Source organism: Polypterus senegalus, chromosome 2 (genome assembly GCF_016835505.1).
Source record: "Polypterus senegalus isolate Bchr_013 chromosome 2, ASM1683550v1, whole genome shotgun sequence".
NCBI classification, from domain to species: Eukaryota; Metazoa; Chordata; class Cladistia; order Polypteriformes; family Polypteridae; genus Polypterus; species Polypterus senegalus.
This window is the reverse complement of record NC_053155.1, coordinates 279,745,869-280,151,593: the sequence shown is the minus strand read 5'-3', so window position 1 is coordinate 280,151,593 and position 405,725 is coordinate 279,745,869. Positions and strand designations below refer to the sequence as shown.

General features: G+C 37.4%; 3 protein-coding genes across 4 annotated transcripts; 1 reads left to right on the top strand and 2 right to left on the bottom strand.

Annotated features, from left to right (window-relative positions):
• The first annotated feature begins 40,572 nt into the window (after positions 1-40,572).
• On the top strand, positions 40,573-338,165 carry arrb1 (arrestin, beta 1). 2 transcript variants are annotated; one of them, XM_039745638.1, is made up of 17 exons: positions 40,573-40,671; positions 40,979-41,066; positions 239,365-239,395; positions 247,346-247,406; positions 253,131-253,173; positions 275,941-276,139; positions 278,265-278,324; positions 290,318-290,385; positions 294,233-294,368; positions 299,640-299,724; positions 300,517-300,589; positions 301,373-301,510; positions 302,287-302,370; positions 322,457-322,480; positions 335,001-335,071; positions 335,648-335,699; positions 337,872-338,165. In XM_039745638.1, exons 2-17 carry the CDS (start codon positions 41,035-41,037, stop codon positions 337,981-337,983), a joined length of 1,269 nt encoding a protein of 422 aa, XP_039601572.1. In that variant the 5' UTR covers positions 40,573-40,671; positions 40,979-41,034; the 3' UTR covers positions 337,984-338,165. The 2 variants fall into 2 exon arrangements, with proteins under 2 accessions (XP_039601572.1, XP_039601571.1); XM_039745637.1 differs by having other exon boundaries at positions 40,573-40,705.
• A 22,803-nt stretch (positions 338,166-360,968) lies between these two features.
• Positions 360,969-361,916, bottom strand: LOC120524562 (olfactory receptor 52N2-like). Its single transcript, XM_039746394.1, has one exon. It carries the CDS (start codon positions 361,914-361,916, stop codon positions 360,969-360,971), a length of 948 nt encoding a protein of 315 aa, XP_039602328.1.
• A 37,428-nt stretch (positions 361,917-399,344) lies between these two features.
• On the bottom strand, positions 399,345-400,292 carry LOC120524561 (olfactory receptor 52N2-like). Its single transcript, XM_039746393.1, has one exon. The coding sequence runs from the start codon at positions 400,290-400,292 to the stop codon at positions 399,345-399,347; it is 948 nt and encodes a 315-aa protein (XP_039602327.1).
• Positions 400,293-405,725: the final 5,433 nt, after the last annotated feature.

The following is a 405,725-nucleotide window of genomic DNA, read 5'->3' as shown; positions in this document are numbered from 1 at the left end:
TTCTCCCTGCTAAAATGAGATGAATTGTAGAGCATCTATGCATGTCTTATTTAAGTTTTTCCATGCAGACAGCAAAATTTTGTTGAAAAGGTGCTTTATATTTACTTCTGATGTTTATCCCTAAGTATTTCAACTAATCTGCAGTGATAAAAGGGAAGGTATCCAATCTAATGTTGTGTGCTAGTAAATTCACTAGAAAAACATCCAACATCCAAGCAGATGGCAATATTTTATTAAAACAGATCTTTATATTTGCTTGTGATGTTTACCCCTAGATATTTGAACTTATTTGCTAATATAAATGGGAAGGCGACCAAAGTATTATTGTGTGCTACAGAGTTCACTGGATAAAGCACACTTTTATTCAAATGAATTTTGAGTCCAGATATCTTTTGAAATTCTGCTTGTGCTGTTAGGGCTGCAGACATTGAATTTTGTGGGTCTGATATATACAGTACCATATCTTCTGCATATAGTGTTATTTTCTGTTTAAGTCCTTCTTTTTCAATCCCTTTTATTTCATATGCATTTCAAAAGTGTACAGCCAGCTCACATTTGTGCAAAGTGGTGAATAGGTAGTCCAATTCAACCATATCAAATACTTTTTCTTCATCCAAAGATAATAAGATCTCCAGAGAGCTAGACTTTATGAGTGAATATATTACATTAAATAGGCGTCGATGATTGGAAGCCAAATGTCTATCTTTAATAAATCCGGTTTGGTCTTGTGATATTACTGAAAAGAGCACTTTCTCAGTCCTTCTAGCTAGGGCTTTGTAGAGTGTCTTAACATCGTTATTCAGAAGCGAGACTGGTCTGTATGATGCACATTGTAATAAGTCCTTATTTTTCTTAAAAAAGATAGTGATTAATTCTTGGCAAAAAGTTTGAGATTGAATTTTATTGTCTCTGGCTTCTATAAATGTTGTTAATAAAGGCAAGCAAACTTAATTTCATTTTTATTTATAAAATTAGGCAGGATAGCCATCAGGACTACTCTGAAGTGAGTTTATAGTGTCTAGTAATTCTGAGATTGTCAGAGGGTTTATCAAATACCTCTGCACTGAGGGTATCTAGTTATGGTATCTGTAATACATCAAAAACACATTAGATTGTGTCTTGTCTTCTTTAAACTGAGTAGAATATAACAATCTATAGTAGTGTCTAAATCCGTGCTTATATTTTTATGGTCAATAGTTTTATCTCTGTCTCTGTTGGTAATTATTGATATTGCATTGCGAACTTCCTGCTTGTGGATTTGTTGAGCTAAGATTTTTCTAGCCTTCTCTCAGTGATCATAGTAATGAGGTTGCGATTTAAAAATGAGTTGCTCTTTTTCTTTTGTTGTCAAGAGGCTGAGTTCTGATTGCAAAACCTTTCTTTTCCTATAAAGTGCCTCATTTTGAGACCAGCGTCTTCTTAATCTATTCTGGTAATTTCACTGATTAACTCTGATGTCTTTGTGGTTTCTGATTTTGTGCAAGAGATATAAAATACTCTGTCCATGCCTTCTGAGTTTCCCAGATGTATTCCTGCAGAGACTTCTGAGGATATGTTTGTGTCTAAAAAAATCCAGTTTGTTTGGATATAAATTCTGTACAGTTCTCATCAGCTAATAACAGGGGGTTAAGACACCAGCTGCACAATGAGTATGTGGGGCGTATTGATTTGAGCTTCATGATCACAGGGGCATGGCTGGAGATAAAAATAGCGTTGTACTTGCAAGATTTGATTGTGGGCAAAAAATTCTTATCTTTAAACAATTAAATCAATTCTTGAGTAACAATGATGTACTGATGAGAAGAAAGAATATGCTCTTAAGTTTGGATTTAGAAATCTCCATGGGGCTGATAAGTTATGATCAATTACAAACTGTGTAATTATTTTTGCAGTGTTAGATGTTATCGCCCCTCTATCTGAAGGTCTGGATTTAAAACACAATTAAAGTCTCCAGCCATTATAATTTTATGATTGTTCACATTAGGAATGGATGCAAATACGTTTTGGGTGAAGTCTCAAAATCACTTTACAATTAAATAATTTACCAATCACTATCACATATCGGCCTTCAGGATCAAATGCTACATCTGAAACTGCAAATGAAATTGTACTATAAATTAAGACACCCACACATCTAGTTTTTTTTTTTGTATAGCTGGAGTGGAATATTTGGCCAGTCCAGTCTCTTTGCAACCGAAACTGATTCTTGCTGATTAAGTGAGTATCCTGTAAAACCATTATCTTAGTGTTTAGACCTGTTAGGTGAGAGAATATGTTCTTCCTCTTTAATTTGTGATTGAGACCTTTGACATTACAGCTCACAAAGTTCACTGTCTGGTTATAGAGTCATTGCTTCTGAATTTTTGTTGTCATTTTATAGGCTTAAATGAAGGTAGTACATTATTACATATGATACCTTTAATCTTAAATTCCAACTTTGCCAGGAATTATGGCTATGAAGCCTATTGTTGTGTTGGAATTTGCAATTGTGAGGGTAAAAAGGATAGATTAGAAGTAGCTTGCTCTCTTTCTCACCCTCCCCATCCACCCTCCTCTACCCATTCTGTCTCTCGAAATGAGGCTAAACAACACTTCACAAAGTCCCAGTCCTTTGATATTCCTAGACGATGCACATCCAGAATAACACAAAACCCCACAGCAGCAGTGTAGAAAGATTAAAGTACAGATATCTATTGGCAATACAGTCCAAATACTATAAACCTAGAATCTAATCTTAAACAGTCCCAAAAGGAGATTGTTTGCATCTCTCGGACTGACACAGACAACATGACTACAGATCCACATTTTATTGAAAAACTCAACAGAAACTTCAAAAGACTTTGTTGGACAGTTATCTTATCCAAAGATCTTGACTAGACATTGTTCTCCACTCTTGCTTAATGAATCTTAGCCTGAAGAGGTCTATTCATTTATTACATTTAAGATGCCAATGTTGTATCTGTTCTGGTGTCTATATAAACACAGGGAACTCCATTTCTGTTTCAGGGGCCTGAGTTGCCTCAAAAGCTTGCATATTGTAATCTTTTTTAGTTAGCCAAAAAAAGGTGTCATTTTGCTTGACTTGTGTTGTGATGTGAGATTTTGCTTATAACTTGATAAATATTTTGTATGTCTTTATTTGTAATTTAGGCAAAACAATGTAGTTTAGTGTTACTTTGGTGAGAGTCATTCGTGTTTGCCCCCCCTTTACGACTGAGTCTCTTTGAATTTTATGACAGAGTTGGGGGAAGGGGTTGCTTGACATGGGTGTTTCTCTGCTAGAGTCTTTCCTCCCCCGCAAGGAAGCCAGGTTGCCTAATTGGCAAACTTTAGCTCAACAAATGGTTTTGGGGGATGGCAGGTATTAAGATGTTCTATTACCCAATTGGCCTGAGGTATGGTTGTTTGGAATTGTCTTGTCTCAGAGGCCTTTAAGTACTTTGATGCCCTATTGGCTCTAGTGGTTGGACAAAACATCTATAAATTTACTTGCTTAACCTCACACTATCTCTCTCTTACTAACCTCTGATGATGAAGAAGTATCTCTCTCTTACTAACATATAATGAAGAAGACAACACATTGAAGAGCACAGCTTGGCAGCCATATTGAATAGGCTTGTGGCCTGTTCTGAAGAAAGCAGAGCACCAATAATGCCTTAACTAGAGACATTTTAAATAACTAACAAGTCTGTGTGCCACCTGGAACTACACATCACCATTTAATCAGGTTGTATGGTTGTCAATATACAAATGTACTTTGCATTGTGTTATTATTTATGAATATTACCAATAATACATTATTTTAAATTGTAATGTAACTCCTGCTTGTCTTTTTACTACATCTAATTGCCTGAGGTTATAGATATAGAAGGGAAGGTGGGGAGAAGTTATATACAATAATACCTTATAAACAGTATTAAGTCTGTGGGATTAGGCATTCTGACAGAGGCTACATCTTAATAATACAAAGGGGAAAGTAGAGCAATATATTACTCTACCAAGATAAAACAACTTGTTACTACATTCATAATGGTTAACACGGTACAACACTTCACACTTTGTTAATAAACATGGCTTTAATACCAGAAATAAGCCAAAGTAAAGGTGTTACCAAGAAGTGAAAACCTGCTGTCCATCCAATAAATCTCAAAATAATAATCTAATCTGCAATAAAAAAAGTATACAGAATTTCTTCATTTTTATTATAAATAATTTTTAACATAACACTGCATGATCCTATTGTAGCTTTTGTCATGAATAAAGTTACAGTGACTGTCTTGCTGGTGGCACTCTGGTATCAGAATCAGCTGTTGTTTTTGAAATAAAATAAAAATCTTTTTTTTCATGTTAAAAATCCTTAAAATTGATGTCTACACATTATATTAATGGCTTCTCCTCTTATCCAGCGAATTGATAACATGGTTTCCAAGATATGACTCCCTGGTCAGACAAAATTAATTTGTGCCTGGGGGACTCCACATTATTCTGTTTCAAACTCTCATTCCCTTTGTGCATCTTAATTACTTGATGTTGAAAGGTTCAGCTAATTAAATTACTAATAATGACAGAAAACAGCAACCAGCAGAAATCACAACTGCAGAATAAACAGTGTTATGCAGGACAGGAGTTGGGTTTTGAGATGCCCTGGTGGGAGTACAGAAACACCAACGAGGGAGTTAAGACCAAATTTTGTATTTGCCCAGGAGTTAATCACTCCTTAAATGGACAAATAATCATGGGAGAGAGAGATGGCAAGTGACACCAGCAAGAATGGCTGAGGCCACTAAATGGAGCTCTAGCCAGAGGAGCTTAGGAGTTCCTCTGAGCAATCCTGACACCAGACGTGATCCAGGACCCATCTCTTGGGGGGCATCCCATTAGCCACTTAAGCTTTTAAGTAGAGGCAAGAGCTCTAATGGCAAGGGGCAGGAGAAAGAGAGACCAGAAGTTCAGGGAGGTAAGAATGGAGAGCAATTGTGAGGTCTGTGAGGCACCTCAAAATGTAGACAGGAGGAGATCCTTCACAGTATACTGTAGGTAGGTCCAGATGTGTTATTTTCTAATCTTTATGAGGTGTTTTATGTTTTGTGTATGGCTCATTTATTGATGTTTCTGCAAAGGAAAAAGGATTATTCAGTTTTTCCCTTAAACTCTCTGAAACCATGTTGTGCTATAAGATTGTGTCTACTCAAATGTTTTCAGATTTCACATACTAGAAGTATGTGAAGTTTAACACTTGCTTTAATATGACAACCACAGGTCTACCTTCCTAAACATAGTTACAGCTGTCACTCTGCACACAAAATACTATCTGTCCACTTTTTATTACTAGCTTTTAAGGCAGCAGGTCATAGGTGCAAATCTAATCATGGCAATTGAACAAAGTTACATGAACAAAATAAATGCTCTCTCTAAACTTAAGCTTTTTCGCATATGGGATACTGTGTTTTTTTTTTGTAATTGTTATTTCCTTTACACAAGCTGCCATTAAGCAAGAGAAAATCAGTAGGAGCACAACAAATATATTTAAGAACACAAATAGAAATATGCATCTTATCTCTAATATAAATAGTAAATGTCTGCTATACACATTGCTAAAGATGTCTGCCTATCATTATGTGACAGTGATGTGTGATCTAAATAGTCTTAAAAGTTACATTAACCATCAAAACCGTCCAGTGAAGATTATAAAATTTCAATGCAAAACTTAGAACCCCAAAATGCACAGCCGTTGTAATGTAATGACAGATGTATTTTTTCAAGTTTGAAGGTAAAAATAAAATACCAAAAGTAGAAACAGGCCACCTTTTTACAGAGGAATCAGATCAGGATAAAATGATAATTAAATGGGAAAGCCTCATTACTAAACCACTACAGTACATCCACTAATGCACCATGTCTTGGTTTAGGGAATGAATTATTTAACATTATGGATAATTGGATTGTTCATGACACAAAAAATACTTTCTGCCAAAGAACACAAATAAACAGAAGAAAAGTAAACACACACACTCGTACACAGTATCCGTCTAAATGCTGTAGATAAAGACACTCTTGAACATACACACAGAGATGAGTTGTCTAGCTACCATGAAACTACCAGGGTGAGAAAAAGCAAAAAGGGTGACATGACACGCGGGAAAGGCTTCATGGAGGCCTTTGAAGACGTAGAAGCCCCTCTGCTTGTTGGGTTTGGTGGGAACCAGTAAATGGTCCATCACCTCTCTAAATTCATTGAGAGGCTCCAAAATAAACACATAGAAACTGAAATATTGTAACCAACAAGCATCAAACTGATGTTTTTCCTCCACCTTGTTAGGTGCTAACAATGGCACTCCTTTAAAGACAGCTGAAACCTTGCTGCCCAGTACAAAGGGCTAGGAAATCAAATATCATAAATGTTTTCACATTTTTCAGAGAGTGTGCTCAACATTTAAAAGCAGAATTAGAGCTTAGAAGCCCTCTTATTTTATAGAACCCCCTCAGTTCTGGAATAGGCTCTGGCATTGGCCCTGTTAAGCCAATGTCGCATTACACAACTTCTAGCCCTTGGATATGTTAGATTTGTCAACAGTCATCACTGATCTTATCACCTGACTCAAATCAATTTAAATGACTGAAATTGCTGCCCATGTCACATATACAAAGGAACCTTTCAACACAATAGTTATTTGAAACACACTAGCAAATCCACCAAGGAATGGCTCATAAAAAATAAATGGAGGGTCATGGACTTGCCTAGACAGAGCCATGATTTGAATTCTATTGAAATTTTGTGGGAGGATTTGAAGCGGGCAGTGCATTTAAGAAAACCCACAACTTCAAATGGAGGATTGGTTAAGCATTTCACTGGTGGGCGGTTGTGCAAAACGCTTACAATAAGTAATGTCAGCTAGATGGGGCAATACCTGCTTCTGAGGCCAAGGGTGGACACAGGTTAAATATTTAGTTAGGGTTCTGACTGCTTCTGTTTCATTCAATGTGTGCTTCTTCTGCACATCACTACCCTAGTCCACCTCCTGAGCCACAAGATCGCTTCTGTGCATCTGAAAAAACAGTAAATAGCCCTTCCCCCATTAACCTCCGTTTCATCTCGCTATCGTTCCTTCTCTCTCTCTGTCTTTTCTTCTCTCTCTTTTGTCCTCTTTCTTCTTATTCCATCTGCCTCATGCTTCTATTATGTATTACGGGGACGTGAATCAGGTGTGGCAATTAGCAGTTCCCGGCAACAGTTACGGATACGGACGACTCCTCACCTGTGCACTTAAGCGAGGACCGTCCGCATCATGAATCACCCAGGAACCGCTTAAGCCACACTATCACGACCCCTCTCTAAGCCGCGAGGGTGGTGATTATTTATTTAAAAAGTGGCCTTTGATCTGAGTTGTGGACCCTCTATACCACAGGAAGAAAATTAAAAACAAAGAAAAACCTCCGATTTAGCTGTCACATTCCCAGTGAGGCATTATGCAGGAGTTTTGCTGTTGGTATAAAGGAGCCCCAGTAGTGTTTCTTGACACACTACTGCTGAATAATTTGTTGTCAGAAAGTGTTTAGTGTTAGTGTCAAAGTGAGGATGTGCAGCATTGTTCATAATGACACTCAGTTTTGTTTTCACTCTTTCCTCCACTGTTACCTCTAGGGGTTCCAGAGTGCATCCTATAACTGAGCTGGCTTTTTTAATTAGCTTGTTGATTCATGGAGCCTCTCTTGAAGTGATGGTACCAGCCCAGCACACCACAGCATAATCTCACTGGCCATCATAGAGTGATAGAAGATGTCACGTCCCACATTAAATGAATGCAGTCTCCTAAGGACAAAGAGCCTGCTCTGCCCTTTCTTATATAGTTCTTCTGTGTCCCAAGACCAGTCCAACCTGTCATTAATGTGGACCGAAGTACTTGTTGGAGTGGACCACCTCCACATTCACTCCTTAATTAGTGACAGGACACAGAGGTTCTTTAGTTCAGCAAACTCAACAACCAGTTTTGCTGATGTTAAGATGCAGATATTTTTTTTCTACACCAAGAAACCAAGTTCTCCATCTGACTCCTATACTCTGTCTCATCCACTTTAAAAGTCCACCCCATTAGTGAAGAATCATCTGAGAATTTCTGTAAGTGATATGACCTAGTGTTATATTTATAGTCTAAGGAGTTATGGTGCTGTAGTGCTGCTCACATCCGTATCAGAAACACAGTCCTTGAGTCTCTCAAACTGCAGTCTGCCTGATAGATAGTCCACTGTCCAGGACACCTTAGGCTCATCTCCCTGCTTAACTATGAGCTTACTGCTTAACAGGGAAGGCTGGATGGTATTGAAGGTGCTAGAGAAATCAAAAAACATAATCCTCACAGTGCTGCCAGCTTTGCCTGGGTGAGAATAAGCCTAAAGGAGCAGATAGAAAATTACATCCTCCACTCTAATCTTTGTCTGATAAGCAAACAGCAGTGGTTCCAGGTGGTCTACCACAATAGGACTCATATAGTCCAGAAACAGTCTCTCAAAGGTCTTAATGATGTTAGATGTAAGTGCTACTGGACTATAGTCATTGGGTAAAGAGGCAACTGCCTTCTTTGAAAGAGGAGCACTTCATGGAGCCTAAGGTGCAGACTGAACAGGTGACAGAGGAGACCACAAAGTGTCAGCTTTCATTGTATCCATCCTGATAAAGTCAGTTATTATGTCTGTGCGAAGATCATGGACAAAAATCATATTGGAGTTATTCCTACTACATTGCAATGAATCAATGCTCAACGTTCACAACCTTGTCCTCAGTTGTCATGACTGAACTGTCACTGTGATGCGCCGTTTTGGTGAATGTACACACTAAGCAGTTGCTACCCTTGGAGTCATTGTCTGCTGTGCTACTTGGGAAAGTTTGAGCCAGGAATCATACACTATTTTGTGTGTTTTCTAATTGTCTTTCCTGGTCTTTGTGCTTCTCCCTAGATGACTTACACTTTTGCTTTGTTCCTCAACAACTGCCACACACTAACAAGCAAACAGTAACAACAAAGTCAGGTGGTCTGTTATTCAGTCTTTCAAGGGCACAGGTCACATAATGATGTATTAACCATTAGTAGTAACGTAGCTTGGATGACCAACTGAAAAAAATCATTTACATACCAGTGCTTTCCAATAGACCACTGTGATTTATTTTAAAACATACCAAACTAATGAGGCTATTGGATAAAACACTCGAAGGCAATATTTAGGTTATTTAGTCTGCAGATGATCTCTTTGTCTGCTGGTGAACTCTCTTAGATCAGAGTCCGCATGTGAATGCACCCCTGCAATTTATTAATCATGAATTCTTTACATTTATGCAGCACTTTTCTCACTAGTCAAAGCACTTTACATAGAGATTGGGTAGCTACTTCAGTCAACATCAGTGTGTAGCATCCACCTGGATGATAAGACAGCAGCCATTCTTGCACCAGTATGCTCATCACACATTAGCTATTAGGTGGTGAAAGGTTGAGAGAGATAGCTTCCCCGTTAGAAACATAGGGGCCAGAATGAAAAGGCTATGGTGAGCAATTTAGTCAAGACATTAGGGTATAACTTCCTCTTTATGAAGGATGTCCAGGGATTGTTTATGACCACAGAGATTCAGGACCTCTGTTTTATGTTTCACCTGAAGCATGGCCCAATTGTTACAGCATAGTGTCCCCATCACTGCACTGGGGAATGTCACGCATGTCCGAGAAGGAGGAAGTTGTATGGCCCAAATGAGAGTAATTCTATGCCAGGCCAGGGGGTGGCCAGGTGTGCTAAAACTTCTTCTGTTGTCTCTAAAGACCAAACGCAGGAAAACCTGTCTCACTCATCCCTGAAGACATCACTTCCGGTTCCAGCACCTAGGAGAATGTCCTTTTTGGTTCCGGCACCTGAAAGAATGTCACTTCCATTTCTGGCACCTAGTACGACGTCACTTCTGGTTATGACGTCAGAAGAAAGTTATTTCTGGTTTCCATATGTCACTTCTGGTCTTTTTACAACCTGTATTCAGTTCGCATTTGGACTCCATTGAAGACACTTCAGACTGATTTATAAAACCCATTCCAGCCAGGAATAATACATGGGTGGCTGCCCCAAACATTTTTGTGTGTGTCGAGTCTGATCATTTCACAGGCATTGGGATCCACATTCAGACCATGGGTGTAAGAAACCCCTGCTGGCCTCAACAACACATCTTCGAGCAGCAACCCAAGCTTTTCCTAGATGGTTTCCCATCCAAGTACTGGCCAGACCTGAACATTCTTACCTTCAGGTGGATGATCTGTTCTGAAGGGCAAATGGTATGGCTTCTGGTCTACCAGTCCTGCCTATAATAATATCTTGTTTCCAAATAAAAGGAGTTCTAAAGGAAAGAAAAATCAATGAATAAATAAAGTAGATAATAAATAGAAGCACTTCCCACTACATGTTACAGTTGTCACTACGGTATACAGTATGTAAGTAAAGATCAAACAGAAGAGTGCAGTGGAGCAGATGAATGGCTCATATTAGTGTTTGTCATGCTAATTCAAGAATGGCACCTGGAGGACTTTAATGTGCCTCTGTTGGGGTGAGATTTTGTACCCATTGGTACTTACTAAAGAGAAAGTGGGTTTAGAAATTGGACCTGTGAATGGATAACTGGAGATTTTTAAGCATGTGAAGAGCAAGCAGGGTGTTGCATGTGGGGAAGCAATCATGGACAGCTGCACTGACAACAAAAAGAAAGTTAATGATCTACTATAGTGTGAAAGCTAGCAAACAATAAACATGCCACTTAGACACCGAAACAGCAATTAATTAGCCAGTCACAGAAATTATAAAGAAAAGTTCTCTAATTACAGCATTAGCATGACAATTTAGTTACGTGCCTGTCACTGACCCTTAACGACAGGGTCAAGGCTTTAATCTTGTCGTTTCTTATGGACTTATGACGCAAAACCTCAAAGGTCTCATCCACATCTGAGAATTTTAAATAGATTTACATTAATTTATGTGCATCTGATACTTGCAAACAAGCTGTGCAGGGCTGTTTGGCACACACAGTAATGCTATGTTGGTTGTGATTTTATATCAAATGAACATCGCCACTTGGACTTGTGAATGAAGGCTACAATTTGCCCTTAACTAGTTCTGGTGACACACGGTAAAGCAGTGTCTGAGGGGTGTGTGTGTGCGCCATCCCATTCGAGAACTACCCAGGCCCAGTCTGAGACACTATGGGTATAACCAGAGCACTGGTGCTTAGAAAGGAGGTTTGTTGGCTTTTGAAGACTAGTGAGAGAATAACAACATCTATGTAGACGACTCCACACATATTGTAGGTGTTTTGTTGATTATCTCACTTCTACAAGCAGTGCCTCGTAGTGGTTAAGGAGATGGATGTCAAAGCAGTGGTTTTGGGTTCAACTCTTGGTACTGACACTGTGTGGCCACGAGCTAGTCACTTCACCGGCCTGTGCTCTAATTAGAAAAACAAAAGAAGTGTCCCAAACGTATATGTCGTTCTTTAGATAAAAGTGCAAGTCAAAAAATAAGTAATAATAATACAGATGGAATACATTTAACTTGCCTCTTAAAAGTGGAACGTTATGGTTTTCTGTTTTTTGATATTGAAAAGTGGCATAAAATGATGAAGTTGTTAATAAAAGAAAGAAAATTGGACTGGTCTAGAACTGAGCTGGTCCCAAGAATTTATGTTCATGCTTTGTTGCCTGGTTGCACTGGTTGCCTGTGTCATTGAGGATTGACTTTAAAATACTGCTTATGGTTTATAAAGCCTCAAATAATCTCGCTCCATCTTATATATTGGAATGCCTGACACGTTATATTCAAAATCGTAACCTTAGATCTTCAAATGAGTGTCTCCTTATAATTCCAAAAGCTAAACTTAAAAGAAGTGGTGAGGCGGCCTTCTGCTGTTATGCACCTAAAATCTGGAATAGCCTGCCAATAGGAATTCGCCAGGCAAATACAGTGGAGCACTTTAAAAAACTGCTGAAAACACATTACTTTAACATGGCCTTTTTATAACTTCACTTTAACTTAATCCTGATACTCTGTATGTTCAATTCATCATAATAACTATTCATAGTGGCTCCAAAATCCGTACTGACCCCAACTCTCTCTCTCTTCTGTTTCTTTTTCCGGTTTCTTTGTGGTTCACCTACTCAAAGCATCCTGATGCACCAACATTGATGGACTGAAAGCCAGAAGTCTACGTGACCATCATCATCAAGTCCTTCCAAGATTTATGTTAGGTAGAATGCCCAGAGGGGACTGGGCGGTCTCTTGGTCTGGAATCCCTACAGATTTTATTTTTTTTCTCCAGCCTTTGGAGTTTTTTTTTTTGTTTTTTCTGCCCACCCTGACCTTACTTATTCTATGTTAATTAATGTTGACTTATGTTTATTTTTTATTGTTGTGTCTTCTATTTTTCTATTCTTCATTTTGTAAAGCACTTTGAGCTACATTTGTTTGTATGAAAATGTGCTATATAAATAAATGTTGTTGTTTGAATTTTGATTTGGAGGTCTCCATTTTATTTTTTTATTTGTTTGTTTCTTTATTGTGTTGTCTTTACTCCTTTAATTCATTTACTTTCACAACTAAAGTTTTGTGTAACCCAGATTTCAACAGTTTTTCCTCAGTACACGGGGCAGAATCAAAACAGCCCCAGCCCTGAACTGGATTCAGTGGGTTTAAAGAATGATAAATTATTTTGCTTTGCTTTGCATGTCTGTCTGTTTATTTAGAGAGATTTACAAATCTCCCCTTAATCCTCAACAGGATAAGCAGGTCCCGTCATGGAAGGATGACTTACAAATCAGAATACGTGCAATTGCATCACATTACAATTCATATAATGCCACGGATAAAATAGTATGTTTAGTGCACAAGTGCTCCGACATGTTAATATAGAGAAGATCCATCCATCCATCCATTATCCAACCCGCAAACAAATATATTTGAAACAAATATTTATAAAAATACCAATAAAGAAAAGCACTCAAAAAAGAGAATATAGAGCACCTTTTAGAATTACCAACCCCACAAGTAGGTTTGTTTCATTAAAAATTCTTTCTACAATTCATCCTAACTACAGGATCACGGGGTTCTGCTGGAGCCAATCCCAGCCAAAAAAGGGTGCCAACCACCGCAGTAATAGGGAAGATTCAAGAGATAAACGGTGTGACAGAATAATGGCAAATCAAAAATAACCACAGCACTCAACACTGGAGGAAAAATCGGTTATGACATTTTGTAAAAGTTTTGTTTTTAGCTCCTTTTGTAGAAGGTTCCCCAGCTATGGAAAACATCCTTTGTGGTCCCATTGCCAAAAGTTGCATTCCAGTGGTTCTAAGGACTTCAGACTAGTTGCTCTTATTTCAAACATCATGAAGACCTTTGAGAGGCTGGTCCTAAGACAGCTGTGGCCCCTGGTTTCAGAACATGTGGATCCTCTGCAGTTTGCCCATCAGACACATATAGGTGTAGGGGATGCTCTGATCTACATGCTCCTCAGAGCCTACTCCCACTTGGACAAAGCTTGCACCACCATCAGTATAACGTTCTTTGATTTTTCCAGTACCTTTAACACCATTCGGCCTCATTGACAGGGGTAAAAGTTCAAGACTATGCATCTTGATGCTTCCACAATCTCTGGATCATGAAATCACTAACCAACAGACAGCAGTCTGTGAGGCTGAGGGACTGTGTGTCAGAAATGGTGGTGTGTAATACTGGAGCACCTCAGGGAACTGTTCTGTCTCCTTTCCTGTTTTAATCAGATTACTTATCTATCACAGGCTGAATCAATAATGGAGACAAGTCAGAGGACAGGGGTTTGGAGGACTTTGTCTGGCAGTGGAGGAACAACAATCTGCAACTCAACATCAACAACACAAAAGAGCTAGTGATGGGCTTCCAACATGCCAAGGAGCGTCTAAGTCCTGTCACCATCCAGTGGGAGGACATGAAAGTGGTGCAGAGCTACAAGTACCTGGGGGTTCACATGAACAACAAACCGCTGTACAAGAAGAGTCGGAGCAGACTGCACTCACTAAGCAGACTCAGGTCTTATGACGTGTGCAGCAAGCTAGTAGTCAGTGTGTTGTTCTACGTTGTGGTCTTTTGGGGAAGTAACTTGAGCACAAAAGAAGTATAATGCCTGTACACACTTCTCAGGAAAGCCTGCTCCATCACAGGGGTGAACCCTGGACAAACTGGACACTGCAGTGGAAAAGAGGATGGTGGAAAAATTGAATGACATCATGAAAAATCCCCTCTGCCCTCTCCAGGAGGTTCTCTCTTAGTGCACTTTTAGCCAGAGGCTCATTCCATGGTGTGCCAAGAAACACCTCTGGGGGTCTTTTCTGCCCACTGCGATCAGGCAATTCAATGCTTCCTCCGGATGTACTTGTTAAGTTCATTTTGAAATATCTGTACAATATCCATGTATTTATTTGTTTATCGATCGATTGATTAATAGATTAATTCATTGATTGTCTGTTTTATCAGACCTGTGAGTCTATACTCTTGTTTTTTATGTTTCTGCTGCTGTATGCATCTGAATTTCCCCACTGGATTAATAACGTTTATCTAATCTAATCTAAATGTGCAGTTTAAAAATTTTAATATTTTAAATGTGTATTGTAATTCAAGTATACATCTTGGAGAGACAGCATTGACCTTCAGAATTGATTCCAGGGTAACTTTTTATCTGGGTTCCCTAAGCACAAAAGACAACAAAGTGAAGCAGACTGTTAAATTTTCCATCTGTCGATGAATGATCAGATGATTGTAGGCAAGTCATTTGCACTGTTGATAAGAGAAAGGCATTTACAGGGCTTGTATTTTATATTTCCCAAGGCTTTTGGTGTTTTTTATGGTGTTACATATTGTAATGTCAAGCACCTAAATACTCCATCTTCCTATGATGCAGTAATGCTTCACGGTTACTTAATTGCCCAAAAGGCACCTAAAACGTATAATCAAGGCTTTAGAGGTTTAACTGTAGCCTGGACTTCAAAGGCTTTTTCAAATTGTGTCAGCTCTAAAGTGCTGCCATTTTCTGCCTTGATCAAAATGAACATTAAGCAAACCACGGCTAAAAGCATATAAGAGCCAAATTAGTCCAAAAGGATCTGTAGATTTTTTTTTCTCACTTTGATAGAATGTTTTCATATTCATCAATGTCAAAAAATCCTAATTCAAGATTTTAAGGTTCTGCAATTTAAAATGTTGAAGTAATTACTGGATCACAGGCACTCCAGTGGCACTGTGGGCCGTGTTGCTACCTTGTAGCTTTTAGATTCTGGTTCAGTCCTCTGCTTCTGTAAGGGTTTACATGGCCCCCAAAATTGAAGGCAGTTGTGAATGAAGTGAGTCCTACAAGGGGCTGGCACCTCATGCTTTCTTTGTGTCTGTGCTGCTGGGATTTATTCATATTTATTAGGAAAAAGTCTGAGGTGGAGGTTGTCAACCTTTTTTCTAAGGGGAGCTGCTCCAGTGTGCTGCACAATAAGAAATCAAAATGTTTCCTTGAAAATGACACCTAAAATATTTTCCTGGTAACGACATCAACATCTTTTTAATGATATTTGAAACACATATTTATAAACATACCAATAAAGAAAAGCACTCAAAAAAAGAGAATATAGAGCACCTTTTAGAATTACCAACCCCTCAACTAGATTTGCTTAATTAAAAATTCTTTCTACAATTTAGTTGGATGGCTTTCTAAATAAACCTTTGACAAATAGCAAACCTTTTTAATAGTGAGCTTTCTGATGCTGGGTAGGACAAAGTTGGCATTGTCCATTCTGCTGGGCTATAGTGGCCCAGCAGCTCTGTAAGGCAGAAGATTTAGCAGACATCCAGCTGAACCTTCCCAAACTTATATTCCAAACTAAGTGACTGCACTCCAGCTTGTACCAGGAACTATCTGGACTTCATCTAATAACAAAGGTGTAAATCAGAGTTGAACTGACATCTTTCCAGAGGCCCCACTGCAGACTTCTTGAACCAGAAGAATTAGTGAAGAAAGGTAGAATTTTCCGAATAGTATGATGAATGAAACAAAATGATTAGATCATAAAAGAAATATATTCAATGAATGAAATTGAGGAGTCCAAAGTCATGCCAAGGTTCCTGATCATGACTGCTGATGAAAGAGTGACATCTTCAAGAGCAATGCTTAGAGACAAAGCTGAGGAAAGAGAATTAGATGGCAAGCACAGAATTTCTGACTCTGCAATGTTAAGTTTAAGGTGAGCATTCATCCATGATGACATGGCACAAGAGACACAAGTAGAGATCTGGGCTGAAACCTGTGGGTTAAAACAGGGAAACGAGAAGAAAATCTCTGCATTATGAGCACAGAGGTGGTCAGAGAAACTATGAGAAGAAACAGAATTGCTTAGTGAGCAAATGTGGAGAGACAAGAGAAGTAGATCCAATGCTGATTGAGGCATACTTGTAGAGAGTTTATGTGGAGAAGACAAGGAGATGGACTAGGAGGCATAAAAGAATTGGTCAGAAAGTTAGTACTTGAACCAATCCAAAGCAGAACCACAGATTCTGAGATTATCAAGGGAAGAGATAAGCAAGGAGTGGTCAAGAAGGATAAGGGCAGAGGAGAGAGAAGCAGCTTGAGAAGAGTGCTTGTGACTCAAAGCAGTGCAGCCTCAGTAGAGTGATCCAAGGCGGAACACACATTGAAGAGGATCAAGTCGATTGTTGTCAGAGAGAACAAAAAAATTAACTTTTGGATCCATGGAGATTTCTCTATCCATAATCAAGACAAATTTTCTTTTTTTTAACAGTACATATTAGTTACTAATGAATTTACTATTTTTTATTGATAAGCTTACTGCCATTTGCTTAAATCTTGTAAATACACATGACATTGTTATCCTAGCAAATGCTTCTCTTATGCGCTACTAACAGCTCCTCACCATTGGCAATTAAACCCATTTATAATAATGGATGATGATTTTATTGAATTCAACTCTTCCTAAAGATATCTTTTGCAACAAATAATCTCATATACCTCACATAAAAATAAATTGCTAACTAGAAGGATATATTGATCTGTTTATAAAGATTTGACAAACTGACAAAAAATTCAACAATGTGCACCACAGAAAAAGTTATATTACAAGTAAAATGTAACCTTCTACCACAATAAAAACAAAGTAAATTATGTGTATAACAAGCTTCTTCTATTACGAGCATGGAAAAAAACACTACAATGCATGTCACACACGCGTGTTTAGGCGAAAGCCAAAGGGCTTGAATAAATGTAGTTCCACGCCGGACCAGGGGGTGGTGAAGTGCACTAATTCTCTCTTTCAATTCCTTGCAGACCATTCTCGGCAAATCCCGCGCTGTTCTGGGACAGCCTACAAAATCACTTCCGATTCTGGCACTAATGACATCATTTCCCCTGCAAGGTTTTAAAATCCGCCATCTTAAAATGATACTCAGCTCTGTTTTGGACTTGATTGTGTAAACATGTCTTTGCATTTGGACAGATTTTTCAGCCGGGAAATATTATACGGGTGGCTGCCCTAAACCTTTCCAATGTCTCTGGGGTTTTTTTATTACAGTGGCGTAGTCAGCAGGATGGAAGTTTCCCAGAAGAAAACGTGATCGGACCTGAATTATGAACACGCGGGAGAGTACTGGGGCCAAGTTTCCGGGATGGCAGTTCATCCCGGACTTCGGAAAGACCCGGTGCAGACTCCGCTCCCTTTATCTAGTTCCAGAGCCACATAAATTGCATAGGGAGAGTGTCGACGAGACACAACAAAGTGGACTGGTCTCTGTGGGGGAAGCGATAGGGACTTATTATGCCTTCTCGGGTGACAGGGCCATCTTCCCAACCGGGACCAATGTCCCAGAGAAAGGTGGGGATTCCCCAGACCAGCATGTGAGGTTATTGCTGACCTGGAAACTAGATCTAGAGAGATCGACCTGAGAGCAGGTGGATGCTCTTTGGTAGAAGGTGGCAGAGTGTTCCACCTTCCAAATAGTAAAGAACGTGGCCTATTTCTTTATTTTGAATAATATACCTGAGCCATTCACCCAGCCGTTCTGGGGGGAATGGACTATGGACGAGCTCATCACGCTCATAGAAACCAGCCGGATGGCCTTACAGTTTGAGAGAGCAGAACGGTCCTTTAGCCATGGACATTTTGTTCCTACTAGACTGCTTTCTCAACCCAAGCCAGAGTTTGCGCCGGAGTCCCTGGAGTTGTGGGTGCGCCACTCACTTGAAGATGAGACGGGATGCAAGTGGAGAGGGAGAGGTGGATTGTGCATGCTTTCAAACCCCCTGTCAATGCCTCATATTTGATTCCGGTAGCAACATCTCCATTGTTGACCGCTGGTATGCACTGCCACGACAATTGAGAAATATAAACACCAGTATAACTTGTATACATGGAGATATCCAATACTACAAAACTGCCCAATGTTTCCTCAGACAGGGAGGACTGGTAAGAAAAATCCCTGTAGCGATCCTCCCGGAGTCTCCTTTTGCTGTGATTCTAGGGTGGGACTGATCTAATATTAAAAGCAGTGAAGTACTACTCACTCCCGATAATAATTTGGGCCTAGTAACAGACGGGAATAATACGTCGCAGGTTGTTTCCACACATGCACTCAGCCGGTGGAGAGCAGTGTGGGAAGCCAAGGCGTGGATGGGGTGGCTCCTGGGCCATCGCAAACCATTACATCAACAGAGTGCGTCTTGACGGATCGGGCTGACTCCCCGCCCCTTGAGGTGAGACCAGACCCTCTCTCTGATCTAAATTTTCAATTTAGACAAACACCGGCCTCGTTTAAAAGGGAGCAATGGAATGATGACTTCCTGAAATTTGCAAAGAATGTAGTGGTAATAGTCAATGGTCAACGCTCCAATCAACCCATGCCATAGGGCCCCCACTTTGTTATTGAAAATGATTTGTTTTATTGGGTTAGTGATCATGAGGCAGAGGTCCGTAAGATGTTGCTGATTCCGCAAACCTTCTGGCAGTAGGTTTGTGAATTAGCACACGTCCACCTTCTAGGAGGCCACCTGGGCACCAAAAAAACATTAGAGCGAATTAAGCTTTGATTTTATTGGCTGGGAATTAACGAGGAGATTCAGCACTTTTGTATCTCTTGCCCAGAGTGTCAACTGTGGCAAATTCCTAGGAGGGACCACGCTCCTCTTGTTCCCCTCCCCTTAATTGATGTCCCATTTGAAAGAATAGGGGTTGATATCGTAGGACCCTTGGAACTCTCAGCCCGAAGACATAAATATATATTAGTCCTCGTGAATTATGCAACCCAATATCCAGAAGCTGTTCTGTTGCACTCAGCTAATTCCAAAGCCATCGCACGGGAAATAGTAGGAGTCTTTCTGAGAGCCGGCATTCCTAAGGAAGTTCTTACGGACCAAGGGATGCCGTTTATCTCGGAGACCCAATCGTCGTCGAGCGGATATATCATGTGAATCTGCTGAAATCGTGGAAGGAAAGGGATCCCGATCCCTCCTCTGGTCAGTCCAGCTCATTCTTTGCTCAGACAAACACCCTTAACTTTGGCTCTAACTTAAACACTTGGCAGATACGAGAGCTCGAAGCAGTTAATTTCGTCCATCCCCGAGGTGGTAGATGATAAACCTGGAAGGACCTCTCTGATTGCCCACAACATTGTGACCGAACCCAGGGTTATAGTCCAAGAATGCCCCTATCGTCTTCCCAAAGCAAAGAAGGCTGAAGAGGAACTTGAAATCAAGCGCATGCTGGACTTAGGAGTCATAGAGGAGAGTTATAGACCCTGGTCCAGCCCAATAGTCTTGGTTACTAAGCCCAACACGAGTTGGAGGTTTTGCAACATCTTCCGTCAACTTAATCAGGTCTCCCAATTTGACGCTTATCCTATGTTTATCCTATGTCTAAGGTGTGGACTCCAATTGCAGCCATTTTGCTTGCATGGATAAAGCTTGTTAAACTTTTGCAGAAGGTGAGGTGCATCAACATTTTCAGCAGGAGTCTAAGAACAGTGGTGTGGACCATATACCACCAGTGGAAAACAATAACTTCAGTTACCATGCTATTATAGTCCAAGGGTTTTTGAAATTCTTGTTCAGCATTAACATAAATGGGTAGAGGAGAAAGTGTAGAAAATGGACAATTGAAACAACTAGAAAACACGGGTTTCAGAAATTGGTAAAAAAAAAAAAAGGGTGGATGTAATTTAACACTAATTTATATGATACAGGACCAATACAAAATAGTGGTTGGTCCATCAAATTGAGGAGCTATTTTCCAAGTCTCAATTAGCGAGCCACGCCTTCTACCCGACCTTAAATTCATGAATGATTTTTCTCCTCTTAATGGAATTGAATTTTGCAGGGGTTCCTACAAAAAAGAGGGTTTGAACCTATTTAAACATTCAAAAGGATGACATTCTCACTACTGAGTTATATAATGTATTCCTCGATTGTTCTGCTAATGAAGGCAAATCATACCATTTCTTGATTGACAGGAATTTTTTTGTCTTGATTGATTGTCTCTTGCCCAGTATTTTGTGGAATGACAGCCATACATCAAATTAACTATAATTCACATCTTTTCACAAATTATCTCCAAAATTTCAATACAAATTAAGGACCAAGGCCAGACATAATTGACATTGGAAAAACAATACAAGCAATAAAATTCCTTCACAAAAATCCACCAAGGTCCTTAGTAGCTTGTTTAAGGATGTGAAATAAGCCATTTTTCATACACAGTACCTACAGTTTTGAAACACAGTATCTACAGTAATTGAAATTATTATGTTTGCCTGAGATGGGGAAAATTTGTGATAATGTCTGTGATGATCTTCTCCCAGGGTATTGTCAGAGAAGGAATTTGTTTAAATAAATCCAATAGGCTTCCATAACATGATTTATAATGATTACAGATTTTGCATGTCTGAGCATACTGTACATATTTCTTCATGCATTAATGGCAAAAAATGATATTGTTCAATTAACGCTAAAGTTTTTGAAATCCCATGATAACCAAGTAAAAGACATCATGTCTCTAAAATAAAAAATCTTTCTAAATAGAATCATTAACAAATTATAACATGTTTGCAACAGCCTCTGATGTAGGTCCCTGTTTCTGAGTATCTCAAACATTCATCCATCCATCCATTCTCCAACCCGCTGAATCCAAATACAGGGTCACGGGGGTCTGCTGGAGCCAATCCCAGCCAACACAGGGCACAAGGCAGGAGCCAATCCTGGGCAGGGTGCCAACCCACCGCGGGACACACACAAACACACCAAACACACACTATGGCCAATGTAGAATCGCCAATCCACCTAACCTGCATGTCTTTGGATTGTGGGAGGAAACCGGAGCGCCCGGAGGTAACCCACACAGACACGGGGAGAACATGCAAACTCCACGCAGGGAGGACCCGGGAAGCAAACCCAGGTCTCCTAACTGCGAGGCAGCAGCGCTACCACTGCGCCACCGTGCCGCCCTGTATCTCAAACAGTAGATATTAAATGTATAGGATCCTCAGAGGTAATACCTGCTGCAAAACGTTCCTCACATGGAAAAGTGTTGGGTGCCACAGTTTGTTCAGAATTGTGATACAGATGGAAAAGGGCATTAGCCATGAAATTTTTGTCTCGATCGCTAAAGGAAACTGTGAGATTAAGCATCTTGAACTTTACTAGTTCTTACAAATTTGTGGTGGGAATATTCAGTTAAGGGTGTAAATGGAGCTATTACCATGATTAAATCTGTTATAAGATGCTAATTATAATTTGAAAATCTCAGGAAACTTTGAACCTTAATGGGTTCCATACTGAGTTTATTGCAAATGATTAAATATCCTAAAAATATTTCAAATGTTTAATGAAACTCTTGATTATCCAGTTTTGCTTGTAATTTATTATGTAACTGAAACTTTAAAGCGTGTTATGAACATGCATTGTTCCCATGGATTACTGTGAGCAAGAATGACTAAGAACTGTTTGGAACAAAGAGAAGACATGGTCAAAGGAGAAAAGAATGGATTAAAAAACCAATAGAAGGATGACCAGCCAAAACCATGGGGAGAAATGAGAATCAGAAAAAAAGGGATTGTAGTTCAATACCAAATTTTAAGGCCTACTCGAAATTGAAGCTTACTAGCACCAATGAAGTGATTTTCACAGTCCCATAATCAATAGTAATGCAATGTGTTAACAAGAAAATAAATGGTAATAAAAACGCCTCTTAAATTTAACTAAAAGCACAAAACAAACATCAGAACTAGATTCTGCACATATGAAATTTAACACAAAATAAAGCAAAAAGATACATGAATATTACAAAATTTCCCTAACTTGATGAACATGGCGCCTAAAAAACTTATGAAAATGTCATTAATATAGACCACTACATACTGAGGACTGGAGTGCTGCCAGTGTGTCACAAGATATGACAATGGCGCTTCTAATGTCTAGCTGGGTAAAAATATTGGCACCAGTCATTTGATGTATTAAGGCTGAAATTAGTGGGAGTGGGTAGTTATTTTTTTAATTTTATCTTATTGATTCCCTGCAATTGTGACATGGGTTCAGGGATCCATCCTTCTTCTCTAAAATTAATTAAAAAAAAAAACCTCTCCAAAATGTATTTGATATATTCACCGACAGGTGTTGATTTGAGTCTATATAGTGCATGTTTTTTACTCTTTCTCCTAGTAACAACTCAGTGGCACAATCATAGGCTCTACTTAGAAGGAAAATGACTGGCTTTTACATTCTAAATATGCACCAAAAACATTTCACCAAAATCCCAGTATTGGTTATATTTAAATGGCAAAGTAACAGAGAGTTAATTTTTTTACTAATACCTTTAAATAATTCTTAAAATAAAAGATTCGCCAAGAAGAAAAGTAATTTAGTGGCCTGTGGAAAAAAAAAAACTTTTTCAAAACCTTTGTCATCGATAATCAAAAATTCCAAAGCATGTGGATCTCGAGTCTATGCTGGGATCTTTGGGTGCAATCCACAAACCAACTCTAGACAAGGGCTGGTCCATAGCACGTCACAAGAATACATCTATAACTTATTCACTCCAGACCAGTGGAGTTAGTGGAAATCTAGAGTATGCAGAGATCCTTTCAAGCTGTTTAGTTAGGGTGACAAGAATTAAAGAAGGTGTGATTTTTAAAAATGTATTTCACATATCATTTCTGCTTGCAATGAAATAGTTTGTTGTTTGCCACCAACACATCCACATTGGCTACACCAGCAGCGGAGAGGAGGCAGCGTTTACCCCATTGGCACTGTTCTTCCTTTGAAGTGCATAGGGAAAGCATGATATCACAAAGAAGCAGTAATCCATTATAAAAATAGTAAAATCAATTGAACTAGTAATACAGAGAGCAGTGTAGGGTCCATTGTGGATTGTTACACAGGAAGAATAATATTAGAAAGCGAGACAGATGTGAAGGGTCTTCAGCTAATTTTTTAAGATTACAACTAATAGAACTCCATAGAGATAAGGGTAACAAGTTTCATTGTGTATGGGACACAAAACTAAAAACATTTATTAGACTAGATGCACAAAATATTTCCTCTCATTTTTATATAGGGTAAAATGTGTAGAACATTGGTAATAACATTCTTTCAATCAATAGCAGAAGATTGTCAATCTCAATGGAAGGCAAAAAAAAGGAAACCATAGTATATAATTCTTGAAACTGTGTCATGGGGGCCTCAAGCTTATCCCAGTATAACTGAGTGATAGGCAGGAAACAACTATGGTGGAACCTGTTCATGGAGGCATATAAAATCACACATGGGCAATTTAAAAATATTAATGAACCTAACATACATGTGATATAAGTGTTTGGATATATGGGAGAAAAACTAGAGCATTCATACAAACACCCACACACAGAGAGAATGGAGAATGGAGCAATAAGCAGGTTTTGATTTAATAGAAACGATGATGCTTACATCTACAAAGTCTGTTTCTCCTCTTACATACCCATACTTGTTTGTGTCGGCTAAACTGGTGACTATGAATTGTCCCCAGATTGCAGGACTATGAGTATGTTGTGCCTTATGATGGACTGATACCTTCTCCAGGAATGTTCCAACCCATTAGCAAGTGCTTTCTAAATAGGCATCAGCACCCAACCAGACTGAGCGGAATTAAATGGGTTTGAGAATGTATGTTCATCTGTGTATAAATCCATCCATCCATTTTCCAACCCGCTGAATCCAAACACAGGGTCACGGGGGTTTGCTGGAGCCAATCCCAGCCAACACAGGGCGCAAGGCAGGAACCAATCCCGGACAGGGTGCCAACCCACCGCAGTCTGTGTATAAATACATATACAGTACAAATATAAAATATACATATAGATTAGTACAGTTAAACATTTTGATAGATTCTACTCCTTGAGCAAGGGCCTCACAATCCACCAGTACAAGATTTGACAGCTCTGGATGTCTCACAGTGTTCTGTCATCTTTTCAGGAGGGAATTGTAAGTGTTTGTCAGACGGGACACACCCAGGATTGATAACAGGATATCCCAGGGAGAAGGCCCAACCCAAGAATGTCCTGGGAAACACAACAGGGTCTTCCCTTCTGGTCCTCTTTCAGAGTTCAAACATAAAAGAGGACCAGTGAATAGGAAGAACCAGTTTACATTCTAAATAAAAGGATTAGAACTCTGTCTTAGAGACTGGTCTAGTAAGGATATTGCAGTGAGCATGGAGATGGTGGCCCCAAAGCTTGAACTGAATGATAGTTCAGGGAAACACCAGTCATGTTTATTCAGAAGTAATTAAAAAAGCAAGAATATGGCGACAAAATCTTGACAAGTTTGGCTTCACTTTCCTGTTGTTATGGGTCATGGTAAACACTTCACAAACAAATAAGAAATAGGGATAAGACATAGCTAGCCTTATAGTGTTTCCTTATAACATGAAAGCTACTGGTATCAGTAAAAGCCACCACCATCACACTCTTCATCATCACCAATATTAAGAAAAGGCACCACCTCCTTTTCTCTGAAGGTCTACGTGCTCTTTTTTTTAAACCACTTGAGGCTTTTCAAAGGATGTACTCCCCTTCCCAGTCAGATGGCTCACTGTCACTCATCCTAGTTTTACATGTCTTCTGGTTGTCACAGCATTACTTCTGAGAAGAGGACGTCCCCTGTTAAGTTGAAACAAATACTGAAAGCCATTTTATTTGCCTGTTGGCATCTATATTTTCAACAATTCTTAAACTGGAATAGAGAATTAAGTCTGAATTCCGAGAGAACTGCTTTAGTAACCTAATAATCACCTTGTCAGCATGTGAAAACATACTTGACTCTTTTGTGATTTGCCCAGATCACCCTCAGCTGTCACAATACATGTAGAACAACAACAACAACATTTATTTCTATAGCATGTCTTCATACAAATGATGTACCTCAGAGTGCTTTACAAGATGAAGAAAGAAATATGAAAAAATATAAAAATAAAATTAGGCAATATTTATTAACAAAGAATAAAGTAAGGGAGGACAGAAAAAACACACAAAAAAACAGCAAAATCTGCAGGGGCTCCAAGGCCATTAGACCACACAGGCGCCCCTGGGAAAAACCATTGCCTAATGAAATATTGTGTCTTTAAACTTTTCTTTTTTGATGCATTTTCTTCACAAACTAAATGTTTTAACTGACATCAGCTAAATCAAACAAACGAAATTAACATACCATTGGTATTCCCGAAAACATTCACGCCTCCTCCAAACCAGAGAGCTTTACGTCTATCTAAAATATGCCTTTGTATAGGATAACAGCAAGTTAAGTAAAAATAGTGAGCACAGATCTAAAAAAAAGCGTACTTGATTTCTTTGATTTTGAGAAAATATACAACATCTTTGGTTGATTGGAATTTTTCAGGTTGAGCAATAAAAGCACCCATGCAAGTAGTCTGGTGTTGGATGTTACATAGCACACATGGTCTCACTCCAAATATTGCAGTTAAGGTGGTAGGAGTTGTTGTGATGTGAGATTTTGCATATAACTTGATAAATGTTTTGTATGTCTTTATTTATAATTTAGGCAAACCAATGTAATTTAGAGGTATTCGTGTTTGCCCCTATCCTGCTTTTACGACTGTCTCTTTGTAATTTTATGACAGGATTTGGGGGGATGTGTCTTAAACCAGTTTGATGAGTATTTCTCTGCTAAAGTCTTTGAACCCCCTGCAAGGAAGCCAGGATGTTTAACATATGATTTTGGGGCAGGAGATAAGATGATCTATTCCACCCATTGGTCTGAGGTATGGCTGTCTGGATTGGCTGGAGGTGTTGGACAGAGAACCTATAAATTTGCTTGCTCAACCACATTCTCTCTCTCTAACCAACATATGATGAAGAAGCATCTCTCTTGCTAACCTGTGATGATGAAGACAACACAATGAAGAGCACAGCTCAGCAGCCATATTGAACAGACATGCGGCTGAAAGCTGAGCACCAACAGTGCCTTAACTAGAGACATTTTAAGTAACTGCAAGTCTGTGTGCCACCTGAATTACACATCACCATTTTATCAGGTTGTATAGTTGCCAATATTCAAATGTAGTTTGCATTTTGTAATTATTTATGAATATTATCAGTAATACATTATTTTATGTGTAACTTAACTCCTGCTTGTCTTTTTACTACATCTAATTGCCTGAGGTTATAGATATAGAAGGGAAGGTGGGGATAAGTTATATACAGTGGTAAGTCTGTGAGATTAGGCATTCTAAGGCACATATTAATAATACAATAGGGGAAAGTAGAGCAATACATATATTACTCTACCAAGATAAAACAGAGTGACCACAGTGTCATACAAAAATTTTGTCCCGAAGAATAGAGTATTCCTAAAATAACATGTGACCTAGTGAGACAGGCGCTCGTCACATTGCTCATTGGTTGGATCTTTCCCAGGGTACACTTTAGACAATTTTAGACAAGATGTTTGTGATCGGGTGGCTTGGTGGCGCAGCGGGTAGCACTGCTGCCTCGCAGTTAGGAGACCCGGGTTCACTTCCCAGGTCCTCCCTGCGTGGAATTTGCATGTTCTCCCCGTGTCTGCGTGGGTTTCCTTCAGGCGCTCCGGTTTCCTCCCACAGTCCAAAGACATGCAGGTGAGGTGGATTGGTGATTCTAAATTGGCCTTAGTGTGTGTTTGTGTGTGTCCTGCTGTGGGTTGGCACCCTGCCCAGGATTGGTTCCTGCCTTATGCCTTGTGTTGGCTGGGATTGGCTCCAGCAGACCCCCATGACCCTGCAGTTAGGATTCAGCGGGTTGGAAAATGTATGGATGTTTGTGATCAATGACAATTTTATTTGAATTAGGGGTGTTTGGCACATACTAAACTCGACTATTTAATATGAATGACTGAATTCTATTCCATTTCTGAAACTTTCAGTTATTAAATCCCTTTCCCAATATTCCCTAAGATCATTAGCAAGCAGGTTCTGTAAAAAAATGCATATACCTTGGTGAGGCTGTCTGACATTTTAATATACACTACTCCATATCACCACAGGGATGGATATAGGTGAAAGATAAGCAGATAAGTTTCTGATTTGAATATAAAGAAGAAAGTGTGTCATCAGAAGATTAACTTTAAAACTTAATAGTTCAAAAGATGCAAATACATTAACAATACAGAGATCTCTAAATGTCACAATCCCTTGTATCCTTAGAAAAAAACAGACAGGAAATTCTCTGCCTTAAAATGTCCACTACATTGGTTATACATCTTTAATAAATCGTGAACCACTGAGTTGTTGGTAAATTGACAATAATTTGCATTGACTGCAGCACAGAGAAGTGTAGGATTTCTTTTCCAATGCTAACCACCAAGATGTAGATTTGTCAATTTTTTCTATTTTCAAATGTTTTATCTTTCAAATATTTATAGCCTATCAACAGTTCAGTCTTCAATGTTTAATGTTTTAGTGGTCCAATAAAGCAATATCCAATTGGGTTTGTTCACTTTAAAAGGTGCATAATGAGCACTTAAGTTACCACAGTGGTTAGCGTTACTCTCGCACAGCTCGAGGAGATGAAGCTCTAGTCCCACCCAGTTACTGTCATTGTCGTAAAGTCATTTCAGAAAATGTGCAGGCTCATTAACGAAAGAGATGTCACAAATTAGCAAAAATGTGATGGTTGTCAAAATCCCAAGGAGATAAAATAAGCATTCAGCACTTACCACAGTAATCTTGAAGGCTACCTCTGAATAGTTTTAGTTTAATTCAGTTTAGTAGTTTACAGTTAAATGCTGTTTCAGCTTGCGCCAAGCTTTCATCATGATTAAACAGAATGCAGACATCTTAACTGATACAGTATATCTTTGATACTTTCCTGATGTGATTCATAACTCTTGACTGCCATAGTGACCGACCCAGGAAGGTATTGTGTCTCCTCTGAAAATTACAACAGCTTCAGCAGCCTTGACTACATGAGAACTACTTTGTTTCATTTGTGTATCTGTAGTAGTGCTTAGAGACCAAGAGCTGTGGTTCAATCTCAGATGGGTTACACATCAAAGTGGGCACAAAAGGACAAATTCAGGCTCAGTTCCAGTGGTATCCGGGGTTGAATGCTGCTAAAAAAAAAGACTGTGAATTTATGACAGGTAGTATGTAACAGAATTCTAAGTCCAACAGTCCAAGCCTCTGTAATGCTAATCTAAGACAGAAATGATTGTCATTCTTTAATTCAGCCAGCAAACTTGTTTTCCTGCTTGATTAAACATTTTTGTGTTTGATCATCCTTGTTTTGATGTGTGTAAAATCATTTCCTTTTTTGACGTTACACTCCTCTTTAAGTATCTCACAATTCTTTTAACCCTTTTCCTCAAGCCAGGGAGTCAATGAGACAAAGCAGCCCCTCTTGTTTGCTCACTGTTGTCATCAAGAGGTGGAAACTGACAGGGTTGGTGCCTTCTATATTCACTATTTATTTACATGTGTACTAGGGGGCCTTGTACCCTGCTCGCTTTGCTCGCCAACCCATTACACCGGCAAACGCTATGCCAAGCGCTATGCACCGTTGTGAAGAGGTGGGCTGAACGCACCCCAAGGAGACGCGGTCGTTCCTCCGAAACCCCTCTTTAACGGTGATACAATGGGAATCAAATAACAGTTGCTGGCTTGCTGCTGCTCCTGTGACGCGTGATCTGCATTTCGTGTGGCACTTCAAACGTTTTAACGTCACTGCTTTGTCTCTCTTCTCCCACAGACATACTCAAAAACTATTTGATCTCTTTTTTTTACTCATATTATTTTAAAACTTTCGAATTTTTGTACTTCCTTTATCTCTAACCTGCTCTGAATGTGTATTACGGGACTTGATTCCAAAGGTTGTAAGCATGACATGACCTGCCTGTCTCGCGGGATGTGAAAGTGTCTCTGTCTCTCTTCAAAAGATCATGTCTCGTACCAAGTTTTTTTTTTTATAATAGGTAGATGCTCTGACTGAGTGCTGACCATCTAAGCACATGCCCACCCCTATTTTAGATAGCCAGTAACATAATACCTGATGGAGCCAGTGCTGTACAAAGAGTTAACAGCTATGGTGAATTTAGGCATAATCTCAGCCATTTTTTGCTTTTTTCCATTTTGTCATGGTACAATAATAACAACAACATTTATTTAAATGGCACATTTTTATAGAAATGATGTATCTCAAAGTGCTTTACAGGATGAAGAAAGAGAAAAAAGACAAAATATAAAAAATAAAATTAGACAATACTGATTAACATAGGATAAAAGTAAAGTCCGATGGCCAGGGAGGACAGAAAAAACAAACAAAAAACTCCAGACGGCTGGAGAAAAAAAAACAAAGACCACCCAGCTCCCTCTAGGCATTATACTTAACATAAATGACCTTAATCAGTAAATGAGTAATCAATGCATTTTTGCAGTACCTAAACTAAACTGTTACCAATTCACTAAGATCATGTAAATGAAGAGTATAGCTGAAAATCACAGTGGAGAAGTTGTTAGCCTTAAGAGTACATCATTTTGTCTCAGCTGTGGATTGTGGTAGCCATGTTAAATTTCCAAAATGTTTTTTTGCTGTTTATTTGTACCTGGACAACACCAGGTACTCCAGCTTACTAATGAATAAATGGTATGAGTACAACAAAATAATTAAAGTTAGTCACACGGCTGTAACCGTAAGCAGTTTTGAATCAGATTAAATAAAAAATCTGTATTATCAGAGTTAAATGAGTTTTTAAAAAGAAGTGCATTTAAAAATAAATGTCAATTTATTTATATAGCACAATTAAAACAAAATAGGAATGCTGAGGCCAAAGTGCTTTACAATAAAAGAAGAAAAAAAAAACATACAATTAACATAAATAACATAAATAGAAATAAAATAAATGAACATAAATAATAAATAGAAGTCAGATTACATAATCACAATGAGGAAACCAGCAGTATTACTGAAGGTCACAGAAAGCAAGTGAATAGAAGTGAGTTTTTAATTTTGTTTTGAACAGTTCAATTGTAGACGACTCCTTTATATGATGAGATAAAGAGTTCCACAGGCGAGGAGCAGCAGCTGCAAAGGCCCTGTCCCCCTTAGTTTTACACTTGTTACGAGAGACAACAAGAGACAACTGACCAGAAGATCTAAGCACTCTAGATGGCCGTGGTAAAACACACAATTCAGATAAATAGGCAGGGGCAAGCCCATGTAAAGATTTAAAAACTAGCAACAACATTTTAAAATCAATTTTAAAACTGACAGGCAGCCAGTGTAAGGAAGCTAATATTGGAAAACAGAAATCGACTTTCTTGCCCCAACCAGAAAGCAAGCGGCAGCATTCTGGACCAACTGTAACCTGCGTATCAGGGATACAATGTGGCCATTGGTGCCACGGCCCACCTGCCAAGTTGTTTGCCTGCCAAAGGTAAAGTCATCCCTGATGGAGGATCACAGGAATCATGGGAAAGAGGGGTCCTTTCATCGGAGCAATGTTTCAGCCGTGGCATGGCCAAATGGAGATGCAGCTAGATGGATGAGGTCTCCAGGACTCTAAAAATATCCAAACCTAATTATGTCATATCATCTACTGTTAAACCGTAATTCTAAAATTTTTATTATGCTGTCTTAAGGAATTGTTCTGTTGTGTATATTGTATTGTATTGACCCCCTACTTTTGACACCTACTGCACGCCCAACCTACCTGGAAAGGGTCTCTCTTTGAACTGCCTTTCCGAGGTTTCTTCCATTTTCCCTACAAGGTTTTATTGGGAGTTTTTCCTTGTCTTCTCAGAGAGTCAAGGCTGGGGGGCTGTCAAAAGGCAGGGCCTGTTAAAGCCCATTGCGGCACTTCCTGTGTGATTTTGGGCTATACAAAAATAAACTGTATTGTATTGTATTGTATTGTACTAGCATTCATAAATACTGTAGTGACCCGGCAGCCAGCGCTGTGGGTAATTTATGTAAAAGCATTGTGGGTAATTTATGTAAGAGCTTATTGTTGTGTTAAATTAACTAGGTAATCGAATTGTTTGTCCTGATGTAATTGTTGTATGTGTTTGTGCTCAACTGGTGGGGTGGGTTTGGGTTATTGCCGTCCGGGGTTGTTACATTGTAAATAGTTACCATCAATGAGAAAGATGGCTTCGTTAATGACCTTGGCAATGGTTATGCAATGAGTTTGAGCTTTGTTTTCTGACTATCTGCTCTAATAAAGAGATACAGCAGGACAGAGCTGTGTATTGCTAAGATTTCATCTAAGCAATTATTGCCGAGACACTCGGAGTCGTGCGGTGTATGGGACACGAGTGCTCGCTACTTAAAGAGCTGGGTACAGCTGCGTGCATAACGCTGGCAGTCCGCTAGCCGACAGCTTGGGAGAAGTGCATGGCAGAATTCGGCTCTAAAAACTTTAAGACTCAACCACGGGTCGCTACAATACTAACAGCATATTTGTGCAGACTGTTTTCCCAAATTCTTAACTTTCCTGCACATTTATTACAAGGGTGTTGTACCGTGTTAGCTATTATGAATGTAGTGAGAAATTAAGCAAAATGACACCTTTTATTGACTAACTAAAAAGATTACAATATGCAAGCTTTCGAGGCAATCCGTTAGTCAATAAAAGGTGACATTTTGCTTGACTTCTTACTGGACATTTATTTAAATATAGCCACAATTAGTAGAAACTAATAATTGATATTAAGCTGTAAAAATCCAAAAGGAAAAACAATCACACTATATAAATATGGATGAAGAATATAGTGGCAGGGAAAACGCACTAGCTTTTGTAACTGTGTCTCTGTGATGGACTGCCACCCTGTTCAGTTTGAGTTTCTGCTTTACGTTCCAAACATCTGGGAAAAACCCCAGCATCCATTACAAGACCTTGAAGCAGCTCAGCAGGGTTTAGCTATGTAACTAATACATGGAAGCCACCATAAGGAGAATAGATTGTTCTTTCAATTATCTGCTACATGGACAGTAAATACAGAATATAAAAATACTGTTTAGCATTGTATTAGTAACATTCAGAGAAAATGTGGGATTTTATCATACCTAATATACAGAGCTTAGCTGTTGTTGTCTTTTAGGTTAAGAATTACTTACAGAGGTTCATTAAATTCTTAAAAGCATTAAGATGTGATCTGTTTCAAACCTAGTTTTGTTAAACTTGACTTGCATGTATGGAATGTTATCTGACTTTAATAAAATTAATAAAATGTTATAAATAAATAAATAAAATTGCTTTCAGGATTTACAGGTTAATTAGCGTCACATGTAGAGGCCGCAGATGTGCTAAATGCTTGTTAATCAGAGCACACCCCTTAGTGAACTGCAAAATCAGTTAATAGAGTGGACTATCTGTCGCTGTTCACCATTTGTTTCTTTAGAAGGTTTTAGCTTTCTGTTTTTCCTGAAGGTCTGTTGTCTACTGCTAATTCAAACTCCACGATCTGAAAATATCGTAATTTGGAATCTCTGATGCCAACACCACAGGATTTATTTGACTTTCTTAAGCATTGTTCACATGTTTTTAAATTTGAAGTTCTCTTATTTTTCCTGTCAACATTTAATGGCAACTGTGATTATACAATAATAATATTATCATACCTAGGATTGGCTCCCAACTAGAAACCATTGCTGCCAGAAAAGGCTCTGCCACCCTGTGACACTAAGCCGGATAAGCATGTTAGAAGACGGATGAATAAATACATTTAATTCACAAAGGTTACTCAGTCTCAATCAGTCTTGCGCATTAGAATCTATGAGTGGAGTTTTGATTCCAGCTTACTGAAAAAAGGCCTTAAAAAAAATAAATATTAGATTAGCTTGTTGTGAGTTTGGTTGAGTGTTTCAGTGTTGTGCTCATATGTGGCATGTGTTATATAGCTGTCTCTTATTCTGCAATTTTCTTTTTTTTATTTCATTACTTTATTGCTTTTATAGAGATTTTTGGCTTTAAATTGTTTCTACAATATTACCCCTTACTGTACAAATCCACTCCATGAATCATTAGCCATCTCCTTATTTTTAAGTTACCTCATTTAGCTTTGTTTCTTCTGTTTAAGATTTGTCTTCCTAAAATTAAGATATAATAATTTTCATGGGTTCTCTCTCCAAAAACTATAAAATCTGCTATATGTTAATAGTTCAGTTAGCTCTGTATTTTGGATGATGCCTGGATTATTACAAAATATTAAGTCAAGACAAGCTTCTTCTCTCATTGATACTTTGGCATAGGCAAATAGAATCGTACATACCATACCATACCATACCATATTTATTTGTTGAGCGCTTAAAAACACAGCATTACAACTGAGCGAAGCGCTGTACAGTTACAACAAGCAGGACTAAAAGCAAAATATTAAAAACAAACATTAAGAGAGAATTAAAACAGAGATACTAAAAACAGGTCAGGGGACCAAAAAAAATAGAGAAAATAGCAAAAGGCAAGTGGAAAATGAAACAGGTTAAGAATTAAAAGCCAATGTGAAGAAGTGCGTTTTTAGGCGAGATTTGAATGTGGCGACTGAAGCGGCTTGCCTAACCACTAAGGGCAGGGAGTTCCAGAGCCTGGGTGCACAGACGGAGAAAGCCCTTTCACCACAAGCTTTAAAACGTGCCTTGGGAACGGTTAGGAGCAGCTGATCTGCGGATCTAAGAACACGAGGGGGATTGTGACAATGGAGCAAGACACTCAAATAGGCGGGGGCTAGACCGTTTAATGCCTTATAGGTTAGGAGGAGAATCTTAAAATCAATTCTGAATCTAACCGGCAGCCAGTGTAGGGTTTTTAAAATCGGTGAAATGTGTTGGATTCTGCTTCTTCCAGTTAGAAGCCTTGCAGCCGCATTTTGAGCCAGTTGGAGTCTAGAAAGAGTGGCTTTACTGATACCAAAAAAGGCAGAAATTAGAGTAGTCAAGCCGGGACATAATGAATGCATGGATTACTGATTCCAGGAGGTGGTTAGACAGAATAGGCTTGAGTTTGGCGATTCGCCTTAGATGGAAAAAGCAGGATTTTACTGTGCTGTTGACTTGAGCATCCATTTTCAGGAACGTATCCATTTTGATGCCAAGATTGGAGACAGACGAAGTTACTGGAATGGGAAGAGAAACGAGGCCAAGGGGTGGAGCCTGTTTGCAGTCGGGACTAAAAACAATGACCTCGGTTTTTGAATCGTTCAGGTGAAGGAAGTTTACAGCCAGCCAGTCCTTAATGTTAGATAGGCAGTCGAGGAGAGGTTTGGTGGAGTCAGTTGGCTTGAGGGAGAAATAAATTTGGCAGTCGTCAGCATATAGGTAATATGAAATTGCATGTTTTCTAAAATTTGCACCTAAAGGCAGGATGTAGATTGAAAAAAGTAGTGGCCCTAAAATGGAACCCTGGGGGACCCCACATGGGAGTGAGACTGATTCAGATGAAAAATCGTCTAGCATGACTCTGAGATTATACTCCTATTTGTATTTGAAAAATGAAATTAGCTTTTTATTTATTATCATTAAATATCTGTTTCCTAGCAATATCTGTGGTTGGGGATTTGAAACACAATCCCCTGCCTCTATCCCTTCTATTTTGACCCAACGTTTTACAGTTTTCTTAACCCTCTTTTCCAATCTATGACCATGAAGAACTAAAGTCTGTTCTGACAAGATCTACTGTAAGCTTAGATGAGACACCGGTCCATCACATGGTACACTCATTGATAACGGGACAGTTAAAGCCAGTTAAAGCTGGGACGCTTGGAGAAGGAAAGGACTGCTGGGACACAAGAGGGCCCATGGATTTGGAGCTTGAAAGCTCAACCTAGTTGGGGCCCATGGCCACCACCTGTGGGCGCTTGATCGATCTCGGAGACCTGGATGGCAGCACTTCTGCCACACCAGGAAGTGCTGCAGGAAGTTCATCAGGGTACACCTGGAGCACAACCCGGGTGCAACATAAAAGGGGCCACCTCACTCTATTCGGGGACCCGGAGTCGGGAGGCAGAGGACGGCGCTTGTGAGGAGAGGAGTGGAGGTGGCACAATAATAAGAAGAGAGAAGAGAAGTAAAAGGACTGACTTGAGTATTGTGGTGATTGGTACAATGTACTGTGCAGAGAAGTAAAATAAACGTGTGTTTAGACTACTGTGTGTCCTGGTGTCTGTTTGTGTCCGGGCTCATCTTTCACAACATATACATATACATATACATTGTGACATTAGAGGGCACTGTTGCTCCTCCAAACCCGCAGACAACACATCCAGACACCAGGTAAAAGTACCAGAATTCATTTTAATTTCATTTATAATGTGCACAAAGCACCTCCACCTCCACAATACACAATAATCAACAATAATCAATCCAATAAATCCTCCTCTCCACCCAGCAGCTCCGTCACACTTCCTCCCAACTCCAACTCAGCTTGCTGGGTTTCCCACAATCCTTTAAATAGTCTGTGACCCGGGAGCACTCCTGTCCTTCAGTCCACGTGATCCAATAGCACGGGTCAGATGAAGATTTATATTTTTCTTCAGCCTGGAAGTACTTCTGTACTTCCGTCCCCATGACTTGGGAGTACTTCCGGGTTATAATAGAAACAACAATCTTTGTGTCTACCTGCAGCGTCCCCTGGCAGCCCCCACAGTATCCAACAGGGCTGTGAAGCCGAACTCCATTTTCCATGATGCCCTGCGGGAATCCGGGGCCACTCCATGTTGCAGAGATGACTCCATTCAGCAACGTGTTAATGTATTGGCCAGGATAAGTTGCCGGCCATCTCTCACAAAATATATTCATACATACACAAATAACCTTTTCTATCACACTTGTATGTTACATTGTTGCAATGCCCTCGGTGCCTGCAGGCTTATGTTCATTCCTTTTCCTGAGACATCGATAGTCATAACTGAGACTAAAATGAATGAGTACACAAACAACAAGCTATAATACCAAAAGTGAGCATATTAACAGCAAAGCAAATTGTGTCCTAAGTGTGGTGGAGTTGAAATCTTTAAAAAAATAAACCATAAAAACTGTGCATGTGAAGTTAAAAAGCAATAAATAAATTCATATAAATATTGTAAAATCGTGAATAAAAGCAGAGACAGAAGCGACTTTACTTCTCATTAGGCCCAAGCATCTCCCTGTGAACCTTGGGCCTTTACAGCGGGGCTAACACACCGGCAAACCTCCAGCTGGTCACCCCTCTTTGGCTGTTGTTCTAACTCATGTTCATCAGTACCCACTGGGACGATCAGAGTTCATCATCCTGCTACAATCCATTGGCATCCAGAGGACGACCCTTAGAACATTCAGCTGATCGTGCTTCTAATGCTCAATAGCCTGGACCCCGAACACGCTCCACCACAATTAGAATCTCCAGCATCTCTGTCACTAAGCCAGGCTTCCATTACTGCTATATATTTAATTTACAGGGTGTTCTGCACAGTTCTTTTCATTTATTTTATTTTTAAAATGTGAACCATTATGACAAGCAAATTTTTGTCCATTATTGTTAATTTGTTCCATAATCCCGAATGGTTAGTAGTCTCAACTTTATGAATAATTGTATTAATTTCAGCTTAACACAGTATAATATGATGTATTTTATTAATTCTCAATGGAATATTATGTTCCAACACAGCTCATCAAAGTCATAAAAACAAAGACTGACATAACAAAGACACATAAAGTACCTTCATTGTAGAAATCCACAGAAGTTGAAAATAGCCTTTCTGTTGTTTAATGTTATTTAGAGCTCACATAGCTGCCTCTGAAAACTAAGCATTTTCCACACTGTAGGGATGTCTACCCTATCTTTTACTCCAGGGAAGGTTGAACAAGAGTGGCTTTCTACAAAATCCATTTTATTTCTTTACGTCCACTGAATCCAGTTTTGGTCTTTACAAAAGAGTCCAGTTTTTATTGAGATGTCTTTAAAGCAGGGGTGGGCACTGCCAATCCTGGAGGTCTGCAGTGGCTGCAGGTTTTCGTTCCAACCCAAGTGCTTAATTAGAAATCAAACAGAGACCATATTCAATGTTATGGCCTGTTAGTCTTCAATGTAAGGTTCTTATACCATAGATTTTGTGCCTTTCAAAGGATATCAACCAAGTGATTTGAAGCCGATAATGGGTAATTTTCAGTCTGTTACATTTTTCTCTTAAGTGTTTTATTAAATCAAATAGTGCTGATGAATCCACACAGGTGCAAATGGAAACAAGTTACATGGAGAACTGCTGGCTCCTTTGTCATTTGTGTCTTATTGCCAATAAGGAGCCGTAAAAAATAATGAATTCAACTGTTTAGGACTAAAATAAGCAATTAAGGGTGGGAACTTTAACATGCAAGACCACTAAAATGAAGCAGAAAAATGTTGCTTGAGCAATAAGTGCTTCACCAGCAGTAATTGACCTCTCATTAAGAAACTGAGGCAGCATGGTGGTGCAGTGGTAGCACTGCTGCCTCACAGTTAGGAGACCCGGGTTTGCTTTCTGGGTCCTCCCTGGATGGAGTTTGCATGTTCTCTCGGTGTCTGCGTGGGTTTCCTCTGGGAACTCTGGTTTCCTCCCACTGTCCAAAGACATGCTGGTTAGGTGCATTGGCGATTCTAAATTGTCCCTAGTATGTGCTTGGTGTATAGGTGTGTGTATGTGTGTGTGCTCCCTGCGGTGGGTGGCACCCTGCCCAGGGTTTGTTTCCTGCCTTGCACTCTGTGTTGGCTGGAATTGGCTCCGGCAGACCCCCGTGACCCTGTACTTAGGATATAGCGGGTTGGATAATCAATGGATGGATTAAAAAAACTGGGTTGAAAAAAAAACCTGCAGCTCCAGGACCAACATTGCTAACCCCTGATTTAAAGTAACTGAAGAAGTCCACTAGATGCCAAGCTACCTTCAGGACATTTTGGGTGTGAACCCAGGGGTCTGCAATGGCATGGGGCTTTTTGACCAATATAGAATGTAGAAGTGAAGAAATTTAGAAATGTAGAAGGGGGGCTCCCCCACCGCTCTCTGAAATGATCTGGTATAACAAGTCAGGGGCAATATGGTGTTCAAGTCTTTCCTGGAAATCAAGAGGGAGAAATAAGGTGCTGCATTAAAGGACCCGGTGACTGTGCACCGCACTGTTAAAAGAACGATCAACTCTCTTTTAAGGAGCTAAGTCACCCAGGGGCCTGTGGGGACCTTAATCCTGCCATGGAGGCCACAGTACCCTCATCAACACCATGGATGTGAATGGGAACAGCAACTGGCCTATTGTCCCCAAAGCCCATCACCATTTCCCGCAGCTAACTTAGGGTAAATAAACAAGAAAGCCCCAGAAACAGAACTGTGACAGCACTGTTGTATTTTTGGATGGAATCCACTGGGGTATAATCAGTACATCCCACCCTTCTGTTCCTTTTTGAAAATGGAGCTTTCTGTGAACATGAAAGGCTTAATCAATGATAAAAGAACAAATATTAAAGACTGCCATCATTTATATGAGATCTGACTGAAAATGAGCAAAGGCAGGTAAATGGGTACAAAAAAGCAGCTAATAGTGTAAGTAAAATTATCAAAAGGCAAATACAAAAGCAACTAATGAGAGGGCAGACATGCTTGTTGTGAATCCGAAAAAATGAGATAAACAAAGAACTTGAAAGAATCCTTAATTGAGCACTTAGTGATTGTCAGGGGGTAAATTAAATAATAAAGCGGATCACCCAAAATGAGCCTCAGGTGACTGCTTGTAATTGTGGTTGCTAAGCAATGGTAAACGAGAGCTGTGGTCAGAGGGATACACCACATGAACGGTGATGGGCAAACATCTCACAGGGGGGGGTTCATGACAAGTTTTGTAATCCCAGTGATGTTTTAACATTTAGGTTCACTGCTGGTTAATACTCTCATGTTTCTGTCAGCCCGTGAGACAGTGTGCATGTATTGAAGCTACCATGGTGTGTGGAGTGTAAACTGCTGTAAAGAAAGAGAGCAAAGTACGAAGGTGTGACAGGAGAGAAACGTGGGCCATTCTCATCTGCAGCCCCGATCTCTTTAGGGATTCCTTCACTACACACAATGCACTTTCTGGTAAATTATCAAACAAAGCAAATTGCTATGCTTAATTGTATTCTATTTTTTGATAGTTGGCCTACTGTATATTTGGTAATACTACCAAATACTGTTCCACAACTTTGCTTTCTGAGATAACAATACAAGATATGAAATGTTATTTTTAATAGCCAAGGCACTGAGCGTAAAATTGCTGTATTTCAATCATTCTGCGGTGATTTTTTTTTCAGCACATCTGACAAAAGTCAGGCATATGCTGTTCCTATTTTAAGTTCCATGCCAACAACACCTACTTGGGTGTAAAATTATTAGTAAAAAAAAAAAAAGAAAAAAATTTAAAACACAGAATGACCTAAAAATGCATGCAAAGAAAGAAAAGCAGACATCATAGAAATGTTATATCATTACAACAAAGCTCTTTTATTAGCAAATTCCTTAGGAGCAAAAAAAAAAAAAAACCCAGTAAAATAGAAAGATTTCAGATGTTTAAAACAGCACTGCAGATTTATCAAATAGCACTTACTGACATATCAATGACCTTTCACAATGAGGCAAATCTGAGCCATTACAAGAGTAAACACGTTTGTGATTTCGTTTTTTAAACTCACAGCCTGGAAAGAAGCAATTACTCAAATGTCCTACAATAGTAAACAATAGTGAAAGCATGTCTCTAAATGTATACAGTGTAGATATATATAGATAAAGATAAAGACAGTATCTAGATGTGATATTCCTATGTACAGTCTATGACATTCTTTATTTTAAAAAAGATGGGAGAAGCCTGTGTTTTTAACTGTGACATGTAATGAAGTGTGCATATGCCTGCTTTGATTTGTGCTTCATCTCCGCTCCTCTCCTCTCTCTCTGTCTCTCTGTAACTGTACAGCTTTAAGCTGACTGAGTGAGGGTGGTTCTATCTTGAATGGGAGGGATGCTTTTATCTTAGCAGCCGCACACAGTGTATGAGAGAGGGAGGGAGAAGAGGAAAAGGAAAAACATTGTGCCACAGAGTCTGATGGAGGATCTCTGTTAATCAGAATAATCTTTAGCATTTTAAACTTGCTGAGGCGTAGGTCTTCGGATTTCTGGATTTACTATACACCGTAAGGCAAGAATCAGAAAGAAGTCTAAAATAAAAATCAGGAGAAGAGGGGGTCACCTGCTTGCATTTCCAAATAATAGTGTAGACATTATTTAATCTTATACAACAAGAAAGAGTGCAAGTGGTGGGGTGCTGGTGTGAATGGGGGGTGTTGGCGGGGGATGAGAGGTGATAACTGAAGGTCCGTCTGGATTTGCCGTTATAAGCTAAGCAGCTGCATACCCCCATACCCATTTTTAGCAATCTTTTTTTTTTTTTTTCCAATTTATTAAAGTGCATCTTTTCTCCTGTCCTTCGCCAATTGATCTGAGCGGGCTGTGGTGACCAGTGATGAATGAAAAAATGGGCGATAAAGGAACCAGGTAAGTGTTCAGGCTTTTTCTCCTATTTCAGTTTCTTGCTTGTCTTTTTAATGCCTGTTTTGCCTTTTTATGCGTTAGGTGATGTGAAGCATAAAAATTCCTTCAATGTTGCCTTGACTGCTGTAGTTGTTCCTGTAAGAAGCTTTTCCTTGAACTACTAGTTTGGTCTCTGAGTGTCAATTAGTATACCATGTCCTAGATACTAATTATTAATTACTACTTTTTGTAAAAATCTTGAGCAAATTCTGTTAAAAATATAAATAACAGCAGCATACATTGCATAATATTCTGTACTTTAATTTTTACATTTTGGCACATTCATATTGGCATTACCTGATTTTTGACAAAATAAATAATATTTAACCCTGAAAGTATTGCCTGAATCACGATGCCCATCTTGAGCTATTTGAAACAGCTATGTATAAAAAAAATGTGATACAAGTCACTCATGTGGGCTAAACTGAAATGTCACATTAAATATTATCATTTTATAAATTATTTTGTTGTTCTAAAAGTTTTCTGTCTGTGACCTCAGGCCAAATAACAATATATGTCAAAGGGTATTCTACAATCGTAACCTTTGTATTTCTTAAATGTATTTAAAGATCTACACATAAATATGTTTTAAGACAGTGCTGTTGCTGTGGCTTTAGGGTAGAAACTATTTACTTCAGTGCCTTTAATTGTGACTGGCTTACCAGTGACTGGAATGTCACTTTGCAGTATTCCTTAATATTGACGAGCTTTAAATATTTTAAGTAAAAGTAACTCTGAAGAGAGCAAGCAAATCAGAAAATCTTAAACTGCCTGCAGGAAAATGGAGATAGACAAAGATGGTCTCAAAGCTATTAGCCTTTATTTCAGTTTGCCTGTTGAATCATCGTTGTAGTAAACTGGGATGTTGTAATGAAGGCTATGGTTTGACAAGTCGGACTTTCGATAGGAGGAGCGCTTATCGTGATCCTTTTTGACTGGCATTACTCATACAAATCTCCTTTTGTAAGCTTCTGAGCAGAAGGCCAGTTGGTCCACCAAGGCAGAGGCTGCTGATTTTTGTTTAATTGCTTTGAAGAGAAGGCTCAACATCGCCTTAAATGATTTGAAGTTTTTAAGCCACAGAGAGATCAAAAAGCTCAGAACTTCAGTGTACATGCAGATTAATAATGTAATACTTTGGGCTTTACATTTTATTTTACATTCCATATTTTAAACTATTTTAATCTAATTTGGGGTTGCTGGAAGATAAGGTATAAAGATCTTTAAAACTGTATTTTAATAAAATAGCATTAAACTACGATTAGCAATAATTTAATCTCTATCTATCAAATCCCAATTGACATGGTGCTGCAATTCATTGAAGCTCATTTTTCATTTGCTGTGTGTACCCAGTACACCATTCTTTATATTCTTATTTGGCTTAGTAAAGATATAAACATAAAAGGAAATGATCAAAAGGAAATAAGTATGAAATTGTGCAAAGTAGCAACCAACAGAAAAGCGAATCAACATCCATGAGTGTAGAAAAATGTGCAGTATCTAATGCAATAAGAACATGTGTGCTGTTTGACCACACATGCTTTTTACGAGTAGAAATAGTTTGTAATCCTTCTGGTCGGGTCTGACAGCTCCTAGCAAAAGAGAATACCTTTACAAGTAGAAGGTGTTGGTTGGTTGTGAATGGACAGACATATGATGGACAAAGCGACAGCAATGGACTCTGGGCTTCCTGTGGGGAAAGGTGAACAGAACTCTCAATCCTATTCCCGGTGCTCATGAAGTTCCTGGCAAAAATAGGAAGAGTGACCTTTCAAGGTTGATAGATAGATAGATAGATAGATAGATAGATAGATAGATAGATAGATAGATAGATAGATAGATAGATTGATTGATTGATTGATTAATTGATTTGCAAAGAAATGCATTACTTTAATTCACATCTATAAAAAACAATATTGTAGGTGCTGCTGTAAAAGAGCACAGGTGCTGTCACATTTAAACTATAAAACACAGCATCAAAGTCTCAAACCAGCTAAATCTATTTCTTGTCGCAAGGCTCAGAAATATATCCAGACAGCACAGAGTATCAGCACATCATAGGGGCCAAGCGCACGGTCACAGTCGGCAAATTTTAAATTATCAATCAATGTAACACCCACATCTTTGTGATATGAAAGGTAAACTGGAGTAACCTGAAAGGCAAAGACTGGGTATGGGACTCTCATCCGTCCTTAAGGCAGCTGTACTAATCACCGTCCCACCATTGCACCCCACATTTTAAATAATTTCCACATAAATGAAATAACTGGGCTCACTATTCCGTTGTGATATATTTTAATGATCGGTTTTATTTTTGTTGGCTATATTATTGGGATAACTCAAATCATTTATTCATTTATTACTCATTCTGCACCTGTTAATCAGCCTATAGCAGCATGTCCTTTAACTGTGGCAGGATGCTGGAGTCTTCAGAAGAAATCTTCGCAAACGCACAGAGCACACAATCTCAATAAAGTGGCACCCCATCCTGGATTTGAACCAGTGCCCAGGAGCTGTGAAGAGGAAGTGAAGCCAACTCTCCTACCCTGATGCATATGTCTTGTGATAAATTACATTTTCCATTTTATGTGATGTGGGTTCAATATCTGGATGGACAGATCAATATGCCCATAATGATAGTTACCTAAGGAAAACTAACTGCACTGAATTATTAGTTTAAATATGCAAAAACAGATAAATCAATATGCTTTGTTAAAATGATTTTAACACTTTAATGGGTTTGAAAGAACTAAATTAGGAGAAAGAGCATATGAGGTTTTTACAGTGTTTATAATTTGCATTATACTCCTACATCCGTCCACTAAACAACTTATCCAGTTCCAGATTGCAGGGAGTCATTGTCTGTTCTGGTAGTGCTGGGTGCCAAGTAGGGACCACCCGGGATAATGAGGTCTCACACAAAAATGTCACTATATGATTTAACTATGAGAAGAAGGGATGGAGAGGCCATTTATACTTGAACTGTGCCAGAGTTACAGTCAATTAGTTCGGAAACGTATTTGATTTCTCTGAATATAAACTGTGCCCTCAGTATGCTGTGATTTTCATTTTTAGTACTCTGAAAGCAACAATCGTTTTTAAAAATCTGAAAAGAGTAAGGTAAGTCAATAGACATTTGCTTTCAGGGATATGCCAAACCCATTTACAATGGCTCAGTTCTGTGTAGCATTGATTCATAATAATATTTTCCATGAAAAGCAAAGTTTCAGCTTTGAATACTGTTTCTCTTTGTGAAAGCAATTAATGGGAGTCACCGTATATTGATTATTGATTTGCAGTAAAGTCGGCCATTTAATTTGATAGACTGTGGACAGATTTGGTCTTAAAAAGGGAAATTCAGTGCATGATCTTTACTGTATTTAGAATGTCTGCTTTTTTGTTGTTGTCAGTTGCCTTGGATTATTGAAAATATATAAGCAACAAATCATACAGTCTTAACAGTGTATTTTTCTTTTCTCAAATGCTGAAAATTATTATTACAGTAAACCTACACTTTAATAGCAACATTCTTTAGGAAAGCAGTCCAAAGGTCACATGAAAAGACAAAGAATAGCATATTAAATCAAAATCAGAAAATTAAGGGATTTACTAGATCATCAAGGGTAAAATTATAAAAGCAACAGGGTTCATTTAACATGTGAAACTAAAAATCATAAATTGTAGACTAGCTATGGGTCAAAAAGGTATGGAAACAAGACCACATGGAGAAATATTGGGGTGCATTCAGGGACATAGTTAACTGATTTTAAAGTTTGAGGCTTTAACATTTTTAGCTGCTTCTTTAAAGAGTCAGTTATCACATGTTCCTTTGTTAAATATTATTGTAATAATGTGTTATATTCTAAAATAATAGCGATAATAAAATGCATTTACATGCATTCATATACTACATTAAATCCATCCATCCATTATCCAACCTGCTATATCCTAACTACAGGGTCACAGGGATCTGCTGGAGCCAATCCCAGCCAACACAGGGTGCAAGGCTAGAAATAAATCCCAGGCAGGGAGCCAACCCACCGCAGGGCACACACACTCATTCACCCACCAAGTGCACACTAGGGACAATTTAGAATCGCCAATGCACCTAACCTGCATGTCTTTGGAATGTGGGAGGAAACCGGAGTACCCAGAGGAAACCCATGCAGACACGGGGAGAACATGCAAACTCCACGCAGGGAGGACCCAGGAAGCGAACCCAGGTCTCATGACTGCGTCACCGTGCTGCCCTACATTAAATCCATCTTTTTTAAAAGTACTTTAAAATCACGTAGTTAAAAAGTATTCCAAATAGTTTTGTGGTGGCTCAGCAGCTTTCATCGATGGCAGAATCCAACTCAAGTGATGTAACGATGGCATCAGTTGATGTGTGTTTGTTAGTTAATGGTGGTGGAAGGTATGGGACTAATTGTACTTCACACATAACATTTTTTTAAAAGAAGTACCTAAGAGAGAGTTAAATTGTTAGCTGCTGCTTCAAACCACAATGATGCAGATAACACATTTGTAAGGTTGTCTTTACTGCCATGTAAACACTGAGCACATGTTTATTGTGGAAGTGCTTCTAGAAGGCATTATGGGGACTTGGCAGAGTTGCTGCCCCTGGTTTAGTGAAAGTTTTTCTCCCAGGGGAATTTATTAATTGAGCCCACTTGAACTTTATTCCACCCTGGAATTGTACATGCGTCACTCAAGGTGTGATGATGTTGTCATTCATTATTGGTGTGTTTCTAATATTGTACTTCTGTACTCGTCCGTATGAGACATGCAAATAAGAATTACATTGCAATATGTACACATGACAATAAACTTGAACTGGACACTGAAGAACTGAGTGTGCCAATACTATAGGTTTGTATTTCATATAGCAGGTGGATATACCTCCAATAAAAAAGTAATATCTACAATAATCCTGCCATCACTCTATTAACAGAATCCTCATTGAAAATCAAACAGACATAAATTGAATGACAGTGTTAGAGAATCTCAGTGTTCACTTCAACAGTCCTGGATAAAATATTAATAAAATATTACACTTTTGTATATGAATGCCTATAAGAATGTATAGAACTGATAATGCCTCAATGGTATTCAAATACATTTCATTTTTTATACTGTTTTTCACTGAGCACTGAATAACAATTTGACAAAATGACAATAGTCATTTGCAGCACAGAATGCCATACTGTAGTATATAAATGATTGTGTGGTTTTGCAAAAAGTCCAAGTGTGTGACTTTGTTTTAACAATGCAATAATCAAAGACCTGTCACTAGTCCCATAACCAGCGAGAGTGAAAGGGGAAACGGTTTATTTTGGAAACTGTAAATTATTTTTTGATTTGATTACAATATGCAAGCTTTCGAAACAACTCAGGCCCCTTCTTCAGGCAAGATGTAATACAGAAACTGGAGTTTTGCAATACAATTTGGGTCTGTAGTCAGGTTGTCTGTTTCAGTCAAAAAGATGCAAACACTCCTCATATCTGGCAATAAAACTTGTGTCTCTATTCAAACCATGTTGCAATGTGTTAAATTTTATCATGAGTTTAACTTCCCATTCTTTTCTCTCTTGCTGTGTTCTGAAGTTGCCCATAAGCACTGTGACTTTAAAGTCCTTCTCACAGTGCCCATGGCTGATGAAGTGGGCCGCTACAGGAACATCTGTGTTGCCACATTTAATGTGGAATCTGTGTAAATTCATTCTCTGGCGAAGTGTTTGTCCAATTTCTCCCACATAGAGTGCAGTGTCAGGACATTTCATACAGAGAATTAGGTAGACCACGTTGGATGATCGGCAGGAAAATGATCAGTTTATGCGATGTTCTACTCAGCAGTGTGGTATAACTACATTGTCTGTATTATAAAATTGAGCACGTGTTTTACATCTTTTCTGTAAGTAGGGAGTTTTGTCACTTTCTGTTGGTTCACTTAGGAAGCTTCGGACAACTAGTTGCTGCAGGTTTTTTAGTTAGCCAATAAAAGGTGTCATTTTGCTTGACTTCTCACTACATTCATAATGGCTAACACAGTACAACACCGTAGTACTATTGATTTGAGCACAAATTGTGTGACACATAAACAGTTGTAACAATAGTGAGTGTAAAAATAGGGAGGCTCTCAATACTAAATTTTAAAAGTAATCACGTCTGGAGCAACTACAGAGCTGTATTCTTTAATGTCCTGAGCTACTGCATCAAGCAAGTTGAACTTTTGTTAAATTAATGAAGTCTTAAAAATAGTAATATGGAAGCATGTATGCTAGAATTATAGAGTATTAAATGTCCTACCCTGCTGATTACAAATGATTTTGCGCTATTGTGCTGTCACTTGACGTTCTGTGATCTCACCCATTGGTATGAAGATGATGTATCAACATCAGTTATTGATGTAGGGGTTCACCTTGCTGTTTGTTTTATTGATAAAGTTCACAGAACCTATTTACCTATAGACATCCATTTTAAATTAGTTTTCATAAAAACAGTAATACATAAAGAATTTTGTATTGAAACCCCTTGTAGACATCTTCATAGATTTTAAAACCATTGTTTCATCAGGATGTTGGCCTCTTGAGACCAAGTGTTGACATTTATTAACACATTTAATACAGGTTTCTTAATTCATAAAAATAAAAGTTAAACTATTCCAAATGACTTATAATACAGTACTTGAAATCAGTAGTTTCTAAGTTCAGCTCTGAAGGCCCACTCTGATGGCTGTATTTTTGCCATAGCTTTAAATGCATAACTGTTTTTTCTATGGATTTTACTCCTTTAATTGTACCTAACACTGTATAACAATTACCAACAAGTAGAGCAGGCAACTGATGCTAAATAATGAGAGGCTGCAGCTACTTTAGTGCTAACTAGCAAGTTCATTAGTAAAACACCAGAAATATAAATGATGATCTGAAAAACCACAATAAAAAACTCTTACACATATAAATGCTTGCTTGCTAAAAATGTAACAAACCCAGTTTTATAATGTCTGGATTGACACCAAAGCATTGAAACCCAGGAAGTAACAGCTTACTTAATTAATGAAGCAAATATTAGTTGAAATAAAACCTGAATCCTCTGGACTGTACCTGGGAATTAGAGCTTTAAATAATTATAAAATAATAATTTCTAAACATAAGAAAATGTTCAGACATACTTTTATTAATCTATTACTGCTAATTCTACTTTCATTTTGTTTGCTTTAGTTTTTTAGATTATGATATTGCATGTAAGCATCAAAATGTGCAACATGGGAACCATCTCTGCCTTAAAAGACAGTCCACAAGAGGATATATTAACTCATACATATACTCACATTCACTCGCAAACAAGCAGTTTAGAATTCACAGTCAAATTAAGAACATATCTGCAGACTCTGAAAGGAAAATGGAGCTCCCAAAGGAAGCCATGTGAACGTGGGAGAAATATGAATTCAACATATTAAAAAATGAACCATCTAGAAATTAAAAAATACATCCAAGATTAATGGTTAAATCTGTCTGGTCCACCAGCAACTTTCTGAAACTAATTATCCTGTAGTCATTACTTAATAGTGGTTCAGTGAACCGCATACTGTATTGCTTATTAGAAAATATTAACTAAAGACAAGCTTACATTCTTGTTAGTATTATCATATCATGAGCTCAAAACAAACACATCAATAAATGACTTCTGTTGTGTTTAAAGTATATGTTTTCCTATTTCTTGGGACATTGAGACACAGTGGGTAACACTCATTCCTCAGAGATCCATCCTTCTGGCTTGAATCCTGTTGTCTTAGTGGAGTCTGAACATTTTCTTCATGTCTGTGTGTGGTTTTTTTTCTCACATTCCACAAGATATGTATGATAAATTAATATTTTACTCTAACTTCGCCCTAGTTACATGAATGGTCCAGTTATGGATTACTGCACCATGTAGGGTTGGTTTTCTGTGGTTTTCTGACTTGTACCCAGATTTGCTGAGATTTGCTGTGGGCTCCCATTACTTCAAATTCGATGAAACAGAATTGAGACTGTTATGTCATGTATGTTTAATACAAATTTGCTCAAAATCACCAAGCAGTTCTGGTGATTCACTTTGAGTAGTAAGGAAGACATGAAGAAGGTTAGGAATGCATGATACAGTTGAGAGAATAGCAGAAGAGATTGAAAGCAGAGTAATGTATTCTTCAGAGCATTATCTGGGTTTTAAAGCTGCAAGGCTAAAGAGGCATAGAATGGCAGAAAAGATAAGGTAAATCAGAAAGAGGGTTTGTTAAGCAGGGGAGTGACACAAGCACATTCAAAGAAATTGGGGACTTGATCACACTGTAAAGCATTGACGAAGTTCAGGGGAGAGTTAGGAGTAATTAAAAGTAAAGTACAAGAGCTCTTCTGCTCTTCTTTGATGCCCTGCACATGTACTCTTGGCTGTACCTGGAGCAGATATATTTAAATATCTGTTCTTAAAACTTACTTTCTTGATACCAGTCAAAATGTTCCTGTCCCTGCTGAAGCGTCTAAGTGTCTTGAACATTAAGATCATTAACTGTGATGATCTGTCTTCTGATTTTAGTACAGAACAGCACATTTGTTGACCTATAGTGTTGTTATTCGAGATGGTCGCATCTCTTGAGAATGGGGAAATGTCACCCCTCAGTTAACCACTAATGCTAAACCTGGCCAATGGAGGTATTTCATCCAATATGCATGTTAATGATGTGACCGCTTTCAAAATCCCACAGAGTGTTGATACTATGCTCTCATTTAACTTTGTACAGAAGGTTTGCAAAACAAAATATGTACAATATTCATTTGTCAACCCAACTTCAATTAAGGATGTGTATTTCATACAGATAAAGGCTGACTCAAGCCTTGACTTGAGTAGCTCTACAGATACAGTGCGGAACATTTGATCATTTGTCAAGATTATGCATGCTAAATTTGGTGAGATTTGGACAATGCCTTCCTTGCTTCTTTTACAGGTTGTATGTACTCATAGCCTGTCCCACCTACAATGGTAAATGCCAGTCCAGTGCATTGCATTCATCACAGACCATCAGTTTAGACTTGCTGGTCATGTTAAATGCATGCCATTGGACTATTGGAGGAGACCCATGTAAACTAAGGCTAAAGAAGGCACCCCAGCTGAAAATTAAATCACCATTTCAAAGTGCCACCCAGGATCTCAAACATCTCATTATAATTGTTTTTTCTACACTTCTTGCTTCTTATTTGCCTTATTTAATATTATGACATCCGGTTACTCATTAAAGTGTCACAAACTGGCAGCATACCATAGAATTATGTTTATTTATCCACAGAGTTAGGACATCATTAGTTCTGATTTAGAAAGCACACGCACACACAATGCTTTGCAAGTATACTCCAGGGAGATTCACAGCATTAAGGCAGTAATTATATTTCCACGCTTAGTCAGTCTTGCAGCTCGCCTCTCTAAGGCTGCTAGAACTGATGTGCTCTACCAGTTACGGCATAACAGCCAAGTTTCTAAATAAACCACTCCCAGGGTTGACTTCTCATATGCTACCCTGTCTTCTGAGGGTTCAGCTGAGGTTTCCAGCTGCTCAGCTCTACACTGCAGCAGATGCCTTTGTGCTGTCCCTAATGAATCTTATAGATTAATTAGTAGTTAGTTACAATTCCACTGAAGCGCTGCTTATGAGCAAAAAATATTGACTCATTTTCACTTAGGTATTAACATTGTATAATTGTCTACTGCTATCTTTTTAATTTCTGTCAGCATTCTTTTAAAGGCCATTTTTGAGTTACTACAACATAAGATGGAAAATTGTAGAAAAAAATACATAAAAAAATTGAAAAGGATAAGCAGGGAACTGCATGTGATAAAATATATTTATGTTAAGATAGTGCAGAGATGCGTCAGCGAGCATCCGCACACAAAAACAAGTTTAAGGTTATTTCCATGCTGAAAAGGAAAGTGGGTTAATGAAACAATGACAGCTGTATAGCCTACATCAGGTGTGCGCCAGAAAAAGGAAAAGCAGGTAGCATAAATTGGAGATATAAGAAGAAGGTGAGAGGAGGTATGAAATGACTGCCATTAGACAAGAAGAAGGAAGAGATTACAAAATTAGTCGATCATTGAGACCTGGAGAAATACGGCACCCAAAGCTGAGAATGAGCTTCTGATTTTCTTTGAAAAGTGTCTTTGAAGCCCTGTGAAAGAACACAAACAAGTAACATCAGTGTGGCTATGATTGAGGGATGTGTTCTACAAAAGTCTTTTTGAGGACTTTGATTTTAATGGCAATTCTCCCTGAAACAGTTTGCTAGTCACCTCACTGTTTCAAATATGCCGATGGCTGGACTGTAGATAAGATTTTTAGACTGGCAAGAGATCTGATGTTTAATATTGAAGTTACCAGAGGGATGAGATAAAGGATATTGTTGATGATGCATTTACATGTGACACAGCGGCTCCAGTTGCAGCTCAAAGTGTCTAGTGAGGAATGTGGCTCTCTTCTGTGAGACGTTTGCATAGGTTAAGTGGTGACCAGTCTCAGCAGTTTATTTCAAAAGAGGCATCAGTGCCCATAAACCTGTCCTCCTCAATCCTACATGATGATATACTGTATGTTTTTCTGTGACCTAAATCTTCCCTAGACAAGTAGGTTGCAGGCAGAATTTCTCAAAAGTCACCTTATTAGCTTGGGTTCTGGGCTTTTCATCTAGCACTTCTGTATCTTGCGTAACTGTCAGCTTCCTTTTTACATTTGCTATTTGTTCCAATATGCCAACTGGGCAATTTAATGAATTATTAAATGTTATTGCATTGCTCTTCAAAAACCTCAGCCACATGGAAATTAAAAAAAAAAAAAAACTCATGTGGAAAGAGGATGTTAAAACATGCCTTGAATTGTGATGGTGGAAATAAAAATATTCTAGTGCACGTATTGCTTGCCAGCATGTCAGAGACATTTTAGAATCTGACACTTATGAATACAGTATCTCAGAAGAACAAAATATCAAGTTTATAGGACATGTGAGGTCAGTAATCATGCTACTTCTAACACCAAGAATGTATACAGAATTTCACAGAGACCTACCTACCCTTCCTGGCCAAAATTATCAGAAAATATAGAAATGTAACAAAAACAGCAAACAGAAACATACACAAAAGGAAAATAAAAACCTTCAGTAATGTGTAGTTGCTAGGGGAAAAAAAACTGTTGTACATATCTTAGGGAATCTCATGAATCATTTTGTTCTGTTTTCACAGAAGTGATGTTATTTTTGTTTATTTTATTATTATTTGATGAAATCACTTCACTGCCATTTTGTAGTCAGGTTTTCTTTGTTACACCTCCATTTTCTGCATTATATTTACTGTTGTGGCAAATGCCATTCATTGGCAGTCATGGGACTCTACATTGTGATGTACCTTATCATCACCCTTCCATTATAATAGATGGCAGCCTACTTAGACTAGCAAATGAATATTGTTTTTTTTTAATGCTTGGCTTCTTATTTTCTATCATATTATTCTGGGTTTCCTAAAGAAAAATCTTTTTCCTGGTCAAAATATCTATTTAAAAGAGGGAATACATTTAAATGTCTAGGTTCAGTGGTAGCTCAAGATGGAAAATTAGATACAGATAACCCATAAAGTGCAGTGTAAATGGAACAATTGGAGGAAGGTATCATGAGTATGGTGTGATTGAAGAATTAAGGTGAAGGTTAAAGGTAAGGTTTTTAAGACAGTCATAAAACCAGCAATGATGTATGGAGGTGAGAAATGGACAGTAAAGAGAGTGCAGGAGAAGACCTTAGATGTGATAGAAATGAGAATGTTGAGATGGATGTGTGAAGTTGTCAAAAAGCACAAAAAAAGAATTGAAATAATTTAGAGGTATAACAAAAGATTTGTGATGAGGAGAGACAATGAATATGTGGGCAAAAGAGTAACGGGAATGGAAGTAAAGGGGAAGAGAAATCAAAGGATGCCAAAGAGGTGGTGGACAAATAAAGTCAAAAAAGATCTGAAGGCAAAATACTTGACTAGTGAGGAGGTGCAGGACCAAGCTGTTTGGAGAAGGTTGATCAAGTAGATCAACCTCACACAGAAGTGGTAAAAGATTCACTATGATCTGTGACAACCTGCTACCTAGCTCATCCCTTTGGAATTCACAAGAATGAAAGTCAAGACTACAAGACCATGGCTGGCTTATACAGTATGGAATGATGAGAGAGGTTAGCAATACAGCAGGTTTTTATATGTTCATTTAAATAATGAGTGATAGTTTGAAGAAATTGCATGGCCAAGTATTTTCCAAGCTTTAAATGAAAAAAGAAAAGTGATGGTAGTACCTGTGATAATAACAATATAAATCACCAAAATTGCCTCTTTCAATATCCTGTACTCTAGGCACATACTGTTATCTGTTGAACCAATGACCCTCAAAGCTGTATGTCTTGCTGGCGGTAACAGAAGATAGAAACTTTTAGTACCGATCAAGTTGGTGGTTTATGAATATCAGACAAATCCATGACCTAGCTGATGTTTAATACAGTATTTGGTGCCAGAGTGTTTGTAGAGCTTCCAGCAAACTCAATAGTAGTACTTGAATCAAACCCATTGCTAGAGTTAGCAGAGACAGTGATTGTGTTTCTGCCTGCCATTGGAATCATTGAAACTTTATGTGCTAACAGCTGACAGTTTTGCAGTTCTGTTCAGTTCCTTTCACTAATAAAAGCTTCAAGTGTCAAGACATCATTAGTACTTATCTTGCCTTGTTCATGTTCCTGTGCAAAAGGACCAACATACATAGCTAGCAAATCTAGGAAATCACTAGTTGATGTTCTCCAGTTAATGTTAGATCTATTGAATGGCTGCAACTGGTACAATTTACAGTAAATCTTGTTTCCTAAACCTTGTTAGGCAGATTTCCCTCTTAAAATTGTTATCCACATATATATATATATATATATATATATATATATATATATATATATATATATATATATATATATATGAAGTTTAATTAACTCATTAATTAACTTAACTAACTCATATAGTGACAAAGTAGCACTGACAATTTTACAATGTAGATTTATAGTTAATCAATATTTTATTCAAGTGAGATAAATACATATAGGCAAAATATATGATATTTTTCATTTGTAAAAAGCAACAACAACAACAATAATAATAATAATAATAATAATAATAAATCTAAATTACAAAACAATTTGCCAGTGAGCAAAATGGGTGGGAATAGGCCTACCCAGACCCTATACTGGCACACCTGTAATGTAGCCCAGCATGACTTCACACATTCACACATTTGATATTGATGTTCAACTCTTCTTAAACATTACTGCCAAGTGCACATTGGCCAATGAGAAGCTCACTGTGTCGGGACCTGGACTTTTTTTAATATTTTTTCTGCTTTTTCTTTTCCTCTAAAAATAATGTATATATTATTTTGAAGTTTTAGAGATCAAGGAATTTAAAGAATTGTCACAGCACCAATTTTTTTTATTATGGATGCTGCCCTTGTTTACTGTTTGCAATGCAGGGTTGCTAGGCAGTGTGACCGGGAGTGTGTGACTCATGACGTTATTACCACAACCATATTTAAAGGTCTGCTGTGGGCTGGTGCCCTGCCCGGGGTTTGTTTCCTGCCTTGTGCCCTGTGTTGGCTGGGATTGTCTCCAGCAGACTCCCGTGACTCTGTAGTTAGGATAGAGCGGGTTGGGTAATGGATGGATGGATGGATGGATGGATTGTTTAAATGGATACAAATTATTTTCTGTTCTTTGACTTTGATATATGTCTGGTAGTTTGGCTTTGGCTGCCTGAAATATTCTGGTTACTAAATCCTTCACCTCATTTCTCGATTTTCGATTTTGCATATTCATCCTGACATTTTTTTATTTAATTTTTAATTTTTTTTTTTTTTTTTTTATCGTAATTCCTGCTTACAATCTTGGCTAGTTGTTAGACATTTTCTGATTCTGTCTTAGTTTATACTTCTGCAATTCTGTACAGTCAGTACACATTGTTTGCCCTCTTTGCAGAATCTTTTTTAAACTACATGCATCAAATATTAAGAAAACTGAAATGTGAGATCTACAGCATAACGTAAGAAGCTAGAGTATTCAATGCCCCCTGAGAGCTCTTCTTAGTAGTCTACTGTCATAAAACTTGGAGTCATACCAGACGACATTTTAAAAATGTTATCTTAAATTATAGCTACTATCTACATTTCACATGTTTGCTAGCATGTGCAGTACTGTCAGAAGCCCTTGGTCCATTCTTTTCTACCTTCATTACCTTGTAGCCTTTTTAATGCAACATCTCTTGCCTCCCGGCGTAAAGAATCAACAGATTAAGGATTGCTGCTAATGTGCGGTTGATTCTTCACAAATGCAACTTCACTGCCTTCCTTTACTACATTAACTTATTTTCAAAATAACAAGCCGACATCCCGGCATATCTGAAGTGAATATTTGCCCTCTAAACCTGTCATTTAGTGAGATCTTCAGTTGTCCCGTTTGCTGATCTGAAGTCCCAGTATGTACTTCACAGTCCCCACTCCTACATCCTTCTGCCTCCAGCTCTGGACAATTTTTGAACTTTCTCATGAGGCTTTCTTAACTTATCTCTCTTATGTTTTGGACTCCAATAGATTGTATTGATTTTCCTTTGTAACTGACTATTTCAGTCCTCGTGACTTCTGTTATCCCACTATTTCTGTTGTATTGTTTTCATGCCTTGATATCTAATTGTACTGTTTATTATTGGATCATCTTTAAGTCTTGCTGTCTAATTCCATATAAATTCATGTATCTGGTTTGTGCCCTGCTGGTCAAGGATCTAGCACAAAATAGCCTTGAAACTACATTCAAATGGTTCAGAAAATGAAGTGATGTATTTATTGTACAGTGCATAGAGACTGATTTGAATGGTCTGACAATAGAGCTTTACAGCAATCAGTTCTTCTTGATATAAATCTATGATTTATGGTGCGTTATCATGGACAGCTGTGAATTCCTTCATCTTAGTAATACTGCATGTTTTAAAATTTGCATTTTTGATAATATATTAAAAAAACAGAAATAAAGCAATGTATGTCTGCCAGATGAATTCAGTAACAGGAAATAACAACAAATGAAACAAATATAATTGAACAACACAAACATTTTCTTATGGCAAATGACAAGTTAGTATGGTATATGAAAACTGTTTTTCAGCTGTGCATTAAGCAAGTTTACTTAAATTAACCACATGAATCACCTGGGCACAATTTTATGCTGCCACCTGCAATATACTTGTTTTCTACATAATACTTCCTATACGCCGATTTATAGTAATAACCCACTATAAACCACACAGAAGAACAAATCAATACCTGTAAGTCTCCTTTGATCAGTAGAAATAGCCTCATACTGGTTGGTGGGCTGTTGGTTTGATTCAGAGGATCCCTTGAATGATTTTTTGTTATATCAGTTTACAAGATGACCAAAATTGATGAACTGAAGCCAAGGCATTTTATTGCAGACAAGTTAGAAGGATGGCTGTTTTTACTTTAGTGTTAGTAAAACTCCCAACACCAGTGATGCTACTTGTTGGAAATGTGAAACAAAGACCCTTTGTTACACAAGGGGATTTAACTGCAACTAAGTAAAGTTATTTTAAAAATGCTCAAAATGTCCTCATGTGAGCAGTCAAGAATGCTGCTTAAAGACAAGTTAACTACTGCTGCTTTCAGGCCACAACTGTACATATGAAGGTCTTGTTAAGGTGCATTTGAGTTTCATCAACATTTACATCCAGGCCTTTAATGACCTCTTAGGCACAGCCATCAGCAATGTGTCTGTTTGCAGAGAGAGTGTTGACCTTGTCGAGAGGTTTACTTACCTTGGCAGTGACATTCATGTCGCTGGTGACTTTTCCTGTGAAGTCACTAGACGGACTGGCGGAGCATGGGTGTTCATGAGGTCGCTGGAAAGGGGTGTGTGGTGCTCCCGATATCTATGCAAAAGGACGAAGGTCCAAGTCTTTAGAGTCCTGGGGCCTCATGTAAAAATGGTGCGTATGCACAAAAATGTTGCGTAAGAACGTTTCCACGTTCAAATCACGATGTATAAAACCTAAACTTGGTGTACAGCCATGCACATTTCCACGGTAGCTCATACCCTGTCGTACACAAGTTCTGCGACAGTAGCTCATACCCTGTCGTACACAAGTTCTGCGCTCACTTTTGCAGACTGGTGGTACTCAGTGTCAAAGCAGTTCCAGTGTGGTTTCCCTTTCTTTTTTAGATCCACATCCCTGATGCGGCTTTATAATCACACTGAAATGAATCGCATATTGTTTATTAGTTTAATGCATCTGATTGTAATTAACCTGTAACAATATAATGGTCCACAGAATGGTCAAACTATTCCAAATACCACAGCTGCTTTAGCGTTGTTACTCTCACTGCACCTTCTTCTTCTTCTTTCAGCTGCTCCCGTTAGAGGTTGCCACATCGGATCATATTTTTCCATATTACTCTCACTGCACCACTCAGAGTATTATTATCACTGTATCTGAGTGTGAATCACAGCTGGACAGCAGCTGATCGGAAAGAAAATTATCGGTATACAGCGTCAAGCACACGCTGCCTCAGCCATGCTGTCTATTGAACTGCACTCATACGACAAATGCTTCAGAGCCTTTCCTCGTGGTTCAGTAACAGTTTCATCCTAAGAATTCTAAACGCACTCAATCAGTCCATCAAGTACCTTACCTCACTGTAAACTTGTGATACAGTTATAATATTGCACAACCTGAGCCACTTTATAAAGCGCGTATTTACATATGATGATGATATCATTTTTAAGATGAAATGCAGCAAAATATGTTTTATTATATTATACAGATAAAACTTTAATTTAATTTAAATAATCTATATTGTTAATAATTAAACATGAGAGGACACGGTGCCACAGCGCTAGCGAGCCGCATTGAATTGTTCCTGCCTCACGCTGTATTTATGCTGGTGCTGACCTGACACTGAAAGGATAGATGGATAGAATAATTAAACATGTACTACGAAGATATTTCAATGTTCCTTAAAACTTTTGAAGAATCGGCGATGTAAGTTTACAGATGGCTTAACGTCTATTACAGAGCTGATTGTATGGCGATTGGGTTTTTGGAGAAAGAAAAGTAAGGACAGGAATTGGAGGTTAGTACGTTTGAAAGAGACAGTACGGCTACAATAAAGTATTTCATCAAAGGTAGCACACGGTGCAGCAAACATCTTGCATGAGGCATGAACAATCACTGCGCTATCGTGTTCCCATGTTTAATAACATGCTTTAACTCCTATCATCATGAAAATGATATCAAGTATACATCTCAGTATTTAAATTTTTCAAAGAGCTGCAATATCACGAATGTAATGGATTTTGTGTCCTGTCGGAGGAAGAGAAAGCCCGGAAGAACGTAGTGAATCACACACATAAAGCACATAGAGGATCAAATACAAAACAAATCATTTAACATGTCTACTGGTGGTAGTTATGATGGGATTTGAGAAACTAGTAAATTAAACAATTTTAGGATGAAGCTTATGATCCATCCATCCATCCATCCATCCTCTTCCGCTTATCCGAGGTCGGGTCACAGGGGCAGCAGGTTAAGCAGAGAGGCCCAGACTTCCCTCTCCCTGGCCACTTCTTCCAGCTCTTCCGGGAGAATCCCAAATGCGTTCCCAGGCCAGCCGGAGACATAGTCCCTCCAGCGTGTCCTGGGTCTTTCCCCGGGGCCTCCTCCCGGTTGGACGTGCCCGGAACACCTCACCAGGGAGGCGTCCAGACGGCATCCTGATCAGATGCCTGAGCCACCTCATCTGACTCCTCTCGATGCAGAGGAGCAGCGGCTCTACTCTGAGTCCCACCCGGATGAATGAGCTTCTCACCCTATCTTTAAGGGAAAGCCCAGACACCCTGCGGAGGAAACTCATTTCAGCCGCTTGTATTCGCAATCTCGTTCTTTGGTCACTACCCATAGCTCATGACCATAGGTGAGGGTAGGAGCATAGATCGACTGGTAAATTGAGAGCTTTGCCTTACGGCTCAGCTCCTTTTTCACCACAACAGACCGATGCAGAGCCCGCATCACTGCGGATGCCGCACCGATCCGCCTGTCGATCTCACGCTCCATTCTTCCCTCACTCGTGAACAAGACCCCGAGATACTTGAACTCCTCCACTTGGGGCAGGATCTCTCCCCCAACCCTGAGAGGGCACTCCACCCTTTTCCGGTTGAGGACCATGGTCTCGGATTTGGAGGTGCTGATTCTCATCCCAGCCCTTCACACTCAGCTGCGAACCGATCCAGAGAGAGCTGAAGATCACGGCCTGATGAAGCAAACAGCACAACATCATCTGCAAAAAGCAGTGACCCAATCCTGAGTCCACCAAACCGGACCCCTTCAACACCCTGGCTGCGCCTAGAAATTCTGTCCATAAAAGTTATGAACAGAATCGGTGACAAAGGGCAGCCCTGGCGGAGTCCAACTCTCACTGGAAACGGGCTCGACTTACTGCCGGCAATGCGGACCAAGCTCTGACACCGGTTGTACAGGACCGAACAGCTCTTATCAGGGGTCCGTACCCCATACTCCCGAGCACCCCCACAGGATTCCCGAGGGACACGGTCGAATGCCTTTTCCAAGTCCACAAAACACATGTAGACCGGTGGGCAAACTCCCATGCACCCTCCAGGACTCTGCTAAGGGTGAAGAGCTGGTCCACTGTTCCGACCAGGACGAAAACCACACTGTTCCTCCTGAATCCGAGGTTCGACTATCCCTCCTCTCCAGAACCCCCGAATAGACTTTTCCAGGGAGGCTGAGGAGTGTGATCCCTCTGTAGTTGGAACACACCCTCCGGTCCTCACTTTTAAAGAGGGGGACCACCACCCCGGTCTGCCAATCCAGAGGCACTGTCCCGATGTCCATGCGATGTTGCAGAGGCGTGTCAACCAAGACAGTCCTACAACATCCAGAGCCTTAAGGAACTCCGGCGTATCTCATCCACCCGGGGCCCTGCCACCAAGGAGTTTTTGACCACCTCGGTGACTTCAGTCCCAGAGATGGGAGAGCCCACCTCAGAGTCCCCAGGCTCTGCTTCCTCATTGGAAGGCATGTTAGTGGGATTGAGGAGGTCTTCGAAGTACTCCCCCCACCGACCCACAACGTCCCGAGTCGAGGTCAGCAGCGCACCATCCCCACCATATACGGTGTTGACACTGCACTGCTTTCCCTCCTGAGACGCCGGACGGTGGACCAGAATCTCCTCGAAGCCGTCCAAAGTCGCTCTCCATGGCCTCTCCAAACTCCTCCCATGCCCGAGTTTTGCCTCAGCAACAACCGAGCCGTTCCGCTTGGCCTTCCGGTACCTATCAGCTGTCTCCAGAGACCCACAGGACAACAAAGTCCTATAGGACTCCTTCTTCAGCTTGACGGCATCCCTCACGCCGGTGTCCACCAACGGGTTCGGGGATTGCCGCCACGACAGGCACCGACCACCTTGCGGCCACAGCTCTGGTCAACAATAGAGGTACGGAACATGGCACATTCGACTCAATGTCCCCACCTCCCTCGGGACGTGGTTGAAGTTCTGCCGGAGGTGGGAGTTGAAGCTACTTCTGACAGGGGACTCTGCCAGCCGTTCCCAGCAGACCCTCACAACACGCTTGGGCCTACCAGGTCTGACCGCATCTTCCCCACCATCGGCCAACTCACCACCAGGTGGTGATCAGTTGACAGCTCCGCCCCTCTCTTCACCCGAGTGTCCAAGACATATGGCCGCAAGTCCACGACCACACCACAAAGTCGATCATCGACCTGAGGCCTAGGGTGTCCTGGTGCCAAGTGCACATATGAACACCCTTATGCTTGAACATGGTGTTCGTTATGGACAATCCGTGACGAGCACAGAAGTCCAATAACAAAACACCGCTCGGGTTCAGATCGGGGGGGCCATTCCTCCCAATCACGCCTTTCCAGGTCTCACTGTCATTGCCCACGTGAGCATTGAAGTTCCCATCAAAACGAGGGAATCACTAGAAGGTATGCCCTCTAGCACCCCCTCCAGAGACTCCAAAAAGGGTGGATACTCCAAACTGCTGTTGGCATACACACAAACAACAGTCAGGACCCTTCCCCCCACCCGAAGGCGGAGGGAGGCCACCCTCTCATCCACCGGGGTAAACCCCAATGCACAGGCTCCGAGTAGGGGGGCAATAAGTATGCCCACACCTGCTCGGCGCCTCTCACCGGGGGCAACTCCAGAGTGGTAGAGAGTCCAGCCCCTCTCAAGGAGATTGGTTCCAGAGTCCAAGCTGTGAGTCGAGTTGAGTCCGACTATATCTAGCCGGAACCTCTTGACCTCGCGTACTAGCTCAGGCTCCTTCCCCTTCAGAGAGATGACATTCCACGTCCCAAGAGCCAGTTTCTGTAGCCTAGGATCAGACCACCAAGGTCCCGCCGCCACCACCCAACTCACACTGCACCCAACCTCCTTGGCCCCTCCCATAGGTGGTGAGCCCATGGGGAGGAGGACCCACGTACCTCTTGGCTGTGCCGGCCGAGCCCCATGGGTGCAGGCCCGGACACCAGGCACTCGCCATCGAGCCCCACCTCCAGGCCTGGCTCCAGAGGGGGGCCCTGGTGACCCGCGTCCGGGCAAGGGAAAACGTCGTCCTAGGTTTCTTCATCTGAGGTTTGTTGAAGCTTATGATGTTCTACTTTAATGACAAAATAAACTACGTGATTAAAGTGGAAATTTTGAGATTAAAGTTGACATTTTGTGATTTTCCCCCACTGTGTGCCTATTTTTTTTGTCTGTACCCTAATAAGCTTTCATATGACACTCAGACGGTGGGCTACGACTCGTCTTTTCACGGCGACTTTGATATGTGACAACTTCTTTTTTATTTCAGGCACTGTGAGACTTTGTGAACTTGAGATTTCGAGTTTCTCCGACACTCTGTCACTCGATCAACTTTCTTTTGTTGTTTATACCACTGTTTAAACCAACAAATAGTACATTTTCCTTTCCTCCACTTGGTATTCGCTGAAATTCTATTTTCCATCATGCTTTTGCCATTGCCTTTTCACAGAACACTGAGCTTAAGGGCTATTTATATTGATTTGTATATTAAAAGAGGCGTAATTCTAGGAGGAGTTGGATTGGGGCAGCAGGCGCATACACGTGCGTTAATTTTCACGCTGACCGGGATTTATGTAGCAGAAGAACGTGGAAGCTGGCGGTCGCACAGATTTATGCATCTACATTTTTTTGTGTGTAAGCACATTCCTGCTTTAGTGCTTATGTCATGTTATAGTGCAAATTCTACGCAGGGCGTTATGCATGAGGCCCCTGGTGCTTCCTGTCTTGCTATATGGTTGCGAGACATGGACGCTATCCAGTGACCTAAGATGAAGACTGGCTCCTTTGGTACTGTGTCTCTCTGGAAAATCCTTGGGTACTGTTGGTTTGACTTTGTGTCGAATGAGCGGTTGCTCATGTAGTCCCAAATGAGGCATACTACCTGCATTGTGAGGGAGCGTCAATTACGGCACTACGGCCATGTGGCGCGTTTCCCCGAAGGTGATCAGGCTCGTAAGATACTCATTGTTATGGACCCGAGTGGCTGGACCAGGCCAAGAGGTCGCCCATGTAACACCTGGCTGCGGCGGATTGAGGGTGGGACAGGACCACGTGTCTGCCTGGGTGGTTGCAAACCTGGATCCCGAGTTGTTTCGTTATGTAGTGGGTGTACCAGTGTATGCTCCCCAACTTGACTTGAACTTGAACATTTACGCATGAAAAAAAACGTATTTCACTCCAACATTTAGTGAAGTTGACATTATTTGTCTTTAGGCTGGTTTACAAATGTTCAGATACACAAAAATCTACAATTAAATGAAACTCAGTTCCAACTTCCTGCAGGGGTTCCAGGTTTTGTTCATGCTTTGTACCTGCTGTTGGCAGAATAGACTTCCCTCAACCCTGAACTCAGTTAAGAATGTTATGATGTGATCAGTTAAATTATTCTATCCATCTGTTTTTTTTTTTCAGTATAAATCATTTTAAGATATTGCAGAGTTGCATTTACATTGTACATGAATCTTTAATTTAACTGAATAAAACATTTTTCCATGAATTCATTTGTGGAGTACTTACAAGTTTTGCTCTCTAATTGCCATCCCCCACCTTTTCTAGCTAATCATTTCCTGCATTTGAAGGGCATTGCTCATAAAGCCTTGCTATGTGCTGGTGCTTCATGTGCTAGAAGTACTTTTAAGTGACATCTAAACGGAGTTAGGGCCATTACATTTGTTACCACAGAGTGGAGTGGGTTCAGTTAAAGGTCAGAGACAGGCACTGCTAACATGAAAAACATTATAAAAATAGACTTGGAATTGTTTAGGAATATTTTACTAAATGAGAACACTGCAATATCAGTGGATTGTAAACAGAAATACCAAATAAATGAATTTCAGCTGTAAGATGTTGTGCTGTTCAGTAAATGATGGATTAGGGAAAGTGTACAAAGCAACAAGGACTAAATTGAACAGAGACAATTAATTTTAAGGCAAAACCATACTCAAGCTAACATTTAAACAAGTGTTGAAGTGTATAGCAAAATAACAAATATATTTTGTCAGTGTGTTGAAATATCCATCCATCCATTATCCAACCCACTATATCCTAACTACAGGGTCATGGGTGTCTGCTGGAGCCAATTCCAGCCAACACAGGGCGCAAGGCAGGAAACAAACCCCGGGCAGGGCGCCAGCCCACCCCAGAGAATATTTGTAATCTATATATATAAAAGTCAGTGTATGTGTGCACGTGTGTATGCGTGCGTATGTTCCAGCATCATGTCCGAACGGCTGGAGCGATTTTAATGAAACTTGGTACACATATTTCTCATTGGTCAACTAAACATACTCTAGGGTGAAATCAACCCTCTCCCCCCACCTCCCCCATTTCTTTGATCTTTCATTTTTGTATGCATGTTATCATCCAGTTGACACTCAGAACAACCACCAGAGGGCAAACTGGAGGTGACTGCCAGCATTCTTTATGTTTGAGCTCAACTGCGTGCCTGTTGCTTTTGAATTTAAATAGAGTTGGTCAGGTTGGCATCCCAATTATCTTTGTGACTCGAGACATCATATATATATATATATATATATATATATATATATATATATATATAAAGCAGACTGTCACAATCTTGCAGTTTTGTATACATGTTATCATCCAGTTGAACACCATTGCGCCCCTGCTTTTGAAATTAAATAGAGTTGGCCAGTTCCGAATGTCAACTGCATGATGACATACATACAAGACCGCAAGATAAGCACATTAGTGAGTCTTCATCGTTTGTTAATTTATTTTTATTTTTAAAGTTGTGTTTTTCAAACAATTAAAAAAAAAACAAAAAAAACTTTATTTTCATCCTGGGCAACCCCGGGTATTTCAGCTTTTTTAGCTGCTTGTTGAATGAAACTAAAGTTCCATCTTCTTCTTGCCCTTCATCTTTTACCACTTTTACGTTTTTGGAGGGGTTTTATGTTCTGTAGGCATCTGTGTGATTTTTACCTAACCAGCATTTCCTTTTCAAACCTCAGTAGCACTGGTAGCACTGGGCACATTTTACATATCCTTGTTCACTTTTAGTGTGTAAACTCAGGGTCACTAGTCAACCAGGTTATTATTATCTCCTATTTGTTTGACATGGACATGAAGAAAATACTTTCTTTGGAAGAATTGGCTCTGAATGAATGGGATTTTATCAGCTCTCTTCACTGAGATTGAAGAAGCAAAGCAACATTTAAAACAACTGAAAATCCATCATACCAGAGAACTAATTAGTCCACAACACATGGGACTGCATTTTGTTCACCTGTGGTCACTGAACCTTTCTTCACATTGAATTTTCTTGTAGTATGCTGCTGCTGGAGTATTTGAATTTCCCCTTGGGATTAATAAAGTATCTATCTATCTATCTATCTATCTAATATTTTCAGGTAAAACTATTCGCACTGTGGCCTTGGCAGATAATGCATCAGCCCTCTTATATTTATTTGTGTAGTCACAATGGCTACCACCACACTCTGAGTATCACTATAGAATTCTGTTTTAATCTGTGAAGTTTTTAATTCATATTATGTAATGGCCAGCATGTCTGTGCTAGTGTCAAGTCAGTCTTTCATATAAAATACATTATTCCTTAGTTAAAATTTCTGCTTTATTGCCATGTGTATATAGTATAATGACATTCTTATGTGCTTGTCTCCCACAGATTAGTGGCAGTAGTGCAACACTTAACAACAGACAATGAATGCAAAACAAATGGTGTAAGAAACCCACAGATTAAATGCAACTTCAGTTAGTATATACATGTAGCCCGTCTACTCTAACAGTGTGTAGAAAGGGGCCCCGAGTTCTTCACTCCAATGCCTAAATTAGTATAATTTTAATTACTTTAATATTTTGAGTCTCGGGTCACTATGAACAAAACATTATTAATTAAGTATAGCAATACACTGGTCAGGTAATAACAAATAAATAAAGGTAGATTAAGTTACCTGTTACATTTGTTCCCAACTCAATGGTTTATACTAAACAAACTTATAGAAAAACACCAAGAAACTGGGTTATAAAACAATGGTAAACTCCCCTTTTAATTATAAACCAACAAAACACAAGTAATAAACTGGAAATAATCAAAAACTATATTACACTATTAATAATAAAAACACATTCACTCTTATCACACTATTTAAAACAAAACGTTGCAGGCCTGATTCGTAGCTTGTGAGCGTTGCGACCAAAACCTAACGGTCCCTTCACTCCACCAGGAGCAACAAAACAAAATAAAAAAAAATACCCTACTTGGCAATGTGGTTATCAGTCCATCAAATCCTTCCGACTCTCCGCCTCTATCCACGAGCAGGGAACCGCTGCTGAGCTAATCCTGAAAGCGTCTCCAAATAAACGAACGTCCACCAGAAGCGTGTTGAGCTGCGTTAGCTACTGCCTCTTCACCTTGCTACTTCTCCTCGCTGAGTTAACGAGTGGTTCATTGCCGGATAAACACTGCGAACGTCTAATCGAAATTCTCCGTTTATATCAGCAGTTCATATTCCAGCAAATTATCGTGCTGATAATTTGTCTCCCCAAACTTTCTGCTACACCAACTCGGCGTCCTGCTTTCTCCCTCTTTTTTCTTTTTTCTCTCTCGCGGTTCTTCCACCACCTTCCGTTTTTTCTACCCATCCGGTTATCAAAATAAAAGTCTGCATAACCAGGTAACGAACTGCTACACTAAAACGAACAGTTTAAAACATAACATTTACATTTTTTTTACATCAGTAACTTATTTACATAAATCAGTTAGTTAGTTAAGCACATTTTAACCTGGGCTACATACATATAAAATATACTCATGTGAGTGTCACTATGAAGTGCTGTTGACTAAACTTATGATTAGAAGATAAAAACTCTCCATGAATCTAGTAGTTCAAGTGCTAATGGAAATGTATTGGTTGCAGAAAGGAGGTGGGAGACACGTGACTGTACAAAACAGCTGAGGCCTCTGATGATACTGTGATTCTTTCTAAGGCAGTGGATGATATGCATGTCATGTACAGAATGAAGTTTCACCCTCTTTAACAGTTCCTCTGAACTGAACAGTTGCTTTTCCAGGATGTAATTTATCCACAGAGGGTAGAGACATTGGCAAACATAACGGAGAGACATTTGGGCTTTTTGTTAGACAGCTGAAGAAATCAGAGCATTAGCGAACCTTCTAAATTATGTCTTAAATACATTCATTAAGCAAACTATTAGGAAAACCTGTACACCTACTTGTCCATGAAATTATCTGCTCGGTCAACCATGCAGAAAGAGGTGAGGACTTACAGTTAATAATTAGAGCAAACACCAAAAGTTGATCCCTGTGATTCTAACTATTTCACATGATTTTTTGTGCCAGACAAGCTGGTTTGAGTATTTCTGTAACTGGTGATCTCCTGGGATTTTTGCAGACAATAGTCTATAAAGTTTACTCACAATGGTGTGATAAACAAACAACATCCATTGAGCAGCAGTTCAGTGGATGGAAAAGTCTTCTTGATTAGGGAGGTCAGAGGAGAATGGATAACACAAATAACCACTCTGTGCAACTGTGTTAAGCAAAGAAACATCTCGCAATGCACAACATTTCAAATCTTGAGGCAGAAGGCCATGTCGGGATCCACTCCTAGCAGCCATAAACATATAGCTGAGGCTGCAATGGGCACAGGAACAGCCTCACCAAAACTGGACAGTTGAAGACTGGAAAACCGTAGCCTGGTCTGATGAATCTCTATTTCTGCTAAGGCAAATAGATGGTAGGGTCAAATTTAATGCTAATAACATGAAGCCATGCACTCAGCCTGTCTTGTGTCAACAGTCCAGGCTGCTGGTGGTGGTGTAATGGTGTGGGTAGTATTTTCTTAGAACACATTGGCCCTGTTAATGCCAATTAATCATTACGTGAATTCTACAGCCTTTTTGAGTGTTGTTGCTGACCGTGTGCATCCCTTCATGGCCATAATTTATCCATCTTCTAATGACTATGTTTCAGAATGATAATGCACCATGACAATGACATGACAATGAGTGTAGTGATCTTCAGTAGCCTAATCACTGGATCTGAATCCAATTGAACAACTTTGTGATGTAGCAGAACGGGAATGTGCAGCTGACAAATCTGCAGAAATTGTGTGATGCAGTCATGTCAATGTGGACCAGAATCTCAAGGAAATTTGCATGAATTCAACCAAGAAAATATATGCATATGAAAAAACAGGAAAATCTGATTTACAAAAAAACTGCCTACACAATTTACAAAGCACAATCACCTAAATATGTGTTTGTGGACATGACTCAAACACTAATCTATCTATCTATCTATCTATCTATCTATCTATCTATCTATCTATCTATCTATCTATCTATCTATCTATCTATCTATCTAATATCTGCCATGTAAGATCAGCCCAGCTACAAACAGAAACGCAGACTCAGAAGTCCCAAAACACACACTTTTATCTTGCTCCTTGTCTCTACAGCACACAATATTATAATCAGCCACAATTACTCAGTCCTTTTTACTTTTGCTGCCTCTACTCCTCTCCTTGCAAGCTCTGTCCTCTGCCTCTCGACTCTGGCTCCCTAAATGGAGTGAGGCAGCCCCTTTGATAATGCATCCAGGTGCGCTCCAGGTGCTCCCTGATGACCTTCCTGTAGCACTTCCTGATGTGGCGGAAGTGCTGAAGTCCATGTTTCCGGAACTATCCAGGCGCCTCCTGGTTGAGCTTCCAAGATCCGTGGCACCCATACAATCCAGGGGGGCTGCCCTCTTGCATCTTGGGCAAGGAATTGCCCCTATACCATACCCTTTGCTTCTCCAGGCATCCCAGTGTTGCAAGGTCCCCAGTCGTCTGTCACACTGCATAAAACACTAAATAAAGATAAATACAGGATATACAAAGCATGGAAATAAAATAAGAGACAATATGCCTGAAAAAATACAAAAATATGAATACTATATGAAAGCCTTTGAACAAATAACATAATTTGTAGTACAAATAAGAATCTTCCTGGACATCTGGATAGAGAGAACTAACTAAGGGAAAGGTCAGAAAGTCAGTTCAGTGCCTTCCTGAACAAATGGATTTTAGGTTCTTTGTTTTTTGAAAGAATGAATTGATTCAACTGACCTCATTAATTTTGGGAGGCTGTCCAGACTCAACTGCAGCTGAAGGTTCTGTCACACACAGAGCACAGGTTAGTTTGGGGTATAATGAGACTTCCAGAGTCAGTGGACAGAGAACTTGTGTATTAAAAGAATACAACTGCTCACAGTTAACAAAAGTTAATTCTCGTTAGATGTCCTTATTGCAATATTAGTGCAGTACAGTGATCCAATTACATTAGAAGAACCAGACACTGGTTCAAATTGCCTTTTTCATGTGGACAAAAAAATATGTTTTATGCAGTTGCATCCACACCTTACGAAAACTGGATGTATTGTGTCACTGGTCATTTAATGGATTCCTGCTCAGCAGGCATGACAGAGTGAAGCTTGGTTGAAATATTCCCTGAGCAGTGACATCAGGTAGGCTGATGAAAAAAACTAACTTCAGTGCAATTACACAGCATTGGCCCTCTTAAAAGGAATACATTGTGATAAAGACTTGGTAATTTGAATAATTTGGTGTGCAAGTCATCATTTAGCTGGTTTTCCTGCATTTCCCTGCTTTGTCGAAGGTGTCATCATTTCCCAGTTTCTCAAAAATGTTGTGCAATCTCAGAATGACTATGTAAATATAAGAAATTTCCCCCTATCAGGTTTTTTTTTTGCTTGGGAAGTTGTTTACACACATTTCAAGTCTCTTTTTATGCATATGCAAGCTTTATAAATGAGGCCGTATGTCATTGTCTCTAGTGCCTGTGCAGATTTTCTACTCAGATGTTGGTTTTATTCCACATCCCAAAGATGTCTGGTACCATCATTCTATCTACCTGCTCGAAATTTTGTCTCATGTATTCACTGTTTCAGAAACATTAAGTGCATCTAAGTGCAAACAAATATATTTCATGTACAGTGGCTAAGCGAGTTTTCTCGGAGGTGGAGCCCTTACCCTAACTCCACCTGTCACTTCCGGGCCGGACAGACACACACACTTCCACACATAGACTATTATATATAAAATATGCTGTAGCTTATACATTAGCTTGTGCCTGTAGGATTCTGAGCAGCATGGTGATACGTGCTGCATAATGGCTCCAGTGTCCTGAATGTTTATCCCCACCCAAACATTGCCTATGCAGGACTTCCATGTTCTTCTTATGTCACGTTGCTCCCCCAGCCAATAAATGTGAATGCCAAATTCATTGGCAGCTCTAAACTGGTCAAGTGTGAGTAACTGTGGGTGTGTCTATGAGTGCGCCATATGATTGACTGTCCATACTGACACTCATTGTCACCATTTCGCAATGTGTATCATCATAATATCTTTGTAGAAAAAAACATATTTAGGGAAAGTTTCAGCTCAGAAAACACTTGTTAGGATTGTACTAAGATCACCTTGCTCAGTGTAGCTGTTTTGTTCTAAACGTTATTGTCTGTTTTGCAATCAGAATTTAAGAAGAAACATAATAAAAGTGGACTCAGTTACTAAGAAAAGTATCCAGCTGTCAGTTTAAAGTTTTCTTTAATCAGATGGTACATATCACACAAATGTTAGAAAACGCTGCTTCACACAGGGCACCTTAGATGATAAGTCACCAAGCAGTGTGGTTAATGGAAGTTCTTTCAGGGCTGTTTTTGCAGAAGTTAGGCAAAAGGGGACTGATGACCAAGTGTATGTTTTGCTGGGAGGACAATTTTTGTCAAAATTGTTCATCTTTTATTCTGATACAGCTGTCCTTTTTTAAATGCAAGCAGTCACTTTCCCTAACCTTGCTCATGATCTTTTCATTGGCCAGTTTCCAAAGAGGCTTGCATTTCATATGGTATGTTAAATGCGTTCTTACAATCAGGCTGTGAGAAGCTTACTCATAATATATAATACCAATAAATAAACACAATTGCCAACAAAATACATTTTGGATTTTATTTACCTAAAGAAGCTTTCAGAATTTCCAGCAGTTCTTCCATTTGCTGAAAATTGTATTCAGCAATCAGGACTTGATAATTGCACAATGGGGGGTGATTCTAAAAAGGCTGTGTGGTTTTTGTTCATTCTCATTCTTCTTTACCTTTGCCACAAGGGAACAACTTGCGCCTTTTCTTTCCTTTGTTGCTGTGATTATTTATTAACTAATTATGTATTTATGCACAGATGAACTTTGAGTAATATGATTATCCAAAATCAGAAATACTACAGAGTCACTGTAGAACAGAACACACATTGGGATTTGCACTACTGTGTTCTCAGTCTTATTTTGACTAACACTTCTGTAGGTAGACAGCCATCTTCAGAAAACTTGTGCTTGAACAGTAGATTTCATATTAGAGATAGGCATGATTGTTCACTTCATGAACTCTGCAGCTTGTATTTGTAATCAATTTTTTTTTCAATCTGTACCATGTGCAGTGTTACTTATTTGAAGTCTTTCGGCACTTAATTGAAACCTTATTCCTGTGTTTAACTAATTCAGGGTAAAAACTTGAATAATTGGAAGAGACGCCCGTGGCGTGTGAAAAAGAATCAATTCCTGGTTTTGATTTTATTGAAATGTATGTATACTGTAGCCAGTTTCACATCCTTTTCAGCTTGTTTTACCGTCTGGCTGCTTTTTAAATAGCTTGTCTGATTGGTTCAGTGTTACTTCATATTAAGAGCATTGGACTGCATTATTGATCCTGGCTGAAAGCTTCTGACATAACCATTAAAAACCATCTGCACATGTTAGAGTCAAACAACAATTAGACAGTTAATGTCAATATTTTAGAGAGAATTTTAACCTTCTAAAGTCAGACATAATATAAAATGTCAAAACTTGTTTAAGGCTTTGTATAGGAAATAATAATACAAATAAGATCTGCTTTAGGACTTAATGAAAAGTTATTAAATATGTAGACCTTTATATTCTAGTCAATGGTAATTAAAAATGTTCTGCTTCAACACTTATCAAATATGGTTAGCACATTAAAATAAAAGCCTCAAGGCCTTGTGATAGTGTATATATTAGCTACTTACTTCTAAATAACACAATTAGATTGTTAGTCTTATTATGCAGCAATAAGTGAACATTAAAATATAAGCCTTACAGGCTTGTGATAGTGTATATATTAGTTACTTACTTCTAAATAACACCATGAGATTGTTAAAGTCTTATTATACAGAAGTAAGTGATCAATGGCCAGACGTGGATATTAGAATTTTCACATTCTGAACCTGTAATAATAGCACAATATTGTCCTGTTACTACTAGTGCTACTACACACTGCTTTTCTTATGGCCTTCTAATTATCCCCTGTCTCTAATTAGCTAATTATCCCTCTTACTCCTTTACCACCTAATACCTGAAGTGCTGTGGAATACTGGGACAAAAATGGCTGTCGTTGCATCATCTAGGTGTGAGTTGCCTTTTGGTGGTGTTTCAACTGGCTCCCCAATGTCTGTATAAAGCACTATGAGTAGCTACAATAGAGTTGTCATGTCATGTCATATCATATTCTAACTTGCTTAATCCAGACTAGGGTCGTGGATGGGTTGGAGTCTACCCCAGCTAGCATAGAGCACATGGTAGGAACAGAGTCTGGACAGGAAACCAGTCCATCACAGAACTGTCACACTTACACACACTAGGGCCGATTTGGCATTGCCAATTCACCTAAACTGCATGTCTTTGGACAGTGGGAGGAAACCAGAGGACCTCGAGGAAACCCACGCAGACACGGGGAAAACATGCCAAGTAAATGAAAGGAGAACCCGAGACATTAACCCGAGTCTCCTTACTGCGAGGCAGCAGTGCTACCACTGCACTATTAATATTATTATTACTATTACTGCTACTCTTATTATTATTATTAGTAGTAGTAGTAGTAGTACTGGTAGTAACTGATAAATAGATGCACTCAGGTAGCTCTGCTTCTAAGGTCTTAGCGATGCATCCATCCATCCATCCATTTTAAGTAACTGGGTATGAGATTCAGAGTCACATGTGGCGAACAGCCAGAACCCTTACCCGGCCGGGACACCCAAAGTGTGGAAGGACCAGGGGAGAGAGTTTTTTCAGGACAGTTCCTCCCCAAGGCCAAGACAGGGCAGCCCCCTTGGTTTCCAGCAGGGCCACAGGTCATGAGCATGGGAGCTCAACCCTGTTGGAACTCGTGGCCCCTGCCAGACCTATCCAGGATTTTATTTGTGGCGGGGGTGGCGGAAGTGTGGCCGGAAGAAGCTCGTTGGGCACCTGGAGTCTTTCCGGGTGCCCTATAAAAAGGTTCCAGTCTCCACCATTCAGAGTCGGGTGGAAGAGGACAAAGCCTGAGGAGGAGTAGAGGGAGAAGGACTGGCGGCAAGAAGGGACCATGTGTTGTGTTGTGTACTGGTGATTTGTGCGCGCTTTACTCTTGGCTTCACACACATAAAGGCAGATTCTATGGCTTACCTAAAGTAGAGACAAGCATGTGCATCAGATCACAGACCTCAGTTAACTAAACAGCTTAGAAAACAGCATGACTAAAATGAAGTGCATTGCTATGAGTGCAACGGGTGACAACAGAGCATGCTGAAGACTTCAGTCAGAGGCCCATTGTTAACAAAATGAGCTCACACACCAGGACATGAATGAAAACCCGATTCACCTGAAATATTAGCAAAAATCCCAAAAATAGACAAAATGCAGATAAATACTCATAAAATAATTGAAAAGAAAACTTACTGAAAATTGCAGGACATTTTACAGAGAGAGGTACCTTAAAATGAAAATTTACATCTGTAATCATGCAGCTTTCGGAAGGTGAAGATCTTCCACTATGTCTTAGTCTCAAACAATAATCAGATTTTCATGCCTCGTCAGTTTATCTGTTCATCTGTCCTTCCACAGGTGATTATAGCTGGAGCTCATCATAGAAGCATCAAAGCAGGAACCAACCCCAATTCACCCACTCTGCCACACTTACTTGCCCATTCACAACATGAACCTACTAAATGCAGTTCATGGTCATAAGTGGGCAAAGCCTATCCAAGAAACAACAGACAACAAAACAGGAACTATCCTTGGATGGGACAGTAAAGTTCATTACAAAGCGTGTTCATAGGTCCTTATACCAACTCAATTTAGAGTTAGCAGTCAACCTACTAGACCCATGTCTGAGATTTTTGGAGGATTTTTGGGCTTTGGTTTTAAAATGTATACACCCATACTCTGTAATACTTGGCTAATTTCTAGTCATAAATGGACCCAACAATCTTTTAATATGAAAAAGAAAAAAGATGAAAATGGAAGCCCCAGAAACAGTAATAAGGCTGGGATTCAAATGCTGTCTACTGAAGATGTGAGGCAGCAGTGCTAATGATTGCTCTGAATTCCCCCTCTGATTATTGTACTGTTTATTACATTAGGTCAGAAATAGCATTTCAAACTTACAAAACTGTAATAAGAAACACTGCACATTGTCTCAATAAAATATCTTCTCATTAAAAGCATTATTTTGCTGTGCTCTCTTATAAGGTACACTGCATGTTACTGCTGTATTAGCATTGTTGCTATATTGTGAAAGTTCATCATACTATGCGTTTGCACAAATATAGTTCTCTATATTCGTTCCCTTCAGATGCATCACAGAAAATTAAATTTTCTTATTATTGGCAGCTAGGAAAGATGTCACCCTGAACATATAGCCCTGGAGCACTGTGCAGGCCCAATTCCCCATTCGATTATTATCTAATTCTATACCTAATATTTGAATATAATCTACTGACTTACACATTAGGAATTCATTGCTTTGAAACACACCATTAGTTTTAAGAAAACAAGGTATATTTCTGAGTACAACCAATATTTTTATTTTACTATCTCCTCACTAACTGTTTCTTTACTTCATTAACTGTCGTGTTTGGATTTTTATTTTCTTAATAGTATTATAAAGAAATTGCCTTCTCTTGCCACAGGTTGCTGCTTTCAAGAGCTTGAACGTGAGGCTCCATTCAGTCTTAGTGAATTAAATCAGTAGATGGATACTCAGAGAAAACACATCCAGTAAACAATGAACTAAATTTTAAAAGTCACTGCCACATTAGATAGTAGCCGAAATGAAAACAGCAACCAGATGTGATATGGATACAATAACTCTATTTAAACACAGCAAACTTATTAATTCTATTTACAATTATTCAACAAATACTAAGTATTCTGGAGATTATGTCTGAGAGAGTTTTTAGTCTGTCTAATGTAGAATTTCCACAGTATATTCCATTACATTTATAATCCTTGTTGTTACTGTATGGGTGTAACTAAGACCCTCTAAAGTTGTCAGTGTTTATTTGAAGCTTTTAACTGCACCATGTACTCATACTAAATTGTCCTTTTTATTGTCTTTGGCCTCAAAAGGTCAAATAAAGAGAGAACATGGAAAACAAATAGGATTGTTAATTTTTTATGTAGATGTTTCTTAGTCTTTAGTGAGAAGTCAAGCAAAATGACACCCTTTATTGGCTAACTAAAAAGATTACAATATGCAAGCTTTCGAAGCAACTCAGGCCCCTTCTTCAGGCAAAATGTCTCAAGATTTCTTAGTCTTTGAAATTGCATTACCTACTTATTTGAAGATCCACTTTGTTATTTTTTAATTTTCTGTCTATATATTCAAATTCTGTATTTTTGTATCCTATGCCCTTAATATTCCAGAATGATTTTTTCATATAAATTATAAAGGTTGTATTTCAGCCTAGTTTCTGATCGTAGTTTATTCCAGCACAGTCTCTCAAGCAGCTTGAAACTATCCTTGCAGTAATGGACATAAAGTGTGAAGATTTGAGAAGAATAACAAAGCTGTCTTGTGCCAAAGTTGAATGACATGCATATCACACAATTCTACCAAAAATTATTTAATCTTTTAGCATTTGAACAGTATCTGCAACCTTATCTCAATTAGAAATTTGCTTAAAATAAATGAAGTATGCATTGCCTTTAGTGCACATTGGTGGAGTATTTTAAGAAGAAAGGCTGAAATAACTGTCTTTTTTTTATATTTTGAAATAAACTGTTTGTATGTGAAACATTTGAAAAATAACAAAAACTAGTGACTAGCCCTGAATTCATTATCTTCCAAGGTGGCCGCTGAGGGAGAGCAGCTGTTTCATCAAATACTGTTGATAACATTCTGTTGTGTACCGTCAATGGAATGTAGACACTCGGCAAGCACTTAATGTCCTTGAGCTCTAGACTAAAGATAAACATAGACATTTGGAGATTTCTAAGCTTTTGAAAGCTTATGGCTGCACTCACACACATTCTTTTGCTTCTCAGTGTACCTGATTCACCTGAAATGTTAGCAAAAATCCACTTTGTTGATTACTATTGATAGACAAGGCAGTAATTCATTGCAATATTTATTAAATGTATCTGAATCAGTAATATAATACAATGCTGTTTCTTTAGAATGATTTTACTGAGCTGCTGTCATGACCAAAATATATGTATATAAGTTACAAAATAAAATTATATTAAAGAAAAGGAATGATTTCTTCAGCAGCTAGAAAGAAGTACAGTTTACTAAGGTTACTAAGGACCTTTGGTCCCACAAAGACCAGGGCCAAGATGAATAAAGGAACAAACTAGAATAAAAATGTATTGATGAGTAATAGGGTTGTAACACCTGTTAATGATACGTTTGAAGGTCCTGTCACATTACATAATTTTTCCAGCAATTTTCAGTTGCAGACTTTATTTATGTGAGAAGTCTGACTCCATATAAAATGCTGAAGAAGAAGAAGAAGAAGAGGAGGGTCAGGCCACTTGCTGCACGCTGCTGTGACCTCCATTTGTGTATGTAGTTTGACATCCCCAGCCACTGAATCTGATGACTTTGTAACTCTCATAGGTCTGATCCTGTCTGTACTCCTAGGGGCGGGCTCTATGTATTGACAGAGCTGACAACCAATGAGCACTCACCCCGAATTACAATGCATGCATTGCAAACACAAGGAAACAGTTAAAGTAATTGTTTTAGATCTTAAATCATCTGTCTACACTGTCTCATTTTTACATACTACATCAGAATGGAAAAAAAACATAAAAAAAAATAAGAGGAGAGACTTGCAGCTGAAGTCTCCACACCTGAAAATATTTGTACAGCACCAGTCTGAGCAAGCAGCACATTACAGGCTATTAGAAAAAGGGATGAACTCATGAGTAGTTTGTCATTCCCTGTGATAACTACGACGTCCTCAGACAACAAAATCAGCTAGTTTGATATTCCTTATGAATAGAAGCCATATGGATAAACTGGTGAGGAAGGCAGGCTCTATTGTAGGCATGGAGCTGGACAGGTTGACATCTGTGGCAGAGCGATGGGCACTGAGCAGGCTCCTGTCAATCATGGAGAATCCACTGCATTCACTGAACAGGATCATCTCCAGACAAAGGAGCAGCTTCAGCGACAGACTGCTGTCACCGTCCTGCTCTACTGACAGACTGAGGAGATCATTCCTCCCCCACACTATGCGACTCTTCAATTCCACCCGTGGGGGTAAACATTAACATTATTCAAAGTTATTGTCTGTTTTTATCTGCATTTTTATTACTCTTTGATTTAATATTGTTTTTTGTATCAGTATGCTGCTGCTGGATTATGTGAATTTCCCCTTGGGATTAATAAAGTATCTATCTATCTATCTATCTATCTATCTATCTATCTATCTATCTATCTATCTATCTATCTATCTATCTATCTATCTATCTATCTATCTATCTAATGTGAGGCCAGCTTAGGTTAATGAAGTTAACACACTTTAAGACGCTTTAAAAAAGCGTCAAATGAAAAAGCCTTATATTGTTATGATTATATGGTACCTTGCGGAGGCATTCAGGCACTTCACTGATTCTCAAATTTTTCTGAATAACGAATGCTACACTCCTTTTTTTTTGTAATATTTTGATTTTGAAGCAGGAAACTCAAAATGAATTGTAATAAAACATCACTGGGTGTTTGTCTAAGACACATCATCAATAATGTACCAGGGTGCTCAGGTTCTTGTAGGACCTTTCAACGTTATGCCACTTTCATCACTCATAAGGTCCCACAAACGAGATTGAGCATTAAACTAAAAGAACTGGGAGTTCAGGGTGTAGTGTGTAGATGAGAGCTAAACTGGCTAATACACAGAAAACAGACAGTGATGGAGCGAGTAACCTTATTAGAATTGTGTCCCCACAGGGGTCAGTGCTAGGTCAGCTATTATTTTTAATATATATAAATGATTTGGATAGGAAAGATGGTTCTGTTTGCAGATGATACCAAGATAGGCGGATTTGCATGTAATCTAGAATCCGTTGAATCACTACAGAAGGACTTGGACAGCATACAGGCTTGGACAGATTTGTGGCAGATGGAATTTATTGTAAATAAATGTAAAGTATTACACATAGGAAGTAAAAATGTTAGATTTGAACACACAACGAGAGGTCTGAAAATTCAAAGTGCTGCTTATGAGAAGGATTTAGAAGTCGTAGCAAACTTGTCCATATCAACTGTCAGTTTTCAAAAGCCATTAAGAAGGCTAACAGAAAGTTAGGTTATATAGCACAATATGTAGAGTACACATCGAAGGAGGTTATGCTCTAGGGTTTAATAACACACTGGTAAGGACTCATCTGGGGTACTGTGTACAGATTTGTTCTCCATGTTACCAAAAAGACACCAAAAAGCTAAAAAAGTCCTGTGAAGGTACACTAAGGTTGATCCAGGCCTGCAGGGGATAAGTTCTGAGGAAAGATTAAGAGAGCTGAGTCTTTTTGGTGGTGACATGACTGAAGTGTTCAAAATTATGAAAAGAATCAATACAGTGAACTGAGACTGTTACTTTAATATGAGTTAAACAATTACACGAGGACAAGTGTTAAGGATAAATTTCACACAGACACATTAGCAAGTTTTTCTTCACACAAAGAGACATAGGCATATGGAGTAATTTACCAAGTTGCATCTTAGACAGCAGTACTTTAGGGTTCTTCAAAGTTAGACTTGATGTTATTTTGGAAGGAATAAGTAGATTGTACTGGCGAGCTTTGTTGGGCCTGAATGGCCTGTTCTCGTGTAATTCATTCTAAAGTTCTAATTTTCTAATTATACACCCTCACCCTGACAACAGACCAGACATCGGTCTGCTCTGTTGCTCCTGAGCCAATGGAAGCTCTCTCCACAGCCCCTGTGTTGTTGTAAATGGTCCTCCTCTCCTTCCCTCTTGTTATACCAATCATAGTATTCACCTTGCAAAGCAACAGTCCTGAAAAACTCCAGGAGACTACCTGCACTGATAAATCTTAGATTAGATAAGAAATCTTAAGAAGAACAAAGAAATATGCTGTTTGAATAAGTGCCCAGTCCCATATGTTTACATGGATGAAAATGACTACCAAACAAGCACACGATTGCTTTGCAGTTGTCCATTACCAGTGAATCAATTCTGCATAAAAACACTCATGACCATCATTCAGGTTGTGAATCCAAGGGGACCTGTAAAAATGGAGACTAAAAAAACATTTCAATGAAGTTAAAGATAAAATCATACAAATGCATATATTAGGGAAAGGTACAAAATAATATTGGAGTAATGGTGCATCAATCAATGAAATGAAGAAATCTGAATCATGCTGGCCAGTATAAAAGGCTGGTACATTAGAAGCCATTACTCAAACAGATCCTTATAAAAGAATGACCAGGCTGTAATGCGGGAAAAGATCTGAAGTGTGCAAATGTAATACTGACCACATATCCAAAAAAAAAAAAACTACTCCTACAGTTCAGTAGAGTGGTGGTAATATCATACTGTGGGTCTGCCTTTGTCAGCATGGACTTAGCTTTTGGTGAAAACAAAAAGAAGAATGAATGGTGAAATACAGCAAGGGAACCTTCAGTCTGGTAAAAAGAAACTGAAGGTTCAGCAGAACAATCACCTCAAACTTAAGTCCAAAGTAACCTTGGAATTGCCCAAGGACAAAATTCATGAATGTTCCACAATGGCCCTGTCAAAATTCTGATGTTAATCTGATTAAAAATCTGTAGCAATATTTAAAAACTGATGTCCCAAAACATCTCAGTCCACTTTCAAATGCACTACTTAAATCTATCAAATAAAATATAAGATATGTGATTAGACACATAATTGAAACTAGATGCAACTTATACTATCAGAAAACACCTTATATTGGTCTGGTTATATGGTACCATGCCCATTCATTCAGGCCTTGAATAACAAATTCTATACTCACTGTTCTTTCATTGTGATATTGTCATTGTAAATCATGGAAATTAAAAGTTAATTGTACAATAAAATATAATGCAACCTATTTTTGTATAGAATTTTTCATTGAGTGAAAGAGAGCTATGAACAATTCTCAGTGGACTCTGTGCTGGCTGACCAATCTGATGAGAGAATCTTTCTAATCTGAAGATTCAAATGCTCCTTTATTCAACACAACTTTTCCGTATGAATGACAGCATCCTTGCTGTTGAGCAGTGGCACCAAGTGTCACATCCAGATGCTGAGAAGAGAAACAAGGCATGGTTAGGAATGGTTTTAAAGTATTGTATTACTTCTGTACAAATTCTGTACAATTTGCTAACAAACAGAAATGCAGTATGCACAGGTAATCAGCAGCTCTAGTTAGGGTATGCTAGACTATATCAGTGAGTCTTCAACATAGATTTAAAAGTTAATACTGAAAGACATCTCTTATATTCAATAAAAATAATTTGTGATATCTAAGGTGAGACTGAAGCTGTGCGGTGATTACTATTTTAAGTATTTTAGAGCAAAAGGGTACTTTTGAAATGGGTCTATAATTATTGAGCGTGTGGGGGTATAGCTCTGGTGTTTTAGGTAATGTTCTGAAAGCTGACAGTTTTAGATCATCAGGAGCTGTGCCATTCAGCAATGAACTATTGATAATGGTAAGAATGGGTGCTGCCAGGACATCTATTGAGCTTTTTTATTTGTTTAGTAAAATTATTAGTTTAGCAGATAATTGCAATGAAATATCTCCTCCTGCTTATCTATGACACATCATCAGTAACTTACTAGTGGTCCTCGAGTGTTTCAGGTTTTTCAAAATGACAGCCTTTGGATTTTAAGCACAGTGCTTCAGGCCACAACACCAAATTACCTGCCGAAATTTAAAAATAAGTAGTAATAAGTAGCAAATCTGTCTAGATTACCTGCTTTAAGCTATGTGCATTTTCAAGTACACTATTTAAATGAAACATCATAAATATAAGATACTTGAAAGGGATTAGACACCAAATTTAAACAAGTTATACTTCACACTTTTAGATTTGCCAAGTTTGGTTCAGACACTGAAGGTAAAATTAAGATGAACAAAACTCCCAGCCATGATGGAATTGTAAGGCTGAAATGCATTAAAGTAGTACTTTTAAATTAGTAAGCATATTCCAGGAATCACATCAGTGGTGAGAAGTACCTGATGACTGGAAAATTGAAAATATGATTCCAATCTGCAAGAATAGAGACAAAGTGAATTATACTAATTATAAAAGAAAATGCTTTATCTCTGCAGTGTCTCCTGTGAATTTATGAAAACTGTAGCCAGAAATAAATGATAAGACTGAATAAGTGAAAGGAATAAGTTTGTAAAAATTCTTTGAATGGGTAACTGACATAGTGGGCAAAAACACAGCATAAAATTTAATTTACTTAGACTTTCAAAAAGCTTTTGATACAGGTCTGTACTAAAACTAAAAGAAACTGGCTTACAAAACCAGTAATAAACCAGAAATAAATAGTACAAATAACAATTGGAATGCACCACATGATATCATTAGCGGTGTCCCTCTCTGTGCTCAGTTTAGTACTTTTTAAAAATATATATTAACAAAATTGAGATATTAAACTTGTGCAGATGACAATAAAAAATCAGTGGCTTGCAATTCAAAGTTTCTAGGGTCATCTTCCAAAATGTTAATATTGATAAGTTCAAATTGCTAAAAACTTGAAAAAGTAATTTTAATTATAAATACAAGATGATTGATGTAGACCGCAAAGAAGCAACTTCTGAAGAGGGTTTGGGGAGTCTGCTGTGATGATACATTCATGTCCTCCAGTAAAAGTACAGTAACAACACCTCAAATAAAAGGTTACTATATACGTGGATTAGCTTGGAAGTCAAGAATTTTTAGAATGTATGAAATTGGTATTACAACCAAGAACACATTAGGAATTTAATGGAAGCCTTTGTTAGAACAGTGGTCATGATTTTACCTTTAACGAATGAATCGCAGAACCATGGGCAGGGTGCATTAATTTGTGTCAGCCTGACCTGCACATAAACAGCAGTATGGCAACATGCAGACACAAGGAGAACATGCAGACTCCATACAGACAAGAACAGGACAGGGACTGAAACTCCAAGAATTTTGAGGCATTAGCACTAACAACAGTATCAGCCAACATTTTAACCACATGAACATTGTAAAATATTACATTCATTACAAATGATTGCTGAAACATTGATATTGACATCTTATCCTGGAACTGATCATAGTTAGCCTCCAAGTTGTCTGATATTTGATGAAGATATGCCATTTTAATTGATGCATTATTTTGTGTGTATAGTTGGTAGGGGTGATAGTGTTTTGTATGTATATTTTGTGACAGATTAAGGGCTTGCTCGCACCCTTGCACCCTCAGACACCACGTCAGACACCAGGCAAAAGTCCAATAATTATTTATTATAATAATAATTGTGCACAAAGCACTCTCCACTCCCAAATACTCCAATAATAATACAATAATAATCACAATCCTCCACTCCCAGACGCGTTGCCCTCCTACCACCCAGCTCAGCTCATTGTCTGGAGCGAGGCACCGCCCTTTTATAGCCCCTGACCTGGAGGTGTTCCTGTCCCAACAGACCACAGTTCCTTATTCCTTCCGGGTCAGGGCAAACAGTCCTTTTCTTCACCCCGGGAGCACGTCGTTCCTTCCTGTCACGTGACCGTGACGTACTCCCGGGTCATAAGGCATGACAGAGCCCATAAGTCCCCCCACAGCGACTCCTGGTGGCCCCCAAGGTATCCAGCAGGGCTGTGTAAAAATACTACAAAGTCCATGAGGCCCTGCTGGACCTCGGGGCATGATCCTGCTGTCGGGAGAGCTCCTCCTAGCGGCCTGGGGGTGAGGACCGGCATGGAAAGCCGGTAGTCCTCCACAATTTATTTTACCTTTTTTTTTAAAACTCTGTGGTCCTTCCAATAATTTTTACCTGCTTATTTTGTCCTTTTCATATTTACCTGCTGCTAAAAAAAAGAAGCACAATGTTTTCGTGAATGGGAAATCTTGCATAAGTTTACATGTGTTTAAATGTGTTTTAGCCTCCTAACCAGAAAGTTTGTGCAGTGAGGCATTGCACCTTGCCAAACAAATGAGAGCTCATGAGGTTCACGTTCATCCAACCACATCCAGATGGAGCGATTTCTGAACAGGTCACCTTTAAAAGGCATTAATGCAATGTTTAGATCAAAAAAGAGAAAAGCTACACTTAGCCAATTTTCCATGTATTCCACACTCTTAAAAATAAAAATACCAGAGTGTTACTTCAGTGTGATGCCATATTTTCTAGAAAAAAATTATTACTATTTGTTTGGTACCCATAACAAGTTCCATAAATAACCATAAAGAGATCATAACAATGTTGTAAAATACCAATGCATTCCTGATTTTAAGAGAACTCTGCCTGCATACATTGCATGCAATGACATCAGCAAAGTTCAGGTCTGTGTGTTAGTATCATTCTAGGCAGATTGCTTTACATTAAACATTTCTGCTTTGTCCACATATTGGGAAACTTCTCAAAGCCCAAAGAACACATTTCATATGCAGAGAACCCTTCACAAAATGAAAAGGTTCATAGTCAAGCGATTGTTCTATGAAGAACCACCTAACCCAATAAAATGCTATTAGGGAACCATTATTTTTACGAGTGCATAATATCTTTATAGACACTATAAGCAAGGGAGAGGGTCATCTGCATGCTGCAGACAGGAATGTCATGTGCCAGCACAACCAACCACTAAAGACCAAGTCACTTCACTGTGAATAGACTGCAAGGAACATTTCAGCGGAACAACAGGAATGATGGATATCCCAGATCTGGTTATCCTCCAGTGATCACAGATCTGCCAACCATACTGCTGATGCTCTGGGAACTGCTGGCAGACATAAGTGAAAGGACAGTGACGTACAAGCTCAGTGCCGCTGGCCATAGAGTAAGGTAAAATGTCAGAGCTCCTTTGCTCACACCTCTTAGAACCCAAACTGTTCAGCCAGGCCACATACACAGCTGGTGTGGTCACATCAATACTGAGTAAAGAATGCTGGTGTGCAGGTGCTGCCTTGGCCTGCCTTCTGTTTTGACATTACCTTTGGCACATTCAGAGACATGACTGTCTGCCTCTGTCAGGCCCTTCTGCAGAAATGTGTGCAGATGTAAATAGTTATTGTCAAGCAGTGATGAAAGTACTGAGGAAATGGAAGAGGACTGCTATTAAGGCCGATTTATACTTATGCATCAATCCTACTCTGTACTCTGCCTATGCCATAGCTAGAGTGTGGCCTAATGGACCCCTCCTCAAAAATGCAACTATGCGTTGCTGGATATCATGAACACTGGTACAGTGAGTGCTGTGCAGAGTGTAGGTAGAACTTCTGCATTTTTCCCAGTTGATTCTGGGATTTGTCAGGGGTGTGTTCTTGCTCCTACTCTGTTCAATGCTTGTATGGACTGTGTGTTGGGCAGGGCCGTGGGGTCCAGCGGCTGTGGGACATCTGTTGGTGAAGAAAGATTCACTGATCTTGACTTTGCTGACGATGCTCTGATCTTCGCGGAGTCAATGGAGGTTCTGATTGGGGCGCTCGAGAGACTGAGTGAGGAGTCTGAGTGTTTGGTCCTGTAGAGTGTCCTGGATAACCAAGATCAAGGCCTTTAATGACCTCTTGGACACAACCATCAGCACTGTGTCTGTTTGTGGAGAGAATTTACTTACCTGGGCAGCGACATTCATGTCTCTGGTGACTCTTCCTATGAAGTCAGTAGACAGATTGAGAGAGCATGGGGGTCATGAGATCACTGGAAAGGGGTGTGTGGTGCTCCCGATATCAATGCAAAAGGACGAAGGTCCAAGTCTTTAGAGGCCTAGTGCTTCCTGTTTTGCTATATGGTTGCGAGGCATGGACACTATCCAGTGACGTGAGATAAAGACTGGACTCCTTTGGTACTGTGTCTCTTCGGGGAATCCTTGGGTACCGTTGGTGTGACTTTGTGTCAAATGAGCGGTTGCTCATGGAGTCCCGAATGAGGCACATTACCTGTATTGTGAGGGAGTGTCAGTTACGGCACTAAGGCCATGTGGCATGAGTTCACCGAGCGTGATCCGACTCACACGACCCTCATTGTTGAAGACCTATGTGTCTGGACCAGGCTAAGGGGTTGCCCACGTAACACCTGGCTGCAGCAGATAGAAGGTCATTTCCAGAGGGTGGGACTGGACCGCGTTTCTGCCTGGGAGGTTGCCAACTAGGATCCCAAGCAGTTTCGTCATATACCAGTGAATGCTCCCCGACTTGACTTGACTTGATTTGATGCAAAACCTACACAAGCCCCTAGGACTCTGATTGGCCAGTTTAATAATTATGTATTTCCTGAAGCATATTTCCATTTGTCTTCTGCTGTTCTGAAATAAACAAGGAGCATGAAATATTGGAAGTTAGTGAATATATGAAAAAGTGGAATAATGTGAGGAACAAATACGTTCACCTACAGAAGAAAATGTGTAACAAGAGGAGCAGTGATCACGTAGGGGAAAAACTGCCTGCATTTAAATGGATCATTCAGTTTTACTTCCGTGCTACAAACACCGTCAATTAGCATTCAGACATGTGCCTGGAGCAAAGCACAATGCTGAAGTATGAAGAACTTTCAACGGTGCAACCTACATTGTAGCGTTTTTAAATCGGTCATAAGTGCTCACAGTTCTTACTGTTTTCATGTTGTGATTGTTGTACTATTTTGTTTTCCAACTGTTCTCATTTGCTTCTTATTATTTCAGCAATGAAGGTAGAAATTTCAGTTGACCAACAAGTGTTGTGTTTCTTTTTTCATGAATATACTTTGCAATTTTCCAAACTGCTCCTAGTTTCATTGACTGTTCTCTGAATAAAACCATTTACTAACTATGGAAAACAAGCATTTCCTGTCATCCATGGACTCACAACTTGAGAATGCAATATTTCCAGTGATAGTAAAGACAGACAAGGGCAAATTTCATACATCTTCTCAGAACTATAAAATGAATAAATTATGTTAACACCAAGCATTAGCCAGACTGGAAAGTGTGCTAAGTAGAGCTCAAGGACAAGACAAGCAGGATGACAGTAACCATTGTTTCTACGTGTTGTGGAAAATTGACAAAATAATGTGCATACGCTGACTAATACATTACATGTGTCAAAATGTTTTTTGTATATTTGTTATTTATTCATTTAGACATCAGTTGATTAAATGAGATTGCAGTAGATGCATAAAGGCAGCAGCAGGCAGCAAAGTGATAAATGTCCATATAAATGATGATTAATCAGATTAAATAAAACAAGCCACATGAAAAATGTAAACACTCTCCATACTCATTCCTAAAAGCCTGGAGTAGCCTGGACCAAGAATCATGTAAATAAAGTGTATTTTGTAAGAATTCCAAACTTTACAGAGATTTCAGAATGTACTTTTTTATTTGTGATGAGATAACACATACAACAATTTTTGATTTAAATATACTTAATTAAGAAATTAATCAACAAAGCTCAAATGAGTTTCCTTAAGTAGACGATATGAGGAATCAAAATAACTGTTCTTTTCTGTTGCCATACTGTATTAACATTAAAAATGATTTCCTTCGATTACTAACTGTAAATACAAATGAATGTCTATCTCAATGCTTAGCAAGTTCAGAAGGAAAATATATAGTCATATGTTTACCATTTGCTATTGAATATCCAAAGCAGCCATTGTTCTGCAAGAAAGGAAAACACATTTGTGGTTAGCAATTAGCAGACAAAAGTCTTTAAGAGAGAAATTAAAGTCTAACACCAGACTACAGTCAAAAACCGAGTGTCACAGTTCAGGACGAGAACCCAAATCTCAAAGCCAAAGTAACAAAACAGTGTCCTAAATTTGTATGACTAACTTAAAAGTAAGAATGAAATTTAGTTATGAATCCACAGATTTGGGCATGAGGATAGTCATGCTACATCTTTTATGGCCGTAGTTTGAATACAAAATGGTGTTGTCACTGTTAAAATGTTGTGAAATAGTCGTGCCTATAAGAAAGAGCGCCATACATTTAATTAAAAGAAACAAAAAAAAGGAACAAACACATATTCTTGATAATTATGGGAAACTCAGATTATGAGAACAATAGATTATTTTTACAAATGTTATATTATGGGAAGAATTTACTCCAGTTTTGGAAAGAATCTAATAAACTATGTAATTAATGTATGCACTTTATCTGATAAATTACTACCTACTGTAGCAGAATAACTTTTCACTTCTTTTAAAGATGGTTTAAAATACTTCTATTTCAAGTACCTTGATTGTTGAGCAAACCATTAAAAAAAAAAACTTCCCTCAGTTAGCTGGGGCTCAAATAAAGATAAAGCAAAGGTGTTTGAATGGGTCAGTGTTGATATCACCTATGGTTTCACAATAACTCATTGTCTAGAATGGCATTCAAAAGATTTATTTTCTCATTTTCTTTATAGTTTTGACAATAGATTTCCTTAACATCAACAACTCTAAATTCTTTCTTTCTTTCTTTCTTTCTTTCTTTCTTTCTTTCTAAGTGCATTCTTAATGACTTTCCTATTCAGTTAGAAATGCGGCAGTAGCACTGAAGCACCATGAGAACCTTTATTTTTAGCACCAACTGTGAAATATCAAATTCACTACAAACATTTCTTAAAACATTAATATTATTAATAGATCAACCTGGAATGTCTATCGGTAAAGCATTACAGAGTTTTGGTGTATAACAGCAAAAGGCAGACTTATTAAATTTTTTTCTTTTGGATTAATAAAGAAGTCAGAGTTCAAGAATTTAACATTACAGTAAACAATGTAGCAAGGGCAGGCACTCTAAAACATAAGAAGGAGCAAGTTTGTTCACAGCTTTATATGCAACTAGCTCTGCTACCCGTTGAAATCTAAATAGTCAACCTAGACCACAGCATTAATGTTTGCAGTGTGCCATTTACTGGAATGTATTTTGTAATGTACAGAGTAATAGAATGCATTGCAGTTAGCATTCCAACAGGTGGTGCCTCACGTTCATTTGTAGTGAATTGCTACAAGTGCTTGTAATGCACCGCTTGTTGGAATGACAAATGCAAAGTATATGTCTCTGTTTGATTCCATTTGGTATGGGATTTATAAAAGCACTGTTAATGTTTGTGATGTTTCTACTGTTGGATGACAAATGCAGTGCATTTTATTAATCCATGCATTACATACATTGTCTGATTAAAAGCATAACATGCGTTGCATTGATTGAAACTCATGTGAAAAGAATTGTAATTTTCTGAAGTAAGGAATATAAAATAAATATAAATCTCCACTAGCTAATTAAATAAAGAGAAAATATTCTGATAAATTATACAGAGGATGAAAAGAGTATGTATTGATACTGAATGTAAAATGCTAATATAATACAGCAAATGATTCCTCATTAAAAGAGTATGCTTCTGTCTGACCACATAAAATGAAAGAAAAACAAAAATAGAAGTTACAAGCATGCGAGGATTTACAAGTGCGTCTCTGCACCACAGTTCATCCAGGTCAGACTGGAGCCTTGTTTGTTGCACATATTGTTTAAAATTAATGACAGGAGCTTGTATGGCTAACCAGGCTTCCATTATGAGATTTTCTGGGGCTTTCTATGTTGCTCGTGTAGAGATAATGTGGTTTTGTGGTTAATTCTGTTTTCACTTTCTACTCGTTCTCTTGATGCTCAGCTCTGTTGTTTGAATTTTGCCCCATGCCCATTTTATGCTTTCTGTAACTCACATTATACAATAACGTCGGTACTTGCTTGGTAAAATGATTTCAGATGGTCTTCAATCACACAGAGAAGCACACTGTGTAAAATAAAGGCTGACTCACTGCTTTTAAATTATCAGAAAGGACTAAAAACAAAATAAATTGAACTTTTTTACTACAAAAGTGGCAAATGTGTTTTATCTATCTATCTATCTATCTATGCACAAGAGTTGTTAAAAATAAATGATCATTTTTGGGTCATGCCTGTTTTGAGCTGTTATAATTCATCTGAGGCACAGGCAGTTCAGTAAACATTCTTAACCTACATTTCTGTTGTTTGTGGCTCTTAGTATCACCATATGTCAGTTAAGTTAGATGTACCCAGCTGATGACACAGAAACAGAATTACAGAGACTGATGTATTAATGTTATTTGATAAATGTGTGCTTAAATATTATATTACTAGCTGTGTAAGCCTGTGCTGTAAAAAGCCCAGGGTCCTAGAAACTATTGAAATCATCAAAAAAAAAAACAACACTGAAATGTAGAGATGTCAGATAATTGAAAGGAACTACTCTGGGCGTCCCTCTCCTAGGAGGATTCGTTTTCCCAACGTGCTCACATCGTTTGTGCATTAGCAGGGGAGGAGAAGTAAAAGGGATACCGTTTGGCCGATGTTAGCTAAGCAACTTTGTCTTTCATGTGAGGTTTCGTTTTGCTGACATGTTTGCCTCGCTTGTGTTATTTGCGGTAAAGCAAGTTTTCTGTTTCCTCAGAGGTGGAACCCTTACCCTAACTCCACCTCTCACTTCTGTGCCGGACAGACACACACCCACTTCCACGCGTACATGTTTATATATAAGATTATGAAGTATCAGGATTTATATGCCTGTTTTCTACAAATTCAGTAAAATAACTACAGTACGTTTCACATCTTTGCAGAAAATGTAAAATTTGTTAGTCCTCTCTATTTTCTACCCAACTTATTTAGTTCAAGCTCACCGTATAGTAATCATTTTTATCATATACAAATGTGCTGCAAATGTGCTGCAAGTTTGTTCACAAAATTCTAATAATGATAGCACACCTATTTCTTAATAATAATTATTTATTCTCCTGGTCACAGTTGCTGTATGTTCTGATAGTGGACTAACCAGGGGGAAAAATAGGAACGCACAGGACCAAGAAATGAAACAAAATCAAAAACTGAAAACAGCATGGGTCGTGACAGAAAAGCTGAAAGACACTTTCACCACAAGTCAGAATGTTCATCGGAAATCGTAATTGAAAAAAGTAGCAAGGGATCATAAATCGAAACACCTAAAGCAGGGGTCCTCAATCACGGCCCTGGAGTGCCGCTGTGGCTGCAGGTTTTTACTCCAACTAGTTTCCTAATTAGAAGATGGTCCATCCTTCTGTATAAAAGCGGTTGGGATTGTCCTTCCATCCCATGAGTGCTACGCAGGCGCGGAGTTTCACACACGCCCTGTCCATTTTGCAATGCATGATGGGATTTGTAGTTTTGTTTTTCCAGGTAAAAGATGATTTTCTACTCCAGACTGTGTGAGTAGCACGGAGTTTCACACACTCCCCATCCATTTTGCAATGCACGATGGGATTTGTAGTTTCGTTTTTCCAGGGAAAAGATGATTTTCTACTCCAGACTGTGTGATATCTTCTTCTTCTTTCTTACTATATAAAAGCAGACGGGATTTTCCTTCCGTCCCGTGAGTGGAAAGTGTAGCAGTATTCCGCTTATCACAGACTTACTACTTGCAGCTTGCGGTACGAAGCGACATGATGTGAGCAGAGTTCTGGTGCTCCCATCGTTCCCTTGCTTTTGTGCGCGATGCGCTGGAAAAATAGACAAAATTATGTCTCTGGAAATAGTTAATGTTGATGGAGTACAAACCGCGTTGTAAATATCAGGGGGGTGCAAAAGGGCGACCTCAGTATAGAAAAAAAGTTTCAATTTCATCACAAAAATAACAGAAACTACGAGTATTAAAGTAATACCACTCAAATGCAATATAACCAAATGAATGAGTTAGTATAAAATATCAAATTGATCTACATATTGAATTGCCTTAAGAAGTGGTCAACTTAAAACTCGGTCGCCTTTAAAGGCGGGTCTAGCCTAGTGCTGATAATAAAACTTGTTATTAAACCATTTAGCTTATTAATGCTTCCATTCATCCAAGTGAAATTTTAATTGCACTGTAGAGTTTCCTTCTGTGAGAACATTATCCATTAGTTTTGTGGACCAGAACAGATTTAAACTTAATGGTCCTTCCAATTCCCCTCTCATTAATATCTAAACATTTTTGTGTTGGCTGGGATTGGCTCCAGCAGACCCCCGTGACCCTCTGTTAAGATATAACAGGTTGAATAATGGATGGATGGATTGAAAAGCTATAGCCACTGTAGACCTCCAGGACTGTAACTGTGGACCTCTGATCTACAATGTAACTAAAATTGGCCTGATGAATAAAGGCACTAACAAGGCATAGAGTTAAACACCAACTATCATTATCAGCAAGGACTGAGTTCTAATTAGGAAACTGGCTGGAATTAAAACCCATAGCCACTGCGGCCCCCCAGGATCATGATTGAGGACCACTGACTTAAAGGGTCATGCATGTAAGTTTTTAGTTTTAGAGGTCTGAATTCAAATCGTGGAAGATGAGCAAAGTATTGCACTGGTATTTGAACTGTTAGACATCAAACCATAGAGCCCATGCCCTCTGCAAACTAGAATCAGCATCCTAACAACAGAGTTCACAAAGTGGCAGTGTCCATGAATTACAAAATGGAACTGCAGAACATCCATCCATCCATCCATTTTCTAACCCGCTATATTCTAACTACAGGGTCACAGGGGTCTGCTGGAGCCAATCCCAGCCAACACAGGGCGCAAGGCAGGAAACAATCCCTGGGCAGGGCGCCAGCCCACCGCAGGGCACACACACACAAAGCACACGCTAGGTACAATTTAGAATCACCAATGCACCTAACCTGCATGTCTTTGGACTGTTGGAGGAAACCGGAGCACCCAGAGGAAACCCACGCAGACACGGGGAGATCATGCAAACTCCACGCAGGGAGGACCCAGAAAGCAAACCAGGGTCTCCTAACTGTGAGGCAGCAGCGCTACCCACAGTAAATGATAAATAAATAACAGAGTATATGTCTTAACAGAACAAGTAATTAATACACCAGGTCAGAAATGTTCTTTGATACACACAATAAAAATATTAATTAGTCAAACATATACAATAAGCTTGAATAATAGAGAAAAATGATAAAGGTAGTCACTCAAAATACTGGGAAACAGAATATACTCTATCAGCAAGGGGTTTAATGCAGAAACTGCTGGTACATCATAAAGCAAAACAAAAGGTTAATATTTTGAAATATAATCTGTAAACTAGCCACAATGGTTTTGATCTATATATTTTCGATCGAAAATGATCCAAAAATTAAAAAAATTAAAGTATACGTTTGCATGAATTACAGGTAAGATATCCATTCAGCATAAGCTAATCTTGGCAGTATAAGGCCTGTACAGGACACCAGGACATTGACAGGCATGCACTTACTTTAATATGCCAGACCAGTTTAGAGCTACCAATCCATGAGCTGTGCATGTCAATGGAACGTGAAATAAAACAAAGAACACAGAGGAAACCCATGCAAACTCTAGCAGAATGTGCAAACTGATCAACTAATGGATATTTTCAAACAGCCACTTTCATAGGAACCAGTGTTAGGGGTAACACATTAAAAGTAACATCTGTTATGTAATCACATTACTTTTGTAATGTAACAGATAATATAACATAATATTTATTTTACTGAAGTAAAATACCTGTGTTACTTAAAAAACAAACAGATTTGTGCTACTGCATTACTTTTTAATGTTAAAAAGAACTGTCCATACATTCTGATGTTTCTTGCAATTGCTTCAAATAAAATGGGTAGTGGGGTGATCGACACACAGGCTCCGTAGGCAGCAATTGAAAAAGGCGTATTGTGTTTATAAATTAATTATAATTAAATTATCATTTAATTAACACTATATTTTCTACACATATTTTTATGACAGTGTATTATATTAAAGTGGCAGTTTGATAATCATAAAAGAATGCATTCGCCCATGAGTTTTAAGGGGGATTGTGGGCCCTGACCCTACCAACAGTAAGGCATGTCAAGACACCAACCCACAGAGGGTCTTCTACTGGGCCGCAAGAAATGGATGGCTCTAGTGTTCTACTGTGTCCTTTGTGTTGTCAAACTATAAGTTAAATTATATGCAGCTTGCTTATACATTAAATTATATAGAAATTGTAATACAGTATGCTGCTCTAAACATACTTGTTTATTTATTTATTTATTGATCAATTGGCTGCATTATTTGGTCTGCAAGTCTGTATCCTTGTTTTTTATGTTTCTGCTGCTGTATGCCTCTGAATGTCCCCACAGCATTATTAAATCTAATCTAGTCTAATCTAGTCTAATCTAATCATCATCACAAAGGTTCAATCATTACAATTGTTGTATTTCAGATTGTAGCACCATGCCACTGAGGTATTTGCCGTCCCCAAGTGCTGATAGATTCATTTCTCTTTTACATTGCTCCTTTAGGTGGCTTGCTCACCACTGCTGCACTAGTTGGAGTTCCTATGCGACTTTTTAGGTCTTGAAGTTTTTTTTCAGCTCCTCTAAAGCTGCTTATCTGCCAGAAGGAATTCTAGCTCATGCCATGGGCAACTCATCCCATATCAATCTTAAAAATAAAAACTAAACTATTTTTCCAGTTTCAAAATATGAAGGTGCGATATTTGTTACTTGCACACAGCAAAATTTTGGCATAAATTGTGTCTGAGCTCAGGATTTAATTAAAAAAAACTTTCCAGTAAAATGTACATTCATAGAAGAAGAAAACGTAACACAAAAGTAAAACACTATTTCTAAATATTTACATTTTAAAACAAGGAACTATATTACATATTTAGATACTTTACCTTTTCAGTAACAAGTAAGGTTACTAAGTTACTTTTGAAGTAACATTCTCAGGACGCCTCTCTAATAACAACTTAGTTTCCTATTTGCCCTGAGCCAGAATTTTTCATTCCATCAACAACAGACATTTACTGACCCCAGTGATTCCAAGGTGCTCTACTGGTGGTGGTCTTACACTGCAAATAACAAGTTTAATTTCATCTTCCAGAAACCCAGTCACATTTAGATATGGTGACTGGGGAGGCCACAGCATTGACATGAACTCCAGGATATTTTTATTTTGTCGTATGGAGTACTGTTCTACAATGAAAAAGGAATTCACTGACTAACAGACTGTTGCCATATTGTGACTTTCATGACACACACACACACACACACACACACACACACACACACACACATGCACACACACAAACAACCACACACACACAGAGAGGCCAATTTCTATATGTATCAAAAGTCAGCTTAAAATCTAGACATTTGAGTTTTTCCTAATGTGTAGGGTAGCCAGAACAGTTAAGGCCTCTATACATTTGAACAAAAAATAAGATCAAACTGTAAGTAAAAAGCAATTTTTCACAAGAAATTATAGTTTATGATTTCTCCAAAGTGAAAACCATATCCTTTGATTTTTAAAAATTTGATTCATAGTTCTTCCTGTGCAAGGCCTGTATTAACATATTATCTATTTTTAAATTTTTACACAAAGAAAAACAACTAACAAGAAGCATCATGTTGTGATGGCACTGCACCCCTTTTGTTTTTTCATCAGATTGCTTTGACTCTTTCAAATTGTGTTGTACAGTCCAGAAAATTCCCATGGGCACTTAACTTTCACACATCTACTGAGTGATTGGCCTGAGCTTTTCTAATCACTGCAAAAACACTGCAGCTATGAGTCACAAAAGAGCACAAGGGAAGAGCAATTACCAAAGCTATACTTTAAAAAGTAATTGGTTTCTTGTCAGAGGTGATGCTCAGGTTTTATTTAGGAGTTTTCTTTTCATTTAAACAAGTGAGACTTAGCTTTCTTGTTGGGTCTTCTTTCCATCTTCTATAATGAAATATTTATAGGAAATGGAAGAACATCTTTATTTCTTCTCAGTTAAGGAGTAAATGCATATATGTATCGATGCATGCTCAATAATCCAGGTAAAGGAAATTCTAGAAAGTTGATTCAGTTCATCTGGACATAGTTCTTTTCCAGGGAATAACATCGGAACAGATGAGACTCATTTTTTTCAAAACACCAGGTCTCAGAGGCTTTCAAACCCCAAAACACACTACACCAAAAATTGGTCCACCCCAAGGATTGGGTGCCCCGGCACATAGTAATATAGTTTACGCAGTTAAGTGCCAAGAGGATTGCCATGAATTATACATCGGGGAAACCAAACAACCACTGGCAAAACACAGAAGAGCTACCTCGTTAGACCAGGACTCCGCAGTCTATTTACACCTACGGCACAGTGGTCACTCTTTCACTGATGAATATGTGCACATCCTGGACAGGGAGGAACGCTGATTTGAGTGAGGAGTCAAGGAGGCCATTTACGTGGAAAAGGAACGACCATTTCTGAACCGAGTAGGGGGCCTAAGGGTACATCTTTCACCATCTTACAATGCTGTGATTACAGCCAACTCTCTGTGAATGGTAATCATGGCCATTGATCAATGGACAACTTGCATATCATTGATTACACGGCCAATTATTAGTCAATGGTGCTAGTTTCTTTCATTATGCAAAGGTATTGTTCATAAGGTTGGAGAAACCTGCAGTCATCTGAGACTGAGGAAGTCACTTGGATGAGTGATGTCACGTATCTCCCTGGAAAAGAACTATGTACAGATGAACTGAATCAACTTTCTAAATGCATATATGCACATGTCCATCTTATGAATCGAATATATTTGCGTTTTTTGCATCAGAAACGATAGAATACCTTGGAGGTTGCTTCTGGGATCCACATAGAAAGGTCCACACGTGGTTATCCTTATTACAGTTCAGAAACATTCAAAACTAGAATTCAAACTCTGTCAAAAGGCTAAAATGACTAATGCAAACTGAAAGGGCTGTAGGCAAGAACCACGACATTGATATCAGTGTGAGTGGGACAAACGTCTTGAGAGCTTATGGATAAGACAGCAACGGCACTGCAATAAAAGAAAATAAATATATAACTGAAGAAAAGCCTAAAGCAGGTTTCTTGGTTTGATAAAGTAATTTTAGACAACAAAAGGTCCAAAGACTGATGAACTCTAACTGGTCAAAAGAGGAGAGGAATTAACTAGGCATGTAAACTCTGAGCTCAAACAGAAGGTTGTGTAGGGTCATATGACTAGAATGATATGAATTATTATTTATGGACATAGAAGGTAAATGAAGTAAAGTTGTTAAAGTGATTGATAATGTGGAAGTGGGGCAAAACCATAAGGTACATGAGTACTGTCACAAAAGCAGACCACAGACATAAAAAGGTTTGGGGCAGCCACCTGTATATTCTGACTTGGCTGTAAAAAGGGTTGAAATTAGTTGTGATGTTCACAAGTTTGAGTCCAAAATCGAACTGAATGTAATGTAAAAAGATGGCGACTTTAAAGCCCAGAACTGGAAGTGACATCTTCTGGACCGGACATGATGTCATCATTGCTGCCATGACTGGAAGTGATGTCTTCGATACTGGAAGTGACATCATTCATGGCGCCAGGACCAGAAGTGATGTCATTCATGGACCTAGCAAGATTTCCCGTGCATAGTTTGCAGAAGATTGAAAAAGAAAGTTCTGGCGTGGTAGTACTATTCTTAAGGCCTTTCAGTTGTCTCCCAATTGTACGTGTGTGACAATACATACTGAAAGCAGCGAATGAAGGCAGAAAGCTTTCAAACACAATTCTAAAGTGAAAACATAAATGGCTTGCATACATCCTAACAGATGAAAACCTGGTGTGAGAAGTACATAAAGTGAGATCAGTCGGAAGGACATTAGGTGGGCACACAAGAAGCTGATAATCCCCAAAAGGAACGCACTTACAGAGAGAGAGAACTGTAGCAAATGGAAGGCAGAGCAGTAGTCAAATAAAGGAATGATAAATCTATCTGTCCACTTTCATTTCTGAACCAGCCTAATGTACATTCGGAATCTGCTCCAGCTAGACTGTCGGCAAGTCAAAAATCTCCCTGAGAAGTGAAGAAAGTCCAACACAGGGAGCTTCCACACATAACTCACACAAGGTCAGTTTAGAAGGAAAGAAATACATATAACGTTCCAATACTTCATTTATAACAAATCTATACCAGTAGACCATTTCTTAGCTACTTTTATAAGATAATAAGTAGCTGGCTTTAGGAAGTTTTTCTTTATGATGTCTCTTTGACAGCATGTGTTCATTAATCACAATTTTTCATTGTCTAACATGAAGTATTATTCAAATGTGAAATTTAAATTCCTTTATAAATATCACGATAGCCTTTAAATGAATACAATTTGAACATGACATGGAAAGGATTTGGAGAACATTAAAACAGCAAAGCAGCATTTGTCTTTATGGCTTGTCAGGGATGCCAGGGGCCATGACCCGGCCGGGACGCCAGGAGGGACCGGAAGAGGGTCAGAGCCCTGCCTGGATCACGTGGGGTTTGCCTTCCGGGTTGCTTTGGGGGCCACGGGTCAAGGGCATGGAAGCCCTTCCCTGTAGGGGCCCGTGGTCACCGCCAGGAGGCGCCCCAATGCCTTGGGACTTGTTTCCCCAGCACTCCCGCCACACCAAGAAGTGCTGGGGGGAAGACTTTGGAGGATACCCGGAGAGCTGCCGGGAGAACAGCCGGCACTTCCGCCACGCTGGGGCGTGGCTAGAGGAGGAATGCCGGGAACACCTGGGGCTCATCCGGGTCCTGTATAAAAGGGGCCGTCTCCCTTCATTCGAGGCTGGAGTCGGGTGGAAGTAGGACGAAGCAAGAGGAGTGTGGAGGCGGCCCGAAGAAAGGCATTGTGGCCAGGAGTTTGAGGACTATTTGGGGTTTGTGCACGTGACTGGGTCTTTGTGACCACTATTATTGTGTAAATATTGTAAATAAACGTGTGGTGGTGTTTTAAACAAGATGTCCGCCTGTCTGTGCCCGGGTGGCGTTCACATCTGCTAGGCTAAAGAAGAACCTGTTATAAATTAAGTAAATTATAAAGGGTCAGCTTGTGCTGTGCATCACAAAATTTAGACTGATTGTAGCATCATACTTGGCTGAAGTGTAAAAAACTCAAATCTCGTTTGCTGCCTTGGGAGAATCAGTGCATTCACTGGATAAAGCAGGGAAAATCATTTAGTCCATCTTTCAGGAAGACAGCATGTCTCTGTGGAATTTCTGAAATTGAATTTGAAGCTGGCACATGCATACACACACATACAGACACAAACTTGCAAATTAACATTGTTTCTGGTTTTTTTTTGTCATAGGTGCCCTCTTTATTCTAAAATGTATGTTATCAAAGCATCCAAAACTGGAAAATTTCTGAAAATGTTTTAACTTTAATCTAAAAAAAGGAAATTTGCAAACGTAAATTTAAAGTTTTCAAAGTCTTTTACAGGCAGTGGCCTCTCCAGCATCTGAACCGAAATTCTGTGGAGCTGTGAGAGGGACAATGCAAATTACGCCACCAGCACAGTGAAATTGTATTCTCTTTTGTTCTCTTGGTATCAAAATAAAATAAATCAGGAAAATGAAATCATACATTAAACTTTGCATCAAAAATGCAACACATGGAAATGTTTAGGGTGAAGGGCATGAATGGTCCCAGTCAGGCAATCAGGGGACTTCAGCAGGTTTTTGTATTTGTTGGTCTGAGCCTTTAATGTTTCTCTCTGTACTGTCTTGCTATTGGAAGAAGGAAAATTTCAAATGCAACGGTGCATGAAAAGGCACAGTTTACAATTTATGGAAAGTTTGATAACATACCACACTGATACAGTGCTGGTGCAAATTGGGGCACATTCTGTGTATCCAAATGCTATTTGGCTTTTCTTCCCGAATCTTATTAAGTGAAGGCTCTCTTACAGTACATGTTTTCCATCATAATCTCAGTAGTGTGTGTTATAGACAATTTACCAGCAATCAGTTATATATGGAATTAAAAGTTGATGCTCCACCTTGCAACATGGCAATTACCCTAAACAAATAGAGGGTTCTGGAATGGGAAAGTAAAAGCCTAGCTCTTAGGTGGGAGTTTTGTATTTGGGGGCTCAGTACACCTCTCAGATGTTGCATGGCTGAAATACTTCTGCATGGTGGAGTGGAAAAAAAACTTTCTGCCATTCAAAGCCAGAGACTGGTAGACAGTTGTATGAATTGTCTCCTTGAGTGGGCAATACCAGCTATTACAGCAAAGGGTGGCCTTACTTTTTCCAGAGATGGAAATGGCATATGTGTTCGTATTTTAATTGAATAAATCATTGCAAAGTTAAACTTACATTTTTTTTTCATAATGATCACCTTTAACTAAAATACTGATTAAATGAGTATCAAATATTGACAAGTCCACCTATGTTAAAAAAGAAAAATACTTTTCATGAGGTGCACTTTCTTTTTTACATGTCTGTAATTATTTCCATCTGCATACAATGGTTTTAGAGTACCTTACAATATTGTGTTAATTATCTTCTCCAGACGCTTAGTATTTTGGTTACATGCTGAAAGAAACTGTCTTGCTATCTTTATTCTTTAGTCTTTGTTTCCTTCTGATGACCAAAGACATGCTATCACTGTTGATTCTTGACATTTATTTGGCCTTGAGCGTGCACTCTGTGTGTGCTAAAGGTGTGAGTCTCTCTTAAACATTGTGTTTGTAAAAATGTGCTCAGCTTTAAAAAAAGATACATCTTTCATTTTCAGTAAATCCTGCAGATATTATGCATTATGTTCTGCCCGTGATGTGTCATTGTGAAGCATTTTTTATGAGACACCTCTCACTCTGTATTTGTTGTATTTAGTTGTTAGTGCTGATAGAAACAATTATATTTTACAACATGAAAAATATTACGGTATCTTTAATGATTTTATTGACTCATGGGATCTATGAAATTATTTTACATATTTTTTTTCAATTATTTAAAGAATTACTCTTTCTGGTTTTGGGGTTTGCAGCCTACTTCTGGACACATTTTAAATATATATAACAGAACTTGTAACTTTCACTTTAAAAGGAATCCACAGTCTGCTGACCCGGCCTTTTCACCCTAAAACTTTATCTCTACCTTGAATCATTAAGCCATATTTCCCAATTTTGCAGACTGATCATTCCACGGGAGCCATTTTTTCCTAACCTCCTTTAATGTTCTTCCATCAGCCACCTAACCTACGCAAACTTCTTCTCCACAGCTCCCTTCATGAAGGACAGTCGTGTTCCTCAGTAGGCACTTTGAGCTGTAACTGGGTCATCTGTGTCACATCCAAATAGCTCACCAACAATACCTTTGTTTCTCGGTTCCCTGGAACAAAAGGGCCCCCTGCCAATCTAAAAATCTTATTTGCTGCATTTCTTGTCGGAAGTCATTTACATTGGTGAAACAGTGAGATGGCTAGCAGACCATTTCATGGAACATATTTGAACCTTAGACATCAAAGATCTTACGCCTATTTTAGAACACTTCCCATTGCTGGACCATGACCACACAGATCTCTGTTTGCATTCTTTCACAAGGCTTCAAAGATACTTTTTAACAAAAACAGAAGAAGCTAAGCCCATTCTGAGCTGGCGTTATTTATTTCTCTGAGACTTAATGACCAACTAACTTTCTAACATCTCCCTTTATCTTTTCTAGTGGGAGGTTTTCTGACTTACTCTGACCTTTACTCCTTTCATCTGTGCTGGCTTTGTTCCTCCTTATATATGTTACAGTACCTGCTATTTCCTTTCCACCTATTGAAGGCCATATAGCTGAAACGCTTGCTTGATTTGATTGTCTGTTGTATTAAATCAAATCTGTACAGCTAAATATTTAGATTCTGAAGTAAACACTCTTGCCGGGGAAACACTCACTAAAGCTACAGTCATAAAACAGATAAAGCCGTGCTCAAAAATGAAGAGCATCTTTTAGATTTTACAAGGACATGGATTACAATCTAAATCCCATTCCTGCCGAACACAGTTCCTATGTTTAGGAAATAATACAGTTCTTAGAAGTTAACAGCTCTGAGTTTATACAAAGCTTATGTTTAAGAGTACCAGAAAAGGCAAAAATATTTGATGTAAGAAACAACCAGTGCTTCTTCCAAAATCTTACTAGAAAGTGTCATGAAGCTGACACATGAATTATAAATACGGCTTGTCTGTTTGCATTTTTCATTTATCATCTTGATGAAATGGATAGCTTCTTTCTTACCACAGTCTACCCCTCAGTGATTATAACATGCTGTCTTCTCATCCTTCACAGTAAATTAGATCTTGCCTTCGCTTACAGTGCCAAACATGATGAATCTGATTCCTTCTGAACATGAACCACAAAGAGGCAAAATAATAACTATCAAAATAACTATATTAAGACATTTGTGACAGTCATAATAATATCTTTGAAAAGATATCTTGGATTTATTTGGCTTGTTATAGAGAATACTTCAGGGCAATGTTTATTTTTATGAATATCATTAACTGCATTCATATTTTCTTTCATATTTTTCCCCATATTCTCACTATTACTTTGCTCCTGGTCTATTTATTTCTGGTATATTTCTTATGTTATTTTGCTTATTATTAATATAAATAACTAGCCAACCTGCAGCGTAGCATACACTGCATAATTCAAATGGGGAGGGTTTGAGGATACAACTGTCAGTGAATGAAAAGATGGAAGGTAGCAACATACAATTGTCGGTGACTGAAAACAGGTTTTGGCAGATACAGGCATATCTTTTTGAAAGTTTGGCCCTTTGCCTTATTAATTGTCATTGCAAATGCCAATCTAACAGGAAATTGTCTGCGTGTAAAAGTAAAAGGCAAATTTAAATCTGATGGGGTCAGGGAAATCCGGGGAATAAGGACAGTTTGTGAGGTAGCAGATGTGATAGTCTTGCACTCCAGTACATTGCGGTGAATGCTGGTAACAGAAAGTCTAGTGCCATTACAGAGACGGATCTCCTCAACCATGTGCAAATCCATTCAACACAAGCATTTGTCTGCAGCCACGCTGATGTGACATCTCCTTCCCACTATCCTCTTCACACTGGAATTTCAATGCAACATTTACCCAAAAACCTTCATGCTCCAGAAATATCTCAAAGCACATTTAAACACACACTCCACTGAACAAACGCATTCCACACAGGTCTTTCAATGCACTATTTGTTCGAAAACGTTACGACTGCAGAGATATCTAAACGCTCAACGCTGAATTCCTTTCAGTGTCAACTCGTAAGCCCCATGCACAGTCATTGCATTCAGTTTTATGCTGCTTTTCAAGAAGATACCACCATTCCCGTCCAAGTACATAACATTGGCCTACCTACCGCAGTATGTACTTCTTGCAATGCTTTTCATTGGCCATCAGAGGAGTTTGCGTGCTGGCCCTGTCGTGTGTATCCCATGGTCTTACAGTTGGCTGTCGGGGCTCTGTCAAGCGTATCTCATGGTCTTATAGCTAGCGGGCGGGGCTCTCTGTCTTGCGTGTGCTCTCTGTCTTGCATGCATCTTGCTTGCCCTTAGTCAATTATTTCTTGTGTGCGTCTTGCTTGCCCTGGAGGAGGGTTAGAGTTGGTGGGCAGGGCTCTGTCGGGCGTATCTCATGGTCTTAGAGTTGGCAGACGGGGCTCTGTGAGTTGGCGGGGGTGGCTTTCAGAGGTGCATGTGGACTTTTCCACAGGCGAAAGCGACTGAGGCTGTGTTTGGTGAGTTGTTGCGTGCGGGCACATGAGCAGGCAGTGCACACGCCTCGAGTGCGATGCTGGACGTGGGAGAACAGTTACAGTTGGCGTGCGTGGCTCTGTCGTGCATATCCCATGACGCGGTAGGAGGGTTAGAGTTGGCGGGCGGGGCTCTATCGAGCGTATCCCATGGTCTTAGAGTTGGCGGGCGTGGCTCTCTGTCTTGCTTGCGCTCACTGTCTTGCGTGCCCTTAGTGAATTATATATATATAAATACTGAAATGCCATAAATATCTTTCACCGAATTGACAGAATGTAGCTAAGGGTGACAAAAAAATTCATAGCAAACAAAAAGCATTACATAGTTGTGTGCAAGACCCTGTTCTGTCATCACTGAGAATATTGGAGGAGATCACTTATGTAATTTTTTGTTCTGTTCACCTGCCCAACTGAGTGCTCTTTTAGTTTCATAAGAATTCTAGCAGACTATTGGTCTAGCACTTATATCTAAGTGTAGAAGTGCCATCTCATTGTAATGAATTCAAAGAAGTGTAACTACATTCCCGACTAATTATAACGTCAATCAAGGACATCATTTATGTGCTGTAAAAGTTTTGAATTTATCATCCTAATAGATGGGTTATAAAACCTAGAACCTAATAAAGAAAATTTTAAATAGAAAAAAAATATTGGAAACCAAAAAGACTCATAGAGGAAGAATTAAATTCATTGGACCCCATTAACTGTTACAGTGAGGAAATAGCTGGTGGTTTGACTGTGGGGCATCTCAAACTCCAATTTTGGGAGGCCAGTGTGCTCTCTTTTTAGCTGCAAATGGGTGCTGCTATGTAAATAAAGTATCATCTAGATAGCTAGCTAGCTATACAATTTATTCCTGCACTCATTTTACAGCATTAGTGAAGGCAGATGGACACGAGTTAGATGGGCACTGTAGCTATCATTCTTTTCTATTTCCTATAATATTTTCTATTTAAATGATCTTTTCTTAAATTATAGTGTCATATTGTCTTGATTACACTGCATTCAGTATAGGATTCTTAACAGCGGTGCTGATGCCTGGATTGAGCCATTTGTTGGAATGGAAAATGCAATGTATTTTATTATTGAATGCATTACGAAATACATGTCTTTTAAAGTTCAAAATATACCTTTAAGTGTCCAACAAAGCACCAAAAATGCCCAACAAGGGAAAGAAATGGTCAAAGCTTCTGACTAAGAAGGACAAAGCCAAAGCAGAATCTTAAAGAACAAGGACATTTCTTTCAAAATTTTAAAAGGAAGCACAGAATGGGATGAAAAATTAAAACAAACAGAATTTACCCACAAAAAAGGAACCCACATTAAAGAAGTTCTAAAACATTATCTGAAAGTCAGAATCCACAAAAGCGGAAACAAAATCCAGAAACCAAAAATCAGTACTTAAAATACTACACTCTTTGAAAGTCAATGAATTACTGAAGGCCCAACTCCCCAACCTCAGAATGTAAAGGCTAAGGGCGGTCCATCATCTGTGTCAGCAGGGTGGCCCCGCCTCTTGGGGTTCCACCCATAAAACACTAGGAATGAGAGAACATTTAAAGATATGATGCAAAAATACAAACAATAATAAAAAAATAACAGAAATTGCAAAAAACATGAAAATATGTTTTATGTACAATAAAATGAACAACATAAAGGAAAATACACATAGAACCTGACTATAGTATAACTCAAATGTTGCCATGTAGCTCAAAATAAAATTTTCCAAGTGTTCTTTTAGTGCCAGTCTTTTTAGTATTTTGATCTCATAATATAAGTTATGTGCTTATTTGGGATGGGTCCAGATATAACTCTATATTTTTCTAAAATCTGCATAAACATAAACATAAAACCTAAACCTTAATGTCACACATCCACTGGATGCTGGTATACAACAGACATGTTTGATCCTTGTAAGCAGGCTCTTTTCCTGCCAATTGTGGCCTAACATCCTGGGGGTGAAAGTGTAGTCGGCCATAACCAAGTACAGTACACTTAAAATGCCTGCACATGATTATTATTTAGCACAAAAAAATCTAAACTGAACAAACTAAATAAAAAATGTTTAAAAGATAAAGGAAGAGGAGTAAGACAGTGAAGGAAGAAGACACAGAATGGGGGGCACTTTTATTTCAGCGCCATCCTCACATCATCTGCCCTAACTTACTGAGGCCAGATGAAATTTAATGTCTAAATTTAGATGGTAATCACACAACAATTTCTGAAAATCTAAAAATACAGTATACAGTTTTAACAACTGCATTCATCTACAGAAAGAAATTTCCTTATTAGTTTTCCAGACAGCCAATTAATCTACATTAAATTCTGGTACTTTATGGTTTGTTTTAATTAAATGTTTTAAATTAAACTAGACAATAATACATTGTGTGAAGATGCATTAGTGTACAAAAAGAATTACAGGAGCAGGATTGAAAACAGCTAGTATCTGAATGTATCTGTTTTTACAGTTTGATACAAAGCATATCTTTTCTTGTATCCAGTTTGCCTTTACTAATTATTTAATTAAAATAAATTGTATCAACTCGAGAATGGCACAGTGGTGTGGTTGTCTGCACTGTTGCCTCCCAGCTGAAGAACATTTTCAGTGCTGGCATGACCCTTGTCCATGTGGAATTTGTATGTCCGTCCCTTGTCCACATGAGCTTTTTGCTGAATTCTTTGGTTTTTCTTCCACATCCTAAAGATGCTGTATGTGGGTTAGATCAACTGATTAATATAGGCATACTCCATGTGGGTTACTGTGGATGGGTACATGATTGGGTCCTGTGATGGAGCAGCACCCATCTTAAGAAGGTCACTATTTAGTACCTGAAGCTGCTAGGACAGGTTTCCACCTCTGAAACCCTGAATTGAACAAAATAATAAAGATGCCTAAATAAAGTGTTTTGATAAAAGGTACCTCTTATAAAGGGCTTGTGGGGGGCTCAGGACCATCTGTGAAAAAAAATGTGTTGTTTTTGAAATGGTGCCACCAGTAACAACATCAACAATAGTGGCAGGGACAACTGCAGGGGGCTACAGAAGGTAGGGATATATAATGGCTTGAACCAAGCAGATCTTATGAATCAGTTTGAATTTATAAGTTTTTTGTTTTATTGTTGTTTTTATTTACATTTGAGTAATTATTTTTGATGTTTGTATGTTTTTTTGTTAGTTTCACTTATCGTTTTTTATTTGTGTTCTGTCCCTTTTAAATGTGTCTCCCTTTTTAGTGGGTGGAGCCCCAGGAGGAGGGAACCACCCTGATGTGACAACTGTTAGCACCTCCTTCTCAGCAGCTGAGTACTGAAGTTGTTTGCAGTCATTTACATGTATTTTTTTCTTGTGGATTTACTGTTTTTTAAATAAATGTTTGTTCTGTTTTTGAATTCTATTCTTGGATTGTGTTTTGGGACATGTTTCCTTAGGACTATCTTTTAGACAGCTCATTTTTGCTCTTTTGAGCATTCTTGTTTTATTTTTCTATTTTAAAAAATAAATCTCCCTTTTATAAGGATTCTTTGATTGCACAAGACTGAGGTTTGTTGTCATCCTCCTCACGGTGGGGCTTTTTCACATATTTTTGCAGCATTTCCTTACATTTTGAACTTTTATGCCAACTTCCCATTTTTGAGGTTTGCTAGGTTGGAAGTCAACGGTTTGCAGTTGTAGTAGGCCAGATTGGGGTGGCCCTCTTCTGGGCTGGTCCAGAAGCTCATTGTTTGCTTTTTGTGGGCCTGACATCTATTTTCAATATGTTTGTGATTTGCAAAAGGACCATTAAACAAATCAGCTCCCTGCTGTACTGCCTATCACAGAACAACAGCAGCTTCTCACCTCAGCCACATTTCATCTGTTCCACAGTAACTGACCAAGTGGTCCATTTAAAGATAGTTGTCTGAAATTCCATGAGAATTTTCTTACTTTCATGCATCGATGTACCAAGAAATACTGAGGGTCTTGCAGTCTTGTCCAAGAGTTTGTGCATCAATTGAATTTTGCAGCTGACATGAATAACTTTGCAGCCACGAAAACCCAAAGGAGGTTTCTGTAGAAATGAGTAGAGTGCAGATACCGTAGGACCTTTTATTTACTATATTTGTTTTACTTGATGTTAAAAGAATATTTTGCTTCATTTGGCTTCCAGTGTTACAAAACACAACCTGAGCCTTTTACATCTGGCTTGAAATAAAAAAAAACAATCATACTGGTAACATTTTGCATTTGGGTTGAAATGTTCAATAGTATGTGCTTATAATAGTTATTATTTGATTTGTAATGTTAAATACCACATGTTGAGTTTAGTTAGTAATGTTGTTAAATATCTAATATGTTGTGAGGCTGATCTTGAGAAAAAGCTCATTAGTACTGTTCTGTTGCAGTCCTTGACATGTATAATGATGACCCTGTTCCTACGTGTCCTGCTAACCTGGCATGGATAGCCTAAAAGAGCTTAAATATATAAAGATTTACAGTAAAGCTGAATGAATTTTAAACACACAAACAAGGAAGAGTGAATAAGAGAAAGATCAAGTAAACAAAACAGTAAACTAAATTGAACTATGCAAGGCTTTGCCTGTCTGGTTTGCCACTCTCCCAACTCAACATCACAATAAAGAAACAATCCACCTCACATCCAGTCTCTTTCCAGAATACTCTGACTAAACTCACTCCAGCAAGTCTTCATTTAGCAGAACTACCTTCAGTAGACTCATGTTGTTATGGAGAGCTGCCCTTTGTACTTCTCCCTGTTACTACAATGAAGGTATCCCTGAATTACTTAGGAAATTCTCTATAGCAACTTGAGGCCACCAGGACACAGCACTTTCATGTATTCAGTGAGGCACAGACCTCTAGACATCCTTTACTCACTAGTGAGATCCCAGCTAATGGCATGTGCAAGCCTAGACTGATCACAGTAGGCTCAAAAGTACAAAACACACCATTAAACTCGTCACAGTAAGGGTGAGTGAGTAAACCTTACATTCTGTCACAAAGGACAGCATATGCTAATAAATCAGTTTTTATCATAATTTTACATACTGTTAATAGTCACGAAGCATTTTAAAAATTAATATTATCAGTAAAACAAAAACTGCACATATTAAAAAGGAATACTAACAGATAACTGGAAGTGATTTGCCAATATACCAGGAAAATTTGAAACAGTAATTATAATTATGTGCTATACAAACTATACATAGGTAGAGCATAAAAGCGAGATTTGGAGCATTTGCGAAACACAACAGGCAAAAACCAAAGGCAGCTAAATCATTGATGCACAACTATGGTTTTGCAGTAAACATAAAGCCATAAACACCATGAAACAACAGGCTAAGCTTATTTAAATGTGATTAAAGAAAACTGCAAAAAATGCATCTTTTTTTTCTCCAACTGGAATTCTATAGATAACACAGGAACAGTTCATTGGCCAAAGTGTTGTGTGTCTGCAGCATACTGCTCATTGATGACCAAATTACAGACTCCTCCAGTGACTCTTCTTAGTCTACAGCCATTTTGTTTTTGTTAATTGATTCTGTGCTTAGTGGCACATTTTCTTCAATACCATAAGGAGTGAAAACACTAATTAAGCCAACCCTAATTTTAAGTTTTAAACTCCATTCTCTGTTTTAATTTCTTTAAAGAGCTAATGTAATAACTTAAAAGAGTGAAAAATGAAAGTTACCATTTATCATGTGTATTCCTTGTTCTAGATTTAAATAGTGATGTACAGTCCTGTGACTGTTTAGGATAATCTTATTAGTACAGTGGTACCTCTGGTCACGACCGTAATGCGTTCCAAAACTCTGGATGCGACCTGATTTGGTCGTGACCCGAACGTAATTTTCCCATAAGACTGTATGTAAATACAATCAATCCATTCCAGACCGTACAAATATATACTTTTAAGCACAAAAATAGTTAATTATACCATAGAATGCACAGTGTAATAGTAAACTAAATGTAAAAACATTGAATAACACTGAGAAAACCTTGAACAACAGGGAAAATTAACATTGTAAGAGTTTGCGCTAGACCCTTACGAACCGCTCGCTGTTAACACTTTTTTATGAGTTTTAAGCACAGGGAAAAAAAATTAAATGCCACTTCTCTTGTGAAACTTTTCAGACCATCCTCTCTTGGCTATAAATTCCTCACCTTCGTCACTCGAAGAAGTATTTTTTTTCAGCAAATCACCATGAATCTTCCTGGCTTTCTTGCATATGATTGCCTCGCTTACACTATCCCCTACAAGGTGCTTCTCGTTCAACCACACTAGCAACAGTTTTTACAACTCTTCCAGCACTTGAGGCCTCTGCTTGGTTAACATTGTAACTCCTTTTGCAACATCAGCTACTTTGTTAGGCCCTGTATACGCAAACAAAAGAAAATGGAAAATGGAGAATGGGAAATCATTGGCGCATATGAACGCGTGTAGGGAAACTGGCTGCCAGTGTTTTTGTTCGCCACCAGAGCATGTGGTTGAGAAAAGATGCAAACTTTTTGATCGTAACCCGATTTGTATGTGTTCGGAAACGTTCGTGACCAGAGGTTCTACTGTATAGTGTTTTTAAAAAGTATACTGTTTTTTAAAAAAAAAAACCTCTCTGAAAGGGCCATATAAATGACTCTTTTACATTTACTGTTAGAATACTTTTACCTTCACAATTATCAGAATACAAAATAGTTTTCCTGTCTTGATTGCATCAAGTCATGAGCTGGTGTCCCTCTGTATTGGCCTAAAAAAATTGAATAAAAATGAATGAATGGATGGGTGAATTTGGACTGTTTCCAGATCCTTACATGTACAACTCCTTCAACATACTGCATTCTTGCTCTGAGTTAACCACAGGTGTTCTGTGCTTCATTTTTTTTTTCCCTTCTTCAAGAGTCTCATCCATGGCTGGTTCCTGCTTTTCCCCCAGTGCTGTTTGGATGGTCGCCCATTCTCTGCACACCTGTACTGTACTGTGTGGGTTAAGAAAGTGGATTAGTGAATGAATGATAGAATTATTTTGATCCATTCTGATTTTACTGGATTGTACTTGTGTGTTGTTTTTTAATGTGCATGTAGTATTACATTACACCAACCACATGACTATCTTTCCTTTAAGAGAAAGCATATAACTGATAATCTGTATCATTCCCTGATATTTATCTGTAAATGGAAGTGTGTCTTTGTAATGTTCAAGTCCTGCTATTTACCTTAATATAACAGTAATATAGACATTAAAAAGCCTATGCAATCTCTTAGGATATGCATAAATTATTAATTTAGAGACAGTTGTTTCCATTGTGTTTTTCTACATGCATTATTCACTATGAACGCTTTGAGTAGTGAGAAAAGCGCTATATAAATGCAAAGAATTATTACACTCAAAAATATTCAAAAACATTCAAATCAAAGATGGACACTAGTCAACACAATCTACTGTATGCTTTATTTTTTGCTTCTTGCTTCCAATACATTAATCATAATTCATGTATGTAACACACTTTATTTCCTACACTACAGGAACAAAATACTAAATACAAAAATGGAAATTTAAAAAAACAAAAAACAGACAAAGGTACAAGCACTATGAGAAGGCTAGCATTGAGCTGTTGTATTAAGTAAGTGTTTGTTGCTCGTTTCACTTTGGTAAATTAACAATCAGATGACAAATCAGTGAGCAAGTGGAAGATTTAGTTCTGTTACTCAGCCCTATTGGGTCCCATAGGAACTGCGTCAACTTTGTTGGGCTCCCACCTCATCCGGAAGTGGTTCTGGAGATGCTAATGCAGGCGTGTCCAACTCTCATCCTGGTGGGTTGCAGTGGCTGCAGGTTTTCAATCTAACTATCTTCTTAAATAATGAGCTATTTTTACTGCTGATTAATTCATTTTGCATTAGTTTTAATTGACGTGACTCAGACCCCTTAGTTGTTTCTTTTTCTTTAATGAGCAGCCAAACAATAATGAAACACAGAGCAAGCCACCACATGACCAGCTAACCTGAAAATAAAGAAAGGTGAAGGTCTCAGCCATGTTGATCTGCTCAGTTCACCAAAACATCTTGACGGTGGTCTTTGAAAAAACAACAGTCTGCTGTGGCAGAATGAGAGCAACAATAAGTCATGACATTCAATAATGGCTTTAATTCACAGCAAGAATTGGCTTCTCATTAAGAAACTGGTTGGAGTGAAATTGGCTGGTTTGACGTTCCAATTTAGCTGGTCATCTGTTGGCTCGTTTCACATCTCATTTCTGTTTGACTGCCACTTAATCAATTCAGAGGACTGAATTGTTAAAAACAGGGCTATTAAAATGAAGGGAAAAGAGTCAATTAGCAGTGAAAACTATTCACTGATTACAAAAAAGTTTAGAATGAAAACCTGTAGCCACTGCGGCCCACCAGAATTGGAATTAGACACCCCTGGACGAGCAGGACTACTCCTGGGTGTCACATAAAAGAAGCCTGCTGCCGCAGTTCCATGAGCTGGAGTTGGGAGGAAGGTGACAAAGCTTGCTGGAGGAAGGAGGAAAAAGGGAAAGAAAGAAAAGGAGATAAAGACAGAGAAAAAGAAAATGATTGCTGTGCTTTGTGCTTATACTGTCCTTCTGTGGTAAATGATTTGGGAAGAGTTTCCCAAATAAAAGCCTCTGTTTTGCTGAACATGTACCCCCTGCAGGCCACTATATATATATATATATATATATATAGTGGCAGACGGACAGGGACCTTACCCAGCCGGGATGCCTGGACGGTCCACGAGAGGGACAATACCTCCCCTGGGCCACGAGAAAGCAGGTCTGCTTGGGGGCCACCGGAACAGAGGGGCACCTAGACGGTCATGGAACCCTGGATGCCAGCACTTCCGCCACACCAGGAAGTGTCGTCAGACAGAGCACCTGGAGCCAATCTGAGTTATTATAAAAGGGGCCGCCTCCCTACAGTAGACGAGCTGGAGTTGGGAGGAAGGAGATGGAGCTTGTGAGGAGGGGAGTAGAAGCGTAGAGGTGACAGAGTCAAAGAAATAAAGAGAGAGAGAAGAAGACACGAGTCTGTTGGTGACTAAGGCATTGTGGTGCTGTTCGATAATAAAACGTGTGTGTTTTGGACATTCTGGTGTCTGTCTGTCTGTGTCAGGGGGCTTGTTTTCCACAATATATATACATATATATGTATATATATATATATATATATATATATATATATACAGATGACCCCCGAAATTTGCTAGGGTTACGTTCCTAGAACACCTGCAAATTTTATATGTGGTCAAAAAAATGCCTATAAATGCCTATTTTCATAGTTTAAATATGCCCCCAAAACACTTAAATTTAATTTCAAACTCAGCTTAATACATTACCCTAAAAAAAGAATATAAAGGTAAACCCTTATACTGTACAGTAGTGTACTGTTATGTCTCCTACAGTGCTAGAATGTAAAATACCGATGTTACCACTCTATGTACTGTAATACATGCAAGTGCGTTTTCTTTGGTATGCGCTGTCATTTTCTTTGGTATAAGTAGGGTAACTACGTAATAATTTAATTTAATAAAAATACAGTAAGATGTACGGGTACTCACCTATAATGAATGATATTGATTGAAGATGATGATGATGACTTAGCTGTTCAGTACTATGAAGGTATGTAATGAAGATAATGACTGCACAGCAAAGCAGAGGATTTACAGCTCCTCGGGGGTGGATACTGCGGCATAACTTTTTAGTTCCGGGAGCAAATCCAGTAGTTCAACCTTCTCCTGGACTGTCTTAAACTTTTTCTGGTACATAGGTTCATTACCAGAAGCCTTAGAAGGTGCAGGGTGTTTGGGTGGCATCTTAGGGCTTTAAGAAGAACAAAACAAAAAAACACAAGAACGTTCAGTGAAACACTCGAGATAGCTACACGCGGTAAACTGTTATGATACAGGAATGCTGGGCTGCATCAGCTTGAGATGCGTCACAGAGCAGCAGCCAATCAGCAGCAAAGAGTAATGAATTACGCTCTCAGATTGGCTACTTTTACCATCACAATCCACCTTTTCCTCTACTTGCTTTGTTGCTTTGTGTTCTCTCTATAGCACAATATTGCCATGAAAAAAGCCATAAAAAAATTGCGGAGGATATTTGAGGTTTCCACTAACAATTATTAGTTATGTTCTAAGGAAAAATCTGCAAACGACTGAGGCCGTGAATTCTGAACAGCGACTTTGCAGGTTTCTACTGTGTATATATTTTTCTCATATTACCTTAAAACCTCAGGTTGCTCTTTATAAAAAAAGATAAAAGATTTAACTGCTTTATTTTCTCCACATACCTTCTACTCCACAGTCCTAAAATTTGCCTGCTAAGCTCTTCTCAAGACATTGTCCATTACTGTTATGCCTCTTAGTATGGAGACCAACACTGGCTAGAGTAACCCACTTGAAGCCTCTGAAATGGGTTGTAAACCTTAATTATAAACTACAGTATGCTGACATGTACTCCACATGCTGTGCTATATAATCCAACATTTTATTAGCTTCTTCATTTTCTTCTGCATCCAACCCCTAATTGTGCAATTAAAGCCTAATATTTCTACATCCAACATATAGGCTATACATACAACTTTTTTATTTTCTTACAATGAATTTCACTTGCTCCTTCCTTATCTACATAATTCAAAATTTTGACATGGTATCCTAATTTAATGCAACCTGTAAAATCAATTGTTTTATTAAAATAAAAATTGTTATCAAAATAATTCCAAATTATAGAGCTGCAGTTGGAGCTCCAATTTCTTTTTATGCAGCTTATGAAATGATCTTTATGCCATAGCCCATTAACCTCTTCCATAGTTTGATGTCAAGGGTGTACAGCAGTCTCATTTTAAATTCAATGGTTTTGGTTTTCTGCAGCTCTGCAACCAATCTGCTTTCAAATGAATTTGATGTCAGCCTGAAATACCTATTGGCATTTTTTTAATTCAGAAAAGAGTACTAGCTCTAGTATAAACTTAAAAAAAACTAAATTTTTTGCCATTAAAGTAACAAGATGACTCCAGTTATTGCCTTGAAATGAAGTGTTCACACACAACACAGACTCTGGAAAACATGTTTTATTCATCCAATTACCAAAACATAAATTGGAAAATAATGTCCTGGGCCCTTCAATACTTAGCTCAGGGCTGCCATTAAATCACTTAGTGAATAGGAAATTGATGAGCACTCATGGGCTGAATGACCTGTTCTTGTCACTAAATGTTCTTATGGCTATATATCTCTGAGGTTATAATGGATGACTGTGCCACAGCAATGGAAAGAAAATTTACAAAATGCTGAAAGAAATCACAGGGGGTAATGGGGAAAGGTGAAGAATACATAGTCTCTGTCTTTAAATAACATGTTATAGTATTTAAGACCTACACTAATATAAACCTCCCAGTCGTGTTGGGGGAAGTTAAATGGAAAAACAATTCTCAGACCTGTATGAAAGGTACTTGGATTTACTAATCTCCCAAATTAAAAATGATCTCTTTAAATGGTGCAGTGTGATTTGTGTGGCTCTGGAGTTCATGATTTTTTTGTAACATATAACAGTATCCCATAAGTTTTACTGCTTCCTTTTATATCCTGTTTTTTTAGAAATGAAACTCCAACTAGATAGAATGTACTTTGGATTGATTTACATTGCTATGTGAACTCCTGTAATTTGCATTTGAAAACTAAATTTTATGTTTTTTAATCATCCATAATCATATATAAATTATAAAAATTTTAAAGAGCTATATATATTCAATTATATTTTTACCCTTCTGAGCTCATATATATATATATATATGTAAAGTGATTGCCATATAAATGCCCCTGTATCTGGAAAGTCCAGCATTTGGTGAATCAACATTGTGGCCTAACCTACATGACTAAAACAAAAGAACACAAGTGCTATGTGAAATGGTGATTGAAAAGCACAAGTCAGGAGAAAATATTTAAGTGACTGAATATCCCTTGGAGTCCAGTTAAATTGATTATTAAGAGATGGAAAGAGCATGGCACAGCTGTAAATCTGCCTAGAGTCAGATGTCCACAAAAACTAAGTGATCTTGCAAGAAGAAGACTAGCAAGGGAGATTGACAAGCCACAGTAAGTGGTATTGAAGAGATTATGTATACAGCTGTTCCACAGGTGCTTCACCACTCACAGCTATATGGGAGAGTAGCAAAGAAAAGTCCACTGTTATAATATCTCAGCTAGCAAACACATGTCTGATTTCAGCTGCAAGATGGTTCCATGGTCTGATTAGACCAAAATTGAAATGAATGCCATATGGTTTTTGACCATCAGACTAAATGTATTATTTGGCAAAAGCCAAACATGGCACATTATCAAAAACACAACACACCCACTGTGAAGCACTGTGGTGGCAGCATCATATTGTGGTGTTGCTTTTTTGTAGCGGTCCCTGGAAGCCTTGAGAGGGTAAAGGGTAAAATATATATATAAATACAGGAAAATATCGGTAAATTCTGGAGGAGAACCTGATGGGAGAAGATTTGTTTTCCAGCAAGACAATGACCCTAAGAATAAAGCCAAAGCTACACAGGAAGGCTTAGAAACAACGTTAATGTCCAGGAGTGTCATATATGTCAAACTTAGGATTATTCTTCAGGTACCCTGGCTGTGCTACTGCCACACAGATTATGCATCCTACACCCATTTGTTGTGTGGAATTTGCATGTTCCTCTCCAAATCCATGAAGGTTACTCCAGTTTTCTTTCTTCATCCTTAAAGATCTTCGAATTAGTTTAACTGTCACATGTAAGGGGGCCTGCAATGGATGGGTGTTCTGTCAATGGTAGTTTCCATCTTGCCCCTAGCTGTGCAGGGACAGAATCCAGCCCTTGCAACCCTAAATTGGATTAAGTGGGTGTGAGAATATATTTATGAATGTTCCTGTCTTTGCTGTCTCAAATATTTGTATAAGGTAAGTAGCTTTGTCAAGTATCCATAGACATTTGAGCTTTGAATGTTGTGTTGGGGATGTAGAAATGTATTTAGAAAAACACATGAACTAGCAGACAGGTAATAGGCCACTGAAAGAAATGCTCTTTATACAATACAATACAATACAATTTATTTTTGTATAGCCCAAAATCACACAAGAAGTGCTGCAACTGGTTTTAATAGGCCCTTCCTCTTGATCCCCCCTGCCCTGACTCTCTAAAAGGACAAGAAAAAACTCCAAAAAAAAACCCTTGTAGGGAAACAATGGAAGAAACCTTGGGAATGGCAGTTCAAAGAGAGACCCTTTTCCAGGTAGGCTGGGCGTGCAGTGGGTGTCAAAAAGAAGGGGGTCAACACAATACAATACACATATCAGAACGAATCCTCAATACAGTACAAATATGAACATTTTACAAGTACGGAGCAGAATTTAACAGTAGATGATATCACATAATATGATTTGGATTTATTTAGAGTACTGGAGACCACATTCATCAAGCTGCCTCCCCCATTTGGCCATTCCACAGCTGAAATAGCGCTAATCCGATGAAAGGACCCCTCTTTCCCACAATTCCTGCGATCCTCAATCAGGGATGACTTTACCTTAGGCAGGCAAAACAACTTGGCAGGTGGGCAGTGGCACCAAGTGCCACATTTGACTACCGAGAAGAGAAACAGAATAAGTGAGGGTTAGTATCAGATTATAACTATCATGTTACTTATGTTTTAGTGCTAATCTGCATGCGTTCATAAATAGGTTTTGTAGGGGACCTTCGAGAAGAAAACGGTTTATAAGATACTTTTAATTTGGGTTGCCATATTTCCTGAGGCAAAAATAAAAAAAAAAAGACTGCGGGGTATGGGGGTGATCATTTGTAATTACTTTCATAATGTGTGTGGCCCTCTCATCTATGGCATCGCTACTGGGGGTTTACCTGAAGTTTGTTAAAAATAATATGGTAGGTAATACTTTAAAAAAAAGGATGCCAAGTGAAAAAAGTAAACCTGGTAGGGAATGATGGGCTGCAGTGTAAAACACCTGGATAAACTGGTTTTGCAAAATCCACCCACTCACCTGGATAGGCACCTAAAAAGAGGGCATGTCTGGAGTAACCCTAACTTTTACTTAAATCTGACACCTGTTCAAATATTTAAATGCAGGTGCTCATCACGCTCAAGTGTGAAGCAGCATTATATGGCTGATGTATTTTCTTAAACATGATAAGTAGAAACTGATCAAAAATGGTTTGCATTTTTTGGTATATTCTGAAAAGTTCCAGAACCATCTTAGAATCAATGCATTTGCTTATCTTTGTTAGACAATTATTTCTTCTCTATTTAAGAGTTAGAACATTCAGTTAAGATGAAGAACACTTCCAGTTAAATGACATGTGTGTTAAACCTGAAATGTAATAAACTGAACAAGGTGTTGCTCTGTTCTGTTGCCTCCTTACAGCTCCTAGATGTAGGATTTGTTGTCAGATGGCAGGTTCTGTGTGTGGGGCTTGCAAAATCTCATTTTGTAGCCACATGTCAAGCCTCATCCTGAATTCTTGCATCCCTTTATTTTCACACTGTAGAGGTGTGATGCCAAGGGTGAACAAGTGTAGCCAAGTACGTGAAGGTTCTTGACTTACTTGCATTTCTCTTTCTGTTTGTAACCCTGCTATGAAAAAGGGAACACCAATGTAGTTCAGTGTGTATCACAAAAAACAGCTACATTGATATATAGAATAAGATGAATAGATATAAACATACAAAAAGGAAACTTGTGATAGACTAAGAACTGATGTATAGTGACATGCGAAATAATGTTAAATCTCAGGAAAGATCCTAAACTTTAACTTTACAGTTAAATTCGGTGATGGCAAAATACAGTCATTTCAATTGCCATTTTATGTCAGAAAGGAGATTCTGTGTAAACAGCATGGAAGAGGCATCACCTGTAAAGATGCACATGATCTGTATATTGCTCATGGGTTTTAGACTTTAAGCATATCATAAACATAGTAGACCTCTACGCCACTCTCTGTCTGTTGCATTGGTCGACACATTCTATAAAGGTGCTCACACTTTATTGTTTGGCACATTAAGTCAGTATAGCTGCAGAGCATATTAAATTATTTATTGTTTTTTTACCGTTCTTTTGAGAACAGATGGTTTAGTGGGAGTTTTAAGGTGGAATTAAGACAAAGATAACACCCTGCTTTTGGTAAAAAAATAAACTAGGTTTGATTTCCAATTCTTTCCTTGCAAAGATTAGATCACTGGGACAGCTGCAAGTGAGGTGCACATAAAAATTAATTTGAGCCTGAAATAAATGGAATATTTACTGACAATGGCGAACAGGAGAAACCCATAACATAATCCTGTAATCCTGTAAAGACCAAATAATATGGCAGTCTGAAAGGGTTAATTCTGAGACACAAGAAGGGACCTTATTATTAATCAGGAGAAATGTATTCCTGTCACATGCAGGGTATGTGAGTCACACATAAAGAGATGCAATTGTGTGCAGTGCTGGGATCACCTCCACTAATGTGCTAATTTACACTTTAAAAATGCAGCTCAGTAAAAGTGAGACTCTGTAAATAATTTAAAAGACTGACAGCATTAGTCACCTTGTAAAAATGACACAAATATTCTGGTTTAAGGTGTTAAAAACACAGTACTATGCTGTAAAATGAATCCACTTAATTTATATAACATGCAAGGAACTTTGCTGAAACAAGATGAACCATCGGCTTCCATTCGTCTTAGGTCTGCGTCATTTATTAGAATAAATGAACACTGGTCAGCATCAGACACACAAGAGGGACATCACAGATATCATTAATAAGAAATTAATCATGTTTTCAAATCACTATTAATTGGGTATCTTATGCTACTCCCAATTGATCAATCTGATTATTTCAGAGGAAAATATCCAATTGCTTTAAGCTTCTGCACCAAGTGGTAAAGAATAATCAATAATTCACGTGTCATGGGACTCTGTTATGAGAAAAGACAAGAAATAGCAAGACAATACAAGATAGGGCAAGTAAAGAATCACTTCACTAGTCTGGCAGTTTTCCATGTAGAAGGAGTTTGAATTGTTAATTTCATTACATAAAGCCTGTAGGACATGTTATACATCTAATACTTAAGGCAAATAAGGTGCAAAATACCTATATTAAGGGGTACAGAAATATACTTATGATTTGTATTGATGTATACTGAGCCAATTGTGAGACTCAAGAACCGTGTCTTGGATGTGGATGTGAGTCCCACTGGAGCACCACATGAAATAGTTCTGTCTACTTTTGTATTCACTCTGTACACCTTGGACTATAAAAGCAACATCAGGTCACTTGCAGAATTTCTCTGATGATTCTGCAATAATCGGATGCATTGACAAGGTGGGGTAGAAAAGAGAATAGAAGTCAGGTGGAAAACTTGCCATGTAAAACCAAGGAACTAGATATTAACTTTTGCTGCATCCAAGGTATTATCTCAAGTATAAAAAATTCCATTGTATGTTCATTCCAACTTTTTATGTATAATACTTAGCATTTACATTGTCAGGGATGCCAGGGGCCCGGAAAAGGGTCAAAGCCCACCCTGGATCACGTGGGGGCCGCCTTCCTGGTCCCACCATTGCAATTCTCTGGGCCTCAGTTGCTCTCTCTTTCTCCCTCCGATATTTTATCCTTCTCTGTTCCTTCCTTTCCCATTCTTCTATTCCTTTTAGATTTCTCTACTCTGTTTCTTCATCTGTAGCACTTCATCAATAGCTTCATTAGCAGTAAAAGTTCTTATAGCTTCTCAATGGAAGAACCCTGACCTTATTACTTTCTACGTTTGGTTTTCTTTTTACAGCCTTGCTCTGCTAGAAGTCTTATACGCATGGATCAGTGGTGTAGCTCAAATCATCAGCAAGTGGGAAGACACAAAGTATATGTTCACATTACCAGGCTAAAGTGACTCAAATGTGAAAATTTGCCATTACGTGAAAAATGTTATGTTTTCAGGGATGTGTGAATATAGAAATCCAAAGTTTTCAAATCTGATTTGAGTCACTTTCATTTGTGGTCCTAGAATTTGTGGTGCCAGCACTGGCAGTGTGGGAAAGCAACAATGGAGGAGAGGTACAGCTGTGACAACAGTCACAATCCCACCATTGCTTATTTCTTTCTTGTACTCACACATCTCTTGGTGCAGCAATGCCAGCAATAGCTACAGAAACAGCAAAAGCTAGCTGTCTGGCTTTTTTTCGCCTTCTCGATCTAATCATGTAAGGCTGACAAACTGCTGTCCTTCAGAGCAAAATGCGATTCATGCAATAGCCACTAGCGCTTTCATTTTGTCAGTTTTAATACCATGAGTCCTCTCACAAATATAACATTTTTTATTTTTAGTAATGCAGCTGAATTGTGCACAAACATACAATGTGTGCATGTGTGTTGTTTTCAAGGACAGATGCTTTCACATTACAGTTTGATACAGTTTGATACAGGTCACTTGTACTCATGAATGTGAACCATCAAGATAGGCAAATCCAGACAGAGCAAAAAATCAGAATTGAGCAATGAAGAATGTAATGTAAACATAGCCTATTTCAGTGATGGATGACAGTGATATTGTGATCCAACTTAATCTGTAAATTTTAGTTTTCTGTCTCTCAGCTGAATTTGTGGGCCTTTGGGCTTTATTAGTGATCTGTATATTTTGTTAATTTTCTTTTCTTTTGTAAAGCTCCAGTGTAGGGTGACTTAGGGTGAGCATCGATAGGGGGAGTTCAAATTTATGTTTGAAAATGTTTAACTTTGCTATTGTTTTCCTTCTATTGAAATCAAATATAAAAATTGGTCTAAAAAAAGTCTGAATCTTTCACAGGTCCATATCTAATTATTTGGTTCATTGTAGATTCATCTAGTTTGGCATCTTCTGCAAACTTAAGTTATATTCTTAATTAAGGTCCTTTGCGTATATAAAAGACCCAGGGTCCCTGCACTAATTGCTGAAGGACATCACTTCTGTTATCACCAAATTCAGGTGGAAAAAAATACTTTGCTTCTTGCATTTGGCCATATTTGTTACCCAAATGTACAATGTGCCTTGAACTCTTATTTCTGTTTATTTGGTTAGTTGATTATAAACTGAGTAGTCAGTACAGTTAGCTGGCCAATAACTGTACATTTGTCTGGTCCTTAGATATTCGTTTAACATGCTCATTATGTGAGTTAAGGATTAAAGTGCTGTTTAGTGGTCAATAAGACTTAATGTGTGAGTGAAAAAGATGTTTTTGTGTCTTATTATCCAAGGACCAATTGTATTAACCTTTTCCTTGATGAGACAGTGATACACAAATAATCTATCTACAGTATCTATCCGTTATTGAACTCACTCCTTTGTGGCCAATTTAGAGTTTCTGAATAATTTAACATACATGTCTGTGAGACGGGCATATAAAAGATGAACCATTCTGGCTGGGTCACTGTATGTATGTGTGTGTGTATGTCATGTAGTTTTTTCATAGGTAGCTCAGGTTTCTTCAGACATGTGTTGAAGGTGCGAAACAAAACATGTGGCTACAGCAGGAACTTACATGTGTCCAGTCCTTGGTGTTTCATATTTAATCCACTCAGTTGTTTTATAAAAGCAATGTTTATTTTCCACGTTATATATTTCCACAGTCAAAATGAAACTCAAGACAGACACTATAAGAAAACTGTGTGTTTTCAAAGGTCTATTAATCCACGCACAAACTTACAATAACTTCCTAGTTCCCATAACTCCCACTACCCAGCATCCCTTCTTAAAGTAAAAATACACCATTAGAGCCAAATAATTATCTAGCCCTATTCTTAATATATAGACTAATCTTGAACTTCAAATATATTTAACATATTTTCGAATTAACTGAACATAAAACATTAATACAGAACTTGGCTCATACATGTGTGTCAGGTTGATTGTGATTGGCCCACTCTCTGTGTGTGGTACCCCATCTAGGACTGCCTCCTACTTTTTCTCGATACTTTTGGAACAGGCTCACATTTCTCACAACCTGAACCATATTAAGTGGGCTGGAAAATGGTTTGATGGATGTTTTCTCCAAATGGTATGTTTTTCAAGCTAATAATTATGGTCCACTTGTTTTCCAGCATTTCATTAAAACAGTGTCTTAGTTAATTGTACACTTGCAGAAAATGGCAAGTAGCATTTATAAAGAATGCAAGCCTGCTGTTAACAAGAACAGAATTATTTAATATTTATCATTTTATTATATAACAAATAGCCATATTGTACTAATAGAGACTGCTAACAATAAACAGATGTACAGTATATTACACTTTGGAATATAACTATTGATGCATGTATAAAGTTAATGGAAATAGGAGACGTTTCCAGGGTATACCTTTCAATAGTTAATAGTTAGTAATTAGCATCTTGAGGAGCCTGGAGTCACTAAAACTATAAGCGCACGTGTAGGTCTATGTCTCATAGATACAGTATGTGAGGTATACTAACAGATGGTGACTGCTGGAGCCTGTCCCAGCTAGCATAGGGTGGAAGGCACATACGGTGAACAAACTCTGAATAGGATGCCAGGCCATTGCATGACAAACACAAAGTGGGGCCAAATTAGTGTCACCAATTTGAACAGTGGGAGGAAACCCACACAGACCTGAAGACAACATGCAAAACTGAAAGAGGGAAGATTTGGGACACTAACCCTGATCTCCTTACTGCAAGGCAGCAGTGCTACCACTGTGTCACTGTCCAAAAATTGAAAGTCATCTTCATTTATTAGTAAGAGATTACAAAACTCAAAAGAGTGGGAAGACATTTGAAAGGTATTTTAGATTTTCTCTTTTCTCCAGAGATTCCTTCTCCTGCATGTTGGTTCATGAGTGATCCATCTTAGAATGAACCTGTAATGCGTTGGCATCCCCATTTACAAAGATGCTGTGAGGGCATTATGCTTTCAGACCAGCAGAAATGCAATTACAGCAGTAGAAATGCCATAATAGTGGATTGTAATAAGTATAAAATATACAAGTTTTATTTACATGTTGAACAATTTAAGCACAGTATATCATTTTATCCAAGAGCTTTGACGTCAATGTTCTTATTCTTGGAATCCACGTAATCCTAGTTAAGGTCAAGGGTGGCTGAACCTACATTAGAAGTAATGGTTACAAGACAGGAAGCATGACAGGGCCCATGCGCACTACCTCAGAAGCAATTTTCAGGTTAACCTACAATGTGTGTCTTTGTGCATGAGGGAGGCAAAGCAGAGTGCCTGGAGGAAAACCCATGCAGAGAAGGGAAAAGTGTACAGACAACAACCCTGGATGCTTAGTTCATTAGACAGCCATGTTTGAAAATGCACCAACAAATTGCCTTTGCATCACAATCATTTGATCAAATGTTATTATCTCATCTTGTAATATTTTCACATTAGCAGGGTAGGTTTCTGCCATGTGTTTTGTGATGCTGGGATAGGATTCAGACTCCCACATCGGAACTAGATGAAGTGGTTTCAATGATGGACGGCAGGTATTTAAAATAATACAATAGCAAATACATAGATGTAAATGTATATTTTCAGCCATGAAAGTACATTTTTGAAAATGCTTACATTTTAAATGACAGCACACTAATTGCTGTTACCCAAATTTAAAAGATCAGTGCAGCATTTATTTAGCTCTCATTTTACCTATACATTTGCACCCTTGCCTTACCCATCCCTTCTAAGTCGGATGTAAAGCTGAGTGCAATTACTCATCAGAGGACCAACAAATCTGTAGAAAGAACTATGAATGTGCACCAACATTGATTAGAAAAAAGAACTATAATAAGGATGCATCTGCTCATTTAATAGGATCATTTATAATTCATATAAATCCAGATAAAGCTCCAGGACTAGATTAGAGATTCATCTGGAAAATTAAGCACAGTATGTGACGGCATCAGACCCAGTGGAATTTCTTTATTATGGCTTTTCCTTATTCTGATTCTATTATTGGCAAATCAGGAGACTCCTTTAGTTTGCCAGACTTGAAATTAAAACGTTAGGTAGACCTTGCCAGAATGGGAAAAGCACTGATTAGCCTAAATATTGTCCAATTTTTCATTCAATTTTCATATTTTCTAATAAAACAAAAATGGGGTGATGAAAGCCTGTGGCTGTAAAAAGAATTACTGCATCCTGTCTGTGCTGTCTGTGCAGTGAATTTAAAAAAACCAGGCAGTTAGATGGCTGTGCCGGCTTCTTGCTTTACCATTAGGTATGTTTGCATATCAACATTTAAACAAAATTAGGATGATATGATCATTTAGAAATGAATAGGCAATGAAAAATTTACGTTCCACAGAAGTAGAAGCAAAGACTTGTTTCTTCTATCGTAAGGTGTATTTTTTATGAGGTTCCATTACAGGTTGCCTTATTTTACATTCCCCGCTAATTAGTTCATGATTATTTAATCGTTTCAAGAACATTACTTTGCTTAAAGGAATACAGAGGCTGTTTCCCAGCTCGTGCTTACTCCTAACAAGACCATAACCCCAGCTCTTGCCCAATGCCTGGTCCAAATGTGTATTTGTAACTATATACTGTGATTAAAAATGTACATTTTCTGTGTATTATACAAGTTTGTTCAGTGCAGCTGCAGTCACATTGTATTATCTTATTACATGAGAATTAGTGTACCAATACAAATAAAAATGCCTTGCTCTAGGACAGACTCTAGTATCTTATAACGCTGAATTGAAGTGTATTTCAGAATATATGAATGTATGTATGATATCTGTCTTGTTGCTGCAACATTTTTTGCTAGAAGAGTAACATTTAAAAAAAGATAACTATTTCACCAAAAAGACATTAGCCAAGCACTGGATTCAAGCTCAGGACTTTGGATTCATTGAACAGCATTAGCCCTGAGCATTGCACTGCTGTGCTGCCTCCACAAATAATTTTTTGAACTTCATAAATTTCTAGCCTGTCAAAGACAGGTAATAGAATAATTTAAAAATATTTCTGTATTCATGTGTGTCTGAATAGCTCTTTACCTCCGCTCCCTCTGTCTGACACTTTCCTGTAAAGCCTGCTTCTCAGACTCTGTCAATAGTTTTGAGGTGCTTTTCTCGCTACCTGTTCAATTTTATACTTTCTGTTTTTGAAGGCAACTCTCTCAGTGCACATATTTACTCCTTCTTGTGTGTCTCACACTTTCTCTTTCATCCTGTCACCAAAGCTAAACTGACCAATTAGATTGCTCTGTAGGACTGAACACAGAGACCTTAGTGTTTTATTTTATAGTTGTAAACAAGAGAAGATAACAGTTATAAAGGTTTGAGGAATCCAGCCCATATATTGTCACTACCAACACAATATTGTCACAAGTAATCATAAAAAACTTAATCATATAAGACTGATCTGATGAGTGGTGGGTTCATTCTTATAATTTATTGGCAGGAAGAGGCGGGATAGGAAGTGAAGTGAGGTCAGTAGTGGTGCGTGGTCTGGAGTTGGAACTGGGAGGAGCTTTTTTAAGTAGTCTTCCCTTCCCTTCCCTTCCCTTCTGAAGGTCTGTGGAAAGCCCCAGTCTCGGTTGCTTACCCTCAGCTAAGCCCTTAGTCTGCCTCCTATGCACATGAGTGTGACAAGTAGATAGCTAGATGTTTTGCATTTGTAGTAAAGTTATATTCCCACAGGTGGCACTACAGGTATTTAGGTAGTCCTAAAGCCGAATTTGATAGACCCCTGGATGTCCAACTGCAATCCTGAAGGGCTGCAGTGGCTGCAGTTTTCCTTCTATCCCTTTTCTTAATTAGTGACCAGTTTTTGCTGTTAAGTAACTTCTTTAGCCTTCATTTTAATTGACTTGCTATGTAAGACTTGGACCACTTAATTGCTTCTCTTTCCCTTAAATAATAAGCAGCCCAACAATAATGAGACACAGAATGAACCAACACATGGCCTGCAGGCCAGTGCCCATCATACAATATTTGAAAAAAAAAAGAAAGGTGAAGCTCTCAGCAATGCTAATCTGCTCAAGTACACAAAACATTTAAACAGGGCTCTTAGAAAAAAGGAAATCAACAGTTTTGGGCATGTCTGCTATGGCAAAAGCAATGGAATGGAATTAAATAACAGGTTTAACTAACAACATGAATTGGTTTCTTAATTAAGAAACTGCTTGGAGTGAAATTGATTGGAGTTTGAGACCCTGACTGAGCTGGTCATCTGTTAGCTTACCTTGCATCTAATTTTTCTTTGGCTTCCATTTAAGGAAAAAATTCAGAGGAGTCTTAAAAACACAACAGTTAAAATGAAGGGAAAATAAGTAATTTAACTGCTGAAATTGATCACCGATTAAGAAAGTTGCAGGATGGAAAGCCTGTAGCCACTGCAGCCCTCTGGGAATGGAGTTGGACAACCCTGGACTAGATATTCTTAATTAACTGTGGGAATAGTAGTCACAGTGCAAGCTTGTTTAATAACTGTTGTTTGAAAAATATGTGATTTTTTAGCTTATCTCAAAATACTATTTGAACCAATGTGCTATTGCGATTGTATCATCGCTTAGAGGGAACTGTGAGCCCACAATACATCACACATTCACTTACCATAAAGAATCTTTGCCAGCAACTGCTGCTTTCTGTCTTTTTGGGATTGTGTATACCAGTTTTGAGAATCTGGATATGGGAATTATTGTTCTTGTTTAAAGGTTTTAATCATGTTCTGGCACCCTGGAATGGTAACTGATGCCTAAGAATCCTTCAACATTCTAAAGTGTTTCAATGGGATTCACAAGTGGGATTTGGCTGGGCCACACAAAAACCTGTTAACTTGTTTAATCTAACAATTTCTACTTGTTCTTTATCCTGGTAATTGTTAAATAGCAGAGAACATCATACTTCACTTTTGTATGTGTAGTCAAAATGTCTTTATACAGGTGGAAGTAGTCATTAATGGAATGAATCTCATATATTATAGAAAAGATGCACAACACACTAAAATGACAGCTCTTTCTTGTAACCTATTAAAGGTCAATGTCTGTGAGCAAAGATAAAGCTTTCTACCATTTGTTTCATCTGTCTTCTTGATAGCTAATATATAAAATGCAGTGTCATGTGCAGAGCAGGCTTTCAGATAAATGTAAATGCCATAAAGCTCACTGGATTGCTGCCAGCCGCAGTTTGTCTCGACATTTACGTGTTTGTCATTATTTAAGCGTTTTATCGCTCTCTCTGTTAGCCACTTGTTTGGAGACTCTTCTCCAAGAGTTAAATCAGAATAATTAATCCATATAGAATTTTTGTCAAGAGAGTAATTCATTTTGTGTCAAAATAATTACATTATGTATGAATTCAGCTATGCAGAGGTTGTCTTATGATGCCTGGGATATAATTATATATGCAGCAGAGAATCAAGTTTGCTGAATGCAAATTGTATTAGTGTCCCAGAAGTGTGGTATTGTGGGGCTATGGTTGCTGTTCTGCCCACAGTCTTTGGTTTAAACTCTGGGTACTGTTTGTGAGTGGTAAGCGGTGCAGCCTCACAGGTTCAAATCTCTTGTCTACTTGTTTCATGCGTGATGTTTGTACAATCTTGGCCAAAAGTTTTGAGAATGACACAAGTATTGGTTTTCACAAAGTTTGCTGCTTCAGTGTTTTTAGATCTTTTTGTCAGATGTTTCTATGCTATGCTTACACACATTTTATAAGTTTTAAAGGCTTTTATTGACAATTACATTAAGTTTATGCAAAGAGTCTGTATTTGCAGTGTTGGCCCTTCTTTTTCAAGACTTCTGCAATTCACCCTGTCATGCTGTCAATCAACTTCTGGGCAAAGTCCTGACTGATGGCAGGCCATTCTTACTTAATCAATGCTTGTCTGTCAGAATTTGTGGGTTTATGTTTGTGTACCCGCCTATTGAGGATTGACCACAAGTTCTCAATGGGATTAAGGTCTGGGGAGTTTCCTGGCCATGGACCCAAAATTTCGATTTTTTGTTCCCCGAACTACTTAGTTATCACTTTTGCCTTATGGCACACTGCTCCATCATGCTGGAAAAGGCATTGTTCATCACCAAACTGTACTTGGATGGTTGAGAGGAGTTGCTCTTGGAGGATGTTTTACTACCATTCTTTATTCATGGCTGTGCTCTTAGGCAAAATTGTGAGTGAGCCCACTCTCTTGGCTTAGAAGCAATGCCACACATGAATGGTCTCAAGATGCTTCATTGTGCTTGCAGATGCACCTGCCTGCTGCCATTCCTGAACAAGCTCTGCATTGGTGGTGCCCCTATCCTGCAGCTAAATCAACTTTAGGAGACAGTCCTGGTGCTTGCTGGACTTTCTTGGGCACCCTTAAGACTTCTTCACAACAATTGAACCTATCTATTCTAACTTAATCAGCATGACAGAGTGATCTCCAGTCTTGTCCTCGTCAACACTCTTACCTGTGTTAACAAGAGGATCACTGAAATGATTTCAGCAGGTCCTTTTGTGGCAGGGCTGAAATGCAGTGGAAATTGTTTTTTTGGGATTAAGTTCATTTTCATGACAAAGAGGGACTTTGCAATTAATTGCAATTCATCTGATCACTCTTCATAACATTCTGGAGTATATGCAAATTGCCATCATAAAAACTAAGGCAGCAAACTTTGTGAAAATTAATATTTATGTAATTCTCAAAACTTTTGGCCATGACTACACATGCTCCTCATGTCTGCTTAGGGTTTTTCTTCCATAGCCCAAAGAAGTGCTCATTGGATTAATTTTTAACTATAAATTGGTCCCATATGAGTAAATTTGTGCTGTACAAAGGACTCGCACCCTGTCCAAGTCTGTTTTCTGACTTGCTCTGCATTTTGCTGAGATATACTCTCGAACCCTATGATTCTGAACTGGGTTAAGCTTTTTAATGTTGGGAAATTGATGTCTCTATTATGTGAAGGACAATATTTTACATCTTTACAAAATTTGGTAAAGAATAATATGTTGGTCATTTTGCAAACATATTGAACATCATAAAGCCAGAATAAATGCAGGAAGGACTTTTCATCTTTAAGTGACTGAATTATGAATTATGAATCAATACATCTGTGGACAAAGAAATAGAAGACTACATGCTTTTGATTTCAAAAGGTATGTTGGTGTTATTAAGGGAAGAAATTAATCAGATTTAGAGTTATCACTGTATTAGACAAAAGCCTAGTAAGTTTGTTGTATAAGAAAGCAGCCTACAAACTTAACTATATTTTATTATTATTTCATGGGTTATAGTTAGCATTGGTTCATTTGTGTTCACTGGCCAGCATCCACATTGTCTAGTAATAACACATACTATCTTTCGGCATAACATTTTCCTTTTTCTTTAGACAACATTGTTTTGACATGAAAGTCGAAATAATGATTTTATACATGACTTTATCTTATCTTTTTTTCTTACATAACCAAAACACCAAAAAGAGTTCATTTTATTTCAAAATCAGCACAATTTTTTTTTGGGTTTGAAATGCTGGCTCTTTAGTGTGTGATGACACAGTTGATATAGTTGATGTAATTTATATTTGGAAACTTTTGAAAATTGTATTTCTGTAGAAAGAAAGCCTCTTTAGTCTTGAGTAGGCATTCAGGCTTTATTTGGAAAGTATTGTCGCCAGGTCTTTGTGACACATATGCTTGCCACCCAAAGTTTTTTTATAAAGATTACGGCAAGTCTGATTTTTTTTTTCTGTCTCTCTGAATAGGCAGAATCTTTACTGTTTTGTCAAAAAAATACATTTCTATGCTTTATGCTATGCTTCTATGCTTGTGTTTTGTGATGTGTTACTCTACAGAGTGCTTCAGCTCTGGCCTTGACATTTGTTACACTTTAATAAGCCACACTTCATTTCCATGTTGTAATTTATAATTCTCCATGATGTCCCTACACTTCCTTGAGTCATTTCTCCATAATCTTCATAGCAGCGTCACAATTTCCATTGGATTATGGGAATCTAGGATTGCAAGTGGAAGTTGACTCCACAATAGAAAACCCAGGAGGAGTTAGGTGGCCATTTGGCCATGGTCTTCAGAACTTTGACTTTATTTTTGACTTTCTCTTTTATGATTTTAACCTTTTCCATTGTTAACTGGTTGTAGTTTAACAGTTAAATAATGGATAGACATTATTTGTTTCCATTTATGTTTAATCAGTTTCTACCTTGTTCTGTGTTTTAACAAATCTGCATTTATATGTGTACCAGTGCTCTATTTAGTAATTAGTATAATCTGTACATGCATTTTAAGTGAGAATTGTTCACAGCCCTCCCTGCCTGCACTCAGTGAAGAGCGCTATACAAAAAAATAAGTTGTATTGTATTGAATGGTAAGTTGAGAGTTTTTATAAACATGACTCAGAAAGGGTAATTCTTTGATTTTTTTTTTCTTGCACTGTTAAGGGTCAAAGTTCACAGTTAAAGAGATTTATTATTTGCTTTACATTTTACTGTTAACATATCTGCTGTTTAATCTGCTTGAATTAATTCAAGCCAGCGTAATGTCAAAAGGATTTCAGTAAAGCTGCTAGCCTAGATATAGTGTCAGGATGTATTTTAAAAAATATTTCCAATTGAGTTTAGAGGATTGGTTTTTAGCATTTCACCAATTTAGGCCCTAAAGAGTAACTCCTAAGTAAGATTGGTCCCCTTTGAATATTGTTATTTTGTACCATCTGCAGGATATTGCTTTGCAGCAGGGCCTGCAGATTAATCTGCTTTCATTACCATTAATGAAATTGTATTATTTGCTGCTATTACCTTTATGAATTTCGTAAACATAACCTTTGAAACTTCTAATGGAACTTGAAGAACTTGCAGGGCTTCTTCTAGTAAATGTTTAGGACTCTGTCTTGTCATAAACTCAAAGAATTAAACAGGAAATTAGCATATATTTGAATTAGTTACATGTACAGTACACCCCCAAAATTCACGGGGGTTACTTTCCTAGAGCTCCCGCGAATTGTGCAAAACAGCAAATTTTGGATGTGGTTAAAAAATGCCTATTTTTATAGTTTAAACCCTAAATATGCCCCCAAAACACTTTAATTTAATTTCAAACTTAGCTTAATACATTACCTAAAAATAAAGAATATAAAGATAAACCTGCATACTGCACAGTACTGTGCTGCTATGTCTCCCGCAGTGCTAGAATGTAAAATGACGATGTTACCGCTATATGTACTGTAATTCATGCAAGCATATTTTCATTGCCAGAAGCCTTAGAAGGTGCAGTGGCGTTTTGGCAGCATCATGGGGCTTTAACCCTTAAACTGCAACATACTTGGGGGTTAATGTACCCCTAGATGCCAAATACTTTTTTGCTGCACTTTTAAAGTAAAATCACAATTCACAAAGAAAAAATGAAATTTTAAAGGAACACTTTTTTTCATGCAAAGAGCATCACAATTACTGCAACACTGATCATTTTACACACTGCTAATGAACTGTAAAAACTATTTAAAAAACTACTGGAACAATATATATAAGGTGCAACTGACACCATGGATGAAATTCAGTAAGTCACTTAACCAACTGCGCTTGAACTGGCTGCACGCAAGCACACAGAGGTAAGTGCTGATGCTTGCAGGCTAGTCTAGTGCAGTGGCTCAATCTCAGTGACAGTGAGGCTGCAGGGTGTCAAGCTTGGGTCACAGAATTGCACAGAAACACAGGAGATTGTAGAGACAGGAACTTTATTCAAACAAACATGTCTCTTTCAGAAGTAAAACAAGCTCAGTATGTAGTTAGTTCTCGATTAAAGAATAGACATCATAGGGGAGCACAACAGGAGTGGGAAACCCAACAGGAGCAGCGTATGTCTGGGGGAGGAGAAACAAAGCAATCAGCCAAAAAGGACAGGTGCTGTTCAGGCTTTTAAGTATGAGTAGTGTCGTGCGAGAAGCATATCATGCGACAGAGCAGCCGCAAGTAAGCCCAGCAAGTAAGGGAGCAAAGTGAAGGTAGTCTATCAGCGTTTTTTAGGAGGGTTTTTTTAGGAGTGTCCATGTCTTCTAGGGGTGCGTTCAGACCCCCTGCTCACAAGGGGCTGGCAGTGGTCATGAGCTGGCTGCTCAACGAATGTACGGCACTGACTGATCAGCTCCTGCGTGCTCGCAAATGGCACTTTGAAACGACTATAGCCGCTTGTGGAGGTTTAAGGGTTAAAAGGAACAAAACGTAAAAAGCAAGAACACTCAGCTGGAGATGCATCGCAGTCAATCAGCAGCAAGGAGAAATGAATAACGCTGTAGCGGTCCGGTGCTGCTAAGATTTACACAGTCGAAAAGATGTCGATTTATTTATTTTTATGGTGGAGATTCCAGGGACGCAACCAGCCTTGGCCTGACCCGCAAGCATTCACAAACAGAGAGAAAAACAAAGCAAACTGGTAATCACACAGGGGGGTCTACTGTAATGTGAAGTTTATTGCACTAAGGCTTATTGGCCTACTTTAAATATACAGTCTAGTCTTTTTTTTTAAAGATATAGAAATTTATGCTTATATTCAACTGAAACTTGTCTTTCCAGACATACTGATAGACCTTTTCACATACACACTGTGCATAATAACTAGTAACTCAGTTTTAATCTGGGTAAAATATTTCTGTCAAATATCTTGAGCAATTTTTGAGAATGAGTTGTTTTACATTTCAGAATTAAAGGCACTAAAGGCCAGTGGTAGCATATGCCAAAGTGTCAACCTCCTTATTGACATTGTATAATTTCAATAAGATTTCACTCTTTTGGTAACCTTTTACTGCTGCTCCCTCAAATCCTGACCTTGGCATGGTGGTAAGGCTTTCAAGAGCTGATGTTTAACACTAGAATTACCAGAGCCAACGAAAAAACTCGTAAGTCGGCAGTTGTAACCACAGCACCACAGAAGCTGTTGTATTGTACTTGTACCCTTTGTGAAAGAGTTTATTTGATATTTGGCCATCAGCCTTCACACATTATACAGTTCATGTCTACATTTTGTTATTTATTACTAAAACATGAAAAACGTTTCTGTTTTAACGATGTGTTTACATAAATGTAGACACAAAACACACATCAAATTTTTTCCAATAACAATTCTGGGTAGCTCACTCCCAGATAATTAATTAAGGCAGGAACTGGGAGAACTTCTTCCCATTCTGAGGCGTTGGAGGGGAGGGGGTTGGAGGGGGATGGGTGGCGGATGAAATAGCAGGCTGCATGCTGCTTGGGCTTGTGAAGTGTGAAGTGATTTAAGGTGGGCCGGAATTATGAGTTTTTTCGTTGCCTCTGGTAATTTTAGTGTTAATAATCTGCAGTGTTGCGTTCCTCTCGGCCTAACAACACCTAAGCAGATCAATCACAATTAAATAAACGTTGTCACAACAACTGTGAAAGCAGGAAATGTTCTGCAGCAGGTTATATAGTTGGCCCTCCATTCCACCAGGTGTACAGGCTTACAAAAGACTATGACTTTCCCACAAATTGAAGAAAGCCCAAATCTATGGCAAGCCGAATTAACATTTAGAGATATCTCAAAATAAATTTAAGCTATCTTAAAATGTAATTTACTTGTTAAGATATCTGAAACTCGCTTTGAGATATCTTAAAATAATTTCCTGCACATTTTAAGATATCTTCAATACATTTTGAAATATCTCAAATGCATTTCAAGATATCTCAAATACATTTTCAAATATCTCAAAATAATTGTGTCTGTATTTAAAGATATCTCAAATGAATTTTCAGATATCTTAAATTGACCTTTCATGCATTTTAAGATATCTGAAATGCATTTCAAGATATCTCAAAATCATTTCCTGTAAAACTGCGTATTATTTCAATGGGACTTCTTGTTTATTATAAGATATCTTAAAATGTATTTGAGATATCTTGAAATGAGCAGGAAGCAATGCTGAGATATCTGAAAATGTATTTGAGATATCTGAAAATGGACAGGAAGCTGTTTTGAGATATCTGGAAATGTATTTCAGATATCTTAGATTGTATTGTAGATATCTGAAAATGGTATTGAGATATCTTGAAATAATTGAGTGTCCTTTTAAAGATATCTTAAAATGCATTTTAGATATCTTGAAATAAAATTGGAGATATCTTGAAATACATTGTTAGATATCTGAAATGGAGCAGAGACCCATTTTAAGATATCATGAAATTAATTTGAGATATCTAAAATGTATTTTAGATATCTCAAACAACAGTGAATTTTAAGTTATCTTAAATGTTTTTTGAGATATCTTAATTATTTTTTGAGATATCCTAAAATAACTTCCCAATCATTTTAAGATGTCTCAAATTTACTCAAAATGCACAGGAACCTATTTCAAGATATCTCGAATTGCATTTAAGATATCTTAAAATGCAGATATTTCAAAATGTACAGTATATCATTTCAAGATATCTTGAAATCTATTTAAGATATCATAAAATGCTTTTTAGATATCTGTAATTCAATTTGAGATATCTAAAATGCATTTCCAGATATCTTAAAATCCATTTTCAGATATCTCTAAATGTTAATTCGGCTTGCCATAGAAATCCTCATTTTAGTCCTCAGTAATACCTTTGGTTTAATTTTGGAAGATTTTTACCACTTTCTTTACCTCAACAAACAGCTGCCTCAAAAGGCAAGCATCAAGAAGGAAGCTCAACACCACATCATCCATTCTTGTACCTTCTTCAGTAAACTGCACAATTGTTTCTTTAAGAATCATGACTCTACAGGGAAACCTAATAGTCTAAAAAGCCATGTGCATCACTACTTTCTTGTGCAGTAATGAAACCTAATAATGCTCAGAGAAGGAGCCTTTTAGAGTAATGGACTTTGGCATTTTGTCTTCTATGTGTGCGAGGGTGCTGCCCCACTTGTTTTTACCATCAAAGAACCATGAACTTGTTTGAAAGTGATTACTTTACATTTTATCAAATAAGATTTTGAATGCTATGTTTAATGATGTTTTTGTTAGAAATTAGTTTTTTTTAACAGAAGAATCCAAATGTATATATTAGTGATGTAGTAAGAAGCTGTATTATATTTTCTGTCTGTGCAGCTAGAGCATCTGCCATTGGTACCCTCTAATGAAACTTTTTATATACCCAGTAGTAATGAATGAATCTCACTGAATTCGTTTCACTTTAAGTTCAGTGAAAATGGGAATAGGTACAGGAATTTAGGAAACTTGGAGAAATGCTTTGTAGCCAATGGGAAAGAATTAACTGAACTAGTTTTGAGAGGATTATAATGACATAATGGTCTTTTAAGTTTCCCTGAGGGCTAAAAAAAGCACTTACCAACTATGCTGGACTGATCATTGTGGTGAAAATGTGACTTGACCTGTGAGGCAGCAGTTCTAACCACTGAACCATTGAGCCTTCCTGAGATAAAAAATAGACTCTGAGTCCACAATATGCCAAGCCCTCTATCTATTTTTGAGTCTCCCAAGCTCCTATCACTGAGTAATTAACAACCACAGAGCCTTGTGATGCAAGGGATCAGCATTACATACTTCTGGCTGTTCCTGTCACTGCCTTATCTGCGCTACATAGGGAGGAGCACAGAATATTTAATCCAGCAGTGAAGATATCATGCATGCATCTATATTGTGTAAGTTATTAACACTCCTCACGCATATGAAAAGACAGCTCCAGCAACTGCCTATCAAGATGTTCTTCAGCCGTGCACCCAGACACCCACTGCCTACTCACCTACGCACCTACGCACCTGCTGAAGATACTGCACCACCTCTGAAGATTCACCTACTGAGGTCGTGCCTTCATAGGTTAGTGGTTGTGTGCAATTAAATGTACAGTACAATAATCTACTAGATAAAAGCGTTCTGGATTGTTCTTCCGTCCCGTGAGTGCAAAGCGTAGCGGTGTTCCGCTTATTACAGACTTACTACTTGCGGCTTGAGGTACGAAGCGACGCGATGTGAGCAGAGTTCTGGTGCTGTCACCGTACCCTTGCTTTTGTACGCGATGCGCTGGAAAAATAGACAAAATTATGTCTCTGGAAATAATTAATGTTGATGGAGTACAAATGCCTCACCGCGTAGTAACTATCAGGAGAGATGGTGCTTGCTTATTCTCATCTATAGCTTATTTAGTGCATGAAGATTCGGGCTGACATTGTACGACTTTGGACAGGCACTTGAGGGGATAAAAAAAAACTTAGGTTTTCGGGAGATGTTATGAATTGGCACTTTGATGTTCTCATTCCCCACACTTACATGCCTGATGTACACATGGAGCGCACAAAAATTAAGGATAAAAGTCGGTCGCCTTAAAAGGCGAGTGCGCCTAGTAATATGATATTTGTAACATCTAATGTCTTATTTTCTTTTATTTTGTCTAATATATTGGGTAATACGAGTGTAATGGTGACTAAAAGGTGTTATTTCAAGTCTAGAGGGCTCTAATAATGTTAAAAAAACATATTTAGAAGGTCGTAAACAGGTTTTCTATACTCTAACTGCGAAAATATTCGATTTATAAATAAAGAATCCAACTTCGCGAAAATTAAATTATCACGGTAGAGTCTGGAACGGATTAACCGTGATAAACGAGGGTTCACTGTACATGCATGACACAAATTGAGCAGGCAGTGCAGATCATGAAGTGACATCCCCGTCCATCATTGGTTGCTGAAGTTTTGTGATGTCACTTTCACCTTGTAAAGCATCATGGAGTGCCGGGAAAAATCTGCTGTGCATCCTGCAAACCCACTACTCATTATTGCTAGGAGCCTGTGGCAGATCCACTAATAGGACTTAAATTCCCATCGGTCAGCTAAAGGCTGCAGCATCTTTCATATTCAAAACATGAGTGTGCATGTGTTACATGAAGTGGATACTCTGCTTGATGGTGTGACTTTTATTAGTGTGTATGCATGTATGATGTGATTTGACTATGTAGAATATGCAACTTCTAAGTAATAACATTCTCCCCTGGTGGTTTATTGCATATTTCAAGAGATTACCAGAGATTTTAGTGCTTAACAGTAACAGTACCTACTACTTACTACAGGGTATATTTTGCAAAATTTTGAAATTCTATAATTTTATGGTGTAATAAGGAAAATCATCAGCTACATATTTTACTACAGGGATGACTGACTACATCATCCCTCCTTATGGGGAAACCACACCACTGATAATGGAGAAGGTAAAAACACATTCCTGCTTTTAATAGAGGACATTGACAAAAGAATAGAGACAGGCAGGGTGGGATTCACTAGAAATCAATAAACAAAACCAAAAGGCAAATCAAGTGTAAGTCATACACAGGAAAGGAATCAATGAAACAATGAGCAAAACAGGAGTCTTAGCCCTTGCATACTGTTTGGGTCAAATATGACCTGCTTTGACATTTAACAGCAGTAAAAATGGCATAAATGTGATTCTTTTAGCCTGAAATGTGATGACTTTTCCTAAAGTGACACCTAATACACAAAAATGAGTATAATTTATAAAACTTAATACTGTTGTACAGGTGCTACAAATTTTTGCAAATTGAGGCTGCTCCGGGTCAAATTTAACCCATATCTGTTGAGATTACTAGGTCTTTCCTGATGTTATAAGGTAGTGGTGATGGCCAAATATGTCTTCATTCTAGTCATAGCACGATGAAAGAAGGGAGTATGTACACAGTATTTTACATACTGCAAGACAAAAATCTAGCAACTCCACTGACCAATGAGGAAAGACTGCCTACCAATAAAAAATCATATGATTTAAATACTGCAACTGTGTGATTTAAATGGCAGATGTTAATTTGCAAAAAAAGAACAATATTGTGAACGTGAAGCACGGAAAAAATGAAATCTAGAGATTGTTAATTTAGGCGTGACATCATTTTCTCAATTTGCCTAAAACCTGAAAGATGTGACATACTAAGTTTTTCCATAGTTGGTGTCACGAGAACCGTTTGTGTTCCTACCACATTTGCTCAGGTTCCTGCTGAGACAGGCACTTGATGGTCTTTAAAGGGTCATGGGGGAATCTCAAAATAGTGAAATAGTAAAACAGCATAGGAATGATCATAAATAGTACACATAAGGAACAGAGGTCATAAAGAAGTCAGAGGGTGCCTTGACACAAACACGAGATAAGCACCTACAAGAACAAGCACCTGCAGTTATAATAATGGGGAGAGAGGTATTTTATTCTAAGTTTGCTTTTACCCATGAGCACAGTTGTCTCATATATGCAAAAGAAGAACAAGAATGTCATCCTTGCAAGCACATTACATAACGCTGCAGAGGTCAGCACTCAGGAGGACAGAAAATCAGCCATTATCCTTGACTACAATGCCAACAAAGGAGGAGTGGATATCCTTAACAAAGTAACAGGCACATACAGCTACATAAGGAAAACTGCCCGCCAGCCTCTTGCGATATTCCACAAAATCATTGACATATTGATGTATAATGCTTTTGTCAGGTGGAATGAGCTGCACCCTACCAGGAGTTCAAGCAAGAGGAACTGGAGGAGATTCTTTTTGGAGGAGTTTGGAAAGGCCCTTGTGACTCCTTGTACACACAAGCGACACCATCTTCCCCACACAACAGCTTCATCAGCTCTGGTAAGTGCAGCACAGTGATCTGAGCTTGGCACTAATCAACAAGTCACACAAGAATTTAACACAAGAGGACAGAAGAGAAAGAGATGCAACTTCTGCTCTGCAACAAACGACTGCAAAACAGGGACAATGTGTCTGGGAAACACATGTGCAGGTCCCGCACACTGAAGGTTTCCGACCACTGCTTAGAATGCACAGACTATTTTGCAACAAGAATATGTTTTGTGTTCTCAGTGTCAATGTTGATAATTATAGATGGTAGTTGAGGATTTTTTAATAATATAGCAGTGAGGACAGTGTTTAATGGTTGTAATGGTTATATATTGTTAGAAAATAAATCCCAACAGTTCCAGAAAGTTCTTGCCATTTTTGCTTTCAATAAAATATATTTAAATCATTATGGCTGTTATGTTTTCATATCTTAGGTAAAACCAGACATGATATTGTGTGATAGTAAATGTTTTCTCCAAAAACAAGTGTTGTAAAACTTAGAAAACACACTACCCCTTTTCTCTGCAATCATCCATTTATTAATGTCAGATAGACTATTTAAGCATTCTAAATAGATCTGTAGTCCAAACTTCTTACACTTATTATGAAATTGACCGGGACCATTCTGTGAAGGCATGAAATATGAGCAGTATATAAGGGTTAACCTAAAAAACCAATTGCAGATGCCAAATGACCTACAAGCTGCCTTTAAATAAGATTGATGCCATAATGTCACATGCCTAACCAGCTTCATATAATGGTGTCAAAATGTTGTCCCTGATAGCCTGGTTAAAAGTAATTGACAACCACCTGCATACAGCTTGGCCAACATCAGACAGTCTGGGTGGCCAGAAGAAGCAGTTTGAAAAGACCCAAAAGGCGTACCTTACTTCAGTAGCTCAGAAAGTAGTCACAGAAGGGCCCCTGTGGTGCCACATTATTTATCAAGTGTACTTCTGTTTAATTTTGAGAATGATCACCTCTCTGATGACCCGGTAAGACATGGCAAAGAAACGCCTAAAATTTTAATATCCCTAAAGGAAAGATTTTCAATTTAAAACAAAACTCTTCAATATCGTCTGGCATAGAATCTTAAAAGAAATGTGTAATATATAATAATATGCACTCCTTTGTTCTGGATTAAAAATGTAAGGACAAACGAAAAATCACTGATTGGAACTTTTCTTTCTGCGTGTGTGGGGGCCAGAAAGATATGTTTATACTCAGTTCCATTTTTGAAGATTGTTCTAAAAATGCATTAAAGGTCTCAAAGTCTAAAGAAGAAGCAGATAATAATGTGTAACCCTGGAGTTTCCTTCAGCATACCTTGTATCTCATCAAGCCTTATCGTGTCTCATTGAGATGAATGTTATATGAGTTTGTTACTTTTTGGTTCAGTTTAATATACAATACAGGTATAATAAGCTGAACATGGAAGCCAATTAAAATGAAGTTACTATTCATTTCTGTAAAAGGGACAGAAATGAACATGCAATTAATTACTGTAAATATAAAAGCAATAACAATATTTAGCAGGAAACACATTATAAATACACAACAAATAAATATTAAGCAAGACAACTGTTAAATTACTTCTCATTGTCTGTTCCATCTCCTAAATGATTCATTTAATAATAGTTGGAATAAATGTTCTAAAAAACAACCAAGTCCTAAATAACATCTCACAAGTTAGTCAAAACTGAATTATATGAACTAGCAGTGTGTGGTCTTCAGGACAAAAAACAACCTGAAGACTCCCAAGCAGTTTTACTATATTGGTGAACGTGCAGAGCCATCAGCTAAGTGGGCCGAGACAGTACGTATCTTGTCCGTAATGGACGTGTAGCCAAGTGCAGATCTGTCACAAATTGAGCAGGACACGCTGGAATCTGTTTCAGGCAAATGTATGGTAGCTCGTTGTGTGAGCTCGTTGTACCACAAAGCTCAGTTTGTCTACTTGGGTTGAATGAGAAGTGAGGTGCATTCAAGTGCCCAATAAATGTAAAAGTGCATGCATGTGCCATCTTACCAAGTGCAAGTTACACTTGCATAAGCTTCTACATATTTGGTAGAATTCACACCAACTCCCGTGGCTATGGTTGAATGTGAGGAGAGCAGACAGCTCCATACACACACACACACACACGCACACACACGTCTTTCTTAGTGAAAACTGAGGTGCATGCAAGTGCCAAAAAAAATAAAGTGCAAGCATGCACCATCTAGTGGCTGCGTTTGAGCATGAGCAGAGTGGACTGCCCCATACACACACACAGTCACGCACGCACACACACACAGATTTTTTGCTTATATATGTCTAGTACTGAAAAAAGTGTGCTATGTGTTCACTCATTGTTCTTTACCTAATATATTTTGTTGCAACCTGAAAACAGTCAATTTCAAAAATTTGTAAAGATATTCAAAACCAGGAAGTAAGCTAATACTCCTTCATGAATGTGTATGCTTTCTTTATTTGTAACAAAATACATACAAAGGACAAAATAAAAAAAAATGTAATGAATATAAGATAATTAAAAGACCTTAATCTGACTGTGTTAGAAGCTCGTCACCTACTGGCTTCCTTTGAGGTGATACTTTTCTCTCCCTCACTCTTTTAGCAGCTTGTAATTTTCTTGAAAGCAATTAATGCTGTAAGTAGCGATAAACAATGTAATAATGTTAATTTATTTCAGTACCTTTACATTCACTTATTTAAAAATTGGTGTCTTCCTTTCTTTATCATTATTATTATTGTCATCCATCTATACTTGTTCAGTTACTTAATCCAAATTTATAATGTCATCCATCCAACCATCCACCCATCTTTTACATCCACATGCTCAATTCAAGAATGCAAAGACTGGAGAGTAACTTGGCAGAATTTCTGGTTATGTGGTAGAAAAATGAACTACTTGGCTGAAAAACCCACAGAAACATTGGGAGGGTGTTTGAGAACTTCATAATCTTATCATTCTTTTATTAGTATTATTATTATATTACAAAAAAGTACTGTATAAACCTGGATGTGTCATTCAAACCGAGAGAATTATTATTCTTATTATTGTTATTAGTATTTTTGTTTTTCTCAATGTGTAACATGTCAAAAGGCTGAGAGGTTTTCTTCTAAAGTCAAATAGTTCATTCCTCGTGATCTTTAATTTTGACCACTGCTGCTCAAGTATCTCTGTTTCGCTAACCTAAATGAAATTATTCCTTTCAGTAACTTTATTTCATATGATTTCATTAAATTAAATAAAACTGAAATATTCTTTTCATAGTCATACTATTTTGAAATAGATAATCACTTCTGAAACAGTAAGACATTCACACTTACCATATTCTATTATTTATATTTAGATTAAACCCTTATTTAAAGGTGGCAAATAATGGCACAATTTACTGCAGCATTTAAAAGGATAAAAAGTGTTTTGTTTGTTGTGAAGATGTGGATAATCATTTGTGCCAGTGGTATCAGGGGGTTCTTAATGCATAAAGAAAAATGCATTATCAGCTGTGTTGCTTCTCATGAGATGTTACTGTATTTCCTAGCCAGTGCTAATTGCATCTCTTGGTGATATGTGATATACGATACACTCTTAGTTTTTTCAATAGAGCCTAAGTGGAAATGTCTTCTCTACTTACTGTATGTGTTCATATCTTAAAAGCTCAGAGGGAAGTGCTCTAAGGCTTTTTATCTATGGACAATGAAGGAGTGACGTCACAAAAGCCACATAATGCAGATTATTTTTGCACTTCTATTCCCATCATAAATGTTGTCATAGAGATTTGTATAAATTGTTAACTAAATGACAATTTCCCTTGTTTAAGGGTGAAAACAAATGAAATGTTTGACAACATTCATATTTTATTTTGGTCTAATATTTAAAAAACTGATTTCAATTTACTATTGTGATGTAGGCCGACACATCTAAGACACAAGATAGCCTAGAGGTGCCCCGGAATCCCGCAGGGCATCATGGGAGATGGAGTTCGGCTTCACAGCCCTGCTGGGTGCCGTGGGTGCCGCCGTGTGATGCTGCAGGCAGACACAGGGATTTTTATTTGCCCTATAGCCCGGAAGTACTCCCAAGTCACGAAGTACTTCCGGGCTGAAGAAAAAATATAAGTCTTGATCTGACCCGGAAATGCTATTAAATCACATGGACAGAAGAACAGGAGTACTTCCGGGTCAAGGACTAGATAAAGGACTATGCAAGACCCAGCAAGCTGAGCCAGAGTTGGGTGGTAGAGTGACAGAGCTGCTGGAAGAGGAGGATCGTGTTATTGTATTTTGATTATTGATTTATTTGTTTATGGTGGTGTTAGTGGTGTCTACTGTGGCACAATATCAAAAAGAAGAAATTAAAATATTTCTAAATGCTTTTATTTGGTGTCTTGGATGTTTGTCTGCAGGGTTTGAGAAGTGACAGCGCACCCTAGTGTCACACTATGTTCTTAGCACTATTTTATTATCTTGTTACAGGTAATTTCAGCAATAACTATGATTAAAATATTTAAGTCTTTAAAATTCAACTGTTATGGCGCTACCAGTTCTCACCTCTTAAATCCTCAGTATCTCCAAAGCTCATAAAGAAAAAGGTGTGCATGAAACAAAATGACCTAAATTCAGTCTTCAATCTCTCTATATTTATATATGTATATAGATATACTGTATATATATATTATATTGTATTAAATGATAATTACAATTCATACACTTGTATGCTTTTTTTTACATATATTTATGAGATACTATAGCACCGCCAATATGCAGTTTTTACTTAAGTTTTTATCATTTATTTTTGTCTTTCCAGAGTAATTTGCCTATTTGCCATTACACACAAGTGCAGGTTTTTCCCCACTGGTGTGATTGCTTCAGATAAAAGGAAATTGAATTTCTTTTAACTTTGAGCATCACATCAGAATATTATATTTTTGAAAGAACTCTTAGCAATTCTGAAACTTGATGTTTCATTCCATGTCTATAATGCCCTCTTTTCTTATGTGTTAAAAAGTCAATTTATTTTAGTATAGCTTCTTTTAATATCCGTTGAGTTGTCCATTTTCTGTATTCTTTAAAATGATTACATTATTAATGCACCTTAAGAAGTCAGGACCATGGATATCTCAGTCTATCCTACATTGTTCTTTATAAGTTCACATACAGTATCTGTCATGCTTCTGCACAATTATTTAGCTTTCAGTTTTAAATTATCACTCCAGTCCATATGTATGTCATTACTATTCTATGAATTTCTCTGTTCCTATACTGTATGTCCTACAAATTATGAAAACTATGTTATCCATTGCACAAAAAATGAAATGGATTTCGACATTTTTACAACATTCTTATAGAATCCATAGTTACAAGAAAAAATCTAAATTTTTAACCCAGCTCTTTTCTAAATAAACAGTCTCATTATGTACATTTCACAAATTAGAAGAGTACAGTGTAATGGAACTGAGCCGTCAGCAAGCCCCAAACCCCGAACACGAACACACATAGAGTCCCAGGTTCAAATAATGGAAGGTTTATTAACCAAACACCTCCAAAAGTAGCACAAGCACAGGTTTTCTTTCCAATTTCTCTCTCTCCACAATACTCTGTCCTCTCACCACCACGCTACCCTCTTCCAGTCAAGTGTTGCTCCACTTCCTCCCAGTTCCGACTTGTCCCTTTTATTAAGGACCCGGGAGTACTTCCGGTGTCAGGGCTACTGCCCAATAGAAGTATTTCTGGGTCATACAGAAGTCCCATTTATTAGGGAAAACAACTCCCTGTAGCAACCCCTTGCAGTACCCAAGGACCCCACCAGGGCTGTATTTCCTACACGTCCCAGCATGCTCTACTGGTTCTGTACTGGGCACCAATATCCAGGGCTGCTGCCCAGATAGCTTCCTGGGGAAATAAAGAGTCCCCGGTGACATCTTCTGATGGGCTATCCATTCATCCACTCCAGCTATAACTTCCAGGTATGGCTCCTTCCTCTCGCCTGGTCGGGATGCCCATCTGCCTGTTTGGAGCCTCCCATCCAGGTAAGGAACCACCCCTTTTTCTAGTCAGGATGTCCATCCAACCCCTGTGGTATTTACAACAGACAAAAATCAAAGATGCCAGTGGAATTTCCAAAAGGTTTCAGAATAGGGTCATCAATGGTGCAGCTCCAAGATTCCAAACAATAATTTCACAAATCTGCCAATATAAGAGACAGAAAATGAACAGAGAATTGGAAAAAACAACTAACCATCAGCAATTACTACAATTATAAAAACAACATGTACAGCAGATGGTTCTGCAAACATTCACACTACTATTAACAATGTTCTCTAATAGAACTATGCGACTCTTCCATTCCCACCCCGGGGGGTAAATGTTAGCATTATTCAAAGTTATTGTCTGTTTTTACCTGCATTTTTATTACTCTTTAATTTAATATTGTTTTTTGAATCAGTATGCTGCTGCTGGATTATGTGAATTCCCCCTTGGGGATTAATAAAGTATCTATCTATCTATCTATCTATCTATCTATCTATCTATCTATCTATCTATCTATCTATCTATCTATCTATCTATCTATCTATCTATCTATCTGATATGCACTTTCCTCTATGTCGACCCATGTCCTTAATTATGACATTTACTATTTAAATAAAAGATTTCTACTGAATGAACATTATGCTTTTCAGGATATTATACTCACATTGCCATCTTTGTTCAACAACAACAACAACAATAACTTAAAGATTCAGCTTCTTTAGAGTGTCAAAATAGGACACACGTTTTAGTTCAGGAATGCACTTGATTGGTCTTCTCCAGTGGCATCTGATGAGAACAGGAAGTTCAAATGCAAGGCGAGACTGCTTGGTATAAATTTATTTACTCATGTGATTCACCCAGAAGAGTAATAAATAGCAGCTGCCAGATTTATAATACAAAAGCGCGATCCCACATCAGTTCTGGAATTTTGACTAGCTCACTCAGTAATGTGAAAAAGTGTTCATATGATGCAACACCTGCTGCAATAACACCTGATCTGGCAGCATGTGTTACATGCCTTAGGGTGGTAAATAAGCTAGTTTTAATTAAAAAATTGTGATGTCAATAAATGCATTTGAAATGCAAAAATGGAATTCATTGATGCAAAATCTGTATCTTACGAATTCTTTAAAAAATTACCAATTAAATACTTCATGCTACATCATAATAAATAAATCCACGTAAGGAGATTTTGTTGTTAGTTTTTTAGTATTCTTTAAAAAATCAATAGCTTATCTCCAGGTGGACTCACACTATTGTGAAATCAAAGAAACACAGCTCTCTTACTGTAGTTATTTTAGAAGAAATTTAGTCAAGCCTGCGCACCATTGACTGTAAGATTTTTCAATTAAGTTTTTCTTTTCAGACCTCTCTCTTTCAGTTTGATTTTAAATCACATCAGTAATGAAATGGTATTTCTGCAAATCATAATATTTAAAACAGAGAAATCTCTACAGTAGATTATTATGTTATTAAGATTATGTGTGACTTAATAAATCTTGATATCAATCTAAGATGCAAGAGCAAGCTATTAATCATCACTTATCTCATATTAAAAAGGAACATTCAGCAGCATTTTAATGTTATGCCAAGTTGAACTTACAGTAAAACGTTTCTCAACAAAATTGTAAAGAGTTTGCATAAAATATATTGCAAAGTGTTTTCTGGAATACAGTGTGGTTATAAGCAGGAAAAGACAGCACAGGAAACATAGCTCATCCAAGCCCAAGAAAAAGGAGATCAGCAGAGGCTGGAAGTGACAATGCTATGTTGCCATAGTGAGATAGTAGGCTTTATGTGTGTGTGTGTGTGTGTGTACTTTAGGTGCTCAAGAAAGGAAATAAGCAGCCAGGGGCCTCATGTATAACGCCGTGCGTAGAACTTGCACTATAACATGGCGTAAGCACAAAAGCCGAAATGTGCTTACGCACAGAAAAATCCAGATGCAGGAATCTGTGCGTACTCCAACTTCCACGTTCTTCCGTTTCATAAATCCCGATCAGCGTGAAATCTAACGCTCGTGCACGCGCATTATGTAACGCCCCAACTCCTCCCAGAATTACGCCTCTTTGAATATGCAAATCAATATAAATCCCCCTTAAGCTCAGCCTTCTGTGAAAAGACAATGGGAAAAGCACGGGGGAAAATATAACAATTTCAGCGAATACCAAGTGGAGGCAAAGTAAAAATATACTATTTGTTTAATTAAACCGTGGTATAATCAACAAAAGGAAGTTGATCGAGTGACATAGCGTGTTGGAGAAACTTGAAAGCTCAGATATCAGTCGCCGTGAAAAGGCAAGTCGTAGCCTACCGTCTGAGTGTCATATGAAAGCTTTTCAGGGTACAGAGAAAAAAAGGCACAGTGGGGAAAAAAAGCAGAAATGTCAACTTCAATCTCGAAATTTCCACTTTAATCACGTAGTTTATTTTGTCATTAAAGTAGAACATCATAAACGTCATCTTAAAATAATTTACTTAACCAGTTTCTCAAATCACATCGTAATTAAAGTAGCACGTTAAATGCTTTGTTTTGTATTTGATCTTCTATGTGATCTATGTGTGTGAATCACTACTTGGTTCTTAAATCGGCTCTCTTCCTCCGACTGTACACAGAATCCATTACATTCGTGATATTACAGCTCTCTGAATAACTAAAATACTGAGATGTATACGTTATATCATTAAGAGTTAAAGCACATTATTAAACATGGGTTTTACATCGCAGCGATTGTGCACGACCATCGATGAAATTATTTATTGCAGCAGTACTCAGGGGCGGCTCTAGGTTTGTGGTGGCACTGGGCAGAAAAAGAATCGGTGGCTCCTTCGCCCGCCAATGTCAGTGAGGTAGCTTATGCACGGCGGATGGCCACGTCCGTTGCAGACACTAGCCGCCTCGTGCTCATGACACAAGCATTTAACTTTTGTCGAAATTTGCCGCTGCATTTGTAGCTGTGTCGTTATTTTCTCTTTCTGTTTTATATTCAATATTTATTGGCGTGGCCGCCCATGCAGTTCTTGCTTTTCTTTCTCCAAGTAACCGATTGCCACACAATCAGCTCTGTAATACAGTATATGTTAAGCCATCTGTAAACTTAGAGCAGTGATTCTTTAAAAAGTTTAAGGAACATTGAAATATCTTCGTAGTACATGTTTAATTATTCTATCCTTCACGCCAGTCCCAGTGAAGAATATAGATTATTTAAATGAAGTTAAAGTTTTACCTGTATAATATAATAAACATATTTTGCTGCATTTCATCTTAAAAATGATATTGTCATCATATGTAAATACGCACTTTATAAAGTGGCTCAGGTTGTGCAATATTATAACTGTAGTGCAAGTTTACAGTGAGGTAATTGTACTTATAAGTACAAACAGTTCTACAAGGAGCAGTGATTGAGTGAGTTTATAGTTCTTGGGATGAAACTGTTTCTGAACCGCGAGGTCCGTACAGGAAAGGCTTTAAAACGTTTTGCCGTGGCTGAGGTAGCGTATGCCTGATGCTGTATACTGATAATTCTCTTTCCGAACAGCTGCTGCTGTGATTCACACTCAGATACAGTGATATAAATACTCCGAGTGCTGCAGTGAGAGTAATATGGAAAAAGATGATCCGCTGTGGCAACTCCTAACGGGAGCAGCTGAAAGAAGAAGGTGCAGTGAGAGTAACAACGCTAAAGCAGTTATGGTATTTGGAATACTATGGCTATTCCCTGGACCATTATATTGTTACAAGTTAATTACGATCAGATGCGTTACAATAATAAACAATATGCGGTTAGTTTCAGTGTATTTATAAAGCTGCGTCAGGAAAATAATGAGTAACCACACAGGAACAGTAGCACTGCTTTGACGCTGGGTGCCGCCAGTTTGCAAAACCGAGCAGAGAACTTGCGTACGACAAGGTATGAGGTACCGTGGAAAAGTGCGTGGCTTTACGCCAAGTGTAGGTTTTATACATCGCGATTTGAACGTGGAAAAGTTCTTACGCAACATTTCTTTGCGTACGCGGTGTTTATACATGAGGCCCCAGGTAGTGGCTTGAACAGACACATGTAATGTTTGTTCTGATGGATAACCACAAAGTTTGCAAAGGAGTCCATCCTTTATCTAATAGACAAATAAGCCAGGTAGATAAAAGCAAAAGGATGGAACATCTCATGTTCACTAGAATAGGATGCAAGGGTGCTGCTTTGGAAACCTAGCCTTTTGGAAGCAATAGACATCTCAAAGTGGAGCTCTTGCCTGGAGTCCCTGTTTCAATATTATGGCTACATGTCTCCAGAAGTGATTTTGGAACTTGACTAAAAGTGACCCCGGGATAGAGAGATGGAGGAGGAGAAGGAGGAGAGTTGGACGCGTGGCTGAGATCATATTTTTGATTATTTTGGAATTCTTGGCATCATTGATCATTGATTCCCATGGCTCCTTCTGTTTCAATATAAGTATCTGGGGTATATTCGTTTTCTCTAACATTGTGGTTATTTGTATCACTAGGTTCATTTAAGTGAAGTTTATCCAAAAATGAAGATTGAAATATTTATATTTAGTTTTTCTCTAGCTCTCCATATATTGAATGTTCCCACTACGTCAGCATGGGCTTTAGATTAATTGAATATTAACGTTAATTGAATATAAACTTGCCCCAGTGTGAGTGTGGCTGGGTGTGTGTTTGAGTGAACCCTGCAAAGGACTGGTACCCTCTTGAGAACTGTGTCCTGCCTTTATTCATGGTACTGCCCCATGAACCTGAAGTGAAATAAGCAGGTGATTTCATTTTAATATAAAAGCAACATTGATTTATTAATTAGTTTCTGTGTTTAGGGTATCTGCTTTAATCTTATTTTCTGTGTTTAGGTATATGTTTTACAATGCCTAACCAATATCAGAGCATCAACAAAGTAATGTGTAAATGAAAAAAATACATTAGAGTTATGATATTCTATTATGCACTTTACTCGTAGTTTTACAAATGATCATGCTCTAAATAAAAGTTTGAGAATTGACAATAGATACTTGGGCTTTTATATCCGCATGCTCATAATTGTAGAAAGATAAAATTAGAAGATACATAGAACTTTATTTATCTCTATGGGGAAATTTGGCTTTTTACAGAAGCTCTTTAAATACATATATGGTAGATAATTAAATAAATAAATAATTGTATACACATACTTTGGTCTGAACACACAGCAGAATGACTATAAAGCAAGAATATTAAAAAGAAAAACAGTTCAGACTTGGCTGTCACAGTCCCAGTGAGGCATTATACAAATGTACTACTGTTGGCATAAAGGAGCCCCAGGAGTGTTTCTTGACACATTTCTGAAGAATAATTCATTAGCTGAAACTCCTCAGTGTTACTGTGTCAGAGAGAGGATATGCAGCATTGTTCATAATGACACTATTTTCGTTTTAATACTCTCCTTTGCTACAAACTTCAGGGGGTCCAGAGTGCTTCCCACAACAGTGTTAAGCTTGCCATTTTAATTAGCTTGTTGCTTCAGTGCGATTCTCTTGGAGTGATGTTACCAGCCCAGCACACCTTAGAGTAGAAAATCTAATATACAGTATATATTAGGGCTGAGCAAGTTAACACATTAATTAATTAACGGCGACAATGATTTTATCGCTCGTTAACGCAGTTTTTGTTGTTATTATTATTATTATTATTATTATTTTGAAAGCCTCAGTCTCGCTAGCGATCGATAGAGATCAGTGATCTTTTTGCTACAGCGCTTTTCAATATGCTTTTGCGAGAAGGAAAGTTAGCTTTGTTGATTTGACCTCGATTCCCTGAGCGTGCCTGAGTAGCAAAGAGCAAACTGCTTCTAAAATGGCATGTGGAGAGATACCAAAGTGAATAATTAAAGCAAAATTTCTTTTGTATTATCACTGAATCGGACTCAGATAGGTTGTACTCTGATTTTGATGCAAGTGATCTAGAAATGTAGGTCTAAAACGAAAGTGAGGTACCGGCATCAGCTGCTCGGTCCCCAGCTGATAGTGCTGAACACGTTTGTGTAGCTGATGCACCTATGGCAAAGTTTGCCTGGGAGGACAGACACCTAAAATGACAGGAGGTATAAACCATATTGCGTCTCACTGCAACAGCCACCTGCGCACACCTGTCTCACAAAGATAGCCAGGCAGTCAGCCACCATGCATTCCTGCTGGCCGTTGAGCAATTGCTGCTGCAAACAGGCACTGACAGCAGGCACAACAGGCATCAACAGACGTTTTATTTTGATTTATATCTGAAACCATTGATTTGCGCACTTTTCAGAAAACTGAGTTTTTGGAAAAAATATTAGTCCTCAAAGAGTTGTTACTGAACATTGACTGTTTATGCTGCTCCCTGATAAAAGAAAATGTTTCTGCTGGTATCTATTCAGGTAAAAAAGAAAACAGATTTAGAAATGTTAACTTTCTTGTGCTCGAAAGGTGCCAGTTATGTTGTGATCGTGGCTCTGGACTCCGAGGGTAACTTGTTTTTCTTTAACAAACTAAATAAAACATTAATGTCCTGGCTTTGGCAAATATCTTTGGTTTTATATTTGATTCGATTACATTAATGTTTAACTTGAGATTTACAATAAATATTTTAACTGCTACTATGTAAAGGGAATACTGCTGTTAAAAAGCACCTTATTTATTTAAAGGGTTTGAAAACCAATTACATGCAATACTCTACTTTTGAGCTCATTATTGAGTTTTACTTATTACAATGTGAATGTTGTGATTGTCTGCATTTAATCGCGATATATATATATATATATATATATATATATATATATATATATATATATATATATATATATATATATATATATATATATATATATATAAGGGAACAAAGTCAGGGAAGATGAAAGGAGTGAAAGACAAGGGAAGATGAAAAAATGAAGGAATAGAAAGGTTAGAAGGTCATTTAATCATGGAGAAATGTGTAAACCGAGTCTGAGAATGAGCTTGGCCTCTTCTACTTTTCTCTTAAATGTGTCTTTATAATTCTGTGAAAAAGCACAAAATGTGTATCCGAGCAGGTGATGTGAAATGTAATATGATTATCTAATGTCCTTTTAAATTAAGAGCTCGAATATGCAAATAGTGATGAGCACAATGACTTTGTGTGAAATTGAATTTGCAGCAAAACTCAATTGTATATCACTTCCCACAAAGTGTGTGCTATTTACTCAAGAAGAAAAGTGTATAGTTCCTGTCTGAAAACATTTTGAAGCATTAATTCTGCAAGTGGATGAATGTTATTTAATACTAGCCATGTGCGCCCAACTACGTTGCACGTGTTAAAGTTGTCTGTGAAGGGCTCTCTGTTTAAACGCTGATGCCAGTCGTGAAATGGGACCTTCGTCACACAGCATTATGATTTTTTATAAGGGAAACAAAATTACAAAAGAAAACCCTTGGATATTGATTCGATAGGAATGGCCTACTCGGAATCACTGTCCGAATCGTTATTATGTGGTGGTGTACGAGCATTTCTGCTTCTGTCCGTTCACAGTCCGTCTCGTTTTCACGACACTATTGTTTCCTCTCACGATGTCTTCTCAACCTTTCTCCAATCTCGCAGGTTGCTTTGTGGCAATCCAAAGAGTAAGGCAATATACACAGAGCAATGGTTATAAAAAAGGGACACATGGGTATCCAGGCTCTTTAAAGCATAAATAGGGATCACTTCACTGACATGTGAGCAAGCCACGGTACAACTGTGAGACGCGCAGCACTCGCCGGCTACAACGTAACAATAATAATTTCCGGAACGTGCTGTTACGTTGTCATTCATTTTACCCACTGTCTCTTTCTTTCATTCATATGTTACGTAGGCACGTACCTTTTATCTTCGGCAATCTCATTCTCTAACCAGGCCTCAGGAGCTAACACAGCGTAACCACCCCTTTCGTTATTCCGGCACATTGTTGAGATCCATGAGTAACAACAATGTACTAAACTGGAAGGTGGTCTACGCATGCGTGGAATTCGTGGACAAACAAAGATCGAGATCTAAATGAAGATCTCTTTAGTTAATTTAAAGCACAACAATTTGTTTAGTTTGAATGTCTGTGTTTTGAGGTGTGACTGGAGTACTACAGTCTTCAGTAGTATAAGCCTGGCGGAGATTCTTAATGCAATGCCTATGTTTTAGCTGTCTCTCTACTGCCATCTAGTGCTTCTTCTGCTAATTCATTCGCGGACAAACAAAGATCAAGATCCAAATGAAGATTATATATAGAGATTAAAAGAAAGATCTCTAGTGAAAAAAAATCATCAGAAGTGTGCATCTTTTAGCAGTTAGGATAAGATAGCTGTTAGTTAACGTTGGGGGTGGTTTTAAATTTCTTGTAGAGAAAACACAGCAATGTTCACAGTGGTGCATTTTGGTATAGCTTTGTATGGAAAACCCCAGGTGTTAGTGCTGTATGTGCTCCTGTTGTAGCTTTGGCACACATCTTATTTAAAGAAAAAGGTAAAAATTAAAAAAATGAATGAAAAAAGGAAAATATATAACCTGTCATATTTGTTTTAAAATGTACTCCTCCGTGGTGATGTGAACGAGTGGCATAAACAGAATTGGCTTTAGTGGTATGGAATAAATTAAATGCATTATGCTATTGAGAATAAAACACAGGTGAACATGAAAGTATGAATGTGATTTTAGGAAACAATATCTCTTATTTTCCACCCCAAAAAAACTTTTGAGTTTTTTGATTTGCAATTGCAAAATCAACTACAAAACAAATTTTTGTATCCGTTTTGTGAACTTTATGTGAATCAAAACTTACCTGTTTTGCTCATCACTACCCACAAACAATCTTGCGATTTTTGACTGTCAGAAGGCTTGTTTATTATTCAGTTTTCCAGAGGGATGAAATAAAATTGTATTGTTGGTAATACATTTACCAGCAATACAGCAGGCTCAACTTCAAAAGAAAATGTCAAGTGGGGCAAATAGCTCTGCATTGTAAAGTTAGCTGTGAACAAGAATTTAGTATAAACTTTGTTTAATGATTTGTGCGAGAAAGAGAGGGTAAAAAGTGAGGACAAGCAGGACTGAATGTTGTGAAGTCTGTTCCCTGTTTGGCTGTAGGCATTGTTCACACTCAACAATGAGTACTCATTTTAGAAGTCAACTTTATCACTGAAGAGGCAGTGAAATCTGAGGAACTTGGAAAGGGAAAAAAACTAAAGTGCCAGAGATGACAGGAGTTTTATAGAAGGTAAATGTGTGAGTCACTTCGTTTCTAGAGATTTTAAGTACTGGAAAGCTGGTAGAGAGACTGATGTTGTTTATTGGTAAAGGCTCCTTAGCTAATACATGACTGGTAGCTTCAGTATGTGTGACATCATTAAAGTATTATAAAAGATGGTGTCACGGTGTGCTTGTTATTCTAGCTTTGTGATATTCTTAGTGTGTGCTTCTTGATTCCTTTTCAAAATGCTTTTGCTTAGGGCTCATTTAGAATCAGACAGGTTTTTAAATTTTACTTTGTTCTTTGAGAAACATTTTTCATTTTGTTTCTAATTAGTCGTCAGATACTTAGAAGTTCCAATTACAGACAGATTCACAAAAATTGACATCAGAGGTAACTTATAAAATTAGACTACAAATTGTCCATTGATGAGATACAACAATTACAGTTAAGAGGAGAACGCCCCACATTTAGTGAGGTGAACAGGGGAGTCCCAGGGCATTACCGAGTCAGCTCTAACTCTTTCAAATGTATTTTAGACATAGACTCTAAATTAGTTGATAAACTTTTTAAATTTGCTGGAGCAATGGATAGAACCCACAGCTGAAAAAACAATTAGAAGTCTTGAAAATTGAGTGAATACTCAGAAATGTCTGTATAATGTAGACAAGAGTAAAGTGCTATGTAAAGGCAAAAAGGTTCTTTAACTATAAATGCACCAAACCTAAAGGGTAACACCTCTAAAAAAGAATTAAGGCTTTATATTGATATAGTTATTGCTGCCATTTAAGCAATGTGGGTAAGCAATTAAAAGTTAAATAATTTGGTCAATTTACTGTTATGTGTACATAGCACAAAGTCTTACTTGCATGATCAGCCTAGATAAAACACAAAAGAAAAAGTCTATACACAGATAATAATAGTGACTGACACAATTCTACTTAAGAGAAGAAGCTAACAGACAATAAAAAGTCTGATTAACAGCTCCAGTGTGGGTATACTGTGGAGAATGAATCTGCCTTCATTCTGGATTAACGAGTTGGACTTAATGGGGCTTGAATAACATAACAAACAGGTAATTTCAAAGTTTATGGTCTGTGTAGTGAATGTATATACTGTCTAAATTAAATTTGCTATTTTTTTTAATTTTAGGGTGGCTTACTTCTTGCAGTCATCATGTAAAAAAAGTGTACATTAATAAGTGCTGTTAAGTAACTTGTGCATTATCCATTTATATTTTCATATGTTAGAATGGAAATTTTTGAAACTTGAGACATTAGAACAAGAATTACATGGTCATATATCTTATTTCTAATAATGAATTCTGCAGGTGCATTGTGAACGATCTGCAGGCTGGGAATAGAATGATTTAAACAGTCAGTGAAAAAGCACAGCTTTAGTCAATTTTGCTTAAAATAAAATTTCCTGTCCATTTTAGCTGGAAATATAAGTGTTTGGTAGTACAGTAATGTGAATGCTAAAGGGTAAATTCTCATTGTAAATTAAGTGTGCATTCAGCAAAGCTAGTATTCAATCCATAAAATTTGTACATGCAAGCTGGACTATGTTTGCTAATAAAACACAAATAAGTAGAGTTGTTGTACATATTAGTGACTGGAATTGAATTCTACTAAAGGGCCATGTCTGGATCCAGGCCTGAAAGGATACCCAGGTTATCCGTCTCTCTCTTTCCCAGGCAAAGGGATGACAGATTTGGAGGCAATGGTGACCTTTAGGTCCTTAAGGTTCACCCTACAGTTCTAATTCTTTTCTCTTAGAACCTGATGTTGAGACTTTTACAGGTTTGTTTACCTACTGCAGGCCATTGTTTAACATTCCTATTCCAGGTTAGACTATCACGGAAACCCCTGAGATTACCCACCACCACCTGTACCTTTGAGACCAGAAAATATAGAAATTTAGATCAAATTAATATTAAAAACATCCATCCATTCCATCCATTCCATCCATTATCCAACCCGCTATATCCTAACTACAGGGTCACGGGGGTCTACTGGAGCCAATCCCAGCCAACACAAGGTGCAAGGCAGGAAACAAACCCTGGGCAGGGCGCCAGCCCACTGCAGATATTAAAAACTTGTATGTATTTATTAAAACATGAAAATAAAATAAAAAATTAAAAAGATTAAATTCCAAATAAATGTAATAGAAAAGTAATATTCTTACAACAGAAGAAGACCCAGATTCAGACCTTCTCCTCTATCTTCAAGATGATCTACATATTTTACAAATTTCATTCAATTTACATTAGAAAAAGATGCACACCATTGCTCAGATCCTCCTCCTTCTTACATCTCTTCTTGTTTCTCCTTGGACTTTCCCTTTTCCACATATTCTACAGCTCTGTGATGGCCAGTGCAATTTTCTACACTGTGGTGTGCTGGGCTGGTAACATCGCTTCAAGTGAGGCCCACCAAATCAACAAGCTAATTAAAAGGCAGTGTCAGTTATGAGATTCACTTTGGACCCCTGGAGATTGTAGTGAAGGAGAGAATTAAAACATTATGAACAACGCTGCACATCCTCTCTCTGACACGCTAACACTGAGTGTTTTCAGCCCACCAGTTATTCAGCTTCATCTATCTATCTATTGAGTTTCTATAAAAAGCCAAATTTCCCCCTGGAGACAAATAAAGTTCTATTTATCTATCTAATATTTGAAATAAACAATTTCTTTTTATATCTAACAACCCATTTAATATATAATTAAAATATTCATGTCTTTGCATAGTTAAAATTAAAAACTCCATACTTTTCAAATTTGAACAGCACAACTAAGATATTAAATTTAATCATATTTCAAAGCATAATCTCTGAGTAATAATATTTTCCCCAGTTCCACAGAGAAAACTTAAAAAATGCTTAATTCAGGTTTCTCAAGCTATTTGCAAGAGAAGGTTACAAAATTGCTCAGTTCAGGTCAGTTCAAACATTCAGATTATTGGGCAAAAAATGGTGACATTGTCATTCTCATGTTCAGTTCATTACTTAAGCACCAGATACTGTAAACTGTCACATTTTTACAAACCAAATTCTGTATTTTAGTATCTGAGTGTCTCCAGTCCATATCTGGTCTAATCCGGTTTTTATGACATTCTTTTACCAGTGGGCCAGAGTTGTCTTGTTTCTCAACAGCACCAATGTAGCCTCATAACGAAATACCAATTGAACAACACCATTATTAAAAGAACATTATCAATGTGTATTTTTTAGCATTACAAACCAAATGCAAAACATTATTAACACACATGGTAATCAGCCACAACATAAAATCACTGGCAAGTGAAGTGAATAACATTGTTGCACATGGCCCCTGTAAAGGAGGGGGATATATTAGGCAGCAAGTGAGTACTTAGTTCTTGAAGGTGATGTGTTGGAAGCAGAAATAATAGGCAAGCGTATAGACCTGAGTGACATAGATAAGGGCCAAATTGCTATGACTAGACAACTGGGTTGGGTGTTCTCTGTATTTAGTGGTTAGTACCTACCAATAGTGGTCCAAGAGAGGACAAGCACTGAAATGATGACAGGATCATGGGCACCTAAAGCTCATTGATGCATGTTGGTAGCAAAGGCTAGCCCATCTGGTCTGATCCCACAGAACAGCTACTGTAGCACAAATTATTGAAAACCTTAATGTTGACCATAAGAGAAAGGTGACAAGACACACAATGCATTGCAGTTTGCTGCATATTTTTAGACCAGTCAGATTGCCCATGCTGGTCCCTGTTCTAAAGCAACTATAATGGGTATGTGAGCATCAGAAGTGGAGCATTTGAGTAATGGGAGAAGGTGGCCTGATCTGATGAGTCAGGTTTTCTTTTAGATCATGTGGAAGACTGGATGTGTGTGTGTATCATTTACTTGGGGAACAGACTGCAGCAGGATGAGTTGGGAGGAAGGCAAGCATGTGATGCTCTGGGCAATGTTCTGTTGGGAAACCTTTGGTCCTAGCATTCACGTGGATGTTACTTTGACATGTGCCGCCTACCTAAAGATTGTTGTAGACCACATACACCCTTTCATGGCAATGGTATTCCCTGATGGCAGTGGCCTCTTTCAGTAAGATGATACACCATATAATACTGCAAAAATTGTTTCGGAATAGTTTGAGGAACATTAAAAAGAGTTCAAGGTGTTGATGTGACCTCCAAATTCCCCAGATCTCAAGACGATCAAGCACCTGTGGGATGTGCTGAAAAAGCAAGACCTATCCATGGAGGGCCCACCTTGCAAGACTTACAAGACTTAAAAGATCTGTGTCTACTGTCTTGGTGCCAGAAACCACAGGACACCTTCAGAGGTCTTGTGGAGTCCGTTCTTCAATGGGTCAAGTCTATTTTTTTGCCATAAGGGGAACCTACAAAATATTAATTTTGTGTTTTTGATGTTGTGCCTGATCAGTGTTTTATTTAACATTTCAACCTTAATGCAATACATTACCATTATGTATTTTTTACATTGCAAGCCAAATGCAGTAGATAATCAACTTGTATTTTGCAGCATTATAAACCAGATAGAACAAGATCATTTTTTTTAACATAATGCAAAACCAAAATAGTAAATTAAAGGTCCTATTTTATTGCATTAATTTTTACAGAACCCACCTCCTAACTTTCACATTTGCTAAATCATTAATGACATCTGCAAAATTCAGTTGACGCACAAGCTCTCATTCAGGCAAGACTGGAAGGCTGTTCAGTGCTTCTTGGTAAATTGTTGAGTGCAAGCAAGTAATTTCTCATGTATATCAGACATCTGTCTTTAAAAGGACCTCTCAGTCAGCTGCCATGGGATAAATGAAATCCACCTGACGTGGGAGGCCACTTTTGTCCTGGAGTGGGCATCATGGCACTAAAAGAATATTAAACTCTATAAAATTAGGGTGGAGTGGTAGCATCACATTTCTATACATACTAGAAATAATTTGAAAACCATAAAGTGAACCAATTAAAACAGTGCCTGACACTCCAAAACACTGTTTAAAATGAGATTAAAACTTTGTGGATACCATTTTTTCAAGGGTTTTGGAAGGAAAAAGAATATCTAAAATCAATGATTATTCTTTAAAATTACCAAGATTTAAATCTGATTCCTTTCAATAATGTTAAAGAATACCCATGCTTAAAAATAAGAACACTGTCTGTCAAAAATGCTCTAAAGAACAGAGCTGCAAATGAGGTAATAGATTTTTTCACTAATTTGGCTCACAGAAACTTCCATCTAGGAAACATGTTGTAGTTAAAAGTCAAATGACCTGTTTTATTCCTCAAAATGATGGTTTGCAGTTCCTTCCAATGACCATTAATTTTGCTACTTTGTTATAATCTAGATGTCTTACTCCTCATGTTTCATCTTGTACATTTATTGTGCAGGACAGAAGGAAATCAAATGTAATTAAGGGATGATATGAATTGGTAATTACATTTGACCCCATTTAAATTAGTTTGATCTAATATATGTGGAATTCTTTCAGAACATTTTCAGGTTTTGCAAACTTTAACAAAGTTAAGCAGGAACAGAATAAGCTTAAAGATGTCTATTTGTGCATATTAAAATTTCAATCAAAATGGTTAAAGTTGTTCATGTTTAACTCACTTTAGAACATTTTAATGTCACATTTATTTATGAGTGCTCTTTGGAAAATCTCAAAACTATTGAACAATTTTCAGACAACGTCTATAATAATTCATGACATATTAATTAAACAGAACATATCACTTACTAGAAAATTCTTCAAACTTTGTTGGGTTTTAATAGTACACTCTTAAAAATAAATGGTTCCTTAATGGCATTTTATGGTTTGTTATTGGGTTTTGTGGCTCCTCATAGAACTGTTGCTTGACCCTTCCATTTCATTCTGAGAAGAATTCTCTATATATGAAGTTGGTTCTTCATGCTCTGAAACATTTCATAAAATGTAGAAAAAAAAAAAAAAATCCCTGAAATCTTTAATGTATGATAGACTACCTAGCATGACACTAAGAGATTAAGAAAACCTGTGTTATCATGTGCAGGAAGAGGCCATTGAAAATCATTTCTCATATCAGTTACCATTAATTCTCAAATCTCTTATCATCTATTCATGATTATTTACTGTATGGAGCCTGTTACCAATCTAAATACATAAAGGTTCTTTCTGGAACCTTCATATGGATGGAATCTTTTTGGAACCAAAAATGGTTCCCCCTTTGGTACTGGACTGAACAGCCACTCTGATACCTTTATTTTTAAGAGTGTAGGCTAGGATTTGGAAAGAAATGCCATATACACTCAGAGTTAATTAGAATATTATCTGGAATTTGAATTTTGGAAAATGATAAGGGCAGTCTTTTTTTATTCTTTAACATTTTAAAATAGTTATTGCGATTAAACTAAAGAAGATTGATGTCAGACAGATTTGGCAGAAAGTTAAACATACAGCACATTGAGCTGTCTATTGTATTAGTACCTTTTTTCTACTCCCAGTACCACTCTTTACAGAATATTCTTTCTAGAAGTTCACACATACTGTACTATCATCCTGGACACTTTTTTTCAGGAAACTGTCAAACTGCTCTCATACTGATTTTTTACTAGCATATTGAGAGACATTTCTAGTTTTTTTTTTGGTTCTATCAATGGTGGGTGGATGCCAATAAAGATACTTTAATGTACCTTCACCAGTTCAAAAGTGTCTATCTGTTTACTATTTTTTTCAGATACATAAGTAAGCTATTATTAGATTAATCTTATTTGGTGATATGCTCAATAATAAACAGACAGTACTACTTACTTTCAAGCCTCATCTCTCTCTTTTACATCCTGGCATACTATGTTAGAAAGCTGAGAATAATCCATTGGGAAACTGTATATCTTGTCTAAAACTTCAGTGACGGTAAAGCATAGTAGTCAGTGAACTAGACAGAAATGGGCCAACATCTGATCGATTGCACTTTTGTTTTTCTGTCAGTCATCTTCCAATTTGTTAGTCATGGCAGGGCAGCATAGCTGTTGTAAGCCATAAATCTAATGTTGAATAAAATATGCAGAAGGAATGTCATCTGAGTCTGCCAGGGGAGTGAAACTAGTTATGAGGTTGGAATATAATAATTATATTTTATAATTATTTAGAATCCAGTATTTATATGTGGCCATCTTTTGGGTTCATTTGTCCATATGGTATGTGAAATTAGTTTTTCTTTCCTGTGGTTAAGACACACTAATATGAGATGAAGATGTTTTGATTCTTTTTTGTTTTGTTTTGTTTTGTTTTGTTTTTGTAAGCAGTTCAAAATGAATACCTTATGTTCTTTAGTATTTTAGACATAAACTTTCATATCTCAGCCAGGTTATGACATCTTCTATTCTTTAGATTTTAAATGTTTCTTGATGTAGCATGTTGTATCAAATTCCAGGCCACAGCAGGCAATATGGTGTGGTGATAAGACAGTGGACTTTAAACTACAAGGTTTTAATTCACTGCTCCCGAAACTCTGTGTGAGCAAAGAGTTGTAATATAAAAAAATATATATATATTTGTCAGCAGTAGTTCTGGTGAGTCAATTCTTTTATTGATTAAACTATTTTATTGGATGAAGCATTGGAATAATATCGTAAAATACATTTTTTGTTTAGAAATCTATTTTTTTATTTATATGTAAATAGAAATTAATATTTTTGGTTTTATGTTTTGATGTAAATAAAAAATTTGTCTTCATACAACTTATTATTATGTATTAAATTTTTAAGAAATGTTAATGTTTTATGCGATCTTAAACTTCAGGACCACCATTCAGTGTTACTTCAGAATTTCAAGATAATTCTTAGTTACAGTGAGGAACATAAGTATTTGAACACCCTGCGATTTTGCAAGTTCTCCCACTTAGAAATCATGGAGGGGTCTGAAATTCACATTGTAGGTGCATGCCCACTGTGAGAAACAGAATGTAAAAAAAAACAAAAAACGGGAAATCACATGGTATGATTTGTACAGAATTTATTTGTATTGCACTGCTGCACATAAGTATTTGAACACCTGAGAAAATCAGTGTTAATATTTGCTACAGAAGCCTTTGTTTGCAATTACAGAGGTCAAATGTTTCCAGTAGTTCTTGACCAGGTTTGCCCACACTGCAACAGGGATTTTGGCCCACTCCTTCACACAGATCTCCTCTAAATCTGTCAGGTTCCGGGGCTGGCACTGAGCAACACAGGGTTTCAGCTCACTCCAAAGATTTGATTGGATTTAGGTCTGGAGACTGGCTAGACCATTCCAGAACCTTGATATGCTTCTTACGGAGCCACTCCTTGGTTATCCTGGCTGTGTGCTTCGGGTCATTGTCATATTGGAAGACCCAGCCATGACCCATTTTCAGTTCTCTGACTGAGGGAAGAAGGTTGTTGCTCAAAATCTCACAATACATGGCCCCATTCATCCTCTCCTTAATACAGTGCAGTCATCCTGTCCCCTTCGCAGAAAAGCACACCCAAAGCATGATGTTTCCATCCCAATGCTTCACAGTAGGGATGGTGTTCTTGGGGTGCAACTCCTCCTTCTTTTTCCTCCAATCACGGCGATTGAAGTTTAGACCAAAAAGTTCTATTTTGGTCTCATCTGACCACATGACTTTCTCCCATGCCTCCTCTGGATCATTCAGATGGTCATTGGCAAACTTCAGACGGGCCTGGACATGTGATGACTTGAGCAGGGGGACCTTCCGTGCAATGCGTGATTTTAAACCATGACGGCATAGTGTTCTACCGACAGTGACCTTTGAAACTGTGGTCCCAGCTCTCTTCATGTCATTGACCAGCTCCTCCCATGTAGTTCTGGGCTGATTCCTCACCTTTCTTATCATCTGTGATACCCCACAAGGTGAGATCTTGCATGGAGCCCCAGTCCGAGGGAGACTGACAGTCGTCTTTAGCCTCTTCCATTTTCTGACAATTGCTCCAACTGTTGATCTATTTTCAACAATCTGCTTGGCAATTGCCCTGTAGCCCTTTCCAGCCTTGAGGAGGTCCACAATTTTCTCTCTGGTGTCTTTTGACAGCTCTGTGGTCTTGCTCTAGTTGGAGTCTGACTGACTGTGGGGTGGACAGGTGTCTTTAAAGAGCTCAGACAGGTGCTACTAATTAAGATTACTAAGTGGAGTATAGGTGGACTTCTTAAAGGCAGAGTAACAGGTCTTTGAGAGCCAGAATTCTTGGTGATTACCAGATGTTCAAATACTTATGTGCAGCAGTGCAATACAAATAAATTCTGTACAAATCATACAATGCAATTTCCTGATTTTTTTTTTTACATTCTGTCTCTCACAGTGGGAATGCACCTACAATGTGAATTTCAGACCCCAGCATGATTCTAAGTGGGAGAACTTGCAGAATTGCAGGGTGTTCAAATACTTATGTTCCTCACTGTACATTAAAGTTTTCTCCACAAACCAGAAATGACACCCTACCTTGCACCCTGTTTTAGTAAAGTGAAATATTTGATCATTTAATATAAGAAAGTCCTGTACTGTATAAGTCATGTTTTTCCTGCCTGATAATTAATACATTTATAATGAGTTAGTACATTTCAAAATTCTGTCTGAGAGTACTCTATAAACACAAATTATTTTAATTTGCTTACATAATACTGATTTATAATATACCTATGAGATATTTACTGTAAACAAACCAATTTACAATTTAAAATAGTCATTAGATCACAATTACCAAAAGCTGGGACTTGTGCTGGATTGATTTTTATTGTTGAATCAACTGAAAATGGATGATTGAAGAAAAAGAAGTTCAGAAATTCCATCTCTGTTTCTCTATGAGCAAACACACTCCTCATACCTACACATTCAAAGCCAGGTACGAAAATCCAAGGACCATTTTAATGTGGAAGACTCAACTCAATATTGTTAGATATTACAGTTCTTTCATTTATTCATTTGTTTTCAAATCCCACATATTCACTTCCAGGTTATGGAGTGCTGATATGTGTTGTGGCAGCACTGGCCAAATCTTAGATGGTGTTCTTGTTTCATACTGCCATAATGCATTAGTGAGGGAGACTGAATTAAATTACTCCCACACATATTATTTATTATACTGTTTTGACATTCACTTTATTATATTCTATGTTTAATATATATTCTCTCTCTTTTTCTCTCTAGCCCACAACTAGCATCCCATACTAATGTTCATTTCATGACTGATAACTAGAATTCTTTCTTTTAATGAAGAGCACTGTTTATTTTTCAGCCGTCTTTTATATCGCCAACAAATCATCACAAAAACAAAGCTAAAAAACAAAAATGCCCACAAGACTGTCTGAGTCTCTGCAGCACACATGTTACATTTAGGTTGAATTATTCCTGGTGCCAGCTATGAATACATGCCACTAATTTTTGCTTTCTTATATAAGTTCTTCTTCCACTGTGACATTTTACTGTCCTCCACCAGCTTGATTCCCAGGTTCCTTCACTTTGTTTACATACTAACACCAATATTTAGAAGTGGAGATCTAAATACCTACAACAGTTTAATCTCCTAATGGGTTCTTCAGGTTTTTCACATCATCTTTTGTTTTTCTTTGTGTAACTCAGTAATAGAGACATGTATGCCATAATTTAAGGTAAATGGATTACCAACACAGAAGTCATTTCATTCTCATAATTATTTAATCCAACACCGGGTCATGGAGGGCATTGGTAGCATTGCTAACAAGGCAGGGTCAGACTGCACTCACATGCACAATGGCGTCAATTTGGAAAAGCCAATTAACCTGCACATGAACACACAAGGAGAATGTGCAAACTCCACACTTGCAATATCCAGGTTCGTGAATCAAGTCCTGGATGCTGAATCCATATTGTTATAGCACAGACAACTGCACTACCATGACACTATGGAGTGAGATTGCTGTCAAAAATAACTCAGAATAATTTACGACAAATGTACATTTCATATATGTGAATTACGCTTGTGCTTCTGAAAATTACACGTACTCATAATTTTCAGAAGCAAGCATAATTTTGAGAAGTGCAAGTCTTAAACGTGAACAAGCTGTCACTCTCCTCAAGGGGTGCTGGGTGCTGGGTGCTGGGTTAGGATTTCAGACATGGCCACGTGACATTATCTGCGTTTGTATAGTTAGATGTGAGTGGCTCAGAGTCCGTCACTCCATCCCATCCTGTTTGCTGTTGAGGGGAGATTTATTCTATATGTCAAAGCACTTCTTTGTTTTCCTCATGAAATTATTGATTCATAAAATGCTGTGTAAGCTCCAAAATATTAAGCTATTATACATTTTATCAGAGTATAATAGGAAAAAAAATTACTGTGAAAATCACAGTTAAGATGGAGTGGGGGCGATTTAAATTAGTTGGAGGTTGTAGATAAAGCAAATGATTTATACCCAAATGGCTCTATTATGGGAGTAGACAAAGTTAAAGGATGATAAGAGGAAGCTGATGGTGGTTTTATACTAGAAAAAAGAAATAAATAGCAGCTTTACAAGGAATGCATATGAGATATACTCAAACATATTAAAAAATTAAGTAAAATAGACTAAGACCCCCAAAGGAAATGCTAAAAGACAAATTTCCCCTAAGGGATCAATTAAGCATTAATTATTATTATTATTATTATTATTAAAGGTCAACCAATTCAACCAGTGCAGGAACTTTGCTGTGGTTTTAGTGGTAAATTAATTATCAGATTATCTGAACAATTTCAAATTTTGAGAAGTGCAAGCATAATTCACACGTGTGAAATATAAATTAGTTATTAGTTATTTTTGACAGCAATCTCACCCCATATGACTCCCTCTAACAAAACCAACACACATATTAAGTGCTTGTCATCTGAAAATGAAAACAAATGCTCACTTTTTTCTTTAATTCCAGGTTTGCTTTAAGTTGTGATATTTGCTTAAGATGGATCTAGGGAATAATAAGGCTAACAATTTATAATTTATCTAATGATATTATATTGGCTTAAAATACTTGCAGTTCATTTAAAATATTATTTCATTGTGATGCTTTAATTATTGTATATCTTAATTGGGGCAATGGCTATCACTCTTTCACCAGTTCCCTAGGAGGCACAGTTTAGTTCTAGACGTAGTTACTGTCTGTTTAAAGTTGTCAACATTTGGATTATAAGGACTTCTTCTTTCTATGACATTCTATGGTAGGTTAATTGATGATGGTAAATGCTTGTAGTTTGGGTTAAACTGGATTGTTTGTCAGCTCAGTTTGTTTCCATGGTGGCTGGATTCTACCTGGTTTACATGAATTAGAGAAAGTTGGTTTAGAAAATGCCAAAGATATTGCATGCATTGTCAACACACATTCTTAAGAAGACAGAACTAAGCTATTTGTGAGCATATGCTTTTAGCAAAGATTAAAAATAAATTGTGTTACTTTCTTAAGTATTCAGAACAGTCAGCCTTTGTTGAAAAGCCATTTGTGGCTGGTTCCCAATTTGTACACCAGGTAAGTGTAATTTTTTTTCATTCTCTCTTAGCATTTGTTCTAGGGCTTGTGCACCACTATTTTGGAAGCATGGTCCTTAATGGGATTAAATTTGAAAACTTGACTGCTCATTCAATGTTTCATTCTTGAGCTACTATTGCCCTAGACTAGTCTTGATACCTGGTATTTTCTACCAAGCCTGAGCATTTTACTTGAATGAATATGTGTAATTGAGCCCTATGATGGTTTGCAGACACAGTTGTTTTTTTCCCTTAGTAGTGATGCTGTTGGAATATAGATGGATGGATGGATGGTGTCACAAAAATGACACAAAGTCATTAAAAGGTTTGGGGCAGCCACCCATATAATGTGCCCTGGCTGCAAAAGGGTTAAGTAACTGTGAGATGTTCACAAGTCCGAGTCCAAAACAGAACTGACTTTGGTTGCCAAAGATGGCGGCTTTATATGCCGAGAACGGAAGTGATGTCATCAAAGGCCCTGAAACTGGAAGTGACGTCATCAAAGGGCCATGACTGGAAAGTGACATCATCAGTAGAGCGGTGCCCGGAAGTGATGTCATTGGTGGTGCCAGAAAATGGAAGTGACATTATTAGTGACACCAGAAAATGGAAGTGACGTCATCAGTGCTGCCGGGACCATGCAAGATTTGCATCTCGCCACCCCATGTTCTGGCGTGGAATTACTATCATTCAGGCCCCTTAGCTGTCTCCCAATTGCACGTGTGTGACAATGGATGGATGGATAGATGGATAATAGAATTATAAAGAAAACCATGAGAAGAGGAAAAAATTGGAAACATTTACAAAAATGTGTTCAGACCTCTTTTAAGCAGAATGAACAGCTTGAAAAACAATTGTAACAGGCATGCTGAACCAATAGGTCATCAATCTTAATTAAAATGATATGACAAATGTGGAATTTCCAATGATGGAAGAAGTATAATAATAATTTAGTCAAGAATTGCTAAGCTTTTCCCCATACTTTTTGATAACATTGTGCAGTCTGCAAAAAATTTGGAACAATAAAGCAAAACATAAAGTAGACAATTGAACTGATACTGCATTGCCACATCACTGATTCAGTGTCTTTTAAGTTCTGTGCCCAGATGTTGTCTGTGTTGGTTTTGCACATTCTCTACCTGTAACCAGTTCAGATTACCTGTCAATTGGACTGAATGCTGTGTGAATGTGGGTGATTATCTGTATGAATAGGCTCTGTGATGGACTGCCACCCTGTCTTGGGGAGTTTGAGGTGTTACCTGTTGTACACCCAAGTACTGTAAGGTTGGGCTTTGAACACTGATTTACATTTTGAGAATGAGAATGAAATGTTTAAAGATAGTATCTATAGACATCAATTTTGAGACAGTAAAGTTGATTAATAAATGGATAAAGTAAAGTGAGAGCATCCAATTTAAGTCTCACTAGGGCAAGTTCTTGCTTCACATTTTACAATTTGACTCAAATGCAAATTGCTGCCACGCTTGTCTTTCTCCATTTGATGGTGTTAAGTAGCTGCAGCTGTTTTAATCAATCACTCATTTTTGGTGAAGTGTACTTGAATTTATTTTTTTTTTTACTTAGCCCAGGTGGTTTGGCTAAACACATCATTGCTGATCCATTTGCACCCAAGACATTTTACTGTCTACTTAAAACTTAATGAATTTCTAAATGCCTGTGTAATTGACAGAGATAAAGCCCATAGCAGTGATCTTCACTATATACTGAATACTGCCACTGCATCGGCTGTTTGAAATACTCTATGCTTAGCAAGTAAGAAGTAACATGTAAGTAAATGAGGATTAACATTACTGTAGTGAATTTATCCAAAGTAGAGACCACATTTGAATGGCAAGGAAAATAATTGTTTTTAACATTCAGCAGAAGCGTCTTCAGAAATCCTTTTTAAACACTGTGGTAACATGGTTTCTTTGGTAACTGCCTATTCCTAAATCTTTGCTTCACACTGTAATTTCCACTGATTTCAATTTAGCTTTCATCCTGTCCTTAATAATCATAAGGGCACTTCTGGTGTCAGCATTAATTTTATGCCAGCAAATAATAGCAGAACGCTGAGATAACATGAGTGTCTCCGTCTAATTGAACATCATGTAGTTTGCTTTCTGATTGTGGAAGTGGTTAGTTAAAGCTCTGCACTGGCGTATGTTACCGTGTTTAAACACAGACAATAATATCACCCCATGTCTGCGTGGGTTTTCTCCCGGTGCTCCGGTTTCCTCCCACCGTCCAAAGACATGCAGGTTAGGTACATTGGCGATCCTAAATGTGTCCCTAGTGTGTGCATGTTGTGTGTGTGTGTGCCCTGCTGGGGGCTAGCGCCCTGCCCGGGGATTTGTTCCTGCTTTGCACCCTGTGTTGACTGGGATTGGCTCCAGCAGACACCCGTGACCCTGTGTTAGGATACAGCGTGTTGGATAATAACAATAATATCAAAGCATATTAAATGAAGGGTAGCACAGTGGTAGAGTTGCTGTCTTACAGTAAGGAGATGCAGGTTTCCGTAATGATTCCTCCTTGCATGTTCTCCCAGTGTCTGTGTGGCTTTCCACAGGGTGGTCTGGTTTCCTCTCACTGTCTGAAGACGTGCAGTTGAGGATGAATTGGATACTTTAATAGGCCCTAGTGTGTGTGTGCGTGTGTGCGTGTGTGTTGTGTGTGTGTGTGAGTGTGTGTGTGTGGTTGACCTGTGTTGGACTGGCACACTATCAAGGGTTTGTTCCTGTCTGCACCATATGCTAGCTGGGATATTCTCCAGCACTCTCCATTAGCCGAGCCAGGTTGAAAAATGATGTCACATATTAAATGAAAATGGAGTTTTAGGAATTGTTTAGTAATTGCTCCAATTATCGATTTTTCAAGGTCATTCTAGTATTTATTTGCAACATATAGATTACATAATTTCTTCACAAAGCAACAAACCATTAGTGACTAAACCAAAGAAAATCACACACTTGTTGATTGCTTGACCCACTTCAATCCAGGCCTGAGGAACGTGAAAAGCCTTCTAAACATCAAAGTGTTCAAGGCAGTATTTCACCATCAGTAGGATGCCAGCTTATAATAAGGCAAGTTTAAATATGGTTGCTACCCAGCATTTAACTTAATAGTATGTCTTTGAACTGGGGGGAAGAAGCCAGAGCTCCTTGATGAAAAGAATGAAAATTTCACATAGCTGTCACTCCAGGCTAGAAACAAATTTTGAATATCTAAACATATATGTTATATAAGAATCAAATTTGAGAATAAAATGTCTTTATACATCAGCGAGCTGCCAGGCCACTTTAATTCAATGTTGTCAGGCTTTAGTTTTCTGATTTTCAGTACATAATGTGGTCTGTTTGAGTCATGCTTAAATCAATTTGCGTGTGTATGCAGTGGTTCCAGTACTGGTTCCATTACGTTTGTTATTGGTTTGTGAGTGAACTGCATTGATTTTTGGTTGAATGTTATCGGTTTGCGTATGAACTATATTGGCTTGCGTTCTGTGACGGTCTAACAATGGATTTGCGTATGCAATATATTGGTTTCATGCACGTCTTATACTGGTTTCATGTGGGTCATCTGCGTTTAAACAGCACTATATATTTTTTCCGCACCATACGTTTGCAAAAGGACTTGGTAGTAATTATTACTATTTAACAGAATCTACCCTTGAGTCTATAATGAACGCAAGGCTGAAGTTAGGTATGTATTCGGCCGTCTTCTTATTCAGTCCCATCTAAATGCTTGCAACCAGCAGCTGTACTTGTTCACAGAGTATTTGCAAAACTGTTACTTATTCTAAAGGCTAAATATTCAACATTTACGATTGACGTCTTTAGGCAACATAACATTTAGTTATTACTAGTTAGATTTATTATGCCCGGCGACCCCACACCGCGCCGCACAGACAGGTGAAGTGACTTGCTCAGGGTCACACAGTGTCAGTCTCAGGGCTTGAACTCACGAACAAAGGGCTGAAAGTGCAAAGCCCTAACCGCAATGCTTGCACATCTATAACGTGTATATTAATTGACTAAACGTGTCCATTCTTTGAAAAGCTAAACATTTAACATTTAGGACCTGCATGGGTCAGTTACATCATATTGGGCCACCTTACCTTTCACAGTTTTGTGAAAGGACAGATGCGTTTTTTTAAGATGCAACAGAGTTTTTCTCTGCCCAGTGCGAGTATCAGGGTGAAACTGACAAAGTATTCCCCACATCAATATCAGATAAATGGGATTTACTGTGATATTTAATGGGCACTGTAAAGTGTTAAATGACTTTGGGCCACCTTCATTTTCATAGTTTTGTGACATTGGCATATATAAACTTGTCCAGGACAGATTCATTTGTTAAATTAGAGTTTAACAATTTTGACCAGTGCAGGACCAAAATGTGGAATATTTATTTTTTCAAATAATGGATCAGTCTGTAATGATGGCGATTAATGTACACGCTGTAGAATATTTTGCATTGCTGTTATAAAAGAATAAGAAGCTGCTTTGCAAAAGCTGTGTGAATATGTAGCTGACTGCAAGCTTATACTGGGAGTAGCTGGGAGTGAATAAAATGCCAGCCGAATGCGTACCTAACTTCAGCCCTGTGATCATTTCAGAATTAAGGGGAAATACTGGTAAAAAGAATTACCACCAAGCCCTTTCACAAACATACGGTGACGTGCAAAAGAATTCAATCTCTTTAAAAGTCATCCTAATTTTCTGCATGACAAAAGATTTGTCCATATATTTATCCATTTGGTATTTTTAAAGTGAGCTCTTGAGCTGTAACAAAACGTTATCAAACTCCAAATAACTAAAAAAAAAAACCCAAAGTGATTGTTTGTCTAAGCATTCAAGCCCAACATACTCATACTTTGTCAAGAACATTTTTGCTGCAGTAACAGCCTTCATTCTTTTAGGGTTATGTAAATATGCCCCAGTTCTGCACATTACTCAGGCGTGACATTGCACATTGCTTAGGCGTGATTCTTCCCTATTCTTCTTGGCATTATTCCTAGGTACCCTGTATGTTGGTGGGATGGTATCTCTGAACAGCAGTTTTCAAACAGTTCCCCAGATTCTCAACAGGGTTAAGATCAGGGCTTTGACTTGGCCATTCCGAAACATTCACCTGTCTGTTTTTGAGCCATCCCAGTGTCACTTTGGTCTAATGCTTAGGGTCATTGTCATCTTGAAAGATGAATCTTCTCCCGAGCTTTAAATTCATAGCAGACTGGAACAAGTTCTCCTGCAATATTGTGTGGTATTTGGGCCCATCTATTGTCCCTTCAACTCTAACAAGATTCTCAGTCCCAGCACATGAAAAACATTCCCATAGCAAGATGTTGCCACCACCATATTCCACTGTAGGTCTGGTGTTTCTTGTGGCATGGGCAGTGTTTGTTTTACGCCACACATTCTGTACCTCTTTGAAGTCTGAGAAAAAAGTTTTATTTTGTTTTCATTTGACCATAAACCCTCCTCCCCACATTTAACTGGAAAAATGCCATATGTGCTTTTATGTGGACCATCTTAAGGAATGGCTTCTTTCTTGCCACCCTCCTGTAGAGGCCTGTTTAATGGAGAGCTCTTGAAATTGTGGACCCCTGCACCTTCACTCCAGTTTCAGCCAAAAAGCATTGTAAACATCTGAGAATGACTGTTGGATTTCTAGTTTCCTCTCTCTCCAGTTGATGTCTAACTCTGATGTTCAGTCTTGAGGGACGGCCTGCTCTAGTAAGAGTCTGGGTGCTGTGATGAACCTTCCACTTTCTGACGATGGATCCAGCAGTGCACAATGGGACATTCAAACTCTTCATATTTTTGTAGTCCTTTCCTGCTACCTTGTGCATTTCAATAACTTTGTTTCTCACATCAGCAGAATGCTCCTCTCTCTTTATTTTTTCAGTGACTTTCCACCAAAGACTACGGCCCCTACGAAGGGGGCTTTTTATACCCAGAGAGAAAGCAGCACCTCATTATGTTTAATATGACTGTCAAATGTCTGCCACTTTTGTAATTAATTTGTCATTGGTGTAAGCCTGGAGCTTCCAAAGCACAGAGGTTTAAACACTTATGTAAACACTAACTTTGGAGATTTTCTTCTTCAATTAAATGTCTACATAAAATAGTTTATTTTGACTTTGGAAATGTTTTGTTACAGCATAAGAAAAAATTCGGAATGAATAAATAAGTGTACAAATATTTTGTCTTGCATAAAATTATGACAGCTTTCAAGGGGATTGAATACTTTTGCACATCACAGTTTGTGAAAGGATTTGGTGGTAATTATTTTTAAGTTAGGTGCACATTCAGCTGCCTTTTTGTTCACTTCTAGCTACATCCAGTATAAGCTTGCAGTCAGCTACTTATTCACAAACCAGCTTCTTCTACTATATTAACAGCAAGGCAAAATATTCTACAGTTTTGTACATTAACCCGCAAACTGATCCATTATTTAAAAAAATTATTATTACAGATTTTCAACCAAAACTTGAACGGGTTGAAAATGTTAAACTCAGCTTTAACAATGGAATCTGTCCTGGGCAAGTTTATATTATGCCAATTAATATACACGTTGTAGATGTGCAAGCATTGTGGCGTAGTGTTTAAGCCTGCACTTTTAAATTGAGTTCGTGGGTTCAAGTCCTGATAATGACACTATGTGACCATAAACAAGTTACTTTACCTGTCTGTGCGGCGCGGGGGGCACTGGGCGAATGTAGCCAGTATGTTGGATGTTGTATGTTGGATAAAGGCATTAGTAAATGTAGAATATTTTGCCTTCAGAATGAATAACTGGTTTCAAAAGTTGTGTGAAAAAGTACTGTGGCTGGGTGCGAGCAAACATGATCCTGTAAGCAAATAAGAAGACGGCCCAATACGTACCTAACTTCAGCCTTGTGTTCATTACAGACTCAAGGGTAGATTCTGTTAAATAGTAATAATTACCACCAAGTCCTTTCGCAAACGTATTGTGCGGAAAAAAATATATAGTGCCGTTTAAACACAGATGCGTCTCCTAGCCACTTGTCTTTATACTCCATGACTCTACCGGCCCTTGAGTTCCTGTTTCTTGCCCCGCCCATTTCCTCTGAAGATCACGTGAACAACCAATATAGTTCACACGTAGAACCAATATAGTTCATACACAGAGCTTAGATAGCGTGTGCACGCATAACTAATATGTTTCATACGCGAAACCGACATAATGCACACATACAACTAACAGAGTTCAAGCGCAAAATCGACAGGTTACCCACATGAAACCAGTATAAGATGTGCATGAAACCAATATAGTGCATACGCAAACCGATAACATGCAACCGTAAACCAATGCAGTTCACTCACAAACCAATAACAAATCGTACTGGAACCAATGATATACACATGCAAATCAATATAGTTCATATGCAAACTAGTGGTATGCACGTACAAACGGATATAGTTCACGCACAAACAGATAATATACGGACACAAACCAGTATAGTTCATATGAATGAAACCAGTATTGTACGCACACAGACCAATTAAGTATGCATGCAAACCGATAGTAAATATTCATAAACCGATAGTGTTCACACGTAAACCAATAGATTACACACAGAAATATATGATTTATGGCCTGTTTGGCCCCTCATACAGTGGAGTGTGATGAGCCCAAAATAGGGCGGAACACGTGTCGCGTACTCTTTGCATTATTTGACAGTTAACATTGTAACATTCCATGATCTGCTTCTCGCAACTGAGAGGGCACCCGTGGCGAATGTTTGCCGACTTGCAGACCAACCACACGCGGTACTTGGTAGGATACAATCAGATTGTGATTCAGACTTTTATATATATATACTAGACATTAAGCCCGTTACAATAACGGGCGCTAGAACAGTAGTGCACAGCCATAAACATTAGTAGGAACAGTCTATATTAAATGGCAAGGGACCTTAAGCTCATTCTGTTTCTTGTCTTAATTTTTTTTTTTTGTCAAAAATATTTTTGCAAGAAGCCTAAAGTAAAATAATAATAAAAATAAAATAGAAACGTATATGACAACACAGTAAGTATAATTGATATTGTCTTAGTGTAAAAGTTTGTAACAATCTGTAAGACACAATATCTGAAGAACATGTTTAGGAAAAATTTTCTATTTTTTTACCTCATGAAATGTTTCTATAAAATTTCATTACTGACAACATTTCTTGTAAATATTCTGTCTGAGTTTGGCAATGTTTTGCCTTGATCAGGACCATCTATAACCTTGACAACAACATCTGGAAAACTTGTAGCTCTTGATAATGCAATATATAACTGACCGTGGCTGAATACTGGTTCTGACAAGTAAATGCCAACTTTTTCTAAGGTTTGCTCTTCTGAGTCTTTCCCTTTTAGCGTTTTTCTGACGGTCATTTTCTTTTTCTTCAATCAATCTATTTGCTCGTATTTTTCTTTGTCTTTCAGCATTTCATTTGTTGATGTTTACTTGTTGAGCTGACAGTTCATCCAGGAGATGTTGCTTATATAGGATTTGATTGTCTGTGTCTTTTGTCCTACTTGACGTGTCCTTTTTTTTAGGTGGCATGTTGTTAGTAGATACGTCCGTAATATTTTCTCATACAGTAATACTGGCTTGTATGTGGCTGTAATATGCGTCACTGTATCTTTAATTTTCTCTCGCAGTAATACTGGTTTGTATTTCTGTAAAATGCCTGTAATTTTCTCTGACAGTAATACTGGCTTTGTTGTCCGTAATATGACTTTAATTTTCTGTCACAACATTGGGCAATCAGCCGAGTGTCCCCAGCAACTGATTTAATGTGTAGCATATAGCTGATAAACGTGCCTGTGGCATCTCTCCAGCAAGTATTTTAATCTGTGCTGGCGTACAGTTGATTATTGTATGTGTGGCGTCTCCCCAGCAATGAATTTTATTTGCGTGGCCTCGACTACCCAATCAGCACTCTTCCCAGCAATGTTGTCCTTTATTTCTTATCATGCATGGCCTTGGCAAGGCCATTCACTGTGTGCCCAGCTTTCAGTGTGTGTGAGTCCACGGTGCCGTGCGCATGGGCGGGGCACAGCGTGATGCACGGCGTGACCCGCGGATGCACACTTAACCAGAAGACACACACACGGACACCTGGATGCACACAGGGGTTTTCTTAAAGAGGATATACTTTTATTTATTGCTAATTTGTTGGGATTTCTTGTATTTTGTTTGTTTGCATTATTCTGTCTACGTCTTTTGTTACGGTAACAAAGTGGTTAGCACTGCAGCTTCACAACTCAGATCACATTTTTGGCCACAATAATTTGTCCAGCTTGATTGCTTTTGCTTCCCTAGGCTGTAGGGACAATTAAAACACCATTGCATCATTATGAGCCACTCAAAACTATTTCAGTTCCCCTTGCTTATTAATGTCAATTCATTTTGTGCAGTTTGGCGAAGTTCCTGAACATTTCTATGGATTCACTGGACTCTCAGTGAAGTGAACTTTGTACGGTTCGCTCAGCTGTACTGACACATCACGACTTCCCTGATAGTCCTTATAAAAAACTTGCTAGCATACCTAAACAAATAATGAACTGTATTTTGTTATCCAGTTGATGAAAAGATAGTTTCTGGCATCCTCCTAATTTTTTTAGGATTTTATGGCTGTGTTAGTATTGTTATTTCAATTATTATTTATTTTTATTGGTGTTTTTTTCTCATACTCATATGCTATTTTCTATAGGTGTCACAATTTTGTGAATTAGTTTCAGGGGTGCCACCATATTGTTTGTGACAACAACTCCTTTTGTGACCTGTAACATTGTGTCACTTCTCTTTTAAATGATGGCAGCACATGATGAAGTTTTTTTTTTTTTTTTTTGTTCTTTATTTCGCCTTATTAAATTTCTTGTATTAGGAATTTGTTAGTATTCACATACCCCTTGGGGTCAGAGTGCAGGGTCAGTCATTGTACAACACCCTGGAGCAGTTACAGGTTAAGGGTCTTGCTCAAGGGCCCAGCAGAGTAGGATCTCTTTTGGCAGTGATGGGGATTTGAACCAGCAACCTTCAGGATACCAGCATAGATCCTTAGCTTCAGATACACCACTCCACCCCAAAGTTTGCCCATACATTTGACTAAAGGCCTAAAAATTAACAAAATACCACTTACTAAAAGATAACTAGTTTAGTTTAGGAATATTTCTTGATTAAAGATAATTGTTGCCTTTGAGTTCATTTGGGTATTTCATTTTTATGCTTTAATGGGCACCCTGCCATTCTAATGATGACTCTGTTGTTATGCCCATTTATTTCAAAGACTATATTTTCCATTTGGTCTTTACATTCTGACAAAGTGTATGTCACAATGCATTTATATTATGGCACTGCTGACTTATTCTCTAAAAAATGGAACATAATATATTTACTGCAGGTGATATAATAATATGTGACATAGATCCAGAATGGTGTAATTATTTTTTATGTCTGCATGATTTATTCCAAATATAGTTTGCTGTACTCCATTGCTTTGAGGGGGATATATTGCATGAGATTTGTGACATGTCAACAGTGTATTTGTGTTATATTTATTTATATGGCTATAAACCACAAAATTCTTCTCTCTTCTCAACTCCCTTACTCCATTTTAGGGCTGCAGTAAGCAAGGGTATAACCAGACAGCATTGGACACATGGGAGCCAACAGTTCTGGATAGGGAACAAATCTATTAAAGGAGATGCAGACATCATCTAAAATCTTACAAATATCTTTTCTGCATTTCTTTTGTGACAGTTCCCTTTAATATCTGCATCACGCTCTTTTCTTTATAATGTATTGTCTTGCAGTTTCACTGACCGATCAATGCATAGTTTGATTTATCTTGTGTTCTAGTCTTTTCAATTGATTTGCTAAGCACGTTATAATAGATACCACAATTAAGAGCTTCGTTTAAAGTATATCTGGCTCTTTATTTTCCAGCAGAGGAGCTTCTCATCTGTCTGACACCAGATTGCACCTTTTTACATTGTAATTGCATCAGAATGATATATTCAGATCTATTCGATGGAATGCATTTATAGGTTTTTCATGAGTATTTGCTATTACATCTTTTGTTATTTACTTATCAAAAAATAAAATTGTAAATTGAATATATGGTACAATAAAGAGGAAGAATTTATTAGCTCTTGTGTTGGTTGCAAAAAATGCCCAAACCTTTTTTTCTTTAACAAAGGAATCAAAGAAAAAAAAATGTTTTAATAATGAAATTAAAGTAGAGTAACTTAATGTAGTGTGATATGAGAAACAGTGTGATCAAATTATTTTATGTTATTAATACCCCAACACCTTGACCTTCATTGAAATCAATTCAAAACAACAAAAACACATTCCATCTTCTTTTTTATTTTTGTTGTAAATCATAGCAAAGGTAAAAAACTTACATACAGTGATACTTGATTAGTATTCACTCTGCTGTTTCTTTTGTCTGCCCATGATTTTTAGAAACATAGCGCAGCACTTCATGACCTTCCATTTGCATACAAAGAATATTCAGATTAGAATCTGTAATAAGACAGGCTTCAACTTTCATTTCAAAAGTCAATTTCATAGTGTTAGCTTTCTCAGCTCTGTTCACCCCTGCATTAATCAGCACACTGCAAATGTAAATGGATTTTTTTCAGAACATGCATGCAATCATTACAAGTTTATGTACTCCACTGTTACGTTCACTATTGAAAATTGAACAGCAAAGCAAGTGGCTCTGTAAATGCAAAGGCAAAGAGTGCTTCAGCCTCATTAGGAATGGAATGGCAAATAACAAAACAGAAAACTGTCAATTAATTTATAGTATAACATGATCTGTGATGCAACAAGAACCTGGTAGAATGTTTCATTTTTAAAGTGTGCCCAGTTGTTTGTTGTTTTTTTTTAACAATTTTATTTAGTGCCGTTTTGGCCATGAAAATTCAGATGTTGGGAGTGACATGTTGTCAGAGGAGGTGTGCATGACAGGCAGAGAGATGACCAAGCACTTAAAGAGCAAAACGTATGAGACTTGTTCCTCTGCTAAAATTCATTAGTCTGAATTGGGGGTCAGTGGTAGTCTTTGATAGAATCCTGGCTTCAACTGGCTCTGCTCCTACAAAGAAAACTCACCACTAACTGACGATTGTTCGCTAGGAGTGTTGCTTCCTCCCCTCCAACATCTATACTCCCTTAGAAAGCACAACCAGAACACATACTTAGGAAACTGGTGATTACAAATAGCGGTTCTTTGCTAAATGTTTTCCAGCTGGTCAAGCTTCTGAGTCGTAAAAGAGCTTGTTGCACAACTGTTCTACTAGATACATTCTGCATTACTTGTGCATGAATGTACAACATGGCTGAAAATGGCGACCAAATCCCCAGTGTGCTGTACTATTCTTCACTGTATGTGTATGAGCTACCCACACCTTCTTTTTATCAATATATATGGATTAAATGCAGTACTTATCAATTCAGTTGTATTCTATTTCCATCTATTGTGGCCACCAATATTGCATCTTTTATACTTCTTTTTTTAGTCCTCGGATTGTTACAACTGCCTGGAAAGAGTTATTCACTTTTGAATATAGTATATTGCTAAGATGTATGTATTTATGCAAAATACAAGCGAGTACAGTGTTGGCATTGATCACTAGTTGTTTTTATCTTTGGTTACAACAAGGTTATCCAAAAGATAAAGATTTTTGCCCAAGATGGTTTCAGTGTAGACCATTCCTAAAATAAACTATATGATTTTAAGCAATGTGGAGACTGATGGCTTCTTTAGAGGCTGAATCTTGTCACATTTTAGACCCTTTCAGACAAGATACATGTGAACAATGAATGTTGGTTGAACCAAAGCATTCCAGCAGCATATTTTACCAGAAAGTATTTGGTGAATGGTGGAATTCCATTCCTTTACTAAAATTTTAATTGAAGAATTCCATCATTCCCTGGGATGATCAAAGGGTAAATTCCTTGACATTTGTTGACAAACTCCAGAAATGCAGTCTGCATCTTAAATTAGACTTGCTATTATCACCTCAGAATAAGGAGCAGGTTGCTTTTAATGAAGCTTCTAGTTTGTAACTACAAGAAAACTTTTTTCACTGGAAGATTACATTTTGAGCATAATAGTCTTCTTGTCATGATACCTTGTGACTTTCAAGAATACTGTATATGTTTAAGAAGACGGAAATAAGTGATTATCTTGTAAAGGTGCAGCAGATATGAGCATGTCTGCCTTACAATATGTCCTGCATTGGCTCCATATTTTTAATAAATGGTGCACCAGTGGATTTATGGTAACGTGCCTTGAGCATGGAAAAAGTGCTATATAAATAAAATGTATTATTATTATTATTATTATTATTATTATTATTATTAGTAGTAGTAGTAGTAGTAGTAGTAGTAGTAGTAGTAGTAGTAGTAGTGATAGTTGTAGAAGTAATAGTAGTAGTATGGAAAAAGAGTATCCGCTGTCGCAACCCCTAACGGGAGCAGCCGAAAGAAGAAGAAGAAAACTATTATTATTATTATTATTATTATCAAATTGATGATAATTATTGTTGAATGTGGCACAGAGTAAAGCATAAAGAATGGATGTTGAACAATATTTCCTTTCCATAGTTAACCAAGCGGGTGTGGTTTCATGGACATCTGCCTCTTTCCAGTGTTTTAGTGTATGAATATTTTTTAGCCCAGTAATAAAATAAAGTTAGCTAATGTGGAGCCTCCTTTAGCTTTAGATCTTCATAGTATTAATGTGTGGACATTTTGAATTTCAGATAAATGAGGTTAATATTTACTCTTAAACAAGTATCTACATATATATATTGTAAAATTGGACACAAGGAAAGATGAAAATTATACCTATATCATAAAAAGAAAAACTCAAAGATAAAGGGGTGAAAATGGTTTGGAAAAAGATACAGCAAATGCTGTCTTCTGAGGATGTCTTTTCAGACGAGAGTCTGTGGCAAGACTGGCTGCATCTTGGTGGTTGCTCTTTTAAAGGGTCCTTGGCAGGAAGAGGTGGGTTAAAGTTGCTGGAACTGGAAGTGACTTCAGTGATCTTCTAGATGTCATTCTTATGGTCTGAAGGCAAAAGAAAAGGATAGGCATTAAGTGACAGCAGTTACCCTCAACTCCGGGTGGAATTAGCTGCTAGACAAGCCTTAAAGTTGTCTCTCAAGCACATATGTGTGATTAGTTTTTTTCTATCATATTGTCAAAAATAATAATTACTAAGCATTTAAACTGTTCTAATACAAACAGTGAAGAATAATTTACCTTGGTCTGGCATGTGAGAGAGCTGGATGCGAACAGCACACTTTTATTCAAGTTAATTTTGAATCCAGAGATCTTTTGAAATTCTAGTGGCAAAGTTAATTGTTTGAACTTCTCGGAATTACTCAACAAACCCCAATACATAAGAATATCTAATTTTATAGGATATGTTTCATTTGTCCCGGTCTTAATAACAACCTTTCTGCTACCATGTTTTAAAGGTTTGTTTTAAAAGCACAGGCAGTTGAGGCGTAACAGTAAGAAATTCTTTGAAAAGATTACTGCAGTCATTCCCCAGAAATGGATTTATATAACATTAAAACACCTGCAGTGAAAGTATATGGAGGTGGGTTTGGAGATTCTGTGCTTGCTTGGAGAAATAGAAGGAGAGCAATTCTAAGTTAAAACTGATAATAAAATCATGACTGGCCACTTGCCCAGCGTTTTTTTCATGCATTGCATTTGTAGCTGTCGGGATTAGCTGATGCTGTCAGTAAACCAGAAAATGGATAGCAGGAAAACTATCATTCTTTAATTTCAAGAACTAAACACGCCTGAAGATGAATTTATATATGGATAAATATACACTTTTGTTTATGTTAAGAACTATGAGAAGATTTTTTTTCTCTTTTGAAAGTGGGAGCATTATGCGTTTCAGCTGTTCACTGAAATGGTATAACCATTTGTTGTGTAAGCCAGTATAACTTGCATTGCAGTATGAAACATAACATTTACAAACCTGTTTTACATTTACTGGGGGCAGACTTTGCTAAGAAAACCCTTGTTGATTATCCTGAATTGAAAAAATAAATTGCAATTGTAGTGCTACATTAAAAAATTATTGCCCCTGACAAACTAAAAAACATCCTGTTTAAAACATTCATTTCATTTACTATTTTTCCACACAAAAAAAATGACCCAGTCGTACTTGGGACCAAGGCAGAGTCACTAAATAACCCAAACACAAACTAAGTTTGGATGTGAAAGGAAAATCAGAACACCCTGAGGAAAATTCATGCAGACACACAAAGAGCATACAAACAATACACAGTGTGTCGTTGCTAAGATTTGCACGCAGCAGTAATAATTAATAACAATGTAAGCATATTAAAGCGTATTAAGATACAAATAGGGCTAGTAATTTAATTCACTTTTATAATAACTGTGAACAAGTCCAAGTACCAATCTGATCTCACACGCAGCATTTTGCCATTTCATTTATTATTATTATTACTTGAGTTTATAATGGTATATTACTAATTCTGTTGTGAAATGGACTGATGCTAATGAAAAGGTACACAACAAAATTTTAAAGCCTCCATAAAAAATCTTTTATCTACCTGTTTGTCATTGAGTGACTCTTTTTAAGTCAAAATACAAAATAAAATAAAGCATACATAATAATAAAATGCATCAATATTCAGTTTAATATACACTTCCAATATAATTGCATATATGCTGTGGACTATGGCCGGCAGTTTATCCCGGCCAAGACCCTCAAGCCGCCAGATGGAGCTCTCCCTGCAATGCGAATTCCAGCAGGGCATCATGGACTATGGAGTTTTAATGCACAACTCTGCTGGATAACGTCGGGGCAGCCAGAGGACGCTGCAGGGAGACATTTGTTTTTCATACAGCCCGGAAGTACTTACAGGTCAAGAGGACAGAAGAAATAAAGTGCTTCCGGGCTGATGAAGAAAAGAAGAGTTTTGATCTGACCCGGAAGTGATAAGGAGTCACATGGACTACGGGTGAAGGAACATTTCCGGGTCAGGGACTATAAAAGGACTAAGGGAACTCCCAGACGGCGAGCTGAGCTGGGTGGAAGGGTGGCAACACGTCTGGGAGTGGTGGATTGTTTATTAGTGATTATTGTAGTGATTTAATGAGTATTGTGGAGAGGAGGGTGCTTGTGCACTGTATTTCCAAATAAAGAAGATTATTGGACTTTTACCTGGTATCTGACGTCTTGGACAAGGGTTCAAGGGAGCGATAGCACCCCCAATCTGTCACAATGCATAACATAGCAACTGGGTCAGATGTCTCCAAAATGAGTGAACAGTCATGAAGATGTACAGAAGGTCAGAAATATACCTTTGGATATGTAGTTTTAGAAAAGGGTTTCAATGTGAAGTGGGCCCTCCTAACCTGTTATTGGCCAGACACAGTAATGCAGCTAGTCCTATGAGTATGTTAAATTTAAAAGCAGAGTGGTATTCCTCTTGTGTTATCATATAATCAAAGAGTGGGGGGGGGGGAAGCATTAGGAGGCCTCAAAAAAAAAATGTTATGCCCCATAGACTTTTAACCCCACTATCAGGTGGAGTTTTACACAAATTGGCCATGCAAGTCAAAACCCATTACGTCAGGAAGAGAGGGATGAGCTCTTGAAGATCAGGAGCTAAAGGCCCAGAAGCCTCCCCTCAGCAACGCCACTGATATTGGCGCATGGACAGAGTTTAGTGAAATTCATACTTGCATGTCCAACAAGCACGACATGTCAAACATGAGCCAATGTGCAGACATCTAAAACATAATTAATACATCTTGATTACAATTTAACATACGGCATATTGAAATAACTTTTTTATCATTATTATTATTTTGAGATATCTTAAAATGACATTATGTCCAACTAAAGATATCTTAAGATGATTAAGAAGCCCACTGAAAATATTGGTAGCTGAACAGTATTTAATTTTGAGATATCTTCAATTGCATTTCAGATTGAAAATAAAAAATAAGTACAGTTATTTTAAAGTGTAATTAAGATTTCTTAAAACACATTTCAGATATTGGAAATTGACAAAGATGTTATTTTAAGAGATCCTGAAAAGCATTTTAGATACTTTGAAATAGATGTATTGTTGGATATTTCTAATTCATTTTACAGTATCTTAATATGCATTTTGTGATATCTGGCTTGGATAGTGGCAGACCTTTAAAGACACCCACTTGGAATCAGTAGGCAAGGTGGGACAAAGGCTTGACTGCAAGAGTAGTACTACAGACAGAATAAGGGAGTGAGAGAGAAAATCAAAGCTAATGAACGGGTGTTTTGTGCAGTTTTTTTAATGAGAAAGTAGCTGACAATCGATAAATACTCCTGATCATCAGGAAGCACAACCAGGATTGTGGCGTAGTTAGGATTTTATGTATATGCTTTGTCCTTGATCATTGATGCAAGACTTTTTGTTTTCTTATCATTATACCCAATCCTTTATTATTTTCTTTAATTTAATGTTCATTTTGCATTTATTTTGTGTTGCTGTCACTCTTTGTTGAAGGTTACGGTGTGCACTTCTTGTCAACATATACAAATCCATCCATAAACAGGTATTATATCACTTTGTAGGTACACTGTAAATATCTTCTAGAGGTATAACATGATGTCAGTTCCCACAGTAAGGAAATACTCATATTCAAGACCCAAGAAATCAAACACTCAGAGCACAATAAATAAAATAAAAATAGTCAATGGTAAGTACAGACGTCTCTGTGGAATGGCCCTTCTTAAAGCCTGTCTGATTAGGATCAAGCAATCTGCTCTACAGAAGAAATGAAGTGACTTGGTTAGAGACAGCATGTTTTAGTCTTTTGGATAGAAAGATTGTAAGTAAGGAGAGACTGTCAGTGATGACTGTAAGAAGTATAAAGTCATTAATCAGAACAAAATAGTTTCCTAGTAACAGAATATCAAGCAAAGAGTAATTTAATCAATCAATCAATCAATCAACATTTATTTATATAGCACATATTCATGCAAAAAAATGTAGCTCAAAGTGCTTTACAAAATGAATAGAAAAATAGAAGACACAATAAAAAATAAACATAAGTCAACATTAATTAACATAGAATAAGAGTAAGGTCCGATGGCCAGGGTGGACAGAAAAACAAAAAAACTCCAAAGGCTGGAGAAAAAAATAAAATCTGTAGGGGTTCCAGACCAAGAGACCGCCCAGTCCCCTCTGGGCAATCTACCTAACATAAGTCAAAAACTACAAAAATGTTTATGGACTGTTTTAATATTTACAGTTATTAATAGAAACTAATTTCTAATGCAGAAATTGCTAGTGGAGACTCTTGAGTTTACTTCAAAGTCTAATTTTCATCACTGTAGGTTTTATTTATGGTCAATTTGGGTTCTCTAATATATATAAAAAAGTATTTTACTACTATAAAGGGGATATAACCTAATGAACAATTAAGGGTGTAGTAAAATACAGATTGTGATTCAAGTTTACAAGCATATGGCCTAGATGGCACTCTAATAATTTTGACAGCAAATATTGCTGCCACATTTTAGGATAAGCCATAAGTTACCATCCACTTAGGGTGAAGGCCATCTAAGTCTTTCCAAAGAATTAGCCCAATTATTCATAAAAAATATGCTTTTAGTTGCACACCAGCAATGAACTGAATTCATCCTACTATAGACTACATTTCATCTGTATAATGTTGTTACAATCAAATTCAAACATTTTCTTATTGCTTTGGTGTATGTCAATATTATGCATTTCTTTAAACCTTCATATGTCTGAAGTAAATATTGTAAGTGCCATCATGCAGCATCAAGGTAGAGACTGTGTCATCAATATGAGAGTTCAGTTCAGCCTCAGCATCAAACATTCTGGCTTTGGATGTACCTTAGAATATACAATAATTGGTATATACTCTAGTTTTGTAATATAGAATTGCCACTTGTTCATACTTTACTATTATAATCAACAAAAGGGTTTGAGTGCAGAGAACCTGTTCTGGATCCAGATTAGTGACTTGGCTGCTGACGAACTAAAGTTTGACTTCTTTGATCCATATCTGAATGTTATCCTGTTTTGTTCTCTCTCTGTCACTAAAGTGGTACAGCTAATTTTTGCAGTGCATTGATTACAGCCTGGCCTGTAAAGATAGTTGATTTATCTAGATGTTATGAAATGGAGTCTTAAATATGATGAATTAGGGTAAAGGCCTCCAAAAATAAATCAAATAGCAGGCCAGAGGCTTTGCTGGGGAGCCCAGAAGAGGCTCACCCAGTTCAGGTTTCTCAAAACTATGACCAGTAGGAATCATCCCAAAATAAAGAAATACTGTAGCTCTAGAAGGAGAAGGATTACCTTAAACCTTTTCCAAAAAAGGGTAAACAAATGCAAGGCTCATAGAATGCCAATAAAAGCAATGTTCTTCTGATCTGAGCCTTCCCTGCTGTGACTTATATAGCCAGTGGTATTACTAAGGAGGGTAACATCAGGGTGGCACTACTACCGGGGCTCCCAGTAAATAGATAAAAATATTAAAAATAACAATTTAAAATTAAAAATAAAACTTAAAATACACATAAATGCAGACTTATACATAACACTAAATAAATCATGTTAATCCTGTGATGAATCTATGCTTTGATGTCTTAGTAATCAGTTACATTTTTGAAATTATTAGATTTGTTTTTCTGATTTTTTTCTGTTGTCATTATTCTGGGGATCAGAATTTTTTGCCATCGGTGTCAATCCATCCAATGCTGCTGCGCCAGTCATATACCATGCTATGTCATCATAACTCACTTATTTAAGATGACTGCATACAGATTTGAAAGATTTTCATCTTGAATTAGGACTTTTGACAACATATATATTTTTATTATGATCTTAGGTTTGTGTTTCTGACTTTGACAATTAGTTCTGGCTGTCCCTCTTGTTAACCTGATCACTGAAGATTTTTTCCAATTACTGTTAGCTTTATTTCAATTCCTGGCCTTTTCCATTTTCTAATCACTCTGGACTAAGCTGTGTAATTATGGAGTATAATTATGGCGTAGGGCGGCACGGTGGTGCAGTGGGTAGCGCTGCTGCCTTGCAGATAGGAGACCTGGGTTCGCTTCCCAGGTCCTCCCTGCTGGAATTTGCATGTTCTCCTCATGTCTGCGTGAGTTTCCTCCCACAGTCCAAAGACATGCAGGTTAGGTGGATTGGCGATCCTAAATTGTCCCTGGTGTGTGTGGGTGGGCTGGCACCCTGCCTGGGGTTTGTTTCCTGCCTTGTGCCCGGGATTGGCTCCAGCAGACCCCCGTGACCCTGTAATTAGGATATAGCGGGTTGGATAATGAATGGATGGATTATGGAGTAGAAAAAAACAAAATGGGAATAATAGCACAAAATAATGCTGCTTGCATCCAGTGAAGAGCATATGTGTCCTTGCATTTCTGGTTATGCATTTTGAATTCTGAGTACTCTATTATAAATATGTATAATCATTTCACTGTAATGCTGTATACTAATGCAGGCTGGACACTACATCTGGGAAATGGTCAACATTGCTATGTTGTTGGTGAAGGTCAAGAACTACACTAAGGAGAGTTTACAAAGCAACCGTACCTCTTTGTAATTTAAGTTTCTACTAGACAGTGATCTGGAAATGAGTGCTTGAAGCTGAATTACAGCCAAAATGCTTGTTTACTGTCTCTCACTTTTTTAATGTGACAATTCCATTTCATTGATCATCTGGTTCTTATTAGTCTGCTTTCCACACTTCTCTTGTGATAAATTTGCCTCATTTAGAATTACAGTCTTGCAGGGTAAGTCTTCGGACTGCAGAAAGGAGTACTTTAAGTAAAAAAACTAACATAGAGAGGAAAAATTATTGTTACACAAAAGGCAATCTGGCTAGACATTGAACCAGGGATCAAGCACTGTGACCAAGCAACTATATTATAATTTGTATACATGTAAACTATTGAACATTTTAAGAGCTATACTCCTTAAATAGATTATACAAAAAATGACACTGTGTACTTACCATTAGCTCTTACAAGGCTAATGGCATGTTAGACTATATCCTGAAAATACAAATACATTAATGAAGATTGTACTAATGAAGCTAAAGTAATTAAACATGTACTCAACAATAATACATTACAATTAGAAAGTGCATTTAAGAATTATCACAAAACACATATTTACAATAACAGTTTTGGAAGTTGAATATAAAATCTGAATACTTTGTGGTCTATAAGAATTGATTGAACAACAGCCTAGATATTAACTGTTAACAGAGCTAACTAGTTTGAATAACCCATTCTCATATTTTAGCTATCATATGCTGCCTCGTTAAAGGGAGTAAAATAGATGCTTTACCGTTTGTTTAAGGAATGATTTAATATTGTGGCTGGCAGAATGGTGCAGTGGTCAGTACTGTTGCCTCATAGGGGCCTAAAGTCAACTTCGTTTACCATGCAGTTTGCATATTCTTTTATGTCCATGTGGGTTTCCTTTGTGATACTTTGGTTCTCTGTCATATTTCAGATACCTGCATGCTGGTTAAGCAGGTGAATTTAAACTTGTATTGAGAGAATATACTAAAATGTTTGAATGGGAAGAGTATCTTATCCATAATTTGGTCTTGCCCCGAGCTCTGTTCTGCTGGGATAGGCACACTGGTTCTCAATGATCCTGACCTTAACATGGAAAAAGCATTGACAGCTGAGTCATCTTTGTACAGATTTCTACAATCTAAAAAACTAAGTTTGCACAGTCATTTTACTTATATATAAAGTGTCTTTTTTGTTTTTCCTTATTATTAAAAGTGTAGAGATTCAACATCAGTGTATACACTGGCACACCAAACAATTGTTTTCATAATTGCATAAATATTGCCTGCTGTCAAATCGGAAACTTGCTCAGCTTAAGGTTAATGTGTTCAGCTAATATTAAATAGTTATACTGAAAATAAAGCAGTTATATATTTCTCTTTGCTCATATTTAAAACATTTTTACAGTACACCTTCCAACTGGGAAATCTATCAGTGCTATTGTTTACTGCCTTTTGACTTCCTTAAGCTATTTACCTAAAAGCTGGACATTGAAATGATGTCCCCAGTTTTGCAATAAAAAGAGGTAATGTAAAGTTGCCACTTTCCAGTAGCAAAGCAACATTTGAATATGAAAGAAGGCATTCTAATTAAGAGGATGTGTTAAGCAGCAGATGTTATCTATCGTTGCCATGCCAACTGCACTGCTGATGAAGTTCTTTGAAATATTTGTAGATGCTAAATTCCTACAAGGCTACTTGAAAGTCAATTTTAGTCTTCAGTCTAGGAAATGATTGGAATTTAGAATCTAGAAATCTGCTGTTTATGGACTGTTAATCTCAATGACTATAAGCAAAAATACTGACAGAAAAATTTTGTTCAGCTAGATTTCCTTGAATTGTTTCTCAAATAAAATGCAAGTATGTCCTGCATTCAAATTTTATTTTAACATATTTTATCTCTACATTAATGAGTGTAGTGGGTAGAACAGTAACTTTTCATTCAGCCTCCTTAAAATGGCCTGTCTTTACTGTAACTAAAGTAGATAAAATGTAGGTCATGTGTACTGAGACTATCAAGCTGTGTGATTTTATGCCGTGAAGATTATAAGATGTGCAAACTCCTGCTCCAAGATTCAATTTAAACAAGTTTCCAGCATTTAACAATTTTGTTATTTAATAATCTAAAGCCTATAGATGCATTTGCCTCTGTGGGTTAGAATGTACTGTAACATAGATAACTTTTGAATAGAAAATAAATTTAAAATGTGTTTCTTCAAGAAACGTTTTGAGACTCAAACTGTGGACTTCATTTGCACAGTGGAAGCCAAAGCTTTGAAAAAACATAAAAATAAATGTGATGCATATTACTGAGAAAATATTCATTTTCATGCTGTTCATTACCTGTTTTCACTATTACTGACTGAAAAGTAAATCCAGACTGTATTTAATCTGTTGTCACCATTTACAAGACACACAAACAGACTAAAAAGCTTCTCAAACAAAAGAAAAAAATATCAAAATAATATGTCCTGCTATGGCACCATCTGGTACATACAGATGGTACATGAAATAGGAAAGTTAAGTCATTAATGTGAGAAAAACATTTATCATGAAACACTCTTGCAAATGCTTTGCTTATTTCTCTTTAAAGGTATATCCTCTTCCCTTCTGGGCACACTTTGTAGAATGTTCTCAAACAACACATATGCCACAATTCTTCTCATAAAAACCATCAATTACTGAAGTGGATCATTTTACCAGAATTCAGTATACAATTAATTTTCTAATTACTGTATTGAACTAGAGAGTTCCTAAGCACAATGACTCCCAATACTACTCAAAATGCCTGCTAGAGAGGGGAAACCTGTTAAATCCTGGCTAGTAATGAAAAGAAAAATGAAGAAGGTTTATCAATAAAAATATGTATTTTCACAAAAATTGTTTGTTGCAAAGTAAAACTCCAAGGAGCACTCAATGCAAAAGGAGTTGTCTGAGGAGGCAAATGCAATCCAGAGGCACATAAGCCCCAATACACAATCAGAGAATGGTCGCAAACAGGGGAAAAAGTAAAAATATTAAGAATATCACAAAAGCATAGAAAAATATTAGAGAACTCACCACACTACAAGGTCATTTAGTGAAACACAAGGAACTCTGGGTTTTCATAAACCTTTATACAGCTGAGGGCAGTACCTTAAGTGATGGGCAGGTGGCCTTGTCTCATGGGAGAACCACACACAGAAGAAACATAACAAAAGATGTTGTGACAAACACAAACTAAATAATCAACAATGTTAATGTAAAAAAACAAACAAAATAGACATAAGTGAGATTCTTAAACCCCAGCCAAGGGGGAATCCTGGCTGAAACACAACAATTGCAATACAAATTAATACAGTTTCATAAACTGACGTTTTTTAGTTACTGCAACACTATGTCAATAGAATCTAATTTTGAGAATAATATGTAAAATCCCCTGAAAGAAGTGACGTGATTATGGATGGTTTGGAGTCTACAGTGCCCACCAAAAAGGGTCACCTGTCCATTTAATGAAACATATTTAAAAATTAAAGGCTATTTTAACATTCCGTTATTCCCATCCTACAATAACATCCTAGTAATGCAGTTGCCTGAAACTGAAAACAATATGGGCGAAGTTTATTATTTGATATTTATAAGAAATAGTAAATGCAAAATTATGAACACTATATGAAAAACAGCGACCATGGAATTATTAGAGGAAGATCTTGCCAAACCAATCGTTTAGATTTTTTTGAACAGGAAACTGCAATATTTGACAAAAGCAAAAAATATGACAGAATTTACTTTGACCTTCAAAAAGTCATTGATATGTTCTCATATTGAGGATTCATTCTGAAATTAGCAGCTGTAGACCTCAGAGGTAACCTACAAACTACAATTTCAAGTTGGTTAACCAGCAGCAAAATAAAGAGTACAGATAAGACAAGAATGCTCTAAGTGGAGTGAGATCATCAGTGGAGCCCCTGAGGGGTCTGTCTTTGAGTGGTTACTTTTTATGATATTTAATAATAACATTGATGCCGGTGTAATTAGTGAACACATGTTGTACACGTGTAGATTTCCATGAAATATTACATTTTCTTATAGAACTTTATTAGTCCCCAGGGGGAAATTTGGCTTTTTATAGAAGCTTTTTAAAAAATAAATACATAAATAGATATAATATAAGTAAATAAATAAATAAGTTATGGTATAAAGCAACAAAAGCAAGCAAATTAAAAAGAAAAAAGAGTTCCAACTTGGTTGTCACAATCACAGTGAGGCATTATACAGGCATATTGCTGTTGGTTTAAAGGAATGTTTCTTGAAACACTTTTACTGAGTAACATGTTGGTTGAAAGTATTCAGTGCTAGTTTGTCAGATAATGTGCAGCATTGTTGGCACTTAGTTTTGTTTTAATTCTCTCCTTCGCTACTACCTCCGGGGGTCCAGAGTACATCTCATAACTGAGCTTGACCTTTTAATTTACTTGCTGATTTGGTGGGTCTCTCTTAAAGTGATGTTACCAGCCCAGCACATTACAGTGTACAAAATCGCACTGGCCATTAAAGAGTTATAGAAGATGCTATGGATGTGACTTCCCACATTAAAGGAATGCAGTCTCCTAAGTAAAAAGAGCCTGCTTTGACCTTTCTAATCCCTCTGTGTTCCGAGACCAGTCCAACCTGTCATTGTTGTGGAACCCTATGTGCTTGTAGGAGTCGACTACCTCTATATTTACTCATTGAGTAGTGAACTAAAATCGAGGCTCTTTGGTGCAGTGAAAGTCAGTAACCAGTTTTGGTGATGTTAAGTCCCTGACAATTCTCTTTGCACCAAGAAACAAACTTCCCCACCTCTCTCTCATCCCCTTTATCAATACACCCCATAAGTGCAGAATCATCTGAGAATTTCTGTAAGTGATATGACTTGGTGCTATAATTGTAGTCGGAGGTGTACAGAGTGAGGAGAAAATGGAGACAGGACTATTCCTCATAGTGTTCCAGTGTTGCCCACATCCGTATCAGAAACACAGTCCTTGAGTCTCACAAACTGTAGTCGGCCCAACCAGTAGTCCATAATCCAGGACACCATGGACTCATCCACCTGCGTATCTCTAAACTTACCCCTTAACAGTGATGGTTGAAAGATATTGAAGGTGTTGGAGAAATCAAAAAAAATCTGTAACATGGAATCATGTTGCAGAGGAAATGGACTATGAGCTGGAACAATGGAAAAAAATAACAAGTGCTTAAGAGCACAAAAGAAACACTGGTTATAATAACTGAAGGTAGCTGCTCTGAATTAACAGAACTAACTTTACTTGGGAGCTCTGTCACAGTGTAAATCCATGTTTCAAACGACACCTTCTTCCAGTTGGCTGCTTAAATATATAGTAACAGAACTCAGAAGGAGTAGGTCTTACTCTGGACGTCATCAACAACAACAACATTTATTTATATAGCATATATAGCACATTTTCATACAAAAAAAGACACAGTAAGAAAATAAAATAACTCAACATTAATTAACATAGAATAAGAGTAAGGTCCGATGGCCAGGGTGGACAGAAAAAACAAAAAAAAACTCCAGACGGCTGGAGAAAAAAAAAAAATCTGCAGGGATTCCAGACCATGAGACTGCCCAGTCCCCTCTGGGCATTCTACCTAACATAAATGAAACAGTCCTCTTTGGATTTAGGGTTCTCACGGAAAGACTTGATTATGATGGTCACATAGACTTCTGGCTTTTAGTCCATCGATGTTGGAGCATCATGATGCTTTGAGTAGGTGGTGGTGGAGCAGGCCAACCGGAAAAAGAAACAGAAAAGAGAGTAGGGCTCAGTACGGATTTTAGAGCCACAATGAATAGTTATTATGATGAATTGAACATACAGAGTATCAGGATTAAGTTAAAGTGAAGTTATGAGAAGGCCATGTTAAAATATTGTGTTTTCAGCAGTTTTTTGAAGTGCTCTACTGTATTAGCCTGGCGAATTCCTATTGGCAGGCTATTCCAGATTTTAGGTGCATAAAAGCAACGTGATTATTTAAGGCTTTATAAACCATAAGCAGAATTTTAAAGTCAATTCTGAAAGACACAGGTAACCAGTGTAGTGACATTAAAACTGAAGAAATGTGTTTGGATTTTCTTTTCCTAGTTAGGATTCTAGCAGCTGCATTCTGCTCTTGTTGCAAATAATCTATGTCTTTTTTGGGTAGTCCTGAGAGGAGTGCGTTACAGTAATCTAGTCGACTGAAAACAAAAGCGTGAATTAATTTCTCAGCATCTTTCAATGATATAAGAGGTCTAACTTTTGCTACTGTATGTTTCTTAAATGAAAAAATGCTGTTGTGGTGGTCTGATGAATATGCGATTTAAAATTCAGGTTACAGTCAACAGTTACCCCTAAGTTTTTTACTTCCGTCTTAACTTTTAATCCTAATGCATCAAGTTTATTTCTGATAACCTCATTGAATCCATTATTGCCAATCACTAAAATTTCAGTTTTCTCTTTATTTAGCTTGAGAAAATTACTATTCATCAATTCAGAAATACCAGTAAGACATTGTGTTAGTGAATCAAGAGAGTCGGTGTCATCAGGTGCTATTGATAAATACAGCTGTGTGTCATCAGCATAGCTGTGGTAGCTCACGTTGTAACCTGAGATAATCTGACCTAACGGAAGCATATAGATTGAGAAGAGCAGCGGACCCAGGATAGAGCCTTGTGGAACACCATATAGAATATCATGTGTTTTTGAGTTGTGATTACCACAACTAACAAAGAATTTTCTCCCTGCCAGGTAGGATTCAAACCAATTTAAGACACTGCCAGAGAGGACCACCCATTGACTAAGGCGATTTCTAAGAATATTATGATCAATGGTGTCAAATGCAGCACTCAGATCTAAGAGGATGAGAACAGATAAATGGCCTCTGTCTGCATTTACCCGCAAGTCATTTACTACTTTAACGAGTCCAGTTTCTGTGCTGTGATTTGTTCTAAAACCTGACTGAAATTTATCAAGAATAGCATGTTTATTGAGGTGGTCATTTAACTGCATAATGACTGCCTTTTCTAGAATTTTACTTAAGAAGGGCAGGTTAGAGATGGGTCTAAAATTTTCAAAAGCAGAGGGGTCAAGATTATTTTTCTTGAGTAGGGGTTTAACTACAGCAGTCTTAAGACAGTCTGTCTACTATGTCAAGAATATTATTAATTAGCACGCCTGATACTTCCTTGAAAAACCTTGTTGGCATTGGGTCAAGGATGCAGGTGGAGGGTTTCAGTTGAGAGACTAGTAATAGGTGGTTTCTCTGAACTTTGGGCAAAAGAGAACAGGTTGTAAGCAAGCGCGCCTTCTCTCATCCAAGAGAGGTATTGCTTACCTCAGACGGGTCTTGAAGGTGATCCCAAGGCTCACACATTTGACACATCCTACTTTGAGAATTCTACACAGGCATTCAGAATAACAAATGTAAAAACAGTAAAAATGATGGCTATTTAGTAGGTACCTTGATACACCCTACCATTTGGAAGAAAGGCCTCACCTCTCCCCTATCAGTAGACTTTGAGAAAAAGCTATTTCAACTGTTGCCAATACAGAAATATTGCATTACTAAATATAGAATTTAACTTGCCTTTAAATATAAACATTCATTGCAGTACACCCTTCATATCAATGTATAATAAAGGCTGAACTTTGGCAAAATTTAGCTCAATATTAACAATTAAATTGTTCTGTAAACCACTTGTATTATTTATAATATTTGTTGCAATTCTTCCAATAAAATGTGTTCCATTTGGGGCTGGTTCTTACCTCGTGGTGGATATTGTAGTCTGGATTATTTATTGCTGCAATATCTAGGAGAGCAGCACAGGCAGTTAAGGGAATTTGGACTTAACTAAATTATATGTTGGGTAACATTTTGGTTTATGTTTCAATGTTGCAGAAACAAGAAGATGATTTTTTTTGTATATTATAATTCACATTAAATCATTGCTAAAGCAATTTGTGTATGTGGTAGTTTAGAATATAAGACATTTTTAAAATTAAAGGAGACCCTACAGTTAATCAAGCTTACTTAATACCTAACTTGTTCCAATATCTCATGCAGATATTTTGTAAAAGCTGTCAAGGTCCTGCTTCAACTATAAGACTTTGGAGTTTGTTTCAGATTCCCAGGATCCTCTTAGTGAAGAAGTGCTTTCTGGGTTTCATTCTGAAATAACTTTCTCTGAATTTCCATTGGATTCCTCATTCTGACATGATTAACTTTTTTTACATAATGCCATTAATAGAGAACAATATCACTTTATGTAGTGTCACACACGTGCGCATGGGAGGCAGCTAAAGGGCTTGAGTGAAGGCAGTTCTGAGGCATGCCGGGATGTGGCAGAGTGCACTGACTCTTTTTCTCCCTTCCCTGTAGACCATTCCTGAGAGACTCCATCTGGCTCTCTTGACATCACTTCCGGGACCAAACCAATGGAAACAGACCTTACCAGCTCTGGCCCCCCTGATGTCACGTCCGGGCTTGATCCAATGAGTGATGAACACGTGCCCAATCCTTATGACCTCACTTCCTGTCTTCCCCTTTAAAAGCCTGCCCTTTTTCCCTTTTCCCTCAGTCTTGTCTTGGACTCGTTTGTATGCACTTCAGTGCTTTATTTCATAAAAAGAACGACTTTGCAGCCAGGTTACCAGATTATACGGGTGGCTGCCCCAAACCTTTATCTTGAGTATGTCTCATCTTTGTGACAGTAGCAAAGGCCCTAATTTCAAAATAATCAATAATAATAAGTATGTCATTACTTGTTACAAATTAAATAAAAAACTGACATGACAGTATGGTAATATTAGGATTACTATACCAGTTAAAGTAAAGTTGAATGAAAATACAGTTATGCTCAATGAGATTTACTGTACATAATCAAAAGATGAGGCTTGGTTCTTTAGGTGAGATTTCAAAATCTCCATATAAACTAACCCAAAGACAGTACTCATCCATCCATCCATCCATTTTCTAACCCGCTGAATCCGAATACAGGGTCACGGGGGTCTGCTGGAGCCAATCCCAGCCAACACAGGGCACAAGGCAGGAACCAATCCTGGGCAGGGTGCCAACCCACCGCAGGACACACCCACACACTAGGACCAATTTAGAATCGCCAATCCACCTAACCTGCATGTCTTTGGATTGTGGGAGGAAACCGGAGCGCCCGGAGGAAACCCACGCAGACACGGGAGAACATGCAAACTCCACGCAGGGAGGACCCGGGAAGCGAACCCGGGTCTCCTAACTGCGAGGCAGCAGCGCTACCACTGCGCCACCGTGCCGCCCAGACAGTACTCAGTGGCTGCAAAGTCAGCATGCAGCAGCAAGACTTTGGAATTGTGAGAATGCTGTTAGTAAATTAGTTCTGCTGTTACGTAGATTTGCAACATATAAATAATGACAACATGCAGACAGATTACAGTAGAGCTTATGTGTCACTTTGTAAGTTATACTTTTGGATATTATTAGATATTGATATGGTGTTGTGCCTTATACTGTCTCTTGTTGTTGTTCTACACAATGCTAAGATTATTTTAAATTAATTGTATTATGATGTGTCCTGATGTATTTTTTTGCTAATTAGTAAAATGATGGTGAATTCCAGACAAGTAATTTCCTTAGTAATAAAACTTACAGCTAATTTCACTTAATTTTTTTAAATAATATTCTATTATGTGGGGCTTTGCATAGAGTGTTTTATGTGACACTGTGACTATAGTTTAGCACTTTCTGATTCTGCTGCATTCGTATTCTTGCATCAATCAAAAATAAAATGTTGTGGTGTTAAACTGATAGCTTTTAACTAATTTGTTTTTATTCAGTTGAGACATATTTTCACATATTGGCTTTTAGTTCTGTATATATGTTTGATGAATAATGACCAACATGCAATGGTAATGGAACTTGATTGGTTTAAATATACATGTGACATAAAACAGCAGCCCGCTTTTTGCAATAAATAAAAAATTCTGTTACCCCAGGCTAATGTGATTGTGCAAACAGAACTTTAAAAACATAAACGCATACAGAGCTTTTTATTTTGGATGACATAAATGTAAAAGCTTCAAAGGGCCAAAGGGACACAATGCTAGGAGGGTGCTTCAAGGTGAGCTGTACACATAGCGAAATAAACACAAAAGCCAGATTCTCAAAAAGCCCTCCTTTACATATATTGACAGAATGAATAAACCTGCTACTCTTTACTTACATAAAAAAATACCTTTATTCCCTTATCCGGAAGTTCTTAAGGCACTGTATCAAACAAATAATTAATTAAAAAGATTACTGTATATACTCGCGTTTAAGTTCTCCCGTGGATAAGTCAGGGCTTGATTTTACCATATAATTTCTGGTATTTTATAAAACACACTATTGGTTCAAGAGATTATGATATGGTAATGCCCACCTGAGAGAGTAATCACAAAGCACACTGCCTTTTTTTCTGTGTATTGTGCCTATGTAACCACACGGTAATACCTGAACTATTCCGAAGTGATGATTGCACTGTTTTGTGTTTTTTATATCTCACACCCTCATTCACCTTTATCGTAAGACCATCCCTTATCTACGATGGAGCGTTTGATCAGAAGAAAAAATGAAGCTGGTTTTAAATTAAAAGTTGTTGAAGTGGCAAAAGAAATTGGTAACTGCGCTGCTGCAACAAAATTCGATGTGTCTGAGAAACTGGTGTGAGATTGGAGGCAGCAAGAAGATGTAAAAAAAGAAAATAAATTGTGTTATATATTTGAACGGGTGTATAAGTCGGAGTCTGATTTTATTATTGATTTTTCGGGTTTCAAAATATGCAAGTATATACGCTATTTTAAAAAGACATAATTCTTAATGACTTTACATTGCGGAATTGGTTTCATAAATGGGTAGTTGTACAGTATATCAAGAAATAACTTATGTAATGCTTTAATCAGTGGTGAGCAACACTGGTCCTGGAGGGCCACAGTGGCTGCAGCTTTTTGTTCCAACCCTGTTTCTTAATTAGAAACTAATCCTTGCCAATAACTGATCTTCTTTAATTTTATGGCTTGTTAATGTTTAAATCTGCAATGTCAGCTCATTCATAAATCGTAGAATTTTTTCCTTTCCAAGCATACTATCCAAATCATTTGAAGCCTTGAATGAATCAGTAATTCTCAGTTCTTCACCTTTTTTCTCTTCAGTTTCCTTGCAAATATTTTATTAAACCGGGCAGTGTACAATGACTGCACACAGGGCAAATGGAAACAATTTAGATGGATTGCATCTTATCACTAAAGTGCAGTTAAAAAAGTGAAGCTGTTTAAGAATAAAAGAAGCAATAAAGAGTTAGGAATATTAACAACTAAAATGAAGAAGAAAACCATTGTTTAACCAGTAAGTGTTTCAATAGTATTAATTGACTTCTCATTAAGCAGTTGGATTGGAATGAAACCTGCAGCCACTGTGGCCATCCATGACTATCATTGCTCACCTCTGTCTTAAATCACAAGAGAAGCACTGTGTTGCCCAGGTTGCCTACAACTGGTATACCAACTTTGAACCTGAACAATGATAGTTGTATATCAAGATGGACTATTCTAATTTTGTCTGTTAATGATAGATATGATCTTAAAGTTTCCAGATGAGGAAATTCATTATTTAGTTTATTTAATTCAGACTTAATGGCCAAAGCATGCAGTCTCACTGTCTAGAATGCAAGCTGTTTTGACTGATTATTACTGTATATTATGTCATATGCATGGTTTTTGTGGTCAGTTTCTCTGGTCTTTGCACTATGTTGAGGATGAATAGAAATACAAGACTTTAATTGGCACAGTGAACATATTAATGAGGTTGTTGTGGAGTGGATTCTACAATAATGGGTAATAACTGGAGGATGTGGAGAAATATCCATAATCAGGATAAACAAGGATACACACTGGGAGGAACAAAACTAATGAAATGAGCAAACTAAAACTATTGAAATGGATGACACAAAAGACTAGCTCATAAAAATATGCAAGGTCTCAAATAAAGAAACAGTTTTTCTTCAGGAAATGTGTATGATAAAAAAATGTATGTATATTTTAGAAACCAACACAATGCGTTTATACCAAATAAATGTAAAAAGAGTTGTCAAAAATTCTAAATAAAATTATTAGCATAAACTAACACCATTTTAAATAATTTTTATCAATCAAAAGATTTATAAAGGTCATCTACCATTCTGAATGTGTTTTAAAAAAAATAGTAGCTATCCAACTTCACACCTACTTGTCTCACAATAATCTATATGAGAAGTTCCAGTCTGGTTTTCGCCTCCTTCATAATACAGGAACAGCACTTGTTAAAATTACTAATGACCTCCTTATGGCTGCTGATTCTGGTCTAATCACTATTCTCATCCTTCTTGATCTGAGTGCGGCCTTTGATACTATTTGTCATACCACTCTCCTTAATAGATTATCTTTGATTGGCATTACTCACACTCCACTTGATTGGTTTAGATCTTACCTTTCAGGCCGCACTCAGTTCATACAGCTTAAAACTTTCACATCCCAACCCACCGCTGTTACTTCTGGTGTGCCCCAAGGCTCTGTCCTGGGGCCTCTTCTTTTTATTATTTACCTTCTTCCCCTTGGCAATATTTTTCGCAAATATAATATTAATTTTCACTGTTATGCTGATGACACCCAGCTCTACCTTGCTGGTAAACCCACCTCCTCTTTTCCACCACCCTCACTTATTGATTGCATTTCTGAAATTAAATCCTGGTTCTCTTCAGATTTTCTTAAATTAAACAGTGACAAAACTGAGGTTCTCCTCATTGGTTCAAAATCATCATTATCCAAAACCAATAATCTTTCTTTTATTATTGATAACTCTGTTGTTTCCCCATCATCTCAGGTCAAGAGTCTGGGTGTCATCCTCGACAGTACTCTATCTTTCCAATGTCACATTAATAACATCACCCGGTCTGCTTACTTCCACTTACGTAATATTAATCGCATTCGTCCCTCCCTCACTCCTCATACTACTGCCATTCTTGTTCATAGTCTTGTCACTTCTCGGCTGGACTACTGCAATTCACTCCTCTTTGGTCTCCCTAATAAATCTCTTCACAAGCTTCAGTTAGTCCAGAATTCTGCAGCACGTATCATCACTGGAATCCCATCTTTTCACCATATTACTCCGGTCTTGCAGCAGCTTCATTGGCTCCCGATCAAGTTTCGTATTGATTTTAAGATTCTGCTACTAACTTTTAAGGCCATCCATACCCTCGCACCTCCATATCTGTCTGACCTTCTACATGTTGCCATTCCATCCCATAACCTTAGATCCTCTTCCTCCACCCATCTGACCGTTCCTCCCTCCCGTCTAACCACCATGGGGAGCAGAGCTTTCAGCCGTTCTGCTCCCAAGCACTGGAACTCATTACCTGCGGATCTCCGAAATATTAAATCATATTCATCTTTCAAATGTAAACTTAAAACACATTTGTTTAAAATGGCTTTTTCTTCTTCCTCCTAATTATAGTGGTGTTGTTTGGTTTTAATTTTTAGATTTTCTGATGTTTTAAGTTGTTTAAAATTGTGTGTTGTATTTATTTATTTGTTTATTTATTGTTTGTTCGGTGTCCTTGAGTTCTCTGAAAGGCGCCTTGTATAAATAAAATGTATTATTATTATTATTAAAATACAGAATGTATCTAAGGTAAAGGTTTTAAATGACATCTTAACATTACAATGCACCACCCGTTCAAACAGTACAAGCAAAAGAGGAAGAGATATTTATTTCTAAGTGTGTTGTTAATGAAAGCAATAAAAATGTTGTGTTTTATTGTTTAGATTTTAATTTAAAATTAACAAAAGTGATGATGAGTAAATGGAATATATTTTTTAAGGAAAAGATGCTGTACCACCTATAATGCTTTGTCTTATTATCTGAAACCATTACGCAAAGAACTAGACATTTTTTGGAATATCTATAGCTTAATACTGATGGCTGCAGAAAAGGATGTGCCCTAAAAGCACATTATGCTTTAAAAAGGATGTTCTTTTCTTTAAATCACAACAGGAGCAGGACTAATCAGCAACTGAAAAAGTTTATATATAAAAACAGGATCTGTGGGAAATAAAGACCCCTGATGTGTTATTCTCCCATTTATTCAAAGTTCAAACAACCGTCCTTCTCAAAAGAACAATGCAAGTGAAATATGTTTCACTTTCTTAAGCAAAATTATATATTTATATCTCAGTGATTACCTAGACTGGACCAAGGAAAATATAAAAGTGTCACTCTGTCTTATTCTGTAGCAAAATATCACAACCATGAAACACAGTAATCAACAACAAACTTGCATTATTTTTCAGAAACAAAATAATAATACAGAATTATAAGGAAAGGTAAACTGTAGGGAAAGCAAATTAAGAGAAAGACTAAGGTAAGAAATATTATATAACCTGAAATATGGTAACTTGTATCAAGAAATGAGAAGTAGATCAGAAGACAGAGTACAATGGGAGAACTGCAACCGAAAGACCTGGCAGATAACTAAGGAAGAAGAAGAAGCAAATGTCATAATAAGATGAGCCACATCCTTCTGAGAAAGCCTTAGGCAGTACCACCTGAGTTAAAAATGAGAGCAGTCCCGACGTTCCTTTCATTTATCTCCTACTTAAGAAGAGGTGCAATTTCCTCAAAAGGAATATTCATTTTAAATAGTGAAAACTTAAAAATGTTAACATACGTATGTTTTAAATGTGGGAGGAGATTTGGAATACCTGGAGTAAAGCAGACATAAGGGCACCAGGTAAATTCCACAGAGAGAGAGACTGGGCTGAGTTTTAAACCATCACCCATAATCTACAACATATGTTGTAATACTAAGACTGATTCCATTAAATAATGCACCAGTCTAAAAACTATTGGGTAGACCTGTGTTAGTTTCATTGGCTTTTTACAAACCTCATATGCAAGCTACCTTCAGTGAAAACTGCATCATCTAACCAGCTTGATGGCAATTGTAAATTTTTCTCATGGTTTATTCCATTATTCCATTATTTTTAATGGCAAAAAGAAAATGTTCAAAACACCTGGCTACAAACACAAGGAATTGTAGGCAAAATCCCTGTTTTTTGAGCTACATAAAAGCTAGGATATCTGCAAATAAGGTGCTATTCAAAGACATACCATAAGCTTTTCAGTGACAACCTAATTTGTACACTTTTAACAATATGTGCTCAAGAGCACAACCCTATCTTCGCTCTCAACGTTTTTGTAGTAGCAAGTATTCCCTTACTGTCCTACATGATGGAGTGGTATCTACACATCCTGTCTGCTATGCCAATTTATAGGAACTTCAGAATCAGAATTCTATGCTAAATTGACTTAAATAATTTTTTGAAGTATTAATTCAATGGAGGTAGTAGGTGACCACAGGCTACAAAGTGTAGACATGACTAGTTGTCCATTTACTGAACATGAAGCCAGTCTATCTCCCATGTGAAAGTTGCCAGGCGGCTGTAACCAAGCAACCTCCTATGATACTTTTCATGGAAGTCACCTGAAGGTATTTGGGTTGATTCCATATCTCGCTTTTAACACTCAGATGATGAGTTCAGTTCTCCCTCCATCTGAGAAGTAACCTTTGCATATGTTTGCAATTTGTTCACTTTGTAGCAGAGATCACAGAAGCTGTTCTTACTGATGGAGTCTATCTTTTTTATATTGGATTTAGTTTATTCACCAATATTTGTTTATATTTCCACAGTGCTTGGCAGCATTTCTAGTGTAATGTTGTATCATCAGGGCTTTGATTTTTTGGTCTTAGTGCATTCTGTTTCTTATGAACTGCTAGAAGTACTTGCTATCAAATGTAGTTTTCTGTTGGCTTTTCCTTCCTAATTTTCTTTGTGTAATTATTGATTTTGAGGTTTGATATTGTCATGCTGGCATGTGTGGCAAAATACTGTGGAAAAATAGAGGGGCAAAATATCCAGAATGAGACAAGCATGTACCAAAGTGATTTAAAAAAAAAATTAAGACATAACTCTACACTTTTAATTAAACATTTATACCTCTGCTGCTTAAGAGTGACTAAAAATACTCACACCCACCAAGACATATACATAAACACACAGTTAAATATAAAATATATACACATAAACACATTAATTTGTTAAATTAATGTTACAATATGTTGCAGTTGTAATAAATTTGAAGATGGCTAATTTATTCCAATCTTTAAAACTTTTATATCCTTCTGTCTGACTCTTTACAACAATTTTCCAAACTAATGTTATATATTTTAGGCTCTCAAAAAAGCAAATTATCTTTTTTAATAGTTTCTTGTAGAAACAATGTTTTGCTTTGTTCACTTTTTTTACAGCCACTTTTCTCCCTATACCTTTATATAATCTCTTGAGAACCACAGGAAAGTACTTTTTGGAAATATTCTCATCTTAAAATTTATCTGCAAATATTATTAGTCTTTTTCTAGATCAAGGTATAATTAGCTCTACTCTTTTTTGCCTTTCATTAGCATACTTTATGTTATTTCTTATTAGGTTTAAATTATTAATTACTTTCCCTTCCTTTACTACACAGCCTTGGACAGGAGAAGTGATATCTTGCATTACTTATTTCATCCTGTTAATGTTCAGCAACAAATCCAGAGAAATAAATATTAGCCACAATCAAAATAAAAGTTTAATAACAAAAGAGCTACTTGTTTGCCTATGTTTACAATTAACAGCAATTATTTAACAAGAATATTACAGACAGGATAAAACAATGCGTTTCTGTTTTCCTCCCATGTTTAAGCACCTGTTACTATGAGCTGAATGGAGATAACACAAGCTAGTGACAGAGAGGATTCCTGCCATTTGACACAACTTGAAGTGATTTTTCCATGAGCCTCCTCATCTTAGTAGAAGTTCTCTACATTTCACTTGATATTTTATTCTGGGAGACCCCAGTGCTCAACATTTGTCATGAGGACAGTGCAATAACAGTAATAAAAATAGTATGATAAAATATGTGCTTAAAAAACATTTTGGAACTTACTACAGGTTAAAAATAGCTTGAAACTGATCAGCTAGTCTGGGGGAATACAGGTGGGCTAAGATTATAGATCAGTCTAACAGGGAATGGAATGGGGCTAAGTCATACCTACACAGGACTGGTCCTGACTCATGCTGGACCACATCGCAACAAAGACCAAGCTGGAGAAAAAACTAAAGCAGACAGCCACCTAGTAGCATATTATCAGGTTTTATTATTTTAACCAACACTTACATTTCTATTCCACTTTTAATTCTTATGGTTGTTCTGCTACTCTGTCTAGTTGTCTGGGGTTATGGAAAATAAAATGAAGGGGGAAGTTTGAACAACAGTAGGAGTCAAACAACAGAGTTGTAAGAGTGAGGGATATGGGTCATTCTTTTAAGGTATATATAATAAAGAGTATAAAAGGGAATAGGGTCATCCTAGGACCATAACACAACAAAAAAAAATGTTATGAAAATAGTAAAAAGTTTTCTTTTTCTTTTTTGTCAATTTTCATAACTATTTTTCAGCTCCACTACTTTCTACTGTTTTCAGCTTTACTACTGTCTAGACCAACAACATAGTTGCTGTGCAAACCGAGTATTATAGGTGTGTATGGTTGGATTCTTTATCATGATGCCTTTTGAGATAAGATTTTCCTTTTTGCATTTCGTTAAGAAGAAGATATTGCTGTCCATGTGTTCCAGTTTCTTCCACCGGGTCTTCAATTCTATGTAGTAGCAGTACATTTAGGTGTCTTGTATGTCTGTAGTACTAGGGTGTTGTACCGTGTTAGCCATTATGGACGTAGTGAGAAGCCAAGCAAAATGAAACCTTTAATTGACTAACTAAAAGATTACAATATGCAAGCTTTCGAGGCAACTCAGGTCCCTTCATCAGGCAAGATGTAATACAGATAGTGGAACAGAGCAGCGGAAAAACAAATTAACTACCAACTGTATCTCAAAAGCAGAGACCTGATGTACTAAATGCAGTGAGAATACATTCTAGAACCAATCATGAAAGGTTCTTGTAGGCTAGAAGGGAAGGCTGACTGATGGCTAATGCAACAGGAAAATTACCGAGAACCATTTAAGCAGGAAACCCCCATGAAATGAGAAGTGGTCTAGAATGATGATAAAAGCCTGATAGATATTAGAACTAGAAGAATACCTGCAAAAATACTTTGGTGACAAAGTGGAGTACCTGAGTAGTTTTAGACGTGGACAGAAGAACAGGAGCATCTCTTTGGCATTTGTCAGAATTTAAATATTTCCCAACCTCCCAATGGCTTTGCTGTATGTGTCAAGTAACCTGTGCTTTAAAAGATTTAACAGTTATCACAGAATGAGGGACTCAGAGTGGAAACTTTCAGAGAAAAATTGTAGACTGAAATGATTAGCAGTGGACGTGTGAGGACTTCATAAAACCTTGGTGAAGCTGAGCTTTCCCCAGCAAGTGTCTAGCATTAAGGCTCTGACAAATGGACTCTAGAAGCTACAATGTTAAAATGGAACTTGAAAACAAGGGCCTATGTGAGTTAAAGTGAATGAAAATTTCAGGGTAAGGTGTATTCATAATGTAAATGTGCTTAATGTACAGTATGAAAGGGCACTAATGGGGATGATTATATTATAATATTGAAATGTTCTAGGTGCACACATATCAAAAGTTAATTATATTGTAAGGGTAATATTAAGAAATTGTTTTAGCAGTTTTAACTGTACTGCCTTGTGTGCAGAGTTTATTGTGATTTTACTATTTTCGACCAATATGCCATTCCCTGGCACCATGATTACCTGAGGTGCTTCTTATGTTCCAAGAATTTCAGAAGTATTCTGTTGCAAATATCCAACCATTATAAGTCCACTAGCTGTGTGGCATCAGCTCCTATCATCCACCTGATGCCATTAGTTGTTTTTCATCATAAGAACTGCCACTGACTGCCCATTCTCAAATACCTATTCTTAACAGAAAAATTCAGTCCAAAAACTGGAGGTCTTTTTAAACTATACAGCCGGCAATGCAGTTCAGCAGACAAAGCCACAACCCTTTAAAACATTGTATCCAATTTTTAAAGTAAAGCCCCAGGGAAGAGGTAGAGAACACACTTTATTGCGGATGGATGGTACCACTTAAGTTGAAAAATAATTGATATATCCACAGTTAGCTGAAGAAAAACCTGCCGTACTGTGTGAGGAAAATTCGAGTAATCTGCAGAATCCTGGGGAGCGAGATTGCACTCCTGGATGAGGAATAAAACAACATACAGCAGCATGTGGCTAGATAAGCTATACCCCTATGGAAAAGAGATTAGCATGCTACAGCAGACAGTGAAGAAAACTGTTGCACTGACAGAGAAAGAGAACTGCAAATAGCATCTCGTGGCAAAAAATGACCTACTCAAGGATGATGACAAATAAGAGTATAACCAATAAAAAAGAATAAAGTGGCATGGCTGTACTTCTAATTGAGCAGGATACCATTTTGATGGAGCTGGTAATATGGTAGTCAAGGCAGATGGCAACGATTCAAAATATGCAGCAAATAAGGCTACAATCCATGTTGAAGAAGCCAGTAGCAAAGCAGAGTCATTGCAGAAACAGACTACATCGTTTGGTGCTAGAGTAGCAGAGAATATTCAGTATACTATGGAAGCTAAGACAAGGGTGTAACATAAGCATACCTCTAATGGGAGCAAAGGACTACAAACCACAGACACAAATGCAAGCATAAATATGGGCCCAAATCATTTCTTTATGTTAAAAGATCTTCTTAATGTAACATACAGTATCTTAGATGGTATTATGTTTCAGCCAGCGTGTGCTCCCTGGCTTATGTTTATTTTCCCCATTTGTGCCTTCTTTGTGTATTTTAATTTCATATTTTTCATGTTTCTTGTAATTTTGTAGTTGTTTATTTTTTCCTTGTTTATTTACTATTTAGTTTCTGTGTATTTTGTATGGTTCTTCCGTGTTCCATGTATTGTATGGGTGGAATCTCCCAGAAGGCGGGGCCATCCTGATGTCACTGCTGAAGGACCACAGTGGATTCTTCAGTGGTTCATTTTAGTTTGTAGAGTGCAATTGTATTTGATATTTGTCTGGTTCTTGGATTTATGTATTTCTGTTCTTGGTTTTGATTAATGAATTACATTTGGGGACTTATTTGCTCTGGATTGCCTTTTAGGCAAATTGTTTTTGTACTTCTGTTACTTTTATAATAAATATCCTTATTTATAAAGGTTTTGCTTTGGTCTTGTCTTTCCTATGCAGGGATTTGTATAGTTCTTCTTATCCCTAGAATGGCATATACAGTATGTGTATTGTTGAATATATTTTTGGACATTAAAGATATTTAGATCTTTTAAAGCCAACACCCCTTTTAGTACCCATGTAGGCCGAAAGCTGGCCAGTAAAGTAGTTGATGTTGGTCTGTGCACCCACACCATACGCAAATTGAATATATCACCTTGTTAGTCAGTTTATTGCTTCCAGAACATCGGGAATTACAGACATTGAGGTATGGATGAGATATTCCAGACCCGTTTGGTCAGTTCCCTTAAGTAGGTGTAAGTTGTCAGAAAGCCAACCATTATTAAAACCTGAATATGAACAGATAGAACCTGATTTCAGGCTGCCTGTCTTTCTAATGCCAGGCCCAACTCAGGAAAATATTCCAAGAGAATGGCTCTTGGGAGTTCAAGTTGGCTCCTCAAACATTCATGATTTTAGGGAAAAAAATTCTGCCTATCCCTAAAAGCTTGTTCCCCTATCCTGGCTATTTGCATAGTGTTCAGGTCATGTCAAACAAGCCATTTTACATTTTGCTTTTGGATAAAAATCATAAATGTTCTTTTGATACAATAATCATGTTTGTCACATAAAAGCTCATAATAATGGCTTGCAATTGCAATTTATTAAGTGAGTAATTTGTCATTTAGCTGGTTTGGCTGCATCTGCCTACTTTATCAAAGGTGTCACCATTACTCACTTTCCTTGAAATGATGGACTGTATACAAATGGGTCAGTTGAAGTGAATATACGCATGTTTTTCTGTCAGATTTTATTTTATGAATCCTGACTTCTGCATGGAAAGTTGTATGCGCATGTTTTGGGGCTCATTTTGGGCATTTTATAAATCTGACCTATGATGTTAAAATCGTAAGTTGCAGTAATAGGTTGTTTAAGAGAGGTTCAACAAACCTCCAATGATGAAGGAAAACTTTGGACAATGTTTTCCCTTGCCCGGCCCCCCTCTGGAGCCAGGCCTGGAGGTGGGGCTTGATGGCAAGCGCCTGGTGGCCCGGGCCCGCATCCATGGGGCTTGGCGGGGCACAGCCCGAAGAGGTAATGTGGGTCCTCCTTCCCATGGGCTCACCACCTATGGGAGGGGCCAAGGAGGTTGGGTGCAGTGTGAGTTGGATGGTGGCCGAAGGCGGGGACCTTGGCGGTCTGATCCTCAGCTACAGAAACTGGTTCTTGGGATGTGGAATGTCACCTCTCTGAAGGGGAAGGAGCCTGAGCTAGTGCGTGAGGTCGAGAGGTTCCAACTTGGACTCTGGAACCAATCTCCTTGAGAGGGGCTGGACTCTCTACCACTCTGGAGTTGCCCCCAGTGAGAGGTGCCGAGCAGGTGTGGGCATACTTATTGCCCCCCGACTTGGAGCCTGTGCATTGGGGTTTACCCCGGTGGACAAGAGGGTGTCCTCCCTTCGCCTTCGGGTGGGGGGGAAGGGTCCTGACTGTTGTTTGTGCATATGCGCCGAACAGCAGTTTGGAGTATCCACCCTTTTTGAAGTTCCTGGAGGGGGTTCTAGAGGGCATACCTTCTGGGGATCCCTCGTTCTGCTGGGAGACTTCAATGCTCATGTGGGCAATGACAGTGAGACCTGGAAGGATTGGGAGGAATGCCCCCCCCCGATCTGTTTTGTTATTGGACTTCTGTGCTCGTCACGGATTGTCCATAACGAACACCATGTTCAAGCATAGGGGTATTCATATGTGCACTTGGCTCCAGGACACCCTAGGCCTCAGTTCGATGATCGACTTTGTGGTCATGTCATTGGACTTGCGGCCATATGTCTTGGACACTTGGGTGAAGAGAGGTGCGGAGCTGTCAACTGATCACCACCTGGTGGTGAGTTGGCTTCAATGGTGTCGGAGGATGCCGGTCAGGCCTGGTAGGCCTAAATGTGTTGTGAGGGTCTGCTGGGAACGGCTGGCAGAGTCCCCTGTCAGAAGTAGCTTCAACTCCCACCTTCGGGAGAACTTCGACCACATCCCAAGGGAGGTGGGGGACATTGAGTCTGAATGGTGTGGTAATGTGCCTTACTGGCATTGCCATTAATTAAATAAAATTAGTTTAGCGTCCTCTGCCGTGTAAAGAGGGAGGCTTTTGTTTGAGGAGAAAAGGTATAAAGAAAGAAAACTTGCCTTTTTTCATTTATATAGTGCAGAAAGACGACTTCACGGTCCATATTAGCGCCTTTTGGGGAGTGTCGCGGTGGGTCTCATGTAGCCTGGAGAGACAGCCTTGCCATTTACCGGCCGGGATGGCATTGTCGGTCCTTCACTCTTGTGTGTGCCTCCCGCGACATCATAACTCTAAAGGAGCAAAAGAAAGTGTGAAGCGCCTCAATATTAGTTAACCCGGGTTAGCATAGGGATCCCATGTTCGTAGTTGTCTGAGCTTCAGCTCAAGGGAAGGAGGAAAAAAAATTAGAAAGAGCTTACTTTCACTTAAGGCATGAAGTGCAGTTGGTGTCTGAAAAGCCCGCACAGCTATACGCGCGCGCACGCCGGCAGTTCGATTTTTATAGTAATTATGTGGGATAGTAGACGCCGCTTTTCGCAAACGCGTTCACGGCATCGCGTACCTCGGGAGGGATGACGTACAGAGGTTTAATTGGTCAGCGTAGAGGCGCCGAATACAAAAGGGAATCGTGACCTCTAGAGGGGGTTCTTTCTGACTAGAGAAAGGTACCTGGCAGAACAGCATTATGGCTTGTGCTTTGTTTTTGTAAATATTTTTTTTCATATAAATATCTCTGGATTAACTTTGGTGGAGGTATTTATTGGGTTGTGGTTAGTGGTGCACTGTTTATTTTTGCATATACTCTTTTTTTTCTGTATTTTGAATATTTTTGAATGAATTCTGTATTATACACTGTTTGGAGGAGCAGCTTCCTGGCTTGGATCACTGTGGAGGAAGACCGCTTCATATTTTGCTTTGTATATATATATATATGGATTCCACTAGTTTGTGTGCAGTATTCTTTTTCTTTTGGGACTTTCAGGAAGCACTGTAAATATTGTATATAGTCATTTTGGGCTCCATTTAATTACTGATTTTGAGTGTCCATTGCGGTATTGGACTGTGCATTAATATATATAAATTCCGCAGGACATTATTTTTGATTTTTTCTTTAAGTGCACCTGTAAATAAAACCTCACTTTCTTTTTCAAAAAACCCAACCTTTTTTGTGTCCGTGTCTCTCTGTCTTACACCATCATCCTTGTCACGCTCGGTCCCACATACTAGACACCTAGAGTGTAGGCTGGTGATTCCAATTCCCACTACACGGGGTGTCACAAATGGGCCATGTTCTGTGCCTCTATTGTTGAGGCGGCTGACCGGAACTGTGGTCGTAAGGTGGTCGGTGCCTGTCGTAGCGGCAATCCCCGAACCCATTGGTGGACACCGGCGATGAGGGATGTCGTCAAGCTGAAGAAGGAGTCCTATAGGACCTTTTTGTCCTGTGGGTCTCTGGAGGCAGCTGATAGGTACTGGCAGACCAAGCGGAATGCGGCTTCGTTGGTTGCTGAGGCAAAAACTCGGGCATGGGAGGAGTTTGGGGAGGCCATGGAGAACGACTTTCGGACCACTTCGAGGAGATTCTGGTCCACCGTCCGGCATCTCAGGAAGGGGAAGCAGTGCAGTGTCAACACTGTATATGGGGGAGATGGTGTGCTGCTGACCTCGACTCGGACGCTGTGGGTCGGTGGGGGAAGTACTTCGAAGACCTCCTCAATCCCACTAACATGCCTTCCAATGAGGAAGCAGAGCCTGGGGACTCCGAGGTGGGCTCTCCCATCTCTGGGACTGAGGTCACCAAGGTGGTCAAAAAACTTGGTGGCAGGGCCCCGGGGGTGGATGAGATATGCCCGGAGTTCCTCAAGGCTCTGGATGTTGTAGGACTGTCTTGGTTGACACGTCTCTGCAACATTGCATGGATATCGGGAACAGTGCCTCTGGATTGGCAGAACGGAGTGGTGGTCACCCTCTTTAAAAAGGGGGACCGAGAGGGTGTGTTCCAACTACAGAGGGATCACACTCTTCAGCCTCCCTGGAAAAGTCTATTCGGGGGTTCTGGAGAGGAGTGTCCGTTGTATAGTCAAACCTTGGATTCAGGAGGAACAGTGTGGTTTTCGTCCTGGTCGCGGAACAGTGGACCAGCTCTACACCCTTAGAAGAGTCCTGGAGGGTGCATGGGAGTTTGCCCAACCAGTCTACATGTGTTTTGTGGACTTGGAAAAGGCGTTCGACCATGTTCCTCGGGGAATCCTGTGGGAGGTGCTCCGTGAGTATGGGATACTGGACCCCTTAATAAGAGCTGTTCGGTCCCTGTACAACTGGTGTCAGAGCTTGGTCCGCATTGCCGGCAGTAAGTCAAGCCCGTTTCCAGTTAGAGTTGGACTCTGTGATGGACCGTGAGATTGACAGGCGGATCGGTGCAGTATCCGCAGTGATGCGGGCTCTGCATCGGTCTGTCGTGGTGAAAAAAGAGCTGAGCCGTAAGGCAAAGCTCTCAATTTACCAATCGATCTACGTTCCTACCCTCACCTATGGTCATGAACTATGGGTAGTGACCGAAAGAACGAGATCGCAAATACAAGCGGCTGAAATGAGTTTCCTCCGCTAGGTGTCTGGCCTTTTCCTTAAAGATAGGGTGAGAAGCTCAGTCATCCAGGAGGGGCTCAGAGTAGAGCCGCTACTCCTCCTCATCGAGAGGAGTCAGATGAGGTGGCTTAGGCATCTGATCAGGATGCTTCCTGGACGTCTCCCTGGTGAGGTGTTCCGGGCACGTCCAACCAGGAAGAGGCCCCGGGGAAGACCCAGGACACGCTGGAGGGACTATGTCTCCCGGCTGGTCTGGGAACACCTTGGGATTCTCTCGGAAGAGCTGGAAGAAGTGGCCGGTGAGAGGGAAGTCTGGGCCTCTCTGCTCAAGCTGCTGCCCCTGCGACCCGACCCCGGATAAGCAGAAGAGGATGGATGGATGGATGGTTGTTTAATCAGTAATGTGGAGTTTAACTCAACAGTACCATAATATAGCAGAAACAAACTTGTAGGAAGAACCTAAATCCATTTATAAAAGTTTAAAATTGATATCTAGTTTTATTATAAAGGTAGGCTGGAATTGACAATGTAGATCCTAGGTAAACTTAGCAGTCATTCTGATTCTTCTTTTCTTTGAGCACATTGTAATTTACATTTTGAGCTTTTCAAGATGAAATATTTTGTTGTGACACAGCTCTTTTATGTTGAGTTTTTCGGGATGACATCTTCTTCTGTTAAAAGTGACATACTGTACTTGAGTTTTTATGCACCCTGTTCAAAATGTTACCGATAGCTCTCTTACTGATACTCTCTATGCTTTTTTTCTGAGGTTTAGATGAATCAATGTTTTGAATACAAAGCCTTGTTATTGGTGAGGTAACCACAGCAAATAATTAAGGATCAGTCAGATTTCCTCTGCTGTCTACATGTTTATAGCTTCTATTGACATCCTTTTACCTTATCAATGCTTTACAAGCATTGTTTCCAAATGTTCACAATAGGCAATTCTACCAGAAGCACATTTACGGCCACAGTGTCAAGGCATGTCAGACCAGAACTGCATCACAATTAGAACCTATATCATGGTAGGAATGAGAATAAGGCAGCATCTGAGACAAAAGATGAATTCCCTTAACATAAATGGGATAAAAAAGGTTAAATACTAAAACACTGGAGATATTGCTTTGAAGAATACAGTACTGGTTTACAAACAGAGAAGCAGGTGACATTCAGAGTGGTATAACAAATGATGTAATAAACATGGAGCTTTCCCATGCTCTGCTTTCCCAATGTGTTCCTGTTGCTAGGTACTGTAACAAATGACTACCATGCAACTTCTACCCTTTGATCAAAGAAAGTGCATTGACAGCGATCATTGATTTGACTTCACTCTTACTACAGAGCAATTAATTTGGTTGAATTATGAAGTCTCTCTAGAAATTCCATTTTTAGATCTTTGCTTCCTTGCCCATGAATTGTTTCCTGTTGCAACAACAACTCTCAGTTTTGCATTTTTTATAAAGAAGTGACTGAGGGCTATTTTTCAGAATATTGAATAAATTATATGAAGGTCAACTGGTTATGTATGCAAAAGCAAAAGCAAAAGCATTGCTTACAGAAAGGAACATGCTGACCTTTCTGTAGAAGTTGGCTCATGTACTTTAAAAAAAGAAAAAAGAAAATTGAAAAAGCATGCACTAGAATGTATAGTGGGAGTGAAACACTGATTAAGGAAGGAAGAGGACTTGCCAACATATCTTCCCTTTTCTTGCCTTAAGGAATGTGACATCCCTGATGAGGAATCGGCTACTAACACATCATCTTACTGTATTTATGGCTAACTGTATTGACTTTGATCATGCCCCTGTCTGTCCCCCATCATACCCCACTCTCTCTCTCCTGACCTGCTATATACTAATGTTAAGAATGCATATCATTGGGCAAGAACTACATCCAATAGGAGGGTCACATTTCATCCTGGACTCTCTTATGCCTATTTATTACTCTGTGGTGAAGCAATAAGGGGAGACTATAGATGGACTTACATATTGGGTAAGGCATAGATGTCTGTGCTGAAAATGTCATACCCCTCTCAACCTCTCATGATCTCAACACCTTGTCCACACGTTCCTCTTTACTCTATGCTCACAATCCAAGTGATATTGATGATCCACAACTCCATAGTCAGAGACTATCTATCATTGCTGACTATTGTTGTAGAGAAAGCTGCATGCCATTATAGCATCATCAGTGCTTCACAGTATATGCCAGCTAATGGAATGATTATTGCTTTAACATTTCATATATTGCTAGCCCTGGAACAGCCTTTGTACAATAACATTAGAGTAAGAGTAGGACAGCATTAGACACTCTGAAGTTTATCTATCAGGCATATATTGGCATTAACCAGATGATCATTCACTGCACAGAGCCTACAGGGAAAAACAAAAAGATTGTGGCTGACTTCAGAAAGAGAAAATCTTGCCATACTCTAGTCTTTATCCAGGGAGGGAATGTTGAAGTGGTAGAGGTACAGTATATAAGTAATGTTATAAGCACCTGGAAGGAATTCTGAAGTCTGGAATAGGCTGCAAACAATAAAGTCAAGTACAAACAGGGGCTGTAGTCAATCGTATTACCAGGGGAAGTTCAAATCCATTGGTGTAGATGGAAATTTCTGTATATTTTTCATTAGGCTATAGATATAAGGGTGCCCTTTACACTGTGGAATTTTGGGGCAGTGTTTTGAAAACTGGAGATGCAAACAGACATAAGTTAATCATTGCATCTGCTCTGGAATCTGACCTATGCTCCTTGGGGTTGCAGTAGAGTAAATGATATTTGCCAAGCTGCTGATTATCAAGAATAATGTCTCACACTCATTACATGACATCTTGGTCAGCCTGTAAATCACTTTCTCAACAAGGTTGACTCTATTGTGGTATTCTGGTAAGACAATGTTTTTTGCCATGATAACCTATAAATTTTAACCTCCTCAGACGTCATATTTACCTCAAGAAAAACGAGTCAAAAAACATTGAATTTTTTTAACAATAAAAATGTGTAACAGAACCATATAGATACCAAAACATCTACATAAATACAGCAGGACAGGCATGTCTAGTATCCACTACTGTACTGAAATATATTTAGAACCTGTCCTTTCTGTGATATATTTTGAGACAGACACCAATACTCAACTTAGTGTTGCAATCAGGACAGTAGAAGCAAGTTTCTTTTGGACATTTTTCTTATATATATATATATACATATATATATACTATATATATATATATATATATATATATATATATATATATATATATATATATATATATATATATTTATTTATTTTGCTTGAACATGAGAGGGTACAATATCAGTGCCGACCTTGCACAATTGACTTATCCTTTGCATTACTGTAGGCTACCACAGCTCAAAGCTCAGTGACTTCCACATCTCCCCAACACAAACAAAAGTTGCTGCTTTGTGAACAGTGCTTAGGTGGCTGGTGTCCTTCTCATCCATCTACATGATTGCAGTCATTTTCATATTTTGCCACAAAGTTACTGAACCCCAATTGAAGTCATCAGCCATATCACAGTGGATCGGTCATACAGTGCCACATGCATGTCTCACTATGTGTGTCAACATTTGATGACCAATTCACATTATCTTCACTTTTGCTCGATTCAACTAATTGTTCAGTTTCAATTTGTTCTAAAACTGACTTTACATCTATTTTAGATTTGCAAAACACAGAAATATTCATGATTTTTTTGCAGCATAATGTTATTTTATCCACTAGATGAGAGCAGAATACCATCCCATAGTTATTTGGGCTTTACACTGTAAAAGTGTATCATTACTATCACTCTGAGTCTCACTTGGGCTTAACTGTAATAACACATTCCAAACCCGCAAATAGGTTAAATAGTTTAACAGATATGTTTAGTTTACTGTTATTTTATTTATTTAGATAGATACATATCAAATTATTTATTTTTTAGAAATGTAATGACAGGCAAAAACATAAAATAATGTGCAAATTCTGCTATTTCCAAATATCCATCCATCCATCCATCCTCTTCTGCTTATCCGAGGTCGGGTCGCGGGGGCAGCAGTTTGAGCAGAGATGCCCAGACGTCCGTCTCCCCAGCCATTTCTTCTAGCTCTTCTGGGGGAATCCCAATGCGTTCCCATGCCAGCCGGGAGACATAGTCCCTCCAGCGTGTCCTGGGTCTTCCCCAGGGCCTCCTCCCGGTTGGACGTGCCCGGAACACCTCGCCAGGGAGGGGTCCAGGATGCATCCTGATCAGATGCCCGAGCCAGCTCATCTGACTACTCTCAATGCAGAGGAGCAGCGGCTCTACTCTGAGTCTCTCCCATATAACTAAGCTTCTCACCCTATCTTTAAGGGAAAGCCGAGACACCCTGCGGAGGAAACTCATTTCAGCTGCTTGTATTTGTGATCTCGTTCTTTTTGTCACTACCCATAGCTCATGACCATAGGTGAGGGTAGGAACGTAGATCGACTGGTAAATTGAGAGCTTTGCCTTACGGCTCTGGTGCTTTTTCACCACGACAGACCAATGCAGAGCCCGCATCACTGTGGACGCTGCACAGATCTGCCTGCCGATCACATGCTCCATTCTTCCCTCACTCATGAACAAGACTCCGAGATACTTGAACTTCATCACTTGGGGCAGAATCTCGCTTCCAACGCCGCAAGGGCTCTCCACCCTTTTCGGCTGAGGACCATGGTCTCGGATTTGGAGGTGCTGATTCTCATCCCAGCTGCTTCACACTCAGCTGCGAACCAATTCAGAGAGAGCTGAAGATCACAGACTGATGAAGTAAACAGGACAAAATCATCTGCAAAAAGCAGTGACCCAATCCTGTGTCCACCAAACCAGACCCCCTGAACACCCTGGCTGCGCCTAGAAATTCTATCCATAAAAGTTATGAACAGAATCGGTGACAAAGAGCAGTCCTGGCGGAGTCCAACTCTCACTGGAAATGGGTTCGACTTACTACCAGCAATGCGGACCAAGCTCTGACAACGGTTGTACAGTAACCGAAAACAGGGGGTCCGGTACCCCATACTCCTGGAACACCCCCCACAGGATTCCCCGAGGGACACGGTTGAATGCCTTTTCCAAGTCCACAAAACACATGTAGACTGGTTGGGTAAACTCCCATGCACCCTCCAGGACTCTGCTAAGGGTGTAGAGCTGATCCACTGTTCCGCAACCGGGACGAAAACCACATTGTTCCTCCTGAATCCGAGGTTCAACTATCCGAAGGACCCTCCTCTCCAGAACCCCCGAATAGACTTTTCCAGGGAGGCTGAGGAGTGTGATCCCTCTGTAGTTGGAACACACCCTCCGGTCCCCCTTTTTAAAGAGGGGGACCATCACCCCGTTCTGCCAATCCAGAGGCACTGTCCCCGATGTCAATGCGATGTTGCAGAGACGTGTCAACCAAGACAGTCCCACAACATCCAGAGCCTTGAGGAAATCCGGGTGTATCTCATTCACCCCCGGGGACTTGCCACCAGAGTTTTTTGACCACCTGGGTGACCTCAGTCTCAGAGATGGGGGAGCCCACCTCTGAGTCCCCAAGCTCTGCTTCCTCATTGGAAAGCATGTTAGTGGGATTGAGGAGGTCTTTGAAGTATTCCTCCCACCGACCCACAACGTCGTTTGGGCCTACCAGGCCTGACCGGCATCCTCCCCCATCATCGAAGCCTACTCACCACCAGGTGGTGATCAGTTGACAGCTCCGCCCCCTCTTCACCCGAGTGTCCAATACATGTGGCCACAAGTCCGAAGACACGACCACAAAGTCGATCATCGAACTGAGGCCTAGGGTGTCCTGGTGCCAACTGCACATATGAACACCCCTATGCTTGAACATGGTGTTCGTTATGGACCAATAACAAAACACCGCTCGGGTTCAGATCGGGGGGGTCATTCAATATTTCCAAATAATAAAATAAAAAATGAATAAAAATAAATAACATCTTTACAGAATAAAGATGTACAAATAACACAAAGTTCCAAATCCCAGTTTTTTACAACAAAGCTTTTGAAGCCAATACCTACAGTAGGAAACATGTATGTTTGAACAGTGCAAACTACTTACAGTGACAAGATATCCTGTACAATGACAGTATAATACTGCATATTCACTTTGTTGTGTAGCAGGTCTGCGGCATCAGAAAAATAAAGAAAAAAAAGGCCAGTTTCAGTCGCACGACCGCAGGGAGTTAATGAGGTAGTTGGAGCGAGTCGCACCTGCATGAGTGGGTGCGATCGTTCCTAATTGCTTTATTGGCTTCCTACGGCATGTGATTAAAGCCCACAGAGACGGGAGTGTATATATGTATGGGTCAGCACAAAAAAAGAAGGGGGAATCAAGGAAAAGGAGAAAAGAAAAGAGGTTAAAAGACATGAAAGGCAGGCTTGGGAAATGACGATCTGGCCACCTGGAGGGAGGAAGCAGTGCAAGCTAGGACCCATTAAAGAGCGTTAGCTGTAACGCTCTAGGGGCTAGTTCGCCCCACTGAACATTCAGGTGGAGTGTGGCGAGCAAGGCAAGTGCCCTTCCTAGGCTTCCCTTCCAAGGTGTGATAACGTGAGCGCGAAGGAAGAAGGGAGGAGAGCCGACCTTGGACAGTCTGGCCGTGATGCCTGGAGGTGGCCAAGATGGAAGTCGGCCAAAAGGAGCTTGTGGCTGCTGAGTCTCCGCCAGCTACGCGAGCAATAGGTGAGCCAGGAGAATGAGAAGATAGAAAGATACTTTATTAATCTCAAGGGGAAATTCAAAAAAAAAGAAAAAGGTGTGCTGAGATCAGGAGGAGTTAGTCTGCATTTTAACCTAGGATTTTTAACGGATTTATTGATTTTTTTATCCTTACTTTTCACAATGATTTTTATGGATTTATATATGTACTGTTTTTTAGAACACTGCACCATTGACACTTTTGTTGATTTTACTTTTGTTTTGACTGGTTTTTAATAAAAGTACTTGAGCACTTTTTCCACTATCCTCTCGCCTCATCAGTGAATTATCCTCATATGTCAGCTCATCTTGGTCATAACTATCGATGGCGTGTGTTCAGCAGACTCGCATTTGGGAAGAGGGAGTCTGTTGGGGACCGGCATTGTCACACACTTGCTCTCTAAATAGCACTGCTGATAGAAAATAACATTAGAACAAGGCAGCTTGTGCACGTACAAGAAGTCTCACTTTACCATGACTGTCTGTGCATGTTTGGTTAAAATGTGCTGGTTCTTCACTCAGTGAAGTAATGGTTAAGCTTCAGCAGGAGTTGGCTCTCAAGGTTCTTGTTGTGAAGCTGTGACCATTTAGCAGTGAACAGGAGCCCCGCATGACTAAAAAGTCTCTCACAGGCTGCAAGATGCAGGAAGTTTGCGTGTGGTCTTGAGACTGCATGGCTACGTCTGATTGGTGAAACGGTCATGTGATTATTGTTGCTAAGTCTGACTGGTGAAACAGTCATGCAGTAGATCCACTGGCAACTTCTCTATAGCAAAAATATAGCGTAATGTGTAAATGGAAAAAAGTAATGAGTCGAGTGTTGCCCAATGTAGCAGAATAAGAGTAGCATTTCTTCTTCACAAATGTAAAAAGTATGGTGCAGTAAAACTACTCTTAGAAGTACATTTTTTTAAAAAAGTTACTCAAGTAAATGTAACTCATTACTACCCACCTCTACCCAGTAGCATTTCTTGACACACTTCTGTTGAATAATTCATTGGCTGAAAGTACTCAGTGTTAGTGTGTCAGAGAGAGGATGTGCAGCATTGTTCATAATTGCTCTCTGTTTTGTTTTAATTTATTGCTTATAGTTTAGCTATATTCTCTGAGAAACCAGGACATTAGATCTTTAAATAGATTTTTCCACTCTATATAAGAGATGCCTTCATCAAAGTTATTTCAAGGAAAAAAATTAATTAATAATAGGAAGGTCCTTAGCTAGGGTTTATCAAAGCTCTTAGTCACTCCCAGTTATCACAGTTGGAGCTATTTGTAAATCTATACTAATAAAAGGCAAAGCCCTGACTGACTCACTCACTCACTCACTCACTCACTCACTCACTCACTCACTCACTCATCACTAATTCTCCAACTTCCCGTGTAGGTAGAAGGCTGAAATTTGGCAGGTTCATTTCTTACAGCTTACTTACAAAAGTTAGGCAGGTTTCATTTTGAAATTCTATGCGTAACGGTCATAATTGAAACCTACTTATGTACATATATAGCGGCCATAGCTGCAGCTCGGTCTCCGTGTGAGGCAGAGTTACGTCCCTCATCGTCACGCCCCCCACGTAATTGAGTGCCTACTCATATAACGCTGTCTGTCAATGGCAATCCAATAGAAACACTATACCGCTAAATATTCACAGGTGAAGGGCCGTGCTTATGCAGACGAAGATGAGATGGTCAGGTTGGTGTTTGGCACAAACTCAGCGAAACTGCGAGAGAAACTTTTAAGTGCTGGGTCTTAGCTAACATTAAATAAAGCCGTGGACATCGCACGACATAGCACAAGCACAGCTGAGAACCTTTGATGCATGTACAACGAGCGGCTCACGTGAACTGACTGTGAATGCAGTACGCGGACAAAAAGCATCAGCTCCAAAGAGCGCTGAACAAAAACCGCATTACACAATTGAGAAGACCGCAAAAGAATATGAAGTGAGTGACGCATACAAGCATATTCATAAGTGCAGCTACTGCGGAAACAAAGCACACAGTGGAAAAAGTCAATGTTCAGCTAAAGAAAGACAGTGTAAAAAAAACCCGTGCATGCAGTGTGTCACGTCTCAGATAAAGAGGAAGATAAGCTGTTTATTTATGCAGTAAGAAAGGAATCGATGAATTAAACCTGTTATCTTTACAACGGTTGACAAACACGGAATGTAACTTGAACACAACACATCCTCCAAATACGAACCTGATTGAAAGAAATAATGATAATCAAATCCTTGACGACATCAACACTCATGACAGTCCCAAAACAATTACATTGACAATCATGTTACGTTATTTTTAAAATGTTCCCTTTTCTTTTTCATAACTTCTTTAACACACTACTTCTCCACTGCGAAGCGCGGGTATTTTGCTATATATATACCCCGATCTGCATACTCTCAAATAAACAAACCACACGCTGTGCCTCTAGCGCCGACGTCCGAGGGTCGATTCCTGAGAGGGGTGCAGTGAGTGTGTACGCCTGATGAGCCCAGAATTAGGGCAAAACACGTGTCATGTACTCTTTGCATTATTTGACATTAAAACTATTTATATATATATATATATATACACACACACATACACATATATATATATATATACTAGCAAAATACCCGCGCTTCGCAGTAGCACTGCCTTAAAATTTTTATTAAGAAGAAAATTAAACCTTATTAAACTGAGGGAAAATATACCATTAATTATTTGTTAAGGATATCTTTGTATACCACATTATGAGTTCGGCACTCTGGTTGTAATATGACCAAGCTGTGCACTGAGCTAACTCCTGAGCATGCAACGTACAGCTGGCCATGTGAACAGTAATCTTGTTTCAAATCTCACAGCTTGGATTGCTGCTGTCATAATCGGTTTGAGTTTCATGGTTTGTTTCAATTATGACAGTATTTGTAGGACTTGTGCTGAAGAGACATTCGGCATTTGTCAAGTGGAGTAAGTATACAACCGGTTTCATTGATAACTTCACATCCAGCTTTTGAGAGTTTAAACATTCATAAACATCAAAGTGCCCACTACTGAAATCGTCACCTGTCAATCTAAGATGTTTAAGAAGCATTGGTGGTTGTCGAAAGGTGTAAAATATTTGGCCATTTCGGTACACTTGAAAGCAACAAGCGAACAATTCAGCGGCAGCCATCAACTCACGTGCAGAACCATAGGTGAAGGGCTTAAGCATTTCACTCTTCTAGTGCTCCTGTGTAGTATAATTATCTCCTGTACCATCATCAGTCCACACCTTGAACCTGTCCAAGTCATTCAATACGTAAGACACAATGTTCCTCCGGATATCAAGAGTGTGCCTGATATGGCCGTGCAATATGTAACAAAGAGAATGGAAAAGATAGGTGCCATCTCCGGGCATGGAAACCACTCGGTAAGTGACAGTTCTTTGATCGATGGTGATCACCTCGATAGACATGTTAATCGGGGTATGGTTGGAATGATAAAGGAAATGTGTACCTGAACAATGTAAAGTAAGTCTGAAATACCTACACAATAACTATAATCGTAATAAATTAACAATAAAACAGCAGAGAAGCCGTGGATTAAATAAAAAGGCAGTAGTTATCAGCAGGGAGACGTGAATCCCATGGCGAAGCAAGGAAGGGAATGTAGAGACCGGAGTGACGGACGGCCTTATATAGGCAGGCAGCCAACAACGTGGGAGGCGTTGGGATGGGGACCCAACGCCGCCTCACACGGTGACCGAGCTGCAGACTATGGACGTATATATGTACGTAAGTAGGATTCAGTTAGCGTTGGGAACCCGCGTACAAAATTTCTTGAAGATGGGCCCATAAGTAACAAAGACCGTTGAAAAGTTCAATATGGCGGCCGACAGTGGCATCATACCACCGAAATAAGTACGTACATTGGTTTCGTTTAGCGCAGAGAAGCCCCTACCAAATTTCGTGAAGATGGGGCCATAAATAAGAAAGTTCAACATGGTGTACGTTGTCGACCGTTATGACCGTTATGCATAGAATTTCAAAATGAAACCTGCTTAACCTTTGTAAGTAAGCTGAAAGGAATGAGCCTGCCAAATTTCAGCCTTCTACCTACCTACCTAGTCATCATTGCATACATTTTTCTTCACCATAGAAATTTAAAGACTAAATTCAGCTTACATTCCTACCAAGGATATTTCTGTCGACTAAATAAAAATTACTTATATTTAAAATTTAAATAGAACAGATACAATAGTTCATAATACCCACGCAGCACTAAGTGCACGGAAAGAGCGGAAGTCATCCGTTTTAACAAGCAGCGTATTGCACTAATACGAAATACCCTACACATTTAATTATTTAGGAATGGATAAATAAATTAAGATTTTGTACAAATAATGTTTTTCATTTTTCTTCCTCGATGGATTTTGGCACCCCAAGCAACAGTTGCTCGCACCCCAAAGGGTATATATATATATATATATATATATATATATATATATATATATATATATATATATATATATATATATATATATGTATATGTATGTGTGTATATATGTAGATATGCATATGCATATACTATATATATATGTATATATGTGGATGTATGTGTATATGTATATATATATATATATATATATATATATATATACAGTAATCCCTCCTAGATCGCGGGGGTTTGCGTTCCAGAACCCCCCCCCCGATAGATGAAAATCCGCGAAGTAGAAGCCATATGTTTGTATGGTTATTTTTATATATTTTAAGCCCTTATAAACTCTCCAAAAACTGTTAACATTATTAGAGCCCTCTAGACATCAAATAACACCCTTTAGTCAAAAGTTTAAACTGTGCTCCATGACAATACAGAGATGACAGTTCTTTCTCACAATTAAAAGAATGCAAATATATCTTCTCTTCAAAGGAGTGCGTGCATCAGGAGCAGAGAATTTCAGAGAGAGAGAGAGAGCGCTCGCTAAGAAAAGCAAACAATCAAAAAATCAATACATGCTTTTGTGCTTTTACGTATGCTGAAGCACCGTAATAAAGCGGCATTTTTTAGAGGAGCGTCCGTATCTTCTAAGCAAACAGCCTCTGTGCAAACAGCCCCTCTGCTCACACCCTCTCCGTCAGGCGCAGAGAACGTCAGAGAGAGAGAGAGAGTGCGAGATTAAAGCAAACAATCAAAAAATCAATACGTGCTTTTGGGTTTTTAAGTATGCCAAAGCACCGCGATAAAGGGGCATTTTTAGAGGAGCGTCCGTATTCTCTTGGCAAACAGCCTCTGTGCAAACAGCCCCTCTGCTCACATCTCCTCCATCAGGCAGAGAGAGTGAGAGAGACATAGAAAAGTAAACAATCAAGCGCCGCGCGGGAAGCATATCGTATATCATTGAGGAGTTTTATTTAATATGTAATACGTGCTCTGACTGGGTAGCTTCTAAGCCATCCGCCAATAGCGTCCCATGTATGAAATCAACTGGGCAAACAAACTGAGGAAGCATGTACTTTAAATTAAAAGACCCATTGTCTGAAGAAATCCACGAACCAGCGAAAAATCCGTGATAAATATTTAGATATGCTTACATTTAAAATCCGCTATAGAGTGAATCCACGAAAATCGAAGCGCGATATAGCGAGGGATTACTGTATATATGTATATATGTATGTGTATACTGTATATATATATATATGTGTATATGGATATATGTAGATATATATGTATATGTATATATGTATATGTGGAAATGTATATATATGTTTATATGTGTGTGTGTATGTATGTGTGTATATATATGTATGTGTATGTATATGTATGTGTGTATATGTAGATATGTAGATATGTATGTATATGTTGTGGAAGACTGCCGGCTTCCGAGGCCGGTCCGCACCCCCAGGCCGACAGGAGGAGCTCTCCCGACAGCGGGATCATGCCCCGAGGTCCAGCAGGGCCTTATGGACTCTGTGGTGTTTATACACAGCCCTGCTGGATACCTTGGGCGCCACCAGGAGTCGCTGTGGGGGGACTTATGGGCTCTGTTGTGCCTTATGACCCGGGAGTACGTCACGGTCACGTGACAGGAAGGTATGGCGTGCTCCCGGGTTGAAGTAATAGACTGATTGCCCTGACCGGAAGGAATAAGGAACTGTGGACTGCTGGGACAGGAACACCTCCGGGTCAGGGGCTATAAAAGGACGCTGCCTCAGTCCAGACACTGAGCTGTGCTGGGTGGGAGAGGAGCAAAGTGTCTGGGCGAGGAGGAGAGGTTTTTGTGCGTGTTATAAAGAGATTTGTGAAGAGTGTGGAAGGTGCTTGGTGCACTGTGGAAAAGAATAAAAAGATTCTTGGACTATTACCTGGTCTCCGGAGTGTGCCTGAGGGTTCGAGGGTGCACTACTGCCCCCTACTGCCACAATGTATATATATGTTTGTGTGTGTGTGTGTGTGTGTGTATATATATATGACAGCAACACTCATAACAGTGACAAAACAATTGCATTGACAATCATGTTACATTATTTTCAAAATGTTTCCTTTTCTTTTTCATTACTTCTTTAACACACTACTTCTCGGCTGCGAAGCGCGGGTATTTTGCTAGTATATATACACTATATAAGTTCAGCTTGTATAGATCCTCCTGAAGCATAGATCATCAACAACAGTCATATTGTGTCCCTTGTCCTGCACTACTGTCACCAGTTGCCCCCATCAAAGTCCTCATATATATAGAAGGTAAAAAGACCACATATTTAAAAATCAACAAAAATCAAAAGCATAAGTTATCCAGGCGCTTGACTGGCATTGCTACTACTAAGTGGAGGATATTCGTAATTTGAAACAATAGAAAGAAGAAGTCTATGCTAAATATGTTCCCATCCGGTTTTAATATAGAGAGAATATCTTGTAAGAATTCCTCTCTGTATGCTCTGCTCAATTCATTAATAATTATCATCAATATACTAGTAATCAGTTGGTGCCTCAGTCATTCAGAATGTGCAACCAATACAGATAACACTTTAAGAAAAAGACACTACTGTCTGCTAGATTATAACCTTGCATTTGAGCCCTCCCTGATTTAAACAGTATTTAAGTCTTAGATAATACTAGGAATCTCAATTCCCAGAAATCTTTATATTGATAATAAATCTGTAGTTTTTGATCTGCTCTATTGTTAATATGTAATTCCTTTAAAACATATATTTTTCAATTAATAGTTAGAGGCTATATAAAAAAGAAATCACCTAAGATCCCTAATCCACCATCAATGCCAATACCAGAAAATATTTTAGCTAGTATTAAGAAGAATACTGGCAGAATTTCTAGACTTGTCACAGTGCTCAATGCTATGCTGCCTTAGGCAAAACTGGGAAAGCCTCCCCTTCAATGTCCTAGACAATTAGTGGATATTCATAATTCACCACATTCATTTTCCCTCAATATGTGCAAAACAAGCTACAATTCAGATGAAAATATACACGAGACTCATTTGCAAATTAAAACTATTAAAAAAAAATCAGAGATCGGACCATTATTGTGCACAATGGCAAGTAGCCCTGACCTCATTGGGGCATTTGTTTTGGGACTGTCCAAAATTGAAGCCTCTTTGGAAAAAATGTTTTTCTTATCTATCACCGGAAACCCTTTTACATTACTTTGGAATTATTTCACACAAGCCTAGGCTATCTGGTAATAAACTGACTTATTATTTTGTCCACTTTATTGTTAGGAAGTTGACTAATTCTGCACAACTGGAAAAATCTCAATGCACTGTCTACAACTCAATGGGAAAATATTTAGTATTATTTGAAATAAGAAAAACTGAGTATTTTTTTACATGGAACTGTGCAGAGATTCTTTAGAATGTGTCCAGATTTCATTAATGTTATTCTAAAATAAGTGTGCTGAGCTCCTGTCTGTGTTTCTCCAAACCTCTTCTAACATTTTAATTGACAAGAGGTTGTATAACACTGCAGACCTCTTTTTTATTACGAATTAGATCTGTAGTGGTAAGAGTGAGGGTTTTAGTGTAGTTTCTTTGATATTTGGTAGCAATTGGATGACCTTTTTAAATCTTGTAGTTCTATTGCAGTGAAGCATATGTTTAATTGTCATATTATAAAACTTCTTCTTTAATACATGGATTTAAAACACAATTTTAATATAAATAAAATCTTTTTTAAACATACAACTTAGTTGTGATAGTAATATGCTAGATTTGGGCTGCAATATTGAACATTATATCTCTCCTAGTAACAGGGTGAACTTGCATTTTGACAATATTTAAATCTGATTTAGATCTGGCACTAGCTAAAAAATAAGTTAAAAACAGTAATAATTTAAGCAGTATTGAAGCTGGGAAAAATATCTACAGACAATTAGTAAAAATATACAGTACTTGTGTACTAAACGGACGGCAGTGAAATCTCCCCCATGGAGCCCAACATTAGAATGGGTAGGGGGAAACCTTATGCAACCAATTTCTGTACATTTCTCTCTATTTTTTTATACCAATAAATATGTTATGAATTCATCAAAACACTTGTGTTTTCCTTTGTCATGCTGTTCATCCATTTAGTACACAAGTACCAAATATACTTTTAGAAAATTTCATAGAAAATTAGAAAGGTTAGATTAAGAGAGTAAAAAATGAAGGCAACATGAGCATAAGATGAAAAGAGCTAAGAACTATTTGAATAGAAGAAGTAACTGAGAGGAAAGGAAATAAGGCAGGAATCAGAAAATAGAAACAGAAAAATGGTAGATGATGGTTCAGGAAATTGGGAAGATTAAACCTGATAGAAACAAGAAGAAGTACATTTTACTAAATAATGAGTTGCAAAGACTATGGCAGTAGATAATTGATAGATGGTGGAAAACAGTTTGCTAAATTAAAATTTTAGTGAAACAAAGAAAAATTGATATAATTTGCACAACCTTGCAATAGAAAGTGGTTTGGAAAATAATACATCAAAAATAAACTGGTGCGTAGTGAGATAATTGGATAAAATCTAAGGCAGGCTGAATTAATACAGTATATGAGAGCATATGGGACAAAAATAACTGTACTTTATAAAAAGAGAACAGAAAAAAACAAAGTTTTGAAATTAATAATAAGCTAACAAGATCGTGGAGGAGCAAAAGAAATATAGGAAATAAGCGATGCAATAGGAACGGATATGGAGTGGAAACCCCCACTTCAATTTTGCACACACAGAAATGTAAAATATGGCAATATCCTTTTAAACTTTATTTTTGTTTTGTCATATATTTACAGCTGTTTCTTGTCTCAGTATCGGCTCCTCTGCTCTATTAGCAATCTGTGACACTGATACAAAAAAAAACTACCATAGAAAATGGACAAATTATTGTCAAATGGAGTTGTTGTTAACAATAACCTTTATTTCAGTGGTTTAGTGGATTGCTGGAGTTTAGTTAATTTTTCTTCAGACATTCTGACCTTCATTTTACATGTTTCATTTATTTAGCATGATTTGTTTTAGTTGGACACCAAAGTGATACATCATACATTAGCAAAAACATTTGTAATAGGGATAAACTGTTCTCCTATATAATGGGGTCAAAATCATTAGCAGTGCTGCCTCATTGATCCAACTTACTAGACTTGAATCTCATATTTGTCCATTGTATGGAATTTGCTTAGTTTTATTCCCTGTGTCTACATACTTTTTGTGCCCCATCCTAAACATGTGTTGGTAAGATTAATTGGTAATTCCATACTGGGCCAAGTATGATTGTCTAAGCAAATAGGTCGTAAAATGGACTGTTACTCTGTCTAAGGCTGCTCCCAGGTATGCACTAGATTCTGCTGGATTAGGCTCTACCCTCCCAGAGCCCTAAATTATATTATGTAGCTTGAAGAATATTATGCTATCTCTTGTATAAAGCATACAAGTTATAATAATAGAGTATTTTCTTAAGCAGTCAAAATCCTCATGTAGAAATGTATGTCTTTTAAAGCAGTTAAAACATTTCACACTGCATTTCTCTCCTAAAGCAGCTATAATTTACACCTCATGAGTGAGAGATGCATCCTGTATGAATTCACAGGCCCCTTGTGAAGATATGCTTTGTTTTCTTATTGTTTCTGGAGTGTAATCCATATGTATTTCCACTTTCTTTGACTATTATGTGATATTTGTGGCACAATTAGCACTGAATGAGTCTGGTGACTATTTTGAATTTTTGAACCAGCTGTGTGACAATTTCTAATTCTGTCTGCTTTGTGGCTCTTTTGTATTTATGTTTTGACAAATATTATGGGTAAGAAATCATTTTATGCAGGCGTGATCAAACATTATTCTCTTAGTTTTTCTCTTAGTCTCAATTCATCTTCAGACCTTGGTCCAAATATAGCATCATTACTACCAAAACATTTGTGGTGTATTTTTTTGTTGATAGAGTTATTTTTGGCTCCTTGCAAGATTTTCAGCTTCCCCTTGGTCAGATATGTATTGTGTGACCGCTACACACACAGGCACAACCACACCAAGACAGGTCCTGGATGCAAATAGACTTTTTTTTATTTATTCACAGAATACTTTTAAGAGGCTTCTTCTTTTAACACAGTAAAATTTACTTTTTTTTTCTTCTTTCTCCTCAACTCCTCTCAAGTAAGGGTTTTCCAACTCCTGAGATCGACCCAAGAATACTTCTGATGCTAGGGCATAGCCCGATGGAAGCACTTCCAGGTCAAATGGAAGTCTCTGAAAGTGCAGATTGTAAATCCAGGCATACCCCTTTAGCCACCACAGAACACAACAGGGTTGCCCCATTGAACTACAGGTACCAGCATACAATGCAGGTGTCCATGTGGGAATCCTAATCCAGGGGAGCCATCATTTAGCCTATTGGTGGAGAGAATATTCAGCAGTGCTTATCTCCCTGGGTCCTTCCATTATACTGACCTCCTGGCTGTGTAAAGGTCTCTTTTCAGTCCTGGCCTGGATGCCAACCCATGAGGTCTGCTCAAGTTTCATAGTGTATGTAGGTTTTTTAGTTCATCATGAGGAGAACATCCTACAAATGTTGCTCTAGATAGCATTTGAGAGTCCTATAAAACAATCATTATTGTATCATGTTTGGATCTTCACATGTATATTTTTTGGAATACCTTGCTATTTTATTATAGTTGAAGAACATGTTAGCATTTTCTTGCTCTTATTGCAGGGCTTTGTGAATTTTACCACTACATTAAAAATAATCAGACAGTAACATACATTTGTTAATATATATATTTTTTTACACATTGCAGAGCTCATATAACTTGATTTACAGGGAATGTCCAACAGACATTTTTCTCTCTTACATGTTGTGTGACACAGGAGATAATAAATTAGAATTGTCTTAGGTATTGGTTCTGTTTGTATTATCTCAACAAGACTAAGTAAGTCTGGCATCATACTATGTGACTTAACACAATTTCAATTTACATTTCATGTGAAATTTAACCCCTGCAGTTACTGAGTTCATACATATGTCATTCTGGCAGCCAATTAACATGAACCTCTCTAGTTAGCCTAATAACTGAGCAAGCATTTTCCAGGTATAATACATTTTTTTCCTTTTTTAAAGGAAGGACATTGCATCAATATTTGTTCTTCATGGTTTGTGGGCATTGTACAAAGTGGACTTCTGGTTTAGCTGTAACTGGTTACCACGTCTCAGATACAAAGAGTCCCTCCTACAACTACCAACTTACTAAGTTAAAAAAATCAGACCAGTCTAATTTTGTTGTAGGAAGCCACAGAGCAGTATAAGTGAGTCATGAATGGTGTGTCAAAACATGAAAAATGGTGTAAAAAATAAAATCAAGAAAACCAGATAAACTGATGGGGTCCATGGGGAAGCTCCTTTTAAAATCCTGGATGTCCAGAGGACAAAGAAAGAACAAAATGATCCAATTGGTGTAGAGTGCCAGTTACAAGGTTAAGCAAGGCTTGAGTCAGGTAGGAAGCTCTGGTCCCTGTCCACCAGCTGGTTTCAGATCAAATGTCGACTTTCAGTGGAGCAGCGTTTTAAATACTGGTGGAATCAAACGTGGCAGAGTGTTCTTATGGAAGTGTCTTACAGAGGCTTCTCCTCCATACTAAACAAGTAAATGATCACATGGTTGGAGGCTGTGTAACACCCTCAGTCTCTCCCCCAATGATCCTTAGTCCTAAGTACCGTCCTCAAGAAACAGTCCCAAAACCCATGTGTGTGACAATAGTCTTGAGCATACTCTGTAACTGTTTATGACTTACTGTGATTTTCCTAAGATTATATAAATAACTACAAAGAAAATTAATACATAATTCATACCTCAGTTCCCTGAAGTATGATTTGCTAAATGTATTGAATACAGCATCTTTCTCTCTAAACTTTATCTATTTGTAAGATATACAAAATAATTGGTTGTTGTTATTTAATAAAAAACTGATAGATGTCATAACAGTTATTTTTTTTTTATTACAAATCAGCATAGTATCTTTTCTCAGTAGAAAAGCAAACTCTTATATGATTATTTTTATTTTACTATTTAATGTATTTGAGTTGATATTTTTAAGCTTTTTTAAACAAAGAGAAGTGGAGTCATGAAAAAAAAAATCTGTTCTTTGAGTGTAAAATCCACAGGGTGCTTTTATGTATCCCCCCAAACCCAAATCTGCATTAAAGAGACCAAAGCACAAATTGAAAGGGGCATTATTGTGAAGGTTTCTGTTTTGTCTTGGTACAGTAATATTTTACTCTACTTTCCTCTTTTGTATTATTAATATGCAGCCTTTGTCAGAATGCCTCAAATCTCCCTGATTTACCACTGTTTATAAGGTACTGTACCATATAACTTCTCCCCACCTTCCCTTCTACATGTATAACCTCAGGCAATTAGGTATAGTAAAAGACAAGCAGGAGTTAAGTTACAATTTAAACAATGTGTTATTGATAATCTATACTAATAAAAGGCAAAGCCCTTGACTGACTGACTCACTCATCACTAATTCTCCAACTTCCCATGTAGGTGGCAGGCTCATTCCTGACAGCTTACTTACAAAAGTTGGGCAGGTTTCATTTCGAAATTCTACGCGTAATGGTAATAACTGGAACCTATTTTTTCTCCATATACTGTAATAGACTGCAGTATGATGGCCGTGGAGTTGTGTGTCGCGTCATCAAGCCTCCCACGTAATCACATGAACTGACTGTGAAGGCAGTACGTAGAAAACAAGGAGGAGCTCCAAAGAGCGCTGAAGAAAACATGCATTATACAATTGAGAAGGCAGAGAAACAATAAGAAGCGAGCGACTGACGCATACAAGCATATGCAGCTACTGCGGAAACAAAGCACGGTGTAAACCGTAAGTTTAAATTAAGTTTATAGACAGGCTGCCGCTGGCGTTTGTCATGCACAGTGATGCATACAAGCATATTCACGAGTGCAGCTACTTCGGAAACAAAGCACAGTGTAAACCTAAAGTTTAAATTAAGTTCATAGACAGGCTGCCGCTGGCGTTTGTCATGCCCACTACTAATACGATATTTGCGGGATACAAGTTTAAAGAGAGGACGCAGGGTATAAACGAGAGTTTTGATCACTTTGTAACTAAGTTAAAATTGCTGGTGAAGGACTGTGCTTATGCAAATACAGAGACTGTGTTTGTGGGGGGGATTGACGTCATCATCTCCCCTCCCATTCACCTCATTTCATTCACTTCATTTCGCTCTGAGCTGAGCTCCGCAGCTAACACGGTCTTGTGGAAGCAACTTTGTGACGCTGCCACCAAATACTCACAGAAAAATCCACAAATTAATACACATGCTGTCTCTAGGGTTCCTCCACACTCTGAATCCTCCATACACTACTGAGCATAATCTAATTTTGAGGGTTGGGACACCACTGATATTACTGAAAACCTTACAGCCACCGAGACTTTGTAACGGCACAAGACTTCAGGTCACGTGTCAGCAAAAGAACCTAATTGAGGCAACTATTTTTACTGGCAGTTGCTCAGGGGAGAGAGTTTGTATTCCTCGCATCCACTAGGGGGTTAGAAAATGTGCTACAATTAGCGTCAGGTGATCCAACTTTCCGACTACTGTGCCGAGAGACTATTTCAAGTAAAATTCAACAGCTTTATGAAACTGAAAAGCAAGCAACTTTGTGGCTCTTACTGGGGATCATTGGACTTCCGTGACCGTTAGTAATTTTACTTACATCTAATTACAAAATGTTCAATGATCACACTGTTTTAGCCTAATGTACAAAATAATTTTGGCTAAGGTTACTCAGAGTTTAAAGGTGAACAAGGTCAAATTACCTTTTATGTTTCTGCCTTATTTTTTAAGAAGAAAAACTGCACTTTATGTTGAAATTTTTCTTATTATTTAAAGACTATACCATTCTGAACATGTACTTAAAGTACTTATTATTATTTTTTTTAATCGAGTCCCACCCCAATATATATGTGTATATATATGTAGATATGTATATGCATATATAGTTATATATATATATGTGTGTGTGTGTATATATATATATATATATATATATATATATACAGTGGAACCTCGGTTTACGAGTAACTTGGTTTACGAGTGTTTTGCAAGACAAGCAAAAATTTTTAATAAATTTTGACTTGATAAACGAGCGATGTGTTGCAATACGAGTAGTATGGATACACTTTGTCTGCTGAGCGTCATGTGATCACAACTGAGCTGATGGTGGTTCTCTCTCTCTCTCTCTCTCCTTATCTCGCTCGCTCATCGCGTCTTTTTCTCTCTCTCCTTATCTCGCTCGCTCGCCCAGTGCGTCTTTTCTCTCTCTCTCCTTATCTTGCTCGCTCGCTCCCTCATCACGTCTTTTTCTCTCTCTCCTTATCTCGCTCGCTCGCCCAGTGCGTCTTTTTCTCTCTCTCTCCTATTCTTGCTCGCCCAGCGCTTCTCTCTCTCTTCTTATCTCGCTCGCCCAGCGCCTCTCTCTGTTTACTACAGCATTGTGATTGTGTGTGTGCGCTGTGAAGTGCGAGTCCTCATCCTGCTCCCCAAAACACGAAGCTGAGTCTCAGTACTTTAACACCAGCTGAATAAACACCAGTTTATTCAGTTTGAAACAGCAACAGCGCTGTTATTTATTGCAGCGGGATCTTTATAATGTTCCTTGATCTTTTTGGATGCGCTTATACGGCGAACTGCTACAGCGCTGGGAGACTGCGATTGCTTTGGGACACTCTTCAGCGTGTCGTCCCGTTGGGTGGAATTCCACATGAGTTTAGAAACTCACACCAGCCATGATTCTTTTTAAAGGTAAATTGCAGGTTAATTTGTATTATGTATTTTACTTTATATTTTGTATTAATCCTTTTTATATGAATAGTTTTGGGTTGTGGAACGAATCATCTGAATTTCCATTATTTCTTATGGGGAAATTCGCTTTGATATACGAGTGTTTTGGATTGCGAGCACGTTTCCGGAACGAATTATGCTCGCAAACCGAGGTTCCACTGTATATAGACACACACACACACACATATATACATATGTATGCATATATATATATATATATCTGTATATATGTGGATGTATATGTATATATATATATATATGTTTATATGTGTGTGTGTATATATATATATATATATATATATATATATATATATATATATATATATATATATATATATATATATGCCAGCAACACTCATGGCAATGACAAAACAATTACATTGTCAATCATGTTACGTAGGTATTAAAATGTTTCCTTTTCTTTTTCATTACTTCTTTAGCACACTACTTCTCTGCTGCAAAGCGCGGGTATTTTGCTAGTATTCATAAATAATAACAATATGCAAAGTACATTTAAATATTGGCAACCATACAACCTGATAAATGGTTATGTGTAGTTTCAGGCGGCACACAGACTTGTTAGTTACTTAAAAATGTCCCTAGTTAAGGCATCATTTGTGGTCAGCCTTCTTCAGAACAGGCCACATGCCTGTCTCAATATGGTTGCCGAGCTGTGCTCTTCATTATGCTGTTCTTTTCAGTTCATGGTGTGAGATGGTTTTCATCAATTTGGTGAGAGAGAGAGATAAAGCAAGCAAATGTATAGGTTTTCTGTCCATCCCCTACAGCCAATAGGGCGTCATGGTACTTAAAGTCTTTTGATACAAGCCAGTTCCAAACAGCCATACTTCAGACCAATGGAGGAATAGAACACCTTCACATCTACCCTCCAAACCATATGTTAAGGTAAAGCTTGGCAGTTAGGCAGTCTGGCTTTGTATGGGAGTTGAGAGACTTCGGAGAAACATTTACCAAACTTGTTTCAGGCACTTCCCCCAACTCTGTCGTAAAATTCAGTTTTGCCTAAGTTACAAATAAAGGCATACAAAATATTTATCAACTTGTATGCAAAATATCACATCACAACAGTTACTATAAAGAAAAAATCTTAAAATTATAAAGTAAAACATTGCTGGGGGTGGACCTTCACTACCGTATGGAGTGGCCACTCCCTCATGTACTATAAAGTGGCACTCTCCTTCTACCTGCCTCCAACTCTCACACTTGTCTTCCTTCATTGGTCTCTCTCCTTCCCTCCTTACCTCTCACTCCATTCCCAACACCATGCCCACCAGACTAAAGGGAAAATGGTAGATGTATGATTTCTGACTGAGACCATTTCTAGGGTTAAAAAAGCAATTTAGAAACTTTTGGGACATGTTTCTAGAGCAACTTCTAGTGGTTGCAGGTGCGTTTGCACTTCTGAGCTCCAACTAATGTTTAAAGGTACAAACATTCTCCTAGGAAACCTGTCCTTCTAAAAATCCAGCAAGGAGGTATGGACAATAGGAAATAACCCCCTTCTGCCCTCCATAGTGTTTTTGGTAATTACAGGTTAAAATGAACTTCATCTTCCTTGTCTTTCAATTGTTCTAACAACCCTGGAAGAATTACCCCCAAGGTCCACAATAACACTAACCCCCTAGTGCCCTTGTCATTACGGCCACATATCGTTAATCTGTTTGTGCGCTGCTTTTAAGGTCTTGCAGGTTCTGTGAAAAATTCTGTAACACCCACAACTGTTCACTATGCCTCTAACCCTTACCAAACTAAATATACATGGTTATTGTCTTAAAAATATCTTCCTGAAATACAAAAACTGATATAATTCTGGTCTTATATGTATTTTATCAAATTATACAAAGAAAATTTAGTGTGGTATGGTTGCTCTTTTAGTAAACAGACGCTTTAAGTAGTTTAGCTGTGGAAGCTCAAGCCAAGTCCAGTTTTCCAATTTTTTTTTTAGCCTTCAAGGTGTAAACTCTGTAAATTACAAAATTCTCACATATTTTTAACACCTTTTAAATCTGCTAAGTCTCAGAATGGTGCTTTAAAAACTCATTAAAGAATGCTTGATATTAAAGAGAAAGATAAATTCCAGTTTTTTTTGATAAATTTAATGGAACACTGCACTGAAGCACTGAAAACGGGCTTTATTGTAATGTATCTCATATTGTTAGTTTATTAAACAATGCAATTAACAAAGGAGTTTGTGTTCTGGAAACAAAGGAAAACACTTTTGTGGCATATACAAGTATAGCAGACCGAGTCTAAATAAGTGTAGTAATTCTGTCACAACAGTCAAAAACAAATTTAAAAGTGGTCTTGGAGAAACTAGAACAAAGTTTACTTTGAGATGTTTTTTATTATGGTTAAAAGTAAATCTGTTTTTTATCCTTGAATGGTTAAAAATTACCCATGTCTCTTGGAAGAGAACAGCAGTTAAGTGAACATTTCCTTTAAGCAATTACAAACATATGCTGTAAGATACACCATTATCCTTTTTTTGCTAATGTAAGGGCATGTTTTGATCAAGTGAAATGGTATTTATTTCCCACACTTTAAACATTACATGCTTAACATAGTAAATACACTATGGTTTAATATTTGTGTTTGCTCTCATGTAAATCTGATTTTAAATTAATTTTCAAAAATTACTTTTGCATTTATTAATTCACTAAGAAAATGATAGCTCTGATATTGGGTATACTGGCAGAAAAATTGAATAAGAGAGAAAGAAAATTGTATCTTTTAATTGAAATTTACTATATAGTATGAAAATAAGCTTAGTATCAATGCAACTATCCATCATACACCTTTTATTAAATGAATGAGTAAAAATTTGGTGTTTTATAGCCATGTTGTGTCAAGGAATGAAGTCATAGAGTTTGTCATAGCTTCCCATTCTATTCACTAGTGCTGACTTGTCTATGCTATTTTACTGTGTAGGCATCAGTGGATTATGTTGCTATTAAGGATGGTGATATTTTTGGTGGGTGGAATACAGAACAATAATAGTCTTAGCTGAATAGATTATATTTCATGTTAATGTTTTAAAATATGTCAAAAATACATTAAAATACACACAATATGACAAATACACTATTGCCTTGGATAAAGGCAACAGTTAAGTAACAAGCAATAATATTACTATTAGGTTACTGGAGCTGCTTACTCCTGAACATGCTACATACAACTGTCCATGAGTAAAACATTCCTGCTTTTCCTAGAGACTTGGATTTTATTGATGGTTATTGCAAAACACATCTACACAAAAATGTATTCTTTTGAATGTAATGGGTAATCAGTAGATACAATTGGAAATATGAATATATTGTATATTATTGTCATTACTAGATGTTTGCATTTGTTTACATTGTTCACTCAAGTATTTCTTTTCGTGTTTTTTGTCAGTTGTATGTTGTCCCCCTTTAAAGTTTACAGATGCAAATGTATATGAAAAGAATTTTGTAGGTCCACTAGGGGAGGATCTGCAGATGCAAATACAATGGAGTAGCTCATGGCAACCTGTTAAGTTTCAAATTATGCTGTTGCCTGTAGCTTCTCTTGAATCTGAGAACACCACTTCTTCCTCTGCTTCTCTCTCCCTCCCATTTTGCTTTTAGAGAAGCAACACCTATGCTCATAGCCACAGGCCCTGGCTATGGCACTCACGTTTTATAGTACATTTGCTAACCATAGAATGCCACATCTTCATTAAGCTTTCTCCTCCAGTTCACACCTCATTGTACATGGCAAATGTGATCATGTCTCTTTATTCCTGTCCAAGACACCGACCCTTTTTCTGTCTCCTGTCCACCCAATTGGTTAGTGGTACTGTTCTCGTGGCCCATTAGTCTCTTTTGCGTCATCATTCATTTGTATAAACACCCATTCTCAGCGCATTGCAGCACAGATCATAAAAGTTAGCATAATATTAAAAAATATCGACAAATAAAAAAAATGTATTGACAAATAGAAACACTGGTTGGCTAATTTACTTTTTTCTTTAACAGCACCAATTTTCAATAAATAGGTCAAAACATTTTTTGAGATTTGGGGGCATTTTGCATTTATATTATATGGGGTTTATCCCCAAATATTGATCTAATCAAAGGTCCTTTCTTAGCTAAAAGCTACAACTCTTGATATATAATCCTGTCAATTGTCAGTTTTTTAACTAAGTAGAAAGTAGTGTTTTTGTTGATGAGTGAGTGAGATAGTCTATATATATATATATATATATAGTGGCGGACGGCCAGGGACACCCCTTCTCTGTATATTCAGGGGGAGCAGCCCTGGAAGGTGCAATACCTCCCCCTGGACTCTAGAAGGCCGCCTCTCCTGGGTTGGAGTGGTGCCTTGGTTTCCCGCAGGGCTTCAGGGGAATTGTAGTTGGGTGCAGCCCTGTTGGGTCCTGCAGGCACCGCCAGGAGTTGCTACACCCGGAACTGCAGCCAGAACTCCATGATCAAGCCCCTGGAGCACTTCCGGGTGGATATAAAAGAAGCCAGCGTCCACCACTCAGCGGCCAGAGTGAGGTGGAGGAGGACAAGGTTGCTTAGAAGGAGTGGTGGTGCCAGAAGAGAGGAGTGTGTTGTGTTTGTCTTCACAGTTTGTGCTTGGGACTGTGTTGTAGCTGGGGGGATTACGGGGAAGACGTGCCCTCCAGCTGAAGAAAATAAAAGTTTGTTTTATTTTTATATGTGCCTCCCGTGTCCAATCTGTTTCGGGTCGGGCACAATATAGCGCCAGTCTTACTATATATATATATATATATATATATATATATATATATATATATATATATATATATATATAGAGAGAGAGAGAGAGAGAGAGAGAGAGAGAGAGAGAGACAGAGTGTTTAAACATGGATTTATACATGCTGCCATATTGAATATCATCAATTCTACAGTATAATGAGAGTTTTTTAAAGTCATCAGTGTTTTGTTATTCACAACTAAATATCTACATACAGTTTTCATTTAAAGAACTTCAATGTCAATAGCTAATTCCTATTGTCTTTAGATTAGCTGTAAACTGATGCCAAATGCTATTATTTTGAGTGACTCATCACTTTCCCTCATACAAAGATAATCTAATGCAATAGTTTTACAGATTTTGAACATAAGTGTCTGGACAATTACTATTATCAAAGAACATGGGACCTGAGTTAGATTAATAGTTCTTAGAAAATTATTCAATTGTTGAAAAAACAATTAACCTCTAAAAGAATACTATGCCATGAATATATGATAATGACAATGTTAAATACGTTTTGTGTAATTATGTGTTGCTTCAAGTGTTCCTAAGTGGAGTTATGCACAATTTACTGTAAAATAAGAATGCTCCATGAACAATTAAAAATTCTGATTTATTTGACCTTATATTTCTGTTTTTAACATGTTATTTTCCAGAATATTGATATTTTTTGTGTCAGATCTATGCATTATGCCAAAACAAAACCACTTACCAATCATTGTCTTTTTTCCCCAGAGTATTTAAGAAAGCAAGTCCCAATGGAAAGGTAAAATCAATTATTTTTTTCTTATGAAACTATTTGTTATGCATCAACACACATCACAATTAGAATACCCAACACATTTGATCAAAAACAACAATGATGATAAAGCAGCACCAAAAGTCCTCAGTTTCACTTCAAAATATAAGGATTGTTTAGTATTATGCAATAGATAAAAACCTATAGTGTTTAAGGATCCAAGCAGGATATAGTCCTGGGATTTTCTCAATTTATTTAACCTCTTTACAGAAACCATATAAGAGGAAAGACAGCTATTAAAAAAACAATGAAAGATACAAGAGATAAGTGTGGTGCAAGGCTTAAGACTAGATGACATAATAAGTGTGTAAGTAAAAAATAAATACATAAAAAGTGTGTATATTGAAAAAAATAAATAGATTACACTGTACGGTACAGTGTGCTAACTGTAACTGGCAAGCTTCAATTAACAGAAACAAACATACACTCACACAAAAGATCTTTATATAATAATGTAGAAAAAGAAACAGTTAAATAGATAGTCAAACAAATGCACATAGAAGTTGTACTGATACAATGCCAGCCTGTGACTAATTATTATATTAAAGACATTGAGGCAGACAGAATATGGTAGAGAGGATTAACAAAAAGCAGACATTTATAGGCAGCCTGTCATTGTTGTATTGGGTGATAGCTTTGGAAAATGTACTAATATTTTAATTTTCCTTTCATTCAATCATTCAAATTATTTTCTAATATGCCTTGTCTTATTATTCCATTACAGCATGGCAGGCAGCCTGAGATTACTCCATTTCCATTGGCAAAGCAAAATTCAGTTCCTTGCAGGGTAGACTATGCCACACATCTACACATACTAAATACATTTCTAGTAATTTATTTATTCATTTATATATTTAGAACATTTAAGTATTTTATTATACAGTGTATACATCTATTTGTATGCTTCTAGGTTTGATGTCTTTGTGTTTAGCATTGTGTGTTACTTTTTGCATGTGATGCATGTTTGTTTGCATGTGCTTTGTATGTTTTTAACAATCTTTGTTTTGTAAATGCCTGCATTTTTACTTTGTGGGAGAGAGGTGTCTTTGCATACAGCATTACACAGTCTACTAAATAGGTATAGGTTACCTTTTAGCTCCACTTCATGAAATACAAGTGTGGCCGTTGGTGTATTACCAAAATACCTCTCCAAAGTAAAAAGCACAAAGCACAGAATTTTCTCTCTTCCAATCACCTCTCCACAATTCCTCTCACCACCGCACTACCCTCCTCCAGTTGAATGTTGCTCTCCGTTATCCCAGCTCCAACTTGCCTGGACAAGGGAGTCTGGTCCCTTTTACTGATGGAAGTACTTCTGGGTCATACGGAAGTTCAACACAGCAGGGAGCATCTCTCCCTGCAGCACTTCTTTGCGGCACCCCTGGACCCCAGCAGGGCTGTGGTGCCGGACTAGTAGTTCCCAAATGGGCACCAATATGGAGAATTGCTGTCATCTATCACTTGGGGGTAATAAATATCCCTTTGCGACAGTCCTTCTCTGTCCTCTTCTTTGTCCTGGCCAGGGAAGGCACTGGAGTCATGTCCAGCTGGGACGTCCATCCATCCCTTAGGTCAGCCTTGTTTGGGTGCGACCTCCTTCCCTGTCTTGGCCGGGATGCCTTTCTGTACTCTTGGGGCCTTCTGTTTGTCTTACTGACTACCTGCCAGAATGCCTGTCCATCCCATGTGTCTCCAACAAAATCAATAAATAACATGACAGACATTAAGTTTCTTTCTACACAGGCTATTGCCTAACTGCCTGCGGGGTATCTAACTCACTTGCCCACTCTGACTAAAAACACTCTCATAAATACCTTTTGTCATTCCCCTTAACATCTTTGACCTTTTGTCACCACTAGAGCACCTGAATCAAAGCTTTTTTACCTAAAGGTCAGCATTCTCTTTTAAGCCATAACCAAAAAGCACTTTCAGGATCATTTCTTGTACCCTAGGCAATTATTATAAGGGACTAGCTTAGACCTCCTCCTACAGTAATTGTGACTGCTGTCTCTGAACATCCACAGATACCTTTCTGTAATATAAATCAGATAAATCAGGGACTCATGCATAACATAAAGTTGTCTGTTGTTAATTTACAGAACCACACAGGCACTAATAAAATTTCTCTGTGAATATAATCACTCGCAATGGTAATTTTCTTGAATAATTGTAATCAAAGAGCACTAAACAATATTGTTGTAAAATTGATGTGATTTGTAGCTTACAGCAACTTGATTAAAAAATAATGAATTCTAGGAGTAAAGCACTAAACCTGCATGCTAACTAACAAGGTATTAACAGAATGCAGCAATACCCAAGGCTATGAGCCGTGTTCACAAAATAAATTTCTGGAGTATGACTCATCTCTACAATGTATTGCTGTAAGTGTAGTGTTTTATTGGATTCTGTGTGGAAAAGTGACCTCATGGGTAAAATGAAACAGATTTACAGCCAAAGAAAGGCTGTTTTGGATTTTGTTTATCAAGGTTCACACCTCACTTATGAAAGGGAGGTGGGGGGGAGTCCAAAGGCCCTAATTTGTTTCATTTGCTTTACAACAGTGGGAGCCTCAGTAAGATAAGATAAGATGACATATGATACGATTCCTTTATTGTCATTACATAACACATACAATGAGATTCCGGTACAGTGGGAATGAAGAGGTGAACCATCACATACTGTAGTTTGGTTGTGGGCAGTGCTGTTTTGCCATAAGTTTTATCCCAAGTCTTTAAGGGAACTGTATTTAAGTAGGTCACTTTGAAAATTCCATTGCATCTACAGATGGAAAATGAACTAGAGAGAAATTACAGCTATGTTAGCAACAGTGGAGTGACAGCTAAAATATTAAGCCAGGGATGTCAAACTCTGATCTTTGAGGGTCACAATGGTTGCAGATTTTTGTTTCAGCCAGTTTCTTAATGGCTGGAATAAAAAGTTGTAGCTACTGTGTCACTCCAGGAACTAAATCTGAGACCCATGCATTAAGTGATGCATTCAAAAAGAGAGTCTAAGCATTAGGGAAATCTAGTGACGATATGATTCTGAAGCTTTACCACTGACACAAGAGATTCTGGCTACATGGCCAATATTTCCTATCTAAATGAAAAGCTTCCTCAAAATATGGAACTGTGGCATTTGGCTGAATTTGCAACAGTACTGATGTAATTATGCAATTGTTACATTATATAATAAGTTATTATTATTACTATATCACAGTGCATTTAATACTAATGTTAATATTGTAGTTTAATCGGTACAATGTTATCTGTTCATTCATTCATTTTCCAAAGCTGCTAATTCTAATAGAGATAAGGGGAGCTGGAGTTTATTCTGACATTATTAGGCATAACTCAGCAGCCAACCTGGATGGTGGGCAAGTTTACGACTGAATGACTACCTAAATTTTTATCATTTTAAATACCTACACATCGATTTATGTTCAGAGCACTAGATAGGAACCACCGGATCTGATTAACACAGCCATTGCTTTTGATAATTTAGAGTACTTTAGCTTTTGATGGAAGACTTTAAATTTTTGATGGGTGATCTTGTCAAGAAATAAATGGCAAGCAGGAATGGTTGATAAATGGCACGGGTGGGGTACAGCAACACCCTACGAAAGAAAGGGAAGCATCTACAGGGAAAGCATATGTTATCATTCCAGTGAAGAAGGAGGGTGAACATGCCCCATTTGTAGCTGTTAAGTAGGCAAGACATCAACATGTGTGTGACAAGAAGAGATAGCAAGGAGGATGCATGCAATTCTCCATCAGGACACTAGGCGGCAGACACTCCAGCTATTGTCAAGGTTGCTTGTTCCTCCTCTAGTTGAGACAGTGAAGTAAGGTTAGTGGGGGATGCCAACACTTCCTCACTAGTAGATGACATATAGTATCCGAAGGGAAAAGATGGGACTGTGAGTTCCCTCAGAAGCTACAGGCAGCCAGGACCTTGCTCTAGAGACCTGCCCATGTGGGGCCTGTGACAGAATCATAAAGGCACAATCACCAGGAATCATTAGAAGGAGTTCTAGCCTGGTGTCCCTCAAGCAAACTATTCTGGATTTGAGATAGAAGGAGTGTATATCCATCTTCATACCAAAGTCCAATATTTTTATGCAAAGAAGAAGAAGGAGAATGAGTGCTCATCTGGCTGGAGGAAGATTTGCCATTTAACACAGAACAAAACAGGAGGTAAATAGGAAAGTTTCAGCACATTTAAATTGGGCAGCTAGACAAGGCACCCTGGGTAAGCTCAAAGGTAACTCAGTGGTAACTAACTTAACTCAGAGGTTAAGGCAATCTCAGATTTGGTTTTGCTCTCCAATTCTTTTAGTTTTGCACTTTTTGATCTCTCTCCAAGTTTACCCTTTCTTGCTATTATTTGCATCTTATAAATATAGTGTTTTTGTATATCGTGCCCTCCTTGGGTTTACTCTAAGTATGAGGGCCACTACAATAGAACCCACTCATTGTGAAATATATAATAAAAAGATTGAGTATCAATAAACAAATATTAGAGAAGGATGGTTTAAATCTTTTTTCTTGTGCTTTAACAATTATTATGTTTTGTGACATTCAGTGCCCTAAATCATTTCTGAGGTTTACTAATAGATAGCAGAGCATAGTCTCATTTGCAGAACTTGCTTTTCTCATTATGGGTGTCAGAGTTCATTCCAACAGCAGGAATCAATAATGGATTTGATGCAGTGCTCCCTTGTATAGTCGGTCAGTGAAAACCACACAAATTCAGCATTGATAATCAATCTAACATGCAGGTCTTTCGGATATGAGGATATTTAGAAAAAACACACACAGACATATAAACAACCTGGAAATGTAATATATGCAGAGATTGGATTAACATTAATAACTGAATCCAGGTCTGTGGAGCTGTGAGGACACACAGGATGTATCTTGTAAAACAATATACTAATAACTTGAAAATAGCCTGCACATGTTACCTCAGATGCAGCACACTGTTGTGCTGATTTTTTTTTTAATGACTAAACTTGCTTCAGCTCAGAAAGTTTCTGTTCCTGAGGTGATGGAGCTGCAAGCAGAATGTTAACTAGATGCTATTCATAAGATGACTCACAGATTGAGCAGTGAGGTGATTCAGCTGGGACATGACACATAGATTAATTCAGATCTAGGACTTCCATTTTTTTTACTTAATTAACAGGTAGCGTGTATGTTTCAGTTACAACTTTTAGTGGAAACAGAGATTTATTCAATTCTCATACATTGTAAAAAATAATTAGAAAGACTAATGATAAGACTAATTTCCTATGACTTCAATTACTATAAGAAGATGTCATCAGTTAAGATGCATAAATGTTTGATTTTGCTTAAGGCAATATCAAGATAGCCACTGATAAAGACTAATTATTAATTTTCACCAGGATAAAAATTCATACAGCATATAAGCTTATATCTCCTTGTCATTTTTAATTTAACTTATTTTTTGTTAATTTTAATCATAAGTTATTGTCAGTTATTATTTTCTCTAATCAAATAGAAATAACTCACACTATACTAGAAGCACACATTAGATTTTCATTTGTGTTAAGAACAAACAGAAATCATACCTTAAAATATAACAAATTGCACACATTTATCATACTTCAAACTAATGTCTTTTATTTTTTTTTGCAAAGTCTTTTTACTTTTTACTCTCTTTCCATTTTTCAACCTAAGACCCATAAGAAAGGATAAATCTACATTACCAAGCAATCATACTGCAGATGCAGAGTTCATGTACAGCCTTGTAATGTATGATTTGTCACACCACATCATTTTCAATATACAGAAAATGTTCCCCCTTGACTGGAGCTGATTAATTGGATATATTCTGTGCAGTGCAATGGACTGACGTCCCAGATACGTTTGGTCCCTTCCTTGTACCTTGTTTTGCTGGGATAGGTTCAATTCCAGGGGTATATTTCAGAAATAAACAGATAAATAAACAATACAATTATGCAGTAAATTAATACTTAAGAATAGCTATAGTGTAGACACGCATACCATTTTAGATCTTTCAATCAAAGCTTGTAAAATTAAAAATAATGCACAAAATTTTAGAACAAACATTCATAATAAGGGGAAAAGGGTGTTTTTTTCTTTTTTTACCACTGCTTTTACCACTTTGACTTTTTGTTTTGTTTTATATTTTTTTTCAAATTCCCTGATTTTTCTTGTAGATTTTGACATTAGTTGATGTATAAGCTCTGCAAACCTTTTCTGTTTAGTTGCACCTTTTTGCCTGGGCAATATATATATATATATATATATATATATATATATATATATATATATATATATATATATATATATATATATATGTGTGTGTGTGTGTATGTGTGTTTGTTTGTGTGAAATAATGTTTTTTTTTAAAGAAAAGAATGAAGAAAGGTTTTGTATGACAACAACCATATACTCTTTGTTGAAGCATCACACTCCTTCCTGTGGGGGAAATGTCATCTAATGTGACTCCTCATGTCTTCCTCCCATAAACCCTTTAAACTAAAATGAGTAACCATTCTCTCCTGTCCCCAACACAAATGTTACAACCTGTGTACTTAGCTCAATCTTCTAAAGAATCTGGAAGAGGAAGTTTTATAAAATATTAAAGCACTTATCTGTAAAGTACAACATGACTCCTGAAACAATACTTATTGCCCCATAAGAATATATGCTAACTTATTGAAAAACTATCCAATACAGACTTAAACCTGCTCATTAGGAGAAATTCTAAAACATCTGTGTAATAAAACACTAAGGTATGTACGTGTGTCCAGTCCCTATGGACAATCTGATTGTTTAGTTTAGCTTTGGTGATGTGATTGAAAGAAGCAGTGCAAGTGCGAGACATACGAGGAGACGTAAAGGCATAGGAAGCATTGTGTGCAAATCCGACAGTGACAGGCATGCTGAGAGTTGCCTTCAAAGATGGGAAATATAAAAGTGGACAGGAGACAAGTAAGGTGGCACAAAATGACAGAGTCGGACAAGCAGGATTTACAGAAAACACACTCAACAAAGGGAGCGCCAGCCAAGAGAGGTTAAGACACATATCAAGTGTGTTATCAAGGACAGGCACTGAAGGCACATATAGGGCAAGAGATACAAATATTTTAAAACTTATAACCTGTCTTCAACATGTCACATGGCTAGTATGACTATAACAACTCTAGATATTACAAATGCATAACAGCAAAAAGAAATTTTAGCAAACATTTCAGAAAACAAGTATTTTTTGCATTGTCTTAACTCTAGTTCATTTAATCTTTGCATATTTTAATTTCTGAGCATTTTTTAATCCCCAATACACTAGGCAACCCTCGCAGAATCTGTAGTGCCAGGGCATTACTCACTTCTTGTTACTAATCTATCTGAAGCACCAGTAACTTCAATGAACAAGTCCTCCAGTCTTCCTTTGTTATGGCCTCCCATCAAGGGAATATTTGAGATGTCATTCCAGATAGCATGTGAAACTCTTTGCAACATCTCCTGGAAATCTGGTGTCTTTCTACAATATATTCTTAGACCTCTCGGTGAATTGTTTTAAAAAACCTGCATATGAGTAACATATAACTACAGTTACTTAGAAATTATATGAAATATTATCTGTCATCAAAGATAACTTGGTCATCAACAGTTTACAGCTGACAGATCATTGCCAAGCATAGAAATAATGACACACATACATTAAAAAGCATCTTAAGAAGTCAAAGTTAAAAACAAAAATCATTTAAGTTAAACAAAGCCTTGGGTTATTAACAAAAATGCCAAAATGGTATCTTCTGAAAATAGTGTGGATTTTTTGAAGAATGAAACACTTTTAAAAAATGTACGGTATCTTGGATTTGAAAATGTATGCAGTGTTATCCTAACCTTGTTTTTCTTATCTTAGCTTACTGTTTATCTTGGCAAAAGGGACTTTGTTGATCATGTGGACATCGTAGAACCTGTAGGTTAGTATGAATTTATTTTCTGGCACCATGCATAATACATGTTCTTTAACTTCCTGCCCAGAGAGAGCCCCTGAGATTCTGAATGTGGTGTAGTAGTTTTTTTTTTAAAAAAGGGGAAATAAAAGAAACATGTTTATTAATAAAATGACCAACATGCTTTGTGTTTCATCTCAAAAAAATATATTGTACATTACATTGCAATCCAAAAAGTGAGTCAACAATTTAAATCAGTCATGGGTATTTTTACAAAAGTATGTATTTGGTTATTTAATGTTTTTTAATATTTAAACACATTCATTAAAAAGAACTTCCTTTATAGATTTAAAACTTCGCTGAATGTTCAAAGTTTTTGTTAAGGGAATCAGGAAACTGATGAGCTAAAATTGAAGCTGTGCAGTACAGACCTATGTGAGACTATGAGATATTCCCACACAGACAGTGGAACATAAAATATGGCTTTTTATTTGCCTTAATTTTTCAAGTTTATTTCCCATATTCTCAACAAACTGCATAGTATGTTAACTAGGGTCTAAAATTATTCCTGTATGAATTTTCACTATTAAGGTTGCTTGATGGTTTCTGCCTAGTGCTGCTAAGGACAGGTTATATTCAGTGTGTGAAGCAGCCCATGGTAATCCAGAGGTCATTAGGGTTGAACACTAAAATCTTACTTCTGGTACTATGAAATGTACAAAAAATAGATATGGACAATGGTATTATTTATGATATACAATTTTAGACAGATTATTTCATTATACCTCGATATGCAATCTGCAAACAAAAATCACACCAGTATTTCATAGAAAATCCACTTTTTGTTACATATATGCAATTTGATTCTGTCTGTCAAAAACTGCTGCAACTCCATTCTGACTTTTTACCTCTGAATGTCATGTCTATTATAGTACGCGCTGATCTCCCATCAGCCCTTGTGTACTTTTGTTGACTACTGGGTATTGAAATCCTGTCATTAGCACTGTCACAAGTTCATCGAAATAACAAGTTTGTTTATTGAACAATTTACAGCAGCACTGTACTCTAAGAGCCTCACAAAACTGAGTATTTCACTTTCCCATTTTCATGGGTCACAGGAAACGTCTCCAAATCTGATGCTGTTACTAACCTGAATTCTGTTTGTATTATTGTATCAGCAGTCAATGTAGCACTGTTCGTTGATGAGGTTTCTGATTTATTTGCTCTCTAAGAGGTTTTCTACCCCCTTATTGATCTCTCCTGATTTAAAGGAAGTGCTCTCTTTCCTGGCCAGTGAGCTGCTGACGCTCAGATATCTAGCTTAACCCAGCCAGCTGCCTCAAAGTCACTTCAAGCCAACCACCCTGTGAACTGCTTGCATATAGCAGCCTTCCAGTCCTGCCTGTTAGGATCTTATGGTACTCTGTTACATTTTCTTGCAGAAATAGGCACAGAGAAATTTATAAGACTATAACATTTTTTTTTTCATTTTTTTACTGTCTGTCTTGTCCCACAATTTTGATTTTTAGGCTTTCAGGCAATCCACAGCATTTCTTAGAGGATCCCAGATCACCCAAAAAAACCCTATTGAGAAAACGGGCAGCATAAGGAAAGCTACATCATTTAAAAAATTGTACAAGTGTACCATGGAAAAAATAGTAAACTATCCAATCCTTCGTTATCTAACAGAAAGATATACAAATACAGCACTTCATTTGTATATTTATATTGTAAATTACATTTACGGTCTGAAAATCCTGTAAATAGTATTTTTACAGGAAACCCACTTACTAAGTAAGGATCAGTTCCGGCTGCAAAAAGACTGGACTGGTCAAATGTTCCATTCTAGTTTTACAAAGAAAACTAGAGGGGTGGGAATTCTCATACATAGAACAGTACCATTTGTAGCATCAGATGTAGTATTGGATCCTGAAGGGAGATATGTGATGGTCATGGGAGACTTATCTAACTGTAAAATGATTTTGATAAATGTTTATGCACCTAATGTTGATGATAAGGAATTTATACAAAATTTATTTGCATCCATTCCCAATCTGAACACTCATAAACTTATAATGGCTGGGGACTTTAATTGTGTTTTAAATCCACTTTTAGATAAGACTTCCTCCACAGGGGAACGGCAACTAACACCGCAAAGATAATTACAAAGTTTATAACTGATCACAACATATCAGATCCCTGGAGGTTTTTAAACCCAAATTCAAGAACATATTCTTTCTACTCACCAGTACATCATTGCTACTCAAGGATTGATTACTTCTTTATAGATAATAACTTCTTGCCTAAGATTAAATCTTGTAAATACGATGCTATTGTTATTTCAGACCATGCTCCGATGATCTTGGAGCTGAAATTACTAAGCCCCATACACTCACCCCGCAGATGGCGCCTCAACCCGCTTCTATTAGCTGACGAGAATTGTACTGAATTTATATCCAAACAAATCGAATTCTTTCTAGAGACAAATACATCCCCTGAGATCTCTGCAGGAATACTCTGGGAAACTCTTAAGGCCTTCTTAAGAGGACAGATTATCTCATATCTTTCCCACAGAAATAAATCCGCGAAGAAAGTAGCAGAGATAAAAGCGAAATTACTAAAATAGATGAAGAACATGCCAGACTACCAAGCGAGACTCTACATAAGAGGAGGCAGGCTCTACATTCAGAATTAAACCTCTTGACAACTAAAGAAACTGAACAACTAATTTACAAATCCAGACATCATTATTATGAACATGGAGAGAAAGCTAATAAGCTTTTAGCAACAAATTCACAAGCAAGATGTGCATAACGCAATCTCGGTAATTACTAACACTAACGGAGATAAAATCATCGAACACAAAAATATAATGTACACTTTTAGAGACTACTATAAATCCCTATATACTACTGAGTTTAAAGAAGACAATATACAATCTAATGCATTTCTGGATAAATTACAGATACCACAAATTGACGCTTTTAGTGTGGAGGAACTCGATAAACCTCTGTCATTATCAGAATTACTGGATGCTATAAAGTCACTCCAAGGTGGAAAAGCAGCAGGCCCTGACGGCTACCCTGCAGAGTTTTACAAGAAATTCTCCGCTCAGCTAGCTCCCTCCTATTAGCAACATTTACAGAAGCCAGAGATAACCAATCTCTTCCACAAACCTTTCGCCAAGCACTAATCACTGTCTTTCCAAAACAAAATAAGGACTTATTACAATGTGCATCATACAGACCAATTTCACTTCTGAATAACGACGTTAAAATACTCTCTAAAATCATAGCTAGAAGGATGGAGAAAGTGCTCCCCTCAGTAATATCACAAGACCAAACTGGATTTATTAGGGGCCGACACTTATCTTCAAATCTTCGACGCCTGTTTAATGTAATATACTCACCAACTAAATCAAACACCCCAGAAATATTATTATCATTGGATGCAGAAAAAGCATTGACATGATTGAATGGAAATACCTTTTACTATTTTGGAGAAGTTTGGGTTTGGCCCAACATTTGTGCATGGATTAAATTACTGTATACTAACCCAGAAGCTTCAGTTTGCATCAATAACATTTGCTCAGACTACTTTAAACTAGAGCGTGGCACAAGACAAGGATGCCCTTTGTCACCACTGCTGTTTGCAATTGCCATTGAACCACTGGCAATACATTGTCGAAATACTGATCAGATAAAGGGGATTAGCAGAGAAGGACTGGAACAGAAAATCTCATTATATGCAGATGACATGGTACTGTATATATCGGACCCAGAAAATTCTGTGCCTGCAGTCTTAGCAGCACTCACAGAATTTCAAAAGCTCTCTGGTCTCAGAATTAATCTGAATAAAAGTGTACTCTTTCCGGTGAATTCTCAAGCATATACTATTAGATTAGACACCCTTCCTTTTATCATTGCAGAACAGTTTAAATACCTAGGGGTAAACATCACAAGTAAACATAAAGCTCTTTATCAACAAAATTTCGTCGTCTGCATGGAAAAAATTAAACAAGACTTGCATAGATGGTCAACCCTTCATCTCACACTAGCTGGAAGAATTAACACTGTTAAGATGAATATTCTTCCTAAGCTCCTTTTTATTTCAAAACATACCAATATACATTAATAAATCGTTCTTTAAGCAATTAGATTCAACAATAACCTCATTTATTTGGAATTCTAAACATCCACGCATCAAAAGAGCGACCCTACAAAGACAAAAGGCAGAAGGCGGCATGGCTCTACCTAACTTCCAGTTTTATTACTGGGCGCAAATATACAGTCGATAAGAACCTGGACACAAATAGAAGAACATACACAGGCATGGACCGCAATAGAAGTAAAATCCTGCAGTACTTCTTTGTATTCCTTGCTCTGTGCTCCAATAAACACACGTTATCGGCAATACACTAATAACCCAATTGTGCTCCACTCACTTAGAATCTGGAACCAATGTAGAAAGCATTTTAAGACGGAGAAGCTTCTTTCTGTGGCACCCTGCAAAGAACCACCTCTTTCAACCTCACAAACATATGCAGTTTTAATATCTGGAAAAATTTGGAATTAACTTGCTTAGAGATCTTTATATAGACAACGTCTTTGCATCCTATGAACAATTACATTCCAAATTTAACATTCCAGCTACAAATTTCTTTCACTATCTTCAAATCAGGAACTTTGTTAAACAGAACCTTCCAGATTTTCCTCATCTTGCACCCTCATCCACGCTGGAAAAATATTGCTCAATTTCAAGGAGTTAGACTCCATCTCTACAATATATAAAATCCTTTTACAATCCCTTCCTTTCAAAGATCCAAGAGGACACTGGGAAAATGACCTCTCAATTAATATATCAGAAAAGGAGTGGAAAGTAGCAATGCAGAGAATTCACTCAAGCTCCATATGCGCAAAGCATACAATTATACAACTCAAAATTATATATCGAGCACATCTGTCTCGACTAAAACTCTCAAAATGTTTCCAGGGCATGATCCAACCTGCGACGTTGCAACCAAGCCCCAGCCTCACTGGGTCACATGTTCTGGGCCTGCACCAAATTAACATTATTCTGGACAAAAATTTTTAATTACCTCTCAGACAGTCTTGGACTCACAATCCCTCCTAACCCATTAACAGCTGTGTTTGGGGTTCTTCCAGAGGGTCTTAAAGTGGAGAAGACAAACAAATTGTGATTGCATGCACTACACTGTTGGCACGCAGACTTATTCTGATAAACTGGAAGAACCCAAACTCTCCTCTTTTAAGTCAGTGGGAAACTGATGTGTTATATTATTTAAAATTGGAAAAAATCAAATACTCAGTTAGAGGATCTGTGCAGACTTTTTCAAAACATGGCAGGATCTAATCAGTAATATTTTGAAATAAGTTTATAAAGCACAGAGAATTTGTTGATTTAGGTATTTTTACAAGCCTTAAATTTTACACGTTTGGCTTGCTCTCTCTCTCAGGGGTGGGGATCGATCTGTTCTTAACATAATTCTTTTTTTGTAAAAACTTGATTGCTATGTATTGATTGTAATAAAATTAATAAATAAAAAAAAAAAAAAAAAGAAAATCCTGTAAATATAAATGGCCTCTTTACATTTAATGTTACTTTTAAACTGTGTGCTAGCAGTTGTACTTAATTAAAATGATTTTATCTCATTTACATTTCCTAGCTGATAAAAGTATTTCACATTATTGTAATATCATAACATTAATTCTAATTACTTTTATTACACAGATGGAGTGGTTTTGGTAGACCCAGAATACTTAAAGGAACGAAAAAGGTGGGTAGGATCACTCTACGATTTGCTCTCTTGATCTAACCATGTTGCAGCATTTCTGCCATAACAGAAAATTTGTAGCCGATTCCTTGTATTTAAGGAAATGTTTTATTATTTTTTTATAAACTCACTGTAAGAGCTGCAATGTAAGTCACCATTTAAAATCCTCCACTTGTCTGCATATTTTAAATCACAGTAATTGCACTGCATCTGAATTACTTGTTTTCTTTCAAGCAGTTCTTAGAAGATGTGATAATTAGGAGGTTGTTCAAAATATATTAAAAGAAATGACTGCAGTCTCACTAAACTATGCTTTTGTTGCTCTGCTTATAATTACCTGTTGTACGTTAGCTGCATGAAATACCTTCAGTTAAATAAAGCAGTATTTGCTTTCAGTTTGGCATGACTTATATATTGTATTCATTAACAATGTGACATTTTACCTTTAAAAATCAATGGTTCATTTTTATCCATTCCTGAATAAAAATTACATTTCTCAAAAACTAGCATAAAGTTCTGCTATAGAAACTCACCTGAAAAATTAAATATTTCTGTGCTCAATGATTTTTTTTAACTATGTCAACATTGTTTGTCAAAATAAGAGATATATTAAACATTTATACTCATATTTTCATTCATGGTAAAGTCTTTCTAAGAATTAAAAGCAGTCTACAGCTACATAACGTTTACAATTACTAGTAGACCCGGATTAGGTCCACTATTGGGGTGCTCTGATCAGCTTTATTAGGACCAATACTGACATTTTACACTAAGCTCCTGCTTAACTAGTGTCCCAAACTTGACAAAAGCCACAAAAAGGTTTGGGACAGCCTCCTGTATATTGTTTCCTGGCTGCAAAATTAAATGGATAATTGTACAAAAGTGTACACAGGTTGGAGTCCAGAACAGAACTGATCTGCTCATCACAAAGATGACGGCTTTAAGGGAGAGCAGAGGAAGTGATGTCATCAGTAAGGCCAGAACAGGAAGTAGTATCATTGGGTCCGGGACTGGAAGTGACATCATCTGTGGTACCGGGACCAGAAATGGTGTCATTGGGCCCAGGACCAGAAGTGACGTCATCGGGGCATAACTGGTCAGGTAATTTCCCGTAACTGGTCTGCAGAGAAGTAAGAGAAACCTTCTGGTATGGCATAGAATTACTCTCATTCAGGCCCTTTAGCTGACTCCCATGTGCACATGTGTGACACCAGACATGTAGAAGACTTGTGTATTTTTAAAATTAATCTATAGCCAACGTGTGTTACCTGTTACCTTCACAATGTTTATTAACAAAATGAAATTCTGTAGTCCTATCGTTCAGTGACCATATAAATACTAAAATAAATAATATTCCCTTAAAATAGTACTTTTTTAGCTAATAAAATATGTAATATGTAATGTAATAAAATGTACATATGGCATAAAAAATGCTTTGAATAATTAAAAGCTCTCATATTGTTTCATTTATTCTTTAACTAGCAAAATACCCGCGCTTCGCAGCGGAGAAGTAGTGTGTTAAAGAAGTTATGAAAAAGAAAAGGAGACATTTTAAAAATAATGTAACATGATTGTCAGTGTAATTATTTTGTCACTGTTATGAGTGTTGCTGTCATCAAGGATTTGATTATCATTATTTCTTTCAATCAGGTTCGTATTTAGAGGATGTGTTGTGTTCAAGTTATATTCTGTGTTTGTCAACTGTTGTAAAGATAACAGGTTTCATTCATTGAAGTGTTTAACAGGCATTCCCGGTATTAAGTTGTGGATTTGCCTGCGAGTATTTAGCCGTAGCCTGTCTATGAACTTAATTTAAACTTAAGCTTTACACCTTGCTTTCCTATTGATATGTCTACAAAGGCTTGTTCAGATTCAGAGGGTTGTTCCTTTCTTACTGCATCAATAAATAGCTTGGCTTCCTCTTTATCTGAGACATTATACACTGCATGCACGGGTTTACCTTTCTCAGTCCTGCAAAGTCAGCTCATGTGAGCTGCTCGGAGTAGATGCATCGAAGCTTCTCCGCAGTGCTTGTGCTATCTTGTGCAATCTCGCGATGTCCACAGCTTTATTTAATGTTAGCTCAGACCCGGCACTTAAAAGTTTCTCTCGCACTTTTGCTGAGTTTGTGCCAAACACTATTCTATCCCTGACCATCTCATCTTCATTTGCATAAGCACAGTCCTTTACCAGCAATTTTAACTTCATTACAAAGTGATGAAAAGTGTCGTTTATACCCCGCGTCCTCTCATTAAACTTGTATCTTGCGAATGTCGTATTCGTCTTAAGCATGACAAACGCCAGCGGCAGCGTGTCTATGAACCTAATTTAAAGTTAAGCTTTACACCCTGCTTTCCTATTCATTTGCATAAGCACAGTCCTTCACCAGCAATTTTAACTCCGTTACAGCAATTTTAACTCTGTTACGAAGTGATCAGAAGTCTCGTTTATATCCTGCATCTTCTCATTAAACTTGTATCTCGCGAATATCATATTCGTTGTAGGCATTACAAATGCCAGCGGCAGCCAGTCTATGAACTTAATTTAAACTTTAGGTTTGCAACATGCTTTGTTTCCGCAGTAGCTGCACATATGAATAAGCTTGTATGTGCCACTCGCTTCATATTCTTTTGCTGCCTTCTCAATTGTGTAATGTGTTTTTTGAACAGGTTTCATTCATCGGAGTGATCACTACCCAAATCGGTACTCTTGAATCTAAGATGTTTAATAGGCATTCCCGTTATTAAGTTGTGGATTTGTCTGCGAATATTTAGCGACAGGGTGTCTATGAACGTAATTTAAACTTAAGCTTTACACCTTGTTTTCCTATTGATATGTGTACAAAGGCTTCAGTGTTCAGCGTCAGAGGGTTGTTCGTTTCCTACTGCATCAATAAGCAGCTCGTCTTCCTCTTTATCTGAGTCATCACACACTGCATGCACGGGTTTACCTTTCCCAGGTCTGCAAAGTCATTTCACGTGACCCGCTCGGAGTACATGCACCGAAGGGTCTCAGCTGTGCTTGTGCTATGTCGTGCGATCTTGCGATGTCCACGGCTTTATTTAATGTTAGCTACGACCTGGCACTTAAAAGTTTCTCTCGCACTTTCAAACACTAGTCTATCCCTGACCATCTCCTCTTCGTTTGCATAAGCACAGTCCTTCACCCGCGAATATTTTGCGGCAGCGTGTCTATTGGATAGCTGCTGACGGATAGGCTTATATGGGCAGGCATTCAATTATGTGGGAGGCGTGACAATGAGGGACGCAACTCCGCCTCACACGGCAACCGAGCTGCAGACTATGGCCATATATACAGTATGTACGTAAGTAGGTTCCAGTTATGACCGTTACGTATTGAATTTCGAAATTAAACCTGCCTAACTTTTGTAAGTAAGCTGTAAGGAATGAGCCTGCCAAATTTCAGCCTTCTACCTACACGGGAATTTGGAGAATTAGTGATGAGTCAGTCAGTCAGTCAGTGAGTCAGTCAGTTAGTCAGTGAGTCAGTCAGTGAGGGCTTTGCCTTTTATTAGTATAGATGTACTTATCTTAAACAAAACTTAATTAAAAAAAGTAATTTTCCCAATTTGTCAAACAAAAACATACATATATTCTCACTCATTGATTCAATTAATTGATATTGGCAATTAAACACTACATAAGAGTAAATATACATACAGGCATAGGTTTTAGTCATTTTAATCATTAATTGCACTACTGCTTTTTTACAGTTTGAATATTTACTATATTTATACAGGTGTGTTTTTTCTTTTTCTTCAGTGTCCCAAATAGACATTTCTAACTCTTGATTGAAACATTTACAGGTAAAATAGACAAAATATGCTATTAAACTAATAATAATAATTGTTTACATTTATATAGCACTTTTCTCACTACTCAAAGCACTTTAATCAGTGGGGAGCCACTTCTACCACCATTAATGTGTAGCATCCACTTGGATGACGCAACGCAGGCATTTTTGTGCCAGAACACTCACCTCACATTAGCTATTAAGTGGTAAAGTGATGAGGGAGATAACTAGCCAGTTAAAGAGTGGGAATGGTTTGGGGGCCAGAACGACTAGTCCATAGAGGGCAATTTAGCCTGGACATTGGGATACACCCTGTTCTTTAGGGAGGATGCCTAGGGATCTTTAATGACCACAGAGAGTCAGGATCTCGGTTTTACATCTCATCTGAAGTACAGCACCATGTTTACAGCACAGTGTCCCCATCTCTGTATTGGGGCATTGGGATCCAAATTCTGACCGCAGGATAAGCCACTATTACTGGTCTTGCCAGCACCTCTTCCAGCAGCAACCCAAGTTTTTTCCTAAATGGTCTCCCATCCAATTACTGGCTGAGCCCGAACACGCTTAGCTTCAAGTGGATGACCTCTTCCGAAGTGCATCTAGTATGGCTGCTGGATATTATTTACTATTGTTTACTGTGCAGCAGTGTCAAATACAGTGGTACCTTGGTATATGTCTGCTTTGGAATAAGTCCAACTTGGTATACGTCCTGTTTGGACACAAAACATTTTGCTTGGTATACGACCTTTGTTTGGAATACGACTCGCGTGCTAACCTTGTTTACCTCTCTCGAGACAAAGCCACGACTGCCCACGAGCGTTAGTGCGCCAGTTGCTAGCATTCAGTGAACAACCCACGCTATAACTCTCTGTGAACTTTCACATGTGTGATATAGCGGGTCCACAGCTCCTGTCAAAGTCCAGCTTTAAAATAAATAATCACTGCGCTCACAGCTTGGTGAAGGGGCGTGGTGGTTATGTGGCTGAAGGTTGTCAGGGCGATTAGCGATGTGGGCGTTTCTCACCAAAGTGCACTTGTGAGGGACCGTCCGCATTCATGATTGTTCCTGGGGCTGCTTATCTTGATAAACAGAAGCGCGAGTCAGCTAGAAGGGGAGTAAAAAGAAAAAAAGACGGGAGGTTGAGTGAGTGAGTGAGAGAGAGAGGGCTGCTTATCTTGATAAACAGAAGCGCGAGTTGGCTTGAAGGGGAGTAAAAAGAAAGAACGGAGAAAGAGAGAGAGAGTGAGCGAGAGTGCGCATGGATGAAGTGGCTGAAGCAGGCAGAGCGAAGGTCAGCTGCAAGTAGGGCAACTCCCCAGTTGGGAAGCAGGCACCGGGCTTCTTCTTGTTTTTGTTTTAAAGAATGCTTCCTGCTCTATTTTAACTTTGTCGTTTTTAAGAAGACTTTTTTCTATTGTTTTTAACCTCCACGTTTCACTTCTGATTTTATGGATTATTTATTGGAACTTTGGAGACTGCACTTTAATTTGAACACCTTGTTTTGTTAATTGTTTTAATAAAAGCACTGTGCACTTTTTCACCATCCCCTTGCTTTGTTGTTACCGATGAGGTTAGCAGCGAGGCACATTACCGACGGTGTAGGATTCAAGGGCTCCCCGGCAGCAGATGGGAGCATACAGCAAACCTGCATCATCACAATGTGATTTTGTGTTTTTTTCATGTAAATTTGAATTGATTGTTGAAAAGTATGAAGGTGGCATGCGTATCCGGGACATGGCTGTTGCATACCGTTTGCCGAGAACGACGGTATCTATGATTGTGAAAAACAAAGATATTATTAAAAAGTAAAGTTAGGTAAAACTTTCATTTATTTCATCTAATTGCTTTTGTATTTATGTATTTTAGTATTAAGCAGTGTTTAAATTATTTTATACAACCCCATCAATGTATAATATGCCAATAGCAATAGGATTTTTTTTTTCATGGGAACGGATTAATCATTTTCACATTATTTCTTATGGGAAAAATTTGTTTGGTATACGTCCTGTTTGGTATAAGTCAAAGGGTCTGGAACGGATTAAGGAAGTATACCGAGGTTCCACTGTACTTCTTTATCTCTTGTTTTTCTAATTTAAATTGTGAGCAGCTGTACTTAAGAAATGCTCACTCACCATGCAAACTCAGACAAGCAGTATCTGTATATGTAATTCACTAATGGCATGCAAGACAGTGAGTGCAAGCAAGACAGAGAGACATGCCTGCCAACTCACAGAGCACCGCCCGTCAACTCTAAGACCATGGGATATGCTCGACAGAGCCCCGCCCGCCAACTCTAAGCCTCCTCTCGCATCATGGGATAAGCACGACAGAGCCCCACCCGCCAACTGTAAACCTCCTCTTGTGTCCTCCATCGCTCTTCAGGCATGCACACTGCTTGCTCATGTGCCTGCCCCCAACACATCATCAAACACATCCTCACTCGCTTTGGTCTGTGCTACAGTCTACATGCAGCTGTGAACCACGTTGATTGTTCATGTTGATAATTATGCGGCGTATGCTACGCCGCGGGTTGGCTAGTACATTTTAATTCAAGAACAAATTGAATTGTAGCTTGTCTAACATCTCATTGATTTCTATTTCTTAGTTATTATTCTACTTTCTTTAATGCAATGCTAATATTCTAATCTTTTCTCTCTCTCTGGTAAAGTTTGTCTTACTGCTGTCTTCACAGGAATTTCATTGCAACAAAAAAAGACGTTTGCTAGATCAACTACCACAATACCTCACGTAAAGGAGCACTACAACTAAAATAATGTAAAGCTTAAAAAAGCAGATGCTGAAAAAATATTTTTTGTGATCAGACAATTTACTGATCACCAGTCTATTCTTTTGTAGTGAAAATCGGCCAGTTTAGTTTGATGGCCAATTGATCAGACCATCACAATTCCTCACTCAACTTTCTCTGTTCAAGAGTAAAATAGTTCAGTTCTTTGAGCCTATCAGAGTAGGAAATGTCCTGGAATATAATTTGTTTTATATATTGTGATGGACAGCTGGAGCCTTTGCCCAGCTGGGATATCTCCTCCAGGACACGAGAGGGCAACTCCCCTGGTTTGTATATGTGCCACGGGATTGGAGCTCAACCCTGCTGGCGCCCATGGCAGCTGCCAAGGGGCACATGGTGAGTAGTGGAGCCCTGGAATGCAGCAGAACAAGAAGAAAAAGAAATGACTGAACAGTAATTGTGGCTAATTCGGGTACTGTGTGCAGTATTATAGAAGAAAAGCAAATAAAATGCGTGTGCTTGGAACCTGTGAGTCTGCGTGTCTGTCTGTGTCAGGGCTGATTTACAATAATATATATATACAGTATATATATAAAATATATATAGACAGAGAGTATAGTATAGCATTTATATAAAGTGTTCTTTTATAGTGTGTTTACAAGATCGGTATGCATATTCTAGATACAGTTTCACTATTAAATTCTTTTTAAGTCTGAATCGCTAAATTATTAGGTGGTCACCCATCAGATAACACCTGTGGTTGGTCAACCAGTTGGCAAACATCCACCACGTCCTCTCAGTTGCGAGAAAGAGATTATAGATATGTGATTCAGTATCTGTCAAATAAAACAAAACAAGTTTCACCGTTATTGGGGCTCATCAGGTGTGCACACTTTTGCATCCCCTTATGGAGATCAAACCTCTGATGTCAGCAGTTGGTTTGCTAATTACATTGTTTTAAGTCTGAATCACATGAGCACAATGTACTTTGATTTATATTCAAGCATTTGATCAATTTAACCTAACATTTAAGGTTATCCAGTAGTGATGTCTGCATCTCAGTTTGTAGGCAATCCGTGGGTGGATTAACATTTAAGGTTTTTATTTAGTTGTGTATACATAAGAAATTATACATTTTGCCTCAGATGTATCAAAAACAGACAGCAATAAAGCAAATCATTTGAAAAGAATACTTTGTAAACTAACTAATGTTTTGAAAGTAGGGCTTTACCCAGACAGTACGAAAATACATGTGAAATACTCTATACCCCTAAAAATGTATTACTTCCAATACTTCTTATTTAAAATCTGTGTGGCACTGAGAAAACAGGAAAGTCTGGAGCTGTTTGTGTAGGTCTTTAAAGCAAATACTCCCTGATTTAGAGAAATATACATTTTGCATGGAATTGGTGTCTATCATGAGCTGAAATGATTTTCAGTTTCTTTAACATCACCCTCTGACACTTATCACATCATCCACATCAGCTCCAATAGGTTTGGCTTAATGTTTCGTACTCTGCTGAAGCTTTTTTTAACCTCCTTGACTTTAACTCAGAGTGAGATTCAGGTTCAGAATTCTTTGTTAAACTCAGGGTGATGTATAATGATCCTCTTTACAGAGTTAAGCCCAATTAATTCTCGGGACAGTATTCTCCTGTCATCTAGTGGACAAAATAATACCATGCTGCAAAAAATCATGAATATCTCTGTATTTTCTGCAACTTTATGGTAATCTTATGGCCACTCATCAATGTTCATGCGTGGAGCAGAGCCTTCAACCAAAAACACAACGGTAAATGAAAAACTGTAAAGCCAGGTTTTACAACAAACCAAAACTGAACCATTGCTCAAACTGAGTGATTGTGTTGATGATGTCAATTGGTCATCAGATGTTGACAAGGATGGTGTAATCGTACCTGTGTGGCAAAAAAGGCAAAATGATTGTAATCAAGTTCAAGGACAAGAAACACGTTAGTTCAATAAGCACTACTCGCAATGCAGCAACTGTCAACATTTGTGTCGGGTGAAATATGGAATTCACTAAGCCTTGCGTTGCGGTAACCTACAATAACACAATGGGCATGTCAATCGAGCGTATCAGACACTGAGATTCGCAAGAAACAGAAAAAAATTTGTAACAAAAGTGGGAAAAGAAACACGCTTCTACTATCCTGATTGCAACAATGTGCTGTGCATTGAAGACTGTTTCAAAACATGTCATTAAGTATGTGTACTAAATCTTCGTCAGTGCAACAGTGGACACTAGACATGTTTCCTACTGTATTTATGTTTCCATTTTGGTATATGTTTCTGCAACACGTGATAACATTTTTCAAGTTGAAAAACATTTAATGATTTTAGCTCACTTTTCTGGGGGTAAACATAATGCTAAGGAGGCTAAACCTTGATTTCTCACAATTTTAAATTAGACAATTAAACTGAAAGCAATGACAGAAAGACATGTGTTTTTGTACTAAAACATTACTAAATAAACCACTTCCTGAATACTTTCTTGTGAACATAAATTGAATTTCCTCAGCAGTGTTTTTTACACTTCTTTTTACATAGTAAGGAAACTGGTCATTATCTTGAAAGGGATATCCAGCCATCCATCCATCCATTTTCTAACCCGCTGAATCCAAATACAGGGTCACGGGGGTCTGCTGGAGCCAAACCCAGCCAACACAGGGCACAAGGCAGGAACCAATCCTGGGCAGGGTGCCAACCCACCGCAGGGCGCACACAAACACACCCACACACCATGCACACACTAGGGCCAATTTAGAACCGCCAATCCACCTAACCTGCATGTCTTTGGATTGTGGGAGGAAACCGGAGTGCCCGGAGGAAACCCACGCAGACACGGGAGAACATGCAAACTCCACGCAGGGAGGACCCGGGAAGCGAACCCGGATCTCCTAACTGCGAGGCAGCAGCGCTACCACTGCGCCACCGTGCCGCCCGAAAGGGATATCTGTTTTATTAAATTATTTTTTTTATCTGATGCTAAAAGTATTTAATTGGAATACTTGTAGAAGTAAATTTTGCCAGTCTATAGTATTCAGAATGTTTGGCCTAGAAACCTTAGGAACTGGGGTAACGATTCACTGATTCCACAGCTAAGGGACCAGTTACAAAGCAAATAGAAAACTGATGAGAGCTGCTTTAAGTAGGACTTCAAGAGCCATCCTTATATGCAAGCTGGCCCCATTGCCCTTTTGGTTAGGACATGTAGCAAAGATTCCTCTACTTCAATTGTGCTGACTGCCAACCTAGTAATACATCTGGCGTTTACAGAAAGCACTTATCCTACTTGTGCATTTTGGATATTTAAGTCATTGGTTTCAAATCATGTGGCCCTTTTCTATTGGGAAGGTCACACCATTTTAAGAAACAAATTCCGTTATAGTTTTCAGACCTTTACAGACATGTTTTGTATTGTTAGCTTTAAACTATTACTTGAATTTTACCTTGTTTAAATTATTTGATTATCATCAGTGTAAAAAAATAGTCTTTTTTTCCTTTTCCTTTTGTTCCTTATTTTCCAAACCCTTATGTTCTTTTTCTGAAATGAGTGCTTTATATCTTTGGTGATCTATGCCTTCCTGGGTACACTTTGACAGTTTTCTTCTTAATGACTGCCACATAATTTCATATGCAGTGTTTACAGACAGGATACGTGGCCTCACTTCAGTGTCCATGAGGTTGGCAGTACATGATAATTAGTGCAGAGCAGGCACTCCAGTAGGTCTGCTACACTTTAATTGCACTAGTTGTGTTTTTTTATGTATGACATATTTTTCTTGTTTCAGTTTATTCTAGTGTTTAAGTAATAAATGAATAACAAAATGGTTTAATGCAGTCAGGACAAGTAAACACCAAAGATTTTTAATAACACCAGTATGTTGATCCTTCCAGTATTAATATTCATGCATTGATTTTGTGGCGGTATTGTTTCCAGTTTACATAATTTGAAATCTTATGTGATGCATGATTTTCTTTCCAGTTTTTGGATAGCTTTATACATTACTTCAGCTGTTGCTCCCACATCAGCTTGTGGCAGTACATATACAACTGTAACTATGATTTGTTGAAACTCACACAGTAAATAGTATGGACAAAGTCCAAGAGTGAGTAGTTTAATATTCAGAGGGCAATCTCTTACAGTGATATTAATACACCTTCTTTTATTACTGGATAAGTAGACCCTGCCATCTGTCTGCTTACAATTTAATTCAATTCATTTTTATTTAGCAGTCTTCACTAAGTGCAGGAACAGAGCGCTGTGACAAGTACTCAGGTAAAATGCAAGTTTAGGTTTTACAAATTACTAAATACAGAATTAGTACACATAAAGACACAGATTTGTTATAATACACAGGAAACCAAAAAGAAAATGTTTAACATAAATGGAAACTAACAATGTCTGTCCAATAATAAATTGTTGAACTATATCCAACAAAAACATTGGATCAGAGCTCACAGATGTAGGTCACTAGTTGCTGCACTGTATCTCTGTGTTTTTGTGCTTGTTTGGAGCTTTTTTTATCCATTTCTTTCATTTCCATTACAAATTAATTTGAGAGACATCTAATCCATGCAGGTGGCATTGTAATTGTTGTGCTGCTGCCTCGCAGTAGGGAGATCATGGGCTTGCATCCTGGTCCTCCCTGTGTGGACAACGATTACTGAGAAAAGTGTTATATAAAAGTAAAGAATTACTGTTAACAATTATTTTGCACAATATTTAATAATATTTATGAAACTTTCCAAACTGTAATTGCTACTGTCTATATTATTCACCATACTACTTGCAGAAGAAGACCCAGAAAGGTGTCTGCCGTTGTTAATCTACACTGCACTCAATAAGACAGTAAGACTCCATAATACTGTAAGTACTACTAGTATCCCAGGCAAACCTTGGAAATGAGAAAAGTCAGTCAATTGCCAATGATTATTATTGCAATTTATAGTCCTTATGGAATGAACTAAGTTGTATCTACAGGATAAATCCAAAAGCACCACGACATCTGTCTAATTTATTTTACTGACACTTAAGAATATTGATTTGGAGCCCTCCTTTTCCTTTAACTTCTTCTTTTGAATTTTTATAAACATTTGATGAATCGAGAATTTGCCCTTGTTTCTGGTTTTTGCTATTTGGTTTAGTAGACTTAGTCTTGTGTTTTGTTTATTTGCTTTTTTCGTTCTTACATTGTATTTTGGTTTTCCATTAATGATTTTCTATTTACTTTTGTGATTTACAATTTTGATACTTTAATTTAAATTAAATTAAAATTTTCTTTTACAAATATTTGAAGATAATATATCTCCTCCACTCATGTTGTCTCTTAATTAAAGACTATAGTGAATGGAATAGCTCATGTAAACAGAAACAATTGTAAATAATGATCTGTTCAAGGTGGAGGCAGCGTTGCATTTCCCAGTTCACAACAAGAAGTGAATTGTCTGCCTGATGTTAAACTACATCCACCGATGGAAACACTAAATCTTTTCAGTGTTATTAATAACATTCTAAGAAGGTAATAGATTTGTCTGAAACTATTCCGTACTTTTTCTCATGCTATGTTCTCTTTTTTCATTACCTTCTGGCTATGCAAAATTCAACTAGTAGTAATGTGATAAGATTTGTAATATACATTTAAAAAGATATGTTTAATTTTAAAAATTTTAGTGGATGCACTTCTATGCACTTCTAAAGAGAGCTTTTCAATCAGTTTTATTAGTACATCCCTTTTTATATAACAGCTATTTAATCAGAGGCAAATTCCTTTGGTTAATTGAACCCCACAATTAATCAGGAACCTAAAATAATGGTTCTTTGTCAAAGAAAGAGATCTGTGTTATTGTGTGCATGTGATCAAAATATAGTTGAGAAATAATATTTTGATGTATTGTTTATACTTAATACCGTTCTGACTAATTTTCTTAATAAACATCCCCATTATTTTATTTGTTTGAATAACTACAAATTGAGAACAAACGGAATCTGCCAAATATAGAAAATCATTCTCTTAAACTCAGCTTAAGTGATTTTGACTAAGAATTTAGAGAAAAAATCGAAATCTGCATAGGCAGTGCAGGACTACTGTGATAAATTGCTGAGAAAAACTCTTCACTCTTCACTATTTCACATTTACATGTAAGCACGTATACCCTTTATATTTACTGCAATAGAATGCTAAAATGATTTAGTTTTTTTTTTCAATGGCACCTGTGGAAGAAGTTGGTAAACACTGACCTATTAATATGTAGGCACAATAAGGAAATCTACATACAGTATATCCATACATATAATATATACTAAATAATAAAAAGAAGCATGGTTAACAAGATAATTTGGTGTTTCAACATAGGAATAATGACTAAATTGAAATGTGAATGCAAGGTGTGGCCATCAATGTTTCTGCTGGTCAAGTGAAAAGTACTTCCTCTTGTCATCTTTTTCATGATATATGGAGCAAAAGAGGAGTTTGAAAGGACGAGAGATTATGTCATTCATGTTCAGGTGGTTCTTCCTCTATTCTGGGAATGGGAACAGAATGGAAACTGTTAATGTATACAGTGAAATTGTCGTGTCAGTTACCATGGTTCCTCGATTAAATTGGTTTCTGTTAGGCATTCATTATGTTCACTTACATGACATGGCTACCTTCTACTCCCCATCAACTATGAGGTTATGGACACGGCAAAAAACATCTATATTACCTTGAATTTATAGACTAGAGCTTCAAAAGCCATCTTGGTACCCATGGATTAGACTGTGTATCTGTGGCCATCCATTGTACAATAGTACATTAGTTGTGAAAAGGTCTTTTTAACAGCCAGGGCTTCCTTGTCCATGGCAGCATACCTATTTTCATATTTCATTAGTTTCAGACTGAGTTTCTGAAAAAAAAATACCCAGCACCAGTAACAACCTGACTGTACACTGCATTGAGACTGTTTTCAGATGCAATGGTCTGAAGAGTAAAAGACAAAGGAAAGTTAGGAGAAGCAAGAACAGACATGGTAGCTTTCTAAGGATAATATTTTTTGTTCATACCACAATATTATGAGCCCAGTTTTAGATAAGCTCTGGTAATGGTGCAGTCTGTAGTGAGCAGGTGGTGTGCTCCAATAAACTAATAAGAATTTGCAAGGTTATTTAAGGATTTAATTCAGAATTCTGAAAATATTTAATAGTGCAGAGCTGATTTAAATGCTGTTGCTCCAGTTACCTCACTTAGTGCAACTTCTGGAAAATACTTGCTAACAACTGGCCACAGTAACATAAATTTAGGGCACCCATAAGAAAAACAAAATGGTGCCACAGCATTTTCCAAAGAAATAGTAAAATAAAAAAGATGTACAAAACACATAACCTAAACTAAATTCTACATTTGAGAACCACGAAAAATATACCTATAGAAATTTTTATTTGTTTGTTAAAAACAGAAATTTCTCCACAAAGTGATTTGAACATGAAACTAACAGACTAAGTCAGGGGCAGGAATCAGGTTACTCCAGAAAAAGGAATGGTCTTAAGAGCCATACCCCTTCCAGTGAACAAAGTAATATTATGGGACCACATCTATAAGAATTCTCCTGACCTCATATTTCTCACTTTCCATCAACATATTATGGAGGAGGTGTAATTTTAGTCATCATATATTGACTGGAATGAACTGGTGTTAGTCTAAAGGCATGGACTAATAAATGGAATTTGAAATGACTTTATAAAGATATTGAATAACTTACAGAACCAATACACTTCAGAATTCTGCAGTGTCCAATATATTATGGACTACGTTTCCTGTATTTTATAGGTGGTTCCCAAGAGGTGGGGCCACCTGTCCATAAATATCACGGAACTTCCCTCAGCTGTATAAAGAATGAGAGAACACACTGTTCCTTGCGGTGCACTGTATACACTGGGTGTTGGTGAGTTCACTCTTGATTACTTCTGTGATTTTGATGTTTACTCGATTTTTACCTATTTGCTGTTTTTTGTTTGGAATTGTGTACTCGGGACTTGTTTGCCACTGAATTGCCAATATCTGAAGGCAACACCCTTTGCGTCTTTTGTGCTCCTTAGAGCTTTTTTTGATGCAGAAAATATTTGCATAATAAATTTATTTATTTTATGAAGATTTTTTCTTTGCCCTCTTTGCTACACAAGCCAATGTTTGATGTACCCTTACTCTTGTGGGGCTTTTTCCAAAAGTATTTTGGACCTTGAAGTATTGGGCAGTTACCAATTTTGAGGGCCTTTTCCCCAGCTACTTTGGAGGCCTTAATTTTGTGATAGCATCTGGAGAAACCCCTAGTTCATGACATAAACATTTTTCTTAAGCAGTGACAATAGGTACTGAAGACAGATCCAGCAAATGTGGTTTAAATCCATAACAACACTCAAAAAGCTATATTTTATTTGTTGAATCAAATAAAACATTTGTGACAAATCCCATCAAGGGCAACCAAGACTTCCAGTGTGACTGTAAAGAATTATCAATGTGGGTATTTCTCCAGCTATTGGGTTACCCTTTAGGTCTCTCCGTCAGACTGAGGACGGGACACAGAAGTCCAGAGTATTTGACAAATCATCTTGGCACAGACAAATATCCAAAAGTGAGATACAAATTGAGGTTCTTTATCAAGTGATATATTCAGGGAAATCATGAAGTGTGAAGATTTCAAAAATATGTTGCATAATGCATGTCTGGAACATTTGCATAGCTGTTATAAAGTGATTGTAATGGCTTCTCATGGCTTGCTTGAGAATTGGATTGGTTGTACTAGCCCAATAGGTAAATCAGTGGCTGCAACATGCATCACAACACAGAATGTATCTTATATATAAACGTCTACACGTTGAAGTGTGTGTGTCTGTCTGGCCCAGAAGTAAGAGGCAGCACGGAAGTACGAGGCTACAGAATGAAGCTCAAAGAAAGCGACTCTGTCGCCAAAGTAAAACCACAGACAAACGAGAGAAACCCGCTTAGTTGCTAATACACAAGCAAGACAAGCACGTCGGAAAAACAAAACCTCAGAAGAAAGAGACATTCGCTTAGCCACTAATACACAAGCGAGGTGAGCACATCAGCAAAACGAAACCTCCTAGGACAGAGATGCCCAGAGTAATTCCATTTAATTACCTGACATCTCTACATTTCAATTTTTTTTCTGACAATTTCAATAGTTTCTAGGACTCCGGGCTTTTTACAGCACGGGCTTACACGCTAGTTGTCTTATAAATGTTTCATGGGTGAATAAACATCTTGGTAGCATGCACCTATCATCCCTAAATTCTTTGGACACATAAAGCCTATCTGATGCCTGGCAATAAAAAAAAATAATTAGAAAGCATGGCTATAATTTACAAAAAGGAGCACATACCGTTTTTTTAGCTACAACAATATTTTCTGGTTCACTGGAGACCTTTTCTGTTTCAAATTTCCTAGAAAAAGCATCAGGTTTGCCACTTTTCTTGCCTGCTTGTTATGAAATTATAAAATTTAAATTTACAAAACAGATGTGGCCAAATCCTATTCTGAAGAGCCACAGTGGCTACAGGTTTTCAATCTAACTATTTTCTAAATAAGTGACTAGTTTTTACTACTAATTAACTTCATTTAATACTCCGACTCATTAAATCGGGGATGAGCAATATTGGTCTTGGAAGGCTGCATTGGCTTCATATTTTTGTCCCAATCAAATTGCTTCATAACAAATAATTCTTTGCTGATGAAGCACTTATGTTTCAAGTGAAATTTTTCGGCTACATTTTAGTTGTCTCTGTTGTTAAGATTTTGAACTCTTAATTGCTTATTTTAGTCTTTAAAAGCTGTATTCTTTATTTACACTGCTCCTTATTAGCAATAAGATGCAAATGACAAAGGAGCCAGCAGTTCTACATGTAGCTCGTCTCCATTTTCACCCATGTGTATTCCTCATTCGCTATTTGGTTTAATTAAGTACTGAGATAAAAACTGAAGAAAAAGTGAAGAACTGAACATTACTCATCTATTTTAGGCTTCAAATCACTTGGAAGATATTTGTATCATTAGAAAGGAAAAAATGTCTATGATTTAAGAACGTACTGACATGGCAGAGTTAAAACACTAACAAGCCATGAAATCAAATTAGATCTGTTATTGGTTAGGATTGGCTTCTAATTGAGCAACTGAGTTGGAACAAAAACTTAAAGCAACTGCAGCTCTAAAGGATTGGAGTTGGCCATCCCCGATATAAAAAATAGTGTCCAATAAGATTACCCAGCATTGAGTTGTTTTTTTGTAGGTGTGTGTCTCTCTCTTTTGCTCGCCTGTGTGTGTGTCTCTCTCTCGCGCGCCTGTGTGTGTGTGTGTGTGTGTCTCTCTCTCTCTCGTGCGTCTGTGTGTATCTCTCTCATGTGGACTGTAGCACAGATGGAAGCAACTGAGGCTGTGTTTGGTGAGTTGTTGCGTGCGGGCACATGAGCAGGCAGTAGACATGCCTCAAGAGTGACGGTGGACGCAGGAGGAGGGTTACAGTTGGCGGGTGGGGCTCTATCATGCGTATCCCATGTTCTTAGAGTTGGCGGACGGGGCTCTCTGTCTTGCTTGCGCTCGCTGTCTTGCCTGCCCTTAGTGAATTATATATATAGAGTCTGAGGTTGCTGCCATCATCAGCAGCACATCTGAGAAATTAAAAGTAATTGGAGACCAGTCCCATTTGGCTGTCTTCTTAAGAAAAAAGGGGGGAAAAATTAACAAATTAGCGAATGAATTGGGAAAGGAAATCAAGAAGGATAGTAGGAGCTCCAGTGAGAACACTGAATAAATTATAATACATGCAAGTTTGACTTTAAAGAGAAACCTTTCTGACTTCACTAACCTTTCTTCATTATGTGCTGGACAGACCATACCATTCAGCATTAATGAAGACATTAAAGTAGCATTTGAAAATGTAACCATTTTGTTCAGAAAGATTTACTACTTTTGCAAAGGCATTACAGGAATAAAATCCTTCACTTATTTTGTTTTGGATGTACAATAATCTCTAACCATCTTAGAACACCATTTGGAGCAATACATGAGGAGCTTTAATTGTTTAGTTAGAATCTGTTGTACCAAAATACAACACATTGGTGTACAGTATGATGCCTTATCATTCTCTACAGAATAATATGCTGGGAAATGTGTATCCTGTTTTATTTAAAATAAGAAGAATGAAGTTAATTTACTGAATGTGATTTCTAGAAAAATATTAGTTTTTTTTAGTATGTGAAATTTTCTTTCTGCCTGGTACCTATTCTTTAAGGTAATCTTTGCTCATCTGCTCATATGCAGCTGAAACTTTATGTTCTGCCTTGTGATGCAATTTAAAGACTGAATGAACATGTACATTTCACTATTTTGAAGCAGATGTCATGAATTATTATGAATATTTATTAAGTTGTTAATCAGACTGAAATTTGCTTTATTGTTAATTTAACCTACTTTGTGTGTTCATGCACATACTGTACATGATGTATGGTTTATAGCACTATACCCTGAGTCAGTCAATCAGTTTGGGTTTGGGTTAGGAGGCTGCCCATCTGAAAGTTAACGGCCACATGCTCCTGACACTGAAGGGGAAACATCCCTGCCAGTCATCATAAAAGTGCAGTATATACACAAAAGGGTATTGTTTATGCTATTGAAGGGTTATGCACTGCAGGCACCAATGAAGACCCCACACAGGTCATTAAAGTCTAATAATACCAACTACCTGCTATAGACAATGATGGGCAATATCTATCCATCCAAGGATCCAAATGGGCTTTGACCAGCACTAATTATACCTCAAAACTTATTAAAGTACTCTGAACTGAATGGTGACCTGAACAAAGAAGTGAGTCTCTGGCTTCATGTACTAGAACCTTCAGCAGCATTTGATAACCTTCATCTTGCATAATTCAGAAGCTGTATTTTATTCTGCAGGTTGTGTATGAATGCTGTTAGTAAATATGAATATGTCAAACATATTTGATTCTATTTAAACTTTTATTCTATCTAAAATATTAAGTACCTTTATGTTCTGTTTTACATGAGTACTAGCATAACATTTATACTGATGTTGTCATTGCATTGGCCTCTTTTTAGTCAATTCATCACATAAAGAAATTAAAAAAATGTGTAATGAAAAATATGTTGAGCTATCAGTCAACAGAGTGTATATTTTATTTTTTTGTTTTTTAGATATTTTGCATGCAGGAACATACATTTGTTTATGATTAAATGGTATGTTCTCTGTCAAATTTGAATGAAAACAAACATTTAAAAATTTGTTCTATGCTGGATTTTGTTAATATTAAGTAACTGCATACTGTAAAGGTAATATAAATATGTACTACTTTTATATACATTTTTAAATAAATGTTAAATAATTTCAATATCTCTTCAGGCATATGCATATTTAGAATAATATATGCCTGAAACATTTTATATCATGTTGTACTGATTGGAATGATTGATTTGTTTTTAGGTTTAGGTTTAGGTGGACTTTATTATCCCAGAGGGAAATTTGTTTGCAGCAGTAAAGTACAAAAACAGAAAACATTGCTACAGAGATGCAATAGATACAACAAAGACACAACATTTGACAACCAATGTTATTGCATAATTGCATACTTATATTGCATATTGCACATTTCACTTAAATATCAATGGTTACATGGTCTTAAAGGTGAAAAAAGAAAAAAGTTCTGTCATGATTTACTTCAAATTTAGTTTTTACAACAAAAGGCAAAATTTCAAATAGAGAGTATAGACTATTAGTATCCATAGCATATAAAATATGTTAAGGATAATTTGAAAGATTATTTTGAAAATATAGTTACAGTATGTATTTTGCAAAATTCATACAAAGTTAGTTTTAACACTACAGTTATGTAAATACTATTATGAAGTTCTTAATTGTACATCTGTTGCCAACTACTTAGTACAAGTCCAAAAACAGACAAAAAAAGAAAACTATCCCTGAACATTTTTTGCAGTGTGGCATGACACATATTGTTAAAAGATGCCATCAGACAATACCAATATCATAAAGGAGTGTATGTAGTCTGCAAGAATCTTTAGGTAAGTGGTACTTGTCAAAGTAACATTCACATGAATGCCAAGATCCAAGGTTTCTCAGTGAGACACTGCCCATAGCATTGCACTGCCTCCGCCATCTTGCTATCTTCCCATAGTGCACCCTGTTCACATAAATGGTGCACATACACCCAGATTTACAAGACCTAAAAGAAAAAATAATTCATGAGACCAGGCCATATTCTTCCACTGTGCATTGGTCCAGTTCTAATGCTGCATAGGCCAGTTGCAGGTATTTTCGGTAGTAGACAGACCCATAAGCAGCAAACTGCAATGCATTATGTGTTCTGACACCTTTCTGTCATGGCCAGCAGCAGGTTTTTTGTGCTATTGTAGCTCTTGTGTGGTAACAGACCATATGGGATAGCCTCCTCCCCCCCCCAGCTTTCAGTAAACCTTTGGTGCCAATGATCCTGCCATGGGTTCACCTATTGTCCTTCCGTGGGCAACTTTTGGATGGTATCAACCACTGCATACTGGGAACATCCCACAAGACCTGTCTTTTACAGATTCTTTGACCCAGTTATCTAGTCATCACAATATGGCCCTTGTCAAAGTCACTCAGATCCTCATGCTTGTCCGTTTTTCCTGCTTCCAACATATCGCCTTCAAGAACTGAATGTTCACATGATGAAATAATCAATGTTATTTACTTTACCTGTCAGTGTTGTGGCTGTTTGGTGTATCTACTGTATATTCAAGAAACAATCTTGCATTAATAAAACTTAGTATAATGATGATTTGGAAGTATATTTTAATATCTACAATATTTATATTTTTTTCTAAAAAGATATTTTAAAATTTTTAAGAAAACCAAGTCTAAATACTTGTTTCTGGTGAAATTTGAAAAACACTTTTTTCTCCTAAATACCATGCTGACTAAAAATTGTCCCATTTTGATTGTCTGGATTAGAATATCTGAAATGTTTGGAATTCAGTCTTTTATAGTTTCTTAGCTATACTGTATATGAAATATAGAGAAAGCATTGTTCACAAGAAAGCAACTTTTGGGTTGCAACTGAGAAGAAGCTTTGACATCACTTTTACATGTTTTGAGCATATTAGGAAAGACAAACGTGTATTTATGGTAAAACTTTGAAGACACTGTGAAGTTTGTGCACTCATTAACTCATTAGTCTTAAAAACTGTTTAGGCTTACCCTGTAAGGTAAATTCCAGCATCTCAGTGTACAGTCTTCAATGCCCACATTTTTAAAGTCCATACTAAAGACAGTGAAAGCACTGCTTAGAAGTTCAAAAAAATGTACTTTGGTGAATTTTGAATTCCATATGAAGGTTAAGCTTTAAGCATTTAAAGCACATTTTTCATATATATATATTTAAATATATATATATATATATACTGTATATATATATATATAAACTTATATAAGTTATAAGCTAGCCACATCAGGTTTCATTTTTTTCCTCCAGCTGCCAGACACTCATATGATATATATGAGCTCCAGCTCCCCATGACCCAGCTGTGGGTGAAATTGGTTCAGTAAATAAACAGATGGACTTTTTTCTAAAGAAAAAAATACCCAATATATTGAAGTCAGAGTTTTCTCTTTGGAAAAATACTATATTTAGACAGTGCATTATTGCTGTGCCTGATGGAAAATTTACAAAAAAGGTTAATTATACTAACAAATGTATGTTGGGTAACATTTTAACAGATTTATTACAAACTATATGTACTCTAGTGAACTTATATATAACCCTGAGATATATTTTTAGGAAGTCACTACACACTGGAGAGATTCTGAAGAAATGCAAAATGGCAAATATCTTCCCGTTAGGGTGACTAGGCAGACCCAGTCAACTATAGGCCAGTAAGCTTAACATGCATCACAGGAAAAATGATGAAAGTAATTATTAAGTATAAGAATGAGCAGCACATGGCAAGTTCAGGAGTTTGAGCAGTCAGCATGGGTTCAGATGTGGGAGGTCGTGCTTTACTAACATGCTGGAAATCTGTGAGGAAGCAAAAGAAGGATATGATCAAAGTGGAACATATGATATTCTTTATCTTGACTTTGATAAGCTGCCACATGACAGGTTGGGCATTACATTAAAAGAGGTTGGAGTTTAAGGTGATATTTGTAGATGGGTGCCGAATTGACTCAGACACAGGATGCATAGGGTAATGGTGTAAGGAACCTTACTAGTATTAGGTGATGCGAAAGGTGTGTCCCACAGGGGTCAGTGCTAGGGCCGCTGCTATTTTTTAATATATAAACACATGACCTGGATAAGAATATAAGTAACAAGCTGGTTAAATTTGAAGATAATACCAAAATAGGTGGATTGGCAGATATTTTGGAATCCCTTAAATAACAGCATACAGGCCTGGGTAGATTTGTGGGAGGTGATATTTAATGTCAGTAAATGTAATGTGTGGAGTACAAGTCCAAAGAGGTTCTGCTCAAGCTTTTTAATGCACTAGTGAGGCCTCATTTGGAGTACTGTGTGCAGTTGTGGTCTCCAGGCTACAGAAAGGACATAGCAGCGCTAGAAAAGGTCCAGACAAGAGTGACTAGGCTCATTCCAGGGCTATAGGGGATGAATTATGAAGAAAGATTAAAAGAGTTGAGCTTTTTCAGTTTAAGGAAAACATAATATGACATGACATGACTGAGGAGTTTAAAATTGTGAAGGGAATTAGTACAGTGGATTGAGACTGTTATTTTAAAATGAGTTCATCAAGAACACAGGGACACATTTGGAAACACATTATGGGTAAATTTTATACAAACATTAGGAAGTTTTTCTTTACTTAGAGAACCATAGACACTTGGAATAAGCTACCAAATAGTCTGGTAAATAATAAAACTTTAGGGACTTTCAAAACTCGACTTGATGTTTTTTCAGAAAAATGAAGTGGATAGGGCTTTAAGTGAACTAGATTGTTCTAATGTTTTAAAAAAGTATTGAATTAAAAAAATGGTTACAATTATCGTCCATTATTCAGGCTGTTTAACCAATCACTGACATATTAGTGCGTCAATTTTGTTTTTTCTTTGTACTTTTTGCACAGATACCATCCCTTGCTTTATTCTTATTCCTGTGACATGTTGTTCCTCCAGTGTTTGTCACGTTAACATGTGCCTTCCGATATGGTAGAGAAGACTTGGATGTCCTTGGTTTAACCTTCAGAAAAGATCTGTTTGTGGCCAATGTTCAAGCTTTCCCACCTGTACCTGAAGAAAAGAAGCCCCTTACACGTCTACAAGAACGACTAATTAAGAAGCTTGGGGAGCATGCCTATCCATTCACATTTGAGGTACCAACCGTTTGTTATGCACCACATTATGTAAGACTGAAAACAAAAACATTATTGGTCATTATTTTAATACTTAAAATATTTTTTTTTATTTTTATTCAACTATATTTTAAACATATTGAATGAACAGTTAAGCCACATTTTTTCAAGCTTCATCTGATTAAATGATTTGAATATTTAAGACCGATTTTGAAAATATCAATAAAACTAATTATCAATAACTTAAAGATAAATTTTACCCTAAATTTAATAATGCATTTTAAATATTACTACCCAATCAGCAAACCCTTTTTAATGAAATAACCTTTAGTAAGAGAACACTTTTTTGTATTTTTATACTGCAATTACAAATTTATGGAAAGGATTTGCAAACAAATTGACAAAATATTTTAATATTTATCAGAAGCATAATTCTACTTATTTTCAACTAAATGAATTTTTATCAGACATAATACAAATAAAGACACTGCATTATATTACTCAGTTGATGTGTTTCATTCATCAGCATTGGTAGCATACCTGATAGCAAGTCAAAGATACCCACTTTTTTCCAGTGTCTTATCTCTCTTTGTGTCTCTCTCTCTTTTTCCATCATTGTCCCCTTGATAGTTTTTAGTCCTATCTTGTCAGGAGACTATCCCCTCTTGAGCTATATGTCAGTCATTTTCTCTTTCAGTCTAAAATAATAATTAGAACAACTTATTTATTTGTCTTATGGTTTTTCATATAATTCATTTATCCTAAAATTTTAAATTATGTGAAGTTACTGTAGTTCCTTTTTTGTCAAAGTCTACTAGTGATAATTATTGCTCATGGCACGGAATTCAGCATGTTGCATGTCATTTAGACATATAAGTAAGTAATTCACTGTACTCAGAACATGTGACAACTACCTTGAACTTTGTTATTGTGTTATTGATCTTCACCTTTCTGTCTATTTAACAAGACACTTTTCTTCTTCATCATTTGGCATTTTTCACCTTCTTTAGTTGTCATTCTCGCCTTATTCTCACTTATACATCTTACGTTGTCTAAAGTATTTTATCCATTGTTGTTGTTATTAATAATAATAATAATAATAATAGTACCTTTGTATTCTAAAATGTACTGATTTGTGTTCTGCACATTCTGTTACATTTACTTTTTAGCTTAGTGTTAATGAGGTGATGAAGGTCTTCTGTCAATTTCTCATTTTTGTATAATTTGCAGCTTATTAGTACACACTCAAAGGAAATATCTACTTTATTTAGCTTATTGTAGCTTCTGCCTTGTGATATACTAGATTATAACATGAAGGAGAAACAAGCTGTAGAATCAATTTTATTATATTGTAAAATAAAAGAAATTACATTGACAAGAGTTGGAGTTTCAGCCTGGTAAACCCATATAACTGAATTGCAAAGCAAAAGAAAAAACACACAATAACTGCAGAGAGACTTCAGGAAATAACTGACAAAAATGTGCTGTAGTCCAAGTGATGTGTTTTTTTGTCAATAAAAATCCTTCCTGAGTTCACTTAATCAACTTTTGGCAAATTATTGCAAATATATATTAAATACTAATATATGATTTTTGGCCTTTGTATATTCCAAAAACCAGAACACAATTTTAAATATTTACATTTTGCACATTTACATTTTACATATTACATTTTTAACACACAGTAATGCTTCATATGAACTGCCTGGTTGTTAATTTCCATTGTCCCTTGTGACATTCTTATCAATTTCTTATCAATTTCTGGTTCATTTTTCTGTCATTACTTTGAAATGCTTTAAAAGTTATTTACTTAGTTAAAATTTTCTTTAGTTTTTCACTGCTGTTCCCATCAGAATTTATGATGTAATCTGATATTCACTCTTGGATGATTCTACAAGCTCTATTTCTGTGCCATTGATGAACTGTAATTTAGTCAAGAGGGTACTCTAAATCTTTTATGTTTATTAAGTTTATTTTCTCCACTTGCTGAAGACATTTTTTAATTAACATTCATTGATTTTATAGTTATTAAGGATAAGGTTAAAATAAACAATACTTTGCAAACTGTATGAGGCTTTATATTTCTTACAAAAAACAATTTTACATTTTCAACTTCCAATATTTTTACTTTTGCTTATTGTTTTAGATTCCACTCAATCTACCTTGTTCAGTTACTCTTCAGCCTGGACCAGAAGATACAGGAAAGGTAATATCAAATATAATTAAACTTATCAGGATGTGTACATATTTTTGAGCTCTGCTTGTCTGTGTGAATCCATTTTCTGAAACCAGTTTTTCCAGTTCAAAGTCACAGATAACCATAGCAAATAACAGCAGCTTTAAGCACAACCTGTCCTGGATGAGGTGCTGAACCACTCATTTATAGTTGATAAAAACATACTCATTTTTATGTTGCTGGGGAAAAAGGCAAAACAAAATGTGAAGTTATGGTGAGCCTGTGTAAACTCCACATGAACAGTGACCATGTTAGGAACTGAAATATTTTCGGCAGCAATGTTAACTACTATAGCACACAAAAATGCTTGTGTAAAATTAAAGGTCAAAGTGACATTCAAGTAATATTTCTTGATTAAAGTACTATATATTTTGAATGTGAGGCATGTAGAAGCTAAAAAAGGTTGATGTGTTGATGTACGACTCATTTTGCTGACAGGCATCTTCAGATGTTTAAAGTTTTTCTTTTTTTTGCATTTAATATTTATGATCAGAAGTGAGTTGGAGGTAGTTGAATAAAATGCAAGGCTAAGGTAAAATTATCATGAAAGTGCATAAAACCTGAGTCAGTAAGTCAATTACCTGCACAACTTCAGATGGAAGTAAATCTGTATAGCAGTGTTTGATATTACTGGAAGCACACTTCCGACAGAAACAGTAAAAAAATCAGACTGGTGCAGAAGGGCAGGCAGCTATCTTAGAAGAATTAATGGTTGAAGGACAATGCATCTTTTCCTGAATATTTTTCAGCTGAGCTGCATTATGGACCAATTTTGGATAGTTATTACATTGCATTATTGGAAAAATAAGGGATTAGATGAAAATCACTTGACAGAAATGCAGGGAAATTTAATAACCATAAGTACAAATAACTGTAAGCATGACTATCCTATAAGTGAGACTACTGAAGGGATTTTGGGAAGAAGATAATGCTTGCATTACACAGAACAATGACAGAATTCAATTGGAAAAAGCGGCAGCTGCTGCATGAGCAGTCAGACAGCTTACTGTACAGCCCCAGTGATCAATCCAGTGAAACAAATTGCAAAACTTTGGCATTGTAATGGAATGAATCATAATTTTATGCTGCAGTTCTGTGACAGCCAGGCTGCTAACATAAGTATTCATGTTAAGAAGGCTACCACACCCGTTGTGAAATTAACAGCCATTTACTTGCTGTAAGTATGCATGTACCGTATGTATGACTATATGGTGATGATTATGCCTGAGAAGTAGTGAAGATGAAACTGTCAGTAAAACAAATGTAATATCTAAATCACAAATACTTTACCAAAGCTGTGAGTTTTTCTGCTTAAATTACAACTAGCAAATTGTGCTTGCGAAAATTTCGCAAGCATAAAAGTGTTAATGAAATGATGATGAGGGAGAGAAGAACATCACACGTTACAGTAAGAAAGGTGATTATTTTTATAAGTAGTGACTTGTGAGAGGACTCAATATTAGAATAGTCACATGATTAGTATGGGATGTTATTATAGTCACTTACAACAGCATGAATATTTACAATACAAAGTGTAACATAAACAGGTTAACAAAATATATTGAATCAGAAGGGAAATGCAGGGCACATGTAAGTCAGTATGTGTGAAGTGTAATGTAGTATACTGACGTCTATAATAATTATTATTATTGTCAGCGAAAATATTCCTGTGTGTACCTGCAAGTACCTATATGGTTAACCTGGGTTTCAATGTAACTCTGGAAAATGTAGTATACAACTAGCCATGGGTAAAAACAGGGCCTGGCAAATAAACTCTGACGTTATTAAACATATGTCATTGTGACTTGGTGATAGTCATACGATATACTAAACGAACAGGGAATTGCCTATGCCGCAATATAAAGAAAATATCTTGTTTTGAGTTGTCAGTGTTATGGAATCCCTGTAGTTTTTCTGTAGTAGTGTTTCATGTTGTCTGGCAGTTTGCCACTGCTCTTCAGAAAGGATGTATGTGCACTTTTCGTTCACTATCTAAGTACAAGACTTACCGCTGCTGATCTTCAGATAATGTCGATCTGTGGTTTGTCATACATTGTCTTAGTTGTTCTAAGGCATCTTGCCTGTGCTGGTTGGTCTGGTGTGAAGTAGATGTGTCTGCTTCTGTGTGTTTGTGTGAGTATGTAGGCTGGCGAGACCATTTCTGTTGGTCACAACTAGGCTGTATGTACTTTTTCATTTTATCAGGAGGCTTACATTGAAGTGAAGGAAAAAGGAGGTGTAAAATGGTAGTGTCATAATTCAGTTTCGGTCAGTAACAAAGTATGCACCGAATAAACAGTCAAATACCACGGTCGATAACTGGTCACATTGAGGAAATGAAGACTTGAAGATAAGGCCAAGGCCAAAACTCTGCCAGGAACGTGGATTCCTCAGTATTGTTGTCAAGGGATATAGCAGTTGTGGCAACCGTTGTTTATATCAAGCACAGATGGACACAAGAGAAATAATATAAGGATATGTTGTAATCAGTCTATTAATAACATTGTTATAGATCAAGGTGGCGTATTAGTGTAGTGGTAGCACTGCTGCCTCGCAGTAAGAGGACCAGGATTCACATCTTGGTCCTCCCTTTGTGGAGTTTGCATTTTCTCCCTGTGTCTATCTGGGTTTCCTCCAGGTGCTCCGATTTCCTACCACTGTCCAAAGACATGCAGGTTAGGTGGATTGACATCAATAAATTGGCCCTAGTGTGCATTTGGTGTGTGTGTTTTCCTTGCGATGGATTGACTCCCTGTTTAGCGTTTGTTCCTGCCTTGCGCCCTATGCTATCTGGGATTGGCTCCAGCTATTAGGACAAAGCAGGTTAGAAAATGACTGATCATTATATATCAGATAATAAAAACAATAGGACAATATAAAAAGCAAATTTTTTAAATTGCTACAATAGATGACCAGACTACAAAGGTTATCTTCATGCAAGGAGCAAAACTAAAAACTTAATGCTAGGATAAGACCTAGGAATCCAAATCGGTAGTGATAAGAAAAGTTGACAGAAACAATAGAGTAAGAAGAAGTAAGGAACGAAGGAAGGAATTAACAAAACAAGCACAGTGTTCACTGCTAATATAGCCATCTAATTTACTACATTTTCTTAAATTGCTGATGTTACTCTACGGCATTATATTATTGCTTGATATTGTGTTTTTTGTTTTTATTTCTACTTTTGCTAGAATAACGGTGCAGTAATTGGTACTATAGCCACACTATTTCAGTAGACTGGGCTCAAATCGCAGCCCGTTTACTGCCTCTTTGGAATATGGCCGTTCTCTTCATGTCTGTGTGAATATTTCTCTGGGCACTATAGACCTCCTCCTGCATCAGAAAAAATTACCAGCTAAGTCAACTGGCATTTATATTGTGGCTGTGGGGTTGATTAATGCCTTGCTTGGCCTGAAAGATGCCTAAGTGGTAGGACTAAATATTGGATAGATGTTTCCATTTAAAGCAATCTCGGGACTTGGTGTCATTTCAAAAATAATGTTTAGGTGCAGGTTTCTTGGTGATTTTAAATTGAAAATGTGTGTATGGGAGTATGTATAGTATATGTTAATAAATAAAGTTATAAAAATTCACAGAAGTAAACAGATACAAATAAAAGCATTGAGTCTATATTAAGGTGGAATGTAGCAAAGGTGTTGTATCTGTTCTGGGCTCTAGGCCTAAGGTCGGAATGGATATCTTGACTTAATGTTGCAAAAATCAAGACAATGAAAAGAAAAAGAGAACGGAAAAAACCTAGTAACAATCTTAACCAGTACCTTTAAAAGGAGTGCTCTTTGCCAAAGTGAGTGCTAAGGGGTGTTTTTAAATGCTGAAACTGATGGAGTAGCTGATAACGTTTTCTGGTATCAAATGAAATGAAATTTTATTTGTCAGATACAATTATACACGTAGTACAATTTATAGTTTAATGTTTACTTACAGAAATTCAAGAAAAATATAAATATACAAAAAAAAATCTTCAAATAAAAACATCTAACTTGAATACGAGAGCTGCTGCTGTTGATTACAAGCTTGTAGATGACAGTAAGATGTTCAGATCTGTTTGGTTGTATTGCAGGTTTTCATTCAAAGACACTGACATTCGAATAGAGCAAGGTTCAGCTTGCTGTGTCCACAAATGGAACATTCTAACTGAAGTCTGTTCTGATGTCCCCCTAGTTGTATCAGCAGCATTCTAGCATCAGAATAATTCACTCATTGGAATATTTGTACAAAGTTAAAATATGGGGACCCTTTAGTGCAAAGCTTAATTCATAAGAAGACCTTTGTCTTGTGATTGCCATACACACTGTGGAGTATAGCCATTAACATGTTCTGTATAGTAGAGGAGTGATTTAGATTCGTTTTTCTTGTCAAAAAGCAAGATTCTAAAATTCACTTTAAAGTCAACTTCAAGATTTATGCTTGTATTTCCTAACTTAAGGTCTTCGGTGTAGTGTTTATAAGTATCAGAAAGGTAGTGTGTGAGCAGGGAGAGGACACAGGCGCTGGCTGTTCTCCGCTTCTCCACGCTGTATTCATTATTTTAGTATTTGTATTACTTGAATGTTGTTTGATTGTAGTTGTTTTCTGGATGCTATACAGAACTTTAGCATTTAGCTGCTGTAATTTGCTGTTAACGCCTTACAGCATTTAATAGCATTGCTTTTGGGAGAAATTCTACCTGAGGCAGTTGTTGGCCCGATTTGCATTGTGTCATCGGCACTGGCCTGTATCAGTCTCCTACTCACTGATACCACTTGAGTTTTCTGTGGATGGCATTTGGGATTTCTTGTGGAATACCTCTTAATGTCATCTGAATTAAGGCTTTTGGAGTCGATGGCAAACTGCCTGCATTTCATCCACCAGTGTTCTGCCCGCTATTATGTTTCCTGGATGTTGGCTCTGTCGCTGGGGATCTTAATGATTGTCTTGCTTCTGGAGTCATTTGCAATTTGCACCACAGCTGTGCACATAAGGACTACGGCCAACAATTTATATCGGGACCATATATCCTCCACTCGTCGGCATGCTTCAGTATTTGCCATCGTAACTGTTGGAGCTCAACAACCACAGCCTTCCAATAGACATGACAGGCATCAAACAAGGGGGTCTGGTTGGCGGTTTGTTTACATCAAGACCGGGAACTCCATTCTGCCCTTGTGGTCAGAAGCAACTTGGTCCATTGCAGCCCAAACACATCATCCAAGCACCATCACCATGGAGACTAAAAACACTGTTCGGCGACGGTCCAGGCGAGATGGAAAGCCTGCAGTGGGTTTCAGCTTTCCTCTGGTTAAAAGCAACACTTCACTAAACATCAAAGTTAAACTTTTTAATGTTCAGTCCCTGACAATTAAAGTCTGTCTAATTTATAATCACATTGTAGACATGGGGATTGACATTATTTGCTTGACTGAGACCTGGCATAAATCCGAGGTATACTCAGTTTTCAACAAGTCCTGCCCTCCTGGGTACACCTTCCTCGAAAAGGCCCGCAGCTCTGGATGTGGCAGTGGTCTGGCTGTAATCCATCGGATAGGTTTGCAATTATCACTTCTCCCCCTTCATAAATTCTCAACTTTTGAGTGTCTGGCAATTAACTGCAAGCATCCACTTTTTATAACAATACTTCATATTTACTGTCCACGAAAACAATACCCTGATTTCATTACAGAAATGAATGAACTGCTCTCATCTTTCTGTACAACATCATCAAATATACTGATTCTTGGAGATCTGAAAATTCATGTGGACACACCGTCTAATTATCCTGCTGCCCAACTCTTAAGAGTCCCTGGACTGTCTAAATCTGAGGCAACTTGTCAAGGTCCCCACTCACAACAAGGGCCATACCCTCGATTTAGTCATTATTGACTCAGTCCTCATCTCTGACCTCCAAGTACTTGATCTGGGTGTTTCCGATCACAAAATTGTCCCAATGGATTGACCCACATATTCACTATACTCTAAGCCACAGTGCTGTATCTGCTTCAGAAACTTGAAAAAAATTAATTTGACTGATTTAAATGCTGACATTAAGAACTTTTCTATTGTTCCACACCTTTCTTCTGTCAATGAATTAGTTGATTATTACAATAATGGGCTCCAGAACATCCTTGCGACCCATGCCCCAGTTAATTCACGAGTGGTCTCTTTTGTAAAAATTGGCCTTTGGTTTACAAGTGAGCTTCAACAGATGAAAGCAGCTGGGCGAGTCCTCGAGCGGCGTTTTGTTGCAACCAGTTTAACGGTCCACAAATTAGCTTATCGGAAACACCAAAAAAACTACTCCAGAGCACTGACCACTACCAGATCTCAATACTATTCAAATTTAATCAATAACAGTCCTGGAAATTCCAAACTTTTTTCCGTGATAAATCAATTACTCAGTCCTCACACCTACACCTGTAATAATTTCACAGAGGAGCAGTGCAATAATTTTATTGAATATTTGACCTCTAATGTAGACATCATCCGCTCCTCATTGTCTGTCTCCAGCACTCCATTGCTGGATGTTTCTACATCAAAGCCAATTGGCCGCCTTTACCAGATCCTCTGTTCCATAATTAAAGAAGTTGAGGGTGTCATACAGAGGATGAGGCCTTCAACATGTTCATTGGACCCTTTTCCTACTCCTCTGGTAAAAGCTAATGTATAAGACTTAGGCCCTCTCATTGCTGATATCATTAATCACTCTCTGCAGAGCAGCTTAGTCCCACTGGCCTTGAAACCCGCAAAAATTAGACCTCATTTAAAAAAATCCTCTTTGGATCCTGAAGTGATAGCAAACTATCGTCCCATCTCCAACCTTCCATTTTTTTCTAAGGTTTTGGAAAAAGCTGTTTTGGTTCAGCTTCAAGATTACCTCAAAAAATTCAATCTGTTTGAAAAAGTTCAATCTGGTTTCCGAACTTCTCACAGTACAGAGACAGTCCTGGTCAGAGTCACTACTCACTAGTGTATCCTTGGAAATGCTCCACAATATCTTAAGGAACTCCTTATACTACAATCCACTGCAAGAAACCTCCATTCTGGAAATACCTGCCACCTTAGCCGTGACCAAACTTCATACAATGGGTGACCGAGCCTTTGCAGCCACTGCTTCACAGCTCTGGAATGCCCTACCAGAGAGCACAAGAACACAGCAGATTGTGGGCTGTTTTGAAAAACAGACTTTTCTATTTAGGAAAGCTTATTAACAAGAATGCTATTGTTGTTTTATTTCTGTTTTTATCTTGCCTTGCCTTTGTTTAAACTTTTTACGTAGTACTTTGAGATTTACTGCTAATGCAAAGTGCCCTATAAATAAAATGCATTAATATTATTATTATTATAGTGATACAATGTTCTGAACGTCAGGACATTGAAAATTTACATCAGGCATTTTTGGTGAAGTTTTGAAAAAGTCACTGTATTCAGTATTGATAATGGCAGTATTAACTCTATATTCAAACATTGCTTGGACTTGCCATACTTTTGTAAGTTTATGTGACTTAAATCTTTGAATACCTTTTAAAAACTGGTCATTATTAATTTATTGTGTAAGAAATCAATTTCTAAAAGCAACTATTGTCAACGTTTTTTTCATCCACTTTTCATAGAATCTTTTTAAGATATACACAGTATATAGAAGCAAGCATACCTAAATTGTGAAAACCCAAAAAGAGAATTTAATCAGTGCAGCAAAAATAATTTACCTTTTAAAATAATCCAGTATAGCCTTAAGTTCGGATGGGCTGCAACATCTCCAGCATCATCACACTGGACACTGGAGCGCCACACTTAGTCCAATGCTATTCATCCTGCTGACTCATGACTGCACAGCCATGCACAACACCCACCACATCATCAAGTTTGTGGATGATACGACGGTGCTGGGACTGATAAGCAGGGATGATGAAACAGCATACAGAGATGAGGTGGAATCTCTGTCTGCATGGTGTGAAGACAACAATCTATCTATCATTGTCGACAAGACAAAAGAGATAATCGTGGACTTCAGAAAATCACATCCTGCCCACATCCCACTCAGCATCAACGGTTTAGATGTGGAGACTGTTAGGAGTACCAAGCTCCTTGGTGTGCACATAACTGAGGAACTTACGTGGACGCATAACACCTCATCACTAATCAAGAAAGTCCAGCAGAGACTACATTTCCTGAGGCGGTTGAAGCGAGCACGTCTTCCCACTTCCATTCTCACCATGTTCTACAGAGGCACCATTGAGAGTGTTCTGACCAGATGCATCGCTGTCTGGTATGGCAACTGCAACATATCCAACCGCAAGCACCTGCAAAGGATAGTGAAGACAGCAGAGAAGATTATTGGGGTGCCTCTCCCATCACTATAGGACATATTTTACAAATGCAGTGTCCGCAAGGCCTGCAGCATTGTGGAGGACCCCTTATGCCCCTCACATGGACTTTTCACACTTCTACCATCCAAGTAAAGATACTGCAGCATCAGAGCCAGATCTGCCAGGCTGCAGGATAGTTTTTACCTCCAAGCTGTTAGACTCCTTAACACCGTGCTGCCCCCTGGGATCTTCCACACTGCCTCAACCATCTCTAAAAACACTTTCCTGCAAAGACTTCTGTGCATGTAGAAAAGAACTGAAAATCTTATACTGACCTTTAAGTATATGGCATACTGCACTTTGACATTCTTTTAAAACCTTCTGCTGTGAAACATTCTGACCTGTCATTGTTTACACATGTCTTAAATAACTATTATCATACACTAATAATTTCTGTATTATCTATATCTATCCATCCATCCATTATCCAACCCACTATATCCTAACTACAGGGTCACAGGGGTCTGCTGGAGCCAATCCCAGCCAACACAGGGCGCAAGGCAGGAAACAAGCCCTGGGCAGGGCGCCAGCCCACTGCTGATTATCTATATCTATTATTTATTTATTATATTACATATTTATTGATTATATTTATGTATCTAGATTGCATAATACCAAACATTGCATCAATGTTCACATTGCTTACTACATTTCAATATTGCTGCTACTTCTTTGTCTTGTTTTTGCACAATGTCTTGTCTTGTTTGTGTTTTCATTTCAAATTTTATTCTATCCATCCATTATCCAACCCGCTGAATCCAAACACAGGGTCACGGGGGTCTGCTGGAGCCAATCCCAGCCAACACAAGGCACAAGGCAGGAACTAATCCTGGGCAGGGTGCCAACCCACCGCAGGACACACACAAACACACCCACACACCAAGCACACACTAGGGCCAATTTAAAGTCGCCAATCCACCTAACCTGCATGTCTTTGGACTGTGGGAGGAAACCCACGCAGACACGGGGAGAACATGCAAACTCCACGCAGGGAGGACCCGGGAAGCGAACCTGGGTCTCCTAACTGTGAGGCAGCAGCGCTACCACTGCGCCACCGTGCTGCCTCAAATTTTATTTCTCTTTTTAATTTGATTTAAATTTTTTTATTTGCACTTCATGTTGTTACATCGTGGACCCGAAGCTTCATAATTTCGTCTATCTGTATACTTGTATATGGTTGAGATGACAATAAAGTTCACTTTGACTTGACTTTAATCCAGTATTGTTACATATTCTGATTTATTTTTTATGCTTTTTGCTGTTGCTAGAAGTTACAATTGAAGATTAATGAAAAAAAAAAACATAATTTACTTAGAAAAGGTAATGGGTAAATATTTCCCAATATAAATGCAAGTGCTCAGCTAAAATATCTGAAAAAAAATCTCTCACTTATTCCTGTATACAAAATATATTTGAACTAGTTTGTTTCCTGTCTTGTGCCCATTGCCCCATGTGGTACTGTAATGGTTGAATTGGGTCTAGGATGCATGGATAAAACAGGTACTATAAGGAGAAAAATGGTTCCACTCAACCTTGATCCATTTCTTCTATATTTCTAGACCCATAGAACATCTGTGTTAATCAAACCTTTTTAAAACCAAGCAATTTAAATCTTGAAAATGGAAATTTTATGATTCATCAATACTTTGTTAGAACATTAGAACAATCTAGACGAGAACAGGCCATTCAGCCCAACAAAGCTCGCCAGTCCTATCCACTTATTTCTTCCAAGAAAACATCAAGTCGAGTTTTGAAAGTCCCTAACGTCTTACTGTCTACCACACTACTTAGTATCTTATTCCAAGTGTCCATCGTTCTTTGTGTAAAGAAAAACTTCCTAATGTTTGTGCGAAATCTACTTTTAACAAGTTTCAAACTGTGTCCCCGTGTTCTTGATGAACTCATTTTAAAATAACAGTCTCAATTCACTGTACTAATTCCCTTCATAATTTTAAACACTTCAATCATGTCACCTCTTAATCTTCTTTTGCTTAAACTGTATAGGATCAGCTCTTTTAATCATTACTCATAATTCAACCCCTGTAGCCCTGGAATCAGCCTGGTCGCTCTTCTCTGGACCTTTTCTAGTGCTGCTATGTCCTTTTTGTAGCCTGGAGACCAAAACTGCACAAAGTACTCAAGATGAGGCCTCACCAGTACATCATAAGGGTTGAGCATAACCTCCTTGGACTTGTACTCCACACATCGTGCTATATATCCTAACATTCTGTTAGCCTTCTTAATGGCTTCTGAACACTGTCGGAAAGTCAATAGCTTAGAGTCTACTATGACTCCTAAATCCTTCTCATAAGGGGTACTCTCGATTTTCCAACCGCCCATTATGTATTCAAACCTAACATTTTTACTTCCTATGTGTAATACTGACATTAAATTTCATCTGCCACAAATCTGCCCAACTCTGTATGCTACCAAGTCCTTCTGTAATGATATAATGGATTCCAAATTATCTGCTAATCCACCTATCTTGGTATCATTTGCAAACCTAACCAGCTTGTTACTTATATTCCTATCTAAATCATTTATATATATTAAAAAAAGCAGCTGCCCTAGCACTGACCCCTGTGGAACACCACTCTTAACATCAGCCAGTTCTGATGAGGTTCTTTGCACCATCACCCTCTGCTTCCTGTGTCTGAGCCAATTCTGTACCCATCTAAAAACATCACCCTGAACTCCCACTAGTTTTAATTTGATGCCCAACCTCTCATGTGGCACCTTATCAAATGCTTTCTGAAAGTCCAGATAAATATCATCATATGCTCCACTTTGATCATATCCTTTTGTTGACTCCTCATAGAATTCTAGCAAGTTAGTAAAACACAACCTCCCTATTCTGAACCCATGCTGACTGTTCAGAATAACTCCTGTCCTTTGCTCAGTCTTATCCTTAATAATTCCTTCCATTAATTTTCATGTGATGCATGTTAAGCTTACTGGCCTATAGTTGCTTGGATCTGCCCTGTCACCCTTTTTATATAATGGGATTATATTTGCTATTTTTCAGTCCTTCGTAATCTCTCCAGTGCACAGTGACTTCCTAAAAATATGTGTCAAGGGTTTATATATGTACTCACTAGCCTCCTTAAGAAAACTAGGATAAATATTATCTGGTCCTGGTGATTTGTTTGATTTCATCTTATTTAATCTGAGCGGCACTTCTCCCTCTACAATTTCCATATTCCTCAGTACCTTCTTAGTAGTCCCTGGTACCGCTGGCAGGTTATCCACTTGCTCACTTGTAAACACCTCAGAAAAATGTAAGTTTAGGCCATCCGCTATTTCACTGTCTGTGTCTTTTAATTACCCTTTACTATTCCTGATGAACTTGACCTCCTCCTTGACTGTTCTTTTACTGCTAAACTACTGAAAGAATCTCTTAGGGTCTTCTTTCGCCTTATCTGCTATATTCCTCTCCCACTGTCTTTTAGCCTCCCTGATATCCTTCTTAATGGTTGCCCTCGTGTTGTAATACACGTTTTTGTGTTTAAGACAGTTGCTAATGCAATTTGTTAAAATATGTTAATGTATACAACAGTGAATTTTCAACTTTCTCCTTTTTCTTCTTTTTCTTTTCTGAAGGCCTGTGGGGTGGACTTTGAAGTAAAAGCCTTCTGTGCAGAAAATCTGGAGGAAAAAATCCATAAGAGGTACATGGAAAGTGTAGTATTATTCAAAAAACATAACACAAACCACTGGAGACCTCTGTATAGTTTTTCACAGAAGTATGAATGCTGAGGCAAAAGCACTATGCAATCTCCTCAAAGTTATGACCTCAGTTTCTCCATCACATTCCTGCTACACAATAAGCATTGCATAGCAGCAGATGTGGCTAGAATGGGCTCAGAGCTATACGCAAGTATAATGAAGGACTGGTGCAGAGCTTCAGCCTTTTCCAGATGCAGGCCAGATTTACACTTTGGTCAGAATGTGATACCTGTGAACCCAGCGGAAAAATATAAAGAGCTTTTTCAGCTTTCTAGACAAATTGCCATAAGTGCAAAACAAAAATCTTTATATTTGTTCTTGGTATAAATATTAGTATGTTATACTTTATTGATTTACCTCACCTCAATCAAATATTATTTTAAAAATCTGAAATAAAGTCATATAGTTTAGCTGCTATTAAATTAAAATATCCTTGAGAAAAGATGAGCATTCTTCCTGTCTCAGAATATTGGATTTGCAGTTTCTTTGCTAATGCACGTAGATAGTGGGTTTCTAAAAGCATACCCTACAAAGCTGAATGGGTTTTGGGAAAAGTAGGATAGCAAATTATTAGAATAAAGAAAAAATTACTTTAAGACCAACCTAATTATTTGATAGGTTGAGAAGAGTCAGTATAGTCTGTTGTGTTTGGGCACAAATCTTTAGTGTGTATATCATGGCTTTGAAAAGGATAAAAAAAACAATGTGTTCAAACCAGCTAAAGTGGTTATGGAATGTTGCACATCAGGATTCAGTCTAGGATTTTGAACCAGATGGAGATTGTCATTTCTTCTTGCAGGGAAACCATTCAGCAGATAATTACAGTAATTCAATCATGAGGAAATGAATGTCTGGAATAGTATTTCTGCAGTCAAGATAGAAAGAGAAGGTCAGCTGTTTCTTTTTTTCTCTTTTATACAATAGAATTAAATATATCTCTGGCCAAGAAGGCAGGATGAAATCCTTTGAATACTGTCAACAGTAAACAGAGTAAGGAGAACAGGGGTATATGTGCAGTTATGTACAGTAGCTACTGTATGTGTTGTAATACTTCAAGATTGGAAGACTGTCATGGAACAGTGGAGTAGACTGAAATGTACTACTTCATATAATTCACAAACAGTTTCATTATTCAAAAAAAAAAACAATTGGTCTACTAAAAAACATTTTTCTTAATAAGGAAAAATAAAAATAAAATTTAATAAAACTTAATAAAGCTTTAGAGCTGCAGGGAGACATAGCTTATCCCAGAAACTTCTATATAAATCCATATCCATTACTTGATGCATGACACAATCCATTTGAGATTAATAATCTCAGTGCTAAACATAAAGGTTAAAAGTCCACGATAACAAGAGTTGCAGGGGAAATTATAATAAAGCCAAAATACATAAGGATACTTCTAGCATGAAGTTTAAAATTGTCTTTCAGTATTACAGTAATGGGAGAAGACTCATGAAGAGATAAAATGTGTCACTAACAAGTGCAAACAAGCACAAAATATAGAATAAGAGTGCAAATGCAGTACTTATAATTTACAAATTTTCATGTGTGAGGCTCTCAGTAACATGCAAGTATGTACAGTGAATGTTTTGGAAATACTGAACAATTTGGAAATTATTCTTGGTGAATAACAGATACATGGTTGTAAGTCACTAAGCTGTACAGTTGAAAAGAGTGCCTTAGGGTTCCTCAAATCTAATTTTTTTTAAATTACAAAATCACTACTATGTGGCTGAGTGGCTGGTTCTCTTTAATACAGTTCAAATGTTCATATGAAGAAAACTTTTAAGTTGGCTATGCAATAAATTATTGTGCCTCAGTACATAAGTAATTGAAGTAACATATTCACATTAGTGCTTGATTTATCGAAAGCTTCAAAATGATAAAGTACCTTTCGTCCTGACAAATCCTTTTATAGCTAAGCCACTTGAAGTCAATTTTGCTTAGGCTTGTACTGCTTACAGCTAGAGAGGCAAATATCTTTCAAAAATTGTCCTGTGCAGCGCTCAGATTTCACCGATTGGATGAGCCCCAATGCTATAACATTTCAATATTTTAAAGATTATTTTGTATATGTCCAGTTTCAATATATCTACAATAAGATAATTTTATAATGTGAACTTAAATCAGTTTGCTTTAATTTAAATGTATTAACCATTTTATCTTATGAGACTTAACTTCCTCACAATTTTAATCAGACTTATGAGTTTCAGATGCAGTAGGATCCTCAAGTTGTTTGATTTGATAATATACTGTATACATATATGTATGATATATACTGAACATAACCAGAAGAAAGCTTAAGATTGACTGTGTTCAGATATGAATTCTCTTTTGTTAATTAACATTAACAAGGATAAATTCAGTATCTGAAGGACAAATGTTTAAATTCTGTCTGTTAACAAAGTTGGTAATAGCACTGACTCAGACAGGATCTGGCTTTGTGGAGCCCTTTGTGAGTAAAACATGGGTAATTAAAAGAGTCCACACAAAATCTCACCATCCCTGAGCAACCTAAGTCTCAATATTATCTGTAAGTCTTGTCATATAATGATATATAACTTAGAAAATGAATAATCTGTTAAATTAAGAAGTTTTCTCTTGAGTATCAAATTCTGCTAAAAGAATATATATCTGTGAATGTTTAGGGGGCCATAAAAGATGGATATTTTTTTACTATAGTATTTTAGAATATTCTCCTACCTACATACTTTTAAACTTTTCTAGATATTTTAGATATACCATTCAAACTTCTTAGTTATGCTGTTTTACAAATGTAAATTTTGCACAGTTGATGGCACAACAAAAGCATGCCATTAAGCACAAGGTGACAGAAATGTGGAGAAAGACTGTGCATAGTGACAAATGTGCACATCTAGTAAACACCCCATGGGGTTATTTTTAAAAATTTAAAGATTATTTTTTTAATAAAAATATTAATTAAATGAAATTGTGCCAAATTAAAACACAATATAAGGAGAAATCTCTAAACTGTATAAATAAAAACACCACATTAACTCTTCTAGTGACTCTGAATAGGCTCTGTCAAATCCATCCTTGCACTCATCCTAACATGTAATTGTTTGCAGTTCCCCCTCGGATGAGCTCCGCTTCCATCCTGCTCCCCATCAGGAAGGAAGGCCCCTTTTCCAGGAACTTGGACCCTTGGATTCTCATTCTGCCATCCTATATTGGCAGAACTACCCCAAGTCCAAAATACCTCCTCTTCCCCTAGGTGCAGGAGGGCATTATCAACCCTGCTCTCTGTGAAGATTGTCTCTTCACAAAGGAAACTACCACACTTGCAGTGTAGATCTTTTTCCTCCTATGTCTCCCTTTTTTCAACTTTCAGCCAGACTAGCCTTATTTAAGCTTCTCCGCTTAATTATGATCCCCTCCTATTGTTCATTTTGATCTTTTCTTCTCAATTGACCCACTACTCTGCCTTTTCTCAGCTTTTTATAATTGGTAGTGTAGGCTCTTCCCTCTTTTAACCAGAAGAGCTACTAGTGAGGAACGTTGGTGTAAATCAGAAACCTTCATGTTATTAACCTTTTAAGATTCTTTTATAGTAAACCATGTTTTCTCAAACCACGTTATTTGAAAATTACTTGAAACATGTTTTGTTCAAATTGCATGGTGTGCATATTCATCTTCTCATGCAATTACATTAGAATTTTTTTCCATTATTTGTACAATTGTCATTCCCTTTTAATAATAGGGGAATCTTTGAATAATAGTCAGAGTGGTAATTTTTTATTTTTAACCTTTGATATCTTTTTGCAGAAATTCTGTGCGTCTGGTAATTAGAAAAGTACAGTATGCACCAGAAAAGCCAGGTCCTCAGCCGATGGCTGAAACAACGCGACAGTTTCTCATGTCAGATAAACCACTGCATCTTGAAGCTTCACTGGACAAAGAGGTAACTAACTTTTTTGGCATCATCTTTAATTGATAAAAATATGTTTTGCAATTTCAGTTCTTTATTTAACAAAACAAAACATACACTTGGTGTTATATATAGTACTTCTATTGTAGTCAACAAACAGCATAAGGTACTTTGTATATAGAGAGCTTACTATAATTGTTTGCATACATTTATTAAAATTAAAATAAATGTAGGATAAGCAATATACAGGAGTGGGCAAAATAGGTTTACAATTGTGTGTATGGGAAAAAACATGAAGGTTATGATTATTACAATACATTTACAGCTTTACTAACTGAAAAGAATGTCACATTGGCCAGTGCACTCAGGTACAGTCTTGTAAGTGCTCAAATTGCTTGCCTTCATTATTTACACATTCTTCTAGTCTATTTGCTACACTCAATCATACTTTAATAAAAATCAGAAGAAAAAGAAAAATAAGAGAAATAAGGAGACCGACTTTTAAGTTGACCACTTCTTAAGGCAATTCAATATGTAGATCAATTTGATATTTTATACAAACTAATTAATTTGGTTATATTGCATTTGAGCGGTATTACTTTGATACTCGTAGTTTCTGTTATTTTTATTTTTGAGATAAAATGTAAACCAGAGACATAATTTTGTCTATTTTTCCAGCGCGTCGCGCACAAAAGCAAGGGAACGATGGGAGCACCAGAACTCTGCTCACATCATGCCGCTTCGTACCGCAAGCTGCAAGTAGTAAGTCTGTGATAAGCGGAATACCGCTACGCTTTCCACTCACGGGACAGAAGGACAATCCCGACCGCTTTTATATAGTAAGAAAGAAGATATCGAAACTACAAATTCCATCGTGCATTGCAAAATGGACGGGGCGTGTGTGAAACTCCGCGCCTGCATAGCACTCACGGGACGGAAGAACAATCCCGACCTCTTTTATATAGAAGGATTAATAAACAAATAATACTATAAGAATAAACTCTGTTTTTCGGACTCACAACTGTAGACCTACTTTTGTTCAGCCCTGTATTCGGGGGAAGCAGTTTTGCTAGTAGAGACTGAACTAACAATGCTGTGGATAAAAATCAAATACAATATCTTACAGATTGTTACTCTAGTATCGGTTTAGTGCTTTTCTTTGCTATAGGTAAGAAAATGTGTGAGAAAATATGAAAAGTATTTACTTCAGATTTTGGCTTACTAATATAGCATGATGAGTGAATGTATCTGCACTTTTATCAACAGACACGAATTTTAAAATAACCTTAACCTAAAAATATGTAATATTATGTTCAATAATTTAACAAAGGAACAAACTGAGTTTACTGTTTTTAGGAAAATCTTTACAATAATAGATTTAAGGAAAAACATAGAGACAAACTTGTATAAATGAAATGGTTTTATTTCAGGTGACTACCTGTTGAAGCTCATCGAGAGAATGCCAAGAGTGTGCAAAGCAGTAATCAGAGCAAAGGGTGGCTATTTTGAAGAAACTAGAATATAAAACATGTTTTCAGTTATTTCACCTTTTTTTGTTAAGTACATAACTCCACATGTGTTCATTCATAGTTTTGATGCCTTCAGTGAGAATCTACCAATGTAAATGGTCATGAAAATAAAGAAAACACATTGAATGAGGAGGTGTGTCCAAACTTTTGGCCTGTACTGTGTATATATATATATATATATATATATATATATATATATACATATATACACATATACACATAATTTTTTACTTCATTCAGTCTCACCATAAAATGTAACTTAAGTGATTGATAATGTACCATGACATGTACATGTGCCATGACATATTTGATAAAACACTTTCACTGTATAAATAATATATATTAATACTTAAAATGTTCAGAAAGGCACGAAAATATATATCGAATAAGTCTGGAAAATTAACATTATAAAATGTACACAGTGTAAAAGACACTATATAGCGCCTGACCCGACACAGATTGGACACGGGAGGCATGTGTAAAATAAAAGGATTTTTATTCTTCTTCAGCTGGAGGGCACGTCTTCCCACTAAACTCCCCCCAGCCACAACACAGTCCCAAACACCAGTACAGCACAAGCACAAACACTCTTCTCTTCCTTGGCACCACCACTCCTCCCTCACAACCTTGTCCTCCTCCACCCGACTCTGGCCGATGAGTGGTGGTTGCTGGCTCCCTTTTATAGGTCATCTGGAAGTGCTCCAGGTGTTTGATCACCAAGATCCGGCGGAACTTCCAGGTGTAATGAAGCTGTTGCCCACACGGGCTCAGGAGTCCCAAACACAGCACCCCCGGCGGTATCTGCGGGACCCAACAGGGCTACCCCCAACTCCAATTCCCACATCAAGCCTGTCATTCTAGGTCATTTAACTTGACTCAATGAAATTTAAAGAAAATATACTGCTCAAAAAAATGAAAACAACACTTTTTAGTCAGAGTATACCATTAAGTCAATGAAACTTTTGGGCTATTGATCTGGTCAGTTAAGTAGCAGAGGGGGTTGTTAATCAGTTTTAGCTTCTTTGGTATTAATGAAATTAACAACAGGTGCACTAGAGGGGCAACAATGAGACAACCCCCAAACAGGAATGGTTTAATAGGTGGAGGCCACCACCATTTTTCCCTCCTCATCTTTCCTGACTGTTTTTTCACTCGTTTTGCATTGGTTATGGTCAGTGTCACTACAGGTAGCATGAGGCGATACCTGGACCCTACAGAGGTTGTACAGGAATTCCAGCTTCTCCAGGATGACACATCGATACGTGCCATTATCACAATGTTTGCTGTGTCTCCTAGCACAGTCTGAAGGGCATAGTGGAGATTCCACAGGACAGGCAGTTACTCTAGAAGAGCTGGACAGAGCTGTTGAAGGTCCTTAACCCATCAGCAGGACCGGTATCTGCTCCTTTGGGCAAGGAGGAATAGGATGAGCACTGCCAGAGCCCTACAAAATGACCTCCAGCAGGCTGCTGGTGTGAATGTCTTTGACCAAACAATCAGAAACAGACTTCATGGAGGTGGCCTGAGAGCCTGACATCCACTAGTGGGCCCTGTGCTCACTGCCTGGCACCGTGGAGCTCAATTGGCATTTGCCATAGAATACCAGAGTTAGCAGGTCCACCACTGGCACCCTGTGCTTTTCACAGATGAGAGCATTTTCACCCTGCTTGTAACATCGTTCAGCATGACCGGTTTAGTGGTGGGTCAGGGATGGTCTGTGGAGGCATATCCATCGAGAGACGCGCAAGCCACTACAGGCTAGACAACAGCACCTTGACTGCCATTAGGTATCGGAATGAAATCCTTGGACCCATTGTCAACCCCTATGCTGGTGCAGTGGCTCCTGGGTTCCTCCTGGTGTACAACAATGCCTGGCCTCATGTGGTGAGAGTATGCAGGCAGTTCATGGAGGATGAAGGAATTTATACCATTAACTGGCTCCCATGCTCGCCTGACCTCAATCCAATAGAACACCTCTGGGACATTATGTTTTGGTCCATCTGACGCTGCCAGGTTGCACCTCAGTCTGTCCAGGAGCTCAGTGATGCCCTGTTCCAGATCTGGGAGGACATCCCCCAGGACACCATTCGTTGTCTCATTAGGAGCATGCCAAACCTGATGTTGTCAGGCATGCATACATGCATGTGGGGGCAATACAAACTACTACTACTATTACAAAGTACAATTATGAGTTGCTGCAATGTTATTTCAGCAAAATGGACTTTGATTTTTGGGGTGTCTTTGAATTCAGCCCTCTGTAGATTGATAATTTTCATTTCCATCAAACGTGGAATGGAATGTGGCATCCTTTCATTCCTACACATTACCCAGTCCTTATCACTATAAATGTGCAGCATGATAATTTCCCTTTGAGATTTGATGTGTTTTCAAAGTGTTCCTTTAATTTTTTTGTGTAGTTTATCTTGAAACGGGGACTGCATGAAAAGTTCAACAAAATTCCATGGCAATTAAAGCTGGGGTCCCATTGGTTGAACACTGAAATCTTACTCTTGTATTATGAAACATACAAGTTATTGTATATGCAGAATGGTATGTGTTATATGCATATTAAGTAGAGAAATCAAATTCTACAGTATGCAAAAAAAAAAAAAAAAAAGAAAAATCATGCCAGCATAATGCAGGAATATTACATTTTATGAAATAAACAAGCTTAGATGCTTACTTTTAACAGACCACTGCACTACCTCCTCTAATCATTTTTCTCAGAATTCTAAATCCTTTTAAAGTGGACTTCTACTGACTGCTGGTAACTGAAGTAAAACTGCTATAGGTTCATGCCAGTAACACAAGTATCTCTCATGAACAACAATAGAAACACTGCACTCTGACAGCCTAATAAGGCCAGTGATTTTGGCTTCCTATTTTTGTGACACACATTAAGAGAGAAAGCTACACTTTGTATTCACACATAGATTAACTTAAGATGCCTCAAACATAAGCAGAGTAAATTGAGTGTTGGCAAAATAACACAGCTTGATTAATAAGTCACTTATCTTGCGTGCTTAGCAACCAGGTGACACTCAGTCTTAGTATGTTGATTAATCTCTGGTCTGACGTGGTCTGCCATGTCCCTTGGATGGAATGGCAGAGACAATAGCATTGATATCCACCCTGTAAAGTACTCTCAGACAGACGCCTTTCAGTCCTGCTTGGAAAGAGCTTTCTTCACTCTGCTGCAGTATGTTCTTGCAGATTCCTTAATGGGCAATGAGTAATTTATAAAATTTTAACATGTTTTTAAAATTGTGTTTAAGGACTCTCCAGAATTTTTTATTTTCAGGCTTTCAAGGGTTCACTGGGGTTTATTAGTAACTCTCATATCCCCAGAATTCTCTATATTTCCTCATTCATTTTGAGGTATTTTGAGGTTAATCTTTCGGCTATATTAGGTGAAATAATTTTCTTAATCAATTTGCAAATTTTTATGTAATTATTAGAACTAGATTCTGTATTTTTAGATAAACATGAGGTATCCCCTTACTGTACATTTAATCTAATAAATATAATTTAAAGAAGAAACCTTTTTAATGGATTTTATTTCAAGAATATATATGTTGTTCTTATATACTATCTATTTTAACATTGTTTTTTTCCAAAATGTGTCAAGTAATTTTACTTCTATTGTTAGTGTTATTAATAATCTGTTGCTTGTGTCTGTAATATTGAAATACAAAATTAAATAATTCCCGAATCAAGTGGTTGTAAGGTAATTAAAACATTTGTGAATGTTCATAATGTCTGGTATCACTTACAGATGTATTACCATGGAGAGCCAATAAATGTTAATGTCCATGTGACAAATAACACAAACAAGACTGTGAAGAAGATAAAGATATCAGGTAATTATTTTGATATTATTTCTTGATTTATGTTTACATTTTTGTCAGTTTTTGAATTTGGTTAATTTAATTCGAAAGATATGTGATAGCTATATTGATCTAGCCATAGCTGAAGGAAAACACACATCTGATAACTTTTAATCAATATATAAAACAAATATAAGGAGAATTTGTACTGTACTGTTGTTTCACCTTTCCCTTTTTTACTATAAAAAATGTACATTTTAATCAATGTGCCCCTGGATATTTAACACTGTCTAAAAATACATTTGCTGAGTCCTAACACTCCTTGTAATAAACTACCTAACTATATACTGCATGTACTTCAATTTTGTACATATAAAATCAAAAATGGCCAAACAAATAAGGCTGTTCTTTTCTGGTAGGATATTTAAAGACTTTGTGATGGATTGGGGCCTTACAGCCCTTTATGTTCAGTTTCTGGCATCTATGTTTTTTCTTACTGTCTGTTCCTCTCTTATCTTGTCTTACGTTTTTTCTCTGTGCTGCTTTTTCCTGCCACATTGCAAAATATATTTGTATTAAACTGCTTTCTCATTTGGTTTCTTTGAGAGAGTGTAGGTGTGTGGTCTTGAGTGTTGGGCTGGTAATATATTTAGGGAAGTGCACCCGATGATGTTGCCTGTGACTCTATGTTGAAATTAACAGTCTTATCAAATAAATGCACAGATAAAATATACAACACCAATCCAAACTGACTGTGTATGAAAAATAAGAATGTTTTAACTATGACTTAATAATTAAAAGGAGTGTGTTTGCGCCTTTTTACAGTCCGTCAGTATGCAGATATCTGCCTGTTTAACACGGCACAATACAAGTGTCCAGTGGCTGTAGAAGAGTCAGAGTAAGTTACCCAATGTTTAATTTTCTATTTTTGGTTATGTACTTAACAACAGTCAATCAGAAAATTGAAAGCTCTGTTATTTTTAAACATCACCTATTCTTCAGGTTTACTATGTATGCAGCAGAAAGCATAACATAAATACAGATATTGATATTAATTTCTGATCTGCTGGTGTTTAATATTGTAAGTATGTTGCTAAAAGCTGCCACTAAACACATGCTGTAGTTGGTACCAAAGACACAAAATGGAAAGAAAACCAAGAAATTCAGATAGAAACACACAAAGTGCAAGTGCACACAAATACACTGAGGTACAAGTGTTCTGGACTGATGAGCCAAATTTGAAAGTTTTGGCAGTTTGTCCATAAGTGAGCTGGAGAGGGCTATATAGATACATGTCTGCAGCCAAAGGTGAAGCATGGTGGAGGCTTCCTATAGACTGACTGCATTTCTACAATTGGAGAAGGTGCAGAAGTTTTCATTGATAACTGAGATCTTCAAGGATCATGTTTAGATTTCCAATGCAGTCTCTGCCTATATACACAAATGGGCAGTCTCCTCGGGTTCCAGTGGGTTTTATATGGTTAGACCGGTTCCATTCCATATCCCATACATATGTATACTTAAATTGGCTACTCAAGAATGGCTTAGTATGATTAAACATGCCCTTTGACAAACCCATGCCATGTCAGAACAAGTCAGGCATAGAAAACTGAAGCATTGCCTTATTTTATGGATGTTTTAGAACACTTATTCAGATAATATGTTGGATATTTTTCTTCAGCGATGTAGTGGCTCCAAGTGCTACTTTCTGCAAGGTGTATACGCTCACTCCATTCCTTGCTAATAACCGTGAGAAAAGAGGATTGGCTCTTGATGGGAAACTTAAACATGAGGATACAAACCTTGCTTCCAGTACTTTGTAAGTATGTTAAATAATAATTTCTTTTCACATAAGCAGTATCTAGATTAATGTAAGTAGTATTATTTTTCAAAATAAAAAGATGGAAACCTCATGAAGGGTTAGAGTACAATGGACCACCGCATTTAATGATGGAGTATTTATGGAGTACATGTTAATCAAAAGAGAAAACTGTTGTGACACTGTGGTGTCTGGCTCTTGTGGTAGTCAAATAAAAGCTTGTTCATCAGATGGCGTATCTTATGTTGTAAAAGGACTAAAAGACATGGAGAAGGGGCTTGCTGATCTCTGCAATTCTCAGACTGGTGGAGGTCTTCTTGACTGGAGTGCTGAGATAGTCAGGGAGAAGAGAACAGTGAGCATAGGGTATAAGTCTCATATCCTTACTCTGGACAGCTTCATAATGACCATGCTTGTGGATGTGCAGGGCTGAATTAGCACCATGGGCTACACTGTCAAATAAGGATGAATGTTCGCTTTACCTCTTAGTTTTTAATTAGTTTTTCTTTTTAAACATGTCCTTTAGAAGGTAAAAATGTGAGAAACCTCCATATGATTTTTGTCATTAAAATGTATGGTATATGAAGTTATTAATACTCTTGTGAGTTTAAATTTAGCATTCATTACATTCCTTTTGATCTTTCCACAGTGCTAATTGTTGGTTTGAAATAAAAAACTATGATGGTAAAAAATTGGTGATTGTTAACTGACATTTTGTTAGGGTATCCTGTCGTATAAAAATCCAGCATATTAATTGCCCATTTTTTAATTTCTAGGTTACGAGATGGCGCCAACAAAGAGATTCTAGGCATCATTGTTTCATATAAAGTAAAGGTTAAGCTAGTTGTATCTCGAGGCGGGTAAGCTATTCATCATTCCATTTATTTTTAAAATGTTTTATTCCTTTATCACTTTGAAAAAGAATATCTTAAATGACGAGATGTCAAGATTAAATTTAAACATTGTTTTATATGGAGCACATGAAAATTTTATTTGCTTAAGGTCAGATTGTGACCTGGGGCCTCATGCATAACGGCGTGTGTAGAATTCACACTAAAATGTGGCGTACGGAAAAAAGCGGAGATGTGCGTACGCACAAAAAAATCCAGATGCATAAATCTGTGCATATGCAAACCTCTACGTTCTTCCGCTCATTAAATGAGTATGAAAAGTAACGTTCACGCACACGCCTGCCGCTTCACTCCGACTCCTCCCAGTATTACGCCTCTTTGAATATGCAAATAAATATAAATAGCTCCTTATGTTTTGTGTTCTGTGAAAAGACAACTGCAAAAGCAAAGGGGAAAAAGAAGAATTTTGGCGAATACCAAGTAGAGGCAAGGAAAAATGTACCATCTGTTGGTTTAAGCAGTGATATAAACAACAAAAGGAAGTTAACCGAGTAACAGAGTGGTGGAGAAACTCAAAAGTTCAGAAAGTCACACAGTGCCCGAAATAAATAAGAAGTGGTCAGATATCAAAGTCGCTATGGAAAGGCGAGTTGTAGCCCACCGTCTGAGTGTCATATGGAAGCATATTAGGGTACAGAGAAAAGAAAAACAAACTGGGACACAGTGTGAAAAAAATGTTGAAATTTCCACTTTAATAGTTTATTTTGTCTTTAAAGTATAATGTTATAAACTTCATCTTAAAATTGTTTAATTTACTAGTTTCTCAAATCCCATCGTAACTAAAGCAGCACATTAAATGCTTCATATTCTATGTGCTGTCACACATTTGTGCATGGGAGGCAGCTAAAGGGCTTGAATAAGGGCAATTCCAAATTAGACCGGAATATGGCAGAGTGCACTCTTTTTCTCCCTTTCCTGCAGACCATTCATGAGAGATTCCATCTGGCCCTCTTGACGTCACTTCTGGGTCCGAGCCCATGGAAGAAGACTTTGCCGGCTCTGGCCCCAGTGATATCACGTCTGGGCTTGAGCCTATGGTTGAAGACCCTTATGAGCCTGACCCCATTGACCTCACTTCATGTCTTCCCCATTAAAAGCCTCCACCTTTTCCCTATTCTCTCAGTTCTGTTTTGGACTTGGTTTTGTGCACATCAGTGCTACCATTTACTTGCAATTTGCAGCCAGGAAACCAAATATACGGGTGGCTTCCCCAAACCTTGCTATGGCTCTTTGTGGAGTTTGTGACAGTGTTCTTCTATGTACTCTTATGTGTGTGAATCACTACGTGCTTCTTAAATGGGCTTTCTCTTACACTGACAGGACACAGAATACATTACATTAATGATATTACAGTTCTCTCAACAATTTAAATACTAAGATGTATATTTGATGGAATTTTCATGATGATAGAAATTAAAGCATGTATAAAACATTGAGGCACGGCACAGTGGGAGCGACAAGCTGACGCCCCTACTAGAGATTGTTCCTGCCTTCTGCAAGATGCTTGCTGTGCGCTGATTCTTGTCCTTCCTTTTCTTTCTCCAAATAACCAATTGCCACACAATCGGCTCTTTAATAAATGTCAAGCCATTCTTCAAAACTTTTAAGGAACATTGAAACATCTTCGGAGTACATGTTTAATTATTCCATCAATCTTTCCATCCAGGGTCATGCCAGTCCTAGAAAGCATACAGCATGAGGCAGGAACAATCGCTGAATGGGGTAACAGCTCATCACTACTGCTGCGGGACTGATTCTTTGCATATTTAATCATTAACAATATACATTATTTAAATGAAGTTAAAAATGTTGCTGTATTATATATATGTACTAGGAGAATACCCGCGCTTCGCAGCGGAGAAGTAGTGTGTTAAAGAAGTTATGAAAAAGAAAAGGAAAAATTTAAAAAATAACGTAACATGATTGTTAATGTAATTGTTTTGTCATTGATATAAGTGTTGTCATATCTATACATATATATACAGTATCTACTGTATATATATATATATATATATATATATATATATATATACACATCGTATATCTATATATATAAATATATATATATAGCAAAATACCAGCTTGGCAGCGGAGAAGTAAAAAGAAAAGGAAACATTTTAATAATAACGTAACATGATTGACAACGTAATTGTTTTGTCATTGTCATGAGTGTTGCTGGCATATATATATATATATATAGTGAGCTGGAGAGCTGATCGCACCCCAAATAGAGACAGACGCCCCTGGGAAAACCACAAACCCTGAAACACTGACTACCCTCACATTGCTCCTTATCCTTGCACTATAACGCGTAATACTAGCCTCGCGCTGTACTCCGCCGACTTATAAGCCTTGCGCAGCGCCTGTCAGTTTTGGAATTGATTGTTTGCTTTTATCTCTCTCTCTGCTCCTAGCGGAACTGTCATCTCTGACTTGTCATGGAGCACGTTTAAGCTCATGTGTTTGCAGTGTTTGAATAAAAATCCTTCTTGTTTCTACGACCTCCTGTGTCTCTGTGCAAATCTGTGACCCAAGCGTGACAATATATATACATACATGTCTACATATATACACAGACACATATACTATGGGGTGCCAAACAGGCAAATACATTGATTTTCTGAATATATAAAGTTGGAGTCAGAATATATAAAGTTAAAACTTTAATATATAAAGTCAGCGTCGGTATATATAAAATCAAAACCTTTTTCTGAATATATAAAGTCAAAACTTGAATATATAAAGTCAGCGCTGGAATATATAAAGTGAAAACTTGAATATATAAAGTCATTCCTGAATATATAAAGTCAAAACTTGAATATATAAAGTCAAAACCTGAATATATAAAGTCTAGTTAGATTTAGTCATCATTGCATAACATTTTCTTGCAATGATGACTACTTGTATCCAAATTCGAGCTATTGAGCCATCGCCTGCCTGCCTGAATAAGTCACCCTTGTTTCGCTCTTACTTTTTTACGTTCATTTAATCATGGCTAGTGGCAGAAAATTTATAAAATGGAAGGAGGATTACACTGAGTATGGCTTTACCAAAACAATTATTGATGGCGAATTGATTATTCATAAAGATTCAATTGGTGATCTGTTTTTCATTGTTAACGTCATATTTTGTCATACTTCTTCTCAAACCATTTGGGTGCGAGGGTAAAATGAATCGGGAAACGCTGATCAATGTAATCGGTGTACCAGGAAATCATGCATTGACAAGTTCCCCTTTGCTTGGAATTGAAAGTGTGATTAAATGCATGATTTTTTAACGCGTTATGGAGCACATGCATCGAAGCTTCTCAGCTGTGCTTGTGCTAAGAAAAGGAAACATTTTAAAAATAACGTAACACGATTGTCAATGTAACCTTTTGTAAGTAGTGCCTGGAGGATTCAGTTTGGAGAAACTCTACAGACAGTGTGTGTATTAACTTGTGGATTTTTCTGTGAGTATTTGGTTGCAGCGTCACAAAGTCACTTCTGTAAGACTGCGTTAGCTTCGGAGCTCAGCTCAGAGCGAAATGAGGTGAATGGGAGGGGAGATGATGACGTGACTCCCCCACAAACACAGTCTCTCGGAATTTGCATAAGCACAGCCCTTTACCTGCAATTTTAACTTGGTTACAAAGTGATCAAAACTCTCGTTTATATCCTGCGTCCTCTCATTAAACTTGTATCCCGCATTACCCGTGGGTATGACAAACGCCAGCGGCAGCGTGTCTATGAACTTAATTTAAAGTTTAGGTTTACACCGTGATAAAATGAATCGGCAAGCGCTGATCAATGTAATCGGTGTACCAGGAAATCATACATTGACAGAAGTTCCCGTTTGCTTGGAATTGAAAGTGTGATTAAATGCATTATTTTTTAACACGTTATGGAGCACATGCATCGAAGCTTCTCAGCTGTGCTTGTGCTAAGAAAAGGAAACATTTTAAAAATAACGTAATACGATTGGATTGTCAATGTAACCTTTTGTAAGTAGTGCCTGGAGGATTCAGTGTGGAGAAACTCTACAGACAGTGTGTGTATTAACTTGTGGATTTTTCTGTGAGTATTTGGTAGCAGCGTCATAAAGTCACTTCTGTAAGACTATGTCAGCTGCGGAGGTCAGCTGCGGAGCTCAGCTGAGAGCGAAATGAGCTGAATGGGAGGGGAGATGATGACGTGACTCCCCCACCCGCCTTAACTGTCAATCCCCCACAAATAGAGTCTCTCAGAATTTGCATAAGCACAGCCCTTTACCTGCAATTTTAACTTAGTTACAAAGTGATCAAAACTCTCGTTTATATCTTGCGTCCTCTCATTAAACTTGTATCCCGCATTACCCGTGGGCATGACAAACGCCAGCGGCAGCGTGTCTATGAACTTAATTTAAACTTTAGGTTTACACCGTGCTTTGTTTCCGAAGTAGCAGCACTCATTAATATGGTTGTATATGTAACTCACTCTCTTATTATTGTTTCGCTGCCTTCTCAATTATATAATGCATGTTTTCTTCAGCGGTTTTCTACGTACTGCATTGACAGTCAGTTCACGTGATTACGTGGGAGGCATGATGATGTCACACGAAACTCCGCCCCCCCACGTCTTTTGAGCTCAACTCTATTACAGCATATGGAGAAATATACCTTCTAGTTATGACCATTACGCGTAGAATTTTGAAATGAAACTGGCCCAACTTTTGTAAGGAAGCTGTAAGGAATGAGCCTGCCAAATTTCAGCCTTCTACCTACACGGGAAGTTGGAGAATTAGTGATGAGTGGGTCAGGAGTGAGTGAGTGAGTGAGTCAGTCAGTCAGTGAGGGCTTTGCCTTTTAATAATAATAATACATTTTATTTATACAAGGCGCCTTTCAGTGAACTCAAGGACACCGAACAAACAATAAATAAATAAATAAATAAATACAAAACACAATTATAAACAACTTAAAACATCAGAAAATCTAAAAATTAAAACCAAACAACACCACTATAATTAGGAGGAAGAAGAAAAAGCCATTTTAAACAAATGTGTTTTAAGTTTTCATTTGAAAGAAGAATATGATTTGATATTTCGGAGATCCGCAGGTAATGACTTCCAGTGCTTGGGAGCAGAACGGCTGAAAGATCTGCTCCCCATGGTGGTTAGACGGGAGGGAGGAATGTGGGTGGAGGAAGAGGATCTAAGGTTACGGGATGGAATGGCAACATGTAGAAGGTCAGATAGATATGGAGGTGCGAGGTTATGGATGGCTTTAAAAGTTAGTAGCAGAATCTTAAAATCAATACGAAACTTGATCGGGAGCCAATGAAGCTGCTGCAAGACCGGAGTAATATGGTGAAAAGATGGGATTCCAGTGATGATATGTGCTGCAGAATTCTGGACTAACTGAAGCTTGTGAAGAGATTTATTAGGGAGACCAAAGAGGAGTGAATTGCAGTAGTCCAGCCGAGAAGTGACAAGACTATGAACAAGAATGGCAGTAGTATGAGGAGTGAGGGAGGGACGAATGCGATTAATATTACGTAAGTGGAAGTAAGCAGACCGGGTGATGTTATTAATGTGACATTGGAAAGATAGAGTACTGTCGAGGATGACACCCAGACTCTTGACCTGAGATGATGGGGAAACAACAGAGTTATCAATAATAAAAGAAAGATTATTGGTTTTGGATAATGATGATTTTGAACCAATGAGGAGAACCTCAGTTTTGTCACTGTTTAATTTAAGAAAATTTGAAGAGAACCAGGATTTAATTTCAGAAATGCAATCAATAAGTGAGGGTGGTGGAAAAGAGGAGGTGGGTTTACCAGCAAGGCAGAGCTGGGTGTCATCAGCATAACAGTGAAAATTAATGTTATATTTGTGAAAAATATATATATTTTTTTTTTATTTATTTATTAATTTTATTACAATCAATACATAGCAATCAAGTTTTACAAAAAAAAATTATGCTAAGAACAGATCGATCCCCACCCTTGAGAGAGAGAGCAAGCCAAGCGGTGTAAAATTTAAGGCTTTTAAAAATACCTAAATCAACAAATTCTCTGTGCTTTATAAAATCATTTCAAAATATTACTGATTAGATCCTGCCATGTTTTGAAAAAGTCTGCACAGATCCTCTAACTGAGTATTTGATTTTTCCAATTTTAAATAATATAACACATCAGTTTCCCACTGACTTAAAGAGGAGAGTTTGGGTTCTTCCAGTTTATCAGAATAAGTCTGCGTGCCAACAGTGTAGTGAATGCAATCACAGTTTGTTTGTCTTTCTCCACTTTAAGACCCTCTGGAAGAACCCCAAACACAGCTGTTAATGGGTTAGGAGGGATTGTGAGTCCAAGACTGTCTGAGAGGTAATTAAAATTTTTGTCCAGAATAATGTTAATTTGGAGCAGGCCCAGAACATGTGACCTAGTGAGGCTGGGGCTTGGTTGCAGCGTTCGCAGGTTGGATCATGCCCTGGAAACATTTTGGAGAGTTTTAGTCGAGACAGATGTGCTCGATATATAATTTTGAGTTGTATAATTGTATGCTTTGCATATGGAGCTTGAGTGAATTCTCTGCATTGCTACTTTCCACTCCTTTTCTGATATATTAATTGAGAGGTCATTTTCCCAGTGTCCTCTTGGATCTTTGAAAGGAAGGGATTGTAAAAGGATTTTATATATTGTAGAGATGGAGTCTAACTCCTTGAAATTGAGCAATAATTTTTCCAGCGTGGATGAGGGTGCAAGATGAGGAAAATCTGGAAGGTTCTGTTTAACAAAGTTCCTGATTTGAAGATAGTGAAAGAAATTTGTAGCTGGAATGTTAAATTTGGAATGTAATTGTTCATAGGATGCAAAGACGTTGTCTATATAAAGATCTCTAAGCAAGTTAATTCCAAATTTTTCCAGATATTAAAAACTGCATATGTTTGTGAGGGTTGAAAGAGGTGGTTCTTTTGCAGGGTGCCACAGAAAGAAGCTTCTCCGTCTTAAAATGCTTTCTACATTGGTTCCAGATTCTAAGTGAGTGGAGCACAATTGGGTTATTAGTGTATTGCCGATAGCGTGTGTTTATTGGAGCACAAAGCAAGGAATACAAAGAAGTACTGCAGGATTTTACTTCTATTGCGGTCCATGCCTGTGTATGTTCTTCTATTTGTGTCCAGGTTCTTATCGACTGTATATTTGCCGCCCAGTAATAAAACTGGAAGTTAGGTAGAGCCATGCCGCCTTCTGCCTTTTGTCTTTGTAGGGTCGCTCTTTTGATGCGTGGATGTTTAGAATTCCAAATAAATGAGGTTATTGTTGAATCTAATTGCTTAAAGAACGATTTATTAATGTATATTGGTATGTTTTGAAATAAAAAGGAGCTTAGGAAGAATATTCATCTTAACAGTGTTAATTCTTCCAGCTAGTGTGAGATGAAGGGTTGACCATCTATGCAAGTCTTGTTTAATTTTTTCCATACAGACGACGAAATTTTTTGATAAAGAGCTTTATGTTTACTTGTGATGTTTACCCGAGGTATTTAAACTGTTCTGCAATGATAAAAGGAAGGGTGTCTAATCTAATATTATATGCTTGCGAATTCACGGAAAGAGTACACTTTTATTCAGATTAATTCTGAGACCAGAGAGCTTTTGAAATTCTGTGAGTGCTGCTAAGACTGCAGGCACAGAATTTTCTGGGTCCGATATATACAGTACCATGTCATCTGCATATAATGAGATTTTCTGTTCCAGTCCTTCTCTGCTAATCCCCTTTATCTGATCAGTATTTCGACAATGTATTGCCAGTGGTTCAATGGCAATTGCAAACAGCAGTGGTGACAAAGGGCATCCTTGTCTTGTGCCACGTTCTAGTTTAAAGTAGTCTGAGCAAATGTTATTGATGCAAACTGAAGCTTCTGGGTTAGTATACAGTAATTTAATCCATGCACAAATGTTGGGCCAAACCCAAACTTCTCCAAAATAGTAAAAGGTATTTCCATTCAATCATGTCGAATGCTTTTCTGCATCCAATGATAATAATATTTCTGGGGTGTTTGATTTAGTTGGTGAGTATATTACATTAAACAGGCGTCGAAGATTTGAAGATAAGTGTCGGCCCCTAATAAATCCAGTTTGGTCTTGTGATATTATTGAGGGAGCACTTTCTCCATCCTTCTAGCTATGATTTTAGAGAGTATTTTAACGTCGTTATTCAGAAGTGAAATTGGTCTGTATGATGCACATTGTAATAAGTCCTTATTTTGTTTTGGAAAGACAGTGATTAGTGCTTGGCGAAAGGTTTGTGGAAGAGATTGGTTATCTCTGGCTTCTGTAAATGTTGCTAATAGGAGGGAGCTAGCTGAGCGGAGAATTTCTTGTAAAACTCTGCAGGGTAGCCATCAGGGCCTGCTGCTTTTCCACCTTGGAGTGACTTTATAGCATCCAGTAATTTGATAATGACAGAGGTTTATCGAGCTCCTCCACACTAATAGCGTCAATTTGTGGTATCTGTAATTTATCCAGAAATGCATTAGATTGTATATTGTCTTCTTTAAACTCAGTAGTATATAGGGATTTATAGTAGTCTCTAAAAGTGTACATTATATTTTTGTGTTCGATGATTTTATCTCCATTCGTGTTAGTAATTACGAGATTGCGTTGCACTTCTTGCTTGTGAATTTGTTGCGCTAAAAGCTTATTAGCTTTCTCTCCATGTTCATAATAATGATGTCTGGATTTGTAAATTAGTTGTTCGGTTTCTTTAGTTGTCAAGAGGTTTAATTCTGAATGTAGAGCCTGCCTCCTCTTATGTAGAGTCTCGCTTGGTAGTCTGGCATGTTCTTCATCTATTTTAGTAATTTCGCTTTTTATCTCTGCTACTTTCTTCGCGGATTTATTTCTGTGGGAAAGATATGAGATAATCTGTCCTCTTAAGAAGGCCTTAAGAGTTTCCCAGAGTATTCCTGCAGAGATCTCAGGGGATGTATTTGTCTCTAGAAAGAATTCAATTTGTTTGGATATAAATTCAGTACAATTCTCGTCAGCTAATAGAAGCGGATTGAGACGCCATCTCGGGGTGAGTGTATGGGGCTTAGTAATTTCAGCTCCAAGATCATCGGAGCATGGTCTGAAATAACAATAGCATCGTATTTACAAGATTTAATCTTAGGCAAGAAGTTATTATCTATAAAGAAGTAATCAATCCTTGAGTAGCAATGATGTACTGGTGAGTAGAAAGAATATGTTCTTGAATTTGGGTTTAAAACCTCCAGGGATCTGATAAGTTGTGATCAGTTATAAACTTTGTAATTATCTTTGCGGTGTTAGTTGCGTTCCCCTGTGGAGGAAGTCTTATCTAAAAGTGGATTTAGAACACAATTAAAGTCCCCAGCCATTATAAGTTTATGAGTGTTCAGATTGGGAATGGATGCAAATAAATTTTGTATAAATTCCTTATCATCAACATTAGGTGCATAAACATTTATCAAAATCATTTTACAGTTAGATAAGTCTCCCATGACCATCACATATCTCCCTTCAGGATCCAATACTACATCTGATGCTACAAATGGTACTGTTCTATGTATGAGAATTCCCACCCCTCTAGTTTTCTTTGTAAAACTAGAATGGAACATTTGGCCAGTCCAGTCTTTTGCAGCGGAACTGATCCTTACTTAGTAAGTGGGTTTCCTGTAAAAATACTATTTTAGCATTTAGACCTGTTAGGTGAGAAAGTACTTTCTTTCTCTTTAATTCGTGATTCAGGCCTTTAACATTCCAGCTTACGAAGTTAACTGTCCCATCATGGAGACACTGATTCTGAGTTTTTGGTGTCATATTATAGTCTTAACTGGAAGTGAAATAGTTTAGGTCTTAATTTCCTATTCCCCCAAGAGTTGTTGCCATGCAGCTTATTATTACGTTGATAGTTATAATTATAAAGATTGAGATGATAGATTAGATATAGATCAAGCCTGCTCTCTTTCTCTTCCCCTTAACCCCCACCCTCCCTTTTTGCCTCCCCAGGTGAGGCTAAAACCCAGGAGCACATGCATCGAAGCTTCTCAGCTGTGCTTGTGCTAAGAAAAGGAAACATTTTAAAAATAGCGTAATACTGATTGGATTGTCAATGTAACCTTTTGTAAGTAGTGCCTGGAGGATTCAGTGTGGAGAAACTCTACAGACAGTGTGTGTATTAACTTGTGGATTTTTCTGTGAGTATTTGGTAGCAGCGTCATAAAGTCACTTCTGTAAGACTATGTCAGCTGCGGAGGTCAGCTGAGGCGAAATGAGGTGAATGGGAGGGAGATGATGGCGTGACTCCCCACCCGCCTTAACTGTCAATCCCCACAAATAGAGTCTCTCAGAATTTGCATAAGCACAGCCCTTTACCTGCAATTTTAACTTAGTTACAAAGTGATCAAAACTCTCGTTTATATCTTGCGTCCTCTCATTAAACTTGTATCCCGTGATTACCCGTGGGCATGACAACGCCAGCGTAGCGTGTCTATGAACTTAATTTAAACTTTAGGTTTACACCGTGCTTTGTTTCCGAAGTAGCAGCACTCATTAATATGGTTGTATATGTAACTCACTCTCTTATTATTGTTTCGCTGCCTTCTCAATTATATAATGCATGTTTTCTTCAGCGGTTTCTCACGTACTGCATTGACAGTCAGTTCACGTGATTACGTGGGAGGCATGATGATGTCACACGAAACTCCGCCCCCCAGTCTTTTGAGCTCAACTCTATTACAGCATATGGAGAAATATACCTTCTAGTTATGACCATTACGCGTAGAATTTTGAAATGAAACTGGCCCAACTTTTGTAAGGAAGCTGTAAGGAATGAGCCTGCCAAATTTCAGCCTTCTACCTACACGGGAAGTTGGAGAATTAGTGATGAGTGGGTCAGTGAGTGAGTGAGTGAGTCAGTCAGTCAGTGAGGGCTTTGCCTTTTAATAATAATAATACATTTTATTTATACAAGGCGCCTTTCAGTGAACTCAAGGACACCGAACAAACAATAAATAAATAAATAAATACAAAACACAATTATAAACAACTTAAAACATCAGAAAATCTAAAAATTAAAACCAAACAAAACCACTATAATTAGGAGGAAGAAGAAAAGCCATTTTAAACAAATGTGTTTTAAGTTTACATTTGAAAGATGAATATGATTTGATATTTGGAGATCCGAGGTAATGAGTTCCAGTGCTTGGGAGCAGAACGGCTGAAAGCTCTGCTCCCATGGTGGTTAGACGGGAGGAGGAATGGTCAGATGGGTGGAGGAAGAGGATCTAAGGTTACGGGATGGAATGGCAACATGTAGAAGGTCAGACAGATATGGAGGTGCGAGGTTATGGATGGCCTTAAAAGTTAGTAGCAGAATCTTAAAATCAATACGAAACTTGATCGGGAGCCAATGAAGCTGCTGCAAGACCGGAGTAATATGGTGAAAAGATGGGATTCCAGTGATGATATGTGCTGCAGAATTCTGGACTAACTGAAGCTTGTGAAGAGATTTATTAGGGAGACCAAAGAGGAGTGAATTGCAGTAGTCCAGCCGAGAAGTGACAAGACTATGAACAAGAATGGCAGTAGTATGAGGAGTGAGGGAGGGACGAATGCGATTAATATTACGTAAGTGGAAGTAAGCAGACCGGGTGATGTTATTAATGTGACATTGGAAAGATAGAGTACTGTCGAGGATGACACCCAGACTCTTGACCTGAGATGATGGGGAAACAACAGAGTTATCAATAATAAAAGAAAGATTATTGGTTTTGGATAATGATGATTTTGAACCAATGAGGAGAACCTCAGTTTTGTCACTGTTTAATTTAAGAAAATTTGAAGAGAACCAGGATTTAATTTCAGAAATGCAATCAATAAGTGAGGGTGGTGGAAAAGAGGAGGTGGGTTTACCAGCAAGGTAGAGCTGGGTGTCATCAGCATAACAGTGAAAATTAATGTTATATTTGTGAAAAATATTGCCAAGGGGAAGAAGGTAAATAATAAAAAGAAGAGGCCCCAGGACAGAGCCTTGGGGCACACCAGAAGTAACAGCGGTGGGTTGGGATGTGAAAGTTTTAAGCTGTATGAACTGAGTGTGGCCTGAAAGGTAAGATCTAAACCAATCAAGTGGAGTGTGAGTAATGCCAATCAAAGATAATCTATTAAGGAGAGTGGTATGACAAATAGTATCAAAGGCCGCACTCAGATCAAGAAGGATGAGAATAGTGATTAGACCAGAATCAGCAGCCATAAGGAGGTCATTAGTAATTTTAACAAGTGCTGTTTCTGTACTATGAAGGGGGCGAAAACCAGACTGGAACTTCTCATATAGATTATTGTGAGACAAGTGGGTGTGAAGTTGGATAGCTACTATTTTTCAAGAATTTTGGAGATAAAGGGCAAGTTAGAAATGGGGCGAAAATTATTGAAATTAGTAGGATCACAACCAGGTTTTTTTAATATTGGGGTTATAGCAGCAGTTTTGAAAGATGAGGGAATAATACCAGTAGTAAGAGAAGAGTGAATGATGGCAGAAATAAGAGGGACTAGAGAGGGGAGGCAGGCTTTAACCAAAACTGTAGGCAGGGGGTCCAGCTGACAAGTAGATGACTTGGATTTGCAGATGAGATCTGAGATTTCAGAGGAAGTGGGAAGCTGGAAAGAAGAGAAAGAGTGAATAGGTGAGTGTAGTTCAGAAGAAATACAGAAAGGATCTGGACCAAGGTGCTGATGTATCTTTTGGATTTTCTCATTGAAAAAGACATAAGAGAATTACAGAAGGCAGTTGAGTGAAGGTGAGATGGTAAAGAGTCTGGAGGTTGTGTAACATTATTAAGTAAAGAAAACAAAGACTTGGTGTTACCTGTATTACTAGTAATTAACTGAGTGTAATAATTAGATTTGGTTTGAGCTATACAATCCTTGTAATAGAGTAGATGATTTTTATACATCTCTTTGTGGACAAAGAGTCTGTTTTTTTTAAACAACCTTTCAAGTTGCCTGCCTTTAGCTTTCAGAAGCCAAAGTTCAGGCGTAAACCAGGGGGCAGAAAAGGAAAAAGAAACAGATTTTTTAGCGGAGCCAGAGAATTAAGAATACCATTAAGACAAGTGTCATAATATGAGACCAGTTCTATGGGAGAGGATAAATTATAAAAGTCCATTTGCGAATCAATTCTAGAAGACAGCAAATTCAAGTTGATATTCTTAATGTTACGAAAGGCTATGAGACGTGTAAGCTTAGGAACAGAAAAGGTAAGTTTAGCGTTGAATGAGAGGAGAAAGTGGTCGGTTATAGTGAGTTAATCTGCTGTAAGATTAAAAGGAACAACACCAGAGCAGCAAATCAGGTCCAAGATATGTCCTTTACAATGAGTAGGAACATCAGTGTGCTGCTGGTATCCAAAACTTTCCAGGCAAGATAAAAAGTCTCTAGTGAGAGGGATATTGGTATTGTCCAGATGTATGTTAAAATCCCCCAGCAGAATTATATTTGGAGTAATTACAGATAGATTGGTAAGGAAGGTAGCAAGATCGTTCAAAAAATTGTTGTTAGACTTAGGAGGACAGTAGACAGTTGCAATGATGGTTGGAACTGGCCCAGACAATTGACATATAGTCGATTCAAAAGAGCTAACAGCAGGAGCAGGCAACGGCAGGACTTTCCAGTATTTTATTAGTATATATATATATACAGTATATATATATATATACTTTACTGCATTTCATCTTTAAAATTATATCAAGAGCTCCAACAAGATAGTGCCTGGCCGTCTAAATAGACTCGCTCTCTTCTATTGAATTGATTTGAATTCCATTATGGTTATCTTATGGTACAATGAGAATCAATATGCAAATCATCCATAAACTTATTTTCGTATAAAATGGCAAAACAACAACAGCAATAATAATATGATAAAAAAAACTGTGAAAAATACACAATATGAAAGCTTAAGTGGCTCAGGTTGTGCAATATTACAACTATAATGCAAGTTTACAGTGAGGCAATTGTACTTATAAGTTCAAACAGTTCTACCGTGAGCACTTGATGGACTGATTCAGTGCGTTTATAGCTCTTGGGATTAAACTATTTCTGAACTACGAGGTCCGTACAGGAAAGGCTCTGAAGCATTTGCCGAATGGGAAAAGTTCAAATAGACTGTGCAAATGGCTGAGGCAGCGTGTGCTTGAAGCTGTATCCCAATGTTTCTCCCCGCTCTCAACACACTCTGCCATAGAGCTTTCTGATCAGTTGCTGTACAGCTGTCATTCCACACTCAGATACTCTGGGTTAAAATACTGCGAGTGGTGCACCAAAAGTAACAATGCTAAAGCGGCTATGGTATTTGGAATAGTTTGGCCATTTGTTGCACCATTATATGGTTACAGGTTGATTACAATCAGATGCCTTGACCTAAAAAACTATATGTGATTAATTTCAAGGTATTTGATAAAACCGCGCCAGGGATGTGAATCTAAAAAAAAAAGGGAAACCATACAGGAACAGTAGCACTGCTTTGATGCTGGGTGCTGCCAGTTTGCAAAACTTGTGTACTTGTGTACGCAAGAGATTGACCTGGCATTAAAATGTGCGTGGCTTTACACCAAGTTTAGCTTTTATACATCCTGTTGTGAGTGTGGAAACGGGTGCACACAACATTTATGTGCATACACACTGTTTATACAGGATGCCCCTGGAGATTAAGCCAGCAACTTTTAAATTTTAAACTCAGTGATATAGAAATTACGCCTTGTTAATTGGTCCCAGATGATGCTTACTTGTGATTATAAGTATAACTTTATGAATATCTCCAGTGATGAGTTGACCTGCCATCTCATCGTTCCTATCTAATACTCTGATTCTTTGATAACCTCTAGTTTAGGAATAGTTCTGTTCAGATAATGAATATAAGGATAAATGTAATTTTCCATTTGCTTGTATAAATAACTGCAAAACCTATTACTATAGATTGGGGAATGGGAAGATATTCTAAAAAGCTGCTGCTGACAATATTTGTTTAATGAAAAGCAGTTTTTATTTTGCAGAAATATATGCAGGCATTACATACAGTATGTAACACTCCATGCACACAAGTTGTATGCATATTACATAAAGTCTATAATCCTAAAGTATAAGCTTTATGTGAGATAGAAATTTCAATGACATGAGCAATGTAATGACAAGGTAATGTAAAAAGATATTTCTAATTTATAAAATTCATTAGAATGGTTTCATTTTTATTCTTCTTCTTTCATATTAATTTATATGAATACGTTTCTGATAGTTGTTATTTTGGAGAGTGGCTCATTCACAACATTCCCTAATACTGTTGTGTGTTGAAACCAGTGGCATCTCTGCATTAAGTGCAAGTGGGGCACTGCCCCCATCTTCTAGCACATGGAGCTATTCTAAACACTTGCCTCAGGAATTTAACCGGCTGCTAAAATGCTTATAGCAAACTCAGTCATCATTATCAGTTTTTTCCAATTTTCCATAATATGTTCAATTATTTTTTTATATCTACGTGTTTTTGAGGTATGTAATATTCTTTGTGTCTTGTGCCATTGGCCTGTTTCTTAGTTGTTTGGGCAGGTCCTTTCATGGTGCAGTATTCTCAGCATACTTTTGCTCAGATGTGCACATGAACGTTTCAGTTTGTGCATCTCAGTATTTATGAGAAATCACATTGATATACAATTTAGCACTTTGCCCTTTGATCAGAAATCTGAAATCTATGCATATTAATTTGCTTTCCTGACTCAATATTGAGGATTTAACTTTGAAGCTGTGATATGTTTTTAATGCTGCCCTTTAGTTGTACTATATGACAAAATAATATTTTTATAGCATTATTCAGTTGCTATTTTGTTACCATTGCTGTCGGTAGCCTAACACATTATGAAATGTAGCATCAACCCCTCACTCCTAATGCTAGATTTATTGGAGGCCATCTTCTTAAAAGGTAACCCTGCAACACAGCTGATGCTTCCACATTAATCTTTTGTAAGCAATGTCCACTGTCTAATATTTCATGTCAATAGTTCTTCTTCTTTAAAGTAAATTCAGCTTCATTCACATTATCTAACTGCTGGCCGCACTTGAAAAAATGCAGTTATTTTAGCCTGCTTTATCCCACTCCCAGAACACATTCTTATTTTCCCTGTAAAAGACACTTGAATCAAGCACATAGTATAAGCAGATTCTTGCAGAATCTGCAAGGGGGAAAAAACTAACATCATATAGGTATGAGCAAATCTATTTATGAGTGTTTATTCTTTTTCACAATACAATTAAAGTAGGCCTGTTCACATCATAGACAGACAAATAGATAATGAGGGTGACCAGGGGCCTCATGTATAAACGGTGCATACGCACAAAAATGTTGCGTACTCCTGTTTCCACGCTCAGATCGCGATGTATAAAACCTAAACTTGGCGTAAAGCCACATACGTTTTCACAGTAGCTCAAACCCTGGCGTCAAAGCAGTGCTTTTATTCCAGTCTGGTTTCCCTTTCTTTTTTAGATGCACATCCCTGGCGTGGCTTTATCATATATACTGAAATTAACTGCATGTTGTTTACTAGTTTAATGCATCTGATTGTAATTGACCTGTAACAATATAATGGTCCATGGAATTGCCAAACTATTCAAATACCATAGCTACTTTAGCATTGTTACTCTCACTGCACCTTCTTCTTCTTCTTCTTTCAGCTGCTCCCGTTAGGGGCTGCCACAGCAGATCATGTTTTTCCATATTACTCTCACTGCACCACTTGGGAGTATTTATATCACTGTATATGAGTGTGGAATCACAGCTCAACAGCAATTGATTGGAAAGAGAATTATCGGTATACAGCATCAAACACACGCTGCCTAAGCCATGCTGCCTATTTGAACTGCTCTCATGTGACAAATGCTTCAGAGCCTTTCCTGTACTGACCTCACGGTTCAGAAACAATTTCATCCCAAGAACTATAAACGCAATCGATCAGTCCATCAAGTGCTTCTTGTAGAACTGTTTGTACTTATAAGTATAATTACCTCACTGTAAACTTGCAATACAGTTATAATATTGTAAGCCTGAGCTACTTTATAAAGCGTGTATTTACATATAATGACAATATCATTTTTAAGATTGAAATGCAGCAAAATATGTTTATTATATTATACAGATAAAACTTTAACTTCACTTAAATAATCTACATTGTTAATAATAAACATGTGAGGACATGGTGTCACAGCACTAGCAAGGAGCTGACGCTTTGTTCACGGCTTGTTCCTGCCTCATGCTGTATTCTTGCTGGGGCTGGTGCGACACTGGAAGGACAGATGGATAGAATAATTAAGCATGTACTACAAAGATATTTCAAAGTTCCTGAAAAGTTTTGTAGAATTGGCGTTATAAGCTTACAGATGGCTTAATGTCTATTACAGAGCTGATTGTAAGGTAATTGGGTATTTGGAGAAAGAAAAGGAAGGACAGGAATTGGGTTAGTATGTTTGAAAGAGACAGTAATGTTGCAATAAATTATTTCATCGAAGGTCGCGCATGGCGCAGCAAGTATCTTGCGTGAAATGTGAACAATCACTGTGCCACCGTGTTCACATGTTTAATTTTATATCCTGTCATCATTAAAATGATATCAAGTATACATCTGAGTATTTAAATTATTCAGATAGCTGTAATATCATGAATGTAATGGATTCTGTGTCCTGCTGGAGGAAGGTAAAGCCCGTTTAAGAAGCACGTGGTGATTCACACACCTAGACCACATAGAAGAACACATACAAAACAAAGCATTTAATGTTCTACTTTAATGACAACATAAACTACATAATTAAAGTGGAAATTTCGAGATTAAAGTTGACATTTTGAGCAATTCCAAAGAGGCGCAATTCTGGGAGGAGTTTGGGTTAGTGGCAGCAGGCGCATGCACGTGCAGTACTTTTCACGCTGACCGGTATTTATGGAGCAGAAGAACGTGGAAGTTAGCTATTTATGCATCTGGATTTATTTGAGTGTATGAACATTTACGCTTTTGTCTATACACCATGTTTTAGTGTGAATTCTATGCACAATGTTATGCATGAGGCCCCAGATGTTCTCTTTTTGCTAGGCATTCATTCTTCTAGTAGGGTTACCACTTTTAATACAAAAAAATAAGGGACGCGCAATTTCATTCTCAAATACGGGACTATTCCGTATTTTAAAGGACAGGTGGCAACCTTAACCCATGAGCCACAGAGAACGCTCTCCGACAAATTGTGCAGTTGGCTTGATAACAATTTCCGCTAACTCTCTGCAGCCAAGTATTTGTTTCCTCCCACTCTCTGTGGTATTTTTGCAGCCGCTTGCGTTTAAGCTCTGAAACTTTTAAGACGCGGGAAGTTACCTGGAGAAGCATCTGCCATTTTTTTAATATTACTCTCTGCCAACACTTTGCAGACTCTACTTAAAAGACCCGCCCTCCTCACTGGACAGTTAAAAAGACCAATCAAACTAACGATGACATCAAGTATTACCCAATCAAAAGTAGGAAAGGAGGCATCTTCATAAAATACGTGTGGGATGATTTGCATGAGACGCTGCTTTAAAAAAAAATGATAAAAAAAATACGGTACAAAACCCGTCCCGTATTGATTCAAAACGGGACGCGCAATTTCATTCTCAAATACGGGACGATTCCGTATTTTAAAGGACGGGTGGCAACCCTATCTTCTAGAAACCTAAATATTAGCACGATCAGCATTTAGAAAATCCCAAAAAATTCAAATTTTGTTTGGATTGTTACTCAGATTATGCAAACAGAAAACAGACCTACATATTTCATCTGTTCCACATACAACATGTATGTGTTTTGAACATTCACGCAGCATAACTTTGAACTGTGTATGTAGTGGGATGTTTGTTTAAAGAGAAGAACACTTGTCAGTTTGACTCAGTTGACAGCAAGGAGGACTATGGAAATACATTACTATTGAACACCAGCTTCTAAGTATGAAAAGGTGCTAAACTTATGGCATACCTTTGCAGAATAACTGGAAAAAACCCCTATCTTTTGATCTGCATGAGAATAGTGGACAGACAAATATATGGTCTGTGGAGCTGACATATGCAGCTTTATGCAGCTTAAAGCTCCTGTTCTTCCTGCAATGCACAAAACTGCTGTTCAGAGTGACTGCTCGTCGGTAAAAGGGACAATATATTTTGTCAACAAGATCAAAATGTTAGAATAGAGTTATACATATTTTTAACCTTTTTTGCAATGCAAGAAAAGTAGCAACCATGAAACTGTTCAAAAAGCTTACTAAGAAGAATTAAATTGAATAATTTTTTTTAGTGAAATGAATGATTCATTCTACAGTAAAACATATGCCAAATTAGTTTTTGGGTGAAAGAAAATATATATAAAATCCATTTATGATCAGTTCATTGGAACTGTCACAAATATATTTCAGGGGATGCTACTCCTATGCACAATCATCAATCTACCCTTACAAAGTGTTATGCATATTCACCACAATGCACGTGATAATTTGAAAAGTCAGTTTACAAGAAACAATATAGTATGCACCTGCATCACAGATAGACACATTATCTTTTCTTCTTTTTGATTGCATGTGCTTAGGGTTTCTCATTGATATCTCAAAGATGTTCGTGTTACATTAAATGTCAACTCTAAATGCATCCACTGTGGTTAAAAATGTGTGACTGTGTATGTTTACTCTGTAATTGACTGATTTTTTTTCTCTTTGAATTTTAGTAAGTTGCTGCCAGGATAGAATCTATCTCCTAAATCTTAAATAAAATGTATTCTTATTGTTATTATTATTAACCTTCCAGTATTCCAAAATTAGCCAGTGTTTGTTTAGTTCAGAATTCAATTCACAAGTAGAACACGTAGACAATACATCCTAATAAGGTGAGATTTTCAATGCTTATGTAAAAACCTGGACCGCAAAACCATGATGTATTGATTTTAAAAACAACTGGAATTGACTATGCCCTGTTAAAAAAATCTGTTGACAGCTGTTTATTTATTTCAGCCTCTTGGGAGATCTCGCCTCAAGGTAATTAAGACTCTTTTAAACAGATTCTCTAAGCTACTGTATATAAATTGTATTTTAAATTTCAATTGTACTCATATTACAACAAATTATAGTAGTAGTTTTATTCATAAAATCTGACATATCCATTGTTTGTGTAGAGTGATTATAGGATTTCACTTTTAATTATTTATTATTTCATTTATTTTGATGTTTGTTTTCATTTTCCATAAAGACTACTGTCACATGTTTACTTATCTAAGGAGCAGATCTCTTGGGAATATTCTGTTTAATTAACCACTTTAACTGTTATATCTTATGAAATCTCTGTGTGAAGTTTTCACTATTCATTTCAGGCACTTCAAAATATTTGATAATTCCATCTCCTGAAATGTAATTTTATAAATCCAAAAAAAATGGAATGAATTCCAGCATTATATTTATTGATATACATATCCATTACATAAAATATTTAAAATTTATTTTACCATTTTACGATGGGTAAAATAAAAAGTGTAGTTAGATTTAAACTTAATTAAATTAAAATGTTTTAATCATGATCACACTGTAACACTACTGCATGAGGAAAAGAAATTGACTATAAACTAGGTAAAGAGTTTGATAACTTACATTTTCATTACACATTTTAAGCAATGAAACCTATATTATATTGTGCATTAGATTTTTAATTTTTTTAGATGAACAAAATATTTTTTAAATTGTATCAAAGCCTTAAATTTATCTATTTTTAAAAACATTTTAATAAATTTATTAAAATCAAGTAACATCTCATACAATGAAGTCAACTTTTACAAAAATAGGTTTCAATCAAATCTTACATTTTTGTAATCAGACTCAAGTCTTCTTGATTCAGAATTTCAAAAATGACTTTACACATTACATAATAGGGTGCTTTTATTTATTATATTAAATATTTTTACATTTGAGTTTGCAGTGTACAGGCTCGGTTTGTTTCCTGCCTTGCGCCCTGTGTTGGCTGAGATTGGCTCCAGCAGACCCCTGTGACCCTGTAGTTAGGATATAGCAGGTTGGATAATGCATGGATGGATGGATAAAAACATGAACAAGTCGCCTTCCAGTTTTGTGCTCTTCACACATATCGTGCTCTGTCCACAATGTGCCATCTGTTGTGTTTTGATTTCTCTGTGTTGCTATATCAGACTTTTGCCACAGTTTGTGCAGATCTGCATCACATTTTATAACTAAGGACAAAACATAACCATTGATGAGCAATTATTCCCAATGAAATGTAGATGCTCTTTCATGCAGAACAAGTCAAGCAAACACAATTCTTCTCAAATCCTATTTTAAATAACTGCTAATGTACATAACAAATATATAATTAATACTACTCCCTGTTTAGACAAATATCACATTTTACTATTAGGGAAAGACAGTCTGTGAATGTGGTGATGTGAATTTCTGAGTGTTTCACAGGCATTGGGAGAAATGTCAGTAGTAATATTATTTTTACAATTAAATATCGAAAGCTTCTTATATTACAGCATCCCTTCGTGACGTTTTCACTCTCGGTAGAACACAGCTATTCAAGGTGGGCTTTACACATAATAAAACAAATAAAAACAGTGAAGTGTTACATTAAAGATGCCAAGAATCTGTGCTAACTGCTGATGTGAACTGATTTGTAATACACTTACATGCCTCTTGTTTGATTTTTTTTACAAATGTTTCAATTTCCACATAAATATGTAAGTATGGATGCAAATTTCCTAATTATTTCTGCAAAAAAAAGTTTATATTTCATTTGTGTTTTTTATGCCCATTTGATTGAAATATATTGTTTTCCTTTTCGACAAAATACTTACAAATACTGAACCAATTTTCGGCCTAGTGGCAGTGCAGTGCTACATGAGCAAAACTGTAGAGAAAAGCTGTGTTTATTTATTTCACATTTTCACAGTAATATATTTTAAAAGCTAAACACCATATTAGGGATGGGCAGATCAAAACCACAATAATCGATACTTCGATACTCAAACGGTACTCATTTGGTATCGAGTATCAAGAGAAAATATCGATTACAATTTTTTCTGTAAGGTACAGTGGCAAGATTCTTCTTGCCAAGGCACAAAAAGAATCCCATAAACCCCCACCCCTTGCACAGATGTTGATGTATGGTGTACGACAATGGCTAGCAGAAAGCGCAGCATTGTATGGTGCTACTTTTCACAAACTGAAAAAAAATGTAGCTCAATGCAGTATTTGTGACAAGAATGTTCAACACAGTGGTAATACAAGCAACCTATTTAAACATTTAAAAACCACACATCCTGACCGTCATAAAGAAGTGGAAAAACGTCAGAAAGACTCAGATGTTAAACACAGCGATTTAGCTGTATTCAGTGCCAGACAAGGGACGCTGCAGGAGAGTTTTCAGAGAGGTATGAGACAATATCCAGGTAGCTTTGCTGTTAGCAGTTATTTAGGGTTAATTTTACCGGTGACTTTTTAGTTGACTTTTAATATTTTGCCATTTACCACTGAAAATGGCAGTAATAATTATGAAACATATAGCCCATTGTTAGCATAATGGAATAGTGCAAAACTCTCTGATCTTTTGTCAAGCCATGTTTTTTTTTCTTTTTCTTCTAATTAAAATGAAAAACTACAAATATATTTAAATAAATATTAAATAAACCAATACAATGCAAAAAATACGGCTTTACTGTGCCTAATCTGATGATGAAAGACTTATTTGAAACAGTTTTTTTATTTATGAAAAATTACCTACAGAGTAGTTATCAGTTAAATTAGGTGTAATAGTTAAGTTTAAAAATTAACTTTAAAAGTTTAATAGTATCAGTAGCAACTTATAGTATATTAAAAGGTCATTTTCAAACTTCATTTTATATTGTTAAAATTGTATTATGAGTGGCATGGTGGCACAGTGTCAGCACTGCTGTCTCACATCAAGGTCCACATCCTGGGCTCTCCCTGTGTGAAATATTCATGTTCTTCAGGTGCTCCAGTGTCCTCCCACAATCCAAAGGGATTGTGCCTGCTTTGTGCGCACTGCTTGCTGGGACTGGGATAGGTCCCACCTTTCTTAGATAGAATAAAAATTATACCTTATTAGAATGTGTAATAGAATAAAAAGAAAACAAAATAATCAACCTATCCATCTAGTTTCTAAATCCACTATATCCTGAGCATGGTTGCAAGAAAGCAGGAGTCTGTCCCAGCAAGCCCAAGATTTAAGGTAGAAATAATCCCTGGACAGAGTGTCAGTCTATCACTAGGTGAACACATATCCAATAGGGCCAATTTAGCATCACTGGTGCACATAACTAATACAAGGAGTCCTTGGGTTACAACGTCTCGACATACAACGTTTCATTTTTACAACGCACACTCCCATAAAAACTTTAAAAAATTGAGACATGAGAAGGAATAAAGGTAAGGATTTTTTTTACACTAATTTTTTCAGTTACTACAGTAGGCTACAGTGTACAGTACAGTATATTTATGTCCTTTTCCTTTTTCTGTGGCTTAGTTGTGTTTTTATGTTCTAGATTATGATTTTGCAAATGTGTTTGGATAGGTAAGTGACTTAGGCTATGGTGTGTTTCGACTTACACCAAAATCCGGGTTACATCACTGTTGTAGGAACGGAACTGTGTCGTAACCCGAGGACCCCCTTTATGTCGTTGTACTGTGGGATGAAACTGGAGCCCCGCTGAGGAAACACACGTGGGCACACAAAGAACATACACACTCCATGCAGGAAGGACCCAGTATATGAACTCTAATTTCCTTACTACAAGGCAGCAGTGCCACCATGCCATCCACAGAAGTAAATGACTATTACATTTCATAATCTTCCCTTCCATATTTAAAGTCATTTAACTGCACCCTTTTCAGATGATTCTCAAGGAGCCTAGCTGAGATGATTGGCATTGATTTGCAGCCGGTTTCAATTGTAGAGGATACTGGTTTTTGTCAGTTTGTGAAAGCACTGGATGCTCGGTACAAAATACCTACTAGGAAGTTTATGATGTCTATTCAAATTCCAACCCTGTTTGAGCAAGTCAAACTAAAATTGAAGACAACTTTAGAATCTTCCAGCAGTGTAGCTCTTACAACTGATATGTGGACAGCACGAACAACAGAGGCCTACTTGACTGTCTTGTGTCATTACATTGATCAGAATTGGCAAATACAGGCTTGCACTCTTGAAACAGTCCATGTGCCCGGACAGCACTCAGCAGACAATATAGTTGAGTGTCTCAGTAGAATAACTGAAGACTGGGGGATGTTTAACAAAGTCTATGCCATGATTACAGACAATGGAGCCAATATAGTGTCCGCTATTCGGAAAACCAATTGGAAACACATTCCATGTTTTTCTCATATGCTGAATCTTGTTGTCAAGGATTCCATTAAGGCTGACACAAGTCTTCAGTCTGTCTTAGATAAATGCAGAAACATTGCTGGGTTAGTTCACCATAGCACCAGAGCAACTGACAAGCTAAAAGAAGTACAGAGTTAGTTGCCAGAGCACAGACTGCTTCAGGCAGTCGAAACACGATGGAACTCAGTGTTCCATATGCTAGAGAGACTGTTAGAGCTACAGCAAGCAGTTAAAACACTTTGTCTTCTCGGTAAAAGTACACTTTGCTTAAGTGTGGAAGAATGGTGTCAGATCAGCCTGGCCATTGATGCCCTGAGACCATTTGAAGGGGCAACAAATGAAATGTCAGTAGAACAGTATGTATCAATTTCAAAAGTCATACCCCTGGTCTCTCTATTGCAAAGAGCAAACACATCTGTTGGACTCAGTGGTAACATACTAGCTTCCATTCTTGTAGTACAATGTAGGCATCATTTTCAGAACATTGAGCAAAATTTTCCTCTTGCAGTAAGCACTCTTTTGGACATATGGTTCAAAAATATTGTGTTTTCTGACAGAAGAAATGTGGAAATCATAAAGGCACGTCTTATTAATGAGATGCAGACTCTAAAAATGAGCTCTTGCCATGGGCAGGCCTCTGCAACAATTCCTGAGCCTTTGTCAACTAGTGCAACATCTGCCTCATCGTTACCTATTGTTTTTTCCACAGCAACAATCCATTCAGTGGCTTCAGCAATAGCACACAGGTCAGTTGATGAAAGCACTGAAAGGGATAGTGCAGTAATTTGTATATCCAAAGGAGGACTATGACAGGAATTTTATACACGTGTAATTGCTTTTCAAGGGAATCGCACAATTACTACAGATGCATATGTTGAAGTGCGAAGGTTCATGGAAGAATTATCCCAAGAACTGAGGACTGTTTGCTTTGGTGCTAAAAGAAATGAGAATACATTTCCAGTCCTCAACAAAATGACAAGGAAATACCTGGGAACTGTTGCCACCTCTGTTCCTGCAGAAAGAATATTTTCTAAAGCAGGAGAGCTACTCAGCCAAAGGCGAAATAGAATTAAGCCCAAAAACCTCAACATGTTACTTTTCCTAAATAAAAATGTGTAACTTTAGTTAAGCTAATATGACAAGAACATTCTTAAAAAACCAAAGTGCAAATGTGGAAATTTTATTTGTTTTTTGTTAATGTTACTGTTTTAATAAGATCAGTTCAAGTAATTTTGTAAAATGGTTGTCTTTTTTCATTTATTAAACAAATTGCTAAATCTTTAAAAAAAACCAGAAAAGTTCTTTTGTTGTGTTCATATGTTTCACTTTGGTCTGTTAAACTGTATTTTGTAAAAAATTTGTTATGGAGACCTTATGTTGTGATATTTGATAATTTAAAATAGATTGACCTATTCCAATTAATTAGTCATTATTGAAAAATACTTGGTATCAGTATCGAAAATACTGAAACATAAATACTTGCATCGGTATTAATTTCAAAAATAGGAGTATCACCCATCCCTATACCACATACTCTAAGGCTAAAAAAAGTCTCCTTCAGTTCCCTTGTACTGTAGTCCAGTAAAAGAAACCAATAAATAAAGTTCATGTTTAGTTTTAATCCAATTTTTTTTTTTCTGTAGATATTTTGAAACAGTGCGATCTGATGGTTTAGTGTCCAGTGTTCATACCACAAATCTGCAGGGTCTTGAGTTGGGGATGGAAAATGGGGATTGATGTTATTTATTTCACAGCCCATGAAGAACTAAACATTTTGTTAATTGAGAAGTATTACTGACACATTTCTAATTTTCAGAGTTATAACAAATAATCATATGCAGTTATGCACACTCACTGATGCCAGTCAATCCACGGACAGAATATATAAACTCCCTGCGAACTCTGACTCAGGAAGGCAGAAATGATAGCTCTGCATTACCACTCAGTCTATGTTAAAGCATTTGTATTACCTACTTACTAAACTTTAACCTGGTCAATGTTTGTTTGGTTTATCACAATTGATTGGAAGTTATTTGCATGCTTAATCTCTCCCTCAATAGCTGATACTAGACAACCAAAGCATGCATGTGCACTACTACCGGCAGTAGCAGGCAATATTTTTGCGAGATAATTCAATATCTTTGTGGAATAATGCAATACTTTTGCAAAGTAATTACATTTTTTTGTGAAACTTTGCAATAAGATTTTTTTGAGTATAGTATTCATTAGTATTGTATTGTCATTATGGCCCTGTTGTGTAGGAGAAAACTAGTGTCTGATGTTTGCTCTGATACAGGCAGGACAGTTTTAGATAGATAAATAGATACTTTATTAATCCCAAGGGGAAATTCACAATATTTGTTTATGGAGAGAAAAGTGTTTGTTTTTTTTCAAGGCAATTTTGGGTTTTTGATTTTAAATATTTTGTATTTGACATTGTGTATGTTTTTTCTCATTGTGACAGCTTTAATGTGAACACTTAAGTGTTTGGGGCCATTTTTGAGTCCTGTCATTTCAATATGTCCGTTATTTCTCCTCCTCACTCAGGGTAATGAAAAGACTGACAATGGCTGTGCAAACGTTTAGTCCATGAAAAATGAGTAATTTGAAGATACAAAGAACTCAAAAAAGGTTGCTTTAAACAGTACTGCAAATAATTTGTAGTCATAGATTTTATAATTAATCACAATTTTAGAGCAGTTTGCAGTAGAGTTAGAAGCACTGCAATAATATATCCATATATTGGGGTTTTGCAAGGGATCCTAACAACAGTCAGAGTTTCTGAGTGTGGGCCTGTTTTTAGTTTACAACATGGTTCTTTGAGTATGTTTCTTTCAGTCCAAGGTTACTTTTTGTAATCTCCATGTTAGCAGGTAGCCTTTTTACAGTGAGGAACTGTTGTTATAGATAGTATGATCTCAGGCTCTTACAATTAAAATAGTTATATGAATGAATTTAATTAAGTTTTCAATTCCCCTGAGTAAAAAACAATGGTGACAAATAACCATTTAAATCTAAAGCAAAATATCAGTAAATTTATTATAATCTTTCAAGTGGTCTTAGTGGACTCTGGCTTGATTGCCAATTCCTTTTCAGTTTTTAGAAATAGATTATCAAAATAAAGACAAAATGACCTGCCATAATATTCGTGGAAAACTGCCAGATGCCATTAGTCCAGACTGCAATTTTAGAAAGAAGTAAACAAGGACAAACATGAAGAATTTTCAGCCTAGACCTTCTACCACAGTGGAATCAAAGTACTTAGAAATTCCAATGGATTTATGGAAATCAGTTACATTATAGGTTAACAGGTCATTGTTTTCATGTGTTCAAAGTTCAGTGAAACTTTTACTTGCACATTTAATTAGCATTCAACAAGTCAGCACTATCCAGCATGAGGATTAATAAGTATAACAACATTACCTGATAAATTTCAGGAAAAAATTGTTATTGCCAATGCAAGTTAAACCCAACATCAAATTAAAATATCTGTTTAAAATGCATCTTCATACTGATGTTAGCCAGGAGTTCAAAATTATCATTGAAGTTAACAAGTACATCATTAGTTTTCTATTAATTTGACTTTTCCTGTGTTGTTCTTGATTAATTAAGCATGCTGAACTTCTGCTAAACCTGGGGAAGCCTTAACATAATGACACATTTTTTAGTGAGTGCAGATATGATTTTATTCTAGTTTTAGGCAAATCTATAATAAACTGAAATATTTTAATATCTTTGTCTGTGTCAGTGCTGATTGACTACTCATACATCTGCCATACTTTATGACTGTCACCAAAAGCATTTCAGGAACAAATATCCAGAACCATGGGCCATTCTGATTTGAGATCATGGTTTCATGGTAGGGATCTTCTTGAATAGGGTATTAGCCCATTAAAGGACAGCCTCACTCATTAATACAGGGTCATGCTCTACCAATAAACTTAACAAATATGTATTTGGGGAGTGGGAGGAAGCAGAGGACAGGGAGAAAACAGCTGTGAAAAAACATGCAAAATTCACTTGGACAGTAGCAAGGCCAGGATTTAAACCTAAGACACTTATTTATGGTATTACACCAACACCCTGCTTATAACCAAAAACAGTTTCAGAAAGTAAATTGTCCATGTCTGTTATCAAAGTCTTGTATTAGGGTCATTTTCACTAAACATTACATTGACGAAAGTAGTCTAAATAAGACTAAGGAATACCACTAGAATTCAATTTCAATGTAATATATTCATATTTTATAATACAAGAACATTGCTAAATTTTAGTCTTTAAAATATCTGTAGTCATAATGTATTGGATTGTTTTTTTATTTGTTTATTCATGTACAGTTAAGCAGTGATTTGCTGATTGAAATCTGCTTTACTTATAATACCTACTGGTGCCACAGCATAAAATATTAATATAAAATGAAGATAAATAAATTATCCTCACTCAGTAGGATTGTTTTACAAATGTATTGTGCATGAGTGCAGAATGCAAAAAGCAAAGTTTTTCATTATTCACAGAAGGCTGTTCTTTGAGGAGAATAAAGTTGGGAAGTAGAAATTTGTAACTACCTTTCCTAATCTCCTGCAGACAGTGAAAACTTGGTTTAGTGTGCCTGCATGATGAAGTCTCTCCATAGAAATGTGTGTTGACTGTTGAAGGAGGACATTTAATTTTACATCAGAGTTGGAAGTAAGAAGCAACACATTTGGTGCAACCACCTGTCAGTCACATGTAGTACATCTAACAAATGATGCATTATACAGTATATTAATATTTTATATTTATACTAGCCACAGACAGATAATAAAATTGACTCTCTTTTCCTAACTTGCACCTTTCCTCTAACTTTGCATGTGTGAACCTCTCATAACTTGTACTCCATCTCTTGATCTTGTTCCCATAACTCATAGCTCAGACTCTGTCATTATTTTTGAGGCCCTTTTCTCACCTCCTGTCTGGTTTTATATTTGCCATCTTTGAAGGCGACTCTCTCAGCATGTCTCAAACACTTACTCCTTCTTGCATGTCTCACATTCATACTTCCTCTTTCATTGAGTCACCAGAGCCAAACGGACCAATCACACCAAAGCCAAACTGACCTATAAGATTGCTCAGAGATACTGGACACCCAGACTTTAGTGTTTTATTATATAGACAGATCGCAAGCAAATATCATTTTAATGTTTGACAGCTTTTATGGGCTGAGTATATCAGTTAGTCACAGCTAGTAATGAAATAACCTATTAAATGTAATAGTGTCCACATTGATATCCATTTTTTATTACCAAGTGATGAAAAATGTTATTAAAGGTAAAGCTAGGAATCACCAATTTTAATTTTTAAGTAGTTGAATGAGTTTAGGAACAGCTTGTTGTTCTATTCATTAACAATTACTGTGATAGGCCGTATCACTAGACATTTATAAACAAGGTTATAATTAACTAGAGAGGTTTCATTTTTGTACAGGTTAGTTATAAAAAGTGCACTTACCTACAGGGTAGGTGAGAAGACTTTTAGAGCAAATGGCTGTGGTGTTGGTCTTTAGACACACCATGGGTGGAAAGTTTGTTAGCAATTTTTACATGGATGAGGAGGCCTGTCATTCATGTTAAAACTTAAGTCTGGCACATCAACATCCTGGTGTTACTTCAGCCAAGCCAGGGAAAATGGAGGCATGTAAGCCAAACATGCAGAGCAGCCATAAGACTGAAAGTTCCAAAGAAAGAGGAAAAAAGATGAAATCAACTATTTTTATTCAGTGCCATTACAGAAGACTGCATATAATTTAACATGCATGACACTAGAATTTTCTTTTTCTTGCTAGCAATTTAATAAAGATTTCTTTTCTTTGAATATCTTTTGGGTTCTGTGCCTCCAATTTACACCACTGATCTGTTTGGTTACCTTACAGACACGCAGAGTTCAAGAGTGTGCAGAAGTGCCTGTGCATGGGGTGTCACAGTTACATTGAAAATGCATCATGTTTTGTGCCACTGATCAGTTAAATAAAACCTAATATTTCTGCTATTTTAAAGGTAGAAATACAATTTTAAATTTGGCATTGAAAAAGACAGTTTTCTTTTTAAGTTTTAAAGGCTGAAATTTATTAATATTCTCTTCCTATAGAATATAACTGAAATTGAATCTTGCTTAAACTACTTTTCCTCAATCTAATGTTTACCAAAATATATCAAGCTTTTATAATTATATTGTGACATATTAGGTGATAATGCATTGTGTGTTTCCAGAAGCTCTGTACTATCTCTGGCACTGTTCTCATGCTGTCAGCTATCAAATTATACTTTTAATTAATGTTTAGCACACACTATTTGTATAGGCAGAAATATTAAAAAATGGATTTACAATGTATTGTTCTTCAAAATCCATCAAACAGGATTAACTATATCTGTGCTGGGGTTTAGTATTCTATATTATATCCTGTAGGTAGTATCTATATATATAATTCACTAAAGCAGCCGACCATGGGCAGGCAAGCCGCAAGACAGAGCCCCGCCCACCAACAATTCACTACGCAGAACAAGACAGAGCCATGCCGGCCAACCAACATTTCACTAAGCAGCCGACCATGGCACGCAAGACAGAGATCATTGGATACGCACGACAGAGCCACGCCCACCAACTCTAAGATCATGGGATCCTTAAAAGAAATGTGAAAATTTAAAAAACACAAGAATAGAAAAACAATCAGTCCTTTAAAACTGAGTATAAAACACAAACACAAAAACCAATAAGCCCAGTGCTTCTTTTTCATTAGCGTCTCGTCTGCTTCACTCATGCGAGCCCTGCAACAGGCGAGATGCTCTCTCAGCAGCTGACCTTCTCTGTGCCTGACTCCACTACTGTCAGTCGCCTGACCGATCCTTGGCTCCGGTCGGCTGCCCCTGACAATGACTTGGGATTCCCCAACGACCAAGGCTCTCATGTTGAGGACACCACATCCCAAGTCCCGACTCCCGCTGCCATTCCGCGGAGAGTCTCCCATCTTCCAGTCACTCCCGCTCTCTGAAGTAATCTCAGCGGAAGCGACCACAACTACTACTTCTCCAGGTGTCGGCCAAACACCCAGGCTGTCTGCTCAGCTGCCGCCAGCCTGCTCTTGCTCACTCTGCCGTACTGGCTTTCTCTCTGTCCTCACTCGCTCACTCACTGCACAGGTGAGAAATGCCCGCAGCACGACTCCACACGGAAACCGTTTCAGCCACACTACCACGCCGCGAGCGCAGTAATTATTTATTGCCTTCACATTGTTTTCCTTTTATTTTTGATCCCATTCAACAACTATATGGCGACATCGACTTCTCAACTGTCACAATGCAACAACTCAGCACGCGAGCTATATTAAGCGTCACCAACGAAGACTCGCTACATCTTAATGAGCAAGTGCTGAAACTTATCCCTTCCGACGAAGTGACGTTCACCAGCATTAACTCCATCGTCACAGACGATCCTGCAGATCAGCTTTCATTCCACAAAGAATTTCTTAACAGTCTTACTCCCACTGGCATGCCTGCGTATAAACTCAAAATTAAAATTGGTTCATTCATCATGCTTCTCAGAAATCTGCTGCCAGCAAAAGGTCTCTGTAATGGCACTAGACTTTCTGTTACCAGAATTCACTGCAATGTACTGGAGTGTAAGACTATCGCAGGTGCTACTTCACAAACTGTCCTTATTCCCCGGATATCCCTGACCCCATCAGATTCAAATTTGCCTTTTACTTTTACACGCAGACAATTTCCTGTTAGATCTGCCTTTGCAATGACAATTAATAAGACTTTTTAAAAAGATATGCCTGTATCTGCCAAAAACAGTTTTCAGTCACGGGCAATTGTATGTTGCTTTCTCCAGAGTTCCATCTTTTCATTCACTCCCAGTTGTATCCTCAAACCCATCCCATTTGGACAACTGTGTCTTTAAGGAAGTGTTCAGTCATCAATAAATAATTATGTGGTGTATGCAAAGCCATGGGTTGGCTAGTACTGGCAATTCCTTTAACAAATCCTAAACAATTTTATTTGTAAATATTTTTCATTTTGTACGAATCATATTATTTAAACAATATTATCTAGCAAATTTCAATTTGTTTGTAACACTGCATAAACACAAAATCACACATTGTCTGTTTCTTTTTAGTGATGTTGCAGTAGAGCTTCCATTTACACTGATGCATCCCAAACCTGTTGAAGAATCGCTGTTCAGAGAAGGTATGGTCAAGTCTCGCCTTCTCCCAGCATGACCACCACATTTTGTGCATTAAGTCTGACATTACTTTATTTGTGTTATTGTGTGGTGGCTTTTTTTCACTCTCTTCTGGTTGTACAGTAATTATTTCAAGTGCACAGCAGAAATTTAAAAACTGCATAAAACTTTTTAAAATGCCCATGAAATGAAAGTAAATTTTGTGAATTAGTAATCAGTATTTCCTTCTTCTCTTCCTCTGGCCATTTCAGTGTTAAGAAAATCTATTCCTTTGATAGGTGCTAGAGTTTGTTAATTTTGGTTAATTTCTGTTTACTTTCTTAAATACGTTTCTAAGTAAATTGAATTTCTTGTTTCTTCTTAAGCAATCTTATGTACTGCACACTATATAAATGTATTTTTTTCTCTTTTTTTCTTGCACTAGAAATGTTAAGACAATGTTGTTTCCACTAATGTCACATATTTGTTATTGTCCATCCATATTAATGTAATAAAATATTTATATGTGTATTGTTTACCAGTAGATATTTTGTACAATTAGAACATGCTGTCTTACTAAAACTTGTTTTGATTTCTTTTAGCTCCTGAGAATGACGCACCTATTGACACAAATTTAATAGAGTTTGACACCAAGTAAGCAATGTCATTCTGCCTTGCCACCTTAATTCTTTCTTTAGTGATAACTGTTAAACATTTTAACTAATTGAAATGTACTAATGAAATATGGAAGCATAGCCTTTACATGAAAACACCTTGAAAATTATATTTTCATTTGTCTATGTTCTGTACTCCATCTAGAAGGAACTTTTAAGAAAAAATTTACTAATTATTGAGCTTATTTTTGAATAATATTCACAATATTCATTTTCACATTAGTTTGACCTTGTGAAAATCTGAGAGACAGCAAACATGAACAGTTGAATAGTGTGTATTGTGTGTCATACACTTTGAATACTAAAGTTATTTAGGAGTAATAATATAGTATACAGTGATCCCTCGCTATATCGCGCTTCGACTTTCACGGCTTCATTCCATCACGGATTTTAAATGTAAGCACATCTAAATATATATCACGGATTTTTCGCTGGTTCGCGGATTTCTGCAGACAATGGGTCTTTTAATTTATGGTACATGCTTCCTCAGTTTGTTTGCCCAGTTGATTTCATACAAGGAACGCTATTGGCAGATGGTTGAGAAGCTACCCAATCAGAGCACGTATTACATATTAAAATAAAACTCCTCAATGATATACGATATGCTTCCCGTGCAGTGCTTTGCACAGTTAAAAGCTTTAGTAGCACGTATTAATTTTTGTTGTTTGCTTTTCTCTGTCTCTCACACTCTCTCTGACATTCTCTGCTCCTGACGGAGGGGGAGTGAGCAGAGGGGCTATTTGCCTAGAGGATACGGACGCCCCTCTCAAAAATGCTGAAAGACTACCTTCACATTGCTCCCATTTTCTTGCAGCCGCTTTATCGCAGTGCTTCTTAATTAAAAGCCCAACAGCTTGTATTGATTTTTGATTGTTTGCTTTTCTCTCTCTGTCTCTCTCTCTCTCTCTCTCTCTGACATTCTCTGCTCCTGACGCACACTCCTTTAAAGAGGAAGATATGTTTGCATTGTTTTAATTGTGAGAAAGAACTGTTATCTCTATCTTGTCATGGAGCACAGTTTAAACTTTTGACTAAAGGGTGTTCTTTCATGTCTAGAGGGCTCTAATGTTAAAAAACGTATTTAGACGGTAAACAGATTTTCTATTCTCTAACTGCGAAAATATTAGATTTATAAATAAAGAATCCTACTTCGTGGAAATTAATTTATCGCGGTAGAGTCTTGAACGGATTAACTGCAATAAATGAGGGTTTACTGTATAACTGTGCGGAGAATATTTATAAACAGGGTGGAAGAGTTTATAACGGCTTAAAATATATAAAAATAACCATACAAACATGTGGTTTCTACTTTGCGGATTTTCACCTATTGCGGGAGGTACTGGAACACAACCCCCACGATCAAGGAGGGATTACTGTATAATATATTTTATAGCTAACTCCGGCTGCATATGCTCTCTTTAATTTCCTGAATATACAGTTTATGCCTTTTGTCCCCTAAAAATGTCACTGTGTAGTCTGCTCCTTGTATCTCTCGATGAAGCGGCCACTTTGTTAGATACTTGTTTCCCTTTATACTGCAAGGTGCTTTTTGCAGTTAAATCTAAAAACAGCAGCTCCCAAAATTGTTAGGATAATTTTTGTATTCAAGCTCATTCAGCTTTACAAGTCCATATCTCAAATCTCCATTTCACTCAACAAAATTAACATATTATAATATATTGTGATTTTCATCCAAAACATGACACTTCTCTCTTTCAGTAATGTTGTTTCCACAATGTGTCCTGTCTGAGTATTGTAGCTAATGATAAATTAAGTCTAAAACAAACAAACAAACACATGCCCATGTATGTATATATTGTAACAAGCACTGAAACACATACATCCACACATCAAATGTGCTTTAGTTTAACCAGACCTGTTTATTTCAAGCCAACAATGTAAAAACCTGTCATACTTACTAAACCCTGTTGATTAGGACACAGGAAACAGCTGCTAAATTAACAAATTCAAACAAAAACTATATGATAACCGAGGAGTCTCTCACTCCTTAATAAACCGACTCCCAAGAAGACAATCAAATCCAATATATATTGTACATAGTGTATATTTGTGTGTGTTAATTGGTAGTGTATATACAGTATTATTATTAAAGCACTTACTATTCAAAGTTTAAAATTTTTCTTTCTTACAGTGATGATGACATTGTTTTTGAAGACTTTGCAAGGCAGAGGCTACAGGGAATGAAGGATGACAAAGAGGAGGAAGAAGAAGGAACAAACTCACCAAATCTCAATGACAGATAAATATGTTAGTGTGGTTTGTTTCCATAATGAGAACACGGTACCTGGTGCTATCAGAAGTCTGCAGTTAACCAAGAGTCTGAGACACCTGTTCAGTTCCTAGTGGCGGCAATGGATTCTTCTTATTCAGGCATTCTTTTGTCCAGAAAATAATATTGATAATGTTCAGCACAAAACACATACTGCCACACAAAATGTATATATAAAATAGTGGCACAAAAATACTAAAATGTTGTAATATTAGTAGAGAAAGATTTCAGAAATTACCATGGAATATTGGAATAGAGCAGAAGGTTTTTCATCAGAAAATAAACTTTCATGAGATGTAATCTAAAGATTGTAGTATACTGTATATCCAAGATCCTTCTAACTTTAATAATGCAAGTAACAACATACTAATTTTAGTGATTCTGTGACTATGCTGGTTACATGTCAATCAAATATATATTCATGTGTGTACTTGTCTAAAAAAACCGCACCATAGTTTTTTACTCATCGTTATAAAAGTTTGAAGATCCAATTATGTGTCAACAGCAACTGTCTCTGGCACCAGATGGCATTCTATTTCAATTTCAAATTATGGTCGATTGTCAAATATTGTCACACGTCAGTTATCTCTGAGTTCATATATAGTTCTTTCTCTTTGTTGCTCACAATACTGCCAATTCAAAGGTGACTGCTAGGGTGATAATTGCCACTGTCTGCATTTATTTCATTTATGTACTTTGCCCATTGTCTGACACTACTAAAACTGTACATTGAAGTTGTGTGAGCACGTCAAGTATTTTAATGGTCTCCTTCAAAAATTAAACATGTCAGCCATTTTCTAGCTATGTGCTTTTTGGTGGTTAGTCAAAACACAAATTACACATATGGGATATGGGTGGACTTAAAACTGAGAAATTCTGTCATCAATCCATAGAAAATTGGCTAGGGGGGACAAAAATTTCCATTTCAGATCTGGCATTCACAAATCTTATTGGTCTTCCTTTCCTTCTTTCCACATCTTTAGTCCAACCTCATTAGATGTGTAGTTAGTCTTAAAATTACATGTCACCCTATAAATCATATAGCACTAATAGGAGATATTCTTCAGCCTGAATCTCCATGGAATGTTATTCTGGATTTTTTACAAGGTAGGCCTTGAGGTATCTTTAAATTGCTTTCCCATATCTACCCAGAGTCTGCTCCCTAGGAGTAGAGGAGTTTAGGAGTTAAATTTAGGTATTCTCTTAAGATGATCTGTACCAGGCAGAATGGTGGATGTGTTGGTTTTGCAGGAGGGTTTACTTCAGTGAAAAAAAGGAGAATTTTTATGGAGATTGTAGATGAGAATTATGGGTAACCCATGTCTTGCTAAAGCCCTGAGGAGTGGTAATGCAAATGGCTTTATTGACCATTATTTTAGATTTACATCCTGAGGTTACAGTTCTCAAAAGCCAAGGATATCACTTTCGGAAGGAAAGCGGTAGAGCTGCTGAAGAATTGAACATCTTTCTACTTGGCTGCTTTTGGGACAATTTTGGACAATGGGGCATGGAAAAGAGGTCTACAGCTTTAAATTTTTTTCCAGAGTTGGTTAATCTTTGTGGTACAATCCTTTGGCCTGGAGCATTCTTGTAGATGTTCTTGATTTTATTCAGTGATGTGGGACAGTCCTGAAATGCTGTCGGCCTTCCAAAATAAATGGTTAAGTATTTTTTATAAGTAATTTTTCTTATAAAATTATTCATAGTAACATAAAATGCTTTGAAAAATTCAAGTAAGCTTTAATAGATTCCTTATTGAAACTATTGTAGTTTATAAATTGTTTTGATTAAAAATGTTTATAAATTTAAATGTCTCATATATACTGTATATATACAGTATTGCAGTTCATTTCTGTATGACACTTGGTTGGATTAAGGTGGAGAAATACAGTAATAATAATGGTACCCTTAAAAACAGAAACTGTTGTAAACTTCATTTTTTAGAATGATTACAATATGCATGTAACCTCAACCTGCTCCTACTATTGCTACAGATCACAATGTCATCAGCAAACATCATAGTCCACAGAGACTCCTGACTATTCTCGCCTGTCCATCACCATTGCAAATAAGAAAGGGCTCAGAGCAGATCCCTGATGTAATCCCACCTTGAGGTTGAATGCAGCCGTCACTCCTACTGCAGACCTCACCATAGGCATACTTCCCTCGTACATACTGTATCCTGTACAACTCTTACGTACTTCTCTGCCACTCTCAACTTCTTCAAAGGTACTGTTTATTTCTCAAATATATAGGCTATAAGTCAGATAAAATGAAATTCAAAGAAACTATTTCAATTAGAAAACAAAATAATTAGGTAGAAATGGTAGTGATGATGGCCTGCCTAGAATCTGCACTAGCCTAGTACACTCTAAGATCAGAAACATTTGCATTTTCAAAAAAGCCCCAAGAACCCAGTGCACCCCAACCCCCACTCCCCTTCTTTGTCAGGGCTACGCTGGCTCAAATAGCAGCACTGTACAACACTGGACATGCAAAATTGGCTTTTACTGCAGAGCAACATTAAGGTGAAAATTAGATGGCACTGGCAGTATGTGAACACAGTTCCAGCATATTTTCTATATAGCTATACGATGTGCTATGTTGTATAATTCTTCAGGCGCCATCTTGAGGTGATTAGAAATTGCCTCTATGCCCAACAGCAGCAACAACATTTATTTCAATAGCACATTTTCATACAAAGGATGTAGCTAAAACTGCTTTAAAATGTTAAAAAAGTAGTTTCATGCAAAGAAAAAAATCTATATAAGAATAAAATGAATGAATAGTATACAAAAGATGAATAAACAATGGACACTTACATAAGAAATATATAATTAAGAGAAGTAGAATCCCTAAATACAGAATTATAACTTGGAATATAGAGAGTCAGGAACTCCAAAATATACAGCACTGTAGTTTCAATGTTGAGAACCATTTTGACAGATCTGTCTAGGCTCCAAGAGTGATTTAACCTAAATAATGTGTGTTCATTGGATTTGTGAGGTGGTAATTGAAGACAGAGACACAAAATTCAACAAGTTGTTTTTTTTCTTAATACAGACATTCTATCTATCACCAAATGTGCAAATATCCCAGTTCCTGACTTTTCCTTATCTTTCTTCCTACGCTCCTGCAAGTGTAGTTGACAATAACAATGTATTATAAAATATCCAAAATCTTCTTAACACATGATAACATTCTGATCTTTATGTCAACCACAACAGTGTCTTGTCTGGTTAGATGATTTCAGAGTTAGTAGCTGTCCTGTGCTACCAATACTTGGTAGGATATTGAATACTTCAAATTAAGTTGGTCTCTGGACTTGCACATGTGAGCACAGTTTCTCAATTTGATACCCGAGTGTGAAGAGAATTACACTGTTGAGGAGGACTTGTGGGCCTTTCCTTTCATGAAAAGAGTGATTCACTTAGTCATGTAAGAAAATAACAACTATCACTTTCAAATGGTTCAATTTATACTGAAATCATGATATTGGTTGACAGAAAACGATTGCTTTAGTACACTCTGTGCTTTTAAGACCTTGGAAAATTGTTCAGCAGAGATAAATACACAAAACCGAAGTGAATGAAAGAAAAAAGTATTGAAAATATATTTGGTAGAGTAGGTGACATGGAAATAGTAAAAAATATAATTTTAAAAGGTATATTTATACTCTGACCATCCATTAAAAGAAAACAGCAGTGTGTTCTGGCCGAGAGGTACAAGTTCTGTTTAATGCTTTCCTTGTGGTTCTTTTCAGAATATTTTTGGAGACACACTAGTAATAAATACACCTCAGTAAGCCCCTCACCTACCCATGTAGACAGTGTCCAGAAAACTATTGTACAGTATGTAGGGTGGCTCTCAGACAGTTAAAGAAGATCTTCATACAATGTGTGGGTTTCCAAATGGCATTTTTCTATTGACAGCTCGCATATTATAATTAAATCCCTCACTGATAAGACTTAAAGCTATGTTTCTAGAAAAGGATATCCTTTCCTAGATAGGTATATTATTTGTGACAGCAAACTCCTTGGAAGGAATGCTATGGTCAGGTGGTCAAGAGCTATAGAAAATGCAGCAATAAGGGTGACATACAATTCTAAGTATCTGGTAAAAGAAGGTAAGTATCACGGTGTATGGCTTTTGGAAGGCAGCAGGTACAGCCCAGTCTTCTGCCTGTGACATGCCTTTCTTTGTCAGAAAAAAGATACAATATGGAACATGCATGCACAACACATAGGAATATGTACTTGTTTCAAAGTTATGCATCAGCCAGATCGTGGCCTCTACAGTATTCTGTTCAAAACTGAAGATGATCACTGCAGCCTGTGTACCTACTTTTTTGACTGCACAGGTTGGCAACAGCTTTGAGTGAAATTGGAATCAGGAGTTGTCAAACTTTTTATTTCAATGACCAGAAACATAAAGAAGAAAGTTAGCCAAATAATGTTTGGGACATGTATCGTAGGCAGGAAAAAGTGTGGGAGAGTTTGATAACCAAAAATTAAAAAGAACATGTAACCAGAGCTTAACTGGCAAGAAAAATCTAATCAAAGGAGATGCATTCTAGTCTATTTTTGTTGGTGATTAGAAATTATATGTTTGCCTGACACGCAATACTGTATCATAATTTTGGAGTTTTTCGTTCATTCATTCTCAAATATCTTTTTTCCAATTCAGGAGTTTAGTGGGCTGGAGAATGTCCCAGGAGTACTGGGTACAAGTTGGGAAGCAATCCCGGACAGTATACACAGTTAACCAAAAGTCGCCAACTAACCTAAGACACATACATTTTTAGCAAATCCTCTGCAGACTGAAGAGAATGTGCAAATTGCACATCTACTGGCATGGGATGCAAAACCTGAATGCTCGGTCCCTGAGGTAGCAGTATTAATAGCAGCAAAATTGTGCTGCTACATTTTGAAATCCTATCTTTCTTATGCAAAACATATGAATAAAAAACAAAGGTTTTCCGTCTCCATTTCTTTTATATGCACTTTTTTTACTCCTTTTGACACTTATACATAATTCAGTCCTCTTACAGACTCCGCTAATATGTATATATTACTACCCCATACAACTTGATTGGCTTTGTATAGCCGACAAGACTGAATAAAAGACATCTTTGTAAAGATTACCTCTATTACATGAGTGATAAAAATAAGTCTGCTGTATTACACCCAGATACTAGAATGGCCTCTCCAAGCTTATTAGTTCAGCTAAATAACATATTCCTTTTTGATTGTTTTTGTTAAATGTTACTTTAAAATTAGTGTGCTTGTTGCCTTACTATTTTTTGTTTCTAATTTTATTTCTGTTCTTTTATAAAAAGACTTTTGGTCTTATGCTCTCTTACTCCTGTTGTATGTATAACGCTTACTAAGGTATTAACCAATTAAAATTTTTAAAAAAATTATTTTTCTTAAAAAATGGCAAAGTGGAAAAAAAATGACCAATAAATTTTAATAATTGATCTATGGATCTTTTCTGGCAGAATATTTACTTTTATTTATTTCTATTTTCTTTGTCTTTTTCCTCCTTTTTATCATAATAATTTCATTTGTCTTTAGACATCATCTACAAAACTCTTAGGTTTCATTTATTTGTTAGTACACATTATGCTATCACAATTTTCAATAAATTCATTTTGACCAAGTCATTTTTTATGATTGGTTTCTTATATTTCCATATAATACTGTATTGTCTTTGTAATACAATTTAAGCTACAAGACTTTTGCTTATTTCCATTGCTTTCCACATTAAAAAGCCTTGTGTCCTGTCTTTGCTGTCAATTGCCTGTTGAACAAGAGGGGCTTTTTTCCTTTTCTTTTTACCAAATTATTTCTATTCAAAATATAATGTGCAGTCAGCCACTCTGCATTTACTTCTCACAAACTTGAGAAATTTTTTTAAAATCTGAAAAATCTTTGTTTCCTTTCTGTTTTTCCCTCAGGATATCAGTAGTAACTCTTTCATAAACCACTTAATGAAATAAAAACATTGTCTCTTTATATTATTTATAATTTTCATAGTTGGTAAATATAATGTTGCCAAAAGCATGATTTTGTTTTGAAATAAATTAAATGTTTCCAGAGGTGGAATTTTCATTTCAAGATATAGGCAACCCATTTTGCAAAGGCTAGTAGTGTTTTTAATCTTCTTATTTAAATCTTTGCAATCCACTCTACCTTTGATTGCCAATCACCCCCAAACATCTTATTGCATTTTGATTCATTTCAAGATGTATGTCTCCACGCAATGTGCATTATACAATAGACATTCCCTTTTTTTATATTTATCTAGGTGTCAAGGGCTTTCCAAAATTGTTGTATATGTTTTACAGAGTTTCATATGGATTTCACATCTTTACAGCTTATAAGGGATCATGATTTATATTTACAGTATATTTATAATTAAAAAAAAGTTAAGGCAGTTTTAGTATCACTAACTCTAATTTTAACAGCGAGGCCAGTACAATGCAAGTCCTATTGGATGTTGGACTTTAAGAGGATGGCTTGGAGGAGCCAGTCTTCTATGAGGGCTACATCTGCAGGAGATGCCAGCTGATCCATCACCTCAAGCTCAGGGTCAGTGAACTGGAGGAGAAGTTGGCTGGCCTGAGCTGTACTAGAAAATTGGCAGACATGGCCCAGGTGCCCTTTATAAAGATAGTGTCCATCCCTAAGGTATTGTGGGAGGTGAATCCTGACCAGACAGGTAGAGATAGGCAGGTCACAATCACAAGGCATAAGGTAAAGGGTGCACAATCTCGGGGGTCATCAACCCCAGAATTGGAAGCATTAAAATGATTTCAGGTCCTTGCAGAGCTGGACAGTATCTCAGAGGATTCTGTGATGGTAGGTAGGGATGAGGAATCCCAACGGGCCACTTCAAAACCAGTTCCCTGAATGAGAGAGGTAGGTATAGTTGGGGACTCGATCATCAGGGTACTGAAGCACAGGTTTACTCCAGGAAAGAGAGCCTTGCATGGTGTGCTGGCTTATGGGTGCACAGGTGACTGGGTGGATCCAGTTGTCATTTGTCATTGTACATGTTGGAACAAATGACATACATAAGGGTAGTATGTCAGTTCTGTGATTCAAATTTATAGAGTCAGGTGCTGGGCTGAGGAGCAAATCTGATATGGTAGTCTTTTCTGAAGTTCTGCCTGTGTCACACACCAGTCCAGGTAAGACTGAGGAGATTAGAAGGCTTAATTTGTGCCTCAAATCTTGGTGTAGGATAGAAGGGTATAGGTTTATGGAACATTGGGACTCTTTTTGGAACAGATGGGACCTGTTCTGCCGTGATCTGTATCATCTGAACTGGAAGGCATCAATGTGGTGGGCATATGAATGGTTAGTTGAGGGTTGTTTAAATTAGAAAATGGGGCGGGGGAGGCAGGGAGTTTAGGACAGGACAGGTTTAGAACTGTACATGGAGGAACAAGCAATAGTGTGAAACTAAAAATGCATAGTAATGTAAATTCTAACCCAATGTTTAAATGTAAAAGGAGTAACACATTAAAAATAGCTTCACTTAATGCTAGAAATATCAAAAATTAAAAAAGTGAGTTGGAGTTGTATGTAGAGGAGCATAATTATGATATTATAGCAATAACAAAAATCTGCCTAAATAACAAAGATGTGGATGGGTATAACATAGAAGCATACACATTTTTAGGTAGGACAGACAAAACAGAAAAGGAGTTGGGTTTGCTGCTTATGTCAAGCAGAATATAAATGCAAGTCCTCCCCAGTTGAACGGTGAGCCCCATCTTAGTGAGGGCATATGGCTTTGCCTGGAAATCATTAGGGAAAGAGGTCTTATTTTAGGATTGTGTTATAGACCACCCAATGCCAACAGTAATTTCAACAGAAATCTTTTTAGTGATATTAAAAAGTTTAGAGGGTAATATTACTGTTTTGGGGGACTTTATCTGAATATTAACTGGCATAACCTTGCAAATAAAGAGCTGGAGTTTTTAGAAGTAATCAATGACTATTTTCTAACACAGTATGATAAAGAACCAACACAGGGTGAAGCCTGTCTAGATTAAGTACTTTCAATAATCAGGATAGAACTGATGGTGTAGAAGTGATTGTACCACTAGGGTCAAGTGACCATAATATAATACAATTCTCAGTGTTTTGTAAGAATGGTCGGGAAAAATTTGAGCAAATGTGGCAATGGATAGACTGGGTTAAGTTTTTAAGTGTGCAGACAATTAAGGAGAAATGGAAAAAGTTTAAAAATGTTTAACATGTAATGCAGGAAAAGTACATACATAAATTTGGAATTAATAGCAAATCTAAAAAAACTCTGCAGTGGTTAATAAAGAGTTAAAAAACCAGCTGTATAAGGCATATAAAACTGATTTCTCCAATGTGAATCATAGGACGTATGAGAACATAAGGGTAACCATTAACAAGGATATTAGGGAGGCTAAAACTCAGTTAGAGAGGAATATAGCAGATATGGTGAAAGATGACCCAAAGAGATTCTTTCACTAATTTAGTAGTTAAAAAGGAGTCAAGGAGGAGGTGAAGTGCATCAGGATAGTAAAGGGAATTTAAAAATACAGATAGATAATAAAACAGTGAATGTTCTAAGCATTTTTAGAGGTCTTTACAAGTGAGGAAGTAGATACCTCCCAGCTGTAAGTGGGACTACTAAGGAGGTATTGATTCATTTGGAAATTATAGAGGAAGAAGTATTGCTCAGCTTATTTAGGCTGAAATCAAACAAATCTTCAGGACCAAATAATAATTGCCATCAAATTCTAAAGGAGGTTAGCAAGTACATATAAACTCTTGACACATATCTTTAGGAAGGCACTGCACACTGAGAAAATTCCAAAGGAATGGAAAATGGCAAATATCTCATTATTTAAAAAGTGTGACTGGGCAGATGCAAGTAACTGTAGGCCAGTAAGCTTAATGTGCATCATAGGAAAATTAATGGAAGGAATTATTAAGGATAACATTGAAGGCACATGGCAAGTACAGGAGGTTTTCTAAACAGTCAGCTTGGGTTCAGACGAGGGAGGTCATGTTCTATTAATATGCTGGAATTCTATGAGGAAGACAGAAGAATATGATCAAAGTGGAGCTTATGATATTATTTATTTGGACTTTCAGAAAGCATTGTATAAGATGCCGCATGAGAGGCTGGGCATCAAACTAAAAGAAGGTGGGTGATGTTTTTAGATTAGGGCAGAATTGGCTCAGACACAGGAAGCAGAGGTTGATGGTTTGAGGAACCTTATCAGAACTGGCAGATGTCAAGTGTGGTGTTCCACAGGGTCAGTGTTAAGGCAGCTGCTATTTTTAATATATATAAAGGATTTAGATAGGAATATAAGTAACAAACTGGTTAGGTTTGCAGATGATACCAAGATAGGGGGATTGGAAGATAATCTGGAATCCGTTAAATCAGTACAGAAGGACTTTAATAGCAAACAGACTTGGGTAGATTTGTGGCAGATTAAGTTTAATGTCAGTAGATGTAAAGTAATACACATAGGAAGTAAAAATGGGAGGTTTGAATACACAATGGGAGGTCTGAAAATCAAGAGTAAACCTTATGAGAAAGATTTCGGATTCACAGTGGACTCTACACTATAAACTTCCAGACAGTGTTCAGAAGCCATTAAGAGGCTAACAGAATGTTAGGTTATATAGCACAATGTGTGGAGTACAAGTCCAAGGAGGTTAAACTCAAGCTTTAAAATCCACTGGTGGGGCCTCATCTGGAGTACTGTTTGCAGTTTTGGTCTCCAGGCTACAAAAAAGACACAAAAGTGTGCCTTACACCAAAGTGCTGCTGTGATAATCACTGGCTTTCTGTGACCATAAACTTTGTGGATTACATTTACCACTCAACACAGGCAGGATAAAATGTGTACCTATGACCATTGTTAAGTTATTGTCACTTGATTACAAGCTACGTGCTATCTTACTCTGTCCATCCACACACATGCATGATGGTAACTGTAGCAGCATGCTATTTCCTGATTTCTTGCTTTAAACTCAGTGCTGCTGTGATGATCACAGGCTCCCTAAACTGAGTGGATTAAATTTACCCCTGAGCTCACACATAATTAAATGTATGACTTTTGTTCAGTTCATCTCATTTAAATCTATACTATGCATAACCCTAATCTATCCCTCGCCTACTGTCATAGGACGTCTGGAGAAGACCCGTGCATGCTGATACAGACCACACCAGACAATATCTTTTGAGTAATAACAAAATAATTTTGCCAAATACAGGAATATATATTGAGAAATAGCTCAATACCTTTGTGAAATTCCACCCTACTTTTGCAAAATAACCAAATAATTATTCTAAAATAACACAATACTTTGGAGAAATAATTTAATTATTTTACAAAATAATGAAAAAACTTTGAGAAATACAAAATTAAATTTAAATTAGTTATTTCAAATTAATATTTCCTGCTTAGTGTTGTGTCACAATGTGATTTTCAAAGGTTAGTTAAGTGATTCCTTGTGGTTTTCAGGTTTTTGTACTAAGCAAAAGAACACGATAGAACATATGCTAGTATGAGGTAGGCTTCGGTCCTAATGAGCATGATTCACTTGATAATATGAAATCCAAAGCACTCACGCTTTGTAGCACCAAGCAACTCCTGGTTTGCTCTTTATGGTTCACACAAGATCTTTGTTTACTTCCACATACAAATGCAATCTAAGTATGGATAGTTGACAACTCTACAGTTTATTGGCCAATTGTGAGTAAATGTTTCAACCACATTCAATTAAGTCTTACACTTAGTGCTGTAAAGATCCATTCCAAATCCAACAAGTGTACTAATTAAAAAAAAGTTGGTTCAGAAAATGGAAACAATTGCAATGAAATTCAGGGTGCCTGAGAGCAAAATCTGAAAAGGTTTAATTAGTATCCTATTATTTTAAAATGATAGCATAAACAGAATCACTGAATTTACTAAAGGCCTCAAATTCCAAGTCTATCATTAAACAATTTTTATTTTATCAGAACTTTATCAAGAATAAAGAAGCAGCACATTCAAAAATATTTCTTGAAATGTTTTAAAGAAAGTTTTTTTTTTATACACTATTTTTAAAACAGCTTTTGAACTTTCTAAAAACTTTAAGGAGCCATAAATGAAAAAAAATCACAACACTCACTTTAAAAATTATTCCTTTATGACATTTTGGTTGCAAATGGCCTAAAATTATTTAACAATTACATATATATATTTTATATTTCTGAAACAGCAACAACAACAAAAAAAACATTCTTCCTCAGCCTTTATGTACATACAGTAGACTTTTTGATGTTTACAAATATTTACTCAAGTCACATAACTGGTATTCAAGATGATAACTAGTATTCTTTGTGCGCATTGATTCTGGATGTGCTGTATTTTTGTAAATCTGTGAGTCTGTAATATTTTGAAAAAAATGTTTTTGTTTGTTGTCTATGTTGTCTTAGATTGCATTGATGATGTTTAATTATCTTATCAAATCTGAATAAATAATTCTAGTTTCATTTATGGATGGAAATTATTTTTATGGTAGTAACTGCTGGTGAGCAGTCTGAATGACTAACTTACAATGCTCCACTTTTTATTTCCCTCTACTTTTCTGTATTAAGATTGTACCACAAAATACCATATTAACATTTTCTTTTAGATTTCTATGCAATGATAACTGAATTAAAATGTTTATATATGGGTACTGTAGTAAACTGAGTTTACAAATTACTAATTTAATTTTAATACACTGAATAATAGAGATAAGATCTGAAAAAACTACTTATATACAGTATGCATCAAATACAGGATACATGTATTATGTAGGGGTGGTATTCTGGTATTTTTTGTGGTTCACTGGCTGTGTGGCATTTGCATGGTCTCTCCATTTTTGTGCAGGTTTTTCCTCAAGTCCAGGCTTCTTTTCTGCCTTTAACCCAATGGTGTCAAAATGAATTTGAACATGAACTATTATAAACGTTTACATGGGTGTGCAATTATATGATTAAAAACAGGTATTGTAAATTTGAAAAAAATATAATACATTTGTACAATAACATGATAAAACCATAAAGAAATAATTGGAGACTATTTCAGAAATTCCAGGACAGCAGGAAGAACTTCAAAGTCAAGGAAGTCAACAGATTTGTCTACCTCATCAGTGTAATTATCATTTCCACGAAGATAAAACTGAAAATTTTCATATCAAATGTCAAAATGGCCATGTTGTGTAGAGCCAAACATTGAGAATGGAGAAGAGATAAATGTGAAGAATATCCAGACCTTCACTATCTAGTGCATATAACATATTCTGCAGATTAAGTGGTGTACTTGCCAAGAAGGAAGGACCGGCATCCTGGCCAGGTTAAAGAAAGGATTCTTGTCCAGAAAAACAATGAACTGGGTAAATAGGCATACTGGGTGCAGTTCATTCCCCCTCATGACAGGTAGTGGTGTTCCTCAGGGCTAAACCCAATGTGGATTAAATGGAAAAGTTTAAAAATGTTTAACATGTAATGCAGGAAAAGTACATACATAAATTTGGAATTAATAGCAAATCTAAAAAAACTCTGCAGTGGGTTAATAAAGAGTTAAAAAACCAGCTGTATAAGGTATATAAAACTGATTTCTCCAATGTGAATCATAGGACGTATGAGAACATAAGGGTAACCATTAACAAGGATATTAGGGAGGCTAAAACTCAGTTAGAGAGGAATATAGCAGATATGGTGAAAGATGACCCAAAGAGATTCTTTCACTAATTTAGTAGTTAAAAAGGAGTCAAGGAGGAGGTGAAGTGCATCAGGGATAGTAAAGGGGAATTTAAAAAATACAGATAGATAATAAAACAGTGAATGTTCTAAGCATTTTTTAGAGGTCTTTACAAGTGAGGAAGTAGATACCCTCCCAGCTGTAAGTGGGACTACTAAGGAGGTATTGATTCATTTGGAAATTATAGAGGAAGAAGTATTGCTCAGCTTATTTAGGCTGAAATCAAACAAATCTTCAGGACCAAATAATAATTGCCATCAAATTCTAAAGGAGGTTAGCAAGTACATATAAACTCTTGACACATATCTTTAGGAAGGCACTGCACACTGAGAAAATTCCAAAGGAATGGAAAATGGCAAATATCTCATTATTTAAAAAGTGTGACTGGGCAGATGCAAGTAACTGTAGGCCAGTAAGCTTAATGTGCATCATAGGAAAATTAATGGAAGGAATTATTAAGGATAACATTGAGGCACATGGCAAGTACAGGAGGTTTTCTAAACAGTCAGCTTGGGTTCAGACGAGGGAGGTCATGTTCTATTAATATGCTGGAATTCTATGAGGAAGCGACAGAAGAATATGATCAAAGTGGAGCTTATGATATTATTTATTTGGACTTTCAGAAAGCATTGTATAAGATGCCGCATGAGAGGCTGGGCATCAAACTAAAAGAAGGTGGGTGATGTTTTTAGATTAGGGCAGAATTGGCTCAGACACAGGAAGCAGAGGTTGATGGTTTGAGGAACCTTATCAGAACTGGCAGATGTCAAGTGTGGTGTTCCACAGGGGTCAGTGTTAAGGCAGCTGCTATTTTTAATATATATAAAGGATTTAGATAGGAATATAAGTAACAAACTGGTTAGGTTTGCAGATGATACCAAGATAGGGGGATTGGAAGATAATCTGGAATCCGTTAAATCAGTACAGAAGGACTTTAATAGCAAACAGACTTGGGTAGATTTGTGGCAGATTAAGTTTAATGTCAGTAGATGTAAAGTAATACACATAGGAAGTAAAAATGGGAGGTTTGAATACACAATGGGAGGTCTGAAAATCAAGAGTAAACCTTATGAGAAAGATTTCGGATTCACAGTGGACTCTACACTATAAACTTCCAGACAGTGTTCAGAAGCCATTAAGAGGCTAACAGAATGTTAGGTTATATAGCACAATGTGTGGAGTACAAGTCCAAGGAGGTTAAACTCAAGCTTTAAAATCCACTGGTGGGGCCTCATCTGGAGTACTGTTTGCAGTTTTGGTCTCCAGGCTACAAAAAAGACACAAAAGTGTGCCTTACACCAAAGTGCTGCTGTGATAATCACTGGCTTTCTGTGACCATAAACTTTGTGGATTACATTTACCACTCAACACAGGCAGGATAAAATGTGTACCTATGACCATTGTTAAGTTATTGTCACTTGATTACAAGCTACGTGCTATCTTACTCTGTCCATCCACACACATGCATGATGGTAACTGTAGCAGCATGCTATTTCCTGATTTCTTGCTTTAAACTCAGTGCTGCTGTGATGATCACAGGCTCCCTAAACTGAGTGGATTAAATTTACCCCTGAGCTCACACATAATTAAATGTATGACTTTTGTTCAGTTCATCTCATTTAAATCTATACTATGCATAACCCTAATCTATCCCTCGCCTACTGTCATAGGACGTCTGGAGAAGACCCGTGCATGCTGATACAGACCACACCAGACAATATCTTTTGAGTAATAACAAAATAATTTTGCCAAATACAGGAATATATATTGAGAAATAGCTCAATACCTTTGTGAAATTCCACCCTACTTTTGCAAAATAACCAAATAATTATTCTAAAATAACACAATACTTTGGAGAAATAATTTAATTATTTTACAAAATAATGAAAAAACTTTGAGAAATACAAAATTAAATTTAAATTAGTTATTTCAAATTAATATTTCCTGCTTAGTGTTGTGTCACAATGTGATTTTCAAAGGTTAGTTAAGTGATTCCTTGTGGTTTTCAGGTTTTTGTACTAAGCAAAAGAACACGATAGAACATATGCTAGTATGAGGTAGGCTTCGGTCCTAATGAGCATGATTCACTTGATAATATGAAATCCAAAGCACTCACGCTTTGTAGCACCAAGCAACTCCTGGTTTGCTCTTTATGGTTCACACAAGATCTTTGTTTACTTCCACATACAAATGCAATCTAAGTATGGATAGTTGACAACTCTACAGTTTATTGGCCAATTGTGAGTAAATGTTTCAACCACATTCAATTAAGTCTTACACTTAGTGCTGTAAAGATCCATTCCAAATCCAACAAGTGTACTAATTAAAAAAAAGTTGGTTCAGAAAATGGAAACAATTGCAATGAAATTCAGGGTGCCTGAGAGCAAAATCTGAAAAGGTTTAATTAGTATCCTATTATTTTAAAATGATAGCATAAACAGAATCACTGAATTTACTAAAGGCCTCAAATTCCAAGTCTATCATTAAACAATTTTTATTTTATCAGAACTTTATCAAGAATAAAGAAGCAGCACATTCAAAAATATTTCTTGAAATGTTTTAAAGAAAGTTTTTTTTTTATACACTATTTTTAAAACAGCTTTTGAACTTTCTAAAAACTTTAAGGAGCCATAAATGAAAAAAAATCACAACACTCACTTTAAAAATTATTCCTTTATGACATTTTGGTTGCAAATGGCCTAAAATTATTTAACAATTACATATATATATTTTATATTTCTGAAACAGCAACAACAACAAAAAAAACATTCTTCCTCAGCCTTTATGTACATACAGTAGACTTTTTGATGTTTACAAATATTTACTCAAGTCACATAACTGGTATTCAAGATGATAACTAGTATTCTTTGTGCATTGATTCTGGATGTGCTGTATTTTTGTAAATCTGTGAGTCTGTAATATTTTGAAAAAAAAAATGTTTTTGTTTGTTGTCTATGTTGTCTTAGATTGCATTGATGATGTTTAATTATCTTATCAAATCTGAATAAATAATTCTAGTTTCATTTATGGATGGAAATTATTTTTATGGTAGTAACTGCTGGTGAGCAGTCTGAATGACTAACTTACAATGCTCCACTTTTTATTTCCCTCTACTTTTCTGTATTAAGATTGTACCACAAAATACCATATTAACATTTTCTTTTAGATTTCTATGCAATGATAACTGAATTAAAATGTTTATATATGGGTACTGTAGTAAACTGAGTTTACAAATTACTAATTTAATTTTAATACACTGAATAATAGAGATAAGATCTGAAAAAACTACTTATATACAGTATGCATCAAATACAGGATACATGTATTATGTAGGGGTGGTATTCTGGTATTTTTTGTGGTTCACTGGCTGTGTGGCATTTGCATGGTCTCTCCATTTTTGTGCAGGTTTTTCCTCAAGTCCAGGCTTCTTTTCTGCCTTTAACCCAATGGTGTCAAAATGAATTTGAACATGAACTATTATAAACGTTTACATGGGTGTGCAATTATATGATTAAAAACAGGTATTGTAAATTTGAAAAAAATATAATACATTTGTACAATAACATGATAAAACCATAAAGAAATAATTGGAGACTATTTCAGAAATTCCAGGACAGCAGGAAGAACTTCAAAGTCAAGGAAGTCAACAGATTTGTCTACCTCATCAGTGTAATTATCATTTCCACGAAGATAAAACTGAAAATTTTCATATCAAATGTCAAAATGGCCATGTTGTGTAGAGCCAAACATTGAGAATGGAGAAGAGATAAATGTGAAGAATATCCAGACCTTCACTATCTAGTGCATATAACATATTCTGCAGATTAAGTGGTGTACTTGCCAAGAAGGAAGGACCGGCATCCTGGCCAGGTTAAAGAAAGGATTCTTGTCCAGAAAAACAATGAACTGGGTAAATAGGCATACTGGGTGCAGTTCATTCCCCCTCATGACAGGTAGTGGTGTTCCTCAGGGCTAAACCCAATGTGGATTCCTGCAGGGAGGACTGGTAGTTGAAGTCTGGAAATGCAGCTCTGTCAGGGTCTTTGGGTACCTCCATACGGCACTGCCGGGTAAAGACATCCCAGGTTTCCACATAACCCGAAGTGCTCCAGATGCAGTTCCCAAGTCGGATTTAAAAGAAAGCCCGCAGCCTCCCTTAATTGAGTCAGTCAGGAGGCAGCGGGCAATACACCATTACTGTCTTTGGTTTGGGACTAAGTCGCACCCTCTTGTGGTTACAGTGATTTGACAACATCTCAAATGAAATCTTGTGGGAAGAATTGAACCAGTAGTCAATGATATACCAGATCAGCAGAAAAAAAATCATCCATTGAACATATTTTGAAAAAAGAGAGGTCCAGCATAATAAGACAGGCACCAGAATGGAATCCTTAAAGAAAGTGAAATCAAGGAACACAAAAATTAGACATGACAGCAGGGTCTTCTACATGATCTAAAGAGAAAAAAAATATTTTGGAAGGAGGCCAAAAGAATTACCAGAAATTCTGTACAACGGAGAGTGATGGTAGAGGTTTTATTCTTCAGAAAGGAACAAAGATAATTGCTAATCACTCCATGCTTTATCTCATGCCAATAATCGCAACAGTGCAGAGTAAAATAAATTAATACTGTACTGTTACAAAAGACACATTTTTTAAGACTAAACAAACTCCTGGTTTACAAACCTTAATTTGGTGAGGCAAAATAGAATACAGGCAAAGTCATTGAAATACGTAAGCCAGTAAATAGTAGTAATATTAAGAACCATCACCACCACTTTATATACCATATTCTATGTTTCTCTAATTTAGCCAGTTGCCCTTCAAAGTTTTCCTTCACTCTTCATAGCCCTGTGCATCCTATTGGAATGAGCCCCGTTCTTTTCATATAATCTAGCACTGCCTCCATTTTGCCTTCAACCATCTTGGTGCACCACTTCACCTGTTATTCTTCTGCTTCTTGCTCCTCATGCACAAACTACCTTAGTCTGTTTCTCCTCACCAAAACACTTATCACCTTCACACCAATTCTTTCTATTAACTCTGCATTTGTCCATGACATTCCATACATCCACCTGTTCTTTCTAGTTTTGCTTCATTTGTTCCTTTCATCAGCCTTACCTCACACAGCCATTATAAACTTTACCATTCAATGCAAGAGACTCCTTTACAATTCAGCATAGGGGACAACTGCCTGAATTTCTTCTGTTTACATCTAAACCTGGCTATTAATACTGTGTCAATAAGTCTGAATTTAATATATCACCTTTCCCTTTCTCCAAAACAACTAAATTGCTAAAATCTAAATAACAACATTTATTTATATAGCACATTTTCATACAAAAAAATGTAGCTCAAAGTGCTTTACAAAATGAAGAATAGAAAAATAAAAGACACAGTAAGAAAATAAAATAAGTCAACATTAATTAACATAGAATAAGAGTAAGGTCATCTACATTCTGCACCCCTCTCACCCTGTTTCTACAAACTGTAAGGTCATATTTTTCTACCCTTCATATCACTACATCTTGTATGTACATCCTTCTGAAAACCCTTTGCATTGAGTTTCTGTCCACACCTTTACTATACATGCGCTTCAACCCCATCAATCACCCTGGTATTCTTGTGTTTACCTTGAGGCTTTCTACTTCCAAATGAGCTTTCCATTTCAATATCTTCTTCAGTTCTGCTTTACTTGTCCCATCAGATCAAGGTCAGTGGCATACAAGAGCTCCAATAGCAATCCTTCATGCACATCTTTGAATTCTGCCACTATCTCACAAAATGCAGCAGACTCACAATAAAACCCTGTTGAAGTCACATCTTCACCTCAGAATTGTCTTTCTGCTATCCTGACCATCACTCATGCATCCTCGTACATTAATAAGTGTGTGTTCATGTACTTTGTTTTATGCTAGCGCTCATTTCTCCACTGAATATTGAATATTTTTTTTAAATGTTCCATTTTGTCTGTTTTTCATCTTACTTGATGTTACTCAGAGGGCAGAGTCTAACACAGGGTTATCATGCTATCATTGGCACCAAATTAAACTGTGCATTTAACTTAATTTTTAAAGATATCTCCTCAATCCAAAGTTGGTTTCTGCCATATGCCTAATGTCTTGGAAGAGGAATTGTCCCCTGCAAATTTAACTGAGTTAAACAAGGAGATGAATATACCCTCTTTAATCACTTTATGTTGTACATCTGCTCATAAATACAAATTGCCTGTTCCTCCAAAAAGCCAATCATAAGAAGTCAATATCCTATATATAGCAGGATAATATGGCTAATAAGTCTGTCGTTATACAAAACATTAGAATGAATAAGGTGCATATCTAATCGTTTTCAGTGGGATAAATGCCACACTTAAAGATTACTGCCAGATGTAGTTGTTCCAATATCTCAGAGATAGCTGCCCTATTGATAGGGCAGAGAATGTTATCGTGAACTAAAAACATTCAGAAAGTGAAACTTCCATTGGCAAAAACACCATCTTAATGGAACAGAAATACCACAAACACTCACATAAAAACACTCAAAGCAGTGCTTTGTAGAAGGGCATCTCTAAAAAAAAAAGCATATTAGATCTTAAAGTGGATGAGCTATAGCAGCAAAAGATCATACCATATAAAGAGATTGCTGTCCTCACAAGCTATCATGCCACCAAGGCTTTTTTCTTCTTTTTTGCATATTGTGTGTTTATGACATTCAAGAGAAGTGTTGCTCTTTTCCAGCTAACTTGTTGCTGAGTTGTTTGAACTCACACTAATAATAATACAACGCCTGCCTGTTTCATTTTCTAAACAGGAACCTCCACAAGTTGCAAAGAAAGTGGTGGCGTAGTAGTCCAACATTCATGTGTGAACTTAACTGATATCATAATTATTATTGTTATTATTATGCAACTGCTTTTGATTAATGTATTTTATTTTCTGTGAATCCCCAGGCAAATGTTGCTGCGTAGATGCAACGATTGAGATGGTTTTGAAGCAATGAAACATAAAACCAGTGCTTTGTCTTTAGGCTTCTTGGTGCCCATCTGCCAGGGTCCTGGTGCCTTAAGCACTCACCTGACTGACCATCTATCTATCTATCTATCTATCTATCTATCTATCTATCTATCTATCTATCTATCTATCTATCATTAGCTGCTATAGAACACCTGATACACAATTTTATTAGGAGCTTCTTCATCTGTCTCAACAAATTAACAGCTAAGTGTTCAGAGTTTAACTGTTGCCCATCTGTTCTCATCATTTCCATGCAGGGTACAGATAGTTTTAATGAATAATTGGTGTATTATTAGTGTGTTATTTAATTGCAGATGCAATTTCATTTGATGAAATGCATACGGGTCAAAATAAATAATACGCTTTTACTATACATTGTATTTATTAACAACAATCATAAAAATATTTTAGAGGAAAGATGGAAAGAAATCACTGATGTACACATAGTAGTATTTAGGCTGTTGAATGATAAAAGACACAGACGGAACAATTACCATAAAAATACAACAAAAGTAAAATAAGCATATATTCCACTTCTTATATTTTTATTTTATTGTTCTCGTTTTTCTTTCATTTGGTACAGACGTTTCAATTTAAATGATAACAACGGTAAGAATGATAAGAATGATCTTGAGCAGCTCGCACTCCACATCTATACGGCAAAAAAGAGATCAAGATCAACGCACTTTGCTAATGCGAAGAAGCTATTAATAAAAATCCTAGGGGCTGACAAGTCCGTCACACAAGGCAGCAGCAACCCGGTCAGTCAGCAAATTCAACGTAAACCATATTAGCACGTGCTTGTTTTTTCACAGCAAATGCCATACTCTTTTGTGACCATTTTAGTCCGATATCTACTGTATAGTGGCGTGTTGTCGACTTTGCCCTACTGTCCCTTGATCTTGTTTTTTTTTCATACTGTAAATGTTTGGAGTCTCAATCCAAGGTTCATGTCCTGCGCTCCGATACACACATAAGTGAAAATATTAGGCCTACAGCACGGCATTGTACGGAGATTACTACTGATACTTCGTTTTTTGACTCAGAAAGTGTTACGTACGTTTCGCTAAAGCTTTGCATGACAACTCAAAACAAGATGTTTGTAAAAGTCTTAATGCAAAAGTATCTTGCTGCAAATTTGCTTAATGGGCCACCAAACAGTACATCTCAGCAGTGGCGTAGCAAGATGTGGTGGCACCCGGTGCGGAGTTTAAACTTGTCACCCCCATTTCCACCAAAATATAAAATTAAATTTATTGAGAAAGCATTTTTTTTTCAATTGATTAAGTAAAGAGGGCATAATGTTAATTATTTTGTAAACATTTTTTTATGAATAAATAAAGTAAAATGCCTTTTTATTAATAAGCCAGTTTAATGTACAATGTAACAAATCTTTTTTCAAAGTGATAGTACCTAGTGCATAACTTTATTATTACTATAATACAATTTAACGAAAACTCAATTGTTACAAAGTTTCGTTCTCTAGGCTCTAATCCAACAAACTGTACTTTAACATGGTACTTACAATCTCTTCTTTCTAACTTTCTGTTCTGCAAATTTTGAAACTGCGTCATCAAAATCGATACCTTCAGCTACTCTTTTCAATTGACAAAATGGCTAAGCTAGAGAGTCATGCTTAGTGGATCTGAGATAATTCTTAATCAGTTTGAGTTTCGAAAAACTCCTCTCACATGAGGCAACAGAAACATATTGAGTTAAGAAAAATCTTAATGCTAAAGTGAGATTGGGAACAGAGTCTATAAGTTCATATTCAACCACAAACTCTGAGAATCTTAAGGAAGTCCAACCAAGAGACTCTTCTTTTGGAACTTTGGCGGCTTTTAGAAATCTTCTTAGGCGTGGAATTTCTGTAAGGATACCATCTGCAGAAAGCTCATTATAATTTTCAACCAAACTTTGTACAAATTTGGGAAGTTCAGTTTCGATTAGTTTGCTGGGCTCTAAGACTAAATGTCATCTTGTTGCACAGACGACTTGGGGTGATGATATATTTGTGGCAGGGATGAGACAATGAGTCACAAGACCGGTTGTTTGTTTACTTGAACACCAGCACAGTTCAAAAGAAACGAGAAAGAACAACCCCTGCCATCACTTACCACATAATACTAAATCATTACAGCATCACATCGTTCACCCGCAATTTGCTGCAATTAGGGATTTTTAAAGCCCATGTAAATTATTTGACATCTTATTTTATGTAACAAAAAGGCGCATTAATACAAAACCTCCAATTTTTTGTCACCCCCTCAGAGCTGTAACCCTGTGCGGTCCGCACCCACCACACCCGCCTTATACGCCACTGCCGATCTCAGTCATTGAGCATCCCATTGAGAAGCAGCGCGCCACCAGTATACTCTGCTGTGGCCGTTTGCCATTGCGGCATTGACAACGACCCTGCCTCATTGAATTGTTGCCTGCTGAGACTGATTTTGTCCAAACCTTTTAAATAAAAATGTGGACAGAGAGCTTATATAAATATACAAAAAAAAAAAAAATAAAATGAGGGCCACAAGTACCGAAAGCCTTGACACGCGCAGCTTTGGATGCCAGATTTAATATAACTCTAATAATCATGAAATAAGTAAATGGAATATACACAAGTTCCAGACCAGCTAAAGGCAGCGAAAAGCCCGTAAATATTATTTAGTGTGATATCCGCACAGGACAGTCTCGCAACAGGAATGTAATCCCAGTAGCACTGATGGACAACATTCGAGCAGCAAGGCAACCCTGACATCAGCACAGGGTACACTGCAGTTAAAATTAATTATCGAAGAAAAACCGCAAGTAGGATTTTAGCAATAAAGGCCAGCGCTCCACCAGTATGCTCTGCTATGGACGTGTGACGTTGCGGCATTGACAACGACCCTGCTGCATTGAATTGAGCGGATTTACTAACGAATACATTAAAACAGAGGAAAGCACTGGTGTACACCATGACATTCGGCTTATCTCAACTTCAAAATTTCTAAAAACGTTAAGCAAACGAATGGAATTTTGAAATTTAATATGGTAAAGTTCCGAGTATTCAGCTCCTGAAGAATCCGTTATGTTTCATACTTTTCCGTTTTTCATTATTACAGTACTATAATAATCCATGCGTGTCTATAATTTTAAATAATTACTATTATTTTCGACAGATCGTTTTCCTAAAAAAACGTTTCATGAATCCTTCACGGATCTCCTTAGCTCTTATCGCATAAACAAGTGGGTTTAATACCGACGGAATAATAAGATGGAAAATAGTTGATATGACAGTTACCTGCTGAGACTGATTTTGTCCAAACCTGTTAATTAAATATGTGGACAGAGAGCTTATGTAAATATACAAAATAACAATAAAATGAGGGCCACAAGTACTGAAAGCCTTGACACGCGCTGCTTTGGATGCCAGATTTAATACAGCTCTAATAATCATAAAATAACTAAATGAAATATACAGAAGGTCCATACCAGCTACCATGAAGGCAGCGAAAAGCCCGTAAATATTATTTAGTGTGATATCCGCACAGGACAGTTTCGCAACAGGAATGTGATCACAGTAGCACTGATGGACAACATTCGAGCAGTAAGGCAACCGTGACATCAGCACAGGGTACACTGCAGTTAAAATTATGCATCGAAGAAAAACCACAAGTAGGATTTTAGCAATAAAGGCCGGCGTAAGGATGGAGGTGTAACGTAAAGGATTGCAAATGGCAACATAACGGTCATAAGCCATCGCAGCCAGTACACCAGATTCCATCGCACACAGACACAGAACGATGAACATTTGGAAAAAGCATGCATGAAAGGAGATAGTGGGGACATTAAATAAAACTATCTGTAGAATCTTAGGAATTATGGAAACACATAAGCCGATGTCAATTATAGCCAAAACACAAAGGAAAATGTACATCGGCGTGTGAAGAGTTTCCTCAAGCTTAATGACACATATTACTGTAATATTTCCTATAATGGCGAAAGAAAATATAATAATGAAGGCAAGGGAAAGCCAGTGATAGTAAACTTCTAATCCAGAGAAACCTTCCAAGAAAAAGTCAGGCGTTGAGAGTGATGTGTTGAACGACTGCATTCTTTTGTTTTCTGAAAAAAAAAAGAAAATCTGAGAATAATATTTTTTTCAGGGATAAACAAAATAATAGCATACTCGGCTACAAAAGACAGATCAAGTTTGAGTTTTTCATTCTCATCAGTCAACTTAAAAACTCACCAAGCGATCGCTTCTGAAATGCTTGAAGTTTGAGCACACGCACTGCTTTCGTTTCTAATATATTTGTTTAGCATTGCGTTCCCTTGGAATTTCAACAAATAATTGGAGATGGTGCTGGGTCTCTTGGGCAAATGTTGTTGTTGTATATATGGTTTTATTATTATTGCTACTATTAAAAAGTAGGCGGGGTCATACAACAGTGCCAAACGTGTTACATCCTGGAACCGGTAAAGTGTAACCATGCATGTATTTAAACATAATTTTCATGCACCATTTGCAGAAAATAAGCAGGTTTTCTGTAGGATGGTACAATAAAAAATGCAGTTTACCCCAAATCAAAATGATTGATCTACATGCATTTGTTTTTTTTTAATCAGACAGCTGGCTCCTTTGAACGGTGAGGTCTTCCATATTTAACCATCAGCTTAAGATATCAGTATTGCAGAGGGGACAGAAGAGTCAGTCACAGGAAGGTCAAAACACTGATCTAGAAGGCAAAAACAAAAAGAGATTTTCAAGGATATTTGAAAGTTAATAGCAAAACCTCAGACACAGGGAAGGAGAGAGCTCTTCCTGACAGTGCTATATACATACCTAAATGTTTGTTTGCTTTGAGTTTCATTATGAAACTTGGAAGACTAGAGTATTAAATGAAAACTTCGATATAATCTTTGAGCTAGTGGCACATTATTCTAAACCCTATGAAATATTGACACTTGGCAGACTGATTAACAAGACTGTAGGCTTACGATACTGATTAACAAGACTGTAGGACAACCATTACAACATTACAGTGTATATACACTGATAAAAACGGCATAGTTGATAACTACACCAAACTCATGTACAATCTAACAATTTTGTGAATTTTGGGGTATCCCCATCATCGAATATATGACACCATTACAACATTACAGTGTATATAGCAGTACTGCAGAAAAACACAAATATATTATAAAAACAATGTGTTAATGAAGAATTGCAGTCTGCAATATACAAAGTTCATCTTTATTAAGTATGCATAACTTAGGTTTAATGGAAGCTTATCAGGGAGAAATGAAACTATTTATATAACAGTTGTTCTTTATTTTAGTGACCAAAAATATTTCTATGATGCTGATAAGTGAAAGCGATGGTAACCTAGGAGGGTATGTTCTTAGATTTTATTAACTCTTAGTTTCAACATATTAATTAATTGTAAATATGTTGCATAATAGGTTCTAATTGCTCATTATCAGGAGAAATGATGGTAACCTAGGAGGGTATGTTCTTAGATTTTATTAACTCTTAGTTTCAACATATTAATTAATTGTAAATATGTTATAGGTTCTTTGCTCATTATGACATTGTTTAATTTTTAACAGGACTAGCACAGGGGTTCTCAGATGTTTTTAGGTGAAGGCACCCCAAGAAGCTATTCTCTTCATGGTGCCCAACTAATATAAGCCCAATGCTGCAAAGCAGAACAAGTTCTGGGATTGTTGGTTATTGCTAATAGTAGTCACACAGTATGATAATGGATAACAGTCGACCTATTAAACAAATTAAATGCTAAACCACGCCAGGCTATTCACACGTATGATCAAATGCTGTGTGATGTTTGTAGACCAGAGTGTCTCAACGTTTCTTTTGGAATACCTGTCATGTATTCAAAAGTAATATTTGTATGCATGCGTTGCCGTTGTGTATGTGTCTTTTGGAGAAGACAGGAAAAATAAAGAAGCAGTGTGTTCCATATATGAATCGGTGTCCTATCTATTGATTCAATTCAACATTCCTAAGCTGGGGCAAGGTGAAGGACTGAACGTTAGCAACATGGATTTTGCTAAATGGTTGTGTTTGGAGCTGAATCATGACTTTAATTAGTGTTCGAGATGAAAGCATCTGTACCAAAATACTAGGATCATGCTGGACAAGATGGCTAGAAATATAGCATCTAACGACTAATTTTAACAGATAATGAATTGGACATAACATAACAAATAACAACAAACTTAAAAGCACTATATGGGTCTGGATGTGGATGATATATTTTCTATTTTCTACTGATAGATTACAACAGAGCAGTAGCTGTGTTAAATTCTTATTTCATGCCCCTGGTGAACATGGCTTTTGCAAGGTAAGCTTTCTACTAGCTGACACAAAAGCAAGCTTAAAGTATTAAACAGTTTGTTACACAGCTCAGGCAAGCCGCTGAAGATTGTGGTTTCAAGGGCGATAGAAACAAACAAATCAGGGACAGAGTATTAAACAAGTGCACTTCAGAATATGTATGGAGGAAGTTGCTAGAAGAGGGCTCAAGGTTCACGCTAACATTGTCACTTGAGATAGCAGAACAGCGTAAATGTGTGAAACTGCATGTGTGTTAATGGAGATTCTAAAAAGAAAGAAAACTGGTACTTGGTGCAACTCTGTTGGTGAATAGTACCTAAGTCTGGCAAGGAGATTAGACTGTGTCTGGACATGAGGCCGGCAAATACAGCTATCACACATGAGTGATATCAGATCCTCACTGTGGATGAACTGCAGCAGGAAATGAATGGCTCTACAGTTTTCAGCAAGCTGAACGTTAAATCACCAATTAGAATTGAACCCAGGATCAAGGGGTATCACAACATTTGCTGTGCACAGTGGCACATACAGTTATAAAAGTTTGGTTTTTGGTGTGCCATCTGCAAGTGAGTAGTATCAACAGGAAACTGTAGCAGCAATCGAAGGAATTGAAGGGACTGAGAATATCTCTGATGACATTATTGTTCATGCCCCAAGTCAAGAGATCCATAATCAGAGACTACATGATGTTTTCAAAAGACTGTGAAGTGTCTGACTTACATTGTGAATGGTGAAAAGTAACAAACCAATACAGACAGACTGGTGTTTAAGGGTATGTTCCTGTCAGAGATAGGTATTGGTCCCATTGATAATCGGAAAGAGTTTGAGCTGTCCTGGAGGCCAGGAGCCAAATGAGGTGTCTGAGGCTTGAAGTTTCCTGGGATTAGTGGATTATAGCAGCAGATTTATCACAGTATTTTTCACCCTTTCAGGACAACTGAGAAAGTTAACAAGGAAAGATTTAAAGTTCAAGTTTGCTTCTGAACAGAAGGAAGCCTTTCAGATATTAAAACAAAAATTGGGTGAAGCAGGGACTCCTGTATATTTTAACAAATAAGCTCCTACCAAGGCAATAGCAGATGCTAGTCCAGCAGACATAGGAGCAGTGCTAATGCAGAAACAGAATGGAGAAATGACCCCTGCATGTTATGTGAGTCAAAGTATGACCAAATGTGAGCGACGGTACTTGCAAACTGAACAAGAGGCATTGGCTCTAGTGTGGGCTTGCGAACAGCTTCATTCCAATGTTTATGGATGCAGATTTGACTTGGTCACGTATCACAAAGCCATTAGATGCAATTTATAGCCAGTAGTCAAAACCTAGTGTACACATTGAGTGATGGGATTTGTGGCTGCGACCAAATGATTTCCAGTAGTTCATATTCCCAGAAACTGTAATATTGCAGACTCTCTGTCTCTTCTAGTCAGAGCAGACAGCGGAAAGGACACATAAAAACATGGAACAGAGGATTATGTAATGTGTGTGACAGTGAATAATACACCTCAAGCACTCACAACAAGAAAAGTGGAGGAGGCGTCAGCTATGGATGGTGAGCTGAGAAAAGTGAGGTGTGCTCTACAAAATGACTGTTTTCACGAATGTAAATCATATGCCCAAGTAGCTAGTGAGCTGTGTGCAATTGGTCATTTAGTTTTAAAACAGACAGGTATTATATTATCTCTGTCACTTCAAGCTAGAGCTATAACCTTAACATATAAGGGAAGCCTATGTGTATTGGGCACCAAGCAGCACTTGCGTAGTAAAGTGGGGTGGTAAGGTATGGATAAAGCTGCTGAAAAAAATGTTAAATCATGTCATGGATGTCAGCTGTTTGCAAGGCCAGACATGCCAGAACGTCTTAGGTCTACATTGCTCACTGAAGCACCCTGGCAAGACCTTGCTGCTGATTTACTTGGTCCATTGCTAAATGGGCACTGTCAAACAGTCAACTCAACCTAAAACACAAAATGGGTAAGTAAAACCAGACCAAAACAGTGGCTTGGAAACCCCAATACAAGCATCAGTAATGCAGAAGACAAGACCTCACAGATAAGCTTAGTTTCCAGAAAGACTTTGTCATTAAGTAAATTCCTGTAAAGAAATGTTGAAAAAGGGAGAAAAAATACTAAGGAGAAGGGAAAGAAGAGGTCAAATGTTTCTGCTTTGGGTTGATGCCATGTTTTTGCCCAAGTAAAGGGGGAGGGGGGGGGGGGTCATATTTTCAAATGTAATATTAGTACACATGCATTGGCGTTGTTCTCATGTATGTTGGAGAAGACAGGAAAAATAAAAGAAGCATTGCATTCCAGTATGAATAAGAGTCCTGTCTATTGATTTAATTTGACAGTCCTAAGCTGGAGCAAAGTGAAGGACAGCACAATACCCACTCCAGGAATTAAATGTTTTGAAATACCAACATTTTTTTTGTCTTAAATTAAGTACTGAACTCTTATTAGGCACAAACAACTAATGGTGATGTTTCTTCAATTCCCCATTGCTGATATTGCTTTTGATAACTAATGGTTTATTGTTAAGTGCATTTCTTTTAATGTAAGAATAGTGGCGACATTGGTACTGTTATGTGTTGAATAGTCTTGTGAGGAAGCTCTGGGTGTTCACTTATTGCTGATTTTGTTTTATCATCCACAAGACCTTATAGATATGATGGAGGACAGCAGTTGTGATATTCTAAACATTGACTGAAAACCTGAAAGATTTGGAGGAACATATACTAAAGTTCTGAACTTGCTACACGCACCTGAAAGCCCTGAAGCTACAGTGCATTGCAACAGGTTGTCCTGAACTGGATTCTCCTTCCAACAACTCCCTGTCAGCTTTGTACACACCCCAGCAGCATCACAAGACAGTGAACATCTTTTTTACCTCTGCACCCACTCAGGACAGAGTGTGCAAACACCAACAGAAAAAGGTGCCTCCATCTGAAGCAAAAAAAGATGTTTAGATGCTCAGATGAGGACTTTAGTCACCTGTCTTCCCACAACTCCTGGCTGAAGGCCTTCTGCTCTGAGCATGACATTGCCTTCATTGATAATATTGATTTGTTCCGCAAACGTTAAAAGTTATACCTCTTAAACTTTAGATACTGAGAAATGAATTTATGTTTTTGTTGTTATTTGGCTAGATAACATAATGCACTCCAAACTGGTCTGCCTAATAAAGACATGAATCAGTTGCAGGTAGTTTAGAATAACAGCAAGAATCTTAGCCAAAAATGAAAATATGAGCACATCTCACCAATTTTAGTGTTGTTACATTGGTTACCAGTGTCTTGTAGAATTGACTTTAACATACTTCTAATATTCCAAAAGCCTCCCAAAAAAGAAGTGGTGAGGCAGGTCAGTGTAAAAAAAAAACCCCAAAAAAACCCCCTAAAACCCCAGTTTTTTAATTTGGCCTTTTCAAAACTAACTTTAGTTCTGCACTTAATAATCTATGCATAGAATTATCATAATCTTCAGTTAATTAGCATTTATTATTAATCTTTACTTTTCTCTGTTTTCTTTTCCTGTTCTTCTTTGGTAGTGTTCAGTGCCACCACCACCACCTGATCAAAGTCATGTGAAGTAACCTGTGATGTTTGAATGAAAACAGATACCCCAACCTGCCATGAGACACACTGAACTGAATTTTTAATGACAAAGACTTAAAATGAAAGAAAGAAAGAGTATTTATTTTAGTCCAATTGGTCAGTATGGGCAGGGTGGTCTTTTGGCCTGAAACCCCTGCCACTGTAAAAAAACAGGCTATTTTAACTTAAAAACTCAAGTTTCCCTGCTGCCTTCAAATTTTAACTCCAGTAAATATATGTGTACTCATTATGTCAACTAATTATTTTCAAATTACAGATAGAAGTGTTGAAAGCAAAATAATGAATGCAAAAGATTCTTCTTTTCAACATTGCAATCTTTGTTGAAAAAACACATTATTAAATGTCATATATCCATTTCCACTTGTCCTTCATTGCTGTTTCCACTTACTGATTTCAGTTAAAAGAACAATCTCAGCTTGACATTATTTATCTTTGCAAGTCCATATGACTAATCCATATTTAATGGTTAAACTCATGGATTGTAATAATCATAACAAACATGATTCTTTGTTTTAAACTGTGACACAAAGTTTATTTGCTGCTCTGAAATGTGTTGCTTAAACTAAAAAAATCGTTTTAATTCTACCCATTAAACAAAATTACCTTGTTTCCTCAAAAATTCACATAAATTCAACTAACATTCAAATATTCTCTCATGACATTTCTAAAAACATTAACTAAAACAAATTTTAGAAGTAACATGCAAGAAGCAACTTCAATTACTCTGTAATGCAGTAATGATATGAATTTTCTCAGTGTCCGTACTCAGACAAGAGTATAAATGTCTAAACTTGAGCTTCCTTTGACATAGTCACTTGCACTATTGTTGTTTAAATTTGAACACAACATCCAAAATAAAAAGCTAACATCTAAATTCTCTACCACTCAAATCAGCACTTGGCTCAGCCCATCTAATACAAAGCATACTGAAACTGTAAAAAAAAACGAAAAGTGTGCTTTTCATCTATACCAAAATCAGTCCAATAATGCAAGTGGCCATCTGTTACCACAGGTTAAACACAACAATAAAACAAAAATACAATATATGAAATTCTTTCTAAACATGAATGTGCTTATGTGTTGAAAGGAAGAACTATATCTATGAGGCATGCATGTGGCATATGTGTCATCAATGTGTGAAAAAATGTCTTGCAGCAAAGTAAATGAAACCCTGAGTTAACCTTCAGTCAAAAATGATAAACGAAATGTTAAATTAAAATGAAAATTGACTACAAATTGTTATTTAAACAACATGATATGAACATGAATACACAGCTTGGCAACAAATTTCCATCACAATCTTCACATGCTTGTAACAAGAAAGAAAAACAAAGAAATCCAAGTAAATTTCTCTTTCTTAAAATTCAATAAAACAAGAATATAAATTAAAGTTCCAACACATTCATAGTGTTTGACTCTGAAAGGAATTATGATACACTCTGTATCGCAGCAGTTTATTTCTCAGGCCATGTATCTGTGCAGAGCCCTGATCTGGCTTAATCTTCATAACCACTCTCTGCAGAAACTCAAAAGTGTATTTCATCTTTTGTGGATGTTCCAGACTAAAACAATAGATGATGCCCATTAGCATGGCAAAGCCCTCTGGCACATTATGGAGGATGTGTAAAATGATTGTCTTTTCCACCACAACTGCCACATTGAAGACCTCATGTGGGGATGCATCCTGAAGTACACCTTCATGGCCAATCAGGAGTCCTACTTGCATCCCCTTCATAATCACATCCAGCTGTTCGCCATGGGCCTACAAAGGAAAAAAAAATTAGAAATTGTGCTGTTGTCTATGTTTTTTACCTTTTAAAAGTAAAATGATTCTAAAAGTCTAATCTGAATAGTTGTGAGGACACATGAAATTAACAAAATGACCATAACTGAGTTGATAGCAAATGTCACTTAGTTTGGCATTATCTGTATATGACAAGTGAAAACTAGGAGTTGGGACCTGCCCATGACTACATGCAAACAATAACTCCCTAGATGCCCTAGTTTAAAAAAACAGTCAATTTCCTAAATATTTTACAGGATATACAACTATCACAGTATTTAACAGAGCATATATTGGTTGTTAAAAAATGACTACTTAAACTGTGGTTATATCACTCAAGAAGTAAAGAGTTAAAAGAATTGTTTTCAAACATCACACGTCTTGATATTGCCTGATGGATCTTCAGATATGTAGTATGGTAGACCAAGCAGTGCAACAGCTCTGCTCTTCTCTTCTGGATTGTGTCCTACAATACAGGGACAGAAAAATCAGACAAATGAAAATACTACAAATCTGCACAATAAATAATAACATTGTATCTGTACACTGGTCACTTTTACTACTTACATATTTCGCAAAACACTGCAAAATACTATTGAGGGAATTCTTTCTGGCAGACATTTCTGCTGTTTTATACACTTCAAGAAGTCTTGGAACCAGACCATCTAATCTTTTAAGAAATGGCTGCAAAAAGGTCTGTAGTGACGATCCTTTTGAACTCTGCATTTAATTGCCAAGAATGTTTTCATTAATCAAGAACCGGAGGTTCGAAGACGGTCACATACCGTCGTAGTTCCGACCATAAACGATGCCGACTGGCGCTCCAGCGGCGTCATTCCCATGACCCGCTGGGCAGCCAATTGGGTAACCAAAGTCTTTGGGTTCCTGGGAGAGTATGATTGCAAAGCTGAAACTTAAAGGAATTGATGGAAGGGCACCACCAGGTGTGGAGCCTTTCACTTAATTTGACTCAACACAGGAAACCTCACCCGGTCCGGATACGGAGAGGATTGACAGATTGATAGCTCTTTCTCGATTCTGTGGGTGGTGGTGCATGGCCGTTCTTAGTTGGTGGAGCAATTTGTCTGGTTAATCTTGAAAATGAACGAGACTCCCGCATGCTAAATAGTTACGCAACCCAGGAGCGGTCAGCATCCAAATTCTTAGAGGGACAAGTGGCTTTCAGCCACATGAGATTGAGCATTAACAGGTCTGTGATGCCCTTGGATGTCCGCTACTGCACGCGTGCTACACCGAATGGATCAACGTGTGTCTACCCAGTGCCAACAGACGTGGGTAGGCCATTGAGCCCCATTCATGATGGAGACCGGGGCTTGCAATTGTTCCCCACGAATGAGGAATTCCTAGCAAGTGCGGGTCATACGCTCGCACTGATTACGTCCCTGCCCTTTGTACACACCCCCCGCCCCCTCGCTACTACCATGGTCGGGTGACTTGGTGGATTATATTTAGAAAAGCAGCCAGAACTGCAAAGAACAATGAAAAGTCAACGTGGCTCAGAGGTGCATGTGGACTGTACCACAGACAAAAGTGACTGAGGCATTGTTTGGAAAATGAACAGTCAACGTGACTCACAGGTGCATGTGTACTGTACACAGATGAAAGCGACTCAGGTGAGGAGTTGGGGGCGGGCACATGAGCAGGCAGTGCGTACTGAACAATGACTAAGAGATGACTAAGAAATCAGCAGACTAGCACTACGGAGGGGGCGGAATGGGTGTCCTTTTCCTCTCCCCCCGTTCCTCCCTCTGCGCCCTAGCACCGTCCAGCCCCGTCCCTCGCTCTGGGAGGAGAAGGCGCGACGGCGGACCTCCAGTTTTCACGGACAATTGTATGTTGGTTTGTATCATGCATTGTTGCAATGTTACTTTTCTTGGTGGTTTATTAAATTACGGATTTTTCAAATGTTCATTTTTTTTCCCTATGCTTAGAAATCATTAAAAAAGCAGCGTGATTATGCAGCGTATGCTACGCCGCGGGTTGGCTAGTATTTTTTAAAACATTGTAATAAATTTATTAAAATCAAATAACATTCCATACAAGCAAGTCAAATTTTAGAAAACTAGATTTGAATCATATCTTACATTTTTGTAATCAGACTCAAGTATATCTGCTTGATTCAGAATTTAAAAAATTACTTTATACAATACAGGGTGCTTTGTTTATTATATTAGATATTATATAACAAGTCAAGCAAACACAATTCTTCTCAAATCCTATTTTAAATAGCTGCTGATGTACATAACAAATATTTAATTAATACTACTCCCTGTTTAGACAAATATCACATTTTACTATTAGGGAAAGACAGTCTGTGAATGTGGTGATGTGAATTTCTGAGTATTTCACAGGAATGTGGGAGAAATGTCAGTAGTAATATTATTTTTACACTTAAATATCGAAAGCTTCTTATATTACAGCATCCCTTTGTGACCTTTTCACTCTAGGTAAAACACAGTTATGCAAGCTGGGATTTACACATAATAAAACAAACAAAAACAGTGAAGTGTTACATTAAAGATGCCAAGAATCTGAGCTAACTGCTGATGTGAACTGATTTGTAATACGTCTACATGCCTCTGTTTTTTTTTTTGTTTTTTTTTACAAATGTTTTAGTTTTCACAAAAATACTTATGGTTGTTAAATTTCCTAATTATTTCTGCAAAATCTAGTTTCTATTTCATTTGGTTTTTTATGCCCATTTGATTGAAATATGTTGTTTTCCTTTTCTACAAAATACTGAAGCGGTTTTCTGCCTCGTGGCAGTGCAGTGCAACATGAGCAAAACTGTAGAGAAAAGCTATGTTTATTTAATTCACATTTTTGCAGTACTATGTTTTAAAAGCTAAACACCACATTAGGGATGGGTAGATCAATACCACAATAATCGATACTTGAATACTCAAACAGTACCCATTTGGTATCGAGTATCAAGAGAAAATATTGATTACAATTTTTTCTGTAAGATACAATGGCAAGTTGCCAAGGCACAAAATTGTACTTCCGCACTTTCTGCTCACGTGTACTGGAAAGAACTGACACGCTGTGATGCAAAAAATAATCCCATAAACCCCCACCCCTTGCAAAGACGTTGATGCATGGTGTGCGACAATGGCTGGCAGAAAGCACAGCGTTGTATAGTACTACTTTTCACAAATTGAAAAAAATGTACCCAATGCAGTATTTGTGACAAAAATATTCAACACAGTGGTAATACAAGTAACCTGTTTAAACAATTAAAAACCACACATCCTGACCGTCATAAAGATATGGAAAAACATAAGAAAAACGCAGATGTTAAACACGGTGATTTAGCTGTATCCAGTGCCAGACAAGAGACACTGCAGGAGAGTTTTCAGAGAGGATTGAGACAATAACCAGGTAGCTTTGCTGCTAGCAGTTATTTAGGGTGAGTTTTACTGGAGACTTTTTAATTGACTTTTAATATTTTGCCATTTACCACTGATAATGGCAGTAATAATTATGAAACGTATAGCCCATTGTTAGCATAGTGGAATACTGCAAAAATATCTGATCTTTTGTCAAGCCATGTTTTTTTTTCTTTTTCTTCTAATTAAAATGAACTACTACAAATATATTTATGTAAATATGAAATAAACCAATATAATGCAAAAATATGGCTTTACTGTGCCTAATCTGATGATGAAAACCTTATTTGAAACAGTTTTTTTATTTATGAAAAATTACTTACAGAGTAGTTATCAATTAAATTAGATGTAATAGTTAAGTTTAAAAATTAACTTTAAAAGTTTAATAGCATCAGTAGCAACGTATAGTGTATTAAAAGGTCATTTTCATACTTCATTTTATATTGTTAAAATTGTATTATGAGTGGCATGGTGGCACAATGTCAGCACTACTGTCTCACATTAAGGTCCACGTCCTGGGCTCTCCCTGTGTGAAATTTTCATGTTCTTCAGGTGCTCCAGTGTCCTCCTTCAATCCGAAGGGATTGTGCCTTCTTTGTGCACACTGCTTGCTGGGATAGGTCCCACCTTCCTTAGATAGAATGAAAATTGTACCATATTAGAAAGCGTAATAGAATAAAAAGAAAACAAAATAATCAACCTATCCATCTAGTTTCTAATCCCACTTTATCCTGAGCATGGTTGCAAGGAAGCAGGAGCCTGTCCCAGCAAGCCCAAGATTTAAGGTAGAAATAATCCCTGGACAGAGTATCAGTCTATCACTAGGTGAACACATACCCAATAGGGCCAATTTAGCATCAGTGGTGCACCCAACTAATACAAGGGGTCCTCGGGTTACGTCTCGACATACAATGTTTCATGTTTACAACGGTCACTCCCATAAAAACTTTAAAAATTGAGATGTGAGAAGGAATAAAGGTAAGGATTTTTTTTACACTAATTTTTTCTTTTACTACAGTACAGTATATTTATGTCATTTTCCTTTTTCTGTGGCTTAGATGTGTTTTTATGTTCTAGATTATGATTTTGCAAATGTGTTTGGATAGGTAAGTGACTTAGGCTAGGGTGTGTTTCGACTTACTCCAAAATCCGGGTTGAATCACTGTTGTAGGAACGGAACTGTGTCGTAACCCGAGGACCCCCTGTATGTCTTTGTACTGTGGGATGAAACTGGAGCCCCACTGAGGAAACACATGTGGACACACAAAGAACATGCACACTCCATGCAGGAAGGACCCAGTATATGAACTCTAATTTCCTTACTGCAAGGCAGCAGTGCCATCATGCCACCCACAGAAGTAAATGACTATTACATTTCATAATCTTCCCTTCCATATTTAAAGTCATTTAACTGCACCCTTTTCAGATGATTCTCAAGGAGCCTAGCTGAGATGATTTCCATTGATTTGCAGCCGGTTTGAATTGTAGAGGTGTGACGATGCGGGTTCTGCTCCATGCTCCCATCTGCTGTTCGGGAGCCCTTGAACCCAACACCGTCGGTAATGTTACCGATGAGCTAGACAGTGAGGCAACAACATAGCAATGGGATGGTACAAAGTGCAAAAGTGCTTTTATTTATAAACAATCAAAAACAAAGTGTTCAAAGTAAAGTGCAGTGCCTTATCAAAAGAGTAATTAAATAAATAATCCATAAAGTCAGAAGTGTCACATGGAGGATAAAATAGAAAAAACACAATCTTTTAAAAATGAAGTTAAAACTTTGCTGGAAGCAGTCCTTTAAAAAAATGACAAGTCCAGTGCTTCTTTTTACACTTGTGTCTCACCACCTTCTCCTATTTGGGCCCTGCAGCAGGCGAGACGCTCTCTCTGCAGCTGACCTTCTTTCAGTCACACAGGTCTGGAGGCCTCCCAATCCTAGCTTTGGTCACGGACTCATCACAGACCTGAGACTTGGTTTTCACCCAACGGCCAGGATACACACGCTGGTAAATCCACCACCAAAGTCTCCTGACTCCCGCTGCCTTTCTGGCCTTAAGCGACCAGTTTGTTTTTACTAGTCACTCCCGCTACTCGATTACTTAGCGGGAGTGACCACTACTGCAACTCCCGGGTGTCAGCCTATCACCCAGGCTTCCGTACAGCTGCCTGCGAGCATTCACTCGCTCGCTTGCTCACCCTCACCGGCTCTCTATCTCTCTCTCTCTTGCATCCTGCTTTCTACAGCCACCTCCGTCTTTCTTTATTTCCTTGTTCTACCTTTTTTTTCTCCTTTCTTTTTTCCCCTTAACCGTCTCTGGCTTCTCTTTATAATGGACATGGCAGCTGTGGCAATCAACGGTTCCCGGGAACAACTATAATGTGGACAGTCCCTCACCTGTGCACTTAGGTGAGAAACGCCGCACACCGCAAATCGCCCCGAGAACCGACTTTAACCACAAACCCCCCTCACTAAGCCACGAGCACGGTGATTATTTATTTAAAAAGTGGCTCTTTACGTGAGCTGTGGACCCGCTACACCACAAGAGGATGCTGGTTTCTGTCAGTTTGTGAAAGCGCTGGATCCTCGGTGCAAAATACCTAATAGGAAACTTATGATGTCTATTCAAATTCCAGCCCTATATGAACAAGTCAAACTAAAATTGAAAACATCTTTAGAATCTGCCAGCAGTGTAGCTCTTACAACTGATATGTGGACAGGAAGAACAACAGAGGCCTACTTGACTGTCTTGTGTTATTACATTGATCAGAATTGGCAAATACAGGCTTGCTTGAAACAGTCCATGTAACCGGACAGCAGTCAGCAGACAATATAGTTGAGTGTGTCAGTAGAATAACTGAAGACTGTGGGATAGTCTATGCCATGATCACAGACAATGGAGCCAATATGGTGTCCGCTATTCGGAAAACCAATTGGAAACACATGTTTTTCTCATATGCTGAATCTTATTGTCAAGGATTCCATTAAGGCTGACACAAGTCTTCAGTCTGTTTTAGATAAATGCAGCACCATTGTTGGGTTATTTCACCATAGCAACTGACAAGCTAAAAGAAGTACAAAGGCAGTTGCCAGAGCACAGACTGCTTTAGGCAGTCGAAACACGATGGAACTCAGTGTTCTATATGCTAGAGAGACTGTAAGAGCAAAGCAACAGCAAGCAGTTACAACACTTTGTCTTCTTGGGAAAAATACACTTTGCTTATGTGTGGAAGAATGGTGTCAGATCAGCCTGGCCATTGATATCCTGAGACCATTTGAAGAGGCAACAAAAGAAATGTCAGTATGTCAGAACAGTATGTATCGATTTCAAAAGTCATACCCCTGGTCTCTCTACTGCAAAAAGCAAACACATCTGTTGGACTCAGTGGTAACACACTAGCTTCCCATCTTGTAATACAATATAGGCATCATTTTCAGATCATTGAGCAACATTTTCTCTTGCAGCAAGCACTCTTTTGGACATATGGTTCACATAAATTGTGTTTTCTGACAGCACAAATGTGGAAATCATAAAGGCACGTCTTATTAATGAGACGCATTCTCTAAAAATGAGCTCTTGCCATAAGCAGACCTCTGCAACAATCCCTGAACCTTTGTCAACTACTGCAACATCTGCCTCATCATTACCTAATGTTTCTTCCACAGCAACAGTCCATTCAGTGGCTTCAACAATAGCACACAGGTCAGTTGATGAAAGCACAAAAAAGGCATAGTGCAGTAGTTTGTATATCCAAAATTTTTCAATATTTTTCAATATTTCAAAAATAGGAGTATCACCTATCCCTATACCACATACTCTAAGGCTAAAACAAAAGTCTCCTTCATTTCTCTTGTACTGTGTGTAGTCCAGTAAAAGAAACCTATAAATAAAGTTTATGTTTAGTTTTAATCCATTTTTTTTTCTGTACATATTTTGAAACAGTGCAATCTGATGGTTTAGTGTCCAGTGTTCATACCACAAATCTGCAGGGTCTTGAGTTAGGGATGGAAAATGGGGATTAATGTTATTTATTTCACAGCCCATGAAGAACTAAATATTTTGTTAATTGAGAAATATTACTGACACATTTCTAATTTTCAGAGTTAAAACAAATAATCACATGCAGTTAGGCACACTCACTGATGCCAGTCAATCCATGGATAGAACATATAAACTCCCTGCAAACTCTGACTCTGGGAGGCAGAAATGATAGCTCTGCATTACCACTCAGTCTATGTCAAAGCATTTGTATTACTTACTTACTAAACTTTAACCTGGTCAATGTTTGTTTGGTTTATCACAATCGATTGCAAGTTATTGCATGCTTGATCTCTCCCTCAATAGCTGATACTAGACAACTAAAGCATGCATGTGCACTACTGCCGGCAGTAGCAGGCAATATTTTTGCGAGATAACTCAATATCTTTGTGGAATAATGCAATACTTTTGCAAAGTTATTCAACTCTTTTGTGAAACTTTGCAATAAGATTTTTTTGAGTATAACATTCATTAGTGTTGTATTGTCATTATGGCCATGTTGTGTAGGAGAAAACTATTGTCTGAAGTTTGCTCTGATACAGGCAGGACCGTTTTAGATAGATAGATAGATAAATAGATTCTTTATTAATACCAAGGGGAAATTCACAATATTTGTTTATGGAAAGAAAAGTGTTTTTTTTTTCAAGGCAATTTTGGGTTTTTGATTTTAAGTGTTTTGTATTTGACATTATGTACGTTTTTTTCATTGTGATAGCTTTAATGTGAACACTTAAGTATTTGGAGCCATTTTTTAAGTCCTGTCATTTCATTATGTCCGTTATTTCTCCTCCTCACTCAGGGTAATGAAAAGACTGACAATGGCTGTACAAACGTTTAGTCCATGAAAAATGAGTAATTTGAAGATACAGAGAACTCAAAAAAGGTTGCTTTAAACAGTACTGCAAATAATTTGTAGTCATAGATTTTTTAATTAATCACAATTTTAGAGCAGTTTGCAGTAGAGTTAGAAGCACTGCAATAATATATCCATATATTGGTGTTTTGCAAGGGATCCTAACAACAGTCAGAGTTTCTGAGTGTGGGCCTGTTTTTAGTTTACAACATGGTTCTTTGAGTATGTTTCTTTCAGTCCAAGGTTACTTTTTGTAATCTCCATGTTAGCAAGTAGCCTTTTTACAGTGAGGAACTGTTGTTATAGATAGTATGATCTCAGGCTCTTACAATTAAAATAGTTATATGAATTAATTTAATTAAGTTTTCAGTTCCCCTGAGTAAAAAACAATGGTGACAAATAACCATTTAAATCTAAAGCAACATATCAGTAAATTTATTATAATCTTTCAAGTGCTCTTAGTGGACTCTGGCTGGATTGCCAATTCCTTTTCAGTTTTTAGAAATGGATTATCAAAATATTTAAAGACAAAATGACCTGCCATAATATTGTGGGAAAACTGCCAGATGTCATTAGTCCAAACTGCATTTTCAGAAAGAAGTAAACAAGGACAAACATGAAGAATTTTCAGCCTAGACCTTCTACCACAGTGGAATCAAAGTACTTAGAAATTTCAATGGATTTATGGAAATCAGTTACATTATAGGTTAACAGGTCATTGTTTTCATGTGTTCAAAGTTCAGTGAAAATTTTACCAGCACATGTTAATCAGCATTAAACAAGTCAGCATGAGGATTAATAAGTATAACAACATTACCTGAAAAATCTCAGAAAAAAATTGTTATTGCAAATGCAAGTTAAACCCAACATCACATCAAAATATCTGTTTAAAATGCATCTTCATACTGATGTTAGCCAGGAGTTCAAAATTATCACCGAAGTTAACAAGTACATCATTAGTTTTCTATTAATTACTCTATTCCTGTGTCATTTTTGATTAATTAAGCAGTCTGAACATCAGCTAAACCTGGAGAAGCCTTAACATAATGACACATTATTTAGTGAGTGCAGATATGTTTTTATTCTAGTTTTAGGCAAATCTATAATAAACTGAAATATTTTAATATCTTTGTCTCTGTCAGTGCTGATTGACTACTCATACATTTGCCATACTTTATGACTGTCACCAAAAGCATTTCAGGAACAAATATCCAGAACCATGGCTATTCTGATTTGAGATCATGGTTTCATGGTAGGGATCTTCTTGAATAGGGTATTAGTCCATTAAAGGACAGCCTCACTCATTAATACAGGGCCATGAGCTACCAATAAACTTAACAAATATGTCTTTGGGGAGTAGGAGGAAGCAGAGGACAGGGAGAAAACAGCTGTGAAAAAACATGCAAAATCCACTTGGACAGTAGCGAGGCCAGGATTTAAACCTAAGACACTTATTTATGGTATTACACCAACACCCTGCTTATAACCAAAAAGTTTCAGAAAGTAAATTGTTCATGTCTCTTATTAAATTCTTGTATTAGGGTCATTTTTACTAAACATTACATTGAGGAAAGTAGTCTAAACAAGACTGAGGAATACCACTAGAATTCAATTTCAATGTAATATATTCATATTTTATAATACAAGAACATTGCTAAATTTTAATCTTTAAAATATCTGTAGTCATAATGTATTGGATTGTTTTTTTTATTTGTTTATTCATGTACAGTTAAACAGTGATTTGCTGATTGAAATCTGCTTTACTTATAATACCTACTGGTGCCACAGCATAAAATATTAATATAAAATGAAGATAAATAAATTATCCTCACTCAGTAGGATTGTTTTACAAATGTATTGTGCATGAGTGCAGAATGCAAAAAGCAAAGTTTTTCATTATTCACAGAAGGCTGTTCTTTGAGGAGAATTAAGTAGGGAAGTAGAAATTTGAAACTACCTTTCCTAATCTCCTGCAGACAGTGAAAACTTGGTTTAGTGTGCCTGCATGATGAAGTCTCTCCATAGAAATGTGTGTTGACTGTTGAAGGAGGACATTTAATTTTACATCAGAGTTGGAAGTAAGAAGCAACATATTTGGTGCAACCACCTGTCAGTCACATGTAGTACATCTAACAAATGATGCATTATACAGTATATTAATATTTTATATTTATACTAGCCACGGTACCTGTCAAAGACAGATAATAAAATTATTGACTATCTCTTTACCTAACTTGCACCTTTCCTCTTTTTTTGCGTGTGAACTTCTCTTAACTTGCAGTCCATCTCTTGGTCTTGTTCCCATAAAGCCTGCTGCTCAGACTCACCTCCTTTCTGGTTTTATACTTGCCATCTTTGAAGGCGACTCTCTCAGCATGTCTCAAACACCTTTACTCCTCCTTGCATGTCTCACATTCATACTTCCTCTTTCATTGAATCACCAGAGCCAAGCAGACCAATCACAGCAAAGCCAAACTGACCTATAAGATTGCTCAGAGAGACTAGACACACAGACTTTAGTGTTTTATTATATAGATAGACTGCAAGCAAATATCATTTTAATGTTTGACAGCTTTTATAGGCTGAGTATATCAGTTAGTCACAGCTAGTAATGAAATAACCTATCAAATGTAATAGTGTCCACATTGATATCCATTTTTTATTACCAAGTGATGAAAAATGTTATTAAAGGCAAAGCTAGGAATCACCAATTTTTATTTTGAAGCATTTGCATGAGTTTAGGAACAGCTTGTTGTTCTATTCATTAACAATTACTGTGATAGGCTGTATCACTAGACATTTATAAACAAGGTTATAATTAACTAGAGAGGTTTCATTTTTGTACAGGTTTGTTATAAAAAGTGCACTTACCTACAGGGTAGGTGAGAAGACTTTTAGAGCAAATGGCTGTGGTGTTGGTCTTTAGACACACCATGGGTGGAAACTTTGTTAGCAGTTTTTTTATGGATGAGGAGGCCTGTCATTCATGTTAAAACTCAAGTCTGGCACGCCAACATCCTGGTGTTACTTCTGCCAAGCCAGGGAAAATGGAGGCATGTAAGCCAAACATGCAGAGCAGCCATAAGACTGAAAGTTCCAAAGAAAGAGGAAAAAAGATGAAATCAACAATTTTTATTCAGTGCCATTACAGAAGACTGCATACAATTTGACATGCATGACACTAGAATTTTCTTTTTCTTGCTAGAAATTTAATACAGATTTCTTTTCTCTGAATATCCTTTGGGTTCTGTGCCTCCAATTTACACCACTGATCTGTTTGGTTACCTTACAGACACGCAGAGTTCAAGAGTGTGCAGAAGTGCCTGTGCATGGGGTGTCACAGTTACATTGAAAATGCATCATGTTTTGTGCCACTGATCAGTTAAATAAAATCTAATGTTTCTGCTATTTAAAGGTAGAAATACAATTTTAAATTTGGCATTGAAAAAACACAGCTTTCTTTTTAAGTTTTAAAGACTAAAATTTATTAATATTCTCTTCCTATAGAATATAACTGAAATTGAATCTTTCTTAAACTACCAAAATATATCAAGCTTTTATAATTATATTGTGATATATTAGGTGATAATGAATTGTGTGTTTCCAGAAGCTCTGTACTACTGTATCTCTGGCACTGTTCTCATGCTGTCAACTATAAAATTGTACTTTTAATTCATATTTAGCACACACTAATTTTATAGGCAGAAATATAAAAAAATGTATTTACAATGTATTGTTCTTCAAAAACCATCAAACAGGATTAACTGTATCTGTGCTGGGGTTTAGCATTCTATATTATATGCTGTAGGTAGTATACTTGTAATTCCTTTAACAAATCCTAAAGAATTTTATTTGTAAATATTTTTCATTTTGTACGAATCATATTATTTAAAAATTATTATCTAGCAAATTTCAATTAGTTTGTAACACTGTGAGAAACACAAAATCACCTTGTCTGTTTCTTTGTAGTGATGTTGCAGTAGAGCTTCCATTTACACTGATGCAACCCAAACCTGTGGGAAGAATCGCTGTTCTGAGAAGGTATGGTCAAGTCTCACCTTCTCCCAGCATGACCACCACATTTAGTGCATTAAGTCCCACATTACTTTATTTGTGTTATTGTATGGTGGCTTTTTTCACTCTCTTCTGGTTGTACAGTAATTATTTCAAGTGCACAGCAGAAATTTAAAAACTGCGTAAAACTTTTTAAAATATCCATGAAATGAAAGTAAATCTTGTGAATTAGTATTTCCTTCTTCTCTTGCTCTGACCATTTCAGTGTTAAGAAAATCTATTCCTTTGATAGCTGCTAGAGATTTTTCATTTTGGTTAATTTCTATTTAATTTCTTAAATAGTTTTCTAAATAAATTAAATTTCTTGTTTCTTCTTAAACAATCTTATGTACTGCACACTATATAAATGTATTTTTTTCTCTTTTTTTCTTGCACTGGAAATGTTAAGACAATGTTGTTTCCACTAATGTCACATATATGTTATTGTACATCTATATTAATGTAATAAAATATTTATATGTGTATTGTTTACCAGTTGATATTTTGTACAATTAGAACATGCTGTCTTACTAGAACTTGTTTTGATTTCTTTTAGCTCATGAGAATGACGCTCCTATTGACACAAATTTAATAGAGTTTGACACCAAGTAAGCAATGTCATTCTGCCTTGCCACCTTAATTCTTTCTATAGTGATAACTGTTAAACATTTTAACTAATAGAAATGTACTAATGAAATATGGAAGCATAGCCTTTATATGAAAACACCTTGAAAATTATATTTTCATTTGTCTATGTACTGTACTCTATTTAGAAAGAACTTTTAAGAAAAAATGTACTAATTATTGAGTTCTTATTTTTTAATAATGTTCACAATATTCATTTTCACATTAGTTTGAATAGTTTGTATTGTGTGTCATAAACTTTGAATACTAAAGTTATTTAGGAGTAATAATATAGTATCTATACTAATAAAAGGCAAAGCCCTCACTGACTGACTGACTCACTGACTGACTCATCACTAATTTTCCAACTTCCCGTGTAGGTAGAAGGCTGAAATTTGACAGGCTCATTCCTTACAGCTTACTTACAAAAGTTAGGCAGGTTTCATTTAGAAATTCTACGAGTAATAATCATAACTGGAGCCTACTTATGTACTTATATTTGGCCATAGCCTGCAGCTCAGTCGCCGTGTGAGGCGGAGTTGCGTCCCTCATCGTCATGCCTCGCACGTAATTGAGTGTCTGCCCATATAAGGCCGTCCGTCGGCAGCAATCCAATAGACACGCTGCTGCTAAATATTCGCGGGTGAAGGACTGTGCTTATGCAAACGAAGATGAGATAGTCAGGGATTGACTAGTGTTTGAAAGTGCGAGATAAACTTTTAAGTGCAGGGTCTTACCTAACATTAAATAAAGCTGTGGATATCGCAAGATCGCACGAGATAGCACAAGCACAGCTGAGAACCTTCGATGCATGTACTCTGAGCGGCTCACGGGAACTGACTGTGAACACAGTACGCAGAGAACAAGGAAGAGCTCCAAAGAGCGCTGAACAAAAAATGCATTACACAATTGAGAAGGCAGCAAAAGAATATTAAGCGAGTGACGCATACAAGCATATTCATAAGTGCAGCTACTGTGGAAACAAAGCACGGTGTAAACCTTAAGTTTAAATTAAATTCATAGACACACTGCCGCTGGCATTTGTCATGCCTACGACGAATATGATATTCGCGAGATACAAGTTTAATGAGAAGACGCAGGGTATAAATGAGACTTTTGATCACTTTGTAACGAAGTTAAAATTGCTGTAACGGAGTTAAAATTCCTGGTGAAGGACTGTGCTTATGCAAACGAATAGGAAAGCAAGGTGTAAAGCTTAACTTTAAATTAGGTTCATAGACACGCTGCTGCTGGCATTTGTCATGCCTAAGATGAATACGATATCTGTGAGATACAAGTTTAATGAGAGGACGCAGGGTATAAACGAGACTTTTCATCACTTTGTAACAGAGTTAAAATTGCTGGTGAAGGACTGTGTTTATTCAAACAAAGATGAGATGGTCAGAGATAGAATTGTGTTTGGCACAAACTCAGCAAAAGTGCGAAAGAATCTTTTAAGTGTCAGGTCTGAGCTAACATTAAATAAAGCCGTGGACATCGCAACATCACACGAGATAGCACAAGCACAGCTGAGAGCCTTCCATGCATGTACTCCGAGCGGCTCACGTGAACTGACTTTGTAGGACTGGGAAAGGTAAACCCGTGCATGCAGTGTGTGATCTCTCAGATAAAGAGGAAGACTAGCTGTTTATGGATACAGTAAGAAAGGAACAACCCTCTGAATCTGAACAAGCCTTTGTAGACATATCAATAGGAAAGCAAGGTGTAAAGCTTAAGTTTAAATTAAGTTCATAGACACGCTGCCGCTAAATACTCGCAGGCAAATCCTCAACTTAATACCAGGAATGCCTGTTAAACATCTTAGATTCATGAGTACCGATTTAAGTAGTGAATACTTCGATGAATGAAACCTGTTATCTTTACAACGATTGACAAACACGGAATATAACTTGAACACAACACATCCTCCAAATACGAACCTGATTGAAAGAAATAATGATAATCAAATCCTTCATGACAGCAATACTCATAACAATGACAAAATAATTACATTGACAATCATGTAACGTTATTTTTAAAATGTTTCCTTTTTTTTTTCAGAACTTCTTTAACACACTATTTCTCCGCTGCTAAGCTCAGGTATTTTGCTAGTATAATATATTTTATAGCTAACTACGGCTGCATATGCTCTCTTTAATTTCCTGAATATACAGTCTATGCCTTTTGTTATCATTATAAAACTTTATTTTCATTCTCAGATATTGCCTCAAAGGCAGATAATTGTTCTAGCTGCTAGGGCATTAAACTTTAAATTATGAAATTCCTTGTTCAGTTCCTGGCACTATATTGTATTGTAATCTTTAGTAAGTCACTTAATCTATAAACAATTACACTGTAGCACTGCGCTTTAAAGCGCTTTATGATGACTTTAATGATAGCAGGGCACATTTAAAATAGGGGCTGTTTGTTTTCTTCAATATATCTTCTCTTAAATATTTCATGTTTTCCTTTTCAGATAAAATCAACAAAATAAGTTAAGAAGAATATATATATATATACAGTATATATATATGTATATTAAAAACAGCTATTTAATAATGAACAAATATTCACATGCTTTGTCATTTGCAAGCCTTTTTGTTAACTGCCTTCCGAAAAATAAAAGAAAACCATTAATAAGGAATACAAATGGCTAAAGGTACCTGCCAATATGGATTATATACATTCATGATAGTTTAACACCACAGGTTACATAGAAAGCAGATTACATGTTACAATGAATCTGGTTTCTTCTGTTTCAGTTCTAGACATGTGCCAAATGTGTAACTATGACTGTTTAAAAATATATATGATACATAAAGCCTTTTGTGAAACAAATTTCAGTTTTAATACTTGTTTTAATGAAGGGTAGTTTGCATGTTAACATTATGTTAATATCTTTATCCACTGTATCAGCATGATGCACACTGACAACATAGAGGGCCATAAGCTCTATAGCTGGCTTCTCTCTCTAAATGTTTTTTTATTTATTATTTATTTATTACATTTTTTTCCAGGTTAACTTTATAAGAGCAGAGATAATGAAATATACTGTACAGTACTGCCATCTAGTGGAAAGCAAGGTTGTTGAGAAATTGTGTCTACTGATATTAGAGACCCCTGTAACATAAATGTATATATAACATAGTGGCACAAAAATACTAAAATGTAGTAATAATAGTAGAGAAAGATTTCAGAAATTACCATGGCTCTAGAGTTTCATTGTAAATGACTTTAGAAGAATATTGGAATAGAGCAGAAGGTTTTTCAGCAGAAAATAAACTTTCATGAGATGTAATCTAAATATTGTAGTATACTGTTTATCCAAGATCCTTCTCACTTTAATAATTCAAGTAACAACATATTAATTTTTAGTGATTCTGTGATGAGGCTGGTTACATGTCAATCAAATATATATTCATGTGTGTACTTCTCTAAAAAAAACCACACCATAGTTTTTTACTCATCGTTATAAAAGTTTGAAGATCCAATTATGTGTCAGTAGCAACTGTCTCTGCCACCAGATGGCATTCTATTTCAATTTCAAATTATGGTCGATTGTCAAATATTGTCACACTTCAGTTACCTCTGAGTTCATATATAGTTCTTTCTCTTTGTTGCTCACAATACTGCCAATTCAAAGGTGACTGCTAGGGTGATAATTGCCACTGTCTGTATTTATTTCATTTATTTACTTTGCCCATTGTCTGACATTACTAAAACTGTACATTGAAGTTCTGTGAGCACATCAAGTATTTTCATGGTCTCCTTCAAAAAAATTAAACATGTCAGCCATTTTCTAACTATGGGCTTTTTTAGTGGTTACTCAAAACACCAATAACACATATGGGATATGGGTGGACTTAAAACTGAGAAATTATGTCCTCAATCCATAGAAAATTGGCTACAGGGGACAAAAATTTCCATTTCAGATCTGGCATTCACAAATCTTATTGGTCTTCCCTTTCCTTCTTTCCACATCTTTAGTCCAACCTCATTAGCTGGATAGTTAGTCTTAAAATTACATGTCACCCTATAAATCATATAGTACTAATAGGAGATATTCTTCAGCCTGAATCTCCATGGAATGTTATTCTGGATTTTTTACAAGGTAGGCCTTGAGGGTATCTTTAAATTGCTTCCCATAGCTACCCCGAGTCTGCTCCCCTAGGAATGGAGGAGTTTAGGAGTAAAATTTAGGTATTCTCTTAAGACGATCTGTACCAGGCAGAATGGTGGATGTGTTGATTCTACAGGAGGGTTTACTTCAGTGACAAAAAAGGTTAATTTTTATGGAGAATGTAGATGAGAATTATGGGTAACCCATGTCTTGCTAAAGCTCTGAGGAGTGGTAATGCAAATGGCTTTATTTACCATTATTTTTGATTTACCTCCTGAGGTTACAGTTCTCAAAAGCCAAGGATATCACTTTCGGAAGGAAAGCGGTAGAGCTGCTGAAGGATTGAACATCTTTCTCCTTAGCTGCTTTTGGGACACTTTGGGACAATGGGGCATGGAAAAGTGGTCTACAGCTTTAAAATATTTTCCAGAGATAGTAAATCTTTGTGGTACAATCCTTTGGCCAGGAGCATTCTAGTAGATGTTCTTGTTTTTATTCAGTGATGTGGGACAGTCCAGAAATGCTGTAGGCCTTCAAAAAAAATGGTTAAGTATTTTTTTAAGTAATTTTTTCTTATAAAATTATTCATAGTAACATAAAATGCTTTGAAAAATTCAAGTAAGCTTTAATAGATTCCTTATTGAAACTATTGTAGTTTATAAATTGTTTTGATTAAAAAAGTTTATAAATTTAAATGTCTCATATATATATACTGTATAAATACAGTATTGCAGTTCATTTCTGTATGACATTTGGTTGGTGGAGAAATACAGTAATAATAATGGTACCCTTAAAAACAGAAACTGTTGCGTAAACTTCACTTTTTTAGAATTAATACAATCTGCATGTAACCTCAACCTGCTCTCTACTATTGCTACAGATCACAATGTCATCAGCAAACATCATAGTCCACAGAGACTCCTGACTATTCTCGTCTGTCCATCACCATTGAAAATGAGAAAGGGCTCAGAGCAGATCCCTGATGTAATCCCACCTTGAGGTTGAATGCAGCCGTCACTCCTACCGCAGACCTCACCATAGGCACAATTCCCTCGTACATATCCTGTACAGCTCTTACGTACTTCTCTGCCACTCTCAACTTCTTCAAAGGTGCTGTTTATTTCTCAAATATATAGGCTATAAGTCAGATAAAATGAAATTCAAAGAAAGTATTTCAATTAGAAAACAAAATAATTAGGTAGAAATGGTAGTGATGATGGCCTGCCTAGAATCTGCACTAGCCTAGTACGCTCTAAGATCAGAAACATTTGCATTTTCAAAAAAGCCCCAAGAACCCAGTGCACCCCAACCCCCACTCCCCTTCTTTGTCAGGGCTACGCTGGCTCAAATAGCAGCACTGTACAACACTGGACATGCAAAATTGGCTTTTACTGCAGAGCAACATTAAGGTGAAAATCAGATGGCACTGGCAGTATGTGAACACAGTGCCAGCATATTTTCTCTATAGCTGTACCATGTGCTATGTTGTATAATTCTTCAGGCGCCATCTTGAGGTGATTAGAAATTGCCTCTATGCCCAACAGCAGCAACAACATTTATTTCTTTTTTTTTTTTTTATTTTATTAATTTTATTACAATCAATACATAGCAATCAAGTTTTACTATAAAACTACATTTATTTCTATAGCACATTTTCATACAAAGGATGTAGCTAAAACTGCTTTAAAATGTTAAAAAGTAGTTACATGCAAAGAAAAAAAAATCTATATAAGAATAAAATGAATGAATAGTATACAAAAGATAAATAATCAATGCACACTTACATAAGAAATATATAATTAAGAGAAGTAGAATCCTTAAATACAGAATTATGACTTGGAATATAGGGAGTCAGGAACTCCAAAATATACAGCCCTGCAGTTTCAATGTAGAGAACCATTTTGACAGATCTGTCTAAGCTCCAAGAGTGATTTAACCTAAATAATGTGTGTTCATTGGATTTGTGGTAATTGAAGACAGAGACACAAAATTCAACAAGTTGTTTTTTTCTTAATACAGACATTCTATCTATCTATGAGTCAAGAGGGTTTGAGAATGTGAAATAATTTTTAACTTTCTAATGCTGTTAGTTGCAATGAATAGAATAACAATGAATTAATTCATAGCATATTGGAAGGCTAAAGTTTTGAACATGACATACTCAAGAATGTAATTAAGAATGGCATAAAATATATACATATTGTGGAACGGGCCCTGGACACAGACAGACGGACATCGTTCGTTCACCGGACACATGTTTATTATGACCACCACTATATACAATATTTACAATAAAGTCAGTGCACGTCCCAGTGCCTCCAGCACCGATCCCCCAAAGTCCAGGCCTCACAATCCTCTGTGCCTTTCTTCTGGCCGCCTCCAGTTCTCTCTCCAGCTCCGTTCTCTTCCACCCGACTTCAGCTCTCGAATGCAGGGAGGCGGCCGTCCCTTTTATTACACCCCGGATGGGCTCAGGCTGCTTCCTGGCATTCCTCCGCGGACACGCCCCAGTGTGGCGGAAGTGCCGGCTGCGCACCTGGAAGCCCTCCGGGTGTCCCCTGTCTTTTTCCCCCCAGCACTTCCTGGTGTGGCGGAAGTGCTGGGCTCCAGGTTTCTTCAGGCACCAGGGGGCTGCCAAGCGGTGGCCACGGGCCCCTACAGGGTTGGGCTTCCAAGCCCCTTACACGAGGCCACCAACAAAACCAAGGCGGTCGCCCCCTCGTGGTCGGGAGGAGGCACCAGCCCTCCTCCGGTCCCCTCTGGCGTTCCGGCTGAGATCCACCCCCAGCCACCTGTGACAATATATACATATATATATATATATATATATATATATATATAAATTCTCACTATGGAAATTTGATGCGGTCAATCCAATTTAATGCACTGTACATAACTGAAGAGCACCACCGTTTAAGACACTGCATCCTTAATATATATAACTTAAAGAAAACCTAATAGTTTTGTTTTTTGGAACATCCTCAGATCATTTATTAAGCATATGGAAGCTTTTTCATGCCACACAAATATATATATATATATATATATAGCACTAGCAAAATACCAGCGCTTAGCAGGAGAAGTAGTGTGTTAAAGAAATAATGAAAAAGAAAAGGAAACATCTTGAAAATAACATAACATGATTATCAATGTAATTGTTTTGTCACTGTTATGAGTGTTGCTGTCATATATATATATATATATATATATACACATACATACTGTACATACACACACATTATATATATACAGTATATATATCTAATATCTATATATATATCTAATATCTATATATATCTATATCTCTCTCTATATATATACACATACATACTGTACATACATACACACACACATACACACACATATTATATCTATATCTACTTTATATCTATTTATATATATATAGCAAAATACCTGCGCTTCGCAGCGACAAAGTACTGCCTTAAAAGTTTTATTAAGAAGAAAATTAAACCTTTTTAAACTGAGGGAAAATATGCCAATAATTATTTGTTAAGGTTCTCTTTGTATACCACATTGTGAGTTCGGCCCTCCAGTTGTAATATGACCAAGCTGTGCGCTGAGCTTACTCTTGAGCATGCAACATACAGATGGCCATGTGAACAGTAATCTTGTTTCAAATCTCACAGCCTGGATTGCTGCTGTCATAATCGGTTTGAGTTTCATGGTTTGTTTCAATTATGACAGTATTTGTAGGACTTGTGTTAGAGTGACATTCGGCATCTGTCAAGCGTTGTAAGTATACAACCAGTTTCATCGATAACTTCACATCCAGCTTTTGAGAGTTTAACATTCATAAACATCAAAGTGTCCACTACTGAAATCGTCACCTGTGAATATAAGATGTCTAAGAGGCATTGGCGGTTGTCCAAAGGTGTAAAATATTTGGCCATTTCGGTACACTTGAAAGCGACAACCGAACAATTCAGCAGCAGCCATCAACTCACATGCAGATGCATAGGTGAAGGGCTTAAGCATTTCACTCTTATAGTGCTCCTGTGTAGTATAATTATCTCCTATTACCATCATCAGTCCGCACCTTGAACCTGTCCTAGTCATTCAATACATAAGACACAATGTTTCTCCAGATATCAAGAGTGAGCCTGATATGGCCGTACAATATGTAACAAAGAGAATGGAAAATATAGGTGCCATCTCCGGGCATGGAAACCACTCAGTAAGAGACAGTTCTTTGATCGATGGTGATCACCTCGAAAGACATGTTAATGGGGGTACGGATGGAATGATAAAGGAAATGGGTACCTGAACAATGTAAAGTAAGTCTAAAATACCTACACAATAACTATAATCGTAATAAATGAACAATAAAACAGCGGAGAAGCCGTGGATTAAATAAAAAGGCTGTAGTTATCAGCAGGGAGACGTGAATCCTGTGGCGAAGCAAGGAAGGGAATATAGAGACTGGAGTGACGGATGGCCTTATGTAGGCAGGCAGCCAACAACGTGGGAGGAGTTGGGATGGGGGACCAAATGCCGCCTCACACGGTGACTGAGCTGCAGGCTATGGACGCATATATGTACATAAGTAGGATTCAGTTAGCGTTGGGAACCCGCGTACCAAATTTCTTGAAGATGGGCCCATAAGTAACAAAGACTGTTGAAAAGTTCAATATGGCGGCTGACAGTGGCGTCATACCACCGAAATAAGTATGTACATTGGTTTCGGTTAGCGCAGGGAACCCACATACCAAAGTTCGTGAAGATGGGGCCATGAATAAGAAAGTTCAACATGGCGAACGTTGTTGACCGTTATGACCGTTATCTGTAAAATTTCGAAATAAAATCTGCTTAACTTTTGTAAGTAGGCAGTAAGTAATGAGCCTGCCAAATTTCAGCCTTCTAACTACACGGGAAGTTCGAGAATTAGTGACGTTTGCAAAAATTCAATATGGCGGCCGACAGTGGCGTCATACCACCGAAATAAGTACGTACATCGGTTTTGGTTAGCGCAGGGAAGCCACCTACCAAATTTCGTGAAGATGGGGTCAGCCTTCCACCTACACGGGAAGTTGGAAAATTAGTGACGTTGGAAAGTTAAATATGGCGGCCGACAGTGGCGTCATACCATCGAAATAAGTACGTACATCGGTTTTGGTTAGTGCAGGGAAGCCACCTACCAAATTTCGTGAAGATGGGGCCATAAATAAGAAAGTTCAACATGGCGGACGTTGTCGACTGTTATCGACTGTTATGACCGTTACGTGTACTTTTGTAAGTAAGCTGTAAGGAATAAGCCTGCCAAGTTTCAGCCTTCTACCTACACGGGAAGTTGGAGAATTAGTAGTGAGTGAGTGAGTGAGTCAGTGAGGGCTTTGCCTTTTATTAGTATAGATTCCTGATTCATGGTGTCAAGGTAGCTTCTTGCCTTACACCAAAGTGCTGCTGTGATAATCACTGGGTTTCTGTCACCATAAACTTTGTGAATTACATTTACCACTCAGCACAGGCAGGATAAAATGCGTACCTATGACCATTGTTCAGTTATTGTCACTTGATTACAAGCTACTTACTATCTTACTCTGTCCACCCACACACATGCATGATGGTAACTGTAGCAGCATGCTATTTCCTGCTTTCTTGCTTTAAACTCAGTGCTGCTGTGATGATCACAGGCTCCCTAAACTGAGTGGATTAAATTTACCCCTGAGCTCACGCATAATTTAAATGTATGACTTTTGTTCATTTCACCTCATTTAAATCTATACTATGCATAACCCTAATCTATCCCTCACCTACTGTCATAGGACGTCTGGAGAAGACCCGTGTATGCTGATACAGACCACACCAGACAATATCTTTTGAGTAATAATAAAATAATTTTGCCAAATACAGGCGTATATATTGAGAAATAGCTCAATACCTTTGCGAAATTCCACCCTACTTTTGTAAAATAACTCAATAATTATTCTGAAATAACACAATAATGAAAAACCTTCGAGAAATATAAAATTAAATTTAAACTTGTTATTTCACAATAACACACATCACATTGTTATTTTCAAAGGGTAGCTTAAGTGATTCCTTCTGTTTTCCTGATTTTGTACTAAGCAAAAGATTTTGATAGAACATATGCTAATATGAGGTAGGCTTCGGTCTTAATGACCATGATTCACTTGATAATATGAAATCCAAAGCACTCACGCTTTGTAGCACCAAGCAACTCCTGGTTTGCTCTTTATGGTTCACACAAGATCTTTGTTTACTTCCACATACGAATGCAATCTAAGAATGGATAGTTGACAACTCTACAGTTTATTGGCCAATTGTGAGTAAATGTTTCAACCTCATACAATTAAGTCTTCCACTTAGTGCTGTAAAGATCCATTCCAAATCCAACAAGTGTACTAATGAAAAAAAGTTGGTTCAGAAAATGGAAACAATTGCAATGAAATTCAAGGTGCCTGAGAGCAAAATCTGAAAAGGTTTAATTAGTATCCTATTATTTTAAAATGATAGCATAAACAGAATCACGGGATTTATTAAAGACATCAAATGTCAAGTCTATCATTAAACAATTTTTATTTTATCAGAACTTTATCAAGAATTAAGAAGCAGCACATTCAAAAAATACTTCTTGAAATGTTTTAAAGAAAGTTTTTTTTTTAACTTTACACTACTTTGTATTTTTTAAAACAGCTTTTGAACTTTCTAAAATCAGTAAGGAGCCATAAATGAAAAAAATCACAACACGCACTTTAAAAATTATTCCTTTATGACATTTTGGTTGCAAATGGCCTAAAATTATTTAACAATTATATATATATATATATATTTTCTATTTCTCAAACAGCAACAACAAAAAAAAAAAACATTCTTCCTCAGCCTTTACGTACTGTACATACAGTAGACTTTTTGATGTTTACAAATATTTACTCAAGTCACATAACTGGTATTCAAGATGATAACTAGTATTCTTTGTGTGCATTGATTCTGGATGTGCTGTATTTTTGTAAATCTGTGAGTCTGTAATATTTTGAAAAAAAAATGGTTTTGTTTGTTGCCTATGTTGTCCTAGATTGCATTGATGATGTTTAATTATCTTATCAAATCTGAATAAATATTTCTAGTTTATGTTTCTAGGGAGAAACATCAAACCAAGTTGGACAAAAATTAGTCAATAAAAGACCAAAAGACATCAAACAAGAAGGTACTGTCATGACAGCAGGAAGAACTTAGAAGAAGTCAACAAATTTGTCTACGTCATCAAGTGTAATTATCATCTCCATGACGATACAACAGAAAATTTTCATATGAAATGTCAAAATAGTCATGTTGTGTAGATCCAAACATTGAGAATGGAGAAGAGATAAATGTGAAGAAAATCCAGACCTTCACTGACTAGTGCATATAACATATTCTGCAGATTAAGTGGTGTACTTGCCAAGAAGGAAGGACCGGCATCCTGGCCAGGTTAAAGGAAGGATTCTTGTCCAGAAAAAGGCACCATCACCACCACTTTATATACCATATTCTATGTTTCACTAATTTAGCCAGTTGCCCTTCAAAGTTTTCCTTCACTCTCCATTGGAATGAGCCCCGTTCTTTTTATATAATCTAGCACCGCCTCCATCTTGCCTTCAACCATCTTGGTGCACCACTTCACCTGTTATTCTTCTGCTTCTTGCTCCTCATGCACAAACTACCTTAGTCTGTTTCTCCTCACCAAAACACTTATCACCTTCACACCAATTCTTTCTATTAACTCTGCATTTGTCCATGACATTCCATACATCCACCTGTTCTTTCTAGTTTTGCTTCATTTGTTCCTTTCATCAGCCTTACCTCACCCAGCCATTATAAATTTTACCATTCAATGCAAGAGACTCCTTTACAATTCAGCATAGGGGACAACTGCAGGAATGTCTTCTGTTGTACTTCTAAACCTGGCTATCACTGCTGTGTCAATAAGTCTGAATTTAATATATCACCTTTCCCTTTCTACAAAACGACTCAATTGCTAAAATCTAAATGTGCATATACTGCATCTACATTTTGCACCCCTCTCACCCTGTTTCTACAAACTATAAGGTCATATTGTTCTACCCTTCATATCACTACATCCTTCTGAAAACCCTTTTACATTGAGTTTCTGTCCACACCTTTACTATACATGCCCTTCAAACCCATCAATCACCCTGGTATTCTTGTGTTTACCTTGAGGCTTTCTGCTTCCAAACGAGCTTTCCATTTCAATATCTTCTCCTTCAGTTCTGCTTTACTTGTCCCATCAGATCAAGGTCAATGGCATACAAGAGCTCCAATTGCAATCCTTCATGCACTTCTTTGATTACTGCCACTATCACAAAATGCAGCAGACTCAGAACAAAACCCTGTTGAAGTCACATCTTCACCTCAGAATTTTAACTATGTCTTTCTGCTATCCTGACCATCACTCATGCATCCTCGTACATTAATAAGTGTGTGTTCATGTACTGTACCTTGTTTTATGCTAGCGTTCATTTCTCCACTAATTATTTTATAACAGTGGAGAATGTCATTATGTGCATGAAGTCTGTTTTATCAAGGCATGGTGATCCAGAGGATGTTTTTTACAAACAATAGTCCACAATTCTCAAATGCCATTTTCAAAAGCTTTGCAGAAACTGGGAGTTTGGTCGCATTACTTCCAGTCCTGATTTTCCACAATCAAATGGTCCAGCGAGAGTATTATTAAAAACCTAATGTGCCAAGCAAATGACTATTGAGGTTACTTTTATAAGGCTATTTTAGCATATTGCAGTACACTACTAGATCAGGCTTTCTTCTAAAGGGTAGACATACTTACTCCAGTCTGCCAGTAAAAGATGATTTTTGAGCTCAAGGAAATGTGAGAAAGTGAGACATTTCAAAGAACAATTAAAAGCTAAACAGTAGATATATTTTGTCTGAGGAACACATTTACCAGAGCTGTTTGAAGTGAGCAGACTAAGGTTCAAAGACAGCACAAACACATGGACACTACAAGGTACTGTCATAAAACAAGTGCAAGCAAGATCATACAAAATGCAAACAGAAGACGGTGCTTTCGTTTGGAAAACCATCAGTATCTTCTGAAAAACCCAACTGTTGGTGAAGAGAAAAATGTTTTGAAGAAAGATCCAGCTAACAGCATCAGGTGCCTCTGAGGAAATCTACTCATCAGAAGAAATTCCAGAAGGACTGATTGTTTCATATTAAAATTAGACTGACAGAATGATACATAAATATTTTTTGGTGTCATATGAAATACGGAACTTCAGAATGCTGTAAAATGTATTGATGCTAATTAAAGATATGACAATCTTTGAGTTTGTAACGAAAGATATAAAGATCGATGAGATGGATTTGTGAACATTAAAGCTATCAGTGAAGTGTGAGTTCATTCACATAGTAGAAGTCGTAGTATCAGTTAGAGGATGAATTAAAGAGTTTTTGCATATTGTGTGTTTATGACATTCAAGAGAAGTGTTGCTCTTTTCCAGCTAACTTATTGCTGAGTTGTTTGAACTCACACTAATAATAATACAATGCCTGCCTGTTTCATTTTCTAAACAAGCACCTCCACAAGTTGCAAAGAAAGTGGTGGCATAGTAGTCCAACATTCATGTGTGAACTTAACTGACATTATTATTATTATTGTTATTATTATGCAACTGCTTTTGATTCATGTATTTTATTTTTTGTGAATCTTCAGGCAAATGTCGAGGTGTAGGCAACAATTGAGTTAGTTTTGAAGCAATGAAACATAAAACCAATTCTTTGTCTTTAGGCTTCTTGGTGCCCATCTGCCCAGGTCCTGGTGCCTTAAGCACTCACCTGACTGACCATCTATCTATCTATCTATCTATCTATCTATCTATCTATCTATCTATCTATCTATCTATCTATCTATCTATCTATCTATCTATCTATCTATCATTAGCTGCTATAGAACACCTGATACACAATTTTATTAGGACCTTCTTCATCTCTCTCAACAAATTAACAGCTAAGTGTTCAGAGTTTAACTGTTGCCCATCTGTTCTCATCATTTCCATGCAGGGTACAGATAGTTTTAATGAATAATTGGTGTATTATTGGTGTGTTATTTAATTGCAAATGAAAATTCGTTTGATGAAATGCACACAGGTCAAAATAAATGATACGCTTTTACTATACCTTGAATTTATTAACAACAATCATAAAAATATTTTAGAAGAAAGATGGAAAGAAATCACTGATGTACACATAGTAGTATTTAGGCTGTTGAATGATAAAAGACAGAGACAGAACAATTACCATAAAAATACAACAAAAATAAAATAAGCATATATTCCAGTTCTATTTTATTACTCTCGTTTTTCTTTCACTTGGTACAGACGTTTCAATTTAAACGATAACAACGGTAAGAATCATAACCACACAACTCAACAGACTCACAATAATAAAATAAATATCATTAATACACGAAACTTAAATCACATTTCCAATAAGAAAAATAAATCTATGTTCTTAAAGTTTACAGATTGCTTCACAATCCTTTTCAAAAGCCTCCAAAAGATGTCATTTTATAGAACTTTTGTTCCAAATATATCCTCGCATTCACCAGACTAAGAAACATCTTGAGCAGCTCGCACTCCACATCTATACGGCAAAAAAGAGATCAAGATCAACGCACTTTGCTAATGCGAAGAAGCTATTAATAAAAATCCTAGGGGCTGACAAGTCCGTCACACAAGGCAGCAGCAACCCGGTCAGTCAGCACATTCAAAGTAAACCATATTAGCACGTGCTTGTTTTTTCATAGCAAATGCCATACTCTTGTGCCCATTTTAGTCCGATATCTACTGTATAGTGGCGTATTGTCGACTTAGCCCTATTGTCCCTTAATCTTGGTTTCTTTAATTCTGTAAATGTTTGGAGTCTCAATCCAAGGTTCATGCCATGCGCTCTGATACACACATAAGTAAAAACATTACAGCACGGCATTGTACACATATTACTACTGATACTTCGTTTTTTGACTCAGAAAGTGTAACATACGTTTCACTAAACCTTTGCATGATAACTCAAAACAAGATGTATGTAAAAGTCTTAATGTAAAAGCATCTTACTGCAAATTTGCTTCCTGGGCCACCAAACAGTACATCTCAGCAGTGGCGTAGCAAGGTGTGGTGGCACCCGGTGCGGAGTTTAAACTTGTCACCCCCATGTCCACCAAAATATAAAATGAAATTTATTGAGAAAGCAATTTTTTTTTTCAATTGGTTAAGTGAAGAGGGCATAATGTTAATTATTTTGTAAACAATTTTTTATGAATAAAAAAAGTAAAATGCCTTTTTATTAATAGGCCAGTTTAATGTACAATGTAAGAAATCTTTTTTCAAAGTGATAGTACCTAGTGCATAACTTTATTATTACTATAATACAATTTAATGAAAACTCAATTGTTTAAAGTTTCGTTCTCTAGGCTCTAATCCAACAAACTGCACTTTGACATGATACTTAGAATCTCTTCTTTCTAACTTTTTGTTCTGCAAATTTTGAAATTGCGTCATCAAAACCGATACCTTCAGCTACTCTTTTCAATTGACAAAATGGCTAAGCTAGAGAGTCGTGTTTAGTTCATAGTGGATCTGAGATAATTCTTAATTAGTTTGAGTTTCGAAAAACTTCTCTCACATGATGCAAACGAAACACGTAGAGTTAAGAAAAATCTTAATGCTAAAGTGAGATTGGGAACAGAGTCTAAAAGTTCATATTCAACCACAAACTCTGAGAATCTTAAGGAAGTCCAACCAAGAGACTCTTCTTTTGGAACTTTGGCGGCTTTTAGAAATCTTCTTAGGCGTGGAATTTCTGTAAGGATACCATCTACAGAAAGCTCATTATAATTTTCAACCAAAGTTTGTACAAACTTGGGAATATCAGTTTCCGTGCTTTCGATTAGATTGCTGGGCTCTAAGACTAAATATCATCTTGTTGCACAGAACGACTTGGGGCGATGATATATTTGTGGCAGGGATGAGACAATGAGTCACAGGACCGGTTGTTTGTTTACTTGAGCACCAGCACAGTTCAAAAGAAATAAGACAGAACACCCCCTCCCCTCACGCACCACACAATAATACTAAATCATTACAGCATCACATCGTTCACCCGCAATTTGCTGCAATTAGGGATTGTTAAAGCCCGTGTAAATTATTTGACATGTTATTTTATGTAACAAAAAGGCGCATTAATACAAAGCCGGCAATTTTTTGTCACACCCTCAGTGATGGTACCGGGTGCGCGCCGCACCCACCGCACCCGTCTTCCTCCGCCACTGCAAATCTCAGTCATTGAGCATCCGATACAGAAGCAGCGCTCCACAAAGTATGCTCTGCTATGGCCGTGTGCCGTTGCAGTATTGACAACGACCCTGCCTCATTGAATTATATTAAAGCGGATTTACTAACGAATACATTAAAACAGAGGAAAGCACTGGTGTACACTATGACATTCGGCTTATCTCAACTTCAAAATTTCCATAAACGTTAAGCAAACGAATGGAATTTTGAAATTTAATATGGTTATTAAAGTTTCGAGTATTCAGCTCCTAAAGAATCCGTTATGTTTCACACATTTCCGTTTTTCCTTATTACAGTATTATAATCATCCATGAGTGTCTATAGTTTTAAATAATTACTATTATTTTCGACTGATCGTTTTCCTAAGAAAACGTTTCATGAATCCTTCACGGATCTCCTTGGCTCTTATCGCATAAACAAATGGGTTTAATACCGACGGCATAATAAGATGGAAAATAGTTGTTAAGACAGTTGTCTGCTGAGACTGATTTTGTCCAAACCTGTTAATTAAAAATGTGGACAGAGAGCTTATGTAAATATACAAAATAACAATAAAATGAGGGCCACATGTACTGAAAGCCTTGACACGCGCTGCTTTGGATGCCAGATTTAATACAGCTCTAATAATCATGAAATAAGTAAATGAAATATACACAAGGTCCATACCAATTACCATGAAGGCAGCGAAAAGCCCGTAAATATTATTTAGTGTGATATCCGCACAGGACAGTTTCGCAACAGGAATGTGATCACAGTAGCACTGATGGACAACATTCGAGCAGTAAGGCAACCGTGACATCAGCACAGGGTACACTGCAGTTAAAATTATGCATCGAAGAAAAACCGCAAGTAGGATTTTAGCAATAGAGGCCGGCGTAAGGATGGAGGTGTAACGTAAAGGATTGCAGATGGCAACATAACGGTCATAAGCCATCGCAGCCAGTACACCAGATTCCAGTGCACACAGAAACAGAACGATGAACATCTGGAAAAAGCATGCATGAAAGGAAATAGTGGGGACATTAAACAAAACTATCTGTAGAATCTTAGGAATTGTGGATACACATAAACCGATGTCAATTATAGCCAAAACACAAAGGAAAATGTACATCGGCGTGTGGAGATTTTCCTCAAGCTTAATGACACATATTACTGTAATATTTCCTATAATGGCGAAAGAAAATATAATAATGAAGGCAAGGGAAAGCCAGTGATAGTAAACTTCTAATCCAGAGAAACCTTCCAAGAGAAAGTCGGGCGTTGAGAGTGATGTGTTGAACGACTGCATTCTTTTGTTTTCTGAAAAAAAAAGAAAATCTGAGAATAATATTATTTTAAGGGATAAACAAATTAATAGCATACTCGGCTACAAAAGACAAATCAAGTTTGAGTTTTTCATTCTCATCAGTTAGTCAACTTAAAAACTCACCAAGCGATCGCTTCTAAAATGCTTGAAGTTTGAGCACACGCACTGCTTTCGTTTCTAATATATTTGTTTAGCATTGCGTTCCCTTGGAATTTCAACAAATAATTGGAGATGGAGCTGGGACTCTTGGGCAAATGTTGTTGTTGTATATATGGTTTTATTATTACTGCTACTATTAAAAAGTAGGCGGGGTCATACAACAGCGCCAAACTTGTTACATCCTGGAACCGGTAAAGTGAAACCATGCACGTATTTAAACAGCATTTTCATGCACCATTTTCAGTACATAAGCAGGTTTTCTGTAGGATGGTACAATATAAAATGCATTTTACCCCAAATCAAAATGCTTGATCTACTGTACATGCATTTGTTTTTTTAATCAAACAGCTGGCCCCTTTGAACGGTGAGGTCTTCCATATTTAACCATCAGCTTAAGATATCAGTATTGCACAGGGAGTCACAGGAAGGTGAAAACACTGACCTAGAATGCAAAAATAAAGTGTTTTTCAAGAATATTTGAAAGTTAATAGCAAAGCCTCAGACACAGGGAAGGAGAGAGCTCCTCCTGACAGTGCTATATACATACCTAAATGTTCATTTGCTTTGAGTTTCATTATGGAACTTGGAAGACTAGAGTATTAAATGAAAATGTCGATATGATCTTTGAGCTAGTCGAACATTATTCTGAGCCCTATCAAATATTGACACTTGGGAGACTGATTAACAAGACAGTGACTTACGATACCTAGTGGCATAGTTGATAACTACACCAAACTCCTGTACAATCTAACAATTTTGTGAATTTTGGGGTATCCCCATCATCGAATATATGACACCATTACAACATTACAGTATATATAGCAGTACTGCAGAAAAACACAAATATATTATATAAACAATGTGTTAATGAAGAATTGCAGTCTGCAATATACAAAGTTCATCTTTATTAAGTATGCATAATTTAGGTTTAATGGAAGCTTATCAGGGAGGAAAGAAACTATTTATATAACAGTTGTTCTTCATTTTAGTGACCAGTAATATTTCTATGATGCTGATAAGTGAAAGAGATGGTAACCTAGGAGGGTATGGTCTTAAATTATATTACCTCACTTTCCTAATGGTTCCATACATGTTCGCAGTAGTTTCAACATATTAATTAATTGTAAATATCTTATTTTAGGTACTTTGCTCATTATGACATTGTTTAATTTTTAGCAGGACTAACACAGTGGTTCTCAAATGTTTTTAGGTGAAGGCCCCCCAAGAAGCTATTCTCTTCATGGTGCCCAACTAATATAATCCCAATGCTGCAAAGTAGAACAAGATCTGGGATTGTTGGTTATTGTTAATGGTAGTCACACAGTATGATATTGGATAGCAGTCGACCTATTAAACAAATTAAATGCTAAACCACGCCAGGCTATTCACACGTATGATCAAATGCTGTGTGATGTTTGTAGACCAGAGTGTCTCAACGTTTCTTTTGGAATACCTGTCATGTATTCAAAAGTAATATTTGTATGCATGCATTGCCGTTGTGTATGTGACTTTTGGAGAAGACATAAAAAATAAAGAAGCATTGTTTTCCATATATGAATTGGTGTCCTATCTATTGATTCAATTTAACTGTCCTAAGCTGGGGCAAGGCAAAGGACTGAATGTTGGCAACAAAGATTTTGCTAAATGGTTGTGTTTGGAGCTGAAACGTGACTTTAATTATTGTTCTTTCAAGATGAAAACATCTGTACCAAAATGCTGGGATCATGTTGGACAAGATGTCTAGAAATATAGTATCTAAGGACTAATTTTAACAGATAATGAATCGGAAATAACAAAAAAATAACAACAAACTTAAAAGCACTATGTGGGTCTGGATGTGGAAGATATATTTTCTATTTTCTACTGATAGATTACAACAGACCAGTAGCTGTGTTAAATTCTTATTTCATGCCCCTGGTGAACATGGCTTTTGCAAGGTAGGGTTTCTACTAGCTGACACAAAAGCAAGCTTAGAGTATTAAACAGTTTGTTACACAGCTCAGGCAAGCCGCTGAAGATTGTGGTTTCAAGGGCGATAGAAACAAACAAATCAGGGACAGAATGTTAAACAAGTGCACTTCAGAATATGTATGGAGGAAGTTGCTAGAAGAGGGCTCAAGGTTCATACTAACATTGTCACTTGAGATAGCAGAACAGCGTAAATGTGTGAAACTGCATGTGTGTTAATGGGGATTCAAAAAGAAAGAAAACTGGTACTTGGTGCAACTCTGTTGGTGAATAGTACCTAAGTCTGGCAAGGAGATTAGACTGTGTCTGGACATGAGGCCGGCAAATACAGCTATCACACATGAGTGATATCAGATCCTCACTGTCGATGAACTGCAGCAGGAAATGAAAGGCTCTACAGTTTTCAGCAAGCTGGACGTTAAATCACCAATTAGAATTGAACCCAGGATCAAGGGGTATCACAACATTTGCTGTGCACAATGGCACATACAGTTATAAAAGTTTGGTTTTTGGTGTGCCATCTGCAAGTGAGTAGTATCAACAGGAAACTTGCAGCAATCGCAGGAATTGAAGAGACTAAGAATATCTCTAATGACATTATTGTTCATGCCCCAAGTCAAGAGATCCATAATCAGAGACTACATGCTGTTTTCAAAAGACTGTGAAGTGTCTGACTTACATTGAATGGTGAAAAGTGCCAAACCAATATAGACAGACTGGTGTTTAAGGGTATGTTCCTGTCAGAGATAGGTATTGGTCCCATTGATAATCGGAAAGAGTTTGAGCTGTCCTGGAGACCAGGAACCAAATGAGGTGTCTAAGGCTTGAAATTTCCTGGGATTAGTGGATTATAGCAGTAGATTTATCACACTATTTTTCACCCTTTCAGGACAACTGAGAAAGTTAACAAGGAAAGATGTAAAGTTCAACTTTGCTTCTGAAGAGAAGGAAGCATTTCAGATATTAAAACAGAAATTGATAAATCAGGGACTCTTGTATATTTTAACAAATAAGCTCCCACCAAGGTAATAGCAGATGGTAGTCCAGCAGACATAGGAGCAGTGCTAGTGCAGAAACAGAATGGAGAAATGGTCCCCGCATGTTATGTGAGTCAAAGTCTTACCAAATGTGAGAGACGGTACTTGCAAACTGAACGAGAGGCATTGGCTCTAGTGTGGGCTTGCGAACAGCTTCATTCCAATGTTTATGGATGCAGATTTGACTTGGTCACGTATCACAAAGCCATTATAGGCAATTCATAGCCAGTAGCCAAAACTTAGTGTACGCATTGAGTGATGAGATTTGTGGCTGCGACCATATGATTTCCAGTAGTTCAAAATCTCAGAAACTATAATATTGCAGACCCTCTGTCTCTTCTAGTCAGACCAGACAGCAGAAGTACACATAACAACATGGAACAGAGGATTATGTAATGTTTGTGACAGTGAATAATACACCTCAAGCACTCACAACAAAAAAAACAGAGGAGGCATCAGCTATGGATGGTGAGCTGAGAAAAGTGAGGTGTGCTCTACAAAATGGCTGTTTTCACGAATGTAAATCATATGCCCAAGTAGCAGTGTGAGCTGTGTGCAATTGGTCAGTTACTGTTAAAATGGACAGGTATTGTATTATCTCTGTCACTTCAAGCTAGGGCTATAACCTGTGATTGATGGCCAGCTTCATATTCTGGTCCTCACCCCCAGGCCGCCAGGAGGAGCTCTCCGGAGAGCATGGACGGGTCCCGAATTCCAGCAGGGCCTCATGGACTATGTAGTTTTTATGCGCAGTCCTGCTGGATACCTTAGAGACCACTGGGATTCGCTGTCGGGAGGCTAGTAGACTCATTTGTGCACTATGACCCGGAAGTTCGTCACATGAAGAGCGACGGGTTTCCGGGGTGAAGAAAAAAGTACTATTTACCCTGACCCGAAAGGAGTAAGGACTTGTGGACTGTTGGCCAGAAACACTGCGGGAGCGGGAGCTGAGCTGGGTGGTAGGAGAGCAACGCGTCTGGGAGTGGAGGACTGTTGATTTAATATTGTAGTTATTATGTTTATTTGAGAGTATAGTGTGGAGTGGAGAGTGCTTAGTGCACATTATTATAATAATAAAAGAGTTATTGCACTTTTACCTAGTGTTTTGGCGTGGTACCTGAGGGTTCAAGGGAGCGCTAGCACCCACTATCTTCGACAAACCTTAACACATGAGGGAAGCCTATGTGTTTTGGGCACCAAGCAGCAATTGCGTAGTAAAGTGTGGTGGCCAGGTATGGACAAAGCTGCTGAAAAACATGTTAAATCATGTCATGGATGTCCACTGTTTGCAAGGCCAGACATGCCTGAACGTCTTAGGTCTACATTGCTCACTGAAGCACTCTGGCAACACCTTGCTGCTGATTTACTTGGTCCATTGCTAAATGGGCACTGTCAAACAGTCGACTCAACCTGAAACACAAAATGGGCAAGTAAAACCAGACCAAAACAGTGGCTTGGAAACCCCAATACAAGCATCAGTAATGCAGAAGACAAGACCTCACAGATAAGTTTAGTTTCCAGAAAGACTTTGTCATTAAGTAAATTCCTGTAAAGAAATGTTGAAAAAGGGAGAAAAAATACAAAGGAGAAGGGAAAGAAGAGGTGAAATTTTTTTGCTTTGAGTTGATGCCATGTTTTTGCCCAAGTAAAGGGGGTGTCATATTTTCAAATGTAATATTAGTACACATGCATTGGCATTGTGCTCATGTACGTTGGAGAAGACAGGAAAAATAAAAGAAGCATTGCATTCCAGTATGAATAAGTCTTGTCTATTGATTCAATTTCACAGTCCTAAGCTGGAGCAAAGCAAAGGACAGCACAATTCCCACTCCAGGAATTAAATGTTTTGAAATACCAACATTTTTTTGGTCTTAAATTAAGTACTGAACTCTTATTAGACACACACAACTAATGGTGATGTTTCTTCAATCCCCCATTGCTGATATTGTTTTTAATAACTGATGGTTTATTGTTAAGTGCATTTCTTTTAATGTAAGAATAGTGGTGACATTGGTACTGTTATGTGTTGACTAGTCTTGTGAGGAAGCTCTGGGTGTTCGCTTATTCCTGATTTTGTTTTATCATCCACAAGACCTTATAGATATGATGGAGGACAGCAGTTGTGATATTCTAAACATTGACTGAAAACCTGAAAGATTTGGAGGAACATATACTAAAGTACTGAACTTGCTACACGCACCTGAAAGCCCTGAAGCTACAGTGCAGTGTAATAGGTTGTCCTGAACTGGAT

Excerpts from the sequence above, each read along its gene's own strand:
- arrb1 (XM_039745638.1), top strand. The coding sequence starts at position 41,035 with ATGAATGAAAAAATGGGCGATAAAGGAACCAG. Across the intron at positions 41,067-239,364 it reads ATGGGCGATAAAGGAACCAG|AGTATTTAAGAAAGCAAGTC; the intron begins GTAAGTGTTCAG and ends TTTTTTCCCCAG. Across the intron at positions 276,140-278,264 it reads CCTATCCATTCACATTTGAG|ATTCCACTCAATCTACCTTG; the intron begins GTACCAACCGTT and ends TTATTGTTTTAG.
- LOC120524562 (XM_039746394.1), bottom strand. The coding sequence starts at position 361,916 with ATGCAGTCGTTCAACACATCACTCTCAACGCCTGACTTTTTCTTGGAA.
- LOC120524561 (XM_039746393.1), bottom strand. The coding sequence starts at position 400,292 with ATGCAGTCGTTCAACACATCACTCTCAACGCCCGACTTTCTCTTGGAA.